The 576,716-nt window shown below is 41.5% G+C and overlaps 3 protein-coding genes and 1 non-coding gene across 7 annotated transcripts; 3 read left to right on the top strand and 1 right to left on the bottom strand.

Annotated features, from left to right (window-relative positions):
• Positions 1 to 147,969: 147,969 nt before the first annotated feature.
• On the bottom strand, positions 147,970 to 248,136 carry LOC126100263 (transcriptional repressor protein YY1-like). The gene is made up of 5 exons (XM_049910853.1): positions 247,650 to 248,136; positions 205,617 to 205,740; positions 188,843 to 189,074; positions 178,261 to 178,430; positions 147,970 to 149,356 (listed from the first exon to the last, which is right to left on the bottom strand). The coding sequence occupies exons 1-5, from the start codon at positions 248,107 to 248,109 to the stop codon at positions 149,233 to 149,235; spliced, it is 1,110 nt and encodes a 369-aa protein (XP_049766810.1). The 5' UTR covers positions 248,110 to 248,136; the 3' UTR covers positions 147,970 to 149,232.
• An 86-nt stretch (positions 248,137 to 248,222) lies between these two features.
• LOC126100262 (E3 ubiquitin-protein ligase FANCL) lies at positions 248,223 to 437,548 on the top strand. 4 transcript variants are annotated; one of them, XR_007522145.1, is made up of 10 exons: positions 248,223 to 248,480; positions 262,601 to 262,720; positions 284,632 to 284,688; positions 288,677 to 288,928; positions 310,701 to 310,854; positions 328,890 to 329,014; positions 329,145 to 329,369; positions 333,411 to 333,482; positions 338,032 to 338,348; positions 354,438 to 354,824. XR_007522145.1 is itself a non-coding variant. In XM_049910852.1 (10 exons), the coding sequence occupies exons 1-9, from the start codon at positions 248,388 to 248,390 to the stop codon at positions 354,462 to 354,464; spliced, it is 1,125 nt and encodes a 374-aa protein (XP_049766809.1). In that variant the 5' UTR covers positions 248,223 to 248,387; the 3' UTR covers positions 354,465 to 354,495; positions 437,530 to 437,548. The 4 variants fall into 4 exon arrangements, 3 of the variants coding, with proteins under 3 accessions (XP_049766809.1, XP_049766808.1, XP_049766807.1); XM_049910852.1 differs by lacking the exon at positions 338,032 to 338,348 and adding an exon at positions 437,530 to 437,548 and having other exon boundaries at positions 354,438 to 354,495; XM_049910851.1 differs by lacking the exon at positions 338,032 to 338,348 and adding an exon at positions 386,855 to 387,208 and having other exon boundaries at positions 354,438 to 354,495.
• A 12,253-nt stretch (positions 437,549 to 449,801) lies between these two features.
• On the top strand, positions 449,802 to 498,348 carry LOC126100265 (eclosion hormone-like). The gene is made up of 2 exons (XM_049910854.1): positions 449,802 to 449,824; positions 498,061 to 498,348. The coding sequence occupies exon 2, from the start codon at positions 498,063 to 498,065 to the stop codon at positions 498,321 to 498,323; it is 261 nt and encodes an 86-aa protein (XP_049766811.1). The 5' UTR covers positions 449,802 to 449,824; positions 498,061 to 498,062; the 3' UTR covers positions 498,324 to 498,348.
• Positions 498,349 to 512,526: 14,178 nt separating this feature from the next.
• Trnaa-cgc (transfer RNA alanine (anticodon CGC)) lies at positions 512,527 to 512,599 on the top strand. Its single transcript has one exon. It is a non-coding gene; the product is annotated as a tRNA-Ala (tRNA).
• The last annotated feature ends 64,117 nt before the right edge of the window (positions 512,600 to 576,716 follow it).

Raw genomic sequence — 576,716 nt, 5'->3', positions numbered from 1 at the left:
ATCTCTGTCTAATTGGAGCAGCAATCTGGCTTGGGCGGTGGGGTAAGGAAGAGACATGGGATGAGAAGGCGGAGGAATAGCAGGGATGGTGTAGTGCTGCTTGTGGGATTATTTAAGAGCTGTGTATTACTACAAACGGGGCAGGGAATGGGACAGGTAGGTGGAGGAGAAGAACTAGCAAAGACTGAGACCAGAGAGTTACAGGAATGTAGGATATATGCACAGGGAATGTTTCCACCTGCGCAGTTCAGAAAAGCTGGTGTTGGTAGGAAGGATCCAGATGGCACTGGCTATAAAACAGCCACTGTAGTGAATCACACTGTGTTGGGCAGCATGTTCAGAAAGTGGATGGTCCAGCTGACTCTTGGCCACAGCTTGTTAGTGGCCATTCATGTAGACAGAAGTGAACCTCTGTAGCCAGATGGTGGGTATGTGGAAGGTGGTAGGTGACTGGAAGAACAATGCACAAGAGACCTGTTACTGTACAAGGTTGGTATGCTAATTTTATTCATTGAAGGCCTCAGTGAGACCATTGGTATGTTTGGAGGTGGACTGCTCATCATTACAGATATGATGACCACAGGTAACTAACTGGTAAAGCTAGGTCCCAGTTTCAAGTGCATGAGAGAATGAACGAGTGCTTGAGAGGACATCCAGGTCCTGGTGAAAATAATAAATGTAAGAGAACTGTGGATCATTAGGCAGGCAAGGGACTAAGTTCCTTGTTCATGAGGTACTCCACCTGAAGTTAGTGACATCATCCAGAATTTTGATCAATTATGATAGAAAGTAAGAGCAGCAAAATTGAGACATTGAAAGCGATATTGATGCCATAGATGAGAAATAACTGAACAAGGGGGTAAAAGGATTGGGCAGAGCTGTAGCCACATTGCAGATGACACACTCTCTTCTCCCTCTCCCCCAAGGCTTAGCATGTGACAGGAGGCATCCCTCACACAAATGTCACAATCCATTATAGTGAAAATATTAAAGAAGGGAACAGAATTCATTCTCTCATAGGAAGTATAAAAACCTGTTCAACTGTTCTTTCATCATCAGCTGCAATAAAAGGTATGGAATCTTTTAAGATCTCTCCTTCAATGGAATGGCATATGAAAAGCACTACCAAAAATGTAAAACAGGGTATAATGGAAAAAAGAGCTACTTGATCTGAGAGTAACTAAAAACAAAGTAAAAAAGGAATGACCAGGTGAGGTGGCAGAGGAGACAGAGCCAAGCTGTCCTCACGTCCAGAATGTGGTGGGAGATGTCACAACATCAATCACGCCAACCCCATACTGAGATAGTTTAAATCATTAGAACTGAGAATAAAAAGCACTTTCTTGGAAGAAACGAAGAACTTCCAGCATTTGAGGCAAAGAATTCAGATGACTATGCTCGGCGTGGAGATCCAGATTGGTGGGGCATTTCAGTAGAATGTGTGTTACTGTCCACAAGATTCTGCGACCAAAATGTTGGGATGGCTCATTACATGAGACAAAACTACTCGTTAATCTGGTGCGACTGATGTGGAGGTGACATAGGACAGTGGATTCCTATGCTTGGCAAATTTTTAAAATGAAACAATCATGGGGAACAAATAACTACATGGAATAATAAAATAGAAAAAAATGCAGATTAAATTGAAATGGAATGATACAAGTCAACCACATAAAAGCATTTTCTCACCAACCATCTCAGATTTGGATGAAACTTGGCTTATGTGTTCTCCCTAAGGAGATAAGTAACCATACCAAATTTTAGGATTTAATCTCTTGATGTTGTAATTTATGATATTTCAAATTTTGAAAGCTATGTCTTTTTTTTAACATTATGATTGCACACATGACATTTGCTACCATATTGAAAATAAAATAAAATTTTTTATGTATCACCCAAACAATACAAAATTTGGGGGTTACATGCCCTAGACAGAACAGTCAACTACGAAATGGCAATGGGCCAGCCATGCTGCCAGAAGAAATCATGGTCACAAGGTAAAGGCAGTGCTGGAATGGGGTCCAAGAGACAGAAACAGACCATGACAGAGACCGTCAGACTGGTGGAACAAAGACTTGTGGAAGAGCATCACATAATGGTAGAAATGGGTGGTGATGATGAGGATGGTGATTGTTATACTCTGTAGCATAAGGAATGCAGAAAAATATATCATATCTTAAAGTAAAACTATCTAGGTAGGAATAAAGTGTATACTTACATTTTTTATTTTACTTTGTAAAGAATATATCAGTGAAAAATAAAATGAATGCATTTTTTCCTTTATTATTTTCCATTTTCCTAACAAATAACAGTTTTTAATTTTTTCTTGGGAACCTAAAATAAACCACTGAAATTTCAACAGTCCTGAATAATTTAGTTTGGACCTAACAGAAATTTTGAATGATTAACCTTATTAAAGAAACAGGCTCAGCCAAAAGTGTCTTAAAAAATCTCAATTTAATCCAATATATTTATACAATAATATATAACTACGTATGTAGAATGCATTTCAATATACCAACTAAGGTAAAAGTACAACATGCATCTCTCCATAAAAATGTGAAGCTTGCAGCAAAAGAATAAGATGTGATAACTGTAAGGATCAAATTACTGAGCTAAATGAAAGCATTACTAATTTATAGTTTATAATTGATACTTTGAAAATGGATATTTCAAAACTACGAGAGGAAAAATGTGAAATGAACACGCTAAAATTTCCAAATGACAGTTTGTTCATTTTGGACAAGTGGACAGAAGCCACAAACAAATAGTGAAAAATCAAGAAAACTGTAAAAGCAATGTAATTTTGATGCACAACTTCTGTCAATTACTTTTATAACAGATTATAGAAATGCATTATGCAGTTGTTGTGAACCATGTGAATAGAAAAAGGATAGTGTGAAAAATGCGGGACAATAAACTTATGGAAACAGGTAAATAAGAGATCAAACACGAATGTAGTCAATGACATTTTGTAGACTTTAAATTGTTCTTATTACAGTAGATGCACCAAAAAGCTGATTATAATAAGTGATCTTTATTTATGACATACTGTTTTGGCTTTGTCAGCATTTTCAAGCATGTCTAGACTGATGTGACATCCATATTACATTGTTAGTGGACTGTCTTGCACCTGTCACTGTTTTAATAAGATTGTTAAGTGATGTCAATATGTTGAAAATGAACTATTAATTTCAATGTGACAGTAGTTTGACAGATCCACTCTTATGACGCTATATGGTTACATATAGCGTCGTAAGAGCGCGACACTATATGCTTACATATGGCATCGTGAGAGTATAACTGTCAAACTGCTGTCACATCATAATTAACATTTCATTTTCAACATACTGACATCATTTACCATCTTATTAAAACAGTGATAGATACACTACAGTCCACTAACGATGTAATATGGATGTCACATCTATCTAGGCGTATTTGAAAATGGCAATAAAGCCAAAGAAGTCAGCCGTCAATAAAGATATAATCAGCTATCTGGTGCATCTACTCTAATAATTACGTCATTATCAGACATATATTATTCTGCTGCCCATAAGGATGAAAAATTTTCTTATTAATTATTGGCTTGTGTGATAAATCAAAGGACAAAATAAACAGTGCAAACCACTGCAAAGGTAGGCCTAAAATTTGTAGCTCCAAATCTGTAAGAACTACTAAAATGGAAATATATCCATTATCTTTGAACACAGATTGTAGGTGTTACAGCAACTTTTTGCAAGGCTGTTTCCATCAGATACAACATGTGCCCAATGCACCAATGTTTGAAGGGTTCCCATAGTTTGTGATGGGTGGTGGCAAATGGGTGGTCTGCAAATAGATGTCTGTATGTGGGCTTACAATAAATGGAATGCCCCAATGATCTATCCACTTACTGACTCACCATGACACCTAGAAATGGCAGATGACCACCCTTCTCCACTTCCATCATAAATTTCATATTCGCATGGATGGAAATCAGGTGCTGCATAATGCTAGGACAATTTTTTTTTTTCACCATGGGTCCACACCACGGAAGTATCATGTGCATATCACCAGACAACATTTGGTTCAAGCTCTGCTGAATCAAGTGCCCTCTCCTAAAACGCCTCCCATTAAAAGGTTTGTGCCAGAGAGGACCATGGTAACATGGTCAATTTGCTCAAAATATTCACTGCTGAATAAAAAGTGAGCTGATGAAAGAGTGTGACGAAACAGTGTTGTTATAATGGCTTCAAACTTACTGCTGATGAGTAGCAATGAATCTTTTTGTCAATCATTCTTTTTTTAACAGTGACTATTTTGAGCAAATTGACAGGGTTGAGATGGGTAGTCTTCTGTCCCCTCTGGTAGCAAACCTTTTTATCGATGACTTTGAGGAGATGGCACTTGATTCACTTGAACTTAAATCAAAAAAATCTTCTAGTAATATTGGATGATACTTTGGTAGTGTGGTCCCATGATGAAGAAGAACTGTCACACTTTCTGCACCACCTGCATTCAATCTGTGACAATATCCAATTTATGATGGAAGTGGCACAGAATGGATGTCTTGATCAATCAGAAAGTGGACGAATCATTGGGACATTCTGTTTACTGTAAACCCACACATACAGACATAGCTGCCACCACACATCACAAACTATGGGTGTGCTTCAAACATTGGTGCAATGGGCACATATGGTATCTGATGAAGATAGCCTTGCAAAGGAGCTCTTCTGAAGTTCCCTCATCTCCTGTAATTACTAAAAATATGTCCTGAATTACATAACCAGCTTCATTACTCTTTATAACTGATGCAGTATGAGGTACTTGGACTCCCAAGCTCTTGTTTGTTTGAGTATTAATGCCTATTTGTAGCACCCACCTCACTTGTATGCTAACGAACAGAGTTCAGAAGTACCTATCTTCATTCCACTGGCAGCTACGGAAATAAGAGTCGATCATGCCTACTCTGGACAAGTCCAATGAACTAGGGTCTGGTGGGTGCCCCAGTGGTTGCCTTCCCATTTCTTTCAGAACCTTGAGATGGAACCTTTTCTTGTAGAGGTTTGCCCACGATGTTTGTAAGCTGGCTCGTTAAACCAAGATACTCCTTAACCAATACACAGCATTTCACTATAATTCCAACTGAAGAACACACACAGAAGACTGGTAACATTGATCTGATCCTAATTTGGTAATTGCACATGCACTAAACCTGTACCCTGCTAAGTCTGCCCAATTTCCTTGAGAGACTCCCAGGTTTTAAAATAGATACACTGCAAATGAAGCAATCAATCTTTCTGCCCAACAGCTGGGATACTGCAAGTAGAACATCCTGTGTGTATGAAGACAACAGGCTGACAGGTTATCCACAGAGGTGGCACAACAAAGGACAAAAGGAAATAGAAGAGAACTTATTGGTATTGGGAAATAGGCAAGACAATGAGATAAATGCCTGAAGAAAAATATACAACACAACATCAAAAGATGAGTGTATTCTGTAGAAGTAGACATGACATTAAAGCAAGAAAATGAAAATGTAAAAAAATACCTGAGACCACAAATAATTCCAGAAAGATGCTGCAAAGAGAGAGCATGTTTAGTCCTGCCATTCACTAGCTCTCCTGTCCCTCTACTTCATTACCTTGTTCCCAGATTGCTAAGGTGATGCAATTTCATTTGGCACAACAATTCTGTCAGCTTCCAAAGCAATGATGGGATGATAATTTAGAGCATGCTAATTTAGTGGAGTAAGTAAAACCTCTAGAAACACCACAGGATTCCTTGGAGGTTGTCAGATTTCTGAGAAATGGATAACAAAACTGTCAGGAAAATAATATTCAAAATATTCTCAATAAAAATCCTGTAACACAGATGTGAAAGATAATACATGGATACATGAAGGATAATGATAGCTTCACTTAATTTTAATCTTTCTTAAACTTACAACGCCACTGGAAGCTCCTGGATGAGTGTACAACATTCAACTTTCAGAAATGATATTACTGCACAAAACAAATAAAGAACAGAGGTCCTGTAAATGTCTTGCCTAAAATTAAGGTATCTAACATTATTCAGTGAAATGGAAGAACAGTTATTTCTTGTAATAACATCTCCAGGATAAATGAAACTTCCTGGCAGATTAAATTTATTTACCAGACTGAGACTTAAACCAAGAACGTTTGCCTTTCGTGGGCAAGTGGTCTACCAAGTGAGCTAGTTGAGCACAACTTACAAACCATCCTCACACCTTTACATCCACCAGTACCTCATATCCTACATTCCAAGCTTCACAGAAATCCTCATGCATAACTGGTGGTGTTAGCACTACTGTAAGAAAGGATATTTTGGAGACATGGCTTAGCCTACAGGATGGTTTCCAGAATGAGTTTTCACTGTGCAGTGGAATGTGCACTAATACGAAACTTCCTGGCAGATTGAACTTCCTTTCTTCCACGAGTGCTAATCCTATTAGTTATGCAGGGGAAATTCTGTGAAATTCGGAAGGTAGGAGATGAGGCACTGACAGAAGTAAAGCTGTGAGGATAGGTCACAAATTGCGCTTGGGTAGCTCAGTTCATAGAGCATTTGCCTGGGCAAGGCAATGGTCCCAGGTTTACGTCCTGGTTCAATACACAGTTTTAATCTACCTAGAAGCTACACTATGTGATCAACAGTATCCAGACACCTCCAAAAACAAATATTTTTCATATTAGGTGCATTGTGCTGCTGCCTACTGCCAGGTACTCCATATCTGTGACCTCAGTAGTCATTAGACATCCTGAGAGAGCAGAATGGGGCACTCTGCGGAGCTCACAGACTTCAAACGTGGTCAGGTGATTGGGTGTCACTTGTGTCATATGTCTGTATGTGAGATTTCCAGACTCCTAAACATCCCTAGGTCCACTGTTTCCGATGTGATAGTGAAGGGGAAACTTGAAGAGACACGTACAGCACAAAAGCGTACACGCCGATCTCATCTGCTGCATGACAGAGACCGCCGACAGTTGAAGAGGGTAATAATGTGTAATAGGCAGACATCTATCCAGACCATCACAAAGGAATTCCAAACTGCATCAGGATCCACTGCAAGTACTATGACAGTTACACTGGAGGTGAGAAAACTTCGATTTAATGGTCAATTGGCTGCTCATAAGCCACACATCATGATGGTAAATGCCAAATGATGCCTTGCTTGATGTAAGGAGCGTAAACATTGGATGACTGAACAGTGGAGTGACGAATCACGGTACACAATGTGGTGATCTGAAGGCATGGTGTGGGTATGGCGAATGGCCGGTGAATGTCATCTGCCAGCATGTGTAGTGCCAACGGTAAAATTCGGAGGCGGTGGTGTTATGGTGTCATCGGGTTTTTCATGGAAGGAGCTTGCACCCCTTGTTGTTTTGTATGGCACTATCACAACACCTTCTTGCTTCCCACTGTTGAAGAGCAATTCAGGGATGGCGATTGCATCTTTCAACATGATCGAGCACCTGTTCATAATGCACAGTCTGTGGCATTGTGGTTACATGACAATAACATTCGTGTAATGGACTGGCCTGCACAGAGTCCTGACATGAAACCTACAGAACACCTTTGGGACGTTTTGGAACACCGACTTCATGCCAGGCTCACCGACCGACATCAACACCCCTCCTTAGTGCAGCACTCTGTGAAGAATGGGCTGCCACTCCCCAAGAAACCTTCCAGCACCTGATTGAATGTATGCCTGCAAGAGTGGAAACTGTCATCAAGGCTAAGGGTGGGCCAATACCATATTGAATTCCAGCATTACCGATAGAGGATACCAAGAACAAATAAGTCATTTCCACCCAGGTGTCTGGATACTTTTGATCACATAGTGTACATATCAGGGCACACTCCACTGCAGAGTGAAAATTCATTCTGGAAACCAGGCTGTGGCTAAGCCACGTCTCTGCTACATCCTTTCATACAAGACTTCTAGTCCCACTAGTCATGCAGGAGAACTTCTGAAGTTGGGAAGGTGCGAGATGAGGTACTTGTGGAAGTAAAACTGTGAGGACAGTTGTGCTCATGCAGTTCAGTTGGTACAACGCTTGCTGCCCTTGGAAAGCAAAGGTCCGAGTTCAAGTACCAGTCTGGCACACAGTTTTAATTTGGCAGCAAGGTGATAGATAATGCAATAAGGAATAGCTCAGAAGTCATTCAGCTAAAGAGGAATGGACATCTCTAAAAATGGCAGTCACAGAAGTTGGAAAGAAAACCATAGGTACAAAGAAGGTAATGCAACGAATTCATTGGTAACAGAAGAAATACTTCAGTTGATTGATGAAAGTAGGAAGTAAAAAAATTTTCAGGGAAATTCAGGAATACAGAAATACAAACCAATTAGGAATGAAATGAACAGGAAGTGTAGGGAATCAAAGGTGAAATGGCTGCATGGAAAATGTGAAGAAATCGAAAAAGAAATGTTGTTGGAAGGACTGACTCAACATACAGAAAAGCCAAAGCAGCCTTTTGTGAAATGAAAAGGAAGGGTGGTAACATTAAAACTGGAATAAGAATTCCATTGTTAAATGCAGAAGGGACAGTAGATACGTGGAAAGAGTACAATGAAGGCCTGTAGGAGAGGGAAGACCTGTCTGATGTGATAGGAGAAGAAACAGGAGTCAATATAGAAGTGAGAGGGATCTAGTATTAAATCAGAAGATTTAAAATCAAATAGACACAATGGATAGATAACATTCCATCATAATTTGTAAAATCATTGGGGGAAGAGGTATCAAAATGACTACTCACGCTGGTGTGCACAATGTATGAGTCTGGCAATATACTATCTGACTTTAAGAAAAACATCACCCCCAGCTTAACAGCTCATGCATCCAAGTTGCTAACAAGAATAATATATAGAAAAGTATGGAAAAAAATTGATGATAACAATCAGTTTGGCTTTAGGAAAGGTAGTCCTAACATTGCAGTTGATAATGGAAGCAAAACTAAAGAAAAGGCATTCGACAATGTCAAGTGATGCAAGATGTTCGAAATTCTGAGGAATATAAGTGTAAGCAATATGGAGAGGTGAGTAATATACAACATGTGGAAGAGCCAAGAGGGAATAACAAGACTGGAAGACCAAGAATGAAGAGCTCAGATTAAAAAGGGTTAAGACAGGAATGTAATCTTTTGTCTATACTGTTTAATCTATACAGAAAAGAAGCAACGATGAAAATAAATGAAAGGTTCAAGAGTGGAACTGAAGTTCAAGGTGAAAGGATATCAATGATAAGATCTGCTGATGACATTGCTATCTTCAATGAAAATCAAGAAGAATGACAAGAGACTAATGAGTACAGAATATATGTAGATTGAGAGTAAATTGAAGAAAGGCAAAAGTAACAAGAAGTTGCAGAAATGAGAACAGCGAGAAACTCAACATCAGGATTGATGGCCACAAAGTAAATGGCGTTAAGGAATTCTGCTACCTGGGCAGCAAAATAACCCATGATGGACAGCACAAGGAGGACAGACTATCACTGGCAAGAACAGTATTCCTGACCAAGAGAAATCTACTAAAATCAAACATAAGCCTTAATTTGAAGAAGAAATTTCAGAGCATGTATGTCTAGAGCACAACACCGTATGGCAGTGAGACATGGACTGTGGGAAAGCCACAGTAGAAGAGAATCAAAGCATTTGAGATGTGGTACTAGGGACGAATGTCAAAAATTAGGTGGACTGATAAGTTAAGGAATGAGGAGGTTCTGCGCAGAATCAGAGAGGAAAGGAATATCTGGAAGATACTGGCCAAAAGAAGGGACATGATGATGGGATATCTGTTACAACATCGGGGAATAACTTCCTTGGTACTAGAAGGAGCTGTAGAGAGTAAAAACAACTGTGGAGGAAGACAGAGACTGGAATACATTCAGAAAATACTTGACGATGTAGAGTGCAAGTGCTACTCTGAAATGAAGAGATTGGCACAAGAGCAGAATTCATGGCAGGTTGCATCAAATCAATCAGAAGACCGATGACTGGAATAAAATAAATAAATAAATAAATAAATAAAAAAAGGGGGAAGTTTCATATGAGAGCACTTTTTGCTGCAGAGTGAAAACTTATTGCGAACTCCAGAATGAATACTGATAAGCAAGCTTCCACTGCAGCACTAATTAGACAATACATAAAATTCAGCAAATGTAATTTAATACCACACAACTGGTAAAACACTATAGTGGCCAGCACGAAAGTAGAGTCCTCAAGGTCACGGCTGCTGCCTGCCACCAGCAGGGGCTGCGGACTGTGATTCGCCCGCCTCTTGGCTTTGTTGCCATGTAAGTACCATTAGCGGTGGAGCAAATCAGAGCAGTTAAAAAGCTCAGAGTTACCGTGCTATATCGAGTGTTCACGTCTGATCTCAGGGTCTTACTTTCTTCAGAAAGGTGCTTTGATGTGTATTCGTTGGTGAACAACAATGCAGGAGCAATGGCCTACTTGTAGTACTCATCCAGTAGGTGTGCATAAAGGGTGGAAAGACATTCTTAAACAATCGAAAATTATCATATCGAATGTACTCTCAAGTTTTTTACTGATCTAGCTGGCAATGAAGAAGTGAGGAATAACTCAAATTTTGTGCAAATTCATAAGCTTACTGCTAAAGCGTGTGGTGTCTCCAAGTCAACTGTAGGCCGTATTAGCAAATCTGTGTCATTAGCAGAATCTCCAGACATGAATGAGTGTTTCGATTCTCCAAGAAAGGGATATGAACGTGAACAGAAATCAGCCGACTTTGATGATTTTAAAAAAGAGCTAGTGCGTAGAACTATACTTGGATATTACGACAAAGGAGAGTATCCAACGGCTAAAAAAATACAGGCTGACCGCAGTGAAAAAATTAATTACTCGGGCTCAGAGACCTCTGTTCTTTGCCTTCTCCTCTCCCTTGGTTTCCGATTCAAGTGTAATTACAGATGGAAATTCCTAATTGAACGCAGAGACATTGCAGCAGCAAGAGCGAAGTTTTTGCATACAATGAACTTCTTCTGTGCTGAAGACACCAGGCCTGTAGCATACTTGGATAAAACTTGGGTTTCACAGAACCACACCAGTAAGTATATATGGCACGACTCCAAAGGAAACGGTGGTTTGAAAGTACCTACTAGTAGAGGTGGCCGCATATCATTGCCCACACTGATTCATTAACCACAGGCTTCATACTATAGGCCAAACTTGTTTTTTGTGGTGAGGAAAGTTCTTGCCAATCCGAATACCATTCAGAAATGAATGGAGAAGTTTTTAAGAATTAGTTTATTTGACTGTTGTCTGTGCTGGGGGAAGGGTCAATTATCATGATAGATAATGCCAGCTACCACTCCATTCGGATAGAAAAGCTGCCATGTTCAATTGGTGCAAGGCAAATATTATGGAGTGGTTAAAGAGAAAGAATGTTTCATTTTCAGTCAATGAAACGAAGGTTGAACTCCTGTCTAAGGAAGAAATCGTAGGTGCCAAAAAGACTTACGAGTTAGATCAACTGGCAAATGAAATGGGACACCAAGTGGTGCGTCTACCACCATATCACTGCCAGTATAATACCACTGAATTAATATGGGCCCAAGTAAAGAGAGAAGTAGCAAAAAGAAATATTACTTTCAAACTTGCTGATGTTGAGAAGCTAACACACGAATCTCTTGACAATGTTACTCAGCAGGACTGGGAGAGGTGTGTAAAACATGCAGAAGCATTGCAAGAAACTGATTTTTTGAACCAGTGTTTAAGGGACACCATAGTGGAATCTGTGATGATACACCTGGCTGAAACAAGCGACAGTGAACCTGACGACACGGAGCCAGCAGATCCTTCAGTTTAGGTAAGTGCTGTCTATGTAAAAAGCTGACTTGATTTAAATGTTTGTCTATTCATTTCAGTTATAGAGAACATACGGCAAATGTTTTGCCCTTACAGTAGACATCTGATAAATTTATCACAAGTGGCGGTGATTAGTTTACTTGACAGTAACTGTCAATTAAAATAAGATTGTCAATTCTGCATTAATTAACAACAGTTTTTCCTAAAAACCTGTATCAAATGTCTTTAAATCTGGATATAATCTTACTACATTCGGTTTACTTGTACATTCAAAATTTAACTCCTTTTCTTCATAGAAGAATTTACTGGCTGTTTCGTAGTAAGGGCAATGCAATTCATAAAATGACAAAACGTTGTGGTGCTTCTGTATCACCTATATATATAAACAGTGCAGTAACATCATATAAATCTATGATATTTGATGACTTTTGTAAAAAGCTAGAATGTGGAATTGTATTACTTTAGTATGACAGAGGATAGTAGCTGATGGCTAGAGAAATACAGGGAAATGTCCGTGATAAAATTGATTATTCTGGCCAGTCACTTCAATGCACTGTCTTCTCCACCCACTTGGTTTTCAATTAAGAAACTGTCATGATGGACAAAATTTGTAACACAAGACAGGGACATTGCAATAGTAAGAACGAGGTTTTTGTGTACGAAGCACGTATTGCGTGCTGAGAATAATAGGCTTACAGCAAATTTAGATAAAACTTCGGTTTCACAAAATCTTTAGAACAAATATTTTGCTCGACTTCAGTGAGTGAAAATATTGGCTTCAAGATAACTACAATTACTTTTCAGTAGCATATATTGGCATTTTGAGTGATGTATGCAATGACAAAGGATATGTATTAGCAGCCAGTAAAATATCTTTGGGAAGTAGGGAATATTCTCGGTCATATTAAAGCAAGCCATCCAAACAAAACTCTTGGCAGCGGCCTATAATGACCCGAGTGCTGCTGCGCATGGAATATCGCAGAAGTAATTTGCCTCTGTAAATGATATGATACAATAAAGATGTCTGAAATGTTACCAAAAATAATTTTGTAGTTTTCTTAACAACTTTGTCATGGGAAGTTTCTTCACAGTCCTACAGAACGAAAATTCATCAGTGACTACAGTTTTTGCTATGCAGTCGGCACAGTTTCACACCTCTTATAATATTTTATTTTTTATCTTAGTATGTCTGCCCCAACAGCTGAATGGACAGCGTGATGGACTGCTGTCCTAAGGGACGATTCCTGGCTGAGTCGGGGATTTTCTCCGCTCAGGAACTGGGTGTTGTGTTGTCTTCATCATCATTTCATCCCCATCCGGGGTGCAGGTCACACAATGTGGCGTCGAATGTAATAAGACCTGCACCAAAGCGTCTGGACCTGCCCCGTAAGGGTCCTCCCAGCCAATGACGCCAAACGCTCATTTCCATTTTCAGTTTAGTATACTTTTATGTTTCCAAAATAAAAGATGCAGCATATGCATCTGTAAACTTTGAGGATGTTCTTTTTTTACAGTCCAATTACATTATACTGATTCTGTTCCTTCCACAGGTTGAAGTAAAAAATTTTTTTCCTCCAAAATTTCTTGTAACTTTAGTTTTCATTTTTTTCCTAGCAGCTAATGAGAATTTCCTTTGGGAAAGTACTCCATCATATTCTAGACTAAAAATAGATTTGCCCAATATTTTTTAAAATTTTTATGAACATTTGAAATTATCACTATACAAAAAAACTGGCAATGCTGTAAGATGGCAAGATGATCTTGAAGCCCTATTTTCATACTGGCCAATATAGTTGTGATTTTGCACTATTTAATTGGTCTACTTTTCACTATGGGAAATTCAGCTTCTCATTCTGATTTGTATTTACAGGCAGTATCAATCAAAATTAAGCAAGAACCTCACAAATCTGCTGCTTTTTGGTGTTGAAGTTGCCTGATATTCAAGTAAAAAGTTGGAACTGGTGCAATTATATTAGACAGTTGCCAACTCCCTTTATGGGACTTTGCCTCAGGTCATGTTTCAGAAGGAACTCTTGTAAACAGCTAGATTAGAGGTGAATTGATAACCACTGTAGAAGACAATAATTCAGTTGTACTCAGTGATGGTTCTGGTGCAATGATAAACAATTCACAAAGAAGTAACTGGTGTAGATTAACCTCGAGTTTTGCCTACTTCTCATTATATACTAGCTAGAAAGTATATTCTGATTCTTATGAGTGTGATTACTTTTCCACAAATATTGTAATTAATACTGAGAAGTGTATGTAATAACAGTAAACGGAAAGCAGGTGAAGTTTCTACGCCAAATGCTGTGGAATCATTGAGGAGACAGTGAGAAATACTGAATCAATACTGCCTTCCAATGTAGTTTATAAAGAATTAATAAATGCAGTTGGCCTCTTTCATAGAGTCAAACTTATCTGAGAGCTGCAGCATGAACATGGTTGGCATAAATAGAATACAGTGAAAACCGAACATTAGAAAACGTTTCAATCTGACAAACAGAGAAATAGGAAAGTATAGAACACAATAAAATGGGAGAAAATAAAAAGGCCACTATATAACTTAAATATGAAGAAAGGCTGAAATGCTTAGAAACAGGAACATCAACAATACTGGAAACAAAAGAACTATCTGGTTAAACGAATTACTTCACCACCACCGGCAAGTAACAAACCCAGTATTGTTTACTCAGTGTTACTGTGAAGCCAACCATTATTTTCTGAGACCATTCACAAAGGAAGAGCTGTTTAACATTATAACATTGCATTTTAAAATCTCATCAGGAAAGACAAAACTCCTTGTATGAAGTTCTATAATTTACTAGCAATTATCTTAAGTACTTAGTTCAAAATATTTAACTATGATGTGTTAGAAACAACTAGAAAACTCAAATTATTGTTCTTATTCTCAAACCTGGAAAAGACCACTGCAAAGCTAGCACCTATTTCGCACAGCACTTTTGGCATTTATCAAAAACAAATTGAAGATATTTGTAAATATTAGCATGATTGTTAGAAACAGATAGCTGGATTCATTCTCGGAACTAAGGTCAAAACTGATGTCCAATCAGTGATGTTTATATTGAGGACCCTTAATGTTATTCGATCTATGCTGAGTTTACGGTGTGCGAGGGAGGCATGGAGGGTGAGATGCGAGGGGAGGAGGAGTAGGGTGGGAAGGCTACCTTGCTTACTCATTTACAGAGCACTCATATTATATAGAATAGATTAAGTAAATATTTTACAACATAAATCCAGAAAGACCTGCTAAATTAAATCCATTGCAATACAGATGTGTAAGAAATATACAGGATGATTATAATTAACATTAAACTTTCAAAACACTGAAGAAATAACACCACTGGTCAGAATGACATCAAATTGCAATGTAATATTATCGGAGAAGGGGGGAAACATATAGAAGAAGAAAAAAAAGTAGTGTGAAAACTGATCAATAGATGGCACTGTATGTGTCAGAATACGTAAATGAAAACACCTATCATGTGCATGACCCATTGAAGTTGGAATAAACACACCAATACAGGGCTTTTCCTCCTTTCACGTCTGCAATGTTTGCCATGACTCTCTGAATGCAGGAACACGCTCTGCTTGCAAAGCTGTATTATAAGAATGATGACTGCACTTGTCACTCTCCAGAAGTTCCAGACACTGAAGGGTTTGAAAAAAAGGCGTTGGTATGATGACCACCATGGGTCAGGAAAAACTGATTTGGAAATTCGAAAAGATGTGTTCTTTTGGTGTGCAACCTGGTAGAGGGAGGAAACAAAACTGATTCGACATTAGTGGAAGCAGTAGCCACAGCAATGGAGGAAGAGACGAGCGGTGGTCTGCAAATGTGTAGTGCACAGAGAATTGCCCAAACACTGGACATACTTGTGAGCATGGTGTGCAAAATCCTACAAAACATCCTTCTTTTGCTATCCATTCATAATTTCCCACGTGCACAAGTTGCTTCCTGTTGACCTGCCAGCAAGAGTGACCTCTGCTTTAGAATTTCGTGCTTGCATGGAAGTGGACAATGACTGGCCGTGGAAGATTTTGTGAACAGACAAAGCCTACTTCCATCTGACAGGATATGTCAGTACACAGAATTGTCGAATATAGGCAACGGAAAATCCACACAAAAATCAACCAATACCACTTCATCCTGAAAAGGTCACTGTGCGGTGCTGGTTTATGGCATCATGTATGATAGGGCCATATTTTTTCAAAGAGGCAGGTGCTTCAGGTCCTGTTATCTATATCATCACTGGTGTCTTTTGCGCAACTACATCATTCCAGCTCTCGAGCAGCTTGGATGTATGGATGGGATCATTTTTATGCAAGATGGCACACCTCCCCACATTTCAAATCCAGTTAAGCAGCTTCTGAAGTGCCAGCTCGGATATACTAGAATTATCAGCCATCATTTCCCTACAGCCTGGCCATCCCAATCACCTAATCTTAATATGTGTGACTTCTGGCTGTGGGGCTACCTGAAAGATGTTATGTTCAGTGTTCTGATTGCAAACTTAGCTGCACTGAAGGCACACATTGCACAATACGTTCTTAACATGACCCCGGAAACACTTCGATCAGTTGTGGAACATGCTGTTTCTCGGTTTCAACTTGTTGCAGAAAATGGTAGACAGCATATTGAACATGTTTTACACCAGTCACACAGAAATGAATAATTCGATTTGATTTTGATTGATGCTTTTTATGCGGTTTTTGGCCTCGGGACACACTGAGTAGTACAGTTTGTTTAACGTCAAACGTACACCTTAGACAATGTTGTATGATTCATTTGTGATTTGTAGTCAACCACTATTAAATTATGATGCTTACAGTGCCATCTATTGCTACATTTTGTAACTATTTATTTTTCTTCTACCGTACATTTTCCCCCTTCGCTGATAATATTCTATTGCAATTTGACATCATTCTGACCAATGGTGTATTTCAATACAAATATCCAGACACATTGGTCACTACAACCACATGGAATACTCCAACACGCCTCGCATTGGACCCAACTGTCGTCTTATACCACACACTACTGGTGTAGTGCCCCTTCTGATTACACTCACTAGTCGCAGAATGTCACCAATTCTCACAAGAGTTCAAGATTGGTGCGCATTTGCATTGAAAGGATCATTGTCCATCATTGTCATACCTTGTGGTGTCTATTCTTTCGGACATGTCAGAAATGACAGACATAATTTTGATCACCAGGAATCAGGACACACAGGTATCAAAGACATTAGCTGCCAGTGGACACTAATTTACATCAATGAGGCAAGTTGAAAATTTGTGCCACACCAAATCGTGAACTTGGATCTCCCAATTACTGGGCAGATATGCCGACACAACTGCACAGGCTACCCTAGCAGGCCTCCTGTGAGACCCAAATTCTCAACTTATACCACACACTATTGATGTAGTGCCCCTGCCCATTACTTGTGGCATCTCGCTGATTCCCATAAGAGTCTGAGCTTGGTGTGCATCTGCACTAAAGGTGTCATTGGCTGTCTTACGAGAATTGGCAAGATGCTAGGAGTAACATGCAGTTGTGGTAACCACTATGTCCAAATGGTGTATGGTCAGCATATCTGCCTAGTAAGCATGACATCCAGGTTCAAATTTTAGTGTGGCACAAATTTTCAAGTTGCTCCATTGATATAAATCAATGCTCACAGGCAGCTAATGTATTTAAATCCTGTGTCTCTATACATGGTTGTTGTTACCACTAATGAGTGACAATCACTCTGAACGCTTTTAGGACACATTCTGTAGCATAAAGGAATGGGCAGTTTGGTTGTGGAAAAAAGTTTTTGGAGTAATAATGGTAGAGGGAAACCAAGAGATGAACACAGTAAACAGTTTCAAATGGATAGAAATTGCCATAGCTATGCAAAGATGAAGAAGCAAAGGATAGAATAACTCAACGAGCAGCATGTCATCAGAGTTTGGGATCCAGACCACAAGCTTTTATGTCTTTGTAAAGTCATGTTTAGCTCATGAATAAATAGACATTCAGAGATCCCTTGGTCCTCTACTGTGTCCCTTGTGGAGAAAAGGATGGCACATGCCATTCCTTTGTCAACTACTGATGACAGAACAATATCATGAAATAAGATGTCTGCCTGTTGCCATGGATTTATGACACCCTAGATTGTTTGAAAGAAGCAACGTATTTCTCAATTATGGACAGGCAAACAGGGCACTGACAAATTGAGGTTGATGAGACTGACCAGGAATACACTGCCTTCATAACACTTGACAGTCTTTATGAGTTTAAAGTTATGCCATTTGGCTTAATGCTCCAGCTACCTTCAGATGTATGACAGACAACCTACTTCGATATCTTAAATAAACAATGTGTCTTTGCTATTTAGATGAGACAGTGGTTTTTTTGAAGACATTTGAAGGACATCTAAGCAGTCTCACAACTATGTTGAAGGGTGTTCAGACCCCAGGCCTCTGCCTGAATCCAAAAAAGTGCCTCTTGTGACCAAAACAAAAATAAAAATTTTGGAGCACTTAGTTAATGACTATGGAGTCTGCACTGATCCAGAGATCTTTCCTTGTCCTTAATGAGGTGCTAACATCTTCTTCAGTCCTAACATTGTATGATGAGACTGCCAACACCAATGTCAATGGTTACGAGATAGTTGCAGTTCTAGAATAAATTCAGGATGGTGCTGAAAAGGTGATATGCTGCAAGAGCATTTTACAAGTCCAAGATGAACTGCTCTATAACCCAAAAGAGTACCCTTGCAGTTGTTTCAGCCATCAAAAAGTTCCAGTCACACTTATTTAGCAACCAATTTATTGTTGTGATGGAACACCATTGTCTACATTGGATGACAAGCCCGACGAAAAAGGTTGTCTGGTGAGATGGCCACTAAAGCTCCAAGAGTACAATGTGATAGTGATATACAAAAATGGAAGCAAACACAAGAATGCAGTTTGAACCTATGGCATTATATGTAACAGATGCAGCTATGACCTGTTAACAGGCTGTAAAGTGTCACGCATCACTGCAATTGTACCATCACTTATAACTAATATCTGAGCTGTGACATGCCATCAAATATTTCAATATTTTTACATACTTCCATGTTAGAAGATTCCAGAATTTATGTCTCCATGACCTTTTTCTGATACAATGTATTATATGTTTGTAGATGCTTGACAATGGTGCAATGCCAAATCTGCACAGCAGATTAAAAACTTTTACAACTGTAAACCTCAATATATGGTCAAGCTTTCGCAACGAACTGTTGCCTCATCAGGAAAGAGGGAAGGAGAGGGAAAGACGAAAGGATGTGGGTTTTAAGGGAGAGGGTAAGGAGTCATTCCAGTCCCGGGAGCGGAAAGACTTACCTTAGGGGGAAAAAAGGACGGGTATACACTCGCACACACACACATACCCATCCACACATATACAGACACAAGCAGTTTGACAAACTCTTTGTCTTTAAATATGTCTGCTTGTGTCTGTATATGTGTGGATGGGTATGTGTGTGTGTGCGAGTGTATACCCGTCCTTTTTTCCCCCTAAGGTAAGTCTTTCCGCTCCCGGGACTGGAATGACTCCTTACCCTCTCCCTTAAAACCCACATCCTTTCGTCTTTCCCTCTCCTTCCCTCTTTCCTGATGATGCAACAGTTCGTTGCGAAAGCTTGAATTTTGTGTATATGTTTGTGTTCGTTTGTGTGTCTGTCGACCTGCCAGCACTTTCATTTGGTAAGTCACATCATCTTTGTTTTTAGGTATATTTTTCCTTCGTGGAATGTTTCCTTCTATTATAATCAATATATGGTCAGTAACTAACCTTTATTCATTCTGTTATTTTTATCCCATTCAGGACTTTCCATTATTGTATTTACATCCTTTTATCTGTGTCAGTTTGCACTTGTTCCAAGTATATTCTTTTACTTGTCATTTTATAAACATATAAATTTGTGTATTGTTTCAGTGTGGCCAACATGCTGAATTCCATTTTCTGTTCTGTTACTTGGAAATGCTTCTACATCAGTGACATATTCAACCACAATTATATTACCCTTTCTTTATTCACATAATTTTTTGCTGTGTAGGGCAGGGTGCCACCAGAGTGACGAGGCAAGTGATCTATTGCTTGATGTGGCATAAGGCTTCCATCTAGCTTGCAGCTATAGGTAACAATGCACACAGTATCAGGCAGTGCACTTACTGATGAGGTATGGCAGGTGGCTTGATATGTGGCACAGCAGATACATGGCAGTGGCGTGGCACGTGTGTGACTAGATGCCAATAGAAGTGATGCAGCTTAGTGATGTGGTGCCGTGGCTTCTTTGGAATGCAAAGGTGTGCTGGCTTTAGTCAATTTAATTAGTATTAATCAACAAAGGTCTACAAGATGTTAACACTCTCCACACCAAGCCCGTAAAATTTACGAGCCGCTCGACTTTCAAAAATTGCCAAGCCCGTAGAATTTACGGGCTACAGTGTATTCTTTGAGTATCATCTCTTTGACGCTATTTTGACAGCTTTGGACGATGGTATGGGCTTCCTGGGATCTTACTTCAGGCTTGTGTTCACAGATGGCATGGGAAGTATCTTTCTCTCAGTGATGTTTGAGGAATAATATATCTTCACAGCAATGCTGGCACGCACTGCTTTATTCGCCCAAACACCAGCACACGGCAAATTGTAGGGTGTGAATTTTGTTCGAAATGGCATGTAGAGTACTATCCGATTGAGAAAGAAGTGACTTACTCATGATGTAAGAGGTTTTAGATGATACAAAAAAAAATGGCTCTGAGCACTATGGGACTCAACATCTTAGGTCATAAGTCCCCTAGAACTTATAACTACTTAAACCTAACTAACCTAAGGACATCACACACACCCATACCCGAGGCAGGATTCGAACCTGTGACCATAGCAGTCTCGCGGTTCCGGACAGCAGCGCCTTAGATGATACAGAGAGTGCAGAAGAGGATGGGGAAAAGAAGGGCATTTTTGAAGGTACATGAATTATTACTTATCCATTAAGTGTGTTGTTACTATTTACGCAAAAAACTTACACTGTGTTACGCATTTTGTAAGCTTTGCTGCAACCGCACTGTCACAGTCTATATTATTCTTTTCAGTTGATGATCTGAACGAAAGTAGTTCGTCAGAAGGGACTGGAAGTGATGATGAATTTCGGTATGCACCGCTTGATGTTTTTGTTGCTTAAGCTGACGTCTGGAGCGCAGTTGACTTTTTTACCGTCTTTGCCTATCAACACAAGGCCGAGAAAAATACTTTCAGGCATCAATTCTGCAAGTTTGGTATTCAACTGTGCTAAAGCGTTTCTAACAGACGGAGGTATCAGAGACTTGATAGCACAAACAAATCTATATGTAGCGCAAACAATTATAAAGAAACACAGCAAAAATGAACTGAAGCCTCATTCATTATTGAATTCATGGAAACCAGTTACGTTGACTGAAATGAGATCGTTTTCCATAAGCGCGTTTCCAGAAGGCCAAGAATGGCAGATCACTGGTGCTCTAATCCAGGTGTAAGTTGCAATTTCTGTACGCATATAATGAGTAGTTTGCGGTATGATTAGATACTTTCTTGCTTACACCTCATTGATAATCGTAAGCAAAAAAAGCCAGGAAAAGGATTTCATCCACTCTTCAAAATCCTTCCTTACTACAACAGGCTGAGGGAACATCGTATTCAAGCATATCGTCCATCAGAAAAACTTACAACAGATGAAGGTAAATGCCCATTTCAAGGTTATGTAACTTTTAGAGTGTACACACAGAGCAAACCTCACAAATACGGCTTGAAGCTGTACACTGTTGCAGAGGCAAGTAATGGTTATGTAGTCAATTTTGAAGTGTATGCTGGAAAGCAGTTGTCTTGAGGCTCCTATCTGAAGGCAATCTGTTGCATAAAGGCCACACTGTGTACTTAGACAGATTTTATTCGAGTCCCAACCTGTTTCAGCAGTTGGTTCAAGCACGAACTGGTGCTGGAGGCACTGTGAGCAAGTCAAAGCCCCAAGATTAGTAGCAACTAAACTACAGAAGGGAGAAATGACATACAGACGTAGAGGTAATGTGTTGCCAATGAAATGGAAGGACAAGAGGGATATGCCGGTTGGTGTGGCCGAGCAGTTCTAGGCACTACAGTCTGGAACCGTGTGACTGCTACGGTCGCAGGTTCGAATCCTGCCTTGGGCATGGATGTGTGTGATGTCCTTAGGTTAGTTAGGTTTAAGTAGTTCTAAGTTCTAGGGGACTGATGACCTCAGAAGTTAAGTCCCATAGTGCTTGGAGCCATTTGAACCATTTTTAACACGAGGGATGTGTATTCATTACCAACTAGACATATGGCATCATCTGGTACGCACACAAAAAGGAATGGTACTTCGTGCTGAAGCCACTTCAAGTTCTAGATTACAATTGCAACAGGGCTATGGTGGTTCTTGCAGACCAACGCTTACAGTACAATGTATTTTGACAGAGAACAGTAAAATGGTGGAGGAAACTGTATTTTCACCTGCTGCGTATGGGAGTGTCAAGTTCATTCTTGTTGCACCAATTCAGTGCAACAGAAGAAAATGCTTCCCCCATGAACCATGGACCTTGCCGTTGATGGGGAGGCTTGCGTGCCTCAGCGATACAGATGGCCGTACCGTAGGTACAACCACAACGGAGGGGTATCTGTTGAGAGGCCAGACAAACGTGTGGTTCCTGAAGAGGGGCAGCAGCCTTTTCAGTAGTTGCAAGGGCAACAGTCTGGATGATTGACTGATCTGGCCTTGTAACAATAACCAAAACGGCATTGCTGTGCTGGTACTGCGAACAGCTGAAAGGAAGGGGAAACTACGGCCATAATTTTTCCCGAGGGCATGCAGCTTTACTGTATGATTAAATGATGATGGCGTCCTCTTGGGTAAAATATTCCGGAGGTAAAATAGTCACCCATTCGGATCTCCGGGCGGGGACTACTCAAGAGGATGTCGTTATCAGGAGAAAGAAAACTGGCGTCCTACGGATCGGAGCGTGGAATGTCAGATCCCTTAATCGGGCAGGTAGGTTAGAAAATTTAAAAAGGGAAATGGATAGGTTAAAGTTAGATATAGTGGGGATTAGTGAAGTTCGGTGGCAGGAGGACCAAGACTTCTGGTCAGGTGACTACAGGGTTATAAACACAAAGTCAAATAGGGGCAATGCAGGAGTAGGTTTAATAATGAATAGGAAAATAGGAAAGCGGGTAAGCTACTACAAACAGCATAGTGAACGCATTATTGCGGCCAAGATAGACACAAAACCCCACGCCTACTACAGTAGTACAAGTTTATATGCCAACTAGCTCTGCAGATGACGAAGAAATTGAAGAAATGTATGATGATATAAAAGAAATTATTCAGATAGTGAAGGGAGACGAAAATTTAATAGTCATGGGTGACTGGAATTCGAGTGTAGGAAAAGGGAGAGAAGGAAACGTAGTAGGTGAATATGGATTGGGGCTAAGAAATGAAAGAGGAAGCCGCCTGGTAGAATTTTGCACAGAGCACAACTTAATTATAGCTAACACTTGGTTTAAGAATCATGATAGAAGGTTGTATACATGGAAGAACCCTGGAGATACTAAAAGGTATCAGATAGATTATATAATGGTAAGACAGAGATTTAGGAACCAGGTTTTAAATTGTAAGACATTTCCAGGGGCAGATGTGGACTCTGACCACAATCTATTGGTTATGACCTGTAGATTAAAACTGAAGAAACTGCAAAAAGGTGGGAACTTAATGAGATGGGACTTGGATAAACTGAAAGAACCAGAGGTTGTACAGAGTTTTAGGGAGAGCATAAGGGAACAATTGACAGGAATGGGGGAAAGATGTACAGTAGAAGAAGAATGGGTAGCTTTGAGGGATGAAGTAGTGAAGGCAGCAAAGGATCAAGTAGGTAAAAAGACCAGGGCTCTTAGAAATCCTTGGGTAACAGAAGAAATATTGAATTTCATTGATGAAAGGAGAAAATATAAAAATGCAGTTAATGAAGCAGGCAAAAAGGAATACAAGCGTCTCAAAAATGAGATCGACATGAAGTGCAAAATGGCTAAGCAGGAATGGCTAGAGGACAAATGTAAGGATGTAGAGGCTTATTTCACTAGGGGTAAGATAGATACTGCCTACAGGAAAATTAAAGAGACCTTTGGAGATAAGAGAACCACTTGTATGAACATCAAGAGCTCAGATGGAAACCCAGTTCTAAGCAAAGAAGGGAAAGCAGAAAGGTGGAAGGAGTATATAGAGGGTCTATACAAGGGCGATGTACTTGAGGACAATATTATGCAAATGGAAGAGGATGTAGATGAAGATGAAATGGGAGATACGATACTGCGTGAAGAGTCTGACAGAGCACTGAAAGACCTGAGTCGAAACAAGGCCCCCGGAGTAGACAACATTCCATTGGAACTACTGACGGCCTTGGGAGAGCCAGTCCTGACAAAACTCTACCATCTGGTGAGCAAGATGTATGAAACAGGCGAAATACCCTCAGACTTCAAGAAGAATATAATCATTCCAATCCCAAAGAAAGCAGGTGTTGACAGATGTGAAAATTACCGAACAATCAGTTTAATAAGTCACAGTTGCAAAATACTAACACAAATTCTTTACAGACGAATGGAAAAACTAGTAGAAGCCGACCTCAGGGAAGATCAGTTTGGATTCTGTAGAAATACTGGAACACGTGAGGCAATACTGACCTTACGACTTATCTTAAAAGAAAGATTAAGGAAAGGCAAACCTACATTTCTAGCATTTGTAGACTTAGAGAAAGCTTTTGACAATGTTGACTGGAATACTCTCTTTCAAATTCCAAAGGTGGCAGGGGTAAAATACAGGGAGCGAAAGGCTATTTACAATTTGTACAGAAACCAGATGGCAGTTATAAGAGTCGAGGGACATGAAAGGGAAGCAGTGGTTGGGAAGGGAGTAAGACAGGGTTGTAGCCTCTCCCCGATGTTATTCAATAAGAGTCGAGGGACATGAAAGGGAAGCAGTGGTTGGGAAGGGAGTAAGACAGGGTTGTAGCCTCTCCCTGATGTTATTCAATCTGTATATCGAGCAAGCAGTAAAGGAAACAAAAGAAAAATTCGGAGTAGGTATTAAAATCCATGGAGAAGAAATAAAAACCTTGAGGTTTGCCGATGACATTGTAATTTGTCAGAGACAGCAAAGGACCTGGAAGTGCAGTTGAACGGAATGGACAGTGTCTTGAAAGGAGGATATAAGATGAACATCAACAAAAGCAAAACGAGGATAATGGAATGTAGTCGAATTAAGTCGGGTGATGCTGAGGGAGGAAATGAGACACTTAAAGTAGTTTTGCTATTTGGGGAGCAAAATAACTGATGATGGTCGAAGTAGAGAGGATATAAAATGTAGACTGGCAATGGCAAGGAAAGCGTTTCTGAAGAAGAGAAATTTGTTAACATCGAGTATAGATTTAAGTGTCAGGAAGTCATTTCTGAAAGTATTTGTATGGAGTGTAGCCATGTATGGTAGTGAAACATGGACGGTAAATAGTTTGGACAAGAAGAGAATAGAAGCTTTCGAAATGTGGTGCTACAGAAGAATGCTGAAGATTAGATGGGTAGATCACATAACTAATGAGGAAGTATTGAATAGGATTGGGGAGAAGAGAAGTTTGTGGCACAACTTGACCAGAAGACGGGATCGGTTAGTAGGACATGTTCTGAGGCATCAAGGGATCACCAATTTAGTATTGGAGGGCAGCGTGGAGGGTAAAAATCGTAGGGGGAGACCAAGAGATGAATACACTAAGCAGATTCAGAAGGATGTAGGTTGCAGTAGGTACTGGGAGATGAAGAAGCTTGCACAGGATAGAGTAGCATGGAGAGCTGCATCAAACCAGTCTCAGGACTGAAGACCACAACAACAACAACAGAAGAAAATGACAATCACTGACTTTTTTGTAACACTCACAGTTGAGTTCACTCAGGAGGAAGTGCAACGTCGCTGGTACAAGTGTTCAAAGTGGAACTGTAGGCAGATTATCACAAAGGCATTTTCTTTAGCAATGTCCAAGGAGTATGCTACATGTGTGTGCCATGTATGGAGCTCCAGGAGCAAGAAAGGAACTGGAAAAGCTTCCCACAAAGAAACGGTACCAATGTGAGCAGTGTAGTGTTTCATGGTGTATGGAACCTTGTTTCAAAGTATACCACACAAAGAAACATTATGATTCTGTATGAGAATTGAGTTGAGGAATATAAATAGTGGATATAAATAAAATATTTTCCCTTTATAAAATTTTTGCTGTGTTTCATTTGAAAATGTGACTTTTTTAAATTTACAAAAACATGGCAGTTATTATGTGACCATCTTCATACCCTATTAAATACAACATATACATCTCACCATAATATGAAAGTAGAAGGAAGCAGAATTGAAATGGTGGGCCTACTTGTCAAAATATATTAACAAATGCCACCACAGCAGGTCTCTAAATACTGATAAAATTGTCTGGTTTCTGGAGCCGGGTACACAGAATAGGGCTGAAACTGAGAGTGTTAATGGGTACATCCTTAATGTGAACCACCATGGTGCTTTTACAGTGTTTAAAGACTTGAATATGCATCCTGCTTTCCTTTTATTGTTTCCATGAAGACACTAACATTGAAAGAACTGTGGCTGGAATGTCAATGGCAGTAGGGGGACCACATGCAGCCTGAACATTTACAAACACCAACTCAGTAAATCGGGAAGAAAATAGGTGATCGGTAATGAGAACTACGTAATTCAGCAAGCTATATTTGTAGCTTTGACCGGAAGCATGTAAGAGTTTAAGCTCCTGCTAAATCTGGGTCAATATTTTATAATTACAGTTGATAGTCTTTGTAGCTGTTACAGATGCAGATGGATTATTTTCACCAACTGACAATGAGGACTAAGACTGCAAACGTTGGTGGGAATATATTAAATGAAAGTTCTTTCCAGTAAGAAGTTGTTTGAAGGGGCAGTACCAATTCTGGAGCCTACATCATTGGCAGAAGACTGCTGATGTTCTTATTACTTTGCTGGAAGAAGCTTTTCCTCTCAAAAACATGTAATGAGACCATATACTCTTAGAACTGACTAATGAAAGGTATATACTTAATTACAGATTATCCAGGGGGTGAAGGTCTAAGGAATTTTCTTTTAATATGTTAGTGATAGTGATCCAGGTGTTGGATGCACCAACAAATTGTGGCACAAATGAAGTCAGTATGATAGTTGAAGTTAGTTGTTTGTTTCATAAATTTGTACATATTCATAGTGGTTTATATATTACATCATGTGTGCAGAAAAATGAAGGCCACTTGTGACATTTATGCTGCATTTCAGACTATGTTTCGTCATATTTTATAATACAGTGTATTGAGGCTCACAATATTGCAAGTTAGCAAGCTGGCTAGATTATTAGAATACTCCACCCCAAAACAACAGATTGGTGGAGATTGTGAGACCGAAGCTCAATCATGCTGAGGCACACACAGAAAGCTGCGATTTGCCTGTTGACAATGGTGCCAAGCACACAACTTTGATTATTTATATTTACTGTTTAAATGTTTGTTCAGAGTTCCAACTCTGCTGATGACATCATCAACACTGAAGGCTTTGTAATTATGATTTCAATAACTGTAATTTCACATTCAAATCTTAGTTAAAATTTTATTTAATGTTGTATATCATTGGTGGAGTGAACCAGTCAACATGAGCAAGCACTGAGCGGGCAGGTCTGAAATAATAGGCTAGCTCACTACACAATCAGCAACTAGTTTTCCAAGAGGCAATACTTGTGCATGGAGAACATTATAAAACTTAACATAAAAGTGAATTGTTACTTAAAACTGCTTCTGGAATATTTATGTGCATTTTCTATATGTCAACAAACTTGTATGATGACAGTTCTTATATATTATTACGATGCTTGATAAGTGATAATTAGATTCCATAACCTTTGATGCAAAACTTGATATTAGACTGGCTCTAGGAAAATGTTCATTATAACATGTTGTTTCCTGATTTTTAGATTGAAGTAATAAAAAAGATCAGGTGGCATACTACTATTCTAAACTTTAATTACCGCAGTGCTGACATACTTCGACACATTACCCCAAAGATTCACTGTTTATTGCATGCATATTGCAATCTGCATACAATGAAGAAGAAACCAAATAGGGACAATGAGTAAGCACCTCTATCCCAAGTCATGCTCTTTCCTGGCAGAACAAAATTTGTACAGATCTACATATGGAATGGATCTGCTATTACATTAAGATCCAGCAAATCAGTAAAAAGAAGTCAAGTCTTATTTTGTAGAAAACTACCTTATGTACCTCACTCTAATTTAGGTAATTAGTTATGAAAAGGTATGAAATTATACACATTCTGTTAAGAATGCACATTAAACCCAGAAAACCAACAGCAACCTACAAACAATATAGTGTAATTGAGAAATCGTCTCTACAGTTCCTTTTTTAGCCAAAGTGAAGCACTTTTCTGGCAGAACAAAATTACAATCTACATACGAAATAGATCTGATATTACATTAAGATCCAGCAAATCAGTATAAAAAAGCCACAGTCTTATTTTATAGAAAACCATCTTAATGTATTTCTATTTAGTTATCTGTCTTTTTTTCTCTTCCGCAAATAATTTAAATGAATTTCAATCCCTGCACTTGTCTATTAAAGATGAAATTTGTTTTATCTTGATGGTTCCTGTTGCTGTATTTTGCACTACTTTGGTTATAGATGTATCATTACTTCTCCACAAGACCAATAAAATAAATATTGAACTCAGGATTGATACTCATTTTCCTGGGTTCAGAGGCAATCTCACAATCAGAGCAGACACTTTCGTATAGTGTCAATAGCACAGATTTGATGTGTGGTGAAAGTGAAGCACTCCACATTCATGTGGCATGCCATGTGACTGTTGTGTCATGTCAGTGTGTGGGTGGTGCTCCATTGTGTCTGTTCCATTTGAAGTTGCAAGTTAGATGAAAGCATTCTGCCACATAACCTGGCATTTCACCCGGCGGGCACCCTGCTTAAGTAGCTCTAGGATAAGAGACAGAAATAAAAGGCAGAAATAAAGATTTAATTATCACTCTAGAGCACAAGGCTGCACTATCTACTTAATGCTGATGCTGCCATAGTGCAACATGTATTTTTAGGAGGTACTCATACCATGAAAGACAGTTTGACATGACATGAAATTCTTCCACATTATTTATTACACACTGTTTGTGAATGTGTGTCTTGTCTGAGTTATCTCTGAAGAAATATATTGTTCAAAAGCTTAGCAGCATTTTCAATCTGGTTTTGTGTCGTCCATCAAATGCTCATCACCTTAACTACACAATAAGTCACTATTTATACTCTATAATGTAATTGTACTCAATAATTGTACTCTATAATGTAATTGTATCTAAAAACAAAGATGATGTGACTTACCAAATGAAAGTGCTGGCAGGTCGACAGACACACAAACGGACACAAACATACACACAAAATTCAAGCTTTCGCAACAAACTGTTGCCTCATCAGGAAAGAGGGAAGGAGAGGGAAAGACGAAAGGATGTGGGTTTTAAGGGAGAGGGTAAGGAGTCATTCCAGTCCCGGGAGCGGAAAGACTTACCTTAGGGGGAAAAAGGACGGGTACACACTCGCACACACACACATATCCATCCACACATATACAGACACAAGCAGACATATTTAAAGTCTTTAAATATTTAAAGTCTTAATTAAATATTTAAATATTTAAATATTTAAAGTCTTTAAATATGTCTGCTTGTGTCTGTATATGTGTGGATGGATATGTGTGTGTGTGCGAGTGTGTACCCATCCTTTTTTCCCCCTAAGGTCTTTCCGCTCCCGGGACTGGAATGACTCCTTACCCTCTCCCTTAAAACCCACATCCTTTCGTCTTTCCCTCTCCTTCCCTCTTTCCTGATGAGGCAACAGTTTGTTGCGAAAGCTTGAATTTTGTGTGTATGTTTGTGTCCGTTTGTGTGTCTGTCGACCTGCCAGCACTTTCATTTGGTAAGTCACATCATCTTTGTTTTTAGATATATTTTTCCTTCGTGGAATGTTTCCTTCTATTATAACTATAATGTAATTGGACAGATAAAAACATCTATTCACCAAGTGGTGGCAGGAGAGAACATTATAAAAAAAGGTTTTATGTATGCAAGCTTTCAGAGTCAATGGTTCCTTCTTTCAGCAGAAGTGTTAAAGGGGAAGGAAGAGGGGTGAAGGGAAAGGACTGGAGAGTTTAGGAAAAAGAGGTAGAGTTTGGAAAAGTCACCCAGAACTCCATGTCAGGTGAGACTTACTGAAGGGGATGAGAAGAAAAGACTGATTTCTCGGGATTGCACCAATTAATAAGAGTGAAAAGCTAAGTGCATTGTATGTAACAGAGGTGGGAGGGGGGCAGCGACAAACAGAGAGGTCAGAAAATGAAAGACATAGAAAACTAAAATGGAGTGAAGAAAGGAGCAGTTACTGTCAAGAAATGCTGAGATGTAATAAATTGATGTAAATTAACGCCAGGTGGTGGTGAGAACCAAGGACCTGTTGTAGCACTAGTTCCCATCAGTGGAGTTGTGAGAAACTTGTGTCTGGGGGAAGAATCCAAATGGCATGTGTGGTGAAACTGGCACCAAGGTCACGACTGTCCATGTTGTAGAGCATGCTCCACAACAGGATACAGGATACTGTGTGTTGCTGGTACACACTTTCTGCCTATGCCCATTCATCCTGATAACTTGGCAATAGCCATTCCTATGTAAAAGGCTGAACAGTGTTTACATCATAGCTGGCACAAGACGTGTTGTTTCACAGGTGGCTCTGTCTTTGATAGCATATGTTTTGCCAGTTACAGGACTGGAATAGGTGGTCATAGGAGGGAGCATAAGGAAAGTCTTGATGTGGGGACAGTCACATGGTAGGAGCCATAGGGTAAGGAGGTGGGTGCAGAAGGAGCAAAGGATCTGACAAGGATATTTTGGAGATTGGGAGGGTGACGAAAAGCTATTCTAGGCATGGTGGGCAAAATCTAAGACAGAATGGATCTCATTTCAAGGAGTATGAGCTTGTCAAGGTAGCTGATTAATACATTCAAGACCAGGATAATGATGTGTTCTGAAGTTGCTTTATGGAGTGATCAGCAGTATCAGGAACTGGATGTGATAGCCCAGGAAATCTACTTTTGAATTAGGCTGGTGGGGCAATCTTGTACAGTGATGGCTGAGATTATATGAGCCCAGTGGTCAGCATTCCTTCTTATGTAACCCTCTGATCAGTCTTTGTTGTTGTCTGTCTTGCTCAAACTGTCATCTGTTTTCTAGCTTATGTGTTAGTCCATTTGTTTATTTATCTGCACCACCCAGATTAATCAACACTTTGCCCCTACATCTTTCCTAGTATTGATTTCCATGCACGTAGATGGATCCAATATTATTTATGAATTTTCATATAGCAATTCCACTGTTATTTATGAATTTGCCTATAACAATTTGTTTACAATTCACTGCACTGCAGGGCCTTCTCTCAATCATCTTTTGCCAGTTTATTTGCAAATTTGAAAGCTGTTTTCTCTCCAAACCTCCACTTACCTTCTTTATACTAATTCTTTCATGTTTTTGTATGTATCTTTTTTGCCAAATCGCTCTGATCGACTTTTGCTGTCGTCTCCTACATTACTTTATTTGCCAAGCAAAGTATTTAACATTTTCTCCTGTGCCTTTTTATATCTGTCTGCCCAGTTTTTAAAATTTTGTTTCTTTTCATAACTTTCCCTATCCATTTTTTTCTTCTTCAATCATTTTTCGTGTCATATACATACATTGAAAAACGTCTTGCATCACCTTGGTTCTGAGAGTTCCGAAACTCTACGGAAAATTGGAATAGAGATCAACATAAACATCATTTATGCCCTTTTTATTGCTCATGAAAACCACACATTGCATGTTATAACACCACACAGCGAGAACTTCAGAGGTGGTGGTCCACATTGCTGTACACACCAGTACCTCTAATACCCAGTAGCATGTCCTCTTGCATTGATGCACGCCTGTATTTGTTGTGGCATACTATCCACAAGTGCATCAAGGCACTGTTGGACCAGATTGTCCCACACTTCAACAGCAATTTGGAATAGATCCCTCAGAGTGGTTGATGGGTCACATCATCCATAAACAGCCCTTTTCAATCTATCCCAGGCATGTTTAATAGGGTTCATGTCTGGAGAACATGCTGGCCACTCTGAAGAAAGTCATTCACAAGATGTGCACGATGGGTGCACAAATTGTCATCCATGAAGACGAATGCCTCGCTGACATGGTTGCACTATTGGTCGGAGGATGGCGTTCACGTATCGTACAGCCATTATGGTGCCTTATATGACCACCAGCGGCATACGTCAGGCCCACATAATTCCACCCCAAAATAGCAGGGAACCTCCACCTTGCTGCACTCGATGGACAGTGTGTCTAAGGTATTCAGCCTGACCAGGTTGCCTGCAAACACCTCTCTGACGATAGTCTGGTTGAAGGCATACGCGACACTCATCGGTGAAGAGAACATGATTCCAATCCTGAGCGGTCCATTTGGCATGTTGTTGGGGCCATCTGTACTGCGCTGCATGGTGTTTTGGTTGCAAAGATGGACCTTGCCATGGACATCAGGAGTGAAGCTGCGCATCAAGCAGCCTATTGTGCACAGCTTGAGTCATAACACAACGTCCTGTGGCTACACGGAAAGCTTTATTCAACACGGTGGCATTGCTGTCAGGATTTCTCCAAGCCGTATTCCGTAGGTAGCAGCTATCCAATGCAGTAGTAGCCCTTGGGTGGCCTGAGAGGCAAGTCATGGACAATTCCTGTCTCTCTGTATCTCCTCCATGTCCGAACAACATCGCTTTGGTTCACTCCGAGATGCCTGGACACTTCCCTTATTGAGAGCCCTTCCTGGTACAAAGTAACAATGCATACATGATTGAACTGCACTATTGACCATATAGGCATGGTTGAACTACAGACAACATGAGCCATATAATCTCCTTCCTGTTGGAATGACTGGAACTGATCAGCTGGCAGACCCCTCCGTCTAATAGGCGCTCCTCTTGCATTGTTGTTTACATCTTTGGGTGGGTTTAGTGACATCTCTGAACAGTCAAAGTTACTGTGGTTGTGATACAATACCTACAGTCAATGTCTATCTTCAAGAGTTCTGGTAACCAGAATGATGCAATACTTCTTTGATGCGTGTAGATCACTTTTCTGGTTACAAATTCTCACCCCCTCATTACCTCTGTTAACCATTGTCTGTTCTTGTGATTTTCACATGAATTTTTCTGATTTCCCCCCCCCCCCCCCCCTCAATCTGCTTCTCCTTTTTGCCACTCTCACTATTGCGAACACTCCAAATCGTCTTCTCTTGCTATGATGAATCCCATCACATATTAAAGTACTCGGTAGTGAAGCCACTTTATAAAAAGGGAGACATTGATAACGTTGACAATTTTAGACCTATTTCTATGCCATTGGTGTTTGCTAAAGTTATCTAGAAGGTTGTATATACAAGGTTACTGGAGCATTTAAATTAACATAATTTGCTGTCAAATGTTCAGTTTGGTTTTAGAAGTGGTTTAACAACTGGAAATGCTATATTCTCTTTTCTCTGTGAGGTTTTGGACGGATTAAATAAAAGGTTGCGAACGCTAGGTGTTTTCTTTGATTTAATGAAGGCTTTTGACTGTGTTGACCACAAAATATTACTGCAGAAGTTGGACCATTATGGAGTAAGGGGAGTAGCTTACAATTGGTTCGCCTCTTACTTTAAGAACAGAAAGCAGAGGGTAATTCTCCGCAATATTGAGAGTGGTAGTGATGTTCAGTCCCAATGGGGCACAGTTAAGTGGGGCGATTCCCAAGGGTCCGTGCTGGGGCCACTGCTGTTTCTTATTTATATAAATGATATGCCTTCTAGTATTACAGGTGATTCAAAAATATTTCTGTTTGCTGATGACACCAGCTTGATAGTGAAGGATCCTATGTGTAATATTGAAACAGTAACAAATAATGTAGTTCATGAAATAAGTTTGTGGCTTGTGGAAAATAATTTGATGCTAAATCACAGTAAGACTCAGTTTTTACAGTTTCTAACTCACAATTCAACAAGAACCGATATTTTGATCAGACAGAATGGGCATATTATAAACGAGATGGAACAGTTCAAATTCCTAGGCGTTCGGATAGATAGTAAGCTGTTGTGGAAAGCCCATGTCCAGGATCTTGTTCAGAAGCTAAATGCTGCTTTATTTACCATTAGAACAGTATCTGAAATAAGTGACACTTCAACACGAAAAGTAGTCTACTTTGCATATTTTCATACGCTTATGTTGTATGGTATTATTTTTTTGGGGTAATTCTTCTGATTCAAAAAGAGTATTTTTGGCTCAAAAACGGGCTGTTCGAGCTATATGTGGTGTAAGTTCGAGAACCTCTTGTCGACCCCTATTCAAAAATCTGGGAATTCTGACATTGCCCTCACAGTATATATTTTCTTTCATGTCGTTTGTTGTTAGCAATATTAGCCTATTCCCAAGAGTTAGCAGCTTTCACTCAGTTAATACTAGGCAGAAATCAAATCTGCATGTAGAATGCACTTCCTTGACTCTTGTGCAGAAAGGAGTGCAGTATTCTGCTGCATCCATTTTCAATAAGCTACCACAAGAACTCAAAAATCTTAGCAGTAGCCCAAACTCTTTTAAGTCTAAACTGAAGAGTTTCCTCATGGCTCACTCCTTCTATTCTGTCGAGGAGCTCCTGGAAGAGCTAAAAAATTAAGCAAACTGCAGTGTTACATTGTTGATTGTCTTCATTTAAACTTACGACTTGTCACCTGAATATGTTTTTTTTATATTTCATTTTATCTGTTTCTAATATCGTGTTATAATTTCATGTATTGACTTGTTCCATGACCATGGAGACTTCTCCTTAATTTGGTCCCACGGAACAATAAATAAATAAAAAAAAAATACATTCAGTCTTTTTGAAAACATGCTTTCCCACTATCAAAACTAAGGTCCCACACTGTGTTTCTTGAAACCTGCTTGTCCCTTGTAGTTGCTCCCAAAGGCCTAACACTGGAAGTCCCTGTTTCTGGACCTAATCCTATTATATACCAGGCTCTTTTACAGTTTCAGAGAAAGCAATATTTTGCCCTTGCCTGGCTAATATGTGACCTATATGTCTAATCTACCAATTTCCACTCCATTGCTCTTCTCTCCTCCTCTAAAATCCTGCATTTACCTGCCCCTCATGTTCCCTTGGATGGTACCATCTGCCAAGCCAACTTCAAACTGCAACAACATACCAGACTTCACCTCAAAAATCTGTCCCACCTTCTCTTAAACTACCTCCTGTCCTTCTGTAGCTCCCTAAACAGCCATACCATCAACCATCACTCCTCTCTTACGAACCAAGCTTGGCCAATCTCCCTAACATCCCACAGCCTTCACCACCTCCCAGACCACTAATAAAGCATAATAATCAGCCTATCTTCTAAAGCACTCCCCCCTCCTGAACTATCTGTACTACTATCCAAGGGTCTCACTTCCAGATCTAAACCTGCATTTAATCATGCTGCTTTCCTTCACACATGATATCAAACAGAAATATCACTCTGCATCCCACTCCCAAAAACTTTCCAACAGCAAACCTGTCATTGAACTCTACCTTGAACAGTTCCAATTACAGTCCTAACTTCATCCACCAAACTATCTCAAAATCATCCCTTACAAGCCTTCCAAGGAGTCGTCACATCCAGCTTTGCTTCATAACCGCCTCTCAGGTCCCTACAACATGACCCTAACCTGTCCTCTGCAGAACTCAAGGCTCTGTGTTCCCTAAAAGCTGTCATTATCCTCTCAACAGACAAAGGATAGACTGACAGGAGTACATTTGTGAAGGTCTATGCCAGCTGTCTGACACCTCTACATATCAGGGTGTCTACGTGGACAAGAAAAAAAAATTCCCGGATTTCCCGGTTAAAAACACAATTTCTCCCGGATGAAATTACGTATAAAGCAGGTGAAAATACATCCGTGTTAAGTAACAGTATACTTTCCCTCGGAGCTGTAAAACCTATCAGTCCTTTGAATCTTAAAGGTCTTATACCGGCGGAGGACATCCCAGCACTTTAGGAAACGAAATCCAGGAAAAACAATGCGTTTGGAAAGTTGTTTGATGCGAGACAATATGCACAGAGTTTATTTTCGTATTGCTGAAGTATATACACAAATTCCACAAATTACAGCACGGTAGCTTCCGAAACTCTAAAATAGAGATTGCGTTGAGCGATGCACTTTTGTCAGCCAGTCATAGCTCATGTCACGTGACCTCGCTAGCGAATGACGGCAGTTATTCAGAGCACGAGGCCTACGAGAAAGACAGGCCGCGGCACGTACGTTACGAAGGTAGGCCGAGCTCGCTCAATTCAGCAAAATGCGTTTCTACACCGGTTAACTCGTAAGCAGATGTTTATGTACGAACGAGAATTGCATCCTCTATTGGCATCCACTGTTATTAGTCCTACAATGATAGGAAGTCCATAGGCCTACTAACAGGCTCTAATTTGGCAATTAAAATCGTGCCAAAATGATTATCAGTTGCTTAGAAAAGTCGAAGTGTTCTGGCATGAAGGGACTTGTGACATTGCTCAGTAACACATTATGCACATTTTTGTGAAGGTCAATGAAACTTTCTGCCATCAATTGCATAATTTTTTATCTATGAAAGAACAACATTAAATATGAAAACTAACTTGAAGCTCGGTCTTTTTTTAGCATGTGTTACACGTTAAGTCATATCAAATACAAATGTGCCGGTAAAATTTTAAATAGTGGCATAAATGACTTTTTAAATGGCTGATCCTCAAAGTGTTACGTTTTGAATGAGAGTTATAATGCCCTGTGATTTAAGAAATGCACTGCACATTCTCACACGTAACATAAATAATCTTGCGTGGAAATTTACTTCGAAAGTAATGCATCTCAAGCCACTATTCGTAGTAATTTCTGGCGATCTATTAGAAATGTAAACAATTGTGACGTCACACACATCGAATGCATGTTAGTTGTTACGGACGCACTGCATAATCTTCGACCTAAATCCTTTGACACTATTTACCCATTTTCTATGCAACTAAACTTTTATTTTGGTGTTATTCTGTGATTTGTGTTTCATTGGTGCAATATTATTTAGCAGTAGTGGACTAAAGTTCTTTGTCAGCGTATCAGATCTTACACGTCACACCTGCAAAACTTTAACTGCAATCTAAAACAACGAAAAATCACGGAATTCTAAAAAATTCCCGGGTTTTTCCCAGATTTGTCCCGGATGAAAAAATTCCCGGGTTTTTCCCGGAATTCCCGGATGTCCCGGGCCGTATACACCCTGCATATGGCATGTATCATCAAGATCCCATCCCTGTGATTCAAACTGACCTGCAGCCCCTCCTTAAAACCTCAGTTCCCTCATAAGGACTAGGACCACAATCCATACTTCTTACCCCATGCAAATCACATGTCCCTACTTTTACCTTCTTCTTACGATCCACAAACCCAATCATCCTGCGCGTTCTATAGTAACCAGCTTCTAAAGCACCCATCAAATGTATATCTGCCCTAGTTGATCATCTCCTGCAACCCACAGTACAAAGACTTCCCTCCTATATTAAAGACACCAACCATTTCCTAGATCATCTGAAATTCGTACCCGTCCCACTCCCATCACACACCTTGCTTGTCACCACTGATGCCACCTCCTTCAATGCCAGCATCCTCCATGTACATGGTCTGTCTGCTGCTGAACATTTCCTTAGTCAGCACCCACCTGATTCCAGACCTATAACATCCTTCCTGCTCACCTTAATCAACTTTAGATGTACCAACAACTACTTCACCTTTGAGGGGCAGACATACAAACAGATCAGGGGTACAGCCATAGGAGCCAGGTGGCTCCTTCCTATGCCAACCTTTTCATTCTTGGGGCGCTTGGAGGTGGCTCTCCTGGGATCCATAAGCCTTCCGCCCCTGGTTTCATTTATATACATTGATGACATCTTTGCCATGTGGACTCATTGTAAGGTTGACCAGTTAAAATTTCTAAAATCTCCAAGTACCTACTCCCAATTAAATTTCACATGGTCCTATTCAATATACCATGCCATTTTCCTTGTTGATCTCATCCTCACTGAAGGCCAGCTGCCCACTTCTGTCCGCATTAGACCTACTAACAAACAACAGTAGACTCTACTCACATTTTAACAGTTGTCATCTTTTCCATGTCAAACATTCCCTCCCATATGGCCTCGGCATTTGAGGCAAACATGTTTGTTTGGATGCAGACTCTTTACAGTAATTCGCCATCATTCTCACCTCAGCCTTCACTGAATGTAATTACCCCACCAACCTATTTCAAAAGCAGATTTCCTGGGCCATCACATCCAATGCTGGTGCTGCTGATCTCTGGAACATGTCACTTGTCACTCAGTATTATCCTGGTCTTGAATGTATTAATCAGCTACTTAGACAAGGCCGTGACTTCCTAAAATCATGCCTTGAAATGAGATTCATTCTGTCTGAGGTTTTACCAACCACACCTAGAATAGCTTATCATTGCCCTCCCAGCCTCCAAAATATCCTTGTCAGATCCTATGCCCCTTCTGCACCCACCTCCTTACCCTATGACTGTCCCTGCTGCAAGACTTGCCCTATGCTCCCTCCTACCAACACCTGTAACTGGCAAAACATATACTACCAAAGAGAGAGCCACCTGTGAAACAACACATACGCTAAATCAGTTAGGATGAATGGGCATAGGCAGAACATGTATACTAGCAACATACAATATCCCATTGTGGAGCATTCTCTACAACATGGACAGTCATGACCTTGGTGCCAGTTTCACCACACATGCCATCTGGGTTCTTCCCCCAGACACCAGATTCTCATACTCCTCAGCTGTCCCCCTCCCACCTCTGTTACGTACAATGCACTTAGCTTTTCACTCTTATTAACCTGTGCACAATGTTGTAGCAGTAATCACTGTCTTTCACCATGAAGCCCTCATGGTTTCAAATCTTGTCTCATGTAGTCTCCAACAATCAGTCTTTCCTTTTCATCCCCTCTGGAAGTCCCCTGTGATGAGGAGTTCTGGGTGACTTTTCCAACCCTTTTCCTAAACCTCTCCAGTCCTTTCCCTTCACCCTTCTTCCTGCCCCTTCAACCCTTCTGCTGGAAGAAAGAGCCACTGGCTCTGAAACCTTGTATACATAAAACCTTTTTTTCATATGTGTGATCTCCTGTTGCCACTTGGTGAGTAGATTTTTTATCAATCCAATTACACTATACTGTCAAAAAGTGATTATTTTCATTGTTATATTCACACTCCATATTTTATGATAAAAAGGACATAATTTTCAACATACTATTTTAAAAGCATGCTGAAGGAAGTACTAATTAACAAAACTAATGTTGCAACAGCTCTGTACAAAAACAAAAAGTAATTTTAAAAAAATGTAAGTTACAGACTGGGCTATGCTAGGAAACAAAACAATGATTAATATGATAACAATAAGAAGAAAAATGTTCCAATATCAAACTCACATTAGCCCTTCCATGATTTGTGTGATTATTGAAGTTATCTTTGAACCAAGCATACTGTCGCCCAAGGTATTGCCAAAATGGATTTTCAGGTCCGTATCCATTTACATGAAGATTTCCATGTCTTTCAGATTTCTCTGCGTCAAGATTGTTTTTATTATTTTTCTTCTGAGCAACATATGACACCCATGGAAGGAATGTCCCTGACTCACCCCACGACGATGGACGCATAGGTTTGCCAAGACACTTGCTGTTTACTGTTGACAGCTGATGTACAGGCCACAGAGTATTTTGTGTTACACCAGTGTTTAATCTATCATTTCCTGGTTTTGTCACTTCACTTTCTTTTATGTCTCTCAGCATATACCTGGGAGGTGAGTCCAGCAAGGTGATTGACGGAGATGTAATACCTTGCCTGGTATTGGTCTCTGACAAGTTAGCTTCCTGGCTTTGTGAAATTGTTTTTGAAGGCTGGTTATGAAATTTGTGATGGTCTAATTTTGTGTCAGTAACTGAGTAGTGAGAAACGAAATCCGTTAGATTAGTATGGTCTGGATTTCGCGAGTGTGATGTTTTTGCATTTCCACCTTTAAAGTATGTATTATGTGTTTCATGAAGTACTTCTGTGCTTTCATTTTTTCCTGTAGAATATTTGTCAAATGATGAATGCATGTCTGGTTCATTTTCTCCTGTAGAATATTTGTCAGATGATGAATGTGTATTTGGCTCATTTTTTCCTGTAGAATATTTGTCATATGATAAATGTGTGTTTGGCTCATTTTCTCCTGTGGAATTTTTGTCAAGTGATGAATGCATGTTTGGATCATTTTCTCCAATGGAATATTTGTCAAATGAAGAATGCATGTCTGGTTCATTTTTCTCCGTAGAATATTTGTCAAATGATGACTGCTTGTCTGGTTTTGCTACCTTACCAGAACTTGTCCCTTTGGGGGGTTTCTTCTGCTGATCTCTTACTGAACCTTCTTTAATTGGTTTTGATACTGCATCTTTGGCTTCTTTAATTTCTTGTTGTTTTGTGGGAATGTCTGTTGCATTTGAGCTGGTATTTGGCTGCTTATTATCATACTTGTTTTGATGCATGTTTTTCAATTTGTCAACTTTTTGCTCTCTAGAATGTTTACTTGGTATTATCTTTAGATCTGCTTCAGTCTTTGCAAGGATTTTTGAATTCTTTCCAGTGTGAGAATCTCCAGCTTTCTTTGGTTCTGTGATATTCCCCTTAACTTTTTCAGGGGAAACTTTACTGATTTCTTGTTGAAGGTACTTCTCTATTGCACTGACATTGTCATCCATCATTTTTCCTTGTTGCTCTTTATCGAAAGAACCCTCATCTCTGTATATTCTTTTAATATCAGAAATCTTACTTTTGGGTTTAACCTGACTAGTTTCTTTCCTTTTCGCACTATTTTCAAGCACTTTTCTTTGAATTTCACTATCCAGTTTTCCTTCTGAAACTACATACTTTACACTATCATCTTTCTTAACTGAAGCTTTTCCTTTCTCCTTCTTCTCCAAGGATTCCAAAGGTTTTACTGTCTTTATCTCAACATTGCTTTTGTCCACCGCTGAAATACTGTGTGCTTGTTTTGAATGTAACAGAGAAGCCTTATCAGCCAATTCTTTATTAGAAGGGTCCAAATCCTGTGTTTCATTATTTGTAGGCTTCTCAGCAGCTTTGTATTTCTTGTCATAAAGAAAATGTGTTACAGAAGTTTTCTGGACATTTTCTTTCAAATTACTTGCCTGCTCAGTACTTTTATCAAAAGCTTCCTTTTTAACATCATGGCTGTCCTTAAACTTATCACCTACTAGTGAAGAAACAATTTTTTTTACACTCTTCGCTCCTTTCTTCAATGATTTTAGCCCCTCAGATTGTTGCATCCCTTCATTGTCTGTACGTTGCTGTGATTTAGCGTCAGTTACTATTTTTTGTTTTTTTGTTTGTTTCTCTGACAGATGAGGTCCACTTGCTAAAGCAGAGGATTTCGAAGGCATTTCTTCCTGTTTTTGTTCATTCAAATAGTTTTTAATATTTCCAGTTTGCTGCTCAATTTCATCTGAAGTGAGTACCGTCAAGCGAGGATCGCTAAACAGCTGTTTCCTATCAGACACAGAAATTTCTTGAGGTTTTCCACTATCTTTCAAGACTCCATGTATGGCCTGTGCCGGACTTTTTGATTTGTCATCATGCTTTTCAATTGTCTCACTTTTTGATTGGACAACAGTATCAACTTTATCTTTGGAAAGCATTTCTTCATGTTTTTGTTCATCTAAATATTTTTTTATGTTTTCCGTTTGCTGTTCAATCTCACTCAAACTGAGTACTGTCATGCGAGGATCACCAAACAGCTGTTTCCTATCAGAAGGAGAAATTTCTTGAGCTACTCCGTTCTCTGACAAGACTCCATGTATGGCTTGGGCTGTACTTTTTGATTTCTCATCATATTTTCCTAATGTCTCACTTTTCGCTTGAACAGCAGACTGAAGATCTTTATCACTCACACTACTATAATTTATTGGCATAATTAACTTTTGTATCCCTTGTTTTACCTCTCTGTGTTGTTCTGCCCTGAGATGAGTGTCTGTACTCTCACTTCCATGGGTAGATGTGGGTATAATTATTTTCTCATCCCAATCATTAGCTTTCCTATCTTCCAGTACTTTGTAGGGCACTGGAACAATTACTTTATCTCTCTTTCGATCTGCAAAGAACAGAGAATCTACATTCCCCTTATCACTGTCAAATTTCCGTTCTCTACTTACTTCTGCACCTCCTGCTGAATAAAGATGTTGTTGAGTACTAAGATATGATTTCATTTCACTATCATCCCAAGAACTTCCTTTCAGATCTTGGGGATCGTTGTAACTGTCTGTATGATCCGGTACAGGTATAATTACTTTCTGGTCCTCCTTGCTGATATTTGTAGATGGAGTTATCTGTGAGGCATGGACTGCAGCATTGGCTCTCTTCTTGGACTCTGAGGATATGTAATCCTTGTTAGAATGTTCATTTCCTGAATCATCTTGTGTTGCTACCATTTTGGTAACAAACTCTGTTTATTTCTCTATATTAATTTATCAGTAGTTTGATGGGAGATGTGTCCCTTTTCACTCATTACAGTGAAATTCTTTCGTACAAAAATTTTACAGACTGAAGCTATTGTCAGAATCCATATTAATTTGCATTTCTCAGCCATAAAAGTAACTTCATTTTCACAAAGATTTTCCCCTGAAAATTAGAAATACATATAAATGCACAGAAGACAAACATATAATAGTAATTAGACGAATATTGTATGAACAGCAAAATTCAGTTGGCAAAAGTGGCCATTACTTACCTCCAGGAGGCAGATAGACATATTGAAAGGTGAAAACAATAATCCTACTAGCTTTTGAAACTATTAGCCCTTTCTTCAGGTGTGAAAGAGAGATATGTCAAGGAAGATTAGAATGTAACAGTAGGTCACTCTGACCCCAGAATGAGAGGGCATTGAAACGCACCTTGATGCACTGCAACACCTGCTGTGGTGTTCACGGTTGTTCATTCTTGATAACAATGGGGCATGAACAGCAAATTACAGTAGTCTGAATTATGTAAATTTTAGTAATCTTATTCAAACCAGCCCTCTGACATCAGGTGTTAGATTTTGCTCTTTATAATGTTTTGTCTGTAATTGCTGTATGTTGTTATCTCTCTGGTTGTAGCAATAGTAACCAACAGTTTCTCTTCACTTACATTCTTATGTTCTGTATATTATTATTGCTTAAAATAACTGAACTAAAATACATTTGTATGCAGATTGTACCTGAAGTGAGAGTATTCTGAAGAAGTGAGAAAATACAGATTCTCTTACTCCAAGATTGGTTATTTTAAATTATGGTATGCACATATTGAATACCTAGCACACAAACTGAGCAGCTTTGCATTTGCAATGCAAATATTAGCAACTGCAACTGACTTGGACACACGAAAAGAAGCATATACGAGCTACTTCAAATCCATTATTAGGTATGGTATTGTTTTTTGGGGCAATACGACAAACATTGAGCGGACACTAAAAATACAGAAAGAAATCATTCAAAATACGTGCAATGCAAATAACAAACAACCATGACAACCATTATTTACAAAACATAAAATATTAATTCTGCCATCTTTATACATATATGAGATTATTATATTTTTGTACACCAGACATGAATAATTTGAGGGAAGCCATTTCGTCCATTTACATGATACTAGAAATAAAGAAAATTTTACGTTCCCCACCCACCGTCTCAGACTGTACGCCAGGGGACCTCAAAACATGAGACTGAAAATTTTTATAAATTAAAAGGGAACAAGTTGATGCAGATGAATTTAGGTTCACTTGAAAAAAAGCTATATGAGTTACCGACACTTAAGTGTTATTACTCAGTGGATGAATTCATGCAGGACAAACTGGAAATTTGAGCAGGATAGAAGTGTTACATATTCCAAGAAATATCCTTATAGTGTTATTATTTATTGTAGTGCTATTATTTATTATTGTAAAAATCATTGTAACTGTATTATAAATTTTTTACATGTCTCCTGTATGCAAACCAAATGGATTGCAAATGTACGTAATGAGATGAATAAAACACAATTCACAATAGCTCTACAATTTATTTAATTTACAAAAAAATGAATGAACTGTTACATTTTAAACATCATGTTTAGAAAAAAATGCAAATTTTATGATTAATTGTCTCAATTTTTACCACAGTTTTTAATAGATTTGGAAAATTCTGGAGTCTCACTGTAAGTATGGTTTGTGAGCTGTGCAAGACTCATGTAGAGTCTCTCTTACTTATGAAGAGAAGTTTGTCTACAGCAACAAATGCAGCCAATAGTAAATGAAAAAAAAATGAAATTTCACAAGTAAAAAAATTATTTTGTTATATTTTTGAACTTCCACTGCTATGAGTGTGAATCCTAAATCCTTCCTCGTCATGCTGACAAAGTTTTATGAATTTATTTGTAAAAATATAGACAGTGGAAATTAAAATGTCCTGTGATGCCTCTCCTGCTCCAAGTCAGACCATTTGATGTCCTACACCCCATAAAAAATTGGTTAATTAAGGTGCAGGTATGATGTGTGGGAGAGCGTGATGGGGTCTACAAGTCACTGAATGGCTGGAAGACATTACATGAGCCGTATGGTGGCGTGTCAGCATGTTATGTCTGGGGAAAGTTCTAGCTACATGTCAGAATGTTTGCAGGTTTGATCAAGCAGAGTAAATTTGTCCTGTATATTTTTTGAAAGATTTCAGAGATGTTTAACCCAGCTATCGGAATGAAAAGGAGAAATACTATCAATTAAGAACATCTGAGTGGCAAAGGTTTTACATGGCTAGCAGTCGCTGCAAAGGCCTGTCAAACAGTTAAGGAGACATAAGCTAGATTTCTCTCATATTATTGGTTGAAGAAATTGTTATAGTGGAATCAAATGGTCATATCACACACATTTATACAGACTGATTGAAAAACCTGTATACACTACTAAAGCAGAGAAAAACCTGTGTAGACAATCAAAGCAGAGAAAAACTGAACTTATTTTTTCTTGTCTTTTTAAAAAATGTCAAAAGTAATCCAGTCACATCACAGAAATGGAATAAATAAAGGAGCTCTTGTAGACTTATTTAAGTCTTAACACTCTGCCCCCCTCTCCCCTTCTGAAAAGATGTCTAAAAGTAACAAAGTATATCATTTTAAATGTAACATTTTCTTACAATGATGTTCACGGATATTTTGATTCAATGGTTTAGTTAACAAGTTTGTTTGATTTTAGTCCACCAAAAGTGTATCAAATGTCAGCCATTCCATCCATTACTTTCTCCCTGATGAAAAGGTGTTTTATGAAATTATGTTTTGTTCTTGGTTTATCTACATTATTCTTGGAGTGTATAACTGCTGCTTGATCATCACACTACACAGGTGTTAAGTCTCCAGTCAGTTCTATAAGATCAAGACTCTTAAGCAACTCTTTCATCCACACCCCACCTCTCTTGTGCGGGCTGCCATGACAGATACTATGCTTCCATCGTGCTCAATGCAACTGCAGTTTGTTTTATATTCTTCCAGAACACCAAGAGACTCACCCATTATCATCACATATCTGGTAATAGTTTTGCAATCAACTATATTTATTTATTTATTTATTTAGTCCTTCAAATCCTACATGTATAGAATATATACAAGGATATTGGACGTGGTTAGGTATTTACAAGATAAAATGCAGTTTGCATTGCAATCCTAAGGACTAGATATTGAAGTAATTTAGCAAAGAATCATACATACAACAAACATTAGAGGCAACATACAAAGTAGAATATTCATAATGCATCTTTATTTTTGTTGTTTGTCTTCTAGGTACTGTCAGACTGTAAAAAAAAAATGATCAGTTAAATATGCCTTTAGTTCAGCCTTAAAACTACAGAGTTTACCTGCTGATTTAATATGGTTAGGCAGATTATCGTAAATCTTTATCCCAGTGTGTAGTGTGCCTTTTTGGCACAATGATGTTCTCACCTGTTTCATATGAGGGTCAGATTTTTGCATTGTATTGTATGCATGTATATCTTCATTTTTTAATAAGATATCTGGGTGTCTGTCAATATATTGTTTGATGAAAACTGATGTTTTGTAGATAAAAATGCAAGAAAGAGAAAGAACTGAGAGTTTTTTGAATATGGACCTGCATGATTTTGTATTGTTTACACCTTCAATAATTCTCAATATTCTCTTTTGCATCCCGACAAGTTTAATATTTGTTGTTGTATTGCCCCAGAAGATTATGCCATATTTAGTTACAGAATGCACATAGGAGTAGTATACATTTAACAGGCTGGCTTTCATGCAACATGTTTTTAAGATCCTTATCCTGTAGCAGGATTTGCTTAAGTTTTCTTTGCAAATATTCAATGTGTAACTCCCATTTTGTGTTGTTCTGGAGCCAGAGTCCCAGAAATTTTGTGCTGTCAACACTTTCAAGAACTCTGTCGCTAAGTTCTATTTGTATGTTTGGGTGATGTCTTCCTTTTACATTATAGAAGTTCAGTGCTACTGTCTTTTCTTTGTTTATAATTTGCTTGTTATAGCTGAACCACTGTTCTACACTGTTCATTGTTTGGATAGAGGAGTCTTTTAGTTTTTCTTTTGTTTTACCACTAATAAGGAAGCTTGTATCATCTGAAAATTGGAGGGTAGTTTGGCAATACTTGTTGTACATAAGATCATTGACATAGAGGAGAAACTGAATGGGTCCTAATACTGATCCTTGAGGGACGCCATATTTCACATTTTCATATCCTGAATAGTAGTATCTGATTCCGTTATGGTCAGTATATTGCACTTCAACAACCTGTTTGCAGCCACGTAGGTATGGCCTGAGCCACTCATTGGATATACCTCTAATTCCTAATAGGTCAAGCTTTTGCAGTAGGGCATTATGGTCAATGACGTAAAAAGCTTTAGATAAATCAAGACATATGCCCGTCACAAATTCACTTGCATCCAGTTTAGTATAGATTTCATTAAGAAATTCAAATATTGCACTTTCAGTTGAATAGCCTTTCCTGAAGCCATGCTGTGAGGTAGAGAGAATTTTATTTTTATTTAGGAAATCAGACAATCTCTTATAAACAAATTTCTAAAATTTTTGAAAATACAGGCAATAGGCCTATTGGTCTATAATTTGAAACACATTCTGGATTTCCTTTTTTGAGCAGTGGTTTCAGTTTTGCTGTTTTTAAGCATGAAGGGAAGATTCCTGATGCCAGTGAGCTGTTGCACAAGTGAGTCAAGAATTCAGCTAAGGCAAGACAGCACTTTTTAATAATAGCATCTGGTATTCCATCAATTCCACATGATTGCTTCACCCATACATGTTTCAGCACTTTTGTGCTATCATCAGTGGGTTCTATTTTTATTTTTAACTTTCATTATGTTATTGTCCTCTTGTTTTGGTAGCTGTTATGCTACACAATATACAACATGTCATAGTTTTGAAGTTGTGGTACGTTTTCCTGTTTTGTTGGCAAAGAAGTAAGCCTATTTACTTCGTCAACAAAACAGGAAAACGTACCATAACTTCAAAACTATGACATGTTGTATATTGTGTAGCATAACAGCTACCAAAACAGGAGGACAATAATATAATGTAAGTTAAAAATAAAAATAGAACCCACTGATGATAGCACAAAAGTGCTGAAACATGTATGGGTGAAACAAAAGAAAAAAGGTGTCTTGCATAAGGTGGAACTTCTCATCCCATGTCCATTTGTTTGGTTATGTGAATTAAAATTTCACATCCTATCACACGTAAATGTGCACACTAAGCTTTTTACCTGTCCATAATTCGTATGACTTTTTTTATTGTTGTTGTTATTTGTAACACAATTTCTTATGTATGCTGCAGTGTACATCAATTCATACCAACAATCTGGTAAATTGCTTCCTAGCAACTTCGACCTTACCATATGCAATAATGTTCTACTGAAGTGCTCAGCTGTTCATTTTGCTGTGGTGTTTATGTCCTATTTAGTTCATAACAAATTCCTTCAGATTCACAAAACTGTATCCAAATGCACAAACAAAATTCTAGGCCATTGATATTCTGATTCTCTTCACTTATTTATTGGTTTGTTTTTCCTTTTTTAACTTTCATTTCTTGAATTCTTCAAATACTTCATTCTTATTTTTTAAGAAACCCAGAAATGGTGTAATATATTGTAGATCATTATTGTCTAATAAGATACAAAAATTTGTCCTTGATGCTGCACAAGGTATTTGCACTATATCTACATGTATAAGTTTAATCTAAGTGAAACTGTATTAGTACCGGTACTTAAGATCATCTTTAGTGCACAATATAAACTCTTCTATTGTATAAAAAGCTTTTTCTCTAAGCCATTTCTTTGTGACACTTTTAAACTCATTCAGTGACACATTATGTGCCTCTATTAGCAACATGTTAAATAGTTTTACTCCCATGTATCTGTAACTATCTTGAGTTTTCCTTAGTCTAGCAACTGGGATGTTAATTTGCTGTTTTTTATACGTGTGTCATGGTGATGGATAGATTGTCGTAGTTTGTGACTGTGTTGGTTTTCTTTTGTGTGTATCAGACAACTTAGTATAAAGAGGGCTGCAACTGTTAGTATCTTTAGATTTTTGAAATATGGTCTACAAGGCTCGTTATTTCTGACTCCATGGATGCATATGACTGCCTTCTTTTGCCAAATGAAAACTTGTTTTGCTCCGGGTGAGTTTCCCCACAACAAAGTGGCATATGTTAAATGGGTGTGGAAAAAGGCATAGCATGCATTGAGTAATAACTTACCACTAACACATGACCTTGGTTTACCTAACAAATATGTCACATGTGCTAACTTAGTACAAATATAATCGGTATGACTCTTCCACATTAATTTTGAGTCAAGATGGATCCCAAGTAGTTTAGCTGAGACACAATCAATCTTATCACTCTTAACACACAAGCTAAAGAGAATATTTACAGTTTCATCATGATTTATACGCAAGTCATTGAGTTGGAACCACTTGATGGGTGCTCTGAGATGAGCCCCACTTTCCTGGTTTAATTCTCCTAAATCTTTCCCTGCTGTAACAAAAGTTGTGTCATCTGCAAAGATTTACATAACATGGTGCTGGGCAAGTAATTTACACATATTATAAAAAGTAAAGGTCCAAACACAGAGCCTTGTGGTACACCCTGCATGATATCCAAGACATTTGACCTCATATCGTTAAAATGCATAATTTGTTTTCTGTCGCTCAGATAAGAGCTGATCAGAGATAGTTCTGAGCCTCTAATACCATAGCAGTGCAGTTTTTCTAGTAGTATCCTGTGACTGACAGAGTCAAATGCCTTGCTGAGGTCCACAAGAGTGACATTAACTGATAATCCTGATTCGAATGATAACAATATATATGAAACAACATCTTCAACTGCTTTTGCCATTGACAGGCCAGACCTGAAGCCATACTGAGAGTCACTAAGAATATTATTCACAGACTTATATGAAACAACATCTTCAACTGCTTTTGCCATTGACAGGCCGGACCTGAAGCCATACTGACAGTCACTAAGAATATTATTCACAGACAGATGTTGACTGATTTGGAGCTGTATGCAATATTCCACTACTTTTGATATGATGGGTACAAGGGAGATTGGACAGTAATTATTAGGACAAGACTTGTCACCTTTATTGTGCAGTGGAGTAACGACTGACATTTTTAAGGATGAAGGGAAACAGCCACTGACAAACATCCGGTTCATAAGAGAACAGAGTGGATGTGCTATTACATCTGCTATTTTTTTTATTACAAAATTGGAGAGACCATAAATGTCTTCTGATTTTGGGTAACTTAATTTTGCTATTGCAGGTTTAATATCTGTTACCTTTACTTCTATCCATTTAAACACGGGAACCATATCCTCAAAATTTTGTAGAAATGAATTTCTATTATTTGAGATATGGTTGTTGTCACATTTATGGATATGTTCATTTGCAGCACTGTTATTCATACTGGCAGCATTAATGAAGAAGGTGTTGAAATCATCCAGTGTGATAAAAGCATCACATGAGTTATTTTTATTAACATCTTTATTTCTACCCAGATGATTCTTGGTAACAGTCCAGGCTGCTTTGCATTTTTTTGGGGACTTATTAATATAATCATCATTTGCCTTGCACTTGCTTAACCTAATTTCTGCCTTGTATTTGTTCCTCAAACTTATGTAGTTTGCTTTTTCGGCTTCACTATTTTTTTATTTGTCTTAGGAAATCATTAACAGAGTTCTGAGCCTTTGTAGGTCAGGTGTGAACCAGTTATGCACTGATGTGAGACCATGTTTCCTCATAGTTCCCTTATTTTTTCTCATTACTTTAGGGCAGCAAGTTTTAAATGTATTTGACAATGCACTAATGAATAATGTAAATGTTTTTTCAATATGATTACTTTGCAGCAGAATGTAATTCCAATTTGTCATCTTTATTTGTGTTCTGTAGATATCAATGTTCTCTTCATTCAAAAGCCTAATGTACTTAATTTTATTGGAGACAGATGATGGCTCTTTTGTTATCAATTTTAACCAAATACCTTTATGGTCTGATAAAAAATGAGTATTGAATAGTCCTAGTTCATACCGATTTGTCTCAACATTTGTGATTACATTATCAAGGCAGGCAGACTGTCTTGTTGGGTTTCCATTAATGCAGTGCAGGTCATGTGATCTTAGCATATTCAGAAGATTAAGTTGTTTAGGTGTGTTGAGCCTTATATCAATATTTATGTCACCAAAAATTAAAGTCCTATATTTAGGCCACTTATCGAGGTGTAGTATCAGTTTCTGTAAGGCCTGTGCAAATACTTCAACATCATTATCACGTGTGCGGTATACAGACACAATTATGAGTTTTAACATGGGCAGTAACATTACTGCTATTTCCAGTACATTTTCTATACAGTAATCATTAACACTAAGGGCGCTGTAATCCAAGTCTATACCATTACTAACATATATAGAGGCTCCCCCATAGTTGTGTGTTGGTCTACAATAACCTATTACTAAATCAAAGCCTGGGGGTACATAGAACTGCAGTTGGTCTTCACTTAACCAGTGTTCATTGATACATAATATATTCTTGTTCACTCCTAACAAAAACTCAGGTCATCAGTTTTGTTTCTTAATGACCTGATATTTATATGTACAAATAATAATGAGTCATCCTCACAAAGGAGTAGGTCTGGATTCCTCTGTAACAATATATCAGTTTGTTCACTTTGCTTGTACAGTCTTCTGTCACTTGTTGATTGTGAACTTACATTTCTGGCTACCGTAGTTTCTTGATCGTGTTGGATCCAGATGATGACGAGATGATTTCCCTGGTGCCATCCATAAAAAATCACTGTGAGCTGCTTCACCGATAAAATTGCATGTCGTATTTCTAGCTACAAATTCTTCAGCCAACCCTTTGTTGTTAATTATCTTGATTCTTTCCCCATAGCTTCTGTTTTTCTCCCATTGACTAAATTTATGATTTCAGCTTTTTATCAACCGCTGAAAACTTATTTTCATTTGAACCATGTGATGAGTTACCCTGGAATCTACTACCCAGTTTTCGATGTTCAACAAAGCTGTGTAATAAGAAGCACTCATATAACAGCACCTCACTTCTTGCACTATTTTTAAAAAAGAATTTCTCCTTTTCAGCACAATTTCTGGATATGTGACTGACTTTGTGACAGTTGTAACAAAAGCACTTTTTCATGTTGTTCCTGTCCTCGTTTGTTCCTGTCCTTTGTCCTGTTGTTCCATTAGTGGCGTTTTTCAGTGCCTTTGATTACCAGTATTAGCTTTCAAGGAAATTGCAGAATGTTTATCTTCATTATACTCATGACATCTAGCTTCTTCAACAAGTAAATGCTTTTCAAGTGAAGCACACTTAAAATCATTATTTGGCAAATTTCACAAAGCTGTAACTACCGCATCCCATTCATGTGCAGTTCCAAGCAGAATAATCATTGCTGTATTTCCATCTTCAATTTCATCACCCGTGTTCACTATATCTGCTACAGTTCTGTTCATCAGTCCTCAATAATCTCCCACAGATTCAAACAATGGAAAACCCAGGATGGAATAATGACAATATTATGAAAAGGATAGAGTGCCACTCACCATATAATGTAGATGATGAGTCACAGACAGGCACAACAAAAAGACTGTTGAACATGTAAGCTTTGGGTCAGAATGCCGTTTTCTGAAATAGACAACATACACACACACATTCACGCAAATGCAGCTCACACACAAATGACAACTGCCTCTGGGTGCTAAGACCAGACCAATAAGACCAGACCAACAGAATCCACAGAGTCAATATTTTTTAGTGAATATAATTTCTATCTCAGCTGCACAGTTGCTATCCTTCAGGGTGTATCAGTTTTGAAGTTCTCCCCCTCCCCCACACCCCCACCCCCTTTCCCCAACACAATACCTTTTTTTAGTTTTTTCAAATTTTTTATATGCATTTGCTGGTTGTCACTTATGGAAAGTACAATTTTTGCTAGCTCCTCACCATGGTGTGATATATATGCCTTTTTATCAGCAACTGATACTCCTTAATAAGGTTCCATCCTGCCAGGCTCCATTACAGTCCACAAATCAGAATCTTTTAGCAGCCATTGTCATTTGATATAACTAGGAACTGTAATTCAGTCTATTTAGTGTCTCAGTGCTGTGTCTTCTCCATCAGCTTTGCATATTTGACTAATCAGCTCACTGTTGTTGAGAGAACACATTTTTTTCTTCTGTGAAATTCATGACCACACCTCGGCATTAATTAATGTTTTCCAAATGCATCGCACAAAACTTACTCAGTCGATTATCAGCAAATGTCTTGCCTTTGCTACAAGGGTGAGTTTTAGATCTGCTAATTGCCACTAATGCAATTTTCCATTTTGTTTATTAGCATGCCTGGGCGCATAATCAATGTTGAAGTCTTGTAAAACAGTCATATATGTACTGAGAGAAAAAAACTACAAACATTATCAAAGTAGAGAAAAACTAAACTTCTTTTTTAACAAAACAAAATTTGATCAATGACGAAGATAATCCAGTCACATCACAGAAAATGGATGCTTTGCCTTCTCAACAAACATTTTCCTTGTGATTGTTCCAATTTAAGTTGTTTGCAATTGTTATCCATAGGTATTTAGTTGAATTTACAGCCTTTTTATCTGTGTGATTCGTCATGTAACCAAAATTTAACAGGTTTGTTTTAGAATTCATGTAGACTACCGCACACTTTATTATTTAGATTAAACTGCCTCTTTTCAGATCATACAGATATCTTGAATCAATGATTCTGCAATTGGCTTTGATCTTCTGATCATTTTATGAGACAGAAAATTATCAGCTCCTAAATAATTTATATAGATTAGGAATGGCAAAGAGCCTATAACACTTCGTTGCAGAACATCAGAAATCACTTCCGTTTTACTAAATGACTTACCGTCAATTACAACACCCTTGACCTCTGATAGAAAATCACAAATACCGTCATACACTGAAACAATATGCCACAGGTATGCAATTTGATTAGAAGCTGCTTAAGAGTAATGGTATCAAAAGCCTTCTGAGAATCTAGAAATATGGAATCAATTTGAGATCCCCTCTCAATAGTACTCATTACTTCATGAGGATAAGAAGCTGGTTGTATGGCATAAGAATGATATTTTCTGAATCAGTGAAGACGGTGTAAATAGATTTATTTTCTTCAAGGTAATTTATAATGTTCAAACACAGTACATGTTCCAAAATCCTACATCAAATTGAAGTCACTCTCCACTGATGAGTGGCCATTTTTGAATCAGTTGAACCACTCTTTAATTTAAGTTACACCCATTGCATCTTCTCAGAACACCTGCTGAATCTTACAAATTGTTTTGCTTTGAGAATCACCAAACTTTTGACAAAATTTGATGCAGTATCTTTGCTCAACACGTTCAGTCATCTTGAGAGAATCGGTAATCCGACGAACACATTGTGTAGCACCTCACTCAGCGACAGACAGACAGCGACAGATGCGCTGGAAATCAGGGACAAAATTCACACAAGCGCATTTAAAGTTCTCTTCCTTTACTGTGTACAGTGGTGCTGTACTATCATCTCTATTTTGCCTGGGAAAATCAAAGGTTGGATACTTTTTAGACAGACCTCGTATATCAGCATACTCTGAAAGGGGTCTAATTGGTATACAACGTGGACCTGAAGACTTGCCTTTTCAAAGTGATTAGCGAACCCAGCAATGTTTCACAACTGATAAATATGTACTGGAATTGGATTTATGTCCTAATTTTCCTCTCCCTCCTCTCTGTCCATCTCCTCCCTCCCCCCTAACTTTTGCCACGTTCTCCTCTTCCCTCTCTCTGGCCATCACCTCCTTCCTCTTGTCAGGTCCATTTCCCCTTCCCCCACCCTCTCTCATTATATCCTTCTTGTCACTTCTCTCTGTCCGTCTCCTCTTTCCCCATCTCTAAATTGATTTCCCCCTCCCCTTCCACACCATCTCTATCCATCACTTTCGCCCTCTCCCTGACATTGAGCCTTGGTTATTATTATGGCACATAAAACTTGGATTGAGTATTGAAATCAATTCGTTTATAATGATTAGGTAAATTGGATGGGATTATTGGTATACAGGGAATGAGATAGACCTTTCTAGCAGTTGAATTTGTGAAGATATTAGCTACAATGACAGTAGTGTTTTTCATAATTTTAATCTGTGACTGGGTAGGATTACAAAGTTTCAGACAATTCAGATTCCACAGTAGTATTCTAATCATAAGCTGATATGTGTGTGTGTGTGTGTGTGTGTGTGTGTGTTTGTGTGTGTGTGTGTGTGGTTTGAGGTTTTAGGGCGCTAAACAGCGTGGTCATCAGCGCCCAAACACATAGAAACAGGAACACATGCAGTGAAGGGACGAAGACGGACAGCGAACAAGGAGAACGGCTAAAAGACACAGACCTGACGCAGTTACAAATCCTCACATACAGAGGCAAAACAAGAGGAGAAGAAACGCACTAAAAATGAAAGGAAACACAAGGAAAAGAGAACAGAAATCGAAGTGAGACACTTAGGTAATCGTGACTGGCGGACCTCTTACCCAAAGCCTGGGTGAGTCAGTCACCCAGCAGCACATTGTTGCGTCATCTTGCAAAATAGAGGGCAAATCCGGTGGCATGGAAATCACTGCCCTCTGGTCAGAGAATAAAGGACAGTCAAGTAAAATGTGGCGGACAGTAATCTGGACGCCACAAGCACTGCAGATTGGGGGGTCCTCCCGCCGGAGTAAAAAACCGTGTGTTAAGGGACTGTGCCCGATGCAGAGGCGAGTGAGGAGAACCTCATCCTGCCTGCATGACTGGTAGGACGTACGCCATGGCCGCGTGGTGGCCTTGACCAGACGCAGCTTATTTTCACCAACTGCCAGCCACTCCTCTTCCCATTGACGCATAACACGAAAACGCAAAAGGGAGGTAACAGCATGGAGGGGGACGGCACATTCAACAACATGAGGGAGGGAACATGCATCTTTGGCAGCCACATCCGCCAGTTCGTTTCCCCTAATACCCACGTGCCCCGGCACCCAGCAGAAGGAAGCCTCCTTCCTCTGCTGTTGCAGGTGGAGTAGGGCATCATGGATGTTCTGGACGACCGTATCCGCTGGGTACAAGTGTTGCATGGTCTGAAGGGCACTCAGGGAGTCAGAACAGATGAGAAACTTAAGACTAGGAACACATCTCATCTGCTCCAATGCCCGCAAGATCGCAAACAATTCGGCATCAAAGATGGTAAACGCCGCAGGAAGCCGTAACTTGACGACTCGATCAGGGAAAACAACAGCACAACCAACAGTCCCCCTGTTTAGAGCCATCCATAAATACTGGTACATGGTCGGCATGCTGGTTTAAAATATCGTAAAATAAGGAGGTAAAAACAAACGCAGGAGTGCAGCTCCTCCGGTACTCTGACAAGTCTAAAAGGACGCTGGGCCTCTGGAGCAACCAGGGAGGCAGGCGGGTAAAACCCTGGAGTTGGGGTGCCACACGCTCCACACCAAGGGACTCAAGCAAATGCTTGGCACAAATCCCAAATGGTCTCGTTGCCCTTGGACGACTGCAAAAGAGATGTTCCATAGGCGGTCAGGCAACAGTAGGGTATGCAGGGGAGGTAGGACAGGCAAGGAATTGACACACCCATCGCAACATGAGGAGTTTCCGCCGGATGGCGAGCGGCGGTTCCCCTGCCTCAGCACACAGGCTGGGGATGGGACTGCTACGGAAGGCACCAGTAGCCAGTCTGATACCCTCATGGTGTACTGTGTCAAGAATCTTCAGATACGAAGGCCTCGCTGACCCATACACAGTGCAGCCATAGTCAAGACGCGACCGGATGAAAGCCCTATAAAACTGCTGCAGATGCGCCCGATCTGCTCCCCAGGACCGATAGCTCAGACAGACACTTCAAAATATTCACTGCCTTCAGGGCCTGCACCTTGAGGTCTTTAAGGTGCGGCAACCACGACAACTTGGAATCAAAAGTGAGGCCCAGGAACCTCACAGTGTCTAAATGGAAGAATGGTGTCCCTCAGATGCAATTCAGGGGAGGTAAAAGCACGTCGAGAACGATTAAAATGAACACACACACATTTGTCTGCAGAAAAGGTAAAACCCGTCTTCGCAGTCCATGCCTCTAATTGCTTTAACGTAAGCTGCAGCTGCCGACTAGCAGTGACAAGACTGGAGGAAGAACAGAAAACAGCAAAATCGTCCACAAACAAGGAGCACTGGGCAGGACTCCGGATAGTGGACGTGATACTGTTAATGGCGACGGCAAAGAGGGTGACACTTAAAATGCTTCCCTGAGGAACACCATTCTCCTGCACGTACACATTACCAACCCAATATCGAAAGAGGCGGCGGGAAAGAAAGGACCGAATGAAGATGTGGAGATGGCCACGAAAGCCCCACTGATGGAGTTGATTGAGGATAAGGCGGCGCCAAGTAGTGTCATATGCCTTATTAATGTCAAAGAATACACCTAGACAATGCTGGTTATGTAGGAAGGCCTGCTGGATGGCCGCCTCAAGCAGGGTCAAGTTGTCTATAGTTGAATGACATCTCCGAAAGCCACACTGAGAGTGGCTAAGGAGCTGCCTGGTCTCGAGCAGCCAAACCAGGCGACGGTTGACCATGCGTTCCAATGTCTTCCCGACACAGCTCGTCAAAGCAATACTCCGATAACTACTGGGATGCATTCGGTCCTTTCCCGGTTTGAGGAGGGGAATCAAAATCGCCTCCCTCCATGAGTCAGGGAACGTGGCGGATGACCATATCGTATTAAAACAATTCAGGAGAACTTCCTTGGATGGCAGCAACAGGTGCTGCAGCATGCTGTACAGGATTTGATCATCACCTGGCGCAGTATCATGAGCCACAGACAGCGCTGAATCCAGTTCCCACATTGCAAAGGGGCAGTTGTAGGGTTCAGAATTTGGAGACCGGAAGTCCAAGTGATCCCTCTCGATGGCAGTGCGGTAGCGGCATAAATCTGGATCACAGTTAATAGTGGCAGTAGATTCGGCAAAATACATGGCCAGTGTCTGGGCAATGTCTCTCGACGCCGTGAGTAGACGACCCTGAATCAGCAACGCCGTGACAGGTAGTTGGCTGCGTTTCCCGGAAATCCTCCTGATGGCTTCCCATACTTTTGTAGAACTAGTGGAGTGGGAGATGGAGTTCAGGAACGATTGCCATGACCGTCGTTTGCTCTCTTTAATCACTCGCCGCGCCTTGGCCCTTGCCACCCAAAAGGCCGCAAGATTGTCAGCTGAGGGACGGCACTTGAAGCGGCGCAGAGCTGCACGGCGGGCTCGGATGGCTGAGCGGCACTCAGTGGTCCACCAAGGGACAGGGCACCTCTTGGGATGACTTGAGGACCGTGGGATCGACAATTCAGCAGCATGGGAGATCACGGCTGTAACATGGTCGACCCATTCGTGGATGCTGGCACGGTGTTCCAAAACAGCTAAATCGCTGAAAAGTGTCCAGTCAGCTCTGCAGAGGTTCCACCTGGGCGGCACTGGTAATGCCACAGTCTCATCCAGAAGGCGAATCCAAAGGGGGAAGTGGTCACTAGAATGGAGGTCAGCAGCAACCTCCCACAGAGCAGAATCCGCGAGTGCTGGAGAGCAAAAGGAAAGGTCAATAGCTGACGACAACCCAGAAGCAGTACAGAAATGAGTGGGAGCACCAGAGTTGAGGATGCACAGTTCTTTGGATGCCATGAGGCTTTCCAGAATGCGACCCCTGGGGCAAGTAGTTGTAGAGCCCCATAAGACATTATGAGCATTGAAGTCCCCCAAAGGAGAAATGGGCGGGTGAGTTGGGTAATAAGGTCTGTGAAAGCCTCAGAGTCTATTGCATCCTGAGGCGGTAAGTAAACGGAACAGACTGTGAGCCTCCGCCCCACAAGAAGGTCAACTGCAACTGCTTGCAAGTCCGTAATGAGAGGGAGCTCAGATGAGTGGTGCATGTCATGGACAAAAACCGCAACACCACCCTTTGCCCTTTCTCCCATCAGATCATCTTTTTGATACACGGTATAGCCCCGTAAAGAAGGAGCATCAGTGGCCCGGAAATGTGTCTCTTGGAGACATAAGCACAAGGGGCGCTCTCGTAAAAGGAGTTGTAATTCGGCCACATGCTTCCTGAACCCATTCAGGTTCCACTGTAATATGGAAGCCAGTGATCAGGGTGGCTGAATTTTCACCCTTCCCTTGTGCTTTGGAGGAGAGCCCGTACTGGCCGGAGATTTATTCCTGGGGCGAGAATATCGCCCCCGGTCGACGTCAATGTCCATCAGCTCCGATGGCGACCCAAGGGAGATGTCAGACAGTACGATGGCATCGTCATCGGACTGAGCTTGACTAGTCTCCTCAGGTGGCAAAACCTTCACCTTTGGCGTCTTCGTCTTGGGGGGCTTAGAATGCAGAACCTTGTCAACAGTTGGAGCTTTTCTCACCTGGGCAGAAGGTGCCATATAGGGAGGGGCAGGAAGTACCCCAATGTCAGCAACCACGGCCTTGTCCAACATTGTGGGGAGAGCTGCAGGTTGCAAAACAACCGCAGCAGCACAAGTGCACTGGCAAATGCAGGTATTAGTGCTGACACTAGCAACCTCCGTTTGTGTAGCAACAGTGGCCAACTGTACCGGTTTCTGCAGAGTGGAAGCGAAAGATGTTGTAAACACAGGAGGCTGCATGGCCTTAAAGAGCTTCTTGGCCTCACCATAGGGGATGCGCTTAGATGTTTTGATCTCCTGTATCTTCCGTTCCTCAAGATAGATGGGGCAGACCCGGCTCCAGACAGGGTGACTCCCAGAGCAATTCACGCACTTCACAGGCGATGAACAATCGGCTCCTTCATGGGCAGGCTGACCACATTTACCACAAGTAGCTATCCCATTGCACCCCAACGTAGTATGTCCAAAGTGCTGACATTTAAAACAGCGCATTGGGTTGGGGAAATATGGCCGTACTGGCAAATGTAAGAAACCCACTTTAACATGCTCTGGGAATCTCGAGCAATTGAACGTGAGAATAAATGAGTTGGATTTGTCTAGGTCACCATCGACTCATTTCATAATATGCTGCACGTCGACACTACTTTCATCAGCCCACTCAGATTTCAACTCGTCCTTGGGGATATCCACCAAGTCCCTACATGTCACAACACCCTTACTACAGTTCAAAGTGGAGTGGAGCTCGGTCTTGATAGCGTACTCTCCGAGGCAAGTTGCTTTCCGAAGAGAAGTGACTTGACGGGAACTAGAAGTTTCAACTAACAGAGTCCCATTGCGCAGTCGCTTCACAGATTTCAGTGTTCCTGCAATTCCCTCAAGACTCTTGTGGATGTAAAAGGGAGAAACTCTCTCAAAGCTACCTTCCTTCCATTTGACAATCGAAAACACATTCTGGTTATTAGCATGTGCTCTGTTACGACAGTCTGATAAATCTCTAGTAACACCAGGCGCTGGAGGACTCGCAGCACGAAGTCGCTTTTTCGATGGGGGGTGTTTTCCTACCAGTGGCCCACCCAATCCACTGGTAGGGGGAAACGTAGAGGTCGAAGGGTCCATTGTGGTCCCACGAGCAGCTAGGGAACTAAAGGTCCGCTCAGACAGAGCCCCACGTGCCTGAGTAAGCCTTATACAACTGGGGTGCAGCAGGTGCCCCAGAGGTTGCCCGCTTGCGACTGTTCCACCCCAACAGCCATGCATCTTATAGGTGCGCAGCACACCGTAAGATTGAGGGGTTTTTATAGAGGTTTACCTTCCTCGCAATCCAGGCGGTCAAGCCAAGATTACCATTCCCCGCAGCACACAACATTCCACCACCGCGCCATGCGGTGGTCGCTGAAGCATGTCCGGGGGTTACGGTGACAGGAGACTGGCGGCGCTTACCAGTCCCCAGCTCAGGACCCCGGGGTCGCCAAGCCCGTACTCAGCAAATGAATGCTGAGCCCCTGGGGGGGATAAGCTGATATGCCTTCTGTTCTGACTGCATGGAGGAAAACAAAGCAGCACATCATGTGTATACAATCTCCGCTTTAAATTATAGTAAGCAGAAAGAATATATATGTGAGAAGCTATTTGTCTAATGGTTTAAATGCTCTGCTCTCATAGTTAAACTAACTGCAAAATACAATGGGTGTTCAGTGAGTAATGCAACACATTTTCTTCTGAAATCAGGTTGGTTTTATTCCAATACACCATACAACATATTATTCCTCACTCTTTTGCCTACAAAACACTGTTTTTCAACATAATCTCCATTCAATGTGATGGCCTTATGCCACCTTACTGGGAGGACCTGTATGCCCGCATGTACCTCTCTATTGGTTGACATGAGCCAACGTCTTGCTGTATCAATAACCTCCCAACACACATGTAATGCTTTCCGTGGAGTTCATGCGTCATTGAAATGAAATGAAATGATCATATGGCACTGTTGATCGGGAGGCCCCATTAAGGTTAGGCCACCAAGTGCAAGTCTTGTTTCAGTCGATGCCACACTGGATGACTTGATCCAATTCGATGAAAGATGGAAGGTGCGAGATCCAGGCTAGACGGTGGACGAGGAAAAACAGTCCAATGAAGTTTTGTAACCCCCCCCTCCTCAGATGCGCAGGATTGTGTGAGGCCTTGTACTGTCATGGAGAAGGAGAAGTATGTTTGCATGTTTGTGGTGACAAATAGGCTGAAGCCATCCCTTCAACTTCCTGAAAGTAGCACTATACACTTCAGAGTTGATCTTTGCACCACAAGGGAGGACAGCAAACATAATAACCGCTTCAGAGTCCCAGAAGACTTTACCAGCTGAGGGTGCAGCTCTGAACTCTTTCTTTGGAGGATGGAGGAGATGTGGTGTAGTGCCACTCCATAGTCTGCCATTTTGTTTCTGACATGTTTCATCACCTGTGGTGATCTTCAACAAAAAAATTGTCTCAATCAGCCTTGTAACATGCCCAGCAAGCGCACACATTTGGGTACCCCAGCTGGTGGAAGAATGTGTTAGCACTATCAACATAGACATCCAGTTGAGCAGCAGGGAGTTTGATTGTGACCCACTAATCACCTCGAATAAGTGTCTGAATGTTCCAACGTTGCAGGAGTCTCAGCTGTGTGTGGCCAGCCGGCACATGGGAGATCAGACAGGTTTGCGAATCAGTTTATTGCGATGATGACACAAGCCTTGCCCAAAAACGCCATGATTATGATCACTGCCAGGGCTCTGTAGAAATCCTGGAAGTGCCTATGAATGACTGCGATGCTCTGGTTTTCTGACAAAAGCAACTCAGTGACAGCTTTCTGCTTGGAATGCGCCTCCATTACAGACATAATTTTGAAGGCTACGTATAGTGCTGCCACCTATAGAAACTATGGGGTTGAAGTGGGAATATTCCATGGTCTCCCAAAATAAATTCTGCATAATTTCACCCAAAATTGGGTGAGAAAAAAAATGTGTTGCAATACCTACTGAATCTCCCTTGACAAAAGTAAACAGCACAGCACGTCACACATGTTAACTTATCCCCAATTGGTTCTATAGAAAATCTGTACATTGTTGTTTAAAGAAGTATATAATTTATGTTCATCTGAAAGTCAGTATCATGAAAAAATTGTTAAGAAAAATGGTTAATAAATATTCAAGATTTCTGATAACAACATTTCACACAAACACACACACACACACACACACACACACACACACACACACACACACACACACACACAGCCTACGTTCGTCCGAACATTCATTAGAGTATCAAGTAAAAATATGAACTATACTGGCCAAGAACTCCTCGAGATTTTTGCTAACAATGTTTCCATTATATGGATTATATATGTATTTATACACCTCATGTATTAAAGAATTAAAGAAATACGTAGCCTATGTCTGTCCGAATGTGTATTATAGTGTCATGTAAAAGTCGAAAACTTTGCGAAATTCCCCTTTATGTGTAATATATACATTTATATACAACCAGTTAACAAACATGACCCTGGCTGGGTAAGTTGCCAATTTTCTGTTAGTAATGAAAACAAAACAAATGAACTGTGTTTGCAGTGATGTGTCAAAAAATTCATTACCATGTGTTCATCAAAATACTTTGAAATTATAAAACTGTCATACACAGAAGGACACATAATGTACAAATATACATGTACAGTATCCAAATTAAGAGACATGATCCCGGGCAGTTTCTGTGTGCTGTATGCAGCTGCTTCGTGTGTCCACAATTCAATTTTGCAAACATCCCTACGGCCATGTCTCGCCATAGCTCTACAAATGATTACCGGTAGGAGCATGCAGCGCACACAGGCACTAAGCATGCAGGGGAACCGCGAGGTGCTCCCAACTGTGGCTGGGTAAAACTGTCAGCAGCTTTTTAATGAAACAAAATATTTGGAAACGGCAAAATTCATGTAGGGATGTTATCAATCATTACTTACATGTAAATGATATGAAGTTGAGAAAAATGCAATATGTCAATACCCAGTTATAGTTGGCACAATAATTTGGTTTTTGAAACTCTTGCCCACCAAAAAGTCCCAAGTGACTCCAGTATATTAAAATGGTAAAAGAACAGACCTGCAAAATTACAGACTAATATCCCCACCTTCAGTTTGCTCCAGAATCCTTGAACATATTCTCACTTCAGATGTATCAAACTTTCTTGAGACTGAGAAGCTTATGTCCACAAACTGGCGTGGTTTTAGAAAGCATCACTCATGTGAAAATCAGCTTTTCATTTCCTTACTGCAAACTATGGATGAAGGGAAACAGGCAGAATCCATATTTCTAAATTTTCGAAAAGCATTTGACGCAGTGCCCCACTGCAGGCTATTAACAAAGGCACAAGCATATGGAATAAGTTCACAGATATGTGAGTGGCTCAACAACTTCTTAAGTAATAAAACCCAGTATGTTTTCCTTGATGGTGAGTGTTTATCAGGGACTAGGGTATTGCCAGGAGTGCCCCAGGGAAGTGTGACAGGACCACTGTTGTTCTCTGTAAACACAAATGATTTGGTGGACAGGGTGGGCAGCAGTCTGTGGTTGTTGCTGATGCTGTGGTGTACGGTAAGGTCTCAAAGTTGAGTGATTGTAGGAAGATATAAGATGACTTAGACAAAATTTACAGTCAGTGTGATGAACAGCAGCTAGCTCTAAATGTGGGAAAATGTAAGTTAATGCAGATGAGTAAGAACAACAAACCTGTAATGTTCAGATACAGTATTGCTAGTGTCCTGGTTGACACAGTCAAGTCATTTTAATATCTGGGCATAATGTTGCGAAGCAACATGAAATGGAACGAGCATGTGAGAACTGCGATAGGGAAGACAAATGGTTGACTTCGGCTTATTGAGAGTTTTGGGAAAGAATAGTTCACTTTAAAGGAGACTGTATAGGCATGTGAGAACTGCGATAGGGAAGACAAATGGTTGACTTCGGCTTATTGAGAGAGTTTTGGGAAAGAATAGTTCACTTTAAAGGAGACTGTATAGGACGCTGGTCAACCTATTCTTGTGTACTGTCCAAGTGCTTGGGATCCGTACCAGGTCGGATTAGAGGAAGACATCAAAGCAAGTCAGAGGCGGGCCACTAGAGTTATTACCTGTAGGTTCGAACAACACATAAGTGTTATGGAGATGCTTAGGGAACTCAAATGGGAATCCCTGGAGGGAAGGCAATTTTTTTTGCATCTGAATGTGACTGCCACATGATTCTACTACCGCCAACATATAATGTGTGTAAGAACCATATGAGAAATTAGGACACATATGGAGGCATATAGACAGCCATTTTTCCCTTGCTTTATTTGAAAGAGGAACAGGAAATTTTTTTTTTTTTTTTTTTTTTTTTTTTTTTTTTTTTTTTAAGAATACTATTATGTCACGGTGCTTATGGTATACATCATGCTTCATATCATCAGAAAAATGTCTGTGGTTGTCACTTTGATTTAGTTAGGTACAATAAGGAGAAAATTGAAATTGGTAGGAGTTCAGGGTTGTGGCAAGAATTCTTTTCCCATTTCTTCCAGTGAGTGATATGAGAAGATGATCATCCATTTGTTGGGAATGCTTTCCTGTTTGTCTTCCACTGCTGATAAATCACACATTTATACACCTGGCACTGATTAGCTGCTGTGCTATAAATTTCACAGAGCAGTTAACATTGTTTTGTGATTATGCATGTTAGAACCAATGAATTGCATATGCTAAGGATGACTGATGAATTGATACAGTCACCCTCAAATGATGTTCCTTGTAACAAGGAATATTAAATTGAATGAAAGCTGTTGTAGGCTCTAATGTAATGAGTAGAATAAAAACTAATGCCATCATGAGTTTATGAGCAATCAGTATGAGGGATTCTGAAAGGTTATGAATGGTTCCGATACTGGAGCTGCTTGGAAACCCATTTTGCGTGTTTACAATATGCACAGCTTCGACAGTCAGCCACAACAATCAGATGGTATTATTCAGCAAAAGTGGTGAAAGGATAATGTTGTACCACGCATCCTCCGTGTAAATACAGTCACCGCAGGACTGACTAAACTTGAAATAAGTGTAATTGAATTGTGGTTTGTTACTGTTCATTCACATGAATGGACACAGGCAGACAGTGTTTGTTGGTAATGAGGATCACCCTGTGGCTTAACATGCCTTGGTGCACAGCCAGCACATCTTGCCACAGTGTTACACCGTCCGGGTTATCTGGATACTTCCCATTAACACCAACCTGTCAGAACTCCGGAGATGGGAACTTGCCCTTCAGTATGTCCTCTCTTCTCGTTACCCGCCAGGCCTCAACCTCCGCTAATTTCAAGTTGCCGCCGCTCATACCTCACCTGTCATTCAACATCATCTTTGCCTCTGTACTTCCGCCTCGACTGATGTCTCTGCCCAAACTCTTTGCCTTTAGAAATGTCTGCTTGTGTCTGTGTATGTGCGGATGGATATGTGTGTGTGTGCGGGTGTATACCTCTCCTTTTTTCCCCCTAAGGTAAGTCTTTCCACTCCCAGGATTGGAAGGACTCCTTACCCTCTCCCTTAAAACCCACATCCTTTCGTCTTTCCCTCTCCTTCCCTCTTTCCTGATGAAGCAACCGTTGGTTGCGAAAGCTTGAATTTTGTGTGTATGTTTGTGTTTGTGTGTCTATCAACCTGCCAGCACTTTCGTTTGGTAAGTCACATCATCTTTGTTTTTAGATATATTTTTCCCACGTGGAATTGTAAAACTTTACCATCTACTTCCAATCTATTTTCTCAATCCTTTGGGATTAATAAACCAGTTCTGGATGTTGTGGAGACTTCAAAAACTACTTTATATAGTGGTAAATGTTTCTCCTGTTTCATGATAATCTATCTGTGTTGTTTAGCTTTAACCACAGTCACAAAATATTAGTGGAATCTCCCTCCATCCCTCTCAGCCAATCAAGCGTAAATACGGAACAATCTCAGTGTAAAGATTGATCTCATAGTGTTCTTGTAACATTAAGGGATTGTACTTTCACTTGTCGTTTATTGTTTTAGGTAATTTTGAAGAAGATTGCCAAAATTTTGGATGGGGAGGGGGGGGAGGGGAGGGAGGGGGTAGGGCAAGGGATGGGATAAACTGTGTTTGCATGAGAATTCATGATATTTTGTTATATGAAACCCTCTTTAAACTGAATGCATTTCACATGTGCCACTCATTTTAGATCTCAGATTGCAACCATAAAAATTTGATTAAACAATGTTTCTTAAGTTAACCTTGAAGCAATGCCTAGTTCAGTTTTGATTTAATAGTTTTCTTGTGGTGCCTGTGCAAACAAACATTCAGACAGAAGAAAAACCAATAATTTGGCTTATGTTGATGTTATAGGCATTTATGGGGAAATTTTTCTCAATTAAACACAGTAACAAGGGCAATTTACAGTTTTATTATATGCACAGTACTGATGAGACCTTTTTTTACTATAGAAAACAAGGAAAACACTATTTACTTGTTAGTTTGTTATTGTGTGTAGTGTATGGTTAGTTAGTTATTTACTAATTAATAGAATAGCTTTGTGGTGACTCGTGCAGCTTAACTGCTTTCCAGAGGAATATGTAATTGTATTTGTATTTCTTTATTCATCCTGTAAATCATGATTAAGTACATAGTTTGTCCAAACAATATACGGTGAAGCTCCAAAGAAACTAATATGGGCATGCATATTCAAATACAGAGATATGTAAACAGGCAGAATATGGCACTGTAGTCAGCAATGCCTATATAAGACAACAAGTGTCTGGTACAGTTGTTAGATCGGTTACTGCTGCTACAACAGCAGGTTATCAATATGTAAGTGAGTTTGAACGTGCTGTTATAGTCGGCATATGAGCAATGAGATACAGCGTCTCTGAGGTAGTGAGAAATCGAGATTTCATACGACCATTTCACAATTGCACCATGAGTACCACGAATCTCGTAAAACATCAAATCTCAGACAGTGCAGCGACCGGAAAAAGATCCTGCAAGGACAGAACCAACAATGACGGAAGAGAATCATTCAAAGTGACAGAAGTGCAATCCTTGCACAAATTGCTGCTGATTTCAATGATTGGCCATCAGTAAATGTCAGCATGTAAGAACAACAACGCTATACTATTGTAAATATAATCAATTTTTTCTTCTGAATTTCGATAAATTAGTATAATCGATGTTCTGATTTCATTTCTTTTTTGTTTCATGCCATTATGTTAAAGAAACTGTAAACAATTTTCGATGTGAATGTTAATGTTTATGTCGAATTTCAAGCAATGTTGTAATCAAAGTGAAGTGTAACTAATGTTGGAACTATTGTCAGATGTTAAAGTTGTAATTGTGTGCCTGGTCCATACGTAGGCAATGTATTAGGATATGTAGAATGCAAAACCTTTGGTGAATACCCTGTCTGTAGGGGAGCGGTAAAAGGTGGAGGCAGGCGAGCGCGGGAAAATGCACATGGGCGCTGTGCGGCATAACGGGCTCAGCAGTAGTAGTAGTCGGAGTTGGGCATCGGTCTAAGAAACACGTTCTGGACCGAGGAGGCTCTCCTGGAAAACGTGATGTCGTTGAGCCTCGGATGCGTCGTTTCCGACGCCTATACAGCATGGCAATATTCCATAGGCACTAGAAAGGAAAAGTATTGTGACGCTATGAAGAATTAAAGTGCCAATATTTCAAGAGCCATTGCTGTGATTGTATGTGCACCTTGTGCCTCGCCATCTCGCCGCCTGCCGACCACCGCATCGATACGAACAGGTTGAAACTTTTAGTACTGTATTCGTGTGGACCAGTGTTACTTTTGCTACATACTGTTCAAACTTAAATTTTACCAGAACTGCCCTATCATTTAATTATTCTCACAACTAACCTAGACAAGGTCCTTTCCACATGTTGTGCAATCCGAGTGTCCCGAGATGAAGATTTAAAGTTTATGTTAATAATAATTACCTGCAGACCTATCTATGTTAGAATGATGTTTAAAGAACTTGGTTGTTAATGAATATATAGTTAAATAACATAGGTCTGACAAAATTGGAAGATAATGTTGAAATTGGTTTAGTAATGAAGTTTAATTAATTTGAGACAAAAATAATGGTAGTTAAATGAGAAGGAAATAAGACAAAAAGAGTAGTAACTCATATATTGGAAATCTTGAGTGCTTAATGATTCCAATAATCAAAATTTTAGATACAGTGATCATAACAGTTTCAGGGTCCCCACCCCCACCCCCTTTTCTTTTCTATTCATTCGAATTCTGAAGTGTATTGAACTGATTTGACCAGCAAAGTTAAAGTCAATATAAAACCAAAATTTTTCAGTGTTTTACCCTTTTCGAAAGTGACATTGTATGTGTGTTTCGAAAGTGATATTTCTGGGGTAATCTATGCCAGAATTTAATCTGATCAATAGACAGCACGAAGTTTGTAGTAAACATTATAGTGTATTGTTGTGTATTCATGGCTTGTCCATATTAGTACAGAAAGTGAAATTATTAGTTCAGTAGATTTTCTGGTTCTAAAATTTACCACATAATGCAGTGTTACTACGTGTTGTTATGCTTGAACGTACATCCACTTGTAAAGGGAAGAAACTCAGTTAATGCCTAATTAAGCTGGCGACCGTATTATTAACAATTGGTAGCATCTGCTGTGTTGTTTCTTGTCCGTCCTAACGTGTAGTTGCACTTCAGACTTGCTTGACGTATCATTGTTGTTACTGAGTGGGTGTAAATCTGATTTTGCCTCCATTCAGGCACACGCGGTCAACATATATACCAAAATCCTTTCTCTTAAGGTGAAGCCCGTCAACTTACCATAGTACAGGCTTTAAAGAGTATCGTACGCCTGAGCGTAGTGTTACAAGCATGTGAACCATTCAACAAAACATCATAAGCTTTATGCCTCAGCCGCACCCGTCAACATTGGCACGGGACTGTTGATGACTGGAAACATGTCGCCTGGTCGAACGAGTCTCGTTTCAAATTGTATTGAGCAGATGAGTGTACAGGCATCAAGACAACTTAATGAATCCATGGACCTTCATGACAGCAGGGGACTTTTCAAGCTGGTGGAGGTGTATGAAGTTGGAGTGATATGGGACCCCTGATATGTCTAGATATGACTGTGACAGGTGACGCCGGCCGGAGTGGCCGAGCGGTTCTAGGCGCTACAGTCTGGAACCGCATGACTGCTACGGTCGCAGGTTCGAATCCTGCCTCGGGCATGGATGTGCGTGATGTCCTTAGGTTAGTTAGGTTTAAGTAGTTCTAAGTTCTAGGGGACTGGTGACCTCAGAAGTTAAGTCCCATAGTGCTCAGAGCCATTTGAACCATTTTTGACAGGTGACACGTGTGTAAGCATCCTGTCTGATCAGCTGCATCCATTCATGTCCACTGTACATTCCAATGGACTTGGGCAATTCCAGAAGGACAATACGACACCTCACATGTCCAGAATTGCTACAGAGTGGCTCTGGGAACTCTTCTGAGATTAAACACTTCTGTTGACCACGAAACTCCACACACATGAACATTACTGATCATATCTGGGATGCCTTGCAACGTGCTGTTTAGAAGATATCTCCAGCCCCTCATACTCTTTTGGAGTGATGGACAGCCCTGCTGTCAATTCCCTCCAGCACTACTTCAAACATTCGTTGAGTCAATGCCACGTCATGTTGCAGCACTTCTGCATGCTCGCAGGAGCACTACACAATACTAGACAGAAGTACCAGTTTCTTCTGCTCTTCAGTGTAGGATAAGTCAGGTTTGATATAGTACATACAAATTTATACATACTGTGTTTTAGAAAACAATATTTGATACATGTTAAATATTGTTAACATGACTATAAAAACAATGACATGATTTAAGAAAAAGTATGGTTAAGAATAATTATGTGATAAATTACATTATATTTTCTTGGTGTTCCAAAAACTCAGAAACAGAACAGAGGCAGAGGTCAAGCAAGTTCTCTTTTAGTTTCACTTTAAACTTAGTAAATTTTGTATCTGTTTCAAATAGTTTGGCACATGGTTATACAACATAATGACAATATGATGTACTACTACTCCTCAAATAGATTGTATAATAGATACAACATATGTCATTATGTGTGGTGCTGTTGTATTTAAAAGTAATATACCTATGACAATTAAATAGTACTTATCATTATTATTTTGTAAGACAAGCCCCGCAAATATGTACTTATGTGGTGGCCACACCGTTCAAATGCGCGAAGGGCTGAACTATGGGAAAGCCGACACAAGTAATTGACACCCGGCATTCCCAAGTGCAGCTACACCGTTAAGCCGAATTTTGGCAACAATGCATTGTGCACCGGACCGCACGGGACAAAGCAGGCAGACAGTGCGAGCTGGTCAACACGACGCAACACACGTTTCTGACTTCTCCTGCTGCTGACCACGTGCGTCGAGTTAACGCGACTGCCCCGCAAACGCGTATGTGCAGTCTTAAATGCAGTCGCCATTTCGCGGTGTGCACCCTTCCATTTGGCAGTGCCTTTCTCTCTTTCATGGACATCATGGTGCCTCCGGTCATGCCAGGAGCTGAACATTCGATGACATGGCTTTTGTCTCGCTTGGTCCACATGGTCGTGCCATGGCTCATCACTGGAATGTATACCCTCCGGGATTGGTGATCGAGCTGTACTGCTAGAGCAATGTGCCTGTTATGGACAGGCATTAGTGCTGAATTGTATCTGTAACTTAGTGTAAGACTTGTGAAGAATAAATGTGTCACAACCAAAACTGCTCTAGTCTTTTCCGTCACCAAGCCTCTCCTTGAACATAGTGTGTGGGCATGGCAATATAGCCAGTTCACTGAACATTAATGAATGTAAGCAGTGATAGCACATGTCTCCACTTCACTTACATCTGATCCATATATGTACATTCAAAGGTGCTAAATAAGCAAATAAATAAATGAACAATAACAACAGAAATACCTCGGTGGAATAATACATAAAATAAAGAAAGGTAAACAACACCCCTACAGCTGACTAATGTGTGGCGCATACAAATATGCAACAGAAAACAATTTATATTAGCTTTCAAGCCTTCACTCTTTCTCTAGTGGAAGTACACATATTCACACACACAACCCAAATACACACATTGGTGGTCACAGCGAGACTGACTGTTGATTATCGATAGCAGTTGTGCAGATATGGAGGTAGGAAGGGCACAAGTAAGAATGCATGAGGCAAGGAGGGGTAGTGGGAGAGCAGGAGGCAGGTCTTTCCACAGATTACTCAATGGCTTCACAATAAGAAGATAATCCTTACATCTTGCTGTGCATTTTCTGTGTCATCTGTGGAAAGACCTGCTTTACACCATCCCACTATCCTTTCCTTACCTCACGGGTCCTTTCCTAACCCCCCCCCCCCCCCTCCCGCCTTGTACCATTCCACGATCTTCCCACACAACTGCAATCGATAACCAAAAGTCAGTCTCACTCTGGCCACAGGCATGTGCATTTGGGTGGTTGTGTGTTCTTCTTGTAGAGAAACAGCAAACGCTTGAAAGCTTAATAGTTTTCTGTTGTGTGTTTCTGTGCACCACACATCAATCAGCTATAGGTGAATGATTGCCTTTCTTTTATTTTACAAACATGAACAAGGCTCCAAACATTTCCCTGGAGCATGTCCAAAGTTACTTCTACTTTCATCGATGATTCTCAGTCTGAGATAATATGCTGCCTCCTGTCTATGAATAAATCCTCAACCTAATAACAATTTTTGTCTGATGTCCCATATAACCATAATTTCATTATTAAATGTTGGTGGAGTACCAAGTCAAATGCTTTTTGGAGTTCAGAAATACAAAACATATCTGATCTCCATGATACACACCCAGGTGTCCTGTGACAGATCTTTCGATAAGAGTCTGCTACTGTAGCCATCGAGGCTTCAGGCATCAGCCTCTTGACAGCCAAAACATTTTATTCGGCATCTCTCTATCTACAGCCCATAGCTTTGTTTTACATTAATTATGCAGTAGGCTAATACACCTTGGAGCTCAGCTCCTTGTGACCATATGGCCATAAGAGACAGAGGGCACTCCTGATATGATGTTATGTTACAAATCTTACATTCACTGCTTCAGCCACAATTGCTCCTCCTACACTGAACTACACATGTTTCAGGATTTTATCATCTTAAACATCGACTGCACACCAACCAGTGCAATGCCATCAAGAAGACGCTGATCCACACACCTATGGAAACAGCGAGCAGCACCACACCTCCAGGAAGACAGAGTTCAGCACTCCCTGTCAATGCTGATTTAACCAGCCGCCCACTGCTGGTCAGCCCAGTTCAGTCACAGACTTCAAGAGCATTAGTATTGAGTGTTAGGAGGACGATACTTAGCTTGTGTTCTGCGAATAGTAATTGTATGTAGGAGACACAGCAGGGTCATTCCATGTCAAGTCACCCAGGCCTTGACACCAACCATGTCAGCTTTTGATGAAACTTGGTACAATTACTTCTTTTATCATCCTGAAAGCACTTGTAAAATTATTTTGCTCTATCTCTTATAGTTTTTTTTTTTTCATAAATTTTTAAAGTTTTTAGATTTGGCGTTGTTTCAGCAGTCGGAAATCGTAACTTAAACGTGTCCTCACAACTAAAAAAATTTGTATATTAAAGAATACTCAAGATATCAGTATGAAGTTTTGGAATAAGTTTGTGTATTATATCTAAATGTTAAAAAAATTTACCATAAAGATATACTAGAATCTTCCAAATGGAATTTATTTATTTATTTATTTATTTTAGCTAACGGATGTTTAGTTTTACAAAAACTGCAATATCTTGAGTCTCAGACCTGATAGAAAGCTCAAATTTCTTTTAAAATACTCTTAATTGTATTGGCTATTAGATAAAAGAAAAAATAGGTTGGCTTTCTAACCTGTTTAATAGTTATCTAATTTTTAAAATAATATTAATTATATTTTAAAAATAAAAAGTACCAAGTGACTTACACACCGAAAATAAGTTTTTGTCTTCTTGGAGTAACAATGTATGCTTGGATTTTGTTTTGTTACTCCTGTGTTTTGAAGTAAAAAATTATTACAGTGTTAAATAGTGCTTGGATAGTATTTTATTAAGTTTATTCGAACTTTCAGTAAGTGCTGTTACTCAGTTTACAGATATTCTTTTCTAATATCCCATAAAAGTAACCAGAACAGTAATCAGACCAAAAGTGAAATCAGTATGTCAGATATCCAAACCTGTAGCGTAGGGTTATTTTAAAAATCTGACTGTTTCCAAACAACCTACACACCTTCAAAAAAGTTACAACCGGTATCTGAATTGAGTGAGGAAGAAAAAGATTTGAACCACTTACGATCTGGAATTAATCTGTGTGAATTTAAGAATATATGTTCACACCACAGCTACTACTTTTAAATGTTTTTGAAAAGTATCAAACAACATGTGTAGACCCACTAAAAAAAACACAAAAAGCCCATCAAAAAATTGTTGAGAAGTGTAGGCTTGGATCTTTCTAAACAATTACTGACAAAAAATATTAGCATAAAACCTGGACAAAAGCTTTGCTCAGCATGCCGTAACTTTTGTGAGGAAAAATTAAGAGTTGAAGTCAATGAAAGTGAAACAGATGATGAAGTCATGGTTGAATTAGAATCATTGGAATCCAGAAATGAATCCCTTGTACAAACAAACATTGCTCTTGATAATTTAGGTTTAACACCGATAAAGCTTCATGGCTTGTCAGGACAAAGTAAAGGGTCTTATTTTAAAAGGAAGGTTAGCAGTATTGAAAAAGCTGCAAAAAAGGCGGTTTCAAAAGCATTAAAATATGATGCACCAAGTTCTGATGATGACGAAGAAGATACAAGTGTGGTTGAGAAAGCAAAGGATTTTGATGTAATGATTTCTCTTATGAAATGGAAGATTTCATCTGTTGGGAGGTCTAGAAAAATCCAGATTCTGACCTTGGCTCCAGATTCTTGGAGTCGAAATAAAGTGATTAAAGAATTTAATGTAAGTGAGTACATGGTGCGACAAGCTAGAAAGCTAAAATCTGAAAAGTGTATTTTGGAAACTCCTGGTCCAAAAAAAGGTAAAACTCTTTCTGAAAATACAGTAAGACTTGTAACAGATTTTTATGAAAAGGATGAAAGTTCCAGAGTGCTACCTGGAACAAAAGACAAAGTAAGTGTTCAAAAAAATGTATACATGCAAAAACGACTCATTTTGTGTAACTTGAGACAACTCTATTATTCTTTCAAACGGGAGAATCCCAAGGTAGAAGTAGGATTTTCAAAATTTTGTTTCTTGAGACCTAAATGGTGTATCCTTGCTGGTGCTGCAGGCACACACACTGTATGTGTATGCAGTATCCACCAGAATGTTAAACTATTACTGGATGCTGTGAAAATTGAAGAATCTTATAAAGACCTAATTAAGATGCTTTTGTGCAACATGGAAAACCAAAACTGCATGCTACATCATTGCGACAGCTGTCCTGCAAATACTGCACTAACTGAGTACTTAACTGAAAAACTAAGTGAAGATTATGATTTAGAAGAAGAAATTGTAACCAGTCAGTGGGTTAACACAGACAGGGCAGAAATGATCAAACAGTCTATCAGTGTTGAAGACTACATTTCTTTATTGGTTAGGTCATTGGAAAAGCTCACCCCACACTCGTTTATAGCAAAATCCCAATCAGCAGCCTTTAAAAGATTGAAAGAAGACCTACCACCCAAAACAGCAATTATTGTGATGGATTTCAGTGAAAATTATTCCTTTGTTATACAAAATGAGATCCAAAGTTACCACTGGAATAGAGGTGGCTGTACTCTACACCCAGTTGGAGTTTTTCTAAGAAATGAGGAAAACAATGTTTTTGTTTCCAACCACTGTTTTATTAGTGATGACCAAGAACATGACACTGGTTTTGTTAACTTTGTACAAAAAGAAATTACAAAGTGGCAGTCATTACATCATACTGACATTGACTCAGTTCACTACTTTACAGATGGTTGTGCTGGGCAGTACAAAAATAGAAACAGTTTTAAAAATTTGACTGAACACTTGAGAGACTTTAATTTGAAGGCCCAACACTCGTTTTTTGCAACAAGTCATGGGAAGTCAATTTGTGATGGCCTAGGAGGAACTATTAAAAGAATTTTAAGGAAAGCCAGTCTACAGCTTTCAGACGAAAAACAAATAATGACAGCAATCGACGTATACAAGTTTTGTGAAAAAAATATTGAAAACATTCATTTTCGCTTTATTGACAAAAAAGAAGCTGATTTGCTATGGTTAAAGCTAGAAAAACGTTTTTCAGCAACCCGAACCATTCCTGGAACAAGAAGTTTTCATAACTTCAAACCACTTCCAACAAACAACCTTGAAATTAGAAGGACTACAGATAGTGTAAAACCCTCCTTAGTCTTTTCTTTCCATTCTTCTTCTGATTGGGTTCATGTTGAACCATCCATAAATAGCTATGTGGCTGCAAATTATGATGGTAACTGGTACTTTGGACTGGTAAAAACAATATTCAATGATGAAGATGCAGAAATTCTATTTCTACATCCTTCAGGACCAGCTGCATCATTTTATTGGCCTGAAAGAGAAGATTCCTGCATAGTGCCTTTGGAGCACATAGTCTGTGTAGTAGACGCACCTCAATCAAGCGGCACTGGAAGAATGTATTACTTCAAAAAAGACTGTATCAAAAGAACTGAAAGCTCTTGGATGAAGTGGAAAAACAGTTTGAATCAGCATTAATGTTTATTAAAAAGACAAAATTACTCAAAAAATTCAGTGTTTCAAGCAATCAGTTGGGTTATACATAAGTGTCGTAAGTACACTATCTTTGTACATAATTCTAATTTAATCTACTATAATTAATAAACATGTTAAAAAGCCATCATTATTTTTGTTTTATCAAGTAGCCTATATGTTTAAGAGTAAATTAAAACAAATTTGAGCATTCTATCAGGTCTGAGACTCTAATTATTGCAATTCTTATAAAAAAAATTTACATATATATATTTTTTCATAAACAATATTAATGTATTTCAATAGTATCATTTTCTTCAAATATGTATAATAAATAAACTTGCTGCAAAAATTCATGGTGTTATCTAAAAGAGTTTTTAAGATAAGCAATTTTAAAGTTTTGAATACAAATTAAATTTACCATTTCCGAAGGTTCAGAAAACACAAAACATAAAAACTTTAAAAATTTATTAAAAAAACCATAAGAGATACAGAAAAAAAATTTGCAGGTGTTGTCAGGATGGTATTAGAACCATTTGAGCCAAATTTCATGAAAATCTAAGGAGGTGGGTGTAAAATTTATTTTTTATTGGGTGATTTGATATGGAATGACAAAGAAGTGCCTCTCGTAGGTCAGAGTATTAAGATCCTAATGATAACCTGCTCAAGCATTCGCAACAAAGTGCCAGAGTTTGAAGCACTCAAGAAAAGCAGTGAAGCTCACATAATACTAGGTACAGAAAGGTAGGTGAAACCTGAAATCGATAGCTGTGAGATTTTTGGAGAAAATTTGTGTGTATGTCGAAAGGATGGGCAAATGGGAAATGGAGGTGGTTTATTTATCGCAGTAGACAAGCAACTCAGATTCACCAATGGAGAAGCTGAAGCTGCTTGTGAGACTGTTTGGGCAAGACTCAGTATCAGGAGCGGGCATAAAATGATAATTGGATCCTTCTATCGACCAGCAGACTCGTCTCCTGATGTAACTGAAAGCTTTACAGAAAACCTCAGTTCACTTGTATGTATGTTCCCTAGTCATAATGTAACCACTGGTGGAGACTTAAATCATCCAACAATTAACTGCGAAAATTAAAGTTTTGTTACTGGTGGACATTATAAGGCATCAAGTGAAACTTAAATAAATGCCTTCTCTGAAAACTACCTAGAACAGATAGTTAGGAATCCCACTCAGGATGGAAATACATTGGATCTAATGGCAACAAATAGGTCTGATCTCTCTGCAAGGATGTCCACATCGTAACTGGTATCAGTGACTATGACACAGTTGTGGCAACAATTATTACCGAAGTACAAAAGACAACTTAAACAAGCAGAAAGATATATATGATCAGTAAACTAGACAAAAATTCAGTAGTGTTATATCTCAATGAGGAACTTGAAACTTTCAGCACAGGTCAGGAGCATGTAGAGGAACTCTGGCTCAAGTTTACAAGAATAGTTGACCCTGCACTGATAGATATGTACCCAGTAGAACAGTTCCTAATGTGAGGGAACTTCCATGGTGTACAGTCACTGTAAAGAGACTTCTAAAGAAACATAGATTATTACATAATAGGTTTACAACAAAACATAGAGCTGTAGATAGAGAGATGCTGAATGAAACGTATTTTTCTGTCAAGAGAGCAACGCATGATGCCTTCTATGACTACCATAGCAGAATAAAAGCTGAAATGCTTAACTCTATTTTCAAAAAGTCCTTTACAAAGGAAAGAAAACCCAGGAGGATTGCACCAATTTAATCCTCGTATTACTGAAAAGATGAGTAAAATAAGTATCAATGTCAGTGGTGTTGAGAAACAGCTCAAAACAATGAACAAAGCTCCAGGGCCCAATGGAATCCCTGTTATTCCATACTGAATTTGCAGCTGAGTTAGTCCCTCTTCTACCATCTATCATAGAACCCTCGAACAAAGAACCGAGTGCAGTTCTCCAAAAAAGGCACAGGTCACAACACATACAAGAAGAGGAGTAGAAGTGATCCACTAAACTACCATGCAGTATCCTTGACATTGATTTGTTGTAGAATCTGACAACATATTCTGAGCTCAAACATAATGAGGTATCTTGAACAGAAGGATCTCCTCAATGCGAACCACCATAGACGTCGAGAACATTGACCATGTGAAGCTCAACTTGCATTTTTTCATATGACATACTGAAAGCTTTGGATCAAGGCAATTAGGTACACAATGTATTTCTTGATTTACAAAAAGTATTTGACTCAGTACCATGACTACGGTTACTGTCAAAAGTATGATCATATGGGGAATCAAGTGAAATTTGTGACTGGACTGAGGACTTTTAGCTAGGGAAGATGCAGTATGTTATCTTGGATGGAGAGTTAATGTCCAATGTACAAATAACTTCAAGTGTGCCCTAAGATTGTGTTTTGGGACCCTTGCTGTTCATGTTACATATTAATGACCTTGCAGATAATGTTAATAGTACCCTCAGGCTTTTTGAGGATGATGCAGTTATCTATAATCAAGTATATCTGAAAGAAGCTGCATAAGCATTCAGCCAGAGCTTGATAAGATTTCAAAGTGGTACAGAGATTGGCAAATTGCTTTAAATGTTTAGAAATCCAGAATTTCGCACTGCTCAAAATGAGAAAATGTAATATCCTATTACTACAATATCAGTGAGTCACTATTGGGATCGGCCAACTCATACCAGTAAGTGTACGGTATGTAGCATTTTGTAGGGAGATGAAATGGAATGAACACATAACAATATTATGAAAAGGATAGTTGCTACTTGCCATATAGCAAAAAGACTGTCACAAAATACACTTTTGGCAAACAAGGCCTTTGTCAGTTGGCCGAAAGCTTATTTTGTGACAGTCTTTTTGTTGTGTCTATCTGAGACTCACCAACTCCGCTATATGGTGAGTAGCAAGTATCCTTTTCATAAATTTTGTTACATTTCATCCTGAATTTTCCACTTTTTGGAATGATCACATAGGTTCAGTCATGGGTAAAGCAGCTGATAAACTTCAGTTTACCGGTAGAATACTGGGGAAGTGCAATCAATCTACAAAGGAGATTGCTTACAAATTGCTTGTGCAACCAATTCTAGAATATTGCTTAAATGTGTGGGACCCATACCAGGTAGGACTTACAGGGATTATTGAACATATACAGAGAAAGGCAGCACAAATGGTCACAGGTCTGTTAATCCGTGGAAGTGTGTCGCAGTGATACTGAAGGAATTGAACTGGAAGACTCTCAAAGGAAGATGTAAACTATCCCAAGAAAACCTATTAACAGAGTTTCAAGACTCAGCTTAAAATGACTCCACTAGGAATATACTACAATCCCCTATGTATCCCTCACATAGGTGTTGTGAGGATAAGAATAGAATAATTACACACACACAGAGGCATTCAAACATTCTTCTCACACTCATACATGAATAGCCAGGAAAAAATTCTAATAACTGATGCAATGGGACGTACCCTCTGCCCCTCACAGTGGTTTGCAGAGTACAGACTAGATGTAGATGGCTGGTGGCCCACCACACTACTTATTGAGCTATAATTTGGCACAGTTTCATGTAGTAAGACCTACCCATACTTCTTGTAAAAATTTTATTAAGACTGGGGATGCACAAGCAGAAGTGCTTAACTCTGTTCTCAAAGTTTCCTTTACAAAGGTAAACACAGGAGTATGGGCCCAGTTTCATTCTTCTACCACTGAAGAGATGAGCAAAATTGATATTAGTGTCAGTGACGTTGAGAAACAGCTCAAATCATTAAAATTAAACAAAGCCCCAGGTCCTAATGGAATCCTACTACATTCTATACCTAAAAATTTGCGGCTGAGTTAGCCTCTCTGTTAACTATAATCTGTCATATATTCCTCAGACAAAAGACGGGTGTGACCAGTAGCTGGAAGAAAGCATAGGTCACAACGGTCCACAAGAAAGATAGCAGATGATATCCACAGAACTACCGTCCAATATCCTCGATATCCATTTGTTGTAGAATCCTATATCAGATTCTGAGCTCTAACGTAATGAGATATATCGAACACAACAACTTTCTCCACACTAACCAGCATGGATCGATCATTTCTTGGTAGGGAGGATGTGGCACGTTATCTCGCGTAAAGAGTCATTGACACATGTAGAATTGATTTCGGATGTACCAAGGGGAAGTGTGTTGCGTCCCTTGCAGTTCATGTTGTACGAGGGCAGTTCAATAAGTAATGCAACACATTTTTTTTCTCGGCCCATTTTGGTTGAAAAAACCGGAAATTTCTTGTGGAATATTTTCAAACATTCCCGCTTCGTTTCGTATAGTTTCATTGACTTCCGACAGGTGGCAGCGCTGTACGGAGCTGTTAAAATGGCGTCTGTAACAGATGTGCATTGCAAACAACGGGCAGTGATCGAGTTTCTTTTGGCGGAAAACCAGGGCATCTCAGATATTCATAGGCGCTTGCAGAATGTATACGGTGATCTGGCAGTGGACAAAAGCACGGTGAGTCGTTGGGCAAAGCGTGTGTCATCATCGCCGCAAGGTCAAGCAAGACTGTCTGATCTCCCGCGTGCAGGCCGGCCGTGCACAGCTGTGACTCCTGCAATGGCGGAGCGTGTGAACACACTCGTTCGAGATGGTCGACAGATCACCATCAAACAACTCAGTGCTCAACTTGACATCTCTGTTGGTAGTGCTGTCACAATTGTTCACCAGTTGGGATATTCAAAGGTTTGTTCCCGCTGGGTCCCTCGTTGTCTAACCGAACACCATAAAGAGCAAAGGAGAACCATCTGTGCGGAAATGCTTGCTCATCATGTGGCTGAGGGTGACAATTTCTTGTCAAAGATTGTTACAGGCGATGAAACATGGGTTCATCACTTCGAACCTGAAACAAAACGGCAATCAATGGAGTGGCGCCACACCCACTCCCCTTCCAAGAAAAAGTTTAAAACCATACCCTCAGCCGGTAAAGTCATGGTTACAGTCTTCTGGGACGCTGAAGGGGTTATTCTGTTCGATGTCAAACGATCAACTCTGAAGTGTATTGTGCTACTCTTCAGAAATTGAAGAAACGACTTCAGCGTGTTCGTAGGCACAAAAATCTGAACGAACTTCTCCTTCTTCATGACAACACAAGACCTCACACAAGTCTTCGCATCCGAGAGGAGCTCACAAAACTTCAGTGGACTGTTCTTCCTCATGCACCCTACAGCCCCGATCTCGCACTGTCGGATTTCCCTATGTTTGGCCCAATGAAGGACGCAATCCGTGGGAGGCACTACGCGGATGATGAAGAAGTTATTGATGCAGTACGACGTTGGCTCCGACATCGACCAGTGGAATGGTACCTTGCAGGCATACAGGCCCTCATTTCAAGGTGGCGTAAGGCCGTAGCATTGAATGGAGATTACGTTGAAAAATAGTGTTGTGTAGCTAAAAGATTGGGGAATAACCTGGTGTATTTCAATGCTGAATAAAACAACCCCTGTTCCAGAAAAAAAATGTGTTGCATTACTTATTGAACTGCCCTCGTATATTAATGATCTTGTGGACAATATTAATAGCTGCAGGCTTTTCACAGATGATGCAGTTATCTACAATGAAGTAGAGTCTGAATGGAGCTGTACAGATTTTCAATCAGAACTTGATACAGTTTCAAAGTGGTGCAATGATTGGTGTCTTGCTTTAAACGTTCAAAAATGTAAAACTTTGCACTTCACAAATGGACCCTACGAATGTAATATTGGTAAGTCAGAGTTAGAATCTGTAAGCTCATACAAATACTTGGGTGTAACACTTTGTAGGGATATGAAATGGAATGATCAAACAGGCCCAATCATTGATAGAGCAGCTGGTAGACTTTAGTTTATTAGTAGAATACTGGGGAATTATGATCAGTCTACTAAGGAATTGCTTACAAATCACTCATGCGATCCATCCTAGAATATTGCTAAAGTGTGTGGGACTGATACCCAATATGACTAGGAGGGGATATTTAATGTATACAGAGAAGCACATAAGGGCAGCACAAATGGTCACTGATTTGTCTGACTTACAGAGTGTGTCACTGAGATGTTGAAATTACTGAAGTGGCAGACTCTCAAAGATAGATGTAAACTGTCTCGAGAAAGTCTACAAAAAAAGTTTCAAGACCCAGTTTTAATTTGTACTATAACTGCATACATATCGCTCCCACAGCGATTGTGTGGATAAGATTAGATTAATTAAAGTACACACAGGCAGTTAAATCATCATTTTTCCAGCACTCTATATGTGAATGAAATGGGAAAAAGCCCTAACAGAGTTACTACAAATTTCCAACTGTAATTTCCTGAGTTCCAGACAAGTTTTAGCATTTTTGCCTGACAAATTTTAAGATCTCAAGGATAAGAAGACAAAAAAATATAAGGACTTCTGTATTTCTAAATGTGTGGTCAATAATCTTAAATACTAACATCACCATATAATAACCCACTCATGTGGCCAGCTATTCACATATCACAGACATCATGTTGAAGAAATGAGACTGTAGTGATCAATCCAGGCAACAGATAACTTGTGTGAATATTCTGAGAATCAATAATAATAAGGATAGGTGGCAATTCCCTGTAAAGATAATTTCTGAGCCACAGACAGGCACATAGAGAAGACAATCACGCTATCACAACTAAATTTTTGGCCACAGCCTTTGTCAGAAAATGACAGCACACACATACGAGGTGCATTCAAGTTCTAAGGCCTCCGATTTTTTTTTTTTTTCTAATTAACTACTCACCCGAAATCGATGAAACTGGCGTTACTTCTCGACGTAATCGCCCTGCAGACGTACACATTTTTCACAACGCTGATGCCATGATTCCATGGCAGCGGCGAAGGCTTCCTTATGAGTCTGTTTTGACCACTGGAAAATCGCTGAGGCAATAGCAGCACGGCTGGTGAATGTGCGGCCATGGGGAGTGTCTTTCATTGTTGGAAAAAGCCAAAAGTCACTAGGAGCCAGGTCAGGTGAGCACGGAGCATGAGGAATCACTTCAAAGTTGTTATCACGAAGAAACTGTTGCATAACGTTAACTCGATGTGCGGGTGCGTTGTCTTGGTGAAACGGCACACACACAGCCCTTCCCGGACGTTTTTGTTGCAGTGCAGGAAGGAATTTGTTCTTTAAAACATTTTCGTAGGATGCACCTGTTACCGTAGTGCCCTTTGGAATGCAATTGGTAAGGATTACGCCCTCGCTGTCCCAGAACATGGACACCATCATTTTTTCAGCACTGGCGGTTACCCGAAATTTTTTTGGTGGCGGTGAATCTGTGTGCTTCCATTGAGCTGACTGGCGCTTTGTTTCTGGATTGAAAAATGGCATCCACGTCTCATCCATTGTCACAACCAATGAAAAGAAAGTCCCATTCATGCTGTCGTTGCGCGTCAACATTGCTTAGCAACATGCCACACGGGCAGCCATGTGGTCGTCCATCAGCATTCGTGGCACCCACCTGGATGACACTTTTCACATTTTCAGGTTGTCATGCAGGATTGTGTGCACAGAACCCACAGAAATGCCAATTCTGGAGGCGATCTGTTCAACAGTCATTCGGCGATCCCCCAAAACAATTCTCTCCACTTTCTCGATCATGTCATCAGACCGGCTTGTGCGAGCCCGAGGTTGTTTCGGTTTGTTGTCACACGATGTTCTGCCTTCATTAAACTGTCGCACCCACGAACGCACTTTCGACACATCCATAACTCCACCAGCACGTCTCCTTCAACTGTCGATGAATTTCAATTGGTTTCACACCACGAAATTTCAGAAAACGAATGATTGCACGCTGTTCAAGTAAGGAAAACGTCGCCATTTTAAGTATTTAAAACAGTTCTCATTCTCGCCGCTGGCGGTAAAATTCCATCTGCCGTACGGTGCTGCCATCTCTGGGACGTATTGACAATGAACGCGGCCTCATTTTAAAACAATGCGCATGTTTCTATCTCTTTCCAGTCCGGAGAAAAAAAATCAGAGGCCTTCGAACTTGAATGCACCTCGTACATTCAAACAATCACTCAGACACAACTCACGCACATGTGACCTCCATCTCTGATTGCTGTGTCAACAGTCTTGATAATCAGATCCAAACAAACAACTCCTTATGTCTCCCTGCCTCTCATTGGCAGCTGCTAGGCTAGCCGCACAAAGTAGTGGCAGCACTGTCTGCAAGCTGAGGGGAATGGTAGAAAGGGAAGAAGCCGTAAGAATGAGGGAGTAAGGTAGCAGCTCATGTACTCACAAGGGAACCTCCCCATCGCACCCCCCTCAGAATTAGTTATAAGTTGGCACAGTGGATAGGCCTTGAAAAACTGAACACAGATCAATCGAGAAAACAGGAAGAAGTTGTGTGGAACTATGAAAAAAATAAACAATATATACAAACTGAGTAGTCCATGCGAAAGATATGCAACATCAAGGCTAATGTAAGCTCAGGAGCGCCGTGGTCCCATGGTTAGCGTGAGCAACTGCAGAACGAGAGGTCCTTGGTTCAAGTCTTCCCCCGAGTGAAAAGTTTATTTTCACAAAGTTATGATCTGTCCGTTCGTTCACTGACATCTCTGTTCACTGTAATAAGTTTAGTGTCTGTGTTTTGCGACCGCACCGCAAAACCGTGCGATTAGTAGACAGATGAAAGGACGTGCCTCTCCAATGGGAACCGAAAACATTTGATCTCAAGGTCATAGGCCAACCGATTCCTCCACAGGAAAACACGTCTGATATATTCTATACGACACTGGTGACGGCATGTGTGTCACATGACAGGAATATGTTGTCGACCCTCCTAACTTGTACACTTGGCGAATGGGCAAAAAGATTCTCCTACCTTGCCCGATTTGGGTTTTCTTGTGGATGTGCTAATCACTCCCAAAAAAGTGTGTTTCGATGTTTGTTTAGGTGTAGCGTCCCCATACTACGGCGCAGTTACCTCGCAACGGACGGACGAACGGACAGATAATAATTGTGTGAAAATAAAAAAATCAATTTTTCACTCTAGGAAAGACTTGAACCAAGGACCTCTCACTCCGCAGCTGCTCTCGCTAACATCTACATCTACTACATTTATACTCCGCAAGCCACCCAATGGTGTGTGGCGGAGGGCACTTTACGTGCCACTGTCATTACCTCCCTTTCCTGTTCCAGTCGCGTATGGTTCGCGGGAAGAACGACTGTCTGAAAGCCTCTGTGCGCGCTCTAATCTCTCTAATTTTACATTCTTGATCTCCTCGGGAGGTATAAGTAGGGGGAAGCAATATATTCGATACCTCATCCAGAAACGCACCCTCTCGAAACCTGGCGAGCAAGCTACACCGCGATGCAGAGCGCCTCTCTTGCAGAGTCTGCCACTTGAGTTTGTTAAACATCTCCGTAACGCTATCACGGTTACCAAATAACCCTGTGACGAAACGCGCCGCTCTTCTTTGAATCTTCTCTATCTCCTCCGTCAACCCGATCTGGTACGGATCCCACACTGATGAGCAATACTCAAGTATAGGTCGAACGAGTGTTTTGTAAGCCACCTCCTTTGTTGATGGACTACATTTTCTAAGGACTCTCCCAATGAATCTCAACCTGGTACCCGCCTTACCAACAATTAATTTTATATGATCATTCCACTTCAAATCGTTCCGCACGCATACTCCCAGATATTTTACAGAAGTAACTGCTACCAGTGTTTGTTCCGCTATCATATAATCATACAATAAAGGATCCTTCTTTCTATGTATTCGCAATACATTACATTTGTCTATGTTAAGGGTCAGTTGCCACTCCCTGCACCAAGTGCCTATCCGCTGCAGATCTTCCTGCATTTCGCTACAATTTTCTAATGCTGCAACTTCTCTGTATACTACAGCATCATCCGCGAAAAGCCGCATGGAACTTCCGACACTATCTACTAGGTCATTTATATATATTGTGAAAAGCAATGGTCCCATAACACTTCCCTGTGGCACACCAGAGGTTACTTTAACGTCTGTAGACGTCTCTCCGTTGATAACAACATGTTGTGTTCTGTTTGCTAAAAACTCTTCAATCCAGCCACACAGCTGGTCTGATATTCCGTAGGCTCTTACTTTGTTTATCAGGCGACAGTGCGGAACTGTATCGAACGCCTTCCGGAAGTCAAGAAAAATAGCATCTACCTGGGAGCCTGTATCTAATATTTTCTGGGTCTCATGAACAAATAAAGCGAGTTGGGTCTCACATGATCGCTGTTTCCGGAATCCATGTTGATTCCTACATAGTAGATTCTGAGTTTCCAAAAACGACATGATACTCGAGCAAAAAACATGTTCTAAAATTCTACAACAGATCGACGTCAGAGATATAGGTCTATAGTTTTGCGCATCTGCTCGACGACCCTTCTTGAAGACTGGGACTACCTGTGCTCTTTTCCAATCATTTGGAACCTTCCGTTCCTCTAGAGACTTGCGGTACACGGCTGTTAGAAGGGGGGCAAGTTCTTTCGCGTACTGTGTGTAGAATCGAATTGGTATCCCGTCAGGTCCAGTGGACTTTCCTCTGTTGAGTGATTCCAGTTGCTTTTCTATTCCTTGGACACTTACTTCGATGTCAGCCATTTTTTCGTTTGTGCGAGGATTTAGAGAAGGAACTGCAGTGCGGTCTTCCTCTGTGAAACAGCTTTGGAAAAAGGTGTTTAGTATTTCAGCTTTACGCTTGTCATCCTCTGTTTCAATGCCATCATCATCCCGGAGTGTCTGGATATGCTGTTTCGAGCCACTTACTGATTTAACGTAAGACCAGAACTTCCTAGGATTTTCTGTCAAGTCGGTACATAGAATTTTACTTTCGAATTCACTGAACGCTTCACGCATAGCCCTCCTTACGCTAACTTTGACATCGTTTAGCTTCTGTTTGTCTGAGAGGTTTTGGCTGCATTTAAACTTGCAGTGAAGCTCTCTTTGCTTTTGCAGTAGTTTCCTAACTTTGTTGTTGTACCACGGTGGGTTTTTCCCATCCCTCACAGTTTTACTCGGCACATACCTGTCTAAAACGCATTTTACGATTGCCTTGAACTTTTTCCATAAACACTCAACATTGTCAGTGTCGGAACAGAAATTTTCGTTTTGATCTGTTAGGTAGTCTGAAATCTGCCTTCTATTACTCTTGCTAAACAGATAAACCTTCCGCCCTTTTTTTATATTCCTATTAACTTCCATATTCAGGGATGCTGCAACGGCCTTATGATCACTGATTCCCTGTTCTGCACTTACAGAGTCGAAAAGTTCGGGTCTGTTTGTTACCAGTAGGTCCAAGATGTTATCTCCACGAGTCGGTTCTCTATTTAATTGCTCGAGGTAATTTTCGGATAGTGCACTCAGTGTAATGTCACTCGATGCTCTGTCCCTACCACCCGTCCTAAACATCTGAGTGTCCCAGTCTATATCTGGTAAATTGAAATCTCCACCTAAGACTATAACATGCTGAGAAAATTTATGTGAAATGTATTCCAAATTTTCTCTCAGTTGTTCTGCCACTAATGCTGCTGAGTCGGGGGGTCGGTAAAAGGAGCCAATTATTAACCTAGCTCGGTTGTTGAGTGTAACCTCCACCCATAATAATTCACAGGAACTATCCACTTCTACTTCACTACAGGATAAACTACTACTAACAGCGACGAACACTCCACCACCACTTGCATGCAATCTATCCTTTCTAAACACCGTCTGTACCTTTGTAAAAATTTCGGCAGAATTTATCTCTGGCTTCAGCCAGCTTTCTGTACCTATAACAATTTCAGCTTCAGTGCTTTCTATCAGCGCTTGAAGTTCCGGTACTTTACCAACGCAGCTTCGACAGTTTACAATTACAATACCGATTGCTGCTTGATCCCCGCATGTTCTGACTTTGCCCCGCACCCGTTGAGGCTGTTGCCCTTTCTGTACTTGCCAGAGGCCATCTAACCTAAAAAACCGCCCAGCCCACGCCACACAACCTCTGCTACCCGTGTAGCCGCTTGTTGCGTGTAGTGGACTCCTGACCTATCCAGCGGAACCCGAAACCCCACCACCCTATGGCGCAAGTCGAGGAATCTGCAGCCCACACGGTCGCAGAACCGTCTCAGCCTCTGATTCACAGCCTCCACTCGGCTCTGTACCAAAGGTCCGCAGTCAGTCCTGTCGACGATGCTGCAGATGGTGAGCTCTGCTTTCATCCCGCTAGCGAGACTGGCAGTCTTCACCAAATCAGATAGCCGCCGGAAGCCAGAGAGGATTTCCTCCAATCCATAGCGACACACATCATTGGTGCCGACATGAGCGACCACCTGCAGATGGGTGCACCCTGTACCCTTCATGGCATCCGGAAGGACCATTTCCACATCTGGAATGACTCCCCCCGGTATGCACACGGAGTGCACTTTGGTCTTCTTCCCCTCCCTTGCTGCCATATCCCTAAGGGGCCCCATTACGCGCCTGACATTGGAGCTCCCAACTACCAGTAAGCCCACCCTCTGCGACCGCCCGGATCTTGCAGACTGAGGGGCAACCTCTGGAACAGGACAAGCAGCCATGTCAGGCCGAAGATCAGTATCAGCCTGAGACAGAGCCTGAAACCGGTTCGTCAGACAAACTGGAGAGGCCTTCCGTTCAGCCCTCCGGAATGTCTTTCGCCACACCTTGAGACGACCTCCCACTCTACCACAGGTGAGAGATCAGCCTCAATGCGGGCAGTATCCCAGGCAACCACAGTTGTAGCCCGATCAGGGGATGCGTGGGACGAGCTGGCCGTCCCCAACAAACCCCCATCCGGACCCTCACAGTGATGCCCATTGGCAACAGCCTCAAGCTGTGTGACCGAAGCCAACACTGCCTGAAGCTGGGAGCGAAGGGATGCCAACTCAGCCTGCATCCGAACACAGCAGTTGCAGTCCCTATCCATGCTAAAAACTGTTGTGCAAAGAACGTCTGAACTAATCTACAGAGAGCGCAAACAATTCGACACAAAATTTAAACGGTTATTAAAATACGAGATTGCCTAGTAAATGCAGTAATGCTGCCACTTGTGCACTGCTGACACACTGCTCGGCGGCGGAAGGAGACTACGCGAATTTACACTATTCAGGTACTAAAACGCGATGCTACAACTCTCAAATACTAAAATACGCCCGGAATTTATGAATTAAACAATGCAAGTACCAAAAACACGCAAAGAAATTAAGAATTAAACTATGTAACAAATGAGTGAGCTAGGAGTATACGACTTGCTGCTGCAGCTGCTTATCCAACGGCGGCAGGGAGCACCACGGGGCCACGGCACTCCTGAGCTTACACTATTCTTGATGTTACCTCTGTTGCGCATGGACTACTCAGTTTGTATATTTTGCTTATTTTTTCATAGTTCCACACAACTTCCTGTTTTCTCGATTGATCTATGTTCAGTTTTTCAAGGCCTATCCACTGTGCCAACTTATAACTAAATCTGATGGGGTTGCGATGGGGAGGTTCCCTTGTCAGCTGCACCCAGCCAGCGACGATGCATGATATCTCAGTAAAAAAACGATTTCATCTACTGAGGCAAAAACGAGATTTTCCCAATATTTTTTTTTTTTCAAATTACCCTGATTCCCTGACACGTTTGAAATTCCCTGATTTCCAGCACTTGTGGCAACCCTGCCTCATAACTCATACAGTGGTACGTACCCTCTGCCATGCACTTCATATTGGTTAGCAACGTATAGCAGTACATGTACTGGGTCAAATGCGGATCCTAAGGCCACTTCACAGGGAAAAACCCTTGAAGTGAAGCACAAAGTACGAGTTACTCAATCCATTTATGAGTACAAGTAATTAAAAACTATATCAGGAAACATAGTTGCTGAAATCGCATACCAGAACTACTCATGAGCTCACAGTTCTGATCTTGGGAAAGCAGAAATTACAGCACAGGAGAAGCCAAACTTCTACAGCAAAACTTGAGAGCCTAGAGCAGGTTATTCATGCGCTGTAACATGAGGAATTTATGTAGGCTATATTAATTCAAAATTGTCAGGAAGTTAGCCAATGCTTCGAACCGAGAAGTTTATTATTATGATAGCGCGCAAAGGACAGCATCAAAGAAAAGCTACAACATCGCCGTTATTTGCAGATAAAACGTGGCACGTAACAGGCACTGCAGTGAAAGACGAGATATGTGTAACAATGAGAGCACAGCCGAACATGTAATAGCACATTTAATTTTGTATGGGCAACACGGATAATTCATAAAAATGGGAAACTTACATCTAGAAATGTACAAATTCCAGTACGTAGTTATTTTTTGACAGTTTGAAAGATTACTGAAACATTGTGATTGGCATGCCCACATTTATTCCTGATCTCTTCAGTTCTGCTACACTGTCTCCGTGATGTAAGAATTCAAAACTTTTCTTAGACTGGGCACAGATTATTCAGTGATCGAGAACATAACTGGATAAGTTTTCATCCTGCAAGTGTACTACTGTGGATACTGTCAGGAAAATTAGGTCCATGACATCTTTACATCACTAAGACAATGATGTACACATCTATCACATAAACAAAAATCAACAAATAATATCTGACACTGACTCCATACTATTACCGATTCGAAAGTATTTCGAAAACCGATTAACAACATAACAGAAATTTGATACTTACCGCGTTATGTGTCTGATGTTACATTATCTAACAATACTTTAGATTTGACTTTAAAACAAAAGAACTAATAATTGTGACAACATTCCTGAGAAACTTTTCCCTACGCCGACAGAAATAGGTGTTACACATTGCGGCGTCTAATTTAGAGTCTGTGTTACTTCAAAGAATGATATTCCAATGAAAGTAGGTAAATTATGTTAGGTTATTAGTACAAAGCTAATAGGTCAAATATTGCAAATATTCTGGTGTAATAATTTTATTAATGTAACTGTAATGGCTGTCGCACGCAAAGTTTCAGAATTCCAGTTGCTGAATCTATAAACAGAGATAAGAAAACCTTATAAAGCTCGAATTGGACATATTGGTAATGCATGAAGTATTACATTACATCGAATTATCTAAGCGATATTGACAGGGCCCGAGATAGTACGAATGTATATAGATTTAATTTCAGATGGGGAATAACACATCGCACAAACAGAGCAACATAGATTATTTTCTTAACGAGTAGCATCTGGAAATGGCAACAGTATGAAGCAACGGTTGTCAGACTCGAGCGACTATTGTTTCGAGACTAGTAAAACTGCAAATGTGTTTATTAGTGGTAAACAAAGTCCATACAGGTGCTACTCACATACCTTTTCTTTGATGCACAGGTTCCCACACGTCAATGGATTGAAGTCGGAAGACTCAGGCAATGATCGGTATCAACAACGCCAAAATGTTGGCATAGCAGCAGGTTCTGCATCATTGTTGATCCTGCATTATTACTTCGTACTTTGGTGGGAAACTGATTAATACGGTACCGCATACTATTACAAACTGCTTTAGTCACCTGCGTCAGTCAAAGTAGCGCGTCTTCTTGTACTCCTGTGATTCGGCGCTTAGAAAACAGTAACTCTTGTCATTAGATTTTGTATCGAATGCGACAAGTTCAGTATCAGTGTTTGAATTCAGGGTTGGTGTTGCATCGATGACGAGGTTATTTGCAACATAATCGTGGCGTTTTTCTTGCCGCGTAAGACTGCAGTGCGAGCGCGACATTTCAAAAAGGCTGCTCTCTCCTGTTCAAATGGCTCTGAGCACTATGGAACATAACTTCTGAGGTCATCAGCCCCCTAGAACTTAGAACTACTTAAACCTAACTAACCTAAGGACATCAGACACATCCATGCCCGAGGCAAGATTCGAACCTGCGACCGTAGCGGTCGCGCGGTTCCAGACTGTAGCGTCTAGAACCGCTCTCCTGTCGAAGCACCGATGTGTCATAAAGGGTCTCCTATCGGCGGGAGGGATTTTCATTCTCTCGCAATGGCCGCCACACAACAGTGAGCTTGTAAGTTATGGACCCGGCGCAGAATAAAAAAGATCAGCTGATCTGATAACGTAAGGAGGAATTGAGAAGAGCTGGAGGTCAGAGCACGTTGCTGACAGGGAAGAAAAGGAAGCTATAAAGAGGACTAATAAGAGGTTCTGCATTGCCTTTGTGAAGCAGTGAGACACATACAGCCATACTTGTGAACAGCGGACAGTTGGCACCTTCATCATAATAACGCGCCTTCTCATTGTTCTAAATGAATCCAGAGATTTTTTGACCAAACACAACGTGGCTGTGGTTTGTCAGCGTCCCTATTCCTCTGACCTAGAACTGACTGACTTCTGGCTTTTTTGTAAACTGAAAGAGACTCTGGAAGACACCAGGTTTCGGAAGAGGGAAGACATACAGAATTCGGTGGAGCACTGCACACTATCCCTGGAAGAGGCTTTCCAGCAATGGTTCTAGCAGTGGCAGCAGCATTGGGAGAGGCGTGTAGAATCTAAAGGGGATTACCCTGAAAGTGACTAGTGGTCAAATAATCGTATATGAGTAAAGATTGACTTTATAAATAACAGTCAGATACTTTTTGAGTAGTACTCATGGGTTTCTTGCAATGTAATGAGAAACAGCACTGTGTGTGTTCAGCATAAAGATTTTCCACACTTGCACAGAATGTGATAGACTATCGATGTGTGAAGTCTGTGGTCATATTTCATGTTGCCCAAAACGTTTCTCATTTTTTTCAAGTGGTCTACACGTGGGCTTGATATCATTCTTAGACAGAGCTCGGCCTATTCTCGTGGAAGATGCATCCATGTGTAGCAGGAACGCAATATCCTGCCCTCTTTCTTTGCCCTTGACATTGTGTCTGTGTGTTCCCAATGTCTTCTTCATTTCCGTAGGCATTGGAAATAAAACTACTTTTTAGGTAGTCCAGCATAACCACATGGTTGTGATCTTTGCTCTGTGCAACAGCGTCATCAGACAGAAGTATTGTTCAAATGGCTCTGAGCACTACGGGACTTAACTGCTGTGGTCATCAGTCCCCTAGAACTTAGAACTACTTAAACCTAACTAACCTAAGGTCATCACATACATCCATGCCCGAGGCAGGATTCGAACCTGCGACCGTCGCAGCAGCGCGGTTCCAGACTTAAGCGCCTAGAACCGCTCGGCTACAACGGCCGGCGAAGTATTGTTGACCTGAATGGTAGCAGCCAGTCGTTGGAAGATACAGGTCTATGTGGGTGTGTTTCCTGTATACACCATGTCTTTAAGTGCCATCAGAAGTGCTTTGGTGGGCAAGGCACTGTCCTTTGTGGAATCTCTTCAAATTATTCAACGTAAAAGTTTGTCAGAATAGAGATAATCCCATCAACTTCTTCATAGCAGTTTCCATCATGCAGGAAGTTTGTTGTGAAACAGGCATAACAAGTTTAATAGGCAAGGTTCAAAACATTGTTCCCGTAAAACTAGTGTCTCTTGGAGAGGAACCCTCATGAGTAATGAAATGGCATCAAAATTCACTAATATATCCTCTAGGTCCAGTTTGATTGTCTTTAGGATGTTCACAAATTGAGCTGAATTTTTGATGTGGTGACTGCAGTGTCCCAGGTGGGCATCTAGTGCAGTAGCCTGTTGTTTTGTCGGAGCATACATTGATGACCTAATGGTACTATGTGCTCTAATAATACAATCTCCTTAGCACTTTACAGAGACAGTATAGATGAAGTGGAGCCTAAGCTCAGGGTTTCACCCAATTTGCAACGTTTTTCGGTAGCCCTGAGGCACCCAGGATTGTTGTCATCTTCCTGAGACAAGCATATGTTGGACCTTGTCAATTTTCCTGTAAGCTGCATCATTTAAAACAGCTGCTTTCTTCTCCATGTAGTCAGCTTATCAGAGATGCACCATGGCACAGTCATCAACTGGAAGAATGATTATGACCTTACCCTATTGCAGCTCCTTCATGGCTGCCCTCCCTGCTGCTGTAATGTTAGGTTTTGGAGGTCTAGCAGTAGTGAGGACACGGCATGTTGATCAACGGCTTTGTTCAGATTCATTTGGTAAAATTCCATTGATAGCCTGTTCTATCTCACAGATGATCTCTTGTTTTGGAAGCGTGCTTGTTGTTGGAGCAAGTTTCATGACCTTGGTGAGAAATGAATTTGTTCCTGCATCAGCTTCTCTTCCAGTAAAGTCGACAATAGTTTCAGGCAGTGAAAATTCTTTTGTGCAGTGCTCCATAAGATGCAGTGGCTGAAACTTGTCACATTTATCATTTGTTAACCGTCAGCATCGCAGGTCTGAATACCAAAACTCACTGGGACGTGCAAGAAGATTACCAGTAAATTCATCACAGAATTTACAGAAGCATTTAAGCAGCCAGTCTTTCCATTCCCCATTCACAACTGGAATGGGAATAAACCCAAACATAAGGTACCGAGCTAATCCCTCTCTGTCGTGATCATCACAGTGATTTTGCAGAGTTTGCCTATAGGTACATACCTGTAAATAATGAACATAAAAATAAAGGAATATCTTCAGAAGATTTGATACATTTATTGAACCATAAACATAAACTCTAAAACAAACCCTAAATATAATAACACTGAAAATGGTTAGTTTATATAGCATGTGTAACACAAGCCAGTTAATGACAGCTACTCAACATTTTCATGGTGGTCTGTGTCATTGGAGTCTTCACCACTGATCACTACAACTGGATGTTCTTTGAAGGTGCCATACAAGTTCAACAGATCATAATCGTAGTGATCGATCAGACTTCCCACATCATCTGTAGAATCTGATGTGATGAATTTGGTGGTTTGTTGCAATGTAGCTGTGACTCACTTGCCTAGTTACGTGGTTGTGTAGTTTTGTTTTGTTTTGACTATGCCCATGTGGAACAAGAACATTACTTTCGGACTTATAATTATTCTGGGAGCAGAAATCACTCTGAAAAGTGAAGTTGAATCTGGAGTTGATACTTATATTAAGGAGGAAAACAAATACAAAAACGTTGTCATCTTTAATTTTGCAGTAATTAGGATTTTGAAGCCTGTGTTGTACAGCAGAAATTCATTTGATTCATAGTAACAGTCATGATATGGTTGGCTCCAATTGGTGATATTCAGTTACCTGTATTTATAAAACATGTAAACCTTTTTTTCTGTACTGGAATTTAACTCCCTTGTCTCAGAGGGGTGAGTGTGGGCTCTCATTGTAACAAGTTTCCTCTCTTCAACCCGAGGAGTTTAAAATATACAATGATGGGATACTTTTTTTTAACACAATGAAGTATACACATGTGTTTTAACATATATAAAAAGACACTTTTCATTCATGACATTTACAGTACTGAAGCACACAGGACAAAATTGTAGGACATTTAAAACACTGCACTGCCTGCCACTTGATGAGAGGGATTTGCACTGATGAGGCGTAATGGAGAGACAGAAAATCCTTTGGGGTAGCTAAACTGTGTGTAGGGGTAATGGGTTCAGGTTGGTTGGATTGTGAGGATAAGTATAGCAGGATCATAGGTAGGAAAAACATGGGCTTTGGGATACAGATAGTTAGTTAGCACAAAGGCCAGGCCAAAGCCAAGATGAGGAAAGAAAAATGAGGAATGGGGAAGGTGAGAAACCCAGAAATTGGAAAGAGATAGGGAGGGAAGCATTAAATCTGATAGAAGGGATAGATGCCTGGGGAGCATGACAGATGTGAGAGTGCCTGCACCCTATAAGGCAGTGTTGGACAAACCTGGACTAGGGTGTTGAGGTGGTTGAAAGCAAAGTGGACTTCGTTGAGGGAATAGGTGGCTCAGGTGTTTAGGTGGAATACAGACCAAGCCATGATGGAGATTTGTTGGAGGATGTGGCGTAGAAATGATCATATCAGACTCACTCGCCAATGTCATATATTCACAGCCGCAAGATGCAGTGGAATGAGAAATGTTGATTTACCTCTGAGTGGGGTGAACTGTGAGTTCCCACAATGCAAATACAGGGAGATTGTCCTGCAAAGGTGTTCCTGATTTCAAAATTAAATATCTCTAAACCTAAGATGAACGAATCAGTGCAACAAATGGTATGTTTATTGTGAATGCTGTAAGAATTTTATACAGAAGTTAGTTATACAGTACTTTCAAAATTTCTCGAAAGCTGCTAACAGACGGCACTGGAATCGCAATATGTAATGCCTATGAATAGTGTTCTGCAGCTCAGAGCAGTCAGTTCCAGCACTGAAACATGAAAAGAGGTTGAAATCATGTATCCATTGAACAACATGTGGTACTGGAATCCCATGGCTTAGAACACAGTCCTACAGCAACAAGACACAGTTTTCAAACATGATTTAATGTTCGAAAAGGACCTGATATGAAATCCATTTGCAGACTCTTCACCAAATCCCAATGAACAGGCAGTGTGGCTGATGATTTAGTAGGGAACATTAGCACCAGGCAGACTGTTATTACTCCTGAAAATGTCACCATAGTTTCTGCAGTTATTCAGCAAAATACAAGGAAATTTGTCCAAAAAGGTGCAGCAGAGACTGGTTTGAAACTTTCAAGCATGCACAAAATACTAAACATAGCTTACACATCTTTCCATTCAATATCCATACCTGTGTGACAAGAAGGCTGACTTTGTGAACCAGATTCTCACAATGATTGACAATGAAGGATTTGATGTTGGCTGCATCTAGTTCAGAGATAAAGCACACTTCCATCTGAAAGGATTCATCAACAAACAAAACTGGCAATTTTGGGATTCCAAATATATCCATCTGTGTGATGTGAAACCACTGTATTCTCCTAAAGTTACTGTTTTCGCTGCAGTATGCAGCAGATGCATTATCGGCCCCTTTCCCATGTGAGAAACAACCACTAGTGACATTACATTGCAATTTTGGAACAATTTGTTGCCAATCAAATAGGTATCATGTGTTTTAGGCAAGATGGGGCCAGCCCACATTGCACCAAACAGGTATTTCACTTTCTTGTTGAATACTTTAGGAATAGTGTCATTACGTTGGATTATTGCAAATTTAGTGGTTCAGGGGAGAATTGGATTGATCTAACTCCCTGTCACTACCTTTTGTGGGGCACATTGAAAGACACTGTCTACTGGATCCATCCCACCATGCTGGGCAAGTTCGACTCGTTGATCTGTGAGGCTTCTGATTCCATTTCCATTGAGACACAACAGGAGATGAAGGCAAATTTCATTGTTTGTGGCACCTATGTACTACGAGTGGTGAACATTTGGAAAAGATTGTGAAGAGATTGGAAAGACTGCTTGCAGAGGATGAGTTTAATCGAGGAGGTTACAATTTTAACCTCCTTGACTTTAATTGCACATACTGATATTATATGAGCTACATTCACTTAGAGTGTCATCTGTTAGCAGTTTTCTGAACTATTTTGAAGCTTCTGTATAAAATTCTTATAGCTTAGACAAACAAAATAAAATTTTGTTGCACTCATCTATCTTAGTTTTTGAGGTATTTAATTTGAAGTCAGTGACTCCTTCACCAAACACCCAGTAAGACTCGTGAGACTCTGACATTTGATTGCCATTTTGTCACGGTGCTATGGCGATGAAGGCAGACATTCTACAAAAGTTAACACAAGCTACATACAATGAAGAGCCAAAAAAACTGGTACTCCTGCCTAATATCATGCAGGGCTCTGGAGAGCACGCAGTGCCACAACACGATGTGGCATGAACTCGACTAATGTCTGAAGTAGTGCTGGAGGGAACTGACACCACGAATCCCCCAGGGCTGTCCATAAATCCGCAAGAGTACAAGGGGGTGGAGATCTTTTCTGAATTGCACCTTGCAAGGCATCCCAGATATGCTCAATTATATTCATGTCTGTGGAGTTTGGTGGGCACCGGAAGTGTTTAAACTAGGAAGAGTGTTCCTGAAGTCATTCTGTAGCAATTCTGGACCTGTCGGGTGTCACATTGTCGTGCTGAAATTGCCCGAGTCTGCCGGAATGTACAATGGGCATGAATGGATGCAGGTGATCAGACAGGATGTACATGTCACCTGTTGGAGTAATATCTAGACATATCAGGGGTCCCAAACCACTCCAATTGCACATGCCCCAAAACATTACAAAGCCTCCACCAGCTTGAACAGTACCCTGCTGACATGTGGCGCAAATGTATTCATGAGGTTGTCTCCATACTCATACACATCCACCCACTCGATGCAATTTGAAATGAGACTCATCCAACCACGCAACATGTTTCCAGTCATCAACAGTCCAATGTCGGTGTTGATGGTCCCAGGAGATTCGTAAAGCTTTTGTGTCATGCAATCATCAAGGGTACACAAGTGGGTCTTTGGCTCTGAAAGCCCATATTGATGATGTTTCGTTGAGTGGTTCACACGCTGACACTTGTTAATGGCCCAGTTCTGAAATCTGCATCAATTTGCGGAAAAATTGTAAGTTGAACAATTCTCTTCATTCATCATTGGTCCCATTCTTGCAGAATCTTTTTTCAACTGCAGCAATGTTGGAGATTTGATATTTTACCGGATTCCTGATATTCACAGTACACTTGTGAAATGGTCATATGGGAAAATCCCCACTTCATCACTACCTTTGCATTTCTTGGTTTTATGTTTTCATTTTCTTCAAAGGCAGAGAGAAAATGTGAAGTGGTAGTCCAACGTAGAGGCTGTGCCTTCCCTCATGTATTTTTTATTTTCAAGTGTTAAAAAACATATGATTTTTTCCTGTCCTTTGGTAAGACGAAAGACTCACTCTCTGTTAATGAACGAAGGTAGATGCACATTAATTTTAGAGCAAAATCAGCGGTAGCCATTTTGGTTGTGAGAATAAGTAAAATGTCTGTATTTTTTATGTATGTAGAAGAAATAATAATGGGGTATTTCACCAGTGAAAAACTGAGTTGTTATTCATAGTACTGTAATATATAAAAATCCAAGAAGCCCACCTGTGTACTTTGGAGTTATTATGAAGATCTGATTACAAAAGAAATGATGGACATGGTCAAGATTTTGTAGGAGGATATGGCAATCAGACGTAGTATTATTGATTGGTAAGCATAAATATACAACAAGAGAAAGGACATTTCGTTTATGTGGAACTAAAATGAAAAGATTCTTTACCCATTTACAGGCATAGCTCAGCTTATTGTGCTTGTCCAACACACTGAAAAATTAATCTCTTTATTTCCATATATCTAAATATTTATTATTTTTTTATTAGATTATAAGATGCTGTGTCCAATTTCTCATGCACCAACTGTAACATCATGTTCAAACTCACTTAAATCTTGATAACCTGTCATTGTAGCAGCAGTAACTGATCTAACAACTGTGTCAGACACTTGCCATCTTATATAGGCATTGCTGGCCGCAGCACCGTATTCTGCTAGTTTACATATCTCTGTATTTAAATATGCATACCTATACCAGTTTCATTGGCACTTCTGTGTACAGTCTAGTGGATAGATCCAGAATAAGCCAGGTTAGTTCCACTGGGATCATTTCCAACTACTAGTTATTAAATTTTATTAGGAAGTAGCCATGCATTACTGTGGCTCAGTTGGGTTGAATGAAAAAGAAAGGAAAGAGAAGCTCAGATTTCTAATATGAATGGAAATTGTATCTATGTGTCTTAGTCTCCTTTCCCCTTTCTCTGTCCATCTCCTCCTCCTCCTGCTCTCTCTATCAACAACACCTGTCCATCTTCTCCTTTCCCCTCTCCCAGTCCATCACTTCCTCTCCCATTTCAATGTTTATCTTCTGCTGCCCCTCTCTCTCCATCTCCTCTTGCCTCATTCTCTCAGAAATTTTTTGGAAATTTCTGGTAAGTTCCTATGGGACCTAACTGCTGAAGTCATCAGTTACTAGGCTTACACACTATGTAATCTAAATTCAGCTAACCTATGCTAAGGACAACACAAACACCCATGCCCAAGGGAGGACTTGAACCTTCAATTGGGAGAGCCACGTGAACCACCGTGGCAAGGTGCCTCTGACCACGTGGCTACCCCACACATCTCTCTCTCTCGTGCGCCGACTATAACACCATGTTCAAACTCACTTAAATCTTGATAACCTGCCATTGTAGCAGCAGTAACTAATCTAACAACTGTGTCAGATACTTGTTGTCTTATATAGGCGTTGCCGACCACAGTGTCATATTTTGGCTGACCACAGCGCGATATTCTACCTTTTTACATATCTCTGTATTTGAATATGCATACCTATATCAGTTTCTTTGGTACTTCTGTGTACATTCTAGTGGACAGACCCAGAATAAGTCGGGTAGTTTCACTGGGATAATTTCAAACTACTAGTTGTTAATTTTATTAGGAAGTAGCCCTGCATTACTGTGGTTCAGTCAGGTTGAATGGAAAAGAAAAGAAAGAAAAACATGCATTTCTAATATGAATGGAAATTGTATATATGTGTCTCAGTCTCCTCCTCTTCCCTTTCTCTGTCCATCTCCTCCTCCTCTCACTGTTGACCACCACCTGCCAACCTTCTTCTGCCCTCTTTCTCTGTCCATTACCTCCTCTTCCATTTTGCTATCTTCTCTTGCCCCTCTCTCCCCATTTCCTCTTGCCTCTCTCTCTCCCCCTTCCTCAGCCCATCTTCTGCTCCCCCTGTTTCTCCATCTCCTGCTGTCCCCTCTCTCTGTTCAACTCTTCCTTTCTGCTTTCTGTTTCCACTTTCTTTCACCCCTCTGTCCAGCTGCTTTTCACCCCTCTCACTGATCTTGAGCCTTGTTTATAGTTATTTCAAATTCAGAGCCTATAGTAGTATTCAAATCATAAGCTCATAGGTCATAAATATAACTTTCCTGTTTGCTAATAACATTTCACTATTATATATTTTACACAAATATTTATGTATTACACATATTGAGAGCGCACTGACAGAAAAAAAATTGCAACACCAAAAAATAATTAATGTAGAGTAATGATATTCCGGGAATGCATTTATCTAGGTAACATATTATCATTGCATGATCTCAAATTAATGTAAGTGCAAGATATGCCATTGCAAATGTGAAATATTGGTGTATTAATAACCAGTGTAACTGCCAGAATATCGGCTCCAAACATGCATCCATTATGTTTCACAGGTGCCAGATGTCAGTTTGTGGGATAGAGTTCCATGCCTGTTGCACTTGGTTGATTAATACAAGGACAGTTAATGCTGTTTGTGGATGACATTGAAGTTGTCATCCGATGATGGCCCATACATGCTCAATTGGAGACAAATATGTTGATCGAACAGGCCAAGGCAACATGTTGACATCTGTAGAGCATGTTGGGTTACAACAGCAGTATGCAGGCAAGCACTATCCTGTTGGAAAACACCCCTGGGATGCTCCATGAATGGCAGCACAACAGGTCAAAGCACTAGACTGACATACAAAATTTGCCATCAGGGTGGGTGGGATAACCACATGAGCAGTCCTGCTGTCATAGGAAATTGCACCCAGACCATAACTCCATTGTAGGTAAAGTGCCTCTAGCATGCAGATAGGTTGGTTGCATGCAGTCATCTGGCCTCCTCTAATCAACACACAGCCATCACTGGCACCAAGGCAGAACCAGCTTTCATCAGAAAATACAAAAGACCTCCACCTTGTCCTCCAGTGAGCTTTCTCTTGACACTACTGAAGTCACAAATGGTGATGGTTTGGTGTCAGTGGGTATCTGGCTCAGAGCTGTCCTTCAAGTAACTGATTTGTAACAGTTCATTAAATCACTGTGGTGCCAACTGCTGCTCGGATTGCTGCTATAGATGCAATACAATGCGCCAGAGCCATACACTGAGTGCAATGGTCTTTCCTCTTGGTAATGCCGCGTGACCATCCAGATCACAGTCTTCTTGCAACTTTACGTTCTTCTGACCATCACTGCCAGCAGTAGTGTACAGAAGCTACATTCCTGCCAAGTCTTTCAGCAATATCACAGAAGGAACATCCATTTTCTTGTAGCCCTATTACACAACCTTGTTCAAACTCAATGAGATGCTGATAATGGCATCTTTGTTGCTTTAAAGGCATTCTTGCTAACATCAACTCACCACATCCAACAAACTGAATCTGATGAGCGTGACATCACAACTGTTACATTAGGTTCGTTTGAGCACTTGCCAGTGGGCTGATGCACACGCGCAGTTGAGTCACATATTAGCAGTACCTTGTCCCGCTTCTGACTGTTAGCTTTATCAGCAGTAACAACAAGCAGCTGGATCCTAGCCGGAAAAATTTTTCTGGCTCACCCATGCTGTCAGATTTGCACTGAATTGTAGTGGGGAGAGGTAATCTCCATGTGACTCATGTTTATGTTCATTAATGTTGCTGTTTCCTCTTTGTTTGTTGTCAAACGAAAACAAAACGGATTTCTGTGGCCGTGAACTATCTGATGAATTAAAATACATGAAGGGCTAAAATATGTTATTACTCTCAATTTCCTGATCTTATTTTATTTCCACTTTTTGGCAATCAAGTATTAATCATCTTGCAGAAAAATGAAGGCATTTTTATCAGTTTGCTGAAGAAATTTGGCTTTTATTAATCTTTTCCGCAGAGGCAGTCAATTTATTTGAAACGGAATGTTTCAGTTCACACTATTGACTAGTTTCAAGTGCTCGCTGAATTTCAAGTGCACATTTTCATCTTCTGTCATAATAAAGAACCAAACATGAGATAATACAGTACTGGTACACCAAAAAGATTTACATCCTGAAAACTGCACTGAAAAGCTTAATGTCAAGTTGGGGACTACTTCATTGTGAATCTGGACATACAAATATACAGTTCAAACCAAATTATGCATTTTAGTATGGTTTACAAAATTCAAATGTTCATGGGGTAGTCTCTATTGTCCTGTTTCTTCTATGAAGTAATATAAGATCTCTTAATGCTTTATAGGTACGAACATATGGGCTTCCTATGTTATCACAGATGAGCACATACAGTAATACCTGTTTCCTGGCACTCTCTGGCAACTGCTACAAAAAATCTATTTCTAACATGTCATGGGAGAAATTGTGATCAGTTGTTCGAAAAGTGAAAGAAATTTCCTTTTATGCAAGATGAATTATATTATATTTAAGAATGTGCAATGAATTTCTTAAATTACAAAGCATTTGATTCTCATTTAAAACTTAACACTTTGAGGACCAGCCACTTAGAGGAATTTTGAGCTCAGAAGAGAATGATATTTCTGTTTTAAGCTTTACTGAGCACTGGCTAAATAAAGACATGATAGAACTAGCATACCTACCTCAGTTTAAATTAGCTGGCACATTTTGTAGAGAAGTACTCAGGCATGGTGATAGCTGCATATATGTTCGAGAAGATATAGACTGCACTAACATAACCAAATTTGAAAGTTTATCTAAATAAAAAGACATAGAACTCTCAATAGTAGAAATGCCAACTAGCAATTCTATAATCATCTGTATATATAGGTCACCAGATGGCGATAAAAAAGTTTTTTATAATCGTATGGAAGAGCTGTTAGAGGACTTCTACATCCTTAAAAAATATTATCATATGCGGAGATTTCAATGTTGATTTCTCCAAACCCAGTAAATTTAAAGATGAAATCAAAGACTTACTGAAGTCCTTTAACCTAAAACCAACTATAACCAACCCAACTCATATAACCACTACTTCTGCAACAACCATAGATCAGGTGTTTGTAAACACAGATAAATATATCTGCAACACACAGACTGCAAACACTGGTTTTAGTGATCACAATGCCCAAATACTAACAATCGCTATTCCAGGAAACATGAAAGCTCAGAAAACTAGAACTATTGTGAGGAAGTTTAATAATGAAAACATAGATTACTTTTGTTCTCTCTTGAGAAGAGAAATCTGGACTGATGTTTACAGTTCAAACAGCACAGATGACAAGTTTGATAAATTTATGGCCACATACAAACATTTTTTTGAAATAGCCTTTCCTAAACAAATGTCACTTATAAATTCTGTGCACAAACCAAATAAATGGATCACAACAGGAATAAAAATATCATGTCAGAATAAAATGAACTTATATGAATACTCAAAGCAAACCACAAATCCTGTATTTATCAACTACTTTAAACAATATAAACAAATACTTAGACAAGTTATAACAAAAGAAAAGAAAATGGAAAATGACAAACAAATAAAAAATACCAGGAATAAGACTAAAGCAACCTGGAGTATCATAAAATGAGAAACAGGTACTACATCATTAGCCCACAAAAATATAGAACTTCATGAAAACAACAATAAAATAATCAACCCCACAGTAGTGGCTAATAAATTTAACAACTACTTTTCTAACCTGATTACCAAACATTACAACTTGCAACCAGACAGCAATACACTGCAGTCAGATACAAAACTTCTTACAAGAACCCTATTCATGTCTCCAACAACACCTGAGGAATTATCTGTCATTATAAAAAGGTTACCCAATAAGTATTCAGCAGGTACTGATGAAATACCAGATATTATCATCAAAGCAAGTGTAACATATATCGTAGAACCATTAACGGATATTTTCAATTCATCATTCGCGAGTGGTATATTTCCGAAAAATCTGAAAATGGTAAAAGTGACACCACTGTACAAGAAAGGGGACAAACATGAAGCTGCAAACTATAGACCTGTATCAGTATTGTCAGGCTTTGGTAAAATTCTTGAAAAACTATTTCTTAGAAGGCTGACAGCCTTTCTAAATAAAGAAAACATAATAAGTGATGCGCAACACGGATTCAGAACTGGCAGATCAACACAGTCAGCTATTTATACCTTCTTAAATGAAATTGTAACTGCAGTAGATAATAAGCAACATGTGTCTGGCATATTTCTTCACCTTAGTAAAGCCTTTGATGTAACTGATCATAATACTCTGTTGCAGAAGCTAGGTAATTATGGAATACGAGGCCTGCCAAACAAGTGGATACTTTCCTACCTTCATGACCGTCAACAGATCACTCAAATAAAATACAAAGACATAAAAACACAAAAAATTTGTAATTTTTACAGTAATGCACAAAACATTACACATGGAGTTCCTCAAGGGTCAGTCCTGGAGCCAATTCTTTTCATTCTTTATGTTAATGATTTGTCAGAAAAAATAACTAAAGGGACAACAGAACTTTTTGCAGTTGACACAAATATCCTAATCAAATCACGTGATGAGGAAAGCCTACAAAAAACAGCTACAGGTATAATACAAAATTTGACACAATGGTTCAGAACAAACAAGCTAATAATAAATAATGAAAAAACAGTGACAGTCAATTTCCACAATTCACAGAAACCACATCCTGCAAGACCAATTTTTAAAATTGATGGAAAAACTGTCTCATCCATGAGCGACACAAAATTCTTAGGTATACATATTCAGCAGAACCTAAAATGGGAGACACATCTTAACCATGTAAATAAAAAGCTTAACACACTTACGTACGCAGTAAGAATCCTCACACAAAATACAAGCCGTGCGTCTGTGATCACAATGTACCATGGCAGTATTCAGTCACTGCGGATGTACGGCATTATCTTTTGGGGGAACTCCGTAGGTACAAACAAAATATTTAGGCTACAGAAAAAGATTGTTGGAATAATAAACCATGCTAAGTACAGAGACTCCTGTAGACCAATATTTAAAAATCTCAGCATACTGCCTCTTCCTTGCTTATATATGTATGAAATATTAAATTTCACAAAAGGAAGTATTTTAAAAGATGGAAATATCTTCAAATATAACTGTGATTACCACCCTCATGATACTAGGCAGAAGCATTACTTACATGTCAATACAGTAAGTACAAACATTTGTAAAAGAGGAGTGTATCATACTGGCATAATGCTGTACAATCAGATGCCATCCTATTTGAAACAGATGCAAAATTTACAAACGTTTAAAGTGAAACTGAAAGAGTACTTGCTTGACCACTGCTTCTATTCTGTTTCCGAGTTTTTAGAGTACCGGAAAAGTGTAGTGTAATTGCTCAAATATTTTTAATAAGTCTATAATTTTATTTTATTATATTAAATTTGACATCATTATTCAACATGTATTGAAAAGTTTTTAATTACTCACCTCTCAAAATAACAATGTGTATGATGTTGTATATACTGTACCAATCTGACTTGTCCTACATCGTTTGTGCAAAATATGTAACTAAACATGATTTACAGGACCAATTAAAAAAAAAATACAAAAAATATTTATATCACTTTTTAAAATTTTATTGGCACAGAGATGTGATGTATCTGAAGCTAAAACGCACACAAAAAAAGACCAATATTATATGCAAAAGCTTAGCTTTTCTTGTAGCTACACTATGTGTGCTAATTTAAACCATTAACTTATCCTATTTGTCTGTTTGCACTACTTAACAATGCATGTTGCTATTGGATGACTACTCGTACATCACATGTCCTATGCTCTGAATATCTGCTATCAGCTGGTGAGATTATGTGACATGAGCTACGGTTGGCTTACAAAGATGGATCACAATCTTGATTTCTGTGCCTCGTAAACCAACGTGCTTGGTGTAATTCGAATTTATACCTTCATAATACGAGAATATGCAGATTGCATGTTACCCCATGTCAATGATAATTTGGAAATTGCGATTTTTTTTCTGGTTTTGTTTTCTAAAGAGCGAGGAAGTTCTATGCCAGTTCAAGTCATGAATGATGGCGGTCGAGTTTAGGGGTGTTCTGCGCACCTACGTCATGCATTCTCCAACAGCCAATGAGTGTCAAGTTATGTTCTGAGCACTCTGCTGTGAATGCCGTAGCTAATGGGAGGATAAAATGTGATTGTAGTGATTTGTTTAGAAAATTTCTACTCCATTTGTTGCGAGTTTCCATCACTGATGGTGGTAGCTTGTGAAGATTCTGCCTAAAGTAGTAGGAGACATAATTTGCAGGATTATACGATTACTTCATGAGGAAAGCATGTGCATGCACGTACCACAACTGTCGCTTGACACCGACAGAATGCAGTATCCACTCGTGCCTCGACATAGGTGAAACACCATCGTTGATTCAATTCAACTCAATTCAATTTATTGTCATCCATTTTATCATATACATGATATAGCAATTGTCATATAGATAGAAAGAGAGAGAGAGAGAGAATGATTTATATTTTTAACAACTAAGGGAAATAACATTTTGTTAGTTACATTTTACATACTTTGTCTTCTTTTTACATGAAAGATGAGAAAAAAATATGAGAAAAAAATTTACAAGGTTTATACAAAGAAAAATCCATTAAGGGGAATAACAGTTTCTTAATTACACTTTAATATTTTTCTTAATTAAACTTCACATATTTTGTCTTCTACTTATATACAAGTTGGAAAAAAAAAAACAAAAACGAAGGATTATGCAGGAAAATCAAAAGAAGAGCACTATCTGTTTAGATAGCAAAGAAATTCATCAACGTTATAGAAACTCTGACCTAATAGTAGCCTCTTTAATTCTTTTTTTAAATATATGCAAGTTTTGTATGCTTTTTATTTCTTTTGGTAAGGCATTGAACATTATTTTGGGTAGATACATCACACTAATTTGGTACAGAGATTTTGAATGTATGTTTATATGGAAATCTTGCCTGTTTCTGATCTGATAGTCATGTACTTCACTGTTTAGAAAGAGAATTCTTGATTTGACTTTAGGAAACATACTGATTCATAGATAAATAAACTAGGGAGGGTCAAAATTTTCAACTCCTTAAAGAGTCCTCTACATGGATCTCTGTAGGCAACACCCTTCAGAATACGAATAGCTCTCTTTTGGAGCTTAAAACAACTTTTTGCGAAACCTGTATTCCTCCAAAATATAATACCATATCTTAGATTACTATGAATGTAAGAGTAGTAGGCACATAGTACTGTTTCAAAATTGCAGTTTTCTTTAAGTTTTCTTAATATATAACAGTATTTACTAATATATCTAAAAAGAAAGATGATGAGACTTACCAAACAAAAGCGCTGGCAGGTCGATAGACACACAAACAAACACAAACATACACACAAAATTCAAGCTTTCGCAACAAGCGGTTGCTTCGTCAGGAAGGAGGGAAGGAGAGGGAAAGACGAAAGGATGTGGGTTTCAAGGGAGAGGGTAAGGAGTCATTCCAATCCCGGGAGCGGAAAGACTTACCTTGGGGGAAAAAAGGACAGGTATACACTCGCACACACACACATATCCATCCGCATATACACAGACACAAGCAGACATTTGTAAAGGCAAACAGTTTGGGCAGAGATGTCAGTCGAGGCGGAAGTACAGAGGCAAAGATGTTGTTGAAAGACAGGTGAGGTATGAGCGGCAGCAAATCGAAATTAGAAATTAGCGGAGATTGAGGCCTGGCGGATAGTGAGAAGAGAGGATATGCTGAAGGGCAAGTTCCCATCTCCGGAGTTCTGACAGGTTGGTGTTAGTGGGAAGTATCCAGATAACCCGGACGGTGTAACACTGAGCCAAGATGTGGTGGCCGTGCACCAAGGCATGTTTAGCCACAGGGTGATCCTCATTACCAGCAAACACTGTCTGCCTGTGTCCATTCATGTGAATGGACAGTTTGTTGCTGGTCATTCCCACATAGAAGGCTTCACAGTGTAGGCAGGTCAGTTGGTAAATCACGTGGGTGCTTTCACACGTGGCTCTGCCTTTGATCGTGTACACCTTCCGGGTTACAGGACTGGAGTAGGTGGTGGTGGGAGGGTGCATGGGACAGGTTTTACACCATGGGCGGATACAAGGGTAGGAGCCAGAGGGTAGGGAAGGTGGTTTGGGGATTTCATAGGGATGAACTAAGAGGTTACGAAGGTTATGTGGACGGCGGAAAAACACTCTAGGTGGAGTGGGGAGGATTTCATGAAGGATGGATCTCATTTCAGGGCAGGATTTGAGGAAGTTGTATCCCTGCTGGAGAGCCACATTCAGAATCTGATCCAGTCCCGGAAAGTATCCTGTCACAAGTGGGGCACTTTTGGGGTTCTTCTGTGGGAGGTTCCGGGTTTGAGGAGATGAGGAAGTGGCTCTGGTTATTTGCTTCTGTACCAGGTCAAGAGGATAGTTATGGGATGCGAAAGCTGTTTTCAGGTTGTTGGTGTAATGGTTCAAGGACTCCGGACTGGAGCAGATTCGTTTGCCACGAAGACCTAGGCTGTAGGGAAGGGACCGTTTGATGTGGAATGGGTGGCAGCTGTCATAATGGAGGTACTGTTGCTTGTTGGTGGGTTTGATGTGGACGGATGTGTGAAGCTGGCCATTGGACAGGTGGAGGTCAACGGCCAGGAAAGTGGCATGGGATTTAGAGTAGGACCAGGTGAATCTGATGGAACCAAAGGAGTTGAGGTTGGAGAGGAAACTCTGGAGTTCTTCTTCACTGTGAGTCCAGATCATGAAAATGTCATCAATAAATCTGTACCAAACTTTGGGTTGGCAGGCCTGGGTAACCAAGAAGGCTTCCTCTAAGCGACCCATGAATAGGTTGGCGTACAGCATGCCACCCTCCACCTTAAAAAACTATCCAATCTTCTGGTTTCCCACCTCCGGAAAGGCAACTCACTCACCCTTCACATCCTTTCCAGCAAACCTCAACCTCCTCTCATTGCACACAAACCCAGTCTCTCCCATCTACTCAATCTCCCACTTCCAGCTCCACTCCCTCCAAAACCTCAAAATTCCAATCAACACAATCTGGAACCACAACACCTTAATTCAGTAGTTAACCTTTCCTCCAAACCTCTCTCCCAATCCGAAACCTCTGTCCTATACAAAGGCCTCACCTTCAGCCCCACACCCAGATTTAACCAAACAGCCCTCGTCAAAGATTTACTGTCCTACACCCGTACTCTCTGCTGGAAATATCACTTTGCCACGAAGAAAAATGATCCTAATCCTACTCCTAATGATCCAACTCCCCAAGACACTATCCAAATTGAACCCTGCCTGGAACAGTTCCGTCCTCCGTCACAGCGGGACCCACCTCCTCTTCCTCAAAATCACCCTCTCCTAACCTTCCAGGAATTTCTGACTTCCAGCCTTGCCTCTCAATCCTTCTTAAAAATCCTTAATCCTACTCCCAACATCACCACTGCTGAAGCCCAGGCTATCCGTGATCTGAAGGCTGACCAATTCATCATCATTCTTCCGGCGGACAAGGGTTCCACAACTGTGGTACTTGATCGTCGGGAGTATGTGGCTGAGGGACTGCGTCAGCTTTCAGACAACACTACTTACAAAGTTTGCCAAGGTAATCCCATTCCTGATGTCCAGGCGGAGCTTCAAGGAATCCTCAGAACCTTAGGCCCCCTACAAAACCTTTCACCTGACTCCATCAACCTCCTGACCCCACCAACACCCCGCACCCCTACCTTCTACCTTCTTCCTAAAATTCACAAACCCAATCATCCCGGCTGTCCCATTGTAGCTGGTTACCAAGCCTCCACAGAAAGCATCTCTGCCTACGTAGATCAACACCTTCAACCCATTACATGCAGTCTCCCATCCTTCATCAAAGACACCAACCACTTTCTCGAATGCCTGGAATCCCTACCCAGTCTGTTACCCCCGGAAACCATCCTTGTAACCATTGATGCCACTTCCTTATACACAAATATTCCGCATGTCCAGGGCCTCGCTGCGATGGAGCACTTCCTTTCACGCCGATCACCTGCCACCCTACCTAAAACCTCTTTCCCCATTATCCTGACCCACAACTTCTTCACTTTCGAAGGCCAGACATACCAACAATTAAAGGGAACAGCCATGGGTACCAGGATGGCCCCCTCGTATGCCAACCTATTGATGGGTCGCTTAGAGGAAGCCTTCTTGGTTACCCAGGCCTGCCAACCCAAAGTTTGGTACAGATTTATTGATGACATTTTCATGATCTGGACTCACAGTGAAGAAGAACTCCAGAATTTCCTCTCCAACTGGATCAGATTCTGAATGTGGCTCTTCAGCTGGGATAAAACTTCCTCAAATCCTGCCCTGAAATGTGATCCATCCTTCATGAAATCCTCCCCACTCCACATAGAGTGTCTTTCAGCCGTCCACCTAACCTTTGTAACCTCTTAGTTCATCCCTATGAAATCCCCAAACCACCTTCCCTACCCTCTGGCTCCTACCCTTGTAACTGCCCCCGGTGTAAAACCTGTCCCATACACCCTCCCACCACCACCTACTCCAGTCCTGTAACCCGGAAGGTGTACACGATCAAAGGCAGAGCCACGTGTGAAAGCACCCACGTGATTTACCAACTGACCTGCCTACACTGTGAAGCCTTCTATGTGGGAATGACCAGCAACAAACTGTCCATTCGCATGAATGGACACAGGCAGACAGTGTTTGTTGGTAATGAGGATCACCCTGTGGCTAAACATGCCTTGGTGCACGGCCACCACATCTTGGCACAGTGTTACACCGTCCGGGTTATCTGGATACTTCCCACTAACACCAACCTGTCAGAACTCCGGAGATGGGAACTTGCCCTTCAGCATATCCTCTCTTCTCGCTATCCGCCAGGCCTCAATCTCCGCTAATTTCTAATTTCAATTTGCCGCCGCTCATACCTCACCTGTCTTTCAACAACATCTTTGCCTCTGTACTTCCGCCTCGACTGACATCTCTGCCCAAACTCTTTGCCTTTACAAATGTCTGCTTGTGTCTGTGTATATGCGAATGGATATGTGTGTGTGTACGGTGTATACCTGTCCTTTTTTCCCCCAAGGTAAGTCTTTCCGCTCCCGGGATTGGAATGACTCCTTACCCTCTCCCTTAAAACCCACATCCTTTCGTCTTTCCCTCTCCTTCCCTCCTTCCTGATGAAGCAACCGTTTGTTGCGAAAGCTTGAATTTTGTGTGTATGTTTGTGTTTGTTTGTGTGTCTATCGACCTGCCAGCGCTTTTGTTTGGTAAGTCTCATCATCTTTCTTTTTAGTTTTTTTTTTTCCCACGTGGTTTGTTTCCCTCTATTATATTCACAGTATTTACTAAGTTTTTTTTATTCAATAGTTCAACATGTTTTTCCCATCTTAAGTTATTGTCCAGCCATGCACCTAAATTTTTTGTAAAAGAAGTTTGTTCTATCTGACATTTCCCAATCTCTACTCTTATGTTATTTTTTAGTTTGTTCCTTATGTGCCTAAAGTTCATCCAAGTGGTTTTTTTGTCATTTATAATTAAGTAATTGTCCTTGAACCATTCATCTGCCTCATTCATTGTTCAAGCTATTTTTTCAGCTTCACTCACTCTCTTTATAAAAAGGCTTGTATCATCTGTGAAAAGTACTGATTCTGCTCTTGTTAGATGATTAGGAAAATCATTAATAAAAACTAAGAAGAGCAGAGGGCCTAGAACAGAACCCAGGGGTACACCACAGTTGACTTTAAGATATGTTGAGTAATATTTTGTGCCATTATGTATTATTTCAACACTTTGATATCTGTTGCACAGATACGATTGAAACAAGCTGTATGCTTTTCCACATACTCCATAGCAATACAGTTTCTCCAGCAAAATATCATGGCTGATGAGGTCAATTGCCTTGGATAGATCTAAAAATATTCTACAGTTTAAGTCCCCATTATCTATTACAGTTAAAACCTGTTCCAAGAAGTGATATACAGCTGTTTCTGTAGACCATTCTGTGCATTGGTTAGAATTTTGCATTAGTTTAGGAAACTCAACGGTCTCTCATACATAATCCTCTCAATTACCATAGCAAAACCTGGAAGTTGTGACAATGGTCTATAATTTTGTATGGTATATGGACATTCTTTTTTATAAAGTGGCTTTACTATTGATTTTTTAAGTGCAGAAGGGAATTCACCAGTTTTAAATGATGTATTAATAATATCAACTAGTTCAATTATTATTTTGTTTGCACTATATTTTATGACCTTATCAGGAATACCATCACATCCACAGGACATTTTATTTTTCAGCTTATTAATTGAATTTCTTACTTCTGAATGCGTAACTGGTTACAAAAACATTGTCTTTTCATTTGCTAGAACTTTTGACTTTACCTTTTGAGTTCCCCAGGTTCTTGATAAGATTTTGAGCACTGCTAATGTAGTAGTCATTAGACATATTGGCAACACATCGAGGGTCTTCAACAACTTTTCCTCCCTTTTTTATGATAAGATTATCGTTTGTCACTTTGGATTTACCAATTTTATGGTTTATGATCGGATCATAGTATACAAAAACCTTAACCATTCAAAGTATTGATAAGTTTTACAGTTCTGAGGAAAAGTACACTGTCACTTAACATGGAAAACGTGTATTTTCACCCAGGGAAAAGTATCTTTTTAACCAAGAAATCCAGGAAAATCTGAGATTTTGTTTTTCCTTGAATGCGTATACACCCTGAATCAGTGAACAGATTGAAGCCATCAGTCCACACCTCTGTGACCATAATGGCACTGAAACTGATAATGACACAGAAAAGGCCAAAATACATACGAAGACTGCACTTTGGTTCCTCCATTAAATTGTCACATGAACGAAAAAATTACTGATACTGACATAAGTGACCAAGGGATAGGAAAGCAAACACCAAGAAGGAGTTACGCTACATAAATGAAAGTTGGTGTATGTGTTTCTACATCTGAATTCCGAATTCACACCAGTCGCAAAAGAGTAATAAGTATCTCATTCCATTTTGGCAGCACTGCTCGTTTGAGCAGGAAAAAGAAAAAAGAAAAAAAACTTAGAACAGGAGGTAGTTGCTATAGTAGAAAGCAGAAATTTCTATTTGCACACATTTGATGTCTATGCAGGAAACAGTCTGACGCTTCACTGAGGCAGTGTAATCATCTTTCAGGTACTAAACAGCTTCTTACATAAAAGACTTGGGGAGAAACATAATCACTGGTCACTGGTATACCAATGTTCCACTTGCCAGAATCTTTGTCAACCAGTAGCTGACTTTAGTGGGAATATTAAAAACAATAAATGTAGGATTATTGCTGGGTTCCTGTGAAAGAAACACACAGATATTGAGTTGATTTTCAAGATGCTTGGTTTTATGAGACAAGTGCGCATGATGTTTTAAATTCTGGGAAGGATCACTGTTTAGCAATGCAAAGTGATGACAACATACATGTAATACAGGTGTTTGTAAAAAAAGTGTACCTTTCAAAAAAACTGCACTCTAGGGAGGATTAGGTACATGCAAATGCCTATGCAACAAGTATAGTCTTGGGTGCAAAATATATAGGTTGTCTCTTGCTGTGTTCTAATTTTTAAATGACTGTGCATCAAACTCCAGTCTCATTTACACAATGAACACCAGTAAAAATGAGAAAGAGGAATATTTCTCAAAGAATTTAAAAGTAACATCTTATGGAAAATGTTTCCAAGATATGTGTAATAGCCATATATTACACAATGTCAGAGAGAATGAAGTTGTTTCTGATGGGTAGGGGAATAGAAGCACCAACTCAGCAGCAGTAGGAGGAGCAACAAAAACACAAGCAGAACTGGGCAAACATACCAGAAAATGAAAAGTGGTCGCACCTGCTGGCAGAAACGTTAACTAGTGTTCACAATAGTGTGCTACTTGCAAAGGAAGTGTGTGTAAAATGCTTTACTATGTTGCTTGTACAAAGTGTTCACCATACTGAAGTATTTTATTGCTACAAAACGTTTTGTGCTATAATTATGAAAAACTGTTTGCATATTACATTAGATTTCCTTCATTTTGCACATAATAGTTTCAGCGTTGTTAAGAGTTGCTAAATAAATGCTGTTTGTATTTATGGAATTAACAGTTTTTATAATTATTTTATTTTTGTCAATGAGCAGTTGTTCTTATTTTTAAATATAATTTATTTCAATGTAATTTAAAAAATACACACAGACTTGAAAGAACATCTTCCAAGTGGAGCACAGCAAAGAAAAAAACAGAGGGGAAAAGTTTTGGAAGAGCAGTTACTGATCAGCTCAAAGCTACAATTTGTTAAACCTTCCATGGCAGTGTCAAGTATTCAAAAAGCACCAGGTCAAAAAGACATGGAAGAAGATGTCAAATCATCTCAATTCAAGGGTGAATTTGTAGATAAGGTAAAACTGACAGAAGTAACAAAAGTGAAGAACCAGATGGAGAAGACATTCATGAAGAAATAGAAGAAATAAAATGTAGAAAATTTTGTAGATAATTGTAATGTAAATGAAAATAGATTGGACAACAGTGCACCAGATGAAGATGCTGTGAATGAAAAAGAAACCACTGAAAGTAACAGTCATTTATTGTTTTATGATGTCTCTCAATGGCCTTTCCCCAGCCCAGAACATCTAAACATTGACATTATCATTAGAGTAGGGAGAAGGGTTTCAAAACAAAGATGATCCATTTGTTTCCATTAACAAACAAGGTGATAAGGATAAGATGTAAGGCACTAATTGAAAGTTGACTTCTGATTACTTCTATATCCATCAGCCAAATTGGTGAGGAAGTTCTGAGAGTGTAGATGGTATATCAACTACAAACCAAAGTTTATATTGTTATTTTTGTAAGCTCTTTAGCACAGACACAAGTTTGAACAATGCATCTAAATGTCTTACTATTTTCAACCTTGGTGGAAACTTAGTCCAAAACTTTACAACCATGAAATCTCAGAGAAATATCAGACTTGTTCTGAAAAATGGAAAAACCTTGTAAAAAGTCTAACTGTCAATATAACAAGTGGTCATGTTAATCTGACAGCAGTCAAAACAGAAAAAGAAAATGGGGAGATATTTTAAGAAGGCTCCTAGATGTCACTATATTTTTGGCTGAACAAACTCTTCTATTCTGTGGCCACACAGAGCATATGCTGCCAGGAAACAAAGCAAATTTTCTGCAGCTGATTATACTGTTATCAAAATATGATGCTATTCTAATGGAGCATTTTATCAAACTACAACAGCCCACTCAGTCACAGTTGGGAAAAATATTTACAAGCTATTTATCCCCATGGGTGTACCAGTAAAAGGATGACCTGCACAAAAGATAGAGATGAATATGTATGGTGGGACACTGTTGCAGTAAAAATGATTTATTATTGGGGAACTGTCTTTCTGTGGTGCATGGTATACTGGACGGTGCCTACAGGAGAAGGATACCATTGAATTTGAAACTTATTCCAAATTTATAAACTTATTGAATTTATAGTTCAAACTGTAAACAATTTTGATGGTTGAATAATGAGAAGTATCTGAGAGTTGTGAGTAAATCATGTTGCAAGAAACATAAAGTGAATAATGAAATGTCTCACAATAACAAAAATGTTGCAAGTTGTTCAATCACTAATCTCTAGTTAGTGGTTGAACCATATTATAATAAAGATATAGCAAACTTACCTTTATGTGCTGTCATGTACATGGAAATAACCTGAAAAATTTGGTTTTCAGAGTGAGAGAGTGACCAGGTCTTTGAGCATAGCTGAGAAAGGTTCCTTTGAAATTTTTTAGTGCTTAGTGTGGTTTTTGTATAATTAATAATAAGTCTGTATGTTAAGTATTTGAGACAGGGAAAGTTGATAGTTTTTATGAATATGTGGAACTGCAGGCTGAGGCAAATAAATGTGGCCCCGATGAGTGGGTACAATTGGATGTGAATGTATGCATACAGCACTTCTTGTGATGCACATACCACATGTATGCCCACCATGTGACCCATACCAGTTCAGAGCATAGTGGGGGCTGTGTCAGTATGAGTGAAGCAGTGCAAAGGGGACAATAGTACTCACAGTGGAGCAGCAGGTATTCGTTGTGGAAAGTTACATGACAACAAGGTTGTGGAAATGGCGAGGTCAGTTGTTTGCTGAGGACTTTACTGGGGTCAAACTGCCAGTAGAGAATGCCATGTAAAAATGGCATCTGACAGGATCTGTTTTGAACAAATACAAAAACATTCCAAAACATACTCACACATCAGAAAATGTACCTGCAGTTCACCAGAAAATGCTTCAGAGTCCTGCCAAATCAACCTGATGCATGTCGCAAGAGACCAGCACATCATGTCAATCATGGTACGGATACTCCACCTGGACCTGCACATGTATCCCTATGTAGTGCCTCCATTTTTGTGAGTGGCTGTTCGCTGAGATAACAGTGAATGGATTGGACATGGAACATCTGATGAAGCCTGGTGCCAACTCACAGAATCACAGGTTTTAGGCAGCAGAGAATTTGCATAACTTCCATCAAACACCATTGCATGAACGGAAGATTGGGGGTTTGGTGTGCAGTGTCTGCACGCCACATGTTTGGTCCTATCTTCTTTCATCAGATGCTGACTTTGCCACATTACATTGGCAACGTTTTGAAACAATTTGTAGCAGCATTAATGGAGGAGGAAAAGACCTAAAGTTATTTTTAACAGAATGCAGCAACTGCTTGTACAGCCAACCGAACCTTGGAGCACATTTACACATTCTTCACACCCAACAGAGTTGTTAGCAGAGGTCAGTCTGGTTGCAGCCTTAGCTGGCCTCCCAGGCTGCCTGATCTATCAGAGCGCGATTACTTTGTGTGCGGAGCCCTCAGGTCTAAGGTGTACCACAACAACCCTCATGGTCTTCAAGAACTGCAGCAGAACATTTTGGATGAGACTGCAGCAATTCCAGCAATCCAGCTTCGATCTACCTTCAGCAGCTTGCTGACCAGGGCCAAAAAGTGCCAAGAGATAAATGGTTATCACTTTCAGCATCTGCTATAGTCAGATTATTACTGTATTTCCTTTCCTCAGCTGTGTTTCTTTTTGCCACTTTTATCTGCCACACCCTGTACATGGTTAGGTTTATTAGCATTTTGTAGGGGAAGTTTGGTTAATTTAGTCCATCTAATTGGTTTAGCTTAACTGTTTAGTTTAGTGATTACGATGTTGTACAAATGCCCTTTATTACCATGAAAAGGTTGACTTAACTTGAAAGTTCATGATGGATTTACGAAGTTAGAGAAGCAGACATGTATGGAAATATAGGAATAGCATGAAACAGATGAATGCTGGAATCATTGCTACAAACTGTGATTTAAGTAACGAACTGGTGTAATATCAAAAACATAAACTTTTGATAAAAGTAAAAATTCCAGTTGTAATAAAAGTGTTCAATGATCTTACAGCAAATTAATTATGTTTGGGATTCAAAGTTATACTTACATCCTTCAATGTCAAATAAATATAACTTTAAATCCTGAACATAATTCATTTGTTGTAAGATCATGGAACACTTTCATTACAACTGGAATTCATACTTTTGTCAAAAGTTTATGTTTTTTGCATTACTTCAATTTGTTACTTAAAATACAGTTTGCAATATTTATTTGCAATTGAAAGAAAGAAATATGTGATAGAAATAAGGGATTAATGTTTGATGCATGATACTACAGAAGTTTGCAGCAATAGTATTTTGAGTATGTTTTGTTTAGGATCATATAATTCATCTAAGGAGAGGGATATGAGGTGTATTATGCCACTTCAGTCAAGTAATGTGATGTACAGTGTTTATTTTACCAATGAATAATGACTGTCAAATATACAGTTAAATTTTGTTAGTAGGTTTTGTTAGTTTGGATAGACATATTATGTGTGGAATTTGTATTATTTGTGCATGTTAATGAGCGTAATGGACATAGCATTTCTGGAGAAAGGTGCATTGTTGGAGGTTTGGTCACAATTTGCGGCACGTATTGGTTTAGTGATTTCTCCATTCAGCTGTGCCCCTGCCTCGGAGCAGTGCTGAACTTCATGGAATAGTGCACACCATGACAGTGGACTGTATCCTGAGAAAGAAGTCAGGCTGCTCCAAACTCTGATAGAGAGCTTATGCTGAACTGTCTACAAGTTTGTAATACTCAATGTATTTGGCAAAAATGAAATTGCAGATGTTATATGAATTGTTTTAAAGGTGATAAGTTGAAACAAAAGGTGTAGATCTTCTGTTATTTGGTAGCTTGTTAGGCATAGGTAACCATTATTTCCATCTCCAACACAGACCAAACTGCACAGGAGACAAAGTCTATGGAAGGAAGAAAGAAGATACTGAGAGAGGAATATATTCCAGGTAACCAAGACAGTACTTTCCGATCCATACACTTTGGCATTGGAACTATTCATGAAGTCCCCCACTGAACATTTATCATGTATGGCAGGGCCATCCCAAGATCTGGTGACTGTGGTGGCAAGGGAAATGCAACAATTCGTCCTCAGGCTCACAAAACCAGTCCTGGACAATGTGAGCTGTGTGAACAAGATCATCTTGGAACACAGAATCACCTTGAGGAACAAACATTGTATTGTGAGACAGACCTGATCACCAAAAATGGCCACATAATCTTGGCAGTAAACAACCTTGCAGAGTATCCAAAGGGCCCACAGAATACCATGATATGGCTGCCCAAATCATCACCAAACCCTCACCATTTTTCACTCTTTAGGTGCTGTTTCAGTCAGAAGTAATAAACAGTGTGAAGTGAAGGTCATCTGACCAAATGACAATCTTCCATTGTTCCTTAACCAAGATTTTAAGGCTTCAGCACCAATGTTTTCCTTTTATGGGCAATGCCAGCTCACCCTGAAATTCCATGCTGATGGAGGTCCGTTTGTGCTGTTTTGGTGCTGACAGGGTTTATGAGTGTTTATGAGTAACATTAAGATCTCTAGAGAATTTTGTAGCTGCCATCTTCTTATTTTTCAACACAATCCTCTTCAACAATTGTCCATTAACACCTAGTTTTGTCTGTGTTGTTACTTAGCGGATTATGTTTTCTGATTTCCCTGTGTGTGTGATATGGTGCCTCCTGAAGCACCGAACACTTCAGGTACCGTGGTTATAACAGCACCCACCATACGAGCACCAGCAAGTTACCCTCATTTGAATTCACTTAGTTCCAATGTAATGCAGTCACAACCACACAGACTACTGTTATGGCCACGATTGACACTTGCAACATATTCAGGATATTGCCCAGGTGCTGTTTGTGTTTAAATACAACAGCACATCTTGCAAGCTGCAAGCTAGCATCTGTATTTATGTTCAAGCATGTATTTCTCATGGTGATTCCATATTTTTGTCCAACTACTCTATTTTTAGCAAGGTATATGAAATTAAATAATGGCTGTTGTAATATTATGCAATGTGTTGAAGAAAAACAACATTCAAAACATTTGGTAAACTTTTATGACAGTATCTCATATTGCATAAGGCATTTGAATGTAAGAACAATTACTGTTATTTATCAATTAACTGTGTGCTCACACAGACAACACAACAACACTTTGTCAGACAATTACATCTACATCTACATCTACATGACTACTCTGCAATTCACATTTAAGTGCTTGGCAGAGGGTTCATCGAACCACAATCATACTATCTCTCTACCATTCCACTCCCGAACAGCGCGCGGGAAAAACGAACACCTAAACCTTTCTGTTTGAGCTCTGATTTCTCTTATTTTATTTTGATGATCATTCCTACCTATGTAGGTTGGGCTCAACAAAATATTTTTGCATTCAGAAGAGAAAGTTGGTGACTGAAACTTCGTAAATAGATCTCGCCGCGACGAAAAACTTATTTGCTTTAATGACTTCCATCCCAACTCGCGTATCATATCTGCCACACTTTCTCCCCTATTACATGATAATACAAAATGAGCTGCCCTTTTTTGCACCCTTTCGATGTCCTCCGTCAATCCCATCTGGTAAGGATCCCACACCGCGCAGCAATATTCTAACAGAGAATGAATGAGTGTAGTGTAAGCTGTCTCTTTAGTGGACTTGTTGCATCTTCTAAGTGTCCTGCCAATGAAATGCAACCTTTGGTTTACCTTCCCCACAATATTATCTATGTGGTCTTTCCAACTGAAGTTGTTTGTAATTTTAACATCCAGGTACTTGGTTGAATTGACAGCCTTGAGAATTGTACTATTTATCGAGTAATCGAATTCCAACGGATTTCTTTTGGAACTCATGTGGATCACCTCACACTTTTTGTTATTTAGCGTCAAGTGCCACCTGCCACACCATACAGCAGTCTTCTCTAAATCGCTTTGCAACTGATACTGGTCTTCGGATGACCTTACTAGACGGTAAATTACAGCATCATCTGCGAACAACCTAAGAGAACTGCTCACATCGTCACCCAGGTCATTTATATAGATCAGGAACAGCAGAGGTCCCAGGACGCTTCCCTGGGAAACATCTGATATTACTTCAGTTTTACTCGGTGATTTGCCATCTATTACTATGAATTGCAACCTTCCTGACAGGAAATTACGAATCCAGTCGCACAACTGAGACGATACCCCACAGGCCTGCAGCTTGATTAGAAGTCGCTTGTGAGGAACGGTGTCAAAAGCTTTCTGGAAATCTAGAAATACAGAAACAACTTGAGAGCCCCCATCGATAGCAGCCATTACTTCGTGCGAATAAAGAGCTAGCTGTGTTGCACAAGAATGATGTTTTCTGAAACCATGCTGATTACGTATCAATAGATCGTTCCCTTCAAGGTGATTCATAATGTTTGAATACAGTATATGCTCCAAAACCCTGCTGCAAACTGACGTCAACGATATAGATCTGTAGTTCGATGGATTACTCCTACTACTCTTCTTAAACACTGGTGCGACCTGCGCAATTTTCCAATGTGTAGGTACAGATCTATTGGTGAGCGAGCGGTTTTATATGATTGCTAAATAGGGAGCTATTGTATCAGCATAATCTGAAAGGAACCTAATTGGTATACAATCTGGACCTGAAGATTTGTCCGTATCAAGCGATTTGAGTTGCTTCGCAACCCCTAAGGTATCTACTTCTAAGAAACTCATGCTAGCAGCTGTTCGTGTTTCAAATTCTGGAATATTCCATTCATCTTCCCTGGTGAAGGAATTTCGGAAAACTGCGTTCAATAACTCCGCTTTAGCGGCACAGTCGTGGGTAACAGTACCATCGGCAGTGCGCAGCGAAGGTATTGACTGCGTCTTGCCACTTGTGTACTTTACATACAACCAGAATTTCTTTGGATTTTCTACCAAATTTCGAGACTATGTTTTGTTGTGGAACCTATTAAAGGCATCTCGCATTGAAGTCCGTGCCAAATTTCATGCGTCTGTAAATTTTAGCCAATCTTCAGGATTTCACGTTCTTATGAACTTCGCATGCTTTTTCCGTTGCCTCTACAACAGCGTTCGAACCTGTTTTGTGTACCATGGGGGATCAGTTCCATCTCTTACCAATTTATGAGATATGAATCTCTCAATTGCTGTTGCTACTATAGCTTTGAATTTGAGCCACATCTCGTCTACATTTGCATAGTCAGTTTGCAACAGAACTCGGGCTCGTTTACTACCTATTTTGTCACGTGGCTCATCTGTAAAGGGGGTTGGTAGTAAACGGTTGCATTATCGCCCCTATTATTGAGTCTGATATTGGCTGGCTTTTGAAGAGCAGTGAATTGAACTATACACGTTCAGATTGAAACTTATTTATTCAAAAGAAACACTTTAACGTTGTGGCCATGCATTTTTAAGTTCACAAATAATAATCGGTGCAATTCGTACACTGTTTCTCTCACACCCACACACTTTCACTTTGTTCCATCGCATACCCTGGCGTCCATGCTTGCACTCGCGGAACTTTGCCGCTCCCAACTCGCCACCACAACGGCCAACCACCAAAGACCTCGATTTTCCCGCTCACATCCACAGTCCTGAGTCGGGTCACATGACACCACAGTAGTCAAAATAATTGCTAAACATGGCCACAATTCATTTACAGTATTTTATAATATTTAAATACTTAAATCTAAATACATTATATAATTTTACAAATTATCACCACACTTATATAATTCGTTGCAATTAAAAGAAAACCAAAACACTATCCAACGGAACTACAATGTCCATCAAAACACAAACAAATATTTTCCGGTCTATTTTTTGCCCAGCATATTATCTCTGCTGCCGTGCTTTAAATTTTAAACTACTTGAAAGAGTTCCATATTATCCCCTGTTACCTTACAAGTTCGGAAGGAATGGAGATTGTCTCTTAGGAACGCTTCTAGTGACATTTTATCCACTTTTTTAAATAAAATTATTTTGCGTTTGTTTCTGGTGGTTTTGGAAGAAACGGTATTGAGCCTAGCTACAATGACCTTGTGATCACTAATCCCTGTATCAGTCATGATGCTCTCTATCAGCTCTGGATTGTTTGTGGCTAAGAGGTCAAGTGTGTTTTTGCAACCATTTACAATTCGCATGGGTTTGTGGACTAACTGCTCGAAATAATTTTCGGAGAAAGCATTTAGGACAATCTCGGAAGATGTTTTCTGCCCTCCACCGGTTTTGAACAAGTATTTTTGCCAACATATCAAGGGAAGGTTGAAGTCCCCACCAACTATAACCGTATGAGTGGGGTATTTATTTGTTAGGAGACTCAAATTTTCTCTGAACTGTTCAGCAACTGTATCATCAGAGTCTGGGGGTCAGTAGAAGGAGCCAATTATTAACTTAGTTCGGCTGTTAAGTATAACCTCCACCCATACCAATTCGCACGGAGTATCTACTTCGACTTCACTACAAGATAAGCCACTACTGACAGACACAAACACTCCACCACCAATTCTGCCTAATCTATCTTTCCTGAACACCATCTGAGACTTCGTAAAAATTTCTGCAGAACTTATTTCAGGCTTTATCCAGCTTTCTGTACCTATAACAATTTCAGCTTCTGTGCTTTCTATTAGCGCTTGAAGCTCAGGGACTTTCCCAGCACAACTACAACAATTTACAACCACAATTCCGACTGTTCCTTGATCCAAGCACATCCTGTATTTGCCATGCACCCTTTGAGATTGCAGCCCACCCCATACTTTCCCGAGGGCTTCTAACCTAAAAAACTGCCCAGTCCATGCAACACAGCCTCCGCTACCCGTGTAGCCGCCACCTGAGTGTAGTGAACTCCTGACCTATTCAGCGGAACCCGAAACCCCACCACCCTATGGCGCAAGTCAAGGAATCTACAGCCAATATGGTCGCAAAACCGTCTGAGCCTCTGATTCAGACCCTCCACTCGGCTCTGCACCAAAGGTCCGCAGTTGGTTCTGTCAATGATGCTACAGATGGTGAGCTCTGCCTTCATCTCGTAAGCGAGACCAGCAGCCTTCACCAAATCAGATAGCCGCTGGAATCCAGAGAGAATTTCCTCAGATCCAAAGTGACACACGTCATTAGTGCTGACATGTGCCACCACCTGCAGCTGGCAGAGTCACAACTAGGTGTCATTGAGGATGTCAGCAATCTGAAACCAAGAACATAGCAGCAATCTGAAACCAAGAACATAGCTAGTCTATTGGGGCCCCATAACAGACTAATTTATGTAAGTTACCAATTAATAACAAGATCAATACATATATGACCCGAGGTGTTGCCCCACAATATCAGTGTTGGCTCTTGAGCAAAAAAATTTGATGTCCACAGCTTTAAACCAAATATTTCCATTTAAGGTCATTCACATCAGCCACCATGCCGAGCTTGGACTTGTGAGGGTAGAAACTTACAGGGATGGCTGAGAACTGTAAATAACAGGCACAATGATGTGCACGAGTCTTGTTGGGGCATGAGAAGCAGGCAGGGCTGGGTTAGAGCAAGTTTTGACACTTAACAAGGTGTCCATAGGCTACACTGGACTGAGCTCAGAGAACCCTGCGTGAGTGATGTGGTGTCACCAGTAGATAGCAGCACCTATGAGTTCAGTGACTGGTGGACACTGTGAGTAGGAGAAATACCATGGTGGCAAAACAGAAATCAGGTAAGCACATGCTCTTGCACAATCTGGAAAACCCAGGTGCTCGAGTCTACAACGGAAAACCTGGAAAGGGAAACTGCCATGAACTGAGCGACCAGCATAAATAATAAGTAAGACAAAATTCAATAGAAACTGAACACAACTGGTTACAGAAAAGCCAGTAACATTGTTATAAAGAAAAAAAAAAAAATAAGAAAAGTGTATTCGTGAAAATGTGTTCTTGATTGCAAAAGTATTTCTCAACTTATTTAACACTAGAAATACTGGACTTCACCGTACCCCTAGTAAGTCCATGATGGTCATTTTTGCCCCATAGAAGAAAACCACCATTTTATTTGTACTTGGGTGGTGTTTTGAGTGTCTTCAAGTTGACAATACATCTCTAAGATGAATAATACACTGTCAAATACAAATTTTCGGAAGTAAACTTTTTTTATTTGGAATTTTACAGAAGAAATTGCACTGTCTGTCATCAATCGTTGATAAAACAAGTAAGTAAAATAATTTCAAAATGTTTTTCTTTATAAAAAGATTGAAACAGAATCAAAACATATTGTTTATGTGAATATTAATAGTATTTTTATGTTTATAGAAAAATAAGGTAATTACCAAATATTTGTGAAAGATTCTAAAATGCAGCAGGTGGCTGAACTGCTCTGTGTGTTTTCTTGCTTATTGGAATCAAGGAACTAAAACAGAAGAACAAATAACTTCAGCCTATAGTTATAAATATTTGGAAACATTTAAGAAAAAGGACTGAACTGAATTGCCTAAGCTGGGGTTCAGACATTCAACAAGAGTTTCTGCTTAGCAGCTTTTTCACACATACTTTTTGCACTTGAAGCATACACTCAATGTTTTATTTCCCTTTGTTGTTTGCAGGAAACCTGAATTTGACAAGACCTTCTACTTCCATATTGGCCAGTGCCAGTATAGAGGGTCTCAAAGGAGAAATTGATTTCTCTCTACAGTTTGTAAGAGGCAGCATGCTCTCTGAGGATTAAGCTCTCTGAGAATTAAGTTCTAAATTTGACAATGCCTCTTCCATATTGGCCAGCGCCAGTATTGAGTGCCTGCAAGGGGAGACTGGATCACATCTGCAGTTTGTAGAGGGTAGCAAGCTCATCTGCTACTCTGAGGATAAAGTCTCAAAGTGAAATCGTCTTAGAGGTAAGTAACTCAAAAACTATGTGAGCGTTGGTCATGGCAAGGTCAAGAATACTGTAAAAGACATGCATAGGCCATCGATGGGTGCCAGCTCAGACCCGGTTGTGTCTAGCCATTTGGCCAACTATATCGACTCCATCCTTAGTTTCATTATAAAACTTCACAATTTCTGGAAGTTTTTTCTCAGTATTCTCATTCATCTGAAATCCAGCATGCATGTTGCTCAGGATACAGATATTTTTTTTCTTTTTCACTTGGTATACTGTGAGAAGATTGTCACCTGACTTGTAAGTGTGTTGCGCACAATGTGTCGCGCCAATTTCGCGCTGCAGTAAGGACCACCTTGTGTGATATCCGAAGAGTGCCCACTAAATCTGTTTGTTTTTGTTCCAGCTCATCTGCCACTTTCACGGAGGTGAAGAAGTTGTCAGTCGTGACGTTCCGTAAGGGTGACGTGCCTGACATCTGCAGTTGTGTAAGAAAACTGTCAGCAGTGATCCAGAGAGCAGTGTAGAAGGGGACAGGGAGGGTTCCCAGTGTCACTTCGTAGGTCCGTATGTTGCCAATCCACTGGTATAAAGTATCATCCGACCTCCAAATACTTCGTATTTCACATTCTTTTTGGCCCAAAGTATCATAATATACTCTAACATCTTGTGAATAACATTGAGGCACACCCAGAAACTATTTAGTGTCTGGAAACCAGTGTTACTGATATCAAATTGCATTAAACTACGTATGGGTCAAAAATGACCCACATGGCACTACTGGTGTAACAGGTAATTTTTTCATACTTCTAGGTGAGCTAGGGGGATGAAATTTTGGTGAGTTGTACAACCCCATAAATGATGAAAAGTTACTGGAGCGTTTGGTCCTGCAATGATTATGGAGGGGGTTACAGACCTCAAAAAATCATCATGGGTCAAAAATGACCCACATGGTACGTCTAGTGTTAAGGTCAGTGGCTTTGTATCTATGATGAACTTGAAAAATTAATATCTTGACAAAGCCTTGTGCAATTTTCACAGCCTAAGTGTCTATGGATAGCTCTCATTGAGTAAGACAATAAACAAATAAACATACATACATGCAAACAAGCAGTGATGGCCCACAAAAAAAATCATGCAAACTGGACAGAAATCAGTAGATGTGTTGTAAATGCACAGAAAAACATATGATTACAATTTGAGAAATGGTTTATTCAAGAGAAAGAGTTTTATGAAATGAGAAACTGAGTAATGCATTGGTATGCCTCTGGGCCTTATGCAAGCAGTTATTCAGCTTGGCATTGATTGGCAGAGTTGTTGAATGTCCATTTGCGGGATGTCGTGCCAAATTCTGTACAATTGGTGTATTACATCATCAGAATCCCAAGCTGGTTGGAGGGCCCTAACCAGAATGCTCCAAACATTCTCAATTGGGGGAGATCCAGCGACCGGATAACAAAAAAAAAAGGGAGGGGGGGGGTCCTGCTACTAAAAGAAATGGCACCCCAGACTATCATTCCTGGTTCTTGGACAGTACAGCAGGCAAGCCCTGTCCGGGGCATCTCCAGATATGTCTTTGCTGGTTATCGGGTCCCAATTTGAAGTGGGCTCATCACTGGAGGCAATTCTACTCCAGTTAATGAGATTCCAGACTGAAGAGGTGTCTGGGTCCCTTCGGTTGTCATCCACAGCACCCTTACAGCACAGCAGTATATTGACAATATTCGGCTCCCCATTTTATTGACCTACACAGCAGGGGCCTTTGGTTGTTATCTGTGCCACCCATATGGCACAGTCGTACGTTGTTGATATTCTACAGCCCTTTTTGTTGCCCTTCATGGCAAGTCATTCTGAGTTATATTTCAGAAAGATAATGCCTGCCTCCACATGGCAAGAGTTTCGGTTGCTTGTCTTTGTGCTTGCCAAACTACCTTGGCCAGCCAGGTTGCCGGATCTCTCCTCAACTGAGAGCATTTGGAGCATTGTGGGCAGCATCCACCCATCTTGGGATTTTGACAATATAACACACCAATTGTACAGAATTTGGCATGATATCCTTCAAGAAGACATCAGACAACTCTATCAATCAATGTCAAGCCAAATAACTACATCCATACAGGTCAGATGTGGACCAACGTGTTACTGACTTGCTCAATTTGTGAAACTCTTTCTCTAGATTAAATCATACATTTTTTTTCTGAAATTGTAATCATTTGCTAGTCTGTACATGTCTGTCACATTTACAGATTTTTGTCCTGTTCATATTATTACTTCAAAGTGCATCATTCTTTTTTAAATTCAGAATAGTGTTATCAGAACATAATAGCAGAATTGTAGTAAACATTACACATGTTAAAGTTCAGAAAATGCGTTCTGTAGATAAAAATGTAAATTTTCACCAAAATAATTAATAAAATATTATAAAAGGAATGGCAGCTTTATGAAATAAGCTTAGATATTTATATACACTCATGTCCATAAATTAAGGGTAAATGCAGAATGTGGTGCCACACAATGTTGCACTACACAAAACTGGCGCTAATAGCATACATAGGCACATAGAGAACCCACACGACACAGATCTGTAAGTCTGCAGTATTGGTGATAACTTGAGAAAACTGTCCCAAAACACATGTGCTACAAAATTCCACTGTTTCCTCCACATGTACCCCAACATCAATATGGGATATGATCATCATGCACACGTACGCAGGCCGCACAACGGGTTGGAATACTCCGGATCAGGTGGTCGAGCAGCTGCTGGGGTATAGCCTCCCATTCTTGCACCAGTGTCTGTTGGAGCTCCTGAAATGTCATAGAGGTTTGAATACGTGCAACGATACATCAACCAAGAGCATCCCAGATGTGCGCGATGGGTTTTAGGTCTCGAGAGCAGGCAGGCCACTCCATTCGCCTGATATCTTCTGTTTCAGGGTACTCCTACACAATGGCAGCTAGGTGGCGCCGTGCGTTATCATCCATCAGGAGGAAGTTTGGTATCTGGTTCCTGGTTCGCGCTAGATGAAAACCTGGTGAGAATCACTGTTCAGACTATACCTGGACTTATCTGTGAACATAACCTGGGACCACTGTTTCAATGACCATATACTGTGTTCCTGACACCAGGCTTTACGGGCTCTCCTGTGACCAGGGGTCATTGGAATGTACCTTGCAGGTGTCCGGGCAAATAAACCATGTCTGTTCAGTCATCTGTAGACTGTATGTCTGGAGACAACTGTTCCAGTGGCTGCGGTAAAGTCCCGAGCAAGGCTACCTGCAGCACTTTGTGGCCGTCTGTGGGCACTGATGGTGAGATATCGGTCTTCTTATGGTGTTGTATACTGTGGACATCCCATACTGTAGCGCCTTGACAGATCACACTTTGTGGCCCACAGAGGGCTGTGTTTGACCAGCCTCCAGTCACCCTAGTATTCTACCCCTCATAACTTTATCATTATGTGTTCTTTGAGCCATTTTCAACACACAGTTACCATCAGCATGTCTGAAAATGGCTGCACACTTACTTGCTGCACCTTACTCTGACATGCACCAACACACCTCTGCGTATGTGGACTGCTGCCAGCACCACCATGCAACGACTGCAGGTCAAATGCACCGCATGATCGTAACCCAAGGTAATTTGAACCCGCAAACTGCCCACCTGAGCATTGTTTCACCATGTGTCAGCATTACCTTTAATTTATGAGCATGAGTGTATAAAAGAATTTTGTTTTTATTTATTAGTAGCAAAATAGCCCAATGTAGCATTTATGATCGCAAAGTTGCTATTATTAAACAAAACAACTGAGGAAAGAAACCAAAAGCTGCAATGAAAAACTGAGAAAATTTGCATGTAAATTAATCTATGAACCTATATATAGTATAAAATTAATACTTTTTAAATATGTTTAGGAAGAATGAAGTGTATGAACTTCACTCGTGGTAATACGAGTGCTTAAATAACCAGCAGCCATCTTTTGCATAATCATTTGGCTATGACAACTAGAGAAGACAACACGTATATATGAACAATGAATAAGACATGTCTCAATAGCGCCAGAAATTTTTTTGTGTTCAAATGGGATTTTTGATATTCGTGTGTTTCAACAGTGAATACTCTGAAATATTTCAGCTTGTAAACTCAGGATAATTTGTGTTAGGTGAACTAGTCTGAACTCTGAAACTTCACCACAAGTATGTGCAAGTGATCTGAACTTGTGATTTTGAACCATTTTGGTATTGTGGAACTCTAACTTAAAAACTTATGCCGAATGAACTTTGATTTATTTCTGAGGTTTTACTGGAGGTTTACGCGATACTTAATGTGAGATACTGCTCTGGTTTGCTTTAAGTTCTCGCACTGTCATACTTTAACTCAGTAATAACCAGTTATTAAGCTGCTACTGTGTTAAAGAAACAGTGAATAAACTCAGTTGTTGTTAAAGCATAAAATACTGAGAGTTATGAACATCACTTTTGTTGCATCTGCCTGGTAGTCGATTCCTGTGCACCAGCCAGGTGATGCGGACAGCCACTCCACTAGGAGGATGTGCATAAATGGCTCTTATAAACAGCAAGATAGTTTACTTGTATAGCTTGGGATGTTTGCCATGGAGTTAACATCACTACTTGGCTATGTCAGGTCATGTGCCCTTACAGTGCCACACGAATATCCATCCGCGCCAAGTATTTTGGTCACCGCCAGAGCGTTTAAGTGAGTTAAGCCCTATGCCTCAAGTTGGCAGTACCAGCAGTTCTGTCTGGCTGCATCAGCAGTTCAGTTCCAGCACCTGCAGTTTCATCTCAGTGCTCCATGCCAGCAGACCTGGCCCAGTATCATCCCAGGTCTTCATCCCGCCACCTACCTTGACGCTCAAGGTTCATTGTGTAGGCACATCACAGTAAAAGTCACAGGAGTGACATTTCTGTTGTATGGACATTCATCTAAGGACATTACAATTGAGTTTTGTTTTGTTAATAGAATTATTCTTTTAAAGTGTCGTCAGTCATTCCTCGGTATTGGAATGCATTATTTGTGGTGAGTCAATGTCCACATGTGCTGAAGTGCACTGTTGTTGTTGTCATCTTCTTTCCTCTTGTCTGTTGGCGAGGAGGTAAATAATTTTTGAGTGTTGTTCTGTATCTGCCAAAGTTCATTAGAAAAGAGTTCTCTCTCCTGGTGCGACAAGTGCATTTTGACATCATCGTGTCTCACAGGCTTCATGATTCAGTGTGGTTTTAGAGTTTCTCTACGTAATGTATTAGTTTGCCTGAGCCAGTTTTGTTTCCATATTGCTCATGTGCTAGTTTCTTATAATAGTTTTGTTGGGGTAATGTTTTCCGACTTGTCCTGTTCCCCCATTCAGAGGGTAGCCTGTTTTCCACCTCTGTAGCAAGTTTCTTGGTAGTTGTCTTTTCTGCATGGTCATTACAGTGTGTACCAGTGTGACACACCATTAATGCTGATGGTCTAAGTCTCGTGTTGCAAGATTCAAGTTTATCATTTGCTGGCAGTGTTTTCCTACACAGTTTACATGTCCAAGTGTATCATAATATCTGTCTCATTTTGTCTAAAGTCATTTGCCTACAGGGGCAGCACATTCTGAAGTTGTTACAGGCAATAACTCACCTCACTAAGGTTTTGGCTGCTACAGCCACAGCTCAGCACACCACTCCTGTATCTGCAGTGCTTTTTTGTTTGTTTGATGGTCAGAAAGAGGTCTGGGACCTGTACTGTTAGCAATTGCAGTTGCACTTAAAGGCCTACAGCATACAAGGTATGCAACACAGTGCCCATTTTCTTGCCATTGTGGGTGCAGAAATTTTTCATTTGTGTTGTCAATTATTTTCCAGACTTGGGCTTGGAGAACTTAAGACTATAATTTGTTGGTGCAACAGTTAAATATACATTTTTGTTGTGTCAGTCGCCTCTGGCTGAGCAATCCGCTTGCCTCATCCTTAGACACCTTTTTCGCAGTGTTTGAGTGAGCTTGTTCATGAACAGAATTCACACAGGGCATCCATAAGTCTTCTGTGTGGCAAGCTGGGCCATCTTGCATCAAGTTGTTTACAATGTCGTTATCATGTGATACTGCACTCTGTGTCTTGCTTTAGAGTTCTACAGTGGCAGCACCACAACCCTTGGCCCAGTCCTTGCCTGTGACACCATCTCTCTTGTCATCAGTGTCAGCCCTGTTATGGCTGGTCCTTCTCTCAGTATCACTACTGTTGGCACCATCCATGTAATGGGCAGCCCTAGTGTAGTCACCATGTCTGTCTGTGATGTGTCAGTTCAGATGTCACCGACCCTGTCCTGGTCAGCCCTCCTGTTGTTGCCAAGTCTGTCTGTGACAACATTGGTCTCATTATCACATTGTGTCATTGCCATCAGCCGTCTCAGCTGTGCTGGCAACACAGTCATCACACAGTTTGTGATGACTGTGTTGTTCATCCATCCACTGCCGGCCCTGCCCACCTATTGTCACCATACCTCAAGTCATCACCAGGCCCATCTGCAAGATCATCCATCCATCTGTCAGTCTTCTAGCCGCTGCCACTGTTCTGACAGGCCCTCCTGGCACTGCTGCCAATGCCAGCTGTCTTGTCGGTATGTTCACTACTGGCACTGACGCAGCTGGTCCTCTCACTGCTGCCATCATCCTTTCAGAGTTTGTACTGATCCTGTCATGTGTTCTACCAGACCATGAGTTGCACCTTCTTGGAAGTTTCACTGCAAGCGCTGCTGATGCCCGGCCCATCCTTATCACTGTCTCTGATGGAGGCGTCACCATTCCCCAGTATTTTCAAAGTGCATTGGCACCAAGCTTTTGCAGAATTTCACTACTATTCTTGTGTATCACAGTTCCTACACCCCATGCTCAGCAGTCTTGCATTTTTACTCAGTGGTTTGTGCTTTCCAGTGTTCTTATACATGAATGGGGTTTTTGTTCAGTTCAATTTGTATGGAATGCAAGGTATTGTTATTGTATTTTTCTGATCAGTTCCTGGGCAGATGTTTTCCTTTTGCTGACTGCATTGTTGATCGTTCCAGTTCCCTGGACGGTCAGAATTGGCGGTGACCTGCTCCCCTCTGAGTATGCGGCTAGTCTTTGAGATCTTTTGCTGACTGCATTGTTGATCGTTCCAGTTCCCTGGACAGTCAGAATTGGCGGTGCCCTGCTTCCCTCTGAGTATGCGGCTAGTCCTTGAGATGGCAGTAACAACTCATTTTAAGGGGGGGTGAGGGATGTGGTATTTGCCTGGTAGTCGAATCCTCTGTACATCAGGCAGGCCCAGGCAGGCAGCCACCCCACCAGGGGAACATGCGTAAATGGCTGTCATAAACACCAGATATTTTACTTGTATAGCCTGCGCTGTCTACCACAGAATTCTACATTGCTTCCACAGTGTCAGGGGGCACAAACCTTGCAAAAAGACAGTGTGCCTGTCACAGCAGAGAGCACTGTCATCAGAGCACTATTTCGCTATGCCAGCCTGCCCTCGCAGCGCCACACGGCTTCTCATCTGTACTGACTATTTTGGTCACCACTGGACTGTGCAAAGTGAGTTACACCCCATGCCTCAATCAGCAGCACCAGCAGTTCTGTTTGGGCACATCAGCAGTTCAGTTCCAGCAGTACCCGCAGTTTTGCCTTAGCGCTCCACACTGGCAGACTGGCCCCTGTAACATCCCAGGTCTTCACGCTGCCGCCTGCCCTGACACTGGGGTTTGTTGTATAGGTACGTCACATACATCATCACAGGAGAGATGCTGCTGTTATATGTAGTTACATGGATATTCATCCAAGGACATTATAATTGAGTTTCATTTTGTTAATCAAGTTATTCTTTTAAACTGTCTTTGATCACTCATCAGTACAAGGATACATTAATTTTTTTACCATATACTTTTGGAATCTTCTACAAGATTTTTAGGGTAAATGTGACATCTGTGTTAGGTTAGCCCATAGACAAGAGTGTAACCATATCAATAAAGATTCAAACCATGCATTCTAAAGCCCGTGAACTGCTGTATTTAGATTAATAATTAATGTAGTCACATGTGAGGGTTCATGAACTAAAACAAACAACTTATAATCAGTATTCATTTTTTACTTTTTCTGTATCATTGTAGACTGCACGAATAGTACTATCTGTTCACAACACCCTGAAACAGGGCTGAAGGCAGTTGATTTTGGTCCACTAATGGTTTATGTCAATGTGCTGCCCCCATTGGTCGATACAGTACCCATGTCTACCGTAGCCATTAGAAAGTGATTGTCACACCTTACCATGCCAAATCAGTAGGGGATGTGTACTGCCAGAACTGTGTTATGAAAGTGAAGCCTGTTCTCCCTACATTGCCTTTTCCTTCTTGGCTGCTGTGTTGAGGGCCACAGGGTGGAACTCCATGTCCTGCATCTCCCTAAGAATTAGTTCAGGAGATTGTGAACAAACTACACTTTTGCTGTTGATAGCTTGATGGAACTGCACGAGCGATGGTGTACTATGGAGAGAATGTAATGTTGATGATAGAAGAATATCATAGATTTTCAAAATGAGGGAGCATAGCAATCAGTTGTCCTTTCCTTTCAGGCTTTATTAAAGCAAATCTAGATTTTGACTAGTGCCTAACCATTATTAATGCTCCATTTTATAGTTTCAATATATGTTCTAGTATTTCAGTCTCCTGCTGTTTGGGCTTCTGTCACAGTTCATTCAAGGTAGTTGTGTATGAACTGTGACAGAAGCCAAAACAACAAGGACTGACGTACTAGGACACGTATTGAAACTATGAAATAGTGCACTGATAAGGGCTAGGCACTAGTCGAAATCTAGATTTGCTTTAACAAAGCCTGAAAGGAAAGGGCAATTGATTGCTGTGCTCTATCATTTTGAAAGTCATATCATCGTCATTGAATGCATTCCACATTCCTAACAGGAGGTAACTTGAATTGATGCTTGTAGGGTACAAGAAGTCCACAGCACAAATTCCAAAGTAAAAGGAATATGGTTGGTAGAATATTGCCAAAACACTACAAATCCAACTGTGAACATGAAAAAGATGATAAATTCATTAAATGGTTCCATCACATCGAAACAGAGTGAATAAGGCAGGTTTTGTATTTCTTTTTATTGAAAAAGAACAGAACAACAATTTTTCTTGAAAGTAAACAAGTTTAATATGAATCTATTATGCTGATTAAAATTAAACTAAAAGCAGATGAAACACCTTATCATTCTGAATTGCTTATGTTCACAGTAGCTATAATTACTGCTATTTTAAAAGTTGATTGATGTAATAACCAAATAGATAAAAAAATTTCAAGCGCTCAAGTTATCGGTCTTCTAACAAACTGTGTAGTAGGGATCTAATAGAGGGAAACATTCCACGTGGGAAAAATATATCTAAAAACAAAGATGATGTGACTTACCAAACGAAAGCGCTGGCAGGTCGAAAGACACACAAACAAACACAAACATACACACAAAATTCAAGCTTTCGCAACCGACGGTTGCTTCATCAGGAAAGAGGGAAGGAGAGGGAAACCGTTGGTTGCGAAAGCTTGAATTTTGTGTGTATGTTTGTGTGTCTATTGACCTGCCAGCGCTTTTGTTTGGTAAGTCACATCATCTTTGTTTTTAGATAAACTGTGTAGTAGTTTTTATCAAGTAACCTATGTGGCATGTTGTATGTATATTTATATTTCATTCACATTATCTTCCTTATATGTAATTTAATAAAATCCTGGATGTACTTCGAATATGTCATTGCAGACATGACTATATCTGATATAGCAGCTTTGGAAATGTGAAACTATTACTAATGTAACTGTCTCCCAGCAGTTAAAAACCAGAGTGAAAATTCAGGAAATAGTGTTCCACTTTTAAATTTCTCATTGACTGCAATGAGAAGCAAATGAAAAGGTTTTTGACATATGTGCAAATTCCTGGAATAATGCTAAAGAAGACTGGAGTTGCAATTCATTGTCATAAGTGCTAGCTCCATGTGTTTCATGCAGTGCTCATATTCTCGTGTGTTCCCACCAGTATAATCACTTGTTCTACAGATATGATCAACTGATAATTAACACTGATGAATTGTCTGCAACTGCGCATTCACTTCCACTGTAAATGAGGCTTAAAAGCTGGAGTGTCATCATGATTCACCAGTATTTCACAATGCTGTGACTGATTTTGACCAGCCAGGGGTCTCCAGTCTAACGGCACATGCTGCAATCAGTTTTCATTGCGTTGTCAACAATTCTGTATTGTTGACAAAGTAATGGATCATGATTCCTGTTTGGACTATATTTTTTTTAACAGTCCGTGAATGGCAATTCTTATTAGGATATGTTGCAAACATAGTTAATATCTCAGCCCAAAGACAAATTAATTGTGGGTAATGAGTGATCATGGCAGGACTGAGTTCAAGTTCCATTTCCGTTCACTTTGCTATTAGGCATACTACTTCTTTGATGAACAATTTCAAGGCTGATCAATAAGATGTGGTTTAGCAACATCTCTTACCTATTTGAAATTGGCCACAAAGAAACCCGAACTTACCATGCCAGGCAACTCATTATGAGCACTAATCAAGTCTAATTTGGCTCAATATTGATAGAAAATTAGTGACGAACTGTGTAGAACTGCTGAGGAGGTCTTTTAAAGGCTAGCCCTCAAAATACTTCGAAGGATACCGATGAGGATATGGGCACACACATACCTACACGTAAGATACGATGATGTATATACAAATCTGCTGAGACACAGTTTTTACATGTAACTATCCAAAATGCAATATCCTGTTTTGACCTAGGGGTATGGGGACTTCATGGACATACTGTATATATACAGTGAAAGTTAATAAATGCAGTGAAGTTGATGATATTTACATAAAAATAATTGCATCATGCTTCAAAATTTTAATTTTATTGACTGAAGAAAAAGTGAATCCTAGAAGTTTATACCTAAGTAAAGCTGCCATGACTGCCCCAAGAATTTTATAGAACCTTTTGAGACATAATAGGCAACACATTAACAGAAGTTTTTAATGACATAATGAAAGGAGAGTTTCTTCCTGCTGCTTTCAAGGAGAGTGTAATAGTATTACTTCCAAAAGAAAGGAACACAGAAATAAAAGAGCTTAGAAAAATGAGACTAATCAGTTTCATGAACACAGATAACAAAACAATTGTACTGGTAATTAAAGAAAGAATGATACCCATTCTAGAAAATATAACAAGATGCTACCTGGATTTTCTATTTAGATGTAACGTATTTAAGACAGTATACCTTGCCTTTGTAGATTTTGTAAAGGTGTTGCTTTTCTCATTGTCAACAAATAGAGGCCTTGCCTTGATAGATTTTGCTGAGGCATTTGATAAGGATAACAACGGTTATCTTTTCAAAACGTAGGTTTTAATGGGAACACTTGACTGTTTCAATAAACATCGTAAGTGGAACAAAAAAATGAGGATTTTGATTACCTAGTGGACAATGTACCAATAACATTACAACCTGAAATGCAATCTAACAGGAGAGTTTCTTGTCAATGATACTTTATTAGATTTCCCAGGCCCTCTTTTACAAAATCTGGAAAGCCACGTAACAGAGTGGAATGCAAAAAGCAACAAATGCATACACTGACAATGTTGGAGTCGTAGTAAGAAGCAATAAAGACATTGTCCATCTAATGGAAAAATTACTGCCATATAGTAACTCAATAGAGACGAAAATAAATGACACAAAAAGTTTATTTTTAAATCTGATGGGTCCCATAAAGTGCCGCTACCATGGGCAAAATGGATGGATCGTCACACTACCTTGGTGCAATGTTCTACAGTAGGTCACAAAGCATAGTAGCCTCCTATTGCAGACAGGTAATAGACATAACCAGGTGCACCCTGATATTAACCAAACCTGAGATCTGAATGTCAAGCGAAGAATAAAACTCACAGACTCTGCAATTCTTTCAAATGCTACCTATGTATGTGAGATATTACGAGGGTAAGTCAATTATTATCCGCAAAGTAGTTATAAAATTTTATTGTAATCAAATAGGAAACCTATAAGAGCATCATTTTTCGACATAGTCTCCTTGCATTTCAATGAACTTAGACCATCGTTGTACAAGCTTCCTGATGCCCTCACAAAATAAGGTTCTTGGTTGAGCTGTGAGTCAGGAATGCACTGCTTTGTCCAAGGCAAATCGATGCCCCTTATTGCCTGTTTGAGTGGACCAAAGAAGTCAGAAGGGGCAAGATTGGGATTATGAGGAGGATGATATAGTCCTTTAAAATATGAGTTTCTGGAGCATTTCAGTAGTGGGTAGCAGTATGCGGATGGGCATTTTCGTGCATCAACACAACACCTTTTGACAGAAATCCTCGGCGTTTGCTTCGAATTGCAGGCTTTAGTCTGGCAGTAAGTATCTCACTGTAACGTACACTGTTTATTGTGGTGCCCCTTTCCCCATAATGTTCCAGTACTGGACCTTGTGTGTTCCAAAAAACCGTAAGCATTAGTTTTCCTGTGGACGGTTGGGTCTTGAATTTTTTCTTTCATGGCGAATTTAGAAGTTTGCATTCCATACTCTGCCTTTTACTCTCCGGCTTGTAATGATGGACCCATGCTTCATCACCAGTAATAATCGTGTCTAAGAAGCTGTTCCCTTCATTACCATAGCAATCCAAATGTTTTTTGCAGATGTCCAGGCGCAACTGTTTATGCAACTGTGTGAATTGTTTTGGGACCCATCTTGCACAAACTTTATAAACCCAAGTCTGTTGTGGATTATTTCATAGGCAGAACCGTGACTAATTTGCAGACGATCTCCCACTTTGTCAATAGTTAACTGTCTGTCGAAGAGAATCATTTCACATGAACGCTCAATGGATTCTTCATTTGTGGCTGTAAATGGTCATCCAGCTCCTTCATCGTGCATAACATTATTGTGAATATTTTGGAATTTTTCAATCCATTCGTAGACGCTCCGTTGTGGCAAAACACTGTTCCCATACTGTACCAAAAGTCTTCAATGAATTTTGGCCCCTGATACGCCTTACGACCAAAAAAAACGGATCACTGAACATTGCTCTTCTTTGGTGCAAATAAACAGTGGAGCAGCCATGATTAACAGCATGGCAGTGATAACAAAACTAACCAAGCAGCTTGAAAATTGTGAAGATATAACAATAAATATACAAAGCATACGTGATCAATGTAAAACGACAGTACGACTAAAATAAACAAAAATATAACTAAATTGCGGATAATAATTGACTTACCCTCGTACCTTTTCCCAAAGAAATAGCAAAAGCAGCATGAGCACAATCAGTAAATATGTCTGGCAGTGTGGTATTTTTATAGCAGCAGTTGGCATAACTACCTTAAAACTTGACATCAGAGATGCAAGCCTCACAGAAATTTGGAAAACAAATACAGCCCTCTTCACCAAAAGAACACTGTGACTCATTGAGAGTCATTCCGACAGCATCACTGCTGCTTTTCAATGAGGTGACAAAAGTCATGGGATACCTGCTAATATTGTGTTGGACCGCCTTTTGCCTGACATAATGCAACAACTCGACATGGCATGGACTCAATAAGTTGTTGGAAGATCCTTGCAGAAATATTGAGCCAATCTGCATCTGCAGCAATCCATAATTACAGAAGTGTTGCTGGTGCAGGATTTTGTACATGAACTGACCTCTCAATTGTGTCCCATAAACATTTGATGGGATACATGTCGGATGATGTGGATGGCCAAATAATTGACTTGAACTGTCTAGAATGTTCTTCATACCAGTCGCAAACAATTGTGGCCTGGTGAAATGGTGCACTGTCGTCCATAAAAATTCCATCAATGTTTGCAGTCACTGACACAGTTCATTCCATGTAAACACGGCCCACATCAGCTTGAATAGTGCCTTGTTGACAACCTGGGTCCACGACACCACACTCGAAGCCTACCATTAGCTCTTACCGACTGAAATTGGGACTCATCTGACCGGGTCATGGTTTTCCCATTTCCCATTCCCTCTGACAAGCTTATGAGCCCAGGAGAGACACTGCGGGCTGTGTTGTGCTGTTAGCAAAGCCAGAAAATAAGGTAATCCAACATGAACCAAAACCAGCAAAAGTGGTTTGTTCGCAAAGCGCTCCCAATAAAATTACTACTTGTTTCTTATGTTACACTGACCACACTGCAACCATTGGTTTAGATCAGAGAACAGTTAGTGTTCTATGGCGAACAATACTTTGTTTGTCACATGTCATTGACAAAACTGGTAAATACAATCAGAAATGTCGTCATTCTTCACCATAACACAGCAAACGATAAATTGACAGAAAAATATTTAATTACTGTCCAGTTTCACATAGTCAGCTGATTTATTGCATAACAACTTCTTTTTGGTTCCTTTACATCAAGCAAAAATATGTGCTGACAGTGACTTCCATCACCTCAAGAAGCTGCTGAAACCTTCCAACACCATGTCTATACTGCACCAACATCAGAGTGGAAAAAATGTCTTCAGAATTTGTTCGAACAGATGCAGAAGCATATAAATGTAGCAGGCGACTATTTTGATAAACAAGAAAATGATTTGTACAAGAAATGTTACTTTTCTTGTTTTTGCACAAAGTTAGAAAAGGTGGTCCTTGTAGTATAAAGCAAACTTACAATCCTGTTTTTTCTAATAAAAATAAATAAGTCACCAGAATGACATCTTTCTGAAACCCAAAAACTATATAAAATAACTCCCCTGATTTAATGTGGCAGAACACATTTTCATTCATAATTCCAACTATTATTATTGTCGTCACTCAAAAAATGGGATAAGTGGTGAACCAATTATTGCACATATCTTTTTTTCCCCTTTTCTATGGCTGGAGAAAACAATGAGTGGTACCTACTAATGTATTTTACATTTTGTATTATGCTGCTGGCTTGAAAGCACAGTAACCAATAACTCTATAAGATAAAAGGTTTTGGAGTGAGAAACCATGAACACCTTCAGTAAAATTTGGTTCGTTTGATACGGGAATACTGAATGAAATTACAGTTTTCCATGAATAATATCGGCATCAAATTTGTATTATTTAGTCTCTTGGACAGTTTTCATAATTCACTCAAAAATGTTCAACGCTAAATTAATATGCTGCATGTTGGCCATTTTTTCCTTGTCATACCTAGTAGTCATGTCATAAAATCTAATCACACCACACAAAAAATAAACTGCCAACATCCAATGCATGCTCCAAATATTTCTGAACCAGACCTGTCTGTTGTTTAGTATTCACAAGAAAGTGAGCGCAGGTTCAGAGCCCCTCTCAAAATTAGAATTTCTGTAACAACCAATATTTGCCTTCATGCTGCCTTCTGTCTCTTGTGGACTGACACAAAAAGCTCACATTCTTGAAATATCTAAAACTGCGCAATCAACTATGTTTCCAATAATGCAGCCAGCTAATCATCAGTAATGTCTTTTACACATGGCTATCTACCAGTAATATTTACATAATGGATTTATTACTCTGACTAAAGTGATTTACTTCTGGATGTACATTCCACGTTTTTGTTTTTTTAACCACAAGGTAGTAATAAGCACTTTTGCAATTACCCAGTTCTTCTAGATCCTGACCATCTCCATTATTTTCCAAGGAGAATGTTTTATCTGGATGATAGTGAGAAGGGTACAGATAAAGTGGGTTGTGAAGTACCTTTTGAAGTTGAACATCATGTTCTGCCACTGGGTGGTCAACTTACCTCTGTCACAGTTGGGCAGTGACCATTCATAACTTGTTGGTTACCATGCCATATAGCAGGTTGTGCAGAACTTAAAGAGCATAGTTGGTATCTGGAATTCCAGCTTTAGGAGATGGTCCTGCCACTGATTCGGTAGTATATTCCTGTGATAGGACTGGTGTTATGTGGTGCTGGGTAGAAGCAGAGGACAGTCCCTGAAACTGGCTCTTCTACAGGTACATGACCCACGAGGCAGATGATGAATGGGTGTGGCATAAGGAAGGACCAAGATATTATGTAGATGGTAATTGTATAACGACTTTTCTTTCCTCTCAGCTGAGCTATACTATATACTAGCCAGCAGAACTTTAACTATAGTTTTTAAACATCAATAATTTATATGGAATGATATTCATACAATTAACACGCTTTGAGCTATTTGTGATTTATACACGGAAGCGCCAAAGAAATTTGTATAGGCATGCATATTCAAATACAGGTATGCGTAAACAGGCAGAATACAGCGCTGCGGTTAGGCACGCCTATATAAGATGACAAGTGTCAGGCGCAGTTATTGATTGGTTACTGCTGCTACAATGAGATTTAAGTGAGTTTAAACATGGTGTTATGGTTGGTGCACAAGCGATGGGACACAGCATCTCTGAAGTAGCGTTGAAGTGGGGATTTTCCCATACGACCATTTCATGAGTGCACCGTGAGTATTAGGAATCCGGTAAAACATCAAATCTCCAACATCTAAACATCAAATCTCTGACATCGCTCCGGCCGGAAAAAGATCCTGCAAGAACAGGACTAACGGCAACAGAAGAGAATCATTCATTGTGATAGAAGTGCAACCCTTCTGCAAACTGCCGCAGATTTCAGTGCTGGACCATCAACAAGTGCTAGCGTGCAAACCATTCAAAGAAACATCATCAATATGGGCTTTCAGAGTCAAAGAACCACTAGTGTACCCTTGATGACTGCACAGCACACCTCACCTGGGCCCATCAGCACCAACTTTGAATTGTTGATGACTGGAAACATGTTGCCTGGTTGGACAAGTCTCGTTTCAAATTCTATTGAGCAGATGGGACGTATACAGGTATGGGGATAACCTCGTGAATCCATGGACCTTCACGTCAGCATGGGACTGTTCAAGCTAGGGGAGGCTCTTTAATGGTGTAGGGCGTGTGCAGTTGGAGTGATATGGGGCCCCTGATACGTCTAGATATGACTTGATAGGTGACATGTACTTAAGCATCCTGTCTGATCACCTGCATCCGTTCATGTCCATTGTGCATACTGACAGACTTGGGAAATTCCAGTCGGACAATGCAATACCCCACACGTCCAGAATTGCTACAGAGTGGCTCTAGGAACACTCTTCTGAGTTTAAACACTTCCGCTGGCCACCAAACTCCCCAGACATGAACATTATTCAGCATATCTGGGATGCCTTGTAATGTGCTGTTCAGAAGAGATCTTCACCCCCTCATACTCTTACAGATTTATTGGACAGCCCTTCAAGATTCATGGTGTCAATTCCCTCCAGCACTACTTCAGACATTAGTCAAATCCAGGCCATGTCGTGTTGCGACACTTCTGCATGCTCGTGGGGGCCCTACACATTATTAGGCGGGAGTACTAGTTTCTTTGGCTCTTCAGTGTAAAATTCAATTTGGCTCTTCAGTGTAAAATTCAATTTCAGTGTTACATTAAAAATGTAAAATTCCCTGGGATTTTATGGAATTCCCAGGGATTTTATGGAATTTCCTGAGATTCTTCTGATTTTTCCAGATAAAATGTAGTTCCCAGGGAATTCCAGAAGAATTGCGGCCCTGAAAGTAATCTTCTGTAAGAAAAGTGAGGAATAGAAGCAACTACTAATCTGATTAAAAGTGAAAACTTTAGAATCAAGTTTTGTGCATCTGAACATAATATTATTAAACTTGAACTGATAAAGATATTATGATTAATTAATCTACAAGAGACTTTCATACTCAGTGCTCATCCCCAATATTGTGCCCACGTATTTGACTCAAAAGAGTTTGAGATGAGGAAAGTAATTATAGCTGTGTCGTGTCACTAAAAGAATGTCTTTGGTAGCTCACAGCTACGATGCCAATACTACTAGGTGGCTGATCGTTGTTATGTCATCTCAGTATTTTAATGCATGAATGCCTCTTTTACCAACACCTGAAGAAAGTGGATAGACTCCTAAGTCTTCAAAAAGGGTGACTGATACCATGTCTTGGCTTCACTGCTGCTTCAATGATCCCCTAGTCATATTATTAACTCTTCTACTCTTTGTTCCAGTGCACCTTCTCATTATTATGCACTTTCCAAAATGTGCGACAATACTGTTCCATTCATTTTACGGGAATAATTACGCCCAAAGCCTCACATATCAAATACTGAATTACTTCTAATTTAAAACTTTAATTTCTGTTTGCAACATATGATTTCACTTGAGACCACACGAGTTCTACTGCAGTGAAATGGCAACTATATGCTGAAAGGCACAATGCCATATGATCATTTTCTTCTGCAATTTTGTCAATGTCTTAAATGATATTACATGATTTAAGCCATTTCACAATTTCCAGCAGTTCAGCCCTTATCATTTCCCAATCAGTAGCCCAGACAACAAAGGAATATTAGGGGAAAAATTCATGCACTTGCAAAGTACAAAATTAAGCTGCACTAAATTTCCAACAAAAAAATCTCCTATTAATTTTTTTTTTCTACAGGGCTAATAGCTCCTGCATTGCAGAGAATGGAAAAATCTTAGATGCTTAAAGAATAGTGTTTTATTGATATAAAATTAATGTTTATTGTTAACTCAAGTGGGATAAGAACAAATATTAAATGTTTGTATCACATCTAGGTGCAGTACAACCGTATTGATAGATAAGTAGTGTTCTGTGGGTGTAACAGGGTAGGAGGATGGGGGTGAACAGTAGAAGACTGAGGAAGACAGGTCACCGAATTGTGGTCTTGAACTATCACTCTAGGTCTGGAAATTTAAATCCGAGCTGGCGATTTATGATTCTCTCTACTTCATGACATCACAAGAAGCAGCTACAGTACATATCACAAAGTTACACTAACCCTTTAACAGTGAGCCAAGAAATCACTGGCTCTGCAGTGCTCAGGGGTGTTCATTGTCTACAAAGTGTATTGACACTACATGGAATACAGATATGAGTTATTAATAGTACTAATGCAAGAAATGCATACAGAGAAAGCTACTTAAATCTCTGCATACATTCTATGCTGCTAGAGGTGGAAACTGATTCTTACTCATCCTGTACAGCAGCTGCAACATTCTTCCAGAAAAGGAGCTTCCACAACCACAAGCACTGCACAATTTACAGACAGCATTTCTTGTCCAGTTGTCATATGTGAGTAGACAAAAAACTTCACTTAACTTTTAATTGCATATTGGAATTTTTCAGTTTATTAAGTTAGTACTTATTTTCAGTTGTTAAGTGAACTTCTATGTAGATAAAAAAATTCCAAGAGCTGGAGCTGTCAACTGTCTGCCATGCTGAACAGCCTGTCCCAGGCCTAAGGAGCAGGCAATACTTAATCAACAATGTCTCTGCTAAAACATTTTTCACAGTATGAGGGGTGTCAAATGAATCACCCAAGTCCCAGCTCTGCCAATATCTGAAGAGACTCTTCCTACAACAATTAGGTGTTAGGGAACTTCAGATATTTTAAATGTCCGCCAAGCAATGCATTACAATAGTTTACACTTGAACCTGACCAGTCTATTCCATCAGACACATTCTCACTCACCTTGCAAGATATACTTCGGAAGTATGGTAAGTGGGTCCACCCAGTGCAGCCCACTCTACGAGTGCAATTTCTATATGAAGGAGATTTACGCAGTCTACCAGTAACAGTCAATGTGAGAGAGGTGTGTGAATTTCTGGTCATTCCTTAATTCACCACCAAGTGTCTACATCATGGTTACACGGCTTTACAATATGCTATCAATGATAGCATGAAGGCAACATGTTTGCCAATCCAAACACTATACACCAACACTACATAGGCCATGACATTATCATACCTGTAAATTAAACACTTCTTTGCCATTCTTTACAGGAAAGTATTTTATTTAAAAGCTCGTTTAACAATTGCAGATAAATACTCAATAAACTGAAAATAACCGAAGTTATTTTGTCTGCTGACATAAGGGAACTGGACAGGAAATGCTGTGGAGGTTAAAGTCTATTTAAACATAAAAGTGAATACAATTCAACAGAGAATACAATCTGTCCATATCTGTTTCCCGTCTTTAATATGAGCAGTAACTCATATCCGTATTCCATATAGTGTCAAAAAGCTGAAACTCCCCGTGTGTGTCTCCAGTGATTCATAAGTTGACCTGTGGAAGGGTTGTTATAATGTTGTGGAAAATGCTGTAGTTGCTTCAAGTAACATAATGGGGTAGTGAGTGGGGACTTGTCTGTTTGCTCTTCAGTTTGCAGACCTACAAAGGAGGGAAATGCATGACCACAATCCCATGTGCATCTACTCCTTCACCCACTCTCCTTCAGCCCGTCTCACAGTTTATCCCTTAATATGGTTCTACTGTACTTAGATAAGGTACACAATTTGACATATCTGTAACCCATTTCATTTAACAATAAACATTTGTTTTATGTCACTGAAATACTATTTTTAATAATCTACAGTTTATCCATCCACTGCAACAAGAAAACTACTAGTCCTAGGGGCTGGGGAATGAATAAAACCTTTTTTGAAGGTAATTTAATTTTGTACTGGGAAACATTTTCACTAGAATCCACTGTTTGTGAGTTATTCAAGACAAACATAGAAAGTGACCTTGAAATGCCCCCCCCCCCCTTTTTTTTCACAACTCACCAGTCATGATTTTTAGTATGTCGTTCATGGCCAACCCCTCACTACAGTACAAGTTTGTGACTACACAAATTTTTCCTCCTAATCAATCTTTTTTAGTCTTTGTGGACTGGGCTATAAATTAATCTATCTATGCCATTCCTCTCTACCCAGTCCACTATGTTGCTCTTCCAGCCACTATATGTTGGGGCTTTGTTTAAATGAACAGAGTGGTGTGGTGCACTATCAAATATTATAGTGGAGCTCTCTTCTATGTTTGGAAGCAAATAACATGAACCACGCTTTACATTTTGCTGGTGTCATTTTCTCATGGTAGTCTTCAGATTTCTTTGAAGTAAACAACAAGCATTTGGAACAAACTCAGCAAGTTTTCCAGCATGTAAAAGAATGAGCCAATTAACTTTATTGCGACACGAACTTTCATTGCTCCTCGAGCAGTTTCTTCAGTCCATGCAGTCATCTGAAATGACAAGAAAAAAAAAGCATCTCCAGGCAATAGTATCCTCCCTTTCCAGCTGAACTTGACATCTAGAAAAGTTTTCCACTGAAATTCTATTTTGGAAAATAACTCACTTTCCGTAGTACGAGAAGTTTCTTCTGGGTGGGATATTCTTTGTGCACGTAATAGTCACATATATATCGCCGAACTGTGTCTTCTGATCTTCTGAAAACTATCCAGTTCTGTTATTTTAGCAACAGGTACTCTGGTTTTTCTGAGCCTAAAGAGCAGCGGTTGGTTCCTGCAGATCTCCACCACACTTCTTCAATTTCTGACAGAGTTCTTTTACAGCTGCAGCTACTCATACAATGGCTTTAAACAAAGGTGTAAGAGGCCAGTGATTGTCTCTTTCATCCTCAAAATAGTATCATACATTATAAGAGCAAAGATGATTGGCTCTTTAAGGTAACAGCTCGAGAGACAGACCATATTATGTCCATTTGAAATTACCCATAAGACACTTTACACTGCATCTTTAACACAAATTGAATCAGTAACTCATGATCCGCAGCAAGAGCCTAGCAGCCACTGAGAAGTACAGCACACAATGCAGCAGCAATTCCATGGCAATGTTTACACAAATTGCAGAGTTTGGACTGGCACTAGAGTATTCCCTCCGCACAATGCATTACATGTGTGCGAACAGTCACAGCCTTTATGCACCATCAAGGTAATCAGATGAATTTTATGAAATCAACAACACACAAAAAAGCACAGAAGACAAAAATCTCAATTCAACATTCTGCTTCTTCAAGTCCTTTATTCCAATGCAATTAGCACATATGAAAAGGTAATGGAGTACGATTTTTCATTGAAAATGTGAGACATAAATGGTATACATAGCACATTTTACACAATACAAAAGTAAAATTTTTGTACACAAGTTTACAGAGAGGGAGGAAACATATTTAAACTTTAACATGTTTACAGCGAGATCTAATACTTCACATGAAACCAAAAATAATATCTTCTCATTTGGTATTCCTGCATAAGATACCTTATTTTACTTGTGCAGTTTATTGCACAAACAAACATCCTTCTACCACATAGTTCATTTTCAAACTGCCTGCTACAGTCACTTGTCAGTAAGGCATGATAGACAGGTATGAATTAATCACATGAGTTTCCCGACTTACTGTGCTAAAAAAAATATAATTTGCATTTTAAATGAGTTTTGTCTGACAAATGGAAACAGATAATGATCAGTTCAAAATATCACATTTTTATCATACACGTGCACTCACATTTCAAGGAGATTATGTCGAGGATGGTGTGGTGTATGTGTACGTGCCTTTCAACTTACAATAAAATTACCAGTATTATAGTCGAAAGGCACTACTCTCAGTCATTAGCCTGATTCACCAACTTCACAACACTTGGTCAATAAACATCCAAAAGAAAAGATCTCGCGACATGCATTGTTTTTTAATGCCGGACTGCTAACTCCCAAATCCTGACAGATCATAAATAGAAAACCACATGAAATGATATTAAGTATATACAGTTCATTTGTTAACATTCCATGTGTTCTAGTTCTCATGACACTTATTGCAGAATCAGTTCAAAATAACGAGTTAAGTTTTGGGCAGCTGGATGTTCTGACCTAAAATTCTGTACATCAACATTCCAGCACTGCTAAAAAAGTTCTTTCTAACAGTATTGCAGAGTGGTAGTTGGAATGTCACAATTCCATGTCCATTGGCTTGTTATTTTCTTCTGTCATTTCTACTGAAGACCAGAGGCCTTACCAGAAAAAGAAATGCAATTCTACGCACCTGGTCAACACACATCAGCAAACTACATTGCCCAGATATTTCTGGTGCAAGAAACTGGCAATACTGGTATTTACATAATTCTGACTTTCACCGTCACAGATGTATAATATTCCTTTCTCTTTCGAAAACACCAGCACTCTATCCGAAGTTTCAGCATGCTGCTGTAGCATCTTATGTTCCAAGAGAGACAACATGCACAGAAGGTAAAGCTTCCATGCTAATCAGCATACACAATGAACTGCGAGTTGTCGACATCAGCAACCTCCACCTGAACAAATTGTGGAGGCTGCAATGGTTGTGCATGGATTGTTGGTACAGAGCGGCTCATGGCATTGCGGGACCTGTGTAAAAAAATCACACAGGTTAATTTCTGTCACAGAAGATTAATATGATATTATCTCCAGTAAAATAAGATGATTTGCATTTCACTAACAAATTACCTGGCTGCAAAACACACTTAAATTGTGATTAATGACAAATTAATGAAATAAAATTATAATACTTCTTGTATATTGCATACATTATGTATCTCCCGATGTGTAATTTGAAATGGAATTTTCATTCTGTACGGTTCTGTACATTTTTCCAGCTAGACAATCTAGTGCTGATATTACCAACAGTGTACACGTCCCCATTAGGAGACTGGGAGCTATTCATAAAAATGTTTGACTACATACTATGCTGTCTGTCAGACAAAAAGAAGTTATTAATCTGTGGTGATTCCAATGTTAACTTTAAAGCAATTCTGATAGGAAAAGTGAACTAGAAATGTTATTAATGACATAACTTAGAATCAGTGATCAACTTCCCTACACGTATAGCTCAAGACGGTAGCACTCTAATAAATGATGTATTTGTACAACAAGAGGATGTAAAACTAACACATGCTTTCTTTGTGATAAATGGATTATCAGACCAGGACGCACAATTGATTAACTTGCAAAACCTAGCAGGATGTACAGTTCAGAGACCACTTAGTAAAAGTGTAAGGCCACTCATGATAAATGCAACATATTTCTTGATAAATTTGTACCCCTTTTTTAAATATTGTTGCCCCAAAAAAATTACTAAACGTTAACACCAAACAGTTTTCAAAGACATCTTGGATTACTACAGGTATTAAAGTATCTTCAGAAAGAAAGAAAAAAATTGTATGAGACAGCAAGAATTAGTAAAGACCCACAGGTATTTTACACTATAAAAATTATTGTAGCATACTGATAAAAGTTGCCAGAAAATAAAAAAATATGTATATTAGAGATGAAATTAACAACTCGGGCAATAAAGTCAAATCAACATGGAATGTTGTTACAAGAGAGGAAAAGTAATCGCTGGGGTAGATAGTATTACTATTACAGAGAATGAGACCATCTTAACCAACAGTACACAAATAGCTAATGTTTTTAACAACCATTTCTTAAGGGTAGGCGAAAAAATTGGTGAGAATAGTTCGAAAGAAAAAGCCAAGCGGTACACGGAAGAGTCAGTTTTGAGAAATCCTTGTCAGATTAATTTTCATCTAACAACTTCTTGCAAAATAAGGGAAATCATTATATCCTTGAAAAAGAAATGTTCTGTTGGAGTAAATGACATCTTTAACAAGATATTAAAACAATGTGGAGCTGTTACAGCTGATGTTCTGTCACATCTGTACTGCATCACTAACTCAAGGTATTTTTTCCCAAACAGGTTAAAATATACCATTGTCAAGCCTCTCTACAAAAAAGGGGACACTACAGACATCAATAATTACCAGCCATTATCCTTGCTTACAGCACTTTCAAAAATCGTTGAGACAGTAAGGCACTCAAGAGTGGTTAGTTGGCTCAACAGTAATGGGGTACTTAGTAAATCACAGTTTGGATTTCAAAAATGCTGTTCTACTGAAACAGCACTATACAATTTCACTGGCCACATAATAGAGTTTTTAAATGATAAAATGTCACTACTAGGAATTTTCTGTAACTTATCCAAAGCGTTTGATTGTGTGAACCATGACATTATGTTACAGAAATTATAATTCTAAGTAGAAATGGAACAGCATATGAGTGATTTAAGTCATATCTACAGAACAGAAAGCAAAAAGTTTCTTTATATGGAATAAGTGATTTAAAGAACTTTCCCAGATCATCTAACTGGGGTGAAAGTACATTAGGTGTTCCACAGGGTTCAATGATGGGTCCGCTTCTGTTCTTGATGTATGTGAATGACCTCCCTTCTTATCTAAAACAAGAAACTAAATTGACAAAGTTTGCTGATGATATAAGCATCATTATTCATCCAGTAAAAGTCCGCCTCGATAGTTGAGTGGTCAGCATGCCCGAATGCTGTACGAAGGAGCCTGGGTTCGATTCCTGGCTGGGTTGGAGATTTTCTCCACTCAGGGCCTGGATGTTGTGTTGTCTTCTTCATCATGTCATCCTCTCAACACAGATGTTGCCGAAGTGGCATCAACTCAAAAGACTTGCACCAGGCAACCGGTCTTCCCGACATGAGGCCCTAGCCACACGACTTTATATTTCAATCCAGTAACAGAAACTCCAATAGAAAATGATAAAAATAATGTTTTTGGCAAAGTTATTGATTGGTTTTCTGCGAATGGGCTCGCTCTGAACCCTGAAAAAACACAGTACATCAATTTCCTACTGCAAGGAGTACAGTTCCTTCAATAAATATAACACGTCAACAGAAGTCAGTAGCCAGGGTAGAGCACACTTAGATTTTGGGTGTACATATAGATGAGAATCTTAATTGGAAAATTTATATTTTGTATCTCCTAAAGTGACTAGGATCAGCAACTTTTGCAACCAGAATAATTGCTTATTTTGAGGATACAGAAATTAGCAAGCTAATATACTTTCACTCTCTGATATCACACGGAATAATATTTTGGGGTAACTCAACACTTAGACAAAAAGTATTCACTGCTCAAAATAAAGTAGTTATAATAATATGTGGGGCTCATAGTCGCACATCTTAAAGGCATCTGTTTAAAAGGTTAGGAATTCTTACAACAGCCTCACAGTACATTTACTCAGTAATGAAATTTGTTCTCAACAACATGGACTAGTTTAAAAATAACAGTGACATTCATGATTAAAATAACAGAAGAAAGAAAGACTTACACTATCCTCTACTTAACCTATCTTTGGCACAGAAAGGGGTAAAATATGCTGCTGTAAAACTTTTTGATAAATTACCAGATGAAATAAAATGCCAGACAGACAGCAGTAATAGTTTCAAAAATAAATTGAAATCTTATCTCCTTGACAACTACTTCTATACCACAGATGAAATCCTGAATAGAAATAAATCTATCTACAGGTATAAAATATACATTTTGTGTCATTTTACGGAATGGTGTAGGTAATAAAAACCTTGATTCATGTGTGCATTTCTTATGCACTTGGCACGTTCCGCATCATAACAGTTTCTATGAGACTGATGAATGGAACATGTAATTAACTAACTAACTTTTACTTTTCCATTTCCTATCTTTCTCATGACAGGAATCTATTTTAATAGTGCCAATAAATGGGTGTTCAGTGTCAGTTTACTTATTTGAGTATGTGTGTGTCCTGCTTCAGGTGATTTTGTTTCTACCGGAGGCATCTTGGCTGTCTCAAAGAACCTTAACTGTGTGTTATGTATATTAATGCAACAGTAGAAATGGGAATGGCCCAACTATGTTAAAAGAGGGATAAAAGATGTACCATGTCTAGCAAAAATAGAACTATTTCATTTTTCAATACGCCACAAACATAACCCAACACAAAACTGAACAACAGGTGGATAGTAAAGAGATACAGAACATACATGAGCCATATCTCAACATGTAGCCTGTATGGAAAGCACTACCAAGCAGCCACTTGAGGCTTGAGATTGCACAACAGCTTTTAGTTACAGTATTATTCTATAACTCAAGTGCATCTTGCTTTTTTTAAGATTTCATGCATTACATGATGTGCAAGGATGATAATGCATCTCATTTTAACGAAAGGCTATTTATTAAAGCAAAGCAGCAAAATACTGCTTCCCTCCTCTCATATGATCTACATTCTCATTTGTTTATACTCGCAGCCAACTGCTGCGATATAGTGTTTGCACTATGTACTTTGACAGTGGTATGATGACAATTTGTTGCTGTGAATATTCTGAAGTGGCCAACTGCACTACAGGTGAATCCCTCTCATCATAGAATCTGAGTAATATGTCCTTCCTTTTAACCTTCCACAACCCATCTCTCTATCTTCCCTGAGGAAGTAACTAATTGTACCAAAAGCTAAGTAATGCATCGCATCTTTTCTTTTTTGTGTGTGTCTCTGGCAGTACAACATTTTTTGCCTTCGAGATAAGTGCTGGCCAGCAAATATGTCTCATAAATTACGAGTTTTCTAGAATGAAATGAGCTAAACATTCTAAACCCCTTCCATGGGTATTTTTTATGCATGCTCTTCTGCTTCAGTGGGAGATTTCCCCTATTGCTGGCTGGCACAAACACATCATGTGCCCTACTCACTCACTAAAACATTTCTCTGTTGATTGTAATTTGTAGACCAAAATTACAGTGGGTAAGGATTGGACAGAATGTATAAACAATATTCTCATTGTAATCCATGACAACACCTGGCTTCTGCATGATGCCATTCATTGAATTTACTTCTTTAAATGTGTCATCATGTAATAAGCTGTCCCATCTTTCCGTTTAATCAATATCAACCTGTTTCTGTAGACCATTTCCTATTTGCCCTTTACACTTTTTCATTTTATCATCAGTGCAGTAGCCACCAGAAAGATCGCAGGAGGCGCACATCGGCACGGCGCGTCACGGACGGCAGTTGCCGCAAGTAGAGTCCCATCTACCAGAGGGCACGCGAGAATTCGGACGTGACCTCTGCCAGCGGAACAACAACAACAACAACAACAACAACAACAACAACTCAGGCAGCACGGGCCGTGCCCAGTCAGTTAACATCGGGCATGCCTAGGATACAGTCCCGGTCTACGCTAAGTGAAGTGCGATGTAAAACGTGAACAGTGTTACTACACAATTGGCGATGAGTAGGGTCGTTCTTTCGCGTGTTGCATCGTTGTTCAGGTTTCGCAGCTTATCCACGACATGGAGGATTTAGTGCGGGTTTTGGTTGAGCAGCAGACAGAGCTCATGGCCACCATGAAACAAGTGCTTCCGGCGTTGCTCTCCATGCAGTCTGCTCCAGCACTGTTCCCTCCTCCCTTTCCCCCGTATGACGAGACGGCGGAGGATTGGGACGCATATGAACATCGCCTTCAGCAGCATTTCCAGGCGTTTCATGTTGCCGATGCGGAGGTATGTCGTGCTCTCTTCTTGTCTTGGATATCTCCCTCGCTGTATCAAGTTTTGTGGCAGCTCGCGCCATTGCAGGAACCCTCGTCCTTGTCTTTTGACGCATTGTGTTCATTGCTGTCTTCATATTATCGCCACCACACGCATGTTGTGGCGGCTAGGGTCGAGTTCTAGCAATGCAAGAAACAGCCCCATCAGTCTTACCGGGCGTGGGCCGCTACCCTGCACGGTCTTAGTCGCAAGTGTCATTTTGTCACGGAGCAGTCGTGAGAGTCGTATGCCCACGTTATGGTACACGACGTCATTGTTCGTTCGGCCCCTGATAGGGAGGTCCGGCAACGGGTCCTGCAGTTAGAAGACCCTTCCCTCGAGGAAGTCCTGTCCATTGCTCAATCGTATGAAGTCTCTCACGCCGCAGGTCAACAGTTGGAAGCATGGTGCGACGTCGCGGCGGTTCAGGGCGGCGCGGCCGCGTCCACTGCGTCCGGGATGGACGATGTGCGAGCGGTACAATCTGGCAGTTATGGCCGCTCCCGCACGGCACGTAAACAGAATTCCGGCCGCCGGCCCCTGTCGCAGTCCTGTGCGTCGTGCTATATACATCACGATTGGTCAGAGTGCCCCCAGCGTTGGGCCGTTTGTCGCAAATGGAATAAAAAAGGTCACATTGCTAAAGTTTGCCGCTCGGCCTCAAAAGAATCGAAGGAAGCAGGTACAGAGGACATGGACGTTGACATTCAGGAAGTTTCATCGGGCGAGGCTCCTAACGCATCAGCACGCAAACTCTTTATCGAGGTGTCGGTTCGGTCGTGCCGGTTACAACTGCAAGTAGATACGGGGGCGGCAGTTTTGTTGTTGAATGCACAAACTTATTCCGACCTTGGATCACCCCCATTGGCACCAGTTTACCGGCGTCTACGTGGTTATGGTAAACAGTTCATCCCCCTACTGGGTCAATTCACTACCGAAGTGACTTACAAATCAGTCACTTGGCCTATTACTTTTATTGTTGTCAGTGATGCAAGCTCCGCTAACCTTTTTGGCCTGGATGTCTTTCAAGCTTTCGGTTTTTCTATCGCTGACACCATACAGTTGGTCTCTGAAGACGTTCCCTATCAATCATTGGAATCTTTGATCTCAGACTTTCCAGATATCTTTGAGGAGAGCCTGGGGCGTGTTTCAGACTTTGAAGCTAACTTAACGTTGAAGGCGTCGGCTCGCCCGCGTTTTCTACGCGCGAGGCAGATTCCCTTGGCTCTCCGCCCTCAGGTAAAGGAAGAGCTAGACCGGCTGACAGCCCTAGGGGTCGTTCTTCCCATTTCTTCTAAGAGTGGGCTTCGCCCCTCGTTACTGTCCGGAAGCCCTCGGGAAAATTACGTCTTTGTGGCGATTTCAAGGCCACCATTAATTCCCAATTGGTGGTGGACACCTATCCTTTGCCTCGTGCTGATGAATTGTTCTCCGCCATGGTGGGAGGCCAATATTTTTCGAAAATCGATCTTTCGGAGGCTTTTTTGGCCTTTACCAATACCAGCGGTTGGCCTTCGGAATATCCAGTGCACCGGTGATATTCCAGCGTTATCTTGAGCACGTCATGTCAACAATCCCTCATTGTATTAATTACCTGGATGACAGAATTGTCACAGGCCGCAGCACGAAGGAACACTTGCACAACCTTCGCACCCTCTTTCTCAAATTCAGGTCTGTGGGCTTGCGTTGCAATCTGCGTAAGTCAGACTTCTTCCAACTGTCCATTGAGTATGTGGGCTACACCATCTCTCGGCACGGCGTCCAGCCACTAGGAAGTTTGGTCCAAGGTACCGTCGACCTTCCTTGGCCTGCTTCGCTGAAAGAGTTACAAGCTTTTTTAGGCAAGATAGCCTATTACCACCGGTTCATTCCCAGGGCTTCCACCATAACACGCCCCTTGTACTGCCTTCTGCGCAAGGGTGTTCCTTTTGATTGGTCGCCTGCATGCGAGTGAGCGTTCACCTCGTTGAAGGGCCTCCTCACGTCAGCGCCTTGTTTGGCTAATTTTGACCCCCATAAGCCGTTGGTCCTGGCTACAGATGCTTCGCAGTATGGGGTGGGGGCAGTCCTGGCCCATCGCAACGCAGATGGTTCCGAGCAACCACTGGCGTTTGCGTCTAAAACTCTTAGTCCCACGCAGGCCCATTACTCGCAGGTGAAAAAGAGGCTTTGGCCATTGTCTACGCTGTTACCATGTTTCGCCCTTTCTTGTATGGCACGAAGTTTCAGTTAATCACTGACCATAAGCCGTTAATATTGTTATTTGGCCCCACCTCTCAGATTCTGGATAGGGTGGCCCACAGACTACAGCGCTGGGCCTTGTTCCTCTCTAAGTACCATTATGACATTCATTTTTGCCCTACCGGACAGCATGCCAACGCCGACGCTCTTTCCCGTCTTCCAGTGGGCCCGGATCCTAAGTTCAATCGAGAGGAGATTATGTGTTTTCATTTGGATGTGGCGTCCCGCCAAGCGGTTGATGGCTTCCCGATCACTAGTTCTCGAGTCGCCAGGGAAACGGCAGCTGACCCAGTTCTCCGGCAAGTAGTTCGCATCATTCAGCAGGGGTGGTCATCCCGCCCTCCAGGCCGGGCCTCAGACCCTCTTCGTAATTATTTTATTCTACGAGACCGTCTCTCGGTCTTGGAAGTAGTTCTCCTTCTGGCTACCGATGATACAGCTCCTCGCGTGGTTGTTCCTGCAAGTTTACGAAGGGAGGTCCTCACGTTATTACATGAGGGGCACTGGGGTGTTTCCCGTACTAAAACCTTGGCTTGCAGACATGTGTACTGGCCCGGTATTGACAGAGAAATTGAGCACTTGGTGGCCGCCTGTTCCCAGTGTGCAAGCCAACAGGCATCTCCCAGGTCAGCGTTCTCTTCATGGCTGCCAGCAATCCAAGCATGGGAACGTGTTCACATCGATTTTGCGGGCCCGTTTCTCAATGGCTTTTGGCTCATTGTCGTCGATGCTTATTCCCGATTCCCATATGTGGTTCACTGCTCCTCAACCACTTCAGAAGTTGCAATCCAGGCACTAGCAAAAATCTTTTCTGTGGAAGGTCTGCCGATCACCCTGGTCTCGGACAATGGACCGCAGTTTATTTCGCAGAACTTCCAGGATTTTTGTAGGCGCTTCGGTATTCGGCACGTTTGCTCTCCCCCCTTTCATCCACAATCGAATGGGGAAGCCGAGTGCATGGTGCCCACATTTAAGACGCAGATGAAAAAGTATGTGCACATATTTCCTGCGGAAGAGGCATTGACGTTTTTCCTGACGGCATACCGGACCACACCAATGGCAGAATGCAGCCCCGCAGAGCTCCTCCACAGGTGCCAACCTAGGACTCTGCTGCACCTCCTCCGGCCTGGTCCTCACCAGTCTTCGCAAAACAGAGTACCTGGCTTTCCACTGGGTATGTCAGTCTGGGCACGTGGGTTTGGTCGCAATCCACATTGGATACCAGCGGTGGTCCTGCACCGAAATGGCCGCTGGCTCTATACCTTGCAGGCCGGTGACCGGGTGGTACGTCGTCACCAAAATCAGCTACGTCCACGTTTGGGCACCCACCCTCCGACCTCTCGGACACTGGCTTCCCCATTGCCGGCACCCGTGTTGGTTTCTCAGGGGATGTTACCGCCTCTCCCCGCTGCTGTGACTCCGCCGCACTGCGATGGTTCTCAGCCTTGGCAGTCTCCAGTAGCTCCAGCACTGGCATCACCATCGTCAGAGATGTCCCAGCGAGAGCCGGCCCCCCTCGACGCTCCACCTTCCGACGCAGTGGATCACAGTGGCTTCACCCCCCGAAGGAGGAGTGCAGTAGCCACCAGAAAGATCGCGGGAGGCGCACATCGGCAAGGCGTGTCACTGACGGTAGTTGCCGCAAGTAGAGTCCCGTCCACGTGAGAATTCGGACGTGACCTCTGCCGGCGGAACAACAACAACAACAACAACAACAACAACAACAACAACTCGGGCAGCACGGGCCGTGCCCAGTCAGTTAACATCGGGCACGCCTAGGATACAGTCCCGGTCTACGCTAAGTGAAGTGCGACGTAAAACGTGAACAGTGTTACTACAATCGGGGAACTCCTTTCTGTTGTGCTGCTTTATGCTGTAAGCATCAGTGTTCTTATTCATTACTTTGTCAATCACATCTGGGCTAGGATCCCAGTTGTCAAGGTAAATACAATAACCCTTTCAGAGAAATCCATTAGTGAGATCCATCAGGATAACAACTGCCTTAATTTGTGCCCTCAGCAGTATAAACAATGAAACACATTATAACTAGCCAAGAATACATTGTCTTGACTGATGAGATGTACTGTCTAGTGAAGGAAGCATCAACTTGTAGAATTATAGCACCTGCCACAATTATAATACCAGCTTGCCTGAAATTAGTCATTGACATTAGAGACAAGCCACAGAATGCTGTAGATGCATATATTCGCTGAACCCTTTGAGAATTTGGAGGATATGGATGGATATATCTGTCATGCCCTTATAAAGACTTAATGAAATGCCACTAAACTGAAATGGTCATTAAAATTTGTGTATTTGTTCTTATTTTCAAACATCAGCTTTTACTTGTAATTAACCTTCTTTAACTAGTAATGGTCTCGTGTATAAGCAGTTGCCAGCACTGCCTGTGAGTGTGTTCAGTTCTCACAGCATGGTAACCTAAAGTGATTGAATATGTGCTCGACAAGTGTTCAGGCGATCAGTAGCACTGTGGCTAGGTGTAATCATTTACATCTTCTATATAAAAAAAAAAAGAAAAAAAAAGTGTGTATTTCTCGTATTTTGGTTTTAAGAAGGGATCCAGTACAAAAACAATGTGCACCACGAGTGTGCTGCATTAATGCTCACCCAACCTCAATGCATGCATGAACAGGAAACGACATCATAAGCCATTTAGACTGACTTCAATTTGGAAGGAGCCCATCGACCATACTAATGACTTATTCCTGTACAGTTTCCATTGTCCATGAAAAGACATAGTCTAATGAACTCTATGTATATGATGCCCAATCCTGATCAGCTGCAACCATTTGCTGACACTTACAACAGTACTTTTACACATGGAGAATAAACTACCAACACAAAAACACTGAAAACATACCCAAATATGTGAAACATCCAGATAATAGTAGACTATGCAAAATATCACTGGGAAGTTGAAGGGAATTTTAAAGTAGTGGTCATATTATTAGTGCTGCACTCTGTCTACACCAAGTACTGTTCTTTCCTGTGCAACTGGGATAAAATACTATTCATGGAAAAGTTGGCCAAAGCGACATTTGTTAACACTGGCAATAAAAAATATTGTACATGACCACTTATGAGCCTTGGTATTACATGCAAGATTATAGCTTATGAAGAACTTTGTAAAAACTTTAAACACAAATGGTTCTGCATTCGCTCAATTCAAAGTCACCGTAAGTTCAGTTTTGAAAAAGTGAAAGTGTGTGTGTTTATCAGTCCATAGATAAGAGTTTTCAAGACTCCTACTTTCAGTTTTAAATAGTCCTAAATAGCAAGAAAAATACAGCTTGGCAATCCTTTAACGATGTTTAATATGGTTTCCTGGAAACTACAATGCAAAAAATTTCCAAGAACTTGTGAATGTTGGGTGAAAAAAAAAAATCACTGTACACACACACATGTAAATGTGATAAAACAGCATAAATTTAGCAATGTTTCTATATTATCTGTGTGTCGGGCCACTGAACATGAGTTAAGAATGATTGAAACCTATACATATTTATTGACCATCTAAATAAATGGTATAACAGTGAATAGCAGCAGCTTATTTTGTTCACTTTGCACAATTAAGGTCTGCAGACTCTGATGTTACAAAGATGACACCAACTTATTATTAAAAGATAATTGTGCACATTACAATAGAACAGCTTTGGCTGCAAATGTGCTTTATTTTATTGTATTTTGAAATAAGACAGCTTGAAATGGCACAGTAGTCTCAAATTGGAACTATATTGAGTAATTTGTTAACATCGAATATAGATTTAGGTGTCAGGAAGTCGTTTCTGAAAGTATTTGTATGGAGTGTAGCCATGTATGGAAGTGAGACATGGACGATAACTAATTTGGACAAGAAGAGAATAGAAGCTTTTGAAATGTGGTGCTACAGAAGAATGCTGAAGATAAGGTGGGTAGATCACGTAACTAATGAGGAGGTATTGTATAGGATTGGGGAGAAGAGAAGTTGTGGCACAACTTGACAAGAAGAAGGGACCGGTTGGTAGGACATGTTCTGAGGCATCGAGGGATCACAAATTTAGCATTGGAGGGCAGCGTGGAGGGTAAAAATCGTAGAGGGAGACCAAGAGATCAATACACTAAGCAGATTCAGAAGGATGTAGGTTGCAGTAGGTACTGGGAGATGAAGAAGCTTGCACAGGATAGAGTAGCATGGAGAGCTGCATCAAACCAGTCTCAGGACTGAAGACCACAACAACAACAACATTGAGTATTAAGTAATATGCTCTAACAGCTGCACTGAAATGCAGTGATGCAAGTTTCTGTGAGAAATTCATGCAACATGTATGCTGCTGCTACCTGCAAGGCGCAAAAGATAAAGAACTGGTCCACTGTGTCTTTACTGATGTTTTCTGTATGATATCTGCATATATAAGACACTATACTGTGGCAAAAGATGAGAGTATGCTTCAATATTAGTGTTATTAGTGTCCTATAACAACAATATCCACGAATCACAAGTAGACTAAGTAAACTAATTCAAATACCTGGATGTAGCTTTGCAGATGTATGAACTGGGATGATATAACATGGCTAAGTTGTATGTAAAGCATGTGACAAATTTCTGTTCAGTAATAGGGTACTGGGAAAATGTAATCAGTCTATTAAGAGACTGACTGCAAAGCACATTTGTGTCCCATCTTAGAAAATTGCACAGTTGTGTAGGGCCCATATGAAATATTAACAGGTGATATTGACTGTACGGCAGCACGATTGGTCACAGGTTTGTAAGAACTATGAGGCAGACCCATGGAGATGCTGAGAAACTTTAACTGGCATAGTCATTTGGAGTTAGAAGCCAAGTGTCCTGCAAAAACCTACTTAAAAAATTTCAAGAACCTTTATTAACTGAGGGAGCCCGGAACCCAGTACGGACCTCTACGAAATGCTGCTGTAGCAACAATGAAGACAAGGTTAGACTAATTACACCAAACAAGAAGACATTTAAGCAGTTATTGGTATCTGTCGCACACTTTATATGCAAATGAAATGGGAAGAAACCCCAATCCCACTGAGTGGTAGGTACCCTCTGCCATGAACTTCACAGTGCTTTGCAGAGTATACATGTAAACGAAGATATCAGTGAAGACTAATGTTTGAAACTGGCCTTCAATGAAGCATATGCAATGACTGTAGCCTATTATGAGTTGGGGAATTTATGCAAGGAAAAATTTATGTACTGGAAGAATATAAGAAACGTTGTACTACAGATCTAGAGTGCAATGTCTGATAGTCCGAAACTTCAAGAGCAGTCACCTCAATGCAAACAGATCTCTGTACCCTGCTATTCTACTGCCTTGTTCTTCCCCAGCTTCAGCAGGAAACCAGGAAGTTACAATATAATTGACTGAACTGATAGAAATGGCTTTAGATTCACTTGACAGCTTCACAAAGTGCTTGTGTACAGTTAAGAGTAAACATCAATTTGAGACATATATTATTGTGAGTGCAAGTTTCAAACAAATATATGAGTCATGTTAACTCATTAAAGTACACACTGGGCTAGAAGGCAAAATAATCCCTACTTCATAAAGCCTTCACAATGAAAAACATGTACATATTTAGAACTGCATAACTGAGAAAAAAAAAGGTCCGTGTGTTGGAAAATTAGTTTAGTACATGCTTTATCACAAACCAATAAATTGCCACTGTATGAGAGTAAAAGAATAAGCAAAAACAAAATATCATAGTAGATGCCTAAACAAACAGACCATGTAACAAAACTATTCACCATATGTATTACTAAATGGCACACCCAGTCCATGGTACATTGTCCTAAGCCAGGTTTCCAATGTAACAGCTTCCAGGGGCAGCAAAATTTCATTTCCAATATTTCATATAATTAATGAATACATTTAAAATACTATCATAATCTGCTCTTTACGAGTTATAATCTTATGTTCAAGGATTAACACACTGAAGCAAGTATTAAGAGTTAAAACTATGTACATTTCTTGCAGCAACGTAACTAACCATGTGCAAATACCCAGACTACATTCATCCATTATTAGAGAGAGAGAGAGAGAGAGAGAGAGAGAGAGAGAGAGAGAGAGCACTTTCAACAAACTTTACACATAATTTCAAGCCTTTTTCTCACTTACATGCATAACATCAAATATTTGACAGATTAAAAAATGGAAAATTGGAAAATCCAGGATGGAATAATAATAATAATAATAATAATAATAATAATAATAATAATAACATTATGAAAAGGATAGTTGCTACTCGAAATGTAGTGGAGATGCTGAGTCGCGGATATGCACAACAAAAAGACTGTCAGACAAGTAAGCTTTTGGCCAAAAAGGCCTTCATCAGAATTACACACACACACACACACACACACACACATACACACACACACACACACACACACACACACACACAAGAGAACGCATTTGTTTTTACCCGTAGACAGCTGTATATTGTTCCCTATGATTTATTTTACTTACATTTGGACTTGTCATCACAATTTCCAAGAGATGTTGGGAGTGGACTGATGGTTCAACATTGGCACTATCGAATTGTACACATAGGAGTGTGGTTACCAGACAGGCTTGAAAGGCTTCTTTCTCATTCTACAACTTCAGAAGGAGATAAACTTCGACACACTGTGGTTAGTCTTTCAACTAAGGTGTTGGATGGGTCCACAGAGGTGGTGTTGGACAAAGGTTAAATTTTGCTTCCACTCCAAAGAGATTTCCTGTCACAAGATTTATCTGCTTTGTTCAATAAGCAGTACTCAGCCTCCCTGAAGACCAGGCGGAAGAAATAAGGCGTGAAGTATCCCACACATTATGTCAGGCTCAGCCACCACGGGGTAACATCTCTTCCACAAGAGAGAGCAGCTATTCGTTCCCTTAGGCATGACAATTATGATGTAGTAGTTCCATCAGCCAACAAGGTTGTAATGACACAGGATGATTACATTCTTAAAATGGATTTACTACTCAACAACCCGGCTTAAAGAAGACAATCTAGTGGCCCCACGTAAAGGATTAAGTGCAAGACACTTTTGGTTTTGAAAGAGAGCTCGTTGTCCGCAGATTTACGTAAGAAACTTTATCCCCGTGCTGCTGTTCTATCTATTCATTATGTGCCTAAGCCACATAAGGAAGGGGTTCCTCAAAACAATACTGTTAGTAATTTGGGTTCACCCACTTATAGCCTGGTGAAGTATTTAACACCTGTTCTCAGTCCTTATGTTGGCAAGTGTGAACACCTTATCTCCAATTTGGCCAATTTTATTCAACAACTGAAATCTTTGAAGCTGGTTCCTTCAGATTTATTAGTGAGTTTTGATGTGGTATCTTTATTCACGCTGGAAGAGCCCCTGAGTTTGATCAGTGAAAAACTGGATGAAGAGTTGGTGAAACTTTGTGTCGTCATGTATTGACATCCATGTATTTTTAATTTAATGGCAACATTATTTAACAAAATGACAGAGTGGCTATGGGTAGTCCCTTATCACCCATAGTCACAAATTTATTTATGAAGGACTTCAAGGAGATGACACTGAGGACTTCGGCTTTGCAACCAACATGCTTCTGGAGATATGCAGATGGTACCTATTTCGTCTGGCCACATGGATGTGATGCTCTCAAAAGATTTTTGGACCACTTCCACCGTCTTAATGCCGCATTAAATTTACTATGGACATTGAAAGTGATGGGATATTTCCATTCTTGGACATCAAGGTAAAAAAGCAAAAAAAAAAAACAAAAACAGATGGTATTCTGGTTCATCGAAAGCTGACACACACTGACCGGTATCAGCATGCTAAGTGTTGCCGTCCACCATACCAACACAAGACTCTGGTACGCAGAGCATATGCCATTTCTGACGCAGATAGTTTAATCCAAGAACAAGCACATTTGACAGCTGTTTTTTAGGAAAATGGATACTGTGAGAAGCAGATTCGTTGGGCTATGGAATATGGACGAAGAGGAGCGCAGATCTGTGACCTCTATTCCTTATGCTGGAAGCATATCATTTAAAATTGGAAGAATTTTAAAGTGTTTTAACATTAACACTGTTCTGTCCAGCTCCCAGGATTGGGGCAGTACTTGGCTCTGTGAAAGAATATTCGGGGCCTAGAAATCCTGAAATATACAAAATTCCATGTCAACGTGGGAAGACTTACATCAGCTGCTCAATTCGCGCAGTTCAGCATAGGTGCAAGGAACGTATGAGGCTACAGCAACCAGAAAAATCATCATAGCAGAACATTGCTTAAATGCGGTACACGGCATAAATTGTGACGAAACTGTGATAGTTGCCAACACTTCCTGTTTTTGGAAGTGTTTATAAAGAGGCAACTGAATGTTAGTTGGAAGATAATTTGATTAATAGAGACAATCCTGTACTATCTTGCACCAAAACAGAATGTTCTTTGATGCGGTCAGACCGAGTGTACGAAAATAGTCCCCGAGTTTGATATATCATTGCCGCTGGTGTTCTACTAAGGGCATTGCTACCTCCCCAGCCTTTGAGAGCAGCAACTGCATTGGGTGGCACATGCAATGTATACAGTATGGAGGTCTATATAGGACATCGATTTGCAGCCTTGGCATCAACGCTCAGTGGGACTCTGTGGTGGTGGTGGTGGTGGTGGTGGTGGTGGTGGTGGTGGCGGCAGCAGCAGCTGCGGCGGTGGCAGCAGCATTCTCCTGAAGATGACGAACAGATGGATTGTCGAAATACTAAATCGAGTTGATTTTAGGCTCCGGGAGCAAACCTGAAGAGACTTTCAAGACTTATTACACTGGGAAAACCTACGAAGTTACATCTGTAAATTCTACTTGTAAGTCATCAACTTGCAAGCATCACTTTGTATCAATTACACTCACCTCCTCCCCTTTCCATGAAAGCTGTTGTATTTTCATATGGCAGGATATTTATAATTTTGATAACATGGAAGTGGGTGTGAATTAACACTATCCCATCCAGCGGTACCACAGTGCTGTCATGCGCAAAATAGCAGTCAACGGGCAGTGACACCACAGTGGTGTCGTGCATGAAATAGCGGTCAATGGCCAGCGACACCACAGTCGTGTTGTGAGCATAGTATAGCGCAGTGGCCGGCGACAGCACTTTAGTATCTTTAGCAGTCTGTTGGTGTTTTGTTTAGGTAACAATAAGTTAGACACGTCAACAAATTTTTGTTTTTATAAGTACTTGTGCCCTTTCATCATGGCAGACAAAAGAGACGATACAATTATTTATGATGAATGCATGGACATCTTGTCTGATGTTCCGGACGACTTGGCCGATAGAGAAGAAGACAATGGATATAAAAAAAAATGAAAAAGAAGCAGAATTGTCAGAAGATAGTGAAATACGTCCAAGAAGAATTCGGCAGACACTACAGCTGCAAATTGATTCAGATGAATGAAACAAAGTAAACAGTGCACAGTGGTCAGACTTGATTTACCTAGGACCAATAATAAATTTGAAGGATCTCCGGGTCCAAACATATTTTCCAAAGATACATAGAGTATCAAGGATATCATAGAATTATATATTGGGAATGATCTATTTGAATATATTAGCAACGAAACCAACAAGTACTACAGTCAAAATTGCAATAGAAGGAAACTGGATAAAAAAAAGTACCAAATTTATCGATGTTATGGGACCCGAACTTAGAAAATTGCTTAGGCTTGCTATCCTTATGGGAACTGTAAAAAAAGCAAGGATCGATGACTATTGGTCAACGAATCCGTTGATCGACATGCTCATATTTCGCAAAACGATATCCCGCAACCGATTCAGAGAAATATTATCACTTTTATATTTTTCAAACAAAAACAATAAACTGGATAATGCCGACCGGCTTTTCAAAGTGCAATTCATAATTGACTATTTTTCCAAAAAGTTTAAAGAAACCTTTAATCTCAGTCAAAACATCTCAACTGATGAAGGAATGATACTGTGGCACAGACGGTTAAATTTTAAAGTTTACGATCCGTCAAAAATTACAAAATATGGTGTACTCATTCGCATGCTGTGTGATTCGAGTACGGGATACATTTCCTCATTCAAGATATATTCCGGCGCTGGACAGCCTTTAGCAAAAACAGTGATGGAACCATGAACCTTCTTATGGAAAGTGGCATTACCTCTACATGGATAATTATTACAACAGTGTAGAGCTTGCAGAGAAGTTACTTGAAAAGAAAATTCGAGTTTGTGGAACAATATGGCAAAATAGAGGATTTCCGGAAAAATCAAAACGCACAAAAGTCAATGTGTTTGAAGCTTGTCATCAATGGAAAAGTGAAGTACCCGCACAAGTATGGAGAGCTTCGAAAACTAAAATGATATGAATGATCTCTACAATACATAATGCCAGTTTGACTGACAATCAAAGAAAATGTAGAAAAACCAATCACACAATAATAAAAACCAGAAAGTGTATTAGACTACTACAAATACGTGAAAGGAGTGCATCGGGCAGACCAATATTTGAGTTATTACCCTATATACAGAAAAACTATAAAATGGTCAAAAAAGATTTGCATTACCTCTTTAATTGTGCATTATTTAATGCATTCCATACAAGTTACTATTTCAATACAGAACACAAGAGTCTCCGATTTAACGATTTTTCATTGAAAGAGTGTGATTCATGGATAAAAGACCATGTACCTGCTTCTGAGCAAAACTTGGAGGTTGCCACTACATCATATATATCTCATCATGATCCGGTTGACAGACTTGCTGGTCACATAAAGCAATACCAAACTAATACCTATTTCAGAAATGAATAAACAAAAATGAAAAAACTGCCATGTACGTTCCAAAAACAAAAAAAGAAAAACAACAAACTTAATGTGCAAGTCTTGTGGAGTTACATCTTGGAGACTGTTTTCCCGCATATCATATGAAAGAGAAATACTAAATGCCAAAGACAATGCAAATAAACTAATATATGGAACCAACAAATTTTGTATTTATTTACGTATGTATATCTTAAGGCCAGCAACAAGCCAAGTAATCCAAATTAGAGCTGCCAGCGCCAACTGAATAAATTTGTACGAGACGTGCAGATAGCAAAGTGTTAATATTATAAACATAGAAAATTTGAGTGGACAGATAAAAAAATGTTGTAAACAGATGAAAAATCTAAATTCTGGGAACATAAAAGTGAGTCTGCAATGTGTCTAAAATGCCTGTGGGAGCGGGGAATTAAAACAACAATAAATATACATTAGTCCATGAATATAGCTATGGCCCATAAAAACAAATATGAACCAACTAGCTGAGAAATCCACTGTTGCCGGAATATATTTTTGACTTATTAAGATTCTTTGCATACAATGTTTGAAGTAATATGATTGGGGACAGGAATGAATTGCTTGTTTGTTGCTCTAACATGGGAGAGACCCACAGAATTGGCCATGGAAAAAGCAACTGACATACCTGCAAAAAGCAGTCTGGCTGTGTGCTTTGTTTATGGTTATGGCACATCAGCAGCGCATCGGAAATTATACACTTATAAAGCGAAATTGTAAATATTTAGAAATAAGTACAATTTGGGGTATAAAAACTAACTTGCCTGTGCCACTTCTCATCAATAATTTTGCTTCTATGATGTTACATTGGAGAGAAATAACTTTAAGCCACTATGAGCAAAGGATTTCGAGGAGCAAGATACCGTATTTACTCGAATCTAAGCTGCACATTTTTCCTGGTTTTTATAATCCAAAAAAACTGCTTGCGGCTTAGAATCGAGTGCAAAGTAAGCGGAAGTTCTGAAAAATGTTGGTAGGTGCCGCCACAACTAACTTCTGTTGTCGAATATATGTAGCGCTACACAGGCATGCTTTGCAGGCACAAAGATAAATACTGGTGCCAAAACCTCTGCGCCAGTAAATAAATTAAAAGAAAAGATAGAAGAATGTAAACATTATGCCGTGTATTCTTTCGCTTTTTCTGCTATCTCATTTAAATCCTGTCTGCCTAATAAACTATGAAACTAGAGTGAGACAACAGCAAACGTGGAAGAATATACGTATCATATCATGTTTATATTAGTATTATTCTTACAGTGAATCGTGATACAGTCACAAATGAAGCACAGCAACTGACTAGATTTTTAAATCTAAGATGACTAATTTCTGTGCAGAATGTAATGTACTAAAGAGGCGTCTGCAAAGATTTTCAAACGGAGAAAAATTTTTGCTAAACTCTTGTTCAGAACATTTTCTATCATAGGCAGTCTATTATTTGGTTCTTGTTGATCATTATCAAAGAAAGCAGCAGTGTAAGTAACAACAAATAGTAGTCTCTCACCACTGTTTCGCTTATGAGACAATTCCTCTTTTATTTTATTTTTTTATATTGTAAGCGGCAGTAGCACTGCACAAAGGCAAGTCAACCCGCGAGCGGCGACAGCTCGTAAACACTCATTATCAGAATACAACAAACAATGCATTACACATTAAACTAGTGCAGTTTCAGCTTAGAGTGACGTAAACACCTATAACAAAGAGAACGGCACTTATCAGAACGAAGCAAAATAAGCAATCGATTCAAACCAGACGAAGCACGTGAAAAAGTAAGGGACCCGTACAAATGAGGATGAAGCGCTGACACATAGCAATGGCTACTTGGTAAAGCTTAACTGTTAAGCTTACGGCTTGAACCAACCTACTATAGCTGTATCTTCATCCATTCGACCTAAATTGTGTCTCATGTTACAATGGACCAACTTTGTTTCGATTTGCAGGTGCGGTCTAAAACTTTTCTCTGCCCTTGAATTTTGAGTCTCAAATTTCAGGTGTGGCTTGGATTCAGGAAATTTTTTTTCCCTTGATTTAGAGTTTAATTTTTTAGGTGGGGCTTAGATTCGAGTAAATACGGTAATGCACGATGCTCTCGATCAGAGTTATGTCATGTCTCACTTTTGGAAGGAACTTTCAAAGAGTGAGTTAAAGCCTAATGTTCTCAAGCTGCAGCAGGCCTCACCCCACGATCTTAACTGGATTCTTCAGACAACATAGCCCTCAGTCTTTTAGCTGTTCCACTGTATTCATAAAGACTCAACCATTGTCTAGACAGTTTTTATTCGTAAATAAAACAAAATCAAAATGTAATGAATAGGCATCCAAATCACAAAGCGAACTTAATAATTTTTTTCCTGGTCAAAGAATATAAGTAAAAAAGATGCAAAACAATGTTAAGTTTTTAATACACAGAGTGAAATCAGTAAATATGTATAACCTGGCAAAGTAAATTTACTGTTAGCTTGTATTTGTAACGATATGATTGTGTTACGTAATTCTCTCACTGACATAAACTTCAAAAAATGAGATAAAAACGATAACCACATCATCTATTTGATCTCTCCTGTACTACAAAACAATAGCACAATCCATTGGTTCTTTGGTGTTTACACTGTGATGATTACATATTCAAACTACTAAGCTGAGCTGACAGTTTTAGATTTAATTTTAGATTATGATATCTCTTTGTCTGTATTTTGATTTTTTAGAAATAAAGTCTATATTCTGCCCCAAGCTATGCTCCTGTGACCTGTGAAAACCTCACAAAAATTAGTTTAGCAGTTTTGGAAATTAGGGTGTTCAAACAAACAGACGGGCAGACAGACATGACGTTTTTACTGTTTTCAGATCAAGTCTGCAAACAAATTTCCATGCCATAGTAGGTGAATATGGATTGGGGCTAAGAAATGAAAGAGGAAGCCGCCTGGTAGAATTTTGCACAGAGCACAACTTAATCATAGCTAACACTTGGTTTAAGAATCATGATAGAAGGTTGTATACATGGAAGAACCCTGGAGATACTAAAAGGTATCAGATAGATTATATAATGGTAAGACAGAGATTTAGGAACCAGGTTTTAAATTGTAAGACATTTCCAGGGGCAGATGTGGACTCTGACCACAATCTATTGGTTATGACCTGTAGATTAAAACTGAAGAAACTGCAAAAAGGTGGGAATTTAAGGAGATGGGACCTGGATAAACTGAAAGAACCAGAGGTTGTACAGAGTTTCAGGGAGAGCATAAGGGAACAATTGACAGGAATGGGGGAAAGAAATACCGTAGAAGAAGAATGGGTAGCTTTGAGGGATGAAGTAGTGAAGGCAGCAGAGGATCAAGTAGGTAAAAAGACGAGGGCTAGTAGAAATCCTTGGGTAACAGAAGAAACATTGAATTTAATTGATGAAAGGAGAAAATATAAAAATGCAGTAAATGAAGCAGGCAAAAAGGAATACAAACGTGTCAAAAATGAGATCGACAGGAAGCGCAAAATGGCTAAACAGGGATGGCTAGAGGACAAATGTAAGGATGTAGAGGCTTATCTCACTAGGGGTAAGATAGATACTGCCTACAGGAAAATTAAAGAGACCTTTGGAGATAAGAGAACCACTTGTATGAACATCAAGAGCTCAGATGGAAACCCAGTTCTAAGCAAAGAAGGGAAAGCCGAAAGGTGGAAGGAGTATATAGAGGGTGTATACAAGGGCGATGTACTTGAGGACAATATTATGGAAATGGAAGAGGATGTAGATGAAGATGAAATAGGAGATACGATACTGCGTGAAGAGTTTGACAGAGCACTGAAAGACCTGAGTCGAAACAAGGCCCCCGGAGTAGACAACATTCCATTGGAACTACTGACGGCCTTGGGAGAACCAGTCCTGACAAAACTCTACCATCTGGTGAGCAAGATGTATGAGACAGGCGAAACACCCTCAGACTTCAAGAAGAATATAATAATTCCAATCCCAAAGAAGGCAGGTGTTGACAGATGTGAGAATTACCGAACAATCAGTTTAATAAGCCACAGCTGCAAAATACTAACACGAATTCTTTACAGACGAATGGAGAAACTAGTAGAAGCCGACCTCGGGGAAGATCAGTTTGGATTCCGCAGAAATACTGGAACACGTGAGGCAATACTGACCTTACGACTTTTCTTAGAAGAAAGATTAAGGAAAGGCAAACCTACGTTTCTAGCATTTGTAGACTTAGAGAAAGCTTTTGACAATGTTGACTGGAATACTCTCTTTCAAATTCTAAAGGTGGCAGGGGTAAAATACAGGGAGCGAAAGGCTATTTACAATTTGTACAGAAAGCAGATGGCAGTTATAAGAGTCGAGGGACATGAAAGGGAAGCAGTGGTTGGGAAGGGAGTAAGACAGGGTTGTAGCCTCTCCCCGATGTTATTCAATCTGTATATTGAGCAAGCAGTAAAGGAAACAAAAGAAAAATTCGGAGTAGGTATTAAAATCCATGGAGAAGAAATAAAAACTTTGAGGTTCGCCGATGACATTGTAAATCTGTCAGAGACAGCAAAGGACTTGGAAGAGCAGTTGAACGGAATGGATGGTGTCTTGAAGGGAGGATATAAGATGAACATCAACAAAAGCAAAACGAGGATAATGGAATGTAGTTGAATTAAGTCGGGTGATGTTGAGGGTATTAGATTAGGAAATGAGACACTTCCAAAGCAGGAAAGGCGTTTTGCTATTTGGGGAGCAAAATAACTGATGATGGTCGAAGTAGAGAGGATATAAAATGTAGACTGGCAATGGCAAGGAAAGCGTTTCTGAAGAAGAGAAATTTGTTAACATCGAGTATAGATTTAAGTGTCAGGAAATCGTTTCTGAAAGTATTTGTGTGGAGTGTAGCCATGTATGGAAGTGAAACATGGACGATAAATAGTTTGGACAGGAAGAGAATAGAAGCTTTCGAAATGTGGTGCTACAGAAGAATGCTGAAGATTAGATGGGTAGATCACATAACTAATGAGGAGGTACTGAATAGGATTGGGGAGAAGAGGAGTTTGTGGCACAACTTGACCAGAAGAAGGGATCGTTTGGTAGGACATGTTCTGAGGCATCAAGGGATCACCAATTTAGTATTGGAGGGCAGCGTGGAGGGTAAAAATCGTAGGGGGAGACCAAGAGATGAATACACTAAGCAGATTAAGAAGGATGTAGGTTGCAGTAGGTACTGGGAGATGAAGAAGCTTGCACAGGATAGAGTAGCATGGAGAGCTGCATCAAACCAGTCTCAGGACTGAAGACCACAACAACAACAACACATCCCCCCCCCCCCCCCCCCCAACATCCCCGAGAACCAGTTATAAATGACCATCGTTTCATCACCAAATACCTCCCCAGACTGGAATAACTGAACCACATCCTTCATGTACCACCACCCCTCCCAGAATGGCTACTCAAACTTGGAGGAAAAAATCCCTGAGAATTCCAGGTATGAGGAGGAAGATGGCATCAAGATTCTCCTGATAAAATAATGGTGAGCGACAGGGGGCAGATGTGGGGGTGGGGTTAGCATACCACAATAATTACTTTTCTTTCCTCTCAACTGAGCTATATACCACCCAAAGAAGTAGTTTAATCACGGTTTTTATGACATTTGTAAGTCATACAAAATAATATTCATATAATTAACACACACTGATATTTTAAAATTTATTATGTATACAAGTAAATAAAATTAAATTTCAATGTTGGGTTAAAAACACAGTATTACCTGAGATTTCATGAAATTCCTGAAATTTCCCTGATTTTTTCAGGTAAAATGTAATTCCCTGAGGATTCTAGTTTCTCCAGAAGAACCACCACCCTACCTCTAAAGTGGAGTTCTGTCACTCACCCGAACTACACAACATCCTAGTGCATCTCCTTATGCCACTCCCAATACCAGTCCCTTGCCACAGGTATCACATCCTTGTGGAAGACCCAGGTGCAACTGCCCAGTCCACCATCCCAGCACTTCCTGTTCTAGTCCTGCCGCAGGCTTGTCCCACACCACCAGAGGCTGGGCTACTTGTGAAAGCAGCAGTGTCGTATACTAGCTCAGCTGTAATCATTGCACAGCTTTTTATATTGGTATGACTACCGACCAACTGTTCACCAGGATGAAAGGCTATCACCGAGCTGTGGTAGAGAGCAAAATGGACCATTTTGTAGCACGACATACAGCTGAACGTAACAAGCTTGATTTCAATGGCTGCATCACAATCAGACCATCTGGATCATCCTCTTCACCACCAGCTTTTCTGGACTGCGCAGATGTGAGTTATCTTTACTACACACTGTCCACTCCCAAAATTATCCCAGCATCAACCTATGATAACCTACAGCCCCACACCCTCCACCCTGTCCTTTGTATTACCTCTTCACAATTAATGTCCCCTCACCCTCATTATGCACCTCTCTCTGCCAACACACCCAGTGGTCTTTTCCCCTCTCTGCCAGTGCACCCATCCATCTCTTCCCCTCTCTGCCAATGCACCCACCTGTCTGCTCCTCATCCGACACTGCCTGCTTCTCTCTCTCTCTCTCTCTCTCTCTCTCTCTCTCTCTCTCTCTGTGTGTGTGTGTGTGTGTGTGTGTGTGTGTGTGTGTGTGTGTGTTTCATTTCTTTTCTGAAGAAGGCTTTGGCTGAAAGCTTAATGTGTAACATCCTTTTTGTTGCGTGTCTGCAACTCAATGCATCATCTTTACAGGAAGTAGCAATCTAATTTTTGGATAATATTTTGTTATTATTAGTATAGATACATTTACTACTAAAAACAGTATGTGAAATCGAGTGTGGTACACAGTGACAACATATAAATAATGGAGTGAAATTAAAATAAAGTATCACAAATTTAATTACCAAGAGTAAATACTGTAGGTTTAATGCCAACAATTCTTATTGCCCAGCTTATATTCACAAATAACACGCAAAATCAAATACGGTACACAATGAAAGTAACAGTGCAATGGCTACACTGCATACAATAAATACACAATGTATCATAAAACAAAATAGGAAAACAATATCTGAGACAGCTGGAAGATAATCAAACTAGTAACTATCTGATTAAGGGAGAGATCCAATAATAGCAAATGCAACAAGAAATCGGATTTACACAGACTATAATCAACAAGGGGTGCAGTTAAATAGTAGGGTGTTGAGAGGATGAAGCAGCCTGTTAAGTGAAGTACTTTTGCCCCCCGCCACCTCTTTACATATCCAAAAACAAGCAATGCAAGAACACACAACAGGAAAAAGGCTATAAAAGTCCTCTTCACAGTTACATCAGAGCATAATTGTCTCGATGAACAAACCTACCCCCCCCCCCTCCCCTGGCACATAAACACACACAAATGTAAATACTTTACGAGTAAGGGAGACCACTCTCCGAAAAGCAGAAGTGTTGAGTCTTCAACAGCTACACACGAGAGAGACTGGAAACTTGCTAGGTTTTGGGCTACGTCATTCCATGAGACATATGTGATGCATGGATGTCTGAGCCAGTAGGAAGCAGTGCACGGTGTTGGTGACAATGAGAGTTGAATTGGGAGGGGGTAATAGGACAAAGGAAGTGGAAGACATTGGGCGGAGCATGAGGGGACATGTTGGGCTCAGCTGCATGTTGTGCCACTTGGTGGTCTACTTTGTTCTTGGCCGCAGTCTGGTGGTGGCAATTTATTCTAGTGCACAAGTGATTGGTTGACATACTGACATAGAAACCTGTGCAGTGATTGCAGTGGAGTTGGAATATGACACAGCTGCTTTCACGGATAGCCCAGCCTGTGACAGAACTGAGGCAGGAGGCACTGGGTGGGTGGACTGGCCAGGTCTTGCATCCAGGTCTTCCACAGCGATATGTTCCCTGTGGCAAAGGGGTGGGAGTGAGAGTGGCATGTGAATGGACTAGGATGTTGTGTAGGTTGGATGGGGGCTGGAACACCACATAAGGAAGGATGGAATGAATCTTGGGTAGGATGTTCCGCATTTCAGGGCATGAAGATAAATAGTCAATGTCCTGGTGAAGGATGTGGTCAGGTGTTCCAGGCCAGGGTGATACTGGGTGACAAGGGGACTCTCCTTTGTAGCTGATTCTTGGCAGCGAGAAGGGAGGATTGAGAGTATGTTAAGATATGACACAGCAAATCTGTTTGCAGCCTAAGTTTGGGTGGTTGGGGGTGAGGGGTATGGGTGGGTGGGGGTGAGGGGTGGAGGTGGTTGGTGGGAGAAGCTGTAGTGCCTGCCTGTGAATGCCCTCATGAAATATTTAGCATACTGGGCATGGGAGTTCTTGTCACTGAAGATACACTGTCCATGTATGGCCATTTGTATGGGAGGATTTATTGGTGTAGAAATGACAACAGCTGTTGAAATGGTATTTTAAACCAACTAACCGTAAACAGTAACCGTTTTTCGGCAGCTGCCTTCACTTCCACACGAGAAAATCCTTCCCATAAGGTCTGGCCACCCATGAATGGTTTGTTGCAGTGATGAGAACTCCCTTGTCCAGCATGCTGCTGATCTCACAAGCACCTTCACAGACAGTCACTGCCTTCCCAAACCTAGTCCATGAACAAACACGAAGGAGCAAGCCCCTTGTCACCCAATTATACAGAGTGTTACAAAAAGGTACGGCCAAACTTTCAGGAAACATTCCTCATACACAAATAAAGAAAAGATGTTATGTGGACATGTGTCCGGAAACGCTTAATTTCCATGTTGGAGCTCATTTTAGTTTCTTCCACCTACGCTCAATGGAGCACTTTATCATGATTTCATACGGGATACTCTACCTGTGCTGCTAGAACATGTGGCTTTACAAGTACGACACAACATGTGGTTCATGCACGATGGAGCTCCTGCACATTTCAGTCTAAGTGTTCGTACACCTCTCAACAACAGATTCGGTGACCGATGGATTGGTAGAGGCGGACCTATTCCATGGGCTCCACGCTCTCCTGGCCTCAACCCTCTTGACTTTCATTTATGGGGGCATTTGAAAGCTCTTGTCTACGCAACCCCAGTACCAAATGTAGAGACTCTTCGTGCTCGTAATGTGGATGGCTGTGATAGAATACGCTATTCTCCAGGACTGCATCATCGCATCAGGGATTCCATGCGACGGAGGGTGGATGTATGTATCCTCGCTAACGGAGGACATTTTGAACATGTCCTGTAACAAAGTGTTTGAAGTCACGCTGGTACGTTCTGTTGCTGTGTGTTTCCATTCCATGATTAATGTGATTTGAAGAGAAGTAATAAAACGAGCTCTAACATGGAAAGTAAGCGTTTCCAGACACATGTCCACATAACATATTTTCTTTCTTTGTGTGTGAGGAATGTTTCCTGAAAGTTTGGCTGTACCTTTTTGCAACACCATGTATATCATCATGCCCTGAAATAAGGGACATACTAACCAAGATCCCTCCCACCTCAAGTGGTGTTCCATTGTCCACCCAACTTACACAATATCCCACTCCATCCCTATGACACTCCCACACCCAACCTTTTGCCACAAGGATCATATCCCTGTGGAAGAACTAGGTTTAAGACCAACCCAATCCACCCAGCCAGCACCATCTACTCCCATCCTGTCACAGGCTTAACCTAATCCATCAGAGGCCAGGCCACCTGCGAAAGTAGCCATGTCACGTACCAACTCTGCTACAATCACTGCACAGTTTTTTAATGTCAGGATGGTAATGAAGCTGCTGTCCACCAGAATGAATGGCCAATGCCAAACTGCGACCAAGAACAATAGGTGGCATAATGTGCAGCTGAGCACAACATATTCGATTTCAATGACTGTTTCACACCCTGGACCATATGAATACTCCTCTTCACCACCAGCTTTTCTGAACTATCCAGAAGGCAGTTATCCTTGAAACACATCCTTCACTCCCAGCATCATCCTGTCCTCAATCTCTGTTAACTGACTGTCCCCACACTCTTCCCCCAAGAGCTTCCCCTTTCTCTATCCTATCATTCCTGCTCAATTTGCATCTCCACATCACCTTCCTTGTGCATTGCTTCCAACGGCTCTGGCAACTATGGATCACATATCTAGCTCTAGCAGCTTCCAATTTTGCCCCCCCCCCCCTCGCATTCCTAGCCAGCAAATCTGCTGCGTCCCTCCAAACTGCTAGCTACTCAACCCCAATCCATCTTCCTGCCTCATGCCTCTCCCCCCTTCCATCCATTCCAACCAATATAATGTCCACCAAAACCTTGCCCACATTTCAAACTACACCACTGAAATTGTCTGCCCACCCAGCACCATGAAGGGGTACAGGCATGTATATATTCCTACTTTAGCTCGAGAAAGGATGTACTACTAAAGCTAGCACTTTTCTGTCTTTTTTGCCAGTCACTGACTCAACGCTTCTGATTTTCGGTGAGTGTCTCTTTTACGCCTGAAGTGTTTACGTTCTGTCAGAACTTTCCTACTATATGTATATACAAATGTAAACCACATAATGTGCTGACTAATTATAAGTTATTAAACGGACGAAGCAGAGGTTAGTTAACTATCTTCTAATTGGACATAAAATGAAAACCAATTAATAGCCAGTCACTGATAATGGAGGAGGAAGATAACATGACAAGCAACTGCAAATGATGGGTGGATCCTATCCTTACTGGCTTTTGTTAATTTCATTTAAGTATAGAGATCACAATGCGTAGTACAGTCATCTTTCGGTGCATTTTGATGTTTACAAGGGGAAACATATGAGGCTTTGATCACCCACTGCAACAGATGTAAATAAAGGCAGCAATATCTACTAAATACATGTTTAAAGATAACTTACTTTGCTTTTGCATGCGTCAGAATGTGACTTTTAAGATTTGTAGACTGTGCAAACTTTTTATTGCAACCATCAAAAGGACAGACGTAGGGGCGATCACCAGTGTGGATGCGCACATGTGTCCTTAGGTTGAAGTCAAGTGAGAATCGTTTACCGCAACCTTCAAACGTACACTGTAAAAAGATATTGCAAAGCAGAAAACATCATTACCTTTATGAGAAACATAGTTAATAACTTAACTCACAATCTAATGTTTATTTTTAGATTACTATAGAGCAGTTAGGTTCCTGTTATACTGCATTGAAACTTGGGTAAATTAAGGTGACGGTCTTTGTTTCATAACCAAGATCACTGACTATGCAATCAAACATGAATAACCTAAGAAAAAGGGTGCACAGAAAAAGTCAAGTTAGTATGAGGGTGCCATGTTCAGGCAATCATTTAATTATATCACGAACTACCCAGTAACAAATGTCTCTGGAGCTCTATAAACATTCATCTCTCTAGGGTTTCATTTGCAATGTATGAACCCCAATGCATGCTAACTGTAATAATTTATTTTATAGTTTATGTGAATAACATTCAAACTCACCACCACATTCAGCTTCTGATTAGCTATTCAGAAGTCCCCTTTTTAAATTTTCTAAACACTAGAAAAATAAATCTTAAAATTCAATGTTATTAAAAATGGATATAGAGCACTTCACACTGCTGCAAGTTGCCCGAACACCAAGCATACTATGTCATTTAATATATCTGACTAAAGAAACATAAATAGACATACCAGTGACAGAGATATGATAAAGGCACATCTTTTGGTAATACAGCAGTTATAAATACAGTTAAAAATGAAGTACAGTGACACTCTGAAACTGGTACAAGGCAAGGGAAAAAGTATAAATGAAGACAAACTTTACATAAAGCATAAAAAATATAATTTTGTTTTGTTTTAAGGTACTCTGTTTAAAAACAACAAATAATGTATATCGTTTCAGTTACACAGTCATACTGAAATTTAAAGACATAATACCATCATATAAACAATACACTCATACATCCATCATTTCATGGAAAATGAAAGAAGTTACAAAACCAACAAAGAAGAAGGCCAAGTATCACATCATCTCTACACTTACTTACTTACTTCATACTTATTTGTCAATGAGAACTTTATACTATTCTCTGGGCACAATCTCTTCCAATATAGCAGTTTCCTTTTAACTCTGTGAAATGTTAATAAAACCACATAGAATGTTTATAACACCAGCATAATAGCTTTATGTTTAAAGTTTCCTTTTTTCCCCCTATAGATTTGATTCTTTCAGTAATACACAGGTCAGATGTTGTTCAAATGAAACTTCAAAATTAATATCTTCTTCTCTCCATGGATCCCCCCTTGAACTCCCAAAGCATATCTGTAACACTTGCACAATGATCGAACCTACTGGTAACAAATCTAGCAACCTGCCTATGAATTACTTCGATGTCTTCTTTCAATCCGACCTGATGTCAATCCCAAACACTTGAGCAACACTCAAGAATAGGTCGTACTAGCGTCCTATGTATGCATTTCTTTACAGATGAATTACACTTTCCTAAAATTCTCCCAATAAACCAAAGTTGACCATTCATCTTCTCTCCCACAATCCTCAAATGCTCATTCCACAGCACTTCACAGTGTTACGACCAGATATTTAAACGACATGACTGTGTCAAGCAGGACACTACAAATCCTGTATCCGAACATTACGGGTTTGTTTTTCTTACTCATCCCCATTAAAATACCTTTTTTTTATATTAAGAGCCAGCAGCCATTCATTACACAAATTAGAAATTTTGTCTAGGTCATCTTATCTCCAACACCTTCCTGTAAACCATAGCATCATCTGCGAACAGCAGCAGCAGATTTCTGACCACCCTCCCTGTCAAACCATTTATGTAGATGGAAAATAGCAATGGACCTATCACACTTCCCTAGGGCACTAATGTCCCATAAGAGCATTTCAAACTTGTAATCTCTTAAACTTTCCTAGTGATTTGTCATCTTGTTAAGATCAGATGTTCTGCCAGTGGTGCCTGGAGCACTGTCTGCCATGTACTCCACATCGGGTGTTTTCAGAGGGGACATCCAACCCAGAGCAGACTGAACTCCAGGCACCACAAAGGTACAAATATAGGACCCTGTCAGTCAGGCAGCCAGTCTCGAAGAACACCTGTTCAAAATGCCAAGTTATGGTATCGAAACATGGCGTTGGGAAGATGTGAACTACCGGCAGAACACCTGATCTCAACATGATGACCAATTCAAAGTTGTCTGAGGACTGCAGCATCAGGATATAGAATAATGATGGTGTTTAGTGATACATGATGGGGTAAGTGAACCTGAAAAATTAGGGCCATTTCTTCTTCAGCATGGAACAAGCAATAATACAAGCTTACACCATGAGAAAGCACGACATATGCAGTACTTTATCCTCAGAATGAAAGAACAATAATTATTTGCTGGAAATGGAACTGCAGCTATATATTCTGAACCAGAGGTTACATTAAAAACAGAATATTGTAGCATGAAAAGTCACTGGAGAGAAGTAAAAGCTGCTCTATTATGAATCAAATGCAGAAAGCAGGTTATGGTTCAACATCCAGTTAAACAGAGTTGATTAGAAACATCAAATCTTGGGGACAAGGATGAAGGGTGAATTAAAAAAACTTTCTGAAGGAACCACTCTACAATTGGGGGGGGGGGGGGGGGGAGGGGATTTTTCCAGTGTTTTTTTTTTCTCTCTCTCCAAATTTCCCTGACGTGTTTGAAATTCCCTTATTTCCAGAACCTCTGGCAACCCTGGTGACAGTGACGTTATCTGTGAAAATAATTATTTTTTTGAAAATATAACGCAACTGGATGGATAAAAAATCAATCAGCAGCCACCAATTCCAAGACAATTTTAGAGTCATTCAAAGAAAGTCTATGGTCAGTAGTGCAGAAATACCCAGATCATGCGATATTAGTTGTGGTGACTTTAACCTACCCAGTATAGACTACGATGTCTATGGATTCATTGCAGGGTGAAGGGGGAGGCAGTTACAGACAGTCTTATGTAATACTTTTGTAATTTTTTTTTCTGAAAACTGTCTTGAGCAGCTAGTTAGACAGCCCACATGCAATAGAAATATTTGAGAAATAGTAGCTACAAATAGGCATGATCTTATCGACACTGTCAGTATAGAGACCGCGATTAGTGAATATGGTAACATATTATCTGTTGTTTCTACAGTTAATAGTCAATCAAGAAGGCTAGGGAGTATATCTGCTAGAAACAGCAGGTAAGTTGTTCTAAGCATCCCCTTAGACAACGAATTGACATCATTCAGTTGCAGTATCATGGATGGAGAGTAATTATAGGCCAAGTTTTAATTAATTGTAAATTGTTCTCTGAAGATGTATGTGCCGACTAAATGCATTATGGACAGAAAAGACTCATTGTGGTTTAACAACAAAATTCTAAAAATCCTGGGAAGCAAAGGCTATTGCACCCTCGGTTCAAAAGGGAGTGCGCAAATGACAACTGGTATAAGTTCGTAGAAATTTGTGCAGCTGCAAAAAGATTGATGTACAAAGCATACAATAACCACCACCATCCTACCTAGCAAACCACCTTGCTGAAAAAATTCAGGTGCTACATAAAATCGCTAAGCAGGTCTAAGGGTTTTATCCACGCACTTGCTAATCAGTTTAGTGTGGCAGTAGAAGATAGCAAAAGGAAAGCCGAAGTTTTAAATTTCACAATAAGAAATTGTTCACGCAGAAGAATCATACAAATGTATCATTATTCGACCACTGCACAGACTTCTGTACGAAGAAAATTCCTAGTGTAAAGAAACCACTGAAAGCAAAGAAGTCACCAGGTATGGATGGAACCCCAATTCAGTTTTACAGTATGGCAGTATTTCTGAACAGGGGTCCATAGAGCCCTGGGGCTCCGTGAAACCTGAAAATTGAAACGTGTTGCAATAAAATGGAACTCACAGCTGTTGTCCGAGAAGGATCTTTTTCAGTTGCTAAACAGAAAGCAATTAGAAATTATACCTACATTTGTAAATTTAAATGTTTTCCGACTTTACTAAATTAATGCCCTGAAGTCTGTCAACCATTATATTGGACCACTTCAAGTGAGAGAAATCCCGTGTTTGTGATGGCACTTTTTCAAAACCTATTGTACATTAATTTCACAATGCCTTGGAATTTCGTGAGTTTCATCTTCACATGACAGAAAGCTCCAACCACTACCACCAATTACAGTTAAAAAGAAGAAGAAGAAGTAAATATTAGTCATTCCTATGTTTATAAATGTCAAGAGGCCCCCCCCCCTCCCCTAAATTCTGGGATTTCTAAAAAAATGATGACAAACCCCTCACAAAATATGTTTCTAAATCCATCACTGCAAGTAACTCTTAACTCAAATTAGGTGTGGTTAATATAAAAATTGTCTTGGAAGATAGATCACAATATGTTTCTTTGATTCAATCAATTTGTGAAAAGATCAAAGTGACATACAACCACAATATTGGTCTTTAACTGCTTCCTTTCTAACAAATGTAAGAACAACTCTGAAACAATAATATGGCACTGTGATCTTATTACTGTCGAAGCAAAAATTTCCTGCTTCTTTAATTTTCCAGGAATGAATAATTAAAACAAGGAAAAAGAAAAACAATAAAGTTTGGGACTTGTTCCTTACTTAATCAACAAAGCGAAACTGCACTCGATCTTGTCCTTTTTTCTTCAGTGGCAAATTCATGTGATTAGATAAGGAAAACAAGGTTTAACTGCCTCACACCTTTTCAAGTTTCTATGGTCACTTTAGAGTATTAACCCCTGGTGTTTTCGAAGCTAGATACAATAATAAGCTTTATGACATGCATTTTCTCTGTCAGTTTAACTCGAGTGGGATGTAAGTATGACACCACCATACATACCTCTAGGCTCAATGAATGGCATTAGTCATGTTTTTCCCCTTCATCATTCCATCAAACAATGGAAGAGGAAAAAAGTATTACTGGAGAGAACAGGTATTAGAGACAGTCACAGATGCCATGTGTTCATGGCATGGCACATGCCATGGGAGTGGAGAGTAATAAACAGCAGATGTTTACAGATTGATTTGTCATCAGCCATTCTTTTTCTGAGGTGCTCAATGTTTTTTTGTGTTGCGACATTTCTCAAGTTCGTAATGGACCGATGGTAGCAATCATCTGCAGTGAAACTAAAGACTCTCCGTGATAAGTCGAACAATGGGTTTGAAAGTGAGCCTTCAAGTTCACAAGCTAATACAAGTGAAAGTGAAGGAAAGAAGTGAAAACTACAAAGACACTGTAATGACAACCTTGGTTACAGATTTACATGCATAGGCAGTGATCACAGGCAGCAGTCTTAATGTGTCTTGTGTTATGAAGTATTGAGCAAGTAAAGCAAGAAAACTGTTAATCTTCGAAGACATATGGAAAAAAAAATGTGAGGGGCACATTGGTAAGTCAATACACTTTTTTATTAACAAACTCAAGCAGACGAAATGCAGTAAAAGTGCAATGTCAAATACTGCAGTGGTTGCACATACTAATGCAAAAGCTACTTCAGCATCATAGCATTTGTCATTCCTAGTTGCTAAAACTGGGAAACCTCACAAAGTTGTGGAAAATTTAATCCTACCAGCTGCAAAAGTTATATGTGAGATTATGGGAAGTGACTTGATTCCTAAGGAAATAAACTTAATTGCCCTTTTCAATGGTACAATTAAAAGGATAACTGACAACATGTCTTTCAGTGTGAAAGAACAAATAATTTTAAAACTTCAAGGTTATCTCATTTTATTCCTAACAACCTGATGAAAGTACAGACGTCCGGACAGAAAAGCATATCTGTTGGTTTTCATCGTTATGAGTATAAAGAGACTACTTGTGAGGAGCTTTTGTTCTGAACAGTGGTTCTTACAACAGTGGCAGAAGATGTGTTTTGCGCACTTAATGAGTTCATGATAAACAGTGATATCAGGTATGATAAATGTGTAACTATTACTATGGATGGCACATGTGCTTTTAAAGGTTTGATGTCATGCTTAATGGCTTGAGGGAAACCTTTAGCACCAGAAGTAAAGTGTAGCTTCACACACAGAGAAGCTTTAGCAGTGAGAAAAATACCTGAGGATTTGAAATGTGATCTGGATGAAATTACAAAACTTGTTAATGTCATTAAATCATGTTCTCTAAATTCCGGTCTTTTCACAGTTTTATGTGAAGAAATTGGCAGTCAACACATTCTTACATACTGAAGAGTGGTTATCAAAGAGGGGAAGTCCTCTGTCATTTTTTTTTTGTGCTGTGTGATGAAGTATGCTTCTTTCTTTTACACAAGCAACATTCTTTTTCAGGCATGAAATGGTGTGCTTTAGATTCATTGTGTGAAGTGGCCTACTTGTTGGATATTTTCTTCTTTCTCAACAAACTTAATTTAGGCCTGAAAGGAAGAAATTTTAATATCTTCCAGACTGAGAGTAATGTTGAAGCTTCACTTATGAAACTGCACCTGTGGGCAGCATGAGTGTAAAACAATAACTATTCATCATTTCCAGTGCTCAAGGACTTCTTCATTGATTCTTCAGGTAAAAAAACTTTCAGCTGAAATGCACAAAACACTTGTAGGGCACTTGAGAGCATTAGCTGCAAGTTCTCAAGAACATTTCCCTGTCTCATAACCTGGTAATAGTTGGATTGAAATTCCTTTCGCTGATGTAGAAATCCATGACATATAAGATATGAATCTCTCTGATACAGAACAACAGCTATTGGAACTATCATGCAATACTTTATGGAAAAATGTTTTCATTGAAAATGAATTTTTTAGCTTGTTCTTTTCTGCTCTGTGCAGTATTAAAACCTTAGAGCAAAATCATCTTAATGTGAAACTGAACCTAAGGTTATTCCAGATTTCATTGAAATTACGGAAAAACACAAAAAATTTCATGCCTCACATTAGTGGCTCCACATTTGAGAACAGTCTCACATGCGGATTTCCTATTTAAAAAAAATAAACAAATTAAATTAGGGAAAAAACACACATTGATTTTCACTTAAGGTACTTACAGCACTGTATTACTGCACTCTTACAATATTACAGTAAGTCACTGTATTTTCAATGGTAATTTCAGTCACTAGGCAACAAACAATCATGTATGCTTAAAATAAATTACTTATTGCATTATTGTTCTTGATATTTGTCTTGCCACTGGTAATCCTACTTAGTCACTTTTTTTACTAATATGCGAAATTTTAGACAGCAATGCACGGGGGGTCCAATGATCACTTTCCAAATAAACAAGGGACCCACATTATAGAAAAGCCTGAGAACCACTGTGGCTGTTTGCTGATGATGCTGTGGTGTACGGGAAGGTGTCATCATTCAGTTACCAGTTACTGCAGGAGGGTACTTGGAGAGATGAATGGCAGCATTGGCCCTGTGGTGACTCCAACACTTGCCTCCATCTTGTAGCGATTCGAGAATTTCTGTGTAAATTCTAGAACCACTCAGCCTTCTACCACCTCGAACACTCGATATTCTAAATACTAGTGTGGGATGGTCAAATCCTACCTACCGCACGTCACATGTTTGTGTGTGTGCAGGTTTAAAATCAGTCGCGGGAACAAAGTAAATGTGGCAGTTCAACGGCACCGACAAGTACTTGTTGGGTAATCCATTGATGTTTTAGAGGAAGAACCATGGAGTTTTTATGCAGCTCTGTGCCTCTTCTGTCATTGACTATTGTTATGTGAAAGAAGAACAGTTGAAAAAGTAATCTTGGAGACTCTTAATCCAGCCTTGGTAGAGGCAAGACCTGTGAAGTAGGGTCATGGTTATTAAGTCAGCTCTTTTATAAATGTAATTAAATTTGTTTCTGACATTGAATGGAGCAAGTGACTTACTGGAAGTCATATATGTACGTGGAAAGTAAGAATTTTATTCTGTATGGAGTTCAAATATACCGTTGGTTACGAAATGTATAGTTCGCGTATCTACTTATTTCACAAGTAGAGAGAGAGGCTTAAATATTCCTGTACCTAGCATCATTCTACGGATACAGTCAAGAGAGTTTTCCAGTAGCCAGCAAAGAAGATCAGCTGCGAATCTAAAGTAAGCCATCTCGTATAAAAGAAGTGGGAAGTCTGTACGTCTACTTCACACTTTAAATCGGCATCAAAAACGTTAGAACATGGCGACCTGTGTGAAAGGACCCGAGAAAACGGGAATTTTAAGTCAAAAACTAGAGAAGAAGTTGTTACATGTTGCCCTAGCAACCAAACAAATCACAAGAACGGATTTGCTCTGAGACGCTGGAGAGGGCAAGTTCACACCAGATTATGGACTTCCCTGTCATTAGCAAATTGAAAGTACTCTTCCAAAGCTGCCTTACAAATAGTTGTGAACACCATAGAAGGGACGGCTCTCTCACCAGAGTAGAAATCCATGTACCATCTGGAAGCAATTGAGTAGGACCCTGCTATGCCTCTGTGGCTGTCGGGAGCTGTAGCACAGCTGCCAAAGAAGGTTTTACCTGATGCAGTTTGTATCCCTCACTTTCTTCTTCCAATGACACACAGCTTTCAATTCCAACAGTGAGCCTGATGGTTACATGGATACAGGGGGATGGGGGGTGGGACTTTACACTGTGCAACAGCAGGCACTGAGCAGGACTCTTCACCTGCTGCGTGAACTATTACTTCCGTAAGTGCCTTTGTACATTGCAAAATATTACTGACTCCTCAAGTTGTTTTTAAGAGAAACAGGATTTCTTGGTTGGAAGTGACTGGTATGTCTGCTGGGCATGTACACCTGACTGCTTGCAGCACACACTACAAATTATTAGCAAATGAGGAATTTTGTTGCTTGAAAACATCTCGTCCATAGCCTGAATACCTCACATCGCTTCTGTGTCATCCAAATCATTTTTGGGGGGAAAAAAATTAAAACTGCCCAGAGCAGTTATAGTAGTCCCCATTTTGACTCACCAGTATAGATAGGGTGTAACTAGGCATACGTTTGTTGTGCTTGCACAAGATATTGTTGCATGATACTGTGAAAATATAATTTAAGAAAAGACCTCCCACTTGTATCACACTACTTTAACAGCCATCTCTTTATCCCCAAACATAACAAATCTTCCATCTCAGGGAAAGATAGCCTACACCAAGAACCACTACATTTCCGTTTGTGCCGATTCCAAATAGCTTTGTTGCTAATGGCAATTTATGTATAACTGTTCCATGCACAAGTGGTTAATTAGTTGGAATGTTCATAAATGTGTATCAGATGTGTTGGCATGGGGTGGGAACTCTTGTGGATGCACAAATAGTATTCCTCTTTGATGGCAACATCTGCATGCCATTTTATTCTTATTTCCACTACTTTGCATTTTTCCAAAAATAAAATGGTACCTTGAACATTTTGAATTTATTTTTACGCTGAATGCAAATGCATTTAGAGCACTGGGATAGTTGATCTTTTTGCACATCACCACATCTCTTCTGGTGTAGTGCCATGAAGAGTACATAAAATTTGCTCCGAATGACGTGTTTATCAATCATTACTATTACTATACTTCTACCCTCTATATCATCACACAGAAATTTGTCTCTGTAATTAAAGTAATATGTATTTCTACTTTTTCAAACTGTTTGTAGTTGATCACTGCCTTACCTGTCTTTAAAAAGAAATTCTGAAGGTGCTTAAGTTTTTCTGGCCACTGCCAAAAATATGGATAAACTTAATATTCTGACAAAACATCCTGCCAGAAGAGGAACCATGTATCAAAATCCAATAAAATCCAATAACCTATCCAACATCTGATGATTTCAGTCTTTTACATGCCTGTTTGGATGACTAGACTCCAACCAGCATCAGTAAGAAAGTTCCCTTCTGTTTCGAACTAATACTGACCAGCTATATAACACAGCACGTACATGCACTCTGTTTAAGCTCTCTCCACTCTCATTCTAAGAATGATGCTCTAGCCGAATAAAATTTACATGACATGCATTTGCAATTGCGAATAGGAATGACAATAATTTGTGTTGGACTGGGACACGAACCCAGATTTCCCACTTATCGTGAGCAGTCTCTTATCGTTTGGCTATTTGAGCATGACTCATGGCCTGACCCAAACTTACATATGTTTTGAATCATGTGCCTACAATCTGTTCTTGTACATCCATTATGTATATTTCTGTATGTAAAGGTGAAACATTTTACTTTAAAGTCACTTCCCGGTGTCAGTGGATAAACTTTTATTTTAGTGCCTGTGTTATTCCAAATGATAAAGCAAAGTTCCTTCAGACACACAAACTTCTTCGAAGGAACTTTACATCATAATTCGGAACAACAGAGGCACTGCAATATCAGATTAAAATTTATGTCTGCAGTTTGTTTGATTTATGATGAAAGTTCAAAGACAGTTACATGGTAAAGCAAAACAAAACTCTTTACAACAAAGAAAATTGCAAATACAGCTACTGACTTGAAAAGGAAGTTTAAGCTTACCTGGAATGGTTTCTCCCCAGTATGGACAAGCTGGTGCCTCTTGAGTTTGGAGCTCTCAACAAATGCTTTTCCACACTCTGCACACACATGTACTCTCGGACCATGAGTATGTAGGTGTTTGCGCATTGCAGAGTTGTCCCGAAACATTTTTGTGCAGCCTTTGTGAGGGCAAGCAATTGTCCTGTCAACTCCATCACTCACCTGCTTCTTGGTTTTCATTTTGTGTCCAGGCCTATTTATAATAAATACAACAATAAAAGTTTATTAGGAATATTATATAAGGAATTTCTACTACCACAAAACACTCACAACATTAGGACTAAAAACATGTGTGATAATACAGTATCATGAATCCACTCAAGTCCTCAGTACCAATTCAAAGGGTGTGAGGCACTGATAACGAAGATCTTTAGTTTATGGTGAAGAATTGAGAATTACAGTGCATTTAAATTAGTTGTGACTTTTGACAGTTCAGTATGGAGCAAGGGGAGGGAAGCATTGTTGTGAGCGTGAGTGTGGTGCGCCAGTAGGTGTTGATAATGCCATGCCAACTTGACTGCACAAACAAGGTTGCACAAGCTGACCGATCAGCTAATGACATCTGATTCTCACAAACCCCACAGGTTAATTCAGTTCCATGATGAACTGCCTATAACTACGTTAATGCTCATAGATATTATAATATTTCAATATTAGGTGAACTACTACATGAAATTCTTAAAATTTGCAGTGAAAAATAAGGGTCGCTATGAATTTGCATTTCATCCATGTTAGGTCATACGTTGGTTCATAGGAAATGTTGAAAACATTATTCTTTAAACTTAGAGGAATATCACAATCTGTCACCAGTCTCGAGAAAATGGAATGTATGTAAACCACTATGTCACAAATGCACGCACCAGTGAAAAAGCCAGAAAGAAATATTCATAAATCCCACGAATCTCATTCAAGTTATCAAAACAACATTTTGGCAAATGATAGTACACAAAGAGCAGAAAATGATCCCATATGATGAATATATGCAAAACTTCCATACCCAACGTGATAATCTAGTAACTACAGGGTCTCCCACCCCCCATTAAAATAATGCAATCGATAGCTGATGAAACAACAATTGCTGTGGATTTTGTGATAACATAAGTGGAGAAATCATGCTTTCATTTTATTCTGAGAATGGGCTTTTTCATAAACTATTGACCTGCCTTGCCTTCAGCTACTGATTTAATGGCACACTATTTCAGGATTCCATCAAAATTTCAACTGCATTAGAATGTTAGCGAGATGAATATTTGTTAACTTTGCTGTGGCAAAAGAAACAGATTTTAACATGGTAATAAGAGAAGTTACTTATTACTCGAAACTCTTCATAGTCCTTCATGAATCCATCTCTCCACTACCTTCTTAGTATGGCTGAAGAACTCAAAACATGCTCTGTGGTGTAGTGCTTCCAATAGCTTCTTTCTTCAACATTTGAACCTCACTGTGCATATTCTCAGTCAGATTTAAATGAGCGTGATATGGAGGAAGCCCAAGTAAACTACGTCCTTTACTGCCAGCTAGTTTGTTAACCCAGTACTGTGGTATTGTGGAGTTTTTGGCTTGTACAGCCCAAGTTCCAGTAACTCTGCCTCAGACATGCTATGTTCAACTTTATCCAGTGAAACATTTCTGTTTATTCAGAGCAAAATATCTGCTTTCATCCACTGCATTGTTGTAGCTTTAGCCAATACAATAGAGAGGTACGGTGCATTGTCCATTATTACTGTTGAACTCTGAGGAATATTTTGCAGCAGAACATTATCTTCACAGGCAGTGAAGGTGTTGCTGAACATCCACTTTTACTGCAAATCTTATGTGCTCAGGTGTGGTGCACTGTTGTTGTTAATGCAGTGCCAACACAAAACACTTGTTCGCAATACTTGACAAAGGCAGAACAGCTCAGTGCTAGAAAATACCACTCTACAATGAGAGCTGATGAATGGAAACACATCTATTGTGCGACACCACATAGTAATGTTTATCCATGGTGTGGTCCCCCTGAGGTAAGTCTTTCCGCTCCCGGGATTGGAATGACTCCTTACCCTCTCCCTTAAAACCCGCATCCTTTCGTCTTTCCCTCTTTCCTGATGAAGCAACCATGGGTTGCGAAGGCTTATATATATAAAGATGATGAGACTTACCCAACAAAAGCGCTGGCAGGTCGATAGACACACAAACAAACACAAACATACACACAAAACTCTAGCTTTCGCAACCAACGGTTGCCTCGTCAGGAAAGAGGGAAGGAGAAGGAAAGACAAAAGGATTGGGTTTTAAGGGAGAGGGTAAGGAGTCATTCCAATCCCGGGAGCGGAAAGACTTACCTTAGGGGGAAAAAAGGACAGGTTTACACTCGCACACACACATATCCATCCACACATACACAGACACAAGCAGACATTTGTAAAGGCAAAGAGTTTGGGCAGAGATGTCAGTCGGGACGGAAGTACAGAGGCAAAGATGATGTTGAAAGACAGGTGAGGTATGAGCGGCGGCAGATTGAAATTAGCGGAGATTGAGGCCTGGCGGATAGCGAGAAGAGAGGATATGCTGAAGGGCAAGTTCCCATCTCCGGAGTTCTGACAGGTTGGTGTTAGTGGGAAGTATCCAGATAACCCGGACGGTGTAACACTGTGCCAAGATGTGCTGGCCGTGCACCAAGGCATGTTTAGCCACAGGGTGATCCTCATTACCAACAAACACTGTCTGCCTGTGTCCATTCATGCGAATGGACAGTTTGTTGCTGGTCATTCCCACATAGAACGCTTCACAGTGTAGGCAGGTCAGTTGGTAAATCACGTGGGTGCTTTCACACGTGGCTCTGCCTTTGATCGTGTACACCTTCCGGGTTACAGGACTGGAATAGGTGGTGGTGGGGGGGTGCATGGGACAGGTTTTACACCGGGGGCGGTTACAGGGGTAGGAGCCAGAGGGTAGGGATGGTGGTTTGGGGATTTCATAGGGATGAACTAAGAGGTTACGAAGGTTAGGTGGACGGCGGAAAGACACTCTTGGTGGAGTGGGGAGGATTTCATGAAGGATGGATCTCATTTCAGGGCAGGATTTGAGGAAGTCGTATCCCTGCTGGAGAGCCACATTCAGAATCTGATCCAGTCCCGGAAAGTATCCTGTCACAAGTGGGGCACTTTTGGGGTTCTCCTGTGGAAGGTTCCGGGTTTGAGGAGATGAGGAAGTGGCTCTGGTTATTTGCTTCTGTACCAGGTCGGGAGGGTAGTTACGGGATGCAAAAGCTGTTTTCAGGTTGTTGGTGTAATGGTTCAAGGATTCCGGACTGGAGCAGATTCGTTTGCCACGAAGACCTAGGCTGTAGGGAAGGGACCGTTTGATGTGGAATGGGTGGCAGCTGTCATAATGGAGGTACTGTTGCTTGTTGGTGGGTTTGATGTGGACGGACGTGTGAAGCTGGCCATTGGACAGGTGGAGGTCAACGTCAAGGAAAGTGGCATGGGATTTAGAGTAGGACCAGGTGAATCTGATGGAACCAAAGGAGTTGAGGTTGGAGAGGAAATTCTGGAGTTCTTCTTCACTGTGAGTCCAGATCATGAAAATGTCATCAATAAATCTGTACCAAACTTTGGGTTGGCAGGCCTGGGTAACCAAGAAGGCTTCCTCTAAGCGACCCATGAATAGGTTGGCGTACGAGGGGGCCATCCTGGTACCCATGGCTGTTCCCTTTAATTGTTGGTATGTCTGGCCTTCAAAAGTGAAGAAGTTGTGGGTCAGGATGAAGCTGGCTAAGGTAATGAGGAAAGAGGTTTTAGGTAGGGCGTCAGGTGATCGGCGTGAAAGGAAGTGCTCCATCGCAGCGAGGCCCTGGACATGTGGAATATTTGTGTATAAGGAAGTGGCATCAATGGTTACAAGGATGGTTTCCGGGGGTAACAGACTGGGTAGGGATTCCAGGCGTTCGAGAAAGTGGTTGGTGTCTTTGATGAAGGATGGGAGACTGCATGTAATGGGGTTGAAGGTGTTGATCTACGTAGGCAGAGATGCGTTCTGTGGGGGCTTGGTAACCAGCTACAATGGGACGGCCGGGATGATTGGGTTTGTGAATTTTGGGAAGAAGGTAGATAGAAGGTAGGGGTGCGGGGGTTTTGGTGGGGTCAGGAGGTTGATGGAGTCAGGTGAAAGGTTTTGTAGGGGGCCTAAGGTTCTGAGGATTCCTTGAAGCTCCGCCTGGACATCAGGAATGGGATTACCATGGCAAACTTTTGTAAGTAGTGTTGTCTGAAAGCTGACGCAGTCCCTCAGCCACATACTCCCGACGATCAAGTACCACAGTCGTGGGAACCCTTGTCCGCCGGAAGAATGACGATGGATTGGTCAGCCTTCAGATCACGGATTGTTCCACCCACCTCACCCACCTAATCCTTCACCTACACAATCCACTCAGCCAATCAACACACCCATCAACTCCTGTCCCTAATAAAAGTCCTCAATCTTTCCTCTCCCACATCCACACCAGTTGTTCAGAGCATCCTCCTACAGGCCAACCGCAAATTAGAACAGCATGCCACCCTCCACCTAAAAAACTATCCAATCTCCTGGTTTCCCACCTCCGGAAAGGCAACTCACTCACCCTTCACAACCTTTCCAGCAAACCTCAACCTCCTCTCATTGCACACAAACCCCAGTCTCTCCCCATCTACTCAATCTCCCACTTCCAGCTCCACTCCCTCCAAAACCTCAAAACTCCAATCAACACAATCTGGAACCACAACACCCCAATTCAGTAGTTAACCTCTCCTCCAAACCTCTCTCCCAATCCGAAACCTCTGTCCTATCCAAAGGCCTCACCTTCAGCCCCACTCCCAGATTTAACCAAACAGCCCTTGTCAAAGATTTACTGTCCTACAGCCGTACTCTCTGCTGGAAATATCACTTTGCCACGAAGAAAAATGATCCTAATCCTACTCCTAATGATCCAACTCCCCAAGATACTATCCAAATTGAACCATGCCTGGAACAGTTCCGTCCTCCGTCACAGTGGGACCCACCTCCTCTTCCTCAAAATCACCCTCTCCTAACCTTCCAGGAATTTCTGACTTCCAGCCTTGCCTCTCAATCCTTCTTAAAAAACCTTAATCCTACTCCCAACATCACCACTGCTGAAGCCCAGGCTATCCGTGATCTGAAGGCTGACCAATCCATCGTCATTCTTCCGGCGGACAAGGGTTCCACGACTGTGGTACTTGATCGTCGGGAGTATGTGGCTGAGGGACTGCGTCAGCTTTCAGACAACACTACTTACAAAGTTTGCCATGGTAATCCCATTCCTGATGTCCAGGCGGAGCTTCAAGGAATCCTCAGAACCTTAGGCCCCCTACAAAACCTTTCACCTGACTCCATCAACCTCCTGACCCCACCAAAACCCCGCACCCCTACCTTCTACCTTCTTCCCAAAATTCACAAACCCAATCATCCCGGCCGTCCCATTGTAGCTGGTTACCAAGCCCCCACAGAACGCATCTCTGCCTACGTAGATCAACACCTTCAACCCATTACATGCAGTCTCCCATCCTTCATCAAAGACACCAACCACTTTCTCGAACGCCTGGAATCCCTACCCAGTCTGTTACCCCCGGAAACCATCCTTGTAACCATTGATGCCACTTCCTTATACACAAATATTCCACATGTCCAGGGCCTCGCTGCGATGGAGCACTTCCTTTCACGCCGATCACCTGACGCCCTACCTAAAACCACTTTCCTCATTACCTTAGCCAGCTTCATCCTGACCCACAACTTCTTCACTTTTGAAGGCCAGACATACCAACAATTAAAGGGAACAGCCATGGGTACCAGGATGGCCCCCTCGTACGCCAACCTATTCATGGGTCGCTTAGAGGAAGCCTTCTTGGTTACCCAGGCCTGCCAACCCAAAGTTTGGTACAGATTTATTGATGACATTTTCATGATCTGGACTCACAGTGAAGAAGAACTCCAGAATTTCCTCTCCAACCTCAACTCCTTTGGTTCCATCAGATTCACCTGGTCCTACTCTAAATCCCATGCCACTTTCCTTGACGTTGACCTCCACCTGTCCAATGGCCAGCTTCACACGTCCGTCCACATCAAACCCACCAACAAGCAACAGTACCTCCATTATGACAGCTGCCACCCATTCCACATCAAACGGTCCCTTCCCTACAGCCTAGGTCTTCGTGGCAAACGAATCTGCTCCAGTCCGGAATCCTTGAACCATTACACCAACAACCTGAAAACAGCTTTTGCATCCCGTAACTACCCTCCCGACCTGGTACAGAAGCAAATAACCAGAGCCACTTCCTCATCTCCTCAAACCCGGAACCTTCCACAGGAGAACCCCAAAAGTGCCCCACTTGTGACAGGATACTTTCCGGGACTGGATCAGATTCTGAATGTGGCTCTCCAGCAGGGATACGACTTCCTCAAATCCTGCCCTGAAATGAGATCCATCCTTCATGAAATCCTCCCCACTCCACCAAGAGTGTCTTTCCGCCGTCCACCTAACCTTCGTAACCTCTTAGTTCATCCCTATGAAATCCCCAAACCACCATCCCTACCCTCTGGCTCCTACCCCTGTAACCGGCCCCGTGTAAAACCTGTCCCATGCACCCCCCCACCACCACCTATTCCAGTCCTGTAACCCGGAAGGTGTACACGATCAAAGGCAGAGCCACGTGTGAAAGCACCCACGTGATTTACCAACTGACCTGCCTACACTGTGAAGCGTTCTATGTGGGAATGACCAGCAACAAACTGTCCATTCGCATGAATGGACACAGGCAGACAGTGTTTGTTGGTAATGAGGATCACCCTGTGGCTAAACATGCCTTGGTGCACGGCCAGCACATCTTGGCACAGTGTTACACCGTCCGGGTTATCTGGATACTTCCCACTAACACCAACCTGTCAGAACTCCGGAGATGGGAACTTGCCCTTCAGCATATCCTCTCTTCTCACTATCCGCCAGGCCTCAATCTCCGCTAATTTCAATCTGCCGCCGCTCATACCTCACCTGTCTTTCAACATCATCTTTGCCTCTGTACTTCCGTCCCGACTGACATCTCTGCCCAAACTCTTTGCCTTTACAAATGTCTGCTTGTGTCTGTGTATGTGTGGATGGATATGTGTGTGTGCGAGTGTAAACCTGTCCTTTTTTCCCCCTAAGGTAAGTCTTTCCGCTCCCGGGATTGGAATGACTCCTTACCCTCTCCCTTAAAACCCAATCCTTTTGTCTTTCCTTCTCCTTCCCTCTTTCCTGACGAGGCAACCGTTGGTTGCGAAAGCTAGAGTTTTGTGTGTATGTTTGTGTTTGTTTGTGTGTCTATCGACCTGCCAGCGCTTTTGTTGGGTAAGTCTCATCATCTTTCTTTTTAAATATATTTTTCCCACGTGGAATGTTTCCCTCTATTATATATAGGACACACAGAAGCATTCTTCAAATCTGTCATGTTTCAAATAATGTAATCAAAATGAGTACTGCTCACACATTTTTGCACAATGGAGTATGGCATCCATGGCTCTGCACAACATTACTATCAGAATGCACTGTACTGCAGCTCAAATGGATTCTCGTATTCTTGGAAGTTATATAAAGTATATCCATAAAAAAAAAAATGAACACAGATTAATTTGGGAAATGTGCAGACCATGTTACAGCCTCATTACATGACATTAGCCTCTCTGGAAATTTGTCAGAGTCCTCATTGTGTGCAGTATGGCACCATCCTGTTGGGATCACTGAGGTGCCATCTGTACGGACACTGGTTTGGGAAGCAGACAGATGTCCAGCACACCAAACATGCTCTTCATTTGCATAAAATTCCAAGCTTTCGATGATATCCACCATAATCTTTGTCAGGGACTGAGTGTCATAAACTGACAAGGTTCCCTCCTTTATACTCCAGAATGGCATCCAATTGGGTGGATTACACGAGAACTTCGCTGCAAAAAACTTTGTAATTGTGTTCTTCATAGTGTTTCCCCTAACCCAACATACACAGCTTTTTCTCCCCTATTTAAATTTATCACTCCTGAAAAAAGCCAAATTTTAACTGGTAATGAGCATTTGAACAAATGGTAACTCGTGGACCCGCAGATGTCTGCGCATTACTGCATTTTAGTGCGTGCAACTGCTTGAATTTGCACGTGCAATGACCTGATTGGCTAATGTCAATACTAATTAAACCCAAAACAGTGAAACGTATCAATTTTTTTCTTAACAATTATTTATCAGCACAATCCGGCCTGCAACACAATTACAAGCTTTTCTGACCATCCTGTATAGAATCTAGCTTCCTGAATAGCAGAATGCTTTGGACTCTACTGTACTGCCTCTCTTACAGTATCTACAATGTCAAGAAGTTTGAATAAATCATCAATGAGCCGTAAATCACTTGGCTGTGACTGGAGCCGTTTCTTTCAAGTCTTTCATGCAGCTCAAAATGATCTGCCATAACAAGACTCCTCTGTTTCTTCTAATGTTGAATCAGTGTCAGAAAATATGCTATACCACTGCATCACTACTTTTGAAGAAAACTTCAACTGTGAAGGCCAATGCTTGGTCCACCAACATTCCATGGCTACTAAAGACTATGAACTACTGTGTACAACTTGAATTGGCACACTACTATTGGGAACTGTGCTTGGCACGCATTTATGATTGCCTTAACTACTTCTGGTGCACCATGTAAAATAAATGAGGAAATACTACCTTCAATAAGGCTATCTGCAACAAAGCACTATGATGTTAAAACTATGCCAAAGGTTCAGAATAGCTTTGATGTACTATATTCTTGTTCAAAAACCTTCCATGCATTGTTCTTTGAATGTATTTCAATGGCATATGGTATAAATATGGTCATTCATTCAGGCGGGCAGAAGAATTTAATTACTGCTGCGCAAGTGTTGATGATGGGTGGCTCCTTATGTATGGAATATGTTCATTTCCCTCACAGCCAAATTATCATATTTCAGTGCACCCTAGACCTCGGGCTGTGGAATCAATCTGACTATCACTATAAACTCTATCCACAAAAGAATAAAAATAAAAATGAATAAATATTGAAAGGAATATTCACAGTTGTCTCCCTCACACAAACACATACACCCACACCAGAAACAAACCGAGTGGACGTATCACTGCTTTATAGGTCTGTGAAGCTAAAGTGTGATGGTTTTCTTATTTATTTTTCCTTATTCTAAAAATATGAAATCTGACTGATGTACAGAGATAAACATCTCTCCAATCTGTCTGATTTTCAGTATGACCTGCTGAGTAAAAGGAAACTTGGCATCTAATAGAATTTTTACCTTTATTCCAAGTTAAAAGTGATTAAAGACAGCTTTGTTATCGTGAGAAATTTCATTATAAAACCAGCTAGTTTTTCAGAAAAATAGATAGATACATACTTCGAACAGTGGGGAAGGAAATAATAAAAAACACTGAGTTGCAAAGAGCGCCAAAAAATCTCCTTATTTCAACCACAGGAGGGTAATGATGAAAACTACTATGTGAAACTGGAATGTCAGGTGTCAGCTGTATCAATATTCTGAAGGGATGGGAATGCTGAAGTTAGTTTCTCTTCTGTGTACAGTTACAGACTTCATATGGCTCTTTTCACATTAGAGTAGAGTGAGGTATCTATGTATTGGGGCATAGCCTTTGAAAAGAGAACAAGGTGTTCTTTTGAAATAATCTTTCAATATCGCATGGTACAAATTTATTTTTTCTTTAATTGATTACATTGGACAGGTTTAAAGTAAATCATTTCTTAAAGCCCACCAAAACTGCCAGGAAAAAAAGAACACCAAAACCAGCACAAAAAGTCCTCCCAAACTGGTAGGGAAAAAACTAAAATGGTACTCAATGACTCCAAAATTTGTACAAAATAAATGTTTTGTGCTGTCCCTATATAATCTTTTTTGGCTAGAAAGCCAATTATCTTTGAAAACTGGTGCCAAAATATCACCAACTGTTCATTTTAAAAGCACAGTCTTCTTGCCACAAGGAATTTTCACTCTGCAGCAGAGAGAGCACTGATATTACACTTCCTGGCAGGTAAATAGCATGTGCCAGGTTGGGACTAAACCCTGGAACCTTTGCCTTTCAGGAGCAAGTGCTCTCCCAACTGAGCTACCTGAGCATGAAACACATCCTGATCCCATAGCTTTACTTCCGCCAGTACCTTATCTTCTACCTCCCAAAGCTCACAGAAGTTCTGCATAGCTTGTGGGACTAGCACTCTTGGAAGAAAGGATATAGCGGACAAATGAAATCACAACCTGGTGTTCATCCCAACACTAACATTACCACTGAGATGGAGAGTGATGACAAACCATCTTTCTTGGGTGTGCTGGCTGGGTAGAGAAGACAGACAGTTGGCTTCACCACTCAGTGTATAAGAAGGTAGTCCCCACTAATCTGGACATAAATGCAAATTGTATTCATCATCCTTTCCACCACGAAGCTGTCAAATACTTTAACAAATGGAACTTTTTGAAGATGACCATCTCTTGTCTGAATCCAAGAGTTTAAAACATATTTTCAGAGCACTAACTACAGCACAAAATACATTGCCCAACACTTTTAGGAGCACTCACACTTTATGACTCTGTGGAACATAACTAGTTAACACAATTTCTCCCAATCTATGGTGCATAAACTCACAAGATGGGACATTTTCATCAGAACTATGGCCATTTTGCTCTAGAGATTTGGGACATGGTACAATCTATCAGAGACAACATAGGATTTTAGAGTGCCATGTGTGTGTATGGTATTCTGCACAAATTTCGAAGTATACAGGGTGTTACAAAAAGGTACAGCCAAACTTTCAGGAAACATTCCTCACACACAAAGAAAGAAAATATGTTATGTGGACATGTGTCTGGAAACGCTTACTTTCCATGTTAGAGCTCATTTTATTACTTCTCTTCAAATCACATTAATCATGGAATGGAAACACACAGCAACAGAATGTACCAGCGTGACTTCAAACACTTTGTTACAGGAAATGTTCAAATTGTCCTCCGTTAGCGAGGATACATGCATCCACCCTCCGTCGCATGGAATCCCTGATGCGCTGATGCACCCCTGGAGAATGGCGTATTGTATCACAGCCGTCCACAATACGAGCACGAAGAGTCTCTACATTTGGTAACGGGGTTGCGTAGACAAGAGCTTTCAAATGCCCCCATAAATGAAAGTCAAGAGGGTTGTGGTCAGGAGAGCGTGGAGGCCACAGAATTGGTCCGCCTCTACCAACCCATCGGTCACTGAATCTGTTGTTGAGAAGAGTACGAACACTTTGACTGAAATGTGCAGGAGCTCCATCGTGCATGAACCACATGTTGTGTCGTACTTGTAAAGGCACATGTTCTAGCAGCACAGGTAGAGTATCCCGTATGAAATCATGATAATGTGCTCCATTGAGCGTAGGTGGAAGAACATGGGGCCCAATCAAGACATCACCAACAATGCCTGCCCAAACGTTCACAGAAAATCTGTGTTGATGACGTGAGTGCACAATTGCGTGTGGATTCTCGTCAGCCCATTCATGATGATTGTGAAAATTTACTATTTGATCATGTTGGAATGAAGCCTCACCCGTAAAGAGAACATTTGCACTGAAATGAGGATTGACACATTGTTGGATGAACCATTCGCAGAAGTGTACCCGTGGAGGCCAATCAGCTGCTGATAGTGCCTGCACACGCTGTACATGATAAGGAAACAACTGGTTCTCGCGAAGCACTCTCCATACAGTGACGTGGTCAACGTTACCTTGTACAGCAGCAACTTCTCTGACACTGACTTTAGGGTTATCGTCAACTGCATGAAGAATTGCCTCGTCCACTGCAGGTGTCCTCGTCGTTCTAGGACTTCCCCAGTCGCGAGTCATAGGCTGGAATGTTCCGTGTTCCCTAAGACGCCGATCAATTGCTTCGAACGTCTTGCTGTCGGGACACCTTCGTTCTGGAAATCTGTCTCAATACAAACGTACTGCGCCACGGCTATTGCCCGTGCTAATCCATACATCAAATGGGCATCTGCCAACTCCGCATTTGTAAACATTGCGCTGACTGCAAAACCACGTTCGTGATGAACACTAACCTATTGATGCTACATACTGATGTGCTTGATGCTAGTACTGTAGAGCAATGAGTCGCATGTCAACAGAAGCACCAAAGTCAACATTACCTTCCTTCAATTGAGCCAACTGGTGGTGAATCGAGAAAGTACAGTACATACTGATGAAACTAAAATGAGCTTTAACATGGAAATTAAGCGTTTCCAGACACATGTCCACATAACATCTTTTCTTTATTTGTGTGTGAGGAATGTTACTGAAAGTTTGGCCGTACCTTTTTGTAACACCCTGTATATGTGGGATGGTAATTAGCGCTGTTACCAAATGAGTGTTGAACATGCATCATACAAAACAAAGAGTAGTAAATACATTTGCTGCAATGGCACATTGCAGGAGAATAGACAACCACAAAAGTGTTAACTTATTGGGATACAATTATACAAAACACACACACACACACACACACACACACACACACACACACACACACACGAGTTTCGATAATGACACAATAATTTAAATAAGATGAGGGCTACACGAATGACAAAGGAGGAGGAAGTGGCACTTTCAAAGAACACTCAACCCTCAAGCTCAAGAAAGCACCACACATCCCTGTAGAATGTTATACCCACTGCAAGTTGTTCTTTCACTGCATGTGTAACTTCAGCCCATCTCTACAAGATCCTGGACAGCTGCTTCAAACATATGAGGATACCTTATCATTCCTATCAATCAATAATCTTAACTCCTGAAGATGAGGGCACCGGCCGCGGTGGTCTAGCGGTTCTAGGCGCTCAGTCCGGATCCGCGCGACTGCTACGGTTGCAGGTTCGAATCCTTCCTCGGGCATGGATGTGTGTGATGTCCTTAGGTTAGTTAGGTTTAAGTAGTTCTAAGTTCTAGGGGACTGATGACCACAGATGTTATGTCCCATATAGTGCTCAGAGCCATTTGAACCATTTTTTTGAAGATGAGGGCAGTTAAAACTGAAGAATTTTATTGGTAATTGAAACTGTCACAAGAAACAATACTGATGATGTAGCTTATTACTATTGCAGAACATAAAAAACGACATTCAGACATACAGGCAAACACATGAAGAGAGTTACACATGGCACGACAATTTAAGAAATATGGTATCTAGAGAATGAGGAATTTTTTACCCTTCTAGTGGAACCCTACGAGTTACGTAATATCCTAAATTCTTTATACAACCAATCATTTGCCATGGGAACATTTCACGATTGACTGACTAAAATGTGTTGAAGGAAAGTCTCTGCCAAAGAAATGGGGTAAAGAGATACAGTTACCTTCCACCCAAATAACATTTTTGCCAGCATTCTACAAAATTTTTGAAAATATTATGTAGAAGGGGCTTCTTAGCTCTCTCAGTGCAAGATGTTTTCTGAAGTATCACGCAAAAAAAAAAACACCACCACCATTTGATTTTAAAGTAAAACGCAGGCCTTTACAAAATGTATATGAATTTTCTGTGACTTTTTGAAAGTGTCTGGCTGACTAAATCAAAAGATCCTTTAAAGTAAATTAGAATATTTACAAATCATACCAACAGTGCCAAATAACTGCTTCATGTCTTATCTTTAAAAAAAAAAAATCAAACACTGTCAATATGGAACAAACTTAATTAGGCTATCAGTGAACATTTGATTGAAAAGTAATTACACACTGTAATGGTACTTTGACTTCCGCGCCTCCGCCAATACAAAGATATAATTTACGATCGCGCACGCAGAAGAGCGCTGCGCCAGTGCCCGATTTTTATAAATAATTTTGTTCGTCTTTTTACTTTTGCGTAGGTTTTTTGTTTTGAACAACTAATTGATGTGACTCTCTCTCTCTTGTCTTCATACGAAAGACGTGTATTTTCGGCGATGTGTTGAATGTGCTTTTGGGTGGAAATTAAAATTAAATTACAAAGCGAGGTTGTTTCAATAGTGATTCGAGGTGGTTATCATCAAATTTGTAAATTGATCATGACAGTGACAACTTGAAGAAGTTTTCAACAGACGGAGAAAAGTGAAAGACGGGTCGTCCTACAAGAGAAATTAGGAAGACAGCCATGAAGACTATATTGTAATTAGTACTGCGTATCTAACAAGATTATAAGGTAAATTTCAATTAGTTTCTGATGCTATTTCCGTACAGTCGCTTTTTGTAGTGTTGCCGACCAGGTCTGCCATGAACGGTCAAATTACAGCACGATCTCAATCAATAATACGAAGTCCGCCTTATCCGTAACTGAAACCACCAAAATTCCAAACCCAATCAGATTTTCTATTTTATGTTTTTCACGGCAGAGCCCCGAGGAGAAGGGAACACTACAACACACTGTCCCTGGAGGTTTTGTTAGAACCATTACTTATGTATATTATTGACCCTTCGTCAATAATTACACTACCAGATTCAAAGTTTGCTTTTTTAGCAGAGGAAATAAATACTGCTGAAAATAGCAACTCGATAACAGGTGTGGAAAAAGCTATTAAAGTAAATTTCTGGAAGGTTACAAATGGTCTGTAACCACTTTAAAGTCATTAAACTTTGGAAAGACTAATTATACACAGTTCAAAACCTGTAAAAGATTTCAACCCAGCATACGGACAAAATAGAAAAGGTTGGTGGCATTAAATTCTCAGAGTACAGCTTGGTAATAAGATCAGACACATCTGTTAACTATTAAATGTAAATTTGTGTGTCAGGAAGTATTTTTTGAAAGTGTGTCTGGAACATAGCCTTGTATGCAAGTGAAACATGGGCGATAAACAGTACTGATAAGAAAATAGAAGCTTCAGAAATATGGTGCTGCAAAAGAATGCTAAAGACTAGATGTGTAAATCAGATGACTACTGAAGAGCCACTAAATTGAATTAGGGAGAAACAATATTAAAGGAATAGATCAGTTGCAGGACACATCCTGAGGCATCAAGGTACAGTAAGCTGGACGATAAGAACAACGTATGGGAACAGTTATGTGGGTATAACAATTGTAGTAGAAGACCAAGGTTGGCTACAGGAGGCAAGTTTGAGTGGATGCAGTTGGCAGTCATTACACAGAGATGAAGAGGCTTCCACAGAATCGACTAGTATGGAGAACTGCTTAAGACAGTCTTTGAACTGAAGACTACAACATTAACAAAATCATTTGGTTGTAATTACCAGTGAACAGCTGAAATACCCAAAAAATCATTATTTTACATGCACATGCTGACAAAAAAAAAATTACAAAGGAGCTAACTTTGTTTACCGCCATCCCATATGTCATATGGTATCATATTTGGGTGTAACACTGTAAGTTAAGTTTTCCACAACAGAAAGCATTTAACATGATTACTTGTGATAGCAATTCATAAACATCCTGCAGAAACTTGTCCAATGAACTGTGTATGCTAACTATGGCTACTCAGTATTCTTATTTTTTAATCACATTTGTTGAAGTTAATATCCCACTATTTTCAACTAACAGTTCAGTTCACAAATTTAATTCTAGGAATAAGAACAATTTCCTTATGGCTTTAAAGTATAGGAACCCTCATTTCCTATCTATATGAAAGTGTGTTATTTACTGTTCAGTATGAACTTGGTTCAAAATGTGTCCATTATTTAGGAACATGTAATTCAGTAACATCTCACAAAATCATAGAAAGTTAGCCACTAATAAGATAAATTTCAGAAAAGCAAGTCTGAAGGACATGCTAGGGGACAACACCCAGTCTATCAACAAATTTCTAGTGAAGCTAGTTGATGTTTACGTTATTGATAAAACAACAGAAAATGAATACAGTGTAACAGTTGACTTTTGCAGTTCTTGTGTGTAGTAATATGATCATATAGTTAAAGACTGATTTCCACTGAATTTTGGCAAGATACAACAGAGATTATTTTATGAGCTCTAATACATATATCTCTACTTCTCTGTGACATGTCAACAATGGCAATTCCAGGTTGGAATATCAACAGTATGCTACTCACCATAAAGATTACATGTTGAGTTGCTAACAGGCACAATGAAAAGACCGTTACACCTTCAAGTTTTGGCTAAAGTCCCACTACTAAAGAAGCCTTTGCCCAAAAAATAAATGTGTAACTTTTTTTTCCATTCTGCCTGTGTTATCTTTATGGTGAGCAGCTCTACCCCTTTCTGTATTGTTTCAATGACAACTATTATATTGTTCTTTAAATGAGAATAATATTTCATACTTTTGATTAGTGGGCTGTCCTTGGGAACCACTTCATCAAAAGTCTATGGAATGAACATTACATGTAAGCGCGTTATCTCTTGTGTAAAATACGTATTGTACATGTGTGTTCCGACATGTTTCACATTCATTAGGATCTCCTTATTTTGGGTCTATGGTACAAACTACATATCTAGTGTAAAATAATCTACAAAATGCACAATCTCAACACATATTATGATCATAAATTAAATTAATTCAGTGCACTGCAGAAATTCATCCCTACAATCATGCATTAAATGGAACTGCATAAAATACCCTGAGTCTAACAGTTTCATAATAGAACTACCTATGGTGGCATAGTATTATCACTTTCAATGAAAATCTGTATTCTGTACAGTATTAAAAAGGCTAATTTTATACATGCAATATATGGAAGCATACCTAGCAAACTCTGCTAGCTGCTTCGGATCACTCAAATCCAGACCAGGAATACCTTCCGGTGGTATCCTTTTACCAGTCATGTATTCTTCATAATCAGGATCTGGTTCTGGGTTACTGCCTTCATCTGCGACAAATGAGAGAAGAAATGCTGCTTATTACTTTTCTTCCACACTCTTTCAGACAAAGAAACAAATAAACTCATCATAAAACAATGCTCACTTTTCAGACAACTAAAGCTATTTCTAACATTTTTACCACAGACAATATAATGAATACTTATTTTTATACTTGCATATTCACTATGCCCAATTTCATTTCCCCCTTGAAACATTTTTAACTGGTGCTGTGTGTTACTGATTTAAGCACAACAAATTACCTGCACTGATGGAAAACATTCTCCGTGCAAGACGAGGACTGGTTTATGCACGACAGGGCACCACCTTATTTTCTATGAATTGTGGGGCAGTACCACACTGCAATGTTTCATGGGTAATGGATTGGTAGAAGATGTCTGGTAGCATGGGCTCCCTTTTCACTGGATCTGAAGCCATTGGATTTCTGACTATGGGGACATTTAAAGGCTTTGCTGTATGCCCAAACCACTGACAACGTGCAGGCGTTACAGGAGTGTGTGACAAATGCATGTGACACAATCTCAATGGAGGCAGATTTATTTAAAAGAATGTGCGATTCACTGATAAGACGGGCTGGAGGAATGTGTCGTGATGTGTGTTAACCACATGCAGCACTACTTACAGTGTATCCTTCTAACACATAGATGAGAATGAGGGGACATATTGCTACATATCTCAACAGACGTTGCTTTCCAGATAAATCATTATAGGAAGTTTTCTTCAAGTTCTGACCAATACCACCTCCTGTAGGAACGGAGACACTTAAAAAAAAAAAATCCTGTATACTGATATCAATAATCAACTTCTAACATCATTAGGGTCACAACAAAAATTAACAATGATTTATTCGGAACCTGAGTCTATAGTTGCTATGAATTTGACGACGACTCCATGCTTCCTGGATAGCTTTTTCATACTACTGTACAGTCTTGGCTTAGGCAACTTTCAAATATCCTGTCAAAAGGTTTTTGATAAAACAACATTGGATCTTCAGTTATAGATGTCTGCAAGTGGGTGCTCCTGCTCCACCACCCACCCATCCTCAGTAAATGTCAGATTTTAAATGTGATCTACAAAGAACAAATACTGACTGGAAAGGCATCAATTATCTGGCAGACAACAAACTTTTTATGTCATCTATATTACTTTTTGTGACATTACAAACCTCTAACTAATTTACATCAGAAATGACAATTTTAGATTCTAGTCATCATTCCTGTATAAATTGTTGCAGATATTTATGTCTTCAGTACTGATGATCAAACAGCTAACTAATTTATCTAGTATGTTATTAAATCTAACATAAATTAATATTCTGTTCAGTTACTGATTTAATTATAAATAAAGAATGATGTGCTACAGATCTAATATGGTTTTATTAACAACGTGAAAAGCATTCTTCAAAATGACCCGTGATCGAAACTGTACTAAAACACGACAATAAACTAAAAATTAACAGTTGCAGGCAACATGGAGACATTAAATAATCAAATTTTGGAATCAGGTGGCCATTGACTGAGGAAATGTTCAACAGCAGACGGACCATGTACATCGGGGGTGCTGGTATAGAGGGAGGGGACATCAATGGTAACAAGCAATGTGTGTGGTGGGAGTGGAATTGGCACAGATTTCAGATAATCTAGGAAATATTGGTATCTTTAATATAGTATGGAAGTCTTTGTACTATGGGTTGCAGGTGTTGGGTCAACTATGTTCGGTGGGTGCTGTAAAGCCAGCAACTATAGGGCAGTTAGAATGACTGGATTTGTGGATCTTAGGAAGAAGGTAAAAGGAGGGGGTACTTGGTTTGGGTGGAGTAAGAAGTTCTACGGATTGAGATATTAACCCTTGAGAGGAACCTAAGGTTTTTAGGGTGGCCTGCAGGCCAATTTGAATCACAGGGATGGGATCTTGATGGCAGACGTTGCATGTAGTGGTGTCAGACAGCTGACATAGACCTACACTAACATACTCCTATGGGTCAAGTACCACAAGGGAAGATTCTTTGTCTCCTGGGAGGATAATGATGGTGTCATCAGCTTTTAGGGAACTTAGAGCTTGGAGTTCTGTAGAGGATAGGTTAGGGTCATGTTTTAGGGACTTGAGGAAAGGTTCGGAAGCAATACTGGACATGAGCAATTCTTGGAAGGCTTGGAAGGAATGATTTTGAAGTAGTGGTGATGGATCAAGTTGGGATTGTGGTCAAAACTATTCAAGGCAGGGTTCAATGACACGTTTGCCGTTGGATAGTTTTAGGCAGTGGGTTGCAAAGTGATATTTCCAGTTGACCTTAAGTGTGAAGGATAGTAGGTCCTTCACCAGATCTGGAAGTGAGATGCTTGGATAATACGGATAATTCAGGGGGTGGGGAGTGTTTTGGATGTGAGGTTGAGAACACTGTACTGTTGTGACTGGTTCTTGTGATTATGAGTTATTACTGGTCTGGGAGGCAGGGGTGAAGGCTGTGGCATGTTAAGGAGGTTGGCCAAATTCGATTTGTAGGAGAAGAGTGGTGGTTGATGGTGTGGCTGTTTGGGGAGCTGCAGAAGGACAGGAAGGGAAACACTGCTGTTGATGTAGTTTAGGAGAAGGTGGGATAGGTTTCTGAGGTAAAGTCTGGCGTGTTGTTGCAGTCTGAAATTAGATTCGTGGATGGTACCATCCAAGGAAACATGAGGGGCAGATAACTGCAGGATTTTGTAGAAGGAGATAAGTTTGGTGAAGTGGAGGTACATAGGTCACAGATTAGTCGGATAAGTGCAAGAGAATGCTCTATTTAAAACTGTAAAAGAGGCTGGTGCAGAAACAGGGACTTTCAATGTTATGTGTTCAAAAAGAGCGAATGTAATAAGTGATGGGTTCATCATGGCACAAGAGGGCAGTTTGGAGTGTTAGAAATGGTGGGAATGCAAAAACGAGAAGCAGAGGGTGAAAAAGATAGAAAAACGGAAGAGAAGCTGGGGAAAAAATTCGGAAAAATCAGAAAAATTCATACAAAAATGATGAGGACAGACAGTGGTTAACAAGAGGCAATGAATGGGCAAGAACTTCTCGCAATAAGAGCGGTCTATATGATCCAAAAAAATAATTGGTTAAAAAACAACACAACAACAACAAACAAGAGGGAGTCATGAAAGGACTTCTTCATCCTGTTCGGTAAGTCTCCTCTGAAGCTCTTCAGTCCTTTTCCTTCACACTCCCCCCCCCCCCCCCCCCCCCCCGGCTCTGAAAGGCTGTAAAAGTTATACACCTATCAGAAGTTTTGGTTTGATGGAAAAAGATCAATCCCATAATCTGTGTTGCATTAAATCTACACCACACTCGGGCAGAAGTTCTTGATGAAGCGGATGTTGACTTTCTGTAAGTTCATGCATCTGAATAAATGCAAATATGCCTCACCAGGTGAAAAGGAGTATTTCATGATCTGGCTCTTCATCATACACAAACTACAGTAGCCAGCTGCAGAACAGTAATTGAATTACTTTGTAAGGTTCCAGTATGAGTTAGTGCGCATTTTTGTGAGCACAAGTAGTGAAACACCAATCTGAAGTGCTACATGAGGAAACAATTTTTTTGGCTTTCTTTCCAAGATGCTCTTAAATTCTCTAATTTATTCTTAGCTGAAACCCATATGAGGTCTATTTAAAAAAATCCAGAACTTTGTCCACAAAATTTTTCTCGCTTACTTTTTACTTATTGTGCATGGTCTTCTTTGAAATACTCTCCGCCACAATTGATACCCCACTCCAAATGCAGTTTCCACTTCCAGAAGCAGTTTATGTATGCCTCTTGCTGGATTGCGTAAAGTGCTGTTTGTGGATTTATTTTTATCTCTTCTATCATTGCAAATCTTCATCCTTTCAACTTTGGAAACAAAAACAAGTCTGCAGGGGTCAGGTCTGGAGAGAATGGAGGATGAGGCAGTACAGTGTTTCTGTTTTTTGTGCAATTGTCACGGGCCAGCAGGGATGAATGTGTGAGTGTGCTATCATGATGAAGAGCCACATTGCAGGCTGTTATCTTTCACATATTTTCTCACAGGCGTTGCGACACGTACCATCCATTAACAGTTTGTCCATGTGGCATGAATTCACTATGAACTAATTCTTCGAAGGCAAAGAGACTTATCAGTATGGTTTGACATTTGATCTGACCTGATGAGCTTTTTTCGGTCTTGGATAACCCTTCCTGACCCACTGTGAGGGTTGAACCTTGGTCTCAACATCATAATCGTAGACTCACGTCTCATCACCAATGATGATTCCCTTAACATATCACATTTTCATTTGCGTGATCCAAAAGCTCTTCACAGATTGTGAGGCAAAGATCTTTCTGGTCTTGACTCATGAGCAGTGGGACAAACTTGGAGGCAACAGAATGTATTCTGAGACACTGCATCAGGATTTCATGACACGATCCAACTGAAATATTATATTCTTCTGCATTCTCTCGGACAGTCAGTCTCTGATTGGCATGCACAATTTCATTGAAGTTTTGGACATGTACGCCATTGGCAAAGAGCGTGAACCATTCGTAACACCAAGTACAGCTTCAGAACTCATCATCGTAGATTTCTTGCATCATTTGGTATGTCTCTGTGAAGGTTTTCTTGAATTTCACGGAAAATTTAATGCAGATGCTTTGTTCCTCTAACTCAGCCATTTCGAAATTCACAAACTGTGTGACACATTGTTCTACTCAATTCAGCACTCAACAATAACTAACAGACATGCAACAATGAAATTTAAAGCAGTTACACATTAAATACAAGTGTGTGCAGTGATGTCAACCACATTTCACTCCAACACACCGTTGGTGCGAAATAACGAATGTTCTATAACTTTTTGAACAGACCTTGTATGTTACCTTCCACACTGAGCAAAGGGCCAGAGGTAGCAATATCAAAGCCTGCTAAATGAGTATTGGTCCCCATATAATGCCTGGCAACACTTGTGTCAAATGTGAAACACACTTATACCCATCTGAGATGGCTGCCTGAAGCCTAAACGACAATGAGGACAAACACATTTTTTGTTGAATAACTACTTCCAGTAGATAATTTGTCACCTCTAATTAACTGGATTGGAACATCCGAAAACAGACAACCCTCAATAATTCACACTCCACAGGAAACTTCCCTGTTGACAATAAAAAGATGTGAGGACACTCCACTGAGTGGTGACACTGAAGGGGGGGACACTCGTATGGCAGCTCAATAAGCAAGAGCTATAGGGCAATGGGTGATAGACCCCTAAGATTTGATAATACAATTAGATCACTATTTGTCTCAGGAACATTTTTATTTCCGTAACATAATGAAAGTAATTGTGCTGTGTATTTAAAATTTTATACATGGTAAAATGGGCCCAGCTTCATCATTCAACACAGAGAATAAACTGCTCTATGTAAGAGTGACATGCCTAACCCGTCTACTATATCTCCACACATCACAGATACTTGCCACGCATTCAACTGTATTGATGTACTCCAACAGATAAATATTGACTCTACAAAGGATTTGTAGGTGAAACTGTGAATTTACAGATATTGTAACAAAAGGTAACAGGGGGGGGGGGGTCAAATACAGTCTGGTGTTCCTTTTTTCTTTCTTTTTTTCCTTCATCTTCTTTTCTTCGTCATATTTTTTAAAAGAAATACCTTGATAGCAAAATCAAATAATAAACTTACTTACACGAATTGATGAACAACTGAATAAACCTCCACAGCAGCACACAGCATTGCCTTTTGCCTGACGGTGGTGGCAATTCATACACATCACAGGCAATGAAAAGTAATGCTAGTATATGACTGTTCAACAACTGTCCCCAGATTTTGGAGACTTTTCAAATCTCAATCGTAGGCACATCCCTCTTAACAGTAACTGAGATTTGCTCATTCTGATGGAATAATATGAAAGCACAAAGCAGATGTGCATATAGTTGATCCAAATACACTAACACAAATCAGAAGTAGTCATGCAGTAGATTGCCTTAATGAATGTACATCATTCCAGAGGCATTTAATCAAAAGGCTGTATATAATTTGAAGCTAGCTCCTGGATTGTTCGGTGGTGAATGACAATGACAAAATGTCATTCCATACTACACAAACATTCTCCAACAAAACAATGGCCACATGTTTGGTACAGTCATACCCCAACATAATTGCATATCAATATGTACTGCAACTCATTGGTTCCAACCCAACATATGTGACTTATCAGAACACGGTGTAGCTCAGGAATAAACCGTGGTGAAAAAACAGTGTGTCCTATCCAAAAAAATTCATGACTGTCAACTTCAGTCACATATTCGAATCTGGCCTGTTGGGTCAGATGCACTAATAATGGAACAGAAATCACATTCTGTGCCACCTGTTTTGACCTTTAACGTGACTCCCCCCCTCCAGGCAGTGGACTTACTGTGAACATGAAAAAGCATTAAGTTATGCCATGGTTCAGATAAAAAAATGTACAACGCCCCTATTAATTCTTGGATATACTAGTTCACCGTCTGAAGAAAGACAAATGCATAGCACTCTCTTTAAATTTTATTTATATTTATCACTGAATGACCAGAGCTCCAGTGATTATCTGTTGCTAACTATATTCACTTTCCTGCCACAATCACATTTTTTTTTATTAAAAGTTACACTACCTGTTCTAACATTACTGTCATCATCAAATAACCTTTTCTCCACCATCGCTACTGCATGATCAGTCTAAAGTCACTGTCTCACATTAGTGCACAGAGCAGCCAGATAGGTTCTTGTCATGAATTGTTGTGCAACTGTTTGCCTACTTTGTGTGTGTCACTTGTGAAATGGTGTTTTCTGGTTGGTCATTGGATAACTATGGCATAGGAAAGGCCATACGATGATGACAGTAATTATGGAAGCTGGGTAGTGTCAGCATTCATGATGATGATAATAATAATAAAAAAAACATGATTGTAACTGATGGATAAAAGTGAATATATTCACTTCCTTTAAAGTTGTGCTTTTTAAAGCACTGGTGGGCAAACCAACCTTTGGGTTGATGACATTTCTTCTACCTCTTGGCTGGTACCCCCTGGCTGATTTCGAGATCCTCCTGTCTTCCACTCAGTTAAAAAGGCTCTTCCATTTTTGTCTGTAGGAAAGTTTGGGGTAATAAGGACACAAATTTAATTTGTCATTAACATTCATATAACTGAAGATACAGATGTTATTACTGTACTGTAATAACATAGAAGTCTTCTTCATTGGTGAAAGTAACAAAAAACTGTATTTTAAAGCAACAGTAATATAACTTTTATTTCTTCAACCATGGCTTATAAACTTGGTGAGAGCTGAAAACATTTCTTTTCTTCAATCTTTTACTTAGAAGCACTCTATGTTACCTAGCCAAGGGACATTAGAACTCATCATTATTTGTTCTAAAATAATATATGATGCCTTTTAATTACACTGCAAGCCTACGTGAAGAGACTGTTGTCAGTAACATTAGGTTTATTTGGGCCTCTGCCATTTTCTGCACTTTAAATAGGCTGTGCTTTAACTTGCTACTTTAACACATCTCACACAAATATCTCAATACCCATTCACAAAATACCTTGTAGGCTACCTGCTACATTTATTACACGTAATTATCGCTCCTGTCTCTTACACAGGTTTTCAGTATTATAATTTACAGACACTCTTAACACTTCGAAACATCCATGTCCATAATAACTTGGCCACAAAGACAAATTGTCTGTCAATGTAAAAAGAGAAAATTTATTTATTTATTTATTTTTTTAAAATACAGAATAGTTCGTGCACAAGCAAGACTAGTTATTCAAATTAAGGATTTTACTGCTGCAAATCTACAGACAAAAGGAACCTGTTGTGTAAAATTATCCATTCCTTATATTAACATAAAACCACACTATTTCTGAATGTACAGTCAAATTAACAAAGAACATGCTCTTCATTTATTGTAAATTTTCCACTTCCTCTGCAATACATATAAAATATTGCTAAATAATGGAGTCTTTAACTTCAATAGCATTTAATTGCACCCAGAAACTGGGTTTTGGGAACCTGCAATTATCTCTGCCAGTTCTTCCCACAAACTGTTTTTCATCCACATAGTAAGATTGGAACTATTGTTGTACAACAAAATGCATGCAAGGTTCATTAACAGTGCTATGAATGCAAAATATTTTTCAATATGTCACATAACATGTCATTTCTTCATGTGCTAAGCCAGTCAATCAGCCTGAAGGCAGATTGAGTGCCAAAGGAACCTGTAAAAGGTATGTTATATTGGGGGTAATAAGCATTTGTCTTTCTTCAACTGCTAAACAATTTGTGCCAGCTGCATACAATTTAACCTGGGAGTCTGGGCCATGGTGCAATTTCACATACAAGAACCACATTGCCAGAGGTGAGAGTTATGTTAGGTAATAGAGAGCCACCCCAAATGGGGGTTAGACTGCAAATTTATGGATTTGTGGTTTCATACTTAGCCAGATGGCCATCAAGCCAAGTCGTCTAAAGCATGTGATCACTAGTTATTGAGTTTGCTGCTAATGTTAGAATTAAAAAAAAAAAAAAAAAACACAAAATCAAAAATACTAATGTTGTATGGTTTTAATATTAAGCAATTAATATGCCATTTTAACTCCTGCAATGGTTGTTGTTTTAAAATTTGACAGGAAGTTTAATGTACGATATGAGGTATCAGCATATGAGGCGTGCGTGCACATACCCACGCATGCACGCACAGAGAGAGAGAGAGAGAGAGAGAGAGAGAGAGAGAGAGAGAGAAAATTCTACCCATACAATGTCACACACCGCACCTCAGAAATAAACTCAGATGTTGACATCAAATTAGAAGTAAGTAATTATGTATACTTCCAATAACATAACATTGTCATTATCCCATCCTGAATTTTCCATTGTTTGATTATGTACATTTTCACGAATTTTGATCCCAGTCATTTTGTTTTTCTGTTACTTTGTCACTGTTTTAAGCTACATTGCTCATTAGGTTTTATTCCATAGATCATTTTATAACATTTTCATATTTTATGTAGGATGGCCAGAGAGAGTATGAGAATATTGTAGGAGTGTTGCAGGGTAGGTTGTGCTGAGAAATCATTGTTAAGAAAATAATTTGATACAGTGCACAGTTTCTGGAAAGTTAGCCAATCATGGCAATGTATGTGCAAATTCAAGGAAACTGTCAGAAATAGCATTGTGAAATGTGTTCTTCATTTGGATTCTTAAAACCGAACAAGAGTGTGATACAAAAATTGTACAAGAGACAGAGTAATGACCGAACCTGAGCCATAGGCGGAGTATTCTTGTGCGATATCATCTATGCTGTGAGAACAGATGACAGTAACTGAATCTGGTGGGCCACTTGAATTTATGCACATAACAATGTGATTGACTAACTTTCATGCTAATTAACTTGGAAACAGCACAATATGTAAAATTTTTTTCTTAACAATCATTTATCAGTGCAACCTACCCTGAAACACCCTTACAAGCTTTTCAGGCTTTTTCTGGGTACCCTGTCTATTTTTTATTACATCTGAACACACACTACATGTCATGGAAATGCAGGTATTGAGAAGATCAGTGGGCATTTTCCTGCTCAACCACATCAACAATAAAATGACTCCCCGACCTGGAGTGTCTCCGATCAATGAGATGATGCAAGCATGGAGTCTTTGGGGGTATGGATACAATGTATGGGCACTATCTACTTCAGTCATGCGCTCAGTCTATCATCTCACTGACCAAGGCCAGAGGCACCATGGAAGACACAAATGACAGTGGGTAGGCACTATAAATGCAGATTTAAGATCAATAAGTCTAAACCTACAGGAAGTGTTAGACCATAATAAATGGCTTGCATTGAGCCAAAATGCTCCAGTGTAAAAGTCAAGCACCGGCACGACGGCCAGGAACAGTAGAGCAAACAGGGCTGTGAAGAAAATGTCAGCCAATAGTATGCTGACCGACCCCTCTCTAGGATGACACCAAGACAGCAGTGCCCTCCAGGTGAAGAGGACATAGGCGCCGTGCAGCCTAGCCAAGGCTACCAGTTCTATGAAGGCAGCTTACGAACTTAACTGTTTCATTTGTATTAGGAGTTGTGTATACTGACGAGATTTTCTTATTTTGTCTGTCACCCATTGCTTGCGACACACCGTTGTAAATTCTCAAAGTTAAGTATTGTCATTTATTTTACTGTAATAAAAATTCATTAATACAATTTGCTTGAATCGTCTAGCGATCTGAGAAAGCAAGTTTCCCAGGCACCACATATTCGATGAGTAGGTAGGACACAACACAAAAACTGGAGCCTGCAGCAACAGGAACACACTAAGGAGAAGAAGATATTTTTTAAAATTTGTAGGCATTATGATTTGTGTTTAACACTGTAATTTGTTCTCTATTTATTTATATTTTCTCAACATTGATTCTGGCCTTCATGTACCTGCTTTCCTAGATGCTGGGTTTCACATCATACACTATTTATAATGATTTAGCAGTTGTCCATTATGCCATGCTTTTTCATACACTAGTGTCACCTACCTCTCATTATATGCACCAAAATCTTACAGTTGGCTTATATAATATAAAATTAACTACATTATGTAATAGATGAATGAAAGAAAAATTATTGTCTGTTAATGCTTAGTATTTTCATTAAATGTACATTATATCTGTATACAAAAAATTATGATATATCATAATCGCCATCTTATTGGCACCTAGTAGCTTTCTTCACTTTACACTATCAACTGTACTGTGACATCAGTTTGAACCTGCTTGTCGTCACTGAAGATTGACTAGATACTCTGTATCCATACTGCTCAAGCCAATTTGGGTTATTATGCCCAAATGATATGTGCACTGCAAAAAAGAAAAAAAGAAAGATGTACAAGGGCTGTTCAGAAAGTAAGGTGACTTTTCAAATTGTGTGGGCAATGTACATTTGATTATCAATCTTTTTAAAGTGTACAGCATACTTCATTTGTTTTTGACAGATAGAAAAGTTAGACATGTTTTAGTGTGCTTGTCAATTTTCGATTATGATCAAAAATGGAGCAAAGAATTTGCATCAAATTTTGTGTGATAAATGGAATCAAGTGCTCTAAAACACTTGAAATGTTGACAGTGGTATACAGCGAGTCTGCCCTACGTAAAAAAAGAAAAAAATATATTTACAAGTGATACAAACTCTTCCAAGATGGCCGAGAAGATGCCAATGATGAACCTCTCTGTATGCCCTGCCACATCAACAACAGATGATAACATCAAAGCTGTGAATAAAATTGTTTTGTAAAATCGTCAAATTACCATAAGAGAAGCTGCTGAGGATGTTGGCATATCAGCTGGCTTGTGTCAAACAATTTTTCCAGATGTTTTGGAATGAGATGAGTGTCAGCGAAGTTTGTTTCAAAACTTCTCAATTTTGATCAGAGGCACTGTCGCATGAGCATCGTCCAGGAGCTCTTGAAACACGTCAGTGATACTCAGAAGGGTCATAAAAGGTGATGAAACATGCGTATATGGTTATGACATCAAAACCAAGGCCTCTTTGTACCAATGGAAGTATCCCAGAGATCCAAGATCACCAAGTCCGACCAAATGTCGAAGTTTTGCTCCCTGGTTTTTTCCAATTACTGTGGCGTAATGCATTATGAACTTTTGCCTCAAGGTCATATTGGCAATAAGGAGTATTACCTCGACATTATACGTCGTTTCTGAGAAGCAATATGCAAAAAAGTATGGAATTGTGGAGAAACAATTCATGGCTTTTGCATCACAACAATACGGCTGCTCATTCATCCTTGCCTGTGAGAGTTTTTTTGGCCAAAAACAACATGACAATCATGCCTCAGTCACCATATTCACCAGATTTGGCTCCCTGCGACTTTTTGCTGTTCCCAAAACTGAAGAGACTTATGAAAGGACGAAGATTTACAACAACTGAGGAAATAAAAACTGCATTGCTTGAGGTACTCACGGCTGTACCAAAAACTGCTTACGAGAAGTGCTTCAAGGACTGGAAGAAGTGTTGGCACAAGTGTATTGTATCTGAGGGGGATTATTTTGAAGGGGACAACATGAATATTGATGAATAAATAAATATTTTTTTCATAAAAATATAAAGTCGTCTTCCTTTGTGAACACAACTTGTAGACCTGGAAAGATGAGATTGATTTTGATCTGATGATAGCATATGCCACCTGAGGGATAGTAGATGTTCTGATAATAGTTTCAATGCTGTCTGCCAACAGATAACTTAGTGACATAGCTACTGGAGCACCTTCTACGTCTATCCTTTAATAGAGAATGTTCACAGTCAGAAAGCTCAGTGTGGTGCAAACGTGTGAAGCAAGCAGGCAACCATGTCATGGAGATGCACTCTTGCTTCCTACAGCCAACTGAGCAAGTATGAAAAGTGGTCAAATTGTCACTTTCCAAATGGTGGGATTGTCCTTTTGTACAACAATACTGGTATCACTGGTAACATGAACATTTTCACACCCCTAGATGAGGTTCTGGATGTCCATGCAGCAGAGCCCCCCCCCTCCCCCACAACAAAGTTGTCATATTGTTAAGGCAGCAGTGCAGATCACACAGCTACCATAGCTCAGATAAGAGGACCTATGAGCCCAAATGTGTAGATTAGATTAGATTAGATTAATACTAGTTCCATGGATCATGAATACGATATTTCGTAATGATGTGGAACGAGTCAAATTTTCCAATACATGACATAATTAAGTTAATTTAACAACATACTTAAGTTAATACAACTTCTTCATTTTTTGTGTTTTTTTATTTTTATTTTTTTAATATTTTTTTTAATTTATATCTAAAAATTCCTCTATGGAGTAGAGAGTTGTCATTCAGAAATTCTTTTAATTTCTTCTTAAATACTTGTTGGTTATCTGTCAGACTTCTGATACTATTTGGTAAGTGACCAAAGACTTTAGTGCCAGTATAATTCACCCCTTTCTGTGCCAAAGTTAGATTTAATCTTGAATAGTGAAGATCATCCTTTCTCCTAGTATTGTAGTTATGCACACTGCTATTACTTTTGAATTGGGTTTGGTTGTTAATAACAAATTTCATAAGAGAGTGTATATACTGAGAAGCTACTGTGAATATCTCTAGATCCTTAAATAAATGTCTGCAGGATGATCTTGGGTGGACTCCAGCTATTATTCTGATTACACGCTTTTGTGCAATAAATACTTTATTCCTCAGTGATGAATTACCCCAAAATATGATGCCATATGAAAGCAACGAGTGAAAATAGGCGTAGTAAGCTAATTTACTAAGATGTTTATCACCAAAATTTGCAATGACCCTTATTGCATAAGTAGCTGAACTCAAACATTTCAGCAGATCATCAATGTGTTTCTTCCAATTTAATCTCTCATCAATGGCCACACCTAAAAATTTGGAATATTCTACCTTAGCTATATGCTTCTGATTAAGGTCTATATTTATTAATGGCATCATACCATTCACTGTACAGAACTGTATGTACTGTGTCTTATCAAAATTCAGTGAGAGTCCGTTTACAAGGAACCACTTAGTAATTTTCTGAAAGACAGTATTGACAATTTCATCAGTTAATTCTTGTTTGTAAGGTGTGATTACTATACTTGTATCATCAGCAAAGAGAACTAACTTTGCCTCTTCATGAATATAGACTGGCAAGTCATTAATATATATCAAGAACAACAAAGGACCCAAGACTGACCCTTGTGGAGCCCCATTCTTGATAGTTCCTCAGTTTGAGGAATGTGCTGATCTTTGCATATTATGAGAAATACTTATTTCAACTTTCTGCACTCTTCCAGTTAGGTACGAATTAAACCATTTGTGCACTGTCCCACTCATGCCACAATACTTGAGCTTGTCTAGCAGAATTTCATGATTTACACAATCAAAAGCCTTTGAGAGATCACAAAAAATCCCAATGGGTGGTGTTCGGTTATTCAGATCATTCAAAATTTGATTGGTGAAAGCATATATGGCATTTTCTGTTGAAAAACCTTTCTGGAAACCAAACTGACATTTTGTTAGTACTTCATTGCTACAGATATGTGAAGCTACTCTTGAATACATTTATTATTATTTTTTATTTTTTTTTTATTTTTTGAGCCTTTCCTCATTACAGAGGCTTATCTCCAACATAATAATTTACTTGGAAAATACAATACAAACAATAAACATTCTTAAACTATACTCTCAAAATATTTCTCCAGGTGTTTCGATCTTGCGTGTCCTCTTCCTCTGCGCCCATTCTCCTCATTGTGTGCTGTACATTTTGGAGCCAGGTGGTCACAGGTCGTCCTCTTCTTCTTCTCTCCTCCGGTTCCCACTCCAGTATCAGTTTTGGTATTCTGGCTTCCTCCATTCGTCGTACATGCCCGTACCACTGTAATTTCTTCCTATCCATTATGTCATATATTCTTTCTTTTATTTCCATTCTCCTTATTACTTCGGTGTTCCTTATCTTTTCTTTCCTGGAGATTCTTGCCGATCTTCTCCAAAAGTCCAACTCTAGAGCTTGTAATTTTTTAATGTGCTTCATGTTAATTGTCCAGGTCTCCGTTCCATACAGAACTACACTCTCTAATATGGATTTGTATATTAATTTTTTAGTTCTGCTCATTACATTCCTGCTCCATAAGACTGAGTTAAGCATCCCAATGACCCTCCGTCCGCTACTAATTCTTTTATTGATTTCTGACTCTGATTTTCCCTCGATTTCTAAAATGGATCCCAAATAACAGAAAGTGTTTACCTTTTTGATTTTCTTTCCTTCAATGTATAGCTCATCTGAATCATTAGTCAAGTATTCTGTTTTTTGGTAATTAATCTTCAAACCCCAAGTTTTGTATGCTACTGCTAGTTGATTGCACATATAGTTAGCATCCTCCCCATCTTGTGCTATGACTACTTGATCATCAGCAAATAATAAATGATGTAGGTAGTAAACTCCATCTCTTATTTCTAATCCCATACTATTACATTTACGAGACCATGTTCTAAGGCTAATCTCTATATAGATTTTAAATAATGATGGTGACATGGGACAGCCCTGTAAAAGGCCTTTGCTTGTTCTAAATTTCTGTGAAAGTTTATTAGCAACTTTCACTTGGCAAATGTTATCTTTATACATTTGTTGTATTATTTTAATCAAGGAAGGGTTTATGTTTGCCATATGTAGTGCTCTCCAAAGTAATTTTCTTGGAACAGTATCATACGCTTTTTCTAGATCTATGAAAATTAATCCTATACTTTTTGATTTTTCCCTATGTTTCTCCAAAATCTGTCGTAATGTGAAAATATGGTCTACACATGATCTCCCAGCCGTGAATCCACATTGTTCTTCTTGGGTTCTAAAATTTTTTTCCAGTTTGTTTTTAATTACTTTCGCAAAAATTCTCATTAATGTGTTTGTAACACAAATTCCTCGATAGTTTGAAAAAATTTTGCGATCCCCTTTCTTAAATATTGTATTAATGTAACCTAGCTTCATCTCGTTGGGTATTGAATCTCCATGTATCATTTTGTTGAAGAGCTGTGTTATCAGTTTCACAATTTTGTCACCACCATATTTCAGACACTCCAGATTGATATTGCCTGGTCCCGGTGATTTACCATTCTTTCCTGTTCTCAACGCCTGAAGTACTTCACTTTCTAAAATATGGATCTCATCATCTTCATGTCCTTTATCTTCCCCTGTTCCTTCTTCTAGATATTCTTCTCTGTCCTCATTTAATAATTTTTGGAAATACTCTTCCCATTCTTTTTGTGTTATCAGTTGGAGATTAGTTTTGCTTTTTGAATACATTACTTTCTCAAAAATTTTGGATAAAGCTGTTAGAAGGGAGATTGGACGGTAATTGTTGACATCAGATCTATCCCCCTTTTTATGCAAAGGTATAACAATAGCATATTTCAGTCTATCAGGGAAAATGCCCTGTTCCAGAGAGCTATTACACAGGTGGCTGAAAATCTTACTTATCTGTTGAGAACAAGCTTTTAGTATTTTGCTGGAAATGCCATCAATTCCATGTGAGTTTTTGCTTTTAAGCAAGTTTATTATTTTCCTAATTTCAGAGGGAGAAGTGGGTGAGATTTCAATCGTATCAAATTGCATAGGTATGGCCTCTTCCATTAACAGCCTAGCATCTTCTAATGAACACCTGGATCCTACAATATCCACAACATTTAGAAAATGATTATTAAAAATATTTTCAACTTCTGACTTTTTGTTCATAAAGTTTTCATTCAATTTGATGGTAACACTGTCTTCCTGTGCTCTTGGTTGACCTGTTTCTCTTTTAATAATATTCCAAATTGTTTTAACGAACTGTTGCAAATTGGTTATTAGCAGTGGAACTATGCACATGCACACCTCTAGCCCATCTTCTACTCATGCCACAGCACTCACGTTGAGGGTTTGACTGGTGCCATCAGAGGACCACTTGGAAGATGGATTGGGGTGCTGTGGTCTTCAGCAATGAAAGCAGATTCTGCCTATGCACAAGCAATGGTCATTTGCGTGTATGACAAAATGTGAAATGAGACAACTCTGTGGTTACTCACTACAAAGTGTACTAAACACTGTTAACTAAAAACAAAATGTTATTCACATTTCAATTAATACTCAAATGGATCTTGATCAAGTTTCTGACTGGTACTACATACTGGCAACTGAGAGATCAAAACAATGGCAAGCTGTTCCATATGATGGGTTGGCATAGTGCCATGAGCCCCAACAGACAAGAAACCACACATCAAGTACCAGTGCAGCATCCAGTAGTAAATTATCATGGAAGTTGATAGGCAACTGCTTCTAAAAATTGTATTACCATGAGCAATAATTACAATAGAAAATTTATGCCACAGATGAGTAATGTGTTGCACTAACAATTATACAGGGTGTTACAAAAAGGTATGGCCAAACTTTCAGGAAACATTCCTCACACACAAATAAAGAAAAGATGTTATGTGGACATGTGTCCGGAAACGCTTAATTTCCATGTTAAAGCTCATTTTATTTTTGTCAGTATGTACTGTACTTCCTCGATTCACCGCCAGTTGGCCCAATTGAAGGAAGGTAATGTTGACTTCGGTGCTTGTGTTGACATGTGACTCATTGCTCTACAGTACTAGCACCAAGCACATCAGTACGTAGCATCAACAGGTTAGTGTTCATCACGAACGTAGTTTTGCAGTCAGTGCAATGTTAACAAATGCGGAGTTGGTAGATGCCCATTTGATGTATGGATTAGCACGGGGCAATAGCCGTGGCGCAGTACGTTTGTATTGAGACAGATTTCCAGAACGAAGGTGTCCCGACAGCAAGACGTTTGAAGCAATTCATCGGCGTCTTAGGGAACACGGAACATTCCAGCCTATGACTCGCGACTGGGGAAGTCCTAGAACGACGAGGACACCTGCAATGGACGAGGCAATTCTTCATGCAGTTGACGATAACCCTAAAGTCAGCGTCAGAGAAGTTGCTGCTGTACAAGGTAACGTTGACCACGTCACTGTATGGAGAGTGCTTCGCGAGAACCAGTTGTTTCCTTATCATGTACAGCGTGTGCAGGCACTATCAGCAGCTGATTGGCCTCCACGGGTACACTTCTGCGAATGGTTCATCCAACAATGTGTCATTCCTCATTTCAGTGCAAATGTTCTCTTTACGGATGAGGCTTCATTCCAACGTGATAAAATTGTAAATTTTCACAATCAACATGTGTGGGCTGACAAGAATCCGCACGCAATTGTGCAATCACGTCATCAACACAGATTTTCTGTGAGCGTTTGGGCAGGCACTGTTGGTGATGTCTTGATTGGGCCCCATGTTCTTCCACCTACGCTCAATGGAGCACATTATCATGATTTCATACGGGATACTCTACCTGTGCTGCTAGAACATGTGCCTTTACAAGTACGACGCAACATGTGGTTCAAGTACGATGCAGCTCCTGCACATTTCAGTCTAAGTGTTCGTACGCCTCTCAACAACAGATTCGGCCAATTCCATGGCCTCCACACTCTCCTGACCTCAACCCTCTTGACTTTCATTTATGGGGGCACTTGAAAGCTCTTGTCTACGCAACCCCGGTATCAAATGTAGAGACTCTTCATGCTTGTATTGTGAACGGCTGTGATACAATACGCTATTCTCCAGGGCTGCATCAGCGCATCAGGGATTCCATGCGACGGAGGGTGGATGCATGTATCCTCGCTAACGGAGGACATTTTGAATATTTCCAGTAACAAAGTGTTTGAAGTCACGCTGGTACATTCTGTTGCTGTGTGTTTCCATTCCATGATTAATGTGATTTGAAGAGAAGTAATAAAATGAGCTCCAACATGGAAAGTAAGCGTTTCCGGACACATGTCCACATAACATATTTTCTTTCTTTGTGTGTGAGGAATGTTTCCTGACAGTTTGGCCGTACTTTTTTGTAACACCCTGTATAGTTTCAAACAAACGCACATCTCAGGCAGACATCAGCAATTTACATCCCCACAATGTAAAGGAGTTCATGTAATGGTAAGACAAAGTTTTAGAAATCACATTTTAAACTGTAATACATTTCCATGAGACTATGATCATAATTTATTGGTTATGAACTGCAGATAAAATAATTAAGAAATTGTAGAAAGATAAGAAATTGAGGAGATGGGGCCTGGCTAAACTAAAGTAAACAGAGGTTGATGAGTGTTACATAGTGAGCATTAGGCAACAATTGATTGAAACAGGAGAAAGAAATGGAATACAAGAGTGATGCGTAGCTTTTAGAGATAAAATGGAGAAGGTAGGGACAGCTGACAGGACCGTAACAATGGCTTCAGTTGAAGTCATCGTAACTGCCGTCTGCTTCATGTCTGCTGTGCAGCGAGCTACCTTAATTTAAGTATTAACTGTATTTTTCTTACTTGTCACTTCTTCTTCCGTGTGTATTTGCTTTTAGGAAGCTTTAATTGTCGGGTGCTATTAATAGTTTCCATAGATTTCGTGTTTGTTTTGAATACAGTCAGAGAGAGTCCCTTTAATCAACCATAGTGCCAGTAGTGCTAGTGTTTGTTTTCAATACAGTCCAGAGACAGGTAGTGCTATTTTAATTGTTTTCTACAAGAAGTGGCTAAGAACCACAGTTTAGTGAATAAACAGCCGGCTTTAGTGAATTAGCAGTCTAGTTAAAGGTTGATCAACTCTCTTCAGTAAATTGATTCCTTAGGATGGATAAGATGTGTGACTGCTGTGTACGGACGCAGGAGGAGCTGGCCACTGTTCGCGAACAACTGAGCGTGTTGATGGCCGCAGTCAGCCGTCTTCAGGCTGCTGCCTCGGAGTGTAGCGGCAGTGGGGAGTCTGGTGCGTCGCAAGGTACACCCCAGGTGTTACATGCTTCACCCACTGTCCCTGCTGTCGAGACATCTTCGCGGGTACTGGGCGCGGTTGGGCCACCCTCTCCCCAAGGGGAGTGGCGGGTTCAGCGGCGTTCGCGGCACACGAGGCGGAGGGTCAATGTGGAGGCTGGCCGTGTGGCATCACCCGCTCTGCCTGTGAGTGGACATGTGGCTGCTCCTTCAGCAAGGTCCGAGCAGGCACACGGGGGAAGGGGTTTATTAGTTATTGGGAGCTCCAATGTTAGGCGGGTGATGGAGCCCCTTAGGGAAATAGCAGGAAGGTTGGGGAAGAAGGCCAGTGTTCACTCTGTCTGCTTGCCGGGGGGTCTCATCCGAGATGTGGAGGAGGCCCTACCAGCGGCGATAGAGAGCACTGGGTGCACCCGACTGCAAATTGTTGCTCATGTCGGCACCAATGACTCCTGCCGTCTGGGTTCAGAGGTCATCCTCAGTTCGTACAGGCAGTTGGCGGAATTGGTGAAGGCGGAAAGCCTCGCTCGCGGGATGAAATCAGAGCTAACTATTTGTAGTATCGTTCCCAGAACCGATCGCGATCCTCTGGTTTGGAGCCGAGTGGAAGGCTTAAACCAGAGGCTCAGACGATTCTGCGGAGATCTGGGGTGCAAATTTCTCGACCTCCGCTATCGGGTGGAGAAATGTAGGGTCCCCCTGAATAGGTCAGGCATGCACTACACGCTGGAAGTGGCTACAAGGGTAGCGGAGTACGTGTGGAATGCACATGGGGGATTTTTAGGTTAGAGAATCCCCTCCCTAGACCCGACATGATGCCTCCTGAGACGCGGTAAGGTAGGAGTAGGCAAAATGCAACAGGAAATAACAATATTAATGTGCTAATAGTAAACTGCAGGAGCGTCTACAGAAAGGTCCCAGAACTGCTCTCATTAATAAACGGTCACAACGCCCATATAGTACTAGGGACAGAAAGTTGGCTCAATCCAGACGTAAACAGTAATGAAATCCTAAACTCAGATTGGAATGTATACCGCAGAGACAGGCTGGACAGTGAAGGGGGAGACGTGTTTATAGCAATAAGAAGTGCAATAGTATCGAAGGAAATTGACGGAGATCCGAAATGTGAAATGATTTGGGTGAAGGTCACGGTTAAAGCAGGCTCAGACATGGTAATTGGATGTCTCTCTAGGCCCCCTGGCTCAGCAGCTGTTGTGGCTGAGCACCCGAAGGATAATTTGGAAAATATTTCGAGTAGATTTCCCCACCATGTTATAGTTCTGGGTGGAGATTTTAATTTGCCGGATATAGACTGGGAGACTCAGACGTTCATAACGGGTGGCAGGGACAAAGAATCCAGTGAAATTTTTTTAAGTGCTTTATCTGAAAACTACCTTGAGCAGTTAAACAGAGAACCGACTCGTGGCGATAACATATTAGACCTTCTGGTGACAAACAGACCCGAACTATTTGAAAAAGTTAACGCAGAACAGGGAATCAGCAATCATAAAGCGGTTGTGGCATCAATGATTTCAGCCGTAAATAGGAATATTAAAAAGGGTAGGAAGATTTTTCTGTTTAGAAAAAGTGACAAAAAGCAGATTTCAGAGTACCTGTTGGCTCAACACAAAAGTTTTGTCTCAAGTACAGATAGTGTTGAGGATCTGTGGACAAAGTTCAAAACTGTCGTACATAATGCGTTAGATGAGTATGTGCCAAGCAAGATCGTAAGAGATGGAAAAGAGCCACCGTGGTACAACAACTGAGTTAGAAAACTGCTGCGGAAGCAAAGGGAACTTCACAGCAAACAAACATAGCCGAAGCCTTGCAGACAAACAAAAATTACGCGAAGCGAAATGTAGTGTGAGGAGGGCTATGCGAGAGGCGTTCAATGAATTCGAAAGTAAAATTCTATGTACTGACTTGACAGAAAATCCTAAGAAATTTTGGTCTTATGTCAAAGCGGTAGGTGGATCAAAACAAAATGTGCAGACACTCTGTGACCAAAATGGTACTGAAACAGAGGATGACGGACTAAAGGCCGAAATACTAAATGTCTTTTTCCAAAGTTGTTTCACAGAGGAAGATTGCACTGTAGTTCCTTCTCTAGATTGTCGCACAGATGACAAAATGGTAGAAATTGAAATAGACGACAGAGGGATAGAGAAACAATTAAAATCGCTCAAAAGAGGAAAGGCCTCTGACCTGATGGGATACCAGTTCAATTTTACACAGAGTACGCGAAGGAACTTGCCCCCCCTTCTTGCAGTGGTGTACCGTAGGTCTCTAGAAGAGCGTAGCGTTCCAAAGGATTGGTAAAGGGCACAGGTCATCCCCGTTTTCAAGAAGGGACGTCGAACAGATGTGCAGAACTATAGACCTATATCTCTAACGTCGATCAGTTGTAGAATTTTGGAACACGTATTGTGTTCGAGTATAATGACTTTTCTGGAGACTAGAAATCTACTCTGTAGGAATCAGCATGGGTTTCGAAAAAGACGGTCATGTGAAACCCAGCTCGCGCTATTCGTCCACGAGACTCAGAGGGCCATAGACACGGGTTCACAGGTAGGTGCCATGTTTCTTGACTTCCGCAAGGCGTTCGATACAGTTCCCCACATTCATTTAATGAACAAAGTAAAAGCATATGGACTATCAGACCAATTGTGTGATTGGATTGAGGAGTTCCTAGATAACAGGATGCAGCATGTCATTCTCAATGGAGAGAAGTCTTCCGAAGTAAGAGTGATTTCAGGTGTGCCGCAGGGGAGTGTCATAGGACCGTTGCTATTCACAATATACATAAATGACCTGGTGGATGACATCGGAAGTTCACTGAGGCTTTTTGCAGATGATGCTGTGGTGTATCGAGAGGTTGTAACAATGGAAAATTGTACTGAAATGCAGGAGGATCTGCAGCAAATTGACGCATGGTGCAGGGAATGGCAATTGAATCTCAATGTAGACAAGTGTAATGTGCTGTGAATACACAGAAAGATAGATCCTTTATCATTTAGCTACAAAATAGCAGGTCAGCAACTGGAAGCAGTTAATACCATAAATTATCTGGGAGTACGCATTAGGAGTGATTTAAAATGGAATGATCATATAATGTTGATCGTCGGTAAAGCAGATGCCAGACTGAGATTCATTGGAAGAATCCTAAGGAAATGCAATCCGAAAACAAAGGAAGTAGGTTACAGTACGCTTGTTCGCCCACTGCTTGAATACTGCTCAGCAGTGTGGGATCCATACCAGATAGGGTTGATAGAAGATATAGAGAAGATCCGACGGAGAGCAGCGCGCTTCGTTACAGGATCATTTAGTAATCGCGAAAGCGTTACGGAGATGATAGATAAACTCCAGTGGAAGACTCTGCAGGAGAGACGCTCAGTAGCTCGGTACGGGCTTTTGTCAAAGTTTAGAGAACATACCTTCACCGAAGAGTCAAGCAGTATATTGCTCCACCCTACGTATATCTCGCGAAGAGACCATGAGGATAAAATCAGAGAGATTAGAGCCCACACAGAGGCATACCGACAATCCTTCTTTCCATGAACAATACGAGACTGGAATAGAAGGGAGAACCGATAGAGGTACTCAAGGTACCCTCCGCCACACACCGTCAGGTGGCTTGCGGAGTATGGATGTAAATGTAGATGTAGATGTAGATGAAGTATACAATCAACTCTGATGGATAAAACTGGAAACCCGATTCAGCATTTGGACTTTCCCAATTAAGCTCTGTAAGCTGCAAAGTTCGTGGCATAGAAGTGATGGTGGGACACTGAAAAATGATATGAGTGACATTAGGAGAGTACTAAAATTGGGTGGTACAGCTTGCCATAAGACAGTTTCATGGATCAGATTGGTGCGACCAATATGGAGGCAGCAGAGGACTGTGGTTTCACAACAGAGAGAAGATCAAAGAGAAGACCACAACACACACAGAATCTCTTATAACCCATAACTTTCTGGTTGTTATGATACAACGTTCTCTGTTCAATGAGACTACGAGTTGGTGATGTGATGTTGTCCACAAGTTAGATCCTGGTATCTTTATTTCCAGAGCTTTCTTTTTGTAAGCATCTCAATGAATTGATCTGCGAGTTCATTCCTCTGGGTCCAAATATGACTGGGTAACCAGACAAATAATACTGCCTTCCCACTATAACAGAAGTCTAAGTAGAGATCTTCAACGGATAACAGGCAAAATATCCTCAGATTTGAGGAAGACTACAATAATCTCAATACTAAAGAAGGTAAGTGCTTACAGGTGGTAATATTACATAACAATCAGTTTCGAAAGTCACAGTTTCAAAATACAAATATGAATACAAATTATTTGAAGACGGCAAAAAATTCTTAGTGCCAACGATACTGCCACCGACAGACACATGTGAAAGCACATAAACTATCCAAGCTTTTGGAACTATTAGTTCCTTCCTTGGGGATGGAGGAGGATAAGTTGGAGAAAGTTAAAAAGGAAAAATAACAAAGTCACACTCAAGAATGAGAGGGACCAACCTGCTGTGACGACAAGAGGAGACAACACTGTTTTCAATTTGTACAGAAACCAAACAACAATTATAAAAACTGGTGGATATGAATGGGAGGTGGTTACTGAGAATGGTGTGGGGTGGGGTGAGTTTCAGTATATTCCCCTTGCTTTTCAATTTGTACACAGAGGAAACAGCAGAGGACATGAAGGAGAAATTCGAAAAATAATTGAAACTTCACAAAGAATAACTTAACAAATTGGAGATTTGTAACTGGCATTGCTGTTCTGTCAATGTGGGAAGACTTAATGAAACAGCAAAAGTAAAACAAAGGTAATGGGGTGTAGTTGAATTAAATCAGGTGCTGCCCGGGGTAATTAGATTAGAAAATAAGATTAAATGCAAACATTTTAGGTGAGGCTTTACTTTATTATTGATATTGAATTTTAAAAAAAGTTCACTGCTCCCCGTCACTGTTTATTTATATCTAATCTATGATATTGTATCTAATCTATGGTTTAAACCTCCATCAGATGGATTTACAAGTGTCAGTATGACGTGTGTGTTATGTTACAATTTTGGGGTAACTTGTGGCACAGTCTCCCCACTGGTCACAGGCGCCTTTCTCCATTGTAACACATCCTACATAAACTGTCATATTTTGTAAAAAAAAATGGTGTCTGCAACTACTATGAGACTGTTACTTCCACTTGATGGAGGTTTAAAGCTTCAAAACATGTTGTGGATATAAACAGTGACTTGTAACAGTAAAATTATTGTTTCATTCAAGAAAATAAGATATCAAAAGCAGTAGATAAATTCAGCTGCTTGGACAGTGAAATAACTCTCAGTGGGTCAAGTAAAGAGGATATAAAATGCAGACAGGCAACACCAAGAAAACAATTTATGACAAACAGAAACATATACCGGGTGATCAAAAAAATCAGTATAAATTTGAAAACTTAATAAATCACGGAATAATGTAGATAGACAGGTACAAATTGACACACATGCTTGGAATGGCATGGGGTTTTATTAGAACAAAAAAAAATACAAAAGTTCAAAAAATGTCTGACAGATGGCATGTCATCTGATCAGAATAGCAATAATTAGCATAAAAAAGTAAGACAAAGCAAAGATGATATTCTTTACAGGAAATGCTCAATATGTCCACCTCATTCCTCAACAATAGCTGTAGTCGAGGAATAATGTTGTGAACAGCACTGTAAAGCATAATGATACACTTGCGATGTCAGGTAACCCCAAAGCCAATAATCACACGGACGGAGGTCTGGGGACCTCGGAGGCCAAGCATGACGAAAGTGGCGGCTGAGCACACGATCATCACCAAACGACATGCGCAAGAGATCTTGCGCGCGTCTAGCAATATGGGGTGGAGTGCCATCCTGCATAAACATCGTACATTCCAACAGGTGTTTATCAGCCAGGCTGGGGCTGACGCGATTCTGTAACGTATCGGCGTACCTCTCACCCGTCACGGTAGCAGTTACAGAAAGAATCACGCATTTCCTGGAAGAAAAAAAAAGCCCAATAACGGTAGATGTGGTAAATCCAACCCATACCGTCACTTTCTCGTCGTGCAATGGCGTTTCCATGACAGTTCTAGGATTTTCGGTAGCCCAAATTCTGCAGTTGTGGGCATTGACAGACCCTTGGAGCGTGAATTGAGCTTCATTGGTCCACAACATGTTACTCAATCAATCATCATCTTCCGCCATCTTTTGAGATGCCCACACCGCAAATGCCCTCCGCTTCACTAAATCGTCAGGTAACAGTTCATGATGCCGATAGATTTTATACGCATAGCATCAGAGGGTACGCCTAAGTGCCAACCAAACAGTAGTGTATGGAATGCCGGTGCGACGTGCGACTGCACGAGCACTGACTTCCCCGTGCATAGACGAACCCGCTACAGCCTCCATTTCTTCCTGAACTGTCTCAGTAGCATTACGTCTTGTGCTCGGTTGGTCACTACGGGGTCTATCGTCTGAACAACTCGTGGCTTTGAACTTCGAAATCAGTCTCGCCACAGCTGCATTTGTCAACGGACCTTTACCCGTTCGAATCCCCTTCCTATGGCGATAGGATCGTAATGCTGAACTAGCACATTCCTCATTCTGATAATACACCTTCACTAAATGATCCTTTTCAGGTAATGTCAACATGCTGCGACTGCTGGCGCATCTGGTTCTCTCTCTCATTACAGCTCCTTTTATACACGATTATCATGCGCAGTCACCGACATTTTGCTGTCCAGTGCCATCTGTCGGAAATTTTGTCAACTTTGTTTTGTTTTTGGTTCTAATAAAACCCCATGTCATTCCAAGCATGTGTGTCAATTTTTACCTCTCTACCTACATTATTCCGTAGTTTATTAAGTTTTCAAATTTATTCTGACTTTTTGATCACCTGGTACATGGAAGTGAAATGTGGATGATAAACAGTACAGAAAAAGAGAAAAACAGAAGCTTTGGAAACATGGTGTTAGGAGAGAATGCTTAAGATTAGATTTTGTTTCTGTTGGGGGAGGGGGGGCAGGTGGCTTGTAGATGGAGACCTATGCTTCACTGTTGTAAGCATGTACGGATGGGTGTAGTTTGCAGTATTCATGCACAAATAAAGAGACTTCCATGGGGTAGACTATCACAGAGAGCTGCATCAAACTATTCACTCTGAAGACCATAAGAATAACAGTGAAGTATGCAATAAAAGGGGTATTTGCTGTGTCGCCTGCAACACACTTTTGGTTCAACTCCAGTCATACTGACGACAAGTGGACACTATCGGGTCTATTACCCAGCCATGCATTAATTCTAATCATTGTCATTTTGGTGCAACAGCATACCATACAAAGAATACACTGAAGATGTTTTTCCTCTCGATTAGTTTCACAGTATGCACCGGTATCACAAATATTTCAAGCAGAGCTATTGTGAGCTTCTAGACAATGTGAAAAAATTGTTGGTGATACAACACACAGCTTTAAGATGAGAGAAAGTTATTTATTATCAGATGCGTGAAAACTACAGAGTCCACAGATTTATTATATTCAATTCCTGAAAATGATTTACAGATTTGTTCTAATGAGACCCCAGTGCATATCATGCTTTAACTTGGCAATTTAAATTATTTGATGGCTTGAAAGAACAACAAGAAGAAACCATCAAAATTCATACACATCGAAGACAGAAATTAAAAATTGTGAAATCTAAAGTACACTCCAAGGCTAAGCGATCTAGTGCTCCAATGTGAGCACTGTAAACATCACAAAAGTTTTGATATAGCATTCACTTTACCAGGGGCATTCAAATTTGTCCAAAAGTTTCACTGCAACGAAAAACTTTCATAGTTCAGGTGGAATTATTTCTGGAAGTAAAATTTATAGAAAGCTGTGCCTTTGTTCTCTGTTAGTTTCTTTATGTGATTTGTGAAATTTAGATTACAGCAGTGGGTAACTTTTGACATAATAAGATAAAGTTTGCTCTATAAAATTTTTCCTTAACATTTAGGCAATGCTGATGTCTTATACCTCAGAATCTTTAGTCCAGTTCATATAACACACCTGCAAAACAGCATGTTTTTCTCTACAAGATTTCATTTTGGCATATTTTCAGATATGCCCGAAATTATCCCAGATATATTCATGTAAATGTGAATGGAAATTTTGTGAGATCTAACAAGGGAACCTCCCCATCGCACCCCCCTCAGATTTAGTTATAAGTTGGCATAGTGGATAGGCCTTGAAAAACGGAACACAGATCAATCGCGGCTGCGGAACGAGAGGTTCTTGGTTCAAGTCCTCCCTCGAGTGAAAATTTTTCTTTTTTTATCTTCGCAAAGTTATGATCTGTCCGTTCGTTCATTGACGTCTCTATTCACTGTAATAAGTTTAGTGTCTGTGTTTTGCGACCGCACTGCAAAACTGAGCGATTAGTAGACGAAAGGACGTGCCTCTCCAATGGGAACTGAAAACATTTGATCGCAAGGTCATGGGTCAACCGATTCCTCCACAGGAAAAAAACATCTGATATATTCTATATGACACTGGTGACGGCATGTGCGTCACATGACAGGAATATGTTGTTGACCCACCTAACTTGTACACTTGGCGAATGGGCAAAGAGATTCTTCTACCTCGCCCGATTTAGGTTTTCTTGTGGATGTGATAATCACTCCCAAAAAAAGTCATGAAAACATAATGGACGGACCTCTCGATCCGCAGCCGCTCACGCTAACCACGGGACCATGGCGCTCCTTAGCTCACACTATCCTTGATGTTGCCTATCTTGCACGCAGACTACTCAGTTTGTATAGTTTGCTTATTTTTTTCATAGTCCCACAAAACTTGTTCCTGTTTTCTCGATTGATCAGTGTTCCGTTTTTCAAGGACTATCCAATATGCCAACTTACAACTAAATCTGAGGGGGGTGTGATGGGGAGGTTACCTTGTAAGAAAGATGATCAGCAGGATGACAACTTTTCACTGTATTACTTGATTATTGGGATGCTTCATAGTATAAAAGGTACTCTCATGTTCAAGCAAACGTATTAAACAAAAATCAATTGTTTTTCTTCAAGTTGTTCCTCTCCATATAAAAAAGGTGTATCAAATTACATTTTAGTTTCAACATTACAGTGGATTTATGGGACACTGTTAATGGATGTTTCTGTCTGCCTGCCACCAAACAGGGAGTCAAGCTTACCAGTAGTTAGGGAGAGACCAAAAGGTTAACACTGAATCCAAACTAAAATAAATTTTGAATAGTTAAGTCATATGATGTCCAATCGAGAAAATCTCTAATCAGTAGGACTAATCTGATGTCAACTTGTTCTCATCAGTCTTATGTTAGCAGATTACAGGCTTCTGAGGTTTTGTTGCATATCAATTTCTATTTTATTGCTTGCTTTTTCTCATAGCAGATAGCTGAAACTTAAATATTATTGGGTTGGCACCTAAGTTTGTAGCATTTCTGCACAAGTTTAATAAACATAAGAGATATACATAAAAGAGACTTTAATCAGTAATATACTCTACTTCATTATTTACAAAAGTCTGCCAATGCTGGAGTAACTTCTCAATTCCATGACTATAAAACTCACATGGTTTTGAGATGAAGAACTTGTTGAGCCATGTCTGGAGCACATTTTCCACCAGAAAGGTAGTTCCTTGAATGTTGTTTGATAGAGGTGAAAATCTGAGCATAAATGTTCAGGTGAATAAGATGGGTGCGAATTACCTCCCATTCCAACCCCTGTATATAGTGTAAGTAGTGTTTTTCTGTTATTGGTCATGGATTGCGTCTACATCACCGCTATTCCACCAGATGCGTAACATTATCTTTTGTGGAAGCGTGCAGGCCTTTGTATGGAAAGTTGCTACTTTGGGCTCAAACATTCTTTTTCCCCCCTTATGTTGGCATAGAGACACTATTTCTCATCACCACTAACGATACAGGATAGGAATCGTTGGTGTTGTTCAATAGACAATTGATGACGAGCAAGAAGAGATGCACATACAGCCACCCACTGATTTCTTTTTTTTTTTTTAAATTCTGGCTTCAAGCATAAGGTACCCGCGCACCTAATTTCTGCACAAAAATGTCACACTATGGTAGAATGACCACAGTTCAGCACATTGGCCAGTTCTCGACTCTAATGACATGGATCGTTGTAGATTAATGCATTTAAATGACCACCATCAAACCCTGAAGGTTGTACTGAATGTGGAGTGCCAGTGAAGCTAAAATGATCCTCCTTAAAATGAGAAAACCGTTTTCTTGCCAGTCCAATGGCATAATCCCCATACACAGTGTAAATGATTCTGGCAGCTGCCACTGTCATTACCCCTCTATTGAATTCAAACAGAAGAATGTTGGAAATGTTGCCAATTCTCCACTTGGCACTCCATCTACTAGTGTCCACAGCTCCACCCACCATCTCCAAATCACAAAATGATAATATGTAAACTCAAATAATAGTAGTGAACTACTACTACTACTACTACTACTACTACTACTACAAAAAAAAAGGAGAGACAATCGATAAATAAACCGATAGCACCTGGTATACCACCATCCAAAACAAAAACACTATAAACTTGTTGGTTAGAAGGAGGCCAGTTAGGGCCCGCAACAAACCTGTTCATAATCTAGACATACTGGAACTACATCTGGCATTATGGTACGGGGTGCGACTTCGTACAATAGCAGGAGCCCTCTTATGGTTATCCCACACACCCAGGCATCAATTGGGTGACTCGATCTGTTGTGCTGCCATTTATGGACAGAATTCCAGGTGATTTTCAATGAGATAACGCTTTCCCACATACCGATCTGTAGGCAACATGCTCTACAGAGTGTTGACATGTTGCCTTGACCCCTTTATCATCAATCAGTATTCAATTGAGTACATGGGACATGGTGGACAACAATTCCAGTGCCATCCACAAACAACATTAACCATCCCTGTACTGGCAGCAAAATGCTACAGGCAAGAAACTTCATCCCACAAATTGATGTCTGCACCTGTACAACACAGTGCATGCATGTTTCCATTCAACATTTTGGTGGTTGCCCGGTTATTAATGTACCAGCATTTCACCACTGTAATGGCTTATCTCGTGCATACATTAACCCACTATATTACTCACTTAAATATGTTACCTACACAAATGTAGTCCAGAAATTTCATTACTCTACAATAATTATTTTTTGGTGTTGTGAATTTTTTTGTCAGTGTATTTTATTCAGTGCTGTAATATTAGTTTACTCTCTTCATTTTATATGGAACAGGAAACTCCACAAATTCCTCATTTGTTTTTTGTGATTAATGCTTGCCTTCTCTTTATATTCCTCCCAGATGAAAGCTGCTTTAGAGGATCAAGGTTAAAAACGCTGGTCACATTTTCCTCCATTGTTACAGTTCTGCATGACGAAACTTTTTACTACAATGCCCAAAAGAAAAGAAAAAAAGATGATGCCATCATTTGAGTGACCTACTGCCAATAGCACATCTATCTCTCTCCTGGCTGAACTGGTCTACAGCTCCCATAAAGGTGTGTGCTCTGCTATGGATGCAGGTCATGATATAGCTGAGGTTTAGAATCTTTAATTTTTCTTGTGATGAATCGTATCTTTTGAGCGTTGGGCAGTTGACAAAACAGTAACTGGTTTATTATCTTGTCCTTTTACTGCAGATGCACACCCTTTTGTATGAATGATGATGTGTGCTTATGCACAGTTGGGGGTGGGGACCAGCAAGGAACACAAGGAGGTGATGTAGACAACGCAGCACATGGAAGTAAGAGATAAGGACTAATTTCATATGAAGCTACTTCAACTATCACTATGTATTCAACTATTTTTTGAAAAATTTCATGTAAATGTTCAGTTGTGAATAAATTTGACATAATTATTTTAACTGGGACATGTGTGTCCTGCTGGGCACGACGAGGAAGAAATTTAGGGAACCATTTTTTCCTCTTCCACGTCCAGTGGAACGTATGTGTTCCACTTAAAATAATTATAAAACTGTAAACAATCTAAATTTAGAAGCATGGCCTCAATCATTACTCAGTCCAAAAGCAGGAGACCAATTTTTACAGTAATATGCGAAGTTTTAATTAATTCAGTCACAAAAGGATTAATGCGAAAAACTCCGAGTTTCATTTTGGTTTGGAATCTATGTTTAATTGTACTACCCCCTGTAACTGCATTAAGTCTTTTTTTCTTTAAGGATACCTTATTCACCATTGAGTATATTAGCTCACTTTGATGCTGCAGAAAAAGCTTGAAAATGGCCCAAAGGCCAAAATTACAACTACGAAATGAATAATTTCTACAGTCAATGGTGAATAATAAGTTCTTTAAAAAATTATACATGATTGCGAACTCCAACCATGAGAAGTTAATCAGCTGTATTAAGTCATTTCAAAGGTTGGAGGATAGCAACAGCATACCTCTTCTAATAGGATCATGCCAAGTAAAACATTGTGGCCTCCAAACAAACCTTCAGGTTGATGATCACTTTATCTAGAAAGATAACAACTCCTCCTCTATTCAAGAACAATTTTGGCTAGTTTCAAACACGTCGGTGGCCATACTAGGTTATTTAAGGACAGTGGAAATTCCAGGATTTGGGGGAGGGAGGGAGGAGGGTGAGAACAACTCACCCACAGATGATGACTGGGGCATACACCCATACAACAGAACAGAAAATTGCATCAGCATTTGAGTTGTCACTTCTTATGAAGCACTTTCTTGTGTGTAATGTGAATCTATGACCCATACATCAATCATCTGCTGGTAAGGGGTTACCTTGTCTAATTTTTGAGTTACAAGACAGTGAATGGAACAAACCCTAACATCGCAACAACTTCTGTAAAATGCAACATCACAACCAGTTATAGAAACTATCAGCAGGAGTTACACACTATCAAAAGGAAGCAGATATTCCTTCCAGGGAAATGAAAAAGATGAAAAGGAGAGAAACCTCCTTACTCCAAAAAGGTTTCCTCTGGGCACATTTATGGAACTGCAGCTGCCTTTCGTGTTATGATTCCCCACTGAATATGAACTGTGCTGACATTTTCAAAAAAATATGCATGCCTGGTTCTTGGAGCCATTATGGACTAGAAAAGAAGTTGCAATTGTCACAATGAATGTAAAATGTAGTAAATTGCAGCAACAGGATCTGAATTTTTGTCACCTTTTCTTTTCTAATCCCATTTCTCATAGAGTTACATGTATTCTGAATCCAATTACTTTCCTATTGTGTTATTAGAAAATTCTCATTTCTTTTCAGTTCAATCAAGACGATTGATTGAAACCTATCATGTTAAAGGTGAATAGATCAGATTAAAAATTGTTCTATAAATCATAGATACGGCACTTCATACCGATGTAGAACATGTCGGTCTAACTAAGGTTTCTTCATGATCTAATTCAAGTTTGTTTCTAGTCTTTATATTACTAATATATATTTAAAAATGCTTCTAATGAGTAAAAGGAATTGTCATTCATAAATTCTTTTAATTTTTAAATGTTGGTTGGCTATCTGTCAAGACTCTTGACCACAGTTTTCTGTGGCGGCATATATATTTTTTCCCTTAAATAAATGTCTGCAAGATGGTCTTGGCTGGGCTCTAACTGTAATTCTGATTACACACAAAAGTGCAAAGAATATTTTTTTCTGTGGTGATGAATTACCCCTAAATATGATGCAATATGAAAGCAGTGACTGAAAATAGGCACAGTAAGCTAATTTACTTATATGTTTATTACCAAAATTTGCAGTAAACCTAATAGCACAAGTAGCTCAACTCAAAACATTTTAGCAGGTCACCAATGTGTTTCTTCCAATTCAATGTCTCATCAATGCAGACACCCAAAAATTTGGAATATTCTGCCCTAGCTACAGACTTCTGCTCAAACTCCATATATAGTAATTGTGTTGTGCCATTTACTAGACTGAACTGTATATATGGTGTTTTATCAAAATTTAATGAGAGTCCAGTTGCTGAAAACCACTTAATAATTTCTTAAGGACATTACCTCAGCTAATTCTTGTTTGCTGAGCGTGATTACTATACCTGTGCCATCAGCAAAAAAAAAACTACTAGCTTCGTATCTTCATGAATATGGAGTGGCAAGTCATTAATACACATTAATTACAATAAGAGACCCAGGGCTGAATCTCGTGGGATCTCATCCTTGACAACTCCCCAGTCTAAGGAATCTGCTTATTTTTGCACATTTTCTGAACTGTTTATTTCAATTTCCAGTACTCTTACAATTAAATACAAATTAAATCATTTGTGCACTGTCTCACTCTTGCCACAATACTTAAGCTTAGTTAGAAGAATTCCACAACTCACACAATTAAGAGATTTTGAGAGATCACAGAAAACCCCAATTGGTAATGTTCGGTTATTAAGAACATTTAATATTTGATCATGAAAAGCCTCTCTGGAAACCAAATTGGCATTTTTTAGCACTTTGTTTTCACAAATTTGTGAAGCTACTCTTTAATACACTACTTTTTCAAGAATTTTGGACAAAGCTGTCAGAAGTGAGATTGGGTGGTAGTTGTTGTCACCGGACCTATTTCCCTTCTTGTGCAATGGTTTAACAATAGTGTATTTCAATCCAGAGAAAAATGCCCTGTTTTGTTGAACTGTTACATATGTGGCTGAGAATGCTACTTATCTGTTGGGAACAAGCTTACAGTTCTTTGATGCAAAAGCAATCAGTTTCATGTGACCTTTTGCTTCTGAGTATGTTTATTATTTTACCTAACTTCAGAAGGGGAAGTGGGTAGAACATCAATATCATCAAACTGCATAGGAATTGCACACATAGCTTTGCCTTTAGATTAGATTAGATTTACTTTCATTCCAATTGAACCGTAGTGAGGAGGTCCTCCAGGATGTGGAACATGTCAGAAAAACAACAATACATGACAAATATTTACAACTAAAACAAATAAGCTAATGTACCATTCCACAGGTCCCAAGTGGAATGATCGTCATTTTTTAATGACTAAGAGTCATTTTACAAATACTAATGCACTGAATTTAAAATAAAAAAGTTTTTTATTTATTTATAAGGTAATAAACATGTAATACAACTACTGTAATATCTATTTACAATGAACACATTACTGCACTGAAATGGTGCAGAAGTTAGATTATACTTACACACACACACACACACACACACACACACACAGACACACAAATTTTCAGTGAACACATTAATGCACTGAAATTGTGCAGAAGTTATGTTGTACTTATATACAAATCAGTTGGTTTTACTAAGAAATTCATCAATGGAGTACAAGGAGTTGGCCACCAATAAAGCCTTTAGGCTTCTCTTAAACTGAATTTCATTGGTTGTTAAGCTTTTTATGGCTGCTGGCAAGTCATTGAAAATGTGTGTTCCTGAATAATGCACACCTTTTTGTACAAGACTAAGTGACTTTAAATCCTTGTGAAGATTATTCTTATTTCTAGTATTGATTCCATGAATTGAGCTGTTGGTTTGAAAAAGTGATATATTTTTAATGACAAATTTCATTAAGGAATAAATACATTGGGAAGCTGTAGTTAGTATTCCTAGTTCCCTAAACAGGCTTCTGCAGGATGTTCTTGAGTTCACACCACATGTAATTCTTACTGCACGTTTTTGTGCCCGGAAAACTTTAGCTTGGCTTGATGAATTACCCCAAAAAATAATCCCATATGACATTATGGAATGAAAGTAAGCATAGTATGCCAGCTTTTTCATTTTTATATCCCCTATGTCTGACAAAATTCGCATTGCAAACAGAGATTTGTTAAGACGCTTCAGCAGTTCTGTGGTGTGCTCCTCCCAGTTGAATTTATTATCAAGCTGTAATCCCAAGAATTTAACACTGTCCACTTCTTCTATCTTCTTGTCATCGTATGTTAGACATATACTCTTGGGACACCCCTTACAAGTTCTGAACTGCATGTAGTGTGTTTTTTCAAAGTTTAGTGACAATGAATTGGCTAGGAACCAGTGATTAATGTCCACAAATATTTTATTGGCTGATCTTTCTTAGACTGCACTTGATTTGCTATTTATTGCAATGTTTGTATCATCGGCAAACAAAACAAACTTGGCATCTGGTAATGTTACTGATGAAAGGTCATTGAGATACACAAGGAAAAGTAAGGGCCCCAAAATGGAACCTTGTGGGACCCCACATGTAATTAGTTCCCAGTTGGATGATGCCTGATAGCTTGATACATGTCTCTTTCCTAATAACACCCTTTGTTTCCTGCCAGAGATATAAGATTTGAACCATTTTGCAGCATTTCCTGTTACACTATAATATTCTAGTTTACTTAAAAGGATATTGTGATTTACACAGTCAAATGCCTTTGACAGATCACAAAATATACCAGTTGCCTGCAATTTTTTGTCTAATGAATTAAGCACATTTTCACTGTAAGTGAAGATAGCCTTCTCAATATCAGAACCTTTTAGAAATCCAAACTGTGACTTTGACAGTATGTTATTTGAGATAAGATGGTTATAAAGACGACTGTACATTACTTTTTCGAAAATTTTTGAGAATGCTGGCAACAGTGAAATTGGACGGAAATTTGATGCTATTTCTTTATCTCCCTTCTTAAACAGTGGCTTAATTTCAGCATATTTCAGCCATTCAGGAAATATTCCACTGATAAACGACTGGTTACACAGATAGCTTAATATTTTACTTAGCTCAGAATCACATTCTTTAATTAACTTTGTTGATATTTCATCATACCCACTAGATGTTTTTGATTTTAAAGATTTTATGATGGACATTATTTGTGTTGGGGTAGTGAGGGTCAAATTCATATTATGGAAGTTACTTGAAATGTCTGGTCTAAGGTAATCCATAGCGGCATCTACCGAACCTGACAACCCCATCTTTTCAGTAACAGTTATAAAATGTTTGTTAAAAAGTTCTGCAACACTATACACATCTGTCACCAATGTATCATTTACTCTTAATGCTATTTGTTCCTCTTCATGTCTGGTTCTACCGGTCTCCTCCTTCACTATATCCCATATTGTCTTTATTTTGTTATCTGATATGACTATCTTTTCCTTGTAATATATTTGCTTTGACATCCGTATTACAGTCTTTAATATTTTGCAGTATTTCTTATAATGTGCTATAGCATCAACATTGGAAATGTTGCGGATTGACAGATACAGTTTTCTTTTTGTTTTACAAGATACCCCTATTCCTCGAGTAATCCATGGCTTCTTTGTAGACTTTGCTCTAACCTTGGTAAGTTTTGGGGCAAAGCAGTGTTCAAATAAGGTAAGCACTTTATTAGCAAAAATGTTATCTTTTTCATTCATGCCATGAGCACTGTAAACATCAGTCCAGTGAATGTCTCTGAGGAGTGTCCTAAAATGATCAATTTTTGGCTTACTGATTACCCTCTTGATCTCAGATCTAACAGATTTTATATCCTGTTCAGTATTAACATTTAACAGAAGGAACTACATGTCATGGTCTGAGAGGCCATTGACTATTGGTTTTGTAATATAATTTTGTTCATTGGACTTTTCTATAAAGATATTATTAATGGCTGTTTGTGAGCAAGTGGCTATCGTAGTGGGCAACTTTACTGTGGGAATTAAGTTGAATGATAGTGTTGTTGTTGTTGTTGTGGTCTTCAGTCCTGAGACTGGTTTGATGCAGCTCTCCATGCTACTCTATCCTGTGCAAGCTTCTTCATCTCCCAGTACCTACTGCAACCTACATCCTTCTGAATCTGCTTAGTGTATTCATCTCTTGGTCTCCCCCTACGATTTTTACCCTCCACACTGCCCTCCAATACTAAACTGGTGATCCCTTGATGCCTCAGAACATGTCCTACCAACCGATCACTTCTTCTGGTCAAGTTGTGCCACAAACTTCTCTTCTCCCCAATCCTATTCAATACTTCCCCATTAGTTATGTGATCTACCCATCTAATCTTCAGCATTCTTCTGTAGCACCACATTTCGAAAGCTTCTATTCTCTTCTTGTCCAAACTATTTATCGTCCATGTTTCACTTCCATACATGGCTACACTCCATACAAATACTTTCAGAAATGACTTCCTGACACTTAAATCTATACTCGATATTAACAAATTTCTCTTCTTCAGAAATGCTTTCCTTGCCATTGCCAGTCTACATTTTATATCCTCTCTACTTCGACCATCATCAGTTATTTTGCTCCCCAAATAGCAAAACTCCTTTACTACTTTAAGTGTCTCATTTCCTAATCTAATACCCTCAACATCACCCGACTTAATTCGACTACATTCCATTATCCTCGTTTTGCTTTTGTTGATGTTCATCTTATATCCTCCCTTCAAGACACCATCCATTCCGTTCAACTGCTCTTCCAAGTCCTTTGCTGTCTCTGACAGAATTACAATGTCATCGGCGAACCTCAGAGTTTTTATTTCTTCTCCATGGATTTTAATACCTACTCCGAATTTTTCTTTTGTTTCCTTTACTGCTTGCTCAATATACAGATTGAATAACATCGGGGAGAGGCTACAACCCTGTCTTACTCCCTTCCCAATCACTGCTTCCCTTTCATGTCCCTCGACTCTTATAACTGCCATCTGCTTTCTGTACAAATTGTAAATAGCCTTTCGCTCCCTGTATTTTACCCCTGCCACCTTTAGAATTTGAAAGAGAGTATTCCAGTCAACATTGTCAAAAGCTTTCTCTAAGTCTACAAATGCTAGAAAAGTAGGTTTGCCTTTCCTTAATCTTTCTTCTAAGAAAAGTCGTAAGGTCAGTATTGCCTCACGTGTTCCAGTATTTCTACGGAATCCAAACTGATCTTCCCCGAGGTCGGCTTCTACTAGTTTTTCCATTCGTCTGTAAAGAATTCGTGTTAGTATTTTGCAGCTGTGGCTTATTAAACTGATTGTTCGGTAATTTTCACATCTGTCAACACCTGCTTTCTTTGGGATTGGAATTATTATATTCTTCTTGAAGTCTGAGGGTATTTCGCCTGTTTCATACATCTTGCTCACCAGATGGTAGAGTTTTGTCAGGACTGGCTCTCCCAAGGCCGTCAGTAGTTCCAATGGAATGTTGTCTACTCCTGGGGCCTTGTTTCGACTCAGGTCAAACTCTTCACACAGTATCGTATCTCCCATTTCATCTTCATCTGCATCCTCTTCCATTTCCATAATATTGTCCTCAAGTACATCGCCCTTGTATACACCCTCTATATACTCCTTCCACCTTTCTGCTTTCCCTTCTTTGCTTAGAACTGGTTTTCCATCTGAGCTCTTGATGTTCATACAAGTGGTTCTCTTATCTCCAAAGGTCTCTTCAATTTTCCTGTAGGCAGTATCTATCTTACCCCTAGTGAGATACGCCTCTACATCCTTACACTTGTCCTCTAGCCATCCCTGCTTAGCCATTTTGCACTTCCTGTCGATCTCATTTTTGACACGTTTGTATTCCTTTTTGCCTGCTTCATTTACTGCATTTTTATATTTTCTCCTTTCATCAATTAAATTCAATATTTCTTCTGTTACCCAAGGATTTCTACTAGCCCTCATCTTTTTACCTACTTGATCCTCTGCTGCCTTCACTACTTCATCCCTCAGAGCTACCCATTCTTCTTCTACTGTATTTCTTTCCCCCATTCCTGTCAATTGTTCCCTTATGCTCTCCCTGAAACTCTGTACAACCTCTGGTTCTTTCAGTTTATCCAGGTCCCATCTCCTTAAATTCCCACCTTTTTGCAGTTTCTTCAGTTTTAATCTACAGGTCATAACCAATAGATTGTGGTCAGAGTCCACATCTGCCCCTGGAAATGTCTTACAATTTAAAACCTGGTTCCTAAATCTCTGTCTTACCATTATATAATCTATCTGATACCTTTTAGTGTCTCCAGGGTTCTTCCATGTATACAACCTTCTATCATGATTCTTAAACCAAGTGTTAGCTATGATTAAGTTGTGCTCTGTGCAAAATTCTACCAGGCGGCTTCCTCTTTCATTTCTTAGCCCCAATCCATGTTCATCTACTACGTTTCCATAGTGGTACTAACTCAAATACGTTCTTATTGGGAGAGTCTTTAAGGAAATCTACATTGAAATCACCAGCAACCACTATTTCTTTGTTTTTGGTTGTTAAATGGGCCAGTACAGCTTCAAGGTGGTTTACAAACAGATTAAAGCTACCCGCAGGTGCTCGATATACACTTAATATTATGAAAGATTTTTTGTGAAAATCTAATTCTGTTGCACATGCTTCCATATGCTGTTCTAGGCAAAATTTATGAATGTCTATGTTCTTAAATTTATGACAGTTCCTGATGAATGTGGCAACTCCTCCTTTCTTCATTTCTGATCTACAAAAGTGAGATGCTAACCTAAACCCTGTAACACTTAAAAGTTCTATACCAGTGGTCACATGATGTTCAGAGAGGTAGATTATGTCAGCTGGGTTTGAAGACTCTAATTCATCTATGCAGATAGTTAATTCATTAATTTTATTTCTCAGTCCTCGAATATTTTGATGCAATAAAGATAGCTGACATTTCACATTGACTGAGTTAAAATTGGGTGGAGTTAAAATATCTGCTGACAGTTGAAAATTCTTAACCAATGGCTGTTTATGCTGATGTAATAAGCTGGAATTATGTTTTTTGATTTCTTTCTCAAACTGAAGGTTTGTCTCAGTTCTAACCTCTCTTAAAATTTGCTTTCTTTCCTAATGAAGATCTGGATACTATTTCCTCCACGAAATTTTAAAAAATGGTTATTAAAAGTATTTCCAACCTCTGATTTTTTGTTAATAAAGTTTTCCTTCAATAGGTTAAACAATATTACAGTAACGTTAATAAGTATGAGAACGAGATTTTTAAAGTTTAGGAACAATTGTGAGTGAAAAATACTGTGCCTGTTTTGAAACTTTATTTATCTTTTAATGCTCATAGTTTGAGAATCGTCCAATTAATGTGCTACCGCAATTAGTGTTTCAGCACTATACAATTTGTTGCGCTTACCAAAATTGGTATTCATAACTGCCTTATAAATAAACCGCATAGTTAGTAATGCGAGGATACCATACAAAGAAAGTATTAAAAGAAACAATGGTTGTCAGACTTAGTCTATGGCAAAAACCACATTTTTTTTTTGTCTGAAAGTCACGCCCGGCTAACCTAAACTTAAATTTTTCTTGTCTTGAGGCAAATATACAAGAATAGTATGAAAACCGTCGCCTCCTTTGAATCCTTAACTTTTATGCAATACAAAAATAATTCGACTGTTTTGTTCATAGACAATGCGAGGTTACATATTCCGCTATTATACAAAAGCTTGCGCTATCGTAACTACAAATTCTTTATTAATTCGTTATGTGATACATCATCTGAAATGAAAATTCAAAGCCTGGTCACACGCAGCCTCTCATAATCAGAGTCTGCAACTCCAACACATGAGTTGTGGGTGTATACGGAGGTTGTTCTTTATAGCAGTTGCTACATTCCAATCCGAGAATAGTGCCGGCATGAGGAACTATTACATTTGGTCAAGAATCGAGATGTTTTCTCGCCGATCCAACCACAACCGTTAAACTGTAGTTCGTACCAATTGTAAGTCGGTAAAAAATTTTGGGCAATATTCTTTTCTCCCAAAAAAAATCTACAATCTGTGATCTAATAGCAAAGACACGATTTTATAGCGCTTTCTAACACCACCGCACTCTACTGTCAAAATATTACAAAGGCTTAAGCTTATGGCAGGCGAGCTTCGAATTACTCTCAGTTCAATAAGCTGGATGAAAACAGAAACTGTTGGTACACTAATTCTAAACTATGCAACGGCAATTGTTCAAACGACGAACATGATTAAAAATTGTAGGTATTCAATAATGTACGGTAATAACGAACTTTTTCTAGTGACACTAGCGCCAAAATCGATTTCAAATTTTACGATCTCTGGCCTTTCAACAACGTTGAAAATGTCTTGGAGGTGTTTACAAAACTATCAACGCTTCCCATTGTTCGCAGAATATAATTTTAATAGTAGATATTGATATAGCAATATCCCCCAGTGTGCCTATAAGCACGATACAGCTACTGTTCACGAAAATGGCTACCATCCGCCATACCACAAAAGAAGCCATTTGTAAAATATGGCTGCGCCCTTACTTCATTCATGGCCGGCAAAGTATCAAAACAAACAAAATAAAGATTGTTTACATTTCTGACAGAAATCACCATTTCATTAGGATCATATTCAGACACAACAGCTGGAACTTCAGTATCGATCGCCACTCCCCGAGCTAAGATGATGACGTTAGCATCATCAATTCTTCCAAATTTGAACAAAGTGCAATATTATTACGATACAATGAAAGGAACTTGTCTTACAATACCAAGCACAGTCTACAGCTGTAACTTACCGTCGTCGGTGCCCGAAGCCCACATTGTCACGGAAAATTCTCCTTCCAATGTCTTAATTTGAACTTGTTTTTGTTCCCACTTGCGGGACTTTGTCTCCGATATTTCACCGATGATGTGTTCATTTCCTCGTAACTTCACGCCTCTTTTTCCCTTTCGAGATCCTCTTCTTGACGGTCCTGGACTAGACTCGACGTATATATCACCTTCCGAAGGAACAGGAATCTGGTCGTAAACAGATAATGGATCGCCACTGCCTACAATTTCTTCTTGTGTTTGAAGTATCACTTCCTCACGTCCAGGTTCAGGGAGCGGCTGCAACGCTATCATAGGCTGTCCATCAACACTTTCTATTGTAGTTTCTACTGTTTCACACGGTATTTCCACAGGAATTGTTTCTATTTCCACTTCCTGTATATCAGGATGTATTTCTACCTCTGTTATTATATCAGACGACGCCATGTTCGAATCCAAAATGGATGAACTTTTCTGCTCCTACGACATAAGGATAAAGTCACGTGACATACGATTGCCTTCCACCTAGCGAGTGCTTCAACAACTAAGGAAGTCGCGAGTGGCATTTGTTGTAGGGTGCGTGAAATTTAAATTATATTTACATTCTGGGTAGCATGATCTGTGAGACCCAAAGAAGGAAATAGCTATTCCTCTAAGTAGTGCAAGGCAAAAATTCAGTTTCCATCAGCAAACAGCAGGATCATCGTGGGTAACAAATACGTGTAATGGATGATCAACTATTAATTCTCAAAAAGTTTCCGCTGCTGGTACCCCACAATAGAGAATTTACGTTTTACGATGGGTTTATATGTGTTAAGGTAAGTGAAGAAAGCATCAAAGTCTCTTGGGAGTAAATTTATGTAGCGGTACGTCTTATTATACATTTTCCTGGCTAAATAATATACAGCATGAAATGTCATGTTCATCCTTTGTTTATATATTGCACTAAAAATATATAAATACGCACTGAATGATTTTTTTGACGCGAAATGTGAACATGATCATTCAGACTGGCGTCTGAATGTGTTTACCCCCATTTATCTTGCTTAAAGTTGTAATGACAAAATACATTTATGGCTTCGTTTACAAACATAATCTCTACTCTAGAATGACTAAGTGAGACACTTATTGAGCATTAAATTTGACGGTTTCATAAAGAACCTGGGTGATTCTCTTATAACAGAAAATTACCAATGACAGGTATCAGAACATGTAATCAATACTTTGAATCATTAGTTCTTAAATATGCTGCACTGAGCGAGGTGGCGCAGTGGTTAGACACAGGACTCGCATTCGGGAGGATGACGGTTCAATCCCGCGTCCGGCCATCCTGATTTAGGTTTTCCGTGATTTCCCTAAATCACTCCAGGCCAATGCCGGGATGGTTCCTCTGAAAGGGCACGGCCGACTTCCTTCCCCATCCTTCCCTAATCCGATGAGACCGATGACCATGCTGTCTGGTCTCCTTCCCCAAACCAACCAACCAACTTAAATATGCTGCAGTTTTAACCAAAGAAAAACCAACTGACTTCATGCTTGAACCAATACCACTGGAGGGATATAATTCAATTTTTCAAGTACACAAATGGGAAGTTGCAGTATCCAAAATGTAAAGTAAATATCACTGTCCTGATCTTGGTGTCAGCTGATTGTGTGCACAGTTATTGGCGCTTCACATGAGTGAACAGCGTAGCTCTAGCTTGCGAATTCAGTGGGAAGGCGTGTCCACTAAGTAACTGTAGTCAACAAAACAATTATATACACTATCTTTTGACGTTGCTGAATAAAGTAGTGACACTGCCACAGCCAATGCAAGAGGCTGGGCAAGCAGGTGAGAGTGGGGCTGACCAGATGCTGTTACATCATGGGCTCCTGCCAATACAACAAGAACTGACAACAACACTGGGTAATAACTACTACATTTATGGGCCAGCTGAGAGACTAGAGCTGCTACACAGGGTGTCCCATTTATTTTGACCACTCTAAATAACTGTTTGTCCAGATGCAAATTACAAAATGTTTCAAGCAAATGTTCTTTAGCCATCAGGGGGACATCAATCAGCATGTTTGTCTTCACTGTAGCTTTGTTTTTTTACAAAGATACGAACAGCGGAATGACTTTTTTAAATTGCACACTGTATTTTTCATTCCTCTCCAAAAGACCTATTCAGAAATGTATCAGAGTGTACCATTCACTGAAACACAACATTATTAATTACATAACAGAACATTGACGTTGATGCTCTCATACTTAGTGCAGGTACTCGGGGTAATGAAACACATCCACGTGCTGCCGTTGACAGAGGACAAATGTAAACATAAGTAGAATGCACACCTGTCATTCCTTCAACCATTATCAGATGAAGAGTTGTGTGAGTAGAATGTACACCAATGAAGAGAAGGTAGAAATGCTACTCATCTATGGGGAATGTAAATTAGCAGAACAGTAATCGCAATACTGTTTTCTTATGTACAGGTACATTTAGTACAGTAGTTTAGTCCTTTTAATTTCTACTGTGTAGAGTAGGCATACAGGAAAGGCTGTTCTTCCTACAAAGTGCATCGACATAATGTTTCTTTTATTGCTGTTGTTGAAAGTAGGCAAAATGCTATGAAGGCAGCTGAACTGTACAGAGAACAATAACCTGACAAGAACCTACCCTCCCAACAGATGTTTTCTCATCTTGTTGTGACGATTCAGGAAACGGGAAGTTTCAACCCACAACGACCCCGCAATCGTCACAGCACTCGCATAGACAAAGCTGCCAAAGTTGCTGTTCACACTTCCGTTGCTACGAATCCACATGTGAGCACACGACAGCTTGAACATGAGATTGGCATTCCTGAAACCAGTGTAGCCTACATCGTATTCTTACATGTCATCGTTTCCATACTTACAATGTACACCTACATCAAGAATTGCATGGGAATGATTTCCAGAATCATGTACAGTTCTATCAGTGGGCACAGCAGCAAATCCTTGCCAACCAGAACTTCTTACACAATGTTGTATTTACCAATGGATGTTCCTTCTCATTCACAGGACAGGTAAAAACAAGGAACATGCATTATTGGTCCAACGACGACAATGGAACATCAGCGTCATTGGGGAGTTAACATGTGGTGTGGGATACTTGGCACTACAATTATTGGCCCTTATTTCATCAGTGGTAGTCGAAATGGCACAGCGTATGCCAACTTCCTCACACGAATTCTTCCTCCTCTTCTGGACGAAGTGCGGCTAAGAAACGGAATGCTTTTATGGTATCAACATGATGCATGTCCAGCACATAATGCCTTTCGTGCATGTCGTGTTCTGAACCAAAGGTATCCTGCCTGATAGATTGGTCAAGGAGGAACAGTTACTTCACCTGCCAGGTCTCCTGATTTAAATCCTCTGGACTTTTATCTTTGGGTATGCATTAAAGACGTTGTCTATCGCGATATTCCAACAACTCCAGAGAAGATGCAGGAACGTATCGTGCTTGCTTGTAATTCTCTTCAGCAGGCTATACTGGAAGCAGTCAATTATTCTTTCATTCGATGAGTGCATCAGTGTATTGGTGTCCAGGGTCACCGTTTTGAGCACTTTTGGACGTTCTAGTCTTGGGCAATGGTACAGGAGAGTCAACATCAATTTTGTGTTATGTTTTTACTTGGTTTTCATTTGTTTTCTGACAACTCCAGCAAGTGGATGAGTTTGTGATCCCAGGCTCAAAGTCAATGTAGTGTTATGTAATTAATAACGTTGCTTTTCAGTGAATGGTGCACTGTGATACATTTCTGAATAGGTCTTTAGGAGAGGAAATGAATTACCGAAAAAAAATACAGGGTACCATTTAAAAAAGTCATATCGCTGTTCATATCTTTGTAAAAAACAAAGCTACAACGAAGGAAATCATGCTGATTGATGTCCCCCTGATGGCTAAAGAACATTTGCTGTAACCATTTAGTAATTTGCATCTGGACAAACATTTATTTCGGGTGGTCAAGACAAACGGGACACCCTGTATATCATTGAGGATGCAGAAAAGCAGACCCACAGCAATATCAAAAACTAATTTCTTCATGTTCAAGCCATGGGCTGTGTTGGGACGTACATGATGGTAATCAGTACCTTGGCAAAACAGGTATGCACCAAGCCCGTATAAATACCCCTCATTTTTATACCAATGGATGCTGTCTGACAGCTGCAACTTAGAAGGGATGTCTAAGCAGGTATACAAGTTGACATGAATCTACAAGCTGGCACAATGAGATTTGGCCATCTATAGCTTCATAGCTGCAGGCTTGTTGTTGGATCTGAGTCCAATGTTGTGGTCTTAGCGTCTTCCTGTCAGTGGGGCACCCCTGAACCTACTTCCACTCACTGCCAGCTTCCTACACTGGAGGGCTACTGCTCAAGACCGGGACCAAGCAACCAATCAACCATCCTCACTTGTGCGGACATACTTTTGCTGTCCACCTCAGCTTGCAAGCACAGGCATTACTTCTGGGAGCTTTCTTCTCATATGGGGTCCATGGTGGGGTTCTGTGCATTCTGGCATGTCCTGGCCTGAGTTGTGAAACTGTGTTCAGTCATTGCACCCGCAGTCCAGACTGCAGCGTGCTCCTTGCTTCAGTGCACACGCTGAGTTGCTGACATCATTTTTTCTCTGGTGATGTGATACTGCAAGTTGCCAGATACTGCAGGCCACTTACTTACCTCTGCACACACTGCTCTACAGCACACTCCCTGGGGAGAGGCAATACCATCACCAAGCATCGCTGGGATGTTTTATCAATGATGTTTCCATGACAAATTTTGCTGCAACCAGACAACTACACGCCACTCCACTGCTACCCTGCCAAGGGTAGTGAACTGCTGGCTTCCTGTCACACACTGTTGTAAATAAACAGGTATTGCATTTGGTAGAATAGAGGCTCTAATCTCCATGTAGCCATTCTAATTTGGGTTTTCTTTGGTTTCCATGAATTATATCTGACAAATGTCAGAATAGTTCCTACTGTGAGGTCGTGGCTGATTACGTTGTCAAACTAGGTCATCAGTACTTGCGTAACTGCTTATATACGAGGTGCGACAGTAAAGTAATGACACTGATTTTCTTTGCAAGATGTGTCAACCCTGCATGCTTGTATAGGCACAATATCTTTGACCTTGGTCTATAAGCTGCTTCTAGTCCAAGTGGCACATTGATGCAACTGCTCAGTCGTGAGTTGTGCTGTAATAAGTTAACATGTGTTTGTGTCTCTTGTCACGGAAGTGGAACCGCATAATATTGCGCAATGGTATGCCATTTCTTTTTGCGTTAAATTGGGTGAAAACACAAACAACTTACAGTAAGCTTCGAAAGGCTTTTGGAGAGGAGGTTATGTCAAGAGCTCAAGTTTTTCGTTGGCATAAAATGTTTAGTGAAGACAGAACGAATGTTGAAGATGAAGACTGCAGTGGACAACCATCAACCTCACGGACGGGTGTCAACGTGGCCAGGGTGCATGAACTCATACGATCTGATCGAAGATTATCCGTGAAAATGATTGCAGAAGAACTGAAGATCAATTGAGAAATGGTTCGTCTAATAATAACTGAAGATACTGGTATGAGAAAGATTTTGATTCTGCATCACGATAATGCGCCATCCCATATTGCTCTGTCAGTACAGCAATTTTTAACCTCAAAACAAATTTCAGTACTACCACAGCCACCGTATTCACCAGATATCACTCCGTGCGACTTTTTTCTATTTCCAAGGGTCAAAACGGTGGTCAAGGGACAACATTTTCAAACAACGCAAGATGTCTAAAAATCTGTGACAAGAGTCTTGGAGAATATTACAGAAAATGAGTTCCAGAAATGTTACCATCAATGGTAGAAGTGTTGGAAAAACTGTGTGCAGTCAGAAGGGAACTACTTTGAAGGAGACAACACTAAACTTGACTAAAATGGTAAGCAACATTTTTTTCCCACTTCAGTCTCATTACTTTCTTGTTGTACCTCATATATGAATTAGATTTTTGTTCAACTTTAATACTGCAACATGTCCAATCTCCTTGTAAAACTGATACATGGGTGGATAAAGCTGCTACATTCAATCAGTTAATGGTTAGCCTTCTTGGCCTGCTGTCAAGGGAAATCAAAATAATAATGAAACAATGAAAAATCTGAGAGACAATAACAATAATATAAAATAGGATGAACTGGTACAATGCAGTGGTGTTGAGTAGCAGACACGGATGTTTAAAATGGAGTAAGCTATTGGATATAGTCCTCCTTCAGATACAGAAAACACACACATTCGCACAGGCACAATCCTGTCATCTGCAGATGCTATGGCCTGGTTGCAGTGAGCAGCAGTCACAGCTGGGGTGCTGATGGAGAAGATGCTATAGTGCTGTCTGTGGGAGTGTTCATGGACGTAGTAGGGGCAGGATGGTGGGCTGCTTTGTAGGTGCAGCATCAGAAAGCTGTACTGGGAGGGATGGGGGTCGAAGTGGATAAGGACAGAAGCAGGGGATTGGAAAGGACTACGCAGGTTCACTAGGGCCACAAAGTGTGAGAGAAACTGGAGTGGGCCTGGGAGGATGGGGGTAAATGAGAGGAGAGAATGTGTACTGGGATGACAGAAGGTGTGAGTAAGACTGGATTAAGAGCAGGGAAGGGGATGGATGCATATGGGAACAGTGACTGGCAAAGACTTGGAAGGGTCGAAGGATGCGTTGTATGTTTTGGTGAGAAGAATCATGATAGCGCAAGCTGTGAAGCAGTCATTAAAGTGAAGCACATCATGTTGGGCAGCGTTTTCAGCTACTGTGTGATCCCTCTGTTTCTTGATCACAGTTTGGCAGTGTCCATTCATCCAGAGAGACAGCTTGTTAGTGTCCATGTCCACATAAAATGCCGCACAGTGATTTCAGCCAAGTTGCAGTATACACCATGGCTGCCTGCTTTCACAGGTGGCACTGTCTTTGATGAGGTAGGAGATACTTATGACAGGACTGGAATAAGTGGTAGTGGGAGGATGTATGGGACAAGTCTAGCATCTATGTCTATTACTGGAATGTGAACCTTGAGGAAGATGATTGAGAGCAGGAGTGGGATAGCGATGGACACAGAAATTGTGTATGTTGACTTGGCAGCTTCATCAGCAGCCGTAAATTGGTGTCCTATGTAAGCATTTCTTCTCCTTCAATGAGTGATGTTTAAATGCAAAATTATTTGCGTATTGTTGCTGTTGCCTATGCAACAGACAATGTCATGAAAGATTTTGCTTATGGGGTTCTGACATTTTTGTGCACTATGTTGAAAGATTAAGTATATATTTTTATATCAGAAGAGTGTTTAATTGCGAAACTTGAGGCAGGGAAAGTATCACGACAGATTTATATCTGTTCAATAGTATGGTGATGGGGTTATGGTTAGTAGGTATTTTAACATATCTTAATAAATATTTTTGTTGTTCGGCAAGACAAATTTTATGTAATGCGCTAGTATGATGTGGGTATCAGCTCCTTGTAGGTATGTCAACTGGGCAAGGGTATGTGGTTTGCATACGTGCATCAGGAAATAGCTGTTTATAATTGGTGTAAGTCATTATTGTATGGAAAATTAGCTATGCAGTGCAATAACTTCCTTGCTGTTAAATCTTGCGGCAGATAAAGTTTGACATTACTCATAGCCTGGAAACAAATAAATCCCTGAGTCTTTAAGAATCAAACTCAAATGTTTGAAGCAGCCGTTGACATCTGATTACTTTAGAAATTAGCAAATGTGTTTAATATTCGACATTAATCATGCAAGTGAGAAAAAGTTTAGAAAATATTTGACGTTATGTTGTGTTGGAAGCCACTAAGTGCTCTCATTATCAAACACAGGATGAGTAGTCTGGCTAATTTGTACCCTGCTTTAAGCCCCACTGCCATCACTCACATAGGGTGCGGAGTTCAGCTTCACTGTGGTACCTCTGGAGGAGCGTATAAATGTATGCACATTTGGGGCGTTGTCTGGTTCAGTCTATTTTTGTAGTGTTTAGTATTTCCAATATGGCACCTACTGATTATATAAAAAAACTGTTCAACCATTAGGTGGTACTGACACTCAGCAAACAATCTTAAGATGTATGCCCCATGTTGATAATATGCTTAAAGCAGTGCATAATATTGAAGACAAAACACACTTTTTTTATGAGAACAGTGTTTTTAATGTGGAAGCTTTGCCTTTTTGTGTGCAAAAATCTTTTATGGAGTGAGAAGAGTGCTTAGAAAAATGGGAAGACAAAAATGATAGAGACCATTACTTCCTGGCTGGTGACCCTACTTTTTAATTCAAAATTCTAGTGGGTATTTCTCAAACCAATTGAAGCAAATGACAGTGTTACTATTGACACCAGGGATGTAAAGAATAAAGAACTTAGCAAGAATGGAAGGCTGTTAGTAAAGATGTCATGATTATATTGAGAAAAGTTCATGGTCATTTTATAAAAAAAGCCAACATTTCTTTTGACGCTTAATGCAACAGTTGTAATGGAATTAATCATGGCAGTTTTCATTTGCCTTGCTGTGTGGTCTTTTATGTCGTTCTGCTGTTGCCTATCAAATGGACCAGCATTTTAGTCATGTAACATGGGCAGCGCCTGTAAGGGTTTAGCAGCATGTGACAAGTACAGACAGACTGCCACAATGTGTGCACATTGTCCTTGTTTCCTGAGATCAGTTGACGGTACTTGTAAATGTCCTATTTTGAGCAGGAAATGCTCTGCCTGAGCTCTTTGAAACTTCAGAACAAAAGGTAACAGTGCTCCATCAACAAAGTACCTTCTCAAATTGGTACATAGCTTAACATGCACAAGTTATTTAGATCTATGTGATTCCTCTGAAAGTGCATAGTCTGTAACTAGGCATAACACTGCATAGTGGTAAGGTGGCACTCCAATGACCACTTTTTGTACTGAATACATCTATCAAACAGAACAGAACTCAAAAAGGAAGTTTAATAATGAATTCTTAGCAAAATGAACTGAATTTCATATAGCCAATTGGCGGTAGTTAATTTTTGAGGCAGTATCTAGGAGTTGGTGTAACTCATTATGAACATGGTTATAATAGATGGAAACATTCCACGAAGGAAAAATATACCTAAAAACAAAGATGATGTGACTTACCAAATGAAAGTGCTGGCAGGTCGACAGACACACAAACGAACACAAACATACACACAAAATTCAAGCTTTCGCAACGAACTGTTGCCTCATCAGGAAAGAGGGAAGGAGAGGGAAAGACGAAAGGATGTGGGTTTTAAGGGAGAGGGTAAGGAGTCATTCCAGTCCCGGGATTGTCTTTAAATATGTCTGCTTGTGTCTGTATATGTGTGGATGGATATGTGTGTGTTTGCGAGTGTATACCCGTCCTTTTTTCCCCCTAAGGTAAGTCTTTCCGCTCCCGGGACTGGAATGACTCCTCTCCCTTAAAACCCACATCCTTTCGTCTTTCCCTCTCCTTCCCTCTTTCCTGATGAGGCAACAGTTTGTTGCAAAAGCTTGAATTTTGTGTGTATGTTTGTGTTCGTTTGTGTGTCTGTCGACCTGCCAGCACTTTCATTTGGTAAGTCACATCATCTTTGTTTTTAGGTATATCATTATGAACATGATTCATTATGCATGTGATATATGCTTGTCCCATTGTGAAGTGAGGAATTAACACTGTGCAAATGGCCAAATTGTGGTTCGTTGAAAGGTTAAATACCACTGCTTGCATACTAGTCTTTAAAGTATAATGACAGAATATTGCTGAATAAATAAATTCTAAGTAATGCCCTTGAATCCACAATTCTACGGGAGATCAGAAGCAGACTGTAAAGTGCCCAGTTACTGGCGTAATGAAGAATACAGGTTTCCATGCGGAACTGAGACACCTACTTGGAATGGCAGAAGATTACACCGAAGCTTATGGTGCAGTCAGACAAGATCCAGCATTCCACAGAGCTATTGCTAAGGGAGGCAACTACACTTTAGTTCCAGTAACAAATCTTACAAACCCATGGTCTAGTAGTAGCTTCTTTGACTCGTAATCAAATTGCCCTGGTTCCCAGATTCAAACCCAGCTGCTACCTAAATCCCTTCTAATATCATAAATGCAAAACTAACTCTGACTGTTACGCCTTCATGACTAAACCCCTGAACCATTTTTGATGAAATTTAGTGTGGAGATAGCTTAAATGCTGAGGAGGAACATAGGCTACTTTAGGAAGTCTGTGGTACAACATATTTATTGATTTTAATAATATAACATAAAATATGGAACAATAATTACTCTTTGAAAAAGGTGTTTGCTTTTCAACATTTCAACTTTTATAATATTTGTGAAAATGCTTTTATTATTTTAAATGTTCTACATAATATGATTCAGCATAATAAATAGATTGCTTGTACAATCTTCTATGTGTTTAAGCCATACTTCCATCGTAATATCAATTACGAGCCCATCACATTTTACCCACAGAGTGACAAGCATCTGTTATAACTTCCAAGATGTGTTCCGATTTGCGTGAACAGCTCACAGTCATGTGATCAGCGGTACTGATTCTTGATCATGGGATCCTAAGTTTGATTCCCAACTAGGTCACATTTTTTCCACTCAAAACTGGCTGTGTGAGTTGTGTTCATCATTTCATCGTCGTCATTGCACAGGTTGTCGTAGTCAAATAATAAGACTTGCCCCAAGCTCCCGAACATCCCAACTTGGGTGTCCCAGCCAGTAAATCCATACACACATTTCATTTCATTTCATTTCATTTCATTTCACTTGTACGTGAGCACAGCCATGGGTAGCAGCTAGAATGCCTCCATGTGACATAGCTGGGGAGCTACGGTGTAGCTACAATAATAAAATCTGACTGTAAGCTCGAGAACCATATTTAAAGCTAGTACAATAAGACTCGCAAATGTATGTCTTATTTAGAACACAGTTTCAAGAGCGCTCGAGCTGCAGAAATTACTCAAATCCACTAAACCTCGGAGCAGTCTCAGGTCTGTCGCAGCTTGGATACAGAATGTGAAGAGACCTTAAGAGCTACAGAGACAGTAGAACAGTCACAGGTCCATCACATTTTATACTGTGAGCATCATGCATCTTGTGTAACGTCTGAAAGGCTTGAAGACCCGCAGTCATGTTGTCATTTATTTTGTACATCAAACAAAAGATGTGCTATCTTTACGTGTGGAATGTGGGATACTTTTAGTGAGGCTGCATTTCATTATGATCTATTACATGCTATGTTAATCATAAATTAGTCATCTTAGGGGAGATGGATCGAAAACGTAGACACTACATGCACTTAAATATAAGGAAGAATCAGTTGGTAGAGTTGTTCTGGTCGAAAATTCTCACATGCAAACTGGAAGAACCACAAAAACTCTGCTTTTGTATGAATGTAATGAACTGAGGATCTTTCAGACATGATTAGAAAATATAATACATGCTTTCAGAGTCGACGTACAGCAAAATATGTTCATTATATACCTACATACGGATACTGCAACGTTTTTATACATACGTCTATACACCACTATATAAGCAGACCTTTATAAATTACTAGCTTGCTTACTCACCATCAGTCATCCTAATAAAACTACTGATATGCGAGTGAAGCTGCAGGGGACAGCTAGTTTTGAATAAAAATCATTGGCAGTTATGACGTAAGACTTCCAGTACAACGAGTCATCCTTGTTCTGCCAATCAAGGGTGACTTTAAAAGTCTCCATGTGTGTATTTTTGTGTGCACCAATCGAATTGGCAAGGGAGCAACTGAATTGTCGAGAACCTTGATTGTATCGAAAAATTTAGCCTTTCTGACTTCTTGAATTAATGATGCTATGTGGCTGAGCTGAATTCAGCATTCAGTGTTGCTACTTTCGGCCTTGTTGACAGATCTCATAAACCCTCGGAGCTCTTCTTGGTCTGTTTGCCATATTAGAGGTCTTGGAGGTATTCCATGATTGCCACCTGTACAACAGCTGGGCGCTTGTTTAATGTCTTTTGGCATGATAAAAATGATTTAATTCAGTTGCACATGGACAGACCTAATCTCAAAATTATTTAACTTTTGTTATTGTGTCATCCTCAATTCTGTGTAATATTATGTTGAAAATTTTCATGTTAGCTCCATTTCAGTGCTGTGCTAGTGAAAAATTCAAAAGACTGGAAACAGGAGAACAGCTTTAAAACCAGAAAAGCATGCACATATGTAGAGCAAATCTATGAACCATACTACTGACGATGCAATTTAAAAAATAAAGGTGAAATTTTTATGGCATGATAAAAATGATTTAATTCAGTTGCACATGGACAGACCTAATCTCAAAATTATCAACATGATCTTTTTCTGGTGTATGTCCTCAACATGCTGGCACTTAGTGAAGTCCATTGTTTTGGTGACATCTGTCAAGAAAAGCTCTCATAGGTGTTTTCTAAAATTCCCTTTGTTGGATTTTGTCATATTTGGTTTCATTGTGAGACATGGCTCCAAAACACACTGAATATAAGACTGTGTCATCTCCTGCTGACATTGAGATCTTTTCTTCAGTTGGTTTTCGGCTGTAGACTGCTGCCTGTTGTTTCTAAATATTCTCTTAATTTTTGCCAGGAATCTGTTCCAGCTCTTGAGCTTTCTCTCCTTGTTCTCAAACCATTGCTGGGCTACAATGTTGGTACGTCATATCACCTGTTATATTTAATGATATAATACAATCCCCTTAGCCACTTGATTGGATCCTGACCAACATCTCTCCAAAACACAGTTAGATACTTGATAGGCATCTGTATTAGATACTTTTGAATCCGTTGGTACTTTGACAACAAGGGCCATCAGAGGAACATACTGTTTATGAAAGGTTCCTCCATTGAAGGCAATGACTTTTGCATAGTCTTATTTGAGCCACTTCAGTGCCATTGCTTTACCTGGCATCTCCACTAAACTATTACTTCACAGTGAATGCATGTTGTTGAGCTCACAGTAAGTACATACAGAGGGAAACTGTCTGGCTCAGCAGAAATTGCTAGTATTTAAACATACATAGCAAGTTTCATGGAATTACAGTATTTGTTAAATAATAATACTAGCTTTGTAATTAAGGATGTTGTGTGCAACATTGGCACTATTTCAAGTAGTGCTATTCATGACACAAGTTCATGGCTTGTACAAAATAAACTGACACTAAATAATAATAATAAGACTCAGAGTAAGACTCAGTTCTTACCATTTTTAACACACAATTCACAAAACCTGACATTTTAATTTCACAGAATAGGCATATGATTTGTGAAAGCGAACAGTTCAAATTTCTGGGTGTGTAGGTAGATAGTAAACTGTCGTGGAAAGCCAATGTTCAAGATCTTGTTCAAAGACTTAGTGCTGCCATTTTTACTGTTTGAACAGTGTCTGAAGTAAGTAATAGTTTGACATGATAAGTAGTCTACGTGTGTGTGTATTGTTGACAAAGGCCATTGACCAAAAGCTTTAAGTGTAAAAATCTTCTTGTTGTGCCTGTCTGCAACTCAGCATCTCCACTATATGGTGAGTAGCAACTTTCATTCATAATATTGCTTATTTTTATTCATTTATGATGTGTGGTATTTTATTTTGGTGTAACTCTTCCCATTCTCAGAGGATATTTTTGGCTCAGAAACAGGCAGTTCGGGCAATAAGTGTTGTAAATTTGTGAACCTCTTGTCGACTCCTGTTCATTAGTCTGGGTATTCTGACATTCCCCTCTCAAGATATATATTCTTTACTGCTGTTTCTTGTTAACGACATCAGCTTATTCTCAAGAATTAGCATCTTTCACTCAGTTAATACTAGGCAGAAATCCAATCTGCATTTGGATCGCACTAGCAAAAAACTCTTGTGCAAAAATGTGTGCAGCATATTGTTGCATCCATTTTCAGTAAGCTGCCACAAGAATTCAAAAATCTTGTCAGTAATCCACGTGCTTTCAGATTGAAACTGAAGAGTGTCCTCATGGGGTCACTCCTATTCTGCCGAGAAGTTCCTTGAAAAGTTAAGCTGATTCCTGTGTTATATTGTTGACTGCATTTACATAAACTTATGGCTTGTCTTTTTTTGGATTCATAAACATTCTGTTTTATCTGTTATTACTTTTACGGTATAATTTCATGTACTGACACATGCTGTGACCTTGGAGATTTGCTTCTCAATTTGGTCCTGTGGAACTAGATGTGTAAAATAAAAAAAAAGGTAAGTTCCAGAACTGTACAGAAATCAGAAACATTAACTCATAAATAATTGCAGAAGGCAGGAATCAAAACTGATGAGCTGCATGTCGTATCAACTACTATAAACGCTACATTGTGGTAGATGACGCGCAGCATATAGGGATATAAATTAAGAAGCCAGTTGATCCTTGCAGTTGGTATGTTGTTTATTCCTGTTATCAATGCAGGATCTGAAAGTCACTGTCTGAACCTCTTTCCTGGTTCAAGTGTATTGATGAGTTACAATGTATAGGGTGCAAAACGTACATCTTTCCAGATAGCCACCACCGGCTACTGCTCATCTGACATGACAGGCATTTCAATTACAGACACAAAATAAAACTGACCCATAAGAATCCACAAGAAATAATCACTCCAAGTGAATTATATAATGTGTGACAGTCAAATTTGTCTTGAAGTAAAACATGTGTTGAATGAACAAAGAAAAAGCTTTAGCATTTAATTTATGTATTCGTTTGAGTAGCCACACTAGTCTAGCACTTTTGATGTTCATTCCGTTAGCAAAAAGCTTTCTTAATTGTGCTTAGGGTTTTGTGTGTGTGTGTGTGTGTGTGTGTGTGTGTGTGTGTGTGTGTGTGTGTGCGCGTGTGTTTGAAAGTAGGAAACATCTGAAGTGCAACTTTTAAATGGTAGACTTGTTCTTTCATTACAGGGTGCTGAATTCAGAATATCACTCAATGTCCCACATTATCCAGCACTGAAAGATATGCATCTGGAATGTTCATGGGGTATAAGTGCCCTTCTGCGTGGAAAGGAGAACACAATAACACAGGTATAAAAATGAATTGTAATTCATTGCTTGTCAATCAGATTACCAATAGATTCCCAATATTGTAGAGTATCATTAGTTTTTGTTATTATGAGAAAACAATTTAGCTCCACTCTGCAACAAACACTATGAGGCTTATGCAATGAACTAGGCCCCACCTCCATCTCTCTCTCTCTCTCTCTCTCTCTCTCTCTCTCTCTCTCTCTAAGGAAACATTTGCAGTAGTAATTGTAAGAATGAGTGATAGTGAAGCATATTCTCTGTATGGGTAGTACAAATGTGATTGGCTGTTTGTGGGGACTCTAAGAGATATGACATAATAAACATAGGCAGCCCAAGATGGAGCCACTAACACTTCCAATTCCGAACTCTGTTAACAGTCCAATAAAGTAAAATTTGCTCAAAATGGAATCTAATTAAAATATTTTCCATATTGGACAAGTTTTCAGCCAGCCACTGTGGCTGAGCGGTTGTAACCATGCTGCTGCTACAGTCGCAGGTTCGAATGCTGCCTCGGGCATGGATGTGTGTGATGTCCTTAGGTTAGTTAGGTTTAAGTAGTTCTAAGTCTAGGGGTCCGATGACCTCAGATGTTAAGTCCCACAGTGCTTAGAGCCATTTGAACAAGTTTTCAGATTGCACAAAACATACTAGGCTACATAAAATTTGTCAATTACCATGCAGAAAGTAAAAATCTGTAATTAAGCATGTACTTACATATCTTTGCCCACATACTGTAAGTTTTCACTTACTGTATATTTCACAACAGAACATTAGGCTATTACACTAATTGATAAATAATACAACATGTCTATATTTTTACTGAACTTTCAATTATACCTAGATATTATTTCTACGTTTATATGCTTTACATTTCATTTTTAACACATTGAGGAGAGATACCTGTTTAAATTTCCTGTTCAAAATTATTTTTTCTTTGCAATTTTTTGCTCCATACAATAGTTCCAACAGATTGAGAGAATTTGTACGTGCTGCAATTAGCATAACACCATTTATGCACCCATTAGTATCTTCAGGCATATAACTTATCCAAGGGACATCAATTTGTCCCCTTTCTTCTTCCTTTTTCTCACTATCATCTACTGTGTTGCGGATTTCTTTTAGAGATGTTGTCAAAGTAAAAGTGGTGTGAGTTGACACAGACTACATGAAATACATTTGACTTAATTCAGCTTGCTTGCTAAAAAACATTCAACAACCTAGATCACATAAAATATTTCTTTATTTAAGACAACTGGTTTCGACAGACTTTTCTGTCATCTTCAGGTCAGTAACTATGTGCATATACATGGAATATGCCTCATAACATTAGTTAAGATGTAATATTTGAGATAAAAGTTTTAGTTTGGCATTATAAAAAACAGAAGTGGAAATGTACATTTACATACCTTAAAAATCTTTTTGTTGTGAAACATGTTCATTTTATGTTGAGCACCACACCAAGTTGTCATGTGGGTAAAAATCAGCATATTATAAAAGGTTTGCCGCAACTTAAATATTTAAAAATGTAAGACACCTTGTGCAAAATGCCAAGCACTTCTGGTTTTTGTAATGCCAAACTAACACTTTTATCTCAAATATTACGTGTTAACTCATGCTATGAGACGTATTCCATGTATACGCACTTTGTTACAGGTCTGAAGATGATAGCAAAGTCTGTCAAAACCAATGTCTTAAATAAAGAAATAGTTTATGTGATCTAGGCTGTTAAAAGTATTTTAGGCAGTAAAACAAACTGCTCCTTCTGTACTCTCAAAATGAGAAAATTCAATCAGCAATTGTTGCTGCATTTGCGTGAGCTTCAATTAGTACAGAAGTGTCTTTGTTCATCACCACCAAACCCGTTTGCTGAAGCACTTGGTTACAATTTCAGGCTTTATTTCTCTAACAGCTAAACCAATCCAATTTAGTGCATCCAGGACAGAAACTGACTGTGCAAGAGCAAATGCACTTTCAGCTTTTTCAACATTTTGAATAAGAGTATGTGTCAATAATTGCCTGTAATGGAACTTGATTGTATAAATCACCCCCAGTCCACAGGTTGTTTGAGGCTGATGGGAACTGAGTCAATTTCACATTTGATAATTGGACTTCCGAGTGGCAGGTTGCATCGTCTAGGATAAGGAGAACTTGTGGACTTACTTTTTCATTAACACTGAAAAAGCCCAACCTTTCTTCCATAACACCACTCACCATCCACACCTCTTTATTGCTTTGCCATGTGGATGAATGCTTATTGATGGCTGTGTTCCTGAAACAACAGGTTTTCTCGCCTTTCCAATAACCAATGACTTCTCCATTGCATCTAACATGTTTCCACACAGCAGTATAGTGAGTGTTTCTCTGGACATTATGTTGTTGATGCACCTTCCATCTTGAACTGCTAGAGACTTTGAAAGCACTGCATGATAAAACATTCCCATTTCATCATCTTTGAACATGTCTTTTGGAGTCATAATTCGCAATTATGTTATGCAGTATTGTCTTCTGTTCTGTTGCCACAACACTTTTGTGCACATCTTTAGCTCCCCCACAGACTTCCTTCCACACGATGTTATGTCTATCCTTGAAACTGTCCAGACACCCTGTGGTTATCTTAATTCCATATTCCCAAGCTCTTTAACAGCCAGAGAGATGATGCTGTCTCTGCAACATGGGTCCAGACGAAGGTAACTTTTTTGCCTGCATACTTATGAACCATGTCCACACTATCTCATCAATTTCTTCAGTTCCAATCGTCTTTGCCTTTCTTTTCATTTGTCCATTCCTTTTCATCCATTCATCCTGTATCTTATCCTTGTTTCTCAACATTCCATAAAATTGTTTTACCGCATTTGTAATGCAACATTATTTCGCACACAGAGAGTTTTTGTTTCTCACTTGTCTTAATATTTTTCTTAAGTTTGGCAATCCATACTAGAGTGCTGCAACGCTCAGTGTTTGACCGGTCACGGCTCGCCTGTTGACGTGGGGACCGAGCCACTCGTGTCCGGCCCCACGCGACTCGGCTCGGTCACGTACTCGCCCCATGTCTGTTGTCCGGATTCCGGATACGCGGATAACCGAACATGACCGGTCACCGCTGACGTCTCACCTCGCCTCGACCCGGCTCGCTGCACTGTACTTTACTGTACAAATCCAACGCCTCTCTTTCTCTCCCTCTCTCTCGCTCTCTTTTAATACAAAAGTAACATTTCCAAGAACGGGTACGTGACACAGCTAAATTCATAAAGCACCTGGAAAGTAAAATGATATTTCAATACTATCGCGGATAGAAGACGAGTCTCATTTCCAAACAAAACAGATATTTTTCCTTTCATTTATAGGAAACATTAAATAAGTGCTTTCCCTGTAATCTAGAAGACAACCATCTTCATAAAGAAAGCATACAAAGAACATTAAACATTTACAGACGTAACTTGTCATACGTTTCAATTGTTTGCAACATAAACAAAATTATAGTTATTGTCGATCAGCAGGAAATCACTAACGCGTTCCGGATTTAATTGGCTGCGGCAATTTGTTAGTAACATGCCGGCTTTACTAAAGCACCTTTCACTAGGTGCGCTTGTTGCTGGGATACATAAAATACGTCTTACTACTGCAGCCAAACCTGGCAGATCTGTTTCATGTCTGCTCCACCACTTTAAGATGTCATCATCATCATCATCATCTCCGGGGTGCATTAAAATGTACAGATCTACTTCATCTGCTGCGGATGATCTGTTGTTCCTCCATTCCTTGAAACGAGCTCTCTTTCTGGGTGGTGATGACACAGTACTTGAAGGATCTACGATAATAAACAAAAGAGACAATTAATACAGAACTGATATGGAAATCATCGAAACATTCCCGTAAGAGACCAATGACCTCGCTGTTTGGTCTCTCCCCCCAAACAACCCGACCCCCGTTCCCATAAAAACGAGATGTTTTACGTTAATGAAATATTATACGAGTCACAACATTCCCGTTTCTCTATAATACACTTTCCACTAACTATGCAAAAACGATTATATTAATGATTGAATGTTGTACCTGCGTACGTAGCACACATGTCGCACATTGTTAAGAATTTCCTGCTTTTCACTTATTTCAAGCATATTAAGATAACTGAAGGACGGCCAAAGAAACGACCTTTGTGAGGTTCAAAAAAATGGTTCAAATGGCTCTGAGCACTATGGGACTTAACATCTATGGTCATCAGTCCCCTAGAACTTAGAACTACTTAAACCTAACTAACCTAAGGACACCACACAACACCCAGTCATCACGAGGCAGAGAAAATCCCTGGCCCCGCCGGGAATCGAACCCGGGCGATCTTTGTGAGGTTTCTTGCTACTGTGTTTCTTTAAATGAGTGGTTCCCGACTGGAAAAACAATAAAGTGGAGTAGTTTATGCACGATACGTACCCAGTAGACGCAATGTTTTCGTCTACAACCAACAGAAATGTACTCCATACTTGGCTTTTTAGACCTTCCCGTTTCTTAGTGTGTAAACATTGGTTTCAATCTTACGTCTAACTACACTGGCTACCTCGCGCTGCATGATTACAGAGAGAGACACACCACAAATAAGAAGCCCATTCTGGCTGCAGTGTCACACGGATAATAGCACGTGTAATGTGTTTGAAGTTATGTGCTACGTATTCGGTCACGGCTTCTATGCTCGGTCACAAGAATTAGTGCGGGTAGCCTATCCAGTTAGGGTGTGCTCGCCCCACCTCGTATTTTGTGCTCGCTTACTCGGTCATGCAGGACTCTAATCCATACTATGTTTGACACCATGTTACCACATAAGGTGATATAAGTCAACTGAAACTGGCAGAAAATGGTGTAGGTAGTGCATTTCTTTGAAATGCTCGACCTTGCTGGCTAAAACCATCATTTAATTGAACAAGAATCATCTCTTTAACATAACAGCATTGTCAGGGCTGTACAGTCTTCATGTTAAAGAGTATTGTCCTCATGCAGATGTGAATAACTAAGGTATATTGTAATACAGTAATACTGTATAAGCATTTTTTTCCACATTATACAACAAATTATTAATTAAGTCTTAAAATTTGTATTCCATTTGCACATTAGGCACATTGAACTTTGTTTTGTTTTCGTTGTTGTGGTGCTCAGTCCAAAGACTGGTTTGATCAGCTCTCCATTCTACTTTATCCTGTGCAAGCCCATCATCTCCAAGTAACTACTGCAGCCTACATCCCTCAGAATCTGTTTACTGTATTCATATCTCGGTCTTCCTCTATGATTTTTACCTCACACACTTCCCTCCAGTACTAATTTGGTGATCCCTTGATGTCTCAGAATGTGTCGTACCAAACGATCCCTTCTTTTGGTCAGGTTGTACCACAAATTTCTCCTCTTCCCAATTCCATCTCCTCATTAATTATGTGATCTACCCATCTAATCTTCTTCATTCTTCTGTAGCACCACATTTCAAAAGCTTCTGTTCTCTTCTTGTCTAAACTATTTGTCCTCCATGTTTCACTTCCATACATGGCTACACTCCATACAAATACTTTCAGAAAGGATTTCCGGACGCTTAAAATCTGTACTCAATGTTAACAAATTTCTCTTCTTCAGTAATGCTTTTCCTGCCATTGCCAGTCTGCATTTTATATCCTCCCTGCTTCAACCATCATCAGTTGTTTTGTGTCCCAAATAGCAAAACTCGTTTACTACTTTAAGTGTCTCATTTCCTAATCTAATTCCCTCAGCATCGCCTGATTTACTTTGACTACATTCCATTATCCTTGTTTTGCTTTTGTTGTTCATCTTATATCCTCCTTTCAAGATACTGTCCATTCTGTTCAACTGCTCTTGCAAGTCTTTTGCTGTCTCTGCCAAAATTGCAGTGTCATTGGCAAACCTCTAAAATTTTTATTTCTTCTCCCTGGACTTTAATCCCTACTCCAAATTTTTCTTTTGGTTCCTTTACTGCTTGCTTAATATACACATTGAATAACATCAGAGATAGACTGCAACCCTGTCTTCCTCCCTTCTCAACCACTGCTTCCCTTTTGTGCCCCTTGACTCTTATAACTGCCCTTTGGTTTCTGTACAAATTGTAAATAGTCTTTTGCTCCCTTTCTTTTACCCCTGCCACCTTTAGAATTTGAAAGAGAGTATTCAAGTCACCATGGTCAAAAGCTTTCTCTAAGTCTACAAATGCTATAAACATAGGTTTGCCATTCCTTAATATTTTCTAAGATATGTCGTAGGGTCAGTATTGCCTCACATTTTCCTACATTTCTCAAGAACTCAAACTGATCTTCCCCGAGCTCAGCTTCTATGAGTTTTTCTATTCTCCTGTAAATGATTTGTGTTAGTATTTTGCAGCCATGACTTATTAAACTGATAGTTCAGTTATTTTCACACCTGGTGGCACATGCTTTCTTTGGAACTGGGATTGTTATATTCTTCTTGAATTCTGAGGATATTTCACCTGTCTCGTACATTTTGCTCACCAGATTGAAGAGTTTTGTCATTGCTGGCTCTCCCAAGGCTATCAGTAGCTCTAACAGAATGTTGTTTGTGCCCAGTACCTTGTTTCAAGTTAGGTCTTTCAGTGCTTTGTCAAATTCTTCATGCAGTATTATATCTCCCTTCTCATCTTCCTCTATGTCCTCTTGCATTTCCATAATATTACCCTCAAGTGTGTCTCCCTTGTATAGACCCTCTACATACTCCTTCCATGTTTCTGCATTCTCTTCTTTGCTTAGGACTGGTTTTCCATCTGAGCTCTTGATATTTATACAGGTGGTTCTCTTTTCTCCAAAGATATCTTTAATTTTCCTGTAGGTAGTGTCTATCTTATACTTAGTGATATATGCTTCTAAGTCCTTACATTTATCCTCTAGCCATTCCTGCTTGGCCATTTTGCACTTCCTGTCAATCTCCTTTTTAGACGTTTGTATTCCCTTTCGCCTGCTTGATTTATTGTATTTTTATGTATTCCCCATTCATAAATTAAATTCAATATCTCTTGTGTTACCTAAGGATTTCTACTAGCCTTCGTCTTTTTGCCTACTTGATCCTCTGCTGCCTTCACTGTTTCATCTCTCAGAGCTACCCATTCTTCTTCTATATTCCTTTCCCCTGTTCTTTTCAATCATTCCCTAATGCTCCCCCTGAAATCCTCTACAACCTTTGGTTCTTTCAGTTTGTCTAGGTCCCATCTCCGCCTTTTTTGCAATTTGCTTATCAGCAGTTCATAACCAGTAAATAGTAGTCAGAGTCCACATCTGCCCTTGGCAATGTTTTACAGTTTAAAATCTGGTTTCTAAATCTCTAACCATTATATAGGCTAATCCATCTGAAACCTTCCAGTGTCTCCAGGTCTCTTCCATGTATACGACCTTCTCTCGTGATTCTTAAACTAAGTGTTAGCTATGATTAAATTATATTCTGTGCAAAATTCTATGAGGCAACTTCCTCTTTCATTCCTTTCCTCCAGTCCATATCCACCTACTACTTTTCCTTCTCTTCCTTTTCCTACTATCGAATTCCAGTCCCCATGACTATTAAATTTTTGGCTACCTTAACTATCTGAATAATTTCTTTTATCTCATCATACATTTCCTCAATCGCCGCCTCTTCTGCAAAGCTAGTTGGCATATAAAGTTGTACTACTATGGTGGGTATGAGCTTTGTGTCAGTCTTGGCTACAATAATCTGTTCACTATGATGTTAATAGTAGCTTATCTGCATACCTATTTTTTTTTTACTCATTATTAAACCTGCTCCTGCATTATCCCTATCTGATTTTGTATTTATAAGTCTGTATTCACTTGACCAGAAGTTCTGATCCTCCTGCCACCGAACTTCACTAATTTCCACTATATCTAACTTTAACCTATCCATCTCTCTTTACAAATTTTCTAACCTACCTGCCCAATTAAGGATCTGACAGTCCACGCTCAGATCCATAGAACACAAGTTTTGTTTCTCCTGATGACGATGTCCTCCTGAGTAGTCCCCACCCGTAGATCCAGATGGGAGACTATTTTACCTCCAGATTATTTCACCCAAGAGGATGCCATCATCATCTAACCATACAGCAGAGCTGCATGCCCTTGGGAAAAATTACAGCTGTAGTTGCCCCTTGCTTTCAGCCGTTTGCAGTATCAGCCCAGCTAGCCATTTTGGTTTATACCACAAGGCCAGATCTCAGTTAATCATCCAGACTATTGCCCCTGTAGCTACTGAAAAGGCTGCAGCCCTTCTTCAGCAACAGTAACCACATGTTTGTCTGACCTCTCAACAGATACCCCTCCATTGTGGTTGCACCTACAGTATGAATATCTGTATTTAAAAAAAGAAAAAAAGAAAAAGAATCTAAAAATGTATTGAATGCGTCAGGGCTGAATTATCTGCATGATTTGGCCAGATTTCCAAATTATTCATTTTCTACTCTGGCCGAATTTCACTGTACTGTAATTGGATACCACTGGCTTCTCATCCCGATTGTGTAAAGAAAATGTGCTTACAAATAAAGGAAAAGTTTTTCAAAAAAGAAAACTGAAGTTCCAAATGTGCAGAACAGTCAAAATGCTCGTTAGTGTGCAAGCTCTTCGACACCTTGTGTACTTTAATTGTATTATGCTTACAACGACATTAATTTTTACTTCTGTGTCCAGGGCCAGGATAAACCTTCATTAAACTCGACCTTCATTGAATTAAGCTGCTGATGTTTGTAAAACCCAATAAAAGAGGCAAATCAAATGTTATTTAAAACAGTTACTACAAACGAAGAAAAAATTATTAATAGCATCACTCCTTCCCCCTTCCAACCCAAGTGCAATGTGCGATCTGATCTGTATCTTACCTGCTACAAAGGACATGAAGTACCTTTAACAAATGGTTAAATTTTCATTAGCCATCTGCCATCAGTAGGAGAGTAATAGAGACTCTGGATAAAATTTAACCTTAAATTTCTGTCTTTCCGCTCACCTCTCCCTTTTCCTTAGTCAAACCTCTTCCTATTTAGTTACTTTGTAATCATCTGCCTCCCCCCCCCCCCCCCCCCCCCCAAAAAAAAGAAAAGACACAGCCAATTAGAGGGCTTTTAAGCCCATAGCATTGCAGTAAACACACACATTTAGTAGCTTTACCAACCGCACCTCTGTAGTTAATGCCATAAAAATGAAACAGCCGATCTGTTGAAAGTTTCCCACAATAAGGAACAGTGAAACACTGAGTCATTGCTATAGAGATACATTATTGATTGAGGCAGACTCGTGAAGCAGCTGCACCCAGCATGCTGCAACTGCCCACTGCAACTGTCAAGGATCAACTTATACCAACTTAGCTACAAAAAAATTGTATGCATTCTCACTTCATGCTCATTTATACATTTTGAGGAATGCATTGAAGTCACATCTAGGTTGTCACAATCACAGACCGCAGCTCCCTGCTGATATACATCTACAGAGCAGCAAGTTTAGTGTTTGTCTTTTCCTTTGTTTTCCTCATATATTTCTTAAATTCCCTGTGTGTTTCTCTGTTTAGGTGGTTTAATCTCACTTTTTGTTAGGGTAAATTCAGTCAGTCTATAGCACAGTAGTTGCTCATTTGTTTTGTTTCGAAGACAGGCATCTGTTTGTTTGGTAAGCCAATTAGTCAGGCCACAGCTCTTGGCTGATATACATCTGCAGAGCAGCAAGTTAAATATTTATCTTTTACTGTGTTTTAAATTTCCTGTGTGTTTTCCTGTTTAGAGGATCAATCTTGCATTATTGTAAGGGTAAATTCATTCAGTCTTATAGCAGGATTTGCTCACTGAACAGCCAGCTTTGTAGCTCATTAACTCATAAGTATCCATTTGTAACACTTCACAAGTGTAGCAAGTTGCATATCAGGAATTCTGTCTTCTTTTATGTTTTACTTCCTCAGTTAGTATGCTAGGCTGGTTAGGATATGTGCATGCTATGTGGAGTTGCAGGAGGAGCCGGCCACAGTTCATGAACAGCTGAATGCCACAGTTCATGAACAGCTGAATGCGCTTTTGGCTACGGTCAGTTACTTTCAGGCTGCTGCCTCAGGGTGTAGTGGTGCCGGAGAACCTGAAGCATCACATGGGACACCTCAGGAATGCTGAGGCACCTCCTAGTGTACCCAACGCGGTGGATCTTCCCTCACTGCTGAGTGGCAGCTGGTAATGTGTTCACATCACTTGAGGCGGAGGGCCAATCTGGAGACTGGATGTGTCGCCTTACCCATTCACCCTGTGAGTGGACGTGTGGCTGCCTGCTTCAGTGGGGTCCAAGCAAACACACTGTGGGAGGGGTTTATTAGTTCTCGGGAGCTCCAATGTTAGGTGTGTTGTGAAGTTCCTTAGGCAGATAGCATTCAGGACTGGAAAGAAAGCTAATGAGCACTCAGTACATCTGCCAGGGGGGCTCATTCGAGATGTGGAGGCGACCCTGATTGCGGCTATTGAGCATGCAGGGTGCAGTCGTCTGCAAGTTGTCTCTCACATGCAAATGCTCTCCAGAAATCTAGATATATGAAATCTGCCTATTGCCCTTCATCCATAGTTCGCAGCAATCATGTGGGAAAAGGGCAAGCCGAATTTTGTATGAGTGATGAATTCTAAAACTATGGCGATTCGTGGATATAAGCTTTTCAGTCTCAAGAAAATTTATTATATTCAAACAGAAAATATGTTCTTCAGCAGCAAACCAAAGTTAGGGATATTGGTCTGTAGTTTTGTTGGTCCGTTCTTTTACCCTCCTTATATACAGGGGTCACCTGTGCTGTTTTTCAGTCACTTGGGACTTTGTGCTGGGTTAGAGACGCACTATAAATGCAAGGTAGGTGGGTGGCCAATGCCATGGAGTATTTTTTGTAAAACCGATTTGGGATTCCATCCAGACCTGTGACTTGCTTCAAATCTTTCAATTGTTTTTATATATGAGGTTTGCTCATTACAATGTCTTCCATACAGGAATCTGTCTGTGCAATTATCCTGCATGAATGATTTCTTGAATGCAAAATTTAAAAATTGCCTTTTGCTCTCTTCAACTGCCACAGCAGACTGGTCAACAAGGGACTGAATAGAAGCCTTAGACCACTTAGCAATTTTACACAGGACCAGAATTGTCTTGAGTTCTCTGCCAGATCTTTTGCTAGGGTATGACAGTGGTAGTTGTATGCTTCACGTATATATCTTTTCACAAATGCACAAATCTGTATTAATCTTCATTTGTCATCATTTGTGCATTCTCTTTTGAACTGAGAGTGCAACAGCCTCTGCTTCCTCAGCATCTTCCGAATTTTGTTATTAAACCACAGTGGGTATTTTTTACACTTTATCGACTTACTAGGCGCATAACTCTCCAGACCACAATTTACAGTCTGCTTGAACTGTGCCCATAATCCCTCTATGTCCATCTTACTGGAACTAAGTGATGTCAGTTCACTCTCACAGTGAGATGCTAACAACTGCTTATCTGCTCTATCTAGCAGAAACACTTCCTAGCCTTCAAGACTGATTTATTAACTTTTGTAATCATAGTTGCTATAATGACATTATGATTGCTAGCCCCATTTCTATACTGATAGTATCAATAAGATCCAGCCTATTTGTAGCTATAAGGTCTAAGATACTTCCAATTCATGTGGGCTGCCAAGCTAGCTGCTCAAGACAGTTTTCAGAAAAATGTTCAAAAGTATTTTGCACAACTGTCTGTCTGTACCCCATGCAATGAACCCATAGACATCCCAGTCTATACTTGGTAGGTTAAAGTCGCTTCCAACTAGTGTCGCATGATCTGGATATTGACACATTACTGACCATAGACTTTCTTTGAATGACTCTTAGAACTGTCACAGAAGAATCGGGTAGCTGGTAAAAACACCTAACAATTAACTTGGTTTCACCTACAGCTGTTAAACATAACCAGGTAATTTCACTGTCACACTTCACTTCGACCTCAATAGAGATATTTTTGTCAACTGTAATGAACACTCTCCCTCCTATGGTCTCCAATCTGTCCTTCCGATAGAAGTTCCACAACTCACGAAATATCTCAGAGCTTCCCACTTCAAGTTTCAGCAAGCTCTTGGTCCCAAGAATAATTTGAGTGTGAGAGCTTTCCTCGAGCGTGGTAAATTCAGGAAATTTGTTCCAAATACTTCAATAGTTTACTGCTAAAATTTTGACAGTTGAAGTGTCTTTACTCTGAACGCGGTCTGACTTCCCTTGCTGCCTATCATTTGGCAAGTGTTCATCAGAGTACCTCAAACTACCGGTTAGGCTAAAATATCCTCATCTGCACTCCACAAATACTCTGATACCTGAGTAGCTGTCTCCTTTGTGTGGCGCACCCCTGCCCTATCAAGGGGACTCCTACAAACCCCCACCTGATAACACAGAGTAAACAAAGCCTTTGGTTGAGTCCCTCCACTCAGCTCCAAGCCAAAGGACTCCGGTCAACTCTGGCAACAATACTACAAATTGCGAGCTCTGCTTGTACCCCACTTGTAAGACCAGAGTCTTCACCACCTCCTCCAGCTGTCTTTATGAACTGAGGATGTTAACGAAGTTACGAGCATATGGAATAAATTCACAGATTTGTGACTGGCTTGAGGACCTCTTAAGTAATAGAACCCAGTATGTTGTCCTCAATGGCAGGTGTTCATCAGAGACAAGAGTATTGTAAGTAGTGTCCCAGGGAAGTGTGATAGTATCACTGTTGTTTTCTATATACATAAATGACTTGGTGGACAGAGTTGGCAGCAATCTGCCATTGTTTGGCAGCAATCTGCCATTGTTTGCTGATGGTGCTGTTGTATGGTAAGGTGTCAAACATGAGTGACTGTAGGGAGATACAAGATGACCTAGACAAAATTTCTAGTTTGTGTGATGAATGGCAGCTACCTCTAAATTTGGAAGAATGCGGACAAGTAGGAAAAACAAAACTGTAATGTTCGGATACAGCATTAGTAGTGTCCTGTTTGACACAGTAACTTCGTTTAAATATTTGGGCGTAAAGTTGCAAAGCAATATAAAATGGAATGAGCATGTGAGGTTTGTGGTAGGGAAGGCGAATGATTGACTTTGATTTATTGGGAGAATTTTAGGAAAGTGTGGTTCATCTGTTAACGAGACCACATACAGGATGCTGGTGTGACCTGTTCTTGAATACTGCTCGAGTGTTTGTGATCCATACCAGGTCAGATCGAAGAGGGACATCAAAGCCGTTCAAAAGTGCGCTGCTAGATTTGTTACCGGTAGGTTCAAACAACATGTAAATGTTACTGAAATGCTCTGTGAACCTCAAAGGGGGTACATGGAGGGAAGGTGACGATCTTTTCAAGGAACACTACTGAGGAAATTTAGAGAACCAGCTTTTGAAGGTGACTGCCAAATGATTCTACTACTGCCAACATTTATTGTACATAAGGACCACAAAGATAAGATACGAGTAATAAAGGCTCATACGGAGGCATATAGATAGTCATTTTTCCCTCACTCTATTTGCGAGTGGAACAGGAAAGGAAGCGACTAGCAGTGATGCAGGATACCCACCACCACGTACCATATGGTGGCTTGCAGAGTATCTCTGTAGATGTAGATTTAGACCACTGAATACATGATATTTTATGATGTGCAGAATTGTTTGAAATCCATTGCCATGTGAGTGACTAGGGCTTATATTGTGGCGTCTGTTGTGATGCACACCATGCTTACTGTCTGTGGATATTTAAAGTAGGCATACATGACTATCAGCCACACAGAGCCCAGAAGTACACCCACAAAGACCAAAGGAATGCAGCACTGATGTTGGCAGAGGGGGTGCCAGGGGTGTGAAAGATTGGAGTGGATATGCCTGAAGCAGGGCTCACACTGAACAGCTATGTACCGTGGGTTCCACATCCCTGTTTAAGCTGGAGTAGTAAGTATACCGTCACACTTAGGCTTTTACTCGCATCGTTCCACAGTGCCTGCGATGAAGCAGTTGTAAAACCTATGGCAGGGTTGACAATGCAGTTTGTATCTGTTTCAGGTTCTGTTAGGAGGACATTGTTGACTGACAAATAGTGGTAGATAGAGGAGTAGATCTTGGATCTCTTGATTTTTTGGGTTTGTGGTCCATAATATAAAGTGAACTTGCTCCTGAATTGGTACACATGGAACATTTTAATTGCAAATACTGTTGCTAATGCCTCCTTTCATATCTGCCTGAGGTATTCTACTACTTCTTTTGTGTGAGCTTCAAATTCTTTTAACTGTGTGGAGGCATTCTCACAAGTGGCTGTCCACCACTAGTGAACACCTTCCTTCCAGTGATTGCATGACATGGGTCACTTCTGGAGGAACTTCGAACAACAACAACAACAACAACGACGACAACAACAACAATAATAATAATAATAATAATAAGTCTCATGGGTGAAACAGAGTTGGTAGCTGTTATGTTGTGCTCAGAGGGCTTGATTCCTTCTTTGTTTAGCAAGTGCCGGAGGTATTCTACTTGCTTCTGGAAAAGCTGGCATTTCAGGAAGTGACATTCTCGTTTTGCATCTTTTATTGTAGTAAATAGTGTGCAAAGATTCTGCAGGTTTACCTGAAGGGTAGTGCCCATGACAATTAAGTTCAAGTAGGTGTGAACATGATTAGCTGTTCCAGGCCTCTCTGGAAGACTGTAGGAGTGAAAGAGACCCCTAAAGGCAAGCACTTGTGTCTGTGTAAATCATAGGGAGTGTTGATAACTGCAGTGTTTTGCAAATTAGCGTCAACTTAGAAAACTATTTTCCATCTACAATCTTTGCGATGGGTTTCAATGGGTGCGGTATAGAGTAGGTTTTTACTTGTGCCTGGACATTGATTACTGGTTCAAAATTGCTACATAGTCAGAGGGAGCCATTGGGTTTCTTGATTACTACCAAGGGCATGGTCCGAGGGCTTGTTTTAAGTGCTTCAATCACCCCAAGCTCATGGAAATGGAGTTCCTGCTTAATGGTTGCCCACAAGGAGACTTACAAGAGCTGTGCTCAGCAAAAACAGGGTACTGCATCTGGTTGCAAGAAAATACAGGGTGATTCAAAAAGAATACCACAACTTTAAAAATGTGTATTTAATGAAAGAAACATAATATAACCTTCTGTTATACATCATTACAAAGAGTATTTAAAAAGGTTTTTTTTTTTTTCACTCAAAAACAAGTTCAGAGTTGTTCAATATGGCCCCATCCAGACACTCGAGCAATATCAACGCGATACTCCAACTCGTTCCACACTCTCTGTAGCATATCAGGCATAACAGTTTGGATAGCTGCTGTTATTTCTCGTTTCAAATCATCAATGGTGGCTGGGAGAGGTGGTCGAAACACCATATCCTTAACATACCCCATAAGAAAAAATCGCAGGGGGTAAGATCAGGGCTTCTTGGAGGCCAGTGATGAAGTGCTCTGTCACGGGCTGCCTGGCGGCCGATCCTAGTCAACAGCGCCTCAAGCGAACAAATGTACAACTAAATGAAACTTTATAGCTCCCTTAATTCGCCGACAGATAGTGCTTAGCTCTGCCTTTTGTCGTTGAAGTTTTAAATTCCTAAAGTTGTGGTATTCTTTTTGAATCACCCTGTATAAATCTGCGAATCTGTGGTTCACACCAGGCCAAGTTCAACCTTCAGGCAAGGATTTGTGGTGCCCTATACCATTAAAAATGAAGAACACAGCGAGTATTTGTCAAGATTTTTTTGGTCTTTGTGATACTGAGTGCTATACTGGGGACCTACGGAAAAGGGCGTGGCTGTGTACATGGTCCCTGCATGCCTCAGCATCACGCCTCAGCATCACAAGTCCTCCTTGTCACTGTCATGATCATGACCGGACACGAGGCAGTGGTACCAGCCCTGACAGAGGCCACCACTTCTGAGGGGCTGTGTGTGGGGTAGCTGCACAGTCTGAGGCGCCTTGCCATGGTTCGCCCGGTTCCCCTGTCCGGAGGTTCGAGTCCTCCCTGGGCCATGGGTGTGTGTGTTGTCCTTAGTGTATGTTAGGTTAAGTTAGATTAAGTAGTGTGTAAGCCTAGGGACAAACCTCAGCAGTTTGATCCCATAGGAACTTACCACTACCACTTCCGAGGGACCTATTTGTGTTTGCACAACATGTGACAAGAGAATAGTATCGTGTGTATTCCGCCACAAACAACTATAAAGGCTGGTGCATGGACTACATGAGCCAGTTCTTCCAGCTTCGAGAGCCTCTTGTGGCCTCTGGGTGAGTGCTACTCACCTCATCATCTCACGACACTCTCAAAGCCCATCATAGGAACCAACTCTGTTATTCAAGCTTTCATCATTGTTTCCCTTGTGGACTTTAAACTGTACTAAGGACAGACTTTCCTGTGCCTGTGTTTGATCTAACACATTCCACCAGGACAACATTCTCGGAATTTGGGTGTTTTTCCTGCAAGTGTATTTTTTTACAAAGCTCATAGTGGTGTTACTATGTACTAGAAACAGTCAAGCGACGTTAAGATAGCAGCTCTTTTTAAGGACTCTGTACCAGTACCAAGTGAAAAGCTGTATTTTGTGCTTTTTGTTGGTGCTGTCAAACCAGATGTATTTTTGCTGTCTATTAACGTATTGAAACTTTGTCTCTGTTTTCCCTCTGTCTACATGAGATACACTTCACAAAATACTTCCACTTTCACAATTGAAAGTTAGCTTCAGCATCATCTCCAGACAACAATGTTGCACCACCTATTATGTCATATTTCATTAGTTCTGCTGCATTATTGACTTAATCTGGCAACTCATGACCAACTAGCATTTTCCACTGTTTTTATTCAGAATTCAACAAATCTGGAAAAAAATTTTGCTGTCTCATGTTTCATACCAAAACATCAGAAACAATTTTATGGCATGAGCCAATTGCTGTGTCAACATCATCAGCGACTTCTTTGATTATGATTTGACAATTGTTCATATTTCTTGTAAATCCTTGTTTTTCTCACAGCAGACTCACCAAAAACAATATTTAACATTTCTAATCCTTTACTGCATCATTTTTATTCTTATAGCAACGTTTAATACAATCTATCTACATCACTACTTGGCAATGTGCCTGGTAGAAGTTTCTTCTAAACACCTTCAGACTATTTCTCTGTGGCTCCATTCTGTAACACCATGTGGGAAAAATGAACACTTGAACACTTAAATCTTCCATATGAGCTTTGATATCTCTTATTTTATTATATGATCATTTCTTCTTATGTAGGTTGGTGACAGTAAAATAGTCTGATTCCATTTTTATACAAAATAAAAAACCGCCGATACTAACAAAACATATGTAACCTCTTGGACAACTGCTAACATACTAATATCACTGTACACGTACTTTTCAGACATGTTTACTACTTTTCAGACATGTTTACATACACAACCATGAAAAAATGCATGAATTGGGCTAATACAATATTGCATGAATTGGGCTAATACAATATGCAAAATTATATAATTATCATTATTTGTTGAACACCCCTTACATTTTTTAGCTCTCTTGGGCAGTACAGCTGCATAATATTTTGGTGTATTATAAAATTATAAAGATTCTGCAGGAAGTTTGTGATCATTCCCTGTTTCTACTCTTGAGTGAAGCATATTAAGTACAAGGACAGTCTTATTTGTTCTTGACTTAATAAACAGAGGTATTGTGTCTCCATGCTTCATTACTATAGTTTCAAATAGTCATATTTTTTACATTCTCTTTTTTTTTTTTTAATCCCGCCTGGAAGGTAGTGCGTGGTTCTGCCACTGAAAACTGAAGTGTAGGCCGAATGTAGGAAGCTAGGAGGAGCAGGTGAGGTAGAACACGTGGTACTGCAATTAAAACTGGCTTTGCTGTATTACCACACAATAACTGGAATACATCAGTTGTACTTAACTTTGGCTGAGATGAGCATGTAGATGCGAAGCTGTACGTCAAGTTACAAAGGCAAAATCTGTGGTGGCTCGACCACTATGAAATAGAAACAATGTTGCTTGGTCGTCTACTCGGGATCAAAAGAGTAGAATCTGGAGCGGGGCTCGTAGAGCTGCACAGCGCCAGCTAGAGGGCGCTGTCATCGGTGTTGGTGTCGTAGTGCCAACCTAAGAACTTGCTTCTTGATTATTTCAGTGGACCTCCTAAGCTTGTACATATTAGTCTCTAATGTGTTGGATAGGTGGAAAAATGTGACAAAATTATCGATTGTCACATTACTTCTGCTTCTTTGAAATGGTGTCGCAGACTTTATAACAATATGTTCAGAAAGTGTTTAATTCCCTGGTCGATATTCACCCTTACCCAGTTCCCAGGTATGGAAATCTGTTCAAAAGATATTTGGTGACAACATTACCCGCTAAGCAAAATTTCGGACTTACAACCCCTTTATTACAGTTGTGATGTTTTTCCCTAGACTGGACAGAATGGAACACTTTTCAATTAAACAGTTTCAAATGTCTGAGACCAAAGCAAACTTGTCTACTTGGAGTCTTATTGATGTTTGTTCCCCAATATCAAAGTGCCGAAGTTTCATAATGTCTCAGAATATCTCTCTTGCCATTTTACTGCAAAATAACTTTGGTCTCAGTCTTTTAGACCACACGCTATTGTTTCCTATACCCTTGCCACAAAAAAATCCACAGGCATCAAAAAATGCAATAAAAGGATATAACTCATTAAGAAAAACACACTAACTGTTGTTTCCAAGTTTCCTATGGGGTCCTGTTTCTGCGCACAGTTTGTTTTAGCATTGTGTCAACTACAAACAGCTTTTAAGAGCTAACAGAGCTGTAATTTTGATGTTCCTCTTCACAACTGCATTGGTTCCTGCGTCTGGCACAAAACATTTTTATTTTGTTGTTTTCCAATTGCTTTCCAAATGTGACACAAAATCACCTGTTGTGTATCCTGTCTTTTTCCAAATTCCAAATGGCCTATAAAATTAGTGAGGTTAACTGACACCTACCTCTGTTCAGACAAATTTCAGGCTTACAGCAGGTCATCATTTTATACTTGCCACAATATTTCAACTGGGTACCTATCAGTTATCTTCAAGTGATCCATCAAAGACTGGCAAAGACTTGCTCCATTCCTCAATATACAGCGTGCTGCAAGTATTCTGCATGTATAAAATCAAGCTGACAAATCAAGTTGACTTCCCAGTGGCAGCACCCTCACTGGTGGACCACGAAACTCAGCTGTCCTGTGGATTACCATTCGCTGCAGCCATTGGCACACTCTCTCATTTTCAGTTAGAACAAATCGTGGAGATGACGGGGTTCCACGTGCTGTCCAATTGGTAGCTGCTATCGTGATTCATTAGCTTAAGTGCTAGATGTATCTCCATAGGTTCTTTAATAATGGATTCCCAAAAACATGTTGCTGTGGTCAGCATTATAATTTTATCGTGCACCATTGAATGTCCAGTGGAAATGCAGTGATCAGCAGTTGCGGACTTGCTTGGTTGCAAAAGGCATTGTATCTGTATCTTCCTCATTGTATCTGTTCTGTCCTATGTTAGCCGTACCACACTCTTTTGAAAGCTTCTCCTCAGTGTAGTAATTTAACATCCATTGAAAGAGCTGCACTGCAGTATCTACCAGAGGACCCGGATGTACTGGTACTGAAGGCTGACAAAGGTAATGCAACTATTTTGTTACTTTGTAGTGTGCATGATGATAAGATGTATGGTCTGCTAAGTGATTATACCTATAGGAGGATTGATTACAATCCTACAGGACATGTGCAATGTAAAACTTCTGCACTACTAAATTGCTCCTCCTTACCTCAAGAGGTTAAGACTAGATGGTTGTGTACCACCATGACTGTATGACCTTCCAAAAATTCATAAGGAAAGTGTTCTTTTGTGTCCAATAGTGAGCAACATTGCAGCTGCTACATATGATTTAGCAAACATCATGCTTCTTTGCTGAGGCTATTGGTAGGCAAATGCCCACATCACATCCGTAACTCATCTGGCTTTATCGACTGGGGGCTCTCCACCTAAGCAATTTTACCTAGCGTTGATGTGGTATCACTTTTTATAAATGTAACTCTCACAGATTCTTTGACACTAACTGGCAAAAAGTTTCAGCTGGACATCACTTCGGCATACTCTGTCCTCAACCTATTTTATTTTCAACCAAGAATATTTCAAACTGATAGCTCTCTGTCCGTCTCAATCTCCAATCTTTTTATGGAGGATTTCAAGAAGAGAGCTCTTGAATCAGCTGCCTGTAAACCAAGTGAATTTGGGGGTATGTAGACTACTTTCATAGTGTGGACTCACGGAAAAGATAAATTGATGGAATTCTTCACCACCTTAACTCCATTCATAACAACATTATACTCACTACGTAAATAAAGGAGAGTGGTTGCTGCCTTTCTTGGATGTCTCGGTTATTCGAAAGAATGATAGCTCTCTGGGGAATTCAGATTTCGTAAGTCCACTCTCACTGAGTTGTCTTTGCAAATATCAATACAATGAGAAAGATACAGATACAATGCCTGTTACAAACTACGAGTGTGCTTAAAGCACTCATACACAGAGCTCATACTGTCTCAGATGTAAATAGTTTGCCTAAATAGCTCACCCACATAAAGAAAGTATTCAGAAAAACAAATGGGTGTCATTTAGAACCAATAATCAGGAAATGGATAAAGAGAAGAACTTACTGCCAAAATATTTAGCTCTTCTATCTTTTGTAGGCAAAATTCCATTTAAAATAGCAAGAATCCTTGGTAAATTTCAGCTGACAGTAATTTTCCATCCAACATCTAAGCCTGCAGATGTTTTGGGATCAGTGAAGGTTGATGTTATTGAGAAAAGCTGGAATTTACAAAATACTTGTCAATGTGTATGGCATATATAGGACAGGCCACATGCACTGTGAATGAACACTGCACTTAACGTCAATGTTTACTCACCTTTTGCAACCAGGGAAGTTTGCTATTGCTGAACACTGCATTTCCATTGGATATTCAGTGGAGTATGATGAAACTATGATTCTGACCATAGCAACATCTTTCTGGGACTCCATTATTACAGAATCTATGGAAATACACCTGGTAGAAAAGCCAGTAAACCTTGACAGTGGCTACCAGTTGTACAGTTGGAACCCTGTCATTTCCACGATTTGTTCTAATTGAAGACAACAGAGTGCGCCCAACGGCCACAGCGGGTTATAATGAAGAGGGCAGCTGAGATCAGTGGATCCACCAGTGAGGGCGCTACTGCTGGTAAGTGTGGTACATCTGTCAACTTGATTTGCTGAGTGTTATCACTTTTTAAAAATTTAAAAATCACTGAACAGAGCAAGTCTTTGATGGCTCACCTGAAGATGACTGGTAGGTACCCACTTGAAATACCATGGGATGTATTAAACAAGGACCAGCTGAAAGCCTGAAATTTGTCTGAACATTCAACTTGAAGGGAAAATTTTAAAATTCACATTAGACACATACTTCTTTTCCTCTATTTTGCTTTTGTGACAGTTATTCATGTAACTTACTCATACAAGTCATAACTTTTGCATCAAAAAATTATAATGAGCTGAGATAGGCATAAAAGGGTATCTGAGGCAAGGTTGTTGTGAATTGTGTAGGACGCACGATTCATACTCTAATTTATTAGTTTTTTCTCTTCCCCTCTAATTTCCACAAGCACAAGAGAAAGAAGAGTACATTTTTTTTATAACTGGGCGACTTATTCACCCTAGCTTCCTGTGCTTGTGAAGCAGAATTGCTATGATTAGGTCCCACTTTTCTTGACTCGTCTTAAATTATTGAAACCTTTTTGAGAATGGTTGATGCATTTCTAGCATTTTTTTGCTGCGCAACCCACTTGTTTTAATTTTTTCTCTGACTTATTAAAATGTTTCTTTACAGATTCAAGAAACCTGCCATACACTTCATGAATTTTTGGAAGCACTATGTACATTGGCGGTAAGCGAAAAGCCTTTTCTGTCTACAGGCAGTAGTTTATAATTATGCTTTTTTGATTGTTCGAAGAAATTAAATGCTATACACCATCTTGCATATGGAAATAGTTGGAAGGTAAAAAACACTTTCGAATCTCATTTGTCTTTGTTGTACTTACTTCAAAGTGTTAAATATTATTTCAATTCTTTTCTTCAGTGTATTCTTTCCATGCTTCACCAAAGAAGACAGGAGTAGCGTGCTTTGTTTCATAATCTAGTTGTTTTAATTGCCTTGAGCTTTGGCCATTTTTCAGTTTGCCTGTATTTAGAGTAATTCCACAGTTAATTAATTTCAGTGTATTTTAATTTGTAAAGTAATTTGTTGCCAAGGACATGTAAGTGATAGCAGATTCTTCAATGAAACAGATCTACTGAAATGTTATATTTCAAATGGTTCAGAGAAAAGGACTATCTCTACAAAGATTCTGTGTAACCTAAAGATGATGATCTCAATGTCTCATTTATGGGTTCAAATAAAACTTTCTTGCCTTTGAAATAAGGAGCTTCTCACTTTGATTGCAGAATATGTGGTCACCATGACGTCATCCCAAGTTCAATTTGTTTTCAGTTGTGTATCATGACACTTTTCTGAAATTGCTGAATGGGTTGTGATTTATTCTCTTTTATTAATAGCTTGAGTTAAGTATTTAATGGTTAAGTGGCCCTGTTTTACTTCTACATTTCTGATGAGCATTTGTAATGCCAGCTAAAAATTCAACACTCATATCCCCATTTTAGTTAACATCCATCTCATTATGTAATTAGGTAATAGTGGCTGCACTTTGACAAAAAAGATGGAAGTTGCTGAAGTAAATGACTGTGGTTATACCATTTTTACTGTGCTTTTGGAAGGATCGAGCAAGATGGTACATCGGTTAGAGCACTGTACCAACAGTAGATTTCAAACATCTGGCCTGTCGACCTTCTTTAGACTTCCTATAGTGTCCTTAAATCATTTTGGGTGAATGTGGGGATGATAATCGGATATCCACGATATCCGCTTCTGACCCCTATCCCACACTAAATATGTGGGTACTATGAATCTAATGAATTAAATAAATATTAAACTACAAGCTTGCTTCCTAAAGTGTGAAGCAAAGTGAACATACACAGCAAGAAACTGAAATTGGATGTACCTTTTCCTTAATTGCTAGTTTACGATGCATCAACTGCTGACCCCATTTTAGAGTTTTCAGTAGATAGTGAATATTAAAGTAAATTCTGAAGCCTTTACATTGCACCAGCTTAAGGAGCGTGCATGAAAGTGGTATTATTTGCTGCTACCCTAACTCTGATAGGCCCTCAACATCAGTGCGACCTCAAATCAATGTGTTTTACTGTATTTTATTCCTTGAATCTACAATCTAATTCTGTCTCTTCAACATATTGTTTCTGCCCTTTTAACATACTGTCTGATGCATGTTGTTGCAATCTGAAGATTTGTTTGATGCAACTATCCATGCTACTCTATCCTGTACGATCTTCATCATCTCCCAATAACTGCTGCAACCAACATCCTTCTGAATCTGCTTGTTGTATTCATTTCTTGGTTTCCCTCTAAGATTTTTACCTCTCATTCTTCCCTCCAATACTAAATTGATGTGCCTTGATGTCTCTCAATTCGTACTATCAACTGATCTCTTCTTTTGTCAAGTTGTGCCACAAATTTCCTTTCTCCTCAGTTTTACTCAGTACCTCCCGACTAGTTATGCAATCTACAATAGAGATGGGTAGTTCGCGAACGAACGGGTGCAAAGGAACGGTTCACCAATACGAACGAAAGAACCGAGGAACGAATTCCAAAGAACGATCGATTCATAGTTCACTTCGGTCGCGGCGGTCTACTTATAGTTCCCTGGAACGAGGAACGATCGGTTCATAGTTCACTAGTTCACTTCGGTTGTGGTGGTCTCTTCGACAGTTTTCGTTCCAGCCCCGGTCACATACTCGTCTCAGTCTCGGTCTCCCTCGGCCGCACTCGTCGTTCTTCGCATGACCACGTGTCTCAGTTCCACTGTCGACTGCTCCTAGTTAGTTCAGTATCCAGTTGTTCGTTTCGTTCACTGCGCTCGGCCATTTTACATGTGTTTCAAACTGTTCTTGCACCTGGTTCTGGCTATTCAGCGTCCACAACCGGTAATCAAAAAGTATTTTATAGTTATGTAAATTACATAAAAATTATGTTGTATGTAATAGGTAGGTCTTTTCAGGTAACGAAAGGGCATATCAGCTCACTTCATTATATCGATGAACAGCAGAAGACATACTTATAACAAGGCAAGTTTTTTTTTTTTGTTGTTCATATATTTTTTGGTTTCATCGACTTGATTTAGCAGCTAACTTTCAATAATTTGCTTAATTTTTAGTGTAAGGAAAGTCATATAAAACGATTTTCGTGTATCTTTCATATACAAAACATTGCATTTAGGAAGGCTCTAATTATTTTTAAGTTTGGTTGTTTCCAATTTGCATTACCTGCTAGTTTGGTTTCTTTGAAAAAAAAAAGTGAGTTGTGGGTCATTTTGGCTCAGTAGGAAAAGCGGTGCCTCTCCATTTGAAAAGACATAGATTGCCATAAAATCGTATTTACTTATTATCTCAAAAACATTTGTTCAGAAGGAGCTTTCAAACCAAAAACTTTATTACTGTGAACTTTGTTATTATTATTATTATTATTGCTGCATTAACTTTAATAACGCAACATAAAAACCTAATTATTACTAAGCATGTGACGCAAGTATTAGAAAACCATATTTTATTTTATGCTTCCATAAAGTCTCTACTTCACCTACGAACTCAGGGACATCGTGAAGTATACATAGGGTGTAAACGATTGTTTACAACGTAGCATAGCTGTGTAGTGGATGTCGAAATGAAGAATTTTATACAAGACACTTGCAGTCTATTAAGTTGGGAAACAGCCACCAACAAGTTTACAAGACTACATGTCGCGTGAGATTTTCATGTTCTCTTCTCTAGCTCTCTACACATCGTCATCGATTGTTTCGCAATTGTTGCTTGCATTAGCTTGTTATTTCTTCACTACCTGTTGTTTGTTTGTTGTATCTGCTCGTAACGGCAACACATTGTCCGTAATTTCCGAGCAGTCTGTACTCACAGCCAGGGTTCCGTGTGCCACCCTATATTATTTCCCTGCGATCAGCCACACAAGGCTACAGTTGGCTAAGTGAGAGGTTCTTCAGAATCACAGAAATTACTTCTAAAAGAGTGTAAGAATTCTCTTGGTGCCCTCCACCTTCAATCACCTACACTACTAGTTTTCAGTTTTTCATAAGATCATATACCAAGCACAAATGAACGGTGAACAAGTAAATATGAACGGTGCACAAAAAAGAACGATCAGCAGTGAACTAGTTCCCAAGGATGAAAGAGTTTGCCCATCTCTAATCTACACATCTTATTTTCAGCGTTGTTCTGCAGCAGCATTTGTCAAAAGACTCTGTTCTCTTCTTGTCTAAACTGTTTATTGTCCATGATTCACTTCCATACATGGCTATACTACACACAAAAACCTTCAGAAAAGACTTCCTGACACTTAAATCTATATTCAGTGATAACAAATTTCTCTCCTTCAGGAACACTTTTCTTACCATTGTGTATTTCTCTTATATGTATTACCTGGATGGTGGTGTGGAGTGAAACATGGCAGATATTAATCAAAACAAGAAGGTTAGTAACGTCAGCAATCCAACAACTTATTTATACTGTTTTCCACAGACTACAAGTGGACAGAGGGACTGCTAGTCTTGTAGTTAAGTCCCTCTAAATCATCTTCATCATCTGTGTATAGCTGCAGTACTTGATGCTATCCTGCTCTTTTTCAGTATTTTGTCTGTAATTTGTCTCCAGTGTAGGCCTTCAGTGCATACGTATGGTAGATACCACAGCTTGTAAGAGAAAAATCTTCCATGTTTCTTTTTTTTCCCCTACAGGCTGAACAGATGAGTGACAGCCAAGGTACAGCCAGTGTAACTACCAGAACATACATTAACATCATGGAAGAACTGGCATCAGTGAACCCAGCTTACATATCACATTTGTCTGTAGCGCAACAGCAGGTTGTTCTCCAGAAAATTGATTCTGCTGGGAGGAAACATTATCTATCATTGTCAGGAATTGGAGAACCAAATCCCCGAGTTTCTGCAGATCTACCTCAGCAGGCCCTGGCTGTTGTTCGTGCTAAGGTAACTGAATTAACAAAATAGTACAGATTTAATTTTGGATCTAAAGTGATTGTGTAGGACTATGTATCTAAAAGTACATTCATTTTGCACTTTCCATTGAAACATAAGAAGCCTTATAAACAAAAATAGTTCACTTTTAGAATCAATACAGAAAAAGAAAGTGGAAAATGGAGAATCAGTAGATATACACTCCTGGAAATTGAAATAAGAACACCGTGAATTCATTGTCCCAGGAAGGGGAAACTTTATTGACACATTCCTGGGGTCAGATACATCACATGATCACACTGACAGAACCACAGGCACATAGACACAGGCAACAGAGCATGCACAATGTCGGCACTAGTACAGTGTATATCCACCTTTCGCAGCAATGCAGGCTGCTATTCTCCCATGGAGACGATCGTAGAGATGCTGGATGTAGTCCTGTGGAACGGCTTGCCATGCCATTTCCACCTGGCGCCTCAGTTGGACCAGCGTTCGTGCTGGACGTGCAGACCGCGTGAGACGACGCTTCATCCAGTCCCAAACATGCTCAATGGGGGACAGATCCGGAGATCTTGCTGGCCAGGGTAGTTGACTTACACTTTCTAGAGCACGTTGGGTGGCACGGGATACATGCGGACGTGCATTGTCCTGTTGGAACAGCAAGTTCCCTTGCCGGTCTAGGAATGGTAGAACGATGGGTTCGATGACGGTTTGGATGTACCGTGCACTATTCAGTGTCCCCTCCACGATCACCAGTGGTGTACGGCCAGTGTAGGAGATCGCTCCCCACACCATGATGCCGGGTGTTGGCCCTGTGTGCCTCAGTCGTATGCAGTCCTGATTGTGGCGCTCACCTGCATGGCGCCAAACACGCATACGACCATCATTGGCACCAAGGCAGAAGCGACTCTCATCGCTGAAGACGACACGTCTCCATTCGTCCCTCCATTCACGCCTGTCGCGACACCACTGGAGGCGGGCTGCACGATGTTGGGGCGTGTGCGGAAGACGGCCTAACGGTGTGCGGGACCGTAGCCCAGCTTCATGGAGACGGTTGCGAATGGTCCTCGCCGATACCCCAGGAGCAACAGTGTCCCTAATTTGCTGGGAAGTGGCGGTGCGGTCCCCTACGGCACTGCGTAGGATCCTACGGTCTTTGCGTGCATCCGTGCGTCGCTGCGGTCCGGTCCCAGGTCGACGGGCACGAGCACCTTCCGCCGACCACTGGCGACAACATCGATGTACTGTGGAGACCTCACGCCCCACGTGTTGAGCAATTCGGCGGTACGTCCACCCGGCCTCCCGCATGCCCACTATACGCCCTCGCTCAAAGTCCGTCAACTGCACATACGGTTCACGTCCACGCTGTCGCGGCATGCTACCAGTGTTAAAGACTGCGATGGAGCTCCGTATGCCACGGCAAACTGGCTGACACTGACGGCGGCGGTGCACAAATGCTGCGCAGCTAGCGCCATTCGACGGCCAACACCGCGGTTCCTGGTGTGTCCGCTGTGCCGTGCGTGTGATCATTGCTTGTACAGCCCTCTCGCAGTGCCCGGAGCAAGTATGGTGGGTCTGACACACCGGTGTCAATGTGTTCTTTTTTCCATTTCCAGGAGTGTATTATGCTTATCATATCATTATTTGGAAGTAAATGGAATCAAACATGTACATTTAGGTGGATACAAGCAATAGACACGTTCAACATAAAAGTTTTCTGGGTTTGGTACCGCGTCATAATGTAAAAACTACTGCTGCTATAGAAAAGCCAACGTTTCGGCCTTCTTCTGGGTCATTAGACCCAGAAGAAGGCCGCTGCAATCGTGGCCGAAACGTTGGCTTTTCTATAGCAGCAGTAGTTTTTACATTATGACGCGGTACCAAACCCAGAAAACTTTTATGTCGACTGACTCTGGCCACGGAAGCCTACGCAATTATAATAGACACGTTCTTATAGATCAGAAAAAAGGAAAAGTAAAAAAAGAGGAAGGCAGCATTATATGCAGTAATTGGTGTTAAGACCAAGGGCAAGCATGTTGGAGAAAATTTTATTCAACTATTTCTTGAATACTGTGCCACAAAAATGGATTTTGAATCACACCAGCTTGTTATACTGATAGTTTACAGGCTGTCAGCAGAAAACATGTTACATTCCCACGAAACAGTTGGGATGCTAGTGAGCCACTTAGATATGTCTGGAAACTCATTATTTGTGGGTCTTCAAAGTTAATTCTATGCCAAGTAGTAATTATCAAAGACACCAGATGTTGATGTATTTCCCACTGAAAAAAAAAAACTTAAAAAGGATTGTGAGTCATAGTGCAAAATATTGACAGCTTGTTTTTAGGCTTTCTATGTTTGTTGATTATAACCAAAGTCAACAATAGATGGCTTATGGAACAATGATGATCGTATATTAAAAATAAAACACACGTGTTAGGATTGGTTCATGAAAGATACAAATTGTATTCAGAAACAGTGACTCAGTCTAAATGTTTAGACAGAACACTGGGAAGAGATCTTAGAAGACAGTGTGCATGAAAAATTTAGCTCTTTCTTAAATATGTTCTTACAGAATTTTGAGCTCTATTTTTCTCTAGAGCAAATGAGGATTAAAATTAAACAGAAGCAAGGACAAAGGATGGGTAACATTAGGGATTAAAGTACCTTGTGCCAGGAAGAGAGAGAGTTCTAGCTGAATCAGGAAAAAGGCCATAATAAGGTATTGACACTCTGTTTCCGACAATATTACAAAGTACTCAACATATTACCAAAAAGTCAAGATACATGTACTGCACGCACACACACACACACACACACACACACACACACACACACACACACACACACACACACACACATACAAAGAAAAAGAAAAAAAAAAGAATGAAGCAAAAATAGTCTGGGCCATTATTTTACAACAGTCAGATGAAAACAGCTAGAAAGGTGAAATTGATATCAAAGGCAATAGCTGTGGCAGACGTGACGACCCATTTAAATCATAGGTACTAAATTCAGTGATTACTTCTTCACAATTGCAGCAAATATTGCACCTGCTAATATACATATACATCAAACCCTCGGGAGAGCCTGTAACTCCTAGAGGGCGCGTCCCCAGGTGGCGGATCGGGGAACGCCTCCCAGATATGGGTGGTAGGAGGGAAATCAAATACCTCCCGCGGACCAACAGGCCGGACAGAGCAAGTTCGTTAGCTGAAGTGAAAGCAACTGCTCTAGGGGTAGGCATCCCCGAAATCAAGACCCTGGTCCTCCAGGTTGGGGGTTGTGCTTAGGGCCAGCGACCCTATCACAGGATCCTGTAGGAGAAAATGGATTGCTACGAATCAGAATGACAAGAATGCTGGGCCACCAAACTTGATGACGAACTTGCAAAATTTAAAGGTTATGAATATGGGAACATGGAATGTATTAAGTCTCTATAGATCAGGATCACTGATAAATGTCATACAGGAACTTGAAAGGTATAAAATGGATTTAGTTGCAGTACAAGAAATCAGATGGACGGGTAATGGAAGTATAAACAAAAATAAGTATACAATAATGTATGGGGGAAATGATACACAAATACATGCACTAGGGACAGGATTTATAATAAACAACAAATTGTTACCTTTTATTAGGAAATTTGAGGCAGTGAATGAAAGGATATCTCACATTACGATTCAATGCAAATATAAGACTTTAAATGTTATAAATTGCCATGCTCCAACAGAGGATAAAGAGGACAATATTAAAGAAGAATTTTACAACAAATTGGAACAGGTATATGATACATTCTCGAAAAATTCAATTAAAATAATTCTAGGAGATTTCAATGCCAAGTTAGGACATGAAAATCATTATAAACCTACAATTGGACCTCATAGTCTACATCAGCAGAGTAATGAAAACGGAACAAAACTTATTAGCTTTGCCACTTCCAAAAACATGTTGATCAAAAGTACATATTTTGCACATAAAGATATACATAAACAAACATGGGCTTCAAGAGATGGCATCACAAAAAATCAAATTGATCATGTATTAATCGAAAAACAACATCATAAATGCATACATGATATCAGAAGTCAAAGGGGAGCAGACTGCGATTCGGATCACTTTCTTGTAAAAGCCAAGTTCAAGATCTCACTCTCAAGACATAAATGGTCTAAATTAAATGGTGTTCCTAGGTTTAATACAATGAAACTGAAAAACCCAAACATTCTCAACCAGTACATTAGAGAATTAGAAACACACAAACCTGAAGTGGAAAGTAAAATTAACAATGATGATACTAATCAAGCCTGGAACGCTCTGAAAGAAAATATCACACGAGCAACTACCTCAGTTTTGGGACATTTTACTACAACTAAGAACCCCTGGTTTGATGCCGAGTGCTCGAACGCTATCGAAGATAGAAAATTAGCAAGGGAAAAATTCCTACAAAAACCAATAACTCAAAACAAACTTATTTTTGAAGAGAAACAGAAACTTGCCAGGAAACTCATTAGGAGAAAGAAAAGGGATTTTATGAATTACAAATTAAAAAGAGCTGAGAATGACCGTACCACAGACTCCAGAGGATTTTTCAAGAGCATAAATATGTTTAAAAGTGGGAATATAAAAAATTATGGACAGTTCATAACAGACCCAGATGGCTCCTTGCTAACAGAAAGAAGTGACATTGCTAACAGATGGAAGGAATATTTTAATGAGTTACTAAATGCTCCAACTATAAGCGTCTCTCAGGAAGATGACAATGAATATCTTACTGCTGACCCATCGGACGAAGAGCCCAGCTTAGCAGAAATTAAAGAAAGCATCAAGAAGCTGAAGAGACATAAAGCTCCTGGAAGTGATGGTATAGACACAGATATATGGAAGCTCAGTAAATTTCCTTTTGTAAACTGCTTACACAAAATCATCACCAACATCTGGAAGCAGGAACAGGTCCCACATGATTGGAAAGAAGTAGTTGTGTGCCCTATATACAAGAAGGGGGACCCAACAAATTGTTCAAACTACAGAGGAATTGCGTTACTAAACACAACATATAAAATTCTGACAAATATACTGTTAGCAAGGATAAGCCCTTACGTTGAAGACTCCCTAGATGATGCCCAATGTGGATTTAGACCTAACAGATCGACTATTGACAATATATATGTCCTAAGGATGTTGGGTGAAAAGAAATATGAATTCAATCAAAATGTACATATGCTTTTCATTGATTTTAAAAAAGCTTTTGACAGTATCAACAGGGAATATTTATGGAAGTGCATGAGGCAGATTGGCATCCCTAACAAATTGATAAATTTAATAAAAGCTTGCACTTTAAACTCAAAATACAAAATAAAAGTAGCTGGCAAACTTTCTGAAGACTTTGAGGTTAAAACTGGAGTCAAACAAGGGGATTCACTCTCACCAGTTCTCTTTAACATAGTAATCAATAGAATAATCCAAAAAGTAAAGCTACTACAAATTGGAGCACAACTGGAAAGCAAAATTAACATTGTAGCATACGCTGATGACATTGCATTATTATCTGACAGTGAGAATGATTTGAAGCTTCTTACAGCACAATTAATTAAAGCCACAAATGGCACAGGCCTCCAGCTGAATACAGACAAAACAATGTACTTTATCTTATCCCGCTATCCATCAAATAATAATGTACTGCAAATTAATAACACAGCTTTCACAAAGACAAATGAATTTAATTACCTTGGTACAATAGTAACCTCTGACAACTCCATAAAAATTGAAATAGAATCACGAATTCAGAAGGCTAACAAATGCTACTATAGTCTCTTGACAGTTTTCAAAAGCAAGTTAATATCTAGGAACACCAAACTACAAGTATACAAATCATTGATTATACCAGTACTCACCTATGGATCTGAAACCTGGACTCTCACAAAAAAAGAGGAAAACAGATTAAGAGTATTTGAACGAAAAATTTTGAGAAAAATATTTGGACCCATAAGAGATAGGATCAGTGATGAATGGAGATTGCTAAATAACAATGAAATTTACAAATTATATAAAGACTCCGATATAGTGGCCAAAATTAAAGCCAAAAGACTGAAATGGATAGGGCATGTCATCAGAGCACCACCAAACAGGACCATCAAGAAAGTGACTGAAGAGATTCCCACCGGAAGACGACCTCTTGGACGCCCACGCATGAGATACTTGGACAATATTCAAGACGATCTCAGAAAACTAGGACATGACAGACAGTGGCAAATTACTTGTAAAGACAGAGCAAAGTGGTTCAACATTGTCCATTCTGCAGCAAAAAGCCTTCATGGATTGTAATGCTTAATAATAATAATAATAATAATAATAATATACATCAAAGTATAGATGCACTATGTTATCCCAGCAGAAGCTTTTTAACCAACATATACAGGGCTATTACAAATGATTGAAGCGATTTCATAAATTCACTGTAGCTCCATTCATTGACATATGGTCACGACACACTACAGATACGTAGAAAAACTCATAAAGTTTTGTTCGGCTGAAGCCGCACTTCAGGTTTCTGCCGCCAGAGCGCTCGAGAGCGCAGTGAGACAAAATGGCGACAGGAGCCGAGAAAGCATATGTCGTGCTTGAAATGCACTCACATCAGTCAGTCATAACAGTGCAACGACACTTCAGGACGAAGTTCAACAAAGATCCACCAACTGCTAACTCCATTCGGCGATGGTATGCACAGTTTAAAGCTTCTGGATGCCTCTGTAAGGGGAAATCAACAGGTCGGCCTGCAGTGAGTGAAGAAACGGTTGATCGCGTGTGGGCAAGTTTCACGCGTAGCCCGCGGAAGTCGACGAATAAAGCAAGCAGGGAGCTAAACGTACCGCAGCCGACGGTTTGGAAAATCTTACGGAAAAGGCTAAAGCAGAAACCTTACCGTTTACAATTGCTACAAGCTGTGACACCCTATGACAAAGTCAAATGCTTTGAATTTTCGGCACGGTTGCAACAGCTCATGGAAGAGGATGCGTTCAGAGCGAAACTTGTTTTCAGTAATGAAGCAACATTTTTTCTTAATGGTGAAGTGAACAGACACAATGTGCGAATCTGGGTGGTAGAGAATCCTCACGCATTCGTGCAGCAAGTTCGCAATTCACCAAAAGTTAACGTGTTTCGTGCAATCTCACGGTTTAAAGTTTACGGCCCTTTTTCTTCTGCGAAAAAAACGTTACAGGACACTTGTATCTGGACATGCTGGAAAATTGACTCATGCCACAACTGGAGACCGACAGCGCCGACTTCATCTTTCAACAGGATGGTGCTCCACCGCACTTCCATCATGATGTTCGGCATTTCTTAAACAGGAGATTGGAAAACCGATGGATCGGTCGTGGTGGAGATCACGATCAGCAATTCATGTCATGGCCTCCACGCTCTCCCAACTTAACCCCATGCGATTTCTTTCTGTGGGGTTATGTGAAAGATTCAGTGTTTAAACCTCCTCCACCAAGAAACGTGCCAGAACTGCGAGCTTGCACCAACGGTGCTTTCGAACTCATTGATGGGGACATGCTGCGCCGAGTGTGGGAGGAACTTGATTATCGGCTTGATGTCTGCCGAATCACTAAAGTGGCACATATCGAACATTTGTGAATGCCTAAAAAAACTTTTTCAGTTTTTGTATGTGTGTGCAAAGCATTGTGAAAATATCTCAACTAATAAAGTTATTGTAGAGCTGTGAAATCGTTTCAATCATTTGTAATAACCCTGTACAATAGTTTTAATTTCACGGTACATAAAGAGATTACAAAAGTCATTGTGTCACCAAAACACATTGATCCTTTTAATAATTTTATTCCCAGACACAGTGACTTTTACCTGTTCACAGCTGCCCGATTTTGACCACTGGCCATCCACAAATCCAATAGGCAGCATGCTGTAAAATCTTCTGTATCTATAAGTTGTGCTGTTACAATTAGTTATCTTTGGTAATTGACCATTGACTCTATACTTATTTCACAACAGACTTAAATATGCAGTAGGTATGTCTACTTATAAAAATGGAGGTAAGCAAATCACCTCTAATCATGCGCACATTTCATTCTTTCCAGTGTTTTATAAAATTTTTAAGGACATGGCCTACAGTAGGATTCTGATTCATTTTTCTGAACATAAGTTGTTCACTGTCTGTAAGTCTGTCTTTTTAAGGATTCTGTACTGAGAAAGTCACATAGAACCTCACAAATGAAGTCCTGATGGAGCATCTCCTTTTCTTTTCTCTCTCCCCACCCCTTCCACAACATAAATCAGAGGATCCCTACGGCAACAATCAAAAGTGACTCTGATACTAGAAATAGACAATGTCACACACTACATCCGATGTTGCATGTAAAATTCATTTGGGTTATATAATTTAAGGGTTGAAGGTAACAAATTACTGAATAGCCTAGATGCTGAGTCATCAGAAGGCCCATAACACACACACACACACACACACACACACACACACACACACAAAATCTCTGTGGCTACAGTGTACTGTTTGACTAAATTGTGCCAGCACTCCTGCTCTGCAGTTTGAGTGGAGTGAGGGACTGTGCCAGGTGGCGATGAGAGTAGATGAATGGAGTTTGGGTGAGAGTTGGAGAAAAGTGGCTGACAACTGGGAGGGAGAGACAGCAAGTGTGCTATATAGGAATGCGGAAGGCAGACACAAGAGGGGAACAGGATAGGTTGTGGCATTGGCACAGTTGAGCTCATTCTGTTTGCAGTCATGGGGAGTTAAGTGGAGTGTATGACAATGTGGATTGGGAGGAAAAGACAGAACAGAGGCAGGGGAGACTGTGAGGAAGACACTTTGGAAGCAGGATGAGTGAAGTTAGGTTCTGGGCTAGGAGTCTAGACTGGTATGGGGAAGGGTTCAGGATGAGACTGAGGCCAGGAGTATAAAGGGTGTGAAGAATGTGTTATGAGGACAATTCCCATTTACATAATTCAGAGAAGATGGTGTTGGGGGAAGGATTTAGATGGCACAGGTTGTGAAGCAGTCATGTTTTAAGTAAATTTTCCATCTACACTGTCTGCTTTATAAATCTCTTGTCAGTGTTATTCCCATAATTTATTTCTCAGCATCATAATACAGTCCTTGTTTGTGATTTAGTACTTTTCTTCTATGATGGGTATCTATCTGGTCAGTATATTTTGTTGTTGAAGTTTGACTACTGTGTTCATGTAAGTGGGGTTCTAAATTTAAGTTACAGAAAGTTGTTGTGCCTAAATATGCATTGTCAATTGAAATTTTCCAATATTTCATAAGCTGAGGCAATAGCAATTTCAAGTGTTTGGTGTGAGTAGACTTTAAGTAAGAGAGATAGAAAAATATTCCTTATTCTGGATGTTAGCAGCTACTGTCTTAACTGTCTGAAAAATGCATTAGACTCTTTTGAAAATAGCAACATACATTTGTATATCATTACAGCCTTGTTTTTCTTTCATTATATCTAATGTTGAAGCTTTTTAAAATTGATCAGCCGTATGTGATAAGTGTGGATGTTACTGCAGATTAGTTAAACATGGAGTGTTTTGCTTAAATTGTGGGTTATGATTTCACGGGGGTGATTACAGTGATGAAGAGAATGAGATACTCAGTGAAGCTCTTCCATAGAATTGTAGATTGTGCCAGAAAATGAGACAGAGTCAGAAAATGCAAAAGCTGAACTACGGCAGTTGGAGGAGGGGGTAAAAGAAAAACGGTGCTGGGAGAAGCTGGCAAGCACAGGATGAGCAGGGGAAATAGTTATAAATTTTAAAATTCAGTTAAGCAATAGATTTCACTTGCTACCAGAATTAGGGAAGGAAGAGCCTCATACAGATGCCGAGGAATGTATGTAGGGTGCAGAAGAACAATAGGAAATTTACAGCTAAGTCAGATGAAAAACAGAAAAGCAAAAAGGAGAATTCTGCTGATAGGTAGCAGTCATTGGAGGGGTAACAGAAAACATAGGGCAAATGTGTAATAATTTCAACAACGAAGATCAGATGTTGATAGTAGTGAGAGCTGGAAAAGGCCTGGCTAAAAATGAAAAGTATAGCATTATGGGTTGATCTGAACAAAATAGGGGCAGGTACTGAGCGCATAAATGTGGGTTTTGGGGAGGTTCCCTGGCATCTTGAGCCACCCTGAATTAACTCTGTTGTTAAAGAGAGTAATTATGGAGCTAAGGGGTTCCTTCAGATGAATACAAAATCTTGTATTGGTAGGTGGGGTATACGTCTCAAAGCCTATTCCTGAATAGGAGGGATAAAGATAAGTTAACAAATCTATCAGCAAAAACCCCCCAGGGGGTCCACAACTCTTTTGTGGATACGTGCGTAGCGAGCACGGGACCCCGAGCTAATGTGGCCCTCCTTCCTTTCCGGGCTGCATACCTTCCCTTTCCTCATCCTTCCCCCTCCCCCATCTTCGCCCCCCCCCCCCCTCACCTCTGGCTCTTTCCTTCCCCTTCTCCCCCTCTGGGAGTATGGTTTGTGCCTACGTCCGGAGACGGATGCTCTAAACTGTTACAAATTCCTTGGTTTCTATGCTTGCAAGTCTTCGTCCTTCCTCTGTCCTTCTCTTTTCCTTCCTGCTTCTCTCTGCACTTTTCTCCGCTGCGGCGTTTGAGACCCCTCTTCTTTCCTTTCCCTTTCTCTTTTTTCCTCCCTGTGCGTGTCTGAAGGCCGACCCACGCACTTCCATGCGTAGCCGGTGACAGGGTAACGCGTAATTCCCCGCCCCGGGTAGACAGGTAGGACACGTACGTACCGCCTGGTAACGGCCAGGCCCAGGGAGGGGTGATTACCTGAGCTGATACCTTCCGAAAGTGCCGATTGGTCCCTCCGTCCGTTTGTCGGGAGGTGTGACCTGAGGTGTGAACAATCACCTAAGGCGGGAGTGCCCTCAGTGAGGGCCCCCACAAGGGAGGAGCGAGCCATCGGAGACGCTGGTAATCATGGGGGATTCTTCCGCAATGGTTTCCTCACCTTCCACTATGTCTGCTCACAAACGTAAGTATACTGAGTCTCAGCCACAGACAGTTCTTCCATCGTTGCCACAGTTCCTTGTTGTTTCTCGGTCTGACGAAGGTCACGGCTTCTCCACGGTCAACCCTTTCATTATTCAGAAAGGTGTCGACGCAATTGCAGGTCCTGTAAAGTCTTGTTCCAGATTACGGAATGGCACCCTGTTGTTAGAAACAGTCAGTGCCCTCCAGGCACAAAAATTGCTGCGTACTTCTCTGCTCCACACCTTCCCTGTCCGGGTGGAACCGCACCATACCTTAAATTCCTCGCATGGAGTCGTTTATACACGCTCCCTCGATGGTTTGTCTGACGAAGAAATTCAGCACTACCTGTCTGACCAGGGCGTAACGGGTGTTCATAGAATTATGAAAAGGGTTGACACGAACATCATTCCAACCCGCACTGTCTTCTTGACATTTGACAAAGTTCAACTCCCATCGAAAATCAAAGCAGGCTATGAGATAATTTCCGTTCGCCCTTATGTCCCAAACCCTACGCGTTGCTATCGGTGTCAGCGGTTCAATCACACCAGCCAGTCCTGTTCCAATCCGGCCAAATGTGTTACGTGTGGCAAGGATGCCCATGAGGGTGCTTGTCCACCTCCATCCCCTCGCTGCATCAACTGTATGGGTGACCACGCTGCTTCCTCTCGAGATTGCCCCGTTTTTAAGGACGAAAAGCTCATCCAGGAAATAAGAGTGAAGGAAAAGGTGTCGAACTTTGCTGCTCGAAAATTATTCGCCAGTCGCAAGCCCACCGTGCCTCAGACAGGAAAATACAGCACTGTCCTTGCTTCTCCTCGGCCAACAAAGGAGGCGGCCACGCAGACTTGCGACCTCACCTTTAGTGCCACGGTCGTCAGATCGGCCAGTGCAAAGATCGCTCGTTCAACCTCACCACTTTCGCCTGCCCACTCTATGGCTCACCCTTCATTGGGTTCTGCTAAATCTCGAGCCCAAAAGTCAGACACTAAGCCTTCCAAAAAAGAGCATACTCGTCAAGAGTTTTTATGTACCGCAACTTCCCAACCATCGGTTCCTCCTTCATCTAAACATCATACTTCTAAGAAGGCTACAAAGAAACCCAGTTCCTCTCCTTCTCCGCCAAGGCGTGTCCCATCTACAGCACCACCTGGCGGAAATCGCCCTCGGCCGTCTTCTGTGTCGCCGAGGCGCACTGCTGGTGGCCGGTCAACCGGCCGATCGCTGGTGGCAGGAGCTGCTCCTGACCAACCTATGGATCAGGATCTTCTGCCTCCGGCTGAATGCCATTCCATGCTGTCGGTCGCTAGCTCCGAGCAGTCTTTGAGTTGACAGCAACTTTGGTCACATTCCTCCATTTTCTGTTCACCCCATGTCCATTATCCACTGGAATATCCGCGGCATTCGAGCCAATAGGGATGAATTGTCGATCCTCTTACGATCCTACTCGCCGGTCATCTTCTGTCTTCAGGAAACAAAGCTGCGTCCCCATGACCGCTTTGTTCTCCCTCATTTTCAGTCCGTCCGATATGATCTCCCCTCTGTTGAAGGCACTCCAGCCCATGGAGGACTCATGATTCTTCTCCATGATACTCTTCATTATCACCCAATCCCCTTAAACACTTCCTTCCAAGCTGTCGCCGTCCGTCTTTCCCTTTCCGGATACACGTTCTCTCTTTGTACTGTATACATTCCATCGTCCACACCAATGGTACGAGCTGATCTCCTCCATCTTCTTGGTCAGCTTCCACCCCCCTATTTGCTGGTTGGGGACTTCAATGCCCACCACCCGCTTTGGGGATCTCCACATCCTTGTCCGCGTGGCTCACTATTGCTAGACGTCGTCCACCAAGCGGATCTAGTTTGCCTCAACACTGGGATCCCTACATTTTTATCTGCCTCCACGACAAATTTATCTCATTTGGACCTTGCGGTCGGTACTGTTCCGCTAGCTCGGCGCTTTGAATGGTTCGCCCTTGATGATACACACTCGAGTGACCACTTTCCATGTGTCCTTAGACTGCAGCCTCAACTGCCATACATGCGCCCGCGACGATGGAAGCTTGCCCAAGCTGATTGGACACTTTTTTCGTCTCTAGTGACATTCGATGACCGTCACTTTCCCAGCGTCGACGATGAGGTCACACATATTACCAACGTTATTCTTACGGCTGTGGAACATTCAATACCACGCACCTCCGAATTGCCCCGGCGCCCCCCAGTTCCTTGGTGGAACGAGGCATGCCGTGATGCAATACGTGTGCGGCGAAGTGCTCTCCGCGTTTTCCGCCACCATCCTACTTTGGCCAACTGTATCCGCTATAAGCAGTTCCGTGCGCGATGCCGTCGCGTCATCCGCGATAGCAAGAAGGCAAGCTGGAAATTCTTTATTAGCTCATTTAACACCTTCACTCCCTCCTCGGAAGTTTGGAGTCGGCTTCGACGGTTCTCCGGCGCGCCTAATTTCTCCCCGGTCTCTGGGCTCACTGTCGCGCATGATACATTCGTGGACCCCGTCGCAATTTCTAACTCGTTGGGTCAGCACTTTGCTTAGATTTCGAGCTCTTCCAATTACCCGCCAGCGTTTCTCCCGAAGAAACGTGCAGCGGAAGTGCGACCTCTTGCTTTCTCCTCTCAAAATCGCGAAAGCTATAATACTGTTTTCTCCATGCGGGAACTCCAACATGCACTCTGTTCTTCTCGCTCCTCCGCCCCAGGACCGGATGGTATCCACGTCCAAATGTTGCTGCATTTATCAACCCATAGTCTGCATTACCTCCTTCGCCTTTATAATCGAATTTGGACCGACAGTACTTTTCCCAGACGATGGCGGGAAGCTATCGTCGTTCCCGTTCCGAAACCTGGAAAGGACAAACATCTCCCCTCTAGCTATCGCCCCATTTCTCTCACGAGTAGTGTCTGTAAGGTTTTGGAGCGTATGGTGAATTACCGTCTAGCGTGGTGGCTGGAGTCCAGCAGTCTTTTAACACCTGCCCAATGCGGATTCCGAAAGCATCGTTCTGCCGTTGACCATCTTGTTGCTCTCTCCACTTATATCATGAACAATTTTCTCCGGAAACGCCAAACAGTAGCAATATTTTTTGATCTGGAGAGAGCATACGATACCTGTTGGAGGACGGGCATCCTCCGCACACTGTTGTCTTGGGGCTTTCGAGGTCGGCTGCCCCTTTTTCTTCGCGAATTTATGGCAGAGCGCACATTTAGGGTGCGGGTGAACACTACTCTCTCCCATACTTTCTCCCAAGAAAACGGGGTACCCCAGGGCTCCGTGCTAAGTGTTGTACTGTTTGACATTGCCATCAATCCAATTATGGATTGTCTCCTTCCTGATGTCTCGGGCTCCCTCTTTGTGGACGATTTTGCGATCTACTACAGCTCTCAACGGACCAGCCTTCTTGAACGGCGTCTTCAAGGATGTCTCGATCGCCTTCACTCTTGGAGCATCGAAACCGGCTTCTGTTTCTCTCCCAGTAAGACCGTTTGTGTTAATTTTTGGCGACGTAAGGAGTTTCTTCCACCCTCCTTACATCTAGGACCTGTCAACCTTCCGTTTTCAGACGTCGCTAAATTCTTGGGTCTTATGTTTGACAGAAAACTATGCTGGTCCTCCCACATTTCGTATCTTTTGGCTCGCTGTCTGCGATCCCTCAACACCCTCCGTGTCCTGAATGGTACCTCCTGGGGAGCAGACCGAGTGGTCCTTCTCCGCCTCTATCGCACCTTAGTGCGCTCGAAATTGGACTATGGAAGAATAGTTTACTCCTCTGCTCGGCCGTCTATTCTTCGGCGTCTCGACTCTATCCACCACCGTGGATTACGTTTAGTGTCTGGAGGTTTTTACACCAGCCCTGTGGAAAGCCTTTATGCTGAGACTGCTGAACCTCCGCTGTCCAATCGGCGAGCAGTCCTTCTGAGTCGTTATGCCAGCCATCTGTCTTCCATGCCTGCTAATCCAGCCCATGACATATTTTTCGACGCCTCCTTTGATGTAGGGTATGCAGTCCGCCCCTCCTCCCTACTACCACCGGGAGTCCGTTTCCGTCAACTGCTCCATTCTCTTTCCTTTCGCTTTCCAAAAACCTTCTTGACAACTTGGGGTACAGCACCGCCTTGGCTCCGTCCCCGGATCTGCCTGCTCCGTGACCTTTGTCGATTTCCCAAGGATGGTACCCCTTCACTTGTTTATCGTCGGGCATTTGCTGCTCTATGTGCACAAATGACGGACGCCACATTTATTTACACCGACGGCTCGAAAACATCGTTAGGTGTAGGGAGTGCCTATGTTGTTGGCGACACCCCAAATCACTTTCAGCTTCCCGACCAGTGTTCGGTCTATAGTGCGGAGCTTTACGCTGTTCTCCAGGCTGTCCACTACATCCGCCGCCATCAGCGGATGCAATACGTTATCTGCTCCGATTCTCTCAGCTCTCTCCTCAGTCTCCAAGCTCTTTACCTTGTGCACCCTCTGGTCCACCGGATACAGGACTGTCTGTGCTTGCTCCACCTGGGGGGCGTCTCGGTGGCGTTCCTCTGGCTCCGGACACGTTGGTATCTGCGGAAATGAGGCGGCCGATATTGCAGCCAAGGCTGCAGTCTCTCTTCTTCGGCCAGCTATTCCATCGATTCCTGTCGCCGATCTACGGAGCGTCTTATGTCGTCATGTTGTTCATTTATGGCACGCGCACTGGTCGACACTTCCCCAAAATAAATTGCGGGACGTAAAAACTCTTCCTTGTGCTTGGACATCTTCCTCCCGAACGTGTCGTCGGGGGAGGTAATTTTAACTAGACCTCCGGATAGAGCACTGTCTTTTTAGCCATCGACATCTTTTAAGCGGCGATCCTCCCCCACTCTGTCCCCACTGCTCTCAGTTGTGGACGGTAAGACACCTTTTAATTGAGTGCCCCTATTTTACTCCGTTACGCGCCCGTCTACAGCTGTCGCCTGATATATCGTCAATTTTAGCAGATGACACGCGATCGGCCCGATCGCGTTCTAGAGTTCATTCGTGACAGTGAAATGACGTCAGTCATTTGAAGTTTTTTTTTTGGGAATAACCAACCCCTTTCTGTAGTGGATTTTTAAGCCTTCCTTCTGCTTTTAGTTTCTCCAATTTTATGCCCTTTCGTTCCCACTGCTGCTGGTTTCTATTTTAGGTTTTTACTGTTTCTTAAGTCCCGGACCGGGCACTAATGACTGTAGCAGTTTTGCGCCCTAAAACCAAAAAAAAAAAAAAAGGGGGGGGGGGGGGGGTCCATCAGCACACAAAGGCAAATCCCTGAGGATAATGACATCAGGCAAGACACTTAAGTCAAATTCAGACAGACAGTATTATAGGAAATTATACTAATAGAGGGTCCCAGTTCATCTTATAACAACAGAGTGAAAAATTAAATTAACTGGTGTCATCAGAATACTATGGAGGTAAAAAATAAGGAGTTGTTAATTTGTTTCTCCATCTTCGTGATGGAAAGAAATTCATGTCATTTTTCTGTCTGAATGCCATATAGCCACAGAGGTATGAAATTTTAAAGCAAGTGGTTCTAAATTAGCTGCATATTTGTGTAGATCTAGTATGGATAAAGGAGGAGTTGTCACATTTCATAAAAAAGGAATATAAACACAAAAATGTAGAAATAAGTAAAGTCTGTATGGATCAAGATATACAGCATATGCTTGCGAGTTAAAATTGAGAAATATACTGCTTGTGAATGTAGTAACAGTCACAAGCAGTACATTTCTCAATGTCTCCACTGGGTAACATTGGAAGTTTTCATGGCATATTGTGATGGATTATTGTGTTACAAAATTGTTAACGCTTTCATGGTCACTTAGCAGTCAGTTTGTCAAAACTTTATGTCTCAGGTTCTTCGGCCGACGTTTGTTTGATGATTTTTCGATGTTTCACCAGCATGAGTGGCTGGCATTGTCAAAGCTTCACCCACAATTGCTGCTGGTGGACTGAAGTGAGCTCGTGGCCACAGATGATATGCACCTGGTGCACCAATGTCCAAGGGCTTTTTCGTGGCCATGTCCGGTGCAGTTCTCCTCTTGCTACCTGCAACGGTTGTTCACTGCAGCATGGGAATCCATTATCATAGAGCATAAGCAGCATTGAAGGTTGGAGCACGTGGAGAAATCAGTAGTGGCAGAATAAGCACTGAGTGAGGCTGACCACATTGTACAATTCACTGAAATGCTAATTTTGTCTATAGAGAAGAGCTATCACACCCACCTGTTTAGAGAAGCTATAGAAATACACAAATATGAGAATAGCTTTAAAAAGAAAGAAGAAAGCCTCAAGGTGAACGGATCCTGGATTCCCGTGCTGCAAGTGAATGACCATCCAAGGTAGGAAGAGGAGAACTGCACTGGGAATGACCATAAAAAAGCCCTTGGACATTGATGGGCCAGGTACGTATAATCTGCAGCTACGGGCTTCACTTCAGTCTACCACCAGCAGGGTGAAGCTTTGACAATTCCAGCCACTTCAGGCTGGAGAAATGTCACAAAAATCATCAAACAAATGTCAACTGAAGAACCTGAGACAGGAGCCAACAGGCAATTATTGTGCTGCCTGTCAGACAAAAGGAAGGCATTATTAATTTGTGGTCATTTTAACCATGTGATGCAGTTGTCTGCTGCTGTGGACAACTGTTAATGTTGCTTCATTAGCATTTTTAATCAGTGCCCTGAGGCTGCAAATGCACACATGGCACAGCACCAGCAGAGAATATCCACAGGAGTGGATTGTGTTCATTTACAGCCTCAGAATTGATTAAGAATGCCAAAGAAGTGACATTAATGGCTGTCTGCTCTAGTGGGCAACTGCACCACAGGTATAATGTTAATTTTTGAAGAAACCTGGCAGAGAAAGTGATCTAGAGGTGCTGTTTGCCACTATAATTTAATATCCTTCATAGATTTCTCCACCAGAGTTGCTCAAGATAATGTACTCATACAACAAGCAGAAGTGAAAAAGATGCATGCCTGTCCTGAGGTAAATAGATTGTCAGATCATGATGCACAGTTAGCCACATTATGTATCTTAGCTCCAAGTATGGTTTAGAAACACTTTTAAGAAAACAATGTGATTGATTAATGGCATAACTTCTGAAGATTTTAAAGAAAGCTTGAAAAACATTTCTGGGTTGTACTTTACAATGAGTCTAATGCTAACTGTAAATTTAATGTATTTCTTAATGAACTTTTCTTCACTTTTGAAAGTATTATTCCTAAAAACATAATTAAATGTAATAATGGGAAGTCATTAAAAAAAACCTTGGATCACTGCAGGTATCAGAAAAAAGAACTTGTATAAAATAGCCAGAACAAGTAGTGATCGAGAAATACTTTTCTATAATGAACTGTACTGTAATGTATTAAGGAAAGATGTAAAAAATCCATGAGTGTCCACACCTTGTCTAAAATTGACAGATCAGCTAATAAAATCAAGTCAGTGTGGAATATTATGAAAAAGACGGGGGGGGGGGGGGGGGGGGGAGGATGATAGATTATAGTATTTCTATTAAAGAGAACAAGAGCATTGTGAAAGATAGTTCATATATAGTAGGTATTTTTAATAATTACTTTTAAAAAGTAGACAACAAAATTGGTGCAAATACTGTAATTCAGAAGAGAAAGCAAAACAGTATAAAAGCAATTTAGAGGATATATAGTAAAATAAACATTAATCTCACACCCCCATTTGAAATAAGGTAGATCATCATGACTCTCAAAAGGTGAAAACTCATATGTGGTGGATAATATTTCCAACAAGACACTAAAAGCTTGTGGGTCTACAATATGTAATGTTCTTAGTCACTTATGCAATGCTTCCACGGCAGATTAAAAATACACCATTGCTAGGCTGCTCTATAAGAAGGGTGTCTCCACAGAAGTCAGTAACTACTGTCCAGTGTCATCCACCTGTGTAGTAATGTGATACTTAGCCAACTGTAGTTTGGAATTTCAAAGGCTACCGAGACAGCTATTTATGCATTTACTAAGCAAATGATAAAATCATTAAATGGTAAAAGATCACCATCTGGGAATTTCTGAACTTATTGAAGGCATTTGAGTGTGTCAGTTGTAATATTCTATTAGAGAAATGAAGTTTTTACAGGATACACAGTTCAGCAGATACCTTGTTTAGTTCTTATTCAAGAAACAGAATGAAGAAAGTTACCCTAGGCTGTTAGAGCAATAGAAAGAGGGATGCCACATCATCTGCAAGGGGAAAAATTACAATGGGCATTCCCCCACAGAGAGGGACGCCACATAATCAGAATGGGGAGAAATTACAAGGGAGTCTCACAAAGTTTGATCATTGGGCCGCTACTGTTATTGCTTCATATTAATTTCATTTGACTCAGGATGCACAATTAGTTTTGTTTTATGCAGACTGCACAAGCATTGTTGTTAAACTGACCAAAGAAACATCAAAAGATAAAATAGTAAGTAATGTTTTTGTGAAAGTTACTGACTGATTTTGCACTAATGGCTAGCAGTAAATGTTAAAAGAAAGAAAAATAAAAGTAGCTTACCCATTGTTGTACAGTGAAAAATATCCCACCTCCTATTAACCTTGTAAATCAACAAAAAATGATTAACGGGGCAGAAAATTCTAAGTTCTTAAGTGTGCATATTGATAAAAACTTAACTGGACAAACCATAGAGTATACTTGTAAAATGTGCAGGTCTGCCTGTTTTTGCCTTAAGAATAAAGGTCAACTTTGGGGATATAGAAGACAGTCACATAGTTTGCATGTTTTCATTTACTGATGCCTTATGGGATAATATTGTGGGGTAACTTCTCACCGAGTCTAAAAGTTTCCATTGCAAAAAAGAAAATAATTAGAAGTATGTGTGGGGTTCACTAATGTATTTCTTTTTGGCATCTCTATAAGCAGCTGTGAATGTTAATCACTGCCTCGCAGTACATTTATTCATTTATGAAATTTGTCGTCAATAATCCATCTAAGTTTGTGACTGACAGAGGTACTCCCAGGAGCAACACTAGAAGGAAAAATTATCTGAATTATTCTTGAATGGATCTAACTTTGACACAGAAAGGGGTGAGATATGCAGCTACAAAATCTTTAACAATCCACTCGTGGAAATAAAATGTCTGTCATATTAGAAGTAGCGTTCTCAAATGTAGGTTAAGGAGGTTTCTCCATAAAAACTATGCCACTGAGAAAATCTTGAATAGAAATAAGTAGCCATTATTACTGAAAAAAACTGAAAATGGGTAGCATATATATATATATATATATATATTTAAAAAGAAAGATGATGAGACTTACCCAACAAAAGCGCTGGCAGGTCGATAGACACACAAATAAACACAAACATACACACAAAACTCTAGCTTTCGCAACCAACGGTTGCCTCGTCAGGAAAGAGGGAAGGAGAAGGAAAGACAAAAGGATATGGGTTTTAAGGGAGAGGGTAAGGAGTCATTCCAATCCCGGGAGCGGAAAGACTTACCTTAGGGGGAAAAAAGGACAGGTATACACTCGCACACACACACATATCCATCCATACACACAAGACACAAGCAGACATTTGTCAATATATATATATATATATATATATATAATAGAGGGAAACATTCCGCGTGGGAAAAATATATCTAAAAAGAAAGATGATGAGACTTACCAAACAAAAGCGCTGGCAGGTCGATAGACATACAAACAAACACAAACATACACACAAAATTCTAGCTTTTGCAACCAACGGTTGCCTCGTCAGGAAAGAGGGAAGGAGAGGGAAAGACAAAAGGATTTGGGTTTTAAGGGAGAGGGTAAGGAGTCATTCCAATCCCGGGAGCGGAAAGACTTACCTTAGGGGAAAAAAGGACAGGTATACACTCGCACACACACACATATCCATCCGCATATACACAGACACAAGCAGACATTTGTAAAGGCAAAGAGTTTGGGCAGTTTTTTCATTACACTCTCCCCCCCCCCCCCCCCCCCCCCCCCCCACACACACACACACACACACAGAGCATGTTTCAAAGTTTTTGCATCAAACTCCTTGTGGTGATAGACCACATCATGAAGAACAATTTTCATTAGAGACAAAAAGTTCACTTACACTTCCCAGAGATGCTATGCTCCCTTTAGTATTCACCAGCTTTATGATGTTGAGATTTCACTGAACTAGCAGAGTCTACTAATCAGTTGTGCTGCATACTATGTACTCCAGTAAAGTGATAGAGTAATTTTCAGCAAGAAAACCTTAAGAATAAGTGTCTCAAAGCAGGGAAAGAGATCTTTGAAGTGAATCACGTACTTCAATTTTGCTGTGCCTACCCGCTCTCATATGGAACAGATGACTGAACTATAGGCAACACTCAAAGCATACACACACTATAGATTGCCAATACCTTTGTGAGCTCTCAGGGGAAAACCAGTACAAAAGGGTGTCTAGCACTGTTGGGCAGTGTCATGGAACATTTTGTCTTGAATAAATGTTGTTCCCCATAATGTGATCTATCAGCCCTAGATGTTTGATGCAAATACTTTGAAACACTGTGTGTGTGTGTGCGTGTGCGTGTGCGCGTGCGCGTACGTGTGTGCGTGTGTGTGTGCATGTGCTTGTGTGTGTTTCTGTCTTTGTTATTCCACAACATCATGTTTATCAGGAATGTGTCCATGGAACAAGCAGCTAACTGACTGACTAACAACAACTAACTTTGCTGGAAGTTTTCTTTGCACTTGTTGCAGGGTCCATCTGTGGGATCAATGTACAGAGTATTTTGTCAACAAGTGGCTTCCCTTCAGAGGTTCTGGACAGTCATGCAAGAGGTTGATTCGTCTTGTTGGGTCATAGATCCTGAAGAACCAAACCTACGTGATACAGCTCGAAGGATCATCATTGGTAATGTTTCGTTTATGTACATTAATATGTTCACATAGTTGAAAGTCCAGCAGGAAAGAGGCAAGATACCTCTTTCAACATCATGGAGCAAAATATACTCTGCAGCTGTCGCCTTCTTCCTTCCTGTGTTAGATGATACGGGTGCTTGCCATGTAGTGTTTTCTTTTTCCAATTTACTTTCTTCGTATCTGTTGATGTTATGTTATCTAAAGGGTTGTAGAAGTGGTTATGAAATTGCAGTGGTGTAGTCGATGTATTTATATGAGTGATTGCTTTGTGTATTTTGCTAGTTTCTGCTCGTTCTAGAAAGATTTTTCTTAAATTGTCTACCTGTCCATAATGTAGGTTTTTTGTGTCGATAAATCCCCTTCCTCCTTCCTTTCTGCTTAATGTGAATCTTTCAGTTGCTGAATGTATTTGATGTATTCTATATTTGTGGCCATGTGATCCTGTAAGTGTATTGAGTGCTTCTAGGTCTGTGTTAATCCATTTCACTACTCCAAATGAATAGGTCAATATTGGTATAGCATAAGTATTTATAGCTTTTGTCTTGTTTCTTGCTGTCAATTTTGTTTTCAGTATTTTTGTTAGTCTTTGTCTATATTTTTCTTTTAGTTATTCTTTAATATTTGTATTATCTATTCCTATTTTTGTCTGTATCCTAGATATTTATAGGCATCTGTTTTTTCCATCGCTTCTATGCAGTCGCTGTGGTTATCCAATATTTAATCTTCCTGTTTAGTGTGTTTTCCATTGACTATGCTATTTTTCTTACATTTGTCTGTTCCAAAAGCCATATTTATATCATTGCTGAATACTTCTGTTATCTTTAGTAATTGGTTGAGTTGTTGATTTGTTGCTGCCAGCCGGCCGGAGTGGCCGTGCGGTTCTAGGCGCTACAGCCTAGAGCCGAGCGACCGCAACGGTCGCAGGTTCGAATCCTGCCTCGGGCATGGATGTGTGTGATGTCCGTAGGTTAGTTAGGTTTAATTAGTTCTAAGTTCTAGGCAACTGATGACCTCAGAAGTTAAGTCGCATAGTGCTCAGAGCCATTTGAGCCATTTTTTTTGTTGCTGCCAGTAGTTTTAGATCATCCATGTATAGCAAATGTATGATTTTGTGTGGATATGTTCCTGTAATATTGTATCCATAAGTTGTATTATTAAGCATGTTGGATAGTGGGTTCAGAGCAAGGCAGAACCAGAAAGGACTTAATGAGTCTCCTTGGTATGTTCCATGCTTAATCTGTATTGGCTGTGATGTGATATTATTTGAATTTGTTTGGATATTAAGTGTGGTTTTCCAATTTTTCATTACTATGTTTAGGAACTGTATCAGTTTAGGATCCACTTTGTATATTTCCAATATTTGTAGTAACCATGAGTGGGGTACACTATCAAAAGCTTTTTGGTAATCAATGTATGCGTAGTGTAGCGACCTTTGTTTAGTTTTAGCTTGATATATCACCTCTGCATCTATTATCAGTTGCTCTTTACATCCTCGTGCTCCTTTGCAACAGCCTTTTTGTTCTTCATTTATAATTTTGTTCTGTCTTGTATGTGTCATTAATTTCTGTGTAATGACTGAAGTTAATATTTTGTATATTGTTGGTAGGCATGTTATGGGGCGATATTTTGCTGGGTTTGCTGTGTCTGCTTGATCTTTAGGTTTCAGATAAGTTATTCCATGTGTAAGTGTATCAGGGAATGTGTATGGGTCTGCAATGTGACTGTTAAATAATTTATATTTAAAAAGAAAGATGATGAGACTTACCAAACAAAAGCGCTGGCAGATCATCTTTCTTTTTAAATATATTTTTCCCACATGGAACGTTTCCCTCTATTATATTCATATTGTTAAATAATTTAGTTAGATATGAATGTGTTGAGGTGAACTTCTTTAGCCAGAAATTTGTTATTTTATCTTTTCCAGGGGCTTTCTAATCGTGAGTAGAATTAATTGCTTGGGTGACTTCATGTTGCAAAATTATCACTTCAAGCATTTGTGGTATCATCTTGTATGTATCTGTTTCTGCTTGTATCCACCGTGCATGCCTGTTATGTTGTACCAGGTTTGACCATATGTTGCTCCAGAAGTGTTCCATGTCTGTTACGTTTGGTGGATTGTCTATTTTAATGTGTGTGTTATCTATTGTCTGGTAAAATTTCTTTTGGTTTGTGTTGAATGTTTGGTTTTGTTTCCTTCTATGTTCACTTTTTTTGTATCTTCTAAGTTGTTTGGCCAATGCTTGTAATTTCTGCTTCTTTTTGTCTAATTGCTCTATCGCTTCTTGTTGTGAGATTTTACCTAACCTTTTTTTTTTCCTGACATTTCATTTCCTATAAAATGTGTTGTCTGTCCGATGTCTTTTCTCAGTTTTTCTATTCTGATCTGTAGCCAGTGTTGCCATGCTGGTTTTGTGGGTTTCTTCTGTGTGTTGGTTGGTTCTGATCTCTGCCTAGTTTGTATATTTAGTGTAGTGAGTGCTCCTATATAAACCAGTAGTTGTAACTCTTCCATAGTTATGTTTTCATTTATTTTGTTGTGTATGATTGTGTTGATAGTTTTTATTGTTGTTTCGACTTGTAGGTTATTTGGCGGTCTATGCAAGAATGGTCTAATGTCTGTGTTTGTGTCTTTGTATTCTATATATGTCAGCTGAAATTTTTCTTCTATATCTAACATGTGTGTTACTTCAGGTTCTATTTGTGCTTGTTCTGGTGGCTGTCTTAAGATTTCAGTTTCCTCTGATTGTTTAATTGATGCGTGTTGTTCTTTGTTTGTTTGCTCTGGGATGTTTGAGTCCATTACTGTATTTTCTTCTTCTTCTGATTGCACATTATTTTGTTCCAGTATTTGTTGTAATTGTTGTTTGATGTTGTCTAATTCTGACTGGGATATCCTGTTATTTTTGATTATTACATGGATCTGATTAGCTAGTCGTTGTTCTGTTAAAAATTGTAATGTTGTGTATACTTGTGATCTGTATCCAGTTGTGTTGGTTCCTAGGTTTGTTGCTTGGTAATAACAGAACATGAGGTGTCGATTAACTTCATCTGACCATTTCAGATTAACTTCATCTGACCATTTCATCCTCTGTCTTTGTTTTCCTTCTAGGGTGGTTGCAGGAAGCATATCCTGCAAAACACCTCTATTTGGATTTAAATAATTTTCCATGTGGCTAGCAGTGTCGTTACCATTGTGGACGGGCATAGGGTTCAAGCGTCGTCCCCTACCATGACAGCGCTTGTCCGAGGCTTCATTAGTTCTGTCCTGAACCAACTAATCACACTAAAAGGGGTTAGCCCTATTAGTGGTTTGTTCTTTTCGTTGCCTTTTACGACTGGCAGAACATACTGGAGGCCTATTCTTTTCCCGGGCCTCCACGGGGTTTATTATTATTATCTTTACTTTTTTTTTCTCAGACTTAAGTCTGGTTAAAAATGGAACGTGACGCGGACCTCAGTCAAGCGTGACTTCCTTGTAACTGTATGGTATATGTTATATTGCATTTAGGAACTTTCGGGTAATTGAACAAGTATCAATAATTACAGATTTTTGTAATTGTATATATATGTTTGGATGTAGCTGTATTGCATTGATGTACTGGTGAATATTGTGAGGTATGACTCCTGTAGTTGATAGTATAATTGGGATAATGTCGACTTTATCCTGATGCCACATGTCCTTGACTTCCTCAGCCAGTTGGATGTATTTTTCAATTTTTTCCCCTGTTTTCTTCTGTATATTTGTTGTGTTGGGTATGGATATTTCAATTAGTTGTGTTAATTTCTTCTTTTTATTGGTGAGTATGATGTCAGGTTTGTTATGTGGTGTTGTTTTATCTGTTATAATCGTTCTGTTCCAGTATAATTTGTATTCATCATTCTCCAGTACATTTTGTGGTGTGTACTTGTATGTGGGAACGTGTTGTTTTATTAGTTTATGTTTTATGGCAAGTTGTTGATGTATTATTTTTGCTACATTGTCATGTCTTCTGGGGTATTCTGTATTTGCTAGTATTGTACATCCGCTTGTGATGTGATCTACTGTTTCTATTTGTTGTTTGCAAAGTCTGCATTTATCAGTTGTGGTGTTGGGATCTTTAATAATATGCTTGCTGTAATATCTGGTGTTTATTGTTTGATCCTGTATTGCGATCATGAATCCTTCCGTCTCACTGTATATATTGCCTTTCCTTAGCCATGTGTTGGATGCGTCTTGATCGATGTGTGGCTGTGTCAGATGATACGGGTGCTTGCCGTGTAGTGTTTTCTTTTTCCAATTTACTTTCTTTGTATCTGTTGATATTATGTGATCTAAAGGGTTGTAGAAGTGGTTATGAAATTGCAATGGTGTAGCTGATGTATTTATATGAGTGATTGCTTTGTGTATTTTGCTAGTTTCTGCTCGTTCTAGAAAGAATTTTCTTAAATTGTCTACCTGTCCATAATGTAGGTTTTTTATATCTATAAATCCCCTTCCACCTTCCTTTCTGCTTAATGTGAATCTTTCTGTTGCTGAATGTATGTGATGTATTCTATATTTGTGGCATTGTGATCGTGTAAGTGTATTGAGTGCTTCTAGGTCTGTGTCACTCCATTTCACTACTCCAAATGAGTAGGTCAATACTGGTATAGCATAAGTATTTATAGCTTTTGTCTTGTTTCTTGCTGTCAATTCTGTTTTCAGTATTTTTGTTAGTCTCTGTCTATATTTTTCTTTTAGTTCTTCTTTAATATTTGTATTATCTATTCCTATTTTTTGTCTGTATCCTAGGTATTTATAGGCATCTGTTTTTTCCATCGCTTCTATGCAGTCGCTGTGGTTATCCAATATGTAATCTTCTTGTTTAGTGTGTTTGCCCTTGACTATGCTATTTTTCTTACATTTGTCTGTTCCAAAAGCCATATTTATATCATTGCTGAATACTTCTGTTATCTTTAGTAAATGGTTGAGTTGTTGATTTGTTGCTGCCAGTAGTTTTAGATCATCCATGTATAGCAAATGTGTGATTTTGTGTGGGTATGTTCCAGTAATATTGTATCCATAATTTGTATTATTTAGCATGTTGGATAGTGGGTTCAGAGCAAGACAGAACCAGAAAGGACTTAATGAGTCTCCTTGGTATATTCCACGCTTAATCTGTATTGGCTGTGATGTGATGTTATCTGAATTTGTTTGGATATTAAGTGTGGTTTTCCAGTTTTTCATTACTGTGTTTAGAAACTGTATCAATTTAGGATCTACTTTGTATATTTCCAAAATCTGCAGTAACCATGAGTGGGGTACACTATCAAAGGCTTTTTGGTAATCAATGTATGCGTAGTGTAGGGACCTTTGTTTAGTTTTAGCTTGATATGTCACCTCTGTATCTATTATCAGTTGCTCTTTACATCCTCGTGCTCCTTTGCAGCAGCCTTTTTGTTCTTCATTTATAATTTTGTTCTGTGTTGTATGTGTCATTAATTTCTGTGTGATGACTGAAGTTAATATTTTGTATATTGTTGGTAGGCATGTTATGGGGCGATATTTAGCTGGGTTTGCTGTGTCTGCTTGATCTTTAGGTTTCAGATAGGTTATTCCATGTGCAAGTGTATCAGGGAATGTGTATGGGTCTGCAATGTAACTGTTAAATAACTTAGTTAGATGTGAATGTGTTGAGGTGAACTTCTTTAGCCAGTAATTTGCTATTTTATCATTTCCAGGGGCTTTCCAATTGTGTGTAGAATTAATTGCTCGGGTGACTTCATGTTGCAAAATTATCACTTCAGGCATTTGTGGTATCATCTTGTATGCGTCTGTTTCTGCTTGTATCCACCGTGCATGCCTGTTATGTTGTACCGGGTTTGACCATATGCTGCTCCAGAAGTGTTCCATGTCTGTTATGTTTGGTGGATTGTCTATTTTAATGTGTGTGTTATCCATTGTTTGGTAAAATCTCTTTTGGTTTGTGTTGAATGTTTGGTTTTGTTTCCTTCTATTTTCACTTTTTTTGTATCTTCTAAGTCGTTTGGCCAATGCTTGCAATTTCTGCTTTTTTTCATCTAATTGCTCTATTGCTTCTTGTTGTGAGATTTTACCTAACCTTTTTCGTTTTTTGTCTGATATTTCATTTCTTATAAATTGTGTTAGCTGTCCGATGTCTTTTCTCAGTTTTTCTATTCTGATCTGTAACCTGTGTTGCCATGCTGGTTTTGTGCGTTTCTTCTGTGTGTTGGTTTGTTCTGATCTCTGCCTAGTGTGTATATTTAGTGTAGTGAGTGCTCCTATATAAACCAGTAGTTGTAACTCTTCCATAGTTGTGTTTTCATTTATTTTGTTGTGTATGATTGTGTTGATAGTTTTTATTGTTGTTTCGACTTGTGGGTTATTTGGCGGTCTATGCAAGAATGGTCTAATGTCTGTATTTGTGTCTTTGTATTCTATATATATCAGCTGAAATTTCTCTTCTATATCTAACACGTGTGTCTCTTCGTGTTCTATTTGTGCTTGTTCTGGTGGCTGTCTTAAGATTTCGTTTTCCTCTGATTGTTTAATTGATGCGTGTTGGTCTTTGTTTGTTTGCTCTGGGATGTTTGAGTCCATTACTGTATTTTCTTCTTCTTCTGATTGCACATTATTTTGTTCCAGTATTTGTTGTACTTGTTGTTTGATGTTTTCTAATTCTGACTGGGGTATCCTGTTATTTTTGATTATTACACGGATCTGATCAGCTAGTCGTTGTTCTGTTAAAAATTTTAATTCCGGGTATCTGGTAATAAATGTTGTGTATACTTGTGGTCTGTATCCAGTTGTGTTGGTTCCTAGGTTTGTTGCTTGGTAATAACAGAACATGAGGTGTCGATTTACTTCATCTGACCATCTCATCCTCTGTCTTTGTTTTCCTTATTATTATTATTATTATTATTATTATTATTATTATAATGACAGATCAGTAACAGGTAGTTCCTGTCAAGTTAAATATTATTTGTGCTGTTGAGAGAAGGTCTTCACATTGAAACATCAACATCCCGATAAGTTGATTGTGGTCTGGAGTAAGTTTTCCCACCACTCTTGTTGTGCTTTGATACCAATTATGATTATGTGACTAGAGCCATATTTTTAATGCTATTATCTCTTAAAAAGTAAGTTAGAAAATTTAATGTAGCTCAAGCTCAATATATGAGGTCTCTCTAAAAAGTATCCAACCTTTAATTTTCCCATGCAAGAAAGGGGAAGAGAGAGCAAAGCTTGGCGCCACTGTGCACAGTACCGTATACTCGAATCTAAGCCACACCTGAAAAATGAGACTCAAAATCAAGGGAAAAAGTTTTCCCGAATCTAAGCCGCACCTGAAATTTGAGACTCGAAATTCAAGGGAAGAGAAAAGTTTTAGAGCGCACTTCCAAATCGCAATAAAGTTGATCCATAGTAACATGAGACACAATGAGGTCGAATGGTTGAAGATACAGCTACAATAGTTTAGTTCGAGTCTCAAGCTTAGCAGTTACGCTTTACCAGTTAGCCATTGCTGTACGTCAAGCGCTCCGTCCATATTTATACGGGCACCCGCCCTTTTTTAAGTGCTTCGTCTGGTTTGAATCGATTGCTCATTTTGCTTTGATCTGATAAGTGCCGTTCTCTTTGTTATAGGTGTTTACGTCACTCTAAGCTGAAAATGCATTATTGTACGGTGTCATGCGTGGTTTGTCGCATTCTGATAATGAGTGTTTACGGCCTGTCGCCGCTCGCGGCATGGCTTGCTTTTGTGCACGCTACCGCCACTTACAATTTTAAAAAAAGAAAAAGAGGAATCATCTCATTAGTAAAACAATAGCAAGAGACTGCTATTTGTTGTTACTTACACTGCTGCTTTCTTTGATAATGATCAACAAGAACCAAATAATAGACTGCGTATGACAAATGTTGTGAATGAGAGTGAGCGAAAATTTTTCTCCGTTTGAAAATCTTTGCAGATGCCTCTTTAGTACATTACATTCTGCACAGAAATTAGTCATCTTAGATTTAAAAATCTAGTCAATTGCAGTGCTTCATTTCTGACTGTATCACTATTAGGCATAAGAATAATACAAATATAAACATGACATGATATGTATATTCTTCCGCGGTTGCTGTTGTCTCACTCTCGTTTCGTAGTTTATTAGGCAGACAAGATTTAAATGAGATAGCAGCAAACACGAAACAATACATGGCAAAATGTTTATATTCGTATTGTTCTTATGGTGAAGAGAATACTGCATGTGATTCACAATTCATAGAAGTTCCTATTAGCAACTATCTCTTCTCACAGGTAGGAAAAAATTCAGAACGTAGAGTTGGCCATATTGACAAACATCCCAAACAGTCTTGCCAGTCGGATTTTCGTAGTCCATTGAAATGCTGCTACATTCGAAGATGAACAATACGGAATTTGTATTAACTTCGTTGGATAATGTATGAAAATGCAGTGGTCGAAACTCGGGGCGGAGAAAAAAGCTCGTCTTCCACCTTTTTTTTTTTTTATTTTTAATTTATTTAGTGATGCAGAGGTTTTGGCGCCAGTATTTAGTTATGGTGGCACCTACTAACATTTTTCAGAACTTCTGCTTGCTTTGCACTTGATTCTAAGACGCAGGCGGTTTTTTGGATTACAAAATCTGGAAAAAAAGATTTGAGTAAATATGGTACATTATTCACACTTTCATTATGATTTTGTGTACGTCCATGGAGACATTTCTTCAAAAGTTCAGTTGCAGAAAGATCTCTGAAAATTGGTTTTATAGCCTTCATGACAGTTTGTGGTAGACTGTGATGATGTTTGTACTTGCACCAGGAATTGGGTCCCTGTGGGCATAGTCCATGTAGTGGTTCCTCGTCAGTCAATAAGGTGTGGTAGTAAAGTGCCATTACAGCCTTTTCCATTGCATCAACACTGTGAGTATTTTGTCTTATTGCCAGTCCATAGTCTCTCTGCAATCTGTTGATTACCTCATCTGTCAATCTTTTAGCTCCATCCGAAGGTTTTCCATCACTGAGTACTTGGCCTTTCATTGTGGTCTTCAGTCGACGCAGCCTTGTTACCATACGTTTCTGAACATGACCTATGCACTCCTGTTTAGTAATGGCAACATCATTTCCATAAGGTTTCAGTTAAGATACAGCAGCAAAAAACTTCGAATCACCATCACCCAGGAAGTGTAGGTATCTGACCTTGTACCACAGAAGAGAGCGACTGAAAATGTCTTTCACACCAGAAACTTCCATGGCCCCACTAGACCCACTGTAATTCCTTCGACAGTTTTCTGCATGCTCATCCTTCACTCTTTTAGGACACCTACAGTGCTTGGATTTAATTACAACATCTATAACTTCTGTAGTATCAGCACTTGTTGCCGTTATTACCCCATTATGTGAAGTGTGCCCGCGCTTCTGCCACATACCATCTAGTCCGACAGTAAGGTCCCGAGGATTCTGAACATCTGGAATTTCTTCATTCACCACCACAGCCTCTTCCACTGCTTCTTTCATGGATTCTTGGGCAATATCTTCAACACAGGATCCAACAACCAACTTATATTTTGAGAATTTCGTTGTTGGTGGTGGTAGATTCATTACACCACAAAACATTTGACCAGCAGAGTATCCCTTACCGATTGACCTTAGAGCATACACACATCTAATATTTACACCATAGTACTATCAGTTTCACCTTGGCCTATTTCGACATATTCTGAGTTCCAAAATGAAACACTGTAATGACAACTAGTACAATGGAGACAGATTTCTGCTGCAAGTCCTATATGTCGCTTGACATTTACTGACATACTCAATTTGCAACATTCCTTACACAGTACTGAACTCTCAATCACCTTTGAGAGCAATGAAATGTTAATTATTTCATTCACATTATCCTCACTACACTTCTCCAATAAACTTCAGTATTTTTCAGTTGATCCATGGCAACTTCTTGCTTGTGCTAGAGACAGGAGTAGATTTCACTTCATGAATAACCTCACTATTTTCAGAATCATTTCCCAAGGTCAGAGAAATTGTCACAGTTCCACTAGTGCACCTCGGAGGAGGCTTCTTCCTCTTGTAAACTCTGTTACTAAATGGAGGCATATTTGAAAGTTCTAGTTACACAACAGAAATATGAGGTGCATTCAAGTTCTAAGGCCTCCGATTTTTTTTCTCCGGACTGGAAAGAGATAGAAACATGCGCATTGTTTTAAAATGAGGCCACGTTCATTGTCAATACGTCCCAGAGATGGCAGCACCGTACGGCAGATGGAATTTTACCGCCAGCGGCGACAATGAGAACTGTTTTAAATACTTAAAATGGCGACATTTTCCTTACTTGAACAGCGTGCAATCATTCGTTTTCTGAATTTGCGTGGTGTGAAACCAATTGAAATTCATCGACAGTTGAAGGAGACATGTGGTGATGGAGTTATGGATGTGTCGAAAGTGCGTTCGTGGGTGCGACAGTTTAATGAAGGCAGAACATCGTGTGACAACAAACCGAAACAACCTCAGGCTCGCACAAGCCGGTCTGACGACATGATCGAGAAAGTGGAGAGAATTGTTTTGGGGGATCGCCGAATGACTGTTGAACAGATCGCCTCCAGAGTTGGCATTTCTGTGGGTTCTGTGCACACAATCCTGCATGACGACCTGAAAATGCGAAAAGTGTCATCCAGGTGGGTGCCACGAATGCTGACGGACGACCACATGGCTGCCCGTGTGGCATGTTGCCAAGCAATGTTGACGCGCAACGACAGCATGAATGGGACTTACCCATTGCGTTCCAAAGGGCACTACGGTAACAGGTGCATTCTACAAAAATGCTTTGAAGATCAAATTCCTTCCTGCACTGCAACAAAAATGTCCGGGAAGGGCTGCGCATGTGCTGTTTCACCAAGACAACGCACCCGCACATCGAGGTAACGTTACGCAACAGTTTCTTCGTGATAACAACTTTGAAGTGATTCCTCATGCTCCCTACTCACCTGACCTGGCTCCTAGTGACTTTTGGCTTTTTCCAACAATGAAAGACACTCTCCGTGGCCGCACATTCACCAGCCGTGCTGCTATTGCCTCAGCGATTTTCCAGTGCTCAAAACAGACTCCTAAAGAAGCCTTCGCCGCTGCCATGGAATCATGGCATCAGCATTGTGAAAAATGTGTACGTCTGCAGGGCGATTACGTCGAGAAGTAATGCCAGTTTCATCGATTTCGGGTGAGTAGTTAATTAGAAAAAAAATCGGAGGCCTTAGAACTTGAATGCTTCTTGTACAACACAAATCATACAATAACCATCAAATGCTCAATGTAAACAACAGTATCCAAAGACTACAATACGCAGACAAAACAATTGCCTATCAAATCATGTTGCCAACATAATATAAAGTCTTTGGAAAGACGGGAAGTTTTGAAAAACGATGTTTTCAATGAACATGTATCCACGGAAATTCAATGTTCCGACATGCCCTCTACAGCACATTATTGAAAATAATATTTTCAATACGTGGAGTTGAGCTACAGGTAAGATTAATATGTCATTTTAAAGAGGAAGATCTGTAGTATTTTATTTCACAATAAACTGAAAACCCAAAATTTCATCATTTTAAGTTCCGGGTTTCCTTACGGTTTTTTGCTCTCTAGCAATTTTATGTGCCTTAATTTTTAAAATTTCGGCATTCACAGACAGGAATTTCTGACACTGTTCCTTAACAAATTCATTTAAAATCACTTATAGTGCATGATATCGGCCACACTTTGGCCCACTAAATGCTTTCCTTCTGCTTGAACATTCAGCAGTCGCCATCGCCTGACGTTTCTCTCATCAGTCCCGTATCGCAGACCTGCAGCATGATTAGAATATTGTTCCGCAAAAGAAATAACTCCCCTCTTGAGTTTGGCACTATAATGAAAGCGCTTCATTATGTTTCACGAACACCAACAAGCACTTCACAAAATTCCACGAAGGAATAGGTGCCGCTACGTGAAATCTTAATGAGCCCCAGCGTAGCAACTCGTGCAACAATCCTGAAGCCTTGGGCGTTGTTGGTATTTTTGTGTAAAGAAATTTATTTTTGTTGCTACGAATATTTGAAAGGCTGCTACATTTGAAGATATGGAATTTCTATTTACTTCGTTGGACAATATATGAAAATGCAGTGGTTGAAACTCAGGGCAGAGAAAAAAGCTCGTCTTCTACCCCCTTTATATAGCTTTCGCAACCCAAGCTTGCTTCATCAGGAAAGAGGGAAGGAGAGGGAAAGACGAAAGGATATGGGTTTTAAGGGAGAGGGTAAGGAGTCATTCCAATCCCGGGAGTGGAAAGACTTACCGTAGGGGGAAAAAGGGACAGGTATACACTCGCGCGCGCACACACACACACACACACACACACACACACACACACACATCCATCCGCACATATACAGACACAAGCAGACATATGTAAAGGCGCAGAGTTTGGGCAGAGATATCAGTCGAGGCAGAAGTACAGAGGCAAAGATGTTGTTGAGTGACAAGTGATGTACGAGGGGCGGCAACTTGAAATTAGCGGAGGTTGAGGCCTGGTGGGTAACGGGAAGAGAGGACATATTGAAGGGCAAGTTCCCATCTCCGGAGTTCTGATAGGTTGGTGTCAGTGGGAAGTATCCAGATAACCTGGACGGTGTAACATTGTGCCAAGATGTGCTGGCCATGCACCAAGGCATGTTTAGCCACAGGGTGATCCTCATTACCAACAAACACTGTCTGCTTGTGTCCGTTCATGCGAATGGACAGTTTGTTGCTGGTCATTCCCACATAGAAGGCTTCACAGTGTAGGCAGGTCAGTTGGTAAATCACGTGGGTGCTTTCACACGTGGCTCTGCCTTCGATCATGTACATCTTCCGGGTTACAGGACTGGAGTAGGTGGTGGTGGGAGGGTGCATGTGACAGGTTTTACACCAGGAGCGGTTACAGGAGTAGGAGGCAGAGGGTAGGGAAGGTGGTTTGGGGATTTCATAGGGATGAACCAAGAGGTTACGAAGGTTAGGTGGACGATGGAAAGACACTCTTGGTGGAGTGGGGAGGATTTCATGAAGGATGGATCTCATTTCAGAGCAGGATTTGAGGAACTCGTATCCCTGCTGGAGAGCCACATTCAGAGTCTGATCCAGTCCCGGAAAGTATCCTGTCACAAGTGGGGCACTTTTGGGGTTCTTCTGTGGGAGGTTCTGGGTTTGAGGGGATGAGGAAGTGGCTCTGGTTTAGTTGCGGGATGCGAAAGCTGTTTTCAGGTTGTTCGTGTAATGGTTCAGGGATTTGGGATTGGAGCAGATTCATTTGCCACGAAGACCTAAGCTGTAGGGAAGGGACCATTTGATATGGAATGGGTGGCAGCTGTCATAATGGAGGTACTGTTGCTTGTTGGTGGGTTTGATGTGAACGGATGTGTGAAGCTGGCCATTGGACAGATGGAGGTCAACGCCAAGGAAAGTGGCATGGAATTTAGAGTAGGACCAGGTGAATCTGATGCAACCAAAGGAGTTGAGGTTGGAGAGGAAATTCTGGAGTTCTTCTTCACTGTGAGTCCAGATCATGAAGATGTCATTAATAAATCTGTACCAAACTTTGGGTTGACAGTCCTGGGTAACCAAGAAGGCTTCCTCTAAGCAACCCATAAATAGGTTGGCATATGAGGGGGCCATCCTGGTAGCCACGGCTGTTCCCTTTAATTGTTGGTATGTCTGACCTTCAAAAGTGAAGAAGTTGTGAGTTAGGATGAAGCTGGCTAAGGTGATGAGGAAAGAGGTTTTAGGTTGGGTGGCAGGTGATTGGCGTGAAAGGAAGTGCTCCATCGCAGCGAGGCCCTGGACGTGCGGGATATATGTGTATAGGGAAGTGGCATCAATGGTTACAAGGATGGTTTCCGGGGGTAGCAGATTGGGTAAGGATTCCAGGCATTCGAGAAAGTGGCTGGTGTCTTTGATGAAGGATGGGAGACTGTATGTAATGGGTTGAAGGTGTTGATCTACGTAGGCAGAGATACGTTCTGTGGGGGCTTGGTAACCAGCTACGATGGGGCGGCCGGGATGTTTGGGTTTGTGAATTTTAGGAAGTAGGTAGAAGGTAGGGGTGTGGGGTGTCGGTGGGGTCAGGAGGTTGATGGAGTCAGGTGAAAGGTTTTGTTGGGGGCCTAAGGTTCTGAGGATTCCTTGAAGCTCCGCCTGGACGCCAGGAATGGGTTTACGTTGGCAAACTTTGTATATAGTGTTGTCTGAAAGCTGACGCAGTCCCTCAGCCACATACTCCCGACAATCGAGTACCACGGTCGTGGAACCCTTGTCAGCCGGAAGAATGACGATGGATCGGTCAGCTTTCAGATCACGGATAGCCTGGGCTTCAGCTGTGGTGATATTGGGAGTAGGATTAAGGTTTTTCAAGAAAGATTGAGAGGCAAGGCTGCAAGTGAGAAATTCCTGGAAGGTTTGGAGGGGGTGATTTTGAGGAAGAGGAGGTGGGTGCCGCTGTGATGGAGGACGGATCTGTTCCAGGCAGGGTTCAATTTGGATAGTGTCTTTGGGAGTAGGATTAGGATTATTTTTCTTCGTGGCAAAGTGATATTTCCAGCAGAGACTACGAGTGTAGGACAGTAAATCTTTGATGAGGGCTGTTTGGGTGAATCTGGGAGTGGGTCTGAAGGTGAGGCCTTTGGATAGGACAGAGGTTTCGGATTGGGAGAGAGGTTTGGAGGAAAGGTTAACTACTGAATTGGGGTGTTGTGGTTCCAGATTGTGTTGACTAGAATTTAGAGGTTTTGGGCGTAGTGGAGCTGGAAGTGGGAGATTGAGTAGATGGGAGAGACTGGGTCTGTGAGCAATGAGAGGAGGTTGAGGTTTGTTGGAAAGTTTGTGGAGGGTGAGCGAGTTGCCTTTCCGGAGGTGGGAAACCAGGAGATTGGATAGTTTTTTGAGGTGGAGGGTGGCATGCTGTTCTAATTTGCGGTTGACCTGTAGGAGGATGCTCTGAACAGCCGGTGTGGATGTGGGAGAGGAAAGATTGAGGACTTTGATTAGGGATAGGAGTTAATGGGTGTGTTCATTGGCTGAGTTGATGTGTAGGTCAAGGAATAGGCGGGTGAGGGCTATGGATTGTTCAGTTTGGAATAGGGACTGATGGAAAGAAGCGTTGCAGCCAGAGATGGGAACTTTAAGTGTGAGGCCTTTGGGGGTAATGCCAAATCCCAGACAAGCCTGAGTGAATAAAATATTGGAGCTTAATCTGGCTAGGGCGAAGGCATGTTTGTGGAGGGAATGTAAATAAAACTTAATGGGGTCATTGTGGGGATGTTGTAAGGGTGACATGGTATTAGAAGGTGGAAAGTGTAACATGAGGATTAAGTGAAAATAAAAACCTATGGGGAGAGATAAAGGTGAAGTAGAAATTAACTGGAGTTCTGGTGTGAAAAAGTTGAAAAAGTGTTGGTTTAAGCTGAGCTATGTTGATCCTGTTGTGAACTTAGGTTGGTAAACAATGATGTGTACAAAGGTTAGGTAGTTCTGTTGCCTCCAAAACACGTTAAAGGGTGGAGAAATACGGGAAAATTTCGAATAAACTGTGTGTAAATGTATTAAAAGGAATAGTTATGTGGTGGCAGATTATGAAAATGAGGCTAACAATTGTCTGACGAAGAAGTAAATAACGTTAAAACCTGTGGGAAGCTGCTAAAAAATGATCGGTTATGTGGGAAAAACGGGAATGGAAATAAAACGAAAGTTGTTAGAACTAGCTGAAATGGTTGTTTAATAGGTGAAAGGAACTGAAGCCGTGAAATACTATTCACGAGGTTACACAAGAATTGTTTATAAACTGGGAATTGTGGATTTTATAGCAGTGGTACTGTTGAAAGGGTTAAAAAATTTTTGGTTATGGTTTGGAAGTAAATTACATATTATTGAGTATGTACAGGCAGGATAAATTATATGGTGGATTATGGAAAAAAGGGAAGGTGTACAAAGTGAAACTACTTGCACAAACAAAAAGAGAAAGTAAGATGACAGAAAAGATTTCGAAATTCAACAGTGACACCAACAAACGCAATTGTTGGGTTCAAATTAATGATATGAATATAATAGAAAGAAACATTCCACATGGGAAAATATATTAAAAAAGATGCTGTGACTTACCAAACGGGAAAGCGCTGGTAGATAGACACAATAAAAACACACACAAACACACACACAAATATCAAGCTTTCACAACCCACAGTTGCATCAGGAAAGAGGGAAGGAGAGGGAAAGACGAAAGGATGTAGGTTTTAAGGGAGAGGGTAAGGAGTCATTCCAATCCTGGGAGCGGAAAGACTTACCTTCGGGGGAAAAAGGGACAGGTATACACTCGCGCGCACACACACACACACACGCACACACACACACACACACACACACACACACACACTGACACACACACATATCCATCCGCACATATACAGACACAAGCAGACATATGTAAAGGCAAAGAGTTTGGGCAGAGATGTCAGTCGAGGCAGAAGTACAGAGGCAAAGAGTTGTTGAGTGACAAGTGATGTACGAGGGGCGGCAACTTGAAATTAGCGGAGGTTGAGGCCTGGTGGGTAACGGGAAGAGAGGATATATTGAAGGGCAAGTTCCCATCTCCGGAGTTCTGATAGGTTGGTGTCAGTGGGAAGTATCCAGATAACCTGGACGGTGTAACATTGTGCCAAGATGTGCTGGCCATGCACCAAGGCATGTTTAGCCACAGGGTGATCCTCATTACCAACAAACACTGTATGCCTGTGTCCATTCATGCGAATGGACGGTTTGTTGCTGGTCATTCCCAAATAGACGGCTTCACAGTGTAGGCAGGTCAGTTGGTAAATCACGTGGGTACTTTCACACGTGGCTCTGCCTTTGATCCTGTACACCTTCCGGGTTACAGGACTGGATTAGGTGGTGGTGGGAGGGTGCATGGGACAGGTTTTACACTGGGGGCGGTTACAGGGGTAGGAGCCAGAGGGTGGGGAAGGTGGTTTGGGGATTTCATAGGGATGAACCAAGATGTTACGAAGGTTAGGTGGACGGCGGAAAGACACTCTTGGTGGAGTGGGAAGGATTTCATGAAGGATGGATCTCATTTTAGGGCAGGATTTGAGGAAGTAGTATCCCTGCTGGAGAGCCACATTCAGAGTCTGATCCAGTCCCGGAAAGTATCCTATCACAAGTGGGGCACTTTTGGGGGTCACATAGAAGGCTTCACAGTGTAGGCAGGTCAGTTGGTAAATCACGTGGTTGCATTCACACGTGGCTCTGCCTTTGATCGCATGAACGGACACAGGCACACAGTGTTTGTTGGTAATGAGGATCACCCTGTGGCTAAACATGCCTTGGTGCACGGCCAGCACATCTTGGCACAATGTTACACCGTCCAGGTTATCTGGATACTTCCCACTGACACCAACCTATCAGAACTCCGGAGATGGGAACTTACCCTTCAATATGTCCTCTCTTCCCGTTACCCAACTGGCCTCAACCTCCGCTAATTTCAAGTTGCCGCCCCACGTACATCACTTGTCACTCTGTACTTCCGCCTCGACTGACATCTCTGCCCAAACTCTATGCCTTTACATATGTCTGCTTGTGTCTGTATATGTGTTCTATCAACGTACCAACACTTTCGTCAGCACCTACCAACATTTTTCAGAACTTCCACTTATTTTGCACTCGATTCTAAGCCACAGGTGGTTTTTTGGGTTACAAAATCCGGAAAAAAGTGCTGTTTAGGTTGAAGTAAATATGGTAAATGAACCACTTTTATTTTCATAAATGCAGATTCTTTGTTTATATCCAGCCAACCATTGCTACATCAAAGATGAAAATTGTGTGTGAGCAAGACTAAGACTTAGGCTGTCGAGCACTGGTAGATAACATTCATAATGTTTTCATCTAAAATTATTAATGTCATAATATTTTATAAATCTGGTCTCTGTGATACAAGTACAAGGTAACTTCCTAACTAACCACTCTCTCATTTATAGGTGAAAATGTCTCTTTGCAACTTCAGGTGAATCCATGGGATCCTTGTTCTCGTCCTGATATCAAATTTCTAGGGCCAGAAAAAACTGTGTCAGAGTTCCGTGAGAGACTCGTTTACAGATTTGAGGTAAATGTTCAGAATTTTGAGACTGTTTTTATTGTTTTACTTGTAATGTGCAGATAATTTTAACTCTTGTGTTCTCCTAGTACAAAAATATTTCATTTCAATTTCTCATGTTATTTATCCTCATTTCCAGGAATGGGATTCTGAGAGCAGCCTTCCAGACAACCTTAAATCAGTCTTGGGTTTCGAAAGCTTTCCTGAGAAACCAGAAGGTACTGATGAGGATGAGGCAAACCTTTTGATACGACCAGGAGAATGTTTTGTTTGCTTTTCAGTTCGCTTGGAGGGTAGCTTGCCATCAGAGGCTTGTCCATCTGAAAGATGTGGCAGCATATTTCACATGGACTGTCTTTATCAGGTGTGTGTCTGTTGTATAAAAATACAAAGTGATACTGTGTAGACTCGTAATATCCATAGGCAAAATGTTTTTTTTAAGTCCAAGTTAATAACTGCCCACTCATATTAGTGCCACAAGACTATGAGAAAGCATAGGACATAATTGACAGATAATACCAGAAACATTGATTCACACGTATCTGTTAAAACTATTTTACTCTATCTCTAAACTGACTACTCCATGGGAAAAAACTGCAGTTGATGTTTTTTAAGGCCTGATCATGGGATCATTACTATTATTGCTCTTCTTTAATTATCTACAGTATGCTTCTATTTGAATCAGAAAGCAGAATTACAGTGAAACCCTGCTTTTACACTTTTCAAGTGACTTCAAAAAATGGTGTAAAATGTGGGAAAAAGTAAAATTTTGGAAATAATGTTTTAAGTTGTTAAAGTTATGTATTGGATACTCCCTTGCATTTTCGCACTTCATGTATGTGTACATAATAGGCATCAAAATGTTCATGTTAGGGGCTTTTTATTATCTAAAAATGATTTGTTATCTACTAAAAACCACTGATATAAATGGGAACTGATAATTGGGAAGCAGAAATGTTGGACTCAATTTCATACATCATTATCGATGTTTTTGGAATGCCTTCAGCTGTCATTTGTTATTTAAATAATGAAGCACTGCATCAGTTACATATTTTTTCATGCTTAGCACAGTGTGTTTCAAGAATTTTGCAAATATTTACCTAAGTATTGTATGTGGTGTTTGCATATGTGTTGCCCTGCGTCTCTTGAACTGTAACTGCCTTTTTGAGGGTTATTCGGTAGTATGTTTCCTCAGTTACGTAGAAAACCACATAAACGTAATCTATCACCAAAAATACTTATGTAAATATTGCTCTTAACAACGAGAATAGATCCTTGAAAGATGTTTTGCTCAGCGCGAGAATATGCGTAATTCGCGCTGTGTTTAAACCAAAAACATTTGATCAGCGCAAACAGAATGAAGGTGTCAACTACCGCTTCAAGTGGCCAAAAGACGAAACACATTGAATATGTATATTTGTGTGGCCATCTTCTGCAGCAGCTGTTAATATCTGTTATTATAGGTTATCTGTCTTGAGCTGACTACAGTGTAACTAAAATTTACATTAATTACGTTGTGGTCAGCTCAAGACAGATAACCTATAATAACAAACACTAAATATGGTTCGACAGATGTGTGACGACGATTACAATAACCACACAACTGCGCATGCACTGTAGAAACAGTATGGAAATGATGTGACTGGTCATGATACCTTTGGACATATGAACCTAGTTACTCCTATCCTGCTAAGTAGAGCACCCTGGTGACAAGAAACTTAACCACATAACTTTTATAAACACTACTTGATGGCTAGCAGTTGTTTTTTTCCCCATGAACATTTTTTCATAAAGTGTAAACATGAGAAAATTATAAATATGTTGACACAAAATCTGGTGTGAATTAACATTATGGACACAGGAAATTTGATGGGAATGATAAAAAGTGTCGAAATCGGTGGGGAAACGCTAATTCCAGGAATGTAGAAGTTGGGTAATACTGTAGTGTTTTTGCAAGTTACAACTACCATTGCCAAGCTGACTAAAAAAGGGTCAACAGAAGGAATAGTACATTATGTTTTTGTTAAAGTTAGTTAGTGGCGTTACACAAATAGGCTAGCTTCAAAGCTTGAAAAAACACAAAACTTTCAAAAATGTTTCACATCCAATAAATACGGTGTACCAACAAGAAACTAAAAATTAGTATAAAATTTGTAACTTCTTGATGAAGGAGTTCAGAGCTGGAAAAACTATGTATTACACCCAAACCATTTAGTTTTTGTTACTTTTGCCACAGGAATTACCTAAATTTAGAGACAAAGAAATCAGTAAGTTATATTTTCTGTAATAAAAAATAAAATTAAACTTTTTTTTTATCCTTACGGAATTTTGTTTCGTATATAAGAACAAGTTTAAACATAATGTATATGTGGACAAGGAAAAAAAAAAAAAAAGCCCTGATTTTTCTGGATTTCCCAGTCAAAACTACATTTTTTCCTGGGGGAAAATACACATTTTCCTTGACAAAAATACATTTTCTCCATGTTAAGTGATGGTATACGTTCGCTCAAGATTGTAAAACTTATCAATTCTTTGAATGGTAAAAGGTTTTATGCAATGGTGTAGAACTCCCCAAACTTCAGGAAACGTAACCCAGCAAAAACACAATAATGCATTTTGGAAAGATCTTCGATGAGCGGCAACATGCACACTGCGTATTTTTGTATTAAATACAAATTCCATCAACCACAGATGTTAGTTTCTGAAGCGCTGAAATCAAGAGTGTGATGCGCTTTTGTCACCCAATCATAGCTCACATCATGTTATCTCACCAGCAAATGACAGTGGATATTCAGAGTGTAGGACATGTGATGTAGGCAGCCAATAACAGCATCTGTGAGCTAGTCTGCCAATAACAACATCACTGTTAAGTAAGAGCATGAACACACAAATAGAAAAAGTTCATAGCTTAAATTAAAGTACATACAGTATAGCTACAAGAAGAGCTAAGCTTTCACATATAATATTGGTTTTTTTCCCTCATGTTGCACTGTAAGGACTGTCAAACACAAATGTGCCAGTAAAATTTTAAGTGATGATATAAAAGTCTGGTCTTCTGAGCCCAAAATTTTTCAAAGTTGCTGTCCCTCAATTTGTTAAATTTTGAACAAAAGTCAAACACTCTGTGATGCAAGAAATTCATCAAACATTCTCACACATAACATAATTCACCTTACATAAAAGGTAATTTATGTTGAAAGTAACGCATCTCAAACCACCATTCACAATATTATCCTGCGACATGCTAGGAATAGGCTTGTTTGAGCAGTTGCCAGATAGTGCCAGAAGACAGGCATTACTGTACATGCACAGCTTTGATAATGTAGGAAGCCCTTGCTTGGTGTTTACTCTGCTCATACACCCTTTGTTGCATTTTTGTTTGGAATTTTGCTTTTAGTGGAGCATCATGTGGCCACGTTCGCAGTATGGCGTGTTGATCGGAGGGGAAATACGGAGCTAGTATACATAGGGCAATTGTTTTATCATATCATCTTCAGCTAATGAATGCAAAATTACAAAGCAGTCATTGGCACAATGTCTGTTTCAAAACTGGACTCTACAACTGAAAGTAAGCTAATACTTTGCTATGTGGTGACTTCAGTTTTTTTTTTTTTTTTTTTTTTAAGTCGTGCACAGTAATACTCTTATGTAGCATTTCCAATCAAGTTTACATGCACACAGCACTGCAAAAAGAAATAACATCAAACCTACAGGAGGTACCAGAAGGGTATTGAAACGTGTCATGATCCAAAAACATTGTATATGAAAAATTCTGCTAAAGCTTTTCTTTGTGGTTTTCGGGAAGCAAGTTTTCTGGGAATGTCATTACTGTATTATCTCATGTTCAGCTCTTTATTATAGCATAATGCCATACATGCCAGAACATGAAACAGTGCACTTGAAATTCAGTAAACAATTGAAACTAGCTAATAGTGTGGAATGATCACGGACACCTGTGTGTGCACTGTGTTTTGTTGTTGTAAATGCCGCATTATCTTTGCAACTTTATTTTATATTGGTGTTTTTTTTCTGATTTACGTTTTATTGCTGCATTATTACTCTGCAGCAGTGGGCTAAAGAAAAATTCATTTTAGAGTATCAGTTCTTACCAGTTAAAATTACATATTTAACTCAACACTAAAGCAATAAAAAAAATTTCTGGAATTGTAAAAAATTCCCAGGTTTTTCCCAGTTTTCTCCCAAACGAAAAAAAAATTCCTGTGCTTTTCCCGGATTTCCCAGTTGTCCCAGGGCGAATACGCCCTGTTAAAGCATGTAGTGTAACAATATTTAAGAAAATTCCTTCATTTCCGTAAGCTATGGGAATGTCCTAGAATACCCAAAAACTACAACAGTATTGTCGTAATTCAAGCATGAGAAAAACTAATAGCCACTTTCTTTATAGTTGCTGATGTCACTTCCCACCAGCCACCGTAGCTTCAATAGAATTAGTGGCGAGTGTCCCAGCTGTGGTGCTGTAAGTATTTTATCACACTTCATTTTTCTTTTTCTATGTGTTTAAATATTTGTTCACTAAATATTTTCTTCTAAGTACACTGATTGTGACAGTAATTAATGAGATAGTTAAATTGGCTAGAAAAGCTGATAGTACAATGTGGTACCCACCTATTACAATGCCACTTGAATGATTAATGTTAATTTCCATCTACATATCTCCTACAAGCATCATGCTTTTGCTCAGTATCTGTCACCTGTCCATATGCCCTAATTGTTTACCCCTGATCTCTATTAAAATTGTTGCTGTTTGTTCTAATCTTGGATGCTTCTTTGATAACAGAATCCTAGCATGATAGTTCCCTTTGTTTGATATATTGTGAATACTCTGCGCAATACTCAGCAACCGTGTGAATAGTTTAACCTATGTAGATGCTACCACATTTACAGGAGACACTACACTTGCTAGGAATACTCCTAGTTTTCATAGCTATGTGTTATCTAAAGTAGAAACATATAATTATAAACTTACCATTTGCAACACTAGGAATTGTGCCTCCTGAAGATAAATTGAGTGAGGTGGTGTACTGGTTAGCACACTGGACTTGTGTTCATGAGGATATCAGTTAAAATACCTTTTTGGCCATCCAGATTTAAGTTTTCCATGATTTCCCTAAATTTCTCTATGCAGATGCTGGGATGGGCCCTGTGAAATGGGCATGGCCACTTTCCTGCACCATCCTTTTGTAATCCAAGCTTGTGCTCTGTCTCTGTCAGTGCATTCGATGGGATGTTAAACTATAATATTCCTTCCTTCTTTTTTTCCCCTAAAAGTAAGTACAGATCAGCCTATCCGACTTTTTGTAATTTTAATGATTTTCTCAGTTGAATTTTTGATTTTATACAATTAACCACCTTCTTGATATTCTTCTGGTTTTGTCCATGTGTTTTAACCGTAATTCTTTCCTGTTATTTGTTTTGTCTTAAGTGCTGCCTAACTTTCACGTGTAACTGTGTCACTTAGACTCTTTTTTTCGTATAGCATTATTTCTCACTTAATTCTTCATCCTTACCTAAAGATCTTTTGATATAGAGCAGTCTTACTCTTATTGTTCAATGTAATTATGGTGTCAAGATTCCCTGGGATGATGTGCAGCAATATAATGACAAAAAATTATTGGCTGTTCTGTCCTGTGGCACATAGACTGTTGCAGGTGCTAGTTAGTTGGTTTTCAATGTTGGCAACCATGTAGTGATGAGGTGGTACCTGTTTCTGGTGAAGGATAATAGTGTCAAGCAACGTTGGTACATCAACCATTGTGGCTCCTCCATTGGTAGCAATAACACCAAATGTTCGTGTTCTTTGGTTAACGGTACCCATGTGGTGATTGTAATGTGGACAGTGGCCTCTGCTGTGGATACGTCTGGCCAACTGTATGTGGTGAAAGTGTGTGTGTGTGTGTGTGTGTGTGTGTGTGTGTGTGTGTGTGTGTGTGTGTGTGTGTATGTGTGTGTGTGATGCTGATAACACTGGATTAGTTCTCCAAAGCTCTTCTCCATAAATGATATAGTTAAATATATGCTGAGAAAGAAAGAAGGAAAGATTAAGACTAACAAAATCTCATCACCCTTGAGGTCATTATACATACAGTATTCACTGAGAAACAGTATGAGTCAGAGTGCCATTTTTCTTATCTGTAAATATTTTTATCGTGTGTTTTTCGAAAGTTTACTATATGCATTTTGTTTCCTCATTGGATTTGGGAAGAACGAAGTTGTGATGATTTTATTGCATATGAAAAAATCTTCAAAAGCTTTTGCTGTTTGTTATTGACCATTGTCTGTTGTGACTGACACTTGTTGCAAGCCTTGAAAATGAGAATGTTAGAAAATGATAGTGTCAAATATGATGGATCTTATTTTGACATTTTTGATGACACAGAAAGGGCATATTTTGCATCAAACAGAATTCACTTGAGAAAATTGTCAAATTAGAGGGAGCCGAAATGACTGACCAGTACTTACATTCAAGTGGCAAAATTCCAGTACTGGTGATCGGACGTTTTTAAAATAGGATAAAACTACTGCTAGCTTTTATATATGCCAATCATCCCTAATGAAGGTAAAAACAGGACAACTTAATGCCATAAGAAGTGCTAATGTATTATATGAGGCTGCTAGAGACTGTGGTCATGTTTGTGAGAGTTGCATTTATGTGAGTGAATACGCATATGTAGTCTGATTCCAATGAAGGCCTTTTTGACTGAAGGCTTACTTATTTGACAGTCGTTTCATTGTGCCAAACTGTGACTCAGCCTCTTCGCTATATCGCAAGTAGCAATATATATTTTTCATAATATTGTCAGAAGAGTTAAAGTTAGATGTATTGTGCTTCCAAGAAATGTGTATTAAGGCGGGAAAGGTCTGCAGTATGCCAATAACTGCCCAGTTTGTCACCCAAGGACAGAACAGTATTTAACAAGGCCATTACAGTGACAAAAAAATTGCACTAGTGGTTGGAACACACAATGTGTGTGGAAATGTTAACCAGCGAGCAGAGTCATTATAATTCTGGTTTTCATATATTTTCGATTTAGTGATGAGTTCAGTGAGTATCTGCTAAGGATTATGGATATTAGTCACATACGACAAATTGAGCCTCTTGTGTATGCCATTGATGCAAATGCGAGGTCAGTGTTGTGGCATAGTTGCTGACTGATGACCATGGAAGACAAGTAGAAGAAGCCATTATGGAACTCAACCTTACAGGTATTGAATATGCCTTGTGGTCTGTCAACCCATGAAAGGAGGGTCACAGCAACATCAAAATAGATGTCACTCTAGCGTATGTTGCAGCGGTGCGCCTTATGAAAGGCTGCAAGATTGGGAGTGGAATGACATCAAGTTATCACAATATCGACCACTATTCAATCACTGAAAGTGAAAGCCAAGCCACCTCAGAAAACCTGTGCATAATGCCTAAATACAAGAACAAGAAGCATAACTGGGAAGAACTGACAAAGTTGTTTCAGTGTGTGGGAAGTCCATCGTTGGGTGACGTCGATATTAAATAGAGCATGCTACAGAAGTTACACAACAGTTGTAACATTAGTGGACTGGTAGCATTTGCAGATATGTTTTTCACTGTAATCAGGGACTTGAGAAGAACAATAGAAAACAAATGTAATGCAGCACTCTATTTAAATTGAAGGATTATGTTGGAGTATCAAATTGTCACTAGTGCCTGACAAAACTGTGTCCCTTCTGCTGAAATGGAATCTAACAAGAAATACTAAAATAAAATTTAATAATGCAACAATAAGAAGTAGTGCAGTAACGAGATATCTAGGGTATTCCTAGATAAATCTTGTTAATTTTGCTCGTCATGTAGAGTAGGCATGCAGGGAGGGTACAAATATAATGAACAAAAATTATAACCATCACAAATAGTACTACTGTACTACCCCAAATGAGGCATTGTTAATAGTTGTAGACCTACGCCCATTGGATTTGGAAATCATGAAAAAGGGAGCACTTTATTGTTTAAAGAACGGCAGCCAAATGGAAGTACAAGGGATACTTGGAACTAAGGCCAATACAAAAAAGTTAATACAAAATTATGTTTTACGACTGTGGCAAAACGAATACCTCAGACTAGGCAGAACAACACATGAATTTCTCCCTAACACCAGGGAGAGACTAAAAATGAAATCTGTTAACCCATCAAGTGAATTGATATATTACCTAACCGATCAGCACCGTTATGCTATGTATCTTTATAAAAGACAGATGAATGATAGTTGTGCTTGCACTAGATGGGCACTCCAGAACACACGTTCTAGGACTGTGCACTTTACAAAATTGCATCGAGTAACATCCATCATGCATTAAGGACTGGGTATCTGAGGAATGTGTAAACTCTGCACATTTGGGCACATTATCCAGTAAAGCCAAGAACATCTTCATGAAACATTCAACCACACTTCAACATACTGCCATCCTAGCTAGACAATACACTCTACAGATGGAAAGAGGTTGGTGACCACTGAATGAAGCAGTTTTTCAAGAACTTACATTGCATTGGTGGAGTCAGCATTAACAGATTTTTTGTAGAAATATTCGACTGTCAAGTTCACTTTTCTTGCTATAGGTATCAAGGAATGAGGGGTTCTATTTGCATGATCTCTGAGAAAAAATAGAAATAACTTCACTGTATATTCACAACAGTTACTTATATATATTATGAAACAATACTGTCACAGTGGTTGATGGCAGTGATCAAAAATGGGAAATACCTTTAAGTCACTCCCATCAGCCACTGCCGAATGTCACATTAATTTACACAGACAATATTGTAACCATTGAATTGGTGTGTATGTAATATAACAGACTATAATCTTAAGGAACACTTTATTGTACTGTTCTTTAACATGCTTAAGTTTTAATCAGAACACATGTTTTAGTTTGCAGCTGTTATTATCCATTACACATTCAGCTTCTATACTTTTATTTTAAAAAAAGCAGTAGTTGTTTTCAGACTGTTGGTTCTAATATTATGGTACTTTCTGAAGATACCATATCCAGAGCAGTCTGCAATACCATGGAGACATCAGAAGTGGCAGCAGATCTCTCCAGAACAGCAAATGCAGCTGCCTCTTCTGTGTGGGGTGGCAGTGACGTATCTTCATGTTCCTCCTCAGAAGGTGACAGCATAGCATTATCATCCTCTTCTGCATGAGCAGCAGAACTGACAAGAGGTTCTTCAGCACTACAGATGTTGTCATCTGCCTGCTTCCATTCTCCAATACTGACAGTAGAAGAGGGTGCCAACTGGGTGTAAGACTGTAGAAGAGCAGCATCAGAATCCAAAGTTGTATCCACATTATGAGTAAGTTCAGATGTTGGATCATTGGTTTCCTCTTCAGTTTTAGTAGCAGTGTCAGTAGCTGTCCAGGCCTTCTTAAAACAGTTACTTATGATGTCTATTGTAACTTCATTCCAAGCAGCAGATATGTTGTGGATAACTTGCAGTAAATTCCAATTTGGAACTGTTTCTTTTAGTTCAGTTGCACCAATGGCAGTCTTAACAAATCAGTGTCTGTAACTGCACTTCAGTGAAGCGACTATTCCTTGATTCAGTGGTTGTAGTTTGCTAGCTGTGTTAGCTGGAAAGAAGACAATTTCTATATTCGGAAGTTCCACATCATCAAACTGATGGGCCAAGCAGTAGTCAAAAGTTAGCAAATATTTCTCTTCCTCACATGTATTTGTGTCGAACCTTCAAGAGCCAGCTATGCAAGACAGATTTGCTCATCCAAGTTATTCTTGCAGTGGTAAGGCAGGTTCGATGGATTGACATTTTTAAAAGAATGCTGTTTTTTCTATTTTCCAATCTCTAATGGCTTGAGCTTCTGATAACTATCTGCATTACAACACAAGACCACTGTCAGTCTCTCCTTACTGCGTTTCCCCCTATGACATTTTTCACCATCAACATGTAGTGTTTTTTTAGTCATCAAATTATAGAAAACAACAGATTCATTTGCATTAAACATAGCACTTGGGTGATAAAAATGAGATAATTGGATTGAAATTCTCATGCCCATTCATTGGCATTTTCCTCATTTGCTCTATACTACTCCCTACAGAATTGACAGCTCTGATTTTATGCCACTACTGAAAGCGCCATATCCAGTTCTCAGAACGCACAAACCTAAAAGTTCCCCTTTTCTGGGCAATTTTATGAACCTTTTCTTAAACCATGGCACTGAAACAAGGAATTTACTGTGAGCAGATGTGTTGGAACTATGAAAACAACAAATTCTCACTAATTCATGTTTGACTGTCCTTATATGCTTGCTATTGCTGCCAAATGAACAGCTTATCTGATTTGCCTGTTTTTTTTTTCTCCATGAACTTGTTGTTGTTGTTGTTGTTGTTGTGGTCTTCAGTCCTGAGACTGGTTTGATGCAGCTCTCCATGCTACCCTATCCATTGCAAGCTTCTTCATCTCCCAGTACTTATTGCAACCTACATACTTCTGAATCTGCTTAGTGTGTCCATCTCTTGGTCTCCCTCTATGATTTTTACCCTCCATGCTGCCCTCCAATGCTAAATTTGTGATCCCTTGATGCCTCAGAACATGTCCTACTAACCGGTCCCTTCTTTTTGTCAAGTTGTGCCACAAACTCCTCTTCTCCCCAATTCTATTCAATACTTCATCATTAGTTATGTGATCTACCCATCTAAACTTCAGCATTCTTCTGTAGCACCACATTTCGAAAGCTTCTATTCTCTTCTTGTCCAAATTATTTATCGTCCATGTTTCATTTCCATACACAGCTACACTCCATACAAATACTTTCAGAAACGACTTCCTCACACTTAAATCTATACTCGATGGTAACAAATTTCTCTTCTTCAGAAACGCTTTCCTTACCATTGCCAGTCTACATTTTATATCCTCTCTACTTCGACCATCATCAGTTATTTTGCTCCCCAAATAGCAAAACTCCTTTACTACTTTAAGTGTCTCATTTCCTAATCTAATTCACTCAGCATCACCCGACTTAATTCGACTACATTCCATTATCCTCATTTTGCTTTTGTTGATGTTCATCTTATATCCTCCTTTCAAGACACTATCCATTCCGTTCAGCTGCTCTTCCAAGCCCTTTGCTGTCTCTGACAGAATTTACAATGTCATCAGCGAACTTCAAAGTTTTTATTTCTTCTCCATGGATTTTAATACCTACTCCGAATTTTTCTTTTGTTTCCTTTACTGCTTGCTCAATATACAGATTGAATAACATCGGGGAGAGGCTACAACCCTGTCTCACTCCCTTCCCAACCACTGCTTCCTTTTTGTGCCCCTCGACTCTTATAACTGCCATCTGGTTTCTGTACACATTGTAAATAGCTTTTGCTCCCCGTATTTTACCCCCGCCATCTTCAGAATTTGAAAAATAGTATTCCAGTCAACATTGTCAAAAGCTTTCTCTAAATCTAGAAATGTAGGTTTGCCTTTCCTTAATCTTTCTTCTGAGATAAGTCGTAAGATCAGTATTGCCTCACGTGTTCCAATATTTCTACGGAATCCAAACTGATCTTCCCCGAGGTCGGCTTCTACCAGTTTTTCCATTCGTCTGTAAAGAATTCTTGTTAGTATTTTGCAGCTGTGAATTATGAAACCGATAGTTCGGTAATTTTCACATTTGTCAACACCTGCTTTCTTTGGGATTGGAATTATTATATTCTTCTTGAAGTCTGAGGGTATTTCGCCTGTCTCATACATCTTGCTCACCAGATGGTAGAGTTTTGTCAGGACTGGCTCTCCCAAGGCTGTCAGTAGTTCTAATGGAATGTTGTCTACTCCCGGGGCCTTGTTTCAACTCAGGTCTTTCAGTGTTCTGTCAAACTCTTCATGCAGTATCGTATCTCCCATTTCATCTTCATCTACATCCTCTTCCATTTCCATAATATTGCCCTCAAGTACATCGTCCTTGTATAGACCCTCTATATACTCCTTCCACTTTCCTGCTTTCCTTTCTTTGCTTACAACTGGGTTTCCATCTGAGCTCTTGATATTCATACAAGTGGTTATCTTTTCTGCAAAGGTCTCTTTAATTTTCCTGTAGGCAGTATCTATCTTACCCCTAGTGAGATAAACCTCTACATCCTTACATTTGTCCTCTAGCCATCCCTGCTTAGCCATTTTGCACTTCCTATCAATCTCATTTTTGAGACGTTTGTATTCCTTTTTGCCTGCTTCATTTACTGCATTTTTATATTTTCTCCTTTCATCAATTAAATTCAATATTTCTTCTGTTACCCAAGGATTTCTACCAGCCCTCGTCTTTTTCCCTATTTGATCCTCTGCTGCCTTCACTACTTCATCCCTCAGAGCTACCCATTCGTATTCTACTGTATTTCTTTCCCCCATTCCTGTCAATTGTTCCCTTATGCTGTCCCTGAAACTCTGTACAACCTCTGGTTTAGTCAGTTTATCCAGGTCCCATCTACTTAAATTCATAACCAATAGATTGTGGTCAGAGTTCACATCTGCCCCTGGAAATGTTCTACAATTTAAAACCTGGTTCCTAAATCTCTGTCCTACCATTATATAATCTATCTGAAACTTTCTAGTATCTCCAGGATTCTTCCATGTATACAACTTTCTTTCATGATTCTTGAACCAAGTGTTAGCTATGATTAAGTTATGCTCTGTGCAAAACTCTACAAGGCGACTTCCTCTTTCATTTCTTAGCCCCAATCCATATTCATCTACTATGTTTCCTTCTCTCCCTTTTCCTACTCTATAATTCTAATCACCCATGACTATTAAATTTTCGTCTCCTTTCACTACCTGAATAATTTCTTTTATCTCATCATACATTTCATCAATTTCATCATCATCTGCAGAGCTAGTTGGCATATAAACTTGTACTACTGTAGTAGGCGTGGGCTTCGTGTCTATCTTGGCCACTATAATACGTTCACTATGCTGTTTGTAGTAGCTTACCCGCACTCCTATTTTTTTATTCATTATTAAACCTACTCCTGCATTACCCCTATTTGATTTTGTATTTATAACCTTGTATTCACCTGACCAGAAGTCTTGTTCCTCCTGCCACCGAACTTCACTAATTCCCACTATATCTAACTTTAACCTATCCATTTCCCTTTTCAAATTTTCTAACCTACCGGCTCGAATAAGGGATCTGACATTCCACGCTCCGATCCGTAGAACGCCAGTTTTCTTTTTCCTGATAATGACGTCCTCTTGAGTTGTCCCCGCCTGGAGATCCGAATGGGGGGACTATTTTACCTCCGGAATATTTTACCCAAGAGGACGCCATCATCTTTATTTTACCCAAGAGGAGGCCATCATCTTTTAACCATACAGCAAAGCTGTATGCCCTCGGGAAAAATTACGGCTGTAGTTTCCCCTTGCTTTCAGCCGTTCGCAGTAGTAGCAAGGCCGTTTTGGTTAGTGTTACAAGGCCAGATCAGTCAGTCATCCAGACTGTTGCCCCTGCAACTACTGAAAAGGCTGCTGCCCCTCTTCAGGAACCGAACTTTTTTCTGGCCTATCAACAGGTTGCACCTACGGTACGGCCATCTGTATCGCTGAGGCACGCAAGCCTCCCCACCAATGGCAAGGTCCATGGTTCATAGGGGGTTGAACTTATTATTGACAAGTAACTAGACTTCAGGAACAGAAAACGTTCTGCAACCTGTATTTTAGTCTTCTCTTCAGTGTCGACTATATGTAGCATTTTTTCCTTTTGTTTTAGTGCCAGAGCATTATGACATTTCTGTTTCAGCGGCATTTTACAAATGGTAGAGTAAGGGACGGGGGGAGGGGCAAAAAAAAATTTACCTGTTGACAAACCAACAGAGACAGTTGCGTATCACATGCTATTTGTGATGTGTTGACCAACCTCTCTCTTCCCCCTGCCCTTGTGTCTTATGCTCTGGGCTCTGGAAGTGACATGTGGGCAGCGAGCAGACAATCGGTCTATTCCAGAATGAGATTTTCACTCTGCAGCGGAGTATGCACTGATATGAAACTTCCTGGCAGATTAAAACTGTGTGCCCGACCAAGACTCGAACTCGGGACCTTTGCCTTTCGCGGGCAAGCGCTCTACCATCTGAGCTACCGAAGCACGACTCACGCCCGGTCTCACAGCTTTACTTCTGCCAGTATCTCGTCTCCTACCTTCCAAACTTTGCAGAAGCTCTCCTGCGAACCTTGCAGAACTAGCACTCCTGAAAGAAAGGATATTGCGGAGACATGGCTTAGCCACAGCCTGGGGGACGTTTCCAGAATGAGATTTTCACTCTGCAGCGGAGTGTGCGCTGATATGAAACTTCCTGGCAGATTAAAACTGTGTGCCCGACCGAGACTCGAACTCGGGACCTTTGCCTTTCGCGGGCAAGCGCTCTACCATCTGAGCTACCGAAGCACAACTCACGCCCGGTCTCACAGCTTTACTTCTGCCAGTATCTCGTCTCCTACCTTCCAAACTTTACAGAAGCTCTCCTGCGAACCTTGCAGAACTAGCACTCCTGAAAGAAAGGATATTGCGGAGACATGGCTTAGCCACAGCCTGGGGGACGTTTCCAGAATGAGATTTTCACTCTGCAGCGGAGTGTGCGCTGATATGAAACTTCCTGGCAGATTAAAACTGTGTGCCCGACCGAGACTCGAACTCGGGACCTTTGCCTTTCGCGGGCATGCGCTCTACCATCTGAGCTACCGAAGCACGACTCACGCCTGGTCTCACAGCTTTCCTTCAGGAGTGCTAGTTCTGCAAGGTTCGCAGGAGAGCTTCTGTAAAGTTTGGAAGGTAGGAGACGAGATACTGGCAGAAGTAAAGCTGTGAGACCGGACGTGAGTCGTGCTTCGGTAGCTCAGATGGTAGAGCGCTTGCCCGCTGCAGAGTGAAAATCTCATTCTGGAAACGTCCCCCAGGCTGTGGCTAAGCCATGTCTCCGCAATATCCTTTCTTTCAGGAGTGCTAGTTCTGAAAGGTTCGCAGGAGAGCTTCTGTAAAGTTTGGAAGGTAGGAGACGAGATACTGGCAGAAGTAAAGCTGTGAGACCGGGCGTGAGTCGTGCTTCGGTAGCTCAGATGGTAGAGCGCTTGCCCGCGAAAGGCAAAGGTCCCGAGTTCGAGTCTCGGTCGGGCACACAGTTTTAATCTGCCAGGAAGTTTCAATCGGTCTATTGTTGCAAAATTACAGTGCAGTACATTATTGAGAAAAAAATATGTGAAATACATAATTGAAAATAACATTTGCATACTTGTTCAGTTTAGACAAAGAATAAGATACGGAATATGTAATGTGGGAACTGAATTTCAGTGTGCAGTATGAATAATTGGGAATTTGGTTAAGTAGTAGAGTTTTTGATGTATTTCTGCAGGAACCAAACGGCTAGTACTGGTTAAATGAATTTTTATTTTGTACGATTTCAAAATAACGACTGTCTGCTGTAGTGACTTCTGCTATGAACCTACTGTTGAATTACTCAAGCCCAGATCTCATTATCCAGTATACTGGAAATCACTTAGGTAAAAAATAATTGTCTTCCTAGACTGGTGACGTAAATATACTATGAAAGTGCTTGGTAGAATATAAATAATTTGAGGAATGAAGATAACAACACACTGAATATGTGAGTAAGTGAAATCGCAGTTAAACAATTCAAGCTCTTGTAAGTCAGTTGCCCAAATTAAATTCAAGTCCCCATTTAATTTCTGATGGTTGTGAAACTGGAGGCTTGGTGACACCACATAGCCCCCCAGCCAGCTACATATTTTGGAGACTAGCAAGCCTACAGGATCTTCCAAAGGAGTTGAATCAATTCAGGGTGCAACTAATATAATAAGAGTGGAATACCGTAAAGTGCTGGTGTAAGAAACAACTGCAAGCTCCTATCCTCCTTGCGCTAGAGAATGAGAGCACCAGCAGGGGTAGGCTGGCCTCCTCCCGTTGTTGTGATGCCATTGCCTGAGACTACCGTATTTACTCGAATCTAAGCCGCACCTGAAAAATGAGACTCGAAATGAAGGAAAAAAAATTTTTCTCGAATCTAAGCCGCACCTGAAATTTGAGACTCGAAATTCAAGGGGAGAGGAAAGCTTTTAGGCCACACCTCCAAATCGAAATAAAGTTGGTCAGTTGTAATATGAGACACAATTTAGGTTGAATGAATGACGATACAGCTACAGTAGTTTGGTTCGAATCGTAAGTCTTCACCAGGTAGCCATTGCTATGAGTCAGGTGCTCCGTCCGTATTTATACGGGTACTCTTCCTTTTTCGCGTACTTTGTCTGGTTTGAATTGATTGCTTATTTTTCTTTGATCTGATAAGTGCCGTTCTCTTTGTTATAGGTGTTTACGTCACTCTAAGCTGAAAATGCATTACTGTACTGTGTCATGCATTGTTTGTCGCATTCTATTAATGAATGTTCACGACCTGTCGCCGCTCGCGGCAGGGCTTGCTTTTGTGCATGCTACCACCGCTTGCAATTAAAAAGAGAGAGAGAGAGAGAGAGAGAGAGAGAGAGAGAGAGAGAGAGGAATCGTCTCATTAGCGAAACAATGGCATGAGACTGCTATTTGTTGTTATTTACACTGCTGCTTTCTTAGATTATGATCAACAAGAACCAAATAATAGACAGCGTATGATAGAAGATGTTCTGAACGAGAGTTTAGCGAAAATTTTTCTCCGTTTGAAAATCTTTGCAGACGCCTCTTTAGTACATTATATTCTTCACTGAAATTAGAGTCATCTTAGATTTAAAAATCTAGTCAATTGCCATGCTTCATTTCTGACTGTATCACTATTAGGCATAAGAATAATACGAATATAAACATGACACGATATGTATATTCTTCCGCGTTTGCTGTTGTCTCACTCTAGTTTCGTAGTTTATTAGGCAGACAGGATTTAAATGAGTTAGCAGCAAACACGAAAGAATACATGGCAAAATGTTTATATTCGTATTATTCTTATGGTGAAGAGAATACTGCATGCAATTCACAATTCATAAAAGTTCCTATAAGGGACCATCTCTTCTCACAGGTAGGAAAAAATTCAGAACGTAGAGTTGGCCATATTGACAAACATCCCAAACAGTCTTGCCAGTCGGATTTTCATGGTCCATTGAAATGCTGCTACATTCGAAGATGGACAATATGGAATTAGTATTTACTTCATTGGATAATGTATGAAAATGCAGTGGTCGAAACTCAAGGTGGAGAAAAAAGCTCGTCTTCCATCTTCTTCTCTCTCTCTCTCTCTTTTATATATATATATACGCAGAGGGTTTGGCGCCAGTATTTATCTTTGTGGCTGCAAAGCATGCCTGTGTAGCGCTACATATATTCGACGGCAGAAGTTAGTTGTGGCGGCACCTACCAACATTTTTCAGAACTTCCGCTTACTTTGCACTCGATTCTAAGCTGCAGGCGGATTTTTGGATTACAAAAACCGGAAAAAAAGTGCGGCTTAGATTCGAGAAAATACGGTACTGAGATAAGTTGTAAATGGGCTAATTCCATTTGCTGCTTTGCTGGTTCATCAGATTTCTACTTCTGTTGATGATATTCCTCCTGTTAGTCTGTGGGTCTGTGCGGTACCAATGTTGTTCGGCTTATTTTTTTTATGTTGCTGCTCCTCTCATTGTTGGTATTTTTCTTATACTACTGGCTGTTTCTGTTTGAAATTCAACAATTCAGAGTGCATGATTGCAAATGAATTTGCTCATTGACTGATTACCACTTTTCTGGCTTTTTCAGCTGAACATAATTAAATTTCAAACATATATGACAAGAAATATTGCGCGCATGTACAGTGACTAACATCTGCAGAGGCCATTACTTGCACAGCAGTTACAATTTCAGTAAGCATTCAAAGTTCAAGTCATCAGTAAACATGTGAGTATCAATGAAGTGATTTGCCTGGTTAGAGTTCCTGCCCATTGTCGATGACTTTGGTGCCACCAGTGGTATAGGTACACCTTCAGAATCAGGAATGTTTATTGCTTGTAGCATGTTCTCAGAGACTGAAATGTTCAGCCAGGATACTAAAGTATTAACTTTCCATCTTTTACAATGTTATTCCATAATTTCTCATTTATGACTATAAAGAAATCTCTGTTTTTTTCTTCATTAATCTAGTTCGTCTCATCCATGGTTCAAATTTGCACCTCATTCCACAAAGATCAGAAATTGTCCTATACCTTTGATCCAAATACACCCTGTGCCTCCAGTCGCATACAGAGTTCTACAGAATTCTTTACAGTACAATACTTACTCTTTCACCAACTTAATTACAGTGACAATATTTAGCTTTATTTTTAATTCTTTTGTTAGATTATTTTATTCAGATGTGTACTTATCAGGTAGCAGTTTGACTTAAGAGATGTGTGGATGGCTATTATGTGGCACAAAAGTAAAAAAGCTGTGAGTTCTTTCTGTATATGCAGGGCCTCTGAAGTTACCTCCCTAAGTGCTGTACTCATAAGAAGGGAAACAGGACTTGTAATTCAGTAGAAGTAATACCAACTACATATCAAGGTTTCTTGCACATTAAATATAAAGTTATTACAAAACTTCTTATAAGTATTTTGTCAGTCACATAGAGTCTCTCTTATAACTGACTGGCTTGTTGTTCTGTTTCCTTACTCTTGTTGCCCTTTACCCACTCCAGGTACAATTGCACGGTGGGATTGTTAAGCATAGAGAGAGGCACAATGTGTGCCCTCAGTGTGGCATAAAAGGGCTCGAAGATGCCAATGCCTCACCAATAAGCTACTACCTTATTCCATTTGCACATGCTGCTGAAACACACACGACTGCAGTCTCAGGCAACTGAAACCACACTGCGAGCAGCAGCACCAGTGACTGGGTGGGGGTAAGGAGGAGGCTGGGATGGTGAGGGGGAGGGACTGTATTGTGGGGATGGTGGACAGTGAAGTGCAGCAGGTTAAACGGAGGGCAGGGAAAAGGTGGGCAGGGGGGGGGGGGGGGGAGTAGGAAGGGAGAGAAATAAATAAAAAGACTGGGTGTGGTGGTGGAATGACGGCTGTGTAGTGCTGGAATGGGAGCAGGGAGGGGCTGAGTCGATGAGGACAGTGACCAATGAAGGTTGAGGCCAGGAAGGTTACAGGGGTTATGAGAACGTAGGATATATTGCAGGGAAAGTTCCCATCTTCGCAATTTAGAAAGGCTGGTGTTGGTGGGAAGGATCCATATGGCACAGGCTGTAAAGCAGTCATTGAAATGAAGAATATCATGTTTGGCAGCATGTTCAGCAACAGGGTGGTCCACTTGTTTCTCAGCCACAGTTTATCGCTTGTTGGTTGTCATGCCTACATACAATGCAGCACATTGGTTGCAGCTTAGCTTGTAGACTACATGACTGGTTTCACTGGTAGCCCTGCCTTTGGTGGGATAGGTGATGTTAGTGACCGGACTGGAGTAGGTATGGGTTGGAGGATGTATGGGACAGGTCTTCCATCTAGGTCTATTACAGGGGTATGAGCCATGAAGTAAGGGATTGGGATCAGGGGTTATGTAAGGATGGACGAGTATATTGCTGTGGGAGGGGTAGGAAGGATCGTGGGCAGGACATTTCTCATTTCGGGGCACAACGAGAGGTAATCGAAACCCTGGCAGAGAATGTAATTCAGTTGTTCCAGTCCTGGGTGGTACTGAATTACGAGGGGAATGTTCCTCTGTAACCAGATGGTGGGACATGGTGAGGTGGTGGGAGACTGGAAAGATAAGGCATGGGAGATTTGTTTTTGTACAAGGTCAAGAGGATAATTACAGTCAGTGAAGGCTTCAGTGAGACCCTTGGTATATTTTGAGAGGGACTGCTCATCACTGCAGATGTGATGACCATAGGTGGCTTGACTGTAAGGAAGGGATTTCTTGGTATGGAATGGGTGGCAGCTGTCGAAGTGCAGGTATTGCTGGTGGTTAGCAAGTTTGATATGGACGGAGGTACTGATGTAGCCATCTTCACGGTGGAGACCAACATCTAGGAAGGTGGCTTGCAGGGATGAGTAGGACCAGGTGAAGCAAATGGGGGAGAAATTATTGAAGTTCTGTAGGAATGTGGATAGGGTGTCCTCAACTTCGTTCCAGATAGCAAAGATGTCGTCATTGAATATAAACCAGGTGAGGGGTTTAGGATTCTGGGTTTTTAGGAAGGATTCCTCTAGATGACACATGAATAGATTGGCATAGGATGGTGCCATGTGGGTGCCAGTACCCTGGATCTACATCTACATCCATATTCCGCAAGCCACCTGACGGTGTGTGGCGGAGGGTACCTTGAGTACCTCTATCGGTTCTTCCCTCTATTCTAGTCTCATATTGTTCGTGGAAAGAAGGATTGTCGGTATGCTTCTGTGTGGGCTCTAATCTCTCTGATTTTATCCTCATGGTCTCTTCGCGAAATATACGTAGGAGGGAGCAATATACTGGTTGACTCTTCGGTGAAGGTATGTTCTCGAAACTTCAACAAAAGCCCGTACTGAGCTACTGAGCGTCTCTCCTGCAGAGTCTTCCACTGGAGTTTATCTATCATCTCCGTAACACTTTCGCGATTACTAAATGATCCTGTAATGAAGCGCACTGCTCTCTGTTGGATCTTCTCTCTCTCTTCTATCAACCCTATCTGGTACGGATCCCACACTGCTGAGCAGTATTCAAGCAGTGGGTGAACAAGCATACTGTAGCCTACTTCCTTTGTTTTCGGATTGCATTTCCTTAGGATTCTTCCAATGAATCTCAGTCTGGCATCTGCTTTACCAACGATCAACTTTATATGATCATTCCATTTTAAATCACTCCTAATGCGTACTCCCAGATAATTTATGGAATTAACTGCTTTCAGTTGCTGACCTGCTACATTGTAGCTAAATGATAAGGGATCTTTCTTTCTATGTATTCGCAGCACATTACACTTGTCTACATTGAGATTAATTGCCATTCCCTGCACCATGTGTCAATTCGCTGCAGATCCTCCTGCATTTCAGTACAATTTTCCAATGTTACAACCTCTCGATATATCACAGCATCATCCGCAAAATGCCTCGGTGAAATTCCGATGTCATCCACAAGGTCATTTATGTATATTGTGAATAGCAACGGTCCTACGACACTCCCCTGCGGCACACCTGAAATCACTCTTACTTCGGAACACTTCTCTCCATTGAGAATGACATGCTGCGTTCTGTTATCTAGGAACTCTTCAATCCAATCACACAATTGGTCTGATAGTCCATATGCTCTTACTTTGTTCATTAAACGATTGTGGGGAACTGTATCGAACGCCTTGCGGAACTCAAGAAACACGGCATCTACCTGTGAACCCGTGTCTATGGCCCTCTGAGTCTCGTGGACGAATAGCGTGAGCTGGGTTTCACACGACCGTCTTTTTCAAAACCCATGCTGATTCCTACAGAGTAGATTTCTAGACTCCAGAAAAGTCATTATACTCGAACATAATGTGTTCCAAAATTCTACAACTGATCGACGTTAGAGATATAGGTCTATAGTTCTGCACATCTGTTCGACATACCTTCTTGAAAACGAGGATGACCTGTGCCCTTTTCCAATCCTCTGGAACACTACGCTCTTCTAGAGACCTGCGGTACACCGCTGCAAGAAGGGGGCCAAGTTTGTAAGTAATACCTTCAAAGAAAAGTAATTGTGGGTGAGGACATAGTTGGTCATGGTGACTAGGAAGGAGGTTGTTGATTTGGAATCTTTCAGGTGTTGGGAAAGGTAGTGTTCAATAGCACTGAGGCCATGGGCATTAAGGGACAGTAACTGTGGAGAGTCGGTGGAGGAAATGGTTGGTATATTTTATATAGGAGGGTAGGTTCCAGGTAATAGGTTGAAGATGTTGGTCTACGAGAGCAGAGATTCTGTCAGTGGTGCCACCATATCCAGCCACAATGGGGTGTCCTGGGTGGTAAGGTTTATGGACTTCAGGAAGTATGTAGAAGGTATGAGTGTTGGGAGTGGTAGGAATGAGTAGAGAGATGGTCTCCGGGGTGAGGTTCTGGGATGAGCCTAAGGATTTGAGTAGTGACTGGAGATCCTGCTGGATTACTGGAATGGGGTCACTGTGGCCATGTTTGCAGGTGGAAGTATCTGACAGCTGGCTTGTCCTTCTGCCAGGTAATCCTTGTGGTTCAGAACAACAGTGGTGGAGCCTTTGTCCACATGTAGGATTATAAGTTCAGGATCAGTTTTAGATGGTGGGCTGCACTTATTACTGTATATGTAAGGTTACTCTGCATGTTGAGGGATTTGGGGAATGATGGTGAGGCAAGGTTTGAGGTTAAGAAATTCTGGAAAGTTAACAGGTGGTTGTTTGGAGGCAGAGGGGATGGATCACGGTTGGATGGAAGAGTGAACTGAGTTAGGCAAGGCTCAATATTGCTCTTTCATTGAGTCTGATTGGAAGTGTTGGTGGCAAAACAATGTTTCCACAGTAGAGACTTGGGGAAGGAGAGAAGGTCTTCAACAAGCCCTGCATGATTGAATTTGGGAGTGGGGCAAAAGATGAGGCCTTTGGAAAGGACTGATATTTCTGTGGGGCTAAGACTTCTAGAGGAGTTCATGACTGTGTTTTGGGTCTGTTTAGGTACTGGATTCTGTGTGATGGTGAGAGGGAGTTTTGGAGGGTGGGGTAATTGTAGTAGGTCTGCAAGACAGGGTTTGTCAGCCATGAGGTGGCATGGAGGAGGTTTGGAAGTTGTTTTGGAGGTGGTGGACAGTGGTACTCCAAGGTGGGAGCAGGAAGTGAGCAGGATGTAGAGCTTTTTGATGTGGTGTGTGCATGTTGCTCAAGTTCCAGTAGGGCAAAAGTTTCAGTGTGTGTTACAGGTTCCAGTAATTTGGGACCATGACCGACTATATCCTCACCCACAATTACTTCTCCTTTGAAGGCATAACTTACAGACAGATCCAGGGTACAGCTATTGCCACCCACATGGCACCATCCTATGCCAACCTATTCATGGGCCATCTAGAGGAATCCTTCCTAAAAACCCAGAATCCTAAACCCCTCACCTGGTTTAGATTCAATGATGACATCTTTGCTATGTGGATCGAAGGTGAGGACACCCTATCCGCATTCCTCCAGAACCTCAATAATTTCTCCCCCATTTGCTTCACCTGGTCCTACTCATCCCTACAAGCCACCTTCCTAGATGTTGGCCTTCACCTTGAAGATGGCTACATCAGTACCTCCGTCCATATCGAACTTGCTAACCACCAGCAATACCTACACTTCGACAGCTGCCACCCATTCCGTACCAAGAAATCCCTTCCTTATAGTCAAGCCACCTATGGTCATCACATCTGCAGTGATGAGCAGTCCCTTCAAAATATACCAAGGGTCTCACTGAAGCCTTCACTGACTGTAATTATCCTCTTGACCTTGTACAAAAACAAATCTCCCATGCCTTATCTTTCCAGTCTCCCACCACCTCCCCATGTCCCACCATCTGGTTACAGAGGAACATTCCCCTCGTAATTCAGTACCACCCAGGACTGGAACAACTGAATTACATTCTCTGCCAGAGTTTAGATTATCTCTCTTCGTGCCCCGAAATGAGAAATGTCCTGCCCACGATCCTTTCCACCTCTCCCACAGCAATATACTCATTCACTCATCCATCCTTACATAGCCCCTGCTCCCAATCCCTTACCTCATGGCTCATACCCCTGTAATAGACCCAGATGGAAAACCTGTCCCATACATCCTCCCACTGCCACCTACTCCAGTCTGGTCACTAATATCGCCTATCCCATGAAAGGCAGGGCCACCTGTGAAACCAGTCATGTGGTGTACAAGCTTAGCTGCAATCAATGTGCTGCATTCTATGTAGGCGTGACAACCAACAAACTGTCTGTCCACATGAATGGTCACCGACAAACTATGGCCAAGAAACAAGTGGATCATCCTGTTGCTGAACATGCTGCCAAACATGATATCCTTCATTTCAATAACTGCTTCACATCCTGTGTCATATGGATCCTTCCCACCATCAGCTCTTCTGAACTGCACAGGTGGGAACTTTCCCTGTAATAAATCCTATGTTCCCAAAAACCCCCTGACCTCAACCTTGTTATTCACTGTCCTCACCCATCCAGCTCCTTCCCTGTTCCCATTCCAGCACTACACAAATTGCATGTTGCATCGTATCTGACTTTCTGTTAAACAGCAGCAGCAAGGGGGGGGAAAAAAAATCAACTAAAATGTGCGAAAGCTGCTGACACAAAGAGAGAAAAAAAAGAATTCAATTGTGAGACAGTTAGGGATTTTTATTTAATATTTGAGTTATGATTAGTTTAATATCGAAAATATTTAGTTTGCAACAACTAGCTCTGTGCCATGCTGTTGCAAACTACACGCATTCATAGCTGCAGCCATGAAGTATAGTTACAAATTATTGTTGCAAGGATCCATTACCATATTTATGAAACATGAAAATCCTTTATGCCAAAGAATTTGTACTTGCCTATTTCTTACAGATTTATGTATGTACTTAATGCAGTCTTTGGACTGCATATTTTCCATCTCATATTCAGTCAAGCATAACTGTGGTCCTGTATTCCATGATATTTATAGTGTTCTCCCCACACATCCTCCCCGTGTGTAGTAGTCTTAATACTATCCACAGACAGTACAAAAGATCACCACTTTTCTCAGTTGTGAGCTATTGAAATAACTCTTATGGACAAAGTTTTATGTTGAAAAAGCTGAGATTTACATTTATGAGATTCTTCTGAACTGTTTATTAAGTTAGCCTCATTTATTCACTTCCCTTGATATTGACACTGCTTGTAGTATTTTTGACATATTTCATATTAACTTAAAATATGTGCTATACTGGTAAAATACCCTCAGACTTCAAGCAGAATATGATAATATTAATATCAAGACAGACAGGTACCAACTAGTGTATTACTAAACCATCATTTTAGTGAGTCATAGTTGTAAAATGGTAACAGGAATTATCTACAAAACGATAGCATGGCTTGTAGAAGCCATCCTGGATAAGATAAGTTTAGATTTTAGAGATATATAAGAAGATGAGACACTCTACTGATCATATGATTTATTTTAAAAAATAGGTTGAAGAAAGCCACATTACAGTATTTTAGATTTAGAAAAAGTTTTAATGAATATTGACTGGAATACACTGTTTGGAATTGTGAAGTTATCAGGGATTTAAAAAAAAAAGAAAAAAGAAAAAAAGGCTGACATAAAAGATTATCTACAACTTGTGCAGAAACCAGAATACATTCCATCAAACCACTCTTCTGATTGATAACAACAACAACAATAATCAATGCAATTTTCCTTTATGTTGATCTACGAGAGATAAATTATGATGTATTTATGAAATTAAATTTGATTTCAATTGTTTCAGGCAATATCGTGCCCAATCCCTGGTTGAAGTAAAGCCATCAGTTCAGCAGTTGACAAAGGTGATCAACATATTACTTTTGTACTGCTTGCAATACGTCATAGTCCAAAAATGACACAATTTTATACCATGAGAGTATGTCAGACAAGCGATTTGATCTTAAATGCCCAATATTGTGCCAGTGATTGGCAGTACAAAATCTGCTTTTTTTAAAGTTTTTCATCAATTTGTGTTCTCACTATTCAGTTAAACTATAACTTACATGTTTATTAACACATACATGAAAACCTAACTGGTGTTGGTTCAGTGCCTTATTAATATAATTTTACGGAACCTAAATCTCATAAGACAATCTAAGATTAACATTTCCTTAAATACGCTATGATGTCTGAGAGTCAGGTAACATTCTGAGTCAATATCTATGTTTTACTCTGTTTCTAAGATATTGTAGAGCCTCATCTTTAGCATACATGGTTCTTAATACATGGAAGACTTGGAAAGGAATACATAACAGAGGAAAAGACTTTGGTAGTTTCCCTAATTTGTCTTCTGTCTCCGAACAGAGAGAAGAATGGATGTGAAAAATGAAAACTTCACAATATATTAAACAAGTAAATTCTAACTGTTTCATGGACATAGGAATATTGGACAAGATAGAAATTTGAACACCTGGGAAGGGAAAACTAGGTACGCAGTGGGTGCCAAGCAGATGTTGTAGAACAATTTTCCACCTTCAGAGTTATGAGCTACTGATGCTAAGTAAACAGGTCCACAATTACAGAAGAAGCTAACATACAGATACATGCTAAAGGATAATATGTGTTACAACAGCTAAATATTGTGTGCCTTTTTTCCATTTGTTCCTACTGAGAGCTTTCTATAGGCCTTCTGAAATAGAAAGCTACACAATAGTTGCACATAAGATAATATGTAACACAGATAAACTAATAGGGATTCTCTCTTTGAAGTAGATTTTACTAGTGATAAATCTGGAGAAGACAATGATCATTGTGTACATAAGACAAGCCTAATGGGAGCAGATACAAGAATATAAATTTTATGACAACAATTCAGTTTGACAAGGTGCATATCAGATATAGCTCAAGAATGAGAACTCAAGAGTGACCACACTACCAGGGTATCTCAGTTTCGATCAGCATTTAACCCAACAGCATCCCAAAATGCACTTTACAGTGTAAATTGAAAAGTTCAGTTCGTTACCTTTACTGCAGTCTATTGGACATGTGATGGGAAACTTGGACGTGGTGTTTTCAGGAAGTCAACAAACACAGACACATATTTTAATGCCAAGTCCCATCATGATCCAAAAGCAAAACAACCCTGGGAGTTATACACTAACCATGAGAGCACATCAAGTCAGACATATTGCCATCCTCGCAACCAAACTTTGCAAGCTACAAACCATTTTCAGGGCAAATGGATAAAGTGTGGGTACCACAAAGAAAGCTGTGGGGGCAAGGGACAAGATCTAAATCAAAGGTCAACTGCATTTAAACAGCCCAGGCAGGCACTTATTGTTATGAGAAAAATCAGGGAGGTTTTTGAGACAGCAAAGCAACCAACTGACATGAATTACTTGGAGGGCTACAGGGTCTTGCCATCTTCGTTGCACTTATTACAGATCAACAAGCCTACTATGCTTGTTGAGCTGCCTCACTGTGCACTATAAACATCATTGTGGAGCCAACAGCAAGTATCACCAAGTCGTAGGTGCCACGGACTAATACATATGCAGCACTGCATCACAATGGCAGCTTCTACTAGATTCACCAATGAAAATCAATAGCAATTAACACTGAATATTCCTAGCAATAAGCATTTGATGTCCCTACCAGTGATCCTTTCATCCGATCAACACACAGTATGCCAGGATGGTCAGTCATTTTTGAATGGATGAATAGAGACCCAGTAGTACAAAGGGTAACTAAAATGTATAGGAAGATTTACGTGTTTATTAAACTAGATAACAAGGAAATAATGTTCTATTTCAAAGAGGATTGAAATGTATTGTTCTGCACAGGGGCATGTAGAGGAAATGTAGCACAAGCATAAATATTTGACCAAGCACTGAATAGATGTGGACCTAGCAGAACACTTCCTTAAGGGAGGAGCCCTCCGTTTTATATGTTTTCTGTAGAGAAACTTCTAAACAAACAGTGGCTACTATATATAAGGTGTAAAACACAGAATAGGGTGTAGACTAAAGGAAAGACATTTTCCTACAAAAATGACAGTACATGAGGCTTTTGATAACTACTTTAGCAGAACCTTACGGAAAGACCTCTCACAAAACCATGGAATACTCTGGTCATCTGAGGCTGTCAGAGGCACCGATGTTAATTTCCACACACTCATATAATACTCAGGAACTGAAAGTGAGGGGAGAAAGGCAGAAACAGAAATGCTGAACTCTGGTTTGAAATGTTCGTGTACAAACAGTAATTCTCACACCAATGTAAGAATGAATGATAACAGATGTTTATGTCACTGGCATTGAAAACCATCTGCTGTCACTAAAAGTGAATTCCTGTCAGACTAAGAATTTGCAACTGAGTTAGTTCTCTTTTAATCATAATGTTCTGTGTATCACTCGAACAAGAAACTGTGCCCAGTAACAAGGGGGTCATTGGTCCACAAGAAGTGTAGCTGAAGTGATCCACAAAAACGTAATAGCCAAACCCATTGACTATACACCTGTTGTAGACTTTTAGAACATACTGTGAGCTCAAACAATGAGGTGTCTCTTAACACAGTTACTACCTCCATGCCAACAAATGTGGATTCCAAAAACATCAGTCATTTTGTACTTTTCTCTTATGAATCAAGACCATCAGGTAGATGCACTATTTCTTGACTCATTTCCATATCAGTGATTATTAACAAAAGTATGGTTGTATGGGGTGTCAAGCAAAATTTGTGATTGGTTTGAGGAGATCTTCTTATGCAGTATGCAGCATGTTATCTTGGACCGAGAGTCATCAACAGACATAGAAGAAACTTCATGTGTTCTGAAGGTAGTGTGCTGGGCTGTTGGTTTTCTTGTTGTATGTTAATGACCTGGCAGATAATATTAATGCTTTCCACTCCAATGGAGAGTGGTACTCGACATTGTGAATTTTGCTTTCCTCTCTAATGCTAAGTCTCATTCAATATGATTTTTCGTTGCCCCACGTACTCCATTTTCAAAACTGACTGCACTTGGCATCAATGCTGCATAGTACTATCGTCTAGGGAATCCTGTATTAACTATGTGTTGAACTGCAGAAGTTGTGTTGAGAGAAAGATTGTAATTATAATGTTCAAGTTAGTAGGTTAATCTGGCTAGTTCTTCATGCATAATACTTTCTGAGGAAGAGATTATAGAGCTTTTAGAGGATTGTTAGAGGACTGTCTAAGCAAAACTGAGAGTGAAAATGATTTTGATTATGAAAGTGATTCAGTTAAAAACAATTTGAGTGAAATGACAAAGGAAACAGTCCACCCTAAAACACTTTAAAAAACATACAATTAAAAATTTTGTATTTAATGCTTATGTAACTATACTTGAAGAAAAGCCCACTTTTTGTTGTAATATATAACCTAGTTGTTGGTCAGTGGCCTTACTGTGTCCTGAAAGGGACTATTCCCCAGGCAATATATAGATGTTTAATAACCATGCGTATAATTAATAGCAGGTTATCTGTTACCTCAGTCTGAATTACTCTCATCTTAAGTCCAAAAATCTGTGTGCCTATGAGATTTCCATAACAATTACTCTCTTTTGTGGTGGCGTTCGTAGCGACAAACACTTCGCTGTAGAAACGGCTTACGAAATCACCGCCACACTTTTAATAGCGGGCCGACCGGTCCGCTGGAACAGTGAACAGAAAGATGAAAACCCAAACACTCTGATTAAATAAAAGTCGGTACTTATCTTTATTAACGAAGATACAGAAACACAGTAGTGAACTCCGTGTCTACAGAAATCTGTCTAGTTCGAGTCGGAGCGGCTAGGTCAGCGTCGGCTGACGACAAACAAAAACTCTGCTGCGATGAACACACAACTGACTAGCAAGTACACAAATCGGTGGCGAGTATACAACTGAGCGGCGAATACAGAACTGTCTTAGCGCTCGCGACTCCAGCGCTTAAGAAGCCAGAAGCCAGCGGTGGCGCGCGCAGACTTGCGGCGATTTCCTGTATCGCTGGCGCTGCTTATGCGGACGGCGTCCGGACTTTGATGCTGCCAACCTTTTGGCAGCGGGCTCGGTTGGCATTACTGGCTAGGATATAACACTCCTCCCCCCCAAATCGCCGCACCGTCGTTGAATAATGACGTGGCGAGCGTCGACGGCGGGGGAGGGGTCTGGCCGCAGGCGTAGCAGAAGAGACCGGGGCGGAGACTGTTGTCGGTGGCAGTCCCCGGTCCGCACCCCAGCATTGGCTGCGCGGGGCCTCGGGAAACACCGACTCAAAACCGAGGTCAGGGTGCACGCCTGTGACCACGGGCGCAGCTTCTGGTACTGGACGCGTCGGGGCGTCGGGACCCACGAAGAGAGGCAGCGTCTTCTGACGCTGCGTCGACGGCTGCTGAGTGGGCGCTGGACAAGGCGCTGCGGTGTCATACTCCTTGGGGGTGCCCCAGGAAAGCGGCTGCAGGACAGGCTGCACAGCCACCGCTTGGGATGGCAGCCCAGCTGAGGGGTCGACGTCCATCTGCTCCGAAGGCGGTGGCGACTGAAGAGGGACCGCAGGCGCCGGAGCGACCACCTGGGGCGCTCCCGGATGAAGCTGCGCGGGAGGCATCAATGGGACGGGCTGTCGGCGTGGTAGCGGCGACAGCTGCTGCTGCTGCCCTGGTGGCGGCAGCGAAGTCGGAAGGCGCGGCTGGAACCCGCCGCGGACCAAATCTGTGGACAAGGAACGAGCGGCAGAATCCGGGTGGCCAGTGCGGCGCAACTGGTTCTGATGCCTCCTGTGCACCCCAGTAGCACCTTGAACAGTATAAAAACCGCGACCCTGGACACTCATCACGGTGCCTATTTCCCAACGACGGCGACCGTGATAAACTCTGAAAAAAAAACGGCGTCGTTGCGCTGAAAACGCAGGCGATGCTCAGAAGCGGCGGGTCGATCCGGGGGGTGCAACAACCGTAGTAGGGTGCGATGACGACGGCCGTGGAGAAGCTCCGCAGGCGAAGGGCCGTCGCGTGGCGTGGTCCGGTACGACGACAGGAACGTGATGAGGGCCTGCTGACGAGAGTGCGTAGCACGAAGGCGGTCCATATGATCTTTGAATGTGCGTACAAAACGTTCCGCTGCACCATTCGATTGAGGGTGGAACGGCGGAGTAAGAACATGGCGAATGCCATTGGCAGAACAAAAACTTTCAAATTCAGCAGAGGTAAATTGTGGACCATTGTCAGACACTAAAACTTCTGGAAGACCCTCAATACAAAAAATTGAAGTCAACGCCTGTATAGTTTGTGCAGACGTTGTAGACTGCATGGGCACAACAAACGGAAAATTACTAAATGCATCTATCACGATGAGCCAACAAGAATTCCAATATGGACCAGCGAAATCAATATGTACTCGCTGCCAGGGACCGGCAGGGTGTGCCCACTCAAAATAGCGTTGAGGCGGAGCAGCTTGGTGTTCGGCACACGTCGAACAAGCTGTAGACATCTGCGTAATCTGCTTATCAATGCCGATCCATGTACAATGACGGCGGGCAAGCTGCTTGGTGCGGACCACTCCCCAATGACCTTGATGCAACAAGTCGAGGACCTTGGATTGGAGCACTTGGGGAACCACTACACGAAGCTGGTCATTCTCGGTGCGTAACAGCAAAACTCCTTGTGAAACAGACAACAGATGACGTTGCGGATAATAGCGACGAACCACAGGATCCGATATGTCCTTTGCCTTGGACGGCCAACCACGTTGAACAAAACGTAATAGTAAACTCAGATGAGGATCCGTAGCTGTCTCACGTGCCACCTGACGATAATCAATCGGAAAATCCCGGAGGGATTGATGCTCATCGGCGTCAATCTGATGGCAAGAGTCTTCAGAGGAATCGAAGACATCATCCGCAGCAATCGTCAATCTAGAAAGCGCATCAGCGTTTGCATGCTGAGCTGTAGGGCGATACAGTATCTCATACTGGTATTGTGATAACAAAAGAGCCCAACGTTGTAGTCTCTGAGCTGTCCGCTGAGGAACTGGTTTAGACGGATGAAACAGTGACGTCAGAGGCCTGTGATCTGTTACTAAATAGAATGGTCTACCATAGAGGTAGTGATGGAATTTTGTGACACCGAACACAATAGTCAACGCTTCCTTGTCCAATTGGCTATAAGTACACTGAGCTTTGTTTAGCAATTTAGATGCGAACGCAATAGGACGTTCGGTGTTACCGACTCGGTGAGACAACACAGCACCGAGGCCGAAAGAAGAGGCATCACAAGCTAACACTAGAGGCTTGTTTTGGTCGTAATGGACCAGACAACAATCATTCAATAAAGCCTCTTTAAGCTGCTGAAAGGCTGATTGGCAATCAGCTGACCACACAAACGGAACATTCTTACGGCGGAGACGATGCAACGGTGCAGCAATCTGTGATGCATTAGGTATAAACCTAATATAATATGTCAATTTGCCAAGAACTGCTTGCAATTCATGCAGATTGCGAGGGGCGGGCAAATCACGAATAGCTGCTAAATGTGACTGGGAGGGATGAATGCCTTGAGCATTAATAACATGTCCCAGATACTCAATCTCCGTAAGGAAAAATGAACATTTATCGATGTTGCAACGTAGGCCTGCCTGAGACAACACTGTAAACAAACACTCCAAATTACGGAAATGTTCAGCAGGCGTCCGACCGGACACAACAATATCGTCTAAATAGTGGCAACACGATGGCACATTAGCCAGAAGTTGTGACAAAAAAACGCTGAAAAACAGCTGGAGCTGACGCACAACCAAAAGGCAAACGCAGAAAACGGAACAACCCCAACGACGTGTTTATGACAAAATACTGTTGTGATTGCTCGTCGAGGGGCAATTGCAAATATGCTTCACGGAGATCAATTTTGGAAAAGAAACGAGCTTCCCCTAACTTATCCATCAGCTCGTCCGGTCTAGGCAAAGGAAAAGAATCAATGACAGTCTGAGGATTAACTGTCGACTTAAAATCAGCACACAAACGTAACTTGCCAGACGGTTTCTTTATAATAACTAAGGGAGAAGCCCACTGGCTCGCTGAAACGGGTTGAATAACACCGTTGTTTTGCCAACGACGAAGTTCATCGTCTACAGGTGCCCGGAGGTTGTGAGGCACTGGACGAGCACGAAAAAATTGAGGCTGAGCATTATCTTTTAACGTAATATGAGCGGCAAAGTTCGCAGCATAACCTAGTTCGTCTTTAAATATGTCACTGTATTGTTTACACAAATCGGTTATGCTGTCTTGAGGAACAACAACAGAATTAATTTGCAACACATTGTCTTGGATAGACAGGCCAAACCAGTCAAAACAGTCTAATCCGAAAATGTTTACACTGTCTGTAGCGCGGAGCACTGTGAATGAAACTGTTTTTGTATTGCCACGGAATGTGGCCGGCACGCTACATACACCTAACACAGGAATTTGTTCTCCACTATAAGTAGCCAAAGAATGTTTTGCCGCTGAAAGTTTAGGGCGGCCGATAGCCGCATACGTAGCACTGTTTATTAGAGTCACAGACACACCAGTGTCTAATTGAAAATTGAAGGTCTTATCCTGGAGGCGTAGCTGCACAAATAGTTTATTACACTGTCTGTGGATCGGTGCAGTGGAGGCAGAAGACACAAAATCAGCCCGTTTAGCGCGTGTTTGCTGCTTACGACAACTCGTGGGTTGGGCGGGTGGAACAACAACTCCCGCTTCACTTGCAGTCTGTACATTACTTTTTACAGCGTTTGAATTACGCTTGGGTCGCATAGCAGAGGGCTGGGTGGGTGGCTTATTGCGAACAAGTTTATTACCCACACGAACCGTGGAAGAGTCTGTAAACGCGACCTTCTGGGCGGGCTGGCTTTGAATAACATGAATATCCATGGGCTGGGCAGCACTAGAATGGTTCTTGTGTTTACGCAAACAAACAGGCTGGATGTGTCCTTTCCTTTGACAAAAGTGACAAACCGCGTTTCTTAACGGGCAACGTTCACGAGGATGAGCAAGAACACACTTAGGGCAAGACTTAACTCTATCATTTTGCACACGCGGCTGACGAATGTGTTTAACATGACGCAGCCGGCTAGTGTTTACAGTCTGACTCGCCGGTGGGGCCGCGGGCGTGACATAACTTGCTTAGCACAGGCAATTTGAGAAATACATGGCTGATCTAACTCACACTCAGCATAGTCAAAAGTATCTTGGGCTTCAATGATGTTCATCACAGTCTCTAATGACGGGTCAGGCAACTTTAAGATAGCAGCACGAATACGAGAATCTGCAATGTTTTGAGTAATAGCGTCTCGTAACATGACATCACTGTAGGAAGCTCCACACACACAATTAAATCGGCACTGACGGGTGAGGCCCCGTGAATCTGTTAACCACTGTTTATTAGATTGATGTGGCAGTTTCTTTAATCTGAAGAACTTGAATCTGGCTGCTGCCACATGAACTCGCGACTCGAAATACTCAGCAAGCTTGTTAACAACAACCTCATAGTCTAAAGCTTCTGGCGTGGATTCCGGGAACAACTTACAAAGTAGTCTATAGACTTCCACGCCTGCAGTGGAAATTAAATAAAGCTGCCGCTCAGTACCTGTGATTTTGTAGACTGTCATGTGCGCCTGCAACTGCGCGAAATATACTCGCCATTCTTCCCTTGATGCATCAAAAGCACGGAAAGGTGGTGCTGCCTGTGCTTGTTCCTTTTGTGTTGGTGGATTAGCCGCTTGTTTGGCGATTGCTTCCACCAGACTTTGTATTTGCTGACTCTGTAACAAGATCAACTGTTGTAATTCGGCAGACATAGTGAACACAAATTAAACCAGCCCCCAAAATTTTATCTCTATAATTAGTATAACAAGAAACAAGTTGAAGCAGCCCTGCACACGAGTTCGGAAGTCCTCGTCGCCAGTTTTGTGGCGGCGTTCGTAGCGACAAACACTTCGCTGTAGAAACGGCTTACGAAATCACCGCCACACTTTTAATAGCGGGCCGACCGGTCCGCTGGAACAGTGAACAGAAAGATGAAAACCCAAACACTCTGATTAAATAAAAGTCGGTACTTATCTTTATTAACGAAGATACAGAAACATAGTAGTGAACTCCGTGTCTACAGAAATCTGTCTAGTTCGAGTCGGAGCGGCTAGGTCAGCGTCGGCTGACGACAAACAACAACTCTGCTGCGATGAACACACAACTGACTAGCAAGTACACAAATCGGTGGCGAGTATACAACTGAGCGGCGAATACAGAACTGTCTTAGCGCTCGCGACTCCAGCGCTTAAGAAGCAAGAAGCCAGCGGTGGCGCGCGCAGACTTGCGGCGATTTCCTGTATCGCTGGCGCTGCTTATGCGGACGGCGTCCGGACTTTGATGCTGCCAACCTTTTGGCAGCGGGCTCGGTTGGCATTACTGGCTAGGATATAACACTCTCAGTTAGCTAAAAAAATTAAATATCTTTGTGTCAGACTTTTTTGTGTAATTTTTCTTGCTTCCATATTGTTGTAAAATCCACATAATAATGTTTTATGAGGTACTTTCATGTTTCATTTACTCTTTAAGTAATTTTATGAACAAATTAAGGGGTTCATAATCGGGGATGTGCCAGTATTATAAGATTGTGTAATTCAGCTCATAAAAGTTTCAGCACAGTATTTGTTTTTATATTGCATGCGCTTGGACTGAGTAAGAGGGTGCAGTACCAAGCACACCTTTAGGAGGATGGCTGTTCACATCCCTGGTAGCCAAATCACAAATTATAGGTTCCTTTGAAAAGAGATGAAAACTGTGTTTCATCTCTAATGACCTGAGTGTCAATGGAGCATTAAATCCTAACCTTTCTCCATGTTTTATGCACTCCAAAGCCGTATTATATGCCCTCCAAAGCCTTTTATAAATATTTCATTGAGCATTGTGGGTGTTCCACTTTTGATGTTACAGTACAAGGAGGATATTCCTTTCATTATACTGATGTCTCATCACACTCATTTGACAGTCTCAGTATGGGTATCTGTTGTCTCATTTATTTTATTCAGAAATCATATTTCCACTGTGAGTATTACACCATGAAGGTCAGATAAATGTTGGGATCACATTTCTAATCACAGCAAAAATGCTACAAATATCCCTCAAAGTTTTCACAAAGTAATGCAGATCTCTCTGAGCAATCTCCTTTAAGTTGTGTGTAGAAGTGTACCATTTCTAAGTAAGGTTAAAAAGAAACTGTGTAATATGGGGTAACTCTTCCAATTCTCAAAGGATATTTTTGGCTCAGAAATGGGCAATTCGGGCTATAAGTGGTGTAAGTTCACGAACCTCTTGTCAACTCCTGTTCACTAGTCTGGGTATTCTGGCATTGGCCACTCAATATATACAGGGTGTTACAAAAAGGTATGGCCAAACATTCAGGAAACATTCCTCACACACAAATAAAGAAAAGATGTTATGTGGACATGTGTCCGGAAACGCTTAATTTCCATATTAGAGCTCATTTTAGTTTTGTCAGTATGTACTGTGCTTCCTCGATTCGCTGCCAGTTGGCCCAATTGAAGGAAGGTAATGTTGACTTCGGTGCCTGTGTTGACATGCGACTCATTACTTTACAGTACTATCATCAAGCACATCAGTATGTAGCATCAACAGGTTAGTGTTCATCACGAACGTGGTTTTGCAGTCAGTGCAATGTTCACAAATGCGGAGTTGGCAGATGTCCATTTGATGTATGGATTAGCACGGGGCAATAGCCGTGGCGCGGTACGTTTGTATCGAGACAGATTTCCAGAATGAAGGTGCCCCAACAGGAAGACGTTCGAAGCAATTCATCGGCGTCTTAGGGATCATGGAACATTCCAGCCTATGACTCGGGACTGGGGAAGACCTAGAACGACGAGGACACCTGCAGTGGACGAGGCAATTCTTCGTGCAGTTGACAATAACGCTAATGTCAGCGTCAGAGAAGTTGCTGCTGTACAAGGTAACGTTGACCACGTCACTGTATGGAGAGTGCTACGGGAGAACCATGTACAGCGTGTGCAGGCACTATCAGCAGCTGATTGGCTTCCACGGGTACACTTCTGCGAATGGTTCATCCAACAATGTGTCAATCCTCATTTCAGTGCAAATGTTCTCTTTACGGGTGAGGCTTCATTCCAACGTGATCAAATTGTAAATTTTCACAATCAACATGTGTGGGCTAACGAGAAACTGCATGTAATTGTGCGATCACATCATCAACACAGATTTTCTGTGAACGTTTGGGCAGGCATTGTTGGTGATGTCTTGATTGGGCCCCATGTTCTACCACCTACGCTCAGTGGAGCATGTTATCATGACTTCATACAGGATACTCTACCTGTGCTGCTAGAACTTGTGCCTTTACAAGTACGACACAACATGTGGTTCATGCACGATGGAGCTGCTGCGCATTTCAGTCAAAGTGTTCGTACGCTTCTCAACAACAGATTCGGTGACTGATGGATTGGTAGAGGCAGACCAATTCCATGGCTTCCACACTCTCCTGACCTCAACCCTATTGACTTTCATTTATGGGGGCATTTGAAAGCTCTTGTCTACGCAACCCCGGTACGAAATGTAGAGACTCTTCGTGCTCGTATTGTGGACGGCTGTGATGCAGTACGCCATTCTCCAGGGCTGCATCAGTGCGTCAGGGATTCCATGCGACGGAGGGTGGATGCACGTATCCTCGCTAACGGACAGCTGTGATGCAGTACGCCATTCTCCAGGGCTGCATCAGTACGTCAGGGATTCCATGCGACGGAGGGTGGATGCACGTATCCTCGCTAACGGAGGACATTTTGAACATTTCCTGTAACAAAGTGTTTGAAGTCACACTGGTACGTTCTGTTGCTGTGTGTTTCTATTCCATGATTAATGTGATTTGAAGAGAAGTAATAAAATGAGCTCTAACATGGAAAGTAAGTGTTTCCGGACACATGTCCACATAACATGTTTTCTTTCTTTGTGTGTGAGGAATGTTTCCTGAAAGTTTGGCCGTACCTTTTTGTAACACCCTGTATATTCTTTACTGTCATTTCTTGTTAACAATATCAGCTTATTCCCAAGATTTAGCAGCTTTCACTCAGTTAATACTAAGTAGAAATCCAATCTGCTTGTGGATCACACTTCATTAACTCTAATTCAAAAAGGTGTGCAGTATACTGCTGCATCCATTTTCAATAAGCTACCACAAGAACTGAAAAATCTTAACAGTAATCCACTCATTTTCAAATTGAAACTGAAGTTTTTCCTCATGGGTCACTCTATCTATTTTGTCAAGGAGTTTCTTGAAAAATTAAGCTGATTCCCATGTTATATTGTTGATTGCGTTTACTTAAACTTAGGGCTTGACTTTTTTTGGGTTCATAATCATTTTATTTTATCTGTTACTACTTTTATGTTGTAATTTCATGTACTGACACATTCCATGACCTTGGAGATTTCCTTCTTGATTTGGCCCTATGGAACTAGACATGTAAATAAATAAATAAATGCATGTTGAGATTGTTTGTGCAGAGAGTAGCTGACATCTAACTGCCAACAGTATTTTAACCTGTTGGAAGCAACTGTGTTTTCTTTCTTAGTAGTAGTGAGTAGTTTTTGTCTTCAGTATCTCTTGTAATTATCATGCAATAAATACTTTGATAATCTATATTCCTGGCAATATGTTGTCAATGACTGTAGGTCCATCTCAAAGAGTTTCTGAGGAAACATTCCAGAGGGAAATGGATACAGTAGGTGTATAGAATCTTGTACTTTGTAAGAGGCCATAGTTCAAAATGGCAAATAAAGCAGCTCGTCTTCAGTGAGACAAATAACACAGAAACTGGACAGTAATTGCTGGGGTTATGTAGTATGGTTTGATGAGTCACGATATCACTTCATTGCAAATGATGCAAATAAAGTACACCAATGGCTCAGTCTTCTAGCTCACCGTATAGGGCAGGTGTATTTAAGGCTGGACATGGTTCTGTGATGGTCTTTTTTTGTACTTGGGTCCATTCGTTCAGGTTATGTGAACTTTCATCTACATCTCCATGAATATGCTGTGGGTGCTCCAGTATCCATGGTGACATCAGGGTCGCATGCATACATAATTTTTTATGAATATTCAAGCACTCTTTTCATATCAACTGGCCATCAAGATCATCTGATCTTAATCGGATAGAACATGTCTGGTACCGTTTAGAGCAGCAGGTGAAATGTAGTAATTAATATCCTCTCAGTTTTTTTTAAATATTCAGTCTTCTAACTGATTTTATGTATCCAACCATAAGTTCCTCTTTTGTGCTAACCTTTTTACCCCAGATTAGCACTTGTATTTGATGTCCTCAGTTTCTTGGATACTATGTATTCAAACCTCTGTCTTCTTGTACAGCTTTAATGCCCTGCATCTTCCCCAGATACTATGGAAGTTACTCCCTAATGTATTTAGCACATGTCCTATTATCCCCCCCCCCCCCCCTTCTTGTCAATATTTTCCAGATGTTCCTTGTCAACTCTGTGGAGAACCTTTTTGTTTCTTATTTTATGTCTACCTAATTTTCAACATTCTTTTATAGCAACACATATTGAATGCTTCAATTCTTTTCTGATTTTACTTCAGTTCATGACTCACTTTCATACAATGATTTGCTCAAAATGTACATTCTTAGAAATTTCTTCCTCAGATTAAGACCAGTATTTGTTACTAGTAGACTTCCTTTTGCAAAAAAAAAAAAAAAAAAAAATCCTCTTTGCCTGTGCTAATCTGCTCTTAATGTCCTCCTTGCTTTATCTGTTATTTGTTATTTTTCTTGCAAGACATCAGAATTTGTTTACATCATTCTCTCCTATTTGTATGTTGAATCAAGTCAAGTTGCACCACAAATTTCTTTTCTCTTCAATTCTATTCAGTACCTCATTAATAGTTACATGATCTACCCAGCTAATGTCCAGCATTCTTCTGTAGCACTACATTTCAAAAGCTTCTATTCTCTTCCTGTCTGCACTGCTTATTGTCCACGTTTCACTTTTTTAGAAGGCCATACTCAAGAAAAATATGTTTAGAAAAGATTTCCTAACACTTAAATTTATATTAGGTGTTAACAAATTCCTAGTTTTCAAAAATATGTCAGTATTATGAAAAGGGTAGTTGATACAATATAGTGGAGATGCTGAGTCACAGATAGGCACAACAAGAAGATTGTCAGAAAGGAAGCTTTCAGCCAACGAGGCCTTCATCGGAAGTAGACAAAACACACACACACACACACACACACACACACACACACACGAGCACAGTCTCTACCTGCTGAGGCCACGTCTGTGTATGTGTGTTTCATTTGCATGTGTTTATCCTTTTCATAATATTTTCATATTCCGTCCTGTGTTTCCCATGGTGTTCTCTTTCAGAAATGCTAGCGCTCATTTTATATCCTCTCTACTTCTGCCATCATCAGTTACTTTGCTGCCCAAATAACAAAACTCATCTACTATTTTTAATGTCTCGTTTCTTAATCTAATTCCCTCAGCATCATCTGATTTAATTTGGCTATATTCCACTACCCCTGTTTTGATTCTTTTAGTTCTTCTGCATGAACTTTAATTCCCACTCCAAATTCTTATTTTGTTTCCTTTACTGCTTGCTCAGAGTACATATTGAAAAACATTGGGAATGGGCTACAACCCTATCTTACTCTCTTCTCAACTACTGCTTCCTTTTCACACCCTTTGACTCTTGTGACTACAGCCTGGTTTCTGTATAAGTTGTGAATAACCTTTTGCTCCTTGTATTTTATCCCTGCTACCTTCAGAATTTTAAAGAGAGTATTCCAGTTAACATTGCCATAAGCCTTTATAAGTTTACAAACACTATAAACGTAGGTTTGCCTCTCTTTGTTCTATCTTTTAGGATAAGTTATATAGTCAGTATTATTATGTGTGTTACTACATTTTCCAGAAGCCAAACTGATCTTCCCCAAGATTCTCTTGTACACTTTTTTCCATTCTTCTCTAAATAATTGGTGTCACTATTAACTGATAGTTAAAAACTCACGCCTGTCGGCACCAGCTCTCTGTGGATTTGTATTGGTACACTTTTCTTGAAATCTAATAGTATTTCGCTTGTCACATAAACCTTGCACACCAGATGGAATAGTTTGTCATGGCTAGCTCTCCCAAGGCTATCAGTACTTCTGACAGAATGTTGTCTACTCCAGTGGCCTTGTTTCGACTCACAGAATGTATACACCCTGGGAAATCCGGGAATTTTTTCATCCTGGAGAAAATCAGGAAAAACCCAGGAATCTGTCATTGTTTTAGCTTTCAGTTAAATTTTTGGAATTGTGATGGGTAAGAACCAATACGCTGAAAAAGAATATTACTATATACCGCCACTGCAGAATAATACTGCAGCAATAAACATAAACAAGAGAAAAAAAATGAATGTAGAACTCAGGTTGCATTGGAAATGTGCCATATACAACACAAGCATCTGCCAACAGCAAAATGTGTCAAAAGCTTTAGGACGAAGGCTATGCAATGCTTAGTAATAACAAACAGTTTCCAATGAGTGTAATGTCACAAATATTTCATTGGACTCGTTTCAGCAGTTGCCAGCAAACTCAAACGCATGTGCAGTTGAATCGCATATGAGCAGTACCTTCTCCCACTTCTGCCTTCATGAACTGTGGCTGTTAGCTGTTTCGGCAGTAGCAGCAAGTAGCCAGATGCCACCTGTAATTTTTTTTCTGTTGTGTCCAAGCTGTCCAATCTGAGTAGTAATGAGGAGGGTGGTAGTCTCCATGTGACCTGTGTTTACATTTAGTGATTTTGCCGTTTCCTCTTCATTGACAGCTCTCACGTCAAATGAAAATGAAATGGATTTCTTTGGCCAGGAGCTACCAAGTTAATTAAAATTCATTTACATAATTACAGAGGACTAAAATGTATTATTAGTTTCAGATGTTATTTTATTTCCACCTTTTTAACAATTGAGCAATAATTGCCTTGCACAACAGTGAAGTTTCTTTTGTTGGTTTGCTAAAGAAATGTGGCTTTTATGAATCATTTCTGCTGAGGCAGTCAGTTGATTTGAAATGAAGTGTTTCATTCCACACTATTGACTAGTTTCAACAGTTCGCTAAATTTCAAGTTGCATTTTTTCATCTTCGGGTACGTATGGCATTATGCCATAATAAAGCGCCAAACATGAAATAATACAGTACTGGTACTCCAAGAAAACTTAGATGCCAAAAACTACAATGAGGAGCTAAATATCAGGTTGAGGCCCACTTCATTGTGAATATAGACATACAAATGTGCACTTTAGGCCGAATTATGCATTTTAGTATGGTTTACGAAATTCTGATGCTCTTGGATGTCTTCTTTCTTTTATGACATAATGTAAGGTCTCTTAATGTTTTACACATACAGACATATGGGCTTCCTACATCATCTAGCTGCACATTCGTAATAACACTGTTTTCTGGCACTCTCTGGGAACTGCTGAAACAAACCTGTTTCTCACACAGCCACAGGAAAATGTTGTGAATGGTGGTTTGAAAAGCATTACTTTCAACATTAATTTTCTTTTACACAAGATGACTTATGATAAGTGCGAGAATGTGCAATGAATTTCTTAAATCACGAAGCATTCGATTCTGATTTAAAAAATCAACAATTTGAGGATGAGCCATTTAGTAGGATTTCTTGCCCAGAGCAGACGTTTCTGTCATTATTTAAAATTTTATAGACACAGTTGTGTGTTGTATCTTAAAGTGTAACACCTGCAAGAAAAGACCAATATTATACGTGAAAGCTTAATTTCTTTTGCAGCTTATTAATTCTAGAGACCAATATTACAACTGAAAGTTTTGCTTTTCTTGTAGCTACACAATGTATATTGATTTAAAGCATTAACTTTTCCTATTTGTGTGTTTACACTATTTAACAGTGATGTCGTTATTGGCTGTGATTACATCATGTGGCATGTGCTCTGAACATCCACCACCATCAGCTGGCGAGGTCACGTGACATGACCTATGACTGGCTTACAAAAGTGCATGGCAATCTCAATTTCAATGCATCAGAAACTGCACATCAAAGATCTTTGTAACATGTGCTGTTTCCTCTCTCCTGGGTTTTGTTTTCTAAAGTGCTGGGAAGTTCTATGCCGGTGTATAAAACCAAAACCACTCAAAAGATTAATAAGTTTTACAGTTCTGAAGGAAAGTATATTGTCACTTAACATGAAAAAAGTGTATTTATAACATCAAATTTGGGGATTATTATTATTATTTCTTTCCTTTCTCGACGTTATGTCTGGTTAAAAATGGAAAGTGACGCGGACCTTGATCAAGTGTGACTTCCTCTTAACTGTACGGTATGTGTTATATTGCATTTAGGAACTTTCGGGTAATTGAACATGTATCAATAATTACAGATTTCTGTAGTTGTACATATAAGTTTGGATGTAGCTGTATTGCATCGATGTACTGGTGGATATTGTGTGGTATGACTCCTGTAGTTGATAGTATAATTGGTATAATGTCAACTTTATCCTGATGCCACATGTCCTTGACTTCCTCAGCCAGTTGGATGTATTTTTCAATTTTTTCACCTGTTTTCTTCTGTATGTTTGCTGTATTGGGTATGGATATTTCGATTAGTTGTGTTAATTTCTTCTTTTTATTGCTGAGTATGATGTCAGGTTTGTTATGTGGTGATGTTTTATCTGTTGTAATGGTTCTGTTCCAGTATAATTTGTATTCATCATTCTTCAGTACATTTTGTGGTGCATACTTGTATGTGGGAACGTGTTGTTTTATTAGTTTATGTTGTATGGCAAGTTGTTGATGTATTACTTTTGCTACATTGTCATGTCTTCTGGGGTATTCTGTATTTGCTAGTGTTGTACATCTGCTTGCGGTATGATCTACTGTTTCTATTTGTTGTTTGCAAAGTCTGCATTTATCTGTTGTGGTATTGCGATCTTTAATAATATGCTTGCTGTAATATCTGGTGTTTATTGTTTGATTCTGTATTGCAATCATGAATCCTTCCGTCTCACTGTATATATTGCCTTTTCTTAGCCAAGTGTTGGATGAGTCTTGATCGATGTGTGGCTGTGTTAGATGATACGGGTGCTTGCCATGTAGTGTTTTCTTTTTGCAATTTACTTTCTTCGTATCTGTTGATGTTATGTGATCTAAAGGGTTGTAGAAGTGGTTATGAAATTGCAATGGTGTAGCCGATGTATTTATATGAGTGGTTGCTTTGTGTATTTTGCTAGTTTCTGCTCATTCTATAAAGAATTTTCTTAAATTGTATACCTGTCCATAATGTAGGTTTTTTATGTCGATAAATCCCCTTCCTTCCTGCTTAATGTGAATCTTTCTGTTGCTGAATGTATGTGATGTATTCTATATTTGTGGCATTGTGATCGTGTAAGTGTATTGAGTGCTTCTAGGTCTGTGTTACTCCATTTCAATACGCCAAATGAGTAGGTCAATATTGGTATAGCAAAAGTATTTATAGCTTTTGTCTTGTTTCTTGCTGCCAATTCTGTTTTCAGTATTTTTGTTAGTCTTTGTCTATGTTTTTCTTTTAGTTATTCTTTAATATTTGTATTATCTATCCCTATTTTTTGTCTGTATCCTAGATATTTATAGGCATCTGTTTTTTCCATTGCTTCTATACAGTCGCTGTGGTTATCCAGTAAGTAATCTTCTTGTTTGGATTGTTTTCCCTTGATTATGCCATTTTTCTTACATTTGTCTGTTCCAAAAGCCATTTTTATATCATTGCTGAATACTTCTGTTATATTTAGTAATTGGTTGTTGATTTGTTGCTGCCAGTAGTTTTCGATCATCCATGTATAGCAAATGTGTGATTTTATGTGGGTATGTTCGAGTAATATTATATCCATAATTTGTATTATTTAGCATTTTGGATAGTGGGTTCAGAGCAAGGCAGAACCAGAAAGGACTTAATGAGTCTCCTTGGTATATTCCACGCTTAATCTGTATTGGCTGTGAGGTGATATTATTTGAATTTGTTTGGATATTAAGTATGGTTTTCCAGTTTTTCATTACTATGTTTAGAAACTGTATTAATTTAGGATCTACTTTGTATATTTCCAATATCTGTAGTAACCGTGAGTGGGGTACACTATCAAAAGCTTTTTGGTAATCAATGTATACGTAGTGTAGCGACCTTTGTTTAGTTTTAGCTTGATATGTCACCTCTGCATCTATTATCAGTTGCTCTTTGCATCCTCATGCTCCTTTGCAGCAGTCTTTTTGTTCTTCATTTATAATTTTGTTCTGTGTTGTATGTGTCATTAATTTCTGTGTAATGAATGAAGTTAATATTTTGTATATTGTTGGTAGGCATGTTATGGGACGATATTTTGCTGGGTTTGCTGTGTCTGCTTGATCTTTAGGTTTCAGATAAGTTATTCCTTGTGTAAGTGTATCAGGGACTGTGTATGGGTCTTCAATGTAACTGTTAAATAATTTAGTTAGATGTGAATGTGTTGAGGTGAACTTCTTTAGCCAGAAATTTGCTATTTTATCTTTTCCAGGGGCTTTCTAATCGTGAGTAGAATTAATTGCTTGGGTGACTTCATGTTGCAAAATTATCACTTAAGGCATTTGTGGTATCATCTTGTATGTATCTGTTTCTGCTTGTATCCACCGTGCATGCCTGTTATGTTGTACCGGCTTTGACTATATGTTGCTCCAGAAGTGTTCCATGTCTGTTATGTTTGGTGGATTGTCTATTTTAATGTGTGTGTTATCTATTGTCTGATAAAATTTCTTTTGGTTTGTGTTGAATGTTTGGTTTTGTTCCCTTCTATTTTCACTTTTTTTGTATCTTCTAAGTCGTTTGGCCAATACTTGTAATTTCTGATTCTTTTCATCTAATTGCTCTATCGCTCCTTGTTGTGAGATTTTACCTAACCTTTTTCGTTTTTTGTCTGATATTTCATTTCTTATAAATTGTGTTAGCTGTCCGATGTCTTTTCTCAGTTTCTCTATTCTGATCTGTAGCCTGTGTTGCCATGCTGGTTTTGTGGGTTTCTTCTGTGTGTTGTTTGGTTCTGATCTCTGCCTAGTGTGTATATTTAGTGTAGTGAGTGCTCCTATATAAACCAGTAGATGCAACTCTTCCCTAGTTGTATTTTCATTTATTTTGTTGTGTATGATTGTGTTGATAGTTGTTATTGTTGTTTCGACTTGTAGGTTATTTGGAGGTCTATGCAAGAATGGTCTAATGTCTGTATTTGTGTCTTTGTATTCTATATATGTCAGCTGAAATTTTTCTTCTATATCTAACATGTGTGTCACTTCGTGTTCTATTTGTGCTTGTTCTGGTGGCTGTCTTAAGATTTCGTTTTCCTCTGATTGTTTAATTGATGCGTTTTGTTCTTTGTTTGTTTGTTCTGGGATGTTTGAGTCCATTACTGTATTTTCTTCTTCTTCTGATTACACATTATTTTGTTCCAGTATTTGTTGTAATTGTTGTTTGATGTTGTCTAATTCTGACTGGGGTATCCTGTTATTTTTTTTTTATTACATGGATCTGATTAGCTAGTTGTTGTTCTGTTAAAAATTTTAATTCTGGGTATCTGGTAATAAATGTTGTGTATACTTGTGATCTGTATCCAGTTGTGTTGGTTCCTAAGTTTGTTGCTTGGTAATAACAGAACATGAGGTGTCGGTTAACTTATTCTGACCATCTCATCCTCTGTCTTTGTTGTCCTTCTAGAGTGGTTGCAGGAAGTATATCCTGCAAAACACCTCTATTTGGATTTAAATCATTTTCCGTGTGGCTAGCTGTGTTGTTACCATTGTGGACGGGCATAGGGTTCAAGCGTCGTCCCCTACCATGACAGCGCTTGTCCGAGGCTTCATTAGTTCTGTCCTGAACCAACTAATCACACTAAAATGGGGGTTAGCCCTATTAGTGGTTTGTTCTTTTCATCGCCTTTTACGACTGGCAGAACATACCGGAGGCCTATTCTTTCCCCAGACCTCCATGGGGTTTATTATTATTATTATTATTATTATTATTATTATTATTATCCCCCCCCCCCTTTGTCTGCATGTATACTCTGACCCTTATCTCCCATCTTGTTTTCAGCCTCTTCCCTTTCTATAATACATATTCCTACAGCTGCTTCTGTTTTGTCCCAAGTTCTCTATAATTTTGCTACAGGCAATATCTGTCTTTCTTCTGGTTATACATGCTTCAACAGCCTTGCATTTGTTCTCTAGCCATTCCTACATAGCCATGAACTTCCTGTCAACTTTATTTTTTTAGACATCTGTATTCCCTTTCACCTGTTTCATGTGCTGCTTTTTATATTTTCTCTTCTCAGGAATTAAATTATATATCTTTTCTGATATAGAAGGATTTCTGCTAGGCCTTGGTTTTTACCGCTTTGATCCTCTGCTTCCTTCATTATTTCATATCTCAAAGCTGTCCATCTGTCTTCTACTGTATTCCTTTCTCCTGTTGCAATCAGTGGTTGTCTAATGCTCCCTCTGAAATTCTCAGCAACCTCTTGTTCTTAGAGCTTGTTCAGGTCTCATCTCCTTAATTTCCTACCGTTCTGCAATGCTGTAAGTTTTAATCTACAATTCATAACCAATAATTATCGTCAGAGTCTACATCTGTCCCTGGCAATGCCTTACAGTTTCACATCTGATCCCAAAATCTCAGTCTTACTGTTATGTAATCATTCTGAAACATTCCAGTGTGTTCTGGTTTAGTTTCTTCCATATTTACAACTTTCTCTCATGATTCTTAAATCAAGTGAAAAATAACTTACGCTCTGAACAAAATTCTACCAGGAAGGTTACTCTTTCATTTCCACATTCCAGTCCATGTTCGTCTGCTACTTTCAATTTTCTTACTACCTAATTCCAGTCACCAATCACTATTAAATTATCATGTTCTGTAACACTCTGAATAATTTCCCTTATCCCATCATACATTCTCAGACGCGGGATGAGTTGGTTAAGTTTGCAAGCTGCTGGAAATTGCGTTGGCTAGTGTCAAATGATTGGCAGCTGCTGTGAATCAGTGTACTGGAAGAGCTTTCAAGAGTCATGCACCTATGATACCGGTCCCTGAGGTGTACCCAAAGTACCTTCTCCTGTACATCCTGTGTCCTCTGCAGAAAGTACAGGATCTGTCCTTACTCATCCACTTGACTACAAGTGGTGTGTCAGTGGTAGAGCTAGGCGTCCTGTACAGGGTAGAGGGTGGATGGGGACCAAGGAGAACTCGGGGTTTTGTACTGGCCCCCTTACCAACAAGTTTTAGGTGCTGTCTTTAACTGAAACTGAGCTCGTGAGACTCACTTCACCTGTTTCAAGGTAACCTGTTTTGTCCAGTGTCAAGAGGAGGCAAATGCAGAAAGGCAGGGGTGTTACTAATCATCAACAGTTCAAACATAGGATGAATGACAGTACCCCTTAGGGAAATGGCAGCAAGGGGCAGGAAAGGAGACCAGGTGCACTCAGTGTGTATGCATGGGGTGTCATTCATCATGTTGAAGAGGCTGTTCCGACAGCCATTGAGGGAACAGGGTGCAAGAAACTGCAGATTGTGACACATGTTGGAATAAATCATGTCTGTCGTCTGGGATCCGAGATCATAGTTGGGTCATTCCAGTGACTGGCAGGGAAGGTTGAGAAGACCAGCCTTGTGTGTGGAGTTTCAACAAAGCCCATAATTTGCAGCATTGTCTCCGGAACATTTGATTCTGAATCAAATGGAAGGACTGGAGGAGAGACTCTTAATGTGCTATGACGAGGTAGGTTGCTGCTTCCTGGACCTTGGCTATAGGTTTGAGAACTGTAGGGTCCCCCTAAATGGGTAAATTATACACTACACAACAGAGGCTGCAATTCAGGTAGCTGACTATGTGAGGGGTGCACACAAGGTTTTTTTTTAGATTAGGCAACTCTCCATCTAATCCAGATAGCGATAGCTGTAGGAAACCTTGAAGTATCAGTGTAATGCTGAAAGAAATGCCTCACACAGTTGGAAATATTAAAAACCTAATGGTTAATTGGCAAAGCATTCCCAACAAAGAGCCAGAGTGTGAAGTGCTTATGAAAAGCAGTGAAACTTGAATAATGCTAGGTACTGAAAGTATGTTGAAACCTTGAATGGATAAACATGAGATTTTTGGGGAAAATTTAAGTGTATATCGAAAGGGTAGGCAAATGGGGAATGGAGGTAGTGTATGTCAACAACAGACAAGAAAGTCAGATCCACTGAGATACAAATTGAAGCTGCATGTGAGTGTTTGGGCAAGACTCGGTATCAGGGGTGGCCATAAATTGATGATTGGGTCCTTCTATCGTCCACCAGACTCATCTCTTGATGTAACTGAAAACTTTAGAGAGAACCTCAGTTCTTTTGTACGTAAGTTCACATTTTAATGGTGATCATTGGTGGAGATTTTAAACATCCAACAGTTAATCAGGAAAATTCCTCTTTTGTTGGTGGTGGCCATGATAAGACATCCTGTGAAACATTACTAAATGCTGTCTCTGAAAGCTATGTGGAACAGATAGTTATCAACCCCACTCGTTATGGAAATATATTGAATCTAATGGCAACAAATAGACCTGGCTTCATTGAGGCTGTCCACATCAAAACTGGTATCAATGACCATGATGCTGTTGTGGCAACAAAGTTAACCAAAGTACAAAGGACAAGTAAAACAAGCAGAAAGATATACATGTTCTGTAAACTAAATAAAAAGTCAGTCATGCCTCAGTGAGGAACTTGATACTTTCAGCACAGGGCAGGAGCATGTAGAGGAACTATGGCTCATGTTTAAAAGAATGGTTGACCATGTGCTGGATCAATATGTACCCAGTAGAACAGTTCATAATGGGAAGGAACCTCCAAGTTATACTGACACTGTAAGAAAACTTGTAAAGAAACAGAGATTACTGCACAATAGGTGTAAAACAAAGTGCAGGACAATAGATAGTTGCTGAATGAAAAGCATTTGGCTGTCAAGAGAGCAGTGTGTGATACCTTGACTACCAAAGCGGAATATTGTCAAATGATATTGCACAAAACTGAAAGCAATTCTGGTCGTATGCAAAAGCTGTTAATGGCAGCAAAGTTGTGAATGAGACAGAAACTGAAATGCTTAACTCTGTTTTCAAATGTTTTCTTACAAAGGAAAAGCCAAAGTGCCGTGTGTCGAAACCTTCTGCAAAGTTTCGGTATTGTTCGACTTCGTGCCTCTCTGGTGGAATCGCTGGTTGTGCAGAATCTTTCTACCAGAGAGGCTTGTGGTGCGAATGTAGTCCGCAAGGCAATGTGGGTTGGTCAGTGAAGGAGTCTTGAGTTTGCAGTGGCACGAACATAATTAGTGTGTGCAAAATGTTTCTCCTGAAATTACTTAATGATAAATTTTCATTAATGGCTTCAATAATCATTCTTTTATGTTTCCCTACAGCGCGAGGAATCATCATCTGTAACTCTACTATGTCAGGCGCCTGCAAATCTTCCCTCAAGTTGTTCATTTTTATCTACTGCAAACTCTAATGCAGTTGCAAACAGGTCAGAAAATGGAGTGGGTAGTTTATTATACACCCCCCCAACCCCCCACCCCCACCCCCCCAAATACCATTTCCCACTCTATTACAATCACCGACCATTTCACTTGCATGACCAGAGCCACGCATACCTTCCCTCCCCCTGTTTGTTGCTGTGTTAGCAAAATACTTTGTAACTGTACTTTTATTACTTCATTATGGAAATCCAAAAAAAGTGATTTCTGTTTGGAGTCAGCAACTAAATTTTCAGATCTTGAGCACTGTTGAGCAAATGATGCATTTGTGCTTGTATTCTGAAAACTTGTATGTGGCTAGGAACACTATCCTACAATAAATCTATACTAGCCTGCCCAGTTTCTAGGAAGCTATTACAACACATGCAGACGTCACTCGCCTGGCCCACAATTTCTGCATTGACAACAAGGCAGTGTCCCAGCACTCTGTGCAGCCGTTGCATTAATTCCGTTACACTACCATCACCTTTTTCTTGACAAATTGTTAGCTCATATTCAAGTTGAATTTTTGTTAAATGTGATATCCCTACCACGTTTCTAGCTTCCACAGTACATCTGGTGTAACCTGCAATGTAAGAATGACTATATTAAGGCAATCACAACTGGTGCCAATCACTTAAAATGGAGACAAGTCCTACCACATGACAGGCTCAAAACCCTACCACCTTCTTATTGCACTCCACTACCATTAGTGTGGTAGGAGCTGTGGAGTGGTAAGGTGCTTGTCTAACATTAATTCAGACATCCTTTAAAACAAATTTATTAACAAACAATTCTTACATAATAGTTATTAAAAGACATATTGCCCTACCACCTTTTTTTCCTTGCTTAAAAGGGTAGCCTTTGTAATGCTACTCTTAACTGATAATATTTATACTGATACAATATCAAAGGTAAAATACCAGTGATACCGTTGTGTCGCATTTGATCCCAAAGCACTTATAATGTCAGTTAAAAGTTTCAGCTCAAGCTCAATAACTACTTGTGATAAAAAATTTAAAAATTCCAGCGCCTTCTTAAAATGCTTCTAGTAACTCTTAAACAAATTTATAATAAAGAACTGACAGCAATTCAAACCTAAAAGCAGTGTTCAGATAAATCCAGTTTAGCAAAAGCACTTAAAATACACAACAAATTGCAGTGAAACCCCTTATCATAAGTTTCATGCACACCAGTTATTCTCATGCCACTAACTCAAGACTCCTTTGCTGCCCAAGCCATGCTGCCTTGTGGACGACATTTGCACCACAAGCCTTCCTAATAAAGAGATTCTACACAACCAGCAATTCCATCAGAGAGGTACAGTGTTAAACAATACCAAAACTTTGCGGAAGGTTTTGACACATGGCACACCCAGGAGTAGGAAACTTGCTCCAATTTAATCCTCATACCATGGAAAAGATGAATGAAGTAAGTATTAGTGCCACCAACTGCGACATGGTTGTGTATACAAACAGTGATCCAATACTGTCAAATGTTTTTTATTCCAGTCTTTGGTCACAATATGAATTCTTTAGATGATGACCGGTTTCAGTCTGTAATGACCATCCTCAGATCTTTTTTACAGCATGTCCTAAAGTGATAAGGCGATAATGGCATCATCAAGACATATAAATATAATCAGCATCGAAACTTGAACTTGGGACCTTTGCCTTTCGCGGGCAAGTGCTCTACCAACTGAGCTACCCAAGCACGACTCACGCCCTGTCCTCACAGCTTTACTTCCACCAGTACTTCGCCTCCTACCTTCCAAACTTTACAGAAGCTCTCCTGAGTCGTGCTTGGGTAGCTCAGTTGATAGAGCACTTGCCCGCGAAAGGCAAAAGTCCCAAGTTCGAGTCTCGGTCCTGCACACAGTTTTAATCTGCCAGGAAGTTTCATATCGGCGCACACTCCACTGCAGAGTGAAAATCTCATTCTGGATAATCAGCATCGTCTATATGACGATGCTATGCTGATTATATTTACATGTTTTCACGATGCCATTATGGCTTATCAGTTTAGGACATGGTGTAAAAAAGATCTGAGGATGGTCATCACGGACTGAAACCAGTCATCGTCTAAAGAATTCATATTGTGATCAAAGACTGGAATATAAAACACTTGAAAGTATTAGTGCCACTGGTGTTGAGAAATCATTATTATTGAACAAAGCTCCAGGGCCTAATGGAATTCCTGTCAGATTATGTACTGAACTTGCAGCCAAGTTAGCCCTCTTCTAACAATAATCTATCGTAGATCCCTTTTTTAAAAAAAAAAAAAAGTGTTCAGTTCTTGGTCACACATGTTGGCAAGAAAGATAGTAGATGTGATCCACAAAACTACTATCCAATACCCTTGAAATCGATTTGTTGTAGAATCTTAGAACATTTTCTGAGCTCAAACATAGGAAGGTATCTTGAACAGAATGACTTCCTCAATGCTAACCAGCATGGATTCCGAAATCATCATCTGATTCAGTGCCACACCTACGCTTACTGTCAAAAGTATGATCATATGTAATATTAAGTGATATTTGTGACTGGATTGAGGACTTTTTGGTAGGGAGGAAGAAACATGTTATCTCACATGGGGAATCATTGACAGATGTAGAATTAACTTTAGGTGTGCCACAGAGAAGTGTTTTGAGACCCTTGCTGTCCATGTTGTTCATTAATTACCTTGCAGGCAATATTAATAGTAACCTCAGACTTTTTGCAGATGATGCAGTTATCTATGATGAAGTACTGTCTGAAAGAAGCTACATGAATATTCAGTCAGATCTTTTTAAGAATTCAAAGTGGTGCAAAGACTGTTGGCTTGCTTTAAATGTTCAGAAATGCAAAATTGTGCACTTCACAAAACAAAAAATAGCAGTATCCTAGGACTGTAATATCAGTGAGTCACTGCTGGAATTGGTCAACTCATACAAAGACCTGAGTGTAACATTTTGTAGGGATATGAAAAGGAATGATCACATAGGCGCAGTCGTGGGTAAAGCAGGTGGTGGATTTTAGCTTATTGATAGTGTTTACCCGTGGGAGAGTGTCACAGAGATACTGAAGGAAGTGAATTGGAAGACTCTTGAAGACAGACATAAACTATTCTGAGAAAGTCTATTAAAGGAGTTTCAAAAATTGGCTTTAAATGATGACTCTTAACACCCGAACCTCCAGACGTCAGACAGTCAGATCTGTGCCAAACGTTGTACGTTGATAGAGTATCAACCAAAACTCCGATTTAGTTCTTACTATGTGCTGTCATCCAGCAGGATGGGTGTAAATATTAATTAAAAGTAGCACCACATCTACCAGAGCTCAGTAAAGGCATGTGAGGGAATAATAGAAATGGCATCCGTGGGTGAGTTGGTGGAGTATTAAATCACTAAGCGAAGGGTCCTGAGTTCTAAACCCAGGCATGACAGTTTTTTGAAACTGTTTCATGAGAGAACATTTTCCTGCCATGAAAAAAGACTTTTCATTGCAGTTTTCTTCCACTTTGTTTCTTTGGATGTAGTAGATCTATGGAGTACATCGCTTGAGGACCCTTCTGGTGATGATGTCAAAGACGTCGACTTTTAGTCATTCACTTCTTAACAAACAAACAATTCTGCTTGACCTGGTGTGTGCTCATCGGTGTCTAAAGTTTCCCCTTCTGTGATGTTTGATAAATTCCATTGATCAGTTATGTCCATCAGGAATGCAGCACACTTTTTCTCTTCATCAGTTATTTTCATTGTACATACACAAGAGTTGCTATGTAACAGTTCGACGAGAATGTCAATAACGTTCCATCGATTCATTTCGCACAACAGCAGTATATGTACTCAACACAAGATTTTAGCCACAACAAGCATATCTCATGTACGTGGCATTGCCATCTGCAGTCAGTTATTATTATTATTATTATTATTATTATTATTATTATTATTATTACTACTACTACTACTACTACTACTACTACTAATACCTCCGCATGTGTGATGCAGTTGTTTCTTGATTCTGTTGTCCCATTGTTTATGTTTATTCTGTGAAACTACAAATGTACTAGCTGCTTGATCGCGAATAGTGTCTGTTCTGTTGCCCATGTCTGAGAGAACACAACACCTATCTATACAGATGTACTCACTATATTTACAACTTTCAAAAAATGAAATAAAAGCAGACTGCCATAAGAACATATCTACAAACTCCGAAAAGTCTTTATTCATGTCAGGAAACTGTTCCCCGTGTAACAGTTTCACGTGTAAACAGTATTAAAAAAAACTGTTATTCTGGGATTTGAACCATAACCATTCATATGATGATCTAATACTGTAACAACTCACCCATGCTTGCCATTCGTATTATACATTCATAGATATGCCTTTACGGAGCTCTGGTAGTTGTGGTGCTACTTTTAATTAACGTTTATGCCCATTCTGCTGCACGACAGCACAAAGTACAAAGTAAATCAGAATTTTGATTGATACTCTATCGACATAAAACGTGTGGTACAGATCTCAGTGTCTGGCATCTGGAGGCTTTGGTTTAAGAATATACTTCAGTTCCCTATGTATATTGCTCACATAGGAATAATTAGGATAAGATTAGAATAATTGCTGCACTTGCAGAGACATTCAGACAAATTCTTCCCTTGCTCAGTACTTGAATGGAAAGGGACGAAACCCTAACTGGTACAATGGTGCATATCCTCTGCCATGTTCCTCACAGTGGTTTTGCAGGGTATAGATGTAGATGCAGATACATTCTTTCAATCTCTAATTGTAGAGCTAATTCGCATATGAACTTGTACTATTGTTGTGGGAGTTGGCTTCATGTCTATCTTCTACATCTACATCTGCATGATTACCTTGCAATTCACATTTAAGTGCTTGGCAGAGGGTTCATCGAACCACAATCACACTTATCTCTCTACCATTCCACTCCTGAACAGCGCGCAGGAAAAACGAACACCTAAACCTTTCTGTTCGAGCTCTGATTTCTCTTATTTTATTTTGATGATCATTCGTACCTATGTAGGTTGGGCTCAACAAAATATTTTCGCATTCGGAAGAGAAAGTTGGTGACTGAAATTTCGTAAATAGATCTCGCCGCGACGAAAAACGTTTTGCTTTAATGACTTGCATCCCAACTCGCATGTCATATCTGCCACACTCTCTCCCCTATTACGTGACAATACAAAACGAGCTGCCCTATTTTACACCCTTTCGATGTCCTCCGTCAATCCCACGTGGTAAGGATCTCACACCGCGCAGCAATATTCTAACAGAGGACAAATGAGTGTAGTGTAAGCTGTCTCTTTAGTGGACTTGTTGCATCTTCTAAGTGTCCTGCCAATGAAACGCAACCTTTGGCTCGCCTTCCCCACAATATTATCTATGTGGTCTTTCCAACTGAAGTTGTTTGTAATTTTAACACCCAGGTACTTAGTTGAATTGACAGCCTTGAGAATTGTACTATTTATCGAGTAATCGAATTCCAATGGATTTCTTTTGGAACTCATGTGGATCACCTCACACTTTTCGTTATTTAGTGTCAACTGCCACCTGCCACACCATACAGCAATCTTTTCTAAATCGCTTTACAACTGATACTGGTCTTCAGATGACCTTACTAGAAGGAACAGCAGAGGTCCCAGGACACTTCCCTGGGGAACACCTGATATCACTTCAGTTTTACTCGATGATTTGCCATCTATTACTACGAACTGCGACCTTCCTGATAGGAAATCACGAATCCAGTTGCACAACTGAGATGATACCCCATAGGCCCGCAGCTTGATTAGAAGTCGCTTGTGAGGAACGGTGTCAAAAGCTTTCCAGAAATACGGAATCAACCTGAGATTCCCTGTCGATAGCGGCCATTACTTCATGCGAATAAAGAGCTAGCTGCATTGCACAAGAATGATGTTTTCTGAAACCATGCTGATTGCGTATCAATAGATCGTTCCCTTCGAGGTGATTCATTATGTTTGAATACGGTATATGCTCCAAAACCCTACTGCAGACCAACGTCAATGATATATAGATCTGTAGTTCGATGGATTACTCCTACTACTCTTCTTAAACACTGGTGCGACCTGCGCAATTTTCCAATCTGTAGGTACAGATCTATCGGTGAGCGAGCGGTTGTATATGATTGTTAAGTAGGGAGCTATTGTATCAGCGTAATCTTAAACGAACCTAATTGGTATACAATCTGGACCTGAAGACTTGCCCGTATCAAGCGGTATCTACTTCTAAGAAACTCATGCTAGCAGATGTTCGTGTTTCAAATTCTGGAATATTCCATTCGTCTTCCCTGGTGAAGGAATTTCGGAAAACTGCATTCAGTAACTCCGCTTTAGCGGCACAGTTGTCGGTAACAGTACCATCGACACTGTGCAATGAAGGTATTGACTGCGTCTTGCCGCTTGTGTACTTTACATACGACTGGAATTTCTTCGGATTTTCTACCATATTTCAAGACAATGTTTCGTTGTGGAACCTATTAAAGGCATCTATGACTATGATAATGTGTTCACTGTGCTGTTTGTAGTAGCTTATGCACATTCTGGCTGTAGTTTGTCCTCGCTTTCAGCTGTTTGTGGTATCCAGCACAACAAGGCCATCTGGCTGATGTTAGAAAGCCAGGTTAGTCAATTATCCATATAGTTCCTCACGCAGTTACCAAAAAGACTGCTGCTCCTCTTCTGAAACCACATGTCCTTCTGGCTTCTCCATAGATACACATGCATTGTGATTGCGCTAAGGTATGACTTTCTGTATCGTTTAGGCTTTCAAACCATCCCATTTTGGCAACATATGTAGTTAGTGGAGGCATTGAAATTTGTATTGTAAATATTGCCTGTATAATCAAAATTTATATAGTAAGTATTATCTATATAATCCACACCCAGAGGGACTGTTTGGACAAGACTCAGTATCAAGGGAGGGCCTAAAATGGTAAGTGGATCCTTCTATCATATACCAGAGTCATCTCCTGACATAATGAAAACTTTAGAGAAAAGCTCACTTCACTTATATGTTAGTTCCCCAATCATATTGTAATCATTTCCGGTAACTTTGGTCATGCAACAATAAGCTGGCTTGCATTTGGGAGGAAAACTGTTCAGACCTGCCTCCAGCCATCCCGAATTAGGTTTTAAGTGATTTCCCTAAATTGCATCAGGCAAATGCCGGGATGGTTCCTTTGAAAGGGCACGGCCAACTTCCTTCCCTAATCCGATGGGACCGATGACCTCACTGTTTGGTGCCCTCACCCCGAATCAACCAACAATCAACTGGTAAAATTGTAGTTTTGTAAGTGTGTCAAGACATCCTGTGGAACATTACGAAATGTGTTCTATGGAAATGTATTGGGTCTAATGGCAACAGAGAGACCTGACTCTTTGAGAGGACCATGTCGAAATTGGTATCAGGGACCATGATGCAATTGTGGCAGCAACAATGATTACCAAAGTACAGATGGCAATTAAAAAGTAGTATGTATCTCTCTCTCTCTCTCTCTCTCTCTCTCGTGTGTGTGTGTGTGTGTGTGTGTGTGTGTTTGGTATAGAGGCTAATCAGTCACAATGAACCCAAGGCTTTGCATTGTTGCAGATGTTGTAGTACCCATATATGGTCTATGGTCTGGCATTGTCATACTCACAGAGATGGTGCTCCATGTGTGGACAAACTCTTCGAATTTGAAACTTGATTACGACACGCTTTTCTAATGCAGTGACACAGTTATATTACAACTGGTACATTACATGTTACAATTCGCAGGCTTCTAGTGATAGAGGGCTGTAAATATGTAGACATGACAAATAAAGATGTAGAACGCTAATAACATTTGTTTTATTTAAAGAGCTTGAAGGGTTTTCACATAAAAAATTTGGAGGTACTACTCTGGACTTAATTTAGATTAAATATATTGAATGTCATATTTCCTGTGTTCAAAATAGAATTTGTTCTTGGGTCAGCATTGTATTAAATTAAATATTTTAAAACAATAAACATTTATTGTTCTTTGTATTACATCTGAATGTAATTATTTACAATATAAATTGTTGTTATTGACAATTATTGCAAACAATTTTTTGAATGGCATTGTACACGCAGTGTCCACACAAAACACACATCATTGTTGCAGTGGTCTTTTTCGAACTCCCACAGAGGGTATCTGTGTCCTATGCATATTGTTTTCTTGAGGATTCAATGATGCTGAAGTTGAGGGATGTGGATATTGGAGCCTGAGAAACTCTTCAGGATCTACTGGGAGACAAATTTTTGCATAAAATGGGCCTTTCATTTCCTTTCAGCACCACATACATTTCCTAGATATTCATTCCAGCTATATTTATTAAAAGGGGGAGAGAGAGAGCGAGCGTGAGAGTGCGAGAGAGAGACCACCTTGTTATTCTGGATACATTGTATATAGCACATGACTTGTTGAGCATGCTCACTCCACCTCTGGACCTATTCTAATTCAGAATTATGTCTGGCTTTCTGCTTTCAGATCTTTGTCTCCACCATAGTTAACAGCTTACTTCACAATAACTTTTTTATGTCTAACATAAGGGTCTGATCTTTTTGGTAACCAAATATTGAAGAACCTACAGCTCTTATCTTACTGGGCAAAAATTCTGGATTCCTTTTTTTTCCTCGCACAATTCCTAAAGGTGTAATATTTTTTGATACAAGTATGTGGCCAGGGGTATAGAGGTATACCAATTATTGGTAGTTAAATTTCTGTTTGTAGTGACTATGTCCTTGAGAAGGTGCTTTACAACTTCTGTCTAGTTTGAAACAGAGTATGGGCCTAGTGGATGTTTACTGACATAAACCTCAATTTCCACAATAAAATAAATGTGAATCTGCCATATTTAGCAGGTTCAGATGGCATACATTGAATCCCTGAACAGAGTTGATGAAATGGATGCAACATTTCAAAAACAGTAACATGTTCATTGATGCTGTAAGATTTTCTTGTATTTTAAACAAAATTCAAATGTACACCTCACGGCAACAGATTTATCAAGCTACCTTCTTTCCTGATGGATTGCGCTGTCATGAAATCTGTGCCACCTCAAAATTAGTAGAAATCTACTATAACTCATGGCTGCTCTGTTAAGTATTATTCCTGCCCCATGCTTTCCCCATAACTCTTCCACATGTACCAAACCCCATTTTTCAAACCAATTTGAATACAGATACTGACAGAGGCCAATAGTCTATCCACAATTTCAGGGCCATGCATACATTGGGCATAATTTTTCGATTTATGAATTAGTGTGTCTTAGAATTGCATCAATCATATTTACACTGAAAACATTAAAAATAAAAAAACAAAAGACATTGTACTTAAACTATGTAAAAAACAGCGTAGTGAAGAATAAATGTGACTGAAAACGAACAAGAGAGGTCATGAGTTATATTCCGTACAAGCGTAGGCACATACTGACTAAATTTTTGTGGACTGAATAGTAGCCACAGCAAAGGGATGGTGAAGGGCAGGAAATTGTGGTGCCAATATTTGTAGAAGCTGACCGCAAGCGATGGGCATTTAAAATAATCCAGGTGTTGTACAAAATATAATGGTGTGACCATTGGATGGTTAACTTATGTTTTATAGGTCAATGTTTAGAGTAAGCTGTCATTCATCACACCAGCTAGAAATTTTGTCCAAGACATCTTGAGACCAATGACCTCAGCAGTTTCGTCTCTTAGGAATTCACTCACACAGGACATATTGAATGTATCTATAGTCACTCAACACGCCAAGCAGAAAGGGGGCTTGATCGCCGCTTATGTTTTGCACAGGTGTTGTAACACACACATAGAAAAATGAATTACATGTAATTTGAAAACATGGAAGACAAGCCAGCAGAACTTTCGATAACGTGTCATTGCTGCGTTCACTTGGAGAGCGAGTGTTGATGTCGCATTGATTCATATATGAGTTGTCATTCTTTGCTTGTCATGATTACTCAATTTAGTTTTCTTTCTTTTTTAAGTAGTGTACCCAACTCTAGTGAAAAGAAAACTAGTTGAACAAAAAGAATAAGTGTTGTCAAAACTAGAGGATTTGAAAAATATTTTCAAGTGAAAATGCAAATTTTAACTGTGCAATTAGTAGTAACATACTCTGCACATGGAACGACTCAAATGCAATTTGTTGCCGACGTGAGTTGGTAAAGCGTCGGTAGCGAATCATTTCCTATGTGGATAAATAAGGCCCCTCACACGGCGCTACTACAGTCTCACCGTCAATCGCTTGCAACACGTTGCAACTAGTTGTCAGCAACTCGATGCCCACGCCAAACGATCTGAGTTGCGCCGTGTTCCCAAACACAGCTCTGAGCTCTGAATTGGTTTAATTTGAATGTGAATGAGTAGGTTGTGAACATTAGCTTTGTACGGGAAGTAAAAAAAAAAAAATCTCATTTCATACAACTACAAGCTCCCTGGCTACTGAGGAGAGGTTTACCAGAGAAAGTGAAGTATGAAGCGAGAAAAGAATTTTATATTACAGGTGTAGTCTACTGTAAATCTATCATTTAAAATAAAATTGCCAGTATGTCAATGGAAGGAAATATATATAAAAAAAACATAAATCATACCAATGGCATTCTTTTGTGTGGCTAGCAGCCTTTATCGTTCCGCAAGATTACATTGTCAAGCGGAAACGAACAGTGAAAAGCCACAAACTTCTGGTAAGTCTAAATACAGTGATGTTCACATTCAAATGGTTTAACAAGAAGAAACCACCACAACTGCATTTCCGTGTATATAAATCTCAAGATATGGTATCTGGGTTTTCAAAATTAAAGTAGCTATGTGTTATGGAGGAACAAAGCTGCGGCAAATCACTGTAGCGGTGTTTAGTTGTTCTATAAAAAGCTATGAATTTCGGTTCTGTCTGTCTTACAGCTCCGTGCCTGCTACATACAACTGCATTTTATATTTCTTCGCATGTATGGATGAATCCAGAATTTTCTTCATTTTCTTATTCGTGTATAATAATAATCACATCTTCCTCTTAGCTTGAATCTGTACTCGACATCCCGAGTGTAAACAAAAAATCCTCGGCAACAACAAACAATACTTCCTCTACACGCTCGCGCGCGAGAACTGCACTTCATCATTTCTGAGGACATTGAGTGCGGAACAGTGTTGCCAGCTAGTCGGCAACCAGTTACGATGTTGTTTGCGTTGATTCAATTACTTAAACCGTACCGGTACCGGCCTGATGTGTTTCTTTCCTATTTAAGATGCAACTAAGTATGAATTTCCCATCAAAGTACTCCCAAACCAAATCGTGACATCATGTAATTCGAGCTCCTATTCCCGACAGGTAAACAACTTTTGAATGTGGAGTCTAAGAATCTAGGACTAAACAAAATAACACCGCCCAAAACCAAATCAAACGTGAGGGGGCTGGGGGCGAAAAGTCTTTGGCATAGGACGTAGTCGTCTGGAAGTGTGGCCTTGTCCAGCTCGGGCCAAATATTTGCGACACTGTCGAACGTGCCGCAGTGGAAGTTACAGATACATGTTGAGTGCAGCTGGGCAGGAAAAGCTGCTCGTCGTCTGAGAAGCGGCCACAGCCGTCTCCTGTTTATGCAACGCCAGCAGTAACCGCTGTGATAGTCTAAATAGTTTTCAAACTACGGCAAGCCCAGTTTACATCGAACGCGTTACACGGGTAGCCAGCTACCACCCGTCGAATGGGATCGATAGCATTCGTATCGTTTATTAACAGACGTGACTCTGTATGCCACAAACGCCCACGAGGACATACGCGACGTGGCTGAACTAGGATAACGTCTCATGCAGAAATGTTATTGGTAAACGGAAGAGTGCAGTACCTTTACACGCTGAGTTTACAAGAGTTTACGAATTAAAAGTCTGCGACGTACTATTTAGAGTTCATTATTCAGTTCTATAAAATTTGCTTTACAATTTAATGAACTAATGATATAAAAAAAATTAAAAAGACAACTCGATTTGTTAACATACCTGTGAATATCTATTTTAAAAAAAGATCACAAATTGAGATCCAAGAACAAAACCAGTATTTAGATTTTAAAAACAACCCCATGTAGCTTAAGCAAACATCTTTGTTAGACAAGTTAACGCAAGAGTTGCAAACTAGCAAATTGTTCTTACATTAAATTCAGATACATTACTTTCTGCCAACATCTCGTTAGAATCAGGTTATCAGAAACTTCTTTTCCCCAGCTTCAAAGCTTAACAATCTGCATGCGGCGATAGGAACAATATACATTTTTTATTATGACAGTGCCAGTCCACACATGCTTGCTTCGACATATGCAACAATCGGCGCCTTGAGTTCACAGTCATCGATCATCCTCAATATGGTCCGTACTTGGCCCCATCCGATTTTCACCCGTTTCCAGAACTTTGAGAACACCTTCGAGGACTACACTTTGATTATGATGACGCGGTGGAAGCTGAGGTGAGGCAACGAAAACCATTTACAACGAAAGTAGGAACAATCTGGACTCTTTGGGAGACGTGTGTTCGTCGCCAGGGTGACTACGCTGAGAAATAAATATGTGGTTATGAAGGATAAAGACGTAGAATGTCAATAATGTTTGTTTTAATGAGTTTTTAGATAAAAAATTCGGAGGAATTACTTTTCGACATGCCCTCGTATTTTATATATGAAAACTTTATATGTGGAAACTCTTAATGCATTTTAAATAAAGCTACATTATACAGCCATATTCATGTCTGCGTATTTATTTTTCAATGTAGTACCTATGGCGACGAACAAATTTCTCCCAACGAGAGACCAGCTTGTTGATAACGACACGGTAGAAAATTTGACTTGGTTTACGAAGCCAAAACTTCCCCTCTTCTTGTACCATCTCCTCACTAAAAGCCTTAGCGATTTTTTCAACTGAAGTGCCACATCTGTGACTGCGCATTTTTAGAAATTTAGCACGAGGGATCGTGGATATGTGAGGCGAGCACTGACACCATTCATGCCAGCCTAACAATGAAAAGTTTAGCCGAATAAGTCCATACAAAAGTAATCACATCTACGTCTTTTCGGCGAGATTTGCCGACTTCAAGGCATCAGTCTGCGTTGCACTTAAGCCACGTAAACATGGCTGCCGTCATTGTTGTTCCCGCCAAGTGTGAATTACGAAGTGTAATTCGGTTTCTGCAAGCAGAAGGGAATAGTGCAGCAGAAATTCATCGGAGAATGAGCCGAGCGTACGGTGATAACTTCATGCCTGATGGTGGTGTGCTTGAATGGCGCCGAAAGTTTAAAGATGGCCGAAATGACTTGCATGATGAAGGGGGCCAAGGACGCAAGTCGGTCGTTACAGCCGACCTTGTTGAACGAGTTGAAAGAATAGTTAGAGAAAATCGTAGGTTCGCCATAACTGCTTTGTCTATGGAAGTTCCGGAAGTTTCAAGATCTGTCGTACACTCAATCATGACTGAACATATAGGCTACAAAAAACTTTGTGCTCGTTGGATTCCAAAAATGTTGTCGGATACCCACAAAAGTCACCGAATGTCTTCAGTTTTTAATTTCCTTGGCCGTTATCACGATGAAGGAGAGAACTTTTTGAAATCAATTGTTACTGGAGATGAAACTTGGATCCAATACGACACACCGGAAACAAAACGACAATCACAAGAATGGATGCACTCAAATTCACCAAACAAACCAAAAAAATTCAAACATTCAACAACAGAAAGGTTATCGCTACCGTGTTTTGGGACCAAAAAAGTGTGATGCTTGTAGGGTTTATGCAGCCCAGAACCACTATCAATGTAGCTGCTTATTGTGAAACTTCACGACGTTTGCGGAGAGGCATTCAAAACAAAGACTTCAGGAGTTATGTTGATCCATGACAACGCTCATCTACACACTGCTGGGACAACCCAACGGCTCCTTGAACAATTTCAGTGGGACATTTTCGATCATTCGCCGTAGAGTCCTGACCTGGAAGCCAGCGACTTTCACCTTTTCCCTGAACTGAAGACGTGACAAGGAAGGCAGCATTTTCAAAGTAACGAAGATCTTCAAAACAGCGTCAACGCTCATTTGAAGTCATTGGCGGCAACATTTTTTGAAGAGGGTATTGCAAAGCTTGTCCAGAGCTACGATAAATGTCTCAGTCTTTTCGGTGATTATGTTGAAAAGTAACCATAAGTGTACAAAACTTTTGATAATAAAATAATTGTTTTCTAAAAACTTGTCTTTTATTTATATCCTATTGAAAAAAAAACCGCCCTCGTATGTTGCCGCAGCTGAGAAATGTGTATGGTGCAGCACAACAACTGAAGCACAAAGTACATGGATTTCACTGCCGCAGCGCTAAATCGAAGGCGTTCCCAAGGAGCTTTACCTAAGAGACAGAGATAACCGTCATGACATGGGACATGCTTCTTAAAATGATGCACGCCAGACGTGGTTTCTATCGTGGTAGGTGCACGTTCAGAAACGAGTTGCTGCATCCCACCGGACGTAAGCGACTCTGTTTAGTTTTCAAATCACACAGTTTGTTACGAAAATGGAAGCGGGTAAAATTTTTACGTTAGCTCGATTAAACCCCTTGACCGGTATGTTTCTTGTGCCGAGTAAGTGCCATTGTCGTAGCATTACTTGCCGTTCACGCGCTGTTGCTGAGTGTCCCTCCGTGCGCCGCTATCCATCTCACCCGTGTCGTTATTCCTTTGCCTCGCGGTACTCGTGCAACGCGGTTACTCGGACTCGTTCCGCTGTGCTTTGCTCAAATGAAGTAATTGTAAGTTGCCGACAAATCGAAGCTTTTCGCAGCGGCAGTGTGTATTACGAAAATAAGCAAATTACGTGTGATTTATTTTGGTAGTCTAATGAACTATTTTATTGGAGAGGCTAATGCATACGTATTACATTTTGGAAAATTGGTGTTTCAACAATTTCTTTCCTTGAGAAATTCATTTCAAAATCGGCTTTGTGTACTACACCTTATAGGAATAACATTGCAAACGAAGAATACAATCTTAGTTGTTAGTTGAGATCGATTTGTACACACACAATCGTTGCTTCATTATGCCCATAAGTGAACTGACAAGCTGTTCAGCATATTTTTCTGTCTCATTAGTTACATTGTTAACAACCTACCATAAAAAAATAATTTGAAAATAGCAAGTAGATTTTGGGGATGTGCAAAACGAATTTTTACACTTGGTGTCTCTGTGAATGCAAATTTACTCCCATCTGCACAACAATCAACGGACCACATTCCTGTAGAATGAGCAGTCAGCATTTCTTCTACGTCGCCTTTGCCAATTGAAGTTTCTATATCACCACGACAAACAGTCGGGAAAATCTATAGGGGGAAAAAAATGCAGCCCTTTGAGTCAAGCAAGTTACACGCTAACCACTTGGAACACATGCGTCGCCTCACCTGTCAAAAATTTTGAGAGCTGAAGCGATGCTAGTCCTCCAAATAGCTGGTATGTAGTAACAGAAGAATGGAATGCTATAAACAGAGAACTTCCTATTTTTAATGGTGTTTCCATGTAATATATGTGCTTCACAGTAGCAGAGTAGTAAATGTATCATCGAAAATCGTTTTAAAATGGGAAATGAATTGCGACCTGGTGCACATAAGTTGAAAAGGAACGCATTGCGAGTATATCCACATACTCAAAACGTCCTCTCTGGTGTTTTGCTCCAATTGTAAGTAGTTTCACGAGTTTCTTTGCGGAACTCATTTTAACACGTTAAAAACTAGGCATGATTTTTAAAGTCTTGGAGATATTTTTTATTGATGCTACAATTTATAGTGGCACAATAAATTCCACTCCATTTCAGTTTGAACGTGCTTCTGCACTCCATGTAATATGCAAAACGCATTCATTTCGTGTAGTGCGTTCATACATTGCAGCTGCATAATAGCACTGCAGTAGCGGTTGGAAAAAAAATAAATAAGTGGGTGTTTCCAGACTGTTTGTCGTAGACTGTGCTCCCATTATCACTGAAGTGCTCATCATTACTGTCTGCTCCACACAAATGAAACGCCAGCGACATCTTTTAGATGATGCTGACACTAGTAATGCGACTCGTTCGACTGATTTACAACTCTAGGCTCCAGAATGCGGGTGACTACGGGCCCGAGTGCCGTTCTTACAGCATGCTGCGCAGCGCCGCCAGGCAGCTCGAACTCTGTTCGGAGAGCACGTGTGGCGAGGCAATAGGCCTGCCTGACAAGGGGAGGCCGGCAATTGTGAAATTCAGATTCGATTCATACTGCGCATAATAAAAGCTCATGGCCAGAGGTGTAATGTGGCAAAGCACCAAGATGCACTTCTCAGTCGTTGTCGAGAAAATCGACAGTTAAAAGAAACCGTTGCGGTGAAATACTCTCTTAAGGCACAAAAGTCAAGACCAAAAAACACCCACCATGTAACCCCTTTTTACCACCACACCATTTAAGAAGGAGAAGCGCATAAAGCGCTAGAACTTCGTTCACTGAAGAGGGTCCATCCCTCAGCCATGTGCGAAGTGAAGTAAATACTCTCTTAAGAGTAAAAGTTTTCTGCAGCGTCGTGGTGCAGTGGTAAGCGCTGGGGGTCGCCGGATCGAATCCTGAACCATTCAACCATTTTTTTTAGTATTTGTTTTTGTAATTATATAATTCCCGGCCATCAGTTGCAACAATTATGCATATAATAAGTTGTTGAAAGTCGTTTGTCGTGAAAAAACTGGCGACTTCGAACATCATTATGTTTTCCCCAAACAAAGTTGTATTTCACAAAGGTTATTAATTGTCTTCATAATGTTAACCACGTATAGTCAACGGAAGACGTAGAAACGTTATTCCGAAACGAATACGTATAGCGTAAGTCAAACGTTCGAATTAGAATAGAGACCCCACGGACACAAACTTGCTGTGGCAGGTATGAAATATAAACTCCGCTACTCGCTCGTTACACTTGAAGGGCAGATGTTGAATGGGCCGAAACGAGTCGCCGCATAACAGCGTAGTTGCGTGCTAACTTCGAAAGAAGGTAGATGCGGTCCCTAGCGAAACTTATAACATCGTCGAAAATCAGTGCGGACGGGAGACCTTTGTTACACCCTGTTAAACAAACGGAAAAATGGAGGCGGTACAATTGGAGAGCGATCCGCCTTCACCACCAACATGCATAAGCAATTCATTAATAGTTTATATAAATAAATAAATATATATATATATATATATACAATAATTAATAATAATAATAATAATAATAATAATAATTACAAAAAATAATAATTAAAAAAATTGCATGGCGCGAGATTCGATCCGGCGACCTTAGGATTACGAACTCCAGCGCTTACCGCTGCACCACGACGCTGTACAAAACCGTTAATCGTAGAGAGTATTTCACCGCAACGGTTTCTTTTAACTGTCGATTTTCTCGACAACGGCTGAGAAGTGCATCTTGGTGCTTTGCCACATTACACCTCTGGCCATGAGCTTTTATTATGCGCAGTATGAATCGAATCTGAATTTCACAATTGCCGGCCTCCCCTTGTGAGTCCAGCACAGTCGGAGGGTTAAAATGCACGCGTATTCCCTTGTCCATATGGTAGCAATGGTGCTCTGTTTGTTGTGCACTTTAATAAAAATTTTGATATTCATGAACATGATACAAGCCAGAAAAGGAAGCTTCCATGTTCAGTCAACAAGGACATTCGCTTCCGAAACACCCACTACAAACAGTTCGAAAAACTCCCCCAGATCCTGGGCAATTATTATAGGATGAACCACCTGCAGTTCCATCGCTGCAACTTTTACTTTGCTATTTACGACTGTTCTATCCAATTAATTTACAGACTAAAGTAGCTCTGACTGATGAGTGATAGACAACTAGCATGGAAATCCCATCTATAAACCACTTGACAGAAAAACCCACAATAGACCGAAAATTGTAACTGGCCGAACATGGGGACTTCAGCCTTCCACTGTCCTCAACCCCTATAAATCCCTGATCTGAACCATCCTCTGCGACACAAGTGTAGCTTGAATTTCTGATCCTCTCAAATTTTTCGTGGCCTCGAGTTCCTAGAACACATCCTTTAACAATGAAACATTAATCAGTTCCTCTTAGCTAACCATATACACAATACTGCTACCCGATCACGAAGAACCCACTCCCTTCCCTCTGCCAGGGATCCTGTCCTCACCCCTCCATTCCACCCACATCCTAAGGCTTGGTTTGGGACCTCATTCTTGATTACCCTCTCCCTCAATTAGACACCAGCCCACGTAAAATCCATACTACACACCAATCCATACTACACACCACCCAAAAACTTACAGATCGCATCGTACCATTATCCCTGGCTGTCTACATAAACTCATGACATCATTCATCTGCATAAATATTCTGAACTATCAACAAATCAGCTTTTTATCTTTCATCCAACACAAATCACCATGTGTATAGTATTTTTTTTAAATATTCATTTTTTAACATCATGTAAATTTTTCATCGCATTATAATTTTTTTTGTAAAAAGTTATTTTACACTAGTGCATATACAATACAGCTTTTCCTGCTTAAGACTTATGCTAAGTGGCTTCACGTCAGCCATGAGTGATGACCATGTTTTTGCCTCATTTTAGCTTTGTAGGCTCACACGTTGCAAGTAAATCAGAATTAGACGCCAAATCTTTGCAAGAAACCGACCTCGCCTGAATCACTTTCAGATATTTCTAGTTTCTACACAGAAATGCGACAGTTTGCAAATAAACACAGACATGAGGTACATCACTTTGGGAACAATACTGATCTTCCAGTACCATTTTCAAAAGTATAAACACCCCACCAAAAAGAAAAAAAGCAGTTAGCTTGATGAAAAAATGAGTAGAGAATTTTTTTGGAACTACAAAATGAACAATGGCTTCATAAGGACGTACACTAACTGATCAGAAGTATACGGTCACCCCCTACGTAATGTGAAAGTGACCACTAGATGTCACGAGTGATGCACCCGCTGATATAAAAGGAATTATAGAAGGTTTTACTGGTAGAGAAATTTTACTGATAGAGAAGCATTAATACCAGAATGGGCTGGTTAGGATTTAAAAAACATCAGACGCAATGGTCGAGCTGTTCCTCAAAAGCCACACATTTCTGCAGTCAGTGCTAAACAGTGTTGGGGGTGATTGTAAGAACGACACTTCTGTCCAGAGGATGACTGGAAATGAATGATACAGAGTGATGAATCGTGCTATGCCCTGCGGCAATTTGACGCAAAGGATTGGGTTTCGTGAGTGCCTGGAGAAAACCTTGTGTGTGAGTAGCGCCGCCAGTGAAATACAGAGAAAGTTGTGTTATGGTATGGCGGCGTCTTTCGCGGTTGGCGTGTGGTCATGTTATTGCACTAGAGAAAGCGCTACAAATGGAAGGATATGAACACATTATATAGCATTGTGTGTCGTGTACAATAGAGGAAATGTCTGGTGCCGATAAATGATTGCATAACGTAAGAATACACTGTCATAAAGCAGCAGTTCAATTTGGTGGAGTTAGTGTGCTAAACTCCGCATCCAACAGAAGAACACGTGCTGTGCGTCAATATATGAAAGTATGCATGAAGCAGCCAAGCCAGATGTAGACACAGAACTACTTTCTTATTTAAAAAAGTACAATATATACAATTACAGGTAGGAGTTTATACATAAAAAAAGCATAAGAGCCATATGTTTGTTACTTTTTTGTCTGTAAAATCCGTTGTATACTAATGTAGACATATAATCATCAATATGGTTGAGTGGATGACACACCTTCATCACATAGAAACTGACTGGTCTCGAAATACTACTGAAAGCCAGAAGAAGAAGAAGAATGGTACACACCAAATTCTGAGCTACATAGAGTGTACAAGTGAAGTAACGACTGTTGACGCTTCTATCCAAGTCGCTAGTCTTGATGCTACTATTCAACTGGGGCGTCGCCAGTCGGTCGCAGTGCTTATGTCCTTTCCACATAGGGGCCGGTGCTGTTGTTTTGTCGTCCTATTTTATTTAGCTTATGGCATGTAACACATCATATAAAAAAAGACATAAAAATCATAAGACACAGAAATAAAGAGTAGTCACAGTATATAACATATAGTTGTAGATATAAAAGTATTTAAAATAGTGTATATAACAAACAAAAGTTCACAAACAAACATCCAGATTTGTGACATAGTCTATTGCACTTTCAGTCGCGGTCAGAAACTCATTGGGGTCTCCTGCAAAACGTCTCAGAGGGCAATCTTCCACGATGTGACGAATCGTCTGCCGGTCCGCACCGCAGTCACATCTCGGGGAGGTGATTTTACCCCACCTGTGGAGGCTGTCTGCACATCTGCCGTTATTTGTCCGAATTCGATTCAAGGTCGTCCAAGTTTTCCTTGGCAAATTGAATCCTGGTGGTTGGACATTGATACATGGCATATTCTGCAGGTTTTGGAGCACAGATTCTCTCCACCGCGTTTTCCAGAGGTTGCCATAATCCGGGTTGAGAGGATGCGTATTTTTTGCCTTTTTTAAAGAGGGGTGTCTGGAGCGTAATCTGTTCATCTCCAGGGCGGGAACATCCTTATGGATTGGCAGTTTCTCGTTGTTCAGCACTTTTCCATACTCGCGTAAGAGAGCGTTTTCTCTGCGCAGGTCCGGTGGGAGAATGTTGCTCAGTATAGGTAGCCAGTGTAAAGGCGTTGGCTTTATTGTTCCTGATATCATCCTCATTGTGTAATTTAGTTGAGCATCGATCAAGCCTGTGTGTTTACTGTTTAGCCATACCGGTGCGGCATATTCTGCTGTTGTGTAGACAAGTCCCAGAGCCGAAGATCTCAGTACAGCCGCGGAAGAGCCCCACGTAGTCCCACATAGCTTCTGTATGATATTATTTCGAGTTTTAAGTTTTGCGGCTGTATTACGTAGGTGTTCCTTGAATGTTAGGGTTCTATCAAAGGTGACGCCTAGATATCTGGGGTAATTATTATGGTTTAGCAGCCTGTTTTCGAAATGAACGTTGAGCTTTCTTTTTGCTTGGGCATTGTCGAGGTGAAAGCATGTCACCTCCGTTTTTGTCGCGTTTGGCCGTAATCTCCACCTTCGGAAGTAATCTCCCAGCTTTGTTAGATCCGCAGTTAACGTGTTTTTCGTTGCCTCCATTGATCTGCCTCTTGCAGCTATTGCCCAGTCGTCGGCATATCCGAATTTTTGAGAAGTGGTTTCAGGTAAGTCAGATATGTAGAGGTTAAACATCAATGGCGCCAGAACGGAGCCTTGTGGTAAACCATTGTTGAGCTTCATTTGGTCACTTTTTAAGTCGCCCATTATGACTCTGAAACTTCTATCTGTGAGCATGTTATCAATGAGGTTGGCCAGCTTGTTACATGGTATGACCCGCAGCAACTTAAATATCAGGCCTTGTCGCCAAACGGTATCATAAGCGGCTGATAGGTCAATAAAGGCTAGTGATGTTTTGAGTTTTTTCTGAAAGCTCGCCTCTATGTGAGTTGCTAGGGAGAGGATCTGGTCGGTGCAACTGCGGTTGGGTCGAAAACCTGCCTGTTCAATCGGTTTCCGCTTATTCTGTTGTAGATGATACGTTCCAGCAGCGTATAGACACAGTTCAGCAGAGCGATAGGGCGGTAGTTTTGGGGCATGTCGTTAGGTTTGCCTGGCTTTAGTATCGCTATAATCTTTGCTCGTTTAAGCTGGTGTGGGATATTACCCGATTCTAAAATATCTGTTAAGAAGTTTGCGAGCCATGTTCTAGTATATTTTCCACAGTGAAGTAGGAATTCCGGGTGGATGCCATCGAAGCCGGGAGCCTTGCCACTTTTGATTTTTGACACGGCTGCTGCAACTTCTTCCGCTGTGATAGGCTGGAAAAATTCGGAGGTAGGCGATGCCCTTCGTTTTAAGGATCTTAATTCACGTTTGACGGTCGTGGTGTGTGTTCTGTCCCTTGGTGCTCTTGAGGTTCTAACTATGTGTGCGGCCACATTGTTAGGGGTTATCGGGTGGGTGTCTTTTATTTTACGTTTACTGCCTCCCAGGTTGCGAAGTAGGGTCCATGCTTGCCTACTGGATTTAGTGAAATCTAGATTCTCCACGGTGTCCATCCATTTTTCCCGTCGAGCTGCGTCTAAGCTGTGCAACAGTTCGTCCGCGATTTCTTGGTCGTTGGTTTCGGTAAATTCCTGGTACAGGTCTTCGCATCTCTCATTCCAGCCTGGGATGTACTCTTTCCGGTAGCCTCTGGGTACATTCCTGTTAGCCGTGGCGATGACTGCTCCCACAAATCTGTCATAGTTGTCCCTAGTCGGGGGTATCCAACCTAGACACTTGTCAAGGTTTTCTGCAAAGGTGGCCCAGTCTGCCTTCTGGAAATTCCATCGTGGGCGAGGAAAAGATTTTATGATTGGGATGTTAATTCCGACTTCTAAGATAACAGGGCGATGCTGGCTATGTGGGAAATCAGACAGGACTTCACGAGTTGCGGCTAGCGGTTGGTTGTTTTTGTTTTTAGTGACAAAACATAAATCAGGGTTATAATCTCGTCTCCATGCTGCTGATTGAAATGTTCCGCGGTCCTTAGGGTCGAAAATCAGGTGGCTGTTAGTCTCCTCACTCCAGCTCATCAGGGATTCACCGTTCTGGTCGTTTCGTGCGTACTTCCAGTTCTCATGGTGACTATTAAAGTCTCCTACGTAGATGGCAGGGTGGGGATATTCTTGGAGTACTTCTGGAGGCCATGGACAGCCGGGAGGCTTATAGATGTTAACTGTAGTGGTCTCGCCAATTTTGACAGCAACTTCATGTATGTTGTTGTCTGTAGATATCTTACACAGGGAAGCATTTTCTATCTTATTTCGTATGTAGGTTGCCACACCGTAATTTCGGTGATAGGTGGCTCCCAGTATCTCGAATCCAGGGATTTTTCCTCTAGAAGCCAGCTGATCTATGTTTTCCGCATGAGTCTCTTGTATCGCGACTACGTCGATTTTCTTCTGAGTGAGAACTCTCTGGAGAAATTCACATTTGCTCCTACTTATGCCTTCAATGTTTAGGTGGCAGACTCGGAGGCACGGTCCGAGTGCTCTAGTCAATTTTTCATCGTTCATTTGGTTGGTATCACTCATGATGTGTTTACCAGGAGATCCAGCTCAAGATTATCTGGATTATCTGGTTGCCTTTAGTGCTAGTTCATTTAGCGTTACCCAGGGTGCACGTGTAGTATTCTACTACGGACGCGAACTAGCCTTACACCCCACAGTCGTCCTGCAGAGGGGTCAGTCAGCGTACGATTGGCTGATGTCTTCTCTGTCGTTCCCGACTGGCGTGCCAGCGCTTGACTATATGCCGTAACAATACGAGTGATAATTGTCAGTCCATCTAGCTGCAGCAAGAAAAACGTTATTGTATAATTTCTAGCATTTCGAGATGAGATTTGCTTCGAGTATATTTATGTGTTCTCAAAAACATTGTTTCAGCCCAAATACCATGTATTACAGGAGATACTGCTTGGCATCGATGGTGTGACATACACTACATTCATCAAAAGCAGTAATATCCCGTAACTGGTATGAGTAAAGCTGGACACTGTGTTTACATTTGACAATATTGTTGTGAAAAAACAGGATCAAATACAGGAGTATTTCTGTTTCAGTCGCTATATTGGTGTTGGCATCTATTATTTGAGTCAAACACATTCTAGGATATAGAAACAGTTGCTAATGAGTAAAGTAAACGTTATTATAGATTTCAAACAAGACAATATGAATTTAAAACAAATTTATCAAGCGCATGTAGGAACTGACAAAACATTCAATGAATTTATAATTATATGCGGAGGTTACCGGAATCATACACACTATGGTCTCTTGGTTGTTAATAAAACAACAACATTGTATGACAAGCGATATAGACGAATCATCCGAGAGTTTCTTTTTAAAAAATGATGTACCAATACACTGGGGTGACAAAAGTCACAGGATAACGATATACACATATAAAGATGGCGGTAGCATCATGTACACAAGATATAAAAGAGCAGTGCACTAAGGTGATTCATGTGGAAAGGTGATAATGGCCGCGCGACGGGAATTAACAGAATTTGAATGCAGAGTGGACATGGGGCATTCCATTTCGGAAATTGTTAGGGAATTCAGTCTTCCTAGATCCACAGTGTCTAAAGTGTATCGAGAATACTAAATTTCAGGCATTATTCCTCACCACAGGCAACAGAATGTCTGACAGGCCTCACTTAATGACTGACAAGGAAATGGTCCAATAAGACATGTCGAAACCTACGGTGAAATTTTTTTACACAGGAAGAAGACAACGAAAGAAATGCACTGTCAAAATTTTAGCTGCTTAGAAGCACTTCAAGTATTTAAAAAAAAGGTGAAAATTGCCAAATTCGTAGTGCGGCAGGGGGCTGTAGAAATGTCCACCATTAATGGCGCTGTAGGCACACACACAGCCGAGCTCGGCGGTTCATTTTGTAAACAGGGAACACGACACAAATCGATCATAATTTGCAAAGGACGTTTCTCTAGCACTACAGTACACACTTAATATTCTCTCGAATTAGCCACTCAAGTAACATCTATTACAAATTCTATAAGGGGCGTTCAAACCGAAGTCTGGAATGCGCAAACCGGTGACAGGTGGGTAATAGCGTGGCGTGTGTAACGAGGTGTGGTTCCGACCAGAAAGTGGAAATACACAGTCCGTCGCTAGAGGGCACGCGTGCGCGTCACTTGACTGTACAGACGTAGCAGACGCAGTCGGCAGTAGCAAGCAAGCATCAATCGTCCAACGCTGCCAGTCGTATGGTTATGCTGACGTTGTTCTTTGACCAAGATGGCCCCTTCTGATTCACTTCTAACAGCACGGGACAAGAGTGAACGCCCAGCGTTACTCGTAAACCTTGACCACCCTTCGCCAAGCGATCAAATCAAAACGATCAGGCAATCTGACCCGTGGGGTCATTCTGCTTCGCCATGCAGAGCCTCATACTGCCAATACAGTCGCGACACTCTTGCAGAAATTAAATGGGATGTTCTCAGTCACCCTCCATACAGTCCGGATCTCTCTCCCTTTCATCAAACCACGTTCGGTCCCCTTAAAAAGGCTCTGAGGGGCAAACGATTCACCTCGGACAACAGCGTCCAGCTGTACGTGCGGTTGTTGTTGTTGTGGTCTTCAGTCCTGAGACTGGTTTGATGCAGCTCTCCATGCTACTCTATCCTGTGCAAGCTTCTTCATCTCCCAGTACCTACTGCAACCTACATCCTTCAGAATCTGCATAGTGTATTCATCTCTTGGTCTCCCCCTACGATTTTTACCCTCCACGCTGCCCTCCAATACCAAATTGGTGATCCCTTGATGCCTCAGAACATGTCCTACCAACCGATCCCTTCTTCTGGTCAAGTTGTGCCACAAACTTCTCTTCTCCCCAATCCTATTCAATACTTCCTCATTAGTTATGTGATCTAACCATCTAATCTTCAGCATTCTTCTGTAGCACCACATTTCGAAAGCTTCTATTCTCTTCTTGTCCAAACTATTTACCGTCCATGTTTCACTTCCATACAAATACTTTCAGAAATGACTTCCTGACACTTAAATCTATACTCGATGTTAACAAATTTTTCTTCTTCAGAAACGCTTTCCTTGCCATTGCCAGTCTACATTTTATATCCTCTCTACTTCGACCATCATCAGTTATTTTGCTCCCCAAATAGCAAAACTCCTTTACTACTTTAAGTGCCTCATTTCCTAATCTAATTCCCTCAGCATCACCCGACTTAATTCGACTACATTCCATTATCCTCGTTTTGCTTTTGTTGATGTTCATCTTATATCCTCCTTTTAAGACACTGTCCATTCCGTTCAACTGCTCTTCCAGGTCCTTTGCTGTCTCTGACAGAATTACAATGTCATCGGCAAACCTCAAGGTTTTTATTTCTTCTCCATGGATTTTAATACCTACTCCGAATTTTTCTTTTGTTTCCTTTACTGCTTGCTCAATATACAGATTGAATAACATCGGGGAGAGGCTACAACCCTGCCTTACTCCCTTCCCAACCACTGCTTCCCTTTCATGTCCCTCGACTCTTATAACTGCCATCTGCTTTCTGTACAAATTGTAAATAGCCTTTCGCTCCCTGTATTTTACCCCTGCCACCTTTAGAATTTGAAAGAGAGTATTCCAGTCAACATTGTCAAAAGCTTTCTCTAAGTCTACAAATGCTAGAAACGTAGGTTTGCCTTTCCTTAATCTTTCTTCTAAGAAAAGTCGTAAGGTCAGTATTGCCTCACGTGTTCCAGTATTTCTGCGGAATCCAAACTGATCTTCCCCGAGGTCGGCTTCTACTAGTTTCTCCATTCGTCTGTAAAGAATTCGTGTTAGTATTTTGCAGCTGTGGCTTATTAAACTGATTGTTCGGTAATTTTCACATCTGTCAACACCTGCTTTCTTTGGGATTGGAATTATTATATTCTTCTTGAAGTCTGAGGGTATTTCGCCTGTTTCATACATCTTGCACATACGTGCGGAACTGGTTAATATCGTAGCCCCGGCAATTTTATGAGACAGTTCAAGAACCCCACGTGATTTAAATGGCTCTGAGCACTATGGGACTTAACATCTGAGGTCATCAGCCCCTTAGAACTACTTAAACCTAACTAACCTAAGGACATCACACACATCCATGCCCGAGGCTGGATTTGAACCTGCGACCGTAGCGGGCGCGCGATTCCAGACTGAAGCGCCTAGAACCGCTCGGCCACAACGGCCGGCGTAACCACACGTGAAACACCATTAGTCACAGTGGAACAAGTGTCTCAACAGCCAGGGTCATTACTTCTAACATACAGGTACTGGTTTCTGTAATTATGCCTCCAGCTTGTTTCTTTTTGATCGCCCCTTATAATTTGCTTTTTGCAGTACAGATAAAGCTGAATTAATATTTATTGTGGTTTCGTAAGGCATGCCTGCTGATAGTAACTTTTTTTCCAGTTCCAAGTAATGTGGAATCCAATTAACGTTCTCAATTTAGCAATAATGAAATACGAAGAACGTCGTTTCCAGCCGAAATCACGTACTTCTCCTGAGGACATATATATGTGTCACTTGTTAGTTGATCTCCTTGACATTCATTCGAATGATATCGATATTTCGTTTAAAATTGTGGATACGTTAGAAGAAATAGGAAATAACTGAGACGATTCTATGAATTGTGATTCGTACGACATCAGTTGTCAGTTGTAACAGTTCTAAAGAAGACTAGGTTCCAAGCCTAAAAAAAAAAAAAAAAAAAAAAACACGTACTGAAACAGCTATCAGTGACAAAGAGAAAGTAGTGAAATACGAGGGTAATCCCAAAAGTAAGATCTCCTATTTTATTATAAGTACATAGACCTGTTTATTTCTACAACGGTTTACATCAGTCAGAATGTGTACGCTCTTGCTCAACATTCCTCTTCTCCGGTTCTGAATTGCCAGTTTGAGTTTTTCATAGTCTCACAGTACCTGTCAGCGTTAATTATAGTCCCAGCGATTCAGCTCCGACGACGAGGTGAAAGAAGAGGTTCACAACTTTCTGAACGGCATGGCGGCGAGCTGGTATGACATGGGCATACAAAAACTGCCACAGCGCCTACAAAAATGCATCGACAGAAATGGTGATTATGTCGAAAAACAGCTAAATGTTCAATCTGTAAACTGATGTAAACCATTGTAGAAATAAACAGGTCTATGTACTTATAAAAAATAGATCTTGCTTTTGGCATTACCCTCGTAGTATTAAACGAAGGAGGGGAAAGCGCTTGAAGTCACGCAGGGTGTAAAGGCATTTGCGTTTCATAAAATCGGAGCGTGAACTGTACAAATGGAAGAATGAATTACATGAAATAAGAAATATACGCCTAACGGAAACTCGAAACTACCTGCCGGCCGGAGTGGCCGTGCGGTTCTGTGCGCTACAGTCTGGAGCCGAGCGACCGCTACGGTCGCAGGTTCGAATCCTGCCTCGGGCATGGATGTGCGTGATGTCCTTAGGTTAGTTAGATTTAATTAGTTCTAAGTTCTAGGCGACTGATGACCTCAGAAGTTAAGTCGCATAGTGCTCAGAGCCATCTGAATGAAAAACTGTTCGAAAGATTTAGAGGCTATGCACTGTTACCGATGGAGATCTACGAGACTGGGCCCTCCGAATTGTATCTGACATGAACATTGCTAATTTCCAGGCTTCGTCGACCTGGCCACTCAGATTCAAGAAATCGTACAGAATAGGAAGTCGGAAAACTACCAAGTTTACGTTACGTAAACGAGTCGAGCAGCTGCCAGTGATAGGCAACCAGTGATAGACGATGCTATAGTGAAATTCATAGCTGACGTAAAGATGAAACTTACTGTTATCCCCACAACTGCTGTTTATAACGCTGATCAGTCAGGTTTCGTGAAAGAACTGCGTGCACATCGCACTTCATCATTTCAGGGTGGAAAAAAGACTGAGCGGTTGCCCAATCAATGAATACAATGACACATTCATACACACATAGTGCCAGAGATATGTGTGAGTTGTTTAATGTTTCCGCAGCTGTATATCTGTCTTCAAGAACGTCCAGGTAAATTAGGACCAAAAATAAAAAATGGACTGTTTAGTTACAAAAATCTTGTAATCGGCATATCATAATCTGGGAAAATGGGAAGAGTATTTTTCAACATTTCGTTCGAAACGTATTCCTACCAGCTGCAGAAACTAATTCATTGCCTTCGTTGGATTCATAGTCTGGACGTAAAGACGGCCTTGTTTTCATGTAGGACGACGGAAAACCTGTAGATGTAATGTGGTTTCCGCCTGGAACTACTAGTGCGATTCAATCTCTCGATAAAGAATGTTTTAGACTGTGGAAAGTACCTTTCAGGAAGAAGCAGACAACATAATTTCCGACACCTCTCTCTCATTCAGGTTTATCAGTGAAACGGTATTCTTAAGCTCCGGTCATTTGTTCACTACCAGTTTTCTTTGCCATGCTTTACGGATTTGGTCAAGTATGCCTGGTATGCAGCGCAGTATGCAGAACAATGGCAAGGAGTTCTGACTCAATCCCCGTTCTATCTAAATAAAACTAGTGGTTGCTGTGAAGTGCCTGACTGCATCAATTTTTTCCTTTGTCCATTTGCCTGGTGCAAGAAAAATGTTTGTTTCTTTCAGTAGACACTTCGCATTTTTGTGACGATTACAGGGAATAAAAAAAAACTGTTTCACCGATGGTCAAATGTACAACATTCTAACATTATTATAAGGAATGGCCTACAGGAATTGTTATAAAATGTAGTATTGCAAGACACATTTCATTTCAATAAATTACAAGTCCGTATTGATGAAAGTCATCTAGACATCAAACACTGCCATGGTTTTTATTTTCTCTGCTAGCCACTTTTATCTGACTTACATCTGCAACAACTGAACTGTCGATATGAAATTATTCAAAAATGTTTGTATAGCTTAAGCCAGGTTTTCACCGGAGCAAATAAGCTAACAAGCACGAGCGAAAGAGAATTCTGTGTATCCGGTAGGCCTCTTGCAGGTCTTTCAACAGGACGCCACTGCAAATACTTACATGTCCCTAATCTTCTCCATTAACCTGATCGGAAAATGAAGACCTGCAGTTTAACTTGGAATCCGAACCACATGTCTTTCATGGGAGTGAATGCTCAGTTAAAAATCATAGTGAAAAAGTTGTGATGTGAACAGGATTTGATCCTGTGCTCTCTGGATCACGAAGTGCGTGCTTTGCCACTAGACCATTTTTGTTTTTGGAAAAAAAAAAGAATATGACCATTAGACCTTACACGCATAGTGGAAACACTAGCTGTGTCACCTCTTGAGATGATGCTCAATGTCGGTAATTAGTGTTCTGTTTATAAATTTCCCCTCATTGGTAATGAGAAGCTAGGGGAAAATGGCAGTCAATATACAAGGAAAATTTTGGATCGGTGCTAAGGAGAGATGGAGATGGAATTCTGTGTATAGTTTACGATCTCCACGCATGTCACGTTTCCATACAAATTGAGACACTAAAAAATCTTTCTCTGCACTATTTTGCATACTCCGTCAAGAACATTGTGCTCGCCATGCAAAATAATCCTCACTGAATAGCAAAGTTTCGCAATGTGGCTCTAACAAAATAGACTTGTATCCTGTATGCCGGATACTATTTCCAAAAACTAAAAACTAATAACACAGCATTCATAGGTAATGTACGCTACCTTGTGGTCTCTTCCGTTCCTTCTAGCATAAACGATTCTATCCATATACAAGCTGTATTTCATACCAGTCTGATATCTTTTGACATATAAATAAGTTACCGTACTTGAAAATGGCCTGTGGCGGAACTCTGGATTGTGTAACAATAAAATAAAAAATATTACCATCAAGCGGCGGTAACATCATTAAAAAAATTACCATGACTCTGGTTCCAGCCAAAATAAAAATTATACACAATCAGATTTTCAACATTAACAAGGTAAAGCAAACTGCACAAATTTTACGTGTAAAATATCGAATAAGGACGGTACCACTATTTTTCGTGCGGGAGAACGGAAACCCCAAGATCATAGTCATCTGATTGGTCATCTCTTGTCATGACCTCATCTGACTTGGTATCTTCGCTGCTCCTGTCCTCATCGTCTGATAAAGAAATTACAATATTATGAACGGATTCTTCTCTTACATCTTCTTCCATGTTTGACCTCTTAATCTCTTTCCACACGTGGTTCACGACGTTCTTCTAATTTTCTGGTGTTATTCGTGTGACAGCCTCATTTACCAACCTCTCTGTATCCCGCAACTGTTTTGCTCCGCAACATCTGCTTTTATTTGAACCCAGATGAGTTCAGTTGAGTTGTAATGGCAGTGGTACGGTGGAAGACGTATATCTTTGTGACCGTGATTCTCTGCTAATGTATCAATCATATGATGTGTTTCTGTGGCTTGTATAGTTTCACTAATTCCAGAAGTTCTGCTTTCCGCATATTCTGTTCAAAGCCTATTGTCTTATCTTTCAACCAGTTGACTATTTCGTCTCTCCTTGCAGCAGTCGTTGGTTCCTTATTTAACTGTACAGAATGGTATGGCTCAATGTCCATTATAAAAGCACTACCAGAACTGACGTTTGGAGTAACGAACCAGTCTTTGAATGTCTCTGTATTCGTTTCCTCGTGGTAGTCGACAGTTTTTTTTTTTTTTTTTTGACTGAAACATCATCATAGCACCGGGCACAAAACCATTATTTTGGCGCCTGAAGACATTCATAAAACCGCTTTTGAGAACGTATTCGTGATGTTTGGTCTTCAAAATACTGCCCCAACCTAACAGCGTTTCCTGGATGGCGTATTGTGGGACTTACCATCGTGCTGCACATACCTCGATGACATACTGGTGTTTTCAAAGTCCAATGAGCTCCAACCGGAGTGAAGCTGGCACAATCTTAACCCCTTGAAGTGCATATTTTGGGTCGTGAGATGGAGTTTCTTGGGTATCTGATCACCCTTAACGGATCCACACTATTCCCACAGGAAGCTACAGGTGATCGTGTGCTGTGCCCATAGACGCATTAAGACTTACACCATTTACAAAATTTTATTGGCGCAATCTGCCTAATACTGTCGCTGCGCAGTAGCCTTTGACTACAGCACTACATAGCCCCATCTCGAAAGGAAGCATTCTCGTTACCCGTATGTACTTATTGGAGAAGAGTTTCACGGAGCCCAAACAGAGCCATGCAGAGTCAAAAATGCTGAATTAGCCATGATTGTGAATGGCAGCCATGCTTCCACAGGTGCAGTGCTTCAAAAGCCCATTGGTGATTCCTGGCAGCCAATCGAGTTAGTCTTGTAGTAGCTATAAGTGTCAGAACACACGTGGAGTGCTTACAATCGTGAGTGATTTGCAGTATTTGATGTGGTGAGATACTTCCACATGCTTATCACTCAACCATACCAACTAATCGCCTTGCCAATTCTGGCATTTCAAGCATGTATCTCAGATCTCCACAGACATCTGCCATAACTTCAGAACTTACAATATTGCTGCTGGCTCCTATTGCACCCTTGTGAACTTTGAAGATGTCCACTAAGAATAGGAGATTGACGAACAACTGAACAGCTTCCACCACAATACCTCCAGCGTCGTACAACTGGACCCAGTGCCCATTCCTGGCTCTACCCAGAAGATTTCGTGAGACATTTCCATGGGCATTCACCGCTGTTTTCTTCCTGGAGTTGTGCTTTCAACTACATCCATGGACTATCACACTCCAGCGTCAGCACCGCTGGGTCACAGGGCTGTGAAAAGACTGCCATCCTTGGGCACACGCTTGTGCTGCCTGCCAACGCGCCAAAGCTAGGAGGCACTCCCACGCACCCATCAACACCTTTCCTGACGTGACACACAGTTCTGCACATGTCCACATGGAGACAGTGGTCCACGCCCCTGTCTCTTAGCAACATTGCTTGCTGACAATGATGGACCGCTTCGCTCGCTGACCAGAGGCAACGCACATAGCTGACATCTCCGCTGAGACCATCACTACTACCTTCATCGACACCTGAGTGGCAGGCTTCAGCCATCCTAGTCATGTCACAACTGGCCACAGTCACCATTTTGACTGCAAGAAATTCACACACATCTCCCGACTGAGTGGCATGCCGTTAGACAGGAAAACTACACTCCTGGAAATGGAAAAAAGAACACATTGACACCGGTGTGTCAGACCCACCATACTTGCTCCGGACACTGCGAGAGGGCTGTACAGCAATGATCACACGCACGGCACAGCGGACACACCAGGAACCGCGGTGTTGGCCGTCGAATGGCGCTAGCTGCGCAGCATTTGTGCACCGCCGCCGTCAGTGTCAGCCAGTTTGCCGTGGCATACGGAGCTCCATCGCAGTCTTTAACACTGGTAGCATGCCGCGACAGCGTGGACGTGAACCGTATGTGCAGTTGACGGACTTTGAGCGAGGGCGTATAGTGGGCATGCGGGAGGCCGGGTGGACGTACCGCCGAATTGCTCAACACGTGGGGCGTGAGGTCTCCACAGTACATCGATGTTGTCGCCAGTGGTCGGCGGAAGGTGCACGTGCCCGTCGACCTGGGACCGGACCGCAGCGACGCACGGATGCACGCCAAGGCCGTAGGATCCTACGCAGTGCCGTAGGGGACCGCACCGCCACTTCCCCAGCAAATTAGGGACACTGTTGCTCCTGGGGTATCGGCGAGGACCATTCGCAACCGTCTCCATGAAGCTGGGCTACGGTCCCGCACACCGTTAGGCCGTCTTCCGCTCACGCCCCAACATCGTGCAGCCCGCCTCCAGTGGTGTCGCGACAGGCGTGAATGGAGGGACGAATGGAGACGTGTCGTCTTCAGCGATGAGAGTCGCTTCTGCCTCGGTGCCAATGATGGTCGTATGCGTGTTTGGCGCCGTGCAGGTGAGCGCCACAATCAGGACTGCATACGACCGAGGCACACAGGGCCAACACCCGGCATCATGGTGTGGGGAGCGATCTCCTACACTGGCCGTACGCCACTGGTGATCGTCGAGGGGACACTGAATAGTGCACGGTACATCCAAACCGTTATCGAACCCATCGTTCTACCATTCCTAGACCGGCAAGGGAACTTGCTGTTCCAACAGGACAATGCACGTCCGTATGTATCCCGTGCTCTAGAAGGTGTAAGTCAACTACCCTGGCCAGCAAGATCTCCGGATCTGTCCCCCATTGAGCATGTTTGGGACTGGATGAAGCGTCGTCTCACGCGGTCTGCACGTCCAGCACGAACGCTGGTCCAACTGAGGCGCCAGGTGGAAATGGCATGGCAAGCCGTTCCACAGGACTACATCCAGCATCTCTACGATCGTCTCCATGGGAGAATAGCAGCCTGCATTGCTGCGAAAGGTGGATATACACTGTACTAGTGCCGACATTGTGCATGCTCTGTTGCCTGTGTCTATGTGCCTGTGGTTCTGTCAGTGTGATCATGTGATGTATCTGACCCCAGGAATGTGTCAATAAAGTTTCCCCTTCCTGGGACAATGAATTCACGGTGTTCTTATTTCAATTTCCAGGAGTGTAGTTACCACACAGCATCTAACGGTAGGTCAAGGGGCTAGACATTGAAAGCCTCCTGAACTCGCTGAGACATAATATAAAGAACTTAGCCTGTGAGTATCTCTGAAGGAAGAGATTGGCACTTCACTAACCAACCTCGCCTATGGGCAACAACTCGCCGTTCCTGGATATTTCATGGAGCTGTAGAACTACTCATATCCCAGGGCTTGAAAAAGTTTCAATGCTGTAGAAATGCGAACAACTGCTCAATGAAGACCTTTTCTCTGAGGAGACAATTCAAACAGATGAACAAATGATCTCTACCAAATCTTCCTCTAGAATAGAAAAGTCGTGTAACCCAGTAACACAGTTAGACATGAAGCGAAGCAGTCATAAAGTGTGGTAACTTGCAAAAACCGTAATAATGACCGCAGTAAATTTCTGCTGAAACATCCAATCTAGTTCCTGATGAAGTAGCTCATCATCTGCTACTAAATGGCAAAAGCAAAAGACAATCTGAGAGGACAAAGCTATAAAAATACGCTGAAGAAAATGACTTTATTGCTTCCTCTTTCATTTTAGGAGAACTAGAGGACGTCATAAGCTGCATGAAAATAACAAAACTCCAGGCCTAAATGACCCACGAGTTGAAAAAGTAAAGAGATTCGAACCAGGTACAAAAAGTGGATTTTAAATTTAATTAATAACTGAGTTACAGATACCCAACATCTGGCGTTAGGCTAAAGTGGTAGCCGGATTGAAACATGGGAGAGATCCAATATACCCCAAGAATTTTCAACCTGTCTCACTTCTCTGTAACCTGTACAAAATGTTGGAAGGAATGATTCTGAACATCATATGTGGATATGTAGACCAGAGCCTTATTAAACAATAGACAGGATTCCACCAAGGAAAATTATATCATGGCCAGATCATCAACCTAACCCAGCATACTGAGAATGGATACAAGACAGGGCAGATAACGGGCGTGGTATCCATGGACATAACAGTGGTGTATGACACAGTACATCATAACAAACTCGCAAGGAAGATTAACGCAATTCATCCAAACCCTACAACAAAACAGGCGGTTTTTTGTCACCCAGAAGAACAAGAAAAGCCGATAGAGAATCCAGAAGATGGTCTTCCTGAATGCAGAGTGTTGGCACCACTGCTGTACAAGCTAGGAGAAAAGTGGAAGCAGCTTGGAGGACAAAACAACCACAACACTGGGGCACCCCTACATTCCTTGGAGTAAAGCTCGACCTCACACTTACTTTTAAGTACCATTGCGAGAACCTGAAGCTCAAAGTCTGCAGCAGAAATAATATTATAAACAAGCTCACTAACAGCACGTTGCGGGCTCAACCTAATTTTCGACATACGTCTGATCCATCTCTATGTTCCTCTGAGACAGGATATGCTGCACCAGTCTAGCAGAGCTTCGCACACACCAGGCACATTGGCACCACTCTTAACGAGACAGGTCACATTATAACTACGACCAACTCCAGTTGACGAAATCTATCATAGTCACAGCGACCCTGGATAGCAAACGAAGAACAGCGGCAGAGGCTGAGAAGAAGTAACAGCAAAAAGGGCATCTTGTATTTGGAAGCGGAGCAGTACGTCATAGGCTGAAGCCGAGAAAGAGTTTTCTCCGAACAACTGAAGCCATTACGTCTTCACCTTCCACTCGCCGAATAGAACTGTGGCGAAACAAGGCAACCGGGAGCAACAAACAAAACCTAAAGGAAGAAGCTGCTGGTTTTCAACAAACCTACCAGACGTGGAAGACTTTGAACAGACTGCCAACTGGAGTAACAAGGTGCAAATAGTACTGGAGAGGCAACCTGCGAACGTAGAGAACTTGGACTGCATGAAGCCTGCACGCTGGATGATATGGTTTCAGCAGATATCCCATCAATCGAGACTGCTGAATTTTGGGCCACAAAATCAATTTGAAATGTACGAAGTATAATGTATTTATTGTAGATACTGTTTTCTATTGTAGTATTTTGAATTTATTATTAACTGTAAATTACTGTTCTCAACACGAAAATAATAATAATAATAAAAATGGACCAAGTATCATCACAACAGGATACCTTGGTTCCACCACTAGCTGAATGTCGGTGCATCTAAATGACCAGCCTCTGACTGCACTGACATGGCATGGCACCAGCAAAGGGTCTATATACATGCTGACGTACCGTGTGGTACTCACGCCATGCTGCGCACCAAGATTATACAGTTACCATTCCACTGTACTACTAGAACACAGTGTGTGGTGGGAGAACACTCGGCGTTGAGTACAATGGGAAACCAACTAACGTCGTAATCGGCTGAGTCAAGCCAGCTTATGTCTTGACCAATCCAGTGGTCATTCACTTTCGCGACCTGGTGGAGGACGACCTGTCAACACTTACTCTGCTACTGGACATGGAAGTGCTTCAGCAGAGTGTCCACCTCACCAACTCTCTTTGCACTTCCACATGCATCCCAGGATCACCCCACCCGGCCCCAGACAGCCAGTGCAACCACCTTCACAGTGCCCACGAACAGGTCTCGTCAACAGCTAATTGTCACCAGTGGAGATCTGACCATCACCTCCTGCATCGCCAGCTGCATTTCGTTTGCAGCTCCTGGATCTTTGCTCCCCTGTGACTCCATTACATGAGGCTGGGTCGGCTTCCACATTCACTTTCTTGTGCTACTGGGCTTGTCTGTTGCAGTTCTGGAATCCATGTTTGAGTCGTGATGCTACGATACTTGCTTGAGTAGAAAAACTTCATATAGAATCACCATGCCTCTGCTCTGTCAAGCATCAAGGTTGGATCGGGTGCCATGCTGTGCTTTCTGGGTGGGGTTCATCTGTGATTTCTGAAACCTTCCAATATGTAACATCTGTGTTATCTTGTGTTGTTCTCAACAATGAAACTTGTGAATACTTCATTTTGTTGTACGGTATTAACTCTCAGTGCTGTTACTGTTCTTCGTGGTGACAGATTTTTGTAGGACCCATAGCCTCTTAACAGATGCCCTATCATCCTGTTCCTTCTCCTTGTCAGTGTTTTCCACATATTTCTTTCCTTTCCGATTCTGCGCAGAACCTCCTCATTCCTTACCTTACCTGTACACCAAATTTTTAATTTTTTTTTCACAAGTCCGTCTTGATCACACAGATTTCTTTATACTTTATGACGGGTTTCGGCTTATGGCCATCTTCAGATCGTTAAAATATCCTGATACAAATCATCGTCAAGTTAAACATGACTTCATGTTTCCAGAATGAGATTTTCACTCTGCAGCGGAGTGTGCGCTGATATGAAACTTCCTGGCAGATTAAAACTGTGTGCCCGACCGAGACTCGAACTCGGGACCTTTGCCTTTCGCGGGCAAGTGCTCTACCATCTGAGCTACCGAAGCACGACCCACGCCTCGTACTCACAGCTTTACTTCTGCCAGTATCTCGTCTCCTACCTTCCAAACTTTACAGAATCTCTCCTGCGAACCTTGCAGAACTAGCACTCCTGAAAGAAAGGATATAGCGGAGACATGGCTTAGCCACAGCCTGGGGGATGTTTCCAGAATGAGATTTTCACTCTGCAGCGGAGTGTGCGCTGATATGAAACTTCCTGGCAGATTAAAACTGTGTGCCCGACCGAGCCTCGCAGGAGAGCTTCTGTAAAGTTTGGAAGGTAGGAGACGAGATACTGGCAGAAGTGAAGCTTTGAGTACCGGGCGTTTGTCGTGCTTCGGTAGCTCAGATGGTAGAGCACTTGCCCGCGAAAGGCAAAGGTCCCGAGTTCGAGTCTCGGTCGGGCACACAGTTTTAATCTTCCAGGAAGTTTCATATCAGCGCACACTCCGCTGCAGAGTGAAAATCTCATTCTGGAAACATCCCCCAGGCTGTGGCTAAGCCATGTCTCCGCTATATCCTTTCTTTCAGGAGTGCTAGTTCTGCAAGGTTCGCAGGAGAGCTTCTGTAAAGTTTGGAAGGTAGGAGACGAGATACTGGCAGAAGTGAAGCTGTGAGTACCAGGCGTGAGTCGTGCTTCGGTAGCTCAGATGGTAGAGCACTTGCCCGCGAAAGGCAAAGGTCCCGAGTTCGAGTCTCGGTCTGGCACACAGTTTTAATCTGCCAGGATGTTTCATGACTTTATGTCTTCACTTGCCAAATATTTAACGTTCGTCTCATCTACATCTAAATACATATTCCGCAATCCACCATACGATGCGTGGCGGAGGGTACCTCGTACCACAACTAGCATCTTCTCTCTCTGTCCCACTCCCAAACAGAACGAGGGAAAATTGACTGCTTATATGCCTCTGGACGAGCTTTAATCTCTCTTATCTTTGTGGTCTTTCCGCGAAATGTAAGTTGGCGGCAGTAAAATTGTACTGCAGTCAGCCTCAAATGCTGGTTCTCTAAATTTCCTCAGTAGCTATTCACGAAGAGAACGCCTCCTTTCCTCTAGAGACTCCCTCCCGAGTTCCTGAAGCATTTCCGTAACACTCGCGTGATGATCAAACCTACCAGTAACAAATCTAGCAGCCCGCCTATGAATTGCTTCTATGTACTCCCTCAATCTGACCTGATAGGGATCCCAAACACTCGTATTAGTGTTTTATAAGCGGTCTCCTTTACAGATGAACCACATCTTCCCAAAATTCTACCAATGAACCGAAGACGAGTATCCGCCTTCCCCACAACTGCCATTACATGCTTGTCCCACTTCATATCGCTCTGCAATGTTACGCCCAAATATTTAATCGACGTGACTGTCAAGCGCTATACTAATAATGGAGAATTCAAACATTACAGGATTCTTTTTCCTATTCATCTGCATTAATTTACATTTATCTATATTTAGAGTTAGCTGCCATTCTTTACACCAATCACAAATCCTGTCCAAGTCATCTTGTATCCTCCTACAGTCACTCAACAACGACACCTTCCCGTACACCATAGCATCATCAGCAAATAGCCGCACATTGCTATCCACTCTATACAAAAGATCATTTATGTAGATTGAAAACAGCAGCGGACCTACCACACTTCCTTGGGGCACTCCAGATGATACCCTCACCTACGATGAACACTCACCATCGAGGACAACGTACTGGGTTCTATTACTTAAGAAGTCTTCGAGCCACTCACATACTTGGGAACCAATCCCCTATGCTCGTACCTTAGTTAGGAGTCTGCAGTGGGGCACCGAGTCAAACGCTTTCCGAAAGTCAAGGAATATGGCATCCGTCTGATACCCTTCATCCATGGTTCGCAAGATATCATATGAAAAAAGGGCGAGTTGCGTTTCGCAGGAGCGATGGTTTCTAAAGCCATGCTGATGCATGGACTGCAACTTATCTGTCTCAAGGAAATTCATTATATTCGAACTGAGAATGTGTTCGAGAATCCTGCAACAAAACGATGTTAAGGATATTGGTCTGTAATTTTGAGGATCCGCCCTTCTACCCTTCTTATATACAGGCATCACCTGCGGGACTTTACGTTGGGCAAGAGATTCGCGATAAATGCAAGCTAAGTAAGGAGCCAATGCATTAGAGTACTCTTTGTAAAACCGAATTGGAATCCCATCAGGACCTGGCGATTTATTTATTTTCAACCCATTCATCTGCTTCACAACCCCAGGGACGTCTATCACTATGTCCTCCATAGGGGAATCTGTACGAGACTCAAACGGCGGTATGTTTGTACGATCCTCCTGCGTGAAAGATTTCTCAAATGCTAAATTTAAAATTTCGGCTTTCTTTTTGCTGTCTTCCGTTGCCAGGCCAGACTGATCAGTGAGTGACTGGATGGAAGCTTACCGATTTTACGTAAGACCAGAATTTCCTTGGGTTTTCAGCAAGATCTTTTGCTAAGGTATCACGATGGTAGTGGTTGAAGGCTTCGCGCATCGCTCGGGTCTCTGGCACCACATCTCAAATGCTTCGATTCTCTTTTGTTCCGGTTTCCCCACAGTCCATCTTTCACTACCACACAATGCTGTGCTCCAAACGTACATTCTCAGAAATTTCTTCCTTAAACTAAGGCTGATGTCTGATAGTAGTGGACTTCTCTTGGCCAGAAATGCCCTCTGTGCCAGTGCAAGTCTGCTTTTGACGTTCTTGCTCCGTCTTCCACTGGTTATTTTGCTGCCTAGGAAGTGGAACTCCTTCATCTACTTTGTGACCGTCAATCTTGATGTTAAGTTTCTCTCTGTTCTCATTTCTGCTACTTCTCATTACATTCGTCTTTCTTCGATTTATTGTCAATCCATATTCTGATGTAATTCTTCTTCACTTTCACTGAGCATAGCAGTGTCATCTGCAAATCGTATCATCGATATCGTTTCACCTCGAATTTTCATTCCACTCCTGAACCTTTCTTTTATTTCCATCATTGTTTCTTCGATGTACAGATTGAACAGGAGTGGCGAACGACTACATCCCTGTCTACACCCTTTTTAATTCGAGGACTTCGTTCTTGGTCGTCCACTTTTATTATTCCCTCTTGGCTCTTGTATACACTGTACACTACTGACCATTGAAATTACTACACCACGAAGATGACGTGCTACAGACGCGAAATTTAACCGACAGGAAGAAGATGCTGTGATATGCAAATGATTAGCTTTTCAGAGCATTCACACAAGGTTGGCGCCGGTGGCGACACCTACAACGTGCTGACACGAGGAAAGTTTCCAACCGATGTCTCATACACAAACAGCAGTTGACCGGCGTATCGCGACATTGCTGCCCGCATTGGTCAAGAGATCCAATGACTCTCAGCAGAATATGGAATCGGTGGGTTCACGAGGGTAATACGGAACGCCATGCTGGATCCCAACGGCCTCGTATCACTAGCAGTCGAGATGACAGGCATCTTATCCGCACGGCTGTAACGGATCGTGCAGCCACGTCTCGATCCCTGAGCCAACAGATGGGGACGTTTGCAAGACAACAACCATCTGCACGAACAGTTCGACGACGCTTGCAGCAGCGTGGACTATCAGCTCGGAGACCATGGCTGTGTTTACCCTTGACGTTGCATCACAGACAGGAGTGCCTGCAATGGTGTACTCAACGACGAACCTGGGTGCACGAATGGCAATACATCATTTTTTCGGATGAATCTAGGTTCTGTTTACAGCATCATGATGGTCGCATCCGTGTTTGGCGACATCGTGGTGAACGCACATTGGAAGTGTGAATTCGTCATCGCCATACTGGCGTATCACCCGGCGTGATGGTATGGGGTGCCACTGGTTACACGTCTGGGTCACCTCTTGTACGCATTGACGGCACTTTGAACAGTGGACGTTACGTTTCAGATGTGTTACGACCCGTGGCTCTACTCTTCATTCGATCCCTGCGAAACCCTATATTTCAGCAGGATAATGCACGACCTCATGTTGCAGGTCCTGTACGGGCCTTTCTGGACACAGACACAAATTTTCAAAGATTTAGGTTCAAAAATACTTTCACAATGAAATATTTTCGTAAAATATTTTATCCCCTGTGTCACTCCTGTAGGGGATGAATTTCCAAACATTGAAATATGTATATTTTACTTCTGACAGAGAAACTAAATGCATAATCTTTAAAAATACTTTCATAGTGAAATATTTTAATCCTCTATTCACCCCAGTAGGAGTTGAATTTTCAAAAACACTGAAATATATATATATTTATTTCTAGCTGAGAAGTCAAATATCCAGTTTCATAGATGTAGGTTTGAAAATGCTTTAGGGACCCTTTAATAATGATTTCTTTTAAAAGAATCTTTCATCCATTATTTCACCTCCATAGGGGTTAAATTTACAGAAATGCTGGGACAAGTATTTCTTTATTTCAGACCGAGAAACCAAATACCAACTTTCCGTTAGTAAAATAATAAATAATTATTGTACTGACAATTTAATAGTCTGTAGGATATTATATCTCAGATAAAACCCATGGAAAAAGATAGTGAAAATCTCAGTCTTTTTTATCTTTGATTCTTCTAGAATAATCCTTTTTGTTCGAACTGTTGTAGTGATCAGATGTGATTGATGTCTCGTAACACAGATGTCTGTAAAAAACTGTATTATGTTGTTAATTTAATATTTGAAAAATAGAGCTCACTTGTCATTTAAATGAATCTTCTTTGTTTGCAGTTTTATTTCATTGTAATTCTCATCCTATATAAATGTTAAGTTTTCTGCTCAGCTACAAAAGAGCTATTGATCTGCAGCGCGGTTTATTGGTAAATTCTGAATAATAAGCGATTAACATTAAAAAAATATTTTCAAATGTTAATGCATATAGTGAAGGCACAAAAAACATTTAATATATATTATTTGTTAGTAGTAAAACGGCGCCTGAAGGAGAATCGGTAAGTGATTGTCTTATGTTAGCCGCCATCTTAGTGAAATATTGAAGCGTTTTAAAATAAATTGAGTTTTTAAACAGAAATAAAGTGTTGTTGGTCATTATTGCGATACCGCAGAAGGGTAGCCGCGCGGTCTAAGGCGTCTTGTCACGGTCCGTGCGGCTCTCCCTGCCGGAGGTTCGAGTCCTCCCTCGGGCGTGGGTGTGTGTGTGTCGTCCTTAGCGTTAGTTAGTTTAAGTTGGATTAAATAGTGTGTAAGCTTAGGGACCGATGACTTCAGCAGTTTGGTCCCATATGACCTTACCACAAATTTCCAAATTTCATTGTTGCGATAATAACAGAACCCACTCTGAGGTAATAAATTCCACTTAGATTGTGAATAATCTCAAAATATAGTGAACTCATGTCAATTCAAACAGCATCTTACGTGATACCAATTATTATATGCTGATGTATGAAGTCCTGTATTTCGTAACAACTTTTATGAAATATTTTGACAAGAAAAAATATATTAGTGTTGTGTACGTGTGGTATTGTATGACAAAACTGTTTATTTTGCTTAAAGAAAAGTGTTGCCGCCTCGAATGACATTAACGGTAAGTTCGATAGACGATCTGCAACTAGTAAAGAGACTATTATGCAACAACACTGAAAATTGCTAAAAATCATTATTCTTGTATAGTTGAGATTACTTGTCACACATTTAGCTTATTTGCTGGTTATATATGATCACTTTTGTTCATGAACTTAATGCCATTTAGACTGCTTGGCAGACAACATTGCTACACGTGCCCAGGTGGAGATATCTTTAACAAAATAACGATAATTAGCCGGGAAAAGCAGTGATTAAATAAAACGTCATGTTACATTAATAATAAGTAACTGGTTTTGTTGTAGTCTTGCCGAAATTGTACAACACACACATACAACATGTCACAATGTCATATATGAAGGTATGCAGGTGGTTCGCAGCTGCCAGCCTGTCTTCGATTGCTATCACAGGTCCCAAGCAAGCGCAGGAGAATGTCTCCCATAGCATAATGCTGCTCCCACCGGTCTGCGCCCTTGGCGCCCTGCATATTTTTAGCCGCCGGTCACGTCGATGACAGAGTTTGTGGAGACGGCCGTCGATCTACACTACTGGCCATTAAAATTGTTACACCACGAAGATGACGTGCTACAGACGCGAAATTTAACCGACAGGAAGAAGATGCTGTGATATGCAAATGATTAGCTTTTCAGAGCATTCACACAAGGTTGGCGCCGGTGGCGACACCTACAACGTGCTGACATCAGGAAAGTTTCCAACCGTTTTCTCATACACAAATTGCAGTTGACCGGCGTTGCCTGGTGAAACGTTGTTGTGATGCCTCGTGGAAGGAGGAGAAATGCGTACCATCACGTTTCCGACTTTGATAAAGGTCGGATTGTAGCCTATCACGATTGCTGTCTATCGTATCGCGACATTGCTGCTCGCGTTGGTCGAGATCCAATGACTGTTAGCAGAATATGGAATCGGTGGGTTCAGGAGGGTAATACGGAACGCCGCGCTGGATCCCAACGGCCTCATAACACTAGCAGTCGAGATGACAGGCATCTTATCCCCATGGCTGTAACGGATCGTGCAGCCACGTCTCGATCCATGAGTCAACAGATGGGGACGTTTGCAAGACAACCATCTGCAAGAACAGTTCGACGACGTTTGCAGCAGCATGGACTATTAGCTCGGAGACCATGGCCGCAGTTACCCTTGACGCTGGATCACAGACAGGAGCGCCTGCGATAGTGTACTCAACAACGAATGGCAATACGTCATTTTTTCGGAATAATCCGGGTTCTGTTTAGAGTATCATGATGGTCGCATCCGTGTTTGGCGACATCGCGGTCAACGCATATTGGAAGCGTGTATTCGTCATCGCCATACTGGCGTATCAGCCGGCGTGATGGTACGGGATGCCATTGGTTACACGTCTGAGTCACCTCTTGTTCGCATTAACGGCACTTCGAACAGTGGACGTTACATTTCAGATGTGTTATGACCCGTGGCTCTACCATTCATTCAATCCCTGCGAAACCCTACATTTCAGCAGGATAATGCACTACCGCATGTTGCAGGTCCTGTACGGGCCTTTCTCGATACAGAATGTGTGTGACAGATGCCCTGGCCAGCTGAAAAAGTCTGGTCAATGGTGGCCGAGCAACTGGCTCGTCACAATACGCCAGTGGTATCGTATTGAAGCTGCATGGGCAGCTGTACCTGTACACGCCATCCAAGCTCTGTTTGACTCAATTCCCAGGCGTATCAAGGCCGTTATTACGGCCAGAGGTGGTTGTTCTGGGTACTGATTTCTCAAGATCTATGCACCCAAATTGCGTGAAAATGTAATCACATGTCAGTTCTAGTATAATGTATTTGTCCAATGAATGCCCGTTTATCATCTGCATTTTTTCTTGGTGTAGCAATTTTAATGGCCAGTAGTGTAGTATAGCAAAAATGGGATTCACCTGAATAGCTGACAGGTTTCTATTGATCTACGGTCGAGCCCCGATGGTCCCAAGCCCACTGCAATCGTAACTGATTATTGCATCAACATGTGGTCTGTTGCCGAGCTCTTGCTAACTACCGTATGGTGGCGGCAGTTCTCCGTCTGCCAAATGACTAAAATATCGTAACCATCATACCCAAAAGGTGCCACATTTATCAATAGCGCAAGGAAATATGACATTTGTTACATAGTGGCCCCCGTGTGGATCAGTCCTGAGTTTGCTAACTTGACATAAATTTAATTTAATTTCTTCAAACATACAATAAAATAAATGACATCGTAGGGAATGAATGGGTGTCGTTGAAAAATTGATAATAAGGACATACGGTATCACAAACAGATTTATTAACTAGTATCACTGTCAAGAGAGAACAAACATATAAAAAGAAACTTCAGCTGTATAACATTTCATGAACACGAACTCAGTTTGGCTGTCAATAGACTTGGGGAATCTAACTGGAATTTACGTGTTGATGAGACTGGCCACTGTGAGTGGAAGAATGCCAGTCTAGTCAAGCACACTCTGCCGTATCGTTCCACTGGTTGATCTCTCACGTCAGATGATAAATAAGCATCCAACGGAAACCGGGAATGACTATCGCGAGTACAAGGCTGCTATAAAAAGAAGATGGCATGAAAACGATTGATAAGCTGCTGAATTTGCCGAAGCTAGTCAACGTTACCGATATAGCCGGTGAAAGACGAGATGCTGTTGTCCACATGCATGCGCTGCTCAAGCTGCTAGGTTCGGTGGCGCGTCGTACAGCGGGAGATGCCCCACGTGTACTGGTGATTGTCTCATGTCCGAGAAAATATAAAGTTTTACTTGGGTGTCCGAACGTGTTTACAACTAACTGCTCTCTCCGTAGAAACAGAAGAGTTCTAGCGACTGTACTCCACGATGGTTGAGAGGCAAGTCCACGCCTCTACCGTTACTCACAACGTTCCGGAAAACAGCTGTTCCCCCCGATGTTCTTGAATAAAACTATCATGGCCCAGCAGTGGTTACCGTGCCAATCATGGTTTCCAGCAAGGAGACACGATCTTCCTCAACCAATCACTGCAGTGCAGTACACATTCTGTTCTCTAAAAAAAACCGCACACAATGCCTGGAAGTCCTGCAGCTAAACCCCAGGCGCATTTCACAAGATGAGGGAAGCTTCCTAGTGAAAATAAGCTCCATTTTGTCCATAAAACGATTTAGTGGACACCGTGTTGGCAAGGCATGGCGGCATCTAAGAAACGCGACATCCCGAGAAATTCATCATCCCGTTTCACAACGTACACTATTCTTGTAAGAAACACATTAGCCGGGCTCCAGCCCGATACCACTTTACCTGGTCCTGCGCAAGGGATAGGGAGACCAGACTCCCACATCACGTCCACTCGCTAATAAAGCGGTTAGGCTGGCCCCAGGATGCCCAGTGCCACCAGTTTCTAAGGAGGTGTCACTTCGCATTCAGCAATGGCGTTCCCACCCTCTTGTTTGGCCACCAGCGGAACAACGTGGGCCGCCAGATGACGGCCCATAAACCACTGCCCTGCAGGGCACACGGCCAATTCTGGTGACTACAAAAGGAAGGTTAGCAATGAGAAAGTGCTGAGAACTTGCCTGCTGCTCAGGGAAAGTTCTAAAGCTGCCCTTAATGCAATGGTCACCTCCAGCATCCAAAAATCTGTCTCAATAGCCGAGTTTAATTCTCCTACTGCTACTCAAGTCATGCAAGTACTGTGAGATCAATCAGTGGTTTACCCTACCCGTAATAGTCCATCAGATTAATATCAATCGGGGGAAATTTAGATACACCAAGGGCGAATGAAATGAAATGATCATATGGCATTGTTGACCGGGAGGCCCCATTCGGGGGAGTTCGGCCTCCGTATTGCAAGCCCTTTTTAATTAACACCACTTCTTCGACTTGCGCGTCAGTGATGATGAAAATGATGATGAAGGATACACAACACCCAGTCCCCTGCCGGGAATCGAACCCGGCCCCCCTGTGTGGTAGGCGGTAACGCTACCGCTACGCTACGGAGGCGGAGGGCAAATGAAAGGGGAAGTGCCTGATGTGTATTACCATGGCAGTGGCCTGCCTGTAAGACACTGCCGTCTTTCACTATGTTCCACAATGTATGATGAACAGTGTGTCCCAAAACACTTGTGCGTGCACCAGCATTGTGCTCTTTTGATCCAAGAGATACCACAGATCTGTCTCACTTTACAGAGCAGACAAGCCTCTGAACCACACGTTTTGTGGTCGGTCATGGACGTTCAATCATTTAGCGCCTAGTGTTAGTTTCACCGTCCTTCTACCTCTTTCTGTATATGCGCACGACAGTAGCACATGAACATTCGACCAGCTTCGCCAGTTTCGAGATATTCGTTCAACGGCTCTTTGTAATAATAATCTCCTTTTTCTGAAAGTAGCTTATATCAATTTCCCCATAATGTTTTGGCCTGTCACTGTAGGTTTCAATTATATTTTAATAGTTGTTGATACATATTCCAAATTTTTGGGGCATTACTGATAAAAAGAAAAAGGAGGAAGGCAGTCGCTCAGGTGATGGATCAGTTGCTGCAGATGGGAACGAGTCATTGCCCGATCATAGAAGTTTTATAACAGGTATTTCAAGACGTAATGAAATGGCGAGGAACATATCACTGCTCAACATTCTTCCACATGAAAAGAATTACAAAAAAAGTATGTGGCTGCTCTTTAATATTCAAGGATCACAGAAATTTTTAGATATTTTCCCACAAATAATTGGACATTGTAACCGAACTGTACAATAAACAATAAAAATGAAACCAATTAACGTTTGTGATAATGAGCTTCTAAACACAAAATAAAATAGTATTAAAATGGTAGACCCAGGCAAACAGAAATTTAATGTCGGTGATTTAGTGCGTATGTCAAAGCACAACAAGGCATATGAGAAACCTTACCAGTCGAACTGGTAAACAGAGGTATTTCCAAAGTGCAACGAACAAATACTAGAACTTACACCTTGAAGGACGGCAGAGGTCGTGAAATAGCCAATAGCTTTTAGACAGAAGAATTAAAATTGTTCAAATGGCTCTGAGCACTATGGGACTTAACTTCTGTGGTCATCAGTCCCCTAGAACTTAGAACTACTTAAACCTAACTAACCTAAGGACATCACACACATCCATGCCCGAGGCAGGATTCGAACCTGCGACCGTAGCAGTCCCGCGGTTCCGGACTGCGCGCCTAGAACCACTAGACCACCGCGGCCGGCTGCACAAAAGAATTACAGTGAAGCTCTGAACAGGATTTGTTTCTCATAGATCATGTTAAAAGACGTTGAGGGAAGGTGTAAATAACTCCTTAATGGTACATGTAACAGGACCTTTATAGATTTTTTGACAACAATGAACTTATATAATCTGGTTATGCTCGTTTAAGGATTGTTGAATATCTGTTCTTTCATTCCGGTATATTTGCGAGAAGCAGTTCATTACCAGGAAAAATTGACAGTTGAATTTAAATGTTATTTGAAGAATCTCATCACACCATAGATTTAGATAAGTGTAACTAGTAACATAGTTTTCCATTCACATTAAGGAGCTGTAAATAGCTTCTTAATTAACCAACAATCACATGCCATTTACTTAAATTTATGCAATATTATTTATATCGCAGGAACACATGCAAAATTTTCACCATTTCATAAAAGTAACGTTAAGCACTGATGGGAACATTTTAATAATTTGTATGCATTATTATATTGTGTTTATTGCTGTTGGAATATTTCTTAGGGAACGAAGTTCCGTGCACACTGGGACTGTGAGAGAAAACTGCATCCCCAAAAATTGTTCCTCCCAAAGAAGATGGAAGTAGAGAAAGTTGAAAACGTAGTACTCATTTAACGACACATAAAATGATCTCTTTCTTGGCACGACAACCCATTACTTCTACAGCCAAATACAAGTGGGATGAACCATGTAACTAACGTTAAAAGACATCCTCAAGGGAAACATTTTGAAGTTTTTCGACCCTCCATCCTTACGGAAAACGAGAAGCACACTGATGGAGGAAACGAGACCACCCATGCCCAGGGGCAAGAGGACCGCAGTGCCTACCCCTACCCTCTCCCAACCCCTGCCAAGCTCTGAGGCAAAGGAAAAAAAATATAGTGAAGTACCTTCCCTTTCAATAACATGATTTAAAAATCCGTATTATGTAGTTTTTTTAGCTGGATAGTAACTGGAACTTTTTAATTGTTACTTACAAGTTGCCATTCGTCTTCCAAGATACTAAAAATACTTCATACCTCCATGTCTAATCAACCAGCCCCCTATAAATTATCGAACAGACACCCTTGGATGGAACTGATCGTACGGATCAAAATGTGAAATATCTGCACCAGGAAATGGTACTGTGGTCTTATCAGGTGGTTATTGTATGTCACTGTACACAATGCCTGTATATTCTACCGCAAAAATGAAAATATTATCACTCATGTAAATTTTCGATGGTAAGCTTTGCAACTGTACTTCAGGAGGCGTGCGACGCCACTGAAAGGAGTTGGATGAACCCCACACTTCAGTGCTATAGCAAATGAGCACCATTTTAATGGAATGAACTACTTGATCGCGAAAATGCAGGAACTCAAATGAAGATGATGTGTTGAAATAAACAGCAAAACATACTCCGTACAAAAAATGTAGCGTGGGACTGTGTGCTGAGTGCTTCGTCGCTTATCATACCAAGTAATTCGTTATATTAGTTTCTGTTTCTAATGTGCACTCAAATTTAATTTGTTTCTTTCAGTACAAAAATGTGTGACCTTTCCATATACATGTATGTTTTGCTCTCAATAGTACTTAGCGTTACATAGATGGTACGGCATGTTATATTAAAACCAGGAAGATAGCTTTTTCACTTTCAGTACTTCTTTTCAAAAGTAGCAAGCAAGGTATAAGCAATAAGGGTAAAAAAGATTATTTGAGCACTAATGGGTTAAATGGATTGGCTTCCCATTTTGCACAGTAGCTAGATGGATATGAGCAATTTGGTATGTAATAAGGCACGCAAACCTCAAAGTATACATGGCATAATGTGAGTTATAGGAAGAATAATAGATGTGGTGGCAGAATTTTCGACGAGTTATGAACACCACTCATCGTACACCAAAGAAGAGAAAACCCTTGCAATGTTTAAAAAATTGCGTCCAATTACCGGTGTCAGCAACTGAAAGTGCCCATAAATGGAAAGTAGTAAGAAGAAGAGAACCGGTTAAAGCACGTTGGGTTGTTCCACTACCCAAGACATCAGGAGGAATCATCACATTCCTAATGCCTGCACTGCCAGGACTTTCAGCTATCGGATGACAGGAAGGAGGAGCAGGAACACCCATCACCCAAACAGTGCAAAATGTGAAAAATGATCAACAACAGTTTGATGAGGCGAGAAGACGCAGTAGGATTATAGAATCTGCTGCTACTGGAAATAAGATGACGGAATCTGTCGCTATCTGTATCTATAACCATAAGGGAACCAACTTGCGTTGTTCACAAATACAAGCTTCTAGTTATACTTCAGTGCCTAATATCAATCTACTTAAATTTGTCAAGAAATTTCACATTCCAAGGTTTTGTGTGGTGTTTAAGTGGAATTCGATGCCTAACACTATGTGGAAATCTAAAGAATGTGGGATTCCAAATCTAGATGTTGCAGGTGAACTTGGAGCTCACTTGGTTGTATATGTTAAAAAAAAAAGTTTGAATAATATCTACTACTTTGATTCATTGGAGACTTATATCCGCCAAAAGGACTGCGACAGTAATTTACCGGCCAAAGTGTGTCCTACAATTTTAAATGCTATCAAAACTATCGATACGTATCTGTGCGTACATTTTTGCCTCGTATTTCTCCTGATGACTGCGTAAAAACAAGATGAGATTCAGATGTACTGTACGCAATATCTTTAAAAGAATGAGCATCAGTTCTAAGAACAAATTACTTTCCACCACCTGATTTAAGTGGTATTGGAGTATTGCACTGACTGGTTTGGAGACATTCCGAGGCGGCCGTTGTGGCCGTGCGGTTCTAGGCGCTTCAGTCCGAAACTGCTCGACTGCTACGATCGCAGGTTCGAATCCTGCCTCCGGCATGGGTGTGTGTGATGTCCTTAGGTTAGTTAGGTTTAAGTAGTTCTGTTCTAGGGGACAGATGATCTCAGATGTTAAGTCCCATAGTGCTCAGAGCCATTTGAACCATTTTTGAGACATTCAGCAGCATTCCTAATTTCAATGAGGCACATACTCGTAGTAAACTACATGTGGAAAGTGGTGAAGAAGATGTTGAGGATACACCATACATAATATGCGACACTGATGATTTAAATGCATTTTAAATGGTCTGTAAAAAGGTTTGAGTTACATACAAACGCCAATACGCTTAAATTGGAAATAAGGGCAAGGCGAGTGGCAACAGACTTTAACTGGGAAGGTTCAATAGGATTATTACTAGTCTCTCAAAAAGTCAAGTTTTACACCATTTGGAAACAATTCAGAATTCAGCTCAGCCAGCAGATATAGTACCGGTAATCACAACCCTCATCAAATGAAACGTCACAACGAATGCGTGTTTCAGCAACTAATGGATTCACACAGTCTATAGATTCTTCTCTCTTGCTGACTCAGGATATGAGATTGCTGAGGCACCCTCCAACAACATATATACTCCATCGACTGGTCAGCCATTACACTGGCGCGAGTTGTGTATTGTGGACCAAGATGGAAGCATAAGCGATTTTCAAGGTGAAAAAAATCATAATAATGCTACACCTAAAGCGGGATGGGTGGTAAGGCACAAACCCATCACATACAGTCAACAGAGAACCATTTTGCATCGGAGACACAACGTGGTAACGTGGAAGAAATACCAGTTTTTCTAGACTTGAAACCTAGCAATGATATCACTTAGTATAATCACTCCCGTAGATTATGATGACTGAAATATACATCAGGAATATTTATCGTACAAGCCTTATGGTTCAGAAACATTTAATAAAAATGATGAGATCGGGATTCTTATACAGCACCAGGATGCTTTAACCATCCCATGCAAAGTTTGCCTATACTTAGATGGAAAATACCAGAAAAAGGATGATGGCGCTGATGTGACATCAAAGCTTTCAGATAAAGCTTCAGCATTCCTATTTTTGGAAATAAAATGTGCAGTGAATTGTGTTGAGACTGATGAGACAAGAAATATGGGGGCGACATGAACCCTTAGAACATGTTTCTGCATCGATCATGGTGCTGAATGGTCTAGAAACTGCGGAAAACACAACAGTAGCAGAGTACAGACGCTTCGGCACTTGTATAGCTCTCAGGATGTTCATAAGACACTTTGAAGACATGAAGAAACTCATCACTATGAACGTGAAACAGTAATCTGTTCTTGTACAAAGTACAAAAAATAATAACTGATATATTCAAGAGGAAGATGAGCAATTAAAACTTTTAAATGTCTTGAATGCTGGACTTTATCTATCCTTAACTTTCTGTTCATGGGGGCTGTTGAATATCCACTACTGCTGACTGCATCCTAACAGACGTGAGCTATTAAAACTACTGTTCAATGAGAAACACCACAATTCATTACACTAGTGTTTCTAACAGACAGAAAGGGGAATCTGACAAAGGTTTAGAACAATTTCACCAATTTTAAGTTTTCTAATGCTAAGTTTACTTTAACTCAGAGCTCTGTCATATGATAATATACAACTAGAGTGTAATCATGGTTTATGCAGCCTACCATCTAATATGCACACAAGGGTTTGTTCTTACTGTTATGAGGGTGTTAAGGAATAAGAAGGATGCAAGTTCAGCCCATGGAAATTTAAGAACTTGGCCCCCATCATCATGCTCAAAACAGAATAACAGTATCAAGTTTGGTCCAATAAATATCTGTATGGAAACCGAATCTTCAGCAACTTTCCTATCAGGCAATGCAGCATATACTCTATATCGCAATCTACAGCATTTCACGATGACGCCTCAAAGTGCAAACATAATTATAGCCATTCAAGACTTCCACAATGAATGCGGACAGTCTGTATTGAAAGATATTGCTTTCATCAGATTCACAAATGTTGTATACACACTACTGGGCATTAAAATTGCTACACCAAGAAGAAATGCAGATGATAAACGGGTATTCATTGGACAAATATATTATACTAGAACTGACATGTGATTACATTTTCACGCAATTTGGGTGCATAGATCCTGAGAAATCAGTACCCAGAACAACCACCTCTGGCCGTAATAACGGCCTTGATACGCCTGGGTATTGAGTCAAACAGAGCTTGGATGGCGTGTACAGGTACAGCTGCCCACGCAGCTTGAACATGATACCACATTTCATCAAGAGTAGTGACTGGCGTATTGTGGCGAGCTAGTTGCTCGATCACCATTGACCAGACGTTTTCAGTTGATGAGAGATCTGGAGAATGTGCTGGCCGGGGCAGCAGTCGAACATTTTCTGTATCCAGAAAGGTCCGTACAGGACCTGCCACATACGGTCGTGCATTATCCTGCTGAAATGTAGGGTTTCACAGGGATCGAATGAAGGGTAGAGCCACGGCTCGTAACACATCTGAAATGTAACGTCCACTGTTCAAAGTGCCGTCAATGCGAACAAGAGGTGACCGAGATGTGTAACCAATCGCAACCATACCATCAGGCCGGGAGATACCCAGTATGGCGATGACGAATACACGCTTCCAATGTGCGTTCACCGCGATATCGCCAAATACGTATGCGACCATCATGATGCTGTAAACAGATCCTGGATACATCCGAAAAATGACGTTTTGCCATTCGTGCACTCAGGTTCGTCGTCGAGTACACCATCGCAGGCGCTCCTGTCTGTGATGCAGCGTCAAGGATAACCGCAGCCATGGTCTCCGAGCTGATAGTCCATACTGCTGCAAACGTAGTCGAACTGTTCGTGCAGACAGTTGTTGTCTTGCAAACGTCTCCATCTGTTGACTCAGGGATCGAGACGTGGATGCACGATCCGTTACAGCCGTGCGGATAAGATGCCTGTCATCTCGACTGCTAGCGATACGAGGCCGTTGGGATCCAGCACGGCGTTTCGTATTACCCTCCTGAACCAACCGATTCCATATTCTGCTAACAGTCATTGGATCTCGACCATCGAGAGCAGCATTGTCACGATACGATAAACCGCAATCGCGATAGGCTACAATCCGACCTTTATCAAAGTCGGAAACGTGATGGTACGCATTTCTCCTCCTTACGCGAGGCATCAGAACAATGTTTCACCAGGCAACGCCAGTCAACTGCTGCTTGTGTATGAGAAATCAGTTGGAAACTTTACTCATGTCAGCACCGGCGCCAACTTTGTGTGAATGCTCTGAAAAGCTAATCATTTGCATGTCACAGCATCTTCTTCCTGTCGGTTAAATTTCGCGTCTGTAGCACGTCATCTTCGTGATTTAGCGATTTTAATGGCGACTAGTGTATTATAAGAAATGTTATATATATTATAACAAATGATGTCGTATCACCAAGACTATTTAGAGATGTGAGGCGAGTCAAGACACAAAGAAACTGTATTATGACTAATTTGTAAATACCATAGAATACGCTGGGATGATTCTGGAATAGCTTACTAAAATATGGTCATGTCGCCTTGAGTATAGACCCAACTGTGTAAGTGAAAAGTGTTGAGAAGGCTTTGTGGATGTATGTTATTTAAAAGCAAATTGCGATTTGGAACCTGGATTCATACAATGCCCATCTCTCAGGATGTCAACAACAGCTGCGACTTCAGTGCAAGCAACTGGCGGCCACTGTTCTCCTGTGTTACCCAGTGTCTCAGCACCAGGCACTATGTTCCACTCTCCTGTACATCACGCAACCCTACCCATACAGTCACCAACCCTAGCGTTCATTGTAGCCCAATGCCGTGTATCGTTGAAGACACCATCCATCATCTTGTGTGCCTAAATGTGACAGCTGTGAAATTGCAAAGAAAGATGCTTTTCATGGTCGTTATACACTGATGGAAAAAAACCTCAACACCAGGAAAGAGTTGTCCGACATAAACGGTAGTCGGTTGGCGTATTTCTACACATGAAAGTTGATGTCTATTAAAATTTCGCGCCAGTCGCACTACAGTAGTGTTAATAGCGCCAATATGAGGATGGAAATCAGGTTTGCTTTAAATACAAACTGCAACGGTAGTGAGCGTTGTTATCTTTGAGATTGGATTTGGTGAACTGATGTTAAACAAGTATACCTTTAAGGTGACACCGACGCCATTATCAACACCTCACTGAGTTTGATCGATGTTGTATAATAGGACTAAGAGAAACTGGATGTTCCTTCTCCAATATTGCAGAAAGATTTGGCAGAAATTTAAACAATGTACATTATTGCTGGCAGCGGTGGTCACAAGAGTGTAAGGTCAGATGACCATGTGCCGCTACAGAGAGGGAAGACTGTCATGTTTAACGTATGACTGTGGCGCATCGTACTGCATCCGCAACAGCAATCTGAGCAGCAGCTGGCAGCATAGTGACACAACGAACTGTTGCAAATCGGTTACTTCAAGGACAACTCCAAGTATACCTTTATCATGCATTCCACTGACCTCAACCCAGAGTCATTTGCGATTTCACTGGTATCAAGCAAGAGCTCATTGGAGTACAGAATGGAGATCTTTCATGCTTTCTGATGAAAGCCGGTTCTGCCTTGGTGCCAGTTATGATCATGTGTTGGTTAGAAGGAGGCCAGGTGAGCAACTGCGACCAATCTGTCTGCAGCCTAGACATATAGGACGTACAACAGGAGTTATGGTCCAGAGTGCAATTTCGTATAATAGCAGGAGCACTCGCGTGTACCAATATTGCACATTTGCAATGGATTACTTCGTGCTTACAGTGACCTGTGATCTTTCAATGTTAATCACATTAATTCCTTTGCTGTCAGTGTAGTTTATTAGTCACATAATAGTCATTTGTCACTGTAATATACACTCCTGGAAATGGAAAAAAGAACACATTGACACCGGTGTGTCAGACCCACCATACTTGCTCCGGACACTGCGAGAGGGCTGTACAAGCAATGATCACACGCACGGCACAGCGGACACACCAGGAACCGCGGTGTTGGCCGTCGAATGGCGCTAGCTGCGCAGCATTTGTGCACCGCCGCCGTCAGTGTCAGCCAGTTTGCCGTGGCATACGGAGCTCCATCGCAGTCTTTAACACTGGTAGCATGCCGCGACAGCGTGGACGTGAACCGTATGTGCAGTTGACGGACTTTGAGCGAGGGCGTATAGTGGGCATGCGGGAGGCCGGGTGGACGTACCGCCGAATTGCTCAACACGTGGGACGTGAGGTCTCCACAGTACATCGATGTTGTCGCCAGTGGTCGGCGGAAGGTGCACGTGCCCGTCGACCTGGGACCGGACCGCAGCGACGCACAGATGCACGCCAAGACCGTAGGATCCTACGCAGTGCCGTAGGGGACCGCACCGCCACTTCCCAGCAAATTAGGGACACTGTTGCTCCTGGGGTATCGGCGAGGACCATTCGCAACCGTCTCCATGAAGCTGGGCTACGGTCCCGCACACCGTTAGGCCGTCTTCCGCTCACGCCCCAACATCGTGCAGCCCGCCTCCAGTGGTGTCGCGACAGGCGTGAATGGAGGGACGAATGGAGACGTGTCGTCTTCAGCGATGAGAGTCACTTCTGCCTTGGTGCCAATGATGGTCGTATGCGTGTTTGGCGCCGTGCAGGTGAGCGCCACAATCAGGACTGCATACGACCGAGGCACACAGGGCCAACACCCGGCTTCATGGTGTGGGGAGCGATCTCCTACACTGGCCGTACACCACTGGTGATCGTCGAGGGGACACTGAATAGTGCACGGTACATCCAAACCGTCATCGAACCCATCGTTCTACCATTCCTAGACCGGCAAGGGAACTTGCTGTTCCAACAGGACAATGCACGTCCGCATGTATCCCGTGCCACCCAACGTGCTCTAGAAGGTGTAAGTCAACTACCCTGGCCAGCAAGATCTCCGGATCTGTCCCCCATTGAGCATGTTTGGGACTGGATGAAGCGTCGTCTCGCGCGGTCTGCACGTCCAGCACGAACGCTGGTCCAACTGAGGCGCCAGGTGGAAATGGCATAGCAAGCCGTTCCACAGGACTACATCCAGCATCTCTACGATCGTCTCCATGGGAGAATAGCAGCCTGCATTGCTGCGAAAGGTGGATATACACTGTACTAGTGCCGACATTGTGCATGCTCTGTTGCCTGTGTCTATGTGCCTGTGGTTCTGTCAGTGTGATCATGTGATGTATCTGACCCCAGGAATGTGTCAATAAAGTTTCCCCTTCCTAGGACAATGAATTCACGGTGTTCTTATTTCAATTTCCACAAGTGTATTACTACGTTAAGACTACCCAGAACTCTGGTTGCTACAAATGCTTCCAAGAACATGTCAAAAATTCTCACTCTGGTGTTCTCGAAGAACCTTGTTCTAAATTTTTTGTTGCCTAAACCACAGGGATTCAGATTGCCAGAAGTTCTTCCGAGAAATCTGTTACATTGTCCACTTGGATGCGTTTACAAGAATATCTTTATAATTTTGGTTCAAATGGCTCTGAGCACTATGGGACTTAACTTCTGAGGTCATCAGTCGCCTAGAACTTAGAACTAATTAAACCTAACTAACCTAAGGACATCACACACATCCATGCCCGAGGCAGGATTCGAACCTGCGACCGTAGCAGTCCCGCGGTTCAGCACTGAGCGCCTAGAACCGCTAGACCGCCGGGGCCGGCTTTATAATTTTGGTAGGCTCTCACTTTACTAGGCAGCATTCCCCATTTCTACTCTCACATCGGAAAAAAGGGCGGGAAGTTTCCCCATTGGTTATGTGTATTCTGCCTTCCGCCTCCACTCAGCCTTAGGCTGGAATATGTAAGACATGACTGCGCCTGCTGAATTCACTCCAATTTTAGTCTTACTATGGGCAGCATCAGTAGTCATGAAGTGCTCCTCCGACGCATCTAGTGAGGAAGGTGACGATGAAGGTCGCAGGTTCCCTCATCTCAAAAACACTTTATGTATGTGTGCGTTGTGTTTGTGTTTAATGTAATGAATTTTTTGTTGTTACAGATAAGAACATGTTATCGTCACTGCTGGTTATGGGACTTTAGACTTTCTGATGAAATTTGTTGGTGTTTGGTAGGGAGGTGGCTCGGTTGGGATGACAGGACCAGTTCCCCACCAAGCAGTGAAGATTGTAAAGGTAAGTAAATACTTTATATATGTGAATAATTTTTATAATGGTCATCTTACATACGTTATTTTCGTTGACAGAGTTGTTGAATGTCCTCCTGAGGGAAATCATGTCAAATACTTTCCAACTATCGTCAAAATCAAGAGCTGGTTGGAATACCATGCCCATAATGTTCCAAACGTTCTCTATTGGGGTGAGATCTGGAGACCTTGCTGGTCAAGGTAGGGTTTGGCAAGCACTGAGACAAACAGTAGAAACTCTCGCCATGAGTAGGTGGGTATTATCTTGCTGTAATGCAAGTTCAAGATGGCTTGCCATGAAGGGCAACTGCCGTGCTGTAAGGATGTAAGGATGCCATGGATGACAACGAAAGGGGTTCCTGTACGAAAAGAAATGGTATCCCAGACGATCATTTCTGATAGTTACGCTGCACAGCAAGGGACAGATAGGTTCGTAACCCACTGCTGTCTGGGCCGTCTCCAGACACACCTTCAGCCTGGGATCTCACTTGCTGGAGTAGAATTGTCTTCAGTGATGAGTCCCGCTTCAAACTGATCCCAGATGACCAGTGAAGACACGTCTGGAGACGCGCTGGATAGCAATGGGATACCAACCTGACTGACGGTCGCCATACGGCCCGACAGCTAGAGTCATGGTCTGGGGTGCCATTGCTTTTCATACCAGGACCCAATTGGTTTTCATCTGTGGCACCCTTAAAGCACCCTGAATGTCGCCCGTTATAAAGCCGAACCAGGAATGATGGTCTGGGGTGCCTTTTCTTTTCATAACAGGACCTATTTGGTTGTCATCTATGGTATTCTTACAACAGTGGTACGTCGACAACAATCACCCCTTCATAGCAAACCTTCCTGAGCTTATATTTCAACAAGACAATGGCTGTTCACACATGGCGAGAGTTTCTATTACTTGTCTTCGTGCTTGCAAACCCTTCCTTGGCCAGAAAGGTCAATTTTTCTGAAATTGTAAACATTTGTTTGTCTGTACATGTCCATCGCTCCTACCGATTTCCGTCCTATTCGGATAATTCCTTCACGGTGTGTGTGTGGTTTTTTTTTCTTAGAGTGTGTTTGCTTTTTTCCTCCAGGATTTTTGAGCCAACTTGGTCTGAGCCCAGTCCACTAGCTGTGCATGAAACATTCATTATGACAGAGCTCAGTCAACTGGCTGCAGGCGACGCTATATGTAAGTAGCATGGTGCTCTCTGCTTAATACTTATACGTCGTCATTGTATTCTGTTCTAGAAACAATTAGAAATAGCCAGAGTGGAAATGGAATGCCCAGTACTTACTTAAATGGTGTAGATTTGGAAGTACAGTCTTTGAAAGCATTTTCAGCCCTTTGCTTTCAGGGTTGGGGTCCAGTTGTAAAGGACGGGATACATTAGTGCTAATTCATATAAAAGTGTGTCTACAATAATAATTTGCGCTTACATAACTGCGTGTCAGATGTTTTTCTTATTTGCAGACGTGCTTGATGATAATATAGCAGTGTGTGAATGGATAGAGGAAAGATGTTGCAGCCACTGATACAGAACATGATGACGTTTTGCCGACGCAAAACGCTACGCCATTCTCCACCATACGGTCTCAGGGCTGGACTCAATTGTTGATGACAGAATACGTAATTGGTAGTCATATAATGGTGTTCCTACAATAGTTTACATTTGCATACAATGCACCACAATAAACTTTGCAAGGTACTGTGAGTCCCTCAGGAAAACCGAAAGCACAAATTCGAAGAATTTGTCAACACATGAAACACACTCTACTTCAACATGATAATGTCAGACAGTACATGAGCACTGCGACATCTATAGCATCCCGACGCTTGGGTTCACTATTGTCGACCATATAGTCCCGACTTGGCCCCATCAGATTTTCATCTGTTTCCTATACTTAAAGAACACCTTTGAAGACTTCATTTTGATAATGATGAAGCGTTTCAGGCAGAGGTGGGGTTATGGCTCCGTCAACAGAATAAGTCTTTCTACATTGACGGTATAAACAAACTGATCTCTCGTTGGGAGAAATGTGTTTGTGGTCAGGGTGACTGTGTTAGGAAATAAATACGTAGACATAAAGAATAAAGAAGTAGAATGTTAATATCGTTGTTTTATTTAAAAAGATTTAAGAGTTTTCACACAAAAAATTAGGTGGCAATACTTTTTAGTACGCTGTTGCATATAAGGTCAAGTCTTTGCTTAACGTTGTTACCAAAAATTTTCGACTCGAAAAATTGTTGACCAATTTCGTTCAAATTTTTGCATGACACGACACTCTAACAAACATAGTAAAAGTGTGTGTGTGTGTGTGTGTGTGTGTTCCACATCTCCTCCTAAATGCCAGGACTGATTTCAACCAAACTTGGTATACACGCATACTTCACTGTCAGGCGACAATCGCTGTGGGAGTAAGAGAATTTACCTATCAAATGTGTGTGTGTGGTGAGGGGGGGGAGGGGGGGAGGGGGGAAGGCGAAAGAGTAGCGTAGCCCGCAGTATTTGAGAATGAGAGCACTTATCAACCAGCAACAAACTTTACACGTAATTTCGTGCCACATAAGGCATGACGTTATAATTTTTAACTTCTACACTACTGCTTCAATTAGTGACACTTTTACAGACAGTATGCACATATATCACTTAATGTAAGTGCAAAACTATATCATTATACGCCACATAATCGTGGAGATATGACAATGAGATGCACGAAACACTGTCGCATCACGCATGACGTTTAAGTTTATTACTTCTTGGCTGCTACTCTATTTGCAATAAATTTCGCAGGAGGATCCACATATGCCGCTGAATGTGCCTATAATATTATATCATTGTTCGACGCATAGTTCAGAATATATGATATCGTAAACAGCGAGATGCGCGAAAAACTGTCGCATCGTGCATTACCGATTTGCTTCAAATTTTTACTGCTCTGCTCTAATAAACGTTCTAACAGACATAACCCACATATTTTTTTAATGTATAATAGACACACTACATATAGGGGGAACGTTCTTAATATGAATCAAACGATTTCTTGCCTGATATACTTTAAGTTTTTACATGATACACTAATAAACATTCAAAAGACATTGGCTATATATCTGTTTCTACAATAATCTACATGCTTCTTTCAAGACTAACAGTGAGAAAGAAAGTGCAGTGCTGTGAAAATGTGCGGTTTCCCTTACTTTCTCGCAGTCAGTTTTAACTATGATAGCGGGGCATTTAAACAATTAGATAAATTGTTCCTCCCATACGTATACGGGGTGTCCATTGATAGTGACCGGGCCAAATATCTCACGAAATAAGCATCAGACGAAAAAACTACAAAGAACGAAACTCGTCTAGCTTGAAGGGGGAAACCAAATGGCGCTATAGTTGGCCCGCTAGATGGCGCTGGCATAGGTTCAAATGGCTCTGTGCACTATGGAACTTAACTGCTGAGGTCCCCGCTGGCGGAATGTTGCGTGACACCACGTACTTATACGCTTGTGACCATTACAGCGCCATCTATCACAAAGCGAAAAAAGTGGCCCAACTAAAACATTCATATTTGTTTACGTACTACACGAACATGTAATAAAAATGGGGGTTCCTATTTAAAAAATCGCAGTAGATATCCGTTTGATCTATGGCAGCGCCATCTAGCGGGCCAACCATAGCGCCATCTGGTTTCTCCCTTCAAGCTAGACAAGTTTCGTTCTTTGTAATTTTTTCGTTTGACGCTTATTTCATGAGATATTTGGCCCGGTCACGATCAATGGACCACCCTTTATCCTTATTCGGTTTTAACAGAAAACGGCAAAGCTGTATTAATGGCATATCGGCTTATGATTAGAGTATTACTACAAAATGTAAACTGTCCGAAACTTTGTAATCCTATCCGTTTGCAGATTATATTGTGTGTGAAACATTCATTTTACGGGACTTCACTTTGTAATCAAGGTTTCATTGTCAATAACAATACCCCCCCCCCCCCCCCCCCCCCGCCACCGCATTAACCATTCACCTTGCCGTCGGTGGGGTGGCTTGTGTGCCTCAGCGATACAGATAGCCGTATTGTAGGTACAACCACAACAGAGGGGTATTTGTTGAGAGGCCAGACAAACGTGTGGTTCCTGAAGAGAAGCAGCAGGTTTTCAGTAGTTGCAGGGGCAACAGTCTGGATGATTGACTGATCTGGTCTTGTAAAATCAACCGAAATGGCTTTGCTGTGTTGGTACTGCGAACACCTGAAAGCAAGGCGAAACTACAGCCGTGATTTTCCCCCAGGACATGGTACTCTACTGTATGGTTAAATGATGATGGCGTCCTCTTGGGTAAAATATTCCGGAGGTAAAATAGTTCCTCATATGGATCACCAGGGGGGGGGGGGAAGGGGGGGACTACTCTGGAGGGTGTCGTCATCAGAAGAAGCAAAACCGCCACTCTACGGATCGGAGCGTGGAATGTTAGAGACTTTAATCGGGCGGGTAGGTTAGAAAATTTAAAATGGTAAATGAAGAGACTGAAGACAGATGTAATGGGAATTGGTGAAGTTCGGTGGCAGGAGGAACAAGACTTCTGGTCAGGTGAAAACAGTGTTATAAATACAAAATCAAATAGGGACTATGCAGGCGTACGTTAAACAACGAATAAGAAAACAGGAATGCGGGCAAGCTACGATGAACAGTATAGGGAACATATTTTCGTAGCCAAGATAGACACGAAGCCCACGCCTCCCACAGTAGTACACATTTACATGTCAACCAGATCCGTAGATGACGAGGAGATTGAAGAAATGTATGATGAGATAAAAGAAATTATTCAGATAGTTAAAGGAGATGAAAATTTATTCTTGATGGGGACTGGAATTCGATACTGGAAAAGGAACAGAAGGAAACATAGTTGGTGAACGTGGACGTGGGAAAAACAATGAAAGAGGAAGCCGCCTGGTAGAATTTTGCACAGAACATAATTTAGTCATCACTAACATTTCGTTTAAAAATCATAAAAGAAGGCTATATACGTGGTGGCAGAGCCCTGTAGACACTGGGAAGGCATCAGGTTGATTATGCAATGGTTAGACAGAGATTTAGGACCCATATTTTGAATTGTAAGACATGTACAGGGGACTCTAACCACAATTTATTGGTTAGGAACTGTAGATGAAACTTCAAGAAACTGGAAAAATGTTGGAAATTAAGGAAAAGGGACCTGCATAACTTGAAAGAATCACAGGTTTATGGTAGCTTTAAAGGGAGCATTATATTAAGGTTGACTAGAACAGGGGAAAGGAATACAGTAGAAGACGAATGGGTATCCTTAAGCGATGAAATAGTAAAGGAAGCAGGGAACCAAAAAGGGTAAAAAGACAAGGCCTAGTAGGAATCCCTGGGTAACACAAGAGATATTGAATTTCAGTGATGAAAGGAGAAAATTTAAAAATCCAACAAATGAAGCAGGCGAAGGGAAGCAGCTGTATGAATATCAGGAGCTCAGATGGAAAACCAGTCTTGAGCAAAGAAGGCCAAGCTGATAGGTGGAAGAAGAATATAGGGGGTCTATACAATGGAAATGAACATGAAAGTAAGATTACAGTAAGGGAAGTGGACGTAGATAAAGATGAGAAGAGATATGATACTGTGAGAAGAATTTGACGAAGCTCTGAAAGATCCATCCGCCAGAACTACTGATAGCCTTGGGAGAGCCAGCCAAGACAAAACTCTTCCATCTGGCGCGCAAAATGTATGAGATAGATGAAATACCCTCAGACTTCAAGAATAAAATAGTAATTCCAATTCCAAAGAAAGCAGTTGCTGACAGTTGTGAAAATTATCGAACAATCAGTTTAATAAGTCACGGTTGCAAAATACTGTCACGAAATCTTTAGTGAAGAATGGAAAAACTGGTAGAAGCCGACCGCAGGGAAGATCGGTTTGGATTACAGAGAAATGTAGGAACACACGAGGCAATACTGACCCTAGGACCTATCTTAGAAGATAGACTAAGTAAAGGCAAAGCTACAAATCTTTAACATATTGCAGCGTGTCAGCAACTGTGAAATGTACAGCAAATAAACAATTTTTTCAGCCTTCAGTTGCAAGGTAATTTTACTCGTTTACCTAGGTTTCGATTTCAGTAATGGAATCTTCTTCAGAACAAAAAATGAAATTATTTTGTGAGCCAAACACTGGCCATGTCACAGATTGACTGACATAATCTTATGATTATGCGTCTTTAATGTTTTAATTTTTAATAAACGAGTAAAATTACCTTGCAACTGAAGGCTGAAAAAATTGTTTATTTAAAGGCAAAGCTATATTTATAGCATTTGTGGACTTAGAGAAAAGTTTTCACAATGTTGACTGGTATGCTCTCTATGAAATTCTGAAGCTAACAGATGGAAAATAAAGGGAGGCGAAACGCTGCTTGCAACTGGTACAGAAACCAGACGGCAGTTATAAGAACTGAGGGGCATGAAAGGGAAGCACTGGTTGAGAAGGAAGTGAGACAAAGTTGTAGACTATTGTCGATGTTATACAAAATGTACATTGAACAAGCAGTAAAGGAAACCGAAGAAAAATTTGGAGCACGAATTAAAGTTCAGGGAGAAGAAGTAAAAACTTTGAAGTTTGCCAATGACATTGTAATTCTGTCAGAGACAGCAAAGGACTTGGAACAGCGATTGAACGGAATGCACAGTGTCTTGAAAGAAGGATGTAAGACGAACATGAACAAAAGCAAAATAAGGATAATAGAATGTAGTCGAATTAAATCAGGTGATGCTAAGGGAATTAGATTAGGAAACGAGGCAGTTAAAGCAGTAGATCAGTTTTGACATTTGGGAGCAAAATAACTGATGATGGCGGAAGTAGAGAGGATATAAAATGTAGACTGGCAATGGTAAGAAAAGCATTTGTCAAGAAGAGAAATTTGTTAACAACGAGGTGTTACAAAGTCCTTTCTGAAGATATTTGTCTAAAGCGTAACCACGAATGGAAGTGAAACACAGACGATAAACAGTTTAGGAAGAAAAAGAATATAAGCTTTCGAAATGTGTTGCTGCAGAATAATGCTGAAGATTAGGTGAGTCGATCACGCAACTAATGAGGAGTTACTGATCAGAATTGGGGAGGCAAGGAATTTGTGTCACTACCTGACTAGAAGAAGGGATCGGTTGATAGGACACATTCTGGGACATCAAGGGATCACTAGTTTAGTACTGGAGGGAAGTGTGGGTGGTAAAAATCACAGAATAGATGAATACAGTAAGCAGAGTCAGAATGATATAGGTTGCTGTAGTTATTCAGAGATGAAGAGGCTCGCAAAAGATAGAGTAGCATCGAGAGCTGCATCCAACCAGTCTTTGGCCTGAATACCAGAATAGCAACAATAAACAAGGTCAAGTTAGAGTGGGGAAGCTCTGATGGACAGAGAGAGTGGGGGATAGTAAATTATCATAGAAAGGGGTGAAGGAGGAGACAGACAGAGAGACAGGGAGAAAGACATGGAACTGATATGTGTGAGGATGAGATGGATAGAGGCAGGAGGCAGGAAATGGTGGAGTGAGAAAGGTGGGAGGGAAGGTGCAAAACGAGGTGGAAGGAGATGATGGACTGAAAGAGGAGGAAAAGGAGATTGGGATGTATATCCATTTCCCTTGCATATTTTGCAGTTGCAAAGTATTGACATGTTTGCTAGTGTACACTCACACACACACACACACACACACACACACACACACACACACACACACACACGCACACACACAAATATAAATATTAGCCTTTCCCTCATGGCTTCGCAAATGTGTATGTTCACCACACATACTGAATACACCTCCTCCATTCCATGTCTCCACCTATTCTTCCCTCTGTCTGCCGATCTTATCCTTCCACCTCTACCAATCTGTCCCCTCCTTCCCACGCCCACTGTCTCTTCATTGCTTCCTCCACCTCTCGCTTTCCATTTCCTCCACCCCCTCTCTGTAACCATATCGTCCTCCCTACTCCCTCAAACCACATCCTCCTTCCCCTCTGTCTTTCCATGTCTGCCTCCCCCTCTTCGTTTCCAATCTGCCATCCCTTTACACCTTCCAGCTGGATCATGCATCTCCCATTCCTCCCTGTCCAGTTCTTCCCCCTCCTTGTTGTATCCATCCTCTCACCCACAATTTCAACCTGTCCAGAGTCATGTTCAATGGTACATATAACCCCAGCAATACAGTTCAGTCAAGCAGACTAATACTGCCACCACAACACACCTATCATAGAGGGCAAGCTACAAATCATGGGCTTTAAAATCATTTACTTTCCCACGAGATAGAGAGTGCCATGCAAAGCAAGTCAATGAAGCAGGCTGATACCACTTCAACACATCACACATGTCATACAGGGCAGCCTACATGTTGGGGCCCAGAAAACTATATCTTGCCCCTGACATGCAGGCTGCCCTGCAAAGCAGATTGATTTGGCAGGTCAATACTGTTCTCACATAGCTTGCCTGTCATGAAGTGCAGACTATATGCCACAGGCTGGAAAGATAAATTTTTGCTCATATCTGCACTCCTGTTGAAGGTTGGATGTTATAAAAATGACAGTTCTGATATTCAAGAGGTCTGCTGATTCTGTGCAAAATCTGGTTGTAATCGCCTAGGGATTTAGAAAGATAGTCCAGACATACACACATACATATACAGTGATATATATGTATATTATATAAATGAAGAAAATTTATTATTATATATTCTTGTTTTTATGTACAATTGACGGAGGATATCGAAAAAGTGCAAAAAAGAGCATTTCGTTTCGTGTTATCACGCTACAGAGGTGAGAGTGTCTCTGATATGATACGCGAGTTGGGGTGGCAGTCACTGAAACAAAGGCAGTTTTCTTTGTGGCGAGATCTATTTACGAAATTTCATCACCAACTTTCTCTTCTGAATGCTTAAATATTTTGTTGACACCCACCTACGTAGGTATAAATGATCATCATAATAAAATAAGAGAAATCAGAGCTCAAACGGAAAGATTTAGGTGTTCCTTTTTCCCCCGCGCCATTCGAGAGTGGAATGGTAGTATGAAAATGGTTCGATGAACCCTCTGCCAGGCATTTAAGTGTGAATTGCAGAGTAACCATGTAGATGTAGACTATACCTTGAATCCTCAAAGTAAAACACATTGGCGGACCCACTTCGAATAAATGAAAAAAGTCAAGATGGTTCTACTGCACATAAATGAACTAAAAGTACTGAGAGATACATTTCAGATGTCCGTGCGTGTGTGTGTGTGTGTGTGGTAGTTGCGGGAAAAAACCTTTGGTACCCAATTTTAGGTCCAAAATTGCGCTAACTGAATAATAAATTATAAATTTATTTAGTATAAATTATACTAATTTTATAACAGATCCACCATCTTACGAACTGGTGTTGTGTGCGGTTGGTACTTGAGACTAGCATAATAAGCTAGAATCGCGATCGTGAATAAATACATTTTACTACAGTCCAGACTGTGGATGCTGTATTACAGACACAGTCCCTTTGACTGTTCAGAGATGTCACTAAACGCGCCCAAAGATGTTAACAACCTTGAATGAACAGCGCCTGTTAGACGGAGGGGATCCAACAGCCTATCAGTTCCAGTCATTCCACCAGGAAGGATGTACATGGCTGTTTTTCAACCATGCCTATACGATCAATACCGCGGTTCGAGCGCGTTCGCATTGTTACTTTGTGCCAGGAGGGGCTCTCAACAAGGGAAGTGTCCAGGCGTCTGGGAGTGAACCAAGGCGATGTTGTTCGGATATGGAAGAGATACAGAGAGACAGGAACTGTCAATGACATGCCTCGCTCAGGCCGCCCAAGGGCTACTACTGCCGTGGATGTCTGCTACCTGTGGATTATGGCTTGGAGGAACACTGACAACAACGCCACGATGTTGAATAGCGCTTTTCGTGCAGCCACAAGACATCGTGTCACGACTCAAACTGTGCGCAATAGGCTGCATGATGCTCAACTTCACTCCCGACATCCATGGCGAGGTCTACCTTTGCAACCACGACACCATGCAGTACGGTACAGATGGGCCCAATTACATGCCAAATGGACCACTCAGGATTGGCACCACATTCTCTTCACCGATGGTATGCCTTCAACTAGACAATCGTTGGAGACGTGTTTAGACACAACCTGGTCGGGCTGAACGCCTTCGACACATTGTCCAGAGAGTGCAGCAAGGTGGAGGTTTCCTGCTGTTTTGGAGTGGCGTTACGTGCGGCGACGTACGCCGCTGATGGTCATGGACGGCGCCGTAACAGCTGTACGATACGTGAATGCCATTCTCCGACCGATAGTGCAACCATATCGGCAACATATTGGCGAGGCATTCGTCTTCGTGGACAACATTTCGCGACCCCATCATGCACATCTTGTGAATGATTTTCTTCAGGATAACGACATTCCTCGACTAGAGTGGCCAGCTTGTCCTCCAGACGTGAACCCTATCGAACATGCCTTGGATAGATTGAAAAGGGCTGTTTATGGACTATGTGACCCACCAACCACTCTGGGGGATCTATGCCGAATCGCCGTTGAGGAGTGGGACAATCTGGACCAACAGTGCCTTGATGAACTGGTGGATAGTATGCCACGACGAATACAGGCATGCATCAATGCAAGAGGACGTGCTACTGGGTATTAGAGGTACCAGTGTGTACAGCAATCTGGACTACCACGTGTGAAGGTCTCGTTATATGGTGCTACAAAATGCAATGTGTAGTTTTCATGAGCAATAAAAAGGGCGGAAATAATGTTGATCTCTATTCCAATTTTCTGTACAGGTTCCGGAACTGAAACCGAGGTGATGCAAAACTTTTTTTGATGCGTGTATTTCCATCACCAGAAGCTGTTGGAAAATAGTTCATTTAGCTCATTCAACGATTTATGCTGAAAAAGTATTTTAAGGTTCTCTAAGTTCATGTATACGATTAAATGATTAGTATCATTCTACTTGATTCTAAACTAAGCCGTTTATTATTATTTCTGTCTTCATAAACACGTGAATATTGCATTTGCCGACATTAAAAAAAACTGCTGCACATGACCGAGTCCAGCCATGGCTAATCACAAACGCTCCACTACTGTTAACAGAAAAACTGCATATGGCGGGTGCCCCGGAGATGACACTCAGGAGTCATTTAATGATACCTACTACGATTATTTTCCGATATAAAATACATTTCGTTCGTCAATGTCATATCACGTTTGTCGACAAGAATAATTAGTTTTGTTACTGTACTGAGGAAAAAATTTAATAAAACTGACCACAAAGCTCCACTCATCATGTGTCGGGTAGTATCAGTACCAATACACTGCCACGGAATTTGTAAGAAAATATTGCGAATAAAAATTACAAAGTATAATTTGAAATACAACAAATTTAATGAATTTGATTGCAAAAAAGTCAGTTATAAAGGAAAAATGATAAAAACACTAGGTTTCTCCTAATAAAAGATGCAAGAAGCAAAATTTCCAGAAACATAGTCAATTTCTCTTGAGTAAATTACTTTAACTCATGTAGGCTTAATATAAATGACCTGCTAGTAAGAAGTGAAGAAAATCTGGCTTGGTGGATCGTGTTCTTCAGTGAAATGAGTGTGACACAATGTTTGGTTGCACTGCGACGTGGGATGTCGTATGTGAAGGACGCGAATTGGATATTGTACGATGAATTTATTTTCGGTAGAGGTGCTGGTTTCTGTGAAGAAACACGTGTCCGGTAATTTCCTAGGCTGCACGTAAAATGTTTCGCCGAGAGCACAGTTTCCAGGAGGAGGCGCCTTTTATGCTCGAGAAATAAACCGAAATGAGGGTTCGACTGTGTGAATACAGCGGCCCTGCAGCGCTTCTATAACAACGCGCCGGGGGCGTGGCGTGTGTTTTCGTATGACAGCAGCAAGCAATCCGGGGAAGCATCACAAGCGCTCCTATTGATAAGGGAAGGGAGTCGACGAGGGAGGGGAGGGGAAGGGGGACGCAGAAGACGCGGCGAGGCGGGCTCCACAATGGGCTCCTGGGGTGGGGGTGGGGTAGGACGCGCCGTTATAAAGACGTGGGTCGCAGCTGGTGACGACACACGACAGCACGACTCCACGGCGATCCTCTCTTGTAGGTAAGTCCAGCAGTCCACGTGGGATGGTCAGCGAAAACGACACTCTGTTAGCTACCTGGAAGCTGCTTCTGGTGCAACCCTGTTGCATTCGCGAATGGCGCGTGGGATGAATGACTGATTGTAAATCTCTGTATTAGGTTTAATTTCTCTGGTTTTCTCGTTGTAGTTTCACGAGACGCATGTGACACGAAGTAACATGTTTCCCGAGTCTTCCCTGGACGTACTCCCTCGTAATTTCAATTGTAAACTCTAAAACTGCAGTGCCTATGTTGTTCTAATGTACTTTGTAGGCCGGCCGGGGTGGCCGAGCGGTTCTAGGCACTACAGTCTGGAACCGCGCGACCGCTACGGTCGCAGGTTCGAATCCTGCCTCGGGCATGGATGTGTGTGATGTCCTTAGGTTAGTTAGGTTTAAGTAGTTCTAAGTTCTAGGGGACTGATGACCTCAGAAGTTAAGTCCCATAGTGCTCAGAGCCATTTGAACCATTTTTTTTGTACTTTGTTGCGTCCTTCAGATACGCATGCGTGTCTGAAGGAACAGGCACTGCAGTGCCCAACAGCCGCTTGAAATGCGAGAATCATATTCGTATTTGAGAATCTCGCTAGCTTTGGTTGCGCTATACATTGGTGACCAAAGAAAATTTGTGTCTGGCCAAGACTCTAGACCGGATCTCCGCTTAAGAGGGAACGACAGGGTGACGGACAAAAATATTGCTCAGGTTCAGGATTTTTTTCTCCATACTGGAATGTAGAAAACAAATGAGATTTGGTTCAAATGGCTCTGAGCACTATGGGACTTAACATCTGAGGTTATCAGTCCCCTAGACTTAGAACTACTTAAACCTAACTACCCTAAGGACATCACACACATCCATGCCCGAGGCAGGATTCGAACCTGCGACTGTAGCAGCAGCACGGTTCCGGACTGAAGCGCCTAGAACCGCTTGGCCACCGCGGCCGGCAAATGAGATTTACTGCCACGAGTAAAACGTACATTGAAGTTTTTGTTGATATTTTGTTTACTGAAAATTATTAATATCTTCACTGTGTAAATGGGATTTTCCCGAGGCAGCTCTGAAAGGAGGTAGATCGACAGTTGTCGCTGTAACTCTGATTGTGGTTATCTAAAACATGAAATTAATATATCACCCTTATCCTTGCGGTTGTAATTTTAGTTCATCGTAGGGATTTGCAAATTTATGTATATGGGGAAATTATAGATATTTGAAAAAAATGGCCATTTTTGGACCCCCTTTTTTGGCCGAAAAATGCTATATATCGACATAAGGAAATCGGCCACGATGAACTGAAGAGAATTCAGTTTGCTTCAAGGGAGACCAAAAATCGTTAAAATCGGATGAAAATTGTAGTGTGCCTGACCATCCCGAAGAACTTGGTTTTGAGAAAAACGCGTTTAAAGTTTGACAAGTATTTATCATACAAAAAAAGGGGCGAAGCCTGAAGCTTGCGGGATATAATTGATGCCTGGTCCATAATCACTATCGCCCCGGCTAGAGGATGGCCGCTTTCTGTTACTTTGACATGATAAGCCCTTATTTTCGTCCACAAAGCCCTTTTCGTCGCTGACCGTATGGCTGCTAGCGTCTCTGTCTTTACAGAACCGGAGCATTTCATCGCTGATTTTGATTCGAAGGGCATTTACTACGTGCATCAATTCAGTATGGCCTAGATATACGGCCAAATTTGAAGCAATGTTGACAATTTCGTTTCTGTCGGATGTTATTTTTTGAACGCATCTTCAAATGAGACTATTGAAACTTTCGTCCACATTTTGAGTAAAACCGCCCAAACGGTATTCCAGTAAATCAGATTTACTCAAATCGGTATAAATACGGAGCGTGAGCGCGGAACCCGTTCTCTAACGCCGAGCCGTGTCGTGCACGCCGGCCGAGGTGGCCGAGCGGTTCTAGGCGCCACAGTCTGGAACCGCGCAACCGCTACGGTCGCAGGTTCGAATCCTGCCACGGACATGTATGTGTGTGATGTCCTTAAGTTAGTTAGGTTTAAGTAGTTCTAAGTTCTAGGGGACTGATGACCTCAGAAGTTAAGTCCCATAGTGCTCAGAGCTATTTGAACCATTTGTCGTGCACGTTCGGCTTCAAACGCTCACAAAATCGTTACTTTTTGGGGTTCGCGCATAATATTTTGAGGGATAATTCTTCAATGTATATACATTCGAATTCCGTAATATAAAATTTCGAGTTTTTTCGACCGTTGCCCTGCCGTTTCCCCTTAACGCGATCGGTCGCTTTAACCGCTCAGCAACCACTGTACGCTCCCCGGACCAGCTCATACTTCCGTACGTGACAGCTTTCGTCTACATCGTATACTTGCACTGGGAGTCCCGTACAGGACATTCTAAAGACCGTTAGAACAACACAGGCTCTGCAATTTAGTATTTCATGCCTAATAACTGGCCTTCGAGTTTAAACGTACGGGTTTTGAATGAGATTTTCACTCTACAGTGGAGTGTGCGCTGATATGAAACTTCCTGGCACATTAAAGCTGTGTACCGGCCCGATACTCGAACTCGGAACCTTTGCCTTTCGCGGGCAAGTGCTCTACCGTCTGGGCTACCGAAACACGACTCACGCCCCGTCCTCACAGTTCTTCCCCGTACGGGTCTTGCGGCATCCGTGCAATTGTAGGATTTGGACGAATGCGGTGACGTATGAAGTCTGGGTCGGCTCGGGGAGAGTGCTCGGGTGACCAAGGCTGTCAAGGCGACCTCTGGCGTCAAGCAGGAGATGCCGGTTCTAGATCCTGCCAGGCACAAATACACTGCTGGCCACTAAAATTACTACACCAAGAAGAAATGCAGATGACAAACGGATAGTCATTGGGCAAATATATTATACTAGAACTGACATGTGATTACATTTTCACGGAATTTGGGTGCATAGATCCTCAGAAATCAGTACCTAGAACAACCACCTCTGGCCGCAATAACGGCGTTGATACGCCTGGGCATTGAGTCAAACAGAACTTGGATGGCGTGTACAGGTACAGCTGCCCATGCAGCTTCAACACGATACCACAGTTCATCAAGAGTAGTGACGCGTATTGTGACGAGCCAGTTGCTCGGCCACCATTGACCAGACATTTTCAGTTGGTGAGAGATCTGGAGAATGTGCTGGCCAGGGCAGCAGTCGAACATTTTCTGTGTCCATAAAGGCCCGTACAGGACCTGCAACATGCGGTAGAGCATTATCCTGCTGAAATGTAGGGTTTCGCAGGGATCGAATGAAGGGTAGAGCCACGGGTCGTAACACATCTGAAATGTAACGTACACTGTTCAAAGTGCCGTCATTGCGAACAAGAGGTGACCCAGACGTGTAACCAATGGCACCCCACACCATCACGCCGGGTGATACGCCAGTATGGCGATGACGAATTTACACTTCCAATGTGCGTTCACCGCGATGTCGCCAAACACGGATGCGACCATCATGATGCTGTAAACAGAACCTGGATTATTCCGAAAAAATGACATTTGCCATTCGTGCACCCAGGTTCTTCGTTGAGTACACCATTGCAGGCACTCCTGTCTGTGATGCAACGTCAAGGGTAAACACAGCCAAGGTCTCCGAGCTGCAGGTCCACGATGCTGCAAGCGTCGTCGAACTGTTCGTGCAGATGGTTGTCGTCTCGCAAACGTTCCCATCTGTTGACTCAGGGATCGAGACGTGGCTGCACGATCCGTTACAGCCGTGCGGATAAGATGCCTGTCATCCCGACTGCTAGTGATACGAGGCCGTTGGGATCCAGCACGGCGTTCCGTATTACCCCCCTGAATCCACCGAGTCCATATACTGCTAATAGTCATTGGATCTCGACCAACGCGAGCAGCAATGTCGCGATACGATAAACCGCAATCGCGATAGGCTACAATCCGACTTTTATCAAAGTCGGAAACGTCTGGTACGCATTTCTTCTCCTTACACGAGGCATCACAACAACGTTTCACCAGGCAAGCCGGTCAACTGCTGTTTGTGTATGAGAAATCGGTCGGAAACTTTCCTCATGTCAGCACTTTGTAGGTGTCGCCACCGGCGCCAACCTTGTGTGAATGCTCTGAAAAGTTAATAATTTGCATATCACAGCATCTTCTTCTTGTCGGTTAAATTTCGCGTCTGTAGCGCGTCATCTTCGTGGTGTAGCAATTTTAATGGCCAGCAGTGTAATCTTAACCTCTCCGTGTTGAACCGCGCCTCTCTTGTAGCGCCTGCCACTGGAGTTTGTTAAGCATCTCCGAAACGTTCTTACACGGACTAAACTATCCCGCGCCGTTCTTCGAGGATTTTTGTGCTGTCTCTTCTATTAATAGAACCCCGTAAGCATCCCATACCGACGAGCAATGCTCAAGAACCGGCAAAAATAAATATTTCATAGGCCACGTCTTTCGTGGACGAATTTTGCCTTGTGATTCTTCGAATTAGCCTCGGTTAGGCATCTTCTTTTCCTACAGTTTGTTTTGTTAGCGCAATTTGAAAATTCCTCGGAACGGAATAGAAAGACGCGACCTACCTCAGCGAAACTTTTTTATTTTTCGTTATAGTCGCCCTGTACACTAATGCATTTGGTTCAGCGACGTACCAATGCCTTGATCCTATCTCTAAAACTAGTTCTCCAGGCATACAAAATACCCGTCAACTTCCGCAGTCAGTTCTTCGTTTGAAGAGAATCTCCGTCCACTGAGGAAAGTTTTGAGCTTGGGAAATACATATGTGGTAGTCTGATGGAGCCAAATTACGAAGGCCGATGTGACAACAATTCGTATCTTAGATAATGTATTTTTGTCTGCGGGCGCTCACTGTCTTGTTGAAGAATGACTTTCTTCGACGACAAAGCTGTTGTCTTTTGCAGTAGCTGGTCCAGGAGATTAACGTAGTATTGTCCCGTAACTGTTTGATTAGTAGGAAGATAATATCAGCAAGATCCTTTTTGCTTATCAGAAAACTGACTTCACGTTCTTTCCGACCGACAGCATTGCCTTTACATTCTTCGGTGGTGGTGAACTAACAGGTTTCCACAGGTTTGACAGTTCCTTTGTCTCTGGGGTACCATATTGTACCAAAGTTTCATTTGTAGTCGCAAACCGGTGCAAAATCTCTTGTTGGTGTCTCTGAAGTCGGATTAAACATTGTTCGGGCATTCCCATTATGATGTTTCTGGTTCCGCGTTAAGAGTTGCGGCATCGACCGAGCAGATAATTTTCACATATTCATTTCCACTATAATAAAGTGTTATTCCTTGTCAGGCGACACCCCTACACCTTCTCCAATTTCTCGCACTTTCAGTCGGAGCTCATCCATGAGTATTTTATGCATTTTTGCAACAATTTATGGGGTAGTGCCATATCATGGCCGACCACTACGCGGATCATCATTTAAACTGTCCCTACCAAATTTAAACTTGTTTGTCCACTTGGAAACAGTTGAATATGAAGGAGCAGAGCCCCCAAGTGTGTTCTGAAAATCGGCGTACATTTCCTTTGCTTCCATACCTTTCTTTATGAAGCATTTAATCACTGTACGAATCTCGATTTTTTCCTTCCACACAGTATCAACAATAGAGAGATGTTGTCACCATAGACCTATACCCAGAGCACTGACGCGTCACGTGTAAACTGCAAATGATGAACTGTTATGAGATAACCTCGTTTCGCGAGCGTTAACATTTAGTGGTGATTCGGCGAACTTTTCAAACTGACATAGTATGTTGTCATTTCACTTTAGGTTACTCCTAGGTATTTTATGGTAGTTACTGTTCCCAGTGATTTTTCGCTAGTGATGTAATCAAACAGTAGTGGATTTCCTCAACTATTACGCACTGTAAGTTACATTTGTTTACGCTCACAGTAAACTGTGCGTGCATGCAGCAATGATCGATCCTTTACAGGTCTTCCTGCTGCTCACGATAGTCTTCTGGCTTGGTGCATTTTTATAGTCAATTAGACCGTCCGCATACATTCTCGTTGAGCTTCCAAGCCACCAGATCATTTACAGTCCGCAATGATCCTATCATACTTCCTTGGCGTACTACTGGAAGCACTTTTACGTCTGTCGATTTTGATGCGATAACAGCGACGATTTGAGATCTACCTGCAAGAAAGTCCTCAATTCAATCATAAATTTGGTCCAATACTTGGTAAGCACGGCGGCGATATGCACAGCTGCTTTGAATCATACTTACAAAACAAACTGGAAAAGGTTGTGCTGAAAAATTCAGACAGTGTCGGAATGGTAAAAAATTTGGTGATTGGGAAATAAAATAATCACAAAGTGAGTTCCACAGGGTTGAATTTTCGATCCATTTCTATTCCTCATATATGTGATTGACCTTCCACTTAACATTCTGCACGGAAAAATGGTACATTTTGCAGACGGTACTAGTGTTACAATAAATCCCCTTAGAGAGAAAACAACATAAGAGTTGGTGAATGATATTTTTCAAAAAAATATTAAGTAGTTCTCTGAAAACGGACTCTCCCTAATATTTTTAAAAAAATGTGTGGAAATGTTATGGGACTTAACTGCTAAGGTCATCAGTCCCTGAGCTTACACACTACTTAACCTAAATTATCCTAAGGACAAACACACACACACCCATGCCCGAGGGAGGACTCGAACCCCCGCCGGGCCCAGCCGCACAGTCCATGACTGCAGTGCCTTAGGCCGCTCGGCTAACTAATATTTTTAAAAGAAACCACACTACATTCATTTTTGTACAATAAACAGTCATTCCAACAACGGATGCAAGGCATGAGCATGAGTCAGTAAATACGATATAACGCTCCATATTTTTCGGTATACATATTGATGAAAACTTGAACTGGAAGAAGCATATTATTGAGGCTGTCAAACAATTAAGAATAACTTCTTTTGCTCGTCGTATAATTGCTAATCATAGAAACAAACGTATCGATCTCCTGACGTATTTCCGCCGAATAATATTTAAAGGAATAATTTTCTAGGGTAGCTCATCGCTTAGAAAGACAGTAATGATTGAACAAAAGAGGGCAATGCGAATAATATGTGGTGTTCATCCACGGAATTCATGTATTCGCTAATGAAATTAGTCATAAATGAACCATCGCAATTTGAGAAGAATAGTAATGCCCACGTCTACAACACTGTATGCTTTAAACTGACTCCTTTCGCATCACTTCCATGAAAGAATCGTCCAAAACATCTACGGAACATGCAACTAACTAACTGTGCTTGTACGTTGTTCGCCAAACAACAGTGCGAACCTACTTTCCTTTTAGCCGAGTCGTGCCATACAGCTACTACATTCTCGATCCAATTCATTATCTCTTCATTGGTTACCTGCTGTACCGATCCAGTCTCCGTCATTCTTCTCTAATAGAACGATTCGAAAAGCTTCAATTCTCATCTTGTCCATACCGATTATCGTCCATGTTTTAGGCCCGTATAGGGTTACACTCCAAACAAACACTTTCAGAAAATGTTTCTAAAATCTTAAGCGTACAGGGTGGTCAGAAACAATCTGAAAACCGAAAGTAATTGCTTAGAAAAAATTCGGTATGTTGCGCCGTTTCCAAGTTAATTAGTTTTAAAGGTAGCCAACCAGGACGTCGTGCGCGCTAATTCAAGCGGAATGCAAGAGACGGTGTCGCCAAACGTTTCCTAAAATGAAACACAAGAGCGATACAAAAATCGTACTTGGATGGTAGTAAGGCTCTACCTGACCTAATGCCTGAGCAGTCACGTACGCTGTCATCTGCGCTAATAGGACAACTAAGAGTGATTGTAAGTGGCAAGCCGCTTGAATCTGTTCGCGCAACAGCATGATTGGCTAACTTAAATGCTAATTGACTTGGAAACGGTGCTACGTATCGAATTTTCTCTTAACAATTATTTCTCAGTACAACCTATCCTGCAACATCCTTACAAGCTTTTCAGATTGTTTCTAACCACCCTGTATATTCGATTTAACGTATTAATCCTATCCAGGTAAACCTTTCTTATAACTGTCAGTTTGCATTTGGTGACTTCTTTCTCATTTTATAAACAGTCAGGTTCCCGAGCAAACAGCATATCTGTTCTACTATTTTAGTGTCTCATTTCTTACACTAATTACCCTTCCCGCCTCCGTAGCCGTACTAAAGAACGTCTGTGCGGTTGACACACGGCTCGGAGGTGGGCCGATTGGAATCCTGGCGTTGGGCGAAATTATCACTGCCAGTATTTGGCCTGCAGTGGGATGAGAGATTGTGGCGGAAAGTTGCTGACCTCCAGTCTTTGCATCTGGTTCATGGATTAAGTTGCCTCTCTCTCATTAAGTGAGGACATGTGAGACTGTTGATGGTGATCCGTCCGTCGGATGGGGACGTCAACCTTGAAGACACTCTAGGCGCTTTTCGAGAGGAGCAGACTATACAGGGTCTCCATTGATAGTGACCGGGCCAAATATCTCACGAAATAAGCATCAAACGAAAAAACTACAAAGAACGAAACTCGTCTAGCTTGAAGGGGAAACCAGATGGCACTATGGTTGGCCCCCTAGATGGCGCTGCCATAGGTAAACGGGTATCAACTGCGTTTTTTAAAATGGGAATCCCCATTTTTTATTACATATTCGTTAGTACGTAAAGAAATATGAATGTTTTAGTTGGACCACTTTTTTCGCTTTATGGTAGATGGCGCTGTAATAAACGTATAAGTACGTGGTATCACGTAACATTCCGCCAGTGCGGACGGTATTTGCTTCGTGATACATTACCCGTGTTAAAATGGACCGTTTACCAATTGCGTAAAAGGTCGATATCGTGTTGATGTATGGCTATTGTGATAAAATGCCCAGCGGGCGTGTTATGTGTATGCTGCTCGGTATCCTGGACGACATCATCCAAATGTCCGGACCGTTCGCCGGATAGTTGCGTTATTTAAGGAAACAGGAAGTGTTAAGCCACATTTTAAACGTCAGCCACGACCTGCAACAAATGATAATGCCCAAGTAGGTATTTTAGCTGCTGTCGCGGCTAATCCGCACATCAGTAGCAGACAAATTGCGCGAGAATCGGGAATCTCAAAAATGTCGGTGTTGAGAATGCTACATCAACATCGATTGCACACGTACCATATTTCTATGGACCAGGAATTGCATGGCGACGACTTTGAACGTCGTGTACAGTTCTGCCACTGGGCACAAGAGAAAATACGGGACGATGACACGTTTTTTGCACGCGTTCTATTTAGCGACGAAGCGTCATTCACCAACAGCGGTAATGTAAACCGGCATAATATGCACTATTGGGCAACGGAAAATCCACGATGGTTGCGACAAGTGGAACATCAGCGACCTTGGCTGGTTAATGTATGGTGCGGCATTATGGGAGGAAGGATAATTGGCCCCTATTTTATCGATGGCAATCTAAATGGTGCGATGTATGCTAATTTCCTACGTAATGTTCTACCGATGTTACTACAAGATGTTTCACTGCATGACAGAATGGCGATGTACTTGCAACATGATGGATGTCCGGCACATAACTCGCGTGCGGTTGAAGCGGTATTGAATAGCGTATTTTATGACAGGTGGATTGGTCGTCGAAGCACCATACCATGGCCCGCACGTTCACCGGATCTGACTACCTCGGATTTCACTCTGTGGGGAAATTTGAAGGATATTTGCTATCGTGATCCACAGACAACGCCTGACAACATGCGTCAGCGCATTGTCAATGCATGTGCGATTATTACGGAAGGCGAACTACTCGCTGTTGAGAGGAATGTCGTTACACGTATTGCAAAATGCATTGAGGTTGACGGGCATCATTTTGGGCGTTTATTGCATTAATGTGGTATTTACAGGTAATCAAGCTTGTAACAGCATGCGTTCTCAGAAATGATGAGTTTACAAAGGCACATGTATCACATTGGAACAACCGAAATAAAATGTTCAAACGTACTACGTTCTGTTTATTAATTTAAGAAACCTACCTGTTACCAACTGTTCGTCTAAAATTGTGATCCATATGTTTGTGACTATTACAGCGCCATCTGTCACAAAGCGAAACAATTGGTCTACCTACAACATTCATATTTCTTTACGTACTACACGCATATGTAATAAAAATGAGGGCTCCTATTTAAAAAAAAACGCAGTTGATATTCGTTTTACCTATGGCAGCGCCATCTAACTGGACAACCATAGCGCCATCTGGTTTCCCCTTCAAGCTAGACAAGTTTCGTTCTTTGTAGTTTTTTAATTTGACGCTTATTTCGTGAGATATTTGGCCCGGTTACGATCAATGGACCACCCTGTATACTAGCACTGGGTTTCACCCTTTCCGTCCTCTCACCATCGTCGTAACACACAAACACAATACTACACTATACACGCATCCTTTACACTCTCCTGCCGTGAATGGATGAGAATACTACACCGCTAGATATGCGTCCTTGAATAAATGCAGATGCTACCAAGACTGCCGGTTGAACCGTTGTATTTGATAACGAACTGCACTTGCGCCCTGTCCTCAATTCGTTGCAAATATCAGTCGTGTTCAGAACAGTGTTCTGTGTAGTTGTACGTGCATTGTCAACTTCAGTGCCTTCGAGCGTTGGAAGATAGTAGGCGGTCGTGTGGTGGATGCTTCGTAACCAAGTTAATCCAAGTGTTTCATGTTTCAAGAGCCACCGTATCGAAGATTAATACCGCATACAAGGAAAAAGTAAAAACGTCGTCCGCTATGTTACACGCGGATAGAAGTGAGTGTCGAGTTATCGTGACAGACGGCCATTGAAGACGATGGCGACGAAAAATAAGATGACAGCTGCTAAAGTCACTACAGAACTGAATGTCGCACTTGCGAGTGCTGTCAGTACCAAAACTACACGAAGGGAGCTCCAGCAGCAGTGAGTCGCAGGGCGAGCTAGAATTCCAAAACCACTCATCATTGATGGAAACGCCCTTAACAGGAAAACTCGGTGCCGAGACCGTAAAACCTGGACTATGGAAAATATCAGTTGGTCGGATGAGTCTTGTTTCACACTGTTTCCAACTTCTGTCCGAATTTATACCGCAATAGTGAAACATGACGGGGGCGAGTAACGATCTGGGCAGCCACATCGCAGTGTGCCACGCGTCTCGTGTTTAGCCTGCAAAATCGCATTACTGCTGAGGATTATGTGATCATTGTAAGTGATCACGTCCATCCCATGGTACAGGACTGTTCAGCAGTGGTGGTGCTGTGTTCCAACACGGCAGAGCTCCCGTTCACTCAGATCGCATTGTTCAGGACTGCTTTTGTGAGCACGAGGATGAACTGTCGCATCTCCCCTGGCCATATGAGTCACCAGATGTTAATATTAGTGGGCCTTTGTGGTCTGCTTTCGAGAGAAGGGTACGCTGTCTGTCTCCATCACCGTTAACGTTCCACTATTTTCCATCAAGAATCCTATAAGACACCTTTGAAAATCTTATAGATCCTCCGTTTACCCTTTCCGAGGATACTATAAGCTGTTTTGAATGGCAACGGTTTTCCAACACCGTAATGGTCATGCTAATGTGTTGTGTTTTTGATGTTTCCATATTTCTGTCCACCCCCTGAACATTTTACAAATTCACGTACGACCCAGCTGTCACATGTGCGGAATGGAAGGGGCCATGTACACAGAGGAAGAACACCGTTTCCGACAGGGGGCTAACACCACCGCATGAGATATCTCCGCTAAGAATGTAATATGACTTTTACATTTTTTACTGTGACAACATTATTCAAGACACTGGACGCTGTAATTCTGACGCTCATTTTTTTCATAAAATCCAAAGTAGCATGAGTTTTTTGACACTGTCCTCTTGTTCGCACACTATGACTTGTTCTGACAGCTTCTAATACCAAATCCTCACAGACAGAATAATTTTTCTCAGAATTTTCATGCTGGCCTTGACGTCCAGCTCTGAGGAGGAAAAGCTGTGAAGTATCGGCAACATTGGTGTTTCCTTGTATTGTTCACAACATCGCAGAAATTACTGTGTAATAACACATTTATCCATATCTATTTCTATCGCTTGCGCCTTGTCCCGCAGCTACGCAGGGTCCGCCATGGTTAAACGGGTTTGGTATGTTAAGTTTAAGGGGTGGCCGGATGCCCTTCCTGCCGCCACCCCGTATCCTACAGGATGGAATCAGTGTACCCCAGCAGTCTGCGTCTAGTGTAAATCGTGAAATAGTGCAAACGTGTTTCAAACGTCTGCGACGCATGGAACTGAGGCGGAATGTGGGGACCAGCACGGTATTCACCTAGCGGGATGTGGAAAACCGCCTAAAAACCACATCCAGGCTGGCCGGCACACCGGCCCCCGTCGTTAATCCGCCGGGCGGATTCGATCTGGGGCCGGCGCGCCTACCCGAGTCCAGGAAGCAGCGCGTTTAGTGCTCTCGGCTACCCTGGCGGGTAACACATTTATCCATATCGTAAATGGGATATTTATTGTGTGTAACCTATCTCTTTTACTTTTTCGCTGTAGATACTTGAAAGCCGTTGCACTGAGCATCGTGTCTCCTCGTGCAATCATTTGCGTACTTACACAACTTTGAAATTTTTCTTGAGTATTCCATCACCGTTTCCTCCACCACTGCTATTCCTTTCTCCTCGTCGTCAATAAATATGATGATATTAACAGCAACCCGTCGTGGATGAGCACGAAAGCAGTTTCCGCGACCACTTTTGCTTTGTACTGGAACGTGAATGTACCTAGTCAAAGGACAAAGTTCCCGCTACAGCGGGCCTACGCGCTTGAAGTCCATTATCCTGTGCTTCGCTGTTGTAGAGACCGGGCAACTTTCCCCTGAATATGTTCAGGCTATCACAGTTATCTCGGAGCAGCACTTGCACCCGACCTCCTTACACTTTGTTTGCTATGTTCAGATTTCTGCCTTCCCTTGAAGTCTCCATCCTCTAAATCTCCCTCTAGTACCGTGGAAGTTGTTCCCTTCTTCTTGCCACCATTTTCCATATCTTTGTTTCTTCGCGGATTCTGGAGAGAACATTCTTATTTGCTGATTTACCAGTCTACATAACCTTGAACACCCTTCTACACTGAGGTAATAAAAGTCGTGGGATGCCTCGTAATACCGTGCCTGAGCTCCAGTAGCCCCGCTTTGTGCTGCTGCTCGACGTGGCTTGTAATCAGCAAGTCGTTAAAATTGCCCTACAGACATTTTGAGCCACGCTGCCTCTTCAGCCCCCATAATCGAGAAAGTGTTGCCGGTGCAGGATATTGTGCACGAACTGACATCTCGATTATGTCCAATACATGTTCGACGGGCTTCATGTTGGGCGTTGTGGATGGCCAAATCATTCGCTCGAACTGTCCAGAATGTTCTCCACCACCCGCGAGGAACTGTGGGACAGCGACATGGCGCATTGTCCACCATAAAAATTCCATCGTTGTTTGGGACAGGAAGCCCATGAACGGCTGCAAATAGTCTACAAGTAGCTGAGAATTTCTAGTCAATTATCGGTTCAATTGGAGCAAAGGACCCAGCCCATTCCATTATGAAGCCACCACCAGCCTGCACAATGCTTTGTTGACAATTTGGGTCTACGCCTCACTCGAACCCCGCTATCAACTGAAATCGAGAGTCAACTGACCAGACACAGTTTTCCAGTCGTTTAAAGTCCAACCAATATGGTCACAAGCCCAGGAGATGCGCTGCCAGCGATGTCGTGCTGTTGGCAAAAGCACTCATGGTCAGTCGCCTGCTGTCATAGCCCATTAATGCTAAATTTCGCCGCACTGTTCTAACGGGTACGTTCGTCGCACATCCCACAGTGATTTCTGTGGTTATTTCGCGCAGTGTTGCTTTCTATTAGCACTGACAACTCTACGCAAAGGCCGCTGCTCTCGCTCGTTGAGCGAAGGCTGTCGGCCACTGCGTTGTCCATGGTGAGAGGTGATGTCTGAAATGTGGTATACTCGGCACGCTCTTGGCTCTGTGGATCCCGAAATAGTGAATTCCCTGACGATTTCCGAAATGGAATGATTCATGCGTTTAGCTCCAATTACCATTCCGCGTTCAAAGTCTGTTAATTCCCCTCAAGCGACCATAATCACGTCGGAAACCTTTTCACATGAATCACCTGAGTACAAATGACAGCTCCGCCAATGCACTGACCCTTCATAGCTTGTGTACATAACACTACTGCCATTTGTAAAGGTGTATCTAGCTATTCCACGACCTTCGCCACTCCAGCGTATAACACCGCATCTTAAACCCTTCGATTCTATTCTTTTTCGGTTTTCCACAGTCCATGATTCACTACTGTACAATGCTGTGTCCCAGACGCACACTGTCAGTGTTATGTACCGAGAAAGAGGTGTACGGCAAATACGGTGAGAGGCCGACACTACACAGGCACAGCTACATCTACATATACATGGTTACTCTGCAATTCACACTTAACTGCCTGGCAGAGGGTTCATCGAACCATTTTCATACTACTACTCTACCATTCCACTCTGGAATGGCGCATGGAAAAAAGGAACACCTAAACCTTTCCATTCGAGCTCTGATTTCTTTTATTTCATTACGATGATCATTTCTCCCTACGTAGGTCGGTGCCAACAAAATATTTTCGCATTCGGAAGAGAAAGTTGGTTATTGAAATTTCGTAAATACACTCCTGGAAATGGAAAAAAGAACACATTGACACCGGTGTGTCAGACCCACCATACTTGCTCCGGAACTGCGAGAGGGCTGTACAAGCAATGATCACACGCACGGCACAGCGGACACACCAGGAACCGCGGTGTTGGCCGTCGAATGGCGCTAGCTGCGCAGCATTTGTGCACCGCCGCCGTCAGTGTCAGCCAGTTTGCCGTGGCATACGGAGCTCCATCGCAGTCTTTAACACTGGTAGCATGCCGCGACAGCGTGGACGTGAACCGTATGTGCAGTTGACGGACTTTGAGCGAGGGCGTATAGTGGGCATGCGGGAGGCCGGGTGGACGTACCGCCGAATTGCTCAACACGTGGGGCGTGAGGTCTCCACAGTACATCGATGTTGTCGCCAGTGGTCGGCGGAAGGTGCACGTGCCCGTCGACCTGGGACCGGACCGCAGCGACGCACGGATTCACGCCAAGACCGTTGGATCCTACGCAGTGCCGTAGGGGACCGCACCGCCACTTCCCAGCAAATTAGGGACACTTTTGCTCCTGGGGTATCGGCGAGGACCATTCGCAACCGTCTCCATGAAGCTGGGCTACGGTCCCGCACACCGTTAGGCCGTCTTCCGCTCACGCCCCAACATCGTGCAGCCCGCCTCCAGTGGTGTCGCGACAGGCGTGAATGGAGGGACGAAGGGAGACGTGTCGTCTTCAGCGATGAGAGTCGCTTCTGCCTTGGTGCCAATGATGGTCGTATGCGTGTTTGGCGCCGTGCAGGTGAGCGCCACAATCAGGACTGCATACGACCGAGGCACACAGGGCCAACACCCGGCATCATGGTGTGGGGAGCGATCTCCTACACTGGCCGTACACCACTGGTGATCGTCGAGGGGACACTGAATAGTGCACGGTACATCCAAACCGTCATCGAACCCATCGTTCTACCATTCCTAGACCGGCAAGGGAACTTGCTGTTCCAACAGGACAATGCACGTCCGCATGTATTCCGTGCCACCCAACGTGCTCTAGAAGGTGTAAGTCAACTACCCTGGCCAGCAAGATCTCCGGATCTGTCCCCCATTGAGCATGTTTGGGACTGGATGAAGCGTCGTCTCACGCGGTCTGCACGTCCAGCACGAACGCTGGTCCAACTGAGGCGCCAGGTGGAAATGGCATTGCAAGCCGTTCCACAGGACTACATCCAGCATCTCTACGATCGTCTCCATGGGAGAATAGCAGCCTGCATTGCTGCGAAAGGTGGATATACACTGTACTAGTGCCGACATTGTGCATGCTCTGTTGCCTGTGTCTATGTGCCTGTGGTTCTGTCAGTGTGATCATGTGATGTATCTGACCACAGGAATGTGTCAATAAAGTTTCCCCTTCCTGGGACAATGAATTCACGTTGTTCTTATTTCAATTTCAAGGAGTGTAGATATCGCCGCAAAGGAAACCGTCTTTGTTTCAGTGACTGCCCCCCCCAACTCGCGTATCATATCAGTAACACTCTCACCCCCCTATTGCGCGATAACACGGAACGAGCTGCCCTTCTTTGCACTTTTTCGATGTCCTCCGTCAATACTACCTGGTAAGGATCCCACACCGCGCAGCAATATCGCAGCAGAGGAGGGACAAGTGTAATGTAGGCTGTCTCTTTAGTGGGTTCGTCGCATCTTCTGTCCTGCCAACAAAGCGCAGCCTTTGTTTCGCCTTCTCCACAATATTATCTATGTGGTCTTTCCAATTTAAGTTCCTAGTAATTGTAATTCCTATGTATTTAGTCGAATTGACAGCCCATAGATTTGTGCGATTTATCGTACACCCAAAATTTATTGGATTTCTTTTAGTACCCATGTGGATGACCTTGCGCTTTTCTTTGTTTAGTGCCAATTGCCACTTTTCGCACCATATAGAAATTCTCTCTAGATCATTTTGTAATTGGAATTGATCGTCTGATGATTTTAATAGACGGTAAGTTATACAGCACCATCTGCAAACAGTCTAAGGGGGCTGCTCAGATTATTACCTAGATCATTTATGTAAATCAGGAACAGAAGAGGGCCTATGACACTCCCTTGCGGAACGCCAGATATGACTTCTGTTCTACTCGATGATTTACCTTCAATCACTACGAACTGTGACCTCCCTGAGAGGAAATCACGAATCCAGTCACACAAGTGAGACGATACTCCATATGCACGCAATTTGATTAACATTCGCTTGTGAGGAACGGTATCAAAAGCCTTCTGGAAATCTAGCAATATGGAATCGATCTGAGATCCCTTGTCGACAGCACATTACTTCATGGGAGTAAAGAGCTAGCTGTGTTCCACAAGAACGATATTTTCTGAATCCGTGTTGGTTATGTATCAATAAGTTATTTTCTTCAAGGTGATTCATAATGGCCGAGCGGTTAAAGGCGCTACAGTCTGGAACCGCACGACCGCTACGGTCGCAGGTTCGAATCCTGCCTCGAGCATGGATGTGTGTGATGTCCTTAGGTTAGTTAGGTTTAAGTAGTTCTAAGTTCTAGGGGACTTATGACCACAGTAGTTGAGTCCCATCGTGCTCAGAGCCACTTGCACCATTTTTTTGATTCATAATGTTCGAGTACAGTATATGCTCCAAAATCCTACTGTAAATTGAGGTCAGTGATATGGTTCTGTAATTCAATGGGTTACTCCTATTTCCTTTCTTGAACACTGGTATGACCTGGGTTAGTTTCCAGTCTTTAGGAACGGACCTTTCGTCAATTGAGCGGTTGCATTAAGAAAGGCGCTATTGTGTCTGCACACTCTGAAAGGAACCTGATTGGTGTACCATCTGGACCGAAAGACTTGCCTTTTTAAGTGATTTGAGTTGTTTCGCAACACCTAAGATATCTTTTATGTCACTCATGCTAACAACTGTTCTGGTTTCGAATTCTGGAATATTTACTTCATCTTCTTTCGTGAAGGAATTACGGAAAACAGTTACTCGACTGGCACATCCCGAGTGCACATAGCAGCCTCCAGATGGCGCTCACGAACGTGGACCTCTTCCTGCTTCTGTCCCACTTGCTCCAGCACATCGTATACGTCCGCCGATGGTGCTCACAATTTATAGGGAATGCTCTCAACTGCGGACTATTTCACTTATGACTTCTAATGGCAGACAGGGGAATTCTTCCACCGACAGGCACGAAAACGTAATGCACCTTGGACACTTAGCTACGAACCAGCAGTTAGACAGTGCAGCTCAGTGCCTGCAACCCGCTCAGTGGAGTTCTCTGAAGACTACCTCGTATAAGTGAGTAGCGTTTACTTGGGTGTGTGTTATCGTAAATATAAACTTGAGAATGTGAACTGACAACCTAAACGTGCTACTGAGCTCTAAGTGACATCACTTACATGAAACTGAAAAGAATCCTGTGTGTGTGAAAACCGATCTCATTCATAAGCAGATAAATAAGAAAACCGATAATTTCACGCGCAGTAGACTTGGCCACTGCGAACTGTTTGAAAATAAAAATAAAAAATAAGATGTAAGTGCATAAAAAAACAAACCAAACAGTCATGTCGACATGTATAATAAAGTAACCTGAAACACACGAAAGTTTCTGCACTGACATATGGCCCTGTTAACATAAAGAATCTGAGAGGACCTATATTGTGGAAAGGAAACTAAACAATCACATATTATGAATCTCACCTGCAAAATGAAGTACTGGCAGAAACACCAACACACCAAGACTCCGCAACAGCTAAAAAATACAGCTAAGAACTGACTACAGTTGGTCCAGGGAAACTAGGTTCATAATCTTGACACAGAATGTCAATGATACACATGACTCAACCTTTAAGTTCTGAAATTTCAGTTAGGAAGGAACTTGTATTAAAAAAAACTATAGACTAATTTGAAAATTCATTTAATCTAATAACTTCCATGGTACAGTAAATTAAGTGAGAAGTTCAGTCAATAGAATAATTAGTAAAAACGCGACTGTGACGAGGGTGAAGTGGCCGAGCGGTTGAAGGCGCTATAGTCTGGAACCGCGCGAAAGCTGCGGTCGCAGGTTCTAATCCTGCCTTGGGCATGGATGTGTGTGATGTCCTTAGGTTAGTTAGGTTTAAGTAGTTCTAAGTTCTAGGGAACTGATGACCTCAGATGTTAAGGCCCATAGTGCTCAGAACCATTTGAACGATTTTTTTTCTACAAAAACAAAAATAAACTTTTAACCTTGAAATTTCCTGGCAGATTAAAACGGTGTGCCGGACCGAGACTCGAACTCGGGACCTTTGCCTTTCGCGGGTAAGTGCTCTATCAACTGAGCTACCCAAGCACGAAGCCGGCACGGTTGTTCAGCGTGTTTGGTCAGAGGGTTAGCTGCCCTCTGTAATAAAAAAAAAACTCAGTCAGCGGCTCAACACTGAACTTGAACGGGTGTCATGGGACATCCGCACCGAACAAATACAACGAACAAAATCCAACAAAATGAGAACAATTAAAAAAAAATGTTGATAGAGCACTTGCCCGCGAAAGGCAAAGGTCCCGAGTTCGAGTCTCGGTCCGGCACACAGTTTTAATCTGCCAGGAAGTTTCATATCAGCGCACACTCCGCTGCAAAGTGAAAATCTCATTCTGGAAACTTTTTACCTTGTCAAATAACACTTTCTTCTCCATTACAAAATCTTTTTTTTGTCCGTACGCTATCGGACCATTGTTCTGAGTCATCATTCCTCCCCATAATAAATCTGCAACTGACAGTTCCAAAAGCGTTACACTGTACACTCAACGAATCTCCGCCTGTTACAAACAGCAGCTTTTCACTATTTACTGACTGTCAAAGATTCTACGATTCCACATTGCTGCCATCGCAGGCACATATACTGTTGCCTATCATCTGTTTCTCTGACCACAGTTCTTCAAATTTATCATTTTCCTTTACAAATAGTACCACATCCAATAATATCATCAAAAAATAGCCATCTTACACTACCTACACACTTAACGGTCGCTACTTACAGTGTAATTGATCTTAAGATTGTCCGCAGCATAAACCTTAGACTGCCAAGACACAGCAAAATTATTGCTATCATTTAGGACATCAAGTTCCATGTATCGAATTGTACCAAACTTAAGTACAATTTTGTAGCATACTCTTCATAAATTTATTTTTTATTTATTAATTTGTTGCCACATTTCCGTCATAGTGCACTCTGTTGTTGTTGTTGTGGTCTTCAGTCCTGAGACTGGTTTGATGCAGCTCTCCATGCTACTCTATCCTGTGCAAGCTTCTTCATCTCCCAGTACCTACTGCAACCTACATCCTTCTGAATCTGCTTAGTGTATTCATCTCTTGGTCTCCCCCTACGATTTTTACCCTCCACGCTGCCCTCCAATACTAAATTGGTGATCCCTTGATGCCTCAGAACATGTCCTACCAACCGATCCCTTCTTCTGGTCAAGTTGTGCCACAAACTTCTCTTCTCCCCAATCCTATTCAACACTTCCTCATTAGTTACATGATCTACCCATCTAATCTTCAGCGTTCTTCTGTAGCACCACATTTCGAAAGCTTCTATTCTCTTCTTGTCCAAACTATTTACCGTCCATGTTTCACTTCCATACATGGCTACACTCCATACAAATACTTTCAGAAATGACTTCCTGACACTTAAATCTATACTCGATGTTAACAAACTTCTCTTCTTCAGAAACGCTTTCCTTGCCATTGCCAGTCTACATTTTATATCCTCTCTACTTCGACCATCATCAGTTATTTTGCTCCCCAAATAGCAAAACTCCTTTACTTCTTTAAGTGTCTCATTTTCTAATGTAATTCCCTCAGCATCACCCGACTTAAGTCGACTACATTCCATTATCCTTGTTTTGCTTTTGTTGATGTTCATCTTATATCCTCCTTTCAAGACACCATCCATTCCGTTCAACTGCTCTTCTAAGTCCTTTGCTGTCTCCGACAGAATTACAATGTCATCGGCGAACCTCAAAGTTTTTATTTCTTCTCCATGGATTTTAATACCTACTCCAAATTTTTCTTTTGTTTCCTTTACTGCTTGCTCAATATACAGATTGAATAACATCGGGGAGAGGCTACAACCCTGTCTTACTCCCTTCCCAACCACTGCTTCCCTTTCATGTCCCTCGACTCTTATAACTGCCATCTGGTTTCTGTACAAATTGTATATAGCCTTTCGCTCCCTGTATTTTACCTCTGCCACCTTTAGAATTTGAAATAGAGTATTCCAGTCAACATTGTCCAAAGCTTTCTCTAAGTCCACAAATGCTAGAAACGTAGGTTTGCCTTTCCTTAATCTTTCTTCTAAGATAAGTCGTAAGGTCAGTATTGCCTCACGTGTTCCAGTATTTCTACGGAATCCAAACTGATCTTCCCCGAGGTCGGCTTCTACTAGTTTTTCCATTCGTCTGTAAAGAATTCGTGTTAGTACTTTGCAGCTGTGGCTTATTAAGCTGATTGTTCGGTAATTTTCACATCTGTCAACACCTGCTTTCTTTGGGATTGGAATTATTATATTCTTCTTGAAGTCTGAGGGTATTTCGCCTGTTTCATACATCTTGCTCACCAGATGGTAGAGTTTTGTCAGGACTGGCTCTCCCAAGGCCGTCAGTAGTTCCAATGGAATGTTGTCTACTCCGGGGGCCTTGTTTCGACTCAGGTCTTTCAGTGCTCTGTCAAACTCTTCACGTAGTATCGTATCTCCCACTTCATCTTCATCTACATCCTCTTCCATTTCCATAATATTGTCGTCAAGTGCATCGCCCTTGTATAGACCCTCTATATACTCCTTCCACCTTTCTGCTTTCCCTTCTTTGCTTACAACTGGGTTTCCATCTGAGCTCTTGATGTTCATACAAGTGGTTCTCTTATCTCCAAAGGTCTCTTTAATTTTCCTGTAGGCAGTATCTATCTTACCCCTAGTGAGATAAGCCTCTACATCCTTACATTTGTCCTCTAGCCATCCCTGCTTAGCCATTTTGCACTTCCTGTCGATCTCATTTTTGAGACGTTTGTATTCCTTTTTGCCTGCTTCATTTACTGCATTTTTATATTTTCTCCTTTCATCAATTAAATTCAATATTTCTTCTGTTACCCAAGGATTTCTACTAGCCCTCGTCTTTTTACCTACTTGATCCTCTGCTGCCTTCACTACTTCATCCCTCAAAGCTACCCATTCTTCTTCTACTGTATTTCTTTCCCCCATTCCTGTCAATTGTTCCCTTATGCTCTCCCTGAAACTCTGTACAACCTCTGGTTCTTTCAGTTTATCCAGGTCCCATCTCCTTAAATTCACACCTTTTTGCAGTTTCTTCAGTTTTAATCTACAGGTCATAACCAATAGATTGTGGTCAGAGTCCACATCTGCCCCTGGAAATGTCTTACAATTTAAAACCTGGTTCCTAAATCTCTGTCTTACCATTATATAATCTATCTGATACCTTTTAGTATCTCCAGGGTTCTTCCATGTATACAACCTTCTATCATGATTCTTAAACCAAGTGTTAGCTATGATTAAGTTGTGCTCTGTGCAAAATTCTACCAGGCGGCTTCCTCTTTCATTTCTTAGCCCCAATCCAAACTCACCTACTATGTTTCCTTCTCTCCCATTTCCTACACTCGAATTCCAGTCACCCATGATTATTAAATTTTCGTCTCCCTTCACTATCTGAATAATTTCTTTTATTTCATCATACATTTCTTCAATTTCTTCGTCATCTGCAGAGCTAGTTGGCATATAAACTTGTACTACTGTAGTAGGTGTGGGCTTCGTATCTATCTTTGCCACAATAATGCGTTCACTATGCTGTTTGTAGTAGCTTACCCGCATTCCTATTTTCCTATTCATTATTAAACCTACTCCTGCATTACCCCTATTTGATTTTGTGTTTATAACCCTGTAGTCACCTGACCAGAAGTCTTGTTCCTCCTGCCACCGAACTTCACTAATTCCCACTATATCTAACTTCAACCTATCCATTTCCCTTTTTAAATTTTCTAACCTACCTGCCCGATTAAGGGATCTGACATTCCACGCTCCGATCCGTAGAACGCCAGTTTTCTTTCTCCTGATAACGACATCCTCTTGAGTAGTCCCCGCCCGGAGATCCGAATGGGGGACTATTTTACCTCCGGAATATTTTACCCAAGAGGACGCCATCATCATTTAATCATACAGTAAAGCTGCATGCCCTCGGGAAAAATTACGGCCGTAGTTTCCCCTTGCTTTCAGCCGTTCGCAGTACCAGCACAGCAAGGCCGTTTTGGTTATTGTTACAAGGCCAGATCAGTCAATCATCCAGACTGTTGCCCTTGCAACTACTGAAAAGGCTGCTGCCCCTCTTCAGGAACCACACTGTCTGGCCTCTCAACAGATACCCCTCCGTTGTGGTTGTACCTACGGTACGGCTATCTGTATCGCTGAGGCTCGCAAGCCTCCCCACCAACGGCAAGATCCATGGTTCATGGGGAGGTGCACTCTGTTAAACACCCGTTAAGTAGCAAGGGTGCAGTGGCTACCTTTACTGAATTACCATGGATTTATGGGCTGAATTAATGGTAGAATTCTTTTATTACATTCACATCAATCAGAAATTTCTGCCTCAGATTAAGGCTAATGTATGAAGCATCACTGCGCAACAGGATTAAAGGATCGTTTCTCCGAAATCCCATACTTGCCTGCTATTTCGATGCATAAGTTTGAAAATTCTCTCAAAGGTGCTTAGAACCTTCTTCCGTAATAGCGCAGAAGTGTGACGCTCTGCAACATCACCCTCGGGCTCGGTGGCGCTGTAATCAGCATCGTATCGACATATACGGAAAAAGAAATGCCACAGCTCACAAGCTTATGTGAGCTGTAAGATGGCTTAATGATGTCACAGTGGCACCAAATTTCACCACAATGCTGCCCAACGGCACTGTGGACATGTCACGCAATGAGATGGTCGTCACAGTCCCCCTTACCCACATATCACCCTTTCTTTTGACGTCTCTGCGATGGAAGTCAAAATCGCGGCACCCAACATTGAAATCTCTCCGCTTTTTTATGCGGCGTCGATGAAAACACACCATCGCTAAGAATCAACAGGAAAAGGTCTCAGCCGTTGGCATAAAGGGCGTCAATCTACATCTACATCTACATCTACATCTACATGATTACTCTGCAATTCACATTTAAGTGCTTGGCAGAGGGTTCATCGACCACAATCATACTATCTCCCTACCATTCCACTCCCGAACAGCGCGTGGGAAAAACGAACACCTAAACCTTTCTGTTCGAGTTCTGATTTCTCTTATTTTATTTTGATGATCATTCCTACCTATGTAGGTTGGGCTCAACAAAATATTTTCGCATTCGGAAGAGAAAGTTGGTGACTGAAATTTCGTAAATAGATCTTGCCGCGACGAAAAACGTCTTTGCTTTAATGACTTCCATCCCAACTCGCGTATCATATCTGCCACACTCTCTCCCCTATTACGCGATAATACAAAACGAGCTGCCCTTTTTTGCACCCTTTCGATGTCCTCGGTCAATCCCACCTGGTAAGGATCCCACACCGCGCAGCAGTATTCTAACAGAGGACGAACGAGTGTAGTGTAAGCCGTCTCTTTAGTGGACTTGTTGCATCTTATAAGTGTCCTGCCAATGAAACGCAACCTTTGGCTCGCCTTCCCCACAATATTATCTATGTGGTCTTTCCAACTGAAGTTGTTCGTAATTTTTACACCCAGGTACCTAGTTGAATTGACAGCCTTGAGAATTGTACTATTTATCGAGTAATCGAATTCCAATTACAGCATCATCTGCGAACAGCCTAAGAGAACTGCTCAGATTGTCACCCAGGTCATTTATATAGATCAGGAACAGCAGAGGTCCCAGGACGCTTCCCTGGGGAACACCTGATATCACTTCAGTTTTACTTGATCATTTGCCGTCTGTTACTACGAACTGCGACCTTCCTGACAGGAAATCACGAATCCACCCGCACAACTGAGACGATAACCCATAGGCCCGCAGCTTGATTAGAAGTCGCTTGTGAGGAACGGTGTCAAAAGCTTTCTGGAAATCTAGAAATACGGAATCAACTTGAGATCCCCTATCGATAGCGGCCATTACTTCGTGCGAATAAAGAGCTAGCTGCGTTGCACAAGATCGATGTTTCCTGAAATCATGCTGATTACGTATCAATAGATCGTTCCCCTCGAGGTGATTCATGATGTTTGAATACAGTATATGCTCCAAAACCCTACCGCAAACCGACGTCAATGATATAGGTCTGTAGTTCGATGGATTACTCCTACTACCCTTCTTAAACACTGGTGCGACCTGCGCAATTTTCCAATCTGTAGGTACAGATCTATCGGTGAGCGAGCGGTTGTATATGATTGCTAAGTAGGGAGCTATTGTATAAGCGTAATCTGAAAGGAACCTAATTGGTATACAATCTGGACCTGAACACTTGCCCGTATCAAGCGATTTGAGTTACTTCGCAACCCCTAAGGTATCTACTTCTAACAAACTCATGCTAGCAGCTGTTCGTGTTTCAAATTCTGGAATATTCCATTCGTCTTCCCTGGTGAAGGAATTTCGGAAAACTGCATTCAATAACTCCGCTTTAGCGGCACAATCGTCGGTAACAGTACCATCGGCACTGCGCAGCGAAGGTATTGACTGCGTCTTGCCGCTTGTGTACTTTACATACGACTAGAATTTCTTCGGATTTTCTACCAAATTTCGAGACAATGTTTCGTTGTGTAACCTATTAAAGGCATCTCGCATTGAAGTCCGTGCCAAATTTCGCGCGTCTGTAAACCATCCCTTTCCCAAGGCGTTGATTCACTTTCAAAAACAACAGGTGTGCAACAGGAAGATATTCTTCGTAGTCTTTGACACTGCTGGCACCCTCGGACTTTTAATCCTTCTTCAAGGAAAGTGTGGGGCTGCATCCCCACTGAACGTGATCGCGCCCCTTTGGAGAGCAGCGCGACCGCCATTTTCACTGTCGTGTACAGGTGGGAACCACTAGGTTAATTCGATCCGAAGCAATAAAGGCTATTTACATTTTTTCAAACCTCCTGTGACGCGATCACGCAAGAGTGCATTAACATGTGGTTAAGAGTCCGCCTAAGAACGCCCAGTTCGGCAACAAGCTTTGTGCCAGCCACACATCTTTCGTTGAGACCGTTAGAAATGCACCGGTCAGAAACTCCAACAGCAAATCAGTCTATTTATCCACGATGATGAGAAAGGAGTAACAGAGTTGAAGGAAATGGTGAGGGAATGCTTCAGTCGATGGTGCGCAAAAGAATGCACGAAGAGACACGGCGAGGCAAAGTCGCGACTTGACGGATCCCATTACACGCCCCCAGTCAGCTGCTGTGCAGTTTCTGTGTTGTTTGGCCCACTGAAGACGTGCAGCCTTATTTGCCACAGTGAGCGATGGCCTTTTGCGAGGTATTCGTCTCCAAATATCCATTGCTTGCAGTTCCCTTCGCAACGTTTATTCGGAAACTGGTTGAGATGTACTTGCATTAAATGGCAGCAGCAACTACTGTCGGGTTTGAAATCGATTTTCACTGACAGGGCGTGACATTTGTCTCCAGTCCCTATCGGTTGGGACCTGTACACGACCACTGTTCCTACGGCCTGTTACGTGGATGCGAGTGCTGCACACCAGGGATCAAGCGTTGCAACTGTTTCTCTTCTCATATCGTTCGCACCCACGAGATGGCCCATTGTTTCACGGCCGCCGCCATCGGACACTGCTCCACCTGCTCCACCCTCCTCAGCATCCGGCGCCGAAGGAAGACCGCAAGTATCGATTCGTGCCGCATGATATTGTCTTTTACACGGCTTTTAGCGGCAGCAGATGGTGGGCGCGAGGCGAGATCGCCCGTCGACTTGGCGCTTGCACGTATCTTATTTCAAGTCCAGATGGATTGCAGCGCCTCTGTCATGTGCACGATGATCTTTCAGTATCTTTTCCTCCAAATTCACGGCCCCAGATGATAGCGGGACGACCCCATGGGGACCCCATGGAGACGGAGACTTCGTTGGACGATCTTTGTTGATAAACCAATAGATTCAGCAAATTCATTTACGGCGTGTTTATGGGTACGTCCATACACGATACCTTCCTTCTGCCTGTATTGCAACCTCTGTCTTCCCGTACAGTTTTTATCCTCTACAGCCCCCTCTACTACCGTGGGGGCAGTCCCTCGTGTGTTAACACATGTCTTATCATCTTGTTCCTACTTCTTGTCAGTGTTTTCCACATGTTCCTTTCCTCGCAGATTCTGCAGAGAACCTCCTCATTCCTTACCGTATCACGCGACCTAATTTTCAATATTCTTCTGTAACAGCACACCTCGAACACTTCGGTTCTCTTCTGTTCCTGTTTCCCCACTTTCCATGATTCATTACCATACAATCCTGTGCTCCATACGTACATTCTGAGAAATTTCTTCCTCGAACTAAGGCCTATGTTAGATATAAGTTGCCTTCTTTTGCGCAGGACTGTCCACTGTGCCTGCGCTAGTCTCTTTTTAACGTCTTCCTCGCTCCGTCCGTCATGTAACAGAATTCCTCAACATCTACTTTGTATTACCAGTTTTGATGTTAAACTTCTTGCTACTCTCTTTTTGCTACTACTTATTACTTTTGTCTTTTTACAATTTACTCTCAATGTTCACTCTCAGTCCATATTCTGTACTCATTAGACCGTTCCTTCCTTTCAACAGGCCCTGTAATTCTCCCTTCACCTACTATGAATGTTATAATCGTTATCCTTTCTCCTTGAATTTTAGTTCCACTCTTTTGGGTGTTTTATTTCCGTCATTGCTTCTTCGATGTATAGGTTGAACAGCAGCGGCTGAAGACAGCATCTCGGCCTCACAGCCATTTTAATCCAAACACTTCGTTCTTGTTCTTCCAATCTTATTGTTACCTCTTGGTTCATGTACGCACTGTGTATTACTCATTTTTTCCTACAGCTACCTCTATTTTTCCTCAGATTGTCGAACATCTTGCTTCATTTGACATTGTCGAACGCTTTCTCTAGATCGACAAATCTTGTGAGCGTGACTAGGTTTCTTTTAGTCTTGCTTCCGATATCAATCACAGCGTCATACCTGCCTGATGCCAGGAACCAGATGAAGAAGGCGGCGACTGCTGCGGTGTGGGCGGGTCCAGCTCCATCGCTAGGACGAGAGCAGGTGGAGCAGGCGAAGGCTCCATGGGGTCGTCCCGCGGTGTCGCGACCACTCCCTGTGGCGGCTGCTGTTGCCGCGCTGTCCTCTGGAGCGGAGAATTTGGAGGAAGAGACACTGAAAGATCATCGTGCACATGACAGAGGCGAAGTCGATTTTCGTGGCGACGCTGCAAGCTATCTGGACCTGAAATAAGATACATGCAAGCTCCAAGTCGACGGACGAACTCGCCTCGCACCAACGGCTTAGATGAACTTCGACTTACGTCGAACATAGGCAGTAAATTAATTTCTGCACCCCTCCCCCCCCCCCTCCCCAATGCTCATTGACTGTGGATGGAACTATTTACACATATCAAAAAAAGTTCTGCATCACCCCAGTTCCAAGAACTCGTTGACTTGTATATTGTATCACAGACACAGTCCCTTTGGCTGTTCAGAAATGTCACTAAACCCACCCAAAGATGTAAACAACCATGCATGAGCAGCGCCTATTAGACGGAGGGGCTCCGACAGGCGATCAGTTCCAGTCATTCCACCAGGAAGGAGGTACACGGCTCGTGTTGTCTGTAGTTCAACCATGCTTAGACGGTCAATACCGCGATTCAATCGAGTCCGCATTGTTACTTTGTGCAAGAAAGGGCTCTCAACAAGTGTCCAGGCGTCTCGGAGTGAACCAAAGCGATGTTGTTCGGACATGCAGGAGATACAGAGAAACAGGAACTGTCGATGACATGCCTCGCTCAGGCCGCCCAAGGGCTACAACTGCAGTGGATGACCGCTACCTACGGATTATGGCTCGGAGGAACCCTGACAGCAACGCCATCATGTTGAATAATGCTATTCGTGCAGCCACAGGACGTCGTGTTACGACTCAAACTGTGCGCAACTTCACTGCCGAAGTCCGTGGCGAGGTCCATCTTTGCAATCACGACACCATGCAGCGCGGTACAGATGGGCCCAACAACATGCCGGACGGACCATTCAGGATTGGCATCAGGTTCTCTTCATCGATGAGTGTCGCATATGCCTTCAACCAGACAATCGTCGGAGGCGTGTTTGGAAGCAACCCGTCTTAGACACACTATCTAGCGAGTGCAGCAAGGTGGAAGTTCCCTGCTGTTTTGGGTGGCATTATGTGGGGACGACGTACGCCGCTGGTGGTCACGGAAGACGCCGTAACGGCTGTACGATACGTGAATGACATCCTCCGACCGATAGTGCAACCATATCGGCAGCATATTGGCGAGGCATTCGTCTTCACGAACGGCAATTCGCGCCCCCATTGTGCAAATCTTGTGAATTACTTCCTTCAGGATAACGACTTCGCTCGACTAGAGTGGCCAGCTTGTTCTCCAGACATGAACCCTATCGAACATGCCTGGGATAGATTGAAAAGGGCGGAATCACAGTTGAGGATTGGGACAATCTGGACCAACAGTGCTTTGATAAACACCTCTGAAGGTCTCGCTGTATGGTGGTACAATATGCAATTTGTGGTTTTTATGAGCATTAAAAAGGGCGAAAATGATATGTATGTTGATCTCTATTCCAATTTTCTGTGCAAGTTCCGGAACACTCGGAGCCGAGGTGGTACAAAACTTTTTTTGATGTGTGGAAAAATTAATTCAGACAATTCTTTATTTCATCCGTTGATTAAAACCTTTAAAAACTTTGTCTTTTGTGTAGCTCAAATACTTGTTTATTCGCTGAGGTGCTCAAATATTTCATCTGTGACAAGAATTCCATAACTACGACTCTGTTACGCTTTTGGACTTTTTCATTACTTTCTTTGGTACCGTGGACGCTAGTAAGATTCACAACGTTCCACTGATTGCCTCGAGGATGAAACCTCTAACTTTGATCACTTCAACCAACAGATGAATTCTCATTTCGGATGTGACACTCACATTACGCGGCGACGTTTATGCGCTGCAAGCAACGCACTCGCTGAATCACTGTCTCCTCCTCGCAACATTTTTGCTGCTACGGACAACGAAGTTTTCAGAAAATAATCTCTTTGAAACTAGTCCCCCCCCTCCCCCACTGGTCGTCCCTCGGAGGTTCTCTTCGTACATCACCACGTCCGTCTGTGCGTTTATACTCCATCTCAAAACGGTCAAGCAGTGTATTTCATTTTATTTACTTAAGCAACTCAGCGATAGTTGCTGAGCGAATATTACAATCATGGCCATTTAAATTGCTACACCACGAAGATGACTTGCTACAGACGCGAAATTTAACCGACAGGAAGAAGATGCAGTGATCTGCAAATGATTAGCTTTTCAGAGCATTCACACAAGGTTGGAGCCGGTGGCGACACCTACAACGTGCTGACATGAAGAAAGTTTCCAACCAATTTCTCATACACAAACAGCAGTTGACCGGCGTTGCCTGGTGAAACGTTGTTGTGATGCCTCGTGTAAGGAGGAGAAATGCGTACCATTACGTTTCCGACTTTGATAAAGATCGGATTGTAGCCTATCGCGATAGCGGTTTATCGTATCGCGACATTGCTGCTCGCGTTGTTCGAGATCGAATGACCGTTAGCAGAATATGGAATCTGTGGGTTCAGGAAGGTAATACGGAACGCCGTGCTGGATCCCAACGGCCTCGTATCACTAGCAGTGAAGATGACAAGCATCTTATCGGCATGGCTGTAACGGATCGGGCAGCCACGTTTCGATACCTGAATCAACAGATGGGGACATTTGCAAGACAACAACCATCTGCACGAACAGTTCGACGACGTTTGCAGCAGCATGGACTGTCAACTCGGAGACCATGTCTGCGGTTACCCTTGACGCTGCATCACATCCTGTAGCGCCTGCGATGGTGTACCCAACGACGAACCTGGGTGCACGAATGGCAAAACGTCATTTTTTCGGAAGAGTCCAGGTTCTGTTTATACCATCATGATGGTCACATCCGTGTTTGGCGACATCGCGATGAACGCACATTGGAAGCGTGTATTCGTCATCGCCATACTGGTGTATTACCCGGCGTGATGGTATGGGGTGCCATTCGTTACACGTCTCGGTCACCTCTTGTTCGCATTGACGGCACTTTGAACAATGGACGTTACATTTCAGATGTGTTACGACCCGTGGCTCTACCCTTCATTCGATCCCTGCGAAATCCTACATTTCAGCAGGATAATGCACGACCGCATGTTGCAGGTCCTGTACGGGCCTTTCTGGATACAGAAAATGTTCGACTGCTGCCCTGACCAGCACATTGTCTAGATCTCTCACCAATTGAAAACGTCTGGTCAATGGTGGCCGAGCAACTGGCTTCTCACAATACGCCAGTGACTACTCTTGATGAACTGTGGTATCGTGTACACGCCATCCTAGCTCTGTTTGACTCAATGCCCAGGCTTATCAAGGCCGTTATTACGGCCAGAGGTGGTTGTTCTGGGTACTAATTTCTCAGGATCTATGCACCCAAATTGCATGAAAATGTAATCACATGTCAGTTCTAGTATAATATATTTGTCCAATGAATACCCGTTTGTCATTTACATTTCTTCTTGGAGTAGCAATTTTAATGGCCAGTAGTGTATTCTCCACGGTAACTCCTGTGCATTAGGTGGCAAGCACCGCGTGGCCGTCGGGCGTGTTGCCAGCCCGCAGGCGCACCGTTACGCATCCGTTTATACGCGTAACACACGTCAAGCGGTCGCCGGCATGAGGGACTTCCGCCTCGTTAGAAAGGACAGTAAAATCGGCTCCGCTCTAACGTATTAAAAATGAATATAAATAAAGTGATCGTAAAATTGATTGTTCTTTCTTTCATATTATTCGTAAATAGTACGTAGAAAATGGTATAGCAAACCATCTAAATGGGCTCAGACTTCATCTTCGGCCTACCTTACGCCACCAGTTGCTACGGAACATCGTACATGTTTGTTGGGACACAGGCACATTTTGCTGCTTATACGGTCCAATATGGAAGGGTCGAGCACAGCCTGTGCTTTGGACCTCAATCCACGACACAGAGTGAGGCAGGTAAAACAGTCCACCCCAAATACGTCCAGAATGAATAAATATATTGAGGTGCGGTTTTGACCGAGTTACAGCGGAAATCATAGCAAAGTTCTTGACGTTCGCAAGTAATTTTTGTAATTTGCAGTCCTCGAATTACGGTTCCGATTAGCTCTTTCTCTAATGGACCTATATACTTTTTCCTACTCGCCGAAAGATACTGTAGGTACTTTATCCTCACAGAGTTCCGCTCCTTTCCCTGCCTCCAACATTTTTCTTGGTTCGGTTTCTGCGAGACTGTTATGCCCTAACCTTTATGTATAGTTTTGATATGCTGCTTTCATTTCGTTTACTTGTGTATTGGAGATGTTACAGACCACTTCTAGTCACTACCTTTTATAATTATAACGATTGTACGTTATCTGACTTTTGTTTAGTCTTGAAGCTTTTATCAAAAAATGTTCAAATGTGTGTGAGTTCTTAAGGGACCAAACTGCAGAGGTCATTGGTGTCTAGACTTACACACTACTGAAACTAACTTAAACTAACCCATGCTAAGAACAACACACACACCCATGCCCGAGGGAGGACTCGAACCTCCGGCGGGAGGGGCCGCGCTTTCAGTGACATGGCGTCTCTAACCGCGCGGCCATTCCGCGCGGCAAGCTTTTATCAATTTTATTTCTTAGTTTGTCCATTTTCATTAACTCTTGCCACCAGCGGTTTCTCAGGGCTGTTTTTTGGTATGCTCGCTGTGCCTGCGACTTTTTTATCATTTGACAAGCTGAAGTCTAGCTTCATTGCATTTCCAATGGCACATAAATTTATTTTCAGCTACCTTTCAGAAGCTAAAATTATATTTCTGCATTGACTCACGTTATAACTCTAGCTCCCTTTTAACTGAATTTGGGGTGCACTGTTTTAGCTGACTGACCCTGTGTAGTGGATTGAGGTCCAAGGTACTGGCTGTTCTCGACACTTCCATTTTGGGCCTACCATTTTCTACATACTATTTACGAGTATTTTAAAAGAAAGTACAATCAATTTCACGATCATGACATTTCTACAAGGGGCGTTTGAAAAGTCCATGAAAGTCCGAGAGATGAGACAACCGGCGCGTATCGAGGTCATGTTTAGTTAGTAGCATCTTTGGAAAGAACGCATAACAAGTTTTAGCCATATTGGTTTATTTCTTTGTGTTTGGCATTCGCGTGAATCAAGAAAGTCGAGTGATTGTCAAAAAATGGACGAAAAAGAATTTCATCTGGTTATTAAACATTACTTTATGAAAGGCAAAACTCCTCAGGAGACTAAAGAGAAGCTTGATAAACATTGCAGTGACTCTTCACCTTCGATTAGAACAGTTTATAAGTGGTTTCAAAATTTTCGGAATGGCCATATGGGCACAAGTGATGCTGAACGTTCTGGACACCCTGTGGAGGTTACGACTCCAGAAATCATTGATGAAATCCATGATAGGGTGATGGACGACAGAAGAGTTAAGGTGCGTGAGATTGCTAGTGCTGTGGGCATCTTGAATGAACGGGTACATAATATTTTGCATAAACATTTGGACATGAGAAATCTATCCGCTAGATGGGTTCCGCAATCGTTCACGCTTGACCAAAAACTGAATCGTATGAAGTGTTGCAAGGATGGTTTTCAGCTGTTGAGGAAGAATCCGCAGGACGTTAACCGTCGTTTCGCCACTGTGGATGCAAACATGGATACATTGCTATACTCCTCAGACCAAACAACAATCTAAACAATGGGTTACCAAGGGAGAATCTGCACCAAAACAGGCGAAGACCATTCCTTCGGCCAGAAAGGTTATGGCAACTGTCTTTTGGGATTCGCATGGGATAATCCTCATCGACTATCTGGACGAGGGTAAAACTATTACAGGTGAATATTACTCATCGTTATTGGACGATTTGAAAACCGACCTGCAAGAAAAACGCCGGCGATTGGACCGCAAAAATGTCCTTTTCCATTACGACAATGCACCAGCACACACCTGAGCAGTTGTGGTCGCAAAATTAATGGAAATAAGATCCCAACCCGTTTCACATCCCCTATATTCTCCGTACTTGGCTCCCTCATACAACTATTTGTTCCCCAATTTGAAGAAATGGCTGGCAGGACAAAGATTTTATTCAAACTAGGAGGTGATTGCAGCAACTAATAGCTATTTTGCAGATTTGGACAATATCTATTATTCGGAAGGGGTCAACAAATTAGAACGTTGGACGAAGTGTATAAATCTAAAAGGAGACTATGCCGAAAAATAAAAAAGGTTCATCCCAAACACGTAAGTAGTATTTATTTTTGCACGACTTTTCAAACGCCCTTCGTATTTATTTTTAACACGTTAGAGCGGAGCCGATTTTACAGTCCTTTCCACCGAGGCAGTTAGTTCCTTGTGCCGGCGACCACTTGACGTGTGTTACGCTTATAAACGGATGCGTAACGGTGCGCCTGCGGACTGGCAACACGCCCGACGGCCACACAATGGTTCCAGCCTAGTGCACAGGAGTTACCGTGGAAAATAATATTCGCTCTGCAACTATCGCCGAGCTGGTTAAGTAAACAAAATGAAGTACACTGCTTGACCGCTTTGAGTCGGATTATAAACAGACGTGGTGTTGTAAGAAGAGAACCTCCGAGGAACGACCAGTTACATAAAGCCACAATTATGTTGGAAGGGACTACTTTTAAAACGATTGTCAGAAAGCTCTGTTGCTCGTAGCAGCAAAAATGTCACGAGGAGGAGACAGTGATTCAGCAAGTGCGTCACTTACATCACGTAAACGTCGTCGCATAATGCGAGTGTCATAATTCGAAACGAGAATTCATCTGATGGTTGAATAAGTGATCAAAGTTCGTGGTTTTATCCTCTAGACAACCAGCAGAACGTTGTACATTTTACGAGTGCACATGGTAACGGTACCAAAGTGATTGATAAAAAAGTGCAAATGGGTGAGAAAGGCGAAGAAATCTCGATCTACACATTTATATTGGTCCCAGGATACACTGTTTATTTAAATATTCCCACGAAAGCTAACGAGTAGAAATTGTTTCGAAATTTTGTAGTGAATGCTGTATTTCACAGACAATACAAAAGTTGAGGCCTTACATCGTCTCTCAGAAATTCAGTTCACCATCGACAAACTGAACAAAAATTTTAAAAAAAGTGTTATGATCCTGCCGAAATACTGTATCGACGAGTCTCTAATACTATTCAGAGGAAGAAATACATTCTGTGGCAGTATTTTAAACAAAAGAGATACAAGTATGAGATTGAAACGTTTAAACTATGCTGCGATAATGGTATTGCTACAGTTTTGGTATTTTCACCGGAGAAACACCACAGTAACAAAAGTTGTGATAAATTTGTGTAAAGACGTATTCAGCAAAAGCTGTACATTATGTACCGATAATAAATATACCAGTGTAGATTTGGCAAGCAAACTCATAACAAAAAATGGAAATCTTCGATTAAATCGCAAAAGAATTCGCAGAGAATTTGTAACGACCAGATTCAAACGCTGGGAAGGGACTGCAAAAGAGAATAGTCAGTTACCGTCTTGAAATGAGAAGACAAAAGAGTTAATTTCGTTTTTCCCCACCAAACATTCGAATGAAATGGAAAACGTGACAGCCAAAAGACGGGTCTATGGAAACAAAAAAATGTCACTGAATGTAAGAAGGGAAAAACTGTTATTGCCCTTTCTGATCAGATGAGGGTATAGCAGTCCCTAGAAAAACACCGTTAAATGGTTTCGGAAGCTGGCACTCGATGTTTTTTCAACAGTGTTGTTGTGAATGCGTTATAAGTGTTTTTAGATGAGACTGGACGAAAAATGTCAATCACAATATTTCGGAAAGAGATGTAAGATGATCTCTCACGGCATTCACGTGAAGGAACTCCAGTCAGTGTGGATACGAGAAGAAGCAAACACCAGATGGAAACAAAGGGAGTAAAGGCGCAAACAGTGCGTAGGTATTGTTCTGTATGTTACAAGACGTACACAAAACATTCAGGTGCAGTGCAACTAGAAAATTAAGTAACACAGGTGAGCCGTTTTAATTGATCATTTAGACAAAAGGCAAAAGCAAAGGGTGCTTGGGAGTGGTAAGGCCTGGTCACCCAGAACAAAATCTTTAATATTTACAAAACATTTATTTTTAGCCAGATACGTATACAAGGAAATATGGCACTTTAACACTACTGCAACTGCAACACATGAAAGTGAAATAACTTTTAAAGAGATACCATGGATCGAATCCGCACTATTTATCTCAGACTTTAACTGACTCGAATGTACATGCACTGAATTTAATGTCGTGGATGACCTAACGCAATGTGAGAATTTAATTTTACGTGAAATGTTGTTACAGCAACTCTGAAGCACCAAGTTGAAAAAAACAGCGCTCATAAGATAAAATTTCAAAACAAATCTTAATCTCTACGTTAAATTCAATCAATATAAAAAAGGAACAAACTTAATCCCTCTTGACTTAAAATCTGACGAGGTCAGATAAATGTTTTGCTACACCAAAATTCCGTTATTTAAGAACTTTTAAAAAGGAATAAATAACTGAAGGCAGAATCAGCCTCTACAGAACAGAATGTAAGATGCCTGTCGACGGTACCACATCAATGGCTGTGCCTCACTTAAAGGGAACAGAAGCTTGACAGTGATGAACAATTACGTGAACGATTCTTGGTACAATATCACATCAAAACTCCAATTACACACACACACACCACACACACACACACACACACACACACACACACACAGCGAATAGGTCTCTGTAACACAGCGATTGAATATAATGAAATAACCTCCAGCAATACTTTAACCAGAACCTTGAGAACCGCCGGCCGCTGTGGCCGAGAGTTTCTCGGCGCTTCAGTCCGGAACAGCGCTGCTGCTACGGTCGCAGGTTCGAATGCTGCCTCGGGCATGGGTGTGTGTTATGACCTTAGGTTGGTTGGGTTTAAGTAGTTCGAAGTATAGGGGACTGATGACCTCAGATGTTAAGTCGCATAGTGCTTAGAGCCATTTTGAATCTTGAGAACCAGCAAGAACAATGAAGCACAATTCTGTCAGTTCCGAAGGAAATTTTATATATACTTCAACCGACGGCAGCGCGTTGCCAAACAAATGTGAGTTTAGCATGTGTAGACACACCTTAAGTTAGCTTCAAGTTAACCACTAATCAGAACGGGTCATAGACACACGGAGCAGATCAACAAACGCTAATGCCAGTATTTATGTCACGATACTGCGAGCACGACCAGGAGTTAAGTAGAAATCACTGACCCACATCCTCATGAGCTTTGAACAAAAACCCTCAAGACAAGTAATGGCCGTGGAGCTATTCCAAGCGTCTCGTCTGACAGCGTCCTTACACGAGCCAAAGGATGGACTCCAAGAGCCTTAGCGACATCTTCAGCAGAAAATTTCCTTTCCAGAACTAAACAGCCAAAGTACTGGCCCACACTAAGCGATCATTGGCCATCCATGTACGAGGGGCGTTTGAAAAGTCCGTGCAAAAATAAAAACTACTTACGTGTTTGGGGTAAACCTATTTATTTTTCGACATAGTTTCCTTTTAGACTTATACACTTCGTCCAACGCTGTTCTAATTTGTTGATACCTTCCGAATAATAGGAATTGTCCATGTCTGCAAAATAGCTATTAGTTGCTGCAATCACCTCCTCGTTTGAATAAAATCTTTATCCCGCCAGACATTTTTTTGAATTGGGAAACAAATAATAGTTCGAGAGAGCAAAGTCTGGAGAATAGGGGGGCTGTGAAACGAGTTGGAATCTTGTTTCCATTAATTTTGCGACTACAACTGCTCGGGGTGTGCTGGTGCATTGTCGTAATTGAAAAGGACATTTTTGCGGTCCAATCGCCGGCGTTTTTCTTGCAGGTCGGTTTTCAGATCGTCCAAAAACGATGAGTAATATTCACCTGTAATAGTTTTACCCTCGTCCAGATAGTCGATGAGGATTATCCCATGCGAATCCCAAAAGACAGTTGCCATAACCTTTCTGGCCGAAGGAATGGTCTTCGCCTGTTTTGGTGCAGATTCTCCCTTGGTAACCCATTGTTTAGATTGTTGTTTGGTCTGAGGAGTATAGCAATGTATCCATGTTTGCATCCACAGTGGCGAAACGACGGTTAACGTCCTGCGGATTCTTCCTCAACAGCTGAAAACCATCCTTGCAACACTTCATACGATTCAGTTTTTGGTCAAGCGTGAACGATTGCGGAACCCATCTAGCGGATAGATTTCTCATGTCCAAATGTTTATGCAAAATATTATGTACCCGTTCATTCAAGATGCCCACAGCACTAGCAATCTCACGCACCTTAACTCTTCTGTCGTCCATCACCCTATCATGGATTTCATCAATGATTTAAGGAGTCGTAACCTCCACAGGGTGTCCAGAACGTTCAGCATCACTTGTGTCCATATGGCCACTCCGAAAATTTTGAAGCCACTTTTAGACAGTTCTAATCGAAGGTGCAGAATCACCGTAATGTTTATCAAGCTTCTCTTTAGTCTCCTGAGGCGTTTTGCCTTTCATAAAGTAATGTTTAATAACCAGATGAAATTCTTTTTCGTCCATTTTTTGACAATTACTCGACTCCCTTAATTCACACGATTGCCAAACACAAAGAAGTAGACCAATATGGCTAAAACTTGGTGTGCGTTCTTTCCAAAGATGCTGCTAACTAAACATGACCTCGATACGAGCCGTTGGTGCCATCTCTTGGACTCTGCACGGACTTTTCAAACGCCCCTCGTATTGCCGTGTCGACCCACTCGCGTCCTGTCAGTGAGCAGTGCTGGAGGGTTGTATACTCTCTCCTGAGTAGTCATGGCAGGCACTTTACTTTTTTCCCGACCGCATTACGGCCTTCATACGGTGAGCGAAGAACGTCGCATCAGGTCCTAAGCAAAGATCTTTGATCTTAAAAGATCGATTCGCGCCGACCACACCTCAAGGTGTACCAGGGCATGCTGAAAAGTAATGCCTCCGAATTTTTTATTGAAAGCTCTTAAAACTTCCTAAATAAAACTAACGATATTAACTTTCTACATCTTTATTGCTTTATGTTTACATATTTATTTCTGAAAATAGTAACCCTGAAGACGAATTCATTTCTCCCAATGAGAGAGCGGTTTATGGATATTGTCACTGGAGAATATTTGACTTTGTTGACAACCTCTGCTTGCACAGCTTCGTAGGTGTTCTTCAAGTTTTACTAAATAGATGAAAATCTGCTGAGACCAAGTCGGGACTTTATGAGGACGATCGATGACAGTGAACCCAAGGCGTCGCATTGTCGCAGACATAGCAGCGTTCGCGTGTCGTCTGGCATTGTCACGCTGAAGAAGAGGGTACTCCACGTGCAGACGAACTCTTCGAATTCGGAACTCGATTACAGTACGATATTTCGCACGCACCGGCATAGTTACGTTACATACTGTCATGTTATGCAATTCAGAGCCCTCTACCAGCAGAAGGTTGCAAATATGTAGACGTGAAGAATAGAGATGTAGATGTTAACAATGTTTGTTTTGTTTAAAAAGGTTAAGAACTTCTCACTCGAAAACGTCGGAGACACTACTTTCATGCACTCTCTCGTAATACGTGCAAATCTAAACAGCATCTTTGTATTGACAGTTTTAACAAACTCCATTTAACTGTCTTCCCATGCATTGTCCAAACGAGAAGTGGATTTTCAGTTCTCTCTGACTGACTTCCTCCAAACGAAGAGTATGCTGTCAGGCCCAGAGGACTGAAGGCGCCCAAATGATGGGTCTAGTGACAGTCCCTAACAGTTGCTGATTGCGCGCTTAACGTGTTAAGTGTCTTGCCAGCAGCCTAGACAAGAAATGAACTAATGTGTCAGGGACGGCAAACGGTTGAGGAGGTGGGTTGGGGTTCAAATGGTTCAAATGGCTCTGAGCACTATGGGACTTAACATCTGAGGTCATCAGTCCCCTAGAACTTAGAACTACTTAAACCTAACTAACCTAAGGACATCACACACATTCATGCCCGAGGCAGGACTCGAACCTGCGACCGTGGCGATCGCGCGGTTCCAGACTGTAGTGCCAAGAACCGCTCGGCCACTCTGGCGGGCCCGGCGGGAGTGGCCGTGCGGTTCTAGGCGCTACAGTCTGGAACCCAGCGACCGCTCCGGTCGCAGGTTCGAATCCTGCCTCGGGCATGGATGTGTGTGATGTCCTTAGGTTAGTTAGGTTTAATTAGTTCTAAGTTCTAGGCGACTGATGACCTCAGCAGTTAAGTCACATAGTGCTCAGAGCCATTTGAACAATTTTTGAACAATTTAAACGTTAAAAGAGGAGTTATGCGTATTACGATAGCACACTGGTGTTATACCACAAGACGGGTGTCCACTTGCGAACTATTTGAGTGACGTGTGGGGAAACCATAAAATAGTCCTTGTCTTGTGGACCCTCTGTTGGAGGATAGGCTTATCTTAGTCGCACCTGAGTACTAGAAAGCTCGAGACTCTGTTAGTTATGGAAGCGTTCAATATCTTCTGGAGGACACAACATATACATTGATGTGTAACACTTAAGGACGAAAGTAACTTGTAACATACCTCAATGAAACTTAGGTTGTACACAGAAAGCCCTGCAACTATATAGTACAGGAGGTAACTGAAATAAATACGCAATGAGACGAACGGAAATGACTCTTTTATTCAAAGACCGCTATTCATGGTGCTTCCATGGACATTATAAAAGGCGAGATGTGGTTCATAATAGGGTGTGTGATCACCACGGTTAGCACTGCATGCCCCGCGACGTGCTCTCATTCTAACCACAATGTTGGTAAGGAGTTCTTGTGATAGGGCGTTCCATTCCTCCACCATCACGGTTGACAACTGCAGGAGTGTCTTCTGTGCATGTGGGCGTGTTGCAAAACGTCTTCCCAACGCATCCAACACAATGGCATTTAAGTCACAGGAACGGGTAGGCTAGTCCATTCGCTGAATGTCCTCCCGTTCCAAAAGTTCCTCCACCTCGGTAACTCATACTCATCTATAAAAACGGTCTAATTCACCCCTGAATAGACATGGGAGTGGAGTACAGTGTCACAATACCGTTGTCCGGTGAGCCTGCCATGTTCAAATATCTGGAGGTCAGTACACCCATGCAGTGTAGTCCCTCCTCACATTATAAGAGGGTCACTCCAAAAGAAATGCACACAATTTTTTTTAAAATCCATCTTTTATTCTACACGTTTGGAAGTTTTACAGTATGTAGATACAGCCTTTAGGAACAATATTTTCATTTCTCCACATAATTTCCACCCCTCTCAACTGCCCTACGCCTTCTTGGAACCAGCGCCTGTATACCCGCACGGTAAAATTCTGGACCAACCTGTTGGACCCACTGTTTAGCAGCGTGCACAAGGGTGTCATCATCTTCAAACCTTGTTCCACGAAGAGAGTCTTTCAGTTTCCCAAAGAGATGATAGTCACATGAAGCCAGGTCAGGAAAGTAAGGCGGGCGTTTCAGTGTTCAAATGGCTCTGAGCACTATGCGACTTAACTTCTGAGGTCATCAGTCGCCTAGAACTTAGAACTAATTAAACCTAACTAACCTAAGAACATCACACACATCCATGCCCGAGGCAGAATTCGAACCTGCGACCGTAGCGGTCGCTCGGCTCCAGACTGTAGCGCCTAGAACCGCACGGCCACTGTCCATCCGAGTTGTGTGGTCGCTTCCAAGGTTTTTTGACTGATATGTGGTCGTGAATTGTCGTGCAACAGCAAAACATCCTGCTTTTGCCGATGTGGTCGAACACGACTCAGTCGAGCTTTAACTTTCTTCAGTGTCGTCACATATGCATCAGAATTTATTGTGGTTCCACTTGGCATGATGTCCTCAGGCAAGTGTCCTTCGGAATCGAAAAACACCGTAGCCACAACTTTTCCAGCAGAAAGCGTGGTTAATTTTTTTTTTTCTTGGGTGAATTAGCATGATGCCACTCCGTTGATTGCCTCTTCGTCTCTGTTTCATCACCTGTCACAATTCTTCCAAGAAATTCACCTCCACCATTCTCGTACTGTTCCAAAAGTTCGCTGCATACCGTTTTTCTTGTTTCTTTGTGAGCCACTGTCAACATCCTGGGAACCCATCTGGCACAAACCTTTTTTAACGCCAACACTTTCAGTATTCTGCCAACACTTCCTTCCCTTATCCCAACGTAGCGTAACATTTCGTTCACTGTGATGCGTCTGTCAGCAGTCACCAATTAGTTAATTCTCTGCACATTGTCTGGAGTGTGTGCAGTACGAGGCCTGCCGCTGCGAGGACAATCCTCAATATTGCCGTACCCACTTTCATCACGTAACCTGCTTGCCCACCGACTAACTGTACTGCGATCGACAGCAGCATCTCCATAAACGTTTTTCAACCTCTTGTGGATGTTTCCCACTGTCTCGTTTTCGCAGCACAGGAATTCTATGACAGCACGTTGCTTCTGACGAACGTCAACTGTAGAAGCCATCTTGACGACATGCTGTGACGGCGCCACTCACAGGAACAGGTTGAACTAAGTTTGAAAACAAGCGGGAAGGATGTATCTACACTGTAAAACTTTCACACATGCAGAATGAAAACTGTATTTCTACAAAAATAGTGTGCATTTCTTTTGGAGTGACCCTCGTACCATCTGGACCGCGGAAACAATCTTGTTCGACAACGCTGGACATAGTTTCATGAGGCGAGATGTGGGAACACTCAACAGGCTGGTCATTTACTTGAAATAATGGAGGCTCCAGTCTCTATCTGCCCACGATCATTCAGGTTTTCCATGATTTCTCTAAATTACTCTAAATTAGTTAAGGCAAATGTCGGAATGGTTCCTACTACAAGGCCATAACTACCTACCCCATCCTTGTCAAACTAGACACATAAGTATGTATGCGCTGAACGTATATACAATGTTTCTTTTCTTGTTCTTTAATTGTGATACCTTGATATATCCATTATAGTTGTAAAGAAAGACAGATCAGTAAAATCACTACTACTCTGCTTATACTTCTTCTTTTCATATTGACTTCACCGGACCGTGTTAGTTCGATTGCACTTTTCCTTTTCCTGATGTCTGGGCTTTACCTTAGCCCAGTATTCCCATATTCGTTTCCTGTACTTTCCTTCTTCGCTTCAGCCTATGGTTTTCCGATTTTTCGCTTTGGCTTTTCTTGGAAACCGAGGCACTTTTATTGTTGAGCGGAATGGGTTTATGGATATCCTCCAGCGTTATCCCCACTTCTTGCACGTCTTTGCGAACCAACCGTCCTTGGTTTCCTTCGTTAGGGAGTAACGGAAGATCCGATTGCTCAGCCTTGAAGGACTCATAAAGGCACGTGGCCACGAAAAAAATCTTCTTATTACTTGTGTCTAGGATCTTTTCTACATGTCCACAGAGTTCATGGCCCCTTGAATTTGTCATTTTCTTTGGCTGTACCTGAGATGTTCCTCAAGATCTGACTCATATTTCTAATTTCTCAATCACACCGTTTCTATGCATAGCACGTCATTCTGCGACATATAGGACCTCCGATCTTTTTGCTGTGCATTAACGTCGCATCTTGTCATTAACTGATACTAATTTTTTTTCTTATAGACTCTTTTGGCTGGTAGGTTTGCTGTTTCGATTTTTCTGATCCCTCATGCAAAGGCTTCTTTTTCAGAGGTATCGGGTTGTATTCATTCTCCCAGATATTTAAATGTCTCTGCCCGTTTGATTCCTCCTTCCTCTCCCTCCGGTACTGTCGGGCTTGATGGTCTAGTGGTAAGGCGCGTGCCTGGAAACCGAGAGGTTGCACAACAGAATTCCGGTCAGACTTAGGAAATTTTTCAGTCTGTCTTTCATCTAGGCTTCACATTTCAACGATGTATGATTTGAATTCCACGTTAAAGTGTAGGTCTACTTTCCGCAGTTGAATAACTAGGGTAGATTAGGGACACGCAATCTGTCGCAGTGGCATCCAATTGAAAGACTTGCCCTCGACCATTGAACCACACCAAATAATAACACTCTCTAGTAATCTGGGCGGTGACTTGATATTTGTAAGAAATTGAGTTTCCTCGAAAGAAATCTTGAGTCCCATCTTTGCTGCTTGTGTCTCCAATTAACTGACATGTTCTGCAGTTGTGTCTAGCGAATCAGAAAAAAATTCTAGATCATCTGCAAAGGCCAGGAAGTCAACTGTCAAATTCGTATTCCTATAGCCAAACCTGACTCCATTTGCAACACCTATGGCACTCATTCCTTTTTGTCACTCGTGTATCACTTTCCCAAGTAACAGTTGAAAGGTAGAGATGAGAGTCCATTTCCTTGCCTGACTCCTGGCCTGATTTCCATAGTATCTGAATTATCTCCGATAAACTTCTAATGCTAATATTACTACCTAGTGACATCTCTTTCTTTCCGTGAACTGCCGCTGTGAAGATGTATCATATACACTACTGGCCACTAAAATTGCTGCACCAAGAAGAAATGCCGATGATAAACGCGTATTCATTGGACAAATATATTATACTAGAACTGACATGTGATTACATTATCGCGCAATTTGGGTGCATAGATCCTGAGAAATCAGTACCCAGAAGAACCACCTCGGGCCGTAATAACGGCCTTGGTACGCCTGGGCATTGAGTCAAACAAAGCTTGGATGGCGTGAACAGGTACAGCTACCCATGCAGCTTCAACACGATACCACAGTTCATCAACTGGCGTATTGTGACGAGCCAGTTGCTCGGCCACCATTGACCAGACGTTTTCAATTGGTGAGAGATCTGGAGAATGTGCTGGCCAGGGTAGCAGTCGAACATTTTCTGTATCCAGAAAGGCCCGTACAGGACCTGCAACATGCGGTCGTGCATTATCCTGCTGAAATGTAGGGTTTCGCAGGGATTGAATGAAGGGAAGAGTCACAGATCGTAACGCATCTGAAATGTAACGTCCACTGTTCAAAGTGCCGTCAATGAGAACAAGAGGTGACCGAGACGTGTAACCAATGGTACCCCATACCATCACTCCGGGAGATACGCCAGTATGGCGATGACGAATACACCGCGATGTCGCCAAACAAAGGATGCGACCATCATGATGCTGTAAACAGAACCTGGATTCATCTGAAAAAATGACGCTTTGCCACACGTGCACCCAGGTTCGTCGTTGAGTACACCATCTCAGGTGCTCCTGTCTGTGATGCAGCGTCAAGGGTAACTGAAGCCATGGTCTCCGAGCTGATAGTCCATGCTGCTGCAAACGTCGTCGAACTGTTCGTGCAGATGGTTGTTGTCTTGCAAACGTCCCCATCTGTTGACTCAGGGATCGAGACGTGGCTGCACGATCCGTTACAGCCATGCAGATAAGATGCCTGTCATTTCGACTGCTAGTGATACGAGGCCGCTGGGATCCAGCACGGCGTTCCGTATTACCCTCCTTAACCCATCGATTCCATATTCTGCTAACAGCCATTAGAGCTCGACCAACGCGAGCAACAATGTCGCAATACGATAAACCGCAATCGCGATAGGCTACAATCCGACCTTTATCAAAGTCGGAAACGTGATGGTACGCATTTCTCCTCCTTACACGAGGCATCACAACAACGTTTCATCAGGCAACGCAGGTCAACTGCTGTTTGTGTATGAGAAATCGATTGGAAACTTTCGTCATGTCAGCACGTTGTAGGTGTCGCCAACCTTGTGTGAATCCTCTGAAAAGCTAATAATTTGCATATCACAGCATCTTCTTCCTGTCGGTTAAATTTCGCGTCTGTAGCACGTCATCTCGTAGCAATTTTAATGGCCAGCAGTGTATATGCCCACATTGGTGATTAGGATCATCTACATCTACATGACTACTCTGCAGTTAACGTTCAAGTGCCTGGCAGTAAATAGAATCACTCGTATAACCAATTAATGATCTCGAAGCAAAAAAATCCTTGTATTCTGAATGTAAACTATGGAGTTCACAGGGTGGTGGGAACTCTGTTGTTCGTCATATGTGTTAACCACGACTTGCCCAGTCGTTTGCCATGTAAAGCAGAGACATGTGTGTGAGTGTAATTTTTAGGCATCCATGTAGAGAATAGGTTTGTATTGAAATAGGCAGACAGAAAAGGCTTGCAATAAATTATATAGAGTCTTGTACCTAACAAGAAAATTAAAAATCTGTGTTAATCGAGACATCCTCCTGAAGGCCTATTATGCATTTTTCCGTACATACTTGGACTATGGGCTGTCGGGAAACTCTGTCGGAGCTAACATTGTCTTCCTCTGGCAGAAGAAAGTAATACGATGCAAAGATGCATTTTGATCTACAAAACAGAACCTCTTGCGAAACAAAATACTTTCTGTTTCCAGTTTGTACATACTTCAAGCTCTTGTCCATACCAAAGCGAATTATAAAGCTAGGGCTAATGTCCATACTGATGAAACTACGAACAGTTATGTGATAAATGTCCCCTGCACTAGACTACCCAAGTCTAAAAATCATTTTTCATACAATGGCATGGTGTTTCTGAACAGGATATCAAAGAGTGTTAAGAAAGTGCAACACAATGAATTTAAAATGCTGGTGTAATCATGGCTAAAAAGAATGGCCTTCCATAATGATGAGGAATTCATGTCTAATAGTGTAAATGAGTTAATAATTTAATTATAATGTCAACTAAATGTGTAATATACAATCATGGCCATTAAAATTGCTACACCACGAAGAAGACGTGCTACAGACGCGAAATTTAACCGACAGGAAGAAGATCCTGTAATATGCAAATGATTAGCTTTTCAGAGCGTTCACACAAGGTTGGCGCCGGTGGCGACACCTACAACGTGCTGCCATGATGAAAGTTTCCAACCGATTTCTCATACACAAACAGCAGTTGACCGGCGTTGCCTGTTGAAACGCTGCTGTGATGCCTCGTGTAAGGAGGAGAAGTGCGTACCATCACGTTTCCGACTTTGATAAAGGTCGGATTGTAGCCTATCACGATTGCGGTTTATCGTATCACGACATTGCAGCTCGCGTTGGTCGATATCCAATGACTGTTAGCAGAATATGGAATCGGTGGGTTCAAGAGGGTAATACGAAACGCCGTGCTGGATCCCAACGGCCTCGTAGCACTAGCAGTCGAGATGACAGGCATATTATCCGCATGGCTGTAACGGATCGTGCAGCCACGTCTCGATCCCTGAGTCAACAGATGGGGACGTTTGCAAGACAACAACCCTCTGCACGACGTTTGCAGCAGCATGGACTATCAGTTCGGAGACCACGGCTGCGGTTACATTTGACACTGCATCACAGACAGTAGCGCCTGCGATGGTGTACTCAACGACGAACGAATGGCAAAACGTCATTTTTTCTGATGAATCTAGGTTCTGTTTACAGCATCATGATGGTCGCATTCGTGTTTGGCGACATCGCGGTGAACGCACATTGGAAGCGTGTATTCGTCATCGCCATACTGGCGTATCACCCGGCGTGATGGTATGGGGTGCCATTGGTTACACGTCTGGCTGACCTCTTGTTCGCATTGACGGCACTTTGAACAGTGGACGCTACATTTCAGATGTGTTACGACCCGTGGCTCTACCCTTCATTCGATCCCTGCGAAACCGTACATTTCAGCAGGATAATGCACGACTGCATGTTGCAGGTCCTGTATGGGCCTTTCTGGATACAGAAAATGTTCGACTGCTGCCTTGGCCAGCACATTCTCCAGATCTCTCACCAATTGAAAATGTCTGGTCAATGGTGGCCGAGCAACTGGCTCCTCACAATACGCCAGTCACTACTCTTGATGAACTGTGGTATCGTGTTGAAGCTGCATGGGTAGCTGTACCTGTACACGCCATCCAAGCTGTGTTTGACTCAATGGCGTATCAAGGCCGTTATTACGGCCCGAGGTGGTTGTTCTGGGTACTGATTTCTCAGGATCTATTCACCCAAATTGCGTGAAAATGTAATCACATGTCAGTTCTAGTATAATATATTTGTCCAATGAATACCCGTTTATCATCTTCTTCTTAGTGTAGCAATTTTAATGGCCAGTAGTGTACAAGTATGAATTGAGATTTGTGTAAATTAAGTTTGTAACAATATATTCCAATGTAACATTATATTCAGTAATGAAGTAACTTACACCAGATGATGTCTCGTGCGACAGCAATGTCGTCTTCAGACAAATACAAGGATTTGATTTGCCACCACATGCATTTCTGTGACCAGAGCACAGATCTGGTACAGAGCGGTGCTGTTGCAGACATGGCCCTCTGCCGTCCCCCGCTGCTGACGCTGGCTCTGGTGGCGCTGTTGGTGCTGGTGGCAGCAGTCTGCATGTCGCCGAGTGCGGCGGCCAGCGCTGTGGGTGTCTGCATCCGCAACTGCGCGCAGTGTAAGAAGATGTTCGGGCCGTACTTCGAGGGCCAGCTGTGCGGCGACGCGTGCCTCAAGTTCAAGGGCAAGATGGTGCCCGACTGCGAGGACGCCGCCTCCATCGCGCCCTTCCTCAGCAAGCTCGAGTAGCCGCCACACGCCGGTCTCAGGCTCAATAAAGTCCGTCTGCAAAGCTAACTCTCGCTCATTCATTTCCCCAGACCCTGACCGCCTCGTACGGTAGTGCGCAACTAAGGAGGCGGCTGCACGAGATATTCTGTGCAGAGAGAGAGAGAGAGAAAGAATACTTTGCAACGCCGTCAGTGTGCTCTCAGTCTGTGTCCCGCGCCGCACTTTCCGGTAGTTTCCTAATCTGGCAACGCTGGGATAAATGCCACAGTGGGCTGCTGTTTCTACTTTTGACTCTTCCTACAAATATACGTATTCTCTGTCGCTTCTTAACGTAATCCTTGTCTCATTTTCATTGTGGGACCTATAGTGAACACTGCTGTGGCTAAGTACCCTTGCTATATCTGAACTACCCCGGGTTTGATGCCCGGCTGGGTCGGAGATTTTCTCCGCTCAGGGATTGGGTGTTGTGTTGTCCTTATCATCAACATTTCATCCCCATCGACACGCAACTCGCCGCAGTGGCGTCAACTCGAAAGACTTGCACCAGGAGAACGGTCTAACCCCGGGAGGCTCTAGCCACACGGCATTTCCATCTGAACTAACGAGAAAATCAACGCTAAAAGTTCTACGCATACTACAAAGTGTACACCACAGGCAGAAGGATGCTGGAGTGTCACGTGGTACACCGACCCTTTTGCTGCTCCCACTGTCTGTCTTCTTATGTGCACACCACTGTAGAAGTGCGCCATAGGCAAGCGATGGATTGCAGGAATCTGTGACAAGGTTGTCCGATCTGTCTGGAGATCGCACGTGACAGATCACACCAGCCAGTCACGGATTGCTACGAATTCTTATGCAGTCTGATGAACTGCTTGCGACTTGTATCAATATGGTTGCCTGGCTGTGATTTGCCTGTCTAGCTATTGGGTTGTGTAGTTTTGTTCCGATTCACTTTGATCTCATTGAGAAAGAATGTTTACATTAAAAATGTGCAAGAAATAAAACTTGAAAACTTCTAGTAATAAAAAGAAAATAATAGTATTCTGAGGAAAATATCCAGGAATAAGTCTCTCAAATCTTTTATTTAGCCTATGATATAAGTTTTGGTTTAGACTATGATATCGAAAATAAAATACACAAATCCCAATCTATCTGTCGTACCACCAGTAGATCACTGTGCCACAAAGTACAAAAAGAGACAATCATGAAATTCTATAAAGTGGTAGCGATTCCTGTGTGAACCTGTGGAACCGAAAGATGGGTAAAAAAATCAAACAGCAGGAGGAGAAAGGGCTGCACAAGAGAAGACATGACTAGAAATGAAGATATTAGAACAGAATTAAATACACTCCTGGAAATGGAAAAAAAGAACACATTGACACCGGTGCGTCAGACCCACCATACTTGCTCCGGACACTGCGAGAGGGCTGTACAAGCAATGATCACACGCACGGCACAGCGGACACACCAGGAACCGCGTTGTTGGCCGTCGAATGGCGCTAGCTGCGCAGCATTTGTGCACCGCCGCCGTCAGTGTCAGCCAGTTTGCCGTGGCATACGGAGCTCCATCGCAGTCTTTAACACTGGTAGCATGCCGCGACAGCGTGGACGTGAACCGTATGTGCAGTTGACGGACTTTGAGCGAGGGCGTATAGTGGGCATGCGGGAGGCCGGGTGGACGTACCGCCGAATTGCTCAACACGTGGGGCGTGAGGTCTCCACAGTACATCGATGTTGTCGCCAGTGGTCGGCGGAAGGTGCACGTGCCCGTCGACCTGGGACCGGACCGCAGCGACGCACGGATGCACGCCAAGACCGTAGGATCCTACGCAGTGCCGTAGGGGACCGCACCGCCACTTCCCAGCGAATTAGGGACACTGTTGCTCCTGGGGTATCGGCGAGGACCATTCGCAACCGTCTCCATGAAGCTGGGCTACGGTCCCGCACACCGTTAGGCCGTCTTCCGCTCACGCCCCAACATCGTGCAGCCCGCCTCCAGTGGTGTCGCGACAGGCGTGAATGGAGGGACGAATGGAGACGTGTCGTCTTCAGCGATGAGAGTCGCTTCTGCCTTGGTGCCAATGATGGTCGTATGCGTGTTTGGCGCCGTGCAGGTGAGCGCCACAATCAGGACTGCATACGACCGAGGCACACAGGGCCAACACCCGGCATCATGGTGTGGGGAGCGATCTCCTACACTGGCCGTACACCACTGGTGATCGTCGAGGGGACACTGAATAGTGCACGGTACATCCAAACCGTCATCGAACCCATCGTTCTACCATTCCTAGACCGGCAAGGGAACTTGCTGTTCCAACAGGACAATGCACGTCCGCATGTATCCCGTGCCACCCAACGTGCTCTAGAAGGTGTAAGTCAACTACCCTGGCCAGCAAGATCTCCGGATCTGTCCCCCATTGAGCATGTTTGGGACTGGATGAAGCGTCGTCTCATGCGGTCTGCACGTCCAGCACGAACGCTGGTCCAACTGAGGCGCCAGGTGGAAATGGCATGGCAAGCCGTTCCACAGGACTACATCCAGCACCTCTACGATCGTCTCCATGGGAGAATAGCAGGCTGCATTGCTGCGAAAGGTGGATATACACTGTACTAGTGCCGACATTGTGCATGCTCTGTTGCCTGTGTCTATGTGCCTGTGGTTCTGTCAGTGTGATCATGTGATGTATCTGACCCCAGGAATGTGTCAATATAGTTTCCCCCTCCTGAGACAATGAATTCACGGTGTTCTTATTTCAATTTCCAGGAGTGTATTTTCAACATGAATGAAAACATTCAAAATTATTGCGAAGATTGGAGACAACCCCTCATGAGAATACCACATCACAGAATTCCCCAAAGGGTTCTAACCTACAAGCCGAATGGGAAATGAGATATTAGAAGGCATCGTAAAATGTGTCAATCATTTTGTTTGTGGGTTCACAACAGGTAACAGCCTAATTCTTGAAAGGAAGTTGATGATGAATTTGTAGTTATTGACGGACCACAGAAAACTTTGAGAAGTGAAGTTAAGACCGCAATTGCCTCTTATATTAAGATGTAATACAAATATAGTAACGACGACATCCTCTGATTTTGCAGTAATTAGCATTTTAGAGCGTGTGCTGGAAAAGAATTGAAGTGAAGTTCATAGTAATAGTCACAATATGCTAGACTCCATCTGATGACTTTGAATTGTTTACGAAACATAATAGTCACAGTAAACTAGGCTCCATCTGACGACTTTGAATTCTCTATTAAACAACTTTATGCATTATTAAGGTTTCTAACTTCTAAACAGGATGACCTATCATAATATTAAGTCGGCAATTTAATTTAAATGTTTAGGGCAAATCTGTTATACAGCCATACTCACGTTCCTCGTAATTTCGTATAATCTAATTTTCCATTATACAATGTATAGCAGTAGTTATAGTACGCAATAATGCTGCTATTGGCCACATTTCTATTTGCTTGTTTAATCGCGTGCATGTGAGACCGAGGCGAGCGGCCGGTTGCAGTAATATCGCTTCCGACGGATCGCTTCGACCTTTTACTCGTGTGTGGGGCACCTGAAGAGATGACAGGGGAGCCTGATGCATAGAATCGGTAAGGAACATGGCAACCAATAGCGTCGTTCTACCGCCTCTGCTGTTGCAGGCACTTTGAGGTACGCGTAGAAGTTTCGGCATTGATTTTCATTTTAGTCCATGTATGGTGAGGGCATTTAGCCAGTGTAGTATTCATTATGAACAACATAATGCAGGCAAGACAAATATAGCGTTAATATGCCGGTGCGACAGTTTGCGAGCATATAAATTGTTCTGGAAAGTATCTCTCTAAGGAGAGTCAGAAGCAGGAAAACAATGCTCCAAGGAGAGTCAGAAGCAGGAAAACAATGCTCCACTTTAGCGCTTGTTGCAGCATTGCCAGTGCTTGCTGCAGCGTTGCCAGTTAGCAGGGCAGGCTATGGCTGGGGCATGTTGCGTGTGGCAGCCACGGAGAACACACTGACAAAGACTTTCTCTCTGTGCAACCCATCATGCATCCCCCTTCTTATGCGCACATCACTTTCACTATTCTCACTGATTCCTGCAGGTTTTCACAATGAATTCACAGGCAGTCTCTACTGTTATGGGTTAGCACCTCGTCCCATTCACTGAAGGACGTAATTGCGTTGGAAAGTCGGAGTGTGACGTTCCTAAGGTAATGTACTCATCAAACACATCTACAGTTCCTGTTATGTAACGCAGAAAGAAACTGCCCACACAAAGTGACTGACATGTACATCACGTAGAACAGATAAAATATCTTAAATTTTTAGAAGCACTTACAATAATGAATCGTCAATATCACCAGATGGGAGACAGGCACAGGCTACATGGAATATTATGAGGGACAGTCAAATGAAAACAAAACAACCGCCACAATGGACCATGGAATGGTTCCATTCAAAAGTAATCACCACATGCATTAAGACGTTTACCCCTCTGGGAGACGAGACTATCAGTTCTTGTTTCATAGAACGTGGTCGGCATTTGATGGAGCCACAACCACACTCATTCACACGCTTCCTTGTCCAGCTGAAACTGACGTCCATCCACGTATCTCCTCAGGTCGCCAAAGATGTGAAAATCACTCAGTGTAATATCAAGGCAGTACAGAGGATCCCACAGTGTTCCCCATCCAAATCGTCGAAGCGTAGCCTTCGTCCGTTGGCAGAATGGTGACGGGTGTTATCGTACAACATAATGATTCTGTCCAACGACATTCTGACAGTCTGAGGGCAAACGGCAAAGCCAACAGTGGGAACATCTCATATCTCCGCTGCCAAAGAAATTCAAAGCTGTTCACACACGTTCCAGTAAGGTCATGATTTCCTTCTTCTTCGACTGCAGTAGCCGTCTGCACATCAAACTCTTCAAGCGTAGAACCACAATCAATGCGCAGTGCTATGAAGTCACTTTGCAGGAACTGTGATGCACCATAAAGTCAAAACGCCCAGGAATGCTGTCAGATGGAATCATCCTGTTGCACGATAACGCTTGCCCCTACACTGCCAATCGGACGATGACTGTGCTTCAGTGATTTGCTTGGGAAACACCGCAGCATCCTCCATACCACCCGCATCTTTCACCATGTGATTTTCACATCTTTGGCGACTTGGAGAAAAACATTCGTGAACGTCGGTTCCAGTTGCAAGAGGAAGTGCGCGAGTCTGTAGTGTGACTATGGATCCATCAGTAGCCGACCATGTTCTATGAAACAGGAATTGATCGTTTCGTCTCCCAATGGGATAAATAACAGCTGTGGTGATTACTTTTGAATGGAACCATTCCATGGCTCCACTGTGGTGGGTGCTTGGCTTTCATTTGACTGCCCCTTGTGTATCATACTACTCCCCCCTGTGTCACCGTTTTGGCCTTTGCTGTTAGCGAATCACCACACAGTGAAATGGTTTCATTGGAAATACCACAACAGCGTTACTCAAGCACGTATTAACGAAATGGACCTCAGCAACTAGTAATCACTGTCGTGTAAGGGAGCATCTTTGACCATTTATCAAAATGTCCGGTGTTTCGCCCCATTCACTGCTCTTATTATGAATAAAGGGTAATCATTTATTGTGGCGAGATACTTCTGATATAAGTATTTACTCTCAGACAGCCAATGACCTTGTCAGAGAAGTGGAGGCGCAAACAGAGGTTCAGTATACCCTTCTGCCCATGGGATGGAAGGCGTGAAAATCCACTCGGTCAATGTGCATCACTAATATTTCTCTCTTTTCTTTCAGAATAGCATTGATACTAAAGGTGTTCTTTCTTGTAGACTAGCATCCGCCCTATCCTTTGTTATGCCCATCCGGCTTGGATCTCCACCCCCCCTACGGACAATTCACACTTGTTTCTATCAATGGAGTGAGGAAGTACGCAATGGTGTGTCGCTGCGCCTACCCTCGGTTGACGTGTGGTTCATTGATCGGCAAAGTACGAGGAAGGCCAGTGCTCCAGGCAGAAAGGATATCAACTGTTCAGCGATGTTGTCGGCAGAATAGACAGAGCATCGTTCCACCGGGACAGGCGTGCAGAAGAAACCGCCGGCCGGTGTGGCCGTGCGGTTAAAGGCGCTTCAGTCTGGAACCGCGTGACCGCTACGGTCGCAGGTAAACCACGGCATTAAACACACATAATGTGTAGCCACTGGAAATATAGCCTGTAACTGCTCATGGCATGTCACATCAAACCATCGGGGAAAACGAGATTGATTAAATGTGCAATTCATTTGTCCATTGCCATCGACATATTACGTAATCACTGTTTCTGTGCAGGACACATACTCATAGTATTCCTATAATTTTATTAAAAACCTGTAAACATCACCTACACCGTCAGTCTCAGAAGTAATCTTTTTACATTCACCTGCGTAACAGCCTGAAACCGTTAAAAGGAAACAAATGCATTCAGCCTCATAACAACAACTACGAATTACGTTCTTTTTACCTGGAATTAAGTCTATGATCTAAGAAAATCAAAGTACATTCATTAATATAAAACGAGGTTTGATAACACGAAGCCTACTTATCCATTTACTGTATTAAAATGTACACAAAAAATGTCTTTCCCTACACTCTAATTTGTTCTTGTCCTATAAAATCATATAAGATTTTATACACTTTTTGGTCTCCTGTCGCTAAAAGAGCTTGCCGGAGAACATTACACGCTGCAGTAGAATTGTGGTTTCGTGATTTCTGTCACAGCCGAAGAAAATATAGGTAATGTGTTCCTCACTGCCACATTCGCATACAGGAGACAGAATAATGTTGAGGAAGTAGAGATGTTTCCATAATCTCCTGTGATTAAGCCAAAAGAGTGCCATTGGTACTATAAAGTTTTTACTATATTTGAAATTTTGGTATTAACGACTTGATGGGAGATTAGGTAAGTACAGGACGATTATTATTTCTAGATTTAAAGGGACACTTATCTCAAGATGAGATAAGATAACAGTGTAATCTGATGCCTCACACCCGCTCGTCAGGCACTTGAATATGGCTTATCGCAAGATCAGGGGCAACTCCCCTCCCTCTGCCCACACATCCTGGGCAATTGTATGTGGTACATTCAAGGTCAGGAAGTAAACTTATCCCAGTCACGTGTCCCGCCAAAGCGGAATATCTCTCCCCTTCCCCATTTTCCTCTCTAGGCCAAATAAGAATTAAGCTCCTCCCCCCTTCCAATCCTCCCCCCACCCACGCCTTTCATTACTAGAGGAGTTTGGTGGGCCTCGTCATTCGAGGTCTGTGCAGAATAGTGGAAGGACCATCAGCAGCAGAGTTATCCTACTTAAAAATGACGGCACATATTCCATAATTTACGAAGTAAGATACTTCGACATTACAGTGCATGACTGAGGTGTGACTGAATTACTATAATACACTGAAGAGCCAAAGGAACTGGTACATCTGCCTAATATCGTGTAGGGCCCCGGAAGCACGCAGAAGTCCCGTAACGCGACATGGCATGGACTCAACTAATGTCTGAAGTAGTACTGGACAGAAATGACACTATCAGTCCTGCAGAGCTGCCCATAAATCCAACAGAGTACGAGGGGGTGGAGGCCTCTTTTGAATAGCACGTTGCAAGGCATCCCAGATATGCAGAATAATGTTCATCGTTGGGGAGTCTGGTGGCCAGCGGAATTGTTTAAACTCAGAAGAGTGTTTCTGGTGCCACTCTGTAGCAATTCTGGACATGTGGGGTGTCGCATTGTCTTGCTGAAATGGACCAAGTCCGTCAGAATGCACAATGGTGTAAGCGTGTGGTTCGTTTTTGCTTGCTTATTCTAGAATTGAGACCAACTGTGTGAGATGTAATGACAAGTTTAATGTCGCAATATTTCTCACAAATTTACAGCTTTCACACAGTTTTCAACTCACCAACATAAAAACAGTGCTGTGGATAACGCATCTTGCCAACATCAAAAAGTGAAATAAGTTTATACACATCAATGTTAAATATTAACTCTCTGAAAGCACTTTAATCCTAAACACGATATTATGAAAGTTTAATTGGAAGTTTCTTTACATTAATTCTAAGCACAATAATATGAAAGTTTAATTGGACGTTTCTTTAGAAAATTGCTCCTACACATACGTTATGATGTTGGTCAGTACTACGAAAATCGTCCGATTCCGGTTCAAAGTTCGGTACTATTTAGGATGACAATCAAGTCTACGGTGGATGGTTAGTCAAGTGACAAATTTGAGCGCAAGATTACCCAAGGCTGCTCGAGTTTACAGTGGACGCAAGCTGGTGAACCAACAAAGTTTATGCCTCTGCACGCGGTATTTACCTTATGCTGCGAGGTGCTGCTGTCTGCAAGGCCACTCTCTCCCACTGAAGTTCCTACAAAACTAATATGGCCTTTGCTGAACTTTACAGCAGAAACTGGCAATATACACGCACATGGTTGGAGCAGCGTGCATATTATAGTGCCCTCTCAGTTCTCGTTTCTCCACAGTTGGAGCTAAACGTTGCTACAGCTAATTCTTTAGCTGGAGTGCATCCACTGTGAATGCAGTGTCCACACAAATTTCTTCTCTGTGTCGTACGGAGCGTTAAGCACCCATTCTGCTCTTGACGCCAGTTCAGAGAAGAGTCCACTCAAAAATTTCTCTCTAGTCATACTCAAGGCAGAACTGCCTGCCTCCACTTGGGTTCCTTTTTTACGTCACGGCTTTTTTCGACCAAAGGAGCGTTCCTCTTATTTTGTAGAAACACACTCTAACAATCACAATGTCCCTTCTATCAAACTGCGTCGAAACTTCAGTATTTTTCTCCTTCCTAGTGCGTTTCCGCCAATTGGACGTTTTGTGCCCGTTCTAGACGCCTAAAGTACATTGACCTTTCCGTGTGTCATACTCGCTGGACGAAAATGCATCACTCTTTTGTTTGTACCCTTTTGGAATTCTGAAATCCAGTTTTTTAAAGTTTCTTCTCTGCCCTTGAGCAGATGCCCCACTACAGGCGGCCCTCCGGCTTTAACCACCTGACCCAGGGTTGCTGTCCTCCTTCCTGCCACCCCTTTAAGTGGTTTCCGGTGTAACTCCCACAGCACGGCTTCGCTACGCCATTGTGGAGCTGGCTTTTTAAAACTAAAAGTGACTTTATTCGTGTCCCCTGTTCTACCTTCCGCTCAAACACATGCATTGTATAGGAATGGTAATTACTGTCAATTGACTGTCATCCCTTTTTGTATTGCATATTGATAGGCAAACGTTCTCATAACTGCCGATTTACGTTAATTGTCATCTTCACCTTCTCATTGCGATTTGTAAAGGTCTCATATAAGGTGCGAATCTGTCCATTTATTCTGCCGCCTTACAATGGACACGAATGGATGCAGGTGATCAGACAGGATGCTTATGAACGTGTCACCTGTCAGAATCGTATCTGGTTTATCAGGAGCCCCATATCACTCTTATTGCACACGCCCCACACCATTGGCCGCCCGGAGTGGCCGAGCGGTTAAAGGCGCTACAGTCTGGAACCGCACGACCGCTACGGTCGCAGGTTCGAATCCTGCCTCGGGCATGGATGTGTGTGATGTCCTTAGGTTAGTTAGGTTTAAGTAGTTCTAAGTTCTAGGGGACTTATGACCACAGCAGTTGAGTCCCATAGTGCTCAGAGCCATTTGAACCCACACCATTACAGAGCCTCCACCAGCTTGAACAGTCCCCTGCTGACATACAGGGCCCATGGATTCAAAGGTTGTCTCCATAACTGTACATGCCGTCTCCATAGACGGTAATTGCAAAATTATTCTGGCATATGGGTTTGATTGGTAGCAGAGATACTTCTCTCAAGTCTATAGATTCAGTTGTAGCATGAAGTCATTAATAGGGTAGCGAAATGTACAAGTTGTCTCTGTGATGATACTTTCTCATCATAAAACATCTGTTATAGGATGATATGGAAACATATAAAGTATGTACATTTCAATACCTTCAGCGTCATTAGACAAAAATGTAGTGCCGATCTACATTCATTTTGCTGTGCTCATACACAGCTTTGACTGAAACGTATCTACACTCCTGGAAATTGAAATAAGAACACCGTGAATTCATTGTCCCAGGAAGGGGAAACTTTATTGACACATTCCTGGGGTCAGATACATCACATGATCACACTGACAGAACCACAGGCACATAGACACAGGCAACAGAGCATGCACAATGTCGGCACTAGTACAGTGTATATCCACCTTTCGCAGCAATGCAGGCTGCTATTCTCCCATGGAGACGATCGTAGAGATGCTGGATGTAGTCCTGTGGAACGGCTTGCCATGCCATTTCCACCTGGCGCCTCACTTGGACCAGCGTTCGTGCTGGACGTGCAGACCGCGTGAGACGACGCTTCATCCAGTCCCAAACATGCTCAATGGGGGACAGATCCGGAGATCTTGCTGGCCAGGGTAGTTGACTTACACCTTCTAGAGCACGTTGGGTGGCACGGGATACATGCGGACGTGCATTGTCCTGTTGGAACAGCAAGTTCCCTTGTCGGTCTAGGAATGGTAGAACGATGGGTTCGATGACGGTTTGGATGTACCGTGCACTATTCAGTGTCCCCTCGACGATCACCAGTGGTGTACGGCCAGTGTAGGAGATCGCTCCCCACACCATGATGCCGGGTGTTGGCCCTGTGTGCCTCGGTCGTATGCAGTCCTGATTGTGGCGCTCACCTGCACGGCGCCAAACACGCATACGACCATCATTGGCTCCAAGGCAGAAGCGAATCTCATCGCTGAAGACGACACGTCTCCATTCGTCCCTCCATTCACGCCTGTCGCGACACCACTGGAGGCGGGCTGCACGATGTTGGGGCGTGAGCGGAAGACGGCCTAACGGTGTGCGGGACCGTAGCCCAGCTTCATGGAGACGGTTGCGAATGGTCCTTGCCGATACCCCAGGAGCAACAGTGTCCCTAATTTGCTGGGAAGTGGCGGTGCGGTCCCCTAAGGCACTGCGTAGGATCCTACGGTCTTGGCGTGCATCCGTGCGTCGCTGCGGTCCGGTCCCAGGTCGACGGGCACGTGCACCTTCCGCCGACCACTGGCGACAACATCGATGTACTGTGGAGACCTCACGCCCCACGTGTTGAGCAATTCGGCGGTACATTCACCCGGCCTCCCGCATGCCCACTATACGCCCTCGCTCAAAGTCCGTCAACTGCACATACGGTTCACGTCCACGCTGTCGCGGCATGCTACCAGTGTTAAAGACTGCGATGGAGCTCCGTATGCCACGCCAAACTGGCTGACACTGACGGCGGCGGTGCACAAATGCTGCGCAGCTAGCGCCATTCGACGGCCAACACCGCGGTTCCTGGTGTGTCCGCTGTGCCGTGCGTGTGATCATTGCTTGTACAGCCCTCTCGCAGTGTCCGGAGCAAGTATGGTGGGTCTGACACACCGGTGTCAATGTGTTCTTTTTTCCATTTCCAGGAGTGTATTAATGGCTCCTACCAAAGTAGCGCAGACAACTGTGGTAGTCTATAAATCGAAAGGTCCTGATTTTGATCCCACATCAGTCGCTCGCACCATTTGTATCTCTCAATTCTATTAACATTTTCTTTGTGTGCAAGATCAAACACTGCAGTTTTAAATCGAAGCTTAATACTATCTTCTCTTCGCCATCGGTTGATACATCTTCCGATGCCTGGATTTAGCATACCAACATGATTAGAATGCTTACCACTAGCAAATGCTTTTTTCTTGATGATGATTGTCAGTAATAGTAGCAAAACCTCTGGAAAGGTGGAGCTGTTGCTAGTGCATCACTGGAAATAAACATGGAACAGTCTTGGTTCACTCGGTATATTAGCAAGGTTCTGACCCCAGTAAGTTGGTTGACAAGTTGCAAATAGTGTTGGAGCCTATTTAATCGATTTCCACGTAGTTTACCACTCTACCAAAACAAATCCTCCTTAAATTGTTGTGTCCTGAGAGGGAGTAAGAAGTACAGCTGTAAGCGTGACAGAAGAGCTTACCTCTTTGATGGAATTCACGGAGGTTAACTGGTGGTGGGCTGCCTGCTGATTCTCAGACCTCGGCTGAAAAGCAAGCATTGAGTGATGCAGAGTACGGGGGAAGGGAGAAGGGTGATTCCATTACAGGGAAGTGTCCCTGGCACATTTCTCTTTATACCCCAACCATGCTCTCTCCAGCAGTACAGGAGGGTCCTATTTATGTGGTTTCATTTGCACTCAGCACTACTACTAGAGGGTCTGACGATTCTGCCGTGTGCCCTGTGCGTGGATGATCACGCGGTTAATGCTTGATGGCCTCCATATTTGGTACACTTGAAATTTTCCTGTCTTGCATCTTTGGACCCTGCAACTGAGAGACTAGTCACATGCCGCTGTGTGCTTTCTAGGCTCGTTATCGCGTTCAAATATTATCTCGCCTCTTCTGGAACCAGTGTAAGCGCGCGGTTGCCTCTCTTTCAATAACTTCTTAAATCGGAATTAACGGGTTGGTTGGAATATTTATTATTAGTGACAAATTATGATTATTCCATAAGTACAAAAAAGCTCTGCAACATACCTTAACAGTGATTGTTGGTAAACCTAGATATTACCTTAATTTCCCAGATGTTTCCGTTGCAGGACATTCGGTAGTAATGAGATGCAATGCAATACATCAGTAATTACTTCAAAAGGGCACTAACATGCGTATTATAGGGGATCTTGGTGGACATAGTAGTTATATGAAAGGGGACGAAATTTTTTTTTCAATCCAGGAACTTGTTAAAGTGATATACTATGCATCTACATCTACATCCATACTCCGCAAGCCACCTGACGGTGTGTGGCGGAGGGTACCCTGAGTACCTCTATCGGTTCTCTCTTCTATTCCAGTCTCGTATTCTTCATGGAAAGAAGGATTGTCGGTATGCTTCTGTGTGGGCTCTAATCTCTCTGATTTTATCCTCATGGTCTCTTCGCGAGATATACGTGGGAGGGAGCAATATACTGCTTGACTCTTCGGTGAAGGTATGTTCTCGAAACTTCAACAAAAGCCCGTATCGAGCTACTGAGCGTCTCTCCTGCAGAGTCTTCCACTGGAGTTTATCGATCATCTCCGTAACGCTTTCGTGATTACTAAATGATCCTGTAACGAAGCGCGCTGCTCTCCGTTGGATCTTCTCTATCTCTTCTATCAACCCTATCTGGTACGGATCCCACACTGCTGAGCAGTATTCAAACAGTGGGCGAACAAGCTTACTGTAGCCTACTTCCCTTGTTTTCGGATTGCATTTCCTTAGGATTCTTCCAATGAATCTCAGTCTGGCATCTGCTTTACCGACGATCAACTTAATATGATCATTCCATTTTAAATCACTCCTAAAGCGTACTCCCAGATAATTTATGGAATTAACTGCTTCCAGTTGCTGACCTGCTATTTTGTAGCTAAATGATAAGGGATCTATCTTTCTATGTATTCGCAGCACATTACACTTGCCTACATTGAGATTCAATTGCCATTCCCTGCACCATGCGTCAATTCGCTGCAGATCCTCCTGCATTTCAGTACAATTTTCCATTGTTACAACCTCTCGATACACCACAGGATCATCTGCAAAAAGCCTCAGTGAACTTCCGATGTCATCCACCAGGTCATTTATGTATATTGTGAATAGCAACGGTTCTATGACAATCCCCTGCGGCACACCTGAAATCACTCTTACTTAGGAAGACTTCTCTCCATTGAGAATGACATGCTGCGTTCTGTTATCTAGGAATTCTTCAATCCAATCACACAATTGGTCTGATAGTCCATATGCTCTTACTTTGTTCATTAAACGGCTGTGGGGAACTGTATCGAAAGCCTCGCGGAACACGGCATCTACCTGTGAACCCGTGTCTATGGCCCTCTGAGTCTCGTGGACGAATAGCGCGAGCTGGGTTTCACACGACCGTCTTTTTCAAAACCCATGCTGATTCCTACAGAGTAGATTTCTAGTCTCCAGAAAAGTCATAATACTCGAACATAATACGTGTTCCAAAATTCTACAACTGATCGACGTTAGAGATATAGGTCTATAGTTCTTAACATCTGTTCGACGTCCCTTCTAGAAAACGGGGATGACCTGTGCCCTTTTCCAATCCTTTGGAACGCTACGCTGTTCTAGAGACCTGCGGTACACCGCTGCAAGATACCGAGCGAGGTGGCGCAGTGGTTAGCGCACTGGACTCGCATTCGGGAGGACGACGGTTCAATCCCGTCTCCGGCCATCCTGATTTAGGTTTTCCGTGATTTCCCTAAATCGCTTCAGGCAAATGCCGGGATGGTTCCTTTGAAAGGGCACGGCCGATTTCCTTCCCCATCCTTCCCTCACCCGAGCTTGCGCTCCGTCTCTAATGACCTCGTTGTCGACGGGACGTTAAACACTAATCTCCCCCCCACCGCTGCAAGAAGGGGGGCAAGTCCCTTCGCGTACTCTGTGTAAAATCGAACTGGTATCCCATCAGGTCCAGCGGCCTTTCCTCTTTTGAGCGATTTTAATTGTTTCTCTATCCCTCTGTCGTCTATTTCGATATCTACCATTTTGTCATCTTGCGACAATCTAGAGAAGGAACTACAGTGCAGTCTTCCTCTGTGAAACAGCTTTGGAAAAAGACATTTAGTATTTCGGCCTTTAGTCTGTCAGCCTCTGTTTCAGTACCATTTTGGTCACAGAGTGTCTGGACATTTTTTTTTGATCCACCTACCGCTTTGATATAAGACCAAAATTTCTTAGGATTTTCTGCCAAGTCAGTACATAGAATTTTACTTTCGAATTAATTGAACGCCTCTCGCATAGCCCTCCTCACACTACATTTCGCTTCGCGTAATTTTTGTTTGTCTGCAAGGTTTTGGTTATGTTTATGTTTGCTGTGAAGTTCCCTTTGCTTCCGCAGCAGTTTTTTAATTCGGTTGTTGTACCACGATCTCTTACGATCTTGCTTGGCACATACTCATCTAACGCATATTGTACGATGGTTTTGAACTTTGTCCACTGATCCTCAACACTATCTGTACTTGAGACAAAACTTATGTGTTGAGCCGTCAGGTACTCTGTAATCTGCTTTTTGTCACCTTTGATAAACAGAAAAATCTTCCTACGTTTTTTACTGTTTCTATTTATGGCTGAAATCATCGATGCAGTAACCGCTTTATGATCGCTGATTCCCTGTTCTGCGTTAACTGTTTCAAATAGTTCGGGTCTGTTAGTCACCAGAAGGTCTAATATGTTATTGCCACGAGTCGGTTCTCTGTTTAACTGCTCAAGGTAGTTTTCAGATAAAGCGCTTAAAAAAATTTCACTGGATTCTATGTCCCTGCCACCCGTTAAGAACGTTTGAGTCTCCCAGTCCATTTCCGGCAAATTAAAATCTCCACCCAGAACTATAACATGGTGGGGAAATCTACTCGAAAGATAAGTACTACCTAAATAAACCAATGTACCAAGCAGGCTTAAACCACTCGCTATTAAATATTTCCAGAATAAGGGGCGTATGCGATACTACAGTTGCTCTGCAGCTTTGTGTACTGGAGGAGTTCTCTGTCTGCCTATCGTTTCTTTAATTGTGTACCTCTAAATCAGGAGAAGGAGATTATTAACAGATATGATATAGGTATTATATATAAGTGCTATATTAAAGCTAGAGAAACATAATTTTCTCAATCCAGGGTACTCTTCTCCGTAACACTGTCTAATATTCACTGTAAGACAAAAAAGAAGAAGCACCACGAAGGAAATATCCGAATGGGACGGAAACATAGTTGTGACGTACATGTGCAGACAAACAAGTGATCATAAATTCAGAAAAACTCGATAATTTATTCAAGAGAAAAATCTTCACAAATTGAAGAATTCAATGACGCATAGGTTCGCCTCGGGCCCTTATGCAAGCAAGCAGTTATTGGGCTTGGCATTGAATGGCAGAGTTGTTGGATGGCCTCCTGACGGATATGGTGACAGATTCTGTCCAATTGGTGAGTTAGGTCATCAAAATCCCGAACTAGGAGGAGTTCCTGCCCATAATGCTCCAAACGTTCTCAGCCGGGACAGATCCGACGACCTTTCTGGCCCAGGTAGGGTTTGGCAAGCACGAAAACAAGCAGTAGAAACTCTCGCAATGTGTGGGTGTCTATTATCTTGCTGAGATGTAGGATGGATTGCATGAGGAGCAACAAAACAGGGCATAGAACATCGTCGACGTACTGCTGTGCTGTAAAGGTGCCGCGGATGATGGCCAAAGAGGTCCTGTTATTAAATGAAATGGCGATCACTCCTGGTTGTCGGACAAACGGCGTCACTTAGGTTGATATCCCATCACTGTCCAGAGCATCTCCAGACACGTCTTCACTGGGCATCGGGATTAAGTTCGAAGCGAGCGTCACCACTGTAGATAATTCTACTCTGTTCAATGGGATTCCAGGCTGAATGTGCCCGTCACCGCTGCAAACGTGCTTGTTGGTGCTCGGAGGTCAATGGTAGTCGGCGCAAGGAGCACCGTGAGCTCAGCCTCCTTTCTGTGAACCGTTTATTAATGGTCCTTGTGATCACTTAAACACCAGTTGCACATCGGATAGATGATAATGACGAACCTGGGGTTCTGAGCGCATCTCTGACGATTGCTCCGTCCTCGCGGTCTGTTGTCTCTCCAGATCGACCGCTTCCTTCTTGACGCTGTGTTCGGCCAAGGTTCGACCATTCCTGCCAACGTGCCATAGCTCCTAGTCAGACTTTGAGCAATTCGCTGACCTCTCCAACTGGTTTCTCTGAGACCAACTTTACGTCCTCTCTCGAATGCTGAAATCTGCGTATATTGTTTACGCGCTTGTGTGCGAGACATATTTACCATTCAACTGCGCACACGGAACAAAATTCACAAAGCCTGTTATTGACATGTGCCCTATTTGCTATCCTTGCCAGCTGCGTGGTGAAATTGCGCTGCAGCGTCACACATTCATCCAACGGACGCCAAACTTTATATATTTTCCGCCGATAGCTGTATGAATATAAAATTCTGACCGATTTCGTGATGCGTCGTTTTTTCTTTTTCTTGTCTTAGAGTGGATATCCACAGTTCGTTCATCTTGGAGGATGATCCACTTAAACTGCAGACAAAATCACAAACGCTCGATTCACATTATGAAGTAGATCCGCTGAAGGACAACCATACGTCACGATGTTTCATACATGAGTGTATCATACGCGTACAGGCTATACACAGTAAGAGAGTGGTTCCCATTAGTGTGGATAATTTAGGTGCTGATGGTGTAAGGGTTTTTTTGTGCTAATTTAACTGTCATAGGCAGCCCAAGTATGGACTGTAGCCAGAAGCAAAGTGTCTGTACAGCTTCAACGTATTATTTCATCTCACTTACGTCTCCCAACGGGAAAATCCGGGAAATTAGAGATAAAATGTAGGTTTACCGTCAATCACTCTTTAGGTTTTCTGCCGAGGCTTTTTTATACCTGTGTAATAATTATATTTAACAGCATTTACTTACGTCGAGTGGTAAACTACGTGGAAATCGGTTAAACAGGGTCCAACAATATTTGCAGTTCGTCAACCAATTTACTGGGTTCCGATGCTCGCTAAATTGCCAATTGTACCACACTGCATAACATGTTTATTTGCGATGATGCACTAGTAACTATAGCTGGCAATAGTAGAAAGAATTTTGATTAGGGATTAGTGACGAATTACGTGGGCGCCTGCTTCTCTAAGCTGCCACTGGAACACTTCGAGTTAGTCAGTAATTCCTGTGTGGTATCACAATCGTCGTAACCACTGCAGAGAGTTGGGGCTTTTTGTCAAAACATTTTTCGCTTCGAGGTGCAAGGATGCAAGATACCTGTACGTGAATAAATGGAATGCAGTCTCAATCCAATGTTCTGTCAGACAGGGTTGTCCTTTATCGATGATAGTGTTCATCATCTCCTTAGAACCATTAATCTGGAGAGACAGAAGCTACATACCAGACCTAAACGAAGGTTCTCCGTCGATGGTTGCTACCATAATACTTACGAAACCTCAAGACATCGTAAAGATCTCGGACATAACGGATGGTTTTTACAAGAAAGCAGCGGGAGCAACCATACATAATAAAAAAATATGGCACTTGTGGCTCGATGAAAGTGCGCATCCATTTACCGAATGTATTGAAATGGAAATGTTAGGTGTGAAACTAGGGAAAAACATACGCGAGCTAATTGACGTCATTTGCAAAGAAATGGTAGAAAAAGGTAAGAGGTGCTGTGTATAATGAAATTAAGTATCACCGAAAGAGTTGAAATTATCATCAGCTCAATGGCCCAACCTAAAAATGCGTTATATTGCACAATATGCTCACTGATCGAATATGTGTACTGTAACACAAATAACAAAAAATATATGTCGTTTTGTGTAGCGGGTGATGTCGGAAAGTAACAAAGTGTCCAGCCCTTATAGCAAGAAATCAAATATATACGCTGTAACCGGCTGCAGGTCAGTCGGATTTGCTAATGACTTACTAATTATTGCATTGGACGGCACGGGGGGCGGGGGGGGGGGGGAATTATTGCGGTAGGTCACAAACAGATGCCAGTAACTAAACTACACAAAAAAAAGTTTTGCGTCACCTAAGTTCCGAGAGTTCCGGAACCTGTACAGAAAATTGGAATAGAGATCAACATAAACATTATTTACTCCCTTTTTATTGCTCATGAAAACCACACACTGCATGTTGTACCACCATACAGCGAGACCTTCAGAGGTGGTGGTCCGGCTTGCTGTACACACCAGTACCTCTAATACCCAGTAGCACGTCCTCTTTCTTTGATGCATGCCTGTATTCATTAAGGCACTGTTGGTCCCGATTGTCCCAATCCTCAATGGCGATTCGGCGTAAATCCCTCAGAGTGGTTGGTGGGTCACTTAGTCCATAAACAGGCCTTTTCAATCTATCCGAGGCATGTTCAATAGGGTTCATGTCCGGAGAACATGTTGGCCATGTGGAGCGATGTCGTTATCCTGAAGGAAGTCATTCAAAAGATGTGCACGATGGGGAAGCGGATTGTCGTCCAGGAACACGAATGCCTTGCCAATATGCTGCCAATATGGTTGCGCTATCGGTCAAAGGATGGCATGCACGTATCGTTCAGCCGTTATGGCGCCTCCCATGACCACCAGCGGTGTACATCAGTCCCACATAATACCACTCCAAAACAGCAGAGAACCTCCATCTTGCTGCACTCGCTGGACAGCGTGTCTAAGGCGTTCAGCCTGACCGGGTTGCCTCGAAACACGTCTTCCACGATTGTCTGGTTAAGGCATATGCGTGCCGCGCGGAATTATCCGAGCGGTCTGATGCGCTGCAGTCATGGACTGTGCGGCTGGTCCCGGCGGAGGTTCGAGTCCTCCCTCGGGCATGGGTGTGTGTGTGTTTGTCCTTAGGATAATTTAGGTTAAGTAGTGTGTAAGCTTAGGGACTGATGACCTTAGCAGTTAAATCCCATAAGATTTCACACACCAAGGTCATGGTCCAGACCACCAGGTTCTGGGATAGTGTCATCACTGAATCTATAGAGATAAAGATGGCACAAAACCCGATTAACCGAGAAGCAGGATACCAGCTAAGCACTGCATGGAACCCAGAATTTGAACTGCTGAAGCAATACCGGAGAAAACATGTTTCCAACATCAACAACGAGCCTCAGACATCCGCACACTGCGGGTACGAACCAAGAAGGGAACACCAGGAAGCCTGTCACTGTCACTTATCCATACGGGTCTGCCCTGACCTGTGTTGGGAGCAGGCTAAGCATATACTGCTGTTCCTGCATAATCCTGTATCTGTGGAGTGGCTTCCTCATGGTGCGAATTGGCCTGAGGTGTTTGCTGGGGTGGAGTTGTCCTCTCTCTGCCACGAGATATTAATCTCGTAACAGGTCAGGCCAACGCGTGGTTGGCCTGTGGTGATTAGGATGACCCAAGTCCCTAATGAGCCTATTGTCGGACTGTACAGTCCGCTCATAGAAGACCCGCGCCGATTGTTTAAATCGGTCGCGGAGGAAGGGGATGCCGGTTTGGCGGTGTAGCCGAGCAGTCGAATAGAGCCTCGGTAGGCGCAGAGCGAGCTTGAGCGCCCCGTTCTGCACCCTCTGCAGCTTGTTGATGTGTGTGTCGGCTGCGTTGCCCCACACCACGGCCGCATATTCCAGCACTGGACGAACCAGCGCCAGGTTCAGCGTGGTGCCGTGGTGGGGAGGCAAGGCAGACGATGGGTTGAGCAGAGGGTACAGAATGCATAGGCGCCCTATTGCTCTGCCCTGACGTCCTCGATGTGGGCTTTCCACGTTAGCTTCTGATCGAGAATGACTCCCAGGTAGCGGCCAGTCCTGCTCCATGGGACGGGGCTTCCCATGACGGTGACTGGCGGAAGATCTGGTGGCAGTGGTCTTCGTGTGAACACCACTGCCTGGCTCTTCGCCGCATTCTGTTGTGCCACTTTGTCGACCACGCACCAAGAGCCTCACATCCACGCTGGAGCAGGCGGCGCATCTAGACTGCTTTCATACTCCGCACGAATAGCGCTGTGTCGTCGGCGTAGAGTGCCAACTTCACCGGCGCCACGCGCGGAGCGTCGGCCGTGAATAAGGAGTAGAGCAGGGGGCCGAAAACGGACCCCTGCGGCACTCCATCACGGATGGGCCGGTGCGTGGACGTCCCCTCGTCCAGGCGGACGTGGAAAGTCCTGTTGGCCAGATACGACCGGAGTAGGACCCCGTGCGACGTCGGGACCCCGTGTCCAAAAAGTGTGTACACGAGGCCGTCGTGCCACACGGAGTCGAATACCCTGGAGACGTCGAGGAACACCGCCCCAAGGTATTCCCGCGTCTCCAGGGCGCGCATGGCCTCTTCCACTAGCCGCATCAGCTGATGGAGCGCGGAGTGACCCCTCCGGAAGCGAACTGCTCATCCGGTATCACTCCTTCTGCTGTCATGTGGCGAAGCAGGCGCCTGGCGTAGAGGCGCTCGAACACTTTGGAGAGGGCCGGTAGCAGACTGATGGGTCTGTAATTGGCAGCGTCACGTGGGTCCTTGTTCGCTTGATGGCCACCACCTCTGCATGTTTCCACACAGAGGGGTAGACACCCGAGCGAAGGACCTGGTTGAAGATACCCGCCAGCAGCAGATGGGCCCCTGCTGGAAGGTTCCTCAGCAGGTGGTTGGTGACCCCATCAGCGCCTCCGACCTTCCTAGTATTGAGCGCCTTCAGCTGCGCGGCCACCTCCGCCTCGGTTTCGATGACGTCCCCGTCGTCCCTTGCCTCCAGGGACACTTGGAGTTGCTCGGCTACCCGCTGGATATGGTCTTCATCCAGATTGTCGTCCACTGGAGTGAATGACGATTGGAATTGGTCCGCCAGGACACCTGCTTTGCCGTCTGGGCTGCAGACGACGTCTTGCCCAACCAGTATTGGTGGTATGCGCTGTCGTCGGCGCAGGAACGACTTCACCGTGCGCCAGATGCTGCCGTCCTCTGGGTTCAGGGAGGCGACGAAGGCCGACCACACGCTGTTCCTGTGCACCTCAGTCGCCGCTTTGATGTCTCTCCGCATGCGGTTGAGGCGTCGCTTCGTCGCGGGGTGGCGGGTGAGCTGCCACTCCCGGAACAGCCTGCCATCTGTGTTTCTGATTGCTTCCCGTATTGGAGGCGGTAGGTTGCGGGAGAAGTCCCTGGGCCCCTGTGGCTGGGGGGGGGGGGGGGGTGGCTGCGTGCAGTAGCTGGCGGGAGAGCACACGCAGAGCGGCGTCCGCGCCCACTGCGTCTGGAACGGGTATATCCGCGATCGATTCCAGGACTATCTCCTGGAAGCGCTCGCAGTACATAGGCCGGTACGTCTGTCGGCGTGGTGGCAGCGTGGCTCCGGCGACATCTATGTCGAAGACCACCGGCAGGTGGTCTGACGACAGTGCACACCGTGTGGAGGCGGTCGTGTGGTGCCCGATGCCTTTTATGACTGCGACATCGAGCACGTCCGGCCGTCCCCTGGCTGGGTAGATTGTGGCCTCCTGTGGGCCCAGGATCAGGGCGCCGTTCCTCGCGGCAGCGCGGGAAAGTCGGCGGCCACTGACATTCGTGAGGCGGGAGTTCCATTCCGGGTGCTTCGCATTGAAGTCACCCGCAATGAACACCCTCCCCCCAACTGTCAGCAGCGCGTCGACGTCCGCCTCCTGGAGGTGTCCGTGTGGTGGCCTGTATACTGCCACGAACGTTATCTGCCCGGCTGTCGTGGTGACCGTCACCCCAGTGGCTCCCAGGGTTGCCAGGTCCGGAAGTTGCACCTGGTGGTGCCTGAGTGATGCCCGTACAGATGGCGGTGCCACCGCCGGCTGTTGGCCTGTCATTGCGAGGGAACGTCCAGAGCGGAAGGGGAGCGCCACTCGCGGGTGCGGACCGAGAAGGGAACACCAGGAGGCCACGACTGCAGTTGGAGGCGGCCAGAGTGGGCGCGGACGGAATAGGGAACCCCTAGAGCGGCAGGATAGCGCGACTCGCGGGCGCGGACCGACTAGGGAACGGCAAACAGAACACCAGGCACCGGGCAGGCATAAATATGCGACCCGGTCCAGCAAGCAGCTTTGGGGTCGAAGCGGTCAAACGCTGTCGACAAAAAGCGCGTCTTGTTGTTGCCGCGGGCCGCGTCGTCGGCCGTCTCGAGCGCCCCAGCTGCCGCAGAGCCAGGCTCTGCCCCCCCCCCCCAAGGTTAGGGAAAACGTGGGCCAGGACCTGGCAGCCGGCCGCGGAACTGCAGAGAAGGTTTCCGCCGCCGCCGATCAGACCTCCGCGTCCACTAGGAAAGTAGGGCCAGCAATGCAGCCGGGCCACCTAACGGTGTCAACGATGGCTGTAACTGGCACCCCCTTGGCAGCAGCCCCACTTCCCGCTCCGGACATGGCGAGAAACACAGCAAACAATGCAGTCATACACAACACACCGACATCGAAATATATAGTCAGTACTTGCAATCCTGCCCCTCCTAACCTCGTCCTATCTCCGCTCCTGCTTGCCCACGCCACCGGCACACTTCCCGAATATCTTACGTCCATGAAGAATGGCAAGCAGATGCCCCGTCTGCCGACCAAAATCCTCCCCAAACCCACCCCTTCGTCTCAGTCCTCCACCCGTTCCAAATACCTTAAATCCTCCCCACACAAGTCCACCACATCAAAACAGCGGCGTGTGAAGAAGGACAGGAAGGAGAAACACTCCAAGGGGAAGAAGCAATCCACCACCCCCACTCTAACCAACTCCACACCCTCCGAGGAGCCTGCGCCCCCGACAGCACCTGTCGTCGCTCTGGGAAGGGACCAGGAAACACCGGCACTGGAAGGGAACCGCGTAACCGGGCAGGACTCGGATGGTTTCGTGCTGGCGAAGAAAACGTTTCGCCAGCCGAGGCTTCCACCGGCCCGGGGAGTGGAACCCACCCCAAACAGATTCCAGGCGGTTGCTGATGAGCCAGAGGCAAACACAACACAAACACAGAACCAAGTCGCCCACCACCTCCCCCCGATTGTCGCAGAGTTTCCTCGTAACTACGAGGAGCTCTTCGAGTTGCTAAAGACAGAAATCGGGGGAGGCAGTTTCCAGACAAAACCCGCCGGTGGAGACAAAATAAAAGTCACAGTACACACACTCGAACACTACAACACAATCAAAACACTATTCAACACAAGAAACATACCCCACTACACATTCCCAACAACAAAGACACGGAACAGGAACATAGTTATCAGAGACCTACCAAGACGAGTGTCCCCCCAGGTAATCAAAACAGACTTGACTGCCCGGGGGTACGTCGTCAAGGTGGTACAGCAAATGAGCAGCATAGACAGTAAGTGGCCGCTGTACCAGGTAACACTCCCTGACATACCCCAAAACAAGAGGGAGATTAAGATGGTCCTGGCAGTGCCTGTCACCACGGAGCCGCTGCGCCGTAAAAACAAGACGGTGCAGTGCTTCAGGTGCCAGGGCCTGAACCACACAGCTGCGCACTGCACCATGCCAGTGAGATGCAGGAAGTGCGCCGAGGCCCACGACACCAGGACATGCACACTCAAGCACACGGACCCACAAATAAGTTGCGCGCTGTGCGGCAAAAACCACACAGCGGGTTACCAAGGTTGTGAGGTCCACAAAAGACACTCACAGCAGGCAAAGAGCGCAAAGGCCGCCCCCCCACACACGTCAACAAAACACGACAAACCCAACCAACCACACAAGAAAACAAAATGCAACAACACACACAGACAAGGCTTGGTTAAAACCAAGACCGGACACACCCAGGGCAACATATGCAGAAGTGGTTTCTCCCCCGAGAAACCATGAAAGCGTGGCCCCGTCACCACAACACCAGTCACAGTCACAAGAACAACACCGGGAAACACACAACAACAGCGACCAGGTCCACCAAGTCAGAGGAAGCTCTAGGGAACCCCATACACAGTCCCCCCCCCCCCCATGGACCAGTTGTTAGGCGTTATGGTACAGACCATGAACCTCGTCATGGAAATGATGAAGGAATTCAGGGAAGCCCAGAAGCAGAACACACAGATCCTCGTTGCCCTTCAGGCAACAGTCCAGCAGTCGCTCCCCTCTGCGACTTCCTCAGTAGTTTCGAAACCCCATCATGGATAGACGACCAAACATCCATGGCCTGACAATGTGCGTCTTTAACGCAGACGGCATTGTTAACCAAGAGGTCGAGTTCAGAGAACTCATGAAGGAGTTCTCCATCGACATATGCATGATGGGGGAAACCCACCTAAAACCGGGAACAAAAGCGACAGTCCCCAACTATGTTAGCTATCGCAAAGACAGGCCAACCCATGGCGGAGGAGTGGCCATATACATAAAAAGAGGGATCCCCCACCACCAGGTATTCTTACCAGCTACAAATAAAATCGAAGCAGTGGCAGTGGAAGTAGCCACTGCCACCGGACCCCTAACAATCGTTGAAATCTACCGACCCCCACAAGACCAGATAGATGAGGGAGACATAGCTACTCTAGGGCAAATTGAAGGCAAACTCATAATAGGGGGCGACTTCAATGCCAAACATCCTGATTGGAATTCTAGAGTAACCTCCAGAGCAGGCGCCAGATTGCAACAACTAGCGCGCAACCACCATTTCGAAACATGGGGTCCAGTCGAGCCCACACATTTTCCAAAAAATGGAGGCAGGCCCGACGTGTTAGACATAGCTCTCACTAGGAGGATTACGGGTTTTGTGACCGCGAGGACGATCAACAGAATGTCCTCCGACCACAACCCAGTGATCCTAGAGGTAGACGTGGGAGAATGGGTAGCACTCCCACGGTACCAGACGTCTTACAAACGTACAAACTGGGAGCGATACCGAGAAACTGTCGCCTCTGATATCGCTCGCGCTCCGCCACCTACTGCCGAAACAGTAGAACAAGCGCTACAAGACCTAACAGGTACCATCCTGCAGGCAGCAGAAGAGGCCACCCCTCCACAAAGGGATGGCCCGCCGCCGCAAATACAGCTCCCGGAACACTTGGTAGCTCAAATTCGACATAAGAACAGAGTGGCAAAAGAGTGGAAGATAACCAGAAACCAGGCCACAAGGAGGCTGCTCAATCGTCTACAGAGAGAACTGAAGGTAGCGCTCAATGAGCACAGAAACCAGCAATGGCAAAACCGCCTCAGAGCTCTCAAAGTAGACGATCATACACTATGGCAAGCGACCAAACAGTTTACAAAAAGACGCGCTAGGATGCCGCCACTGCACGGCGAACAGGGTATGGCCTACAGCCATGCTGAAAAGGCCAACGCCCTCGCCGACACTTTCGAGAAGCAGTTCCAAGCGGCTGAACCCCAGGATGATGAGCATGAGAGAGTGGTCCGTCGTCAACTGGCCGTCTTCCTCAATGCTGAGAAGGACCCAGAAGACGAACCCACAGTTTTTGCCCCTGAAGACGTGGCAAAAGTAATTAGGTCCCTCCCCTCCAAAAAGGCGCCAGGACATGACAATGTCACCAACCAGTTGGTCAAAAACCTCCCACCCACGGCGATCGAACACCTCGCGAACGTCTTCAACGAGATTACTCGTACCCGCGAGTTCCCAGCTTGCTGGAAACACGCGGAAGTGGTCGCGATACACAAACCAGGGAAAGACCCTCTATTCCCGCAGCACTACAGGCCGATTAGCCTCTTGCCAACTCTCAGCAAGATCTATGAGCGCCTCCTGCTAAGACCCATACAAGAACATATCACCAGAGAGCAAATTCTGCCGGATTTCCAATTCGGATTCCGGCAGAACCACTCTGCCCCACAACAGATCATGAGAGTGGTTGAAGCAGCCACAGAGGGCTTCAACCACAGAGGCTATTGCGGGATAGTGCTACTAGACGTAGCCAAAGCCTTTGACTCGGTATGGCATAGAGGGCTACTCTACAAGTTGTACACTCAAGGGTTCCCCGGGAGAATAGTTAAGCAGATCAAAAGCTATCTCTCGAACAGAACTTTCTCTGTCAAAGTAGAAACAGCCACCTCCACCAAGAGGCGTATTCGTGCTGGAGTGCCACAGGGATCGGTCCTGGGGCCCGTTTTGTACAGTCTGTACACTGCGGACATTCCAACGGCCCCCCTGGTGCACACCGCTCAGTACGCTGACGATACAGCCTTCTACACAAGAAACGCGAACAAGGACCTGGTCATCCGTAGGTTACAAAGGGTTTTAGATGACATAGAAACTTGGGCCCGTCGCTGGCGAATCACCATCAATTCTGAAAAGACGCAGGCGATGCTGATTACCCGTAGGCTCGGAAGGCGCGAACCTCCTCAACGCCCCTCCCCTTCACCTTCACCTAAACGGAACCCAACTCCCCTGGCGCAGAACCGCCAAGTATCTTGGCGTAACCTTGGACTCTCGTCTTACGTGGAAACCCCACATAGACGAAGTCCATAGGAAGGTCTGCGCCAGAATGTCCATCCTGTACCCAATCCTCAACTCAACCAGCTCCCTTTCCTTCTCAGTAGGAGTGAACGTATACTAGGCCCTGATCCGGCCAGTCATGGAATACGCGTGTCCTGTCTGGGGATATGCGGCGAAGCAGCACCTGGACACTCTCCAGAGGCTGCAGAACCGCGCCCTCAGGAGGGCACTGCGTTTACCCCTTGGATTCCCCATTGACGATTTACACGCCGCTGCGGAAATCCCACTCCTGAGAGAGCGTTTCCAAGACCTGGCAAGGGCCTTCTATGAAGGTACCTCCAGGTCGCGAAACGCCCTCATCCACTCCCTAGGTCGGTATGACATGTCCCGCGATAAACACAATCGCCCCATGACGATCTTCGACGACTAAGTCGAAGAGAAAAATCCCAATACCCATCCCCAAATCCTACTCCTACCCAAAATACCACAATTATTTCGCCAAACCTCAGGCAAGTACCAGACACACACAGAACAAACATCACATCTCACAGACATCAAAAAAGTACAGAAATAATCACACACACAAGTACACAGGGGAGTAAAAGCCGACAGGCTACAAACTCCCCCTCACACTTCCCCAAAGAGGGGAAAGTATTAGATGTAAGCAGCAGCAAGCAGCCAGTCTCAGGGAACACCTGATGAAGACGTCAAGTAATGACATCGAAATATCGTGTTTGGAAGACGCTGATATCCAGCAGAAAACCCGATTTCCACGAGATGTCATCAAATCGCCGGGAAAGTCCAAGAAATTACAACCAATTAGTTGTTGTAAATACACTTTCCCAACATCACAAACGAAGAACATATATATTGAAGGTCCCAGGAGATTTAAGGAAATGTCAGGTAGATTACATTTTAGTAAAATCACGTTCTAAAAATTAACTAAAAGAGTGGAGGAGCCATCCACCTGCGGATACAGACAACAATGTGGTCCTGATAAAAAGTTCATTCATATTCCAATGTCTGAAGGAAAGAATTCTAAAACAGAACGGGAAATTGAAAAACTGAAAACAGGTAGTGGCGAGAGGCTATTGTGGCGAGACAGCTGTTGTGGGAAGGAATCGCCGGAGGACGACCAAGGGCGTCACACTGCAGCACATTTTGAATGATGTGGGAAGCACCACATACGCGGAAATGAAGAGGAAGGCAGACAGAGGGGAACGGCGTACTGATGCTAACCAATCCAAGGTTGAAAACTAAACAGAAAGAAATTATATTAATATTTACTGCCATTCTGCAGAATATTCCACGACGTCATTAATTTACAGCAATTCTGACACACGCTGTAATGTAAAAGGATCTTATGTCATAAATATTATATCGATATTTACCACCATTTTGCAGAATATACCATGGTGTCCAGTCACACACTGTAATTTCAAATTGCCTCGTAAATTATGGTAATATAAGTCGTCATTCTTTATAAGTATGATAGTTCTACTGCTGATGCTCCTTCATCTGACTGTGGTGCAAAGACCTTGAAAAGCGATGTCCAAGCAGTTGCTCCAGTGATAAAGGAGCATATTGGCCTAGATTGAAAGGGGAAGAAGAGGAGTATCCTGCCATTCTACTGACTGGAGCAGCGTTTTACAGTAGTGTCGCGATCAACGAACTCCTCACTGCGGTCCACGAACTAATCACTGTGATTGTGCAAGAGTCATAAAAAACGATTATTTGGCTCTTGGTCGTAGACAAGTGCAAAATTGACGTTAAATTGTCATTCGTCAGATGTGGCTCAAAAAAGCTTCACAAGGACTCATAATCTCCTTTAGGGAGTGGATGAAAGATGAGAAAAAATATTTCAATGAACAATCAGGCGCGGGCAGAAATTATATCAAAAGCAGGCCTGTGGTTGTTCATCACTGGCCTACATCATTAACTGGGCTACACCAGGCACAGTGGTTCAATGACCTTGAGTGTATGGTATACAATTGCCCGAGATGCGAAGGGTCCCAAGAGGGAGCTGAGGATTCCCCCTGACCTTGAAGATAACATGCCCATTTCAGGTGCGTGGGCAGATTTCCTGGAATTGTTATCACCAGAAGTGATGGTTCAAGTGGCTCTGAGCACTATGGGACTTAACTTCTGAGGTCATCAGTCCCCTAGAACTTAGAACTACTTAAACCTAACTAACCTAAGGACATCACACACATCCATGCCCGAGGCAGGACTCGAACCTGCGACCGTAGCGGTCGCGCGGTTCCAGACTGTAACGCCTAGAACCGCTCGGCCACCCCTGCCCGCCCAGAACTGATCTTGAAATAATATCATTACCTATCGTTGTACTGGTACAGCTATTAGTTATTGCGACTGGAACCAAGTTCTCTCTTCAGTTATCTGTTACCAAGATTGCCTTCCACTGCCATCCGGGTGTCTCAAATGGTTCACAGACAGATAACAGGTTGTCAGTATTCTGTTTTCATACGTAAGTAAGTCTTGCCTCGAGCTTATGTAGAAGTTACCAATACATTATTGCAAATTACAACTCTAACTCAGTTTCGTTGATTCCTGTCTGCAGACTGATTTTCTGAAGCGGTTCTGACGTGAGGACCTTGCCCACCACTGCTCTGGAAGACCGTTACAGAGCGTAATCCATTGTTTTGTCTGTGCAAGGAATCTGACCCTGAAGTGAGTTCTCAGAACACTGGTGAAAGTGCCTGCTCGTTACAGGCCGTGTTTATACCATGACCTTCGCAGCCTTGCCCAGCCCAGTAAAAATCATCCTCTACAGAATTTACGTCCCATTTTGATGCTAAAACTGTCATAAGATAGGTGCATCAATCAGGGCCCGCTTAAGGTCTAGCAACTTCTGTATTTTTAATTTGGACTTTCAGGGAAACCTACATTACTAGAAGACAGTTTCTTTCTTTATCAGAGAATAAAAGGGAAAATTAAGAATTTTTCAATTTTTACTGACATATTTATGCTATATGTAATTAAGATTTGTATATTTAGTGGACCTCATTAAAACCATGGGTACTAATCAAATGATGTTTACGAATGCCATCTGTGTTTCTGATATCGGAGCTCTTTTCCTCTGCAGGCACAATCGTTCAGAACGTTATAGGGCTAAGACATTTTTGGAACAGAGCGAAGATTGCAAGCAGCCTGCTTTAACTAGTGAGAGGTCCTGACAAACAAGAATGATATGCAAATCACTTCGCCGTTGAATTAAGTAAAAGCACAAGGACGTCGTCATGTAAATTTAGGGTTAAACAATGGTACATGAAGCTACAGCACATATATTTAAGTCCTCTGATTATCTCGTTCCGAATCAGAACCAATCAACTAAGTCAGAAGCGGCTTGTGGTTTTCATGCTGGGGCATGCTGCGACATTACCAATCTGGACTCACCTAGATTTCTCGGCTACGCTACAGGTCATTCTGTCACCACAACCATCATCATCATTTCACAGGGGGGGGGGGGGGGGGAGGGGGGGGTTATCACAACAGCCCTCACTAAAGAAGCGTTTTGGAGTCGTTTTAATGTTTTGTGTTTGTTGAATCTACGGCGTTTATGAGTTTTCAAGGCGAAACAGTGACGTTTCCGTGACGTCACGGATCCTATGTGTGGTTGGCAAACCAATCAGTCACCATGCTGAGTTGTTTGCAAAGCTAGCAGATCGTATTTGTTACTTATCGTATTTATACGAGTATACTACGAAAATATGAAGTGATAAACCACATTAAAGATCTCTCCAAAACGCGTCATTTTTCGTACGGTTTGTTTTGTTAAGGTATCAGAAAATATGACGTCGGAGTAGAAACATGTTAACATGTTACCATCCATTTTTCTCAATTTCATTCTTAATTTTAAATAAGTAGTTACAACAAATGAATCGCTTCTGATCACCTATTAATGCACGTTTTGCTTAGCTTAATACATTTGTTTATAGATGAAATTGTAGTGCCCTCGAGAAAACAACTTGAGACAATCACGTTGACACTGTAGTGGGTCTAGCAAGCATAGAGTTATTTTTGAAAGAGATCGAGTAGATACTACGCCACACGCAAAATATTACAACACTTTATTAAAACTTGAACAATCGGAAATATTTAGCTTGGAAACAATACATGTCCTCTGGAATGTAAATTGAAGCGCCAAAGAAACTGGTATACTCATGCGTATTCAAATACAGTGATATGTAAACAGGTATAATACGGTGCTGCGGTCGGCAACGCCTATGTACGACAACAAGTGTCTGGCGCAGTTGTTAATCAGTTACTGCTACTACAATGGCAGGGTATAAAGATGTAAGTGAGTTTGAACGCAGTGTTATAGTCGGCGCACGAGCGATGGGACTCAGCATCTCCGAGGTAGCGATGAACTAGCGATTTTCCCGTACGGCCATTTCACGAGTATACCGTGAATATTAGGAATCCGGTAAACCATATCTAGGACATCGCTGCGGCCGGAAAAAGATACTGCAAGAACGGGACCAACGGCGACTGAAAATCGTTCAATGTGACAGAAGTGCAACCCTTCCGCAAATTCCTGCAGACTTCAGTGCTGGGCCATCAACGAGTGTCAGCGTGCGAACCATTCAACGAAACATCATCGATTTGGGCTTTTGGAGTAGAAGGCCCACTCGTGTATCCTTGATGACTGCACGACACAAAGCTTTACGCCTCGTCTGGGCTGTCAACACCGACATTGGACTGTTGATGACTGGAAACATGTGTCTGGTCGGACGAGTCTCGTTTCAAAATGAATCGAGAGGATGGATGTGCACGGGTATGGAGAGAACCTTATGAATCCATGGACCCTGCATGTCAGGAGGGGACTGTTCAAGCTGGTGGAGGCTCTGTAATGGGGCGTATGCAGTTCGAGTGATATGGGACCCCTGATACGTCCACATACGATTCTGATAGGTGATACGCACGTAAGCATCCTGTCTGATCGCCTGAATCCATTCATGTCCACTGTGCATTCCGAAGGATTTCGATAATTCCAGCAGGACAATGGGACACCCCAAACGTCCAGAATTCGTACAGTGTCTCCAGGAACACTCTTCTGAATTTAATTCCGCTGGCCACCAGACTCCCCAGAGATGAACATTATTGTGAATATTTGGGATGGCTTGCAATGTGCTGTTCAGAAGAGATCTCTACCCTCTCGTACTCTTACGGATTTATGGGCAGTCCTGCAGGATTCATGGCGTCAGTTCCCTCCAGCACTACTTCAGACATTAGTCGAGGTTATACCATGTTGTGTTACTGCACTTCTGCGTGCCCGCGGGTCCTACCCGATATTAGGCAGCCGTATCAGTTTCTTTGGCTCTTCAGTGTATATGTATTAGGTACTGTCGCTGCGCTCTGTAACTTGTCATTTGATACAATAGGAATTATTATACAATGTACTATTCACTGTTAAATCTGATTACAATTCTAGTTTCTCATACAACTCGCGCTGCTGTATCTGAAGAAAGTAGATGCTGTCGTCGTAAGTAATGATTGCAGCAACGATTGAGCAGCACTCCGCTCTGAAGTAAGTACTCTCCCTTCATGAGGGCGTGCCTCTGGAGACCTCATTCATTGCTTCATCAGGTAGTGGCTCTCCTTACTTTGTGGTTCCAGTCTCAGGACTGAAGACCACAACAACACATCAGTTCATTTTCAGCGGAATTCATTCTAGATACTGACAGAAGCAGAGATGACAGTAGATCTTTTTGAACGGTCACCATGTAAGTGTGGGTGTGTAGAGGCTCCACTTGATATATTTACAAAAAAATGTGAGCACAGGCTTCAATATAGAACGGCACTTCACCCCCAGCGCATGGCATTTCCCCTACAGCATCCGCCCACAGCCCCCACCACTAACCTCTTCCCCACTCATCTACCAGCCATGTTATTCTGCATGCACTCAACTAACTGACGCATCCCGGGCCTAAATATTGCACAATAATGTTGATCTTGGCCTTGCACTTTCTTGGATTATATTGCCATGCTGTAATACTGTATGAACATGCGAGGTCAAGAAAGACACAATCGTATTGCGCAATATTTATGCCCGTGATGCACGATTTAGCACTCTGCCTCCGTAGCCAAGGTGTCGGCTGTGAACAATGTGAAACACACAAGTACATATTGCGACTGAATTGGGTGCCATGCAAAGCATTAGCATAAATTATACAGAATGGACTAAATAAGTCTGAAGAGCTTCCAGTGAAAATTTCAGTGGACATGGGAATCATTCAGTGAAGCATAAATACATTAACCACAACAACAAAGACCACAGGGCTAGCGCTAGGATTTTTGGGCTCTGGGTAAGCATTTCTGGATCCCTCCCGCAAAATTTTTAATTTAAACTCAGGTTTTTGGCTAAAGTTTTATTGCAAAAATCAAATAAAGCCTTTTTTAGAAACTTTTTAATGCTCATAGATCACAAAAATTCGAAATTTTCTAGAACTATATTTCTAGCCCTTTTAGATGCGAATCCTTTTAAAATTCCGGCATAACGAGTGAGCTACCTTTGTCTCTAAAACCATCATAACTAATCCACCAAGCCACTCTTGCCTTACTGTAGTACTCAAAAAATTCTTAACTTATGCAAGAACACTAAATGATCGCTCTGCCTGGACAACAGTAATAGGTAAAGTACAGAAAAACCCATAAGGCTGCCATTATAATTGAAAATATGTGCTTAAAATTGCACCTATACAGAGTTCTAAGAAGGCGCAAAGGGAGAAGGGCTCAGACCCACAATTAGAAGCATGAAACTTTAACTGCAAAATTTCTTTTTTCATATCCTGCTTATGAACGTCCACATTGTACAAACATGCTATGCTTTCTGCGCACTGTGATAGAGTATAATGTTCTAAGCTAGCTGGTATATAGTTTCCTAAGAAACCTAATGTGCCCATCACAGGTGTATTTAGAATAACGTTGAAAATATTTACTTTAAAACTGTCCTTAGCTTCTGACATTTAATCTACAAATATGTTTCCTTTGCATGTGTGTATCTCTGAGCCATGAACTGTTACATTCAAGCTACGTGATAAGCCAATATTTTCTGCTACCTTGCAAATTTTTGCGTTAATAGTATCTCAACTATTTCTAAATTTATTTCATTCTTTCACTACTTTCTTAATATTGACGCTAAGAACATCTACTACGACTTTTCTTGCTTGAAGCCCAATGTTACAAATGTATATTGCAGATGATACTTTGCACCACATTGGAGGCATCAAGAAACAGCGAAATGATTTGAAATACTTGTCTACACTCACATTTACATGATTACTCTGCAATTCACAATGAAGATCCTGACGGAGGGTTAATCGAATTACCTTCAAGCTATTTCTCTGCCGTTCCACTCTTCAACAGCGCGCTTGAAAAAGGAAGACTTAAATCTTTCCATGCGAGATCTGATTTCTCTTATTTTACATGAAAGTCACTTCTTCATATGAAGGTGCGCGCCAACAAAATATTTTCAAGTCTGTAGAGAAACTGGTTATTGAAATTTTATGAGAAGATCCTGCCACAACGAAAAAGCCTTTGTTTTTATGTTTGCCACCCCAATTCGCACATCATGTGCATGGCACTCTATCCCATATTTCACGACAATACCAAACAAACTGCCCTTCTCTGAAATTTTTCAATATCTTCCGTCAATCCTAATGATGCCGACCCACTCACTGCACAGCAGTACTCCAGAAAAGTGTGGACAAGTGCAGTGCAAGCAGTCTCTTTAGCAGACCTGTCGCATTTTCTAAGTTTTCTGCCAATAAATCGCAGTCTTTGGTTTTCTTTCCCCAAAACAGTATCTATCTTATTGTACCCGATTTAAGTTATCCGTAATTGTAATCCCTAAGAATTTAGTTGAATTTATAGCCTTCAGATTTGTGTAATCTGTCGTCTAACCGAAATTTAGCGGATTCCTTTTGGTACTCATGTGAATGACTTCACAGTTTTAATTATTTAGAATCGATTGTCACTTTTCACACCAAACAGATATCTTGTCTATATCATTTTGCAATTGGTTTTCATCATCTGATTACTTTACGAGACGTAAAAGACAGCATCATCTGAAAAAAATTTAAGAGGCTGCTCAGATTGTCTTCTGAATCGTTTACATAGATCAGGTGCAGCAGAGGGCGCGCCGGCCGAAGTGGCCGAGCGATTCTAGGCGCTACAGTCCGGAACCGCGCGACCGCTACGGTCGCAGGCTCGAATCCTGCCTCGAGCATGGATGTGTGTGATGTCCATAGGTTAGTTAGGTTTAAGTAGTTCTAAGTTCTAGGGGACTGATGACCTCAGAAGTTAAGTCCCATAGTGCTCAGAGCCATTTTTTGAGCAGAGGGCGCGCAACATTTCCTTGGGGAACGTTAGATATTAGTTCTGATTTCCTCGATGACTTCCCGTCAATTACTACGAACTGTGACCTTTCTGACGGAAAACCTTGAATGCAGTCGTACAGCTGAACGATAATCCATAGGCACGCAATTTGAGTTGGAATCGCTTGTTAGGAACGGTGTCAAAACCTTTTGGAAGTCTAAAAATATGGAATCAGTTTTACATCCCCTGTCGATAGCACACATTATTTTGCGAGAAGAAAGAGCTAGTTGTTTTCGTTAGAACGACATTTTCTGAATCCTGTTTGTCTGTTTGTCAAGAAACCGTTTTCTTCGAGGTAAATCGTAATGTTCAAGCACAGTGTATGTCCTAAAACCCTATTGCAAATCAACGTTAGCGATATTTAGATTATTCCCATTTCGAATACCTTTCAGTTCATCCACAGACAAATTAAAGTTAAAAGCAGGTTTAAATGCCCTAAATGGTCGCACAGCATCTACCAGCGAAGAGAAACTCGTTTCCGAAGGGACGACCTAGTATTTTCTTGTAAAACTTATCTTTGGGACTAGAATGATAAAAATTATATGTTTTGGAAAGAGTTATGAAACGAATGACTGCAACCGCGCAGGTCTCCGCAGCATGGACGCCACCAAAATTTAGCGAATGAGCACCGCAAAGAGAAAAAACTGCCGACGGATTTTCTTTTAATATAAGCGCTTGAGCTGCCTGACAGACGCCGCTCATATAACTCTCGTTGTTTTAACATTTCTCACGACATTCTTATAGCTGTAAGCCGCAACGTTTCAGCTCATTGCAAATCATTTTAGCAATGGACTGACCAGTCTTTTGGCCACAGTCAAAAAAGTCGAAGAAACGCTCTCTAGCTCTGTATGGATTTTCTTCGTCGAGGACAACATAGGATAGCTGGCTGACACACCAACGCCAGAGCGGTTGAGCTGGGGTGGGTTGCACGGCGGCGGCTGCAGCCATGGCTTCCCATGCAGCCACCATCAGGGTGTTACACGGTGGTGTGTGTCACCCTGGAGTGCGCTTCAAGCCTACTGCCGCCATCAGCATTCACGCCATAGCAAGAGGAGGTATCACCTCTGTGAAAATAATAACAACAATTAAGTACTACATTACAGATACATATCGATGATTTCAGCGTTATAATCAGAGTGAGTATAAACAAAAAATAATTACTTTTTACGGTCTAGGCCCATGGCATTAGCATTTAATCAACGTCATCATGAATTCGCACCACCCTCTCAGGTACGTCCTCCTCCTATAAAAGGGCCAAATCACAACGCCTTTGTGCCTGTTCCTCAGAGGTTAATTCATTGGCCCATTCAGGCCCTTCACTGAAGTCGTCTACAACATGATATTGATTATACATTACTACGAGAAAATAAGTTCATACCAGATGGAAGTGATGACTCCTGGTCATCGTCCTCGACACATACCCCTGTTAGAATCTCCTCTTGCTCCATAGCAACATCTTCAACAACTGTAAATGATGAAAAGAATTGTCTAACAGCAATATATAAGGGGCATTCAAAAAGAAACGAGCCGGAGACATAATTACAAAAACCAGTACCTGTATGTTAGAAGTACTGACCCTGGCTGTTGAGACACTTCTCCCACTGTGACACAAGGCGGTGATTGGCTGCCTCACAAAATTCCAGGTTCGGTACTTCTAATATACAGGTACTGGTTTCTGTAATTATACCTCCGGCTCGTTTCTTTTTTAATGCCCCTTATATTACAAATGTGCTTACGTTCTTGATGCCACTGCCTTTTGGACTCCAGCAGGCACTCAAGTTCGGACAGCTGCTGCTCTATGTTGTAACAGTGAGATCAAAACATTTACATCTACATCTAAATCTACATTTACATTCCGAAAGCCACTCAACGGTGTGTGGCGGAGGGCACTTTACGTGCCACTGTCATTACCTCCCTTTCCTGTTCCAGTCGCGTATGGTTCGCGGGAAGAACGACTGCCGGAAAGCCTCCGTGCGCGCTCGAATCTTTCTAATCTTACATTCGTGATCTCCTCGGGAGTTATAAGTAAGGGGAGGCAATATATTCGATACCTCATCCAGAAACGCACCCTCTCGAAACCTGGACAGCAAGCTACACCGCGATGCAGAGCGCCTCTCTTGCAGAGTCTGCCACTTGAGTTTGCTAAACATCTCCGTAACGCTATCACGCTTACCAAACAACCCTGTGACGAAACGCTCCGCTCTTCTTTGGATCTTATCTCCTCTGTCAACTCGACCTGGTACGGATCCCACAGTGATGAGCAATACTCAAGTATTGGTAGAACGAGCGTTTTGTAAGCCACCTCCTTTGTTGATGGACTACATTTTCTAAGGACTCTCCCAATGAATCTCAACCTAGCACCCGCCTTACCAACAATTAATTTTATATGATCATTCCACTTCAAATCGTTCCGCACGCATACTCCCAGATATTTTACAGAAGTAACTGCTACCAGTGTTTGTTCCGCTATCATATAATCATACAATAAAGGGTCCTTCTTTCTATGTGTTCGCAATACATTACATTTGTCTATGTTTAGGGTCATTTGCCCCTCCCTGCATAAGTGCCTATCCGCTGCAGATCTATCTGCATTTCACCGCAATTTTCTAATGGTGCAACTTCTCTGTATATTACAGCATCATCCGCGAAAAGCCTCACGGAACTTCCGATACTATCTACTAGGTCATTTATGCATAGTATATATTGTTAAAAGCAATGGTCCCATAACACTCCCCTGTGGCACGCCAGAGGTTACTTTAACGTCTGTAGACGTCTCTGCATTGAGAACAACATGCTGTGTTCTGTTTGCTAAAAACTCGTCAATCCAGCCACACAGCTGATCTGATGTTCCGTAGGCTCTTACTTTGTTTGCGGAACTCTATCGAACGTCTTCCGGAAGTCAAGGAAAATGGCATCTACTTGGGAGCCTGTATCTAATATTTTCTGGATCTCATGAACAAATAAAGCGAGTTGGGTCTCACACGATCGCTGTTTCCGGAATCCACGTTGATTCCTACAAGGTAGAATCTGGGTTTTTCAGAAATGCCATGATACGCGAGCAAAAAACATGTTCTACAATTCTACAACAGATCTATGTCAGAGATATAGGTCTATAGTTTTGCGCATCTGCTCGACGGCCCTTCTTGAAGACTGGGGCTGCCTGTGCTCTTTTCCAATCATTTGGAACCTTCCGTTCCTCTAGAGACTTGCGGTACACAGCTGTTAGAAGGGGGCAAGTTCTTTCGCGTACTCTGTGTAGAATCGAATTGGTATCCCGTCAGGTCCAGTGGACTTTCCTCTGTTGAGTGATTTCAGTTGTTTTTCTATTCCTTGGACACTTATTTCGATGTCAGCCATTTTTTCGTTTGTGCGAGGATTTAGAGAAGGAACTGCAGTGCGGTCTTCCTCTGTGAAACAGCTTTGGAAAAAGGTGTTTAGTATTTCAGCTTTACGCGTGTCATCCTCTGTTTCAATGCCATCATCATCCTGGAGTGTCTGGATATGCTGTTTCGAGCCACTTACTGATTTAACATAAGACCAAAACTTCCTAGGATTTTCTGTCAACTCGGTACATAGAATTTTACTTTCGAATTCAGTGAACGCTTCACGCATAGCATTCATAAACATTTGTTACGATTTGAATAAATCAAGAGCTGTTTTCTAAACATGTAAACTATCATACACACAGATTTTGGACATGTACTTACTTGATGGCACCACAACCTCTTTGGCTCCCTGCTGCTGTCACCTTTCAGCATCCAGCTGCCGATCTAATGCTAGATCAACAATAGAAATGTTACAAGTACTTGTTACAATTTGAATGCTTTAAGAGATGTTTTCTGAACACAAAAACTACCACACACAGAATTTGGACATGTACTTACGTGGCTGCTTCTCAGCTTCGCTAACTGTCTAGGTAGGCCAGCATTTGGGAGGAGTGCTAATTTGCTTTAACAAATTGATTAATTTTAATAATTAAATTGCGACATTGCCACATATACCACTACAACCCTGTATCAAACTGGGGGAGAGGAACAAAATTTTTTGTGCAGATTGCACTCGTGTTGGCTTTGTCCCACTATCCATGTGGCGTTTCCCATGTATTTCTCTGCGTAACGAACATCCCAAATGAAATAAAACAATTTTACACGTTATAGAGACTTCAATCATCAATAATACACTCCTGGAAATGGAAAAAAGAACACATTGACACCGGTGTGTCAGACCCACCATACTTGCTCCGGACACTGCGAGAGGGCTGTACAAGCAATGATCACACGCACGGCACAGTGGACACACCAGGAACCGCGGTGTTGGCCGTCGAATGGCGCTAGCTGCGCAGCATTTGTGCACCGCCGCCGTCAGTGTCAGCCAGTTTGCCGTGGCATACGGAGCTCCATCGCAGTCTTTAACACTGGTAGCATGCCGCGACAGCGTGGACGTGAACCGTATGTGCAGTTGACGGACTTTGAGCGAGGGCGTATAGTGGGCATGCGGGAGGCCGGGTGGGCGTACCGCCGAATTGCTCAACACGTGGGGCGTGAGGTCTGCACAGTACATCGATGTTGTCGCCAGTGGTCGGCGGAAGGTGCACGTGCCCGTCGACCTGGGACCGGACCGCAGCGACGCACGGATGCACGCCAAGACCGTAGGATCCTACGCAGTGCCGTAGGGGACCGCACCGCCACTTCCCAGCAAATTAGGGACACTGTTGCTCCTGGGGTATCGGCGAGGACCATTCGCAACCGTCTCCATGAAGCTGGGCTACGGTCCCGCACACCGTTAGGCCGTCTTCCGCTCACGCCCCAACATCGTGCAGCCCGCCTCCAGTGGTGTCGCGACAGGCGTGAATGGAGGAGCGAATGGAGACGTGTCGTCTTCAGCGATGAGAGTCGCTTCTGCCTTGGTGCCAATGATGGTCGTATGCGTGTTTGGCGCCATGCAGGTGAGCGCCACAATCAGGACTGCATACGACCGAGGCACACAGGGCCAACACCCGGCATCATGGTGTGGGGAGCGATCTCCTACACTGGCCGTACACCACTGGTGATCGTCGAGGGGACACTGAATAGTGCACGGTACATCCAAACCGTCATCGAACCCATCGTTCTACCATTCCTAGACCGGCAAGGGAACTTGCTGTTCCAACAGGACAATGCACGTCCGCATGTATCCCGTGCCACCCAACGTGCTCTAGAAGGTGTAAGTCAACTACCCTGGCCAGCAAGATCTCCGGATCTGTCCCCCATTGAGCATGTTTGGGACTGGATGAAGCGTCGTCTCACGTCTGCACGTCCAGCACGAACGCTGGTCCAACTGAGGCGCCAGGTGGAAATGGCATGGCAAGCAGTTCCACAGGACTACATCCAGCATCTCTACGATCGTCTCCATGGGAGAATAGCAGCCTGCATTGCTGCGAAAGGTGGATATACACTGTACTAGTGCCGACATTGTGCATGCTCTGTTGCCTGTGTCTATGTGCCTGTGGTTCTGTCAGTGTGATCATGTGATGTATCTGACCCCAGGAATGTGTCAATAAAGTTTCCCCTTCCTGGGACAATGAATTCACGGTGTTCTTATTTCAATTTCCAGGAGTGTATATTCCTCTTCACTATTTACAACAGTCTGCCAATGGAGGGGTAACTTATCGATTCCACAGCTGTAGAAATCATGTGGTTTTGAGGTGAAGAACTCCTTGATCCATGTTCGTAGCTTATTTTCATCTGGAAAAGAAGTTGCTTGAAGGTTATTCGATAGAGAGCGAAAATAGTGAAAATCTAATGGTACAAGATCAGGTGAATAACGTGGTTGCCGAATGACTTTCCAACCCAACTCCTTTATCAGTCTAGCAGAACGCGGGCGGGCATTAACATGGAGTAGCATCACATCACGCTGTCTCCCTGGACGTTGTTCTTTGATTGCGTCTGCAAGACGCCTCAGTTGTTCACGATAAATGTCAGCAGTGATGATTACAACTTGGGGAAGCAATTTGTAGTACACCACACAATTGCTGTTCCAAGAGACGCATAACATTATCTTTTATGTAAGCATGCAGGTCTTTGTACAGGGAGTGGCTGCTTTGTTTGGGCTCAACCATTGCTCTCTTTTTCTTATAGTAGCATAAAGACAATATTTCTTATCAACAGCAGTGATGCAAGATAGGAATGGTCAGTGTTCTTCAGATGGTCACCCACTGATCATTGTGATTTTGGCTTAGAGCATACTGTACCCATACACTCGATTTTTAAACCTTCCCCACTGCATGCAAACGATGCATGATCGTGGATTGATCACAGTTCATCACATTTGCTAGTTCTCATGCGTCCTTGTGGATTAATGCGTTTAAACGATCTTCATCAAACCCTCAGGGTCTTCCCATATGTGGAGAATCATTAAGCTCAAAACGATCCTCCTTAAAACGAGAAAACTAATTTTGTACCTTGCTCTGCCCAATGGCGTTATCCCTCTACGTGGCACAAATGTTCCTGACTCCCTCTGCTGCTGTCACCCCTCTATTGAACTCAAATGAAAGAATATGTCGAAAGTGTTCCGATTTCTACATTTGGCACTCCATTTTCTAGCGTTCACAGCTCCACTCACAATCTCCAAACGATAAAATGACATACTAGCACTCCGAACGACAGACAAACACCAACTGCGTAACAAATGCGAACGAGAGACAGACTAGCAAGCTGGGAACGAGAGACTGACCCAGACTGACCGACTGGCGAGCTCATAGCGCCCCTTAAATGCACGTGAACAGGCAACCTTTCCCCTTTCCCACCAGACACCAAAGCTGCGATTGACACAGCGGCGCCACCGCCAGAAACGGAGGGCGACTGCTTCACACTACGCGCTGCAGCGCGCTCTTCAAAACAGCAGTTTTTACCATGGCTCATTAACAATTTACACAAGCACACAAACTATGCAATCCCAGTAGGAGGGATGGAAATGGTACAAAACACTAACAATTAAAATATTAACCTTGCCACTGAAGGTTCAACTTGATTTTAATTTCTAAGAAAAATCTTACGGTGAAAGGGTGGCAACTTCATATACTAAAATGATCATTTAAATAAAATCCCATGAAATGCAATCTTATATAAAATTCTACAAGGTTGGCCAAACAATAGTTAAGATGCTCTACAGTACACAGATACCGCCTCTCAAGATCATAGGTAATAATATCAAAGTTTCCAAGATCAAAGCATATTTCAGGTATTAGGCCGTTACACTCCAAGCAATAAATTCGTTAACACACCAAATCCGACAAACATGACAGAAGCAGCTGCTAACGTACGGTAGATTGATAGGGAGATTACCGAACAACCCGAACCGCAGGGGAAAAACGGACGACCCAATTTATAAACAACCACATTCCCGCGGGTGGGCAAACGGAGAAGAATGGTGGGACGACCCCAAAGCAAAACGGCTGGTGACCTCACCAAGAAAACAAGTAGAATTTAACAAGAGTAAATCAAACAACATATCACCAATCACTTAACTTCTAATAAATTGCAATTTCTCGAGAAGACCTGGCGCAGCCCCCCCAAATCGCTCTCTCGAACCGTCCGCTGCCAGCCACTTCAACGGGGGGGAGGAAGGCGCGCCGTCTCACGGCGTCGCTGCTTGCACCGGCCAGACTGATGTGGGTTGACTCCTGTTGCTCTCGTGTCGACCGCGAAGTCACTACCCCTCGCTATACGCCGCGGCCCACTGGACTCACGTGGCGACCCCACATGCGCCGACGCTCAAGACGGACAAGTCATCTAGTGTCTCAGTACGCGACCGATCAACCGATCGATCCAACCGCCAATGACCATTGCCTGAGCAAACTCGAGCAGACTGGCAGCCTAACGCGCAGACTCAGATGCAGGAACTAAGCCCCGACTGGGCGACCACTCGCTGAGTTCTGTTACTGGCGGAGTGGAAAGACTCTCATTTTGCCGGCTTTAAAGGTTGATCCGAACGACAGACATACACTAACTGCCTAACAAATGCGGACGAGAGCCAGACTAGGAAGCTGGGGACGAGAGACTGACCCAGACTGCCCAACTGGCGAGCTCATAGCGCCCCTTAAATGCATGTGAACAGGCAATCTTTCCCCTTTGCACCATAGGGAGGCATCAAAGCTGAAAGCTGCGATTGCCACAGTGGCACCACCGCCAGAAACGGAGGGCGACTGCTTCACACTATGCGCTCTTCAAAACAGCAATTTTAACCACGGCTCAATGTAAACTCAGATAGTAACAGTGAACTACAAATAAAAAACGAGAATCGATAAATAAACTCGAAGCAACCGAAATACCAACACGCAAACCAAAAACGCTACGAACTTATGCACCAACCTAATATATACTGACTATGACTGGAAGCTTACGCGATGTTTTGTCCGTCCTGTGACAACTTTCACAAGGAAGAAAAGCATGTATGCTGAATGGACAGCTGACCTGATATTATTAGTGTGGTGTCACCGCCAGACACCACACTTGCTAGGTGGTAGCCTTTAAATCGGCCGCGGTCCGCTAGTATACGTCGGACCCGCGTTCGCCACTGTCAGTGATTGCAGACCGAGCGCCGCCACACGGCAGGTCTAGAGAGACTTCCTAGCACTCGCCCCAGTTGTACAGCCGACTTTGCTAGAGATGGTTCACTGACAAATTACGCTCTCATTTGCCGAGACGATAGTTAGCATAGCCTTCAGCTACGTCATTTGCTACGACCTAGCAAGGCGCCATTATCATATGCTATTTATCTTGTGATGCATGTACCGTCAGACCGATGTTCACCAATTATGGATTAAAGTTAAGTATTCCAGCAGCTATGTATTATTTTTACTAGACTCAACTTCCTTAAATGTTCCAGACCTCACGCCAGCCTGCGTGAGCTTAACATGTGCTTTTCGGCTACCAATCATAGTGGCTTGGCTGTCTTGCCAAGTCACAACAATTAGCCAATTCTGAAAACTGATAAAAGTGACACAAACATCTCTGCTTACTGCCATAACACCATGAACTTAACGAGAATTTTGACGATATAAACTAATTACCATATACAAAAGGTAGAAAGAACTCACACTCTTCTGATGTTCCAGCTCACCTGTGTGCAATTTCGGTCCACATCAGCACCACCACGACCTCTCTGTACCCGCTAGTAAAAGGTTCATCATGAAACAGCAAAGATCCATCTCGTCAGATGCCACACTGGAGAGAACTGATTTGCTGCGTCGAATATATGAATTGACTTTGTTTCTCTCTCAATGCTTATCATCCATTGTACACATATTTCGCGGTTTTTTCTTTTGTTTCTCCCTCAACACAACAACTGACACACACATACGCTGCGATGCCTGATACAACTGAGCTACAGAAATCAAGTGTGGTCAAACCAGAATTGTTTCCCGACTTTGAGTGCCACTATTGTCAACAACTGCACCGATCATCAAACCACTAGCGTTGTATAGTGCAATGATGAATGTGTTGTTATTCTCTGTAACCTACAGGCAGACTACCAGTGATAATAAACATGTTGTTTGAACATAGTGATATCAGATTATGAATGGCATCACTTATGCAAGAATTCAACATGAATAGCTGCAATGTTCAGTAGTGGCGTCGGTGTTACTCAGACCTTGGCAGTGTTACTGAATGACCAAACAATTTGTGTTGTGAATTTCGTAAGAACAGTAAAGACATAAAACACAGAAAATACCAAGCAGTGCGCTCAGTTCAGGAATCTACATTCAGAAACTTGATGTCTGCTAGTGACACCATCCAGCTCATGGCGGATGAGCATATTGGTGGCGCCATTGCGTGTATGGATTTTATGGAAATGTCTGGCTAAACCTTACTGAGCTTCCCCTCTCCCAGCAGAAGTATTTCAATGTATGTTTTTTCCAACTGCAATATTTTTACCCATTTTCGAAGGTACAATAAGCTTGTGTACAAAAATATTATTTACATATTGCTATATGTTTTACACATTTCCCAGTTTGGAACATTTATTGTTACATGTTTTTACATGGGATGAAATTTAACAGTTGCGAAGTCATCACACATTTTACAGTTCAGCTGTTGCACTTAATAGTTCAGTTGTCACATATTTTTACACTTTAAAGCTCATCTGAGAGAGACCTAACATGGAAAAATATGCAATCTTCGTTTGTATTGCCAGCAGCAGGACAAAAAAAAAAAAAAAAAACCAACGACAAGCTAACAATTAATTCACACATGTAGTGTCCAAAACTAAAGGCATGTAGTGTGTAAAAATGAATTAATACCTCATATAATGTGAAAGAATCATAATAATAATTTGTGCATACACAGCGACAAATTAAATCAATCTTATGCCACATGCAATTCAAGCACATATAGTGTGTGGAAAAACTCACAAGCAGAATATGCCATTCAATCACACATAATGTACAACAAGTACTTCTAACAGCTTTATATGCACTAAGGTAAACAAACCATACTCTTCCACAAATTGTAAGTAAGGTTCTAGTATAACTGCTTAAAACATTTATGGAGTATTGCGACACCTGTTTTGGAGGTTTTCCATTTTCAAGTGCATCTACGTTGTCCTGACGTATATATAACATCTTCAAACACTGCAGCGGAAGCTGAAAAGATTTTTCATAGTAACATTCCTCTATCATGCAGAAAATTGAATAATTGTACAAGAAAGCAGTTGATTTCTACATTTATGTGCTACTATTATCAAATACCAGTGAAAAACATATATATGTTTTGGAGGTAGACTTAGTATGCCCTAATGGCCTGCATGAAGCATAAAGGGATTTGTTGATATGTCCAGGACACTAAGTTCCTCAAAATGATTCCCACCGCAAGCTGATGAAAGTGCCGGGGGAAGAAACAAGGTACATGGCACATTATAGAAACCTCCAGCAGTCTCTCAAGTTGGAGTTGAAACCAAATACTGTCACCCATGTGACTGAATTCAAGCAGAGTCCCTGGCTGAAGATATATATTGATGAAAATACATGAAAAAAAATGTGATGTGTGCTTGTGTTAAGGAGTCAATGGAAAATGATTGGAAACATTATCTTATTAAATTAGTCAATCGTTGAGAGGGGCATTATGGTATGAGGTAGTTAATGATCACCAAACCAAATTTTATACAAGCAAGTGGAAGAATTTCTATTTTTGTAGATGGTGAAGGTTGCAGTACAGTACACGAAACCTGTGTGTATGTATTGGACCTATCAAAACTGCAGATGCACAGTTTTTATTGTGAGTTTGTTAAAATTAATTTTGAAGACTCAAGTTGCTTCATATGGATACCAACAGCTTCATTTATTGGATGAAGCACTGTGATCCATATGAAGTGCTAAGGTGTTACTCTGATGCATTCAGTGTATCTGGATAAGTGACCGATAATCTGTATGACTTTAAGCTAGCAAATAAGATTATTACCTTGATGAAATGTGAAATGAATAGACTGTAGATTGCAGAATTTATGGCCCTACTACCCTAAATGTATCCACATTACTCAGAGACAGGTGGGCTAAGCATGTGCAGCATGTAGCTACAAGGACTCTCATGTTTAAAATTACCTAGCTTGCTTGTATGGTGTTGTTGCTGATGATGCTCCTCCTCCACACATGGTGCACCATCTCAATTTGCACTTGAGAGGATAGGTGATCCATACTGTAGCACAGCTGAAGGTTAGACTGCCACATCAAGTAATAAGCAGATCATTTGCAAAGGCAGAACAAAACCCAGCCATATTTGCATTACTCATTTAAGTGATAGAAAGTAAAAGAGTGGATGTATGCATTGTATATAACGGAAATATATGTGGAAGATTCTTGATGATTGGGCCTGCAGTTGAATATATATCTTGAAAGGACATTATAAGTAAGGTTTCAGTATCACTCCTTAAAATATTTATTGAGTATTATGACAGCTTTCAGGTTTCTATTTTCAAGTACATCCACATTGTCCTGACACGTGTATAACATCTGTTGTGACTGTATCTGGTGACTGTTTTAATTAAATTTCACTTGAAATTCTAAAATATCGATTTACATCAATTTTTCACTGTTTTATACAGTGGGTTGTAATATTTTGATATAATATTTCCTGTAATTTTTGACAGTTCACACCATAGATATTTTATATTTACATTTTACATTTACATATTTAAATATGTAAATATAAAACATCTATGATGTGAACTGTCAAAAATTACAGGCAATGTTATATCAAAATATCACGCTACACTGTATAAAATAGCACAAAATCGACGTATATCGATATTTTAGAATTTCCTTGTCTTATGATTTAAAATAATTATGACTCGAGCTATATGAACATGGAACATGTTATGCTGCTACAAATCGTACATTTCATTCTGTGCGAGCTGTATGTGAAGCAGTGGGGTTGCCATCACAACTTGCTGAAGGAGCGAGAAGTCTTCCAAAGTTAGTATATGCTACAAAAGTACTCCTGCTTATGTTTTAACAACGTTTTTCCTCAGTAGCCATTTCTTGACAAACTGGGTCCAGGGTAGAATAATCCAGCTGGTCCTCTATTAATTTCTCACTCAAATAAAATGGATCTGGACACCTTAAATTAATATGCCATGGATGGCTGTCTGCAATTAATTGGGAGAAAATAAGGTGGGACACGTTCTTGAACCCACAGAAGCGAGAAGGCTTCCAAAGTCAGCATACGCTACAAAAGTATTCACATCTTGTGTGGGAAAGTCTTATGCTTTAACGACGTTTTCGCCTCAGTAGCCATTTCTAGACATATTGGGTACAGGGTGGAGCAATCCTGCTGGTGCTCTATTAATTTCTCACTCAAATAAAATGGATACAGTCATCTTAAACTGATGCGCCATGCATGACCTTATGCAATTAATTGGGAGAAAATAAGGTGGGGCATGTTCTTGATCGTTCAGTAATGTTGTTTGGTCCTGTGAGAGAATGAGCAACAAATCTACATGTTTCCCTCGCTGACCAGCAAGTTAGGAAAAGCTTAGACGCCCGAAAACTTTATGCTGAACCTTCTTCTGCACGTCTTACTTATTACTGTATATATGAAAAATCAAATGATTGTATGGCATTTATTGGCCGGGATATCCCCTTTGGGGTTCGGCCGCTGTATTGTAAGTCTTTATAGTTGATCCCACTTCGGCGCCTTGCGTGTCGATGATGATGAAAATGATGATGAAGGCCACTCAACACCCAGTCCCCTGCCAGGAATCGAACCTGGGTCCCCTAGTGCAGTACACGGTAACGCTACTGCTGAGTTACGGAGGTGGACACTGTATATACACTCCTGGAAATGGAAAAAAGAACACATTGACACCGGTGTGTCAGACCAACCATACTTGCTCCGGACACTGCGAGAGGGCTGTACAAGCAATGATCACACGCACGGCACAGCGGATACACCAGGAACCGCGGTGTTGGCCGTCGAATGGCGCTAGCTGCGCAGCATTAGTGCACCGCCGCCGTCAGTGTCAGCCAGTTTGCCGTGGCATACGGAGCTCCATCGCAGTCTTTAACACTGGTAGCATGCCGCGACAGCGTGGACGTGAACCGTATGTGCAGTTGACGGACTTTGAGCGAGGGCGTATAGTGGGCATGCGGGAGGCCGGGTGGACGTACCGCCGAATTACTCAACACGTGGGGCGTGAGGTCTCCACAGTACATCGATGTTGTCGCCAGTGGTCGGCGGAAGGTGCACGTGCCCGTCGACCTGGGACCGGACCGGACCGCAGCGACGCACGGATGCACGCCAAGACCGTAGGATCCTATGCAGTGCCGTAGGGGACCGCACCGCCACTTCCCAGCAAATTAGGGACACTGTTGCTCCTGGGGTATCGGCGAGGACCATTCGCAACCGTCTCCATGGGCTACGGTGCCGCACACCGTTAGGCCGTCTTCCGCTCACGCCCCAACATCGTGCAGCCCGCCTCCAGTGGTGTCGCGACAGGCGTGAATGGAGGGACGAATGGAGACGTGTCGTCTTCAGCGATGAGAGTCGCTTCTGCCTTGGTGCCAATGATGGTCGTATGCGTGTTTGGCGCCGTGCAGGTGAGCGCCACAATCAGGACTGCATACGACCGAGGCACACAGGGCCAACACCCGGCATCATGGTGTGGGGAGCGATCTCCTACACTGGCCGTACACCACTGGTGATCGTCGAGGGGACACTGAATAGTGCACGGTACATCCAAACCGTCATCGAACCCATCGTTCTACCATTCCTAGACCGGCAAGGGAACTTGCTGTTCCAACAGGACAATGCACGTCCGCATGTATCCCGTGGTACCCAACGTGCTCTAGAAGGTGTAAGTCAACTACCCTGGCCAGCAAGATCTCCGGATCTGTCCCCCATTGAGCATGTTTGGGACTGGATGAAGCGTCGTCTCACGCGGTCTGCACGTCCAGCACGAACGCTGGTCCAACTGAGGCGCCAGGTGGAAATGGCATGGCAAGCCGTTCCACAGGACTACATCCAGCATCTCTACGATAGTCCCCATGGGAGAATAGCAGCCTGCATTGCTGCGAAAGGTGGATATACACTGTACTAGTGCCGACATTGTGCATGCTCTGTTGCCTGTGTCTATGTGCCTGTGGTTCTGTCAGTGTGATCATGTGATGTATCTGACCCCAGGAATGTGTCAATAAAGTTTCCCCTTCCTGGGACAATGAATTCACGGTGTTCTTATTTCAATTTCCAGGAGTGTATAAATCAATATGTGCAGATTCTATCTCTCAAATTTTGTGACTCCTGCAGTTCGAGGGAATTATTTAGCATCATATTTGTAATACCTGTGGACATAAACATGTGATAATTACTCATATACTGTGCATCTTTTTCAAAATTCTCTCACAAACCAGGTGACACCACAAAAGGTAAACGTTGTAAAAAATTTTTGACACTAATGATACCCTGTCTAGTACCTATGTAACCTGGAAGAGAGATATTTGTAGAACCTCCATGAAAAGTATTAAAAACGTGTCTGTAAATTTCCAAATACAGGATCAATTAGGGCTTTCCCAGAATCTCTTTTCTGAATTTCACAGAATCGAATCGGTATCCATGTCATGCCAGGTCTCTCAAACCACTCAGCTAAAAAAGTGCTCAGCATTATAGCCCCAATTTGCACCTAGAAATGTGTGCAAGCTGTGTGGATAATGTAATCTTTTGCATCTTAAAATTCTCAACATTGCCTTACATTTAATAATGGAATACCACAGATCAACCAAGATTTGGAAATTTCCCATTCCTACACAGGATGGCATATGTTCAGGAGCAGGATTGTATCATGATACCCAGCTGAATCTGACAAGTTATATCCTGTTCCCAAGTGCATCCCAAGTCATAGAATACAGCAGTAGCACAGCACAATGTACCTGACCCTTGCCATTAATAGGATGGACAGAGAAGCTGCTGCTGGTGGAGAGATTATTATTATTATTATTTTTACTACTACAATCGCCCCCTCTGGAGGTTGAGGACCAAGGTGTAGATGTCTGTGATTCCCATGAGGTTGAGAGTTCAAGTGTAGATATATGTGCTGCATGTGAGACTGATGGTGTGCATACAGTGATGATGCTGATGGTCTGGACGATGGTGTCATCTGTCTGCAGTTGTTCAGTCTTCTAAGTGAAAAGAAATCACAGGAGATAAGTGCTATGTTTATGTGTACAGCAACAAAAAATGAGTTTAGAGAGACTGATATTTACTCAAACACTCATCTACTGCCAACTCACATTATCCTGTCTATGATGACCACCCCTCTATCTGACAATGAAGTATATGCATGCAGTCGGTGATAGAAGTGGGCTGGGTGCTTGCACCACCAAATCCTCGTCCAAAATACGAAGGCAACCATCGAAATTAGGTCGCCAATACTGTGAGCTCAATGATGGGTCTAACGTTACCAGCGAGTGTTTCTAAAAACACATAAAAGAAACAACATCTGTAAGTATTTTGGATGGAAAAAATACTTTCACTGCCGTATAGAGAAACATGCTACGTGTGCATACAAGCATTATTGGTGAGTGTAATCAGTGTGCTGGGTGCCTGAACAATCAACTGGCTAGGTGCTTGTATCACGAAATTTTCACTGAACATTCATGGGAAAAAGGAAAGAATGACAGATAAACATCACACTTAAGTGTGTGTGTGTGTGTGTGTGTGTGTGTGTGTGTGTGTGTGTGTGCGCGCGCGACCGCGTATTCATGCATACACTAATCTTGAGTAATTTCGTTTGGCCATGCAATGTCCATCCCCCCCCTCCCACTTCTGGAGCAGGTATCCGCCCTGTTGAAAAGTACACAGTAGCCTCTTCCTTCAGCAGGGATAGGTGGCTGCCATTATCATCATCTGTAACACAAATACCTACACACACACACACACACACACACACAGACAGTTTGCTGATGGAGCATCAACTCCTGACCATCTACAAGCTGCCTCACTGGAGCTGCTGTTGCTGTTGGTGCATTTCATGGTGCTGTCACAATAAACAATGATACAAAACTTCGGTACAAGTTTGTTTTATATAGCCTTAGACTGGGGAAGCACATAGGGAGTAAGAAATCTGCGGTAGTGAGTGTGCTTTCAGTCAGGATGGACATGTGCCATAGGTATGGTGGTGGCATGAGTAGGTGCATGCAGTGCAGCGCTCTATGAGTAAAATCGTAAATAATTAAATAAGATATTGTTATTAAAATAATTTATTTGTTACCCAACTTAACGGTAGGTTTATGTTATGTAACACACACACAGAAAAGTTTGACTCGTTCTTATTCATCATAGGAGGTGTGGCGGTGGGCATTCATATGAGTAGATTTATAATTATCACGTATGTGTAGTGATCTGTCACTATCTCACACAGAAAATAGAATCATAATGACCAAAAATTTGAAGTAATGTCATCATATCTTCATAACTCATTTGGCGATCATTCCAATGTATTCTGTGATAATTATGCATTAATCATAAGGCTCTTTCATATATCTCAGCAACTTTCACAGCTCTGAATGGTTTTGACAATGCAGTATTTGTGGAGATTGTCATGATAATAAGTCCTTTATTGATGAAGCAATAAATGCAGTATCCTTAAATAAAAATTGCTTGCATTCATTGATGAAACCATGAGTGGCTATTGTAACATTTTTGCTTTTTGGTGCTATTATGAAATGCATTAGAAGTGGTAGTGCACCTATTAATTTATACAAGTCCCTGTAAAATTCTGGTTAGGGGTGAGCAATTTATCAAACACTCATGTAGTATTCATGTCTACACTGCAAAGTCTGGGGGGAAATTTTGAGACTTTCGCTTTTACACAGACATCAGTTTGGCCCATTTTAACAGGTTCATTCTGTCTTACCAATCTGTAATAACAGTCAGTGCAAACTTCTTAAATTCCAATGGATCCTTCCCCATAGTCTGGAGGATTAAACTTTGCCTACATGTGGAATAGTAGGCTGTAGAGGTTATTACTCCAATCTTGCTGTAAACTGTCATATAGGTATTAATGTAAACTTTAGCATTCGTTAATTTATAGTTGTGAAATTCGATCAAATAAAGTTTTTGATTCTCCTTCCTATCAGTTGTAAGTGTGAGTACAATGAATCAAGATATTTCTAAGTCAACTGATGTTTCAGTAGCACACAGTTATTCAAACTGTTGCTGTGAACAAAAATTTAAAGGCAGTCAATGCCAGCACCTAATATTTTTAAAACCTCTTAGCATTCCTTATACTTTACAGAGATATGGGATATTTTTCATTTTAACAAACACAACCTTATTCTCTTCAATATTGGTCGCTCGCTGTATATATGAATCGCTGTCCATTCTGTTTTGGACCACAATGAGTCCTTGTATTTCATTCATGAGAAAACGATTCATATCTTCGAAACATCCCACAAGTATCTTGAGAAGTATGCACCAATTAAATGGCTTGCATTCACCTGCTGTCAGTGTCTCCATAAACCATGTGCCATATTTCAAACCATTAAGGTCTGACTTAAATTAGGAGGCATTTATTTTTAAGGGTGATGTGATCATTACACTCAGTGTGCAGTCAGTTTCACACTATTCAGTTTGTATCTTATTTCTTGAAACAAAAAGCTAAAGCATTAAATACAAGATGAGATGCTGTTGTAGTGCTTACATCTGCTTTTCTCGCAAATTTTCTCACCAAGTGTAGAGAATTGTTGGTTGGAACGGTTAAAACAGCATGGTTTTGATTCACAATCCTAACATCATTGTTGTTATCAAACATTGCCAAAGTGAAAGGCTTGCCCACAAATTACTTTTAATGTAGAATTCGTTCGCCACATTTGATTGGAGTGGCTATAGTGACTGGCTTTGCTGTGCACTTTCAACCCAAGCTACTTAAGGAACTGTCAATTCTTTCATGTTAACAACTTGTGTCTTGTGTGTGAATAGGTACACTGCTGGCTGTGTGTTCTGATTTTATACTGTGCATCTATCATGCTTTACGTGTAAATGTATTATGATTTCTTCATCACAAAAGTCGTCAAGATGTTTGTTGCGGTCTGTGATATTCAACTTGAGATGATGTAATGTTGGAACAGTGAATGAGAAGTATATGGCGTTTGTTGGTGTCTCAACGATTTTATATCAAGGGCCAACTGTAGCAATGAATACGTAAATTATGTGAATCAATTTGTCATTGAGACATGATTTTGTTGCAGTATTTTATTCAGTATCGACTAGGCTAACTGACTGATGGAGCTGACATGTTACATTTATCTGGATCCAGATGTAAACTTCGCACATTTAGTAAACATAATAGTGCTCCTAATGAATTTTACCATTTAAAGTCTATTATCTCTTTTATTTCTCTTATTTCTGTTTTAATCTTATTGATATTCACACTAAACTCGATCCCTGGTTCAGGTCGTTCTAAATCTATGTTTAAATCATGAGTGTCACATGCACCGTGGGGTTCTTCCACAACTCTGCTACTTCCTAGATGTGGTTTCCTGTTTGATATTGTGATAAGGAATGCTGTTGTACGTTTCCAATCCAATCAACGCAATACTCCAATTCCCTGTGCGTAATTCCGTTGGTGAAAACTAATTTGCATATAGTACTGATGACTGCTCATTTAAAGTGAGACTGTATGACATCACTCCTCAAGCACAACTGATGGACTAATGTGTGATGATTGTTTTTATGTGTAATTCTAGTTCTTTGCCACTGTCAGGAGGAACATGAGGCGTGAATGTGAACACACAGATAATATAATATTTGGTTAAGCTGAAAATTGGAGAACACATATTTGTTGGTAAAGTAGCAGCATTCAGGCTGTTGTAAGTCTCCAAATAAATGAAAGTGGTAGATGCCATTTCATTTACTTTAAATATATGTCACCTAGTGAGATCTTGCTCATCCCACATCATCTGTATCTATAATCCTGCATTCACTAGATTTCCACATAACAATAAGTAATGAATAACACAAAATCTTGGAATGCAGAACTTCTTGATGAATTTAAATGAATCAAAATTAGTAATTGGTCTGTCAGACAGTATAACTACTACCTTTTTTTAATGAGCAATACCAACCCTTGACAGTAAGTTTTGAAAATAGTCCATTTAATTATCCACAGATTCAACAAACTGATGATATATTTTTGCTTTATGAACTTGTCCTTGACCATTTTTCCCATTTTTCATTGTTATGGCGATAGCTGCTGTACCATCAACTAAAGGCCTGACAGTAGAAAGTCTTGCCAGTATGGAAATTATGAATGGAAGGATTCCACTCCATGTCTGAGATGATGGTAAAACTCTAGTCGTTTTAATCAGTCTTCCTCTTTTCTGCTTCAGGGCACTTTTACCTGCTGATAATGGTGATTGAATGAATTTTTAAATATTCCAAGGTTTTCTTCTTCTTCAGTGCATGACAAGCAGGGTTCACAACTTGTTAGAAATTTAACCCTACATATTGCATTAGTTAGTTAGTGCTCCAATAATCAATCTCATGGTGACCGTTATGATGTGGAATGTGTCAAGTGCATAAGAAATGCACACATGGATCAAGTTTTTTTAATTTTTTAAAAAAGGTTAAAATTTTTGTTACCTAGCCCATTTCCTTAAATGGTACAAAATATCTATGTTATACCTATAGATTTATTTATTCCTGTTCAAGAATTCAGCTGTGGTATAGAAGGAGTCATCAAGGAGACATGATTTCAATTTATTTTGGAAACTATTGTCTGTCGGATATTTTCTTTCATCTGGTAGTTTATCGACAAGTTTTACAGCAGCATATTTTACCCCTTTCTGTGCAAAAGATAGGTTAAGTAGAGGATAGTGTAAGTCTTTCTTTCTTCTGGTACTATAATCTTGAATATCACTGTTGTTTCTAAACTGGGCCATGTTGTTGAGAATAAATTTCATGACTGAATGAGTGTACTGTGAGGGTGTTGTAAGGATTCATAACCTTTTAAACAGATGCCTACAAGATGTGCGACTATGAACCTCACACATTATTCTAACTACTTTCTTTTGAGCAGTGAATACTTTATAATTGTTGAGTTAGCCCAAAGTGTTATTACACATGACATTTCACAGTGAAAGTAAGCAAAGCATGTTTATTACTAATTTCTATATCCTGAAAAGTGGCAGTTATTCTGATTGCAGAAGTTGCTGAACCTAGTCACTTTAGGAGATACAAAATATGAATTTATCAATTAAGATTCTCATTTATATGTACACCCAAAAACTAAGTATGCTCTACCCTGGCTACTGACTTCTGTTGATGTGTTATATTTATTGAAGGAACTGAACTTGCAGTAGAAAATTGGATGTACTGTGTTTTTTCAACATTCAGAAGAAGCCCATTCACAGAAAACCAATCAATAACTTTTCCACAGACATTATGAGTATGATTTTTCTATTGGAGTTTCTTTTACTGGATTAATAATGATGCTTGTATCATCAGCAAGCAGTTATCAGTTTCGTTTCTTGTTTCATATAAGAAGGGAGGTCATTCACATACACCAAGAACAGAAGGGGATCTATGATCAAACCCTGTGGAACACCTAACGTAATTTCACGCCAGTTAGATGAAGTAGGAAACTTCCTTTAATCACTTAAACCACATAAAGAAACTTTTTGCTTCTTTTTCTATAGATATGACTTAAGCCACTCATGTGCTGTTCCATTTATATCTAGAATTGTAATTTCTGTAACATAATGTCATGGTTCACACAATCAGATGCTTTGGACAAGTCACAGAAAATTCCTGTTGGTGACATTTCACTATTTAAAGACACTATTATGTGGACAGTGAAACTGTATATTGGTGTCTGTGTGAAACACAATTTTTGAAATCCGAACTGTGATTTTCTAAGTATCTCATTACTGTTCAGATGGCTAACCACTCTTGAGTACATTAGTTTCTCAACTAGTTTTGAAAATGCTATAAGCAAGGAAGAGTACTGGCCAGTAACTAATCTGTGGTGTCCTCTTTTTTGTAGAGAGGCTTGACAATGGCGTGATTTAACCTGTCTGGAAAAATATCTTGAGTTAGCGATGCATTACACATGTGACTGAGAACATCAGCTGTAACTGCTCCACATTGTTTTAATATCTTGTTAGAGATGTCATCTACTCCAACAGAACATTTATTTTTCAAAGATTTAATTATTTTTCCTTATTCCACAAGAGGTTGTTACGTGAAAATTAATCTGATTAGGCTTTCTCAAAACTGACTATTCCTTGTACTGCTTGGCTTTTTCTTTTGACAATGGCAAATCTTGCAGTATGCTGACCTATATGCATATCTCTTCTTGCACATACTTGCTTGGCTGTATCAGCTAAAATTGGATATCTAGTATGAAGTTAAGGGAGATCTTTGTTTGCTGTGTAAGCAATATCATGTTCTTTGCAAGCTTTGTTCAGTAGATTGGTTTCCTCTTTGACATGTGTCAACCATTTATCCACGTTTTTCTTGGTTGACAATAGTTATATGTGGGAATGTGTAGTTCCACAGGTAGTTTGTTGAGAATGCCACTACCTTTGATGTTATTCCTGTCAGGCATATTATGCTACTGTATAGCTTGTGGTTTATGTACATGGCTATATACCAAACCATTGACAATAACCCACCTGTTGTCTGATGAATGGGTGCCAAGCCATTGAACCAAGGCCTTGTTTCCTGAACAATGAATAATGTGTCCTATGAGAAACGTGTTTATTTCAGTGCTTCCCTGCAATTCTTCAGTGTAAAAACTTCCAGCTGGTTCACCCTCTCTGTTACCACCAACAACGTAAATTCTAAGATTCTTTCAACTGTTAGCGAATGTGTAGTTAGCAAAAGTTATGCGAGAAGTTAAAATTTCAATCACACATGTGTTTGCAAGAGTTAAGTTTCATCTGAATAACTGTCAACTTGCATTTCTTTGTGCTGAAAAGAACCTTTTGCAGCTTTAAAGCCAAATTCTTTACCTGAAACCGAGCGAGGTGGCGCAGTGGTTGGCACACTGGACTCGCATTCGGGAGGACGACGGTTCAATCCCGTCTCCGGCCATCCTGATTTAGGTTATCCGTGATTTCCCTAAATCGCTTCAGGCAAATGCCGGGATGGTTCCTTTGAAAGGGCACGGCCGATTTCCTTCCCCATCCTTCCCTCACCCGAGCTTGCGCTCCGTCTCTAATGACCTCGTTGTCGATGGGACGTTAAACACTAATTTCCTCCTCCTCCTCTTTACCTGAATCATATACACTAATGGCCATTAAAATTGCTACACCAAGAAGAAATACAGATGATAAACGGTATTCATTGGACAAATGTATTATATAGAATTGACATGTGATTACATTTTCACCCAATTTGGGTGCATAGATCCTATGATGTCAGTACCCAGAACAACCACATCGCCGGCCATTGTGGCCAAGCGGTTCTAGGCGCTTCAGTCTGGAACCGAGCGACCGCTACGGCCGCAGGTTCGAATCCTGCCTCGGCCATGGATGTGTGTGATGTCCTTAGGTTAGTTAGGTTTAACTAGTTCGAAGTTCTAGGGGACTGATGACCTCAGATGTTAAGTCCCATAGTGCTCAGAGCCATTTGAACAACCACATCTGGCCGTAATATCGGCCTTGATACGCCTGGCATTGAGTCAAACAGACCTTGGATGGCGCGTACACGTACAGCTGCCCATGCAGCTTCAACACGATACCACAGTTCATCAAGAATAGTGACTGGTGTATTGTGATGAGCCAGTTGCTCAGCCACCATTGACCAGACGTTTTCAGTTGGTGAGAGGTCTGGAGGATGTGCTGGCCAGGGCAGCAGTCGAACATTTTCTGTATCCAGAAAGGCCCGTACAGGACCTGCAACATGCGGTCGTGTATTATCCTGCTGAAATATAGGGTTTCGCAGGGATCGAATGAAGGGTAGAGCCACGGGTCATAACACATCCGAAATGTAATGTCCACTGTTCACAGTGCCGTCAATACGAGTAAGAGGTGACCGAGACGTGTAACCAATGGCACCCCATACCACCACGCCAGGTGATACGCCAGTATGGCGATGACGAATACACACTTCCAATGTGCGTTCACCGCCATGTCGCCAAACACGGATGCGACCATCATGATGCTGTAAGCAGAACCTGGATTCATCCGAAAAAATAAAGTTCTGCCATTCGTGCGCCCAGGTCCGTCGTTGAGTACACCATCACAGGCGCTCCTGTCTGTGATGCAGCGTCGAGGGTAACTGCAGCCATGGTCTCTGAGCTGATAGTCCATGCTGTAGCAAACGTCGTCGAACTGTTCGTGCAGATGGTTGTTGTCTTGCAAACGTCCCCGTCTGTTGACTCAGGGATCGAGACGTGGCTGCACGATCCGTTACAGCCATGCGGATAAGATGCCTGTCATCTCGACTGCTAGTGATACGAGGCCGTTGGGATCCAGCAAGCGTTCCATATTACCCTCCTGATCCCACCGATTCCCTATTCTGCTAACAGTCATTGGATCTCGACCAACGCGAGCAGCAATGTCGCGATACGATAAACCGCAATCGCGATAGGCTACAATCCGACCTTTACCAAAGTCGGAAACGTGATGGTACGCATTTCCTCCTCCTTACACGAGGCATCACAACAACGTTTCACGTGTATGAGAAATCGGTTGGAAACTGTCCTCATGTCAGCACGTTGTAGGTGTCGCCACCGGCGCCAACCTTGTGTGAATGCTCTGAAAAGCTAATCATTTGCATATTACAACATCTTCTTCCTGTCGGTTAAATTGCTTGTCTGTAGCACGTCATCATCGTGGTGTAGCAATTTTAATGGCCAGTACTGTAGGTCTTTGTGACAGTTAATATGCTTCAACTTGAGTTCATGTTGGTTCTCTTAGACATATAAATTATGTTTTTTTCCGTTTTGATTACCACATGAATAATAACACTTTATTTGATGTACAACTGCAGAGCGCTGTACCATATTAGGTAGCCAGTTGGTAACTAATTAAGTTCCAGTTTAACGAAGGTGTATATTTTTGTTGATTTCTTCTACGTATTGAGCAACAGTTACACATGTAACATTATTCCTTTTGCATAGACTGATTAATTATTGAAAGCTATGGACAGTTGAGCTCTCATAGTAGTTGCGTTTATGCAAATACGTATGAAGGAGGAAAAAGGTCGCACATCATTATATCAGATGGTATTTTCAGTGATAATCAATCGGATAAAAAATAAAAGTATACAATAATTACAGTTATTTCAAAGATTTTGATATGACAATGGGACTGTTTTTCCTGCACAACCTAAGCACACAACTACTGTAGATTTATATGAAGAAGCGCTAACAGTAGTAAAACAACGTACTTCTCAAGGAAAAAGTTAATGATTAGGATGTGCCATATGCTGTTGAGATTTAAGTAGACAGCATTATGTACCTTTTGCCACTACTTTCATGAATGCCTGTACAAAGGAATTTATGTATTATATTGTTATTTGATCTAGTTATATGACAAAATTTGATTTCTCTGGATATTCATTGTCTGGTTATCACCTATATGAACAAATGTGTAAAGATTGTAAATTGCGCTGTAGGGATGAGAGAGCGAGACGTTTAGTTCATATTTCATTATAGTATAAGGGGTGTTCAAAAAGAAACGTACCATAGGCATAATTACAGAAATCAGTTGTGGATGAAGATACTGATAGTAGAATATAAATGAAAAGGCTTCCATGACTAGTGATTATCTGTTTAATTAATGTGACTTGTAAAACGACAGTGCTTGAAGGTTCTCTTCAGTTTTGGAAACAGAAGGAAGTCGCAATGAGCCATATCTGGCAAATATGTTGGCTGGACAATCATTAAAGTTTTGTTTCTCACCAAAAAATCAGGAACAAGCAAAGAAGTTTGAGTAAGTGCATTATCGTTGTGCAAAGCCCATGAATTGTTTCGCCACATATCCATGCTTGTTTTGAAGGTTCTTTCCCACAGACGGCATTGAACTTGTAGATGGTACTCCTTATTAATCTTCTGATCTTTTGGCAAGAAATCATAATGATCTACACCGTTAAAATCTAAGGAAATAGTAAGCATAAACTTCACATTCGACCGCAGTTGTCGAGCTTTTTTCGGTATTGGCGATCTAGAATGCTTTCACTGGAGTGATTGAGCAGAAAAATTGTGTCACGAAATTTGAACCCTGGAAAGCTGATGCCAGGAGGAACAAAATGACTACTGTTGTGTATGTCAACAAAGCACAATTTTTAACCTTCAGAAACTGGACAGCACGTGCTCCGATTGGCCGCGGGATTGCCCTGTTGCCACCATGCTTACTATATGATTAAATCGCAGGTGACGTGTGTGTGCTTTGAAGCGAAGCTTACGTGTGAATGCCTGTGACGGGAGGAGGACACAAACAACAAGACCTAATCAACCCGTGTTGATATCACATTGGGGCAGTGACGGGGTGAAGGACGTTCGTATATGTGAACCGACAACCATAGCGCTGCCTGTCAACAGACAAACGGCAACAGGGCAATCCCGTGACCAGTCGGAGTGCATGTCGCCAAATAGCCGTAGTTTAAAAATGGTGCGTTGTCGACCTCTATCCAGCGTTAAAATTTCGTGACACAATTTTTCTCCACCATATATATATGCTCTAAGACAAGACTCTGAGACAAGGAAAATACGCACTGTTAAGGAATTATCTGTAGATGTGATGTATATGTGCAGACAAACAAATTATTATAATTTCAGAAAAATCGGTTGGTTTATTCAAGAGGAAGAGCTTTACAAATTAAGCAAGTGAGTAATGCACTGATCCATCCAGCCCCTTATGCATGCAGTTATTTGGCTTGACATTAAGTGGTAGAGTTGTTGGATGTCCTCCTCAGCGGTTTGTGCCATGTTCTGTCCATCTGGCATCGTTGACACACAACTGTGTTCTAAGGGCGTTCTGCCTGCAATCTCCTTGACTGAAGTAGAATTGTCCTGAGTAATAAGTCCTGCTTCAAGTCGAGTCCCAACGATCAGCCAAGATGTATCTGCTCACGCCTCAGACAATGATGGGATACCAATCTGACTGTCGCCTGCCGTACAGTCCAACAACCAGGAGTGGTGGTCTAAGGTGTCATTTCTTTCCATATCAGGAACCATTTGCTTGTCATCTGTGGCACCTTGAAGCACAGCAGTACACTAACAATATTCTATGCCCCAGTTTGTTGCCCTTCATGGTGGCGGTCTATTCTGGGCTTTCATTTCAGCAAGATAATGCCTGCACACAAACGGCAAGATTTTCTATTGCCTGTCTTTGTGTTTGGCAAAACCTACCTTCGCCAGAAACGACACGAGATTCCCCCCCCCCCCAACTGAGAATGTTTGGATCATTATGGGCAGGGCCCATCAACGATCTCAAGATTCTGACAATGTAACACACCAGTATTGGACAGAATTTGGTACAATATCCCTAATGAGGATATCCAAAAACTTTATCAATCAATGCCAAACCGACTAACTTCTTGCATAAAGATCAAGGGAGGTCCAACATGTTATTGACTTGCTTAATTTGTGAAGCACTCTCTCGACTACATCAATCAATGTTTCTGAAATTGTAGTCATTTTGTGTCTGTGCATGTACATCACATCTACTGATTTCCATCCTATTCGGGTAATTTCTTCTTGGTGTGTAGTTTTTTTTGTTTTGTTTTAGATTGTATAATGGACCAAATGGTCTTTGCAAGCTTGCCAGAGACACTATTAAAAATTAAAATAAGTGGAATTTATCTTGTGTGACAACGACCTAGTTCATTCACTGAGGACAGAGTAGAAATTTTCTAAATACATTTCAAAGTATACTGAAAAACCTCTGTATCTCTGGTCTTCCTGATTGCAAATACAAGAAGAATAAATGATTTAATTTGACTGAAGGTCCAAACAATCGACAATTATATTCTCACCAATATTTATACTCTCAAAATAAGTGCAATAAACGTATGTATCACACGTGAAGTCTGACATGTGTAAACAGTAAATCAAAGTGAACTAATGTTCAAGTATAAGCTGTAAATCATAATGTGTGTAGGCTGAAAACCAATGGTAATAAAAGCAAAAACAGATTATGCAAATTAAGTAAGAAACATGATTGAAATATGACATTTATAAACAATATACAACTGTCTCCAGGTGTACATGTACTAGGTGAAAATCACAGTGTTTAGACTAAAGATGAATATGAACATACAAATAAATGCAAACTGGCAATTACGTGAGAAACTAGTGTGAAATGTAATATTTGTAAGTAATATACTAAGTGTTCACATGTGCATGTCCAAGGCGAAAATCGCAGTGTTTGAACAAAGAATGACTAAGACCATAAAAATATGCAAACAAACAGTTACAAGAAAAATACATGTGAAATATCCATTATGTCACAGAATAAAACGCTAGAACTATGTAATGAAAAGTGCAAGTAATGACATCAGTGGTAAGCATGTTATCCAAAAACATATTAATAATTGCATATGAGATTGTTAATAGCAGTGTCATATCTGTAGAATACACAGTGAATAATTGAAAGCAAACGCATGATGTATCCTATGTGGACAGCATAAATCTAAGTCTAGTCTTAGTTATAATACAAAATATCAAGGAAAAAATAAAAAAAGCAGCTTAACAAAAACACAAGATAAGTACAAACAAATTGTTTACAATGGCCGGTCTAGAACAGTATATTCATGACACATGAGTATTGCATAAATGTAGCGAAACCTATAAAATGTAGTGAATGTTGCACTAAAAATCACATGACTTCTCCAAAATCATTCTCTCATTTCACCTTGAGTATCAGTCTCACTTAAATGAAGTGGCGAGGTGCTGCAGGGATTGCCGATGAGATGTATAGTTTAGAGTTTGGTGCTAGTGAGCAAGGGCCTCATCACAATTGTAACTCTGGATATGGAACAGCTGTGGCCAGTACTGGATATCCGTCCTTCATGTCAAAGGGCAGCACAGAATGGACTGATAAGTTGATTTTTTTTTTGTTAATAGATAACCCTGATTGTTTTGTTGTTATCTTGAAATCTGATTAGAGTGTCTATGTCACAATTTGTTAAAGAGTGTAAGCTGTGTTCCTGGAGCTTCTTTGATTAGAGATGGTAGGTTAATGCCATAGTATATCTGAAAGTATATTTTGCAAATATTTTATTTGCCAGTTTCTTTTCGTCTTTTTACGCCCTTATAGTAAAATTTAAACTGTATATGTATCATTAATGAATTGGTTTCGACCTCAGTTCGCCAAATATGTGCTGAAGGTATTTAATACTGCACTTTGTAATTGACCCAGACTGGTATTTGGAGCAGCACAAGTAAAGATGTGGTCCTATAGAAATTTTGAAATGTACATTTATATCACAGTCTGGTAATAACTGTATGCTGTGTAAATAGTTAAAATTCTCAGACTTCTTCTTTGAATGATTGTAGATTCCATAATGAATATATGTAACAAAATCACACCAAAGGTGGACCAGTATCATGACAAAATATTAAGCCTCTCCCATAAAAGCCTGAAAAATGAAATTGATAATTCAATGGTAGTTAACGTAAGTATTGTTCTGGTATTGCAATAAACTACTAGAGCGCATTTTGATTGAGAACTAGTTTAATGTATTATAAATTATTCAGAGCTACAGAGAATATTGCTTACATGACGAGATTACAATGCCAAAAAGCAAAATTAAGCAACCAGGAAACTTCTACCTGCCCTCGAAAAACTTGAAGGCCGCGCTTTCGCTTATTTGTACAGATAATGTAAATAATAACATGTAAACTCTCTGGCGTGAAACTGTCACACAAAATTTTACACACAAAAAATAATTTTTAAAAAGGAGTATTACAATGCATCCTGAATGACTACAAAACAATTTGTTGCTTGACATCTTGGATATTCGGGAATCCAGTCGGATGTTCGCGTCGTTCTCGCACGATATTTCAACAGTGTGCCCCGCTGTCTTCTTCAGGTGCTACCTGAGACTGATCCTGGAGTCGGTCGAGTCCAGTATTTATGCCTGGGAGGAGCTGGGCGTTCCCAAATCTGTCCGCGCCGGGTCGAGTGTTCCATCTGTGGTCCGCGCCCGCCAGACTCGGCTTCAATGGACCCCTCCAGTCGCAGATGTTCCGACTGACGTCGGCGCCTGTTCTGGCCGTCCTCAACGGATGTGGTTATCATCTGAGGTGTGTCAGACCTGGTCTGAGATGTTGGGTACACTATCTCCTGACTGTTACTATGATTTCCAGTTCTGTTTCGTGCTGGGCGCTCCCTAATCGGTCCGCGCCTGCCAGACGCGGCTACATTGTCCCTCTCTGGTCGCTGGTGTTCCCTCCGCCGTCCGCGCCCGGCCTGGCCGTCTTCTGAAGTCGAGTTCATGATCTGGGGTGTGTCAGATCTGGTCTCCAATGTCAGACACCTTGTCTCACGGCTGTTCTCTCGGTCTCCACTTCTATTTCTTGTAGAATACCGGAGTGTCCTGCGTTGAGTTTTCACAAGCTCAAGCGCTGGATTCCAGGCGGTGCTGATTTGGTATCCCGAGTCACGGTTGATTAGATTGTCTGTGACCTTAATCTCAATGGCTTCTTTAATGACACTGTCCCAAAATCTTGAGGTCTGTGTCACAATCTTGGTGTCATTGTAATCCATTGAATGACCAAGTTCCAGACAATGCTGTGCTATGGCTGATTTAGTTGCCTGCCTGAGTCTGGTATGTCTCTGGTGTTCTTTATACCTGATGTTCACAGTTCTGGTGGTCTGGCCAATGTATGACATCCCACACTGGCATGGTATGTTGTAAATACCTGGTTTGCGTAGCCCCAGGTCATCTTTTACATTCCCCAGCATAGCCCCAATTTTGGTGGGTTGGCGAAATATGCTATTGATGTCATATTTCTGGAGAATCCTGCTGATCTTGGCAGAGATAGGTCCGGCATATGGCAGGTATGCCATCTTCTTTGCCTCTTCTGGTTCTTCTTCTTGATCCTTTGGCCGGTTACCAGGTTGAAGTGCCCTTTGGATATCTCTAGAGGAGTACCCATTCCTGCTGAACACTGATTGTAAGTGTTCTATTTCTGTGGCCAGACTATCAGGATCTGACAGAGTTTGTGCTCTGTGGACCAGTGTTTTGAGCGCTCCATTCTTCGGTGCCGGATGGTGGCAACTGCTGGCTTGTAGGTATAAGTCAGTGTGCGTAGGTTTGCGGTACACACTGTGTCCAAATGTGCCATCTGCCTTTCTCTTCACCAGAACATCCAAGAACGGAAGTAGTCCATCCTTCTCCATTTCCATTGTGAACTGAATGTTCGGATGGCAAGAGTTCAGGTGTAGCAAGAACTCATCTAACTTCTCTCTACCATGGGGCCAGATGACAAAGGTATCATCCACATACCAAAAAAAGCACTTGGGCTGATATGTGGCTGAAGAGAGTGCCTCCTCTTCAAACCTTTCCATAAATAGGTTGGCCACAACTGGTGATAGAGGGCTCCCATAGCGACCCCTTCTGTTTGTTCGCAAAATTGACCCCCATATAGGAAGTACGTAGAGGTGAGTACATGCCTGAATAGATCAAGGAGAGCCCCATCGAACTTCTCTCCAGTAAGCTCAAGTGACTCCTTCAGTGGTACCCATGTGAAGAGAGACACCACATCAAAACTAACCATGATGTCTTTGTCTGTGTTGTGTTGCTGGCCCAGTCGTTGCAGGAAATCCTCTGAGTTCCAGATGTGATGTGCACATTTACCCACATGTGGTGTCAACATCATCTTCAGGTATTTTGCAGTTGGGTAAGTTGCTGCGCCAATATTCACACGGGTACCACTGAAGGAGTCACTTGAGCTTATTGGAGAGAAGTTCGATGGGGCTCTCCTTGATCTATTCAGGCATGTACTCACCTCGACGTACTTCCTATATGGGGGTCAATTTTACGAACAAACAGAAGGTGTGGCTATGGGCAGTCCTCTATCACCAGTGGTGGCCAACCTATTTATGGAAAGATTTGAAGAGGAGGCACTCTCTTCAGCCACATATCAGCCCAAGTGCTTTTTTCGGTATGTGGATGATACCTTTGTCATCTGGCCCCATGGTAGAGAGAAGTTAGATGAATTCCTGCTACATCTGAACTCTTGCCATCCGAACATTCAGTTCACAATGGAAATGGAGAAGGATGGACTACTTCCGTTCTTGGATGTTCTGGTGAAGAGAAAGGCAGATGGCACATTTGGACACAGTGTGTACCGCAAACCTACGGACATTGACTTATACCTACAAGCCAGCAGTTGCCACCATCTGACACAGAAGAATGGAGTGCTCAAAACACTGGTCCACAGAGCACAAACTCTGTCAGATCCTGATAGTCTGGCCACAGAAATAGAACACTTACAATCAGTGTTCAGCAGGAATGGGTACTCCTCTAGAGATATCCAAAGGGCACTTCAACCTGGTAACCGGCCAAAGGATCAAGAAGAAGAACCAGAAGAGGCAAAGAAGATGGCATACCTGCCATATGCCGGACCTATCTCTGCCAAGATCAGCAGGATTCTCCAGAAATATGACATCAATAGCATATTTTGCCCACCCACCAAAATTGGGGCTATGCTGGGGAATGTATAAGATGACCTGGGGCTACACAAACCAGGTATTTACAACATACCATGCCAGTGTGGGATGTCATACATTGGCCAGACCACCAGAACTGTGAACATCAGGTGTAAAGAACACCAGAGACATACCAGACTCAGGCAGGCAACTAAATCAGCCATAGCACAGCATTGTCTGGAACTTGGTCATTCAATGGATTACAATGACACCAAGATTGCGACACAGACCTCAAGATTTTGGGACAGTGTCATTAAAGAAGCCATTGAGATTAAGGTCACAGACAATCTAATCAACCGTGACTCGGGATACCAAATCAGCATTACCTGGAATCCAGTGCTTGAGCTTGTGAAAACTCAACGCAGGACACTCCGGTATTCTACAAGAAATAGAAGTGGAGACCGAGAGAACAGCCGTGAGACAAGGTGTCTGACATTGGAGACCAGATCTGACACACCCCAGATCATGAACTCGACTTCAGAAGACGGCCAGGCCGGGCGCGGACGGCGGAGGGAACACCAGCGACCAGACAGGGACAATGTAGCCGCGTCTGGCGGGCGCAGACCTCAGACGGAACACACGACGCGGCGCTGACCGATTAGGGAGCGCCCAGCACGGATCAGAAGTGGAAATCATAGTAACAGTCAGGAGATAGAGTACCCAACATCTCAGACCAGGTCTGACACACCTCAGATGATAACCACATCCGTTGAGGACGCCCAGAACGGGCGCCGACGGCAGTCGGAACATCTGCGACTGGAGGGGTCCATTGAAGCCGAGTCTGGCGGGCGCGGACCACTGATGGAACACTCGACCCGGCGCGAACCGATTAGGGAACGCCCAGCTCCTCCCAGGCAGAAATACTGGACTCGATCGACCCAAGGATCACTAGAACTAATACGACAGAATAAACGACTACAGAGACAGATGAGGCGAGACAACAATCCAGACCTAAAAAGACAATGGAACAGAATAAACGCCAGAATCAAAAGACTAATATCTCAACACAGACAACGACAATGGTACGACACATGCAGCAAACTGGACTACAGGAGTGGGGGCAAGTTCTGGAAGAGTTTCAAAACACTCACAGGGCAACGCCAGACACACGCCAACACCCTGACAGTAAACAATGAACCTTCAACAGACCCCCCTCGAGCAAGCAACAGCCTTTAAAGAAACACTACAAGACGTATACTCATTCCCGAACGACAACAGATTTGACGACATATTCAGACGACATGTAGACATGCAACTAGGAACCCTGATAAACGCCCCAACAACTGAAACCGAAGAACAGCAGGCCCTCACCAAAGACATCACAGACATAGAAATAGAAAACGCAATCTTCTCAGGACGCAACTCCGCCCCCGGACAGAATGAAATCAGACGTATTCAGCTACAAAAAGCCCCCCTCCACGTCATAATTCCCATCCTATCCCTTATCTTTAATTACTGCGTACACAATGAGACAATACCAACAAACTGGAAGACAAGCAAGACTATCATGATACCTAAACCTGACGAATCTAGGACAGACCCAAAATCATACAGACCGATATCCCTACTGGACGTGATAGGGAAAACATATGAACGAATAATAACGGACCGCATAAGGACTTATGTCTAGACGAAAAACTTACTCCCCCTCACACAAGCAGGATTCAGACACAGCCACTCGACCAATGACCCACTCCTTAAACTGACAGACAGCATCACCAAAGGGTTCAACCAGGGACACTGTACACTCGCAGTGTTCCTGGACATAGAACGGGCCTTTGACAAACTATGGCACCAGGGCCTGCTGTTCAAACTAATCAGCATCGGCATCCCATCCAAAGTAGTCAGGATTATCCAATCCTATATCACCAACCGGACCTGCAGAGCTCACGTCGCCAATCAGGTGTCAGAAGCCTTTACCCCACAAGCTGGCGTCCCCCAAGGTGGCATCTTGTCCCCACTACTGTACACACTTTACACTGCTGACATACCTACCGTAACGACTCCCCACGAAGAAATGGGACTATATGCGGGCGACACGGCTTACTGGTGTACGGAACTACGCACAACGACACTGCAACGAAAACCGACCACATACCTCCACTGCCTGGAAACCTGGATGGCAAAATGGAGGATACGACCTAACCCAACCAAGACACAGACAGTCCTCTTCAGACACAGACACTTCACAAAAAAGAAACAACAGAACGAACATGACATCCGACTAACCTTCTGGAACAGCCCCCTACAACTGACACAGCTAGATACCTCGGAATATACCTAGACAAACATCTCAACTGGAAAACCCACCTGACGTACCTCCTTAACAAAACCCGACTCAGACAAAACCTAATACGACAAGTGAAAGGACGCTTCCATGGCTGCAACAGTCAAACGGCACTACATACCTACATAACCTTCATTCATCCAATTCTAGAGTATGCTGCAGCCCCCCTGGGAGGCATATATGCACCGATTGCAAAAAGACTGTACAGCACAGAACGCAGACTAATACGAAGTATCGCAAGGCTGCCGTATCTGACTCCAAGCAATGAAGTATAAGAGACAACCAGAATGAAACCACTACAAACCAAGTTAGCCAAAATAAAAGCCAGATACGGAAATCATATCCTAAACAAAAGACCGGACATGGAGGACCTAATCACAGTCAACCACAGAACAAAAAGGAAACCCAAATACAAATACACAACACCCACCCACACAATCGCCAAAACACAGCTAAGATGTACCCCGATCTCACCCCAATCCTATCACCACTAACAGCAAACACCACCATCCCCCCACACCTAGACGAAAGGACTCAAGCATAAAACACAAACACCACTAAACACACAAGAACATGGCCCACAAAGAACCACCAAAATACACCTAACCTAACCTAACCTAACCTAACCCAACTCCCTCTCCCTCGCTCTGTACACTAAATAAGAAATATAAAACAAATGCATATGTATAGTAGAATAAGCAGTTGCCCATATTATAAGATATTTGTAATTATAAACAATAAACGACAAACAACATATGCATTGTAAAATAAACTGAAAAATAAACGAAACTGTAATGTAATATTAACAAAATTTTTAAATTACCACTGAAATTGCTAAAATATCATTGTAGTAGTCCAAATCTCATTGTACTTGTTAAAATATGCTAAAATATCATTGAACTTGTCAAAATCTCATTGTAAATGTTAAAATATCTAAAGATCTTTGTAATTGTTAATGACCAAAAGGAAACTTGCACTACATAGCAAGACAAATGTAAAAATTGTTTAAAAATAAAATGTACAAACCCATGGCTGAAAAGGGCAAATAGCAAGCCCTAAAACAGCCCGCTCTGTCCCCTCTGGGCAGAGAATGAAAAGTGCAAAAAAAAAAAAAGACCCAAGGATCAGTCTCAGGTAGCACCTGAAGAAGACAGCGAGGCACGCTGTTGAAATATCGTGCGAGAACGACGCGAACATCCGGCTGGATTCCCGAATATCCAAGATGTCAACAGATTGCCGGGAAAGCATGAAGAATTACAATTTGTTTCTTCATTGTGAGCAACATTTCGACCGCCAGAAAAGTAATAATTAATATATTCATTTTTACATATTCAAAGAGAAGAATCCAGTAAATGAATGATTTAATAGTTATCAAGTTCTTGGCACTGGCTTGTCCATATCTACATGTCAGCATGACATGTGAGCAACACTATTGTTCTGTGGTTGAGAGCAGAGTTTGGGCACTTGTTGCTTTGTGTATGTGACACAGTGTAGGCCACAGGTCCAATGAAAGAGTGATGTCAGATTTGGGTTGCATGAAGTAAGCAGGTGGTGACAGGCTGGATGGTGTGATCTTCCTTCGTCCATCCTATGATCTAGCACACAGTGATATCTTATGGCTTCTCACACCAGTGCCTGCTCATATATGTGCAGCAGTGCCAAAGCTTTGAGATTCATGAAACTTTGTACCACACCACCAGTTCTCTTGAAAAAGATGCATTACTATGGGACATATAGAGCTAAAATACACATATAAATACATATAAAATAGATAAGTTTGGATTTCTTTGGTAATGACAAATAGTTAGACGAATTCAGAATGTTCATACTATGTACAACAGAAATTATTCCTTTTAATTCGATTTTACTTAGCTAGAGAGACTTGGACACTATCCAGTTCAGACAATGCTAAAAGTTTGTTCTCCATTTTTCTTGCCATTATAGTACATTGCTTATCTACAAAAGTCAAAGCTGATAAGTTCACATGAATTCCGTTTGTTCATTATTCTCGTTTAAGTGTGTACATTTGAATGTTCAATAATGTGCATCACACAACCGTTCAACAACAATCACATTTTACTGTAGGCGTGTCTGCAGCTTAATTCAGACATGATTGCCACACAGAGTGGCCGCGCCACGTCACAGACTGCGCGGCCCCTCTCGCCAGAAGTTCGAGTCCTCCTTGGGCATGGGCATTTGTGTCGTTTTTAGTATAAATTAGTTTAAGTAATGTGTAAGTCTAGGGACTGATGACCACAGCAGTTTGGTCCCTTAGAAATTCACATGCATTTGAATATTCAGACATGATTGTTGGAAGCAGCACAGAATGCTTATGTAATGTGATGTTTTCTCAATAAAAGTTTGGAATTCACCTTCACCAGTTCGGTAACTCACCCTCTTGGAGGAAGCAGCTTCAGTTTTCCCACAAGGTAAGTGCACACCTTTGTATCCAAGAAAAATGCTGCTTATTTGTCCTAATGTTCTTTTAGCACCCCACCACGGATCAGGATTATGTGCAACACACTTATACTTTATCCCAACCGATGAATGGTTACTGTTTTTACTGTAATAGCCCTTTTAGCATTTTTGTATGAGGTTTGTTATCTACTATTGATTTTTATACTGACAGATTCTCTGTCCAAATCATTTTATCCAGTAACTGTTTTTGTGAACCAGTGACATATTTTTACAAATTTCACTTAACCTATTATCAGCCTTTAAAATTTGTTTTTAGAATTTGGTTGTAGGATATATACATCATGAAGTTAATATTTCATTTACTCAAACAGGATGGAATGTAACAATATTATGAGTTGTGTGTGTGAGCTGGTGGGTTTGCGTGAGTATGTGGTGTGTGTGTGTGTGTGTGTGTGTGTGTGTGTGTGTGCATATTTGTGTCTATTGTTGACAAAGTCCTCAATATTATAATTGTGAGAGTCTTCTTGTTGTGTCTATTTGCGACTCAGCATCTCCTCTGTATGGTGAGTAGCAACTCTCATAATGTTTCATTTACTTCTAAACATGTAAAAGACAAGTCACAGAAAAGTCACTACAGCCTGTCTCTACCTAAAGTATGTGGGCACATAATAGCAAATCACCTACTACTAGAAACGATTCAAGTACAAAACTAACAGATGCTAACTCAAAAGGACTGAAGGAAAAAACTTCTACTTACAAGTTTCACATCAACAGTACACTAGCATTCACATTGCTTAGTACTACTTTGTGTGAGTGTATGAACGATGTTAACTTTTTGAATAGGCTAGCTTAATGTGTATTAGCCTGTGACTGTGTTGTGTTTAGGTGGTACAAAGTATAAAAGTGCAGTGTATCTGTACAAATGTTTTCCTTTATTGACAGGTCATCATTCTCTGGCACTTTACTATTTAATCACATTTATCAGTTCATGACCATCTTTTACTCTCTCCAGAAAATAGATACCATAGTATCAAAACGTGTTAAGCATAGTAGGTATCCATTAATGTGTAAGTCAGAGATGCAACCTTGTATGTACACGAGAGAAATTACTCAGCATTATTGTAGTGAACACAGAAAAACCTTAATTAAAGTTAGTTAATGCTACCATACGTCTTCTTCAAATTAATATGTGTGTACATATGAAAATGGATAAAAACAATGCACCAAGTGTCGACCCAGCATCACTGATACAATGTGTGTAGCAAATATATCGTTCATTCCAATATGAAGTCAGGGTTTGTGAAGTTTCATGTCTTTTAGTTAATTTGACAATCAGTGTGTCGAATATTCTCATACCTGGTACTTACCTTTCATAATGTTCATTTACTGGTTTTGTGTATGTTGTAGCGGTACCACTGCTTAAGATAGGTGCAATGTTCCTGGGCACATAAGTTGCAGCCAGGCACGGGCCTATTGATAGTATGTTACACTTACCATCAGTTTCGAAGTAGAATGGAGGCCACAGGGCTGTAGAACTGCTGAAAAGAGTAAACACAGTAGTTTTCATGGCGCAAGTTTCAGGCAGAAGGGGCCTACTGGCACAACCTAGGTTTTATGAGCACATGACTCGGAGTGGTGCGTTAGCAAAACGAAGGCGAACAGTCGCGTATAATTCGGTGCCAGTATTCAAGTGTGAGCGCATAATAGGGATTCAAGTGTGGCAGCTTTCCTGGACGGCGGCGCGTGGCACACCACCGGCTACACGCAGCAGCAGATGGGGCGCCAGCATTCCAGTCCACGGCAGGTAGCTGGTTCGACCCTCTGAGGCCAACGTGGGGTCCGCAGCCAGCCAGCAGCAGCCCACTCGATGGCTTGCTACTGCGACCAGTCTTGCTGGCTCCCAACACAAGCCGGAGGCATCGCAGGGTGAAGGCCGCTAAGTCGACTGCCGGCGCCTTCTGACGTCGTCAAAACACCGTGGCTGTACGTCACCGGCACGCCACAGAACGTTGCATGGGTCACTGAGGTAGCCCTTCCACACCAAGCTGTTTTGCAGACAGCGAAGTGGCGTCCTCGGCATCGCGGGACCCTTGATGCAGACACAGGAATGCGGCACTGTAGCTGGGAATAATAAAACACTTGCAGATCACAGCCAAGTTTTAATATGGCGCATCCTGGCAGTTTCCATCCACGTCCTACATTCCTCTGCCGCACGCCAGCATCTACATTTGGCAGTGACAGCTACATTTGGTGTCAGAATAGCGGGCGTCGTCTGTACAGTACGACGTTCGACCCCACAGCCTGCATTACAGTCACAAAAAGTTATAAGTTGACCAGTTTTTCTTTTTGGGTGTTGAACGTTTTCCTTTCTTTGCATTGTCAGAGTAACTGTTAGTGTGTTTGGGGCAGTAAGATATTTTCTTTCGTGGCATTTAATTACTTTTATATTGGGTTGAGTATGATGTTTTATTTATCTCCTAAAACTTACGATGAGATACTGAGCTGTAACAAGTCAGTTTATTTCTGTAGTTAAATGTTTTGTTTCTGTGGGATTTTTTGGGTTGAAATAGGACCAACTGGTAATGAAAGCAACACAATGGCAGAGTCAGGGACGTAAGGTATGTCGAAACCAGAAGCGGTACGGATTTTGTTCGAAAAGGTAGCACAACTGACAGCGGACAATGCATAGTTGATGTGGCCGAGCGGTTCTTTGTGGTTCAGTCCGGAACCACGCTGCTGCTACGGTCGCAGCCTGCCTCGGGTATGGATGAGTGTGGTGTCCTTAGGTTAGTTAGCTTTAAGCAGTTCTAAGTCTAGGGGACTGATGACATCAGATGTTAAGTCCCGTAGTGATAAGAGACATTTGAATACATAGTTGAGAAGTGAATTAACAACTAGGAGTGAGCGGGAAACCGCATCTGATCAGTCGGTGTTGCCTAGGGTGCCACAGCAGGAGATTGATCCAGCTGCAGCGAGTTTGATTATTCCGTTTTCTGGCAAGGCATCTGAGGATGTGCACTCGACTTGGAAACTTCAGCTGTGATGAATGGTTGGTCTGATGAACAGTTGTTACATGTAGCCAAGATTAGATTAACGGGTGAAGCGAAGACATATGTAAAGGGTTCTCAGGCATTAAGAAAGGCAGGACAGTTTAAGCAGTTGAAGGAGGGGCTTTTACAGAGCTACAAGAAACGAATAGTACTCGGTACTTTAGGGAGGGATTGAGTACTATGACGAAGAGAAAGGGGGAGACGGTAGCGAAATTTGCGGACAGAATAATTAATGAGTCTACTTACGAGTTGGGTCAGAGCTATGAAGCGACTGGTGTTCTGTTGCAGGAGGCCGAACAAAAGGCACTTGTATTTTTGAGGGGGTTACCGGCGCATATGGCGTGGAAATAGCGTAAAGGTACTCCGAAAGATTTGTATTCCACCATTCAGATGGCAATGGAATGTGAGGAAACAGACGTGGCAACGGGGGTACGTGAAAGACAAACAGTGTTAACAGCGGGTATAAAATGTTATCGGTGTGGTCATACCCAGTCACGGAGGAATAGAAAAAGGGGGCGGGGGGGAAATCAGCAGCGTCGAGGATGGAGAAGTGGAGTTAGTAGAGGTGGACAATCGTTAAACGTCAAAGGGGGCCCAAGACCCACCTAAGGGAGCTCCTGTTTAATTTCAGTGCTGCAAATACGTATGCAGAGGTGGAATTTTCAGTGGTAGGATACATAGGAACTACAAAGTTTAAGATTTTGATGGACACAGGGGCGCGAGTGTCAATGGCTACTAATAGTTAAATGGGACGAAGGAAGTTAAAACCACCACGTTATAGGTTGCGTGGGGGAAAACAGTTGACTTTTGCATAGGGAAAGTCCGATTTTATGCATGGGTAAGCGAGGGCTAGGACATGATCCTAGGATCTTGCATCAACATCATGCCAAAATTGAACTTGGACAACGAACTGTGGAACTTGGTGGTATGTTATTTCAGCTAATGGAAACTGTTGACGACGCAGAGCTGTCGCGAGGGGCGTTCAACGTCATGAACAAACCAATTGAGCTGCGCACATTAGGATTAAGGCTTAATTCACACGAGTGTGTGTCTAGTGGCACTGGGAAGTCGCTTTGGGTAAGTGTAGAGTCAAGTCTACCTGTGGGTACGATATGTGTTATTGAACCATTGGAGGATAATGAGTTTCGGTTCTATTAGGTTGTTTTGTGAAATGTAGTATTGTACGTGTACAAGAGGGAAACGACGAGCGAGTAGTCACCGTGAACGTAGATAATTTTAGCGCTGTAGACGCGAAGTTGGAGTTTTAATAGCGAATTTGGATGTACCAGATCATGAAGACTCGTGTTCAAGAGGTAGCGTAGCGATCACCCACTAACTGCCGATAGAACTGCATTGCATAACACAATTTGGCATTTCAGAGGAGGAGAAAGAGAGCATATGGAAGAATTGTTATGGGAATTTAAGGATTTGTTTTTCCACGAGGGCCGTTACCAACAGCTCCATTAGTACAATATAGGATAACAACAGGGAACGAAGCACCTGTTTACCATAAATCATACAGAATACCGAGGCATTTGCGGCCGATTGTGGAGCATTTCATTGATCAGCAGCTTGCGGATGGTATTACACTACTGACCATTAAAATTGGTACACCACGAAGATGACGTGCTACAGACAAGCAATTTAACCGGCTGGAAGAAGATGCTATGATAGGCAAATGATTAGCTTTTCAGAACATTCACACAAGGTTATCGCCGGTGGCGACGCATACAACGTGCTGACATGAGGAAAGTTTCCAACCGATTACTCATACACAAACAGCAGTTGACCGGCGTTGCCTGCTGAAACGTTGTTGTGATGCCTCGTGTAACGAGGAGGAAATGCGTACCATCACGTTTCCGACTTTGATAAATGTCGGATTGTACCCTATTGTGATTGCGGTTTATCGTATCGCTACATTGCTGCTCACGTTGGTCGAAATCCAATGACTGTTAGCAGAATATGGAATCGGTGGGTTCAGGGCGGTAATACGGAACGCCGTGCTGGATCCCAACGGCCTGGTATCACTAGCAGTCGAGATGACAGGCATCTTATCTGCATGGCTGTAACGGATCGTGCAGCCACGTCTCGATCCCTGAATCAACAGATGGGGACGTTTGCAAGACAACAACCATCTGCACGAACAGTTCGACGACGTTTGCAGCAGCATGGACTATCAGCTCGGAGACCATGGCTTCAGTTACCCTTGACGCTGCATCACAGACAGGAGCACCTAAGATGGTGTACTCAACGACGAACCTGGGTGCACGTGTGGCAAAACGTCATTTTTTCAGATGAATCCAGGTTCTGTTTACAGCATCATGATGGTCGCATCCTTTGTTTGGCGACATCGCGGTGAACGCACATTGGTAGCGTGTATTCGTCATCGCCATACTGGCGTATCTCCCGGAGTGATGGTATGGGGTACCATTGGTTACACGTCTCGGTCACCTCTTGTTCGCATTGATGACACTTTGAACAGTGGACATTACATTTCAGATGTGTTACGACCCGTGGCTCTACCCTTCATTCGATCCCTGTAAAATCCTACATTTCGGCAGGATAATGCACGACCGCATGTTGCAGGTCCTGTACAGGTCTTTCTGGATACAGAAAATGTTCGACTGCTGCCCGGGCCAGCACATTCTCCAGATCTCTCACCAACTGAAAACGTTTGGTTAATGGTGGCCGAGTAACTGGTTCATCACAATACACCAGTCACTACTCTTGATGAACTGTGGTATCGTGTTGAAGCTGCATGGGCAACTGTACCTGTATGCGCCGTCCAAGCTCTGTTTGACTCAATGCCAGGCGTTTCAAGGCCGTTATTACGGACAGAGGTGGTTGTTCTGGGTACTGATTTCTCAGGATCTATGCACCCAAATTGCGTGAAAATGTAATCACATGTCAGTTCTAGTATAATATATTTGTCCAATCATTACCCGTTTATCATCTGCATTTCTCCTTGGTGTAGCAATTTTAATGGCCATTAGTGTATATGGAGCAGTAATAGTTGCTGGGGAGTAGGCATTGTCGTTGTACCTAAAAATCTATGGATGGAACTAAGAAATACAGGTTCTGTTGTGACTACCGATATCTCAATAATAACACAGTACCAGCGCATA

The sequence above is a fragment of the Schistocerca cancellata genome, chromosome 9 (assembly GCF_023864275.1).
Source record: "Schistocerca cancellata isolate TAMUIC-IGC-003103 chromosome 9, iqSchCanc2.1, whole genome shotgun sequence".
In the NCBI taxonomy this organism is placed as follows: domain Eukaryota; kingdom Metazoa; phylum Arthropoda; class Insecta; order Orthoptera; family Acrididae; genus Schistocerca; species Schistocerca cancellata.
The sequence above is the reverse complement of the archived record's forward strand: the minus strand, read 5'-3'. Positions and strand labels throughout refer to the sequence as shown.

Coding starts and splice junctions, on each gene's coding strand:
- LOC126100263 (XM_049910853.1), bottom strand. CDS start 248,109: ATGGCGTCGTCTGATATAATAACAGAGGTAGAAATACATCCTGATATA. Junction 205,741..247,649: donor GGCTTCGGGCACCGACGACG/GTAAGTTACAGC, acceptor CATTTGTCGCAG/ATGAAGGCAGTAACCCAGAA. Junction 149,357..178,260: donor CTGACGCATGCAAAAGCAAA/GTAAGTTATCTT, acceptor TTTTTTACACAG/GTCCCGCAATGCCATGAGCC.
- LOC126100262 (XM_049910852.1), top strand. CDS start 248,388: ATGGATGATCAACTATTAATTCTCAAAAAGTTTCCGCTGCTGGTACCC. Junction 284,689..288,676: donor AAGCACTATGTACATTGGCG/GTAAGCGAAAAG, acceptor TTTCCCCTACAG/GCTGAACAGATGAGTGACAG. Junction 333,483..354,437: donor AGTGTCCCAGCTGTGGTGCT/GTAAGTATTTTA, acceptor CAATTGTTTCAG/GCAATATCGTGCCCAATCCC.
- LOC126100265 (XM_049910854.1), top strand. CDS start 498,063: ATGGCCCTCTGCCGTCCCCCGCTGCTGACGCTGGCTCTGGTGGCGCTG.